Consider the following 576,716-nt stretch of genomic DNA (forward strand, 5'->3'; position numbering starts at 1 on the left):
GACAAGGTGTGCCACTGTGCATGATGAGTTAACCTTCTCAGTGGGGTGGGTCACCCTGACACTCTTCTCATGCCTAAATCAAGTTTACTGTAATGTTGCTATCACAGGCTGCCTTGTACCTGTATTTCCCAAAAGGGAAATGGGGGTCTGAGGGATCTGTAGCTGTAGGCATAGCTCACGCAGTGGAGAAATTAGTTTGGTGCAGAACACTCCAGACACACAGGTTTTCATTCAAAAACATAAGTAATGCAGCTTTTAACACAGTGTTCAAGGATTAGGTTTCTCTCCTAGGGTCTGCTGCCTGCTATAGGAAGCACTCTCATTCAGTCTACTTTTAACGTATTGAATAAAATGCATAAACAGCATTGGGTCTGGGGGATACAACTCAGTACGGTGCCCAAGTCCCTCACTTCGAGTTAACACTGCATACAATTCAAATTCTTTTTAATTAGAAACCAAGAAAACTGAAACACAGATTCCATCATTTTCTGCCAGTATTCTTAAAAGCTATAAAAGAGAAAGCACATGAATACTGCTTAATTTGTACTGGCTCGTGCACAGCTCCTACTGTCATCTCACAGATGATAAAAATGGGAAAGAGCGTGGAAAAATGACCATTCTTTTTGAATGAAGCTGTAACAAAAGTCATTGCTTTTTTTTAACATTGAAAGTCATTTCAGAACGAGCGCTATCACACACGGAACCAGATTGGGCAGCCTCTATTAAAGTTTCTGGGGAAGAAGGATACGGGAGTGATAGAAACACTGTTTTAGGCAAACCAACGGTGGGCTTTGAATAAGCTTTGCGAGTTACAGTTTATTTTCTAAGCTCTACTGAAATAACAATTTTGTCTTGTATTCAGAACACTTTTTATTGCCATATGGGGGTGCCATGAAACTTAGTATTACATGAATCATTGCAACATAATGATGCTCTGTGTAGGTGCCACAGTCAATATGATATTTATATGATGCTATGAAGGCATTTGCCTGGAAAGATCAGAATGCAGAGCTTATGTAGATAACGACAAATCTGGCACACCTGATGATCCACAGTGTACTTGCAGGGACAGTTGCAAGGCAATAGAGAAAGTGGATGTCACCATGTTAGTTTCAATGAGATGAGTGATGATCAAGAGATGAGGGGGAGAGTGGTATGTTTTGGAAAGGAGCTTGTTGAGAAGAAAATGCCCAGAAGTTTTGGAAAAGTGTCAAGAATGTTGGAAGCTGTTCACATTGAAGCTCTGGATTTTGGTAGCTTTATCTGTTAGTGCTTGAAACTTATGTATTTAAAAGAAATCTCTTTACGGTTCTGAAAAATGCACACTTGATCTTTCCATCTTGAGTTAACCCTATTGTTTGAGGAAATGTTCATCTTTTCAAAGCAATTCAAAATCGCATCTTTGGTTCCTTTTCTCCTTCAGAAGCGAGTGTTATTCTCGCAGTAGCTCATTAGGCATGCAAGTGTCTGCACTTCAGCTATCCCACCTTACAGTGGAGAGCCTGGCACATAATTTCAGTTTCCATAAAGAGCAATTCCCCAGCTGAGCCATTCAGGATTCTTGGCTTTTAGAAGAAATATTTATACACTGAGCTGGTATCTCCAATCTATTTAAGATTCCTGGAGTGGAAATCAGAAAATCGTTGGTAGTTGTGACTACGTAGGGGCTGTCAGGAGTAAAGTAAAACTGAAGTGTTTGCCTGCGCGCCTGGAGGGCCTGGCTCATCCCGGAGAGCCTACTGTTTTACTGTGTTCTTTATGTATTGTGTTCCTGGGAGAGCAGGAAGTAGTTGTGCTCATCCTTTCAGAAATGTCTGAGAGCAGAGGGATTTTGTGTCCTTTTGCAAATAAATTGTCTAGGCTGGAAATCATAGGCCTCTGGCTCTCAGCCAGGTTAAACTGTGTATGTATACCTTAACATCAACGATCATCTTGGACACCAGCAGCTCTTGATGTTAAAAAAGTGAATAAATCTTGCTCTCAGTTTAATCAAACACAGATGGGAAACGCAAACCAAACAGAGAGTTAACAGCTCTATTCACTAGTCTCCTGGGCTCCATGTGATTAAGTCAGAGTTGGAGGGTATGTTCCTGCTGCTGCTGTTCTGGCCAGTGTCCGCAGGGGTGATGGCCAGCAAAGGAGAAGTATTCTGTCAGTGCTGCATGTCATTTGTCAAGCTGAGAAAAAACAGTCATCTCACTAAACAGCAAGACTTCTGGCTATCCACAGTCCCAGCAAACACGCTCCAGCTCTACAGCATGACACCCATGCTGCAGGAATTTTGCTCAGCCATGGGAACAGACTTCAAAACTGCCTCCCAGATCCACAGCTTAATTTCAAAATGTTGATCTTAGTAATACTTTCTGGTCTTTACATCTTCATCCTCTTATTCCATTCCAGTTCAGAGGTAAACGCGTTTAGTTCTAAACATCGAGCCCCAGTACTCTCAAGCGTTGCCCTATACTACATACAGGCGATTATGACTTATTTTGGGGTTCCTTTTTTAGGTATTTGTTAACATTTGTAGAGGGATCAGAAGATCTGCCTTAAAGAAGGAGAGACAGGTTACACAGCCAACTATGGAGATCAGACATTTTCATGTCCTTTGTAATTCGGAAAATGTTACGTTACCTCCTGTGGAATAGTCTGACATACATACATTGCTATAAACTTATATCTTTTACGGATTTATAGACTCAGACCAGGGGAACTGTTATCTGGTTTTGTCTGCTAGAGCTTTTATTTTTTTTACAATTCCTTTCAGGATACTTTCCATATCACAAGAAACAAGTAAAGACAGAATTAATGTGCCTGGGCTCCTTACTCTGTCATTAAAGTTCCTTAAAAAGATCCAGTAGCCTTTTTCCAGGACATTTTTCTTTTTTCTCATAGTTTTTCACATCCTGGACTTCAATCTGTTGTTTCTGTATGATGGCCCATTTGTCCACTTTGGTGAATTGCCAGGACAGATTTAATCCTTCTAAAAAGAGGGAAAGGATACCTTTTTTCCCCTGCAGCTGTGCCTAAAATCTCTCACAGCACATCTTTAGAAGTATGTTTTCTTTCAAAATCCTCTGAGAATAGGTTAACTTGAGCTGTTTTTACTGCAAACTTGTTTTTTGCTTCTGATTAGCTTTATTTATTTAATCACATTTCTCTGTTTCTGCTACGGTAACAGCAATAAGAACGGTACCAGCTGACCTGTGCTTTAGAAGTTGCTCGCTGTTTTGAAATCGCAAGTTTAAAGAGTATGAAGTTTGCCTGTTCTTTCTCCTTTGTTTTTTTTTCTTTTTTTTTCTTTTTTCTTTTTTTTTTTTTAATTTTAATTGGACCTCCTTCCCTATCAGTTCACCCATTTTTGAGCAGTTCTGTGATTATTCTGAAGGGGAAAGGTATGGATACAAGTCAACGTCAACAGTAAATAAAACTAACCTCAGAAAACACATAGGTCTACCAAACAAACCTGTTTCTAAACTTTTACAAGAATCAGAAGTAATTATTCATTAGTTGTTGCCGCCTTTTTTGCTGAACAAACTTTTATATGATTAGTGAACAAAGCTATTAAGCAGCCTCCAAGTACACCCCTAGAAATAATTAATGCAGCGTGTCCAGGGCTAGAGGAGTAAGAAAAAGGGACCTAACTGTTACCTAATTCTAGTATTCCTTTTGTGGAGTCAAAGGTTTGGGCATGTTTCTGTGCCTGAATATCCACAGTGAGACCATGTAGCACTGCATAGACTCCACTGCAGAAAAAGGTTCACTGTTACCTGAAATAAAAAAGTAATAATAAACTAATGAGAAACTTTGTAAAGCAGCTTAAACATGAGAATCAAAAGGTTTGCTAACGCCCACTTGATCAAAACAGTGCTTATCACTGGGCTCCGGACCTGACTGTGCCTGCCATTCCCACAGCCCTCCCAGATGAGACACGTCTTCCTTCCCTTTGCAGTCGGTCTCAGCAATCACCTTCCTGCGTGTACAGTCACTAAGATAACTGGAAGCATCTGGAGGGGACAAAACGCCATGCTGGTGATGGAAAGAACACGCTGCAGCTGATTAATATCTAAGCATTTTAAAAAACACGTATTATGTATTAAACTGTTACAGCAAAGTGCTTGTACCGATCGGCAGGAATCGTGGCTGACAAAATGTTTAAGTGATAAAACCACTACTCTGTGTGTGACATAGAGAATAAGGCCTCTTCATTTTCATTCTGAAAAGTGTGCATAACTTCAGGTTAATTGAAAGGAAGGCTAAGGAGACCTCGGCCTAACTGAAAATCTACTCAGCAATCAATTCAAAAGCTAGAAACAAACAAACAAACAAACAAGAAAGACGCCCCAGTTTGGGTTTATTTTACTAAGAGAACGAAGACCAAACATTCAAATAAGTAAGGTATGAGTGCCTGGGAAATACGAATGATAAAAAGGAACCAGCTCTGGCTACATCAAATTGTTGGGCAGTGAACACACAAGGGAATTAACTGCTGCAATTGCTCGTGGGCAACAAATACAGCCATATATTTTCAGAATTCTGTAGAACAGACACTTATAGCCCAGGAAGTAGTGACCGGTCACAGAAGTCATCCTACTGTTACTTCATGCTGACATGAAAGAACCATTTGGGAAATAACTTCTTTTAGCAGAAGCGACCATAGTCCGTTTGAATTTCACATGGTAATGAACAGGCTTGTAAAATGCAAAAAAAACCCCAAAAGTATTAGCCCATAGAAAAGAAAATATTACAGATTTAAGACATCTAGGGCCAGATTCACCATAGGCTCAAGCTGCTTCATGCTGTTTCAGTGATGCAAAGCAGCTGTAAACGCAACTTAGCTGGCCTGGAGCCACTAAAACTTTCAACTGCTACAAAAAGGAGTTAATGGTTTCAGTGCACCAAACCTGGGCTTGGAACCGTGGTCTGTCCTCCAGTGGGTTGGCTAAAGGAGCCGCCACTTGCATTACTTCGGAAGAACCTTTTTGCCCCTCTCGCTTGTCTCTGCCCTTCTTCCCCGTGTAAACGGTGCCGAGGATTTGTGGGAAAGGAGCTCGCGTCCTAGTACTGCTCTCCAAACTCCAGAGGAGCAAAGAGAATTGGCAATGCCTCTTCAGCAACACCAGTCAAAAATGAAAGACAGGAGGTCTTTAACCAAAAAAATAAAATGAACTGAGTACTATTGTAGTAAAAGTGCTTCAAGTGAAGTCATTTCTTTAATACTCACTTTTAAAGACTCACTTAATTGTGGCTCCATAAGAAAGCATTATAGAAAACAGATTCTTGTAAAATCTATGCTTGTGTGTATATATATACACATATATAAGAGTAGAAAGTACATACTACTTTTTTTTTTAGGATGTGGACTTACTTATGCCTTTTGGTTCCCCTGAGCAGCTCTGAACAACAGCAGGTATGATTAAGAATTCAAGGTAGCTGGCAGAGAGGAATTTTGACCTAATCTATCTTGACTTTGCAATCTATGCATTTAAACTCAGCATGTCTGTGTGGAACACACTGTAGTTCACTGGGGTACAGCCTATCTATTTTAGTCACATGCACACACTGAAATAGCTGAGTGCACATGGAGATCACTTTTTTTTTTCCTGGTTTTAGCCAAATGAAGGGATCAAAGCCATGTAAAACCTTTTGTAATGAAACTTGAAGCCACATGTAATGAAACCAGATAGTTTCTCCTTTCTGATCTAAAGTCTTTCCTGTTTTCAGGCATTACTATAAACCTACATCTTGGTCCAGTCTGCAACTTGGTCCAGCTTGGATTAGATTTGCAAACAGTTTGATGAATCTGGGATGATTTATAGCTTGAGGTAGAAAGAAAACAAACAACAGAATCTAAAGTTTGGCCTGCTTTAGGCTCAAAATCAAGCATAACCTCCTACTGGCTCCTTCTGGATTTTTGTGTCTTTTCAAATCCCAAAAGGAAAGCACCCCACTGAATCCTACATCCAGCACAAAAAAGATACGGCAGTGGTAAATGTAAAAGTAAGTTTCACAAATATCCTTTCATTTTCTGGGAGATTTCCATTTAGACTTAAATGAGGAATTTGTGCAGAGGGGAATTAGGGAAAATATTTCTTCCTTAGTACCAAGAGCTGAATGTACCCTTCTTTGTTCAGAAGACAAGAAGTATATCTATCAAAGAGCACTTTATTCATGCCATCCACAAACTTGTTCATTCTCTTTTAATTCAGCTTAAAAGGAAGATGACAAACATCGGCAGGGAGCTGTTTAGCTAAAGAAAGTGTAACATTCAGAAAAATCAATACAGATTTGCAAAGAGAGTGTGGCTTAAACTTAGCATGAAAATAATGTGAGTTACAGCAGCTCTAAGGGTTCCTATCTACTTTTAAGTACAGAGAGTCTAGATACAAGATATGTCTTCAGAGACTAAGGGAATGTCTGTGAAGAACATCCTACGCCATCATTTCACAAAGTGATCCTTTCAAAAATGCTTCTTTACTGGTTTAAAGAAATCCATAGGACCAGGTTTTTCTTCAGAAATTGTGCTGGTTCTTGGTATTTCTACCTGCTACCGATGCACATGCACCAGGTGACAGTCTTATGGGGGCCAGGCCATCTTTGCTTTTGGCATCAGCCAGCAGAAGGAGAACAAATCAATCCCACAAGAAACCGCTGTGCAAAATATGCCTTAAGCAAAATCTGAGTGAGCAGATGCTTTGCTCCGTTGGACTGGTGTGGGTGACACTCTGTCCCACTTAAGGGAGAAGCTCAAATGAGGAGCTGATTGAAGTTGTTTGTGTATTGCAGCATTTGGCCAGAAGGAACGGAATATATATTTTGAGATACCTTGATCTCTATATAATTAGAAAATAATAGTATCAACAATCGCAGATCTCTAAAACCATAATACTGAAGGTATCTCTGATTTTTCTGATTAAAAAAAGCATTTTGTGCACACAAATAAGATCTCAGAAGTGTGGCCCTACAAGCCTGAAACCACAACTCTTTCCATTTTCAAAATTTAACTCCTGAGCTAAAAGGATTTCAATTTGTATAACATTAAAATACATTCAGTATTGAAATTCTCTTTCCTGTTTAAAGGCATCCTAAACAAGAGATCAGTGTTTATGTTCCAACAGGTCATGGTTCCTATTATTATCAATAGAGGGTACTCTCAAAGGACAGATGGACAGCTGAGGCTCAACAACCTAGCCGTGAAATCTATCCATGCCTTGTGTAAGGTCAATCATGCACAAACCCATTTAGCCACCCTTTAAAATACACATGAATCCTTTAATTCAATCTAGATCAAAATGCTGTTTTCCTCCATCTGAGGCACGAAAACGTATATAACGGATTCAGAAAAATTCCACATAATTATCTTGGTTGGATGTGAAGTTTCCTTCGATCTTTGATCTATAATGTAGTAATGTGTCAGCTCGACCAAAGTAGTTTTATGTGCAGGAAATAAGACAAGCTGAATAGCTTCATGGTTAATTGATTAAAAGGTTCTAAAGAAGGTGCAAGATCAAAGAGCAACTTAATGGTTTTATGTTACTCTAGAGAACTGTTGGTCCACTTGTCTGACAAGACTGACCTTGGGCAACGAAGTAAAAGGCAATTTAAAAAAAATTGCAACACTAAAACACAGATCATATTTATCTAGTATAGCATCCTTATTTCCTTTAGCAGGTAATAGGTGGCACACCCCAGTGCCGTAAGACAAGTTGCATTTTGTTAGCCTTTTACACTATACAGTCTAAATATTGAGTACACTAAATTGATTGTTGCCTATACTTGCCCTGGAGAGAGGGAGAAAAAAAAAAAGCACAGAAACTCAGCATCACAGGATGCCATGCTGTTTGTTAAAAAAATCTATGAAAGTCAACAGCATGAAGGACAGTTCCCTCTAAAGTCCTTGGTCTGAGGAATTGCTGAGCTCCCTCGGCCATCTTCACTGGCACTGGGAACTGACGACGCCTCATAGCTTACAAGATTGGGTCATCTTGAGAAGTATATTAGGAAACAGGAGCTGCTCTAAAGTAACTTAACTGCTTGCAATAAAGGAAAGAAAAAAATTATTAATGTATTCACTCTTAAAGAAGAATTTAATAAGGCCATTCTATATATGACACTTTAAAACACTGATACTTTCTGGTTAGGCTGTCATCACTAGGCTATTCAAGACTCTCATGAGCACAGTTTGGTTTATGCCGTCTGAATATGAGCACTACACTTGCACAGAGGCAAAAGACAAATGCTGGGAAGGCAAAGAAGGCAAGAACTGCACACAGTAAGATATCTGCCAGCTGCACCATGACCTGAATCCAAATTTTTCTGAGTCCTGATCCAGCGCAGTGTTTTGTACCTGTGACTGGATAATATTTTGCTTTACTTGAACAATCAGTTAAGGCACCAACACTAAAACTGGAGTTAGACTCAGTGTGGCACTCCGTTCTACCAATAACTCAGTCCCCAGTGCTTAGTCTTCTGGAAAACAGTGTTACAGGTGCTTACAAGTCAGATGCAGCAATGGCTTCACAAGTCAAACACAGAGTTACATTAAAAGAAAACAACACCCCACATGTTCCCAGTTCTGTATTAATCCTGTTCTCACCAAAACCAAGGTACTGTTACATGTTTTTCCATGTGTTTTCTAATGCTTAAATAGATGCTTTTGCACCTCACCAGCAAATTCTCACCTCATTACTGTGAATTAAGGCCCCTTCCCAGTCAGTCCTGCCACAGTTTCCTCCTTAGCAAAGAAAACAGCCTTTTCTCTAGGTATTTATCTCCCCTCCAACGTCATCAGGAGACCTTGGATGTGTGATAAGAAGTATCGCAAGATACCCATCTCTTAGAGCAAAAATATGAAAGCATCGTTGAGCTGGAAAACAACTTCCCTTGAGGGAAAGCCATTCTGCTAGAGACATCTAGCAAATGACTTGGATAGTCTGAGCTACTGCAAACAAAGATCAACGGTCACAGAAAATGTCACAAGACACAGCGGTTTGGGAAGACTCCTCTCATCTGTTGATTATAAAATAATTAACACATCTGACCAGTGTGTTAATGGCACTGTAGTATGCTTTACCATTAATGTCTTCTATTTACAGGAACATGACTATCAGGTCAAGGATGTAAAAGTTCCCCGTTGTTCTATTTACTTAAAACAAACAAACAAAACACTACTACTACTCCTGCTGTCCTGCTTCACTCCACAAAGACGAATACCCCACTTGAACTGACCAGCTGACAGCTCTGCTAAGTGCCTGATAAGCTGCCTTTCCTGGGTCACCACTGAGTGGGAACTTCTGAGCTGTGTAATGGGATTAGCTTTCCCACACCATTCCCGGAGAGCCCATTGTTGAAAGAGGAATAGTTTTATTCATGGCAACAAGTCAAACACAAACCCTTGGCAAGTCAAATTAAGAAAAAATAAACAAACGCATGGAGTTTTGGCAGAATCTGGGATTTGCTCTATTGGAAATTTCTTTGTAAGCTGCTGGAGAAGTTGACTGATCTGGAATGGACCACTACATTTACAAAAAAGCTAAAGAGTAACTCGTTAAAGACTCCTCTTTTGTTTTGATAAAAGGTCTTTCATTACCTCAAAGCCCTTTCCTTCACAAAGGTCCTAAAAAAACAATCCCGACCCAGCTGCACATCTTTGGGATGAGGGGAAAAAAATACTAACTGTTAGACTTTCTGGTGAGGAGTCTTGAATTAGTCATTTTATAGATTCACAAGTACAAAAGCCAGGGAATTGTTGTGATTTAAGGATATAATAATTTTCAATGCGCAAATTCCCTTTATTGGAGTATAAATGGTGCCTTGAGGGCACATAAAAGCACTGAACTGGGCTTGGCAGAATCGGTTTTATTGTATTCTACTGTGCAGAAACAATTACTTTAGTACAAATTGTCATATGCCATTTTTCAGCCCGATCAAGTTCGGTCTTATGATTGTAAATTACTTTGTAGTTGAGAGGTATATCCAAAGTCTGTGGTTAATACTGTCTTGAACCTTTTCTTTTATAATCTGAAGTTCTTCTCTTTTTGTTTTGTTCTAGCCATGAACACTTTTGTTCCCATGTAAAATTTTATAGTCATACTTCCAGTCTGAGCACTTTCCACAAGTCTTTTCTAAATCTCAGTTCCATTCTCCAAATGGTTCCGCTTCAGTGCTTAACAGTACTTCAAAGAGACCCACTGAAACTAGTACTTCCTGTTTTGTTTTTCTAAATCTTTGGTGGGTCTGATGTGTGTCCAATGTGTTGTTATCAACAGGTTGTCTCCGAGGATTCGCTTGCCACCTCTGCTTTTGGTGCTTCTATTTGTCGTAACGAACCTGTAATAGTTAAAATGTATGTGCATGTCCAGTTGGACCTTAAGCTTCTTCAGCTTGGTGAACATCTCACAATTTAGTTAGCAATTATGGCATCTTCATATATCCTTCTTTTTTGTTTATGCATCAACCAATAACCGCACGAAATCAGGGCATCATGCAGAGTCTCACAAACCACAAACTAAGCACAACTGAGAGGTGGGGTAAATTCTGCTGGGGCAGGATCACATTAATGCAGGTATACTGCTGTAGGGATTAGCACAAAGCTCTCTGAAAGGAGCAGGTTATGCTGTGTAGACATATCAGCTCAGCTGGAACTAATTTGGGAAACACTCATCACTACATAGTGTGATTTTAAGTCTGAAATATCTCAGGGTCTTGCAAAAAATAGAATTTTCTCGTATTAAAATAACTATTGAGATTAAAATAACTATTCAGATTGCAGAGAGGATTTCTCAGACCTACAGCTACCACACCAGGAACTGGGGAAATGTGGTGCTGAGCTGGAGTTAATAAGCCCAGTCAGACCTTGATGAGAGCTAATGAACTCTTATGGCTTCTTGCTGACTGTGTGGCGCCATGCAGTTTTCTTGCTACACTTTTCCTCATCATTTCAGGTCCAGAGGTGCAGTGTTGGGTAGTTGCTGGCATGATTCCATAGGCTTATTAACACCACAGCCCCTGCTCTGTGTGGCATCGGCACACAGTGCTTCTGGACCCATGCTGGCTCTGGAAGCATTACTACGTTTGTACCTCCCCTATACCCAGTTTTACAGACTCCCTGGCACAGCTGATGCTCAAGACCCAGCTCCCAGGGTTTGCTGTTTAGTGGTCAGGGAACAGCACTGCAGAAAATTGTATTTGTACCTGTAAAACTGAAAGGAATAATAATATCAGCAGGTTTTAAAAAGCACACACCAAAACTAGGATACCTAGATATGTTTGGGTCTAACTGTTGGATTCAGCTGAGGAGATTTGTCTCACCAGTAAAATACCTGGAACTTCTCAAAGCAGTGGACTAATCTTTCTCTTTTTTCTTTTTGACAAGGTCCAGTGTCCGAGAGTACTAATGCTTAGTTAAAGGCCAGTTAAACAACAGAAATCAAACAGTAGGTTGAAATGGTCATTGCCTTTTCAATTTAAGAACAAACTATTAAATAAATTCCTAACTACTACTGTCACTATTCAAAGCCATATCAAAAAACCAACTGAATGTAAATTTGCACTTTGGTGGAGAAGGATGGTGTAAATAGTATTATTTATTTAGAATCAAAGGAATAATGCAAATGCTGAAAAACCACTCATGCAGCACTCTGTGCCCTTGACAGATAATTAGAACTCAGCGAAAATCACAAAGCATTAAAATACTTATTCAAACAAGAATGTAGCTACTCAGAATAAACAAAACCAACCAACCAACCAACCAACCAAAAACCCCGACCGGTGACCTAATCTCCCCCTGCAGCTCACAGCTTTTCTTCACTACCTGGGGAGTGCACGCCCTATCTGTCCTAACAGATACAGTCCTTTTGTGGCTGTGCAAGGACACCAGTGTATCTACTACTATTCATCCCCCACTGATTGCTTCACTTTCCACATGAATAACACCACTATGAATTATTTGCTGAAGTTGTCTTTGGGACGCTGTACCAATTTGCAAGACTGAATTCCACTCTATAACTTACAGGATCATTTTAGAACTGCATTCATGACATATATGCTAAATAAAATGGATGGACGGACAGAATGGCATAATACTGCAGGACTGAGTCCGCAATGCTCTCAAGAATATGTTTTACCAATATTTTCAGTGGCACACGGTGATTACTAGATTGGGCTTGTGATGAAAATGGTGCCATTTTCAGTTTTGTGGATGGGAATTTACACAAAGTGGCTGGCAGAAGAATGTGAGAGGTGGGGCTGGAACAGGGAACAGGCTGGAGTGGCCTGTCCAAAAATTGTATTTATTTCCTGAGCAGCAAAAGAAGTAAATAAGCAAAAGAAATAGCGAAGGAAGGGGATAACAGGAGAAAATACCTTGGGGTCTTTTGTGTGTAGTAAAATTTCTATATATAGTGTGAGCCATCTGACAGCTACGCAGCACACTCTGGCCCACTACAGACTGAACTGCTTTACATTACTGATTAGGGAAACAATCATAATTTAAAACAAATTGTAATTTTGCAGAATGTCTAGAAAAATAAAAACCTAAAGAAGTTTGGGACTTTACAAACAAAGAAACGGTACTGAGATGCTGAGAAGTGACACCATATTTTTCATTGTCCAGCCCAAAAATTAACTGTGGGATGACATAAAATTGTCCTACTCTTGCTGCAACCTTGAAAGAGCCTGAGCAGAACTATTTGATAAGAAATAAAGCTAGCAGGTAGCAAATTGACAACCAACATAAAAAGGTGAGGGTGAGCTGCCAGACTCCTTGTCACAGGCTACTGTGAATACTAATAGTCTCCTGGGGTTCAACAGAAGAAATCTATTGAAGATTACTGAATATGCAGCAGTCATCCCTGGCTCAGGATGTTTCTGCATGACAAATGGCTGGAGGTTGGGAGAATACTCCCTGAAAATGTTACATACAGCTGCCCTGCTTCACATTGTCTCCCCTAGGTACCCCCTTTGGCTGTCTCAGATGGGACACTCAATGACAGGACACTGCGATGTATTAATCTTTGATCTGACCTGGTGTTCAATTCAATAAAATCCTTTGTTAGACAGAATTTGCAATACTGTTAGAATTACTTTTTGGTAAGATCACAAGTTCACAGAATTTTTTAAATACATATTCCTCTTCTGAACTAAATTACTTTTCAAAACTCGAAGCTGACAGCAAATGTTGTACTGACCATTTGTCTGTACCTTGCCTGGTCCTGGCAGGCTCTCAGTTAAGTTTCCTCTTTTGCATCCCATACTGTACCACTATTAGTGTTTATCCTACAGAGCCTACCATGTTTCCAGACACTTGCATTCCCACCCAGCCTTTCTGACAATACTTCTCTTTTCAACCTAGTCTTGAGAGCCCTGCTTACAGTCCTAAGCCTTTGAGCTCCCTCTGTTGCCAGAATCTGCTCAGCCTGTGAGATTCGCCAGCCCCCCAGAACATGTGGGACTGCCTACACTGGCATCCAGCGACAGCCTGCCAGCTGAGCAGTGCGGTGCAGAACTCATTCCCCACCCTTACTCTCCCCATTCTTTCCTTTTCCTTCCTCAAAAATACACATGCTCATATTCTACTATTTCAAATAAAGAATACAGAAACGTATGATGATGAGGAATATAGCAAAAGCTTCTCTCCCCCACCTCTTTCTCTCTGATTCATTATGAAGTTCCTCCTACAAATCTTTCCCATCCTCTATTTTCTCTTTCCAGGTCTCTTCTCATATCAGAAAGTAGAACTGTGGAAAACCAAAATGATGTCTGAATTACAGGAGCTACAATTTATGAATAGAAGAAGTCTAAAAGTCATGAACTTGAAGTCTTTGCTGTGCTCTGCTTGTGGTTCCTCTCTGATATTCTAATTTTTAACTCCCCCTGCCTCACCCTTGTACACCCATTTATGAGTCTGTTCTCGCTGCTTTCCCTTGGACCCCTGGTGCAGTGCCCCATCTCCTCCCCCACTTCCCACCACCTTGCCTGGAAATATCTTATTTTTTCACTTTTTTTTCTGTTGTGTTTGGTGGTGGTTTTTTTTGTTTTGTTTTTTACAAAGAGGCTTTAATTCATCGTCATCTGAAATCCAGCAGAGTAAGTGAAAGCAGGGCAGCTCTACTCCCCCACTTGCTACTCCTGCGTAGGCAGGGACAGAGGGGCTGGGGGCTGTTGCTACACCACTTTCTGAAATGAGAAAAGATGAAAACTATTACTACCACCACCACCTTTGATTCTATCTATATCATTTAATCATGACTGTTACCACAGCTCCCATCCTTATCACCATCACTGTAGCCAACACTCCTAGGCTGTTACTAGTTCTCAGCCACCAACCTGAATTGAGTCCTATAGACCTCATGTCTGTCTTTCAAACCTTCTCTATATCACAAACAAATAAATTGTTCCTACCATCCCTGGCTTTGTTATCTCAAGTGCCAGCTGTGCTTGGTGTGTGGAAGACATTAAATACTTTTGTGAAGCAGTACATCCAAGCTGCGCATGCCTCAGAGCACAGCCTGATGCTCTTATTGCAGCTCTCCACTATGTCTGATCCAGCAAAGGGAACCTCAGGGACTCAGGAAAAAGCTGTAAATCTTATGAAAGACAATGTTGTACCCAGTTACAGTCTTCTGCAAACGTGTTTGGTTAGCCAGAGCAAGAACACCTCTGCCCCAGCATGTTCTCTGCAGACCAAGAGGTCCTAACTACATGGATTTATTCCTGTTATGGGCAAAAAAAGACAAGAAAACAAACAAAAACGAAACAAAACAAAGCAAACAAAAAAGGAAAAGTACAAATACTCTCATGATGCCTTGTGAATTTGGGGAGGATTTTTTCGTATTTATTATTATTTACCTCTTTCTGTGCAGGGCTATGAAGTCCAGTAAACTTGCTCTTAATTAATGCTTTATATACCAGTACTGATCTGTGCCCTACAGCGGGGAAAAAATTGGTAAAAGGTTTCCTAACAAAGAACACAATTTCGCTGACAACCGAACTATGAAATACTTCCATTTCCACTTAACAAACTCTCCTACTTTGTCGCCTTTGATAGTTGAGGTAACAGAGAACTCTGATATTTTCCCTTGTTTCTTTCCCCAAACCGAGGGAGGCAGCAGAACGGAGAGCAGCAGCTCTCTCGAAGGCGTCGAAGTGGGAAGGAAAGACAGTGAATGATTGCCACCAAGTGGGAAAATACAGAACTGCAGCGTGTGCCTCTGAATCGGTCCTTTCCCTATGCAGCCCTGGTAGGGAAGAAGTCAGCTCTCACAGCAGCACCCTAACAATCAGCTGCAAGTTTTCAACTTTTGCTTGACTACTCCCCTAAGCAGAATTTAAATTATATTTATCGTGCCTCAGAAATTTAGGTGTGAGTTTTGATTTTTCAAATAATTTTAAAGAAGTCATTTGGTGAGCACAGTTAAAGCCTGCACGTGGCTGTCTGCCATTTAAAGAACATTACCCTGTGACAACTTTTTTGTATGTCTAAAAGCAAATTCCAACGCCACAGAAATCAGCAGGAACAGAAAAACTGCATTCTTTGCAGGAGGAAGAGAGGGGATCATCCCACTTCTCTTTTTTTTTTTTATCTGCATGATGTGGCACTCATGATATCATATAAAACTGCCTGTGATATAAAATAGTGTTGAACATTTATGAATGCACGCAAAGCTGTGATAAAGTAGTCATCTTTGAATACCCTGCCCATTTGTTTAAAGGTTTATATAGAGAATGTGTGATTTCTCGTCTGTTGCTATTTTCTGACACTGGGTACCCCTTCATCTTTCAGGATTGCTATGCTTACAGATACATTCTCTCGCTATGTTTCTACCTACAGATACATGCAGCTGTTTGATTAAAAGCATAATTAATAAAAGTTGGTACTCCGGGATAGTTCAGAATATCATTGGGGTATCCTAAATCAGCAGAGACTAGCACTTGGCCATACCACCATGTGTTTGTCAAGTTTGAGAGGCTGCAGAGCCTGGGTTCAAGTCTGTGCTCCAAATCAGGCAAAAGCACATTTTTTTGAATCTGAGTTTCCATAACCCAGTGAGTCTTCTAAGCACTGCTTCCAAAACCTTTTGTTAGCTTTGAACACTTTGAGCATTGTGACTTCCAGAAAAGAATTCCCAGATAGATAACCAACTTTCTCTTTTCTTCCCCCAAGTGTTTGGCATCTACTTTTCTCTGAAACCAGAGCTTTCTCCTTAACATTTTCCATGAGCTAGTGCTGGCCACTGCCTGCTCAACCTTGGTACTTTCTGTGAATCGTGTTCTTAGGTATTTAACAACTGACAGACTGTGGTAAGGACTCCTGAAACAAATTGGGAATGAAGATTCCAGTGAACAGCGGGAGGCATGAAATGAAGTATCATAAAACTCAGATTTAGGTCCAGTGCCTCCAATAAATATAGGTTCCTAACTCTTACTTTTTTGACTGTACTAGTGGTAATGGATCTGTCTCCATAAATAAGCAAAGTACGTTTACAGAAGTAGCTGTGATTGTGCCACCATCTGAGAGGCTGCAATGGAATGAACTGTCCTTCTTGAGCAATTGGCATCACCAGAATAAAGAACAAATTCAAACTGCCATTACTGATGGCAATATGAAAATTTAGAAGAATCAGAAAAAAAACCAAACCTGACATGTCTCCTTTTACTATTAATTTGATCTTTGAAGTACTATAGTTCATTGATGGGTGGGTACAACTGGACTATTTTGGTTCCTGATAGTCCAGGCTAACTACAGAAGATAGGAACGTTGTTTTTGTACGGCTGGGGGTACAAGATAAATACAAGTATAACCAAACCATTGCAGAGCTGCTCTAAACACTTCAATAAGTAATGAAAGGTAGAGCAACGATGAGTTAGTATCCCTGTATCTATTTGGGCATAACTTTCTGACTCAGTCAGGTACTCATGAAAACCCAAATTTCCTAGTTATTTCAGATCAGCAGGATATGCTTGAAAGCAATCAAAAAGTGTGGAATGTACCTGCAGTTGTCCATGCAACTACTTGATTTTATTCAGCCTTGCACCTTAGTTCAAGAATCATACCCAAAGCACCGTGCCTGCTAATGGTAGAGACCTGCGTTTTCCATGACACCCATTAAAAGTCTCATTCCATTCCTAAATTTATGTGTATGCATTTTTGTCACTCTGCAACATCAAAATCTGAAAGTATTCCCGTGGGTCAGTCTGCTTCTTGAGTGTTTGCCTCTAAGTTTTACAGAGGACTTTGATCTGCTAATCCAAAGTCCTTACAGCAATTTAGCACTTAATAATAGGCAATCACATAATTTCTGGTGTATTACAGAAAAAATTAAACAATCCAGTAGTATCTATGGACCATTATCCGGAATTGTTCAACTGAAAAGGCACTGTTTCACACCAATTTTCACTGAGGATGTAAGGGAACATTCACAGGTCCATCAGCTTCTGACAGGTACTGAACTAATCATCTGATACAGCACTTGTCAATGAAAGCACCTGGAGAGGAACCTGAAAACTACAATTAGGTGTCTACAGTCTGCTCTGTAGCTCACATTTATTGCCAAACCCTGTAAAATTACTTCTCTTTTATAGAGTACTATTTATAAAGCACGTAGAGTGGTTAAGTCAGGCTAAAAGCTCTGGGGAATGATATTTGAAGACTATCTAAGGAAAACACTCCTAGAAACTTCGGTTTTAAATGTGCACTTTTTGAGAAGCCAGTGAGAATTTCTAACTTTTCAGCGTTACTGGAGAAGTAAAAAGAATTACCAAATATGTCGAGCTGAGGAAACATGTAGTGTTCTTTTACCGTCCTTAGTAGGTTGTAAGAGTTGTTAGCTCCCAGCTGGGGTCAAAATTGCACTTGGTTTAGAAACTTCTAAAATAATCTCACGTGAAAATGTGTTAGTTTGTGTGTTATTAGATGAATATTAAAGAATATAGTAAGATGTAAGAGGAATCCATTTTTACGTCTGTTGGTAATGCCTTTCTTGTATTTAGCATAATATAGCAAACAAATCTGTATAAACCACCTCTTGTCTACCAAAAAGGCTGCTACAAATAGAGAGGGAAATGTTGACAATGTAAATTAATGAAATGATGACAAAAATTCCTTCCACATGCAGAAGTCTACTTGTGAAGAAATTTCTCCCCACCATTTCCCACCTGACACTGGCCAAATGTCAAACTTAAACCATACCACACAAATTAGCTTAACAAAGGTATAAATATTCTCAGACAAAAAGATCTAACACATGACTGTTTTATGTGATGTTCTTTTAATCAGCCATATTCCAATAAGCCTCAGTTTTAATTTCATAAGCCTCAGAATCCATTTGGCTTTGGTGAATTCTCCGCCCCCTCAGTAATTAACTATTTAACTGTGACTAATGAAAAAGAAGTCAAATAGCATATTGTTTTTATCAGCAGTGATAGATAATTAATTAATCATTGGCTCTATTTAAATTCATTGAGTATTATTATTACGAAAAAGTAAGCAATCAGTCCAGAGTTAGCTTTCATTTTCAGATTTCTACATGCTCACCTGAACACAGTCTCAAACATGTAAATGACCGCATTTCTTTTCATGATAAAAACTCGCAAATTATTCCCCATGTTAATATTCAGCAAGATCTTAGAAAATCCAAGGCTAGGTATAATAACGAGGAAGCTACTCAAGGACCTGCAAATTCATAGGAAGTGTAATAAAAACCATTTTAAGATTGTACTGTAGGAATCAGGAGGGACTGAATGTGTGTTTAACCTTAGGGCTTCTCTTTTCCTAACTCTTAAAATATCAAGCAAGTTAGGAAAAGATACCTATAAGGGTGTAGATTCATCCTACCCTGTTCTAGGAGAGTTAGGCTCCCACGCAAGCGGGTAGAGCCCACCCAAGGTCAGCGGGTTCCCAGCACTCAGGTGCTTGAGCCTTGCAGCCATGGGCTCAGGGCCAGGGTGTATCTCTGCATGCACGCTCTGATGCCTTGTGCTGAGTGCCCAGGTGTGGGGAGGGATGTGCTCGTGCTGCACTAAAGCCAGGCCAGCACCCCTGGGTAGGACCTCATTGCTGAAAGAGCCTTGCGTGAAGGCAGTTCCCTGAGAGCCAGATACAGCTATTTGTCCCAATTCAAGTGATGAAATGCCTCAAGACGTGAAATGGAGGGACACACGTCTGTCAGGCAATCAGAATTCAGCAGGTGTCTCTCAGACCCTGATTTCACACATCACGTCTCACTGCAAGGCGAGTAGTGCAGTCTGTATATTCGATGTTCAAAGTACAGCAGGACTCTGTGTCGTAGCACATACACCACCGTACCGTAAAACTCTTTTATTTTGCATTTTTCAGGAAACTGAACACTGAACTAAGCCCCACTCTTGCACAGAGACTGGAGTCCTACTTGTCCTTTTATAACCCAGTTGCTTCTGTGCCTCCGGGAACTCAGTGGGAGCTGCTGACTCCACAGAGCTGATCAGTGGTATTTTGCTTCCTGCAACACAGCAGTTCATACCTCCTACTGACTTAGGAATTGTAGTACTACTTTCTTCCACACTTGAATGTAGCTGTAGTCTGTTCTGTACTCACAAAGCAACTCTAGCAGCTATATGTATAAAATGATACTACAACACTGAACTAAAAATAAACCTAGCTCAGAAAAGCAGTTCTGTTTTCTCATTATGGAGATAAGCATACCAGTTTGCATTTTGTAGTGTGATTTTCAAACACCTGCATGGTCTGCTTTACAAATATTGGATTTTTATGAGATCATTTATCAGCCTGTAAAATTTATGGATAAAAAGACATCCACCCCTCTATTGCCTTCAGTATTGTGGGAGAGTAAAATAATTTTGTGAAAGCACTGTAAGGTCTCTTGGATTTAGTTATAACATTTAGAAATAAAACAAAAAGCTTCCCTTCTCCAACATTATTTTTTATCATTTTCTCCTTCTATATTTCTAAAAGGTCACTTGCAATACCGCATTTCACAGCCCTATTTTAACTCTGCAAATATCCTCACAACTCCCCATTGTTGGCAGATACAAACTACTTATGTTGGATACAACTAATTATGAAATGTTAGCATTGCCCAAAATCTAATGCCGATGGTAGTTTTCAAATAGTCAACTACTTTTCAACACTGTCAGTGCATTATCCTGGGGTTGGGGTTTTTTTTGGTGGAAAAACAACAGAATAGCACTCTTATCCACTTCTAAAGTCCCATTCAGTTCCTTGTTATAAATTACAGAAGTGAGAAAGAATGTGATGGTGGAAAGATTGCATCCCACACAATTTAAGCAAACCAAGAAAACATCTTGCTTGATTTATTGTTCAGTGCATTAAAGAACAAACACATCTCAAAGGAAGCAAGAAAGCACTCTGATGATTAATGGGGTCCGCAGAGGACAAAACTGCACCCGTTTACACAAGAGGTCATTTACCACGTTTAGATGTGATGGTGTATAAATACTGCACTTGTGACGAGAGATTTCAGTACCGTGTAAGTGGGTTATCTGGAAAAAAGAAGCTAAAAATTAACTTTATCATTGTGTTTGGAACAAAAATGATTGCAAAGCAGAATGCAGCCCTGTCCCTAAAAGCCAAACTTCTGTCACATAAAAATAAAAGCAAACTACAGTATTTCCCAAATCCTGTTTTTCCTGGGAAGTCATTAAGAAAGGGGATACAAATGAGTAGCAATGCCACCTGAAGATTTACCACCCCCATTCTTTTCACAAACATATAAGGCAGGTTGAAAAAAATCATCCTTTCAATCTAATTTTCGCTGGTCCTTCAGGAAGCACTGAAGCTCTGGTTAGTTGGAGACGGTGCCCCAGCTCCCCGGCACTCCCCAGCGGCCGCGCTGCCCCGGCACACCCGCCGCACCGCTCCCAGCTCAGCAGGGCGATGCCCAGGGTGAGAAGCCCCCGGGACCGCGGCCACCGAGGCGGCCACCTCCCCCCCGCCGCGGGCGGCAGGGAGGGCCGCCAGGCCCGGCTGAGGGCCGCCGCCCGCCGCGCATGCTCGCTCCCGCCCCACCGCCCCCACCGCGGGCTCGGCCCGCCGAAGAAGATTGGGCTCTCGGCAGCCCATAGTTTCCCTGGCAACCGGCAGGAAGCGTCGCCGTGCGCGGAGCCGCCCGCCCGCCGGGCCCGGGGCTGTCGGTGCAGCCGGGCAGTAGCGCCAATCGGGCCGGGCCGGCCGCCCGCCGGGCCCTGCGTGTCGCCGCCGGAGAGCGGCGCAGCCCCGCGGTGGGCCCTCGGGGCACCGAGCGGCCGCCCCCAGGGGCCCGTGAGAAGAGGGGATACCGCTGCCCAGCGGCCCGGCGCTCCCCTCCGCCGCCTCGGCCTGGGCTTCCCCGCAAGAGAGCGGGAGCTGCGGGGAGGGGAGAGAGCCCGAGGAGGGGCCAGCCCGTCCCTCCTCGCCGTCTCGCTGGGGCACCTTCTGATGTCCCCCGGTGTTCGTGAGGGTCCGGCCGGCGGCTCTGTGGTGACTTGCCGGAGCTTTGCTCTTTGAGCCTCTCGGCGGTCACGGCGCTTGGTGCCCCGTGTCTCCTCCTCTCTGCCCAGCTGCCCTCCGCAGAGGTGAGGCTCACCAGGGTAAGGGAGCAGCCTCGCCTGTAAAATCCTACTGACTTCCATTCCGCCTTTTGTAAGTGACTTCTAGAACCCAAACTCCAGGCCGCACTTTTCCTCCTTCGAAAATGTCTTTTAAAGGTGCTTTTGCTATTTCCATTTAAGGACTTCTGTCCTTTGCTTGAAGTCTGTCATCCGCCAGTAGGATGGATGGCTCACTTCTGTATCAAGCCTGTACGTCACTTGTTTGATTCACAACTATACTTCTGCTGTCTGATCTCTCTACAAATGCATGTGACTCCCAGCTCTTAACTACACAAGACCTATCATCTTGCTCTGAAGTCTGAGACCTCCTCATGAAAAGTCCTTGTTCCACTTTCTGCCACCTCCTCCTCTGGCAACACGCAGGCCTGTTACCTCCGTTGGGTTTTTACAAAACCATTATCGCTGTCCTTATCTCCCATCTTTACTTTTGTCCCAAAGGGCCAACGTTGTCCCTGCCTGTTGTCACGCGTTTTATTTTTTACTGTGTCTGACGGTACCACCAGTGGCTTTTGAAATGCATCTAGATTTTGTCATTAGTTAAAACCTTAGTAAAGTCCTCGGTATGTATCTTGGTTACTTCTTGGAAGATAAAAGAATTTGAATACATCGGAATGACTTCTGAATGCTTTTTCTGAGAAAAATATTTATGTTCTTATTAGCAAGATGACTGTTTACATTATGAGCAATTGTACATTTCAAAGGCTGACACTGATAGCACTATTTTGTGATATGTAATGCTAATGTCAAGAACTTATCTGGGTTTTTTTAGTATAAAACAATTTTGATTCTTATTTTTCTGATAGTTAGAAATGTGTTTTCTAACTCTAATGTGATTAGAGTTTTGTGATAATAAGCTGGCACTTACAAAATTGCTGAATTTTCTATGTTATTGTTTGTCTTCCAGAGCTTCAAATTATTTCAGTTTTTAATATTTGCATTTTACAAACAGAATAGTTCCCATAGGTGTCACTTAAGTTTTTGTGTGTTCTGAAGAGACTTTTGTCTAACTATGTTATGTTCTTCTTTTAAAAAGACTGTCACTGGAGACAGGCCGTATTCTGAAATGGTAGGAAAGAGAAACCAAGATGTACTGATGAACTGATTTGAATCACAAGTTCTGATTAAATCATCAGTCAAGAAGTATTGATTCAAACTTTCAATTTTAGTTTTGCTTTGTATTTGTATTTTAGCTAATTTTATAATTATTACTATATGTTGTTTGTTGACATTCAGTAAAACTTAGGTGCCACATTTAATTCTTTCTACAAGTCCTAAGGACATAGCATATCTACACAACTGCAGGGACTTATCACTTTTTACTCGAAGCAGAAATAATCCCAAAGATTTAGTAATTTAGGCAATGATAAATGTATCTCACTGGAAGCTCTGTCTGGAGGGAAGAATCAAGCTAAACAACAAGGACTGCATGTACAAGATGCTGGCAGAGATTAGGGCAGGTGGCTTGTAGAGCTGAGGGGGTGGAAGTAGTGTGGCAAAAAAAGATCTGCCTCTCTAGTTCATCCTGATCTCAGTATTTGGAATTTAATCATGTTGTTGACAAAACCAGGTGTCATCAACCCTACTCATCCCTGTGGCAATGTTTATGTGTATTATTTAACTGGTTTCCTATTGTTTTCATTTCTATATAGTGTCACTTGTTTACTAAACGTATGTAATTTCTTGTTTACTAAATTGTTTTCTCCACTCAGAGTACACCACAGCATAAACTACTGAACATTAATAATATTCAAAACTAGCATCTTCACACTTTATAATTTTAATAACATTTGAAAGCCTGCCTTTTCCCAAGAATAATTTATATAATTCATCATAGTGTCAGGCTTTATACGTTAAATAGGCAATAGACTATTATATTCTTTTTATTAGGGACATTTTAATGCAATTACACACATCTATAATACCACATGAAGCTGGTACATTAACATTTAGAAGGTATGTGCACCTAAATCAGTATTTAAGGATGTATAGAGAAAGGTTTTTTAAAATTCTTTTTAACAAAATACTTTCATCCTTCTTACTGGATTTAGAATTAATTTCCTGTGTTCTTTGTTTCCTACTTTACATGTCTTTTCTCTTATTGATTCTGCTTTGGTTTTTGTGTCTTGAATCTGCTTGCTCTTGTGTTCATTCCTTCATCCTGGCCTTTCCTCAGACTTTTTACTGTCTTCTGCTGTAACAGTACTCAACGAGCCAGTTTCACACTGGGCTGTTCTGCTGAGCACTATATTGCTGCTCGGATTTCTGTAGGCGACCCTAAAGGCAGACTGTAGCTAATTTCACTTTTGGTGAAGGTCTCGAAGTACAGAATTAAAGGGGAGCAGCGCAGGATTAGGAGACGTGCATTTGAAAGATGAGTGACAAGACTGTCAAAATTATCCTGTGCACTGCCTAGGGTATATAAGAATAGGCATTTCTTTATTAATACACTTCTTCAGATTTTCTTGATTGATTGTTCATGTCAGCCTTTGGACCCTGGGATTCGAACCCTTGATCTTCTGTCATGTAGGAATGAAAACTATTTTATATTTTTAATCTTTTTCTATTCTAGGAAGTAATGTTCTAAGAATGTCATCGGGCATCCAAATAAAACCAAAAACTGCAGCACAGAAAAGCAAGACATCTTCTCCTTTGCCGTGTTCTCCAGAACCTGCAATTAAACCACAGCCAAAGCCTAGTGACAAGCTGAATCCTAAAACTATTGATCCGGTATGTATAAGTGGTGAGTTTGTTTAAAACAGATCTCTTCTTGGAAGAAATCTGTATACTTTATGAAGTATGTGCAAGACATGATTTTTCTGGTCCTGTTTTGTAAATTTAAACTAAGCCTTTGTTATTAATCATATATTCCCTAATTTCTAAGCTCAAATGCCTGAGGTGTAACATGTTCATTACTTTTTTTAAAAAGGGGTTTTGATACAATTTTGGCTCGGATGATAACTTTTTTATTTTCCATATAGTTTTGCCCTAAAAAGAGATTTAGAGGTAAGATGTAAAAAGGGTTGGGTTTTTTTTTTGGTATAGTTATAAATTTTGGCACCTGTTCCTTTAGAGGAACAGATCTCAGTTATGCAATGAAACCAAGAATCAGGTAGCATCTTGAAGATCATAAAATCTAGCAAATTAATTGCTAGTGAGCATTACTTGAAACTCCCAAGTACTGTGAATATGTAATACTTTGGGAAGAATTTGGACTCTCAGGAGAAGACAGATGAAAGGAGTTGTTTATTTCACAGAAGTCCTGCACCTGGAGAACTGTCTTCGAGTGGGTGAATTATAGCTCACCACTGGGCCATATCAGCCAACCAATTAGTAACATCTCAGAGTTTTTGGAAAACAAACTAAACGTGGGAGTACTTCAGTGGGCTACTGGTTTGCATAAACAGGGCTGAATACTTTCATGTGGGAATATTTTTCATGAAATGTTTTTGCAAGTAGTACAATGACTTAATTAAGCCAAGAAGTCATAGAATCATAGGATCATAGAATCAATCGTTAAGGTTGGAAAAGATCCTTAAGATCATCGAGTCCAACCACTAACCTGTCACTGCCAAGTCCACCACTAAACCATATCCTCAAGCACCATGTCTACCCTTCTTTTAAATACCTCCAGGGGTGGAGACTCAAACACCTCCCTGGGCACCCTGTTCCGATGCCTGACAACCCTTTCGGTGAAGAAATTTTTCCTAATACCCAACATAAACTTCCCCTGGCACAGCTTGAGGCCATTTCCTCTCATCCTGTCGCTTGTGACTAGGGAGAAGAGACCGACCCCCACCTCGCTACAACCTCCTTTCAGGTAGTTGTAGAGAGCGATATGGTCTCCCCTCAGCCTCCTCTTCACCAGGCTAAACAACCCCAGCTCCCTCAACCTCTCCTCATGAGACCTGCTCTACAGACCCTTCACCAGCTTCGTTGCCCTTCTCTGGACACACTCCAGCACCTCAGTGTCCTTCTTGTAGTGAGGGGCCCAAAACTGAACACAGTACTCAAGGTGCGGCCTCACCAGTGCCGAGTACAGGGGCACGATCACCTCCCTGCTCCTGCTGGCCACACTATTCCTGGTACAAGCCAGGATGCCATTGGCCTTCTTGGCCACCTGAGCACACTGCTGGCTCATGGTCAGGTGACTGCCAACCAACACCCCCAGGTCCTTTTCCTCCAGGCAGCTCTCCAGCCACTCCTCCCCAAGCCTGTAGCGTTGCATGGCGTTGTTGTGACCCAAGTGCAGGACCCGGCACGTAGCCTTGTTGAATCTCATACCGTTGGCTCCGGCCCAATGATCCAGCCTGTCCAGGTCCCTCTGTAGGGCCTTCCTGCCTTCCAGCAGATCGACACTTCCACCCAGCTTGCTGTCATCTGCAAACTTACTGAGGGGGCACTCAATCCCCTCATCCAGATCATCAATGAAGATTCAAATAATGAAAAGATAAAAATTAAGATTTCATAGTATTTCCTGCTGTATGCTTTGTGATAAGTTGTTTAATCTGGGAAGTAGCCTTGAATGATCCTGCTCATAAATAATATCATGGTTCATATGCATAAGAAGCATGTATATGATAAAAAACAACTTTGTGCAGGCTTTCTTCCCGTGAAGCTCCTAGTTTCCTTCTCCAGTGAGTCCTTCCTAGATTCTCACCCAGCATGAACCTTCCCGCTGATTTCCAGTGTCCTCGTACCATCTTGCCCGACATTTGGTGTTTCTCCCACATCTTTCCACCTTGCACTTTTGTCTATACTTGTATCAAGGAATTGGAGTAAATCTGCCTTCTGCATGTTACCAAAATAACAACAATAAAAGCACTGGGAAAATGAGAGGTCCTTAATCTGTTAAGGAGAGAACCGATAAGACTTCAGCATTAAGATTTGCAAGAGAAAATAGAAAAATAAGGGTATTCCATCAGAAGAGCACTGATTCTACATTATTTATTCATTTTTACAACTTCATAGCCAGATAATTCTGATAAGCAGTTTTCTGATAAATGTACCAGTTATATGTTTTCCCCCCCAGAGCTGCAGTTCTTTTTTTTGATTAGTTTTAGAATCATATGACTAAGTTCCTTTTTTGGTAAACTGTGGTTTTAACATATTTAAAATAGTTATTAAACATTTCTGTTATGAATAAATAATGCTTTTTTTTTTGTCCTCACAGTTTGGTGCTCATTCTCGACCACCTTCTGCATTTGCTGCTATATATGCGAAAGGTGGCATTCCATGCAGGTCTGTTGGTTTTGTTTATTTTTCACTAAATATTTTATCGTTAGGTAGAATTACACTGATTGAAATACAGCTGTTCATGTTTGATCTCTTAGGCTGTTTGCTTCCATTAATTTCTGAAAAGATTTCTGATACTTAACTTTTTTCAAAGCAGAAAGCAATTTTCCATGTCTCTGAAATTGTTGTCTTCTGGTTCTTTTTTTATGCTGTGCTAATACTGAAGCTGCATTTTTAAAGAATATCTAGGTATTTGCAGATTTGATTTGTTAAGCCTCTTTCATGAAAGAAGTTGATTTCTTCATATAATGGTGTTTACTTCTGCCTACTGATGAAGATAATAAAATGAGTGCCATTTCAGTAAGTAGACATCTTGCAGTCTTTTTTTGTCTGAATTAAGTAGTAAGACAACAATTTCTTGAACATTCCAACTCTGTAGCTGTCAGCAATATCAGATATTAACAAAACTACTTGTAAGTAATAGGTTGTGGTATTTTAAGTTACTTTTGTCTATTGTATATTTGCCTAGACAATAAGCACATTAGTGTTTTGTCAACTGGATGCAGAATTACTTAACAAAAATTTAAGTAGTCATTACTAAATTTATATACATGTATAAAATAGTAATTGATACATAGCCTTTATCTGTATCTGATAATTCATCAGGAGTACCTGGTGAATTCCAATATGATTTTCGGTTTCAACTGGTTTCCCTTACCAATAGTTATTTGAGGAAAATATTTCTTTATATTCATCAAAATAAGTAACTTTGCAAAGGCAGCATCTTCTGTGGTGGTGTGAGAGTCATCTATAATATTTATCACTTTTATTTTCTGTTTTCTATGTGATCAGGAGCAGAATTTTGACAACTGTCAGATTTGTGAATGATGATAATTGCACTGTTCAGTACTGTTATACATTTCACTAAGGAGAGCAGTATGTATTGAAATTGCGTATATAACATTATAGTAATATTGGAAACCTATTGGTGATACATTTAAAGTGAATAGTGTTAGCAATAAATTATATCTTATTATATGCTAATTTGTTAAAACTTTATTCTTTTTATAGGTTAGTGCATGGCTCTGTAAAGCACAGACTGCAATGGGAATGCCTTCCTGAAACTGTTCCCTTTGATCCCCTTCTTGTAACATTGGCAGAGGTAATCTCAATTTTCTCGTGAAGTTAGGCACACAGGATTTCCCAGTTGCAAATGGCATTTTTGTAACAAGCTAAGCTAGCTACCTTAGACTTACCTACTAGGGAAATATGAAAAAAAAAAACAAACCCAAACCATTTGTGAAGATCTTGTATGAATGAAGATGGTCAAGAATATTGCCATTTGTAATTCTTTAGTTAGAGCATTCTGGAAGAGCTAGGGAGAGCTATTTAATCTGTGAGATACTGGCCAAATACAAGACTGTTTCTCAGATTCCCAACTGTTGAATGAAATACTTCAATCCATTTGTGGCTTTGCAGGTTCTTTCGTAAACAAAATTTTTTTAATTATTTTTGTATATAAAGCTTACCTATTGAAGTAGGAGTGCTCTCCTCAATAGATGGAACAAATACAGTGGAAATAAATGGAAATAAATGAAATACTATACATGATGTTCAGGCTTCTGTTTTCTCAGCATCGTCTGTGACATCTATCACCAAATATGTTTCAGGAGTGTAAATAAATGTTGAATCCAGCGTGGTGGATGGAATAACGTGCATACTCTAGAGGTGGTGCTTTTGTTTTTTTTAAAGATTAAACAAAGCTGTCAATGCCTAAAGTAACTTAGAGCTGCTGGTATGGAAAGAACTCAGCCATAGGGCTTTAAATCTTTGAGTTGTGCCAGTCAGGTCTCCACCAGAAGTTCATATTTGTAGCATCTACAAGTTTTAGGTGTTGCACGGGGGTGTCTTTCCTTTTATAGTTCACCTTCTATTTTTTTTTTCCTTCAGGGTATGAAAACCATTTACAAATATAGCCTATTCTTGTTCATGGCCTTGTTGAAAAATTACCTTGGGTAGTTAGATCAAAGGTAATGAAGTAGAAATATAGATTGAATTGGCAGTATGAGTTTTAATGTTTTTATGTGAGTTTTAATATTCAATGTCCTAAAAAAAAATTAATAAGAATATTCTGTGAGCAGAGTTGTACTCAATGGCTCCACACGGTGGAGTTAGTGTATTTTATGTTTTGAACTGATGTAACAAAATCTAAACACTATCTTGCTACTATGTGGAACTTTTAAAATGTGGTTTTGTTTAAAAGAAGACTCACTAATAAGCAAACATATTTTACGTTTGCAACAGGGTCTAAGAGAGACAAAACATCCCTATACATTTGTTTCAAAGGAAGGTTTTAAAGAATTACTTATGGTTGAAGGTGCTACTGAAAAAGCAATTCCCTTGTTGCCTCGTCTAGTTCCAGTGTTAAAGGCTGCATTGGTATGTCTTACTCTTCATGCAGAGATTTTAATGGGTTTTGTTTTCTTGTGCTTATGAGGACTACATGGATAATGTTAATGTGATAAATCTATTGCATGGGCTTTCGGTTTGGAGTTTGGGGGCATGGTTTCTATTTCTCATGTTAACCCTGCCTTGGTTTTATTAGCTAAATATGTCTTTAACTGTAAATTGAGACAGGCGACTCCTTGTATAGCTGTATGACAGCAGCTATGGGCAAATTCGGTGGAAATATGCAATTAAAGATCTGAATATAAGCAGAAACAATTATATCTATTGGTAGTGTTTTTATATATCCACATAATATCATGGGGAAAAAAATTGAAGTAAAATGGAGGTGCAAGAATAAATACTCATCTGCTACATTTAAAAGTGCAAAACATGCTACAAAGATAAAAAGGAATATGCCAGTGAGGGAAAGGGAGGAATACAGTTAAAATGTTTGAGGTCATATTCCTAATTTTGAAAATGTTTTTAACTTTTCTACTCCTTAAGAAAATAAAGTGAGGTAGAAGTATTGGCCCTGAAGGTAAACTCTTTTGGATCTTTTTCATGTGTTTCAGAGCCCTGTTCTGGTTCAGCTACTTGCTGTCCTTTAATCTAGCTGTGTTTCAGTTCTGGTTTTATAGAGATGGCTGAAAGTTTGAAAATTCTTTGTGATCTCAGGTCAGAGGTGTAATAGAAGATCAGAATAGCGTGTTATGAGTATCTTTGGTTTAGTTTGGAAGACAAAATTAGAAAAAATATTCTTGTCTGTTCTTCCAGTTACTGTTAGTAATCTGATCATTTTCATTGTTGTACTCTTTTGGTATAAAGTCTTGTTAAACCTTCTACTACACAAGCAGTTGATAGCTTCTAGTTTAAAAAATGTTCAGGGCTCAAATGTCAGAGTGGAAAAATAATTGTTTAAATAAAAGTCAGTATGAGTACCAGAACAAAATAAATTGTCACGAATCAATTTCTCTGCTAAAGGAAGAGTGAGATAACTAAACTATTAGAGAACTCGGGTATAGAAGAACCTTCCCACGAGAGTATTAAAGATGACAAAGTGCCCTAGAAGTAGATAAGAGCCTGATAATTGCTGGCAGGAGACAAAGCTGTAGTTGGCCAGGGACTAAATTAATTGAGCCAGAAAGTCATGTGTTTCTCCAAGAAAGACAATTGTTGTTATGAATTACATAGAAATTACCCAGAATTCATTATGTTTGTAACTAAAATGCTGTCTCCCGATTTCAACATACCCGCATTTGAAGGGTTCTTTCTAATATGCTGTGAAGCACTGAAATTGTTGGTGTAGTAAACTGTTTGTTTTGCCTGCTGAATTTTTCATTTCATCAATAATAAATTCATAGTTTCCTTCTCTCAGAAGAAATGCAGGAATTTCACTGACACTTTGTGGATACTTTTGTTTTCTACTTTAGAAATACACTTCTGTTTTAAAATGTTACCTCTAGTTACTAATATTTATTCATATTGTATTTGTATTTCTAAACTTGTAACATTATAATAAGTAGCAGTTGCACAGTAGTTTTAATTTTTAAAAATACTATGTACAGCCAGGATTTTCTTTTTTCCCCCGCTCTGAAGGCCCATTCGGATGATGAAGTATTCGGAAGGGGATTGGATGCTTTAGTTCAACTGAGTGCTGTTGTTGGCCCATCTCTGAATGATCATCTTAAGCATCTACTCACAAATGTAAGTTTTTGATGCCGTAGTAAAAAATCATCTGAATTTTTATGGTACTTTTATTGAGATGTTTGCTATAATATCTGCACAGATACAGTGGAGGACTCAGCAGTTCCATGAAAAGCATTACTTCATAAATTCCTCTGTCATTCTTTAATAATATGGTGACTTACAGGGTTCTAGCAAGGTCCAGAAACTGTTGTTAACATAAATTGGAGAATAATGGAAGTGTTGTCTCTACTATTTAAAAAAGGTCCAGCTTCAAGCCTGAGGTGAAATAGATGCTGTGTTTTTAAGGGAAGTTTATGTTTATTGCAAAATTAGTTTTGCAATTTAAGTGTGGGTATTTTAAAAAAATATGTGAGAGTTCCAATAAATTAACATAAGCAAATATTCCCACTTCTTTCAGATGGGATTTCTGCACAAGGAAGTTTAATTAAATAAACTCAGAGTGGGATTGTGGAAGGTATTTTTATACTGAGTCCTTCTGTAGACATCCTTCCTCTGTCAGACAGGCTTTTCATGGTTTTGTTTAGCCTGCTTCCAAAGTGCACTTTTACAGCAAAATAAAAAGACCTTTTAGACCTCCAGTGCGGAAGAGAGAAATTGCAGTAGTTTGGTTTTTTTTTAAAAGTATTGCCACTAAAAATAAATCTCTTTCAGTGCATGTGAAAAAAATGAGTTAACTTTTCATGTGGACAGCACTTTAAGAATGACTTTATTTTAAAGTTGTTACCTCTTTAAATTTTGTCTGCTAAATGAAAAAAAATAGAATAAGTATTTTTTTGGCTAACAGTTGAGCTTTTTTTGACTTTAAGTCTCTCAGCAGTTAATATTTTATTCCTTTTGCCTTGACTGAGTTCCATGCTTTGACATCAGTTACAAGCTATAAATGATGTTTCTTTTCACCTTTAGTTTTCCAAAGACAAGATGAAATAAAGTAATAAAATAGAATAATATTGATCTCTTCGCATATATTGTGCTATGTTGTGCAGCAAACCTTTTTATTTTACTTTTCCAATAGGTTTCAAGGAGATTAATGGACAAGAAATTTAGAGAAAAAATTACTGTTGCTTTACAAAAGTTGGAGCAATATGGTGGAAAGGTGAGTTGATCAGATGATTGTTCTGTAATCTGCACATTTGAATGCAACTTTGCCAAAACAACTTCCATTTCTGGCTTTCAGATTAAGTACCCAGTTCTAAAAACTGCTTATTTTCACATGTCACAACTATTCATGTTGCATAAAAATAGGATTTTGCACTCTGGCAGTCAGCAGAGTTGTGTTCCAGTCCATAGTAGAATAGTTGTTTTAGTCTGTATGACATGTTGAGGGCTTCAGAGCTGGAGCCCTCAACACAGGAAGGACATAGAACTATTGGAACAGGCCCAGAGGAGGCCACAGAAATGATCCGAGGGCTGGAGCACCTCTCCTGTGAGGACAGGCTGAGAGAATTGGGGTTGTTCAGCCTGGAGAAGAGAAGGCTGAGGGGAGACCTTATTGCAGCCTCCCAGTACTTAAAGGGGGACTATAAGAAAGATGGGGACAATCTCTTTAGCAAGGCCTGTTGTGACAGGACAAGGGGTGATGGTTTTAAACTAAAGGAGGGTAGATTTTTTTACAGTAAGGGTGGTGAAACACTGGAACAGGTTGCCCTGAGAGGTTGTAGGTGCCCCATCTCTAGAAACATCCAAGGTCAGGCTGGATGGGGCTCTGAGCAACCTGGTCTAGTTGAAGATGTCCCTGCTTGTTGCAGGGGCTTGGACTAGATGACCTCTAAAGGTCCCTCCCAACCCAAACCATTCCATGATTCTATGACCGAGTGGTAATAGAAATGGCATTAAATCTACTCTGGGTAGTCCAGTTTCTGCCAGTTAGGTTTTGTTGTCTCCCAGTTTTTTATCTCCCACTTTTCATTTGTATTCTCCATTGTTTTAATCTCTGAGCAAGAAATATAGGAATATGTCTTAGTAAAATATTCCAAAGGATCCACACCTCCATAAGAAGCTGCATGGCTGGACTCAGCACACCAAGCCCCATCCAGGAGAACTCTTTCTGGGAGCAAGTGTGCATCTGTGTGGAGCCCTGCCCATGATATTTGCTTGGAACATTTTATTGTCCTTGGTGGGAAGTTTATGCAGACTTAGTGGTTAAATGAGATACTATTCTTTCTCAAAAATTCTCCATTTCTCTAGAAAAATATAAATTTTTTTTTCCAGAGTTTGAGCTCATGTGACAAATGGGTTAGCTGCATAGGGTAAGATCCAGGATGCCTAATGTAAGTCCTTACTCCAGGTTAGGCACTGCAGCACTTAGGAAGTAGATGCTTATGCTGAGTAAAGCATGTGAGCTTCTTGTACAGACCATAGGGTGGGATAGATGCCCACAAAGATTAACAAAATGAATTCACCAAATGTCAACTAGTAAATAGGCGCTGGCCCTTTCTGGAGTATTGACGCTTGACTCAGGCTGAATATTTGTCTTTCTTCAATATGCCCGGGATGCAGGCTTCATGTTCCTTTTGCTGAGCCTAAATACTTTTCTCAACAGGTTTTACTCTTGCTAAAAGATACTTTTTGCGGTTATTGAATGCCTGCCCATTCCCACTAATAGCTTAGTGTTTAGGTCACTTACTGAGGAATTCAGATGCTCACATTCCAGCCCACCCTGGTTAACCCAGAAGTTAGATCTGCAATTGCTATAAATCAAAAAAATGTTTTAAGTAATAGATGGCACAGTGTTCTTCTGCTGAACATTCTGTTGCCTTTTTCCGTTGTACTGCACATTCTGCAGAAAGGAGAGAAGAAAAAGTGAGAGAATATTGGCTTGGACATTCATCCAGAAGAGAAAATACTTGCTTTCTTGACCTTATGAACACTTGCATGTATGACATTAAATTGTTATTGGTAAAGAATATGAATAACCTAAAGAGTAGGGACCATAAATATACGTCTACCAGTTCTGAGCTTGTGTGCCTTAATCAGTAGTCACCCAAATAATCAGTAGGCATCATTTTTTTTTTTTTCCCACTCATATTCATTTAAGGGCAAAGCAGTGTTTGTATGGCGGACTTGAAAAATAGCACAACAAATAAAGAAGCGTGAGAGGTTTTTTTATTTATATGTAGTGAGAAAAGAAAAGGAAAATTACTTCTCATCTTGATGTTCTGAGAATTTAGGTCTAAATAGTGTAACTAGTCAGTGAATCATTAACCTCTCATTCTTCTCTCTGTCCCTTCATTTCTTGTAGTCTTACCAGTTTTGTGAGTAGGTCTTTCTGTGTATCTTCTAAAAAATACTGTAATAAGATAAAACAGAAAACTGGAAACAAACTAATAAATTCTGATTACAAGCAATATTATATAATCCAACTAATGATTTTATCAAATTTCTATCCTAAATGGGTTATAAAGTATATGATTCTTAATTTTATTGGAAGTCCTTGCCAGACTATCCGTCCTCTGTTTAAAAATCCATATTATTTCATGTCTATATTTATGCCCAGTTTTAGGTATGAGTTTATATGTCTCTTCTCCAGGGTGTTTACTCTCCATCATTAGTTATCACAATACTCCATTTTCTGAGTTCATTATTTTCAGCCCTCTTGACAGTAAATTTCTCAGCAACTATTAACTTTTTAGTTTTCTACTGTGTGACAATAACAAAGATAACTAAGTAAAAGTTGTGAATGATACAATTTATAGAGCCTATATGAATACTTTCATATGTAGTGCTAGTACTTATTTTGTTTAAATTTGTTTTCTTTTAATCAACAGGCAACTGTGGCTATCATCAAATCTAAAATTCCAACCTATTGTTCTATCTCTTGTTGATGAAGAAAACTGTAGTGATTTGTACTGTAAGGTGAATTTGGAAAGAAACTGCCTGTGAACATCACTGACACTTATTTGGGGTATGGATATATTCTCTTAAAATAATCACAATTCTTCAGGATGATGGAGAGTGGGAAAAGTCCTATCAGTTTGTGGATATGTAATTACGGAAGACTATTTAAAATAATTCTCTCTGTATTGGCTGCTATTTGCATATGCATTGTGCTTACAATGACATTGACTAATTTGCTATTGTTTCAAAAGCAGAGTAAATATTGGTTCTTATTTTGTTCTAAATTACAATTTCCTTTAATAGAGCTGCAGTGCTTAATATGTTTTGTACATTTGTGTGATGCAAAATAATTTGGCTGTAATTGCTTAAATAGTAACTAACTTGGTGTTAAATTACATATGTACAACTGCTTTTGAACCATATAACTTAATTTGTGTCACAGACACAGAGGGATGCACTTTGAATTCATCAGGACTTACTGGGTTAGATGTAGAACTATGAGAACTCATCTAGAGCTCTTGAGAGTCAGCTTTGAAAGGTATGAAGCTGAATGCACTGAATGGGTGGCATATGGTACAAAACTGAACTTGCTCTGTGCATTCTCAGCACATTGTTTTGAGAAGCTGAAGCGGCTCTGGAGAATACAGTGCAGAGACATCAGCTTGCTCCATAGAGCTACAGCCTAGGTTTTGCTCAACTAATTAGTTCCAGTTAGCTTTGGGCCTACTGAATGGGAGCTAGATGTAGGAAGCAACTTTGGAGTATTTACATCGTGCTCCCTTTGCATTGAGTTCTGTAATGCCACAGATGTGCTTGGGACTAGCTTGTGAATTCAGCTGCAGACAAGCTAATAAACTTCTGAATGCTGAAGCTATGAAAAAAACCAAGAGCCACAAATAATAAGACAATAAAAAGATCACGGAAGCCAGCTTACCTGGCTGTCAAGACTTACAGGGTGCAGCACTTGTCCATGAACATATTTTAACTTGATTGCAAAATAATTCCTAACAGGTCTTGTAATAAATACTGTTCAGGGTTCGTGTTATTGTGGGTATTTGAGTTACCTATGAGGGAGGGCTGACTGAAGTAACAAAATTTGACATAGAATTTTTTTCACCTGAGGGAAATTCAAATCTCAAATTTAAAGTTGTTGGAAGGTGGGGGATTTTTTTGTCATCAAAAGATGCTGTTGCATAGGGTATTAAAAAAGTCTGTCACATGAAAGCAATTACAGAATTTCTGGAAAATTACCACTGCTTGGCTAAATCATATTTACTTCAGGACTGTGCTAAGATCTCTGCTGAGATCAAGAAGATATATGTATTTAAGCTTTTTTTTTAATAATTTTGTTGGCAAAAATGTTTGTTTTGAAGAAATGCAAGTGTTTGTTTAACAACTCAAAAAAATTGATCATGCTGCTTGTTTCTTTTCATGTCACTTTATTTTTTTCTTTTTTTTTACAAAATGTGCACATTTAGTTTACACAAACATGCTACCGCAGATTTCAAGTGTACATGTATTGTACTACTCTTATCCTACACTGGTGATAGCAGAGCAGCCTTCGACATGCCTCTAACAAACATCCCATCTCTACACCAGAATAGATACCTGATTTATTTTTGCAAAAGAACACTTGCAAAGGTCTTTCTACTTCATTAATCCCCCTTCTGCAGCAATGTCACAATGAAGAGTGGCCTATCTCTGATAGCATTTCACCTGTTTTGAAGTATTGGCATAAACTCTGTGGACAATATATCTTAAAAATTACATGGATGGAGTGGCAGTATTATATTTTAGGTACATACTTTTTTAGAAAAATCTTTCTAGGTTCAGAATTAAGGTAGCTCCAACCTTAATGAAGAAATGATCCTAAGAAGTGTAACACAGTTATCACATATAGATGCTATTAGATAGCTGACGTTTCCAATTTTTTCCTGATTCTGTCTCCTAATTAAAGATAATACAAAAACTGAAACAGATGTTGGCCTGTCTAGCAGTTAGTAGTAGTAGCTGTTACTATGTCGTGCTAGTCATTCTGAGCTTCAGAAGTTGTTCATGCCTTTTTCTTCATTAAAGGCAGAAAGACACATACTCATGAAAACGGCATTAGGATCCAGTTCAGGTCTCTTCATGAAAAATTCAAAGTCAGAAGATCCTTAATTTTCAGCAAAGAACTTTGCAGACACATCCAAGAATAATTGGAAATACAGTATGTAGGACTCCCTGTACTCATGTCATGATAAATTAAATGCAGATTTACTAGGTAAGTGTGACTGATTGACAGAAGCTTACTTGTATTTGTTAGGGAGTAAATCTACCTATAAGCAAGTTCTTTTTTTTGTTCTATAACAGTTCTTCCGCTCAAGTTATCTATTTCATTAGGTTTGGGGTTGTTTTTGAAGAGAAAAGCAAGTCAAAGGTGGAAGGCAATTGCAGCCAGATGTGCATTGCACATTGAGTATAGCACTTTAACACAAAGTATTATTCAAAAATTGAGGACTGCACCATACAAATGTGGAAAGAAAATACATGATAATGCCTCTGTATAAATTAGAATCTAAGAGTTAAGAAATACACTCAAACACCTGGAGCTTAATCCAGTACAAATGAGTAGCAAAACTAAGATTATTTATTTAATCTCCTTGTGATAGTATCTATTTTAGCTAAGGGTTGGAATGACAATAAAGCTGCGTAATGTCAGGTCTTATTTTGTTTGTGTTTGGAGTAAAAACCCGACTGTTCAGAAGAATCTTGTTAACTAAGTAGCCACTGTTGAAGTGCTAAATTGTATAATTTATAAAGGGTTTTTTGGGGAAAAGTGTATAATAAAAATTTATTTGCATAATACATGTCTCAGTGTAAAGCTGAGTAATTTTATTTATGATAAAGTGGGGAATCCATCTTTTAGATCATGTTGCAGAATAGCTCATATTTGTCCATTAGCTGTAGACCTAATGTCTTCATCAAATCACATTTTCAAAGAGCTGCATGGATCGCATTATATTCTCATCCTGTAAAAGAAGACAACAAAAAAACCAAAAATCATACACCATTACAAATGTAGTTGGCAAACATCTATAGGGAAATTGGGTAGAACTAACTGTATTTTAGTTAGTGACAACGTTCTTTTTCAGGGTATTTGGAGAACTTGTTAGCAGAAAAAAGGCTGCTTACAGATCTGTGGTTAAAGAGATTTTTGTATGTATTAATTAAACCAAAACTGTTTGGTCAAGAATGCAATAGCATGTAAGAAAATTAAGTCTGCAGTATTTCAGAGGTTATACTTTTATATCCAGTATAACAAAATACATATAGACAATAAATACTCAAGGAATAATTGTTGTAGCTGAAGTGTGAATCTGTACATGAAATTCCTAGTCCTGTGTCGTATACAGGAGTCTTTCTGCAATCCTAGGGCATCCTATTGCATAGCTAGGGCTGTCTCTAAAATAAAATAGATTTAAGTGCGCATCTTTATATGAACCAAAGAATCAGTTAACTGCAAATACCACTGCAACACTCTGATGCCTCAGGTCAGATTTTTTTGTGTGTTCAGCAAAAGATGTTGACTGCTTGATACTAATTCTGCTTTCTGATCACTCTGCCTTAGGTAGGTAACAAAACCTTCAGCTTCCAAGTTCTGCATAATGCTTTCTGATGCATCATTCTACTCCAATTTTTTATCAGTAAATAACTCAGCACATCAGTGAGGGAAAAATAATTTTTTTAACATTTACCTTTCAGTGTACAGAAGAAAAAGCTTACTTGTAGTAGCCCATATTTGATGGCACTTCTGGATCAACAGTTGGTTGCACAATACACTATAAGAGTATATTACGTGCTCATTTAGCATTTGCTGTTCTCCACTGTAATGATCCTCTTTCTTTTTTAATTTGAATGCATACCGTTTAGTACTTTCTTGAGAAATATTCTAGTGAAAGAGACAACTGAATTTGATAGAATATTTCAGAAAGTTTCATGAAAGAGGCATAAAAGAACCAACCTCTTGGAAAGATTATCTCGTAGTATTCTCTGCTACTGACAGGTATGTAGGCCTTCTGTACATTAATGGTCCAGTAAGACACGATCAGTATCAATTTCCAGTTAAATTATTCACTCTTCAGTCTAGTGGGTTATTTGCTTTGTAGACAGTGACAAGTCTGAATGATTTTCTTAATTTGTTAAGAAACATGCAAAGTGGGGTTTTCATCTTTGATTCCATCTGTCATCTCAAGTGATGTTGCTGTAAGACATGGTCTGCGCACTATTTTGTGCTGATAAACTGACTCACAAAAGCAATGATATGTAATTTAAATAAAAAACCTGTTATGTAACTTAATGCTTAAAAAGTTTCTATAGGAAGTTTATTTTAATTTCCAGTAATTTAATATAGTAAATTAACTTTTTCCCACGGCATCATTTTGAAACACCAATGTAACATTGAAGATCACTGACTAATGTAAGGTTAAGTTTGGAATCATTTGTCATTTAATTGTTTACATACGCGTTTGTATACACATTGGCAAATGTGCACAGCAAACACCACCTTCTTAATTTAGAAACAGTGTTTTGACACTTTCTACCAATTTTCTAAGATATGTATCATCACTAATGAAACTAGTAGTTTTCTAAAATCAGCTCCATATTTCTGAACTTTGCTATTTCTATACAGAAGACTTCCAAATGTCCCTCCTTTATTAATCAAATGGGAAGAAGCTTCACAAGAAAATACAGGCAGATGCTTGCAGTAGAATTAGTTGACAAGCCTATAGTTCTTCTTTGCCACTCTGTTTCAGTACATTTTTTCTAAACAGTTTTTTATAATAGATTTGTTTAATGATTCCTGACTCAAGACATTAGGAGGTGTTAGTGTGTATGAAGCACAAAACACAGATGAATGAGCTTTGCCAGATCTGACCTAACTTCAAGCCAACTTTGAATTTTTCCTGCTGGAGTTTGAGACGGCTACTGTGTTTTCAAGCTACCCCAGACCCACCAGCATTGAGTGTGTAATGGCTTACTTCTGCAGAAAATATCTACCCCAGAAGCCTTTTTAGCATTATTAGAAGGAGCTTTAAGTCATTCACACTGACATTCACCTATGCACACCGTAGTCCTTTGCCTCCATTCTTCATGGTGCTGCTGTAGATATGAAACAATGCTTGAGTCAGATCATTTTCCACCAGCACCAAGCAGTGAAAAGAGGCAGGTGAGGCCCGTTTCCCAAGAGCTCGCGCTGCTATTTGGTACGTTATACAAATCAGGACAGCAGCTGCGTTCTGGGACTCAGTCCAGCATACTTAGGGCAGGCTAGTCCATGTCTCCTGTGGGAGCAGGGAGACTCCTGGAGTCTGGATGGCAGACTGACATTCAAGCACGTGGGTATGTGGGGTAGGGAGGGCAGGCAATCAGGACATACACATTCCCTGTCCAAGATAGAGGGAGGTTGAGGGGAAGCACCTTTGCTGTCCTTACTTAATCATGGGAAAAGATAGGTCCTTATGCCCAGTGACCAGAGAAGACCACACTCAAAGCCTCAATGCTGTGTAATTCCCTACATAACTCCTTAACACTTGGTGAACAGACAGGCCAATCTTTGTGTTGGGACTGTGAACTGAGTCTTGACCTTGCTGTATGCCTCAGGCTGTACAGTGCTCCTGCATTGAGAGTTGTGCCAAACCAGTACTCGGCACAAGGAGGCAATTTTAAAAAAGGCTCACGTGTGTAGAATGAGTGTTTAAGACCACACCAGAGGCTCTTGATGCTACAAAAAAAAATTTAAAAAAATCCCAGGAACATATGCCAGGAACCTGAAGTGGTGCCTCTGTATTCAAATATACTTTGTTGTGTTCCTTCTTTCTCTTAAAGTAAGCATGCCACGCTTTCCTTAGTTATGACAAAACACTGGTAAAAGGGATGTACTTCTAAGACCCACTAATTTGTCTTCAAACTCAGAGGAATGGCAATTCTCAGAGGCTGGCAACTCTTGCCCGAGAGATCATTCAAAGAAAAGGCTCCTGCAATCTTTCCCTGGCAGAACAGGCTTCTAGTCTGTTTTAAGATGCAGACTGGAGGGGGTCTGAGCTTTGGCGTTTGGTTGAGGGTTTTTTGTAGTGCTTGTCTCTTGGCACCATTTTGACTGCAGTCTCACAGCTTGAGCTGGAACCTAGGGGCTGGCTAAAAAAACCTCTGTATACCTTTAGCATATTTTCAGGTGCACCAGATGCTGGCTGCCATATTCACTGATAGGCATTCCCATTCCAAGGGCTGAGGTACAGTCATTTTTTATGCAAACTGACAAGGAAGCTTTTGAGCAGCTGTGCTCTAACATCGGCCTTAATGCCAGAGGAAGGCTTGTAGATGAGGGAGTCACCACAGCTGTCAAAGTCTAGGGAGCAGCAGGTGGGCTGTGCCCCTGTCTTGAATGTCCTGACCCTGGTGAACCAAAGGTAATAGTAGAACTAGCAGTGGTCTAGAGAGAGGGCCAAGGGTGATTAAAGGTATGGACTGGTTTCACTAGGAGAAAAATTTAATGAATGAGTTCTTTACAGCTTGGAAAAGAGATACTGAATGAAGAACAACAACGATAACCACTGTTTTTCGATAACACAAGAACATACAGAAAGCATTAAAATATTGTATGGCACGTCTAAAACACAGGCAGATTTACTACAGGAAGCGTCACAGATCATTTCATTTTGCTTTTGGCATTATGCTCATGAAAGATGAGACTCCTTGCTCCTGCAGTGATGTGACTCACTGCATGACAAGGAAAGAAAGGAACCTGAACCTTACCTTTTTAGATGAGTCTTGTACCCATTAGGATATTAAAAAAAGTTTTTCCTGCAGCTGTGTCTTTAAAGGAAGGGGACACTACTGTCCTTTGTGAAAAATGTAATCCTGAAAAGGCTGAAGCCATGTTAAGTCCTGAACCATGTTTCTTGAAGGACTTGGATTGAATCCTAACTCCAAATCTCACTTCTGAAACCAAATCTTGATGTATACATGAATTACACACTTCACAGCTCAGAGGTCTTAATAGAAGAACATATCATAGTAGGTAGAGAGACCAAAAATGAGGCAGCGAGCTGTTTTTTGATACAAAAAGTATTGTCACCTTCAAAGTTAAAAGCAGGTGAAGGTGAGGTAAGTGGCAAGATGAGAACGGTGTCTATAACACATAGCAGTTTAGGCAGCATCTCTCTCACATGTATTCTGAGTACTCAGAAGAGGTAAATAGGAAATTTTCTAACAGAACTGAGGAGCTGTGAATCACATTGGAAAAGAAGAGCAGGCAATTCCTTGCTGAATGTACTAATTTTCTTTGTAAATGATTCACTCAGCCCATCATCATAATGACTGTCATATCCAGATGAATCTTTCTTTTAATTTCCAGAACTCTGCAAACCTTAGCTGGGAAATAAATCTCGTCTCTGTTCCTGATGATCACTCAGCTTTAGTAGAGCAAATGCGTTTCATTTGTATTGAACACGACTGACAAGCTGGAACTATGGTCAATGTGATAGAGCACTGTCAACAGATAAGACACTATCCAATACCCATTGCTAAGGATATAGAGAAGAGCCACAGTTAGAATAGCTGTTGTCTTTCTTTCACGCCCTAAAATCATTGGATTAAAATCAGAGAATCACTTACTAGATAGCTGTGCTCATGAGAGGTGAGAGCAACGCCAAAGAATAGCTACAAACACATACAAATTTACCAATTCTAGAGCATCTTTGCTGTTTGCTGTCCAGCCTTCCCTGTTCCAAATGGTTATAAATCTGTCACTCACTAACTGCATTTATCTTGCTAGCCCTGCCCTCTCCTGTCTCTTGTCTACTACTCTTCTTGGTATAGGAGATAGGAAGCAGTACACACAGGCGACGTTGCTGGTCTGTGTCAGCTTCACATTGATCAGAGTCAGCCTGGACAAGGCTGAGATATCACCAGAATGCTACTATGAGTCTGTATACTTCTCATGGTAACAAATAGTGTTGCTTTTATTTGCCATATCATTTTGCATAATGTAATCAAGCCCATCTTATCACTAAGTCTAATGCACACCGTACAGGTCCTAACAACCTCTTATCATGCCAAAGACTCATCATCATTATTTTGTACTATATGATGTTTCTTTTTCTTGCTTTTTTTTAAATTGACAACAGGAGTTCCTTAAATTTCTGAAAATACAACTTATCTTTTCCTGTATCAGCTCCTGGTCTGAGAGCAAGCCGGTTTCTGAAGGGCAGAGAAGTGAAAACAGGCTGCAATTCCTGCTGCAGAAGTTTATTTCATTCCTGACCCAAGAAGCAATGAGGTGCTTTCAGCAGTTGAAGGAAATTAACAGCCACCTGAGTAGCATAAACACTTGCAATTGCTAATCACAATCAGTTCTCACTCCCTTGCCTGGAGAAAACTCGCATGCTGTTAACTCCTGCCATCCAACACTTTGCCAGCTCCTTGCACTCTCACTTTTTAAGGCCTCCAGCAGGTCATGACTCACTCTTTGAGAAACACTCCTATAGATGATAAATTTTCAAGCAATATTATTATTATTGCTGTGACTATATGCCAATTGTAACAGGAATGTGTTCCCCAGCATGGGCAGAAGATAAGAATAAATATTTAGCTGTCTGAAGAAACTTTTTGCTGTCAAGTACAAACAAAGCACTGTTAGAGAGGGGATGCAGACACAGTTGTCTTATAAGCAATGGCCTCTTGTATATAACATCTCTACTACAAATTCAGATCACAAATTTATTTACATTTTTAGTGGGTTTGTGTAATGGTGTACACACATACCATGTCTATCTTGGGAAAATATTGTCCCTGGTATTAGGATTACCATCCCTGTCACTCCAGAAATCTGCGTAGGACTAGGACAGCAGTAGCCAACAGATAGAGGTTCCATACTTATCACTGGGTACTTACTTTCTGGCAGCTCTCGATGAATTCATCTATGGTAACTACTCCATCTTTGTTTTTGTCCATTTTCTGTTCAGAAAGAATAAGAATGTATGTTTACCCTCCTGAAATCCCGTGTAAAACAAGTCCTTTGGATTATTACCTTCAGCTACGTGTCAGCCTAGGAACAACGAGGCCAAAATGCTGTAAAGATGTAGTAAGTGAGATATACTAGAATAAGCTTAAGGAGCTTATTGGTGAAAAAGCAAGGTGTAATGAGTAGATCTGAGCAACTTGTGATGGAACCACAGAGACAAAAAAGGATTACAAAATTGGTAAGATATGCAGACTGTTACAAAAATGAAAATCTTTCCATACCTGCTAACAGAGCAGTCTTTTTGGCTCCCTGTTACCCAACCCACCTGGAAAAATGTTTCCACGTGTTGTCTAGGTGCATCCTCTTTGAGAACAGGGTAGGTGCATTTCCCCATCATATCATATATTGCTTTCATGATATCAAGCATTTCCTGAAGAGAAAAAATACGTCTGTATAATGTAAGGTATGTTGTAGACGCTGCTTTGACTCAGACACATAAATGGTTTTTAGGACTTACATTTTAGAATAAAGTTTTGAGATTGTGCCTGTTATTTTATGACTGAACAGCTTCAAACTACTATGTTCCTATTAATTCTATCATGCTAGTTCTGTTTTCATAGATAAACTTGTTAAATAGGTGCAGATGTATGATTTTGATTTTAAATTGTTTAGAATATGTGCAAGTTCATGGATTGTGGGAAGAATGTCTTGAGGTCTTGTGAATAAAACTAAACAGGAAAAGAAGTTATGTAATAGCAAGTGGATGGTAAGAGCACATCAGCTTCTTACAGACGAGTTTTCCCTAGAGAAAACAGAAATACCCATGCACACACCTGCACGTATGCAAAGACTCCTCCTTTTATATAAAAACCCTTGAATTTTATTAATAGAGTGCCATGAGAAAACTGTAGGAATAATTATTTAAAAGTTATTTGCCAGTATGCTGAGAAATCATCCTATAGATCTCTTTTTTACAATAATCACAGTGTTTTTCTACAAGTGTAAAATCATAAGTGTAATATGTATATATAGTCACATAAAGACCCACTTTTAAAAAAACATATACTGTAATTTAATTATGTGTTTAAATCCTTGCAGAGTGAAAGATGTAAGAATCTTTTTATATAAATTCTGTTTCAAGTAAAAACGTTTAGAATATTTATAAAATGTGTAACAATTGTGGGCTACTTAATTCTTTTTCATCCAAATATCCTACTGAACTACTTTATTCTAGTGACTGTGTGTGCCAATACATAGGCATAAGTTGAAGGCAAACATTTCTGTACCTGGAGAATTCTGACATTTTACAATTTCTGTGATGAATTTCCTTTCTTAATTTTTATATATACCTTTAAAATGAGAAAATTATTTTTTAGCATGTCTAGTTTCACAGTACGTTGTATGTTTATTTGTTAACATGTCTAATCTGAGAATGAAGCCATTCCTCTTTGGAAGCAGGGTTTACATCTGCATCCTTTAGTTTCAGTGATTAGTGTAAAAAGTAGACCTTACCTCTTTAGTTATATATCCATCCTTATTTATGTCATACAGATTGAAAGCCCAGTTCAGTTTCTCCTGTACTGTCCCTCGGAGTAAGATTGAGAGACCCATAACAAAATCCTAAATAGACAAAAGGTCTTGGTCAGTTTGGAATTGAGCAGTTTTTCACCAACACTCAGAAATACAGAATCATGCATTCGTCAGAAGCACAGAAGTCTGGAAAGATGTGTTGTTTCTTTTTTTTTACTTCATAGTAAGTGCTAAGGTTATTTAAATAAATAGCAATCTAGGCACTGTATGGTACACTCGTAATTAATAGGTAAATTGAGTAACTTTCTATAAAATAGGCTCTAATTTTCTGTTAGTGGATTTATCCTCTGAAACACCTCACATAAGCAGTCGCTGTTGAACTAGGGAAAAGCAATCCTCATGGTTTAATGGTCCAAAAAAATTCTTAAATGGGAGTTAGATTAATCTAAGCACAGGAGACCAATCTTGGGAGAACTATCTGCTAAGGAACATTAAATTCTTGTTAAATCTATACCTTGTTGGGAGTGGAATTTGTGGTTCCCAGACCTCTTAGATCAATGTGCTCCAGTCAACATCTGAAACTGTGCAATAGTACACCTCAATACTTAAACCTTTTACTGGAAATATGATAGGGAATAATATTAATTATGTGTCCATGTGCTACCTTAATGGGTTTGTGACCTGCCAGTGCTCTATTACTGTAAGGCTATTCCACAGAAATAAATCAGAAGACTTTTGAGGTTATTTATATATAGTATTTGGTTATAGATACTTGATTCATAATTAATACTCTTTTGACAGCACAGACCTAGTTTACATTTAGTGAGCATCTTCCAGATTGGAGAAAATATCAACTAGGGTGTGTCATCACCTGTCTTCTGTATTTCTTAGCACGTTAACTTTTTTTAAAAAAATGTCTTTTTTTTTCCTCTCTCCTCCACCTTTTTCTGTTTGATAAGTTTGTGAACCCATAAATCTGAGACATCATCACCATAATAGGTTGAGCAGAATATGGCAATAGCTTATATTTAAATGTGCATTTCTACATCATTGCCAAAGACATACAGGAAGTCTCAGAGTAACATTAAAGCAGAGACTATAAAAGCCGAAACATTTCTTAGTGGCACCAGCAAAGTTTATACGTTTCCTTAAAACGGGAACAATGGAACAGACTGCACTGAGGTTAGAGATAAATTACAAATGTTCGATGTACCACATAGTCAGATAAGTCTACCCGATACAGTGTAGCATACACAGATATCATGGCCTCAGATGGCCTAGTAGGCACAGACAGCTCTTTTGTCAGCTTCAGTCTTTTTAACAATCGAAGTGGTATGCTCCGGTTTTCTCAGTCTGGCATAAATGTCTGTGTTCCTGGTATATGTGCCCTTTGGGGTAAATGGGTACATGAATCTTGAAAGAGTTTTGTTCAACTTGTCTTGTCTACATTGCCATGATTAATTGAGGGTCACAGGGTTAAATCTCTAAGCAGCTCTTTAACAGTGTACTATTAAGTATTAAAATGCTCAAGAAATTCAGAACATATTTGATCACTTTGCAGCATTAGCAGCTGACCTTTTTAATTCAGTACTGTTTCTTTACATCTTTTCGGTACTGCTTTACATTCTTGATATAGCTTTTCCTGAAGTCCTTTGCAAAGATCTCCAATAACTTTATTTTTTTAGACTATTATATTTCAGAACTCTGATTTTATTTTTAATTTGGCACCAGGAACATTTTTACATTTATTCTATCTAAACCATATCTATTTTTCTTTTTTGCTTTCTTCCTTTCTTTGATGCACAGCCATATATTAGCTGGCTTCCTGGCATCATTTATATCCCCATTTGCAAGGCTACCTTTCTATCATCAGTACTAAAAACAGTGCATCAAAAAACCTTGACTTTATACTGTTATGTATAGGACTGAATGTCCTTATAAAAGCTGAGACAGCTCAAAACCTTATAGATGTGTGCTCTAAACTTTGTAAGAGTGGGTCATCTCCTTCCATATTGCATCAATATGTTTGGAAATCGTACATAGTTCAGTTCGAGTGCATTGCCTTTGTCTGAGTGTTGTGCCGGAGTCCATCTCAGGAACAATAGAAAGGATTTACCATAGAAGGAAGTTGTGATGACTTGAATAAGGACCAGTTAGGATGGGATATCTTTTCTACATACTTACTTTCATGCAATTTAAGAATATAGCAATAAAATAATATAGAAATAGAAAATCTGACTCAATGGACCTAGGCTAAATCCACAGGGTATTTTGGGCTAGATGCTCAAAGAGAAAAAGGCTCTGTTTGGTGTGTGTTGGATCATTGTAGCTATGCTAGCTGTTAAGCTAGTAATCCAGTGCAGAATGCCATAGTAAAGCAACGGTACTTAGGGTAGCAGCTAAGCTCAGAAAGCATCTGTCTATATGCTTGTTAACCAACAACTCAGTGACGCCTGAATCACACACACCATTTAGCATAGAGCATGAACCCAAGTCCCCATTACGGTATTAGTGTATGCAGATGTGTTTTCCTTCCTGGTTTAGACATCTAATTCTGGAGAGAGGGGGATTCTACTTTCACAGCCTATTTATTTTTGAAGCAAGATTCACAGTACTGCTTGGGCACTTACATCCCCTAAGGATGCCAACACTGTCCACTGAGAGGGACGGTCTGGCTCGGCTGTGCACCTAAGGAGAGGTGCATCTGATCCCAAAGGAGCCTAAAATTCTGGAGGAGGTCTGAACTGAGACACAACTCTAGGTCAAGTCTCTCTTCAGTCTGTGACAGCAAAGTCAGAAGCGCAGTAGCCTGTGCTTTGGTACTTGCCTTACTCTTTCCCACAGCTCCTTATTTCCAACTTTCTAGCTTCCTGCTGAGCATGCTAGTACCTGTGAAGACCTCAGTTAAATGCCAGACACTCCTGTGCACAACTGATTCTGCAAGAAAGGGGGATGTCTCACTGAAGGGTTGCAAAATGGAGCATCATTGTACCTGTATTGGAGATTCTGCGTGCTCAGCATCACAGCCTGCCCACGTGTCAGTTCTGCCCTAGGGCTGTGTAGAGCCTCTGGTTGTGATCTGGGATTAACTCGTATCTCTTAGCAAGATTGTTGATGACTTTCTGATTGTTTTATCCCTCAATAAATATTTGGGGAGAACTAGTTCATTAATAAATTAATGAGCAAGCTTAATAGGTGCTGTCTCAAATCCATAGGAAAACTTAAAATTATTCCACCTGATCATGTGTTCCTTTATGTCTTGTTCAAGGCCATAAGAAGTCAGTAGGCAGGCATCTAAATCCATTTTTGGATTAAGCCCTTAGAATTTTGGAAAGGAATCAAGTGATGAATGTTAGTCACAGAAGTGGTGGAACTCTGCTGCACATGCAACAAAGGTCACCGAGGAGTAGCTGCTGTTACGAGGGAATATATTTCTTTGTAGCTGCTTTATACCAGCTGGTATTAAAATGCTGAAGAGATCACAACTGTCTGAGAAAAAATAGCTCATTTCCTACATGATATGAACAAGGCTTTTTGTACTGAACACAGAGAATCACATTGGATACATTCTTTAAACTGCTACCTTCATATTACTGCCTTGGAGACAACGACTGTTTATCACTCTTGTCCCTCATGTTAAAGCAAAACTACTTGGCATAACTAATGAAATAAGTTAGTCTCAAAATTGATACAGTCATGGGTCAAGGAGAGATAGGTTCAAGCAGGTAATTTGCTTCCATGAGTTTTTTTTTTATGCTGCATAAAATGCTTCAGCAGGAGAGCCTGACTCTTAGCAGAGAGTATACAGATCCAGGTATGACAAAACTCTAAGGTCACAGCATCTCATCAAGCAATCTCATCCAATGAAGGTGTATGTTTAAGTTGTGCTAAAGTCTAACACTTCACTGTTAACAGTTGAAAATTTGAGTAAAAAAGAGCAAAAAGCTAGAACAAATACTTTCTTCTTCCCCACAACTCCACCTACCACCGCTTCATTAGAAAACAGAGAGTGCAACACTCAAAAAATGTCATTCTTACCTGCATTCTTTCAGTACCATTTCAGATTTTCATATCCTTTTTACATAGAAGACAGCCAAAAAGTGTTTTTCATCATAGGTCATTATATTAAATTGGATTTACTCCTACACTTTGATGTAGAAAGTAAACTGGGATGAATGATTATTTATTCTCTGAATTTGTAAATCACCCCCTTTTTCTCCATCTTTTGTGCTGTTTTTTTGCTAATGGAGATTAGAAAACTGGAGTATGGATATGTACAGAAAGAATATGGTGTACTTGCATCTAGGATGAAAAGGAGCAGGAAAAAATTTGCATTATTGTATTTTTCACATTTCACAATATCTACTTTCACATTTCACAGCTACTTTCACTTCATTAGAAAAAAACCTAAACATTTTTAACACAAGGAAGCTTTTAGAATTACTATCATACAGTTCATAAGTATGACTCTGCTGCACAGTACAAGGACACAGAAGTAAGAGTCATTCGACAGCAGTAGAATTATGCTGGATTCACAATTAGGGCAAATAATATCAAAGTGTGGATCGCTCTGTCTGAGTTGATGTTGAACAAAAGTAAGCTGGAAATGTCTGTTTTGGCAATGAAAAAAACCACTGTTTCTTTTATTTTCCTGATTTATTTTATTCCAAAGCCACTTTTTTGTACAAAGACCTGCACTTTGAGATATTGAAATTCCTTAAAAAGGGCTTAGTATCTACCGCATCTCTTAAGGCTTTCTGTCTGAGATACAAATGTCAAGAAATTGTCCAGGAAAGATACAAAAGCTTATTTTATTCTCATTATTCTTAATGATTACAGCAGAAATATTTCTCAAATACGGATGTTAAAAATATTTTCTCTCATTGCCCCTGCTGTTGCTGATTTGACCAGAAGGAATCCTTGTAGAATTAGCCTATGTACAGAAGATGTGAATAAAACCTCCATTCCTGCTTCTAGTTTCATATGGATCCCATTGATATCAGCTGCCCGGAAAAAGTTAGATGGGGTTCATGGTTTTTTTAAATAAATGCAAATAAACCCCCACAAAATGATCTGGTTATAGTCCCAGTTGAGGTATAGATTTCTGACTGCAGTGCGCCTGCTTGGCGAGGCTTCTCCTTCCATATTATATCAATAATAAAGCAATGAAAATGCTTTCAAAAAATGTTTCTCTCTGACCTCACATCATTCACTCAAGTAAATGATGAAAACATGTATAGGACATTTAAACAAATTTAAAGTGGGTGATAAACACAATCCAGTCTCAAGTTGTAAGGATATCATTCTTCCATTAGAGACAAAATGAAACAAAGCAAAATATGACAAAGCAAACATATCCTTTTGCAAATGAACTTTTTTTTTTAATTGTATACCTTAAAATAACAGCTGCATTGCAGTACTTTGTACACCTTGTTTTCATGTAAACTATTGCAGTGGGTTGCCCTTTTTACCATGTTATTGCATTGATGATGTCAGCCTTTGCAGGCGATGACATCGGCCTTAACAGGGAAAGGCGGAATTTTGAAAACAGATTGGGCAGTTAAATGGAGGAAGGATGAATTTCACACTCTTGTGCTTTTAAATACATTTGCTTTAAAGCATTTTTTTTTAGATCCTTCTCCTGGAAACTGATCAAGTGTGTGAGCAATCCTTTTTTGACTGAGTCATCCCCATAACATTAGTTGTAGCTCAGAGTCCTTCTCAACTTGCAGAGGCGGGGAGGAAGATAAGGATTATTTTATGTAACTTGAGTATAAATTGGGTTACCTTTTAAATGAACAGATTTATAAAAATATTGCATAGCAGCAGAGTCTGAGTTACTGGTTTTGGGTATGCAGTTGTAAAATAATAATAATAATGAGTTTTGTTAATACCTTGGAAAAAGTTGAAACTTGAGTCACATAAGCTAAATTTTTCATAATGTGAGCCATATAATAAAAACTACTAAACTGGACTTAATTACAAGGAATGGCAAAATATTCAATTGCAGAGAAAGAAATAACAGCATCACTTACCTCAAAACTTACAGATCCATTGTGATCAGTGTCAAATGCATTAAACAGAAAATGTGCATAAGTGGTGGAATCTATAATTTAAAACAGTAAAAATAATTGATTGTAAGCACATCTTATTTCATTTGATTTCATTCCATGAAAAAATTGATACCAAGATATATTTTGATGCCAAAATTTTATAGCAAGACTAAATTTTTGATTCAGTTTAAACTTCTTTTTTGGCAGGGGAGATAAATTATCTGTGCAAGTATGTGAGTAGCTACACTGTTAGGAACAGAAAATATAAAATTCTAGTCTAGAATTTCTTTATTAATTTTAATTCCCGTTTCTACTGATCACTGATGTCTGAATGAATAGCAAAGAAGTCATGTTATTGTACCCTGAAACAACCTATGTTAATGGGGAGGCTACTTTATCAGTTAAGAGACTGTGACAGTGGATCTATCTCGTGTTAAAGAAGAAAAATATGTTCATTTGCTCCGTCTAAATGAGGGAAGTAGACACTGCCGTCTGTGCGTCTGGTCTATCATTTTTACTCTGAAGACAGGCCCGTTACCCAGGTTGAAGATGCTCTTATCAGAAAGCTGCTGCTGTGCTCACGTCCTACGCTTGCCCACAGGTGAGATCAAATCCTGCCCAGAGACGCAGATTCTTAAAGCTGGTTTGCTGCTTGGTTCCCGTGAACATCATATGAGAGCTAGGTGCTTAAAACCCTTGGAAAACCTCTCTGTGACTAACTGAAGTGATCAATAAGATTCTGAATGATAACCTTAAACAAGTGATCCCTTCTCTAATTATTTGTATACTTTTCAACCCTACTGACCAGTGCATATCGACTCATTTTAGAAACACAAGACAGCATAAATACAAATCTGTCAAAGCCTAAGTTTTTTTAAAGATCCACCTTTCTATTTCCGCTGAACGCCTTCTGAGAGGCACTACCTGCTCCAGGAGCAATATATTGCAAAGAGAAGACTTCTCCCGAGACCACCCTGTTGATGTGAGTTACAAGGTGCTGGGGTTATGGGAAGGCAGCATTCCTCAGTGACTTTCCCTCCCTCAAAACCATGCAGATGAATGTAGGCTGAGGTATTGTTTACTTTTAATACTCATTGCTTTGCTTTTTCTACTTCAAGTATTTACATTAATTTTAGGTTAATTAACATTAACCTCACAAACCTTTAGCAAAGTGAGACGTGATATGGAATCTGCATTCCCCTTGCAGGGCAAACCCTCTCCTTGTGGAAAAACGTGGAAAAAAGTGCTGAGATGCATTTTTCTGATTTCTTGGCACTAAACCATTTTAGCTTTCATATTAATCCCCAAAACCTTATTTGTCACAGCCTGAAATATTGTTTTGAATTAATTTGAGTGATAGTCTTGGGTCACTCACCTGAATTGCCACCTTGACCCCAAGGAACCAAATACACCAAAACTCAAAACTTTGTACTTCACAGATTCAGCCCTGGCATTAGTAAGTAAAGCCTCTGGTCTTACTTCAATATGCTAATTTATATGATGTGAAATAACTGTAACAAGAAAAAACTCTGCAATCTTTAAACCTTATGTCCGTTAATGCATTTTCAGAGAATTAAAAAAAAACCCCAAACCCCACGCTACTGAGACGTTCATTCATTCTTCGATGTACCCAGTCATCAGTGTAATTGCTTAAGCATGGCCTCGCAGACAAATTCCCACTTTAACTGAAAAATGTAAATTTGTTGACTTCAGATTGTGTTTAGGATTTTAATAGTCATGTTTTCTATGACCTACTGAGAATTCTGTTGTGCAACAGACTATACTATGCAAACCATCTTCAGGGAAAAAACATATTATAGAGATATAATTACTGTAAACTGAATTTTAAATAGCTTCCCATTCTTTTGGCATTCATTTCTTAAAAACATGTGAAATATTCCTAATTGTTTTCTGTAGATTTACAGAAATCACAACAGTTAACACAAAGGTATTTATTGTTTGTTGCCCATACATGATACAATGTACCTGTCTTTTTGTATGGTGGTATATGAAAAAAAAAATCTCTAGGTGAAGGATCTTTTCTTTCTAGTAACCCCTTCTGAAAAAAAAATCAGAGATCTTTTTCAGGATTATTTTGTTCAGGTAACTCTAGTCTGAAATTTTGCCTTGAAATATGCTGCAGGATGAGGTACACTAGTCTTAATTAGAGCTACTTAATGTGATTCCTCCTTGCCCCCACCCCCCTAAATCTTGAACATTAATCGTATTAGACAAAAGCTTAACTTTTTAAATAAAATATGTTTTCTTTTCAGGGATCTGATATCATAACTAGTAAGCTAAATAGATATTTTGACAGGTTGAGACAGGAACAGATATTAAATCATAATTCCTTTGAAATACACCATTAAGGCATTTTAAGCACCGGAGACAAAAATTGGTAGTCATTATACATCCGAGAGAATGCCTTATCAAACCATGAACATAATCTGTTCTGTGCATAACGGAGGAGGCATGTAATAATTATTCAGTGTCTGGATTCTTATCTACGACCTGCCTGGCTGAAGAACAAATCCCAGGTTATATTTCAGGTGATCCATTGTATGAATGCAGGGGGCCTATTCATTCACCTGTATTTCTAAAAAGAAGTTACTGGAATGCCTTTCTGGCATGGAAAGCTTTTTACAAAGCGACTTCTGCCTTTTAAATTTCTTCAATTTTACTGCAGCTCTGTGTCACCTCCTTTGCTACTCTTACTATGGCTCCCTTATCCTCTTGCTACTCCTTCTCTCCCTTATCCTGGATAGTCTTGAAAGTCGCTTGGTGAAGTGACTTGCTGGATGACACTGGAAAATGACTGGAAAATTGGTGATTGCTTTGTCACCCTGAAGCTTAAAATCTTACACAACATCATTCTTTTTGCCCAGATATTAATTGTTATAATGATATATCATGCTGTATCTGGTTTTGCATTACATAAAATGGGGCACAGATCTACAGGTAAGACACATTTTAATTTGGGGACAACTTACAAACTTTTTTTTTTTCCTCTTTAATATTCAGACATACGTAAAAACAATATTTTAAGTGCAACTGAAATTTAAAGGCCTCAGCTGCAACAGTATTTCAGCAATACATTCAAAGATTTAAGTATCCAGTCTAGCTGCTTAACTAGGTGCTTAAATATGATCATCTCACCCTGTTAGCATGCAGGGATATGCAAATACAGTTACTGGGCTTTGAGGTTACCTTGGCTAATGTGAGGAACAAAGAATAGGCTTTGGCTCCCATACCTCTCAGAAAATGGCAAAAAACAACACAGGCACCTACAAAGCAGCACAAAACCTACACAAAACAGTTCAAGTCTCAGTGGGCCAACAGAAATTAAAGGATTACTGATGTGAGCTGTTACTCTGCTGTTTCCACTGAATATTTTTCCTGAAATTTTGAGGAAAACTGCATCAGGCTTTCACATTTGTTGGTGCTGTCTTTATGTACTGCTAAGGGGAAGAAACAGGAGGAATAGGAACTGGGGAATAAACAGGAGGAACTAGAGATCTGTGTGCAGTCTCAGGGCCGCAATCTCATTGCAATTACAGAGATGTGGTGGGATAGCCTACGTGACTGGAATGCTCTCATGGATGGCTACACGCTTTTCAGGAAAGACAGGCCAGCAAGGCGAGGTGGGGGAGAGGTGGCTCAGGACTGGAGGGTAGACAATGTCACACCAGTCTTCCAAAAGGGCAAGAAGGACGACCTTGGAAACTATAGGCCAGTCAGCCTCCCCACCATCCCTGGAAAGGTGATGGAGCAGTTCATCCTGGAGGTCATCCCCAGGCATGTAAAGGAAAAGAATGTTATCAGAAGCAGTCAACATGGATTCACCAAGGGAAGATCATGCCTGGCCAACCTGACAGCCTTCTATGATGGTGTGACTGGCTGGGTCGATGAAGGGAGAGCAGTGGATGTTGTCTATCTTGACTTCAGTAAGGCGTTCACCACTGTCTCCCATAACATCTTCACAGATGGGGCAGAGTCTGGATGGGGGCCTGTCACTAGTGGTGTTCCCCAGGGGTCTGTGCTGGGTCCAGTCCTGTTCAACATATCCATCAGTGACCTGGACGACGGGATAGAGTGTAACCTCAGCAAGTTCCCTGATGACACCAAGCTGGGAGGAGTGGCTGATACACCAGAAGGCTGTGCTGCCATCCAACGAGACCTGGGCAGGCTGGAGAGCTGGGCCAAGGGGAACCTCATGAAATTCAACAGGAGCAAGTGCAAGGTCCTGCACCTGGGGAGGAACTACTCTGCCCTAGTGAGACCACGTTTCGAGTACTGTGTCCAGTTCTGGGCATCCCATTTTAAGAAGGACAGGGAACTCTCTGAGCAAGTCCAGCGGAGAGCTACCAAGATGATCAGGGGACTGGAGCATCTCCCTTATGAGGAGAGGCTGAGAGACCGGGGTTTGTTCAGCCTAGAGAAGAGAAGACTGAGGGCAGATCTTATCAGTGCTTATAAATATCTGAAGGGCAGGTGTCAAGAGGATGTGACTGGGCTCTTTTCAGTGGTGCCCAATGACAGGACAAGAAGCAATGGGCATGAGCTGGAACACAGGAAGTTCTACCTGAATATGAGAAAAAACTCCTTTCCTGTGCGGGTGCCAGAGCAGGGGCACAGGCTGCCCAGGGAGGCTGTGGAGTCCCTTCCCTGGAGGCATTCAAAACCCACCTGGACGCGTTCCTGTGCCCCCTGCTCTGGGTGTGCCTGCTCAGGCAGGGGAGTTGGACAAGACGATCTCCAGAGGTCCCTTCCAACCCCTGCCATTCTGTGATTCTGTGTTTCTATAGGTCTGCACACTGTTGTGTGGGGGCCATGGAGAATGAAGAGAGGAAGCAGATAGCTTCTGATTTTCACTTCTCAGTTCACTGAGATCTCTAAAATGGCTTTATTGAGAAAGCTAAAAACGCTGTTACTAGTATACTATAACATCTGTTACTGATAAGTGAATTGTCTGGATTTGATACTTTTCTACTTTACTAAAAAAATCTAACTTTTGTCTCTATTTCACTCAGAAGTAAGAAAAAAAGGTTTTGGTTTCTTATTTTTTTTTCAGAAAAGTGTGGCTCCCTTGTTTCAAATAGAGTAATGGCATTGTTGAAATTGCAGCACATAGTGTAACCATGTGCTCCTCTAATGCAGTATTGCCATTGCTACTAAGAAGCCACAAGTTTTAGAGGGAGCTTGCCCCAGGACAGAGGCTTATCAGCTTGCAGCTCTGTTTCCCGTGGTTTAGCTGTGATCGTAGTCTCTGTAATTGTACAGGTTTCTAAAGCTAATTGGTTTTATTTTTGTGGTGCAGCCATAGCTTTATACAGGTAGCAGAAACAAGCAGTTATTCTATGTAGAAATAGCTATTTATGACTCTAACATAATGATGCAGTGGGGAGAAGGACTTTTTGCCTTGTACATTAGCAGAGGTCTTGAGCAGCAGAGAGATGGGATGGAGTGCAGAGGAGAGCGGGTGTGAGATGAGAAGGGACAGGGCACAGGCTGGCACCGGAGATCCCACAGCTATAAACAACTCACCTGTAGTCAAAGAAATGCAGGTGTGGAGCTGGAGAAAGATGGTTTTAGGGATAGCAAAGAGAACAATGAAATAGTACTTAACACGTGTAAAAGGTACCACCTATGATAAATTTGGATGTAATGTGGAGCTGCAAAGCAATGGAGAAAAATAAAGGTGTAAGAATGTGTTAGCAAACATGTAGAAGTGACCCCAGGCGAATCCTAGAGTGAGGAAGAAGAAAGCACCAACATGAACACCCGATTCCTCCCAGGGAAGGGCTCCAGATGCTGACAATTCCACTGCAGCCCCCACCTCCTCCCTCAAGTGATGCCACTGCCCTAAAGGCCCAGAGGAGCAGCAGAAGGGTGAGCATTAAACCCCAGGAAAAGGGGTAGAAACTAAGAATTGAGTATATATTAGTTTTAACTACATTAATATTATTTCCTTTCTGTAACAATTAGGTCTGGACTAATAAAGATTAGGCTTTTGAGATTACATTTATTCTAACAATACATTTTAGCTTTGCTTGTATAAAAGGTGTGCATTCTTTTTGCCTATAAACAATTTTGAGTGCAACAATAGGAAATATCATCATTTTTTAAATTATTATTTTAAGTGTAGTAAAGGTGTAGTAAATCACATGCAGAGAATTACTTTCACTAGCCAGGGTAACTAAAAAATATAATATCTGAAACTGTAATTGTTAGCCTGGTTTGAAAGCTTAGATACAGAAATAATCAGTAGGCAGGTCAACACTTTTAGCCTTTTGTTCTTCCCTATTGAGTGTGCCTGCTTGTTAAGGATTTCAGAGATGGTAATCCACAATGAATGTTGCTCTTTACCTTCCAGGTCTTTATTCAGAATAAAACTAATTGGGAGACGTTTTGTTCCTATCAATTAAGTGTGGGTTTTTTAAAAAAATACAATTGAAAAGAAAGAGCTATGAACAGTCCCATGCAAATCTCAAGAGCTGTGGGAAAAGATGAAGAGGCAGGATTGAAGAGCTGTACGAGAATATGAAGAGGGAGGATTGAAAGGTAAAAGCAAAAGGAAGAAAAGGAGGAAATCAATTCAAATGAAAAGAAAATCTGAAGTTCAAGGCAAAAAACTGTTATATATTTTTGTGTTACCTTCATTGCAGTAAAAGATAATGAGGATAAAGAAATTAATGGAACCCCTGGAAATTAATTGAAATTAAGGCTAGCAAAAAAAGCCCTCATTTAAGTAGAGAAACCCCATAGAAGTCAATGGGGTTCTGCCATCAGTATTAGAGGGTACCTGCAGTGCCTCCTACAGTTTTGTTTCCTGCTGTGAAAGGTTTTCTGGAATAAAAGAGAATGGGAAGACTGAGTAGAAACTTTAAAAAGAAATAACCTTCTCAGAGAAACCAGATTTTCAAAGGTACCCAAACACAGGTAGTACCTTCCTAATAGAAGACTGATTTATTGTAGATATCATTGCATTTCATTCAGAAATATAAACCTTAAAATGCTTCCAGCCATCAAGGAAGTACCCCAATGAGTTCAGGCAGAGCTTATTAACAGTCTTGTTAATTTGAACAACAGTCTCTTTTGTCAGACTTAAGAACTAACAAACGTAACTCTCTGTACACAGTAGTACTAATTACATCTGCCAAGTACTCACCTCCCTGTGGAAAGAACTGAGAGTAAATCTCTTTGAAAGTTTCTTCATTGACAACACCACTGGGGCATTCCTGAAAAAAGCAAAAGACAAGAAATGAATAGCATCCAAACTGGTTGAGTCAAACCATGTGCTCATGAGACTGTACAGAACATGTATGTGACTCTGAGAGTTTAACATGCTGCAAGAGTCTAGTTTTGCACTTTCAATGAAATATTAATGCATTAAATGTGTGTCACTTTGAAGGATCTTCCTAAAGAGTTCCCACGGGGCAAAAATTTCTTCTGTGCCATATATTTCAACTTCAGTCTTGAGACCTGAGTGACAGAAGTGAGCAGCAACCGCTCTGCTGCAGTGCATGGAGCTATTGGTGTCACCGTGGGCCATGGGCGGTACCTCCCACACCCTCAAGCAGTACTTGCACCGTATAGAAACCAAGCAGGAATGAAAACTGCATTTGCAGTTAGGTATTACTGATACAACATGCAGTCATATTCTACCTGAAGAGTTATATTCAATGAACTCAAAAATCCTGTCACAAAAGATCTTATTCAAACCTTGCATATCCTTCTGCCTCTTTACATCTGGTTCAGAAACTGAAATAAGTAAGAAAGAATAAGCAGAAAGTGTCAAAGCAGAGAAATTACAGAGAAAATTAAAGGAAGTGAAGGGGGGAAAAAAGAGGATTAGAGAGATGACTTTGCAAAAACGATTTATGCGAAGAGGAAGGAAAAGCAGAAGGAATACTGTATGGTTTATTAAGTGATGCATAAAAATCAAAGACCAGACAGCTGACTTCTAGTCCTGAATTTGCCAGACTGAGCAGATGACTTCGGGCAACACGCTTAATTCCTTTTTGCCTAGATTCCTTTAACACAGAATGTGAAAAAAGACTGGCAAGCTCTTTAAGGGGGAAGTATTTCTAGAAACAAAGGTAAGCAAGAAAAGACAGATGAAGTGTTAAGGTTCGCATATTTGTTTTTGTCCATTGCTATGCTATTTGGACTGATGGCTCAAATTTATGTGCTCCTAGTCCTAAAGTGGGAAAGGGAAATACCTTTAAATGAAGATAAAGAACAGTATAACATCTTTTACCAGTGTAATAACAGTTTTTCTTATGAGAGAAAATGATATTTCTATTAGATCAAATAAGGAACACCGAGATATTCATAGTTCTGACAGCTTCTGCTAAGAAACAAATAGTATAATCTTGCTAATTGAGAGAGGAATGCATTGCTTGATAAATGCATGTCTGATCTGTAGATTTAGGATTATTTTGATTTACGTCACTTATCCTCAGCCAAAATAAGCTCTTCATCATAACTAAGCATGTACAAACATATAGTAAGAAACAATCTGTTTGATTAGAACAGACAGACAAAGAGCAGCCATGGAGACAGAAGTATGCAGTTATTTGTTCCTGGTCACAGGGGCTGTCACTGGCGGAGGCAGAAACAGAGCACAGGTCTTGGTAAGACCAGATACATACTGACCCCTGGGACACACTGGCTTTCAAACCAAAGCCTTTGGGGAATGGGGAGAGCAGGGAAATACATCTCGCATCTCTATCCCTCATCAGATAAGGAGCAATCTGTTAACTGAGGTGGCGTCTGCCTGCCTGTCATGTGTTTGGGTGTGAGGGCATTCTAAAATATCTCTCTCTGCTTTCCTAAAAAGACCGTAGTCAGACAGTCTAGCATCAATCTGGTCCCCAACAGGTTTAATACACTGCCTGTCTTTTTACATAGAGCCTTTTGGAGTTGTATAAATGCATGCAAAAGAGCAGTATTTTGACTTGTACTTGAAGTACAATAAAGAAAACATCAGTGAAGTGTTCAGATACTCACTGATATAACAATACAGTTATTCAATGTAGAAAATGTAACAAAGGTATTTCATAAGCTCCTATTCCAAGCTTACATTGGTATGTACATCATTCCCAGAACTGCTCAAGGAAGAATAATGCAACCTTCTCCCTGGGATGGGTGGCAGTGTGAAAGGACAGTGCAGTATGTTAGAATTTAGAAAAAGAAGCCATGGCATCTTTCTGTTCTGCATGTAATTTCTTTTCAGACAAAATCTGGGCACATTTTGAGTGAACTAAAAAGAAAACCCGTATATTGAATTTGTACAACTCAGATTTTGCAATTTTTTATTTTCCTGAGAGCTTAATAGATCATGCAGGACAAAATGTGCATTTAAGGTTCATCTAACTCTATGGCTTATTAATATGTAAAGCAATTTTTCTACCTTTACCTTGGATGAGAAAGACATTCAAAATACACTCATTTTTCAAAGAGTGCTCTCCCTTTTTTTACAGGAGATGTCAGTAACTCCAACTGTGTCAGTTCTTAGTTTGAAGTTGTGAAGAATAAGACTCTCATTTTGTGACTGCATTAAATGTTATGACGTTAGAGGAGAATTAAAGTCACTCTGGAAAAAATTGTCTGATCTATTCTCTGTTAGTTCAAAGTAAGTTAGCAGCCTGTTTTTAGAGAAATACATGATCTACATACCTCACTTAAAGGTAGTACTTTTTTCTGTCACTTAATGAACACCAGTTTCACCATACTGTTTGAAAGAAACATTGCTTGAAAAGGCAACCTACTTCCGCAGAATTGCATATTGGTAGAGCCAGCAATGACCTCTCGAGTTTCTGTAGGTTGACCCTATGTGTCTTCCTCTGCTCTTTAACATACCATTGCCAGTTACACCTTACATTTTGCATCCTTGGAGATGTGTACTAATGGTATGTTAAGGACATTCATTAAAAATCTGTGATACTGGCCAATTACTCTTTAGAAATAGTTGAAACTCTTCTTTCTTTAGCTTGGATCTTTCCTCTGAGACTATATAAGACTGTGAACACTTCTGTTCTTAAATAATTTTAATCTAAATATGTATGTAGCCAACATAATTTCCAGAGTCACAGAATCACAGAATCACAGAATGGCAGGGGTTGGAAGGGACCTCTGGAGATCATCTTGTCCAACCCCCTGCTTGAGCAGGCACACCCAGAGCAGGGGGCACAGGAACGCATCCAGGTGGGTTTTGAATGTCTCCAGGGAAGGGACCCCACAGCCTCCCTGGGCAGCCTGTGCCACTGCTCTGGCACCCGCACAGGTAAGGAGTTTTTTCTCATATTCAGGTAGAACTTCCTGTGTTCCAGCTCATGCCCATTGCTTCTTGTCCTGTCATTGGGCACCACTGAAAAGAGCCCAGTCCCATCCTCTTGACACCTGCTCTTCAGATATTTATAAGCATTGATAAGATCTGCCCTCAGTCTTCTCTTCTCTAGGCTGAACAAACCCAGGTCTCTCAGCCTCTCCTCATAAGGGAGATGCTCCAGTCCCCTGATCATCTTGGTAGCTCTCCGCTGGACTTGCTCTAGGAGTTCCACATCCTTCTTAAAATGGGATGCCCAGAACTGGACACAGCACTCCAGATGTGGCCTCACTAGGGTGGAGTGGGGGGGGCGGGGAGGATAACCTCTCTCGACCTGCTGGCCACACTCCTTTTAATGCAGCCCAGGATATTGTTGGCCAGTCACGCCATCATAGAAGGCTGTCAGGTTGGCCAAGCATGATCTTCCCTTGGTGAATCCATGTTGACTGCTTCTGATAACCTTCTTTTCCTTTACATGCCTGGAGATGACCTCTAAGACTGCTATTTTCTTGACTCATAAATCTGGCTTTATTGTGTTTATCAGAAGATTTCTCTAGTTCAGTGAAAAAGATTTAATATTGCAATTGTTAAGTATCCCCCATGGCTTTATGTCAAGTTATTGCTGACTTCTTCCATTGTACCAACTGTAATTGAAAAAAATCTTTCTAACCTTTCATTAAACTCTTTTAAAAGAAATGAAAATAATTAAATAGTTTGAAAGAAAAATCTGAGGCTTATTTAAACCATTTCCTATATTCGTTTTTCCTCCAGCTGTATATAATTTGTTTTGTTATGAAAAATTTCTGTTTGACAGTTGTTTAAAATTACATTCATGACATATTATATTTTCCTTCTGGAGAATAAAAAGGAGGAAAAGTTAATCTTGAACTGTTTTTCCTGAGTCCAGTCCTTTCTCCTTTAAAGAGAAAATAAGATAAACCAACAGAAAGAAGAGACAGAGAATAATAAATATCTTTCTGCCTTTTCATGGTCTCTCTTGCCTGCAATTTTACTGCTGGGAAATTACACCTCCAGCACATGGTCTTATGAACCACTCCAAAACCTGTAAATTATTTACAAGCTTCATGCTGTCTAAGCTGTCTTTTTTTCAGTATTTCTAAGAATACTGCTATAGGTGGATTCTTCTTTACTACCTAATCAACACCCTTTTTAGACAAGAGGCAAACCCAAAAAGACACAAAAAAAGGAGAAATAATTAAATGTAGAAAAGAGAATGAAGGAGAAACAAACTCAAAGCTCAGACTTTCGTATAATAAATAATTTTGTGTGATGGATTAGGCTGTATTAGGAGCTTTGGCAATTTTAAATATATTTCAATTATGGACTTTTGCATGACAGCTTCTCCATCCCATGCTTTATCTGCTGTCAGTGTTTGTTCTGCTTCATTTTAGACATATGTTCATGTCCCTTTACTTAATTACCTCTGACTAACAATATTTTCTCTTTTTGCATCTACTTCTACTGCAACTGAAAATTTAAACTTTCCGTAAACACAAAATTAAAGGAAGAACATAAACATTATTTTGAAATAGCATGCATATACTTTAAAGCTAATTCTACTAATAATCCCACAACCTAAATCCACAGTGACTTTTCATAGTCTAGTCCAGTTCCTAATTTTTTATTTGGGTATAATAGGGCTTTGATCAAAACAGCATGAGAATTTAACAAATGGCCTTCATTTAATAATATAATCCAGTCCAAATTAATAACAAAATCTGGGCCAAGAGACACATCATGAAGCTCAACAAGAATTTCAATGTTCTGCATCTGGGAAGAAATCATCCCTTTCCCCAGTACCAGCTGTGAAGTCACTGTCTGAACGGCAGTGCTGCTGAAAAAGATGTGAAGTTGAGTATGAGCCAACAAAGAATTCTTACTGCAAATAAGACAAGCCACCTACTGAGCCAAGGCCCGCAGTCTAAGGGTGTTATTCTCTTTCTCTCTACACAGGACAGTAAGGGGCACAGTCTTGGAGCCTCCCAGGGATGTGGAGAAACAGAAGAGGATTCAGCAGAAGGCCACGAAGACTACCAGGGATGAGAGGACATGGCCAACAAGGAGAAATTAAGACAGCTGGGCTTGCTTAGTCTAGGCTGACATTAAGGGATAAGCTAATAGCAACTCACCTGAAGGGCAGTAACAGAGATAAAGGAACCAAACTCTTAGCAGGAGCAGACAATTTAACAAAGTTCAGTGGCTACAGTCTGAGGTTTGTGAGCTTGCTTTGGACACTAAGAAAATCTTTTTCACTCTTCTTGGTACCCTGAAGTGTGGTGATGCTTGAGACAGCCCTTTATTTCAGTGGAAATTTGTTCTGTTGAACAGCCTTGGAAAGATGTCCGTGTATGTGGCAGCGCTTTTCTAAGGGATGAGATGACAAGCTTTCTTTGATAAGTGGACCTTGGTAATTTGCTATTATGAACAGGAACATACAGATCAGGACAGAAGGGTGTGGGTTAGAGACTCAAGACAATAGGGTCTGAAGCTTGTGTTTTTACAGTCTAATGTTTTTAAGATTTATGAAAATTAAGTTTTAATTTTATGCACTCACTAACTCCAAAGCTGCATAGGTAAGATTGGTTTAAATTTGCTATATCTAATGTTTGTTCTGATGCATGTGATTGAAATGTAGGTCTTATTATGACTTTCATATTTGCAGAAAACTGAGCCAAATTACAATTATACAATTCACATGGGTTGCAATACCAAATTAATTTCTCCCACTAAGAAATACAATCAGTGTTTTTGGACTAAACACCTAGTTTTATTTCGAAAAAAATCCCCATGTATTTGCCTTTTAATCAGTGCACATTGATGTGTATTTAGCCTATATTGGCCTCCCACAGCAAGCTATCAGTGGCCATGTAGTATAATTACTTAGCAAAACTATCAGCAAATCATTACTCAATGATTCATCAAATAGAACCACTTTTTTAGTGTTGCTATGCTAATGTATTTTATCAGCAAAGTTTATACCTTAAATATACAGTGTTTTTTCTAGGCTTATAGAAAATTTAACCTCACTGAAAATTCATTCACTAAAGCATTTGAGCACTATATAAATTATTTAAAATAAGCTTAGTGATACTCAGTTCACAAATTACTCTTACCTTGAGCATCCTTCAAAATAAAATGTGTGTCAAAAGTAGCATACATAAGAAACCAAGGTGCACACAGTCCCTCTGAGGATGGAAAAGGTAAGGACTTTGGTGAAACATGTCTAATGTGATCTCACTATACTTCGGAAGAAGGAGAAAAACAGATAAATCTTGCTCTGAAAGTGCCCCTTCACACCCTGACACAACGTCTGACACATGGATATCAACACAACATCCACTCTAAGACTTCTACCAGAACAGGGTTGATAAGGGTGGTACTGCAGCATCTGAGCCAGCGGGTATTTGTCATACAGATATGAGGCTAGATCCAAAAACAACTAGACTTATAAATCTTACCAACTGCCACTTTTGAAACCTAACTCTAGATCTCTGACCCTGAATAGCCTCTGTAAGTTTTGCCAATTCACTTCAGATAATAGTGTTCTCACTTCCCAGTGTTGCTGTTCAAGTAATGGCTCTGTAGCCGTAGGCTGATTGCAATCAGGAGGGTAAGTACTCACAGAAGTGGAAAGGCAATGGTTGGAGGATCAAAGACAAACAGAAAAAGTTCTCTCAAACAAGCAGCATCGCATTAAAAAATTGTTTGGGTTTGTTGAAATGATGAATATGATTCTAAGTGCTCTTATGATTAAGCTGCTGGATCATTAAAAATGCATAGATCTCATGTTTAGATGGGATAATTGGCTGAGCAGAGGTGGTAAAGTTATACTGCATGAAGTTAAAGCTGCAGGAAAAAAAATGGAAGTAGCATAAAAGCCAAAGAGCAACAGTGTCATGGAGATGGAAATTCCAGTGTCAAGGTTTCTGAGGTGTTTAATTTTCCTTCCTAGACTGCAAATCCACAACAGCTTGTTTAAAATTACTTCTTTGAGTGCCTGCTGTTTAATGTAATATCCCACTTTGCCTCCAACACAGGGTAACCCAGGCTCTTTCTCCCAGATTCGCCAGTCCGTTGGGCTCCTCCGGAGCTTCTTGGTTCTGCCGAAGGGCAGACCTCGTTCCTGGTCATGTCTGCGCTCATTTCCCTCCACTCCGCAGGGAGAGCTCTCCCCAGTGCCCTGAGACTCTTCCCAGTTCTTCTGGCTGCTGTCTTACTCCTGCCTGTCTCTTGTCTCTTTACCCTCACAATAGGGCACTGAGCCCTATTTCACATAGTCTCTGTTTCCTAGTCCTTGGAAGAACAGGTCTATCAAACCCCATCTGAATCCCCACATCTCAAAATCTAATCTCAAACCTAATTTTTTCTTCCCTTTCAGAAGCCCCTTAACAGATAACCTTTAATCAGTTTATCACCAAACATTACCCCATTTGTCAGACACAACAGTCCAAGATCAAACCAAGGCACCAGATAGATGCAAATTTCCAGTCAGACAGATCCAAAATCCCAGGTCACTTTTAAGAGCTAGCACATTCTGTGAAAAGCATGAAAGAATATCTTTCCTAATATTCTTCTGCATTCTCACTTTGTGTCAAATCTTGCTTCGTGCTGTTTCTGTAGCATAAGCTAAGGAAAATATGCAGAGAGAGAAACCTTTTCTGGAAAAATAGCAGGTGTAATTCATGACTGCCAGCATGAGGGAGTGTAAGCAATAGCATCATCTTACACTGATATGGGAAATTCTCATAGCAAACAGGAAAACCCAGTGCTCTCTCAGCTACTGCAGTGCTTGTGCGCCGTGAGAAAGGGCTGATCTTAATTTGGCAAGCAGAAGCAATACTGAAAAATTACCTGGACATTAAAGAAAACTATTGAAAGATGATATAAGTAAGTATGTATGCTACTGATGAAAATAAATTTTATTCTGACTAGGTGTTTTATTTAATTGGAAATAATTAATGGTAGTGGATAATGTCCCCATGTAGACCTACACATGCAAAAAATTAGTTAGAAGTTTGTACTCTAAATTTGTCTAAAAATCTCAATGCCTGCAGATGCAGGAAGAAGAGAATTCAATGGCTGCTGCACCTTATTCCTCTAGGGCCAATGCAGAAACTGGCTTTTTACAGTTTTACTATGCCTTGTGGCTTTGAAATTTAGCTAATATCCAGCTGACACAGTATGAAATGATTTAGGTGTGTCTGCAGACCACTGAATGTACTTCAAACAAAGGAGAAAACAAAAACATAAGCTAATACACTTCCAGATTAAACTAGTTTATATTTTACTTATACTTAATAAAACTGTTTATATTTCATAAGCCTGCTGCTCCTGGCTGTATGCTGGATTTTGTTAGGTTATGTGGTAAAAGCTTGTCTGCACACCCACAGAGGAGCACAAAGAGACAGTGGCAGATTGGGGAGCCCAACTAATCCCCTGCCCTGGCTGCTCGCAGGATATCCCAGGAGCCACCAGCCCATCACAGGCCCAGCTCCACAAGCCCAGAGTTGCACAGGGTAAGCAGGAACCCACATTAAAGACAGAGAGGAAGAGACACTGTCCTGGCCCCTCCCAGGGCTGTCCCAGGACAGCCTCGGATCCAGTGGCAGGGCATCAAGATGAGTGAATGGTTGTACTGAATGGTGTTGCCACCCCAGGGTAGGGGACACATTATGGGATGTGGGGGAAGAACATTATATGATTGCACAAGACTTATTATGGGTTGTTTAGTGGGGAACCAAAGGTAGGGAAAGAGAGGGATTGAGGTGATTTGGTGGGGGGAACAAGTGTGGGAAAATAGAGAGGTGAGGGGCTAAGAAGTCCCGGTCACGTATATGTGGTTGGCTGGTCAGTTTGCTTGGCTGACCTGAGCCTGAGCGGAGCAATCTGTCCTGTCTTCTTCCTCTCTTTTCCAGCTTTTGCCTGGGTGATGGCTCCCCGTTCTGTGTGTGCATTGGTGTGAGTGAGTGTGTGAGTGCTAACGAAGGTCAGGTCGGATGACCTGGCGAGCAAGCGACATGACCTGGGAGCCAGGATGTCAGTGGGCCTCTAAGGGTAACACCATGGTGGAGTTGGCTACTGGGAACCAGGGGAGTCCTGGCCAGCTTTGTGTGTGCATGAGGTGGTCTGTACCAGCAACTGGAGTGGGGCTGCAGCCTTGAGGGCTCTTTTACCCAGGTACCAACTGGGGAAACTGGTATCCAGGAGCAGCTACTGGGTATCTGAACCATATGTCTGAGCCGGGCTGCTGGAGGGATCCACTCTGTGTGTGTGTGTGTGTGTGTGTGTATGTATGTATGTATGTATGTATGTATGTATGTATGTATGCTCGTTAGCGGCCCTCTGACCTGGTCAGCCACAGAGGGGAGCAGGATGAGGCTGATGGTGCTGCCTGTAAATCATGTGACTGCTCTGTGTGTCTGCCTGTGAACTGTGTGGCTGGCCATGTATATAGGTATATATGTGATGTATAGGTGTGCTCTATGTGTGTGTGCCTACTGGGAAAACATCTTCAGCCTCGCTGCTGGATAGATCTGGAGGCATGGCAACAGCCTCTTCTCTCTCATGCTGTTGAATATGGCCTGATGTTTTCCCCTAAGAAATCTATTTCTTTTATTTAATACATTCATATAATTCAATATATAGTACGTTAATTCATCACTATTGAATTGATTTTACTTGGGAATACCTTTACCATTAAAGATGTATTTACCAAATACCAATAGGGCTAAGCTCAAGGTTTGGCTGACCTTAGAGCTGCATGCTGAGAATAAATAAATTGTAATTTATTGTAAGTTAAACAAACAAACAAACAAATATGTAGTTTTGTAATTAGTTTCTCTGTAGTAAATATAAATCTACCTGATATATTCATCAGGAATATATTTCATTGCCTATTTATTTTGAAGAGCTTGCTAGTGTCATTAATTTTATGTCCTGAAAGTACTCTTAGAATACAGAGTTCACTTTTGAAACTATTTTTTTTCAGTAAAAAACCAGAACACACATCAGAAGTGTGAAAAGGGGCTGGGTGGCATTGCTGGGGTTCGGATCACGTTATTGGCCAATATAGGAGAAACACCAGGAGCAGGGAAAAAAACCACAGCAGCTAATAAAAGTGAAATTATTTTAGTGGGACTTCAAAGTGGATGATACAAACAAAATGAGGTTTCTGGGGGAAAGAAGGTTTTGATGTCATTAAAGTAAAAGCAAATGCAGTTTGAAAAATATCTCAAAAGATATGCTTAAAAGAAATGCCATGTACTAGCCTGTGGAGCAGCCTCAAAAAACTAATTCAGAGAAACCCTTTCTCTTGAAATATTTGAAATGTTGTTGAACAAAGCGCTAGAAGTTAAGACTGGGAAAACTAACCTGGGAATAGTTAGCTAGTTCAAAAGATCCTTTCTTTTTCTCATTAATATAGATTAAAAAAAATCCCAGACAAACATATTTATGCTCATTTTCTTTTTTCTTTTCCTTTGCTCTAAATAATTCTAGAAGAAGAAAAAACAGAAGATGATGTGGGGAGAGGAGAGCAGCTGTTTTCCTGACATACTTAGATCCCCCCAAGAGGGCAATGAATTCACAGAATTTGAACTATAAGCAAAGTATTGTCCATTAGGTGTTGGTAAAATTTCAAGGGGTTGTTTCTCCTATGGATTAAAAGAAAAAAAACCCATGTCTTTGTAATCTATTATAGACAGTCATTTGTCTGAACAGCTTCTTTGAGCTGGTGTCTTCTGACTGCTGTATTTGGGCTCCTGCTCTTTAACACCTCCTTTTGAAACTAGATGAATGACAGAAACATTTAATTTCCTTTGTATAGATTTATCGTTCAGCACCTTAACACATCAAATGGGAGCTTTGAGGAAGATTTTAGGAAATCAGTGCATGTAGGAGGTAATCGCAATGACTGCAGAAGAGATATCTTCTTTGGCTCTTTTGATCAGGCAATTATACGATTCCCCCACCTCTGTGTTCCTCTTGAGCTTTGCTGTTTGCCTACTATAAAAGCCAGTTTGTCAAAGGACTGGGAGGATGATTGACAGGATGGTGTCTCAAACTACTCACAAAGGGTGAGAATTGGTTTTATTCTATCTTTACACCTATCATTTTGGGGTCTAGCCAGGCCTATGATATAGTGGAACAAGGCCAGACCTTACCTGCCTTTCTTCTGAAAAGCGGTTGAAGGAGCTGCTGTTAATTACCAAGAAATATGTGGAGATGGAAAAGGCAGGCTGCAGTGGAAGAGATGGGTAAAAGAAAGTTTTGAACACATGTGCATGGATGTCTGATCATCAGTAGTGGCAACCAAACAGGCTTGAAGGAAAAGTGTTTGTTCTCGGGGTGATTTGTGCAGATGAAACCATAAAAGTGAGGCTTTATAACATCACAACATCTCAGATTAAAGACATAAAACACACTCAGTGTAAATAAGAAAGTGTAATTTCTTTCCTTCTGCTAGAAAGGGGAGCCCCCTCCAGTTTTACAACCTTTTATGCTGGTTTAGTAGCCAGGTTACCATCTACTCTAGCCAACAAATAGAGCTGCCACTGCCTTCATGCCACTTACCCATTAATAGAACATCAATTAATTTCCTCAGAGATGAAAGATAATTCCTCAGACAACTCAGAAACATGAATTTTTTACTCGAATCAATTTTCGTATTCCCTTAAATAACTGAATTTTTTTGCTAACTTTCTTAATATTTTTAATTTATATTCTGTATTTATTTTAATTAATGAATTATTAATACTGTACTGGTAAACAAAGACCTTTCAAGCTAATGTTGATATGGGTATACCAGAGAAACCAGAAATGGACTAAATCAAGGATATTTTTTCCCTGTTTGAGCATAATTCATGCTCCATAATTATGCAATGTCTATTTAAAGTAGAACACATACAAAGTATAGGACAAAGTGTACTTAAAACACAGTTATAGGTGAAATAATTTAATAAAATTTTTGTTCTCAAAAAGCTTCCTGGAGTAAAAGGAATGTAGGGGAATAGACAGCCTTTCCTACTTTGTAGGAGAGTTGAGAGTCCCAGTACATTAGTATGTGTAAGACACATGAAGATACCCAGAGAGTAGGAATTTTAAAAGTCCAAAATACAAGATGGTATGGGTTTTCTTATTTACTGCACTGCTTGAAATCACTCTAATGAAAAAATTAATTTTAGGGCCAGCATTTATCTTCTTTTCATCTGTGGGATATTATCCCCGCTATGTACAACACTATATGTTATATATATATGGAGTAGGTTTATAATGACCTATTTCTAGCTTGATGGATTTTCACTCATTTTCTCTAATGAATAATCTGTATTCAATTCAATTACATTGGAAACCGCTGGTGTTTTTCATTTCAGTTATCACTTCTACTTTTCATGTTACCGGGAAAGGGACAGCTATTAATTTAACTCCTGTCTATTGAAACTGAATTAGTTCTTGGTTGTTTGTTTTTTTTTCCTTAGTTTCTCATCTTAGTCTTCTCAGGAGTGGGCTATAAAAAAAAGCTTTCACAGCACCTTTTCTTTATTGAAACGGTTCTTGGTTTACATTTTTAAAAATAACTTCCGTGCAATCCTATAGAAAGATGCTGTAACCAAACAGTGATGAATGACGAAATATGTTGTCCAAAGGTATACTTTGGATCAGACTTACCTGATGACTTCCAGAGGGGCAAAATTTCTTCCTGAAACAGCTTGCTATTATTTCCAATTATTGAAGAATTAATCCTTATAGATCAGAACATAAAATAACATAGTCTTGTATACTTGGATATACTTGTTAGCCTGGAGAGCTAGTAATGGAGGTGAAGAAATATTTTCTCTACTCTTTGTAGAAGCTGTATGGTATGAAAGACATACAGAATAAAACAAAAGGAAAGTGGTTTTTGTGAAATGATTGGGGACGATTATCTCAGATAGTCTTTTGTCCCTACTCTAACGCCTTCCTATGAATTTGCCTATTTATGGTTACAGGTGTAAAGCATAAGCAGTTTTTGAAGAAGGACCTAAAATGCAGAAGGCATCCCCAGATGAAGTGCACTAATTACCGGGTCTAAAGGTACATCCTACCTTTCAATCTTTCCTCCCTGATCTAAAGTACAGTAGAATTACTCCAGCTAAAGGCTCACGGGGGCAACACCTCCGATGGTTGCATTATCATTTCTGTCACAGAAGCTGTAGACTCATTTTATAGCTCAGTGGCAACAATCTACATTTCTAGGAACATTGTGGAAGTCAGTGGATTTGATAGCATCAGGCTCCATTGACATCCATTGGTGAAATACATGTAAAAACTCCTTTCAAGCCTTGTCTCATCAGGTAAAACACAGAACTTCTTGCTTCTATTCAGCCACCTATGGAAGAGTTACAATAATGCTTCCTAATGGCGCAGCAAAGACATACAAGATTTTGAGCATCCCACTGCAAGATACTCTAATGAACAAAAGCCTCTTCCCACCCCCTGCTTGCTATGGCAATTTCAGAGGAAAACAAGCGGAAATAAAGGAACTGGCTCACAGCCAGCATGTGCTGGTAAATAACAATTAACACTAGGGCTGCTTCCACGATGCAGCAGGCAAGGTGCCAGCAATGTTTTTAATCAGCGCCATTCTTTGTTTAGCAATGCCCACTAACTAGTGTAATTTTCAGTTTCCTATTATTAGCACCGTCGGTAAAACAACAGTAAACAACATGACTAAAGATTTGGACTTAAAAGCTCACCCCAAAGCTTGACACACCAAACTTTATGGATGAGTCTCTGGCATCTGAAAGGTGCTTACTGTTTCTGTCCTTACAGGGGGGCATTTTACAACACTGACTTCACAAATAGGTGGGAGCTATAGTTCAATGTAGCAGAACCCATGGGTCAAATACTGAGCGGTGCAGTTTGCTGTAAACACTTTGGCAAAGACAAGGTACTCAGCCTCTTGGAAGCAGCTGTGTTTAGGCAAGCACTGCTTCTGTGATTTGCCTTTCACACGTTCCCATGTGAGTGCTTTTGATCAAGTCCCTTCAAATCGACTGAAATCCTAGGTGAATAGAGGTGGCATAGCTCCTTGCTGGCAAGTGCTCTTCACTGGGTGCACTCCCTTAAACCTGCTCAAGTGATTCACTTGAACAGAGTGAAGGACATCACCAATCCCTAACAGCAATATTTGAGTGTAGATCAATTCCCTATTTTAAAACCATGGAGGCCTTTATTTTGCTTTTCTTAAATGAGGGATTTAGAATTTAGAAGCTCAGTTAGTGCTTTGGTTTTAACCAGAAGCTCCTTGTACCCTTAAAGAGTGGAAGTTTCACTGAGGAGGACACTCTAGTAACAACTTTCTGCTAAAGGTTAGCAGACAGGCACTGTAATGATTTCTAATATTTTATAGCCTTATCTGAAAATAAGAAAGCCTGAATTCAGCACAAGGTATTTATGAAGCAACCTCAGGGTTGACAGGGGTGAAAAAAAAAGAACTATATTCTGTCTAAAATGCTGATCTGATTTTTCTGTGTTTGCCAGTCAACTGGATGTTGATACTAAGTACTGTCACCAACACAAATTTTTGTTTTAATCATGAAGTAAGAACACTGTGAGTTTTGCATTCCTGGGACACATGTCTGCATGAAAGATACTTAGCCTGAAAATGTGCCCTAACTCAGGTTATTTCTGTCTTTTTCAGGGCGGTGGTTCTTTGTTTCTTTCAAAGACGTGCAATTGCAAAAGCAAACATCAACATTAGGTTATTGCTAACTACAACGAAAAGCACCAAGGAATTTCAGCTCTTGCACAATCCTGTCAGCTCGTAGAAATGGCGAAAAGCATAAAAGTCAATGGGGAGCAGGTTAGAAACTGGAAATCAAACATTGAACTCATTATTTGTAATTTATATAGTAAATACATTTATCCTTTAATGAAGGTTTTTGCTTTCTCCACGCTTTCTCTCAGGAGAAAGGGCCCCAGCACTGCAAACATAAGAACAAAAGTGCTTACCTGCATAAATATTTCTACAACTGAGCTTGATGTTAGCATAAATAGGACCCGATTCACCAAGTACAGTGGTAAAAATCTGAAGCAATTGAGGCAATGATGTGTATGAAGCTGCTGTGAGTGAGACAGAGATGCCGTCTGTGGGAAGAAATGCTTCCTCCCTGTTCACACAGTGAGGGCAATGTGCGCCACCCTGGAGGCTCCCTGGCATTCAATGTCTGCCACGGGCTCCTCTCTCTATCTACCAAAACCTGTCACATCTGCGCTCGTCCAGCCTGCCACCACACCACGTCCAGTCCACATCTCCTTTATTCTGTCGCCCAAAGGGCTCCTCAGAGCATGGGTCCACAATATGGAGAAGATACCTGACCACTAGAGCTCTGCTGATTATGGTGGTCATGGAAGGGCCTTGTGGCAATGCTTTGGGCCACAAATCTAAATTCTGTTGCAAAGGAGGAGTGAACAGTTCCATAAGACAGAGGAGGATGTATCACTGCTACTTACAAATGAGATGTTGTTTCTATAATTCACTAAAAGACATGAAAAAAAGCATCAGAATGGAATTTGAAGTTTAGTCAAGAATATGAACTGGTAACATTTTTAGCACAGCAAAAAATCTAAACAAACTACATAAATCTCCTTTAGACTGTTCTGAAGCTTTCCCTGTCTCATATGTGAATACTTGATACATCGCTTTTAGCAGCATATCTAAAATTTGTAGTATGAGTCAAATCATTGGAGCTGGACACTGAGATAAACCTAAATAAATGGTGATTGATATTTGCTGGCATATTTTTATGAAGATTCATTGAGGTTGAAATTGCTGGTAATAAAAACTTCTTGCAAAACCTGCTAAGTTTATGGCACATAAAATTTGTCTTTGCTCCATAACTGCAGCTTTTGAGAACAGAATAAGAAAATAAGGCTGTTATAACTTAGGCTCCATTACAGGGGATGGTACTACATCTCTTGCTCAGTGAAGCAGACACTATATGACTTGATTTATTTATTTTCAACACTACTGGAAGTGCAATGGATTTTTCTGAAATCAGATTCAGTGTGGTTATTTGATCAAGTCTAAGGGATGATATGAGACTCAAAGCTGGAGAATTATACTACTTAGAGATAAGAAACAGAAAAAATAATTGATCCCTGTGCATAAACTTCTAGCCTGTTCATGTACTGTTTAGTGTTGAGACAGTTACATTAATAGAAAAAGGATGGGTTTAAATCTTAGGATCTAATTAGGTCTTCACTGGGAAATGGAGCAGAAAACTTCTTAGAGTGCCCTGAGGTTTCCTAAAAGATGCTGCTCCCGGGAACTCTGAATGCAGAAGGCAATGACCAAATGGAGAAAGGCTCCTCATTTGCAGAGCAAAAGCTGAAACCTCCAGTTTCAGGTCCTCTATTGGACAACTGACAGCTCTGAAGAGGCCCAGCATCCGCCCAGTTGAATGGTGGGAATACCTTGATGGGGATGCATGCTCTTTCATGGCTTATTAATGTAGGATGAAAGAAAAAAATATTTTGAAGAAACCGGAAAAAGGATCAGAATTTCCAGCACAGGGCAACAGGGACAGGAACTTGCTTATCTACTGGTAAAAAAAATAATAATTATAATACATTTTGGTATTTCCTCATGGGAATATCTTCCTCTGGGACTAGATTGGAAGATTTTAGAGCCAGTTACCACTAAATTGCAGTTGTCTAACATACCGAAGGAATGTGCAGTTCTTTTTATCACACACAGCTAATGTGGTGGGGGACAAATCAGCCGAACAAAACTGTAATAGCCACACTTCTATCTAGAGCTCTGGAATCCTTCAGAAGCTATTTTTATAGCGAAAAACACATGAGGAGGGTCAAAAAGTCTTCATGACATTTGGGCACGTTCGATTAAAATCAATGAAGTTTTCCAACTGATTTTAAGAAGGGGAGGCTTTTTAGCCTAGAAAAATAATAAGAATTCAGGAGCTAAATGTTGCAAGTATCCAGAATTGGTGACTCTATCAGGGTAGTTAAAAACTAATAAATTTTCCACTACTCTCTGGTGTCAAGTTGGATCTAAGTTTGCATCTGCTTTAATATGAAAGTTCCCTGTTGTGTCACTTCCTTCTCAACTTGCTCTGGAGGAAGGCAACAAACATTGCCTGTTTTAAAACTGTGTTAATAGTAATGAATCACCCATTGTATTCTCATTTTTACTGGGGGGTCATTATTCAGGACATGGGAAAATACTGGCAAAGAGCATATGCCCTAAAAACTTAGGAAGGAGATGAAAAAAGAATGTGAGATGGACTGGGTTGTTCAGCAAGACAATATGAAAGTTAGTTATTGGACCTGCATTTCCTGCCTATTGATCCAAATTTGGTAGCCTGTACAATACACGTCCTGTGCACCTAGATCCAGTGCTTAGTACTGACATTTTTAATCACAAGCACAATCATCGGTCTGTTGCCCTGATCCCGATCATTGCTGGTAGATAGCATGCCAGAGACAAATACTACTATATCCACCTACTGAGGGTTTACTTGTAAAAATTATTCTTGACACTTCTTTTTGTGAGGCCACAATGAAGCTGGTCACAGTGTCAGAGATGCATAAATGGAGCAAGTTAACAATTGTTAGAAAGACCATGTGGAGTGCTTCCTAGATCAGTGTTTTTTGAGACACGAGGTTACTGTTATTTCCACTTGAGCTTAGTCATGGAGGAGTAAACGGTCTCACTCAAATATACTGCCCAAAGAACACACATTTTGCTCTTAATGCCAAGGGATTCAGTGTTCATTTTTCTCTCCTGTAAGGATGAACTTTGCTCTCTCCAGCTCCTGGGAAAGTTCAGTTTCCCACAGACACCAGCCCCCCTACTGATGCTCCCCACTTTGTTCCCAGGGCGTGTTTGAGGAGACTTTGATCAAAGGCTGAGAAGCAATCTCTCAGATAGCCAGGGACACTCTAAAAGGTTTTGGCTGTCAGACCAGAGATATTAAATTAGGCACTTGTCAATGTGGAGCCCATGCCGGCTGCAAAGCACTGGTATAATGCTCTCTTGCAACCCAGAGGCTTTTTAGTGTCATAGTTAAGGCTTTTAAAGGTGTGTGGCAGTTAATAAGCCAGCCAGAGAGCCAAAAGGCTAGAGTCTTTAGACTTCTAGTTTCATGCTGTGTTTACTGAATCATGCTGCCTTCTGAGTTATTGGCTCCTATTTCTTCTGTTATACTCACCGTATCTAAGGTCCTTTGAAATTCCATTTCACAATGGAAATGATTGGGTTGAATAAATTCCCTTACTTGAAAGTTAACATGAGAATCATTCACATAACTGGAATGAAGAGCGACTGTGGAAATGTCCAGCTGATCTGAAGAATATTGGCTCTGCTAGATAGTGGATTTTAGACTTTCACTCAAAAGTAAATGCAGGTTGGCCCAAGACTTGTAATAAACTTCCATGACACTGAAAGACTTGACCTGCAAGCTGTGGCGCTTGTGATTTGCTGTTTTATTTGAGATTTATCAGTGGGTTTTTTTAGCTCAGATTTAGATTTAAAGACATATTAAATCAGAAATTAATTCTGTCGAAATCAAGAAAGGACTTTTGATGGTTTCACTGCTTTCTGAAAAAACCTACACACCACTGATTTTGTTTAAATTGATCAGGAATTTAAACAAGAAAAAACTATAAAGATCCAAAATTACTTGGAAATTCCTTAGACCCAAAACAGATCCCTGAGTCCAGCACAAATGAGATCTTGTCTGTAAAGTTTTTTAGTAATCAGGACCCAAATGGTTGAACTGTGCCATCCAGAAGTGTTGCTGGAAGATGTATTTATTCCCTCTCCTCTCATTTTGCAGGCTTAGGACACCCACCTGCAAATATGTGTGTCCACTTTGTGTCTCTGAATTGCAGTGTAACAGAGAGATATCTTAGTACAGGATTTAATACAGAATTATCATGTTTTATATAAAAACTCTTTAAAAGTAAGAAAACCAGTAGCAAGAAATCCTAGTAGAGGGATTTTTTGAACGCTGTTTTCTCAAGTGACGAATTGTCTCACTAAAACATTCTATGCTAAGCTGTGTGTTATAAAGTCTAGGTGGGGTAGAGTAAGATCACTAGATTTTTCAATTACTACCTCATCAATGGTCCACTGCACCAAATTTTACTCCTCTAATGTTAGTGATTACCCAGAAATAAATATCCAACAATTTCACATAACTCAAGTACCAAGCTTTGTAATGCTTAGTCAGTTACAGCAAAAAGTGAGTTGAGCCAAAAAGGATACTTTGCTGCTCATATTTTAGTACATAAAAATTTATATTCCTCAGACATCACATACTGACACACATGAAAGCTCTGTGGCAGAAAACAGCTCTACCAGCAGATGAGTTACACTGAGTGGCTGCCTGGCAGAGCAGAAGGTATATACTGTGCCTCAAGTGTCAGCCTGGCATGACTGATGGCATGCTGAGAGCACACCAGAGCACGGGACAGGGTACTGCCAATTTCAAACAGGAGGCACAGACAAGCACTCAGAGCAATACAATTCCAGCAAAATATAATATTGACTTTTTTAGAACAAAGAACTTTAGAGGTATTTGGTATTTGATGCTCTGCACTATTATTGTTACTGGGTGCTTAAAGTCACGCTCTTTTTATATGCCACTTAATTAGTGACTTGGCACCTACATTTTTCAGAGATAATTCAGAAGTAAACAAACACTATTATGAAGACAGTTCTTGGTATGCTAGATGACAGGTTTTCCCTAGTGAACACAACGTGAAATATCTCCATGAACAGCAGTTAAGTCATGAGATGAATAGAAGTATAGGGATTGAGTTCATTATTAACTTCCAGAAAGATTTCAATCCCTGCCAGCAACTGCAAGACTGAAACAAATATCTCCACTGAACACATTAAGGTCTGTAAATTCGTGACGACTGACAACTATATGCAAGGTCTGTCAAACTGTACATCCAAATTATTTTTACTCTTATATTTGAAAAGTTTCAAGTTTCTTGACTAACTCCTAAAGGAAATATATAATGAATGTAAGCATTATTTATTGCTCAGTTTGTTGAAAGATTTTCATATAGCCTTGTTTGGAATATGGAAAAGTTTCCTCTAAGCCCCTAGTAAATTAATGCCAGGGCTTTTGAAACGTAATAACAAAATTCTGCCTTGGCAAGGTGGCTTTTGTTAATTTTATCTTCAGTCATCTAAAATTGAGAAAACAATTGATCTGAAGCATAACTGGTAAAAAATAACTCTGTTTTTAAAATTGGAGGTTTGAGCTAGGTGCATTATACATGTCTTCAGAAACTCTCTCTAGATAGAAAAGATGATTTACAGTAATATATCTCTTGACCGCAGTCATAATATCCAGCTTCTAGGCTTACTTGCTTGGAGTTTCATTATGACATTATCTATTGTTTAGTTTATTAAGGCTAAGCAAGTCACAGGAGTTTTCTAATATGGGGAGACGTTAATTTTCAGTTTGAATTATTAGTATGTGATTTTCTAGTAAGATTCAGAATTTCCTTTATCATTTCTATTTTATTGGCATTTCTATGTTACAAATTTAACAGGATTATATGCATGAGACACAACCTGTTCAGGTGTCATCACTGCATCTATTTGAAAAGACAGGTTGTTGGTGCTTTTTTGTATATACATCCTCTTTGAGTACACAACACTGCTGTTCACACACCGTTTGTGCTGACGGGTCAGCACCTCTGTAAAAACTTTCAGCACAATGGGCATGTTTCATGCACTGTTACCCAGTAGAGCAACCCATCTCTTGTTTGATATTCAGAGTCACAGAGGGATATAGATCAAGTGAGTTTAGCGTTGTTTCATGTTGGCCAGGGGAGCTAGATGGGAATCTTTAACTGACCTATGTTTTTCTTCCAGGCTCTCTTCTTATTTGTCAGAAAGAAAGTCTGCATCTGGAAAGATCCTACTCTTACTAAGATTACATGCTGTGTAACCCAAGGACTTCTACAGACAGTCATGAAATCTTGAGGGAAAAGCAACTTCACTGCTGGTGAAAAGAAATCTTCCTTGTTGTCCTTGGACTCCGTGGGGGAGGGTGAAAAGGATATTTAAGCTCTGAGACACCTCATCTGCAAGAACAAGCTTTGGAGGGCTGATGTGAGGGGCACTCTTGCACTAGTGCCATTGTCTGTCATGCTCACTTTTGGCTTTTTCTCTCTCTTCTGGCCTGTATTAATCTTGAATCTACATTTATTCATTACAATAAAAACACAAGGAGTCAGTGTAGAACTGAATGGGATCACAATGAACTGAAGACATCCTATTGACTCTGTGAGATGGAGGACACTGATGACTCAGATATAGTTGATCCAAGCTAAAGTGTTATTTCTCCTAGTGTGAAACCTTCTGTTTCATAATACACAATATTCCAGAGATAAAAACTGAGATGACTGTGTCGTCTTTGGCCCTTGCCATGCTTTAGAACAGGTGGAAATGGTTAAGTAAGGAAGCAAGGAAAACAGAATGGATTTTCAAAATCTCTGTTTGGATCATCATAGAGGTTTGCATCACCCATTTTTTTAATCTCATTTCTAGTCAAATGTCTATGTCCCTTCTCAGCTTTTACTGTCTGACAAATATAATGCAGAGGGACACACTTTCCCTTTGTACTAAATAAATTCTAATCAAGATATTGGTCATCTTAGAAACTACATTTGAAAGACAGAAGTGAAACACAGAACTGTAAATTTCTATTAGTCATAAATCAGAGGCTGTGCGAACAGAATAGCCATAAAAGACATCCGTGTGTAGGACACTGGTACACATTTTCTCATACCTCCTTTCTTAACAAGTAATTTCCAATTACAATGAGCAAACCAAATATATTTAGTGTTCCTAGAACATCATGCATACAAATATATAAGAAAACTTAAACCAGTCTGAAAACTTTAACTTCAGTACCCTCAAAAGTACGTTAAGATATTTCAGGTTTTGCAGAAGTTAGTGCATACACTGCAACATGCACAGTATAGACCTAACCTTCATCCTCACCATTAAAGAAAACATTGCAGGAATAGAGAAACATTTTATACAGTGAACATTATTTTATTCAGTGCATCAACTCAATTTTTCTCTTTGAAGTCCCAATTACTTTCATCAAATTTATAATTTTTCTTTCACTTTTAAAAACTCTCATTACGTGGCAAAATGCTCTACCTACCAGGCTGTTATACCAAACATGAATAAAGCTACCTTGTTCTTTCAGGCACTTATTCTCAGCAGATCACTGTAGCTCATGAAGATACCTAATATTTAGACCCACAAGCTTTGAAGAGGGATATAAATTTAGATAAATATAAATAAGTGGCTTCCTTGCCATTCTGAAGGCTTTCTTAATTGCAGTTCATAGGCTCTATCTCTGAATAAACTGACTGTAATAAGAGCTGGTGCAAAACTTGAGTTTTATACACCTTACCGCTGGGCCTAGCACAGAGAATTTTAGAGAGCTTTAAGAACATAATATGAGCACTTATCATAGGAGATCTAGAGCTGGTGTTTGCAGATGAGCATCAAAACTTTGAATTTGACTTCTTTGCCGGATAATGTTAATGACATAAGGGTCTGTGTCTCAGTGATCCCAAATTCTTTTTTAATGTCAGAATGCTAACCTTAGATGCAAAGCCATATCAAAGAACAATCTGAATTTCCAAAGTACGTACTTATGCAGAGTTTATTTATTTCTGGAGACTTTTTACAGCCAGGGATGTGAAAGTTCACACTGTAAGTGTATTGAGAGTTCGAGGGAATTGGGCTGCTGTACATAATACAGAAAAAGCAATTAGTTCCAAACCATTAGCTAATATTGTTTATTAAATTACTTGTCTAATCTGAATGTGGGCAGTTCAGATCACAAACTGATGGAACTGTTTACTGGAAAAGATCTCTGGAGGTCATCTAGTCCAACTTATCAAAAATATCCTGTGAATATTCTTTACAGTTGGGTGTATAGATTGACAGATAAACCCACATGACACGACCTGTATGTTTTTATTTTCTATTCCTTTGATTGGAAATATACTTAATTGGATAAAACAAGCACTTTCTCCTTACTTACTTTTTTCTGTAAGAGACTAACAGAAGAACAAACAAAAAGGAAGGAATTTTCCGGAAAAGGGCAATGAGAATAGTTGTATTATATCGTGCAAAACTCAAATGCTCTGGACAATCAATAAATGAGCTTTATAACCTATTTAAAAAGCTTTCCTTAAACTTTCTGTGAGACTCACAAATGCAGCATACAGTAATACAATGCTTTCATCGAACCATAATTGAAATGTAAAAATCTTTGAATAAATTAGCATATTTTGAGTTATGTGCAAATGCATTCTTACATGGATGGGTAGTGTGATGGGGGAACCTACCTCTGAGCTGCAACTTTGTCAGAGTTATTATCTTATTGTCATTGTTTGCCTCATTTGCTAACAGGAATAGGGAAGAAAGGTATCTTAGAAATGTTGTTTTCCCAATAAATATCACAAGTACGGAACTGCCTATTTAAAGCTACAAAGTGTATCCAGGGACACTTTTATGCATGCGTGGCTTCAATTTACACTTTCTGTGATATACAGCTAGGTAAGATCAATGTTCAAAATCCTTTCATTTTTCTGGGAGAGTCTAGTAATTTCCCAACACAGAGTTTGACAGAATTCTTTATGAGAACCAAAATTAAAAGGTCATTAACATTTAAGTTTAGCACAGGAGCATCTTTTGTGCAGCAAAAGCATTACCTAAGTATTTTTAAAATGGAAATGTGCCATAGCTCAGGGACATTTTTAAAACTGTGAGAGACCTATCAATGGACAAAAGAGGAGGGCAGACCACATGTTGAGTGCATGCTTGATAGTTTGTGCGATTTATTGTAAAGTACGACTTGTACGAGGCCTGCCACAGAGCCGCTGGTTTGAAAGGTTAACGACTGCAGCAATCACAATTTCAATTTACAAGAAATGGAATGACAGGAAGCCAAATACAAAATGGAGAGGTCCCACTGTGATGGCAGCTGAGATACAATTCATCAACAAGAGTGCAGAAACACTGTAAAACCAGAGTGCTGGGGACAACCTTTTGAGCCTGGGGAGGGCTTACGACTTTCGTTAAGCTCATTTTTCAAGGACAGTATAGAAGCTTTAAAATGGCCAAATTACCAAATATAGGCATAAGTTCTCCCTTGGTGCTTTTCCTTGTAGTAGTTGTTAGGTCATCTGAAAGTGCTTATCCCACCTCGTTTGCTTCGGTGTATCTCATCTTGTATTATTTTAAATGTTGACCTTGACTACTACCAAAACAGCCGTTGCCAAGATAGGCATTTCAAAAAGTTTTGGGCCTTTCCTGTAGTTATCCTTTACTTCTTGCTTCCTACAGCATCAGCTATACTACAGCATAATCTGAGACTCTCTGAAGCTTTCAGGTGTGTACATACATACAGAGATGCTATCTGAGACCCTATGCTCCTTCTGCTTGAATTATTTTTTGCTGGACTTGGTGCATAATGTGCCTACACTGGAAAATCAAACTGATGAAAATATCTTTAAAGGTGTACCTTCTAATTTTTGTAGAAGTAAAAACTCCATAATAAATCAAACTTTGTAATCACAAACATGACGGAAATCCAGGAATACTTGCTGCTTTCTCATCTAAAGTCAGTCAGAACTATATATAAGTATATATATAAGTATACAAGTAAGTCAGAATATATATAAGTAATGAAGTAATAAATAATAAATAACTGGATGTAAGCTGTAAGGAGTTCTGGTCATCCCTATCTCAGAACAGACATCCTAGAACTAGACAGGATTCAGGGAAATCAGCAGGTTGGAATGAAATTATATATTAAAAAAATCTTTTCAGTTAGCAAAAAAAAGGACTAAGTAGGAAACGTGTTAGAGGTATGCAAAACAGTCTTGGAGAAGTAATGGTAATGGTTACTCATTTTCTCATAGCAGAAATACTATGTTATTAAAATAGAAGGCAGCAGGTTTGACTCAGAAATGAATTATTTGTCACAGAAGGCATAATTAGGTATGGAGCTGATTTCCTACAGGATGCTGTGGATGTCAAAATACCCTGGTAGGTTCAAACAGTAATTATCAAAGTTTATGGAAGAAATTTTGGTTAAAGTATGTAAAATACAAAATGCAGTTATAACTTTCAGCACAGAAGTATTTTAGTAGCAGAGTGCAAGCTGACAGAACAGTACATTAGGGGAATTATCACTCTAAATTCCCCATACTTTTATATTCTTTCCCTTGTCTGGCCACTCTTGAAAACAGGATACTGAGGTAAATGGACTGAGTACTGCTTTTCTTCTATTTCATCAATTGTTTTTTCTTTATTGTGTCTGGGACCTATTTCTTCCTGCCATGCTTGCATAAAGAGGGGGAAAAGTGCATTCTAGAAAGGTTTTTAAAAATATACAGAAGAAAAATCCACTTTGCTTATACATTACTTTCTGACTCACCTAAAGCATTATTGTAATATAGACATACCCAAGTTCTTCAGAAAGAAATAGTTTTGTACTTATATCTACTATCACCACAGTAGGTACGGAGTCTTGTACTTTATAAAGCTTAAAGTTTCGGGTTCAGTAAGGTTATTAATATTTGCACTATTACAAATACTTTATCTTCTGGTAGTATTCAGCTGAACTATTGAAAATCTCCCTTTTTTTTTTTTTTAGGCTTATCTAGGGGTAGATTTGCTCTTTGTTCCCCCTGTAAAGAGATAGGCAATCTGTTGATTTATGAATGGGAAAATGCTGCCTAAAACCAACATTCACTCCTAGACTAGCAAACAGTAATTAGTTTAACTGATATGGTTGAACTAGCTTAACTACTGCATGTTGATTCCAAATATCAAGATCTCATAGAGCAATAGTTAGTCTATAGTTAATTGATGATACAAATACAGCAAGAATCTATAAATAGGGCATAATTCTGCTGAATTAACCAGAGCACATGTAGTGACTATTCCAGCTGATACTAGCTACCTTGGCTTTAGGACCCCAGTCTGCACTACAGCTCTTTTCAGCTCCTGCCAGTGCTCAGTGCAACACTGATGTGCTGTGGGACTCTGTAAATTTCATCTAACAGGAGCATAATTTCAGCAGAGCTACAGCAACTTAAATTCATGCCTTAACATATCTTGCTGTATATAGTTAAACTGTTGAAGAGATAGTAAGATAGGCAAAGATCAGGTGAAACATGTAAAACACAGAGGTAGGATCTGCACAAGTTTTGATGGTGTCATGTTAAAGATGTGTGTCCGTGTGTCTCATTATATATTTTCAGTGGAGTTTCCTTCCTAGTGGAACGATTAAAGAGAATATCACAGAATCACAGAATGGCTGAGGTTGGCAGGGACCTCTGGAGGTCCCCCTGGTTCCACACCCCTGCTCAAGCAGGGCCACCTACAGCAGGTTGCCCAGGACCATGTCCAGACAGCTTTTGGATATCTCTAAGGAGGGAGACTCCATAACCTCCTTGGTCAGCCTGTGCCAGTGCTCGGTCACTCTCACAGTGAAACAGTGTTTCCTGATGGTGAGAAGGAACCTCCTGTGTTTCAGTTTGTGCCCCTTGCCTCTGGTCATGTCACTGGGCACCACTGAAAAGAGCCTGGCTCTGTCTTTACACCCTCCCATCAGGTATTGATATACATGATAACATACACATTGATGAGATCCCCCCGAGCCTTCTCTTCCCCAGGCTGATCAGTTCCAGCTCTCCCAGCCTTTCCTCATAGGTGAGACACACCTGTCCCTTTAGTCATCCTTGTGACCCTTCATTGGACTTTCTCCAGAATGCCCATGTCTCTCCTGTACTGGGGAGCCCAGAAATGGACACAGCGCTCCAGGTGTGGCCTTACCAGTACTGAGTAGAGGGAAAGAATAACCTTGTCCAACTTGCTGCCAACACTTTGCCTAATTCAGCCCAGGATACCATTTGCTGCCTTTGCTGCCAGGGCACACCCCTGGCTCATGTTCAGCTTGGTGTCCACCAGGACCCCCAGGTCCTTTTCTGCAAAGCTGCTTTCCAGCTGGGTGGCCCCCAGTATGTATTGGTGCATGAAGTATACACATGAAGCACATAGGGGTGGAGATATTGGCAGGCTAGTGTTAAGCTGGATCAGAAGGAAGGGGAGCGAGAAGGGAGGTGGCCAGTGGCAGACAGAAGTGGATGAATGAGCAGTCAAGGGGAGACTAGCTAAGGGCAGACCATGGGAGGCACTTTAATGCCATCCTGTATCAGCACCCATCAAAGCCGCTCAAACTGTATTTGGTAAAAGTTAAGTAAGTGCCAGGAAAGATGAACCAATCCAGCTAGGCAAGCTGCTCATAGAACTGTAGAGCATTTTGCAGTAGAAACTGATAAATACAAGAAACTGAAAGTTTTGAAATACAACAGTCACCAGCCCTAGGCATGCTTTGCAGCATTTTTGAAAGTAATTGATAATTTTGCAATTATATTAAACACAAAACTCCCTGAAGTTCATGCTCATTAGCTCTAAATAGTCAAAGATATTAATACATGCATGTCTTCAATTATCATGCACTGACAAGGAAATGAAACACCTGAATAAATATGTATTACCATGTAATACCATCAACACTGCTCTGATGTAAGTAGAACTTAAATCTTAGAACAAAAAAGTATATGAAGAGCTGGAATTCCTCTTTTCAAAAAATGGTAAACCAGTAATCAATTCAAATACTTTCCTATAACCTATTCTCTTTTCCATACCGCATTTTATGCAGAGAACTATCAAGGTCCTTAATTTCTGAGACTCTAAAAATAATTATTCTTAGAGAAACAGAGAAGAAGGCTTATTTTACCCACTATACTTTGTACCTTTTTGCCGTAGGTAATTAGGGACATTAGTTCATGAATTCCAATACCTAGGGAATATTGTCATTAGCAGGTAAATGTTCTCTGGTACCCTGAGGAAATGAAAAGCTTTTAAAAGCAATCATTGTTAATCACTTACACGCCAACATTATATACCTTCTGGAACAGAGGATAATATACAGACAGGACACATTAAGTAACTCTCTGTCTTATTTGCGTTGTAGGATTTTGATAAAAGTGTAGTTTTAAAACATCCACTTGCATGGCTTGCTTTTTATTATAAAATACATGATATCTAAGAATTCTGTAAGATTTACACTTCTTGTACAAGCTATTGAAAATATTTTCTCTGATTCCATAATTGAGCTTCATTGTGCTTTCAGCGTTATTATACTTTGTTAAACAATTTCACTTAAGTGGTACATGCCAAGGGGAAGAAGAAGGCCTTTTTGTAAGGGTGAAAGAAAAGCTAAATCAAAATGTGATAAATGCAATTAAATTTATCTCTACCTCCAGCTCAGCAGGAGACTTAGCACCTGCACAGTTGCCGTACTCACAGCTGAGTACATAGATTAACATTAGACACTCATGATTTGCAAGCAATTGTTATTAAAGCTTTTTTTAATATCAGGTATTTTCTATCTGTTGTTAATGTCAAATAATATCCTATAGAAGTCTTAATCATGTGAAAAATAGTAGAATAAAACTAAGGGAAAAAGGCAATTTTCTTAAGAAAGCAGCTTTTACTTTCCATATAGTATTAATAAAATCAGGTGTGGCTCTTGCTTTTGGTATAAAGCCAGAATTTAATAATACTTACTAAAATCTTTTGTGTCTTATTTCTCTGCTGTACTAACCACAGGTGCCTTACATGCCAGCTCCAAGCCCAACACCCCAAGAAAGCAAATACACACTGGAAAAAGAGGCAGACTGCACTCATGCACTGGGGTCCTCGGTGGGGATCCCCGCCAGCTAAAAACATTGGACCTGCCGATAAAGCACATCTATCAGCAAAAACCAAAAATCATCAGTAATGACTTCCAGTAAAGGGATCTGACAAGTTTATATACTTGGGGAGCTAGGAAAGACTGAAAAAGTCACCTACTGCTGCCTGCCTAATGAAAAATTCCTCCAGTGCTATTTATGCCAATTATTTCTTGTGATAGTTATTGTGAACACAAAAATCAAAGTCTTTCTTCTCACTGACCAAATTATTCAGGACTTATGTTCACTCCCATTATTTCATCTTTAAACAAACAACTCTAGCACAATTTTCAATCTGTTCTTGAACCAAGTCCTACTATACTGAGTTATAATTCATCCCTTCTCGATGCTTTCTAATTTGTCTGCATCTTTTGGTTGTGAAACATCGCAGTTGTTGCAGAGTGATTATTTCTGCACCTCACCAGGCATGCAGTATTTAGCTACTGAATCCCATGAGCTCCATTGCCAGTCATTCTTACACCGCTGAGGTTGCAGTGGCCTACCCTGTAAACAGATGGTAAATTCAAAAGGAAAGTGCTTACATTCTTGAAACCTCTATATAAGATCTGAAGTTCCTTCTTTGTGAATTTACTCTGTGCTTCCAGCAGTTCAAGAGCTTCAGGTCTATGTCGTACTGTGGCCATTTCCATTTCATCTTCTACAGTGTCTGCAGAATACAAGAGACAGAGAAGGAAAGCTCAACAAGAAACATAAGATGTAGAAATATCTGAGACTTGCAGAAGAAAAAAGGAAGTTAAATTACATTCTTTTAAAGAACGGCTTTTGCAGCTTTAAAGACAAATGGCATGTTCATTTTGAACTCATAGGTAAAAGGTATCTGTCTGGTTCAGTGGCTCCACAGAACATGGAAGAGCAGTGATGATCCGGAAGTCTGGATATTATCACATCAGTACAAATAACAATCAACTGGAAAGCCAACATTCTGCAAGGGTATGCATGACACATTCAGAATGACTTTTCTCTTTCTACGCCCCTCTGAGCAAAGAAAAGAATTTTATAAAACCTTAGTGTCTCCAGAATACTGGAAATTTTCCCTTTGTTGGTTAAGGGGTGTGAAATCATTGTATCAGACTGGGATTCTCAGTGTTCTCCTTTTACCATGAGGCTGTGATTTGGAAAGTGTGTGAGATTGATGCTGCATATTCAACAGAACACCTTACTTTGAGTATTGTATAACAAACCCTTCACGGCAATGTGATTATTCAGGGTGAGCAGCCTAAGTGGGAAACATGAGTATTTTAGTGACCTCATCACTAGGTGAATAAGGATGTGGATATACACATTCAAGACTTAGAGCTGAGTGTAGCCCTAAAAGAATGTGAGATACCAACACATTTTTTTCCCAGGTAGAGTTTCAAAAGTGAAAGTTCAATAACATAGCTAAAGAACCTTGTGGTATGCATTTTTAGTATGGGGTGCCAGTCATATTCCTGATCAAAAATATGAATTAATGCATGCATCTGTTTTTAAATACTCCCAGCATTAAACATAGGTTATGTAGTACTCCAGATTAATTTAATAAAGTCACAGAAACCAGTAACTTGAGAGAAAACAAACACTCACAATAGTCACTTCTTCAATATTGAAGATATATATTTTATTTCTACAGAGTGTGGGACTCTGCATTCCTAGAACAAAGTTTTATTCAGTTCAGCTTTCATAAGAGCACAATATTAGGATACTGCATTAAAACATTATTATGCTTACACCTTCGCATATTTTTGTTCTGCTACAATGCAGTAATAATAATTTTCAGCTGCTTGGGAGAAATCTGGCATCAGAAGATACAGTTCAGCTGAACAAAAAAATGAACAGCTTTTAAATATATATAATCATAATATGGAAAGTATTTGGATAAATCTTCACAAAATTGTAGGGCCTTGTCTTTTCTCCAGTCAAACAGATGCTGCTGTTAGCACAGCTCAGTGTCACCCAGATGATCTCAGTGTCACCTGTAGTCTTATCTCAGAATGTCTGTTGTGTATTGACTTATGGACAACCTATAATATGTTTCTCTTTCATTTTTCTTTGTAGATTATCTCATATGACTCATACACCACTACCATCTTTGTGAAAACTTCCAATCTAAATGCTGTTTACAAAAACCCCAGCTGACACAACTTTACATTGACCTTATGATGCTTGATAATAGTTCTAAAGGGCCAGTATCTGAACTCACAGATTATAAGAAAATTTCAGCTCTCTTCTTTAAAAAGACAGTCTGAGGTGCAAAGAGGAAGTCTTGAAAATCCTGCCTTTCTAGATGAAATCAGAATTTCTAGATGAAATTAGCTGTCTTCCTAATCCATGGAAGGTGTAGCAAAATTCTTTAGTCCCACTGTAAGCAGCATAAGAAGATCCAGGGTTTATTTTGCACAGCTTCTAAGGCCTTTCTATTATGTTTTAAGCAATTAACCTTTTATATTCTTTATATAGTCACTAAAGTCTCTATAACAATGTCATGCTGTAGATACACAGTGGAATTTTTTTGTCAACTGCAAGTCAACACTAAATGCTTATACTAAATTGACAAAAGAATCAACCTGAGAATAAATATTGTTGAAAAATCACTTGTGTTTTCTATGCCAAGAGTTATATGGCATTTAAATTGGCTATTGTTTAGACAGAAAGGGATGAGCTCTCTAAGTATCCATTTGTGAAATATCTGGCTACCTAGAGATACATCTACAAGCTTTTCTAAAAGCTAAGCAAATACACATAATAAATGTGAGACTAGAGACAAAGGCCACACAAGGTGATGCTGAGCAATGTTCAGTATATCCTTAGTAATAAACGTTTTTATTGTGTTTTAATGATTCGGTCAGAATGTAGAGGACTGCAGCGTGCTGATGGTGTTGGCTTTCTATTAATACAAATGTTCGGTTTAACAGTCTTTTCACACTCTATTTCTGTAGTCTCTTCTAGATATAAATAATAAAAAAATAAGATAACTGTAAACTTCCTTATAACATGCCAACTATGCTGATTAAAATACTATAGCATTCATGAGTCACTTGCAGGTTTCTAATTTTTTTTCTTTGCACTTATTGCTACCAGTATCCAGGCAGGAAAAAAAAGAATCTATACTTTAAAAAATGAAAATGCATGAAATTATATCTATTTCTAAACATGAATGATTTCTATGGCATTAATGAAAAATTAGGTATTTCAATTTTCTAGTTTCTTCAGCCTAAGAAAGTTAAGGGTCTTTTTAAAATTATTATATTTTTATAAAAGGCTAACATGACAACTGAAAAACAGAAACAAGTTCACATTCACTCATTAATATATTAAAATATTATTACTGATTTCATTAATGAGTAGCTTTCTTCTAGCTAAATAGTAAAGACAGTTTTTAATGTATTTGCCATAGCTATGCTTTGAACCTTCTGTTCTTCATAAGAGAAGGAAATGCAAAAAGCAATGCAAAAAGCAGACATACTCTTCAAATAATGGCAGTTGGAGAAGCGTGCCCAAGGTTAGGGCTCAGTTCATACCTGTAAAAATTGTGCACGTGCATTCGCCTGCACAATCCCCCAATTACAGCTCCCTTATCTATTTAATAACTGCATGTACACATGCATTTCATTTCCAAAACTATTCTTGAGCCTAGTCCTATCTCTAGCACATGCGTCTAAACATTTAGCTAAGGAAGGATGGATTTAAGTTTAGGCTTACTAAGCTAAAGCACACAAATAAGAAAAAAGCATTATTTGACATGCTTTGTTTAATAGGAATGCTGAAATAAGATTTTATTTATTCAAGTAACCTTTTTTCTGCACATATTCATAGAAGTTAAGCACAGAGGTGCAAATTCAGGTTATGCATATTAGAACAAATTTCTTGTTTTAAAAATATTGCCCTTAAAATTTCTAAGGAGTTTGCATTATGTGGTTGTTATTGTAGTTAGTGCTGGCTTTGTTCCTAGTACATTACAATGTTGCTTCTTTCATGCTAGAAGAAATCAAATAGCACATTATGTCAAAATGGGATAATAATGTGTGCCTAGAATTATATTCTTGTTTAATATAATATTCTTGTTTAATATAACATTCTTATTTAATATAGCATTTCATTATTGACGAGAGTACTGAGAAAAATGCTGAATGCATTCTTTTTTACTATTTGGTTCTCAAATATGAAATATTTAGCGCAAGTTTCATTTTGACTTCTCTTCTGGTTTATTAAACTAACAATTTCAGCAAGAAAATACAAGTTTTGCATGGTCGAGGTTATTAAGACTGACTCTAAATATTTTTGTGTTACCTGTGCAGAGAAAAAGCTTGCACAGAAATGTGCAAGAAATAAGGATGTGTTGCTTTCCAACCAACTTCAAACACATGGATCAAACCTTCTATTCCTTCTATTCTATTCCTTTTTTCTATTCTATGCTCCATCATTGGAAGTGCTCAAAGCCAGGTTGGATGGGGCTTTGAGCAACCTGATCTAGTGAAAGGTGTCCCTGCTCATGGCAGGGGGGTTGGACTAGATGATTTTAAGGGTCTCATCCAACCCAAATACTGTGATTCTATGATTCCTTTTATAGTCTAAGGCTATATTACTCAGGCCATGTAGCTGAAAGCAACTTCTACGTAATGAATTACTGTCAGGTAACATGACAGTAACTGACCTTTACAAGCTACCCAATTTTCAAGTAAAACACACCAGCTGAAGCCACCATGAAAAAGTCACTGTGCATCCACATCTTTAGTCCTTACCGTCTTTGAGATCTCAAATACTTAGAAAGGAAAGCAAGTACCACAGTCATCTCTATAGAGGAGCATATGAAAGACAGTGAAGTAGGGTAGCAAAAAGAAAGCCTAGATCCATACCACTGAGGTCTAGGCACTTCACAGGGGCCTGTGTTCGTAACCAAGTCACTTCAGGTTGTCCTATAATCCCTGGGAACAAGGAACTGCTCTTGGAGGCATTTTTTTTACCTTAGGTTGATTGATATGCTTTATCAGAAGAGTATACCAGAAGCAGAGGGACCACACAGCTTTTCATTTAGGGTGCTCAGATTAGTGCCTCGAATTAACCCAAATTAATCTAGACTGAATGGGTCCACAGGCATATTTTAAAATCAGTTTTAGTAGCCAATTTTTATATAGGAAGACATTAGCTTTATTCCTATAACTGATCTCTATCTAAGTGTATATATATGTATATGTGTAACTAAGTATGGATATCCCTCCCTCCCCCGATTTTTTTCTGTTAGTACCCTGGAGAGATTTTTTTTTCCTTACATCATCTCAAGACGTTAAAGGTAGTGTTGGGGGTGCTTTTCCTTTATCTCTACATTCACTTTTTTTTTTTTTCAATCTCATTATTATTTTTCTTTCAGACACATACTTTAGATCTCATTCCCTAAACAGTTTGATGTTACATAGTCAAAACCTGCAGGGCCAAGCCCTTCCTCCCAGACCAGTAATGCTGATACCATCCTACATACCGGATAAGAAGAACATACAGACACATGCACATGTGTACACAAAAAGATACCAATTTTCAACTACATTGAGAGCAGGTGTTTAATTTAACCAGTAAGTCACTTCTCAGCTAGCTCGCAGAGCATAAATGCCAGCCCAGCAGCTCCTACAGCTCCCATGCGGCAGACCCTGGCACTGGTATCTTGCCATCCCGCTCTGCACGGACAAATCGGTTACCAGCCCACAAATCTGTTCATCACTTCCTTTTAAAACTCAATAGAGCGTACGATTACTTCAGCAGATATCTTGTCTCTCAAATGAGCAGTTAATGAAAGTATAACTTTTGATGCATGCAAACCTAAAAAAAAATCAAGTGAAAAATAAAACTTGCTTTGAGTAACAGGAGATGTCGTTTTGGCAGCCGAGCAGGGCAAGAGCTTCATAAGTCGCTCTTTAATGCTGCGTTTGGTACTGTTCTGAGCGTAGAGGAAACCTAAAAAATATATTATCAGGACTGTTAACATAGGCTTGAGAACAATTTCTGTACATGCTGCAGAGTTCATCATTATAGCAGAATCCTGATGGGAAAAGGCCAAAGAGACGGCAGCCATCCTGAATTGCAAAGGGCAACCAGAATTTTTGAACAGGACAACAAAACTGTTTTGATTTTGTATCTTTCCAATAAAGGGGATTTTTTGGTATATGTGCATCTCTTGTAAAGTTCTTATAACCCACTTTAAGATATCTAACAGAGAAATATCACATTATGCATTTGAAACAACACAAGGCAAGAGTGTATGTAAAAATGTAATGCTAAAATATTTTAAAGACTTTTAACTCTATTTGTTTTTGAAGTGTCATATGGAAAATGCAACCAAATCCACATAAAATCTCAAAGACATCTTTTGTTGTCCTTTCTGGCAGTCTTCTAGTTCCACAGCTGAGTTTTCCCATGTAATTCATTCAGCTATTTTGATAACCAACCTGGTACTTTTGCCTTTTCAGAATATTGAAAGATCAACCATGATGGGTAGGCAGTCTCCCTTTTCTTTTATATTTGGCATTGTACATATATATAAAAAGAAGTATTATTTATATTTTCATCTTTAAATACGGACATGTCTGAATAGTTAATGTTCATAAGCCATAAAGCAGGTGAACAGCATTACCCTTATTTACTGTGAAGGCAATTGTCAGAGTAACTGTCTGTGAGGTTTAACTAACCATTTTATACAAAACGGGTGATATGAGCAAGCATCTCCTAGATGGATATTTGCTGCAAATGACAGACTTAACATCTGTAAAACAGTTGAGTAAATGATTTTTGTTCCTGAGAAAGGTAAAGCTTGGTTTGGACATTATGCAACTCTTGCACTTTTCGTCTCGACTGTATGCGCTCAAACACAAACGTTGCTCTGCGATGGCTCTTGCTACAACAGCAAGAATTCAAAACAGATGCAGCAAGAAATGAAAGACATGACTGACCGTTCCTACGCTAGTGGCACAGTCACCAGGATAATGCTGGGTTAGCCCTGCTACTGCGCTTGTGCTGAATACTGGTGTTAGTGACATGATGTCGAATAGTTTCCTCTCTGCCACCAAACCAGACAGAGAGGGAACCTCCCAGCTGTAACACTACGCGGAGCTTGTAGGCAATCTTGAGAACATACGTACTTGTATTTGGGAACAGAAGGAGAAAGTGAGAATGCTTTAAGGGTATCAAACTTTGTAAATGAAAGAAAAAATATTTCTCAGTTTGTGTACGAGTAAAACATTGAAGGAAATTAAATTAAGGACATGAGGAAAAGCAGGAAAGACTTAACACCAGCCTTAAAAAAATCAACCATTACCGAGCAAATTCTGCCTCTGCAAGAACAGCAGCTCTGGTGAATGGATGAAACAATGCAGCCTCAGCACAAGGAGAGATGGACCTAAACGACCATCTCTGGAAATGTCAAAACCTTTTAACACAAATAATAAGAATGAACACACTTCTCATCTGTAGCACTTAACCACCAGCTCAACCCAGAAACACCATGCAGACAAATGCATAAAATAAAAGACAACCTGTGATCTGATGGGTATCTCAAACTCCATATTTTTAGTATAAGTACAAAAACTGAGCCTTTAAACTGATACCTTGTGGTCTCAGCTGGCAGTGTCTGCAGTATCACACTATGTAGGTATCTGAACACAAAGGAAATTTATCTTAAGGATTTTTTTTTCTTTATTAGGAATTCTTCTAGCATAGACATGATCTAGACATATATACTTCTAGCTTGTTAATTTGAGTTAAGGTTTGCAAAGGTTTACTGTCCATGTATTACTTACGTAATTACACAGGTGTAATTACCGAAGATGTATATAGTGCTTTGCAAAACCTAAAGGGATGTGTTATTAACAAAGGGTTTGAGGCTCATAGCCCTGAGCAAGCAAACAATTTTGCTACTTTCATGCTCACACAAAAGCTCACAGAATTCAATGCAAACCATATGGGCTTTGCAGTGGTATGATCAAGGTCAAAAATAAAAAGAAATATCTGGGAGAAAGTAATGCCAGAGGAGTAACTTAGGAGGAAAGTATATTTTTTGTACTCACTTCTGGCAGGTAATTTAAAATGTTGACACTAAGATCAGGGCATCGGTGAAGGAATTGGTTTATCTTCTCACAGTATGAGGAAGCAGCTTAGAAACTTTTCACTCCCAGTGGCTGCCATCAGTTTATTCTGCAGCTATAGCAGTCCACTGTCATGGACATACTACAGCTTTCAATGTGATTTTTCATGAGTAAAGGACTACTTAATACAGAGGAAACACGTTGCACAGTGGGCCAATGCTTAGTCATTGTTTAATACACATACTAACACTAAAAGTGTTAGTTAAGATTAAATACTGTAATAATTTCTGTGAATTCTGTAGCTATTCACCCAGTTTGAAACAGGTTGAGGAAAAAGCTATGGCCATTAAGAAGCTAATTAATCTAAGATGAATTAAAATGTATTTATTACATAGTAAGAGATTCTTATCATATTACCAGTCTTCAAAATGGCTGTTCATGAAAAGATGAAGAACCATGAAGCACCAACACCGTGATAATGATGGACTGATACTGCTTCCTTCAAACTTCTAGAACAGAATAATAGCAATTCTTAGTCTGCAAAGAGATATTCAGAAGCAGCTGAATTTTCCAAACTCTTCTTGAGATTTTTTGTTTTTTTTCTTTGTTTTGGGTTTGTTTGTTTGTTTTGGGTTTGTTGTTTTTTTTAATAATTAGTTGACTAGAGATTTCATAGCTGTTATACCTAACCCAGTCATCCACAAACTCCTCTGGACTAAGTGTGAAGGTTCTTCAAATTCAGGTTAGTGAACTGGTGCTTCTTGTTCCTGGGTTTGAAAATTTGTTACTCTGCAATGAAAATTAAACTGAGACACGCTTTACCCCAGAATTCACTGTGGGTGTGTCCTAGAATTCATCCTAGAACACTACCTGGAACTGTGGGCTATTTTCCCAAGAGGTCCTCAGGCTTCACAAAACAGTCTGTAACTGGAGCATGGCTTATGTATTCTCATATCTAGGTACTGCTGTACTGATATATGTGCTGCATATAGATATTGGGCATACTAGACATCCTTTAGGAGTGACTGCTATTTAGCATGATTTATGTCTGTAGTTGCAACTGATAAATGCACCAATGGCTTAAAGCTCTAATTTACAGATATTTAAAGCAAAGAACTGTAACTCTGCAATTTTATTAGTAAAGGGTTAATATGGAGAGTACCACACATACACATAGTCAGTACAATTGTTTTTTGAATTGCTACTTTTAAAAATCGTATTCAGCCAAAATTGTCCAGATCATTGTTATGTGTGTGACCTAGTCGCTCCAATACCACAATGTTGGCAGGCTGATGTAGATCTGATACTCCTGGTTACAAAAAAAAGAATACACAAAAAAGTACACATTTTTTTCTCATTAAATAATAAATTAATATAGTCATAGAAGACTTTAAAAGATAAGGAAAAGGGATGCATTAGAATATAAAAATTATTTATGAATGATGACTTACAAGTGATTTATAAATGACCATATATTCCTAATCTTACACATCTATACGTACACTATCTTAACTCTTTACATATTTACTTTTTCCAGACGTATGACCCCTGCTTTAGAAAGACAGTACATTTTACATATTGCTCTGCTGTTACAGAGACAGGTGAAACTAACCCAGGAAAGACTATCAAGCCAAGGGATTTTTGCAGGAGTTTTCAGAGGCAAAATATTCTATTCCTATGTGAGATTGTTTTCTTTGCAAATTATTTGTAGTCAGCGAGGGCAGGTAAGCCACTTTTTGCTGGTGTAGCAGATAAATCAGATACTCTGTCTCGCATCTGCACTAAGTGCACAAAATGGACTGTGCTGTGGCTGCCCTTGCCCCCAAAGCCTTGCCCACCTTTCCTGCCTGCAGCACATGCCCTCTGTTCAAAGCAGCACTCTCCTGCCTTGCCTCCTGCCTCATTGCTGACGTTTTATAATGAGATTTGGTTGATAAACATCAACCTAGAAGGCACGCTCATCTGAGTGCTTAAAAGAGCTTTTTGGGCAGGTAATCATCCTATTTAATAGGAAATGCAAACATGAGAAACAATTCTCCAAACAAATTCTTCATTCACTGTTAGTGAAAGAGAAAAGTCACCTGTAAAATTACCTCTTTTTTCTTTTTTTTTTTTTTTTTTGTTTACTGTTTCTTTTCTCAAAGTCGCCCTCCTTTATTTGGCAAAGACAGCAGATGAGCTTCCACTGTTTAAGTCTTGCTTCACTTTTTACTCGGCAGTATTAATGTCCAGTGGCCACATCCTTGGCCATACCGCTAAGCTCCCAGTAGTGCTAGAAGTTGGATTTTGTTCACTGACAGGATTTTAAGTCTTCCCATGAAAATGGGAAAAATGCCTATGTTGTGTTAGTTTGGAAAGTGATCTTTTTCGAGGAGGGTTAGTATAAGACCTGGAAGGCAAGCTGCACAGGTAATTTTCCTAAATCTAAAATTTTGGTAGGAAGTGACAAAGGTACTGAAAAAAAAAAAAAAAAAAAAAAAAAGAAGAAATGCATGAGGTGTTTTCTTGGCATAATGGTTTGTGCTCAATTTCAGCTGTATGATGGAATTTCTCCCAGGGCCTTAAGGGCTGGCAGCCCCACTAAACTGCTAATGGTTCAGCACAGATGGAGAGGCGAGGGAGACAAAATGAAGTGCAGATTTCATATTCACAGTTCAGGACTTAAGGAAGAAAGCCAAATCAGAGTACGTGTTTCTTCTGTGTAGTGAGTCTGGGAATGAAACAAAATTATGTACAACATAAATATTTATAAGTTTCAGCCTCAGTTCTTTGGAAACACCTGCCGAGGAACCCTGTGAGTTATCAGTAGGCTACTCTACAGATCGTCAGCATGTTTTGCCAACCCAGGAAAACATTCTTGCCAATCTCGTTTCTCTGTACATGTGTATTTTTAGTGAATCTTGCTTTACAGCCCCTAACTTTCTGTTTTTCATCACAAAATACACCTATCAGCTTTACGGACAACTAAAGCGCTATAAACCACATCAGAACTGCTGTAAAGAGAAGCCGTCAGGGTATGGGGCTAAGAAAATGGATGGCAGCTTTTAAAGGACTACCTTGAAACACACTTTCAAGAGTGAGATTGCTGTCCTTCACTCGAAATTTCCTTGTACATACTGTTTTAAATCAGCCTCCCCCCAACGGCAGACCCAGATTAGGAGCTTGTAGCAACATTTCTTGACCAACAAATTAGAGGTCAGGGTCAACTGGGAAATCTGGAGGCCAAAAGTACTTAAACATGGATTGAAAATGAAGGATAGAGAACAAGTGATCTTGTCAAAAACATTAACTGCAGTTGGGCATTTGTGGGATTGGCAAATGGAAAAGGATGAAAGAAGAGAGGAAAAAAGTTAATATCACAGGAGAGAATAGAGAAGTCTCAAACTATAAAATTATAAAACAGGGAAATGGCCACACTTTTGTCCTTAAAGCCTATATTAAATTTCCCAAATACAGCTTTATTATTCAATCCATGCCTTCCCATGACATATACACAGATTTTCAACCTGAAAAACTGCTTATGTTATGAACAGTTTCTATGCAAATGTTTAAGGCAAACATTATCTAAAACTGTTACAAACATCTCTAGGAGTGTAAACACTGAAAATCACAGAGTTTCTTCAGTACAAAGCTTGAAAATGTATGAGTTTTTCAATACCACTTCATTCATTTAATGCCACTTAATACACTTGCACACACACTTCCAGAGCATGTATAAAATCAAGCTGGTCCCCTGTGACAGGAAACGTATTTATACCAGATAATTTGCTTTCTTTAGAAAAATCTCACTTGGAGTGGATCATGTGAGCATATGAGAGCATGCATAATGAACCAGATGTGTTTGACTACAGTTTCTGAACTATGCAGTTTCCTTCATTTTTCCCCTTACGTTGTTTATGAGAAGTGTATAGACGTTTTTAACTAACTGTAATACAGACAAATTATAACACAATAAATTACATCAACAGAAAGGTATTTATCTTGTGGGGGTCTAGGAAGGAGACAGATTAGGAGGAAGATGTTTTTAATTTAAAAAAAAATATATCTGTCCAGTACAATACTTTTAAGTCAGGTTCTTTTACTATCCTAAGCAATAAAACAGTTGTATATTATTAATGAAATTCCTAATCCGGTATTGCTAAAAGGGATTTTGGAATTGAAATAAAAATGCTGAACTGCAGAACTTAACAGGTAACAGCTTTTGTATGTAACATTTTCCAGCAGATTTAAAACCCAGTGTGTAAGTAGGAATCAAAAGAAATAAAGGAACTTTGTTGTTGTTTTTCATTGGGCTTTGATTCAAACATGTTTCTATAGCTTTAATGGAACGGCAGCTTCTTTCCAAAGAAAAAAGCAGCAGATATAAACTCTGGGCCAAAAAAAAAAAAAAATTTTTGTGGCTCAAGAGTTATTTATTTTATATTCAGGAAGGACACTCAACTTAGAAAAAGTCACCCTGGCTATGTCTATTGACAAGCAATTTAGTGCAACAGAAACAGATTGGCAGATGAAAGCAAGTGATGCTGAGGAACCTGAGACCTGGCAGATGGCTTATGGATACAAAGACAGAGGATTTGGTGTGTTTTACCACAGCCTAAGCAAGGTGGATACTCCAGTAGCAGTGAAATGGGCCCTAACACTGGGCAGACTCGTCTGACATCTCAATGGTAGTGTGCCTGGTCAGTGACCAGATGCGAGAGACCCTCCGAGCACTCCCTTGCTTACGGGGCTGGTAGGCTCAGCATGGCAGCATGGCGGCATGAACCTGTAAAGAAAATATCCTAAAGAGTTTGAGTTCATAGTTGTGATTAAAACGTGGTAACAAACTGAGTTTATTTGGTTTAGTGGAGATTCACCGAGTTTTGTAAAGGAGGAAAACCAACAGATGTTTCAAACAAAATGAAGGATCATTTCTGACTGGAGAACTAAAAAACAGTGAAATGCAATGCCTGTGCTGTGGAATATGAAATCAAAGAGAGAAAAACACTGTTGTAAAAAGACTAGAGAGAGCAACTGAAGACAAAAAGATGAGTCTATGAGAAGTGAGTGACAGATGATGGAAAATAATTAAATGGGTGAAACTAGATGAGCTAGAATGAAAAAGAAGGGTTCAGCAGAGAAAGGAAAGAGAGAGAAAATGTAAAAATGTTAAAAAGGAGCTAAGTATTAGAACGAAAGAGTAAACAGGGTGATATTATAAATGGTGATAGAACTCTCAAATATTACCTCCATATTCAGCTTCTTATTGCAACTTTGTGCATTGGCGTATGTGAACATGTACACTGGTGGACTCAGATATGCTTACATTTGCTAAAGGGCCAGCAGCTGGAGTCAGCTACCGGGGCCAGTGGGGCCTCTGTGCCACCCACTGGAGTGGGTTGGGATCTCAGCCCCAGTCCCTGGGGTGGGAGCAGTGTGCTCCCTGAAAGACAGCTCCTGGGGAAGTTTCGCACGAGTGAGGGACTCAGCACAGGCAGGGACCACAGGTCACATAGCCCGTGTGCCTGGTGCTGTGTGCTGGGGGGAGGGGGGGCAAGTGTCTGTAGCTGCCCCAGATCATGTGTGCACGGGGTGTCATTCAGTAGCAGACCTCAAGCTGGACCAGCTGGTGAGTAGGGGACCCTGTGTCTGGGCGGGGGTATCAGGCAGGGAGAGGGTCTCTGCTGGTATTTGGGTGGACCCACAAGAGCACGGTGCCTGTGGGATGAGCGTGTGAGTGCGCACAGGTTTACAGTGAGCACCAAGCTGGACAAGCCAGTGACCACCTGTGTGGTGGGTAAGAGGGGTCTGGGATACAGGCTGGTTGATCATGCAAATGGAAAAGCAGCAGCCACATCCTTTGGCCTGGGCTGGAGACCCCCAAGCACGCTGGGCTGGGCTCCAGCGGCCAAAAAGAGGAATCCCCAAGCCACGAGCTGCTGGTGATGGCGGCCACTTATAACATCCCTTTACAAGCATCTCTGTACTTTGTAGCGAAAAGTCTTTTCATACTCATTAAGAGAGTCAGAGAAGACCAGAAAGAGATACACTTAATGAATGATTTGTGGAGCATACATTCACAGTGTTCACACTATTACCTAATTATTCTAAGTGGAAATAATTAACCTGCATGCTTTAGGCTGTCACTGAGATGTGTTTTTAAGTGCTTTATATGAATTTATGTCTTAGGAGAGATGTCTCATTGCGAGCTCAGTGAACTTTCAGAAAACAGGGAAATTAAACCAGTGCACACTTCTCGATTCTGCTGAACTAGTCCCAGGAGAGTCAGCTCTGACCTAGATCATTCAGGAGCAGGTCACTTCCAAGTCTGCTGTCAAAGTCAACAGCAAATTTTCCACAGAGTTCAGTAGGGCTTGTCTGGAGCTTAAGTTTTATATTCCAAGTTTGATGGTTTGGGTAAAGCTCATTTTGATTTGGGGTGATAGTGACATTACACATTTGTACTAAGCCTTTCTTAAACACTGATAGTTTTCAGTTGCTAAGCTGCCGGACTTGAGGTAAAAATTGGTATAACCTTGGTACAAGGTTATTATATATTAATTAATATAGTTAGAAGCGGTGCAGTATCCCTGCTAACAAAGAAGTAACAGCAGTGTTTTATTTCAAAAGTGTTCTGGTTTCCTTAGGAATGACGCAGTTACTCTTGTAGCTTTTACAACTGTGTGCACAGTTCCAGCTTGAAAACCACTGCTAAGCACGCAACAGATGACAGCCTTAACAAGCACTAAGTTAATTAAAAGTACCTAGTATGTGTGCATGATGAATTTTAGAGGCTGGGTGTGAGAGATTTTCAATTAGGCGGGCTAGAAGTAACAAATACATTCTTGCAAATCCCATCCTCCATAGGGACCGGTGCATAATCTGTTACACAATCATAATCTTGTGCCAAAATGCAGAACTTCTACTCAATCTTCTAGTCTGTCTTGACTACATTTGCATTCTGAGACTATAATCTCAGATAGGCTTAAGAATTAATGATCTGGATAGCACTGTTCAAATACTGTCATTTTTTCACTAGTGTTCTAAAAGTCATATTTAAAGAAGCCAATTTGAGACAACAAATTCTCCTTAGCAGTGGTGATATAAGAACTTAAGTGATAAAAAGTTCATATACAGTTTAAAGACTTATTGAAATTCAGGGGTCTCATATTTGCAAATATTTAAAATACTAGGATGCATTTGCACCATTCTGAAATAATGTTTAAATAATTTACAAAGTACAAAAAATGAAAAATTTCTTCCTTTTAGTAAAACTAATTCTGTGATTCAATGGCAGACCTGAACTCCCCGAGCTGAGGGTTGCTGTCTATTCCTCTCTTCCCTGATACCAATTCCCATCACAGCATCTCACTGCGTAAGAACAGAACCTGGTTCTGTTTCCTGATGCAGTTGACAGCACATCTCTGCAAATAATGTTGTCTGCATGCCTGGGATAGTGGTGTATTCAGGTGGGATGTGAATACACTGTCATAACAATGAAATTTATCTAACACATGCAATAGGTATGTGAAAAAAATTCCAAAAATCTATTTCTGTTAGTTTTCCTATGATTTACAACATTTAAAAGGCTGATTAATTCACAGAGCATTATCAGGACAATTGGAGAAAAGCTTTGCTTTCACCAGCTAAAAATCCTAATAAAATTAGTTGCTTGAACAAGAAGATATGAAATACATCTTATAAAGGAACTTTGAAACCTTTGCACAAAATCGTCAGGAAAAAAGTTTAAACTGATCACTGGCTTTCCATCCTGACACATTGCTTACCATTGCAAACAACCTATGGAGTATGGATTTATTACTGAATAACAGTTTAAAACTTTTTTTTTTTTGACGACTTTTTAAAGGTGCTTTTCTCGATGAAGCAACACTTGCACGCACAGGCACACACACAAACACTGCCTGCAGCATGCTGATGCTGATTACAAATCTTCCCTGTGGCAATTCAGGCTGCAAGATAAAAGAAATAAACTGCTGCAACAGGTGGGGACATTTGATTACATCCTCCTGATTTTGTAACTATTAAAACATGTAGTTTTCCGTGGTTGCAGGGCTTTTCAGTTGCTAGTGATCAAATTTTCCTCTTTCACCTGCAGCTTCCATTTCTCCTTATAAGCTTCATATTACAGTTCTTACTTGTTGTGCATTTATACATTCCTAGTTTTAGTGTTTCCTGCAGTCTGTTCAAAATCGGCTACTAAGATAATTTTCTTGCCTTGACATAAACGTGTCACCCTGACATTAACTTATTGCTTACTGCTTTGTAGCCTGGATAAACATCCCTCTTAAACTTCCCTCCCCATGTCGCTCCTTCAGCAGCAATATTCCCTTCTTGCCTTGTAGAAACTCTCCACTATTTAACTATATATAATTCATTAGGCTAGTTACCTTAATATAAGGTTGATGTCTTCCTTTGTTCCCTTGGTGATCTCAGCTTTTCATCACAGTTCTCTGAATTTCTAGCTAAGACTTTCACTCTTTCTACTCATCTCACTGCATGCAGAAGGAAATGAGAACTGGAGCACGCTCTTCTTTAGCCACCCCTTTAAATTCTTCATTTTGTGCACTGAGCTACAACCAGATTGAATTTTTACTTAGAAACGTGGAGAGTTGTGAATGGCATGAATAAAGGCATTTAAAGTGGGCGTTGCTTTGTATTTTATTTGTCTTTTATTTCTGCTTTTATCAGTGGCTGTTTATCTACCTACTGGTCGCTTAGGTCCCACCATGCACAGGAGGACAAAGACATTAATTTATGCTCTCATGATACCTACTGCAATAAATCCAAGCTTAATCTGATCCTTAGGCAATAATCTCATACAGAACGTTTATAAATAACAAAATATTTTTTGAAAACTCAAAAGAATTACTAGAAAGAATGAAAGAAAGAGTAGTGGCAGCTACTGAACAGGAAGAAGTACTTGATTTTAACTTCAGCTAAAGAGCATTTGCAGTCCTCTGTCATGGGCTACAAGAAGCAAACTTCTACACTGAGCCTGACAAAGCTTTCAGCTGTGAAGGAAGAACAGGTCCTGGGACTGCTGCTCTCACGGTCCTAATCCTTCTGCTTTACATCAGTTCTTTCCAAACAAGTCATAATTTGTTGAAGAGGTTACTGTATCTCATTTTTCTCCTGCTTACTTGGTATCAATCAGAAGAAATACATCTGACTTTTGAACTTCAGAGATGCTGGTATAAATCAGTTGTAACTTATTTCCTATACATATAATCCCTATGTCTTCTTCATTCCCTATTACTAAATATTTTTCCATTTAGTGTTCAAAATTTTCAGCTAAACCAGAGTAAAGTAACCATATGATATAACACATACAGCTTGTGTTAAGAGGAGCAAGCAAAGGAACATCAATTTATGAGTGAATAAATGTGGGAGAGAGAGAATAGGTAGGAAGATCACTGGATATTGTAAAGCTAGCACACAGGAACCAACAAGAATCAAGCTTCCAGTAGAGAAACACCCTGCTCCAAAGATCCTATCACTAATAAAAATAAGTATTTGCAAAGTCCCATTAGAGCAAGGGTTCCTGATCTGGGAGTCTTGCCAGGGCAAATCTGCTCAGTTCAGAGAGATTCCCCAGGGATCCTCACAAACCACACTCTTGCCATACTACCATAAATTGTCCTGCTGGGTACTGGTTTTTGGCACGCCTAAAAGCAAGCAAATCCACTTGCTATTTTCTTTTACAGAAAGCTCTGATAGGGGTGGGTTTGGTTTTTTTTGTTTTGTTTTCTTTTCCAGACTACTTCCGCTGTTGACTGCAATTAAATAAAATACCTTGAACTATTTTATTATTATAGTTTGGCAATTTTCCTCGTGCTGCTCTCTTCTTTTCCAATAGCCCATTCACACATGGATCTCAGCCATCTTGGGCACAGCTGGAAACTGTTGCCAAGGATAAACTGAAATTCCTTTTGAGTTCCTCAAGTCTTCTTCAAATTCTTTGTTTCCCAGTGGAACAGAAATAAGTCACATTTTAAAGAAAGTAGTAATTTCACATTGTTTCTTCAGAGTGCTCACAACATGCTGCTTCAGACTAGAAGCTACAGTTAACTCTTTAAAGTGTGAAATATAGAGACTTGGCAATAACTCCCAGACAACAGAAATAAGGCAGATGCAATAAAATAGAGAAATAAAAAACTCATTATGGATTCTTACACATACATACACAAACCCAAACAGCACAGCTGTCTAATGTCAGCTGCTGGAGACAGGAGCCTAAAATGCTGTCTGCAAAATTAAATGTGTTTTGTTGCTCATTTTAAAATCAGGTGAGCAGATAGAAATATAACCATATTTATAGATGGATAAATATATGTGGTTATATAAATTCTCAAAGAAACACTTGTGTCATACTCAAAAATCCAGAATGACTACATACTTTTTTATTTTTACATTTTTAATAATACATTTTCTAATTAAGACACAAATATTACAAGTAGACAATCAAATCTGTAGTAATTTATTAAAAAGAACCAAATAAAAAGTAAAATTTATACAGCCCTTGGCATATAATTCTCATTTTATGTTTGAATACAGAACTCGATTTTTCTGGTGTAAAGTAAATCCAAGCAGGAGTAGTAGTACTCCATTTCTTGTTATGCCCCTTAGCTGTTCATGCACAAAATAAAAAGTAATTTATTTCTGAGAAGGTTACTAGATGCCTAATAGCTAGGTGGAGAAAACCTCTTGATTGTTGTTTAAAACTGTGGAAGCCAGATATGAGTAACGGTAACCTGTTCAATTTGCAGTCCTTTTTGCTTGTGGAATTTAACTCCAAGAAATATATGAATATAATAAATAGTTCATTGTAGGTCCTTTTTCATAGAATATGGTGTGATTTTAATTCAATGGAACACATCCTTATTACTGTTAAATAAACTCCACGTTCAAGAATGTTAATACATTATTATAAGCCATTTGCTTTGCTCATCAAACTATTGTTAATTACTATTACTGTAGAGTGCAGAACACTTGAATGCCAATTCTTGTGTAGAAGATCAGTAGCTAGAAAAGCACATAAGCAAATACTTCAGAATTCAAATCCAAATCAGTAATACAAGGTTCTCAAGCTTTCCCACTTTATGGCCCAATACAGAAACTTATAAAATAACAGATATTATTGATCTGTGTAAATGGATGAGATGTGTTTTTTTTAGAAATGAGTTAAAAGAGAAAGCAATGGTTTGGCAAACCAGAGCACGGGAACTGTACTATGAACAGAGTAGGTAGCTTGTAAAAAGGTATAGAGACTGTTCTCGAAGACAAACAGTAGAGCTAATGTCAGTTATTAAAGACTGGGAAGCAGAATTAAAGCAATAAGATCATAGACTGGAAAATTATTTGCATAAGAAGTACCTTTTGTTTATAGTCTTGGACACATATTGACAAAATTACATATATCAGAATTTGTAATACAAGACAATAACAATACTTACAGAAGGTCCAATAGCTCTCACTTTATCTAATAGGAATTAAAGAGTAATCATAGCAACTTGGTCTCAGTATATACTGAAAGAAGCAGGGGAGGGTCCAGTTTTAATTTCTATTAAAAATCCCATGCACACCCAATTAATCTAATTTTATTTATAGACAGTACAAATTTAAAAGAGAAATCCAGAATTAATCAGAATTCTTGTAACTAATATGGAAGAAAGCTCCTAATTCAGACAGTAACTTCCCAACTATGGCATTTTTGCAAAAATTTCCATATCTTTTTGTAACAGGCTGCAACAGAACAGCCTTTCTATCTGGCTGGCTTTATTTACTTTTTTAAAAAAGAACCCCCCTAAGTATTTCTTTTGAAATAAAAAAAAAATCATATTAAAACACGCATAAAAACACCAGCTGGTATTTTACAAAGAATGCATAATTCAACAGCTTTCAAAGGTCTACTAGGAGATAGTGAAGAAAGTGTTGCTGGTGGCCTATAAAACCAGGACACTGGGGACAGTGACAGAAATTAGATTCATTTTAAAAAGAGCAGTAATTGTTTCAGATTTATTTCTGATATTAGTTTCTAATAACAATTTTTGTCACTTATGTGTACATTCCCTTATTAAGAAATAAAACTTCTACTGGCACTGGTGTCCTCAGAAACAAGAAAAAATAAAAATAGTAATACAAACCACAGAGTAAACATACTGAAATAGTTAAAATATTATTTTCAACAAAACAAGCAGGACTTTTTATATATAAGTATGATTTTTAACTTGATGACGCTACTCTAAACGTAGGGTGTTACACCAAGCATGTCTGCATGAAACCCTGATCCCATGAGTAGGACAGAAACCTCCCAGAAAATGCCTGTTTTGTTGATCTGTGTCACAAGAAGGCTTATTAGCCAGCTCAGAAAAGTAGAGTAGCACTCTTTCATTTTTCTTTCAGATGACTTAGAGTTAGGGAAAACACGTTTGGGGGAACTGGCACTCTGGATGGTCAAGCGCATTTGAGTGGCTGCACTCCACTAGACAATGATACAGTCAAGCTTTTATCATTCTGTCCATAATTACCTGTAAAGGAAATCTGAGTCCTGAAACTTCAGGAAATTACTGAGGTTCAGGAAGTGGGCCATCTGTAAGTGTTTCCTTTGAGATACCTCCTCTTAACAAAAGAGCTTGGACTAACTGAGAAAGATACCTGGTAAAACATGGTTTGGCAATCTTTTTGGCAACTGTTTGGAATAAATAAGCAATGATAGCTATGTTAGTGCTAGCTAATTAAGCTTTTTTTTTCTTCAAAAATCTGTAGGTATTTGGTATTACTTTTGCTTGAGTGATTTAACAAGTTGGTTTTTTTTTTTCCCCCGGAGTGTCACTCCTCTTTATAATTACTGATTTTTAGAAGCTCTTTGTAGTCTTTAATCCTTGTAACTAAAAAGCTGTAGTTCTTTTTCCATTTATAGCACTAGTGTTGACAACTTCACATACTTGCTAGCTAAATCAAAAAAATAAAAAAAAAAAAGGAGGGAACAGGATAAAGAGCACTGAGAAAGCAGCCTTATCAGTCAGTGATTCAGAATCAATAACCAATTTACTACAGCACTTTATTATTGTATACCTTAATGAGTTCTTGAGATCAAACATGGTTATTTTTCAAGGTGGAGTATAACCCAAATTAACATCTACCATTTTTCCTTCTTTCCTTGTGTAACCAGTGACACAACCGTTATGGCAGTTAATTCAGAAATAAAATCTCATTACTCAACATATATATCCTTAGACATGTTAGCAAACTACTACTGAAACTGTTTACACTAATGTGGTTTGTTTTTGAGACTGAGCTAATAGATCTGGGAGGACAATAAATTCCCCAGAGTGACAAATGGCTCTGAGAAGGCAGTGGATAATAATCTCTTCTGCTGGCAAAGCTGTAGCTGGAAGTGATTAAGCTTTTAGGGTCCTACTGATGTCAGGGTTGTTGCAGTTTCTTTTGTCAGGCAGGATAACTATCTGATAAAATTAAAATAAATATGTATCATTAGCAGATAGAAAACACACACCCCTAAATAAACAAGTGTTTACATGTATATACAGAAAATCCATTCCTAATTGCTCTGCAGTCCTGAGTCAAGCACTGTTTGAAACCACCCTCTTCAAAAGAATTTTATCTTTAATCATGGTTGCAGGGAAGACATATCAAAGAAAAGAAAGTATATTTTCCAGTGAAACCTTTGTTCCTGTGGTACTTCTAAGCTGGAATGTTATTTTTCTACCTGCGATTTTTATTATATTCTTCAAAATATTATTAGGAATATTCACATGGGGAATTAAACATCACAGACTTTGTCCAAACTTTATTTATTTTTGTTATTAAACATTCCTTACACATTTTCTCCCTTCAAATTACTAGTTAATAACTTCTAGACTCTGAGCTTTTTGAGATCTGCAGAAACTTTATCTTTGCACTTATATACTGCAGGGCTCATCGCAGCTGAGTAAATGAAATTCTAACAACTGCTTAGTTAAAATTGCCTTCACTGGAAAATGTGTGTTTAGAAGGGCTCCTCTCCTTTCCTATAGGGCTTCTTTAAGATACAGTTCCAACTGACAATATTGTATCTCAAAGCAGTGTCAGTAATTCTTTCAAAACAATAATTTGAAAGAGAAAATTCTGCCATGTTTAGCCTAGAGATCAGGATTATGCCTCTTGGGTGACACATTTGAGACTTATTGTAGCAGAAGCCCAAGTTTCTTAAGATAATCTTCCGAATGTTGAAATCTCACTTAGTGTGAAGTTTGTAAGACTGGTTCAGCAATGGGCTGACCTTACTGAAGAACCACGCAAGAGTAAATCAGCCTGCAAGCAGCACACACAGCTCCTATCCCTACAACAGTCTCACACAAAAGCAGTAATTCCAGGAGCATAAAGCCAAGAGCAGCAACAGAAGGAGGATGAATAAATGAATTCAGCAGTAACTTCCAATATGAAAAAAGAAAGACCAAAGCGTTTCTCTCTAGCATTAGGGTCCTGCAGAGCACATTCACATTCTTCACAGACATAGCCCACTGTTGTTCTCTAGGTCAATCAAAACAGCTGGACTGTCCTAGGACACTTCAGGATAAATCTGTTTGAAAAGGTTAGATTTGGGTTAGAACTGGGTCTAAGCAAGACAGAAAGTAAAGGAGCAGCAGTCTTGTGCCTTCATGGAAGTGGCTTGAATGAAAAAAAATTCAGTTGTGAATTAAACCTTCTGCGGATGCTCATAATTTTGTATACTGTAATTGTTTAACTGAGGAACTTTTCTGCAGATTAAATAGAACTAGCAATCTAATGATATATAAAAAGTCGTAGAAGATGTGGCTTTATAGGCTAAAAGCTATGCCGAATTCTTAGCTGGATCTTTCATGAGAAACTTAGGAAAAATAATGTCAAGGATGTGAAGAATGTGATCATACTTTCTCCTTCAAGAAGCAAACAATCCTTGAATTTTATAAATTCAATCTTATACAAGATGGAAATATTATCTAGTGTGACTCCCTGCTACTATTAATAGCAGAAAAAGTGGCAATGTCAGAAGTCTACAATGTGTTTTACTGCAATCACAATGACATTCTCACAGCTAATATGCTGAACAACAAAAGCATGATTTATTTATTATGATAAAATCATATTACAAAATCTGAGCACAGTAAGACTTTAAGGACTGTTAATTTACTGGGGTGGTGAGTATTCTGGGCATTAAGACAACAAAGCCTTGAAGCATATAGGTTTTGCTGGACTGGGGGCAGAATGCACATCGCCTCTCAGGGTTAAGTTATGGGTTGATGATGTGATCTCACATTCCTTTTGACCTTAAGAATAAAAAGTCATCAGGAAAAGGATTCCAGAAGCTTAGGCCAGTTAGTGGTTTTATTCTCTAAGCTGTTCCTGATCAGCTGAGCCTTACTCTCTTTATCTGTCCATATTTCTAAAGAAAGACAATGAAATCCACTGGTAGAGATGCTGGTCTTATTCAAATATTCTTTACTGTATTTTAAATGTTAAAAAACCCAAACAGGTAAGTGGATCTGTTGTAAGAAATTCTATCAGTTCTAATGAAAGAAATACAAGTAGCATAGTAGAGTAGCTACTAGAGCTGTTATTTCTTTCCAGATCCCAAATCCAGGGCAGATTTGTTGACATATCTGGAAGGCTATCATCCTCATCGTCCTCCTTTATTGCTGACTACTTGGAATATACACCGTTGTGATCACACAGAAATTTCCAGTCTAAACTCTGCCTTATGAAAGCTGCAGTCCAACATTCAAAACTGCCTGCAGCTGTGTTTTGTTCAGTAACACCTACTGTGCAAAAAGAAACACAGCAAGAAAATATTCTACCTTTTTTACACTTTAATAAGTGTTACAGCCAAAAGCAAGAGAAGAAAAAACCTATATCCTATATGCATATATTTGAAGCACTGGACTGCTTAAATTTGAAAGGCCCATGTACTCTTGGAAGATCTTCCATGAATATCTAAAACACAGCTTCTTTTCACAGACAGAATATCAAATTACCCTAAGCTATTTCATTAAAAATGTCAAAATGGGACTTTAATTGACTTTGAACCCTATATAAAATTTTTTGCTTTTCAGATCACTATTGGGTGTTTTCCATTACATTTCTTTCTGTACTCCAATAAGAATCACACTAATAATTTGAAATGAAAATGTGCCCCAGGGAACATTTGATTAAAATGTATAATATTGAGGAACAATGATTCATCAGTAATCACAAATTTATAATACTGATGGCAGATGAAATGATATAATTTTCTAGCAAGCAATACACTCTCCAAGAACAGGTGGATTTGAAGTCATTCCTAACATTGAATTATGTAGACAGAAGCTTTATGGAAGAGCACGTGGAAGTGACCTTTAGTCTGATGGACTATCATATCCTATTACGCATACGCATTCATAGAGACTGAGGTATCTTCACTGACTTAATAGATTAACATTGCTTGGGTATCACCGTTGCATATAATTTCTGAGTAACACAAAAGAGAGGAATTTCTCATAACAACTAGAAGTTGCAAAAAAATGTGAGACACTGGGCAGGTATAAACCAGTGTAGTTACAATGAAGTCACTAAGGCTATGCTGGTTTGGATGTGGTTGCTAAAATGCAATAATAGAGAATTTAACCTGTATTATAGAACTGTTGAGCAGAGAGTACACAAGGGGGTAAAAAGCACATTCCAAGATGCATAAAATAACATTTTCATAGTAGAAACTTTACCTGAGCTGATATTAACATATATGCTAACCAGAAAAATTTTTGCATGTCATTTAATATCAGTTATAAGATAAACCATTTGCATTTTTATTTAAATAATAACACAGGCATTGTGTTTCAGTACTTCAGATGAAAAATACTGATGGAGCAAAGCTGCAAAAAAAGCCCAATATTCCCATCTGGTCATTAATGTTGTAAATACCTTGAGCTGATCCTATTAATGATATCAAAAGCAGGGAAAAAACATATAACTGCCTATACCATAGAATCATAGAATAGTTTGTGTCGGAAGTGACCTTAAAGATTATATAGTTCCACCCCTCCTGCCATAGGCAGGGACACCTTCCACCAGACCAGGTGGCTCAAAGCCCCATTCAACCTGGCCTTGAACACTCCAGGGATGGGGCATCCACAACTTCCCTGGGCAACCTGTTGCAGTGCCTCACCACCCTCAGAATTTCTTCCTTATATCTCATCTAAATCTACCCTCTTTCAGTTTAAAGCCATCACCCCTTGTCCTATCACTACATGGCCTTGTAAAACATCCCTCTCCAGCTTTCTTGTAGGCCCCCTTCAGGTACTGGAAGGCTGCAATAAGGTCTCCCTGGAGCCTTCTTTTCTCCAGGCTGAACAACCCCAACTCTCTCAGCCTGTCCTCATAGGAGGGGCGCTCCAGCCGTCTGGTCATCTCCATGGCCCTCCTCTGGACTCACTCCAACAGGTCCATGTCCTTCTTATGTTGGGGGCCCCAGAGCCAAATACACTACTTCAGGTGGGGTCTCATGAGAACAGAGTAGAGGGGGAGAATTACCTCCCTCAACCTGCTGGTTGTGCCTCTTTTGATGCAGCCCAGGATACAGTTGGCTTTCTGGCCTGCAAGCACACATTGCCAGGTCATGTTGAGCTTCTCATCAACAAACACCCCCAAGTCCTTCTCCTCAGGGCTGCTCTCAATCCATTCTCCACCCAGCCTGTATTTGGGCTTGGGATTGCCCTGACCCATGTGCAGGACCTTGCACTTGGCCTTTTTGAGCTTCATGAGGTTTGCATGGGCCCACCTCTCAAGCCTGTCAAGGCCCCTCTGGATGGCATCACTTCCTTCCAACGTGTCGACCACACCACACAGCCTGGTGTCATTGGCAAAGGGTTGCTGCTGAGGGTGCACTCAATCCCACTGCCCATGTCACCAGCAAAGATGTTAAACAGCGCCAGTCCCAATACCGACCCCTGAGGAATGCCACTCGTCACTGGTCTCCACCTGGACATCGAACCATTGACCACAACTCTTTGAGTGCAACCATCCAGCCAACTCCTTATCTGCCAAGCGGTCCATCTGTCAAATCCACATCTCTCCAATTTAGAGACAAGGATGTGGTGCGGGACAGTGTCAGATGCTTTGCACAAGTCCAGGTAGATGATGTCAGTTGCTCTTCCCTTATCCACCAAAGCTATAACCCCGTTATAGAAGGCCACCAAATTTATCATGGACAATTTGCCCTTAGTGAAGCCATGTTGGCTGTCACCAATCACCTCCTTATTTTCCGTGTGCTTTATCACAGTTTCCAGGAGGATCTGCTCCATGATCTCATCAGTCACAGAGGGGAGACTGACACTGTTTATGGCATAAGCAGCTGATCTTGCTATGATTAGAAGGCTTTTCTGCAGAAAACTGACATCTACTCCAGATGATCACACCCCAACACTAATAAATCACATGATATAACTGCACAGGTAGCAGAATTAAAATAACTCTCCTAGCAATTGTTTGGGAAGAATTGGAAGCATGCTGCAGACAGGATTAGATGTTAGAGAGATTTGGACAAATCAGAAAAATAATTCTAAACCCTCATGAATATAATTCAGTCTAGAAAAGCGCAAAGTGGTCCCTGAATAATTATTTGGCAAAATTAGTAAAGCTTCAGACGTGGGTTTGTGTCAGTGTCAGAGAACCATTTTCCAAGAACACAGCCCTGTAGAAGTGATTTCACAGCTGAGTATCAGGAATAAAAAGGACTCTAACAGAAACAACTTGAAAAGGCAGGTTTTTTTGTTTAGGGAGGATAGGACTGAAGTGAAACAATATTATGGACTCCAATGTGTGCAAGGTTTTTACACAAAAGACAGTAAGTAAGAAGCTTAAGTTTCAGAAGAGATCTATAGTAAGTTTTTTTAAATCATCTTAATAGAATCAGTCAGGTTTCCTAGGCATGTTGTGGGCTTATCACTGCTTCAGTCGTTTCAAAACTTTGTCAGAAACAGCTCAAGCCTTAGAGGTATGCCACAGACTAAACGGCCACCTGACAACCTTACCACCTTTGTTTCTATGTTTCTATGAAAAATTATAATGCCCTAAGAAGAGCAACTGACCCCTCATAAAGTATAAATCTCTTTCTCTAAGTACAGCCTATCAAGGATGTTCAGTTGGGCCAAATGTGACTTCAGGTTGTTAAATCTTTGAGTCAGGGATTGTGCATCTACTTGAGTCTGTGATACATTAGTCTGGCTGTTGGTAAAAGCAAACTAACAAATCATACCAGTAACCCTGGTTCTGAAGAGGCTGGTAGAGTGCTGTGGGCGAGCTCCCAACAAAACATGTACACAAGTTCCTGATGATGGGCTCCTTCCATCTTCTTCCCCTCCAGATACTTTGAAAATGGGTGGTTCAGACTATTTAGTATTCCAGTAAGTTAGTCATTAGTAAACAATTATCACGAATGTTTTATCAAGTGCAGAAAGGAATATAACATAGATTTAAAGATGATACTAAGATTTCTAATTTTACAAACACAAAGAACTAATAAATCATGTCAGCCTTCACCTACATCGGGTACTTTATTACCTGAATCTAATCTGACTCATGCTTGCCTAAAGATCCTGTCTCTAACAGCTGCCTGTGAAATAAAAGTATATCTCATTTGGGGTGTCTTCCTAATCAGCATCAGAAAATAAAAAAATTACTAATGACCCAAATAAAGGTAAAAAAAGATGCATTTTGGTAAATATACTTTAAAAGTCTGTGAACTATTTTCTTCAATATGTTTTTCTGTGCCTCTGTGAAGAAAAACCACTTAGGAATCACAATTGCTTTTAAGTCTAATGAAACAAAACATCTGTATGCAAGATCAAGTGCACAGTTTCAATTATTAAAACAACATTCCTTCTGGCTTGTAGGAACATTAGTGCTGCCTCCTCCAGGGTATAGGACAGAGAAAGCAGTTATTTACTGGTGTTTGAGTTTTGTAATGTTTCTCTTCAGCACTTAGAAAATCTAATTTCCTGTGAACGGCGCTTGTGTTATCATCCATCACAACCCTTTTGTGCTGGCTCCTCACTAATATTGCTCATAACAGCTTGGACTGATAAGATGACTGTGGTCTTATCCAAGAACAGATGCTTGGACTCAAATCAAAACAGATACTAGTCAAACAATACGTGATAGGGCAGTGCCAGCAACACACAGCAAGCTTTCTCTTCTCAGTTCTGCTCTGACTTTAATGAAAGATCTTCTTTATCTAATTTGTAGTGTTCCTGGAGTATAGACCTACTGCTGTCACCAGACTGTATTATTAGTAATTTAACAGCACTGAAAGCTGAAGGAAAGCTGCTGTCAATTGAATTCTAAACTACCCAGTTATTTGATTTTTTTTGGTGCCATACAGTGGGAAGCATACACCAGCACTTTTTCATGTATAGTAGGCAGGGATACTATTTTTTCATGTCTTTCTGTATATCCCTTGCAACTCAAAACCAGGTATTTTGATACCGAGATCTGTGCCCTCAATGATTAAAAGCACACAAGCAAAACCAAGGCATATAAAAGTTGAAGTACAAAATGCATGCAAACCCAGTCAATTCTGCTAAGTTCTGAAAGACGAACCAAGTCACACAGCAAGTTAATTGTATAAAAAAGGCATTTAAACAAATTTTTGGTACCACTATTGCTTGTTTACAAGTTGGCAGAACAATATGCTGCTTTCAGAGAGCAGAAGCTAATATGCAGTTCCGCTTTTGTTTTGGTTTTGGGGTTTTTTGCAGCTCTTTGAAAACATTATGACAGTAAGTTACAAAATAATGACTGATTAACTACAAAATGTAAATTGTATCAGTAAAGAATAATTGACTGAAGATTTCAGCAAGAGTCTTTGAAAGCTGGTCAACTATCAGGTTGTTAGACAGAAAATGTTTTTTTTTCAGAACCCTGGGATAATTTTTTTGTATGGATAAGAGACTTAAATTTCTCAAATGATGATCTTAGAGGTTTGAGTTCTGAGCAAAGAGCTGCTTGGAGCTGGCTAATAACAAAGCTCTCAGCAGGGTATTCCTGCAGGTATTTCCGACTTCTCTGGAGTATAAGCACTTTACTTCCCATTAAGTCATTGGCATAATATGCTTAATATTCTTTGTACTCAAAGCAATCATTATCATTAATAATGGATATATGAAAATATGTTTGAAATGCTCAAAAGGAATAAGTTAATGAAGGTTCTCGAGCACAGGACAAGGAGAAAACCAGACTCTCAGGACAGAATACAATATTTCTCATTGCATTCAGCCTTCTATGCCTGAGAAGCCCTGTGCATTTAAGTCAAGCCCCTACCAACAGGCTATAGATGAGACTTCATATAGTATCTGCAGTGATTTCAGCAAAGCTCTAGAACTGATTGCTGAGTCCTTAAAAATCTTGAAGTCTCCTCTTAGTCTCCTTCTAGGCACCTCAGTTTTGCAGATATTCATGTCAGCTGTATGAGTGTCACTGCTTCCTTCTCAAACTTCTGAAGCACTAGTGGCTTCAGACAGGGAGACAGAGTGGAGTGGTACAGAGGTCACGCTCACAGAGGAAATTTTACTGTGTCATAGTTAAGCATTTGACCAGGAGAATGGTGTCAGAGAGGAAAATCTTAGCAAAGCCCATCCCAGAAAAACGGTACTTTTGGGTCTGTTCCCTTATGCATTTTTACAGCAAAGATGAGATCTAAATCAATTTATTATATTTATTTATTATACTTATTATATATAACTGAAATCAAAATAGCCAGATAAGCCACATTCTTTCCTACACCAGAATTTTCTTTTACTTAAAACATAATACTATAAAATTGTCACATCAAATTGAAAAGCAAATATCGATTGTACTCCTCCATCTCAAGTTGACATGGAAACAGAAAATTATTTTCTTCTTAGTGTATCTTACTGTATAGCATGAATGTAATACAACGGGGGATCACCATTAGGTGTGCTTTCAATCAATACAGCTATATTCAAACCTTTTTTTAACTCTGAGAAGAGCCAGACAACTCCTTCTTGTGTCAGACACAGGCTTACGCTGGTGGTTATTAACAGAAAATGGCATTTATTCTGGTCTTCAGTGGTACTGTAAAAAGTGATGTGAATTATAAAACAAGACGAATGGTTTAACAGAGGGCTAACTTTAGAGAAGATTGTCATTGGATTGTTATTTTCTAGTCCCTACTCCAGAATTTCATGTCTCTGGATGGATTCTCGTACTCACAAAAAAGCCTGATGAACTGAAACTCACAAAGTTTATATAATTTCCTCCTAAAGATGACTTTCCAGGAGTCCTAACTGGTATCCTGTGGAAGCTGTTGGCTGTTGTAATGAAGTATAGCAGCAATCAATGTTGATTAGCAGGGACAGACCTCAGTAAAGAAATTCTTTATTTGTAGAAATAAGTAGCTTGTACTCCCCTGATAATATACAAGAATTGAAGATCTTGAAAAACTTTGATTCATGGTGTCCATGAACCAACTAATTTACCATTGACAGTGTTGCAGGCAGCTTTTAAAACTAAGGCAGATAAGTAGAAATACAACAGGAAAAAAAATCTTATTTTTAGAAAATTTTATTAAACTGTCAAAAATTCTTAGGAATTCTCTAACAAACTGAACTAATTAATCTTTTTTAGTTTTTGTCAACATATTTGTTATATGTATATCATTTTCTGAGTAAAATAGCTTAACTGGTGAATTACAAATTGACCAACAAAAGCAAACATAGTGAGAACTAAAGATTTCTTTAAAATTTGACAGCAGCATCTTTGGGGGATTGCTTTCCAAGTGATGTTTGCTTCTTTGTTCAGTTGAGTTTTAGGTATTTAACTTTTTTCTTACTTTTGCTTGATTTAAGCAACAAAGTGCAGCTTCACAAATAAGGAGAATGTGAAGAAAACCAGAAGTCCCCCAGAAACCATAAGCCTAAGCAGCACATTTTGTTAAAGACAGTAGGATTTGTGCTCTAATGCAATCTGATTCAAAGTTGGGGTGACTAAGGAGAGCAGAGCAGCTCCCTGAAGTGGTGTGATGGCATGTCTGTAGGAGTAAGAAGGGCAGAAGAAATGAGTAATCCAAGGAAATTCTGATTTACAGGGGTAAGGAGGAAGGGGGTGCAATTTCTTCATGCTATATCACAAAACATAGTATTAATCACTGGGGAGAGAGGTTGTAAAGCTTTGTTCTCGATGCCAGGGTAAGCCCAGTAGTATTTGTGTGTTGGGTATCTCAAGGCTGGAGTTGTGCTGAAGGGACCCCAGGAGTTGTGCACAGCGCTACACAGCAGCCTGTCACACCTCTTCCCTTGCCATGCTGCTGAACCTCAGTGCTCTGCAGACCTTTCCAAGGGCTTAATGATCATGGGAACCCCTTACAATTACTGAAAGTGATTGCTGTGTCGTGAATATTTGTTTATTTCTGCTCCTTTCATACATGGGCTTAGGCTGGGAGTTCTCCATCTCACAAGAAAATCTGTACTTCATTCTTCTGACAGCAGAGACAAGCTATTAAAATAAAATAAATAAAATAAAATAAAATAAAATAAAATAAAATAAAATAAAATAAAATAAAATAAAATAAAATAAAATAAAATAAAATAAATAAAAATAAAATAAAATAAAATAAAATAAAAACCATTACTTAAAACATTTGCAAACCATATTTTCTCCCTTCTCTCATCATTTAGTTTTAGAAAAATACCATTCAGGGATGCTTGTGCTTTTGCTGAGAACCAGAAGACATGCTGTTAAAGGCATTTTCTCATTCCCGAGCAAATTCAGGATGTTTCTGATTATACACTCTCTGAAGGAGCTCTTCTGCTCTCTCTGCTGCTTCTTTTGTACTGACTTTTTTATTCATTTGACTATAATGACTGAGGCTGATTATTTTGCTAGGTTAGTGTTTAGCTAGATCAGTGAGCTAAACTCAGCATGGGCTCACACAATCCCTACTTTCAATGTGAGAAAGACAGAAAAATGCATGGCAATATAGATAGTTGTGGCTGGACATACTGATGGGATCCTTGCTTTGGTATATCTAATTCACAGTTAGATCAGATGTAGCATATTGTGAAATGGCATCCTAATGACCCTTTTAAAGGCATTAATGACCATTTAGTACTAAAGGCAAAGTTACAGGCTGTATTAGATGTGAATGGCATGCTTTTATTAATATTTTATTCATATTCTATTAATTTACTCATATTCTAGTCTGATTCTTCACCTTATTCTGCAAAAGAGACTTTTCCCTACAATATCTAGCTGAGAATTAACAGAAGAAAGGTAGGTCTCTGAGCAAACATTGTCAGAAGCCACATACCAAGATGAACATTTTCATGGTAGGATTATCACTGTTTCTCTTAATAAGCTTTTCCTAGTCAGTGTATATGCACAGAGAGAGCCCCAAAGTGATAAATTTCGTGAATCAACACATCTGCAACTTCAAGCTTTTCAGAGCTCTGAGATAATTACAACTCTCTTTTCCTTTAGAAGGAATAGTACTTCTTGAGAAAAAAACAATTTCACCCACAATGTGGCCCTTGTGATCTAAGAAATCATAAATCATTTGGGCAGCAAATATACTGAAACCAGCCAAAATAACATATTGCAAAACAGCCTCTGTGGGAGCTGTATGATGTGCATTAAAACTTTACTATCAAAAATCACTCTTGTTGTATTTCACAAAATGGACACCCAAAGAAGATGAGGCATTCAGAATTGAGAAGCACTAAAACCATTCACCCCTAAGCCTCTGCTTTCCTGTATGCAAGCAAATTACTATATTTATCAAAAACTGTTGTTGAAAATATACAGAGCTTGAGCTCTTTTCAGGCAGAAGTTACATAAACTATTGCCATCCTCATTTTACAATTTTGAGAACTAACGAACAGAAATTATAAATCTCAATTTTAAAGGAATCCCTAACTGAATGGAAGAAACTCATGTATTTTATGAGTTTGATTCTGTATCCAGTCCGTGAATTCTCACCAATTTAAATAGCTAATAGACACATTGTTCAGGCATAGTTAGGTACATTGAGATTTGGGTGGCAGCCCACGTGTTTCCTTCAGATATCAAAACAACTGCATGTTGTTTTTCCAACAGGCTAGAAAATAGGAATAACCTATGTGTTAATGAAAAAGCTACAGGTGCATAGACTTGGTCAACTAACAGACCTAAGAAGTTCTGGCATAAAAATACCTGCGGCAGCTTTATTAATGGATGTTGCTGGGGCGGGGGAATAAAATGGAAAAAAATTGGAGCATAAAAAAAGATGAAAGCAGCATATGTGACTGCCACTCTGTGCTTATCAACTTGATAGTTTACAGTCAAGTTTATAACAATAACACTATGGCAGAATGTTTCTGTGATCTGCAGGTGTGGAAGCCACCCTCTCTTTCTTTGTTGTTATTCTTATCAGGATGGAAAGATGAACAGATCCATTTTACTGGAGCCCACAAAAGTCATTAAAGAAAAGCCCAGCTAAGTATGTGAAGAAGGGAGTATGTTGGGCCTTTGCTTTCTTTGCTTTTATTAGCAGTATTAAGACATTTAGACAGTAAAAAAAAATACATCTTACAGCATACTTACAAATATTGTACTTATCCAACACTTAGCTTGCTCAACAGTTCAAGTCTCTGCAACTTTCTTCTTACCCAGAGATAATCACAGATTAACAGACAGCCCTATCTACCAGGGAGGTTTAATTACATTTTTTCTCTTCTTATCTCCCCATCACAAGCTTTTGCTACAGTAATTGTTTCACTTCTTTTAATGGTCAAATTTCTCTCCTTCATAGATATTCACATCAGTTATACCCTTGCACCAAATATTAATACCAAAATAACAAGGTTTTCATAAAAGATTTTGGCACAATAAACTGGAGTGGGCTAAATATTCTAATAGCAGGAAAGGTGAACTGGGCAAAGGATCTCCTTATTTTGAAATGACAGAGAATAATAAAGACCCACATGCATTATTTGAACATAAAATGGCTATCAACTACCAATCCAAAGTAGCCACAACAGAAGACACCTAAAAGGTTTCAGAGAAAGTATCTCCATTACTACAAGGAAACACTGAGTCTTTGGCATCAGGGAGACACAGTTAGTGAGACTATGGAAAGTTCTGCTCAGTCATGTTTGTGAAAGATGAACTGAAATTGGAATAGATGAAGACAAAAATTCCCAGGATGACCTGGAGCTTGTTTAGCTCAGTAAATGCAATGCCAAGAAAGGACATGGTTCTTGCCTGCAAATATACCAAAAATGCGATCCTGAGAACTAGAAATAACACTATTTAATCCAAAGAATAATATTGGCACAAATGGTATGAAATGACTGCAAATGTTGTTAAGCTGGACACTAACATTAGATTTTCAGGTACCATGAACCCGGAGTCCTTCGATAGAACTAGTAGGGTCAAGAACATATCTAAATTCAAGGTAAATGCTTGATTAAATCATTATTATTGAAGGATCATATTGAAGGATCAAATCAAATTATTATACGACTGTTACCATTGAGTCTATAGGATTCAGCAACAATGAATATATCCAGTTTTTTATTTCTGCTTGGATTGGGTTTAAGTGGCAAGGTTTTGGTAGTTGCGGGGGGGCTGCAGACCACCCCTGGGCACACAGAACCCCATGGCACACCAGGAGACTATTTCCTGAAGAAAACTGCAGCCTATGGAGAGACCACGCTGGAGCAGGCTCCTGACAGGAACTGCTTATCATGGTAAAGACCCACACTAGAGTTGGGAAAAAGCATGAGGAGGAAGGAGAAACAGAGAGGACCTGTTATGGACTGTCCGCAACCCCCATTCCACATCCTTTTGCACTGCTCGGCATGGAAGGGGAGGTAGAGGAGTCAAGAATGAAGGAGTGAAGTTAGTTTTTGTTTCTCAGTACCCAACTCTATTTTAATTGGCAATTGATTAAATTAGTATTCTCCAGCTCAAGTCTGTTTCGCCCATGATGGTGATTGGTGAGCAGTCTCCCTGTCTTTATGTCCATCCATGAGCTTTTCCAACATATTTTCACCCTCATCCTGTTGCAGCAATATTGCTAATCACTGGATATTGCTAATCATTTCCAACTACACATCATTAATTTACTATAACAAAATAATTGGTAGTCACCAATTGGTTCTCTTTGTCTACTTGCTGCACTGACAAACTGCTCTTGAAGACTAAAATGTTAGTAATTATGTAACTATGGTGAATCAACAGGGTAGACGGAGAACTCAGTGTTTTCCAGAGGCGTCTAGAAGATGAGAGAAATAAAGGAAGGGGAAACACTGACTAAAATCAGATAGCCTGAAATAAGATGAGTGTGATGTTGTTTGAAGTTATCTGCCCTTGCTATATTCCATTTTACTTGCAATAAGAGAAGAGCGCACATTTCTCTCATCTTGCTGATTTGGGAGGAACAATTAAATTTCATATCCTGAGCCAGAATAGCCAAGGCATAGTCTTGGATATAAGTATGCAAACTACATTAGATCTGCAGGCTACAGTATGGTCTGAGCTGAACAACACCTTCAACATAAAAACATGCTTCTAAACAGAGCTTCTAAAAACCTCTTTCTAATTATTACAGAAAGTATAATGAAACATTCCTCAGAGAAACCAGGACATTCAGTCTGGAAGTTAATCACTGTTTTTATATGAAAATATGCAAAGATGAGTACCATAACTTATCAGTCAAGATTTTAGAACTCCTTCATAGTCCTAAAGTTTTTCCTCTGGAAAGGAAGCAACAATGATTCTTCCTGAAATTCTCTGAAATTGCTCCATTGGTTTTTAGTGTAAGTTCTATCAGGTCTATGCTTACCAGAGGATAAAATCCTCTAGCTAACACCACATCTCATAATAACTGCCTAAGAATTTGTTAGGGTAGCTTGAAGGCATTCATTTTCTCCTAGCCTCCAAGGAGATTGTATTGTGAACAATAAGTTCCTTTAGAAACTGTAAACATTATAAACATGTCATGAAATACCAGCTGTTTTAAAACAATATTTCATATTCATATTTTGTTTGGTTGATTTTTATAGCTGGCAATCATCACAGTTTTGGTAATCCTCCCTTTGCTGAACACTCCTTAGGCTGTTTTTTTGGGCTTACTTTCAAAGACAACAGTTTTTGTATGCTGAACTGTAAATCTGCTTTTCTGTTTCCAGATGCTGTCTCAGGATAGACCCTTCCTCAGACAGCACCCTATTGTGAGAGGTAAGGTCTCCCACAGTCTAGCTTCCTAGGCCCTATGACTAACGCAAACTTTCCCAAAAGTTCCAATTATTAAAAAACATCCTCTTCCAGAGCACCAGTTTGACTGACACTTTGGTTTACAATTTACTTTCTCTGGATCAAGCAACAGCTATAGCGCATAATATAAGTAACTTGCAAAAACCTCCAATATACTTTCTCCCAAATTCAGGTATCCCATCAAATATTAAAAAAAAATCAGGTAAGAAATTGTCCTATTTCTATCTCTTTAACAATTAATTTTTCCATTCTACTTGGATCAGAGTCATGTGAGTAGCGTAGGGTCCTTCCCTGCGTGTTGGACATTAATTTTTGCCTCTCAGTAAAACCTCTCTCATCTACTATTCCTCTCTCCAAAACACTGGGCCAGAAAATGTCTTTTACAACTTCCATGCATGTTCATCAGATAATGTCTTATACCTTTCTCAGATGATCAAAGATCACCTGTGACAACACTCAAAATTGTTCAAAAATACATTAATGTAAATAAGGATAATTGAAGCTTGACCATCTTTGTTCACTCTTTTTCCAAAATGGAGGTAGAAAATGGGGTGAAGATGGAGTTTTCAGCCTGACACAGATACAAGAGCTCTTACTCTCAAAGTAAATTCAGAAATTACACATAGGTGTATTCCCTAAGTCACCACGGTAATTATTGTGACCTAGAACAAGTGCCTTAATGGTAAAGTAATTTTAATTATGAACATTGATGAATTGCAGAAGTTTGGGAGAGAAAATGGGGCAGAGCTTTGCCATATCTCTGGTGCAATGCAGGTGTTCCAGATGAGTTCTGGGAAGGAAGCCCCTGAGAGCATGTGCCAAGACTGAAGTACAACTTCAGTCTTGGTCCCTTGGTGTTTGCTGCCTACTTAGCACCTTGCAACACCCACTGTTTCTTTAGCGTTTTTCAGTGAACCTCACTAAATTGCAGGGTTGGATTATGGCTTGACCAAGCAATATGGTTTGGCAGAATAATCTGCTGATTGTAAAAATATTTAACTTAGAGCTTTATGGGTCAAAATACTGACATGTGATACCATTTAAACAGTTTTGTGGGTATATAGACCTCTGAGGAAATAGCAGGAAAAGCAAATAGCAAATAACAAAGGATTTGAGCTTTTTTGTGGCTATTCTTTTTTGTTACTATTCTTATTTATATAAGAATATAAGTACCATGTACCAGTACTTAAGGGGTAGCTACAAAGAAGATGGAGACTCCCTTTTTACACGGAGTCACATGGCGAGGACAAGGGGGAATGGACACAAACTGCTCTTAGGGAGATTCCGACTGAACATGAGAGGGAAATTCTTCACAGCAAGAACAGTCAACCACTGGAATAATCTCCCCAGGGAAGTGGTGACTCAGCCACATTGGACACCTTCAAGAGTTGTCTGGACAGGGTGCTGGGCCATCTTGTCTAGCCTGTGCTCTTCCCAGAAAGGTTGGGATAGGTGATCCCTGAGGTCCCTTCCAACCTGGGATTCTGTGATATTTAATAATTTTGCATACCTTCTTTCACTGGCTGTTTTTGACAGTTGTACATACACTGTAGCTACATTTCATTCAAAAATGCATATACTATACTCAACCTTCAGCTTTCTGATTGCTTGTTAGCCGAACTGACAGTTTAAAAAGAACACTTTGGCTATCTCTTTAGACATAAATTGGACTTTGAAGCTGTAGGTTTCCTGTTATAATTGACAATTTGTTAATCTAAAATGTTTTTCCTTTTAGTTAAGGAAAATACCTCAAATACCTGTTAGAAAAAGGCACATGACATAAACCTGTTGAAAAGATAATAAAGACTGTGTCCCTTACATGCATCCCACATTGTATTTAACTAACATTGAGTTTCTTTTTCTGCAATTAATATGAACATTTTAGCTTAGTGTTTTTGTTAGTAATGAATAAACTTTTCAGTAAAAGAAGTCCTCAAGGGTTACAATTCAGTTCTCACATTTTTTTTTGAGTTCAGCAACCTGCTCTACTTCTTGCATTAGTGGTAATTCAAAACATGTCTATCTACCAAAGACAGACGTACTCATATCTGTCCTCATTAGGGGAGGCTTGCTGTTCAAATCCTTACACTATTAAAAAAGATATAACCATCTCATATTTCCTTGAACATATAATGTAGTAAAACATGCACATGGGCATCTACCAAAGAACCAGTGATTCACATTAACACATTACATATTACCTCCTATGTCCATAACCTCACCTTTATACTGCCTGCATAAAACACTGTTTAATTATACAGCTCAGCTTCCCAACCTCTCTTCAAGTTGTCATTACTTCCTATTCCAGCTTGGCATAGGTTTTCTCCCAGTTTTTATTGTACCATCTATTTTGATGTTTCAGAGGTTCAATGTGCTTCAGGCATTGAATGAAAAGCTTCTCTCCCAATAAACTATACACTCGGAGTAACTCTGCTCTTTACCAGTCAGATGTAAATGGAGCATGATACAAACTACAGGGAATCTGCTCTCTTCTGGCATCAGGACATAAGCAATGGAAACACATAAAGCAGATATAAAGAAAAATCTCCTTCCTGCTTGCGTAGAGATAAGCATAGCAGATGTACCAGAAATGACACTAATACAGAATATTCCTGATTGCTTCTTTGACCAGTAGGAAGCATGGGGAAATAAAGGTTACATACCTTACGCTGTCATGGACTTTGAAAGTGATTTTGGTGAATCATAACTTCTTGTGTCTTACAACATATATGTACATAAGAATAATAAACTACACTGCATCTGTCTGCTGTGCCTATCTTTTTAAAGCAAGGGTTGCAGAGATGAATACGATGGAAAATCAAGTCAACAGACACCTGCCAGTCAACAGAAATACTAAAAAAGCCAGTGAGGATCTCAGAATAAAAGACAGAAGGAGAACAAAAATATACAAAGAAAAACTATATGACTACATTTTACTGAGGAATGCAGCTAACTTGGTAATATAAAGACCCAAATGCCGTACACATTTGCACACATAGCATCCCAGATTGTACACATAGCTTGGTAAGGAAGTCAAGAGAGACAATATTTGCTATTTTCTTCTTGGGAGGAGGGTATAGAACCAGCAGCAGAAATCTGCCTCTTGTTTTGTTCCTACCATGCTCTGGAACCTGGTGTAAATTCTCAGCAATTTAACAAGGTGTTATAATTTATGTGAGCCTTATGTATCTTTATAATAGGAGAAAAAAAAAATCCTCCCATCATCTAAAACCAGCAAAAAACCGAGAATGTTGCTGATCTGGCAGCAGATAACAATTTTGGCATGAGATGAAGAAGGGAAATTGGAAAAGACAATTCCTATTAGACTGAGATAGAACAAAAATGAAGTTGCTCACAGACATAAAATGAAATGACTGAGATAATTTAAAGCAAGAGTTCAGAAATTTATGAAGATATTAAAATGCAGCTACTGGAGGTTTCTCAGTGGCCACAGATATAGTCCGTGTTAAGTTACAGCAATACCTGAGAAGGCTGTGAATCTATAAAACTCTCCTCCATAACTACCAGAGATGAAAGGAAAGACCAGTACCATGGACCACAGTTTCCAGTGGATTGAGGGATGACAAGAAGACATCAGACACCTTCAAGTTTAAAAGAGAGGACCTGAAGGAAGAACCTTGGGAAAATATTTTTAGGTAGAAACAGAAAGATTAATTTTGTGGTAGAGATAGAAAGAATTTCTCCACCAGAAATGGAGGAACATACAAGGCTTTACCAATATATTTATCTCCAATTTTAATTTAGAGAGGTTCAGAGGGGGAGCAGATTGTTCATCTTATGTTACAGAACAGGGGGAGAGGGGAAGCTTTATGTCAATGTTTTAATACAAAGGATTGTTTAAACTTATGGATAAATGTATGAATAAACAATAAGATCAGCCCAACAGGGAAAGTGACACCACCTACGCAAGTAGAGATGATAAATTCCATATTACTGCATCTTCACATATGCTAGTATCAAGGAATCCTGAACTTAATATATATAAAGATTAATAAAATATTCTGTAACAGACTGTTAAAGAAACTGTGTTTTCCAGAGAACCAGACAAAATATTGAAAATACTTTACATTTTCAGTTATTTTACCTTGAAATAGAACAAGACTCATAATTGATGCCCGGTGAAAGACAGATTTAACAAGTCTGAAAAGTAGATGTGACCTGCGAATCCTTATGGTAAGCAATCTGAAATTTTGTAAGAATATATTACTATGATATCTCTGACAGGTAGCTGAACAGAAAGTATTGCAAAAAGCCAAGGCTACTAACTAAATACTGATACCAAAACACATTTTTACATTCTTAAAAGTGTATCTTGCCACAGGGAAGAGGACCTGTGTAAAGGAGATAAAGGAGAGGAAACACATGATAAGATCTGTTACAATTTTAGTAATGGTTTTTAAAATATGCAACCAATTTACCAGAGTAAAAGGATACAATTTTAGCATGGTATGCTGAAAAATGGTAAAAAAACCAACCAAACAAAAAAACAACTTAGGAATAAACACTAGACTAAAATGCCTGTGATAAGTTTGGGATGGAATCTAAGGAAATGACAATTGTTCACAGGAGGAGTTTCCCATAAAAGTCAATATGTACAATGCCAGCCAGCCTGTCACTTAGAGCAGAGTTTCGTGGGGTTCTGCTTCTATTGCAGAAGGGTTATTTGTCCCTTTGTGGAAAAGAGAACCCCTTTCAGCGGTCTGAATGTAATCTTCAGATTTTCTAAATCTGAGAAAGGATCTTGTCATTCCAATATGCATATTTTCTTCTTAGGCACCTTTTTAACAAAAGCAAATGCCAATATAGTGACACAAAAATGCAAATCCATGGGGACTTATAGCAAGTTTACGTTTTCTTTGGTTTTGGTGTTGGTTTTTTTTTTTTTGCCTTTTGAGTACAATCCAGCCTTAAAATGTTTCATTCATATACCCATGCCTCATAAAATTCCAAGGTAATTTGGATTATTACACTTTAATAATGAAATTAAGGGGGTTTTATCTGTGCTTTGTAAAATTAGGGTTATAAGAAGTAGTTCATAAGATGAGTAAAACAACAGAGATATAAAAAAGTGGGTGATTTAAAAATCACATGATTAAAGGAAAAATTGTTGGAAAACTAAGCCTTCAAGATGCCTATAGCAATTTTGATACAATTAAATGAAAGAAAAAAAAAAGTGGTGAGGGAGATTCATGGCCCTGAAGAACCTGTCATCAAAGGCGCCAGAGCTGCTTAAGGTTCTGCCAAATATGTGATTATCAGCATTGGATTCCTACAATTGTCCTTAGCTGTTGAGAACTAAGAAATGGTGTGCACATGACCTCTCCCAGTTCCCAGATGGAACTGTGTTTAATCAAGTTTTAAGAAAAAAGGATTTTTGGTCAGTCAAGAACATGAGATGGCGTAAATCCTTATCTAGATGGAGGGTCCCTTTGGCACAGATTGACATGACATTGGCATGAAGTTCTGAGGTAGTGAAAACTGTTAGTGACAATACCACAAATACCAGAGTGATGTTTTTGATAGAGTAGAATGAAAAATATCTATCTTCAGTGAACTTCTGTTAAACTGGAATATACATATTTGTACACATTCTTTTATTTATCCCTCTATTTATGAAACGGTGATCATTGTCATTAAGCTTTTTAGTGCAATCGAATGCTGCAAGTCATTTCTGTGCTGAGAGATTTCTATGAACCTTACACAAGGAACAATTTGTTGCAGTGAAAAGGAAAGTTTAGAAAGTTTAGAAAGTTCTGTACCAGCAACAGCACAATACTAAACTGCAATAATACCATTGCCTAACTTGTTTTTTACTGTGGCAGAGTGATTCTGACTTTGCATCTTAATATAGTACATTTTTAACATGGTTTGTTGGAGACCCATAAATTTCCACAGCAATCCAGCCACTACTTCATCTCTAGCACAGCCAAGTGCTCAAACGTCTCCAGGATTTATTTATGGTTTTTCAACTCAGCAACTGAATGTATGGTTTGCAGAGCAAAGGCTTTTGCGTGCCCATGAAACAACTGCAGTATCCATGTATCACTCTGTGGTAATTGTTGGGAAAGGTTGATCTTGTAACGATGACTAATGCACATTTCTGGGTACATTGGAAGCAACATCAGACCTAGTTTAAATAAGAGTTTTTTACAACCAGTGTATTGTGTAATCTTCTCTAATTTTTTATGCCATAATACAGTGGCACCACACACTAATGGCAAGTAGTCTCTGAGTTGTTGATTTTCGCTGGTGTTCATTTATACCTGTCATCTTTATCATTGACAGTTTTCAAGATAAACCCAAGACAACACCACGAATTAGGTCTAATGGCTAACCATAGATTTGACCCTACTGAGCTCTTATTACTCTGATGTTATTCTACTTTTGTTTTGTCTAAGTTTAAGCAGAGTTCGTTCAACTGATTTTTAAGTGCACAGACTTTAATGGAAATAATTGCCTTGTAATTTATGCATTTCTGTAATTGTTTTCCTGGAGAGAAGAAATGTGGTTAGCACCCTACAGCACCAAATTCTTTGTAAGTAATCTCTTTAGAAAGATAAGGGTCAGCTGAAGAGTTTCAAGACCCTACAAAGTCTAAGTCACATTTGAGGCATGTTATTACCAACATTTGCACCATGGGAAAGCCTACGTTACCAGTTTTGAGGACAGACAATGCTACAGTCTTATTTGGAAGCAAAAGTTCAAGCACAACATATTTATAAACACAGATCAGAAAATCTCATTTATTTGCTTGCTTGGTTTATTGTGGTCTCAACGGAAAATATCAGTCTGACATCCAGTCTTTCTCCTTGATTAACATTTTTTTAAAGTAGACAGGAAGAATGAAACTACAAAATAAGACAACATAACTCTCTACATCACTCTTTTTCTAACACTCTCCATCTTTAACACCAGTCATTGCAACCATAACAGACATTTACAGAACAGACCAAGTTCACAAAACTGAGAGGTTAACATAAAACCAAGTCATGGTGATAACTCTTATTTAGACTGATTCCTGTAATGTGTAGAAATAAATTTAGAAATAACTAGGTTACCAATTTTTCACTGTAAGGAGGAGCCTCATGAGCAGAAAAGTTAGAATTTGCTGTCATTGAAAAGCTGGACAGCAATGAACATTTAGTTGTTTACCATAAGGGATCTAAATACAAGAAGTTATTATGGCCTCATACCCTAAAGCTTGATAAAAAGCTTTCAGTAAAATAAGTTTGGACCTTTGGCTGCAGGCAAATTCCAAAGTTTAGTTGACCCTGAGTGATGGTAACTGATTTCTCTTTCAAACAGATGAGCTTTCTCTGGCTCACTGACAAATATTACTGATAAAATCTTCTTTTTGGAGAAGAACTGAAAGCCTGACAGTCAAGATAACTTCCACCTTGGCAGCTGTAGCTAAAGTAACCTCCAAGTCTGAAAAATGTAGCTGCAGACTGCTTCAGGAGAACAGTTAACATTGCTTTTCCTCTCAGCACTTTGTACATAATTTTGACCATTTATCTTAAAAAAAAAAACACAAACCAGGAATTGATTCCAAGGGAAAGTTTGCTGCTTGCTAAATCAATCAATTTTGTCTGGCCTTTCTCAAAGAGGAACCTGTAAAATAAATTACTTTCCAATTTGTCACTGTCTTATAGGTGTTCATATAAAATAATTTGTAAAATATATTCAATTATATCTTCTATTTATGGAGATGGTCAATGTTGCACCACATATAATCATCACAATATTGTAAATTTCCTTAAATAATTTTTTTCAACGAGCAACACTTACAAGTAAATTAGAAAATCTAGTTACATCTGTCCCATTACCAGTATCTCCATCAGTACTTGATTAAAGCTAGATATTTGTGCTTTGGACAGCAGCTTTAATTATTCATTTTCAAAGGAGCAAAAAGTCCAACATGACTTTACAGTAGAAGATTGTGCAGTTTCCTAATAAAAAATAAAGCACTGAAAAAGTGAAGAGGGATACAGCTCAACAAACTCTTAGGTAACCTTGAAAAACATATTTATATGTGCTTTCAATGCAGCAGCTTTAATAATCTTTTTGAGATATTAATTTCCTTTGGGCTGTAGTACATTGGGAGGTTTGGAAACAGTGATGTGACAAACACTAGAAAACAGTCCAAGTACTACATGAGGTACTTCCATAGGAAGGGCAGGAGATAGGTTAGAAAGAGAAAGTCATCTTTTTTTCTGATAATACCCCTATATACACAAGTTAGTTGCGTTATACATAAAAGCAGACCAGTTAACTTGCACATTCCTGTATGACAAAGGTACCAATTGTTATTATTCCCATTCTGATATCCTGGTTTTGGTTCTGACCATAATTTTACAAATGCAAAGGCTATGAAAGTTTTGTAACTGGGACTTGAAATTTAGCAGGTAGTTGCTCATTAACTGGAACAGACCTGTGCAGGAGCAGGCTGTCTCTATGTGCTGAAAAATAAGCTAGAACTTAATCTGGCTACTGCCATAAAAGGCAATTAAAAATGTTTCTATAAATACATTAGCAACAAAAGGAGGTCTGAGGAGAATCTCCATCCTTTATTGGATGAGGGCGGAAACACAGTGACAAAGGATGAGGAAAAGGCTGAGGTACTTAATGCCTTCCTTGCCTCAGTCTTTAATGGTAAGACCAGTTGTTCTCTGGGTACCCAGCCCCCTGAGCTGGAAGACAGGGACAGGGAGCAGAATGAAGACCCCATAATCCAGGGGGAAATGATTAGTGACCTGCTACACCACTTAGACACACACAAGTCTATGGGGCCAGAGGGTACTGAGGGAGCTGGTGGACGTGCTCACCAAGCCACTTTCAATCATTTATCAGCCATCCTGGCTAACCAGGGTGGTCCCAGTTGACTGGAGGTTAGCAAATGTGATGCCCATGTACAAGAAAGGCTGAAAGGAGGACCTGGGGAACTATAGGCCTGTCAGTCTGACCTTGGTGCAGGGAAGGTTATGGATCATCTTGAATGCCATCATGCAGCACGTACTGGACAATCAGGTTATCAGGGCCAGTCAGCATGGGTTTATGAAAGGCACATCCTGCTTGACTAACCTGAACTCCTTCTATGACAAGGTGACCTGTTTAGTGTATGAGCAAAAGGCTGTAGATATTGTTTACCTGGACTTCAGTAAAGCCTTTGACACTGTTTCCCACAGCATTCTCCTGGAGAAACCAGCTGCTCTTGGCTTGGACAGGCATACTCTTCACTGGGTAAAAAACTGGCTGGATGGCCTGGCCCAGAGAGTTGTAGTGAATGGAATTAAATCCAGTTGGCAGCTGGTCAAGAGCAGGGTTCCCCAGGTCTTAGTATTGGGGCCAGTTCTGTTTAATATCTTTATCAATGATCTGGACAAGGGGATCAAGTGCACCCTCAGTAACTTTGCAGATGACACCAAGTTGGGTGGCATCTGTTTGAGGGTAGGAAGATTCTACAGAGGGATATGGACAGGCTGGATCAATGGGCTGAGGCCAGCTGTGTGAGGTTCAACAAGGCCAAGTGCTGGGTTCTGAGCTTGGGTCACAATGCCATGCAAGGCTACAGGCTTGGGGAGGAGTGGCTGGAGAGCTGCCTGGAGGAAAAGGACCTGGGGGTATTTGTCAACAGCCGGCTGAACATGAGCCAGCAGTGTGCCCAGGTGGACAAGAAGGCCAATGGCATCCTGGCTTGTATCAGCAATAGTGTGGCCAGCAGGAGTAAGAAAGTGATCATCCCCCTGTACTCAGCACTGGTGAGGCTGCACATCAAATACTCTGTTCAGTTTTGGCCCCCTCACTACAAGAAGGACATTGAGATGCTTGAGTGTGTCCAAAGAAGGGCAATGAAGCTGATGAAGGGTCTGGAGAACAAGGAGTGTCTGAGGGAAACGGGATTGTTTAGGCTGAGGGGAGACCTTATCACTCTCTACAACTACCTGAAAGGAGGTTGTGGCGAGGTGGGTGTTGGTCTCTTCTCCCAAGTAACAAGTGATAGGACAAGAGGAAATGGCTTCAAGTTGCACCAGGGGAAGTTTAGATTAGATATTAGGAAAAAATTATTCACCAAAAGGGTTTTCAAGCACTGGAGCAGGTTGCCCAGGGAAATGATGGGTCACCATCTCTGGAGATATTTAAAAGATGTGTAGAAGCAGCAGAGGGACTTAGGGATATAGTTTAGAGGGGGACCTGGCCGTGTTAGGTTTATGGTTGGACTCGATAATCTTAAAGGTCTTTTCCCACCTAAAGGATTCTATGACATTTGGGCTACCCTTTAAAATCTACTAAAATTTGGCCATGATTGTAAATCTTTGAAATTGTAGTTCTCAAAAACACAGTAGAAATTTTGACAATTTCATTGTTAAATTCCTTTTGTTAAAGGTTCGGAATGCAAGGAAGCCAGGGATGAACAGGGTTTTCTCAGCAGTAGGCTTTACACAGGTAACCTGAACTGAGCGCAGGGAATAAAATCTAGGCAACATGAAGGAAAGGTCTTCCCAAATTAAGTGCTCCAAGGACGTGTGCTGGACTGGTTGAAGTAGTAGCTTGGGAATTTTTAGTTAGAAGACAATGGGAAAGCATTGAAAATGCTACTACTAATCAACAGTGAAAAGAATCTGGATTAGGAAAAGTTAAATAGAAACCTGCAGAAAAGCTTAGAAATAGATTTCTAAAATAGGATCTAAATCAGGTTCCAGCTCCAGAACAGTTCTGACCTGTGAACTGAAAAGAAACCCTGTGAAAAATTACTTTAAGTCATGATTATACCAATCATTCAAATATTTGAGTCATTATATATTAAGCCAGGTTTTATGCATGCATGCTTATCTGTATGTCTGTTGAGAGAGAAAAATTTTGCAATGAAGAAAATCTGTTTTCAGGTCCTTTAACACAAATAGGCTGCATTGTGAGGTTGTATTGACTTCCTGATTCCAGATGGAACGAAAAAAAAGTGAACTAAACTACACAGACTTTTTCAGTCTCCACTTCAGTATAAGTAAGCAATAAAAAAAAAATAAATAAGTAATAAGTAAAGAATCCATTTTAAACTAGATCTTACTTTTGTCTGAGTTAGGTTTCCTATTCTCCATAGTAGGAAATACTACACAGGATGTCAGAGCAATCTAATATTTCATATTTTACTCAAATAGTGAAAATTTGGTGTGGATTAGAAGTGTCAGAGAGCCAAAGCCTTATTTTTAACCATTCTTATCTGTATTTCAGGCTGTTAGAAATCCCCAGCAGAGGTAAACTGGAATAACGGATCACCTGACAGAATACTGCTTCCCTACAAGAGCTATACTACATATAGAACACCATCCTTCACAGAAAAAAAAATCTCATTTTCCTTTTTTTTCCCTTGTCATTTTTCAGCCACAGTAAAAGAAACATATATTTAGCATTTAAAATGCAGATCTAAATTTAAGAATTTAAAGAATTAACTTGCTTAGAGTATACCTGTCAAAATAAAATCTATGCAGAAGCAATATGAAATAAATTTAACATGAAAGAAGTTACAAGTGTATGAGAAGTAAAATTGAAAATAGTTCCCCCTCCAAATCCTGCCCAAGTGATTATCCATTGCAAGTCCCTTTATAAATAAGTAGTTATTCACACTGAAAAAATATCTTTTTTAAAAAAGAAAAAGGAAAGAAGTGTTTTGAAACTAATTTTTAATGAGGGTTTGTTTTTTTCCCCAAATAAGGAAAAATAAGAAAAAATTATCTCATGTCTGGCTTGCTTTTTACTTGATTTTGTAGATATTGTGGGAAGATCCCCACATGTATAAAGACAAAGATGCACATTTTTTCCTTGAAGAGCTTGAGTTTTTTGTACTTTCATGGGTTTTGACCCATAAAACTGAGAATGTCAGGAGAAAGCTTAGCAACCCAAAAGAACATTTGCTGGAGTGGAAGAATTCCACCATTCCAGGGACAAGCAGTTTCTGTGGAGGTTTTGCTGTACTAAGTAACCAGCATTGGTTAATCTCAACGCTTACTTTGGTAGAACAAAACCATACAGATGGTTGAGGATTTAGCAGCAGGGCAGTAAATATAACCGCAGAGTAATTTTTGCTTAGCATTTGAACTACTATAGACTGAACGCACAGTTGAGGAGTTATAGTCCTGGGAACACAAATCAGTAGTTAGAGTTACAACATGCAGAAATTTTTGGAGCCTTGATAGAAAATGCACTGTGTCATGCAGAAACTATAAACAAATTCCTTCAAATATGATTGATGCTGCTGAAGAGAAGCAGAAGTGTTTCACTTGACTTTCCTCATATATTAAGCTTCATGGAATATGTTTTTGCTACATGTAGTAACCAATGAATTTATACAAAATGTTAGTCAAGTATGACAAATATCCATTTTGGGGGGACCACTGTAGAGAAATCAGCACAGCAAGAATTTACTCTTCTGAAATCTGTAACAGCATAAGAGATTGAAAAACCTGATTCTTGAAAAGTCTTTACCAGATGTTCCTAGTAAGTGTTTTTTGCCTCCACACACAATTCAGCATATGCTAAGGTTTAGCTCTCCAGTACTCTGAAACGGGAACTGTTTCATACCGTCTTGCAGTGCTGCATTCAGTGGCACTTGAAACTCACTTTCCACCTTTAGGCCCATCATTTTGAAAAATATGAAGGCAAGTGTGAAAATATTAATGTTAATTAAGCTGAATTTTAGGAGGATGATGGAGAAATAATTGTAAAAGTACAAATTCTATTTTGTTTATTGGAGAAAACAGACAGAGGCATAGAAAATTATTACAAGAGCTAACTGGACAATGGGAGTCAAGTCAATTCAAATTTGTAACAAAGTCCAATGGAAAAATGGGTAATGTCTTCCACAGAGAGGCAGGGAGCAAGATTCAATTATTTGTCAGACTGGCTGTCTGCTTCCAGGACACATATAAAGCAGTTGCCCAGGCCATTTCTCCCCCTGGGATGCCACTTTACAGTGGAAGAGAGGGTCCCATGGAGGGTTATGTAGAGCTTCGCCATCCCCGGGTGGTCCAGCTCTGACTGCCTGCTGCCAACTCTTGTGAAAGGACTGGAGCCTATTTGCTCACATTGTTCTCTGCAGACTTCCACTATGGTAACTGAGGATCAGGATGTTGTCCAATTTGCCTCTGTCAAGGGGAACTGCCAGCTGGCAGAGGTGGCTTCACCCACATTGCTCCTGGACTGCAGTGCTCAGTGGTCCATACTCTACATGGCCGAAAGTCTGGGTGGCAGCCTCTGTGTTCCAGCTGGGAGAGCCTAGCAAACCCAATTTCTTTTGTGGAGCTATTTTTCTATGCTAGCCTATGACCAAGGGAAGATTAAAGGTTGCAGAAAAAGCCAAGGGGTGATTTTCCTACAAATGAATTGTCCTGAGAGGTAAATTTCTTCACAGCTATTATAATAGTCGGCCACTGTGACACAGCAGTTTGCCTAAGGGATTTGTTTAAACCAAAGACGTCTTTCAATTACCATATATGTTCTTGTAAAAAACAAAACCAAAACAAAAACCAAAATCAAAACCAAAAGGCAATATTTTACATCAATAAATATTTCATTTCCAGAATGCAATTTTGTGAATAGATAAATTTGTGCATCATCTGAAAAGGAGACTGAAAATCCTTTGACATTCAATTTTTTTTCTCCTCACAAGAGTTCTTCATTATTAATAGGTCTTATTAAACTAACAGTAGCAAGCAGACAATTTCACTCTGTAAAAAACACACAGCCAAAAGCTGACCTTTATACTCTCTGAAAAACTGTAATTTATTCACATTATCAGGAAGATTATTGTTTTGCTGATAACAATAAGAAAGGCTCATTCTGCATTTCTTATGTATTCTAAACTCCTGGGGACTTTAACAATGAAAATTATCATCAAAGGTTCTTCATGGGGAAATGGAAATTGGCAGAAAATGCAGGACAGGCCCCAAGTAGCTATACATTATGAATGTATATTGTAAATTATCACAATTGTGTTTCCTTGCTAAAAATAGCTTTTACATGAAATAGCTGTTGAGAAAAATAGCCAGCATAGGGTTCACTGCATTCATTTAAATATGACAGGTAAAATGACTCAGTATGTTTTAACTTAATTTAAAATAACACTGCAGAAGCAATAATAAGAGATAGCTTTTTTAACCTAAAGTTCATCTCAATTACACTGAAAATATTATTCCTAACAGTACGTACTGTCTGAAATTTGCTTTGGTGCTAAAGTGTTACATGGCATTGCACATATTTTAAATACATATAGGAGAAAAGGGGAGTAAAGAGGTTGGTTGTCTCAAGAGCAACATATCCCACATATATCACAGGCACTGTTGTACCCCCAGCTTGCTGGTCAGTTGCCTGGCTATCATATGGAGCCAGTGTTAGACTAGAAATTAAAGTGTGCTAAGATATAGCTTTAAATGGGTACAAAGATACCTTGCAGATCCACTCAGTGGATAGCTACAGGAAGATAAGGCGACACTCTGCAGTACCCAATGCTTAGAGAAAACAGAAAAGTCTAATCCAATAAATATTGACAGAAGTTATGCCTTTTCAGTTGGCTTTGACAATGACCTTTATTCTTCAACTAATTAAATCAGTTTAGTTCTGGAGATTAATAATTAGTCATAGGTTTTTTTCTTCTTTTTCTGTGATACTTTTTAATTAGAGTCCCTACGGGTGGTTCAGAAATTTATGTGCAAATATTGTGTTGGTGATGTATCTTCCTTCTGGCTAACATTTACAATACTTAGATCATTCATGCTCCAGGAAGCTTTTGTTTTCCTTTATTACAATCTACAACAACAAAATAAATCACCATTAAAGGGCTCTGTAAGCATTCTTCAGATAATTTTGACTCAACTTCTATCTTTTCCATAGACTGTTGAAATACGATGATCAGCTACGGAACTGTCATGTGATACTTTTCATATGCATGCCTTTACTGAGCCCTGCTTTCCTCCTTTAAGCCTAGTACACTTCCACTGCATACTACACCTTCACACCTTCACAATCCAGTAATTTATAGTCATAATAATTTTGAAGCAGAATCACTACAGTTAATCTCAGTGCAGCCTTTCTCATTAATCTGGCCCTTCCAGGAACAGTTATAGATCACAAACCTGTCAATTCATTTTTGCTACTTATTTTTTAATGTCCTATTACTTTTAAGAGGCTAAGGAAACAAATTAAAATATATAGTATCAAAAAATGTTACTTCTAATCATTGATTAAATTAAAATGCTTTCTGATATCATGACATTAAGAAACACATGGGGTTTTATATTAATTTTAGCTCTAATTTTAGTATAACAACTTGGCCTTCAGTGTGTTGCTTTGCACAGAAGACAAGAAATAAGGTATCACTAAGTTACTCAGAGGTTGTTCCCACCCCCTCTTGTTTGTGATTGACAAACATGGCGTTTCTGAGAACTGCAGGATGACAGTTGTGGTGACTGAAGAAAAATGTCTAAACTTTCAATTCTAAATTTACAATAACACTTTCAGAGATACTTTCTATCTTCTAACCTGTTGTTGAATGACAAATACCTGGTTGGTGTCAAACACATGAAGAACTGACAGACATTAAATGGAATATAGTTATTGAGCACCTAGTATCAGTTGGTCTACAAAACAAGCTGAAAGCAGCTGACTGCTAGCTGTAAACATGATCACGTTTTTTGGGGTAAGAGAAATTTGCAACTAAAATAAAAACTTATCTGCAGAAATAGATAGTTTCTTAGCAAATACCAACACTTATTGCAAGAACATAATCATAGTACTATGGAGGGTAACTATGCAGTACATTTACATTCTTCATTATTCACAGAATATGCTCCCCTTACTGTGTTAAAAATTTCATGTGACACGATTCATTTCATGTACCTGGTGGACTTTTACACATTTAAAGATATGGTAATTCAAGGAAGATTAATGATTTCCCCAAAGCATACCAGTCAGGAACTCATTTTAATTGTCATGAAACTGCTACGCATATAAATTACTGACGTTGCTCTCTGTTGTCATCATAAAGCAATGTTTCAGAAATGGGAAGTTTATTATTTGGAAAAAAAACATGCAAGAGGAGTCATACACATATACAGCTGTATGAAAAACCAGAGTGTAATTTAGGTCTTTATAGAAGAACGTGAAATTCAGGCACTACAGAAATACAATTTATGGCTTACTCTGAGGTCATAAAATGTTCTCTGTGGCTTAACTTCTGTACAAGCTCGGTAGAATTATTTTCAAAGAGCTTCCCACCCTACTGTTACATTTAGGCAGACAGAGATGGGTGAAAGTTGCAGAAGACGTGAGTTCTCACATAAATGTTCTCCATTAGGAACTGCCCACTATGGAGTTTTTCTGGAAACCAGCTTAAAGAGTGAGTTTGGTACTTCTGCCTACTTTTAAACCTTCTGCAGTCTTGTCTTGAAAAGTGCTAACTACTCAGAATGAATAGAGGATAAATTCAGATTAAAGGATTAGATTTGGGGTAAGAATCTAGAAATCTGAAATTAATTCCTTTCATTTCCTCCTTTTTTTTCTTCTACTATTCTTGCAAGTTTTTGGAATTAAAAACATTATTTAAGTGTAAAATATTTATAAAATATTAAAATAGATATTAAATAAGATAACCAGAAAACATTAAATCAGGTGAAACTTGACCATATTCTGTCAATTCACATTCCTACCATCCCCATGAATTCCTGAGTTTTAGTTCTGTGAAAAGTTTACATTTTCAGTTTCTCTCCATACCACTAAAGGAAAATAAACAAAATCCCAATTCTAACTTATTAACTTATTCTTCCTTCCTCCTTTTCGTAATGAGACAGAAAGACTTGTAGCAAAAATCCTCTACATAATTTTTTAGGAACTAAGGTTTCAATGCAGAGAAATATTTTGCAAGAAGTCCACAACTTCAAATAAAGCAATAGAAAATATTAATGATATTATTTATCTTTTAAAATATCTGAGTAGAGACAACATTTTTTTCATTCCTTTTTAGAATTAGACTCTCTTAACCATTCTCAAATATATTCCAAAGCAGAAGAAATGCTATAATTGATGAATTCAATTATAATAGGAATAAAGTAATAAAACTATTAAGTTCAATTTTTCTCAGAAATGTGCAACTGTGTAGTACAGTAGTAATACATTGTGAATCTCTTGGTTTTAAATAATGCTTCTTACTGCCGGCAGGGTAAAAGTAGTCTTTACTGAAACAAGAATGAGAGAGATTATTCAAAAACCAAGTCTATAAAAACTGTTTTCTCAGTGTGAATTAATTTAATATAGTTTCCAGGCAGCTTCCTCGCCATCTGAATCTGCTACACACTGATCCACCAAAAGCTAGATAAATGAAGTACCAGGGCACGCTTTAGACCTGCCTAAATTCATCTCACTGAAGAGATTGATCATATAACTTAAAAGTCCTGAAACTATCAAAAAGAAAAAGATTTTCTACTGAGGATAAATATCATGCAAAGAACCACCACTTCTTAAAACACATTTTCAAATGTAGGTGTCTAAACTGGGTTGCAAAAATCAGTATCTAGGAGGTGGCCTGATTTTCAAAAAAGTTTCTTCTGAAATCTGCCACAATTCTCCAAGTTCAACACTTCTAAAAAACAGAGCGTCTTTCTTTATAACCCCATATTGCCAACTATAGGCTCCTTTGTTTGAAAGCAGTTGTTTTTTCAACTTATCAAATTATCATCCAACAGATTAAATGAGAATAACTATACTTGTTTGGGAAAATGGCAACAACAGAAAATCCTAAACAATTTAAATTTTGTTTTGTTTTCTTCTCCACAGAGTTCCCTCTGTTTTTTGTCTGCATGTGCATATATACAGGTACACAGATTCATATACATACATTTAGTAGAAGAGCAAAAATGAGCAAGAGCTATAGCTTTCTTGCTCTGAACCTCTGAAGTCTGTTGTAATTGTACGTCAATCTTATCCACTCTTAAAAGACTGTTAACGACATCAGGTCCTAGTCAAATCCTGCTGTGATTCCTTCCTTGCAGTCCCATAGGTGTTTAACTCGCTTTACGAATTAACCCATGATACTTCTAAGCCCTCCTTAAAAACTGCAGTCAAAATGTGCCTCCATTGCAACACCTCTGGGCCTGGCTGTGAGCAGAAAATCTCCACTCGCCTTTGCATGTTGTTGCATACAAACGTTAGGTCATTCGCCACCTCCTCAACTCTGGGGAAGATGCCTCCAAGGACCTGCTCTGTCCTGTTCTCTATCTCCCATCAGATGTCCCCAGTTGGGATGCCATGCAGAGTGAAGAAAAGGTGAGCTGCCATAAATATTGACCTGCTGCTACTTGTTCCTTCTCAGCAGCAGAGAACTAGAAATGAGATCGCTGCTCCCTGAGTCACCAGCCTTCTCTCTGGCTGGTTCTGGAGCAGTAAAAATAGAAACAGCCCTTAAACTGTAAAGCCTTTTGGCAGAAACTCTTGTTTTTTAAATAATAACCAATAGAGCGGATGCAACTACTCTCTCTGGTTATACAAATAATACAAAATTGCACAATTTAGTAAAATTCATGAAAGGAAGAATTTGTGGCTAAGGATTTGACTTAATTATGACTTTTCAGACACCTCTATTCAATCGTTCATCCATGAGATACATGTTTAACCTGGCACAGATAAAATAGACTTGAATAAAAGCTTTTAATAACACTGTTTTCAGCAATTTCATCTCCATTTGTAAAAGAGCTAGATGCACAAATTCATGGTAATATATGGGTACACAGTGAGGCATCCATTTATTGGTAGTACTTTGAGGTTCTCTACTTTTATAAAAACAGCCTATACTTTTGTGTTGATTGCTATATTTGGAACGTGCTATTTTGTGTGCAACACTCTGCTGAGAGAATAAAGTGAGGACCACGGATAACCTCTGAAGAAATCAGATGGAATTTTATATAGTACAATATATTAGACTTGTTCTGAGAAAAGCAACTAGAAAAGTTAGTTTTCTGATATATCTGAGGATCAGGGCCTGAATCCAATCCCAAAACGATTATTGTGAGTTAATTGATTGTGCTCCATTTAGTGACTTTAGTAATGAGGATGAAAAATTGCCCAGAGGAAGAAAGAACTAGAAACAATTTACTTTTTTTAGCAATGTAAATCATATTTCTTATTATTGAAATATAACAAACATTAATTTGCAGTGCATCACTATTGAAATATGACAAGGAAGAGGCTATCTGCCATATCAAACTATAAAATACTTTCCTTCAATTTGTTATTTGTAATTTATTTTCCATGTTTTAATTAAAATGAATTAGATTTCTTATGTCTGGGAAAAGAGAGCCCTGTAGAAAATCTCTACACTTTAATAACAAAATAGCATCTTGTGCTGAAATTAACAGTGTATTCATATTACAAGTATGTTGTGTTAAAAGACTGTTGACATGAGTAAGAGATTGAGAAATAGGGCCTGTATTTTGAAATATTTCAAAGGAAATACAAATCAGCAAAGAATCTTTTTTTTTAATTTGCTGTCTGTCAAATACTGCAAATCCATCTACTTGCGGTTAGTACACCATAAATTGAAATACAAAATTATTCTCTATATATATTTCATTGCATATATATATGTATGTATTCTATGTGCTATATATCTCATAAAGCGGTGTATTCCTCTCTAGACATATATATGTATCAGTTCAAATAAATTATACTGCTCATAATAAACACAGAAGAAACACCAAGGTTTGTCTTTAAAAAAAAGGTAAATGAGGCATTTATAGCTGAAGTAAGTATACAGGAGTACAACAGAAGACATGAAGCTACAGTAAAAATTCTATTGTAATTCATTTTACAGAAGCTTTTTATTGGAATCTGAGATGAGACTACTTGCTTTCTCAACAAGACAGTAGATACTATTCACAGTGAAAGATAAATTCTTGGGTATTGACTGATGCCAAAATATTTCCAGTTGGATTCAGATTGTCTTTTCTGTTTAAAAAGTCTCAACAGGTTGAAGCTATTTATAACTCTATTGCTCACCACGGTCAAGTTTCAAACTTGGGCTCCTAGTTTTGACAGTGAGATTAAGAGAGATCTATCGATGTGTGTGTCTCCATACTCATACGGTCTTCACTCCTGTAGCATCTGAAACAACTTCTAATCTATTTACTCTCACAACAGCCAGTGAGTTAACTAGCACATTTTTCACCATTTTCTAGAACACTTCCCAAGGTCACAAAGAAAAGGAATCATAATGGGAGCTCCCAAATGCCAACCCAGTTTTCTTACTATTTAATTATGATTCTTCTAATTATGTAATTGAAGTTGAATCTGACAGAGAAATAATGAAGCACCTTATAAACAACTCAAAATACAGAAGAAATATAGGGAGAGGATGAATGTGGATTAGCCAATAGTCTAAGGATAATAATCACACATATTCTTGTAAAAAACAACCAGCAGTATCTATTTCAGTGTAAACAGTACCACTGCTCTAACGCTTGTTGAAAGTGGTACCTTTCACCAGGAGTGATATTGCAGATTAAGTGGAATATGCTTCTGTTGCCATCTCAGAGGGAGGAATTCTGATTATTACTTCATAAATATAACTTTGCAAGACAGTTGCTGACCCACCCAGTTTGCCTTAGCTCAAATTTCATGATGACATGTAGAATTTAGAATTCCATCTTTTAATGAGAAACAAAGGAATCTAAAGAATTCACAGTACAAGAAGGATAGAAATCAGACCGCTAGTACACAGGTTAAATGTCATGGCTGCATTTTTCAGATATAGCTAGGATGAAAACAGTGCTTCAGTCACTGTGGGTATCTGGAGAGTCACAACATAGTGAGATGTCCCCCATTACATCGCAGAGGAATATAATCTCTTTTTTGAGCATAGAATGGTGCATTTCCTCTCCTTACACAAAGGTACATGCTCAAATGTGATAAGATTGACACATGACATATAAAAATTTAATTCACTGAAAATCATGAGCCTTTTTTATTTACTTTTCTAATTATTCTGTTTTGTTTTATTATTTTTTTTTTAGGTTCTCCTTACCTAGCTACTCATTCGCTTGATGATATATCACTAAGCAAATTAGACATTTCCCCCCGCCCTTACTTCTCAATTGTCACTTCTCTTCTCCAGTTCATCTAATTTCACTCTTCCACTCCAAACCCAGCAATTTTATCTGCAAGGAACAAACCACCTTCAGGAGCATCATGAATCAGTTACCAAACCGTTGCACTTCATTTTAGTTTCACACAATTCAGTGAACTTTGATCAATAGCCCTCCTTCTAACTTTGGAAAAACCTGTTGTCTGAACAATGATTTATTTTATATGATGTAACTCATTCTTTCTTGAGTGATTAGCGGAAGACTGAAAATAAACTGTACCCAAAATATGGGCAGATGTCTGTCAGAAATATTGAAGGTCTGTTCATCTATATATATACATCTAAAAATCAGGCAAATGCACACATGGACTCCATCCATCCACTTACAAATAAATATAAAATAATAAATCTGTACTACAGGCTTCCATTTTAATATGGAATTACAGACTACTCAGCATTTACATATTTTGCAGACAAATAATGAATTGATCAGCAGTGACATTTTTTTAAAATTTATTTTTAACATTAAAGGTGACCTACCTTTACCTGTGTCAGACTCTCCATTATACAGTTGTCCTCTTGGGATATCATAGCCATTAAAAGCTACTTAGTGTTAAAATCTCATTCACAGTCTTAATTTGAGATTATTTCTCTCTCTTCAACAAATGTATACACATGCATACACACATGCCCTCAATTTACTGTTAGGGTATTTCTAAAAGTTCACAGAATACAGACTTTGGAAGGGCATATTACATTTCTGTACATGAAACAGGGTGATTTGTGGTTCTTTATGCTGCTGTAGTAATATGAAGCAGTTACACAGCATTGAGTGTCCAGATGAGACTGCAAAAACAGCTTTATGGCTGCTTTTTCAAATTTTCCCAGAGGCAACTCCATAAGAATTTTTATTATGAGCTAAAATGCATACTAGACAATGAAATTATAGCATAATGGCTTTAAATTATGTTATTATTTTTGCATTACATGGAATAGATTAATCTGCTTTGTAAATCTTGATGTTTCATATAGGTCTGCATGTAATCTGAATATATAAATCCCTACAAAATTGGCTACCTCCCATGTCTCACTAATATCGAAGGTCAAAGAATTCTGGTCAAAAGTGCGTCAAACATTGAACAAATTATTTAAGAAGTCAAGAGACCAAAGATGACTACATTGTTTCTACATCAGTGCACTGTTATGGATGGGTTTTTTCATTCAGTCATTCCATCATTGTACACTGTCTTGTTCTGTAGTGTCACTTTAGGCAATGATTATTTATGTCTTTGCAAATATCATATTCTAACAGTAAAGCCTTCTAGATTCTCAGCCTTAAAGTATGTTAATGATTAGGCAACACTTTTCTCTCCTCACCTGTACTCAGCTGACCAAGTGTAGCTATTTTTCAGAAGTGTACTTTGTCATACCAAATCTCTGTCATCTTAAAATGAGTTATTTTACGTGGAGCTACATTTTAAAAGCAGCCTGAGCCTGAAGCAGTGGCAGAGTGCAGAGGGAAAATGCGTAAGCAGGATATTCTGCAGGAAGCTCCCGGTATCCATGCTCTGGGATGCACACTGGTTAGATGCAGCCTTAGCTACAGGTATCAAATACACGTTACATACCTTTATTTGGAGTGTTTTTTCTATATCTGTTGGGAGAAAATACCTCTTTAGAGAAAGAGGTATTTCAAAAGATAGGTAATTTTGACCAGCAATGGCAATGGCTGTTACGATTCAACAGTGAGTGCTTTCTGTGTGATCTTTTCTTCATCTTCTGATTTCCTTTGTTGACAGAGAATCCATTTATTTTAGCATTCTGTCATAGTCAGATGGAGTGCTGGTCACCGTTCGTACATGTAATACATCCTGATAAAACCTAGTACTCTGTTTTCCTTCTCTGAGTGCTAATTCAAATATATTTTACTCCAGTTGCTTCTCAAATGTGTTTGTATTCAAAATGTACTTGAACAATCACAGTAAAATGGTCCTGAGAAAGGGGCATCTGACCTAGTATGGAGGCAAAAGTGGTAAAAACCCAGATAACTTTAGATGAATGATCTGCTTAAGATGAATACTCAGCAACTCTTGAAAGTTCAAATGACTCTCAAAAGTAACTATGGCTTTGCAAAGATGAATACAAGGAGAAGCTTCCCTACCTGCTTGCAAATAGTCAATCCCTCAGGCTCAAGTTACTATCACCAAGAATGTTTTCTTGAAGAAGAAATCAAGACTAGGAAACTAAAAGTCCAAGTGGAGGATCCAATGATTATGGGGTAGGGTTCTTGCACAACAGTGTGGCCAACAGGAACCCTGCCCAAGTTAGGATGCAAATCCACTGTGTGATCCTGAGCCAGAGGGTAATGTTTTAGTACACTGGATGAGCACATACTAAAAAGAAAAGCTTTATCTAAGCCGTTCAGAAAATTCATAATGCCTGATCCTTCTGTGAACTCTCACGTGAAGATACAGCACGTAAGTTGTCCTAACAGAAATCTTCCTGGTTTCTATCAGTATTTTTAAGATCTCTATAATATTTCTCCCCACTATTCACACAGCTAGTATCTAAACTTTGAATTCAGACTGGTATGGATCTAAAATGAACCACTCCTCAGAGATTCAGACATTCTAGATGTTAAAAAAAACCTGGAAAAGTCCAGAAGTAGTTGATGAAAAGGTCTCAATAAATCAATAAGACCTTCCTTAAAACTTTTAAAGTAAATTGTGCCATTTAACTCATAGTTTGGTAAAAGCAAATGTTTATGCTGATGCACGATTCCCCTGATGTTGACATGAAAGAACAATTTTTGCTCTTCTTTATCAAGCACAGTACTTTACACTTGCGTGTCATTTGTGTGTCTTATCATTAGATCCAGGTATGAAAGTCATAAAATCTTCAGTTTCAATATAATTATATTAAGATTACAGTCTTCTTACATAAGAAGGTTAGTCAAAATGGTGCTTCCCAAACAAAATCCCAAGCCAGGAAGAGGCTAGTTTTTGACAAAAGGTGAAGAGTAAATAGATGATCTTCAACAACCCTGAGCTAGATGAAACAGATGGTTACAAGTTTCAGTAAGTTTCATCCTGTCTTACACCCAATATAAGCATACAGAAACGTACATGTCCAAGAAGACATGTCCTTGTAAATAAGTGCATTGAAATTTGCACCTCTAACCTTACATCAGTTTGAGATTGGATTTAAAGAAGCAACTCACTGCAGTTTTGCATTTGGTCTGAAGTAACTGCTCTCTGCAGTGCAATCTATAGATGCTTCTGTAGACTGACTTTCCTATAGTGTTCTATAATCCAGAATCTCTGTCAAGATTTACAAAAAGACTTGGGGAAACACCCAAAGAAAAAAGGTAATCCACTTTGTTCTCCTCCAAGGGGAAGAATTTTGCTTCTGGAAAGGTAATGTTTGAACCTTAACACCTTTCATCTAGCCACATTCAGCAAATAAACCGTCTATGTCCACAGGTGCTCATTAATATATTTGACGCTGAAGGAATTTTTGGTTGTCATTTCTGGTGTGAAGGATTCACTGATGATCATAGGAAACCTAACACTACTATGTACCTTGATGCCATGAATTGGAACTGGGATATCAGCATCCATGAACAGATTTTTTGTGGCAGGTGATACTGGCTTACTCAGAAGAAAGTAGTTCCGTCAATCCTACAAGTGTCTCTGAAGAAGAAAAAAAGACAAGTAGACATTTCACCATGTGAAAACTGAACAGCTTACTGACAGCAGATCCTAATCAGGCGTTATAGGCAGCTGCTAAGAAAAGGCAAGTGGACATGTAGTGCTGTGTGGTATATTCCTCATCTTTCTGTTTACCGTGGAGTTATGCTACATTGCATCCCATTTGGCCGAGAGAGGTGATACATGAGAGGGAGCACCACAGGAGAGTCTGCTGGAAGCTGGACTTACAGCACAGCCACCAGTGCATGGGTAGGACATCCAAATTCAGATAATTCTTATCACACACATGTAGACAAGGAGAAAACTCACTTATTTTGGGGGTTCTTTTTCCTAGAAAAATAGAGAATATGTCAGCAATATCTCCTTCCCCATATAATAAATTTTCTAAGGGGGAGACTCATACTGTACTTGAGACAATATTTTAAACCTTACTGTTTTTGCTAAGCCACAGCAGTAACTAACAACATGTTAAGACAGACAGTTGCAGATAGACCTAACCTTATCCTCTCTGTGGTACAAAAGAGGCCACATTTTAGCATGTCAGAACAAATCAACTTAAATGCAGTGACATGACTTCTGGACTGGAGGTGCCTTCTGCCCATCCAAATTAGATTAGAAGGAAAAAAATGGTCTTTCTGTACCTGTACAGGGCAGATATATCCTAAGACAGACAACTGCCTCTATTTAAAGAAAATAGCCCCCTTCCCCAATTTCCAAATTCTAGCCAAAGCAACAACTTACTCTCTGTACTCTCAAGGCTGATTCCATAGCCAAGTATGTTTATTGATAACTGTAAGTGAACTGCTCTTTGCTTTGCATCACAGTAAGAGAAACTAAAGATCAAATATTCCTACATAGCCTTGATGGCATATTGAAAGACATGTAGGGACCAGTGAGTCCTTCTAGCCAAGGATTTTGAGTTCATGGGACATTCATATACCAGACATCAAATTTACACCTGAATAAGCTTTTGAAAGTTGATACCAAGTTCTGGAAGCTGTTAGGAATTAGTGGAAGGAAAAGGGGAGGAATAACATGGTCTAGAATAGATTTCAATGCTGGTTGGTTATATTCACAAGCAAAGAAAAACATTTCTGTATATGGTGTTATACTTCAAAACATAATCAATGCACGATGAAGGAAGAGGCACAAAGTTTGTAATTTTAAAGACTGATTTATACAGTCCCTTGGTGTTTACAAAGTTGCTCACACGTATTTACATAATGAATCCAGATAGCTACCACCTGACAGAAATTCTGGACACACAAATTTTGCCAGTCTCTCCCCTCCAAGTTGCTGGTGGATTAATTCCCTCTAAGCCTGATGCTGCTACTTCAGTGCTCTGAGCCTTTGCTCCGGTTCTGATGATCCCCCATCTCCTCCTCTTGCAGCTGAGTAACAAACAAAAGCTTTGGAGGGAAGCTGCCCAGCAGCAAAAGTTTCAGCCAAGGAAGCTGGAGGGAAGTTATTGATCAGTGTCAAACCACTTTCAAAGTAATGGAAAGAAAGGGAAAGGAGAGTTTCATTCTCTCCTAGTAAAAGTGGTATTGATTCAATTCTGTCCTTATAACTGAAATAGCTCACTGGCTCCAGTGAAGCCAGCTTTCTCCTCATTCTGGACTCTCTTTCCTGCTTATTGGAAAGTGGAGGATGGATGAAGTAAAAGAACACAGTCCCTAGTCTGTGACATGGGATGAACTCAGTTGCCCTGTCTTGCCAAATGTTTAACACTCTAACAGAACTGAACAGATTGCCTGGATTCTCCTACTCTCCCATGGAGGAGTAAGGGCAAGTAAGGTGCCTCTTCACCATAACTCCTTTGCCACGTAGAGGAGGGTGGTTGTCCATTATAGCACAGTGGGTGACACAGTCCATTTTTACTGGAGAGATAACTGCACGGCAAACGGCCATACTGGGTAGAGCACTTGCAGTAGCTGTGTTAAAGAATAAATTTTTTTGAAGATGTACTATTGTTCTATCTTTGTTCTTTTTAAAAATAATACTGAAAGTGACTGGAATACAAGATGTAGGTATTTTATATCTCATTACAAATTACTAGAAAAATAAACAAAAATAAGGTGTTGCATTTTCTCAGTACAAACAGATTAAGGAGTAGTGAAGCTGAAGCTATCTTTACACTTCTGTGGACAGAGAGGAAAAGTGAACTGGAATGATGGAAACACTCCAATTAGTCCATTATGCTTTTGTGGATCTCTTTAGTTCTGCTCCCATTTCTGCTGCTGACCCTTGGTTTGGGCTTAGACAAGTTACTTCCATAAAGCATTGTCACAACCTCACTAAAATCAGTGGAGTTGTAATAAGTCTGCAACTAAGGATTTGCCATTTAGCTGTCTTCTCTATCTTGTATTGGCATGCTGCCCTATCTCTCAGTGATATTTTCAAAATAAGTCAGTATACCTGGGATACTAAAAGATAAGCGTCTTAAGACATCAGAAAGCCTAACTACGGGAATAGATTTTTTTCAGCATACGGCTCATGCCCTGTTTCCATGGGGTAGATGGGGAGGGCTCGTTGCTCATTTTGGTTTCAAGATCAACACTGGCCATTCAAATACGGTTCTTCTAGTACTGTATATCAACAGAAAACCTGTCCTTGCATTCAGTAGGAGAAGAACAAACCATTTGTTCTGAAAACCCTATAAAATATTCCTTAACCCTTTAAGGATTAATCATTTAAGGATTAATCTGCCCCCTGCTCTGGGTGTGCCTGCTCAAGCAGGGGGGTTGGACGAGATGATCTACAGAGGTCCCTTCCAACCCCTGCCATTCTGTGATTTGGGGCAGAATTCTTGTTCAATAGTAACGGCAGTACCCAAACATAAGAAGAGTTAAATACAACAGGTCAGCCTTAGGGGAACTGGAAATACCCCGAGCCACTGGAACTGTTCACATTGTGGGTGTTATAAATATATCCACTATACTTTATAACGTTTAATCTTTTTACATTTAGAGATCAGCTTTATGTTGCTAGATACTTTTGAGTGAAATTATTACATTAGCATGTGAGGAAATGCCATGGCACTAATGGGTGCATTAAAACAAAAAGTTACACTTCAACTGATATATCCTCTTGAACTTATTATTTATATTAAAATCAGTATAATTTCTACCAGGTGGATTTTTTTAAAGGGTGATTTAATATAGTTGAAATTACATGAAACATTTCCCACAGACTTAATGGCAGTATCGTGCTGTGAGAAATCAAGAAATGGATGTAACTGTACATCTGCTAAAAACCCAATATTGCATTTTAATCTTTTTTCCTATCTCTTATCATGTGTTATAAAGTTGAAGCTCATGAACTCATATCTAGTAAGAGGATTTATAGACATTAAAAATGTTATACATCCAGAGCATAAAAAACCCCCAAAGTGAGCACCGTTATGAGAGAAAAGTTACTCATTCTTTTAGAAATCAAGAAGTAATTTGACAATTCCATATCCAATGCATTATCTAGCAACACAGCAAATATTATAAATTCTCACCACACAGAGTTTTAAGGATGATTTACTTCAATAGTTCAGTAACTATAGAAGTGCTGTATTAAAGATTTCACATTTTATCAGCTGAAAAATTTTATGAGGCAATGATGGGAATCTACATCCATCAAAGATCCTATTCCGTGATGAAAAGTTAATGTTTCAGAAAACTGGATTGCTCTCCTTGGCTGTGTGATTCTGACTGAAAGCAGTTACACAGCAAAAAGGATTGGTTTGGGTTCACATGTACAAACATACTGACAAAAGCAGTATTTTTTAAGCAAGGGTTTCGGTGAGAAAATAGCTGTTGTTTACTACAGCAGTCCACATGACATTTTGTTAAAGAGTTGAGAAGTTGGCAGCAAAGATCTCATTAATAACTGACCTGAAATAGCCTATTGCTATAAAATGTGAAAAAAAATATCACTTTGTACAGAAATAAAAATCCTATTAAAATTAACGCGAAGCCCTCTTTAAAAGTAGATGGAATGATATGACCCATATAGTAGAGAGCAGACAGGAATCTGAGCAAGCAAACAGGAATTTTTAAACATATATTCATTATATATATTTAAAATACCCACATTTAATTGGCATCTATGCCTTTTTTTTTGAAAGGTGTTGAGCAGACTTGAGCCTAAAGCTTAGTGTTTTGCATTTTTCTATGAAAGAGATTTTCAACACACAAATACTGATACAGAACAAAACTCCAATTGTATCATAAATCAGAAGAGCAAAACATGTTATAAACATTAACTGAACTAAGACCCACTTAACCTATCAAGTTTTGTAGCAGAGAACAGCTTTCAAAGGCAGCTGACAGGCGTTGTGTTCACTGTTTTCAGTCTTTCTAATTAACATCCACCTACAGACACTTGGCAATTCATTGTAAAAGACAAATCTTATCCTAGCATCTACTTCTGTTTTACAATAGCAAAGTCAAAACAGCAGAAGCAAACCAGGATTTTTTGCATTTCACAGCTTTTATACCTGATGCTCTCTAAGTCTATTTTAGCAGATCAGACACCACACCTACAAACAGCACAAACGGCAAGTGACCACTTTACCTTCTGAAAAATCAATCAGTCCCAGCAAATGAAGCAGCTTCAGAGATGCAAATATAATCACAACAATACCCACTGTTTGCAGTCCCTCCGACTCCCACTCGAGAGTCAACATTCTTCCAACAGGCAAATCATTCCAGTCTTCACACCAGTCCGCAATCAGAGGGAAATTAGAGGATTTTACCAAGAGTTTGCTTTGAAGAAAGTTGCTGTGGTGTAAAGCAGCACTGTACTGCGCTGTGGCAATTCACCAGCCACTCTAGCTGAGACAAAATATTAGATAAAGCCCTGCATCTCATGCTTCTCTAAGCATTTGATTTCATCAGTAGTGAGTCCTCTTAGAAGGCTGAGGTGGACCATGAACCCCTGGGTATGACATTGTACCCAGCAAGCAGCGTTACTTCAGAGCTGCTGGAAGAACATCTGTGTCGGAGCTGGAGACTTGGCTGTGTCAGTGCCAAGAAGAAACGCTCCCTGGAAACTTGCACTAGGGAGCACGCTGCTATCAGCACTCTGCACTCCAGCACTTCCAGACCCAGGCTTTGTGATTCTCCCCCAGCTTCACAGCCCTTCCCCAGCTCCTCTTGGCACAATTTTTGTTAAGTTTGACAAATGACAATTTGCTACAGACAGACATCTGTTCTCACATGTGCAAAATGCTGCATGTCAGAAAACTACTGTCCTCTGCATCAGAAAGAATAATGTTCAGAGAAACACTGTCCCTTCCTCTTCTTAAGCATCACCAGAATCTAATTAGAATCTTCAGTGAAAATGAGAATGGAAATTAAAGATATACACATCAGCATGACTGGTGCCTCCAGCCAGCAAAAGATAGTGCTGTCAAGGAGACACACACTGCCCAAACCCCTGTTCCGTAGCCAGGAAGAATGTATTATTTATTGATTGAGAAACAAAACAGTGCTTTTCAGTATAAGGATGTGAACCTAGACATGCTGAACCCCAAATTCTGATATATATGAATGGGAATTAGGCATTTTCCACAGCTCCTGGGAAGATCTTCCCCAGGCTACACATCAGGGGAAAAAGAAAGGAGGCTTATGATCCCAGCTGATTTATTGGATAGTCTGTATAAAACTAATTGTCCTGTGTTTATTAATGTGACTACCAAGGGGATACCCAGTGTGAAGAACAGTCTCTGAGGAATATTTATGCTGTGCATGCAGAAATATTTTAAGGTTAGACCTAAATGCTTACTCTTCTGCCCATCCTAATAATTCAATTAAATCCTCTCCACTGAGATACAAGGCTCTAGAATAAAGTGAAGGGAATTTTCAGGAAATGTAATTTTAGACACCCTTATTACTAAAGAAACACATATGTTCTAACACTAAAAATAATCTCATAAATGATGTCCAATATTGACCACTCATCTTAGGTTGCTTAACTCTTTCCGTTAGAAACAACTTTTACTAACTTTGGAGAAGCTCAGAAACTTTTGTTTTTGCTCAGAAAGCCATTATTATTTTAAATCAGCATAACAACAAATTGTAATGTTAACAATCTGTTGTTTATGGATTACCAGGTAGCGAAAGAAAAATGTAATCTCCAATTTACTATCAGCTCTTTTTGGTTTTCTTTGAAGGCTGTCTGTATTGAATTACAATAGCTAATCAAAGTCAGATTTTTCCATATAGGCAGTACTCTATAATCTGCATATTTTTATACATTCGAAAAATCACATGTGTACTTCAGCTAATTTTAGGTTATATCTATCTAGGCAATATATAAGCAACAATATTCTTTGATTTTTCTCTTCTGGGTATTTAATACTAGAATGTCATGACTTCTGTATTATTTATATATGCTCTCAATCTGAATGTCAGTTCCTTTCCCTATTAACCTGTAACGATAAATGGTGCCTAAGACAAAAGCGCAATAAAAATAAATCAAAATAAATACACTATTCCACATATACACCTTCCAAATACGTCATTACCTTTGCCTTACATTGTAAAATAATTATTCAGTATCTTTTCATGTGAAGTTCTATTCCCTTTGAAAGAAAATTAGCATTTTGTTTCCTTTTTTCAATTTCTAGTTATTCCATATCACCTCCTTTTAAGGCTCTGACATGTTTATCTTCACTCATTCTCATCTCTGATTTCTATTTCTCCTTCAGTTTATTGCTATTTATTTTTATATTTTTCCTCATTTTTTTCTTCTTTTTCTCAAACAATGAAGCATGGCCAAGTGTTCATGATATTTCAAGGCTTACTGTGATCCCAGGATGGGAACTTTGACCCACACTGTTTTACAGGCATTACAGAAACAATAAGCCTAATATAATGCAAATAATCATACTGTAACAGTGAAAGAGGCCTTATTTACTGTTAATGAAGAGTATCAGGGAAACTATTAAAATGGAGAAATCTGTCAGTGTATATTCTTCTTTTATGCAGTAGGTCCAGGCTACTTTGTGTTCTTGAATTGTCCACTCCTGAGATCAGAAGCCCTTCTACTCCACCCCACATGCAGAAAGCCACCCAGTGAGAAGTGGTGTCAGCCATAACCAGTGTTTTGTTTTCTGCTTTCACAAAAGGAGAGAGACCTGGATACTTTCTAAAAAATGAAAGGGCCAAGATTATGAACTTGATGAGTTTTAGGGGCTAATTCTACCTGTGCAGCAGATGAGTTACAGAAGAATTTTTAAAGAAAGAAAAAAAACCAAACTTGAGAACATCCGGTCAAATCAGTGCAATTGATTACTGACTTCAAAGATTACCTCCTGAAAAAAAGAAGTAGAATTTTCCTGTTGTTCCTCATGATAGTTCTCTAAGTTAGGGGAACCACATACAGACGCTGTGAATCTCCAAGCCTTAGCTCTGCAAAGTGAAGCAGTAAGGATAAGAAACTATGTGGAAAGGAAAAGGAAGTGATGTAGGAAATGTTTCCTCTAATACACCATGCAACAGATTTAAACAAGAGTATCACAAAGGTTAATTCTTCTGGAACTGGTTCAATCAAAAAAGTTCTGTGCTTCAAAGCATTTGAAAATGAAATCAATCTTGAACAAGGAGATAATAAAATTCAGTTGTATATGGGGCTCCTCTTTGTATGCTGATCCCTTCCTAAATTCATAGTCAAGTGTCATTTCTCTCTCTCACTTTGTATTTTGTTCAATTATTTCAAAATAAATATTTCTGTGACTCATCCTTATGGAGTGCCTGCAAGCAAATTTTAAAAGCTGTTCTAAGAAAAGGAACTTTTCACCAATGCCACCCTGAGGATACAAAAGAAAACACCATCCTTTACATGAAGCACTGAAACCAGGGGTTGACAGCTTGTAATATCCACACATTGCTCTGGCTCATCGTCCTTCCCTAATTCCTGCTTTCATTTTCAACATCGTAATGCATTCTGGTGGTAATTTAGTAATATATTGAAGTTTGCATAAACTTTCTTTTGATTCTTCAACACGTTGCATGGGATAAAAAAAGTGCTAGCACTGTTAGGAAGCCATCCCATCTAAACAATGCATCTTCCACTGGCCATAAATTCCTCTCTACAAAGAAATTAAGCAGAGCCTTTATTGTTTGCTGGAAACTCAGGCGCTATCAACCTGTGGGTTTACTGAACTGTTACCTATGGAAAAGCATAACCATGTTAGTACTAAACTCCAGTACAGAGCACTTCTGAATTAGCAATAAACATGCACACAAAAATACAGCGTTAGGCTGATTCACCCCTCCACAAAGTAAGGGGAATAGACGCTGCAGCGTAAGGCTGTGGTGGGTGCGGATGCACGGCAAGGCCTGCGGTTCCCAAAAGAATGGAATGAAGGAGTTCATGGCTGTGGACCTGCTCCTGCCAATTCCCCTCCCCTGGTGATTAGCTGTACAAGCATAAAAATAAGTACAAGGTTTTCTTCTCCTAAGTGGACAAGATAAACCAGTGTTGAAGTGATAACTCACAGATCCTAAGTGAGTTCTGAACTGGACAAGTAGATCTGCCAAAATTAGTAGGGGCTACAAGAACAAACCCATTATGCAGTCCTTACATTTTTCCACAAACAATCCCAAGCAATTACTGGCTACTCTAACCATTGTAAATAGAATGATTTATGTATAGAATGCAATTAACATAAAAGAGACACCTTAAATATGACAGTGTATTACATACTGAAAAAATTTTAGATCCGATTGCTGTATGTTTTTAGAATACCTACAATTTTCCTTTACAACTGGCAAGAAGAAAAAAATACTCAGAAATATTATTTATAAAGCTTAGATGTGGGAAATTGAATTTTAATAATGTCAAAGTTGATTAAAAGCAGAGAAGATCTGCCATTTCCAAACAAACAATTTTCCACCTAATTTAACAATCACAAGAAGTAAAAAATTCTTGAAAGTAACACGTGGAGTGCTATGAATTGAACAATTAAGGAATAAACCATTTTGAAATATTAAAAATAGCTAAATAATAATTCTTTGATTAGTGTATTAAGGTATAAAATTTCCCTATAATTTTATATGATTACACAGTTCTTTCAAAATTATCTGGTATTATCATACTTCTTTTATATACATTGGTAAACTAGTTTAATTCCAGTAAACTCTTAGTTTTTAACTATAACTTGTCACTGTAATTAGTACAGTAAAATCAGGTATTTATTTTTCTTTTAATTGCTTCGGTTTTCATAAAGAATTTTTATTTTACTTATTATTTTAATTTTAATGCTTACAAGTTTTCACTGTAATTTATAAACTCTTCCTATTTTCAATTTCTCCTGACTTTTGTACATGAGAGTAGAGAAATATTAATGCCTACCTGACCCCAAATACATTGAAGTGTTTTGTCTTTCCACTCTATTTTGTTTTTAACCTCTGCTTATAAACAGTATTAGCTTTCTCAGGTTTTTCTCAAAGAGAAATCTTTTCATACTTATAATGATTTTCATTTCTCTTCTGTGCAGATATTCTGCAATTGCTATTGGCTAATGTAGAATGGGGCTGATCAAAATTGAACAGTTTTCAAGGCAAGGTTGTATTATCATTATTTAATTTGCTTGAATTATACTGTTTTCCTAAGTGACGAAGTCTGCCCAGTGTGGTAACTAATGGTGGGGGGGGGAGGAGGAGAAGTCTTAAATTGGCTACCAGTAATAGTTCATTAGACTCTATTTGATATTTTCTCCCCATGTAGCTAAAAAGGGAAACTGCTGATGAGTTACAAATAGAAACAAAATTTGGAAGTATTAATTAGCTCCCTTCTTTCTGTACTCTTTTTTTCCAGAGGGAAATGTCAGTCAGCCAGAAAAAAGAAAAAAAATTGTTAAATAAACAAAGGAAGGGCACCTATGTACAGGTCAGATGAACTGCTAAGCTTCAGCTTCTTGTTCATGCCAGAGCTGAGCTTGTTAGGAAAATTATCTGGTGGATAATGAACTTAATCCTCCTGTTAGTTAGTAGGTAAGAAATCTGTTCACAGGCCATAATCTATAGTTTTCTACACTTGGACCTGCAGAAGAAAACTGCATCCACTAGAAAGCATGTGGAGAACAAGGAGAAGCAATTAATTTATGTATATCTTTTCAAGAATTATTCCCAGGGTAAAAGAATTAATATTTTTTCAATGCAACACTTCCTGCATAGGCTGCTACAGCTAATCACAGGACATCATGGAATTTTCACAAAATGTTTAGAAAAATGAGACTAATGTATGGAATCACTTTGTCTTGTCAATGCTGCAGCTCATGAAGAGCACAATGTTGGACTAGCAGATTACTTACCCAACCAAAATTGCAGGGAAACTTTTGCTAGTTAGAAGAGCCAGGTAGAATGTAATTACCCAACATTAAATCTGTCAGACTTCATATATCATTTTTAATATTTACACTGAGTGCCCTACATCTTTGATGACTGTAAGTGAACAGAGGCTGAGAAAGAAAAAATTCAACAGCTGTACAGGCAAGATAAGATTCACTGGTTTGTAATTAAGGGAAAAAATATGATATCCAAGCTCCTGAAGGTTTGGTCTCTTACTTAGAAGTAAATTACACTAAAAGAATATTGCAGCTATAGCTGTATAAAGTTGATTTCCTCATTTTAGTAGTCTGTCTCTAGGCTATGGTATGGGTTTATTACTTTTTTCCCCTCTTCATTTTCACCTTCTGACTCTCACTTGCTCCTAAGAAGCTTTTGTTCTTGCTTTGATCTAAATCAAAGGACTGATGCCTTTACTGATCTGAAAACAAGAGTTGAAAAGAACCCCACAAGACAACCATTACCAGCTCCCCCATGATATAACAGCTACAGGTGTTTTCATTTTTCTATAAAATTAATTGATATAGCAAGCTATACAATTATGCTTAAAATAGCCATTGTCCAAGTGGATTGTAAATTAAACGGCATGGCCACGGGAGTAACAGTAGCATTTCAATTTATTAAGCTTTAATAAAGCATTACAGAGAGGCTATCTCTTTCCTAAACAACGTTAAATTACATTTAGTAATAGTAAGTAATCAAATTCTGGTTTGTTTTACTGCAAAGCCCACTGGCTTGTTTGACAAACGAAATTATCTCTAAATTATGTGACTATGTCTTCAGCCTACAGACTTGTTTTTCTTTTTATATTAAATCATACTCGATCTTGCAGCAGAAGGAATTGCCACTACCAAGTTTGTAAGCATAAACGTATGCCTACATAGAAGAAGTGCAGTTTAATGGAACTACCAGGGGCCAAACCCAACTACTTTATTAGCTATAATACAGCTGTGTTACCATAAAGCTCAGACTGGGTTAACCTAACCAGCAGAGAATCATCAGTAAAAGAAAACTTGCTCCAAAACAGCTTGCTGTAGACTGGCTTTAAAATGAAATGATTGTTGTTTCTCTGGCCCTTGAACTTCTTGAATGGGAGTGCAAAGACTGTTTTTAAGAAAACTCAAGCCCAAGGCATGCCTCACCTGTACATCTTTAATTCCCATCCTTTCTTCTGAAGTATTATCTAAGTCTTTGACTTATGTTCCTCTGACTAACATTACGTGTAAGATGTGCTTTTCCTGCTTATAACAAAACATAATTTTTTCTCCTGCATGACCCTCCTCTTCTTCAGCCTTTTCACATCTGGAAATGACACAGTAATAGCAGTGTCTGACTTGCTGATTTTCTTCTTTCATTACTATTTTTTAATTATACTTCGAAGCAAGAGAACACCATTATTAACCATGTTATTTGTGCAAATAAGGAACTACTGCAAGGCCTACAGATCAAGCTGGTAGAAACGATGGGACAGAGTAGCAGCATTCACAGCTCCGTATTCAGTCATCTTCTGTTAGCTAAATTATGAATATATTCACTTGTGCTTGCCCATACATCTAGGAAGCTATGTTTTCATGGACTGTGTAGTTAGATGATCTTAGATGAGTTCCTAAAGAAAGGGACAGGTGTTTTCTGCTATGATGAATGAGAAAATAAAAGAACCACACATGCTAGTAATAAAAGTTAACGTTCTGGTAACCAACAGGAATATTTACCATCACAACCTCCAAACCAACCATCTATCAATTTAAAAACCTTAACCTATCCGTGCAACACCTCTATTTCAAAACTGGTGTGTCTGGCTCTCTATGGTTCAATGAATGGTTAGCAACTAAAGAAAAAAATGTATTATTAAACATGATCATAAGAACACCGCTACTGTGCAGCTCTTTTCTTGTGATGCACCTGTCTCCCTCTGATCTAAAATAACCCATGTACAATAAATGTTCTATTTCTCTCCTTGGCTTTTACAAAGGTGAAGCACTGTATTTTTCCATAGCAACAGGAAAGTATTATAAATGAAGTCTGAAGTGGCTGACATATTTCTACATTTGATGTACTTGTTAGAAGATGAGTGTATCTGTCCTATGAAGATGAGCTATAATAAATTAACCCATATTACATGGCTGCCGCACTTTCAAGAAACATAACTAAAAAACCCCTCTAATCACCACCTTATCCCTTAGGTGCGTATCATAAGACTTGGACTACATATGCACAGATTTGACTACAGATCTGCAGCTTGTGGTTACCATCCAGAATTATGCACTATTCAGAATGAGTCCATAGTATTTGATTATATATTAATGTTTGGTTTACTAACAGCTTCTGAAGCATGGTTGGTTGTGTTTTTTTTCACTGAAAAAAAGATGCCTCCCCAGATGATGCCACAACTGGATAACTGTGCCTGGTTCCCAGTACAAGGGAGACATGGACATACTGGAGAGAGTCCATCAAAGGGCCACAGAGATGTCTGAGGGGCTGGAGCATCTCTCCTCTGAGGAAAGACTGAGAGAGCTGGGATTGTCTGGCCTGGAGATGAGAAGGCTCAGGGGGAATCTCATTAATGTATATCAATACCTAAAAGGGGGGTGCAAAGAAGATGGAGCCAGGCTCTTTTCATTGGTGTCCGGTGACAGGACACAAAGGCAATAGGCACAAACTGAAACACAGGAGGTTGCCTCTGAACATCAGGAAACACTTTTTTTACTGTGACTGGCACAGGTTGCCCAAAGAGGCTGTAGAGCCTGCCTCCTTGGAGATACTTAAAAGCCATGTGGTGGGCAACAGGCTCTGCTGGGCAACAGGCTCTAGGTGGCCCGGCTTGAGCAGGTGTGTGAGACCAGATGACCTCCAGAGGCCTCAGCCACCTCAACCATTCTATGATTCTGTGATTTACATCCCTTCCAATAACATTTTAGAACTTCCTTTCCTGAGCAGAACCTTTTTCAAGTGATCTAGTTTTTCGTATAAACAATTTGATTAATTTTTATGGGCAATAATTTTAGGGTTAAATCTATTTCTGAATACACTTGAAAATAAACCTTTTAGGGCCAGATGTCTTTTTGCTTCTGGACACTGAAGATTCCTCCTTTTTCAGTGCACGGCCTGAAATTCACCCAGAGTGCATGGGTTTACTGCTCAGAAATGGTAGGAGTAGCAACGAGAAATGAACAAGGATACAGGAATATAAAGGGATATAATCCCCACACTGAAAGGAAAAGGAGTCTTTTTTTTTTTTTTTCAGAGCTTTCTCTCTATTGGGAATCTCAGAGGCTTCTAAAGCCTTCCAATTCCCCCAACAAGAGTATAAGTTAGGCAGAGTACTAATAGTTCAGGAAATTTAAAGATTTTGTGAGAAAGACTCCCATTCTTCCACAAAAGTGAGAGGGGAAAAAAGAATTATGGGGAAGGGGCTGGAAGAAGCATAACTTGATCTCTTACAGCTCCTAATGCAGTTTTTTCTTGGCTTACAGCCCTATCCCAGTGTAGAAACCTACAGTGATATTTGAGGATCCATGCAACACAATGAAAAATTATCTCCTCCAGCAGTTTTGCTGTTCTAGCACTCTGGAAAGCAGCAGCAGTATAAAACCAAAGCCTGAAGGGAGCAACAAGCTTACAATGCCTTGTTATCACTTAAGTAAGTAAAAGGAAGGTTACAGCTCTTCCCTCAGGAAGCATTATAACGTCCAACTAGCTGCAGCATCATGAGGTTCTTGTAGATACTGAAATGAGGGGAGCAACAAAATACACTCTCTTGAACCTCCAATAAAACTTTCAACACCACTTTTGACCGTCTTATGCTACTGCAGGGATCAAATCTGTCTTCTTTAGTAGCTTTGCAGGGTTTACCACAGTCTCTATACTATCCATGCTTACAGCTTAGATAAGCAGGTATTCCATTATGCACAGCGGGTTAGTGAGTCGTGAGAAGTTCATTTTCACATACTTCTTGACATGCACATGGTCATACCCAGATTCCACAAATGAGACACCTGCCTGCCTTCCTCCTGTTAAAACAAGATGATTTGGAGCTGGCTAGATTCTTAAGCCATTTTGAAGCCATTTTTCAGCCATAAGAGCAGGAATATTTTTGCTGCCATTAATACTTCAGGAATCATTTTCCCCCAATAATTATCTGTGCACCAGGCTATGAATTTTAATTTCTCTAATCTTCTCAAAAGCAATTTCCCTAGCTTTCCAATCATGCTGCTCCTTTCTGAACTCACTCTAATTAGGCAAAAGAGTTAAATGGAAAAAAATTAGTACCTAGTTTTTAGGTAGAGTTCAATTAGTTATGAGCAAGGTTGTATGATGAGACAGCCAGTCATAGCCTTAGCATTTAATTAACACCCTCTTCTCATAAAAATAATGTTAAGTATTTAAAAAAATAATATTAAGTATTTAAGAAAATTTTGTCTTATTACTCAAATGCAAATAAATTTCAGCACCCCTTTCCCCACAACATTAGGTGCTTTTAGTTTTCAGGAACTTTTATTTCAGTCGAGGTACCCCTTCAGCCCATTCCCTCACTGCAGCTGATGCTTGTTTTGGTAATGTTTATTTTCAAACTTATTCTTAGAGATCTTTCTTTGTCACAGTAACACATGCTGTGTTTCACTGAAACAACTCTGTGGTACACTGGAGAATAATTAGGTGGTTCCAAGGCTGCCTGAACAGGTCTGGCACTTCGTTGCTCTGTCCCTAGCATGTCATCCCTTCTGCACCTGCTTTGGTGCTTGTCCGGTACTGTGTGAGCTTTCACAGATTGTTAAGTCAGATGAAAAGTAATTTGACAAAAACAACAACAGAAAAAAAGAAAGTGGAGCCTTTGTCCTCAAGATACTTTGCAGACAGTGCTCATTTCACTTTTGAGTATTGATCTCATCTCTAATGGTGAAAGAGCAGGTAAGCAAGGAAACAAATCCTGGGTGGGTTTTAACTGACATAGCCAGCACAAAGATATTGCAAGACAAAATCAAAACTTGCTGTCAGACCAGACGTATGCGAAGAAGAGCAGCAGCCAAGCAGCAACGGCATTTCTTACTGTGTGGGATTAAACGAGACACACCGCCTGTATGCTCGCATGCAGTAGCAGAAAAACACAATTTAGTCTAGCTTTGTATTTTTAATGTATTTTAAGATTAATCCTGACTTACACTTCTTAATAAGTATACAGGACATGTTTATAGAACTATGAAAGGTATTCGTTAAATTTGCTGATCCGGATCCTGGCTGTAGAAAGAGGGTAAGTTTATATCATATGGCAGGTGTTCAGACAGCCAGTAAATTCTCTTGGTGAATTCAAGTCTAGTACATATTTTCTTCCTAATGTGTTACACTGTCTGGCATACCAAAAAGAGATAGATAGATAGATAGATAGATAGATAGATAGATAGATAGATAGATAGATAGATAGATAGGTATCTGCTCTGAGTTGCAAGCTAACAGAACACAGTGGCTGTCTCTCTCCTCTGCTGCCAGAAGGATGTTTTCTTTCACTTTTAGTTGTTTGGGGGAAAGGGAATGCAACTGCAGTAAAGGTTAAGCAATACTTGATGCCTTATTTGTTAAACGGAGGTTCCCATTTAGAAGAGTGAGGGAATTTCTGATCCCCAAAGCAGCTTGTCAGTGGTGTTAATGAGTTAAAAACTATGAAGCTTTTCAGTGTAGATGAAAAAAATAATGCAAAAATAGTTAAACAGCTTGAACAAATACAATAATTTGTCCCCATCCCAAACTCCAGTACATACTAGATTACCTGGAAAGACATTCTCTATGGATAACTGAGTTTAAAAAACATGTATCTATGAAGATTTTTCTTAAAAAATTAATTTCTTAAAAAATTAGTAAGTCAAGATATTGTCTTTTTTCCAAGGTACTACTTACACAGTGTTTCTGAAGGAGGTTAGGAATAAAAGAATGGGCTGACACAAAACTAGGATGGTTTTATACTCTTCAGGAACATATATCAGCAAAAAGCAAGTTTCAAAAAAAGCAAGACACAAAAGTTAAGAACAGTCCCGACATCCTCAGCCTCTCTGGAATCATCAGTGTGAAAACAAAATGAATATACTCTAGGTGTGGAGGAGTGGTGTTCAGCTCACTTTTGCATTTCCAAGCTTTCTGGTGCTTAAATCAGTACTTTGCAGAGTATGCCCTGTGCTGACAAGCAGCAAGGGCGAGTAGAAGTTCTCAGACCATATTTGACAGGAAAGGCAATTTTAGCCCTTTAGGTAAAGGGTGGCGGACACCCTCAGAGTGTTTCCTGATGTCCAGACGTCAGACCCCAGCTGCAGCCCTATCCACGGTCTTGGTTCAATGTTCTGTGCAATACAGCTTTCCTGAAGCAAAGAGGAAAAAGCAGGTATCACCACTCACTACAGGGCATAATTGTCTAATGTTTTAGGGATAGCTGCAGCATTTTGAAAAGCATCAGGAGCTGTGTGGCCACACACAGGGCCACACATTGCTCTGTGAAGCAACTGGTGGCCAGTGACCCTAGTGATTTAGTACAGTATACTCTTTTTAGTTCAAAAGACTTACACTTTGAGTGAGAGTTTAGCTCTCACTTTATCATTATTTTCATGTTTTTCCCTGAGCTATCAACTGCCCAGCAGTAAAATAAATGTTGAAAATAATTTTTCAGCCAGGGTCATGACCTGTTGTACAAAGGACACAAAACCAGCAGTAAGAGAATGATTACTACTAAGAAAGCCTTTCAAGTTTATGCATGTTTTTTTTTAAACAAGACTTTGAGGAATTTCTTGGTTGAAGCAATTATAAGCAATATTTTATTTCATTAGTAGAAGTACATATTAAGGATGTAGACTGATAGTAGGTAAATATTGGGCATCTAAAGCCTACTTTTAGAGACTCAGGAAGAGCATATATTAAAAAATACATCCACCTATGCTACCGTACTTTTTAAAAACTTGTAAAATAAACTAATTGGATCACAATATCATAGCAAACAGACAAACAGGAGACGAAACAGTTAGGAAAGCTAGAAAAAAACATGTCTCAAGGTAGACACTTAAAAATTTGAGGAAGAAAACATCAGGTCCTTAATGTGGTACTTCTGATTCAAGGATGTACACGTCAGAGTGCCTCCCCCACCCCAGGAGTTTAGCTGCCCTTGCTCAAAGCCAGCTCCCTGGGGAGCAAGAACTGCTTGAGGAGCTGTGACTGGCCATAAAGCTGTTTGAGAAAGAGGTGGAAGAAATCACACACTTTCTCTCAAGAGTTGCTTTTACGTGGAGGCTGTTGCTCTTGCTCCCTTTCAAGGCTACATTGCAGTCACACCCATAAGTAAAAAAAAATACATCATCTCCATCAGCAAAGTTTGCACATGGACTACTGATAAATTTAATAGGAGAGTCAAGGAAAAGATTTTCTATTTCACAAGAACCTTTAATATACAAGTAAATATGCCATGAATATTTGAGAAGAGAGATCTAAGCCATATTAACTAACAACTATACTTATAAAATGAACACGAAATACTCGTTGCGCATCACTGGCAATCTGTTTGTATACACTATAACAGACAGAAGTGAATACATTTTTCATTTTTGCAATGTTAGCCAACTGCAGAATAAATACCAAAGAAGATTTATACTGTTATTGCACTGAAATATCTCAGGAACTTAGGTCCATAAAGTATTATGCCACTTTCATCCGTCTGCCATTTTTATCTGTTGTTTTCATTTGCCTTGAGAACTAAAAGCAGCCTTTCTCACTCAGCTGTAATCGTTCTAGCTGTGCCTCCAGCACTCTGTAAAAGAGTGACTATCTACATCTGTTAAATCTCTTTATCTTTTCCCCCGAAATTGCAAACCAACTTATAATGAATAGCAAGTACTAAACTGCTTCTAAATTTAATGGAAGAGATATCTTCATTGTGGTTGCTGCTCAGCTGCTTCTTCCTTCCACCACGACTGTATTTGTGTGTGTTAGCAGATCATGATCCCTTCAGTTAAAGCCTTTTTCTGCTAACAGATAAAAACACTTTGGTTTCCAATTCTGTACATTTGTGGACACGTCAGAGTCACCAGATACCACTGCTGACACATCAACAGTTCTCCTTGTGCTTTGTTTAATTCTGTGTTTCACTTTTGCTGCTTAGCAAAGACAAACTGGTTATGCTTTACAAAACTGGACCGAAAGAAATAAAAACAACAGAAGTGAGGCAGAAAACCAGATTCAAGTAGTTTGGCTGTAAAAATCTCTGGAGGATTAGCTCAAATCAAGGAAGACCATGTAATTTTATCATATTTGGTAATCCTACCTTTTCTTTAAAAAAGGTTGTTGGTGTTTACCCTTCAGGAATTACTAGGCATCACCGAAGTATAACCCTCCCTTTCAATAGTCACTGCTTCTTCGGCAGTAGCTGCAGTGATAAACAGTTGATTAAAATCTTAAAGCAAAAAAACCAAACCAACCCAAAATTAAAAAGGAAAGTCCTTGCTTCTAAGTTACCAGAGTTACTAAGTTTCTGCTCCAGGCAACTAGCACACCAAGCCCCCAAATCTGATATTTAATCAGTCTAATTAAACTCCAGGTGTGTACACGTGACCATATACATAGTCAACAATATTTACTAGCAGTGCAGACGTAGGGGCAAAGAAGCCCTTGATGAAATTCAGGATCCACCTTTATAAAGAAACTTCTCTCCAACCCCCACGGCCCTCCCCCAGTAACATGTTACCTTTTTTCTTCTGAATAAATTCTGACTCCAGGATGTACTATATGCCAGTGAGGACAAGTATTGACCCTCCTATAACTGTTTTTTGCTTAAGGTGTCTTTGCAACAAAGAAGAATCAATCTGCCTAAAAGACAGACAAAAACCTGTTAGTCTCTCAGCCATATTTTAGCTGTCACTGCTTTGGTTTGTGTCCATAGCTCTGTACGGAGCAGTACAGACCCTGAAAATCTTACTTCAAATGGAAACGTTCCTATACGAAATAGAAGAAAAGGTTTTCTCTTTGCTTGGAAGCTGGAACATCTTTAATGAAGTTACAACATTCTAAGAAGGTTTATCATAGCCTAGTTTATTTCAAATTAATAAAGCAAAGTAAGCAAGAGTAAAGTGTGGTTTTACATCTTATTCTGTACATCTTAATCTCTAATAAGGTAGCTGCAGTGCAGTTGTGTCATAATATTACGCCATTTCCATTTCATATAGTCTGCTAGAGAAGTACTGCAACTGTAAATTAGTTACTGCCACCTGCTAATAAGGAAAGCTACTTTTGTATATATTAAGCTATGGTGTTGGATACTAGTGCTGAGAATGGTATTTCAGCTAATAATGAGTAAAATAACTGATAGGAAAAAGAACCGCTTTTTCTTTTTTTATTATTCTTGCATACAGAATATCATAGTGAGGTTATATCCAATGGGTCCTTTAATGCTATGCGATTTCAAGCATTAAATACGAATTAGGAAATACTAGCTTCAGGTTTGCAATTGTATTGCTAACATATGGGGAGAGTGAACCAGGCAGCCAGTAATAGGAGACTGAAGACAGGTAGTTAGAAAACCCGCCCCCCCCCCCGAAAAAAAAAAAAAAAAAAAGACAAAAGAAAAGATGAGCTTATAGGAAGGAAAAGGAAAAATACAACAGTAGCAGGAATGATGAATGATTCTGGAATGATTTGGGCAATGCAAACTTTTGTTTAAATAGCATAAAAGGAACATAAATTTAGTTATTTCTCATGTGATACGACAATTGAAGTACACCCACTCAATAAAGGCAATAAACAAGGTTTTATGAAAGAGCCAAGAGCAATGCACAGCTGAGGAAGATAGCATCAATGAATGGGTAGAACATTCACAGAGAGAAAATATTTGTAGCACTCCTGAATGTAAAGAATGCAACTAAGTGATGCCTGGGGTCAAAATAATTCAAATTGGAATAACTGAAATTCAGGCTCATGTTCCAGTTACTATATGTAAAAAATGGCCAAGTCCAATTGTGCTATAGCCCTGTTGAGTATTCTGAAATAGGTAGTTTCTCATCATCTGTTCAACCTATTTTCTCAAAGGTTGGCATTTTTCTGTTTTCCAAGTGAATACGAAATATAAACCAAAATATATTAAGAAAACATGAAGAAATATAAATAAATATATCTGGTGATACATTGCACTTTCTACTTAAAATTTTTGAATCTTTGTAGATTTAAATTACAAAAGTAACAGATTTCTACTGATGCTAAATGGGCCGTCTATCCATAAGTTTTTAATGCCTCTGTTAAGATCTTAAAAAGTAGCACAAATGAGACTGTTATTCTAGATCATATACCATGACTCAGTCTCATGCACTGAAGCTCACTTATGGTATCTGTCTTGAAGTAAATGCTGAAATATACCTTATTGGAATGCACTGACGGTAAATCAGGTAGGTAGAGCATACCGATGCCTACTCCTTTCCAGTGAGCTCCTCAATTCAAAGTGCTAAATTGTATCAGCTAAAATAAGCAAATTCTCTGTTACTCCAAAAAGTTAAAAAAAAAAATTGCTGTGACAGAAGTTCCTCTTCTCCTCGTGCCAGGAAATGTGTCTTTGGGTGTTTAGTTTGTTTTAGGATTTTGATTTTTTTAGATATTATGTGACAAAATGACCATGGACTTCAGTACTTCTGGCAGTCCATTGTGTGATATCACTGTGTATTAGTAATAGAACTGCAAAGGCTAGTTATACCAGCGCCTAATATGTACTCTCATAATCCTTGTCCCCACTGATTTACTATTATATTCAATAAATGGAATTACTGAGTATTTTAACACTGCAGGAACCTCAAGATTCACATATTGGTTTTAGAGTACTTAATATTCATCATTCTACTGAAATAATGAGCCTAACTCTGCTTCGGGACATTATCTTTAGCCAGGACAGCATTGAAGCAGCAGGTCCTCAAGACGTACTGAAGACAGTGAAACTTGAACACATACATAAAGTTACCAGAACGAATTGTATTTCTGTATTCACTGATTGCATGAGCAACATGTGGCACTGATGCTGCAGAAGGAAGTAGAAATAAAGGGCATTGTTAAATGTTTTGGAAGAGTTTCGTTCCTCTGAAGGTCAAGAGCAAGTTTACTTGATTCAGAAAGAAAATCAACAACAAACCTCACCAGCTGTGATATTAACTTGACTTGCATGTTTTAAGAATTGTATTGAAAGTTTTAAAGAGGGGAAAAAAAAAGTGGAAGAAAAGCCACATCCATTGGTGTGACATGACAGACAGACAGGAGCAGAACCTGAGCTGAGCTACATCCAGTAGGGTATACTGCTAACGAAAAGAAAGCAGCTGTGCACCCTGATAGGAATTCTGTTATTAACAAATAATATTCTATTTAAATATATTGGCAATAATAATTTCACATCAATATTGAAAAAAGAATAACTGAAGAACACTCCTACATTGACAGGTTGTAATGGCTGTGAATGTGGAACAAAATAAAAATGACAGAGCCTCCTTGTACGGACGATAATGCCTTTATTTTATGAATTTTATGCTGCTATGAGCATTCCAGGGTAAAGGATGTAAAGTATGGAAAGATAAACGTTGCTGTAAAACTAGTTTCAAATGTTATGTCTTTCTGTCCTTTGTAGCTTTTTTGACGCAGCTATACTCAAATCAGCCATACACTGGGGATGACGTAAGCATGCAAATACCTACGCACTTGAAGTAATATTTTCTACTTACAGAGACTGAACATACAATGGAAATCTATGGTAAGTTCGTGTTCAAATGCTGCACGGTCCAGGAGTGAGAGCAGGAGCTTTTGTGCTATCTTGAGAAAACTAAAACCCACCTTTGCCAAAAGATCATCATGGTGGTGGTGACCTGCTTCAGGTTTGGTTTTTTTTAAGTTATCTTCTTTCTTTCTCTCAGGAAAATATTTAGTTGTAAGGTTTACTTTGTTAATATCTGAAAAAATTATTTCAGATCCTTTTATGACAGCAATTGAAATGTGAGTTATTGCTATTCTATCATCCCCATCGCTACCTGCTATGCTCACAGTTCCATCACCAACATCCAATATCACTTGTAATTTGAATCTTGTTTGGTGAGCTTTTTTCATTACCGCTCATATTTTTGTCACCTTATTAGCTCAATCCACTCCATTGCTACACACAGAAATAAAACAAAAGGGTGAAAGGTATGCTGCTTTTAATTTAAAAGTTTTTGTTTCATATGTGTAATCGTATTTAATAGATTGTCAAATTAGTGACTAAAGCAAGTGGAGAAATATCTGTACAATAAAGATATTTTTCTTTTTTTATACTCTTCATTCACAGTAGAAAATGAATTTCTTTTACTCATTATCTAGTGGTTGAGGAAAAAAACAAAAAATTAATTTGTTCTATACAATTAATGAAAAAAATAATGAATGTATTTAATATTTCTTAAATCCCTAATTTTTAAAATATTGAATAACACAATACTTACTCTACAACTTAATAACATGAAACTGTAAGCAAACTATCATATCTTTATGTTACATTTATCATAGTTACGACAAGCTGAATGCAGGCTTCCTACACTTGCCTAAATTTTGAGTTCTTTTGCCTCTGTTTCAGATTATCTTTATCCAGTTCATTCGAGTCATCTTAAATGGAAAATGTGTAGCAAGCACTAGAGAATGGCAGAAGCATAGAACTTCACACTACTGGCAAGTAGCCGTTTTTCTAGGCTACAGGATCAGGCTGCACTTGCTTATTCTTTTTGACCCCATAAGCCTGGCTTTTATTGCTAGGCTGCTGTGCAAATAAAAAAAAAAAAAGTACCACTACCTCCTCTCTCCTGTTACAGATCAGCCTTATAAATGAGATTAGTGTTCTGAATTCCAAATGGGTGGACTACCTCTCACAAGTCCTAAATCAGACATTTATTCAGATATGTCTTTGTGCCTATTAGCTTAGAAAACTCCCTTCTAATTGCAGATGGGTAGGTCTACTGTATTTCAGAAATAAATGGAGGGGAGGGTGGAGAACACAGGCATAATGAAATAGTTTTCTCTGTATGCTTTCTTGCCCAGAGGGGAGTCCCAGACAGAGATTTCATAGCTTCCTTGACATCTGTGCTCACAGACCTCAGTCCCTGCTTCTCCCCGCTGCCCACAACCACCACCCACCCCCTGCCACAGCCCCAAATACCCAGCCAACTGGAAGCTGATATTGCTGTTCTCCTCCTTGAGATTTTTTTCACTTTTCCCAGGTCATTCGCTGTTCCACTGGGAATGGGAATGTTTTTTCTCCCTCAACAGGAGCAGTGGGAAAGGATAGGGGTCTGGGCATGGCCACTTTTACCCTCCCATCTGTTGCTTTTTTGGTGGAACTCCTATTACTAGCCCTCCCAGTAGGAAAAAACTGCTTAAATTTACCAAGCTATTTTTGATTGCATTATTTGTTAAAATTGATACAGTCTCTGCCTTTTACTCTGATTCAAACAAAGTGGGATCCAACTTCATACTAATGAAAGGCCCCTGACTTGCAACCAACAGCATTCTCATAGAGGTCTGGGCACAGCTACTGATATATATGAAAACACATTCAAGACACAATTGTCTAATCAGCTGGAATTTTGAGTCATTAAGATCCAGCCTCCAAGCACATCTAGTGTGCATCCTGGCATGTTTTATTAGGCTATTATTTCTTTTCTCTAGTACAGTTATTTAAGCACAGAATCCAGCATGATCAGTACAGTGGGAAATAACACTTGCCGTAATGGTTTTGGGGATTTTTTTTCACTCTTTCCATGCACTCCAGCAAGGATATTGCCAAACTGCCTTAAGTTTCATGAAGCATTTAATTGAACAAATGCAGAACAGAAACTTGATCACAGTATTGTGGCGAAAAAATCATGCCCTGACCACCCACTGTACAAATACTGAACTTGGAACTGTGCAAAGTTTCAAACATTCTTTTCCATTTCTCTAGATTCTTACTACTATTATAGTTACAGTGCACATTCAAACATTATTAATTCACAGACATTAGGGAGCAGTAACCCCAGCTGTTTTAGCAGCAGCATCTCCTTACATACACAATTGCAGGCTTTCCTCCTGCTCATTATATTAAGGATTTTCATAAATAATAATACACTTTTAAATAGTTTTCTTTCACTGTCTTATGCAGCAGAAAAATCAATTTAAGAAAGATTAATAAATATATTTTTAATAATGTATTTGTTCTATACATTCCCATTGCATCTTCTGTATCAAAAACAACTACCAATGAATGAGACATCCCTGTGAACAGGTAATACATTTTATCAAGAGAAAAAACACATGGATTAATAAATTATGTTTGAAAATTTTTTATCATTAAATGCATTTTATCATTAAATGCCTTTGTTACAAGACAGTTAATTGGTATCTCACAGTAAGCTGACATGTACACATTCATAAATCTTTTTCTATTCCATCTCAGACACATCCTGCCTGTGTGGATCATCCTTGTTGTGCTAAGTTTCATGCTGGGGAGAGAGGCAGACAAGCAGGATCACTGTTAGTGGAACTGTTTTGAAAGCAGGTATGGCATGTTCAACACACTGTTCTTTAGAACAATCAAAGCTTTCAAACACGGATTTTTGCTCTAAGGCTGTTCTGGTGCTCCCATGATGAACACCTCATTTAGAGCCTCATGACTCATCTGCTCAATTTCCTCACAGCTGAAGAGGGCACTAAGATATGTGTAGGATGATAAAAATTTCATTAAATAAGACAAGATAGAAAAGGCCAAGAAGTTATTTTAACTTGAAGTGTAAAAAGTGTGAGCAATCTAACTCTGAGAGCATTTGCTTCCGTATTTCATTTTTCAGAATATCCCAAAGGAAATGTTTGAAGTGGATGAATTCATGGCCACAGACACATCCATGATAACTTTGCTATTGTTTCAACTAAATTAATGTTTTCATTGTTATGTGTATTCATATGTACGTTATGTATTCCTACATAAAGACTGTGCCCATCAGCACATACCTTAAAAACAAAAACAAAAAACCCAACTTTTTTTTATTGCATGCTTACATGGGCTGTGTGAATTAGCTTCTAATTATTGATGGAAGTTTGGTGTCTAATTCATTTAAATAGTATGAATTTGTAATCCAATTTATATCTCCAGATATGGACAAACCTGAAATAAGTGACAATCATAGTACCATGTAAATTAATACCTTCCAACATAGTATTAATGACTTAAATGGCAATGCAGACATGTATCAGCTGTCTCTTGAATGATCTTTTAGCTGTTACAGTGTGGATCACTTGTTAATATTCTTTTTAAGGAATATGAATTGTACTATTATTATTAAAAGACATTTATTAGTCCTATTTCTTAACTTGATTTTCACGCTGCAGTTTTGCTGTGCATGCATCTTAAATTCAGATTTTCATGTTAGATAAGAATAGTTTCTTACTGGTATACTGCATAATTTATATGCTTTGTAAAACCAATTATAAACATAAATTATCTGACTGACCAGAGAACAACTATAACAGATGTGGTGATATCTTAGTAGCAAGATATACAAAACATAGACAATGGAACAAGAGAAAAACATGTGCAGGTATCTCTGTTCTGGGCTACTATTTGGTTCAGTAATCAATTCAATTACAATGTTTTCTCATAGTGCATCTTTGGTTAATATTACATAAGAGTTATGATCAGTGTGCAGTCATTTGAAACAGTAATTCTTATTTTAAAAAAAGTCAAACTCTTTTCCAAAGAAAACATTTCTGAAATGCACACAAGATTGTCCTGCAATCCGGTAGCACTCTCTCAGTGTTGTCTTAGATGAAATGTATTTAATTTCATGCCAGTATTTTGCTGATGGATGGTTGGAAAAGAAAACTTTTGGAGAGGGCTGCAGGCAGAGTGCCGTAGCTTGCAAACAGTATTTTGTTGCACAGGCTGATGTGGTGGGAACTGTCCAGAAGTTCCATGGAGGAAAAAGCAATATCCAGAAAGATTATATGGTTTATTCCAACTTTGATAAGTCAAAAAAAAAAAAAAGCTGTGGTCAGTGATACCAAAAGTTATAGATAAATCTGAAACAACTCGTACGTTAGAGTTTTATTGCCTACATAAACTAATTTGACTTAAAAGAAGAGTATAGCATGTCAGGCTAAAACAAGAGTGGAAAAAATTTTAAGAAATTGCAAAAGGTGTGATAGTGCCGTCAGAACTGACTCAATATTGTGCGAAAAGAAAGGAGAAAGCTTTAGTGGGTGCCTCCTGGTAATAGGGTCTTATAACTGCTGTGAAAGAAACATCTAACCTTTAGCCTGACAAGGTGTTAATGATGACAACAAATCTCTCTTGATCTTTATGACTTACCAGGAGACTCACAAACCCATGTCAAAACCCTAGACTGTCTCGTCAGTGAGCCTCTAAGACAAGTCCGGTATTGAGGGAAAAAAAAAAGGCAATCCTTATAACTCTACTTCTGAGATTTACAGTAATAAAAATTTTTTTAAAAAAAGGCACTCCGGAACTAATGAGCTACAATATATTAGCAAAATAATTGGAAAGAGTAAATTCTGAGAATTTTCTGGCAAGAAGCCACCATGCACTGTGTAAGAGCTATTCAGACACAGGAAAAAGTTAAAAGATTGTTTTCATGACTTAAAATGAGGGGAGCTGCTTTGAGCAACTCTAAAAATCCATAAAGTCCCAGGATTATCTTTGTCTTCATAGCTGATATGGCTATTGATAAGTATATTACGGTAAACTTCAGACAAAGAAACGATGCTGGGTTCTACTGAATTAACTTTTCAATAATCATTTCAGAGACTGGTGGAATAACTCATATGGCTGGAATGCTCTCATGGATGGCTACACACTTTTCAGGAAAGACGGGCCAGCAAAGCGAGGTGGGGGAGTTGCTCTTTATTCAAGGGAGCAACTGGAATGCATCGAGCTCTGACAAAGGGTGAAGGAAGAATGAGCTGAGATCTTATGGCTAAAAATTAAGGGGCTGGAAAATATGGGTGACACAGTTGTGGGCATTTGCTACAGGCCACCTGATCAGGAAGAGGTAGTTCATGAGGCCTTCTGTAGAGGAGTGGAAGTAGCCTCACAATTGCAGATGCTGGTTCTCGTGGGGGACTTCAACCACCCTGATATTTGCTGGAAAAGCAACATGCTGAGGCACACACTATGCAGGAGGTTCCTGCAGAGCATCGAGGATAACATGTTATGAAGGTGGTGGAGGAGCCAATGAGGCAACATGTGCTGATGGACCTTATCCTAACAAACAAGGAAGGGCTGCTTGAAGGTGTGAGGTTTGGGGGTAGCCTTGGCTACAGTGACCATGAGATGATCGAGTTCCAGATCCTGCATGGTAGAAGCAGGGCAACAAGCAGGATTACAACCCTGGACTTCAGGAGAGCCAACTTTGGCCTCTTCAAAGACCTGCTTGGAGGAATCCCATGGGTTAGGGCTCTAGAAGGTAGGGGGATCCAATACTGGTCAGTATTGAAGTAGCACTTCCTCCAAGCTCAAGATCGGTGCATCCCTAGGAGGAAGAAGTCAAGCAAAGGAACCAGGAGACCTGCATGGATGAGCAAAGAGCTTCTGGAGAAACTCAGATGGAAGGAGGTTTACAATATGTGGAAAAAGGGACTGGCCACTTGGGAGGAATATTATGGGAATGTTGTCAGGGTATGCAGAGATGCTATGAGGAAGGCCAAGGCCCACTTGGAACTCTGTCTGGCGAGGGGTGTCAAGGATAACAAGAAGGGCTTCTTTAAATACATCAGCAGTAAAAGGAAGACTGGGGATACAGTGGGCCCACTGCTGAACAAGGTAGGGGCCCTGGTGACGCAGGATGCAGAGAAGGCAGAGTTGCTGAATGCTGTCTTTGCTCTAGTCTTTACTGCTACGGCTGGCCCTCAGGCATTCCAGCCCTGAGAGGTGTGAGAGAAAATCTGGAGAAAGGAAGATTTCCCCTTGGTTGAGGAGGACTGGGTCAGAGATCACCTAGGCAAACTGGATCCTCACAAATCCATGGACACCAGCGGGATGCACCCACAAATACTGAGGGAGCTGGCAGGTACTGTTGTTGATGCACTCTCCATCATCTCTGAAAGGTCATGGAGGGCAGGAGAGGTGCCTCAGGACTGGGGGGTAGCCAATGTCACTCCAGTCTTCCAAAAGGGCAAGAAGGAGGACCTGGGAAACTATAGTCCAGTCAGCCTCACCTCCATCCCTGGAAAGGTGAGGGAACAGTTCATTTGGGCATGTAGAGGAAAAGAATGGTATCAGAAGTAGTCAACATGGATTCAAGGGAACCTCAGAGCCTTCTATGATGGCGTGACTATCTGGGTAAGTGAAGCAAGGACAGTGGATGTTGTTTACCTCAACTTCAGCAAGGTAAAAGGCACTATCTCCTTTAACAATTTCAGGCACCAGCTAAGGAAGTGTGGGTTAGATGAGAGGACAGTGAGGTGGACTGAGAAATGGCTCATCCACAGAACTCGGAGGGTCGTGATCAATGGGGCAGAGTCTGGATGGGGGCCTGTCACTAGTGGTGTTTCCCAGGGGTCCGTGCTGGGTCCAGTCCTGTTCAACATATTCATCAGTGACCTGGACGACGGAATAGAGTGTAACCTCAGCAAGTTCCCTGATGACACCAAGCTGGGAGGAGTGGCTGATACACCAGAAGGCTGTGCTGCCATCGAACGAGACCCGGACAGGCTGGAGAGCTGAGAGGAGGGGAACCTCATGAAATTCAACAGGAGCAAGTGCAAGGTCCTGCACCTGGGGAGTAACAACCCCAGGCACCAGTACAGGCTGGGGGCTGAACTACTGTAAAGCAGAGCTGCTGAGAAGGACCTGGGAGTGCTGGTGGACAGCAAGCTGACCATGAGCCAGCAACGTGCCCTTGTGGCCAAGAAGGCCAACAATATTCTGGGCTGCATTAAAAGGAGTGTGGCCAGCAGGTCACACAAATAAGGTTATCCTCCCCGTCTCCTCTGCCCCCTACTGAGACAACATTTCCAGTATTGTGTCCAGTTTTGGACCCACCAGTTCAAGAAGAACAGCAAACTGCTTTACCAAGTCCAGCGGAGAGCTACGAAGAAGATCAGGGACTGGGGCATCTCCCTTATGAGGAAAGGCTGAGAGACTTGGGTTTGTTCAGTCTGCAGAAGAGAAGACTGAGGGGGGATCTCATCAATACCTATAAATATCTAAAGGATGGGTGTCAACAGGATGGGGCCAGACCCTTTTCAGTGGTGCCCAATGACAGGCCTGGACACGTTCCTATGCCCCCTGCTCTGGGTGTGCCTGCTCAAGCAGGGGGGTTGGATGAGTTATCTCCAGAGGTCCCTTCCAACCCCTACTATTCTGCGACTCTGTGATTCTCTGAAAACATTGAAATAAAAAATTGCTGAAGTACATCCAGTGATAGATAAGGCTAATTTCAAAAGCATATTATCAATGTGGACCTAATCACACTTTATGCTATTACAAATTCCAGTACACAGTACAGAATTTGACAATTTTCTTGTAGCTTTTCACTTATGAAAAATACATAAAGGAGAGCTAGGGAGAGCCAGGGAGAGCAAAGTTTTGCAGTTGGAAGGGACCTACAACAGTCATCTAGTCCAACTGCCTGACCACCTCAAAGCTGATGAAAATTCAAAGAAAGAACATTATGAAAGCATTGTACAAAAGCCTCTTAAACGCTGACACACGTGGGGCATTGACTGCCTCTCTGGGAAGCCTGTTCCAGTGTTTGACCACCCTCTCAGTAAAGAAATGTTTCCTAGTGTTCAGTCTGAAACTCCAGTGGTGCAGCTTTGCACCATTCCCATGTGTCCTGTCACTGGATACCAGGGAGAAGAGATCAGCACCTCCCTCTCCACTTCCTCTCCTTAGGAAGCTGTAGAGAGCAAGGAGGTCATCCCTCAACCTCCTTTTCTCCAAGCTAGACAAACAAAAAGTCCTTAGCTGCTCCTCATAGGACATTCCTTCCAGCCCTTCCACCTGCTTTTTTCCCCTCCTCTGGACACATTCAAGTACTTGAACATCATTCTTAAATTGTGGGGCCCAGAACTGCACACAGTGCCTCTGGGGAGGCTGCACCAACGCTAAATACAGCAGGACACTCGCCTTTTTTGGTCATGCTGTGCTTGACGCATCCCAGGACGCGGTTTGCCCTCTGGGCTGCCAGGCCGCACTGCTGACTCATACTCGGCCCGCTGCGGCCAGCACCACCACACCCCTTTCTGCAGGGCTGCTCTCCAGCCACTCCTCTCCCAGTTTACACCTGTGCCCAGAGTTATTGTCCCAGGTGCTGAATCCAGCACTTGAACTTGTTAAATTTCATGCCATTAATCATTGCCTGATGCTCCTATCTATCTAGGTCCTTCTGCAGGGCCTCTCATCCCTCAAGAGAGTCAACAGCACCTCTCAGTTTGGGATCGTCAGCAAACTCGCTAACGGTGCATTCAACTCCTGCATCCAGATCACTTATAAATCTATTGAGCAGAACTCGCCCTAGGACCAAGCCCTGAGGAACACTGCTGGTGACTGGTGGCCAGCCAGATGTAGCCTCATTCACTACAATTTACTGCTTAATTTTTAGGTGCTAAAAATGCATGCCCTTAGGAGAGAAGAATAATGAAGACAAGGCAGACTTTGGCTGCTTAATGAAGGGAGCAGTTAAAAATGTGCTCAAAGACTCAGTCTCTTTTCCACATTTCTGCTCCAGGATTTCTGGCTATCTTTGAGCAAGGCATTTCACTTTTGACCTTAGCTTGCTGATCTGTGTATTGAAGTTATGCTGCTTTACAGAAAAAGGTAACCTTCATATTGTGATCTTAGAAAGAAATTTGAATTATTGTGATTACCATGTTTCTCCTACTGATCTAACTTACTAGACCATCAGAAAAAGAGTGCAGCTTGTTTTCCCACACTCAAATGTGCACACCCTAAATGGTAGCATGAAATTAGTGGAAACGTTGGCAGTGAGGTAGTAATGACATCCTTAGGACTAAATATCTAGTTCTGGTAAATTACTACAGGTTTTGCTCTACCATGTTTGTATATAATTTTTCATACACAACGGGTTATAGCTACAACAGCCATGAGAAAAAAATCATATTGAAAAAGTTCTACAGGAACTGTTTCAGGCCAGCATTTTTAATAAATCTTTTGAACAGTAAAGATGCAGAGATCATAACAAGACAGGATTCTGCAGATACACATCTTTGGAAAGAGTAAATCAATAGAATTTTCCTTTTACTGGGTATCACAGTAGTCAAACAGTCTAGCTGAAAATGATAAAAATAGACTATATATATTGCTTAGATTTTTCAAAAAGCACCTATTAACTAATTAATGAACAAAAAGTTTCTGGAGTAGTTTTAGACATATTTTTTCTTTATCCCAAATATTAGGTAAATTTGCTAGTTTTATCACATTTCCCTTGGGAAAGAAAAAGCATTATATACTTGTACTGGCATAACTTCGTATATTGAAAAAAAAACATTAAAAATGGGGTCTGACCATGCCCACAATATATGTGGGCCCTCTGAAGCACAGGCATACGTTCCATTGGTAATATTCTGTACATACAAAATTATGAATTGCACATCACGTTGTACAGCATGTTAAATAAATATTGGCTTCTCTGTGAAAATAATCTTCAGAGTTTTCAATAACGAGATCTTAGGAGGCATTCACAAGGTATTTCATAGTAGGTTTGAATGTATATGGTTTGTTGACACTGTGTTTTCAGATTATGGATCAAGGACCCAGTTTGACCAGCAGTAAGTAAAAATAAAAGAGATTTCCTTGAAGTCTCAGAGTCATTGTGAGGCAGAGACCAAAGGTGTAAATACAGGCTCAGAAACATTTAAATCACAAAATGAAACAACAGAAAAGCCATAAGTAGAGGCCAGCTCTGCTTTCCATTCTTGGGCTTTTATCACATTTTTCTTCCATTCCTAGTGATTTATTAGAATTCCAGAATAATGAAGGATTTGCAGGATCCAGTTCATCAGAAGAAAGCAAGCAGTATTTGGTTGACTACTCAAGACTTCCTCCTTTCAGTAAATGAGACAAAAATACTCATATTGTTCTTTTGGTTTTCAGTTAAATCCTCTCAGCTGGAGTCACTTTCAAAATGGGAATCATTTGAATGATTAATACCTTTTGTTCTTCCTCCTAAGTATTTACCCACTGCAACACTCTAGGAGACTAATTTTTATTTAATCATTTATTTTTTAAGTCAAACTGTTGAAGTAGAGTGAAGCAGGCATTCCCCTACCTAGGTTTTCAAACACCAGCAAGAAAGAATTGACCCAAAAGACTAAACCTTTTTATAAAGGATTTTGTCCAACTAAAGGTGGGCTAGGCATACATTATAATATTCATTTGACAATACAGACTATGCAGGAAAGAAATCAATCTGAGAATCAACACAAATGTGTTTTTTCATTACTTCTTTTCTTCAAGCCTCTATGGCATATTCTAAACCATCTATCAGAGCCCAAGGAGCAAAACTGAACCAAAATTTGCTAAAATTTCATTTATTCATTATGAGACACACTAATATAGCACTGTATAATGTCACGTATTTAAAGACTTTTCAAATCCCACCTACATCAAGCTAAGAGGAGGATGACTCAAGTTAGTGAGCAACCTAACGTGCAGATATATAACATCAACTACTTCGAAATCAGCCAGTTTATATTTATCACGGATTACACAGCTACGTGCCACCATTCAGCACAGAGTGGGCCATAAATCTTCTCCCTAGTTTGTGTTCATTTACAAGTGCAGCATAAGCAGTATACGCTGCTCACAGAGGGCCAGATAAGGCGTTGTCAAGTGCCTCACCCGAGGCAATGCCACAACTCCCAGACTGAGCAGAACATCCCGATTCCTCATCTGTACTCCCTCACCCAACCTAATAAAACTTGTACCAATATATTTCATGCAGACCAGGATGGATTTAGTATTTATACTGCCATGGAAGTAGGCAGCTAGGAACTGATGAGAGATTTTTTAGTTGATCTTTCAAAACAGTTTATTTAGCATTTACTTGTTATACCTAATCTGGACTTGGACTCATTCTTAACATATCATAATAAAAGTATTGACTATTACTGTTGCCTTTTTCCTCAAGAAAAGCCCCAAAGTGTGAGGTAATATTTACTTAAACCTTTTAAAATCAACTCAATAAATGCATATATTCCTTCTACTTTACACTGCAGACAAGAACATTTTTTGAAACAAGAAAGTGGTTTTGACTAAACTTTACAAAGGGCAAGGTATTCATTGCAGTTTTGAGGATATATTTGAGAAAAGATTTTCAAGGAGACTGAAACATGATTTCTTATTACTGCAAGCTATCTTAAATAATCACTGCTCTGTTATATTATCACAACGCTTATCACAAATTTTTAATTTTTGTAAACCTTTGTTAGTACAGAGAAAGCATTTTCAAAAAATCCTGAAAAACACGTTATAGATTTTCAGACCCTTTATATGGTTCATTTACAGAATACTATAAACTACCTATAAATAATAACAGAGAATAATACCTAGAAGTACTGTACAGCTACTGTACAGTAAGGGACAGTGCCTTAAAAGCACACACAAACACTCACCCACAAGTGGGGAAAGAAGTGAATGTACATTACCATAGATTTTGTATGTCAGAACCACAGCTAAACAAGTTTACTACAGCCAAAGAAAAACTGAAGAGAATTAGTGGCGATTTACTGTTCCTGTTCTCATAAGAAAAGCCATATCCCCTAGATTATATAACACTGAGCAAAAAAATCTCTTGAGAAGCTTAGGAGAATAAACAAATTGCACTCTATAAACATTTTTCAAAGGACTGCTATCTAACTTAATAAAACACATTGCTGATTTGGCATTAAAAGTTCCTTTGACATTGCTTCACCGGTATCCCCACAAAATTAGAATTTGAAGAGAGTTCTTGAACATCCACCATTTTAAAAAGGTTGTAACAGAAATTAATGCTGTTATAATCTCACTGATATCGAAGGGCAATTACTGGACTAAATACTGATAACAGTAACATTTTGCATAGAAATTGTTTTATTTTAAATTTTATATTCCAGAAACTCATTTGCAATATTAATTGCAAATTTATTGTCTTTTTTAATAAGTTCCTTTAAACTCACCTATAGACTATAATTTGATGCATTCTTCGTACACATATTGAATCAAACCTACTACAAGGTTCCTGTTTTCACACAGTTTTAATATAGTAGGAAAAAAAAAAACCCACAAAATCCACTTTCACCCAAATTAGTGTCTTCAGAATAGTTCTGAATAATTTTGATTGTTGGGAAGCAGGAATTTCTCTAGCTGTAATGAAATGTTACATTTTAGAAGCTCTTTTGAACCTGTTCATTTGTCATTCAAGGGGCTCTCATTCCCAAGCCTGAACGGTAACCCCATTTACATCTGTGAAGCAGATGACAGCCATTTATACTTTTAATGGTATATGGAAAAATTAATGCTGATTCTCTGTGATTAAGTCAAAATGGAGCACAGCATGTTGGCTTCAGCGAGTGACAGAATCATTCACAGCTTAAAGCAGGTCTGTCCTGATGTTTTAAAAAAGATAAAAAACTTTGCAAGAAGCTTTTCACCTACTAACATGACTTTAAATGTACTTTTGAATCCCTCTGCTCTGAGGTTACTCAGATTTCTTTTGCTTCAGTCCTTTCTGCAGCTATTTCTATGTTTACTTGTTCAGTTAATGAGGGGTTACATATCACCAAATCACATCTAATATGCTAATGGAGAGCTGAAATCATATAGCCAACTGTGTCTCTCAGGAAAAAAAAAAAAAAAACACAAAAAAACCAAACCAAAAACCAGCAAAAATGCTGAGAAAAAGAAAGGCCCTTGACAATTCACATAAAAAGTGTAGAATTTCTTTTGAGAAAAAACAGGGAGATTTTTCTTAAAAACAGCATGAGAGGAAGGAAACAGTTAAACACTATTACATCGCAGAAGTAGAAACTAGATTGGGTGCAATTGCTCCTCTGATGCACACCTTGCTGAGAGAAAATTTTTCCTTAGTTTTTAATTCAAGTCACAAATCTCCCTGGAAAAATTTAAAACAGTGACTTAATTACTCAATGAAAACATCAGACAGGAGGTTATACCATGACAAAGTGGAAACCTACCAAGATTATGGAGTAGCAGAACAACTCAGCTAATTTATTTATTTGTAAATTCTACCTAATCTGCATTGCAAGAACTAAGACACACTCAGCAAAGACAACTGTGGTTAGTGAAACCACCACCACAATTATTTACATACACATTTTCAACACGAGGGTCCCCCTCATGTAGAAGGAAAAAAATCCCAACCGCATCTGTCATCTAAGAGAAGCTGTCATAGCAGAAATATGATAATAGCTACTAGTGGTGCAAAAGTACTTTATTTTACTGCAAGTTTACTTGATAGGTATTAGTAGTCATATTTGAAAGTTATCTACAAATGCAATTTCTCATGAACATTTGTTCTTTCCCAATGGAATTGAAAATTACTACAACATCTATCTCCAGAGAATAATTAAAATTTTAACTCTAACTTGTTTTAGAAGGAGTCACTTTTAGTGTAAGAATGTGAAATTCATACATGCTCAATTTTCTTTTTGTTACGTTAAGGGATGAGTAATTCTATCCTAAGACAAAGCTGGGAAATCACATCTTTTGCGAAGATGACAATAAGAATTGCAAATGTTTCCTCTAATAAATCAGCTATTAAATACTTTGTTATCCCCCAAGAGTAAGTTCCCACTTCTAAGAATTGCATTATCTTAGCAATACAAACTTCTAGTTCTGCTATACCTGAATTTTTAATCATTGTGCATCTTGAAAAACAAACTTGGGATTGCTTTCTGCATAGACAGGCAAACCCTAATTTTTGTGATCTCTTTATTAATGAAACCAATTAACAATTTTCTCCTCCAGTTTGTAACTATTATATTCACCAGTAAGAAGATATAACTGGTGAATTGATACATAAATGTCTGTCAAGACCCTCCATAATACCTGTACTTGTAATACAAGTTTTTCACATTAGTAGCATTTATGTCTACATTGGTTTTCCTTCACCAAGATAAGGGCAAACGCAGGGACATCTTGCTGAAAAGCCAAGCCAAACTATCTAATCATCAAAATGTAAAATTAATTTTGTTAAAGTACATTATACTCCTCCGTGATCAATACTCATTCATAAATAAAATAGCCTTAGTTTGAGTTACCTTAATGGAGTACAACATACCTTAATTTCTTCAAGGCAATTGCTGTGTTTGCTACATGTCCAGCTACTGAACCCTTCCACTGGATTGTGAACTGAAAGAAGTCCTTCAAGGCAAAAAAGTAAAGAACATGTGACAGGGAAAACTATAAGGTAATTTTTTTTAAGTTCAAGGTGGTTCTCTGAACTGATCGCAAGGAAAAAAGAACACTGCAGGCCAATTCGTGGCCACCATATCTGTGAGATGATCAGTTTTCTGCACCTAAACATGCCCAATATATTAGTAAGACATTCAGAGTGGACACAATAGATTTTATTAAAAATATTTCTTCCTGTCACCAAGAATTATGACTAGTGTTCAAAAAGCTTTTAAACTTGCAGTCTGTGCTTTGACCTTAGAAACTGCCCCATTAAGATGCATTCCTTTTTGACTCTATTGGTTCCCTTCAAAGGTGCAGCTGCAGAAACCCCAGAGGACAGGGAAGCGTCACCCCCCTGAAGCCACTCCTGCCAACCACCGAAGACTTTTGCTGAAATATGGAGGTGAAACCAGCACCCTGCAGAGCTCTACACATACAGCATGGCACACCTAAGGAATCCCAGTTTAATAAGATTAAATAGCCCAAACACATGAACCAGTTAGGGTGATGTTAACAGCACATAGCCAGGGCCCTAAGTGCACTCTTGGGCTTTGATGGCCTTGAACAGCCTCACCTGGGTTCTCCTACCCACTTCCCCTGTCCATGGGCCCAGGCACTCCAGTTCACCTCAGGCCTGGGCACCTTGCCTGAGCTATGTCAAGGTAGTACCCATTTCTGGCCACATTTCCTTGTTGAGCCTTGAACCTGTGTTAGAAGTATCCACAGCTCTTTCCCATCTGTTCTGACTGGACTTTCTGGATTGACCTCCCAGACCTGACTCGTTACATCACCTTCTCTGATGACATGTGGATGGTTGACAGCAACCCTTCCCATCAGCACCGCTGCCCTGTGGGTTGCCCCAGTCCCTGTGGGGCCATGCCCTGGCTCATGAGGGCACTGCCTGTGCTGGAAACATCACCACCTCCTGGCTTATCTCCTTTATGGAAGCAGCCCCTCCCTTTTGATCCCCAATGCTTGTTTGATCTTCCTTTTCCTCTTCATGTTTCCACAACTGCTTTCCCCCCCCAACTTTAAAAACAAAACAAAACAACACAACAACAACAACAACAACAAAACCCTGCTCTCTGGAAGCCAGTGGGCTCATGTCTTCAAAACCAGAGAATGATGAAGACTGAAAAACTTAAGAGAAGTCCATTAATGGAAAGTAGTGCAAAGGCAATACTTCCTACAGTCATGGAGCAGCTAAGTGAGCCTTTTTTTCTGTAGGTAATCTGAGATACAGTGATACATGCCCTGAAAATATGCAGGAAAAAAATGGAAGCTTAAAAGCACATGTACAGTTTCATATGGTTTCTTGTTGTTATAATACAAGGGTGAGACATGGGAGCATTAATCATACATCAAATCTTATACTGGGATTTTAGGCCACAAAAAATCTACAGCTGTGTGGTCAGGATGATTAACTTCCCTCAGGAGATGCTAGCACACTTCAGATAAAACAAATTCCCCAAGGAAAACCCAAACCACTCTATGTCAAATCCATCTCATTTATAAATAGATGGCTGCCAGACAACACAGTCCTTTCCTCTCTGCAGTTCACCAGTATTCCCCACCACCCACAGCCCACTCTTTCTGGTCTCCTAATTAGATGAAGCTGCTTCTGTCTACTTCTACTCTTGTACACATCTCTTCAACTCACACTCTGGGTCAAACCGAGACACATCAATGGCTGCATGCACTCAGGTAGCAGGAATACACATTCACATGCTTCAAAATATGTACTATATTGCCCAAGAGAAAGAAGGGGGTATTGAATACGGTTTCCTCACAGTCTCTCTCCTTACCAGGCTTTTGGCTACGAAAGACCCCTCAGTGCTGTGGGTAGTAAGAAGACAGTGGGGCTGTTAAAACCTCTGATTTAGCTGAAGAAACATCTGCTTTCTCCTAGCAGAGATAACATAGGTAACAGCAATAGGTAACTGTAATTTTTGGAGGTGACATTCTACTACAGAATTAATGGCAGTTTCCAGTGCTGTTGATCAAAATATCAAAAAGTGGTTATTGGTAAACTGGTAAATTAATGGCCAAACCCGTACAAGCATCAGATGAAACTTCAAAAGAGCTGATATGTTTTGTTACTTTCCTACAGCCACAGATAAAATAATCTTCTAAACTAGTATAATTAATTAATGATGGAATTAATTTTACCCCATGAAACACAGAATCTTCTCTCACATTTACAGCATAAATCTAATTAAGTTTAAACAGAACTTTCAAAATTAGTTCTTATGAAACTAGACATTAAGAATTATGCTGGCTGTTGTGAAGAATGGGGGATATACATGTTCCTGCTTTGTACTAGCAGAATGGGTCTAGATTATATCAGAATTTTGCATGTCAAGTTGTGAAATATTAATAAACAAAACATTCTCAGAAGCTGAATTTGATCCTTCTGATAAAAATTGAAGGATAATTAAGGTTGGAAGGGACCTCAGAAAGTGTCTAGTCCAACCTCCTGCTCAAAGCTGGGCCAGCTGAGATCAGGCCAGGGTGTCTGGGGATTGACGCACTCACACAGTGAAAACCTCTAAGGATGGAGACTGCACCTCTCTGGGAAGCCAGTCCCTCTGCTTGACTATCTTTATAAAAAGCCAGAACCTCTCATTTCAATTTGTGACCGTTATCTCTTGTCCTTCAAGACAATGGAGGTCTATGAAGAGGCTAGCTGTCTTCTCCATGACCTCCTTTTAGGTGCTGGGGTGTTACTATTAGATCCCCCTGGAGCTGTCTCTTCCCCAGTCTGAAGCAGCTCAGCAACCTCAGCCTCTTCTCAGTGGGCATATGCTCCAGCCCCCCACTAACTTCAGGGCCTCCACTGAACTTGCTTCTGTTTACCAGTACTTTGTATTATAGGACCCAAAACTGGAGGCAGCACTCTTAGATTGCGATGGTATGCTTCCCCTCACCCATCCCCAACCCATTATCTCCTGTAATAACCACCTGCTCAGGCAATAACCACCAGTAGCAGTCGTAATTGATGTATGTGGTCATGACGGCTACATCCAGCTCAAAGTGGATTCAGGAGACAGATAACACAATAGGCAAAGGCTATTGTGCAATATGCCCACTTAACCACAGTGAGAAACTAAAATCTGTGGAAGGTATGCAAATATGACTATGAGTCAATCACCTTACCCCCATAAATAGTGAGCAGCACAAGAGCCCTTTGAGCTCTCTGGCATGGCAGCGGGCTACATGCCAGGATCTCCATTTGAGTAGGGACACCTCTCAAGGATACTTTTCAAGATCGAGAGATTCCTTGCTGCAACAGATCCTCAGTAAGTCACTAATAGCTAAGATTTCAAAGTTTAGCATGCTAAGGGATATAAAGGATTGATGGTGCATTTATAATCCTTTAGACATAAACTGTTGACCAAGTCTGGGACCAGGACTGGATCCAGCTGCACCTAGACTCCTCTCTGAGGAGGAGTTTAGAAAGCAAGAGGAGTCCTTTCTGAACCTCATGACTCAACGGGAGGGTCTCTCTGACAGTTTTGTCTGACCCTGCCCTCTATGCAGTAAATAATCAAGCGTACCTTGCCATCAAATCTTGTTAAACCCCTGTCTCATTCACCATTGAACCTTGTTAACTCACTGTTTCATACCAGTGAAGTATGTTTTTGCTTCTCTTACAAGTAGTCCATCTGTAACATTAGACTGCAGTCTAATGAGAGTAATAATCACTTTCCTCAATCTACTGGCTGTAATCCTTCCTGTTAATACAGCCTGGGATGTTCCTAGCTCAATCTTGCTCGAGATAGCAACGTGGCAGGCAGCACATCCAGCTTGCTCTCCACCAGGACCCCCAGATGCTTTCCAGCAGAGCTGCTTCCCAGCACGTATTCCTTCCCAAGTCCAAGATTTGGCATTCATCCTTATTGCACTTCACATGATTCCTACTGGCCCATTCCTGCAATCTGTCTAGGCGTCTCTGTCTAGTGGCTCACCCAATTTTGGCATCACCTGCAAATTGTTGACGGCATACTTCTTTGCACTTTGTGGGTTATTGATAAAGCTGTGAAACAGGAAAGGTCTCAGGATAGATTCTTGTGGTACTTCACCTGTTACCAGCCTCCAGGCAGAGTATGGACTACTATCCACTAAACCTAGTCATCCAAACAGGACTTTATAGTTCTCCACCTCACTGTCCACCAATTCAAACCGTAGTTCCCTTGATAAAATACTTCAAGCTCATGCACACTTTCAGATGCCTTTACCTGTAGACAGAAAAGAAGTACAGAGCTGCAGGCTGAATCCTATACCTAGCTGCATTGCTAGATCTTTACATGCAGCTTGGAGAATAATACAGAGATGAATTGCTGCCTCAACCAAAGAGCTGCAGAGCCAAGGGTCTATCCAAATAATTTAATGGAACAGTTCAATACAAAGCATGGCCTTCTAAAGTTTCTAAGATCCACTCCTAATCTGCATTTCTGTAGTCTACAAAAGGGATTGTAGTCCAAGATGCACTTACTAATTTTCAAAGAAAGTCACAATCACTGTTCTGTTTTTATTACAGCTGTTTTATTGACATGTCTTACAGTGATCTTTAGAGATCATCTAGATTACAGGATTATAACAGAGTAGCAGGGCCAAATGTCTGATTATATTTAAAGTACTTGTAAAGGCTCAAGATGGACATGCAGGATAATTTTCATTCCAGAAAGTAGCGAGATGAAGTAATTTGCTGCTGAGTAAATTAAGTATGTGTTTGAAAACCCCAAATATTAAAAGGAGTCCTGATCAAAACAGGCTAGAATCAAAAGCACATATTCATGAGGCAAGACATCTATATATTTGGAAACACTACAAAGGGTGCTAGTTAATTATGTTTATTACAAAACCTTAAAGTGAATTACAAAAGCAAAGAAGTTCTTTTCAGTGCATGTAAAGATGACTTTCTAAATTGCCACTCCCCCAAATCATCAATAGCTGATAGACCTCGGTATGTTGAGGACCTACGGTCTTGGACTTGTAGCTTACTGTTCCACTTTCTTTATTACATACTTCCACATTATTTTTATGTAGTCTGCTTAACACTGTATTGCTTATCTATTAATTGCAGGTTGTGTGAGTGCATATGCCCATTTCTAACCAGTGACGCAGAAACACTTGTTTTTTTCTATTGCTAAGTAAAGCGTAAGAGTACAGTGCATGTTAATTTACTTTGTATTAGGTTCCTCCAAAAACCTGTGCCTTCAGAGAAGTTACCAAGTCTATATTTAAACTGTACAAGGGTTTCTGCCAAGATTGTTCGCTGGGAAAAAAAAATACTCCAAATATCTTAGTTGTGTTGTTCTGCTCTTTTAATTCTTAGTGCATTTCTAATGTCATGGGAATAAGAAAAACGGACATATTCTATAAAACTGATGGATTGCACAAATGAATCATGTCCTTTATTGATATATATAGATTCATTGATTTTCACTGTGTTATCCAAGAGATGATTGTGGCTCAGTCCTTTTCTCATTCTTATCTTTTCTGATGAATTCATAGCAAACAGAGACAAGTATGGGGTACAGACTCAAATTCAAAAGTATGATTTGCTTTTGTAAGTAGCTCAGCTGGTCATAGTTTTAGAAGCTATAAATAACACCATAAAAGGATCAAATCTATAGATCCCAAAAGGCCATTTACATGTGAGCATTACTCATACAATGAGACACTCGCACTCTATTTAAGTGGCTTTTTCCCTTAAGTCTGCAAGATATATGATGGAAGACTACAATTAAGACTATAAAAAGAAAGAAACACCAAAACATTTTATATTTAAACACTACAACATCTTAATGCAATTGATCCAAATTTTGAACTAAGAATAAAATTGCAGAAGTTAAGACAAACATACTTATATAACAATTCTTTTCATCTTGCAATGGCTGAAGACTTCTTAAAAACAGTATCAAGTAAGTGCATTTCTTGCTTCTCTTCTTATATTGCCACTAAAAATAGACATTTTCTTACTCAAAAGATCATCCAAAGGACATAAGAGTAATATTTTGCAATCACTGTTTCAGAACATACTCCAGTACACTTTTGTTCAGATCCACAGAATATTAGATATAGCATCTGTTTATTATTTGTAAAATCCTGTTTCTAGCTCTACTACAAAATAAAAAGTGAGCTTCCCCTTAATGCCAGGAAACTTTTATCATTTACAAGCTTAGATAAAGAGTGTAGCTGATGCTGCAGCTTTATCATTTACCTCAAGTGCTGAATTAACCGTACAGTAAATAAACAGTAAGAAATACATAATTCAGGAAAAGTTGGTCCCAACTGACTCAAACCCCACTGTACACTGAAAAATGAACTCAATTACAACCACCGTTTCAACATACGGAGTCTCTGACTTCTTTATCAATTTATTTTAGCTAAATCTAAGGTTCCACTTAAGTGTTTTGTTGGATCAGGAACAGATTATTTAGAAGTCTTCAGAATTAGATTCAAAGTTTCTTGGCATTTACAAGCCCATACATATGTCTAAAATTGTGTGCTCTTTATTCAGCCATAAAACTGGAATGAGTTCATGATCAAACATCCTAAAATATCTTTTTTTTTTCTTTTAATATTAGATCTTGTGTAGAAAAAGAACAAGAAAAAGAACCTACAGTTAAAAAAAAAAAAAAGCACTTCAGGTACTGAGACTGGAATGGAGGGAGTTGGTTTGTGTTGTTTTGTCAAAAGTGAACTGAAAACTGGTAAACCATCAAGTGAAAAACCACTGACAAATTTCTCTATCAAAACAACACGTGGAAAAATCATTGACTTATATGAACAGACCTTAGAATGTGGCACAACAAATCACTACTGGTAAGATCCAGACTCCTTGAAAAAAGGCCCAGATCAAAAAATCATCTCTACAGCTGCCAAAGTTTTTATTTTCTTGACCACCAGAGTTCACCACCGCAAATTCATAATGATCAAGGTGAAGGATCATTATTTTACAAATGAGTTAACCCACATAACACTTCACTATTCTCATATTTCTTTCCTTTTAGAGCTAAAGTAACACTAACAAGACAGCTAATCATGCTTCCCTTTTCTACTATACATATGAGAAAATGGAGGCAAAAGAGAAGAGATCTTCTCATCTTCAGGTATGCAGACAATGGTCCCAGTGGACATGCCTACAGACTGAAATCTGTTACTAGCTAGTCTTATATAAAATTAAACTTAAGGTTTGCAAATTATCAGTCAACTAATTTTTTTTTCAAACAAATGTCCCAAACTTCAGATTTTCTTAAAAGACAGTAAAAGTAATCACATCATCTTACTGAGTGTGAAGTTTATCAATATTAACAATTAGATTGAATCCCACTTTCCAGTGTCACTATTATATCAGCGTTCAGAGAAACCAAGTTTACAGAGCCATAATAGTAGCCTGGGTGACATCATGCTGCAGCATGTGGGCTGCTGGAGCAGCAGTGAAGGTATTAAATACAATCTAGCTGCAGATTTTTATCCCACAAATATCATCATCATTCTGTTTAAAAAACCCCCATGACTTCAAGAAAGTAGCATTTGGCACCATTAGAATGATGGCTGCCAACTTTTCCCATGCAGAGGCTCTTTCTTTTCATCATTGTAAGATTGACTTTTTTTTCCAAATTAACAATATGACCTACACAAAGAAATAGTTGAGTTGTTTGAGCCAGGAGGCTTTTTTTTTTTCCATTAATTATCACATTTATACATTGGCAGACATCCACTGAAGGCCAACTTTAACTAAAATAAATGCATTCAGTATTACTGTATATACTCTTTACTTTTGAAGACCAGAGGAAAGAGAAGGGCATGCCTAAAGTAGGTGAGCTATAAAATTAGATGGAAAATTTCAAAGTATTCAGTAAAGCATTTCTTCTAAGAGAGAAGTGATGTTCAAGAGAACATGAAGAGATCATCAGAATGGGAGTCCTGGGTTCTCCATCAGGGAGGATTGTTCAGGGAGCTAAGTACCACTTTTATACTGTTAAATCCCTCAGTGTCAAAAGATTCAAAGCTAGTTACAAAAAGATTGACTTCCACAGAAATACAGCACTAAAAGTAAGCATTATTCATTATCACTGCACATTTAACAATCTTTTTAATGAATTGATGAAACTCCTCCTTAAAACTTCGGGATTTTCTTTTTCTTCTTCTTGCTCCTTTTGGAAAATTTTCTCAGAGCTTTATCAATTTCCAGCATAAGCTGACTCACAGAGAGTTTAACCTATTACTTGTGCCAACTTAATCATTTACCTTAGATACAATTTTTTCTGCCTCTTGATCATATCTCACTCCTACTTTCTGTTTTGCTGTGCTAAATGAGTCAGCTTCTTTCAGCTTCCTCCCATAAGAGAGGTTCTCCATCTCCCTGGTTGTCCAAGTGCATTCTTTACACCTCTGCCACACAGAATTAATCTCTCAACCTCTAACGTGATGAGGAGAGCGTCATAAACCAAAGAGAGCTGTCACAGGCTCTGATCCCTGTACAAAACAGGCCAAATTACCCGACAGCCACAGCCCCAGATACAGCAGGGCAGGAGTTATCTCCATCAGTCTTATAAATTCAGCAGGAATACTAATCCTTCAAAGCCTTCCTCATTCCTCACCTCAGACACTTGCTTTAAGACTCTCCACTGCAACAGCTCAGCGCCCGAGAGGAGCAGGCACAGGGCTTGCGTGACCCTGGAGTGGAAGAGAAGCTGCAGCAACGTGTACAAGCCCACGTGCTGGGCTGCCCATCGGGTGCCGCGGCCTCCTCGTCTCAGGACTGCAGGGAGAGGAGCAGCCGTGCTCCACGTGCCAGCGCTCGCTGCTGCGTGGCCATCCACAGGGCAGCTACACCGAGCCATACCACCATGCACTTCACTCAAATTCACCTCAATTTGAGTACTAAGTGTAAACCCAAACAAAAATAATGTAATACCTGCAATTAAAGTGCCTAATGGTGCTTTTCAACTTTTGCAAAATATACATTCTAGTAGAGCTTGTGGCACTACATTTCTGAAACTAGACTAGATCCTATTTCTCTTCTGTCTCTATTGCTGCAGCTTAAAATATTCAGCTAAGAGGGAGATACCAGCATTGAAACCCCCTCCTGTACTCAAGGCAAAGCAAGAATCTTCTTCAGAGCAGTCAACACACTGACAGATACAAATTTTTAGGTTGCTTGTTCGTGTTTGTCTGTCTTTCTGTACTTAAAGAGAGAAATTGAAAATCCACAGTACACAGACCCCTCAAAATTTATTAGGCCAGGGAAAAAGAAAATGTGAGCATAAATTCATAGGCACTAAGGTATTAAAATATAGTATGTTGTTCTGGATTGGATATGAAACTCTGACCTCTGTCCTGGGCTGTGAACAAAGCTAATTTCAAGAAAAAAAATATTGGAGACTGTTAAAGAAAAAGTAAAATGACTTTGAGATGCCTGATTGTCAGACACGTACATAGAGACTGGCAAATACAGGAGAAAGTTGCATAGAACTAAATATTTTTGCCTTTTGAATCCAATATTTCAGTGTTTTTGAGCATGACTGTAATAGGCGGGATACTACAGATGACAGTGAGCAGATGTATTTCCTATTCATGGCGAGAACAGATGGAGCCTCAGTAATCCTCAGCAGATCTTATTGAACTATGTTTTGGAATAACATCAAAACTGTAATACACAATATTTCATTGATGGAAAAACCCTCAGTTACTGGCAAAAACCAAAAGGACAAGCCACAAAAGAAGCCTGTGTTAAAAGGACTTATTCTGTAGCAATTTATCCCACTGAGGTCTAAAATTTTATTGAAAGAACGTTTGTTTTTTTTTTTTAAATGAACACAGGTATTTGAATTGGAGGTTTTGTTCCTTGGATGTTTTATGTTACAGCAGTAAAACAGCAGGGCAAGCAACTAACCACTTTTAGAGCATATTACTGTTTTTAAACTGCTGGTTAACCAAAGCAGAGGATAATCGCCTTTGTTTGGTATCTGTAGGTTTATGCATTTCAGTTTCTGTCATTTACTAGTGACATCAGCAAAGAATTTCTTTCAAGCAGCTTAGACGTAAAGTACAACACACAGTTATCCTATCCAAAGAGCAGTTCAGGGAATGAAATGCAATCCAGTTTATCTGAACTCTTCTACCCTTCTGACTCCCTTCTTGTTCTTAACACAAGGAAGTTTCTTAAGAGGCATAACTGAATCCTTTTTTTTTGACACCACCTAAAACCACCTACTCCCAGCAGTTTCACCTCCTGTGCAAAACAGCAATTTAATGATCTATGGAAAGAAGAAACCACGTCTGCCCTCAAGTCCTCCATACGGGTGCACCAGGTTGCCAACTTACCACCTGGCCCAGTGCAAGTTCTACATTTTTCAGGCAAGAGAAACATACAGCCTATGTGTGGCATTTAGACAGAGCCTAGCTAAATAAATTAGCATTCTGCCAATGCATAATCGCAAACCTTCAAGCAAAGCTTATTGACTGTGTCTGATTACATGTTCCTAAGAGCCCTGTTAACAGTCAATAAAAGACATGTGAAGAATGATGACATTGTTAGGAGAATACATTTCCAGAGAGAGATTTATAAACTGTGGTTACTGAAATTCAACATAACATTTATGGCAAACTTTAAAGATAATCTAGGATATCGCTTTCCTAGATAGTCACAAGTCTAAAAGTAAGCACTTATGCAAGATGAAGTAGTTAAACGCTGCTTCTTTTTGAGTTTTCTGTTTGGCTTGTCTATGGAAAACGGCTTACTGAAGTAACAAGGCCTTATAAAAGAAAAAGCTAAAAAGGAGAATCTTGAAAGGGGATACTGGATAAACATAAAGAAGAAGCCTTTTCTTTAACTAATGGAATACATATTTCAAGGTTTTACACTCAGAGGAGTCCATGACTGGGTTTTTCATCTCCAGTATAAAACTGGATGTCAGTTCACATGAATACAGCGGTACAGTCCAAGACTGTACTCCTGAGAGCTGAAAATTTTAGAAATCCAAAGCCAGCACGACTGTAATAGCTGCCCATCTCTTTTTACTCTTTACTGAAAGCACTGGAGAGGCATATACTGACAGAATGTCATCTATTTCCCCAGTCCTTTACTTTGTTCCTACTCCAAGACTAAAAGATAGAAAGCTTGCAACATGCCTTACCCTATCAAACTATCCTAGATAACTTAGAACCCTTTCTCTAAAGTTGGGCAGGCTTTGCTACCTCCAGTGTTCTATTCCCTTCAAGAAAACCGCTCCCTTTTTTTTCCACCAACAGTTGTAACCTTGTAACTGCATAGATACTACGGTTCTTCATCCAATGCACTTCCCAAGTCTTCCTCCACCTCTCTATTTTGCTCACGTCCTGTTAATGGGTTTTGAGAAAATTGATTTAGTAGTAAGTTTAACAGCAAGAAACTGTTACAAGCATAGGAATTGTTGATTGTAACCCAGTTAATACCTCCCATTTTATCACACAATATTTTAAATGGATTTTGTAATTTTCAGAGTTCACTGACTGTTTGAGTGCATAGAAACCTTTTTAGCACTAACCTTGGTTTGCACTAAATAACTTTTTAGTAGCACTTAAACCATAATAATTCCTTGAAGAGCTTGAGTACAAACAGATTTATTTTTCCTTTTGAGTCTTAAAGCAACTTCAAAAATGGGAATAAGCTGACTGAAAAGGTGTTATCTAACTATTTAAGAAAATATTAGGCTTTGCAGTTTAGACTCAAATTTTGTTTCAGAATGCTTACTGGTTACTTCATGATATGTTCTAGCTTGATTTATCTGAAGAGGATGTGAACAAACACCACTATCAAATCAGGGGTACATATGATATTCAGAATTACGGCCATTTCTAGAAAGACTCTACGTACAGTGAGATGAGCTTTTTTAGTACTGCAGTAGCAGTTAAAATGTAAGCAAAGAACTCAGCATTTAAGGTAAATAATACTTGCAGGAATTTACACAGACTTTCAGACTACTGGACTAATCTAAGTAGCAATAGCTACAGTTAGCAATAGTTGCTGTAACAACTGTTCACAGAAGCACAACAAATGTAATTTTATAGGAATCTATTCAGAAAGTAGAAAATATAATTTTGTTTGCCACTACCTTCACTATTATAAGACAACATAGTTTAACAGTTCTTACTCTCCAATGGCTTTTCAACAGTCTTTGTGAAGAGAGCTGATCTGTCTAGTTATTAATTAACAAATAACCATCCAGTATCAGAATTAATGGGCTCGGAGACTTGCCACTTCATTCCAAACCCAGTCCAGGGTCTATTAAACCAATGAGTATCTCTCCTTTGTCTTCAAAAGATTTTGAATCAGAATATCCATCATTTCTCCTTTGTATCATAGTTGGCCTGCTCCAGCAAGGTCTGAGAAAAGAAACTTAGGTTTCTGTGCTTTAACTTTTTAGAAAACAAACAGGTTTCTGTTCAATCTTATTAATGAGTACTCCTTAGAAACAGGTAATCTAGAATATGTCAGCACCCAGGACCTTTCATTCCATTTTAGTGGCATGTTCACTAGAACCATGTCTTTGTTGATCTTTGTTTTTCTCATCTTGAGAGTCTTGCAATTTGGGCTGCACAGACCCACCACTTTACTGGCAGCCCTTGAGTTTAAAATTTGCCTCTGAGCTAATCTTCTCAAATCAGGGGTGGGATTGTAGAGCTGCCAACATCGTCATGATGCAGCACACTCGCATGGCATACACAGTACAACTGGGCAGTATATTATTTGTATGGATGTATCTGTAGCCTGTAATCATAAGAACGTCAAGTCAATTTGAATTATCTCCTGTTTTCCAACTGACACTCCAAAGCATCTAATGGGTAGCATTATGGGTATAAAAATAAGGTCCATGAACACTCTGCACATTAGTGAGAAAAAAAAACAAAACAGCAAAAATAACAAACACAACAAAAAAAACAAACCTGGGGGTGTGTGCGCGCGCTTATCTACATGTATCTGGTCTTCTTGACTAAGAAGGCGTGTAAAGCCCACACATAAGTTATGCTTAGAAGTTGAGTTTTGCACAGACTAACCTGTGTTATGTGAGCGTGAACCGAGGCCTTCTGTTGGATCTGGCTTAGAGTTACTACTGATATTGTTTTTTCTTCCCCTACAATTTCACATAATGTAGCTGAAACTTCAGAATTTCATAAAAAGGAATACCTAAAAGGAAAGTTGTTATCCTTAGTAAGCTCATTGAAATCTTTTGTAAGAGAGTATGAAATTAGAGAAAAGAAGATTAAATATTTCTTTCTTCAAGTAACTAAGCTACAATAAGAAATTAACCTTGTTTCTACCAACATTAACTGTACTTCTTTCACATACTGGCATACTGGTATTTGTTTTAAAACTATGACTGTTGGGGATATCAACAGTGCAATCTGGTATTTTTAGAGCTATTCCTAAGCATATCCAGAAATCTCGTGGTAAGCATCCGAAAGCACAAAATAATTAATTTCACATAGAAAAATATCTTCCCATCTCCCCCAGATTCTACCATATACTACAGATCTGCACACTACTGTGATTTGAAACTTCAATTCTATAAGTTATTTGGAGTGCCACAAATTTTTTCTTCTCCAGATACAGACAGCATTAAGGACTTGGTTTTCTGAAGCGCTAACCATTCAGGTCTGAACAATGAGACTTCTTTAAAAGGGATTCAAGTTCAGAATGAGAAAAGAGAAAGCACTTTGTTGTTGTTGTTGTCGCTAGGCCTTCGTTTGCATGTGTGCAGAATACCTAGTATTCCTCATTAATATCAATTACACATCACATGAGCCCATGAGTATTCAGGGGACTTCAACAACAACAAAATCACTCGTTATCCAGAGACCTCAGTATTAAATTAAAGACTGAACTTCTTAAAACAACCTAAAATATCAATCACAAAAATGAACTTGCAATTTCCTCACTTTCAGCACCACTTAGAAGTAGAACACTGGCTTTGGGCAATAAGCATCCACTTGCTACTTTTTTTTACTTAAAAGAAAGAACCTTACCAAAAATATTAAACCCTAAAGAAAATATTTTAATTTAAAATTATGTTCAGTGGGGCATCATCGTGATTTAAAAAAAAATCCTCAAATGGTGAACTTAACATTCGGGAAACAATACCTACAGAAGAGCTGAAGGAAGGCAGTTGCAGAAGTTGTTTGCTTTCCCCTCATTCCACTTACAAGTGGACGCTTTTTTGTGTTGTTGTTTTTTTGTTTGTTTCTAATCCTAGAAGAGAAAGAGGATTCTGGATGGAAACCCAACTACTGCCCTCCTTCCTCCCCCGTGTTTAACTCCTCCTTATTTTGCAACCAGAAAATTTGTATTTTTCCACTTTTTTTTTTACTTGAGGGGTATAACAAAAAAAGCTATGTTGGAGCCCTCCTGCTTCCCATTTCCCATCAGAATACTCTTCCTCTTTCCAGCTGGCTGTAGCATTCTCTGCAGTAGCCAACATATTCTATTGATAGCTATAAATTTTAACTGGAAATATTTAGTTCTAAACAAAGTCATACCAAATGGCTTTTGCATAGTTAGACTTCTTAAGGCATGCAGCCAAATAAGCAAATAGGAGTAAGTAAAATAATTCAGTGTTCCTCAAACTGAAACAGAATCTACTTTTTAATAAACTGAAGTTAGTACACCCCTCCCTGCATCTTAACGCAATAATATAAAATTTTAGTAATTTGATTGTTGCAAGTGTATGTTATCTCTTTAAATGGTTCTCATTCATTCTATAGTAGTAATCTTCATTGTTATAATCAGAATTCATTAACCTAAACTAGGAAGGTGTGAAATTAATGTTGCAACAGCCCCAGATTTCAGTATGTTTGCTGAAGCATATTTTTTTTTAAAGCAGCAGAGCATAGGTTAATTGCTTCAAGAGAGTTGAAGAATATATTTTCTCCAAATTACTCGACAATCTTGTAATTTATTGCTTTTAAACAAGGGTGTCACTTAATCCAGTTATTCTACTTTTGCCAGAAATTTCACAGTTTAGCATAACATTTGCAATTTAATTAAATGCTAATAAAATACATCACTCATATCACCTGCAGACCAGGATGTGGGTGGCTCAATTACTTCAGTGTTTACAGCTCACTGAGTTGTGAAGGGCAAATGGAAACTTCTTCACATTACTAAACAGCAGTTATTTGAGAACTAGCACCAGAGGAAGATATGAATGTGTTTATTATTCCATTTTTGGAATCTGAGACAAAAGAGACAGAATGGATGGATCAGTGTTTCCTTATGATAAAGGGGAAGAAAAAGAAAGACTTCAACTCTGATTAATAACTTGGACATGTCTGTTAAAAATGAGAGGTAGCACTTCAAGAAAAAGGAAACCCAATTTTTGTTGCGCTATTAATCAGTCCATGTCTGTACAGATCTTAGTCTCATATTTGTTCTGATTTTTATATATATTTGTAAGGCAACCTTCAGAAGGTTTGCTAGAATTATTAATTGCTTATTTTTTCTCACCTTGTTGATTATTGCTTTTTTTTTTTCCATTAAAATATACAATCGCTCATCAATGCCTGGTGAAGTTCATAGGTTCCTTGGCTTTTTCTCCAAGTTCTGAGCAAGTATGAGAGAAATCTGTTTTAGCCCAAAACATCCTTAATGTCCACTAAGCTAAGGCTTCAGTGCAAGGTTCACACTTTCCTAAATAACCTTCCTTCCCTTTGACTGATACCAATATAGATACTGTAACTACAGGTTCTAATATCTGCGTTTAACTGTATTCATTTGGGAAAATATCTCATTCAGTCTGCATTCATCATGTATATCCTGGACATCACTTCTCTTTATTCTCTATCTCTTTCAAATGACAACTTCTTTTCTTAAAGAGCTAACACTTCACAAAACTGAGCTATCTCTGCTTCCCCAGTACACGGGACTTCTCTAACGACAGACAAGATTAGTCCTTTGTGCAGTCTCTAGAGAAAAGGAGATCTCTGGGTTATTCAGAAGAGTCAGTGGGTTGCAGGCAAATAGGCACAGGAACTATGGGATGACTTTGACAGGAATGATAGAAAATACCATAGCATTATGCTAATTGTCAACATGGGTAGGGGAAGGGTTTCAGAGGAAGTGCAGAATAAAGAAGTCGTAAACCAGAAAGACAATAACATTGTAGGTATCTATGGACATTCTTCCCAAGTGTTAAGACAACATGGTGGGAAAGTACTCAATATGCTCATGTGTGAAAAAAAAATTTAGAGAAGGAAAATTAGCATCACTTGATTCAAAAAACTGCTGATCTCTCTTCAAAAGGAAGAAAAAGACCCTTCTTTTCATATAAGCACAAGCAAGGCATTATTTGCATGTCTGTTTTGCATCAAGCCTGGGATCCAGGATTTGACCAAAGCCAAAGTGGCTTTGCCTCCAGTTCTTTGTGCCAATGACCAGTGTACTTTGGTTTGTGGTTAAAGAGCAGTTGTTGGCAAGATTTCAGAACAGAGATTTTAGCTTTTATCTAGAGGTACAGGAAAATCCTTAAACATCACCTTATTCATATATACTTTGGGATTTACCTAAAAGTTATCAATTACCTTCTGTTGTTGACTCATTATCCAGGAATTTTGCATTTACCTGAAGTGGTGGTCCCTACTGTATAGTTAATGCTAAGTGTACCAGGCTATCATCTCAGCTGCTATCTTCACTCAATTTTGATGCCCACCTTCACCCAATTTTGATGCCCACCTTCACCAATAAGCTACTTTTCTCTCTGTGGTATTTTTGTCCCTGATGCACTTTCTCCACCTATATATTCCCTATTTCAATAAGTTCATCAACCTCTCTTCCTATAAAGGCCCGTTCTCAAGATCCATATATCCTGTAGTATCTATAACAAATAGATCAGTAGATTAGAATTGCACATACTGGATTATGCCACAAGGAAATCCTAGGAAATAAAGCTATTATTTTTACATTCTAAATATGTTAAGAGGTTAAAACTTCATCTGATAGAGATCTAATCATTTCAGTGGAATTAAATAATACTCTGAACTAAGGAAAGAGTGAAAGTGGGAAGTACAAATTTTTAGAACTGTATCTTCAGAATGGAAGCTTTTGACACACAACAGGGAGAAAAAATACATCCTTCTGGAAAGCAGCCCCTTTTTTGAAATTTGTGCTACAATATTTAGTTTTAATGAACTTTTACCCAATAATGAGGTAAGCCAACAAATCATCATTAGCTAAGGCAAAAAAATCAAATATTCATGGATATTTTTAAAGACAGTGATATAAAAATGACTGTTTGACAGTAATTAACCAACAAACATTATGTTGCAATATCTACTCCTCCAACTGATATGGGTGCTGTAAGTGCTCTTCAGACTGATGGCAAAGCAACTAGTTAGATTTCCAGTGTTGGCACACAGAAGGCACAAGTTAAAACTTCTTCCCTGAGAAAGAAAACAGTCCTGTAAGTGACCTTCAGTCAGATCACTGAAAGAAAAGACTAAGCAAATGGCCACTGGGAAACTTATAGGAAAATGGGGGGGGGGGGGGGAACTTTATGCACGATCACAGCTAAAACCACACATGTTGGACAGAGAAACACCGAGTACTTTAATTAGCAGATTAAGCTTTCAGAAATGGGAACTGTTTTATTAAGAGAATGGAGACTAGAACAAGGCATTGTAGGGGGATCATTAAGAAAGGAACATAGAAACAAAGGCAGAAGAAATACAGTAAAGAGTAAAGCAAGAAGATGGCACACAAGAAAAGACAGAATACTTATAAGGGGTTCCAAATTTGTTCTCAAAATCTGATAGCATTGATTTTGATTTTATGTTTGTATTTTTACCTAGTCTGGTTAGTCATAGTCAGGCTGGGATTTTTTTTATTCTTTTCTATTCCTTCCTTTTCCCCTTGTTCTGTAATCAAACACGTGTATGAACAAAATCTGATATGGCTGCATACTTTTAATTTTGTGGAACAGGAAAACACACACGTATTTCCCTTACAGGTTTTCATCTGGTTTGTTAAAACTGGGAAGCATGGACTAGCAGAATCTGATCTGTTTTTAATAGAGACTATCACTTTACATAGACAAAATAAGAATCAGAAAAAAAATTTCATTATTACAAGTTGAAGCATGATGTCACCTACTCCCCCTCCCTTTTTTTTTTTTTCTATTGTGTTTTTCACCTCCCAGGTTAATTTATGTTTGGAGGCACTGCATTATCATGCTGCTCAAGTTCTGTCACCATACAGACACCACCTATGACATCCCATAATACAGATGTTCATCCTAGCACAGTACGTGAGAATGATGACAAAGAATGGATGACAAAGGAGAAAGCCAAACATGTTGGAAGGTGAAGCTTCCCACTCAGGAGCAAGCTGCAATAAGTAAACACATCAATCTAACAACTGTAACATTAGGAACAATAGATTGTGATAAAGAAGTTGATTTTATTCCTTGGGTCATTATTGATATAAACCATAAATCAGACAGCTTTGAATAAATACTTGCAAAATAAATTATTCCTAAGGGCTTATTCTGACTGAACGATTCCAAAAAGCTTAGAAGACCATCAATATTGCATGAGCTTGACAGTGACTCATAAGATGCTCATACCTATGTTTTCATTAGTTGATCGAGCTTATCACCAGGGACAAAATATTAAAATTTGATAGAAATTACACTATGGGAAAGTCAAGGGAGATTAGAAAGTGTTATGGCTATGTATTCAAACATTTTTCAGAAAGATTGGTTTCCTACGTTAAAAAAAAAAAAGTCAAAGCAATCAGTAAGCTTAAAAAACTTAAGACAAAGAGAAATCTTTTACCTTGAAAAGTTCTTACTGTAGTAGAGTCAATAAGCCTGAAGATAAAGCATGCAAGACTTGCAAGGGAAATATTATGGACTGTGCTGTGTAGAGGTAAGACGACATAATAATCTCTGAATAAGGTTAAACCAGGATATTTCTGTGACGTAAAAAATTATGCCCCGCTAATCTCCTGAATACTTCCAATGAGTCAATAAAACAGTTGCACAGGGACAGAAGAGAGGCAATTAAACTAAAATCACAACCTTTGGCAGTCTTTATTATTTCAGATTAATCAGATCAGGATCAACTATTTAAATGGTTGAAAGGAATTAGTTATCAATCCCAAGTTTTTCACATGTAACACTACAGAATTTATGATTGAGAGTATATCCGATGTCACTACATCTTTAACATCAGTTAAGTTAAAACGTCCTATTTAGAAGTGGAAAGAAGCTAAAGTGAGGTTTGGGGTTTTCTTTCCTTGTTAAAATCTCCAGGCATGAAGCCTCTGGTCAGTTTGAATTTTCTTGAATTTCCTGTTTTAAATTTTTGAAATTACTGACCTATTTTGCAATGAGTAATAATTATTCAGCTTTGTCTTAATGGATTTTCTTAAAATTTATGAGTGAGCAAATATCAACATTAAACTAAACTACTATAAAAACTATTATAAACAAATCAAAATTTAATAATAAGGGTCGCAACAGGAGAATTACTAAATAAATCAATGTATTAACAAATAATTATTTTACATCCTAAGTTAACACAACAAATTATAAATCAGTCTTGGGGTCAACATAAGAATGAATTACATAATGTTAATTCAGTATGAGAAAATTGAAGCATTTTTTTCCTTTAATCTAAAATCCCAGATAGCATTCTGGCTAGAACAGTAATCCTCACCTAAGTCACACAGGACCCAAGTAGCCCTTCTGGTTCTTTTGCTCAAGAAAGGCTTCCCAGAGCAAGCAGTGAAATCAGTTTAGCTGGTCTCAAATCACCAAAAATAGCTATTCCGGCTCAGCACTTCAGCACTTTCTCCTTGAATTTCAGCTCAGGAGTGAGTATTCCCTTCTTGCTTCCCCTTGTATACTGTACCACTAAGCATATACAAGGACCTTGCCTGGGGTGACAAATAAACTACTTTTGCAGTCTAATATGTCAAATTCCAGTAATCCTTCTTTAACCTTGATGACAATTAACGACTTTCAGATGTCATTTTTGAGGTTTCAGAGAAGGATTCAAGGTGCAGCATAAATTGTGTGCCTGTATTTCCATGGTTGGTTGTAACATGGAAGACACCTTCTCCCATAAAAAAAACAAAACAACAAACAAACCCTAAATGAACTAGGTGATACCCTCGACGAACTCCTGCCCTGACACACATGAGTTACAGGAGTCCTGAAGTAGCATCAAGGGTTCACCAGGTAGCAGCACTAGTTACTTTTTCTCAGTAGGTTCCTGAATGTTGCAATAAATGCATGTAGTGACTACTGAGAACTGCCTTGGTTTTGTACAGAATTAAAACAAAAATAATCTAGGGAAATAGGCACAGGACATTATTCTACATTTAAGTTGGTTGCATAATAAGATATGTTATTCTGGGTAAGGATCCCATTTTCACTGGGGTCTTGACTTCTACCATCCACCTCTAGTAAAAACAGTATTTCAGTAAGTAGACTGCATTGTAAGATGCCATTTCCTTAGGTCCATGTTCTCAGCTTTTTGCAGTAAGGATTCCTTGGTCTCACGAACATTAGTAGCAGTAGTAGGCAAGTCAAAGGTTTGCAGGGGCTATTGGGGGGGGGAACTGTTTGGCAAGAGGAAGGAGGGAGGTGGGCATGATTTCTGGTCCAAAGAGCTTACAATTTAGATGTTATACTTGACCTACCGAAACAGTTTCAGTATCGCAGCTGTACTATGCACAGCACTGAGAGTGCTGCTACTCCAGCCACAGCACGGCAGCTGCAGAGCCTCAGTTCTGCTAGGGCAGGTGATCCCAGTCACAGTTCACTTCCCAAGCGGAACAGCACAAAGACAATTTTTCTAGCATTACAGATTCCATGGTAATGACTTTTGGCAGCCCAGGTGTGTAGGTCAAACTCACCTACCTCTAACTTTGCCACACTTAACCCTGTAAAATTCAGTCATGGTGAGAAAACGTATGCAGATTTTAAAAATTGTAGAAAGCAAAAAGAAACAGTGAAGGGACTATAAAAGCCGAATAATACAGTAGAGGTCACATCAGATTTGCTACCCAGCCACTCAAAGCTTATGCAGTCATGACAGAAAAGATGAGCCTTCCTTCCTAACGAGTAGCTCTGAAGATGTTTTGTGGAATATCTTCAAAGCAGGAGTTAGACTATTCCTATGTATTTCTTCTTTTACTTAAATAAATTCTTAGACTGTGTTCATTTTTCAAGAAAAGTTGCAGAATATATAGTTGTTTTAGCTATTGTGTGCTTGCACAGTCTGTAATTCTTATGACTTTGTAAGAAAACAAACAAAACCCATTCTATACATTTCCTCAGAACATGAAATAGATTTATTTCTTTCTGATCTAAAAAACATCTGAGATATGGAAAACATTTGGAGGCTCAACAGGCAGTGTTTGAAACTGTTAGACTTAAAATCTTGATTGTTTATTAAAAAAAATAAAGAACTGTCAGAACAAAGACTTCTAAGCACAGTTTTAAAGGAATGTCTCTGGCAGTTTGTAACCCCCTGGTGAGCAAGCTACGTTTTCAATGTGGTTAATAGATTACAATACTTGTCAGAGGGAAGAAACATTCATAGTGGAGTTTTCAACAGAAATTTACAGTAGACTTATACTCCTGGTAGTTTTAGAGGGAAAGTTTTGCTAGAAAGTACTTATTAGCAGAAGTTTGAAGTGTAGTGCTTCTAGATATTTTCCAAATGAACATCCTTCCCACTGGAAAACAAGGTGGATTAGAAACTTAAGATTCACTGGCAGCAATATTTAGGTTTCTTAAATATAAAAACAAATGAAAAAAATGACAAAACATGAAAAACCACAGTGCTAACAAGTTTCATGTGGAGCTTTTTCAAGTAAAACATCTACAATATTAATTTAAAACGTTTCTACACACATTTCAAATACGAACCACTCATATTTTCTGTATGCACGATGAGCAGTGAAGCCCGTGAAACTGGTCATGAAGCTTTGTGTGCTAAACTAGCGAAGAGTTCAAAACAAACAGAAAGTTGTATTTCTTCATGCATTAGTTATGTTGTGGAACCCCTTGCCAAGAGACAGTCAGATTAAAAACTGACAAGACAAAGAACAAAAGGAAAAAAATCCCTCCAGACACATTAAATGCAGAGATTACATCTTCTGACTTCAGAAGTCCCCAAGATACACATCGTTTGGGACTGGAACACTGGGGAAGTGCCAGTAACATGATTTTTATTTTCTTTCACACATTATCAAGGCCCCTCACAAAGACTAGATTCAAAGTGAGAGGAAACTTTGACATTAAACTCTATAATACCCCCTATATTCTTAAATCAAAGTTAAAACCAGGACTGAAAGACATATTTAATAATCTATTTCTACTAATTATGTGTTCACAAAAGGACAGTAAATGTTAAAGAAAAACTCAGAGGGAAAAATTGTGACATTTCCTTTACTAACCTCATAATTGGTTGCCCCAAGAAATAAGCGAGCGTAACATTGAGAGATTATATTCAATTGGAAAATTAAGAATTACTGACAGAAATTTCATCTATTCATCCTACTGCTGAATATAGTAATAATGCACATCAGAAAGACAATGCAGCTACTTTCAAAGTATAGACTCCTTTCAAATAGCTCGATAAAAGGTAGCACAAGAAGAAATAACTTGCATAATCTAGGCCAGTCCTGAACTGCTGACAGACAATTTAGAGGGGTTATATTTTTTAGGTTTATTTGCTATAAGTTATTTTCTTTGAAATTTTCTTTCTACAAATTTATTACCTGTGCTAAACCTACTGAAATGAGGTGGCATCTCATTTATCACTGTGTAGGAATTTCTGAAAACGTAAGCACTTTTATAACACCACATTATGTACAGTATAATAGGAGCTGACAATGATTTTATTCATACTATCCTTAAATAAAAAATAAGAAAGCACTAAGAAACATGTTTTGTTTGAAATCCCTGTAATATATAGCTTTATTGTTCATGTTGCTAGTACAGAATAATTCAAAAAGTAATTTCAGAGATAGTTATAAGTCTAATTTTAAGGAGCAGAAAAGACACATTTTAGTTACTTGAGAAAATAAGCATCCACTTGTGGAAAAGACAGATAACACTTGCAGTTGGGTAATTTTTACAATCTCAGTTTAACTTGAAGTACTTCCTTGTGCTTCCCATCAAATTTGCATATTTTTAGACAATCTCTTTACAAGCTCCAAATTTCTTACAAAGCAGAACAGTGGGAAAACAGCCAGCTTCCACTGGCTTTATGACTTCATCTTTCTAATCTGATCTTCTCCTCTTCAAAAGACAATACTAAATTGTCTTTTGAAAAAAGTATTCTGAAGAGTTAAGCAATTTTCAAAATAGAAAAGCCTCTCTCCTTATACTTAGGAATAGATGTGCCAAGTCAAAGATAAGATTGAAAATACACTAGTGATCTATAGGATAGTATTAAGCCTGCCTAGTTTTGTTGTCATGACAAATTTGACATCTAAATTCAAGACACTAATTAGCTCTTTTGCAATGTAGAGGCTCTAATTAAGTGGTTCACTGCTGCAAAAAGGGCAATGCCGTTCCTCACTCTCTTCTCATCGCGTGACCCTGCCTGCTCTCTGTTATTAGCTCCGGTACTTGTCTGATTGCACAGTAGACTTATTTAAACATCAACACAAAATGTGTGTGTGGAGAATCACTTCCTGTGCTGAGGCAGTTTTTTGCAGGTTACTGAACTGAATTGGTTTAGCACATGAACAGATAAGGAATAGAACTAGCACAGAACAAGTGATGGGATTATATGGCCAGAAATAAAGGGGAAAGGAGGGACTAGTCAATGGTGAGCTGCCAGACCAGGCCTCTACCCATAGGGCCCGGCTATCCTACCTCCTTGCAGCACAAAAAAGCCTATTATTGTGATGTTTAAGTCTGGCCTTGATTCAGGTAGTCAGAATTCACTCTATGCATTGCATATAAAGCAGTGAATACAGATAACATTCTCATCTCTGCTAAAACAAGAGAAAGCTGACTATATAAAAAAAAAAAATACATTTTTTGACTATATGTTTAAAAAGACTCTACTGAAGTGTCCAGAGGGCATATTTTACAGAAGCTGGAGCAGTAGATTCAGTAGAGAGGGTAGGTTCTGCAGAGTTGCTTGAGTTCGGACAGGAGGGTGACTGACAGAGAGAGGAGTTTCGGCATATACAGTGAAATGAGTCAGTACAGTCACTGAAAATACCTTACCTAAACAATCCTCTGAAACAAGTGCAACAAACCCCTTAAATAAAAGTATGCCTTTTCTTTATGGTATGTTGACACATATTCTTATTTGAATTGCTTGCAAATACATGTAAGAGAATAACTATCAAAGTAAATTACAGTAAAAACTAACCATTACCTTATTAACCTGGTGGATTTATTGCTATTATTTTATTCTCACAATAGCAATGTGAAGTTGAATCTTACTTTTCTAACCTTTTTTTATCTTTAGGTTTATATATATACAAATATATATAAAAATTCAAATATATGAATATAATTAAATGTTTAATAGTGTCTAGTTTTGCAAAACAAAAAGTATTATACAATTTTATTGCTTCCCAGTCTTTACTGTTTTACCTGAAGATCTTCTACAAGACAGTTTCATATTTAATACTTGAAATGCAGATTCTCAACAAAAATACTCTAAAAGCAGATCACACATTTAAGGAAAAAAAGATTGCGAGCAGCAGTACTACAGAGAAGGATCTGATACCTATATATTGTACAAACTGTTCCTAATCTGTTGACTGTGATAAGCTCCAAGAGAATCCTCCACTGGATTACTCTGACAAGTTTTAGTCAGAGACACACATAAAATTAGACCAAGCGGAGAGTAAGACAAGAAAATTAATAGGCTTTGAAACTGTGACCTGTGAGGAAAGGCTGGACATAGGAAGAGAAAAAAGGGGAAGATATATGGGAACAGTAGTCAAGTGTTTGAAATGATATTAGAAAAAAAATTGAAACCTCACAGTTGTTCATGTCTGAGGCAGTATGAGAAGTAACTGGATTATCTTCTAATAAGTGAGACTTTGGTTAGGTGCTGGGAACCCACCCACAGTGTAAGTTATTAACTTAAACTAGCATAAAGAAAAAACATAAACCAGGGAATATGGAGAGCTGTGAGCATGGAAGGGTCTGAAAAAACAGATCTTTTCCTTGATACTCATATGTGTAAGTACTGCCCATCAGTCCTGAAACTAAACAAGAGTCCTAATCTGACTTTCTTGACGCTGACTCCAGCCACACACTTCTGATGTTCTAAGCCAAGTATATATCAGTTGTACCCAAGAGTTACTAAAAGAAAGCTGGAAGAACAGAGGGGGAGGAAAATTCCATTTCATACAGAAAACCATAAATTACAAACAGGAAAGAATAATAGAAAGTGTATTATTTATACCTGCATGCCTAATTACCTCTCTAAAATGCCTGCACACCAACGCACGCAGCACAGGGAATAAACAGGAGGAACTAGACATCTGTGTGCAGTCACAGGGCCATGATCTTATGGCAAGCACAGAGACATCGTGGGATAGCTCACGTGACTGGAATGCTCTCATGGATGGCTACAAACTTTTCAGGAAAGACGGGCCAGCAAAGCGAGGTGGGGGAGTTGCTCTTTATTCAAGGGAGCAACTGGAATGCATCGAGCTCTGACAAAGGGTGAAGGAAGAATGAGCTGAGATCTTATGGCTAAAAATTAAGGGGCTGGAAAATATGGGTGACACAGTTGTGGGCATTTGCTACAGGCCACCTGATCAGGAAGAGGTAGTTCATGAGGCCTTCTGTAGAGGAGTGGAAGTAGCCTCACAATTGCAGATGCTGGTTCTCGTGGGGGACTTCAACCACCCTGATATTTGCTGGAAAAGCAACATGCTGAGGCACACGCTATGCAGGAGGTTCCTGCAGAGCATTGAGGATAACATGTTATGAAGGTGGTGGAGGAGCCAATGAGGCAACATGTGCTGATGGACCTTATCCTAACAAACAAGGAAGGGCTGCTTGAGGGTGTGAGGGTTCGGGGTAGCCTTGGCTACAGTGACCATGAGATGATCGAGTTCCAGATCCTGCATGGTAGAAGCAGGGCAACAAGCAGGATTACAACCCTGGACTTCAGGAGAGCCAACTTTGGCCTCTTCAAAGACCTGCTTGGAGGAATCCCATGGGTTAGGGCCCTAGAAGGTAGGGGGATCCAATACTGGTCAGTACTGAAGTAGCACTTCCTCCAAGCTCAAGATCGGTGCATCCCTAGGAGGAAGAAGTCAAGCAAAGGAACCAGGAGACCTGCATGGATGAGCAAAGAGCTTCTGGAGAAACTCAGATGGAAGGAGGTTTACAATATGTGGAAAAAGGGACTGGCCACTTGGGAGGAATATTATGGGAATGTTGTCAGGGTATGCAGAGATGCTATGAGGAAGGCCAAGGCCCACTTGGAACTCTGTCTGGCGAGGGGTGTCAAGGATAACGTGAAGAGCTTCTTTAAATACATCAGCAGTAAAAGGAAGACTGGGGATACAGTGGGCCCACTGCTGAACAAGGTAGGGGCCCTGGTGACGCAGGATGCAGAGAAGGCAGAGTTGCTGAATGCCTTCTTTGCTCTAGTCTTTACTGCTACGGCTGGCCCTCAGGCATTCCAGCCCCGAGAGGTGTGAGAGAAAATCTGGAGAAAGACAGACTTCTCCTTGGTTGAGGAGGACTGGGTCAGAGATCACCTAGGCAAACTGGATCCTCACAAATCCATGGACACCAGCGGGATGCACCCACAAATACTGAGGGAGCTGGCAGATACTGTTGTTGATGTACTCTCCATCATTTCTGAAAGGTCATGGAGGGCAGGAGAGGTGCCTCAGGACTGGAGGGTAGCCAATGTCACTCCAGTCTTCCAAAAGGGCAAGAAGGAGGACCTGGGAAACTATAGTCCAGTCAGCCTCACCTCCATCCCTGGAAAGGTGAGGGAACAGTTCATTTGGGCATGTAGAGGAAAAGAATGGTATCAGAAGTAGTCAGCATGGATTCAAGGGAACCTCAGAGCCTTCTATGATGGCGTGACTATCTGGGTAAGTGAAGCAAGGACAGTGGATGTTGTTTACCTCAACTTCAGCAAGGTAAAAGGCACTATCTCCTTTAACAATTTCAGGCACCAGCTAAGGAAGTGTGGGTTAGATGAGAGGACAGTGAGGTGGACTGAGAAATGGCTCATCCACAGAACTCGGAGGGTCGTGATCAATGGGGCAGAGTCTGGATGGGGGCCTGTCACTAGTGGTGTTTCCCAGGGGTCTGTGCTGGGTCCAGTCCTGTTCAACATATTCATCAGTGACCTGGACGACGGAATAGAGTGTAACCTCAGCAAGTTCCCTGATGACACCAAGCTGGGAGGAGTGGCTGATACACCAGAAGGCTGTGCTGCCACCCAGCGAGACCCGGACAGGCTGGAGAGCTGAGAGGAGGGGAACCTCATGAAATTCAACAGGAGCAAGTGCAAGGTCCTGCACCTGGGGAGGAACAACCCCAGGCACCAGCACAGGCTGGGGGCTGAACTACTGTAAAGCAGAGCTGCTGAGAAGGACCTGGGAGTGCTGGTGGACAGCAAGCTGACCATGAGCCAGCAACGTGCCCTTGTGGCCAAGAAGGCCAACAATATTCTGGGCTGCATTAAAAGGAGTGTGGCCAGCAGGTCACACAAATAAGGTTATCCTCCCCATCTCCTCTGCCCTACTGAGACAACATTTCGAGTATTGTGTCCAGTTTTGGACCCACCAGTTCAAGAAGAACAGCGAACTGCTTTACCAAGTCCAGCAGAGAGCTACGAAGAAGATCAGGGACTGGGGCATCTCCCTTATGAGGAAAGGCTGAGAGACTTGGGTTTGTTCAGCCTGGAGAAGACTGAGGGGGGATCCCATCAACACTTATCAATATCTAAAGGATGGGTGTCAACAGGATGGGACCAGATTCTTTTCAGTGGTGCCCAGTGACAGGACAAGGGGCAATGGGCACAAGTTGGAACACAGGAAGTTCCACTTAAACATGAGAAGAAACTTCTTTCCTGTGCAGGTGCCAGAGCAGTGGCACAGGCTGCCCAGGGAGGTTCTGGGGTCTCCTTCCCTGGGGACATTCAAAACCCACCTGGACACGTTCCTGTGCCCCCTGCTCTGGGTGTGCCTGCTCAAGAAGGGGGGTTGGACAAGATGATCTCCAGAAGTCTCTTCCAACCCCTACCATACTGTGATTCTGTGATATACATTGTTCTCTACATTAAAGAAACTGCATTCCTAGATGAGTAGAAGAAGAGAAAGCCTAGGTTCTTCTCCTTTCACGTGGGAACCTAAGCTTTGTCTCCAATATATGAAATATATTGCAATACATTACATTTTCCAATATATACTAAGCCTTTGCCCTCTTCAGAAGGGAGTCCATAACCATTTTTATTTTTTCTTCACTATGCTGCTCTTCCCAGGGACTGCTATTCTCCTCTTTTCAATTTCAGTGGTAAAGCAGACTAGAAGTTAAATTTGCTTGATGAAAAAAACCCAAAAATCTGTAACTTTATATAGTACTATGAATATATTTATGTGTGTATATGTATTCATTCTATGATCATGCTGAGGGCAAGTAAGTTTTAGCTATGAACTCTAGCTTAACATAGAGTAACAGTTTTAATGACAGGCAATAAGCAGCAGCCTGTTTTCTCCAGAGATATACACAGACTTCTCACCCTGGGAGAGAATAACGAGTCACAAAGTAAGTCAGTTCTTCCATCATAGCCACAGGCTTTGCACTTGGGAATGATCAATGTACACAATAAAAGTCAATAGGTTAAATATTGGACAAAAAAAGAAATCATGGAGCCAACAGACTCCCAAGCCTAACAAAAGTTTGTGTCTTGTTCTCTGTTTTGTTCCATAACATATATATTTCTATACAACTCAATAAAAACTTTGTAGGATTCCATTTGTTTCACCCCAAGCCAGTCTGTAATTCTTTATTAAAAGGTAAAATAAAAATTAAGAAGTTTTAAGATCACAGCAACTGTAACAAATACTTATTTCTACTCTTCTTTATTTCCACATTCTTAAAGTTTAAAACACTATATTGCTTCTGTAGATATTAATTTTAATGAATGATGGATATGTGTATATTTGACCAAAAAAAGTCAAATCTAAAGAGCAAGATTATTCTTAGCCCTCTGTGGCTGTCCAAGAAGATTAAGTGGATTTATTCAGAAGAAAGGCACAGATGTAGCTCCAATACCAGCTGAGCCAGGGGAAGACAGGGAGCCCAGAGGAAAGTGCACCATTGTTCCTCCCGATTTACACGCAGCGTTGCCCTCATATAAAAGTGTACAAGTAGGCATGTACTCTTCCAACTTCTGACATAAGAGCTGTAGTTTTCTAAGCCTTATGTAGCAGGACTGTTATCTGATTTTTCCTAAGGGCACTACATAGCTCCAAAACTAACATTAATTTGTGACATTGCACAATATTTACCCCACTGAGTATTAGGGGATTTTTATTCTCTTTCTGTGCCATTAACAGAGAAATCATTAATTGTGAAGGAGAATGAGAGAAGAGCTGTGCACCTGAGCACATGATTACAGAACCACAACGGCCTTCATGCCTTCATCAATGCCCAGAATGAGTATTTTGAACTCCTGATACTTTATTAGTTTTAAAATAGTCTAATATTTTTCAGAGGGGGACTGAAATCTTAGTAAATGGTTCTGGGAAAACGACAACAACAAAACCTTACCCGTATATGAAATAGCAGAGTTAAAAGACTAAGAAAAATGGCAAATGAACTATAATGAATCTGATTCCATCTGAGGTTTAATGCAAGACTACTGATAAACCTTTCAAGGACAAGACTAATTGTTTGGATTGCAATATATTATTCTCTGTTTATCTGGAATGCCAAAGAATTCTTTAAAAAAAGAAGCAGGTCTAATCCCAAAGTGATTTTCCAGTCAAAGAGGAAACTAAGCACTTTTTAGGCTTTTATTACATGAAATAAGAGGCAACTTTCTCAAAACAGACAATGAACTAGTACAAATTAATACCCTACCCTGAGTTGTCAGATCCTATGTAAGTTAGCTTTTTCCATAATACACAATCATTCTTTTTTCCTATGAACATGCCACATCTCTGGAGGTTTTCAGAGAGCTAGATGCACCTTGCCACTGGGCAAGATCTTTTTATGGGATTCTGAAACTCCACATGGAATAAATAGCATATGATGTGTTAGCAACACCCCTGACATTCTCATTGCAAATAGTAGTCTTTTTTTTTTAAACATTCTAACAGTTGTCCTTGTTCTTCACAAACAATACTTTTTCACTATCAAAAACTTTTTCACATATACTTGAAGAACCAAAATAGGGAATTCTGAGGCTGCTTCTTTCTGTCAGATGGTGTCCATCTCAGAACCACTGCCAACTCTCTGCTACACTCTTGACAATCAACCTTGCTCATCTTCTTGACAAGAACATGGAAAAAATACAATATTTTTTTTTTAGCCCTTTGATATAATAACTCTTCTGGCAGAACAGTTTTAACTCTTCATTAGAAACAAGGCACAAGATCTCTAAGAACTTGTTCATTGTGTAAATCCAATTTTTTGTATGGGATTGAAACTGTTTTAACATAGGTTATATCTGTGCCACCACATGAGGAATTCTTAAAATCCAGGATATAATGACTTCTCCCAACTGACCAATCATGGGTAAACCTTATGGAACTGATAATACCATGAAGTGTATTTAAAATGCTTCTGAAACAACATCTTTACTTTATCTGCTTTTTACTTAGCAATTACAATATAACGAGAGGATACACACTTCCCAATACTCTCTCAGCTGAAAACAGCAACTTAAAAAGACATAATCTGTTTACAGTTTAAGTATAAATTTACATACTAAGCAAAGCAATATAGCCAATTTAAACAGTTATTAAAATGTCTGAAGAAGGCTTCCTTTACTCTAATTAAATCCTTTTTAAGCAGATTTAAATTTAATTAAAGCAGCCTGAGCATGTAAACAAATTTTCTGACACTTTAACGCATTGAAGCAGCACATCTAGGCTTGTATATGCCCTTAAAGACTTAAGTTTTCACCTCCAGAACGAGTAAACAGAATAACTTCCCTGCAGAAGTCAGGCAAAGATGCAAATTCTTGGAGTATTTCTAGTTTACACATACACAGCTGTAGCACCATAAGTTATTCTTCATCCCTCCCCCAGCTCCAGCATCAATACACTACGTAGCCTTGCTTCTTAACTGCTGGCTTTGCTTCCTTTTCACCAAACAGTTTCTCTACCAGAATAACCCAACTTATTTCCCTAGAGTAATCTTCTGAGGTTTTAAAAGAAATATTCTGAGTTCTGAAACTCATGTTTCTCTTGTATTCAGCATCTGCTGCACTTTGAGACCAGGGAAAGTTTTTTAGACCTTTCCAAGGTGAATTCAGTTTCCTGTGTATCCACCAAGACACCTCACACAAAGCCAGAGAATCCTATTGAACATTTAGATAGGTCCACTAAGCCAAGTCATTTACATGAACAGCCCAACAGCAAGCACTGGAGAGAAAAATATTTCCAATCCTGGCTTTACTTGGCTCAAGGCACTAGGGAAATCCCATACCAATGGCTGCAGCCTAAACAGCTGAACCACATGCACGGAAACTGCTCTTTTAGAAGCTAACACAGGAATTACCTCTTTCCTTTCCCATGGGAGATTTAGTCCTTTCCACTCTCACCTAATGCATATTAGCTAAGCAACTAGATTTGTGATCTCTGTCAGTAAAAATTCAAGCCTATTTTACCTATTTTCCAGATAATTGACTACCAGCCATGCCACTCAGCTGGCCTCTGGTCCAGCCACCTCATCAGCTACAGAGTGACAAATCCACTGGTTTCACTCACCTCTGATACAGAAGGACTCTTTCCTTTCTTGTTTGAATAGATTTCCTACTTCTGGATACCATCCTGCCTTGCTAAAGCCACCCTTTCCCCTGCAGAAAGGGCCAAGGTCACTGAAGACAGGAGACCAAAACCCTGCAAGCTACAACCCGCAGCCCAGGTGCAGCTCAGAAGAAACCATAATTAATTAGGAAGCAGGTGCCCCTGATCTGTCCACTAATACACCTGTTGGCTCTCTGTGTTGCCTGTTTCGTACCGCACAAAGGAAAATATTTCTTCAGAGCAACACTTGCCTGTTTTCGTGTAAAACAGCACCTACAAAATAAGGGTCATTAGACTGTAAGAGGAGGGGAAAAAGCTTTCCTTCCTTTCATTGCATGGAAGCCTAATGGATTCCCACTGATGTCTCTGACTTTAAGATATAAATAGTTGGGCCAAGAATGTTCTTTTCTTAACTTATACATGGTACAGTTTAGCCAACTTAATTTCAGTTTAATCCCTCCTGGAAAACATATTCTTAGATCATTATACTAAAAATGTTTAAAAGCTTTTCAAAGCCTTCTCTCAACTTTTCTGTATTCTTTCTTCCCATATCCTATCTGTAAGCTAGGAACTGCTTTAAAGAGGATTATTGTTTTAATTTTTTTTAGTTTTGTAATCAGAACTATCACTCATAATTCTGTGGTTTGTTTTAACACATAACACAGGCCACCTAATTGCATCCATCCAATGCTTTTTTATTAAACTTAGAATTCCCATTCAGTTTTTCTAGAAAGAAATAAATTATTGATTTAAAAAGTTAAATCTGGAAATGCTTCCCTTCTTGAAATTTAATCAGAGCAAACAACGGGGTTCTTCTCATCTTGCTTTACACAGAAATCTTCCCCATACTGCTAATAATTTCTGTTACCCTTCACTGACTTTATAGATTCCTGCTATAAGCTCATAGTTTTACTTTTTTTACCAGGTATCTTGTAACATTCTAAAAAAGCCATATGAAAATGATGCCTGACCTCTAGGGAACAAGTAACTTCAGATTCTCATCACTCTCCCTTCAACCAATATTTACCAGATGAAGAAGAAAGAAATTCTAAAATGAAATCCTACTACAATTTAGTTTCAATCACATTTTATTTGTAGAATTAAAGTTTATTAAAGAAGCATAGATTTGCCTCTGCTTAAATTTGACCTTCAAGTGCAAGATTTAATAGGCTAAAGATTAAAGTAAATCATGGTGGTTTGCTCATCCTTCTGTGTTATAAAGAGCTGCAAGGAGGAACTAAAACATGAGATAAAACCAGAAATCAGTCTGTAGAAGAGATTAAGAAAAAGTATAAGCATTAGAAACAGTAAGTTATAAGGCATTGAAAAGGAAAATTATAGTATTCTTTTATATATTGCTCATCAGATATAAGCAAAGTGTAATCTGCAAAGAACCGGGTTTATTTGTGCGCAATCCCATGGAGAGTCTAAAAATTCCGAATAGTTTACTTACAGTTTTATAGCTACATTTCTTAACAAATATATAATTAGTAAGAAACATATAGTCCACAATTAATTATACCTAATACAACTGCATACAATAAAGGGTAATATAGATATGAACTATAATAAGCAGATACATATACTATAATAACTAGATGCATAGTATTATCATGGTTATCCTCACAGTTCTCTTTCTAGTAATATTTTTGAAAAAGATGTTAATTAATATTAGAGAAATTCTGTTTCTGATGTGCTGTCTCTGCATGGACAATGGAGATACTGATGTTATGTCACTTTAAATAAAACAGAGACAAACAAACCAAGAATGTCGTACCAAAAAAATCCAACTACAAAATGGCATATTGATCCTTGACCCAAAATAACAGGATTTCTCCTTTTCAGGGAAGTCTTCATAGACTTCATTTATCAGAACCTAGAATTGGACATTGCATATTTTTTTAAACCAAGCTGAAATACATATTCAGACCACGAGGACCTCTCAGGTCAGGAAAAAAAAAAGAGAAGGTATGAAAATCTCATTACAGAACTCTGTGAGATGTTTCAATTTCTTTAGAGTATCTGCAGGCAGAGAGCAAGCACACACCTTCTTATTGTAGGCTGGTATTTCCATTTCTGGCTAAACCTCAAAAGTGTCCAGCTGGGTGAAAAAGCAAACAAACAAGTAAAACACAGGGGTGTCCGAGGCAGTCAGGGCCTTGACAATGGCTGTGGAGAAGGTTCGGTTTAGGTCCTATACAGTTCATTATTTTATCCATGCTGAGTAATCCACTGCATAAAGTGCTGCAGCAATCTCTGCTTATGCCCACTGATTTCTCTTTGCCTATCATCTCCTCAACAGACTCATTTAGTCAAAATAATAATCAACAAAAATAATCAACAAAACCACCCCGTCTGAAAGGTACGGGGGAATTTTCAAAGCAGCGTGAAGCAGACACTAGTGAGGTCTCCACAAGACAGTTATCAGGTGGGGGATGTACAGGGTAGCAAGGTCTGCATATGGAACCTGTCCAAGGCAGAGGTAGGAGCAGTCAACCCCGGAGCTCGGACGTCCTGGCAAAGCAGAAACTGAAATGAAACAGGCAACAGCCTTATTTTCTTGAACAATGCCCGAGAAACAAGAACATTGAGAAATAAGGTGAAGATACGTGCTTTCATGTTTAAACATCCCCTCATGTTATTTATATCGACTGGATGTGCGCATAAAAACATTTACATGCAGAACCTTGCACCAGTGACTGACTGTGGCAAACAATTTAAATTTAATCTTTCCTTTTAAATTAATTTCATTTTTACACTCTGTATTAATGAATTTGAAATTAAATGTTAATCAAAGCTTGAAGGATCAAGAAAGTAATGCCAAAACCATACAGAAAATTAAGTTTACAAAAGATGCTCAAGAATAACCTCTTCCCTGTTAATTCTCTTTGTGTTTAGGACTATCTGCTCCCATTCCCTCATTCATTCTCTGCCTGGTGGCCACCATACTCTTCTCCCTTTGTCCAATGTTTAATTTTCACATCCTTGTTCAACTTTTTTCTTCTTTGAATTCTATATAGCTCAGTCTTTCTGCACAAAACTCCACCTAGAAATACAATTACTTAAATAAAAGGAAATCCACTGTCAGAATCAACATGACATTTGCATGCACCCCATTTTTTCATTTACCCTCCATTTTAAACGTCTCCTTTTCTACAGTTTGCCCTTCCTACTTGTAAAGGCAATAATCTCTCTCCATCCAGGACTGGATCTCATTCTATCAGTGTTTTACGACTAGCAAAGTAAGAATCTAATATTGGTTCAATACAAATACTGCTGTGGCAATAATTATGGAAATGACAGTTACTAACATCTTTATATTTAACAAAATGATAAGTTAAGATCAATGAACAAGTGATTCATGAAATGGTTCTTGCAATTTTTTTGATAATCCTCCAAATAATTAAATCAAATTAAATAATTAAAGGGTGCAAATTATAATTTAATCAAAATTAAACCTGTTCCATTCCTAATTTGAGTGCAGCGCAGTAAAGCAATTTGTTAAAAGAATATTACTGAAGTTGCAGTGTCATGCATTTATGTGATGAAATGCCAGAACTAAATTTCCCATAGAACTCTAAGCCGGGTGCTTTGGGCATATGAATGCTGATACGATCTTTAATTACATGATTTCATTATGTTCCTTCAAGACCTTTTTTCACTACATTTACAGGAAGGATGGTACTCATTTAACGAAGAGCTATTTAATATTTTCTTTCCTCCTGTATATCCAGTCTGTAGTCTCACAACTAATTTGTTGCACGCTATTTAAGACCTGAAGGAAGGTCCTCACGAAAGGACCTCAATGCTTCATAAACGTGACCAAATTTACTTTTATAAAATCTCTGTGACACAATTGCTCCTAGTCTGCAATAGAAACACTGAAGCAGAAGGAACTAAATACAAATTATGTTAAGACTCAAAAAGGGGAGAGCTAGTGCAGTTCACATTGGATTTAGAATATGAGAAATTCATAGCACTTGCTCTCTCCAGCATTGCCCAAACCTAGGGCAACCTAAATTCAAATAGCATTTCTAGTTTGAAATTCAGAATTTCCCGCACACCAGTATTCAGGAAGTAACACAGAGATGATTCAGTGTAAGCAGATATATGCTAGCTGCCACCCAAGCTTCTTTGAAATTTATAAGCATGACACAGCCTGAACTCCCTTACCCAGAGGGGCCTTGGCGTGGTGCAGCATGGGTGGATCTGAAAGACAGAATACTTGGTGCCATGCAGATGTTGCTCCTACATACACACATATTCATGTTTCATAGGCTTTTTACTCTGAACTACATAGAGTGTGTCCCAGAACTGAATATCCATTAGTGGTTGTAACAGGTATTCTAGTTATATATCTGCTGAAAGTAAGACTGCTCCATGTAGTAGCAGGAAGAGAAGAAGCACTCCTGAACCACAGTCCTGATTTGAACTAAAATGCTACTATATGCACAACATAAAGACAACACTGGGTCAACCAACAGTAATCCCACTGTCTTTCCAAAAGTGACAGCACAGTGGCATTGTGTAGCTGTACGCTTCTATGGGAGAACTTATCTTGGGCTGCATACCTCCGGGACACAGGGCTCTACCCACCCTGGGGACAGTGATGCACAGACATCAGTATGATGGATACAAAATGTCCGTTTATTTAACTGCGTCACACACTTATATAGCTCTTGCGCTTCCTGTTCCTGCCACTCCTATGGGGAGGAGTCTATCTTTCCGTCACAGCCTGTGATCTTCCGGTCGCCGATCCCTGTCTATTCCCCTACACATTGTTAATGCTTCTTCCTTCCTACTTTGCAAACTAGCCCACTAGGAAGTGGGCTGAAAAACTGCACCTTTCATTTTTTTTTATATTTTCAGGGTTAGCCAAAAAGCTGGAGAACAAAGAATGGTTGTCATCTATTCTAGAGCGCCCCTACCCAACCAAGCACACAAGAGCCACAGAGCCATAACAGGGAATACAACCCTCTAACGGCATTGTTAGGATAGTCTAGAAGAGGAAAAACTGAGGTTTTCATCCTTCCTATGCCTGTCAAACTGCACAAGTATCCTTGTGAACAGAGAGTGGAAAAATCAAAATAAGCACTGTTAGAATTCTTTTTAACCCTATGTTATTAATCTCTTTATAATGAACTATTAATATATATGTCACAAGAATGCTGAAATACTGATTTCATGTAAGTGGAAAAAAATATTGCCCTTTATGGGGCTAAAATTGTACTGTAAGAATTGAAATATAGCCACTGTCCAATGAAAGCAGAGAAACTCCACACCAAATTTTCAGATTAATGTGAAGACAACCATCTACTAAGAATAAGGGTGACTTAAAAATAGTTCAGGCTAAGTAATAAATCTTTGTAACTTTCATTTAAACAAGTAAGAAATTAAACAGAAAGTATTTTAAATTAAAAGGATCTATAAATTAATGCAGTTAAAAGGAGGCACATTTTGTCTGTTGTTGATTTCATTCTAACGCAACTTTTCCCATTAATAGATGCTCATGATAATCTTGCACAATATTATCGACCCCCATGCCAGTTTAGAACTGCAATAGGGTTTTGCAAGGGTGGACTCACAGTTAGGTTCTTATAAAGTATATCACTGCTGCTCTCTGCTGGTCAAAGGAATGATTCCTTTATTTAAAACCTTGTGGAGGAAATTCAGAAAATTTTGTAGGCAGCACAGCAAATATCAACGAGTAGGAAGATTTTTTATGGCATTTAAATCTACATCTCAGTCACCAGAATGATTTGTTTTCATTGGTATGTCTGTATTCCTGAGACCATCAAAATTAGTAATAAATGCTAGAATTACACAAAACTGCACCTTCACAGACCATGGCATTCCAATTCATAGATGTACTTATCTAAAGTCACTTGCTCATAATTCTCAGATTCTGAAATCACAAACAAAGAAGAGCCTATAATTCCTCAGAAATCAACAACGGTGAAAATGTAATGCTATGAGGTTCACCAGACAAGATGAGGCGGTGCAGTGTTAGAACTGAAGACCATTTCACAGATCAAAGACAATAATTACCACCTCCAGTTCAAGGTATCCATCACAGTGAGCAGTGTGACAATATCAGTGTGTATTAGAACAATGTAGATCCTATTTTTTCAATTTTAATTTGTTAGCAGAGGCTGCTGGGTGAAATTACACTGGCATAAAAGAAGTTGACTTCATTTCTATATTATTAAAACAACTGTTACTAATTTTATTTTTGGATCCTACATGGTTTCTGCTGTCAGAATTTATCATATACCTGATGCATATTTCAGAATGTTTCTTTTTTTTTTTTCCAGATCACCAAGTAGCACTGTAAAATTTTCTTTTTCATTCTGTAATGTAATGTGGCCCAGTTCTAAAAGCAGAACTGTAAAAGTCCAGAAATACAGAACTTAAAGTTGTAAGTCACAGTTCTGCAGGAGTGTGAAAAAAAGAGGACAACTGCCATATTCATTCCTGGACAAACTGTTCAACACAGAAAGAGTCAAGTTAGAATGAGAGGAGAAAAGTGAGGTGCATAGTGCAGTTGTAAAGAAGCCTGACTGACAACCAAGACATTTGCACTTAATGGAAGGCAAAGCAAGAAGGTCGATGAATGCAACGGTGTAAAGGGTTTGTGGTGCAAGAGTCAAATGTAAAGAGAATAAGGAAAACATTTCAGTAGTTAAAATGTAAAGCAACATGCTTCTGTTGTGCCATGATCTCACTTAAAGGAATGAAGATTTGCACAAGATTGAAATGTCAACATTTTCTGAAATATAAAGGCATGGCGTCCAGACTAGACCAACTACTTAGTTATTAAGGAGGATAGACAGACAAAGGAAGCTACAACAATTCTGAGTCAGAGTCTGAACAAAACCTCCACTTGTATGGACAATCTGCAAAAGAAGTAGTTTTAGATACAGGCATTAAGAAGGAAGAGCAAATTTTTGTTCCATTCAGGTTTTCTAACTTCACCTTAAAGGATCTAACTGAATCTATATATTAGCGTTATGACAACCAGTACAAACTTTAATAGATGTCATTTATAGTATTCCTAATGTTAGCATTCAGACCTTTATAAGTATGAATTACCTGGCAAAAGTACCCTCTAAGACAGAAGGATGGCTTATGTGTGAACATCCATTTTCCCCAACCTGTTTATACTTGTTACTCTTGGAAGTTCATGCCCATTTAACATAACATATTACCCAGCATATACCTAAGACATGAGCAAATGCCTGATCAGCATTATCTTGTCAAAACCTGCTTTGATTCTTTGCCTCAGCTAAAGTGGCAAAGAATTTTTGTCAATAAAGAACAAACAAATATAAGTTCCCTACCATTCTTAGTTTCAAGCATCTTTAAGATCTTACTGGACTGCTTAATTTCTGTTTGAATTCTGATATAAATAGAAGTCTCACTTTTGGAGCTCTGCATAGTCCTTAATTAAGTGGTCCCACTGAGTAACTATTGCTCAGTATGAATTGAGATTTCAAAAGTGGCTCCAAAATAAACAACATCAAATTACAATAGTGTGAAAATAATTTTCTCTTTTCATAAAGAAGTATTTTATGGCAGACTAAGCTAATTTTAACATTTTCTCAACTATGAGATGAAAATTATACCCATTTGGTATATAAAAAAGTAAGACTCCACAAATCATATCAAATAATACAATATCTGTACCTAGCAAGAAACACAAATCAGCTTGTTTGGTTAATCAAACAATTTATTTAGCAAAGTACAGAAATATGAATATTTTATTTGTTCTTATTGCAAATTCATGTTTTTCTCAATGAAATATCTCAGCACTTGTACAAGGACACATTTAGCCAGACTCTGGGATTACAAAAATTGAATTGGCTTTGAGCATAGAACATTAAAAGAAATTGCTAGCTAAAGAATATATTCCCAAATGGCTTAGAGAGCTTTACTGGAGGTCAATGCACTTCACTTTATGACAACATAAATAAGATGCAGAAAAACATTTTGTGATTTCTGTGATGGTTTTCTAAAACTCTCTTTTGGATTAAGTAGCTTACAAAACATACTGAAGTAACTGTCCAATCTACTGCTACAGAAAGAAATCTCTGGGCTTTTTTTTGACAAATATATGTGCATAATATATAAACTTATTTATTCCAAAAACATCACTAATGGCTAAAAAATGTACATGATTAGGACAAATATAAAATTACATATTACTTCCTTTTTTCCTTAATTTTCATTTTCATGTGTCATTGCAAGTTATCAAGACATTGACTTCAAATTGTTTATTTTTTAATTTTTAATATTAAATGCTAATCAAACATCCATATACCAACATCCTTTAATGACAACTGTGAGATTTCAAAATCTAAGCCTCATAAGTGTCTAAACGTTGTGGCCAATTTAATTTCTTACTGCAAAGAGTCAGGACTTCAAATCCAAATATGAAAAAGCACTCGGTCATTCATTGCCTTAATCAAAAACACACAGATTTGTCCTATCCATCTCTATTAAACAAGAATGCTTTTTTAACTGGTTCCCATAAAACTTCAGATAATTTTCTCTTGGCCTATGTAATGTAGCCAAAACCTTTTTCACATCAGCTGAGAAAAAAGAAGATAACTCTAAACCAAGTCAACACGTAAAGTTTATTTGTCACTCAAGCCCTTTACCTTCCTTCTCTGAGCACAGCTTCTTATGAAGCGACGTTTTTGGTGGTTTTGTGGTGGGCGATTGAGATGTGATTGGGATCACAATCACTTGCTTCACTTCTCTCCCATTGTCTGAATAAAGTACGGATTTAGATAAAGAACTCAGGTTTAGCCTAGGAGAAATTCTGAGCAACTAATTTAGGCTATTACACGAAATTCGGAGAACTTCTGCCTTCTACTGCATTCTTCCTGAATGCATCTCTTTACTAGATTCCCAAACACAGCAGCAGCCAGTCTGCCTCAACTCTGCTTCACCACCTCTGCATCACTGTGGTCAAAGAGATTGCATCTCCTCTCCACAGCTTTATTTGACTGTTGATTTCTTTATCACCATGTGCTCATTCAGAGCAACAGGACAAGGGCAGGCACCTGAATGTGGCAGAAGTGGTAGACTATGGTATACTAAAAAAGTACAGTACACTTCTTACAATGTACTTTTTATCTGTTCACCAGCAGACAGTGAAGAAATCAAGACTTCCTAACGATGTCTCTAAAGATATAAACAATCTGGGACCAACGTCCAAAGAGATGGTATCCCTCTCTATAACTTCACAGATGAAAGCAACCAGAGATAGGTTAATTCAGCTACCTCTCTCATCATCCACCTATGCGTAAAGTTAACACCCAACTATTAAAACCGTGACAGTATTGCCTTAGCAATCTTTACTCCTCATGCCATCTACCATTCTACCTTTCACCTCACCTGATAAACTGTTTTTTGTCACTGAAGTCTGAGCTCAGCATGAAACAGGAGGAGGCATGAATTGCACTGTGCTCTGGGTTAGACTCAGTGGTTTTAAATGAGTACCCCAGGAAACATAATGAAAGAACTCAAATGAATGCTTTTCCCATTATCATTTTCTGTAATGATTTTTGTCGTGACTGCTTAGCTCCCTCTTATTAAGAGATATGGTAACCATTTCAAATTACAAATGTGGAGACAATGTAAGTATGCTGAGACCAGGGAAATGTAACTAAAGGAAATTGAAAAAAGAAGAGGGAAATCTTGCTGTCATGCTGTTAAGTGTTATTTATGTGCTCCATTTGTGCCCATTGTGCTTTGGGATCAAAGCACAAACTTCACAGTGGAAAATCAGTTCCTACAAAAATTACAAAAACTTAAAATTTCCTGGGGGTCTGGGTCAAACAGTGAGGAATTGAGGCTCCAGCAGGGATCCTTGATACCTTCAAGATCCTCCCTGTTCCTTCATACTTAGGACATTGCTCAAGGGGAAAGCAAAGTGACACTGACTGAGGATGGGCTTTCCTCAGGCCCTTCTAGCAGCCAAGCGCTTGCCCAGGGTAACGTGCCCCCTGTAACGCTGCATAAAGCGGGCACCCTGGCATTTCCTACCCCCCAGCACCCACTGGTGATGTAAGGTTCATGTGAGGTTTTGCACAAGTTTTGAAGGGCTCAGCAGACCACAGTGATAGAGGCTGTGACCTTGTCGAATATATACTTGTCAAATATATACTCGCCATCGGTCATGAAGGAATCCACCGCCAGCAGCCAAGAGCTCTGTGTAGATCACCTCCTGAACCAAGCATGAAGGTTAAGTATCAAGGGATTACAAGTACACTGATCTCAACCGGTGCCTGTGACCCTGGGGCAGGAAGGCAGTTTCCTTGGAGAAAAGCAGGTAAGGTACAAAAAGTAATCAAACAGCTTGTATACGTGGCAATCCTGTGACTATGATAGATATTATGGATGTAAATTGTCTCTTACAACCTGAAAAATAAGTATACGAGCCATCCCATATCACTTGACCTCACTGCTGAGGCCATCAGGATGGTGTAGACACAGCCTGAAACCTCTGAACTGTTTTATTGTATACTGCTATTATTGGCAGGATGTGCTACCTTGATTAACTTAACAGCCTAATAATTTAGTAAGTTAAGGGCTCTGCTTAAAGAAACCAAAGAGGAGAAAGTAGAAAATTTGCTCTCCACCTCTGCCCTCACTACAATGCAGACACTAAGGTTTCTCTGACATCTCCCATCTTTCAACTACTAGCTGGATTTAACAGGGTTCTTTGCTTAATATCCTGATAAACATGGACCTCTACCATTGCAGCTAAGAAAAACCGTTTGGAAACAATGGCTCTTTCTCCCACTGCCTTATTTAAGCCAAGAAAGTAAATTATACATCATCACTTCCGTTAAGGAAAAATCCTTTGACAGTGGCCTGTAACAGCAGTTCTTCATTCTGCTAGTGATGAATGAACCACCAGAGAAGTCCTGAAGACTGAAGGGTAGGAAGGTTAACATCTGCTTCCTAGAAGGGGACAGAAAACTGTTTTCCCTTTGACAGAAAAAGCCCAAGAAACAAAAAGCTGACTGAGAAATTTAAGAGCTGTTGGATAAGTACTTAGCAGCGGGATACCTTGATGTACTAAAAGGTCACTGGAGGTGAGCTGAGTTTCACCAACAAAAGCAGTATTGGATCCAGTGCTCAGAAGCTGAAGTTAATGAGAATATTTTCCAACAGCTGAATGTATAATAACCTGAAAAGCTATCAAAATATATTAAAGTCATGTAATGATGGATTATACTAAGTTTAGTAACTACAGAGGTTTTGAATTATATGCATTTATTCTGATACACAAACAGATGCTTAAACAAATTTGCCACTGAATTGACAACTTATTCATTTACTTATTACTGATGTTCTTCACAGTGCGCTTTTTAAGATTCAGTGAAGCAAGTGAAGCATTTTTCCCTTATCTGTTCTCTGAGACTTCTTAGCATATCACAGATAAGGAGGAGGTTATTTGTATTGTTTTCTTGCTAGTGTTACAAGTACCTCACTTGGTTTCCTTGATTTTATCCTTTGTTTGTGTAGCATTAAAGTGAAAACATCACAGAGAAAAGAAACAAACAGAAAAAAAAATAAAAATTAAGGAGATATCTGGCATAACTAGCTTCTAGAAAGTTATGGTACTGCCTTGCTGGCAGAGGTTGGGGGTTGTTGCAGCTCACATGTGATGGGATGAAGCTGTGCATTCACACAACCTTATGTGATGTAGGCCCCAGCTGGTGTTAATGGAAGAGCTAAAGCTGCCTTATCCTTCTCCAGCTCAATAAATCAGTGCCTGAGTTAGACTAATAGAAAGGAAAAAGCTATTTTCCAGGCAGCAGGCATAGTTACACAGCAGTTTTGCCAAGTATTCAAGTCTAAAACGAATAAACAATGAGAAACTCTTCCCCAAGAGAATTTGTTTTAATGCTTTTTATCTGATTGTAGAGCAATACAGAACTCGAAACACATTTAATCCGCTCCTTTACTTTCCTAGCATTCATGTTAGTTCATACACTTGTAAACTGAGTAAGCTGTGTTTTAAAGTACTGACTTCTGCAGTATGTCAGGTTCTCAATAATCTGCTTAAAAAATAAAAGTGTCTTAAAACATGGATAATCATTTCCACACCATTCTCCAGTGGTCCACATGATCTGAAATCAAAAGAAAACCTGATGCCCCATCCATTCATAAACAGGCCTGCTTTTAAATAATTAGGTGTGAATATTTATTATTTTGGTTTAAGCATACGCTTTCAGCACTGATCACTTTTTATCTTTTTCTTTTAATTTTCCAAGCAAAAACTTTAGTAGTTTTACTGAGCCTGGGAGCTGTAAAAATGGATACTTGAAACAAAATGATTCACGAGGAGTACTAGAATTGTTACCTCAGAAACAAAGTCCTGAGTTTATTTCACAGAATGGATAAAAATTTAGCTATTTCCTCAGACAGTGGTATACACAGAGCAACAGTGTAAAAGTGTTCAGCTTTCATTTCCATCCAGTTCTTGGCTTCTGTCCTGAAAATGACAAGATTTCTGCTTAGGGACAGGTACCCATTTAAAGTCGGACTGACAATGCCAACTACTTTCACAGGGGCAACTGCAAGTATTTAATGTATTTTGATTCAAATGCTTCTAAAATGAAGGATTACAACTGCCCAGCTCCATTAGCAAACCCTTCTGTCTTTTATTGTGGTTAGCGTCATAACCTTGTGTATTTTGAGAGGCATTTAGTAGCCAAACGTTGGAGATCAAGAGCTTGTTTTTGCTGTTTGTAGCTGCCTCAGCCTTTGAGACAGACAACCCTGATCCTCGGTGCCTGCACAGCCTGTACCTGCGCTGGTCCCCAGCCTCCCTCACACCTGGGATGTAAGCCAGGCTGCAGGACAGCCCAGGGTCCATGCACACAGCTGGAGCCTAGTCAACCTTCTCTCTTTAGACCTAGGAGCTGGGAAGCATCCCTTTAAGTGAAAACAATTATGTTGGTTTTATGCAAATCCTTTTTATTCCATTCATCTGAGCAAAGCAAGAGCAGGATCAGATCCACTTGCTATGCTGAAAAACAGTTATAGAAAGCAGTTCTCTCCCTCAAGCTAGGTGAAGGGCTCATTTTCATTCAAATCTCTGCTGTGGTGCTTTAATTGTTCTTTAACTGTGAAGGAAGTAGAAAATGTGTACTATCATAACTAAATATAAAATCTTTTCAAAATGAGCACCTACCAAACTACACATTGTAAGGTACACCACTTTCTGTAATATTCCTTGGCTCCGTATGTTTAGCTTAGGGCAATATGAACATTTTCTTATGTTTCAGATTCCTCTCTGCAAGACGGCAAACAGTAACTCATTTATTTTGTTAAAACTCCGAGGGACAGCTCTGCCAAGACCAATAAAAAGCATACTTAGTTTATATGTTTGTTTCTATGTTATCTAAGGATGATGTCTATTTTGCAGCATTTGCAGTGCCCTATATTAATGATTCTTTAGTAAAATCATGTTCTGCCCGACCTTGAAAGTTTCCTTTTAATTAGAAGAAAGACAAATCGAAGAAAATCCTAAAACAGTCAACACCGAACACATGGCTATACAGAGAAAATAGGCCCAATAATTCCTAGCTAACTTCCCCTCCCCCCCCCAAAGAAAAAGAATTAAAACTATAATGTGACAAAATTACCATGGTTATAAACTCTTCATCCTACTGAAAAGTGATATGAATTAATATATAGCCTAAAGAATAAACATTTTACTGCTCTAATTGCACAGAAATGAGTAAGATTCACTTTAAAATGTGCCTTGAGGTTCCTGTAAGTCAAGGTCTCATAAAATCAACCTTAGCACAAAACCAGAAATTTTGGAAGTATTTTGCTCTCCATAAAACACTGAAGTTGTAAGAAAAGAGGTAATAATTTATTATCATTCAGTGCTTTCAAATGCAAGTAAACTTCAGGTAGGAAATACACTACGGAAGAGTTAGACTCAAAATCACTGGAGAGCTTAAAAGGATCTGAAGAGTAACGTTCTAGAGAAATTACTCTTCAAGCTTTTTAATTGCCAAGGAAAACCTACACTTATCCAAGGTCATTGACTTCAAGGTCAGATTTAACGGAATAGTATCACTGTCTTGTAATTAGTGAACTGCGTACTGTTTTCTTGCCATGAAAGCATTGTTACAAAAGTGGTACCTCATTCAGATTACCTGTATGAATACTTAACATATTTATTATTCTGCTGTTCGGCAGTAGGGCTGCATATCAGAAGGCCATTCCCCAGAGAGAATGGGCGCAATCTGGAAATGCACATATCCTTCCAGTACAATAGAAAAATATATTGCCTCCAGGAGAGATAAACCAAATAATTTCCTTTACAGTCTTTATTAAGGATGAATTTGGTATTTAACTATATGAACAATTCTTATCATTCAAAGATATTTTCTCACTGTTTTGTTTGGCGACATTAGCCAATTCCACATAGTGGAATATAAAAATAAAACATAGGAAGTAGACTTTTTTTTATAAAGTATAGATAAGCCTTTCAAAATCAGAAGCTCAATGGCTTTTAGCAAGGGAGACATTAATATTCTTTTCCACCCACACTAATTCTGTGCAAATTAAAAAAATGTAATTATAGGGCTGTTTTTTTCTACTAAATTCAGCTTCATTTGAAATTCTTCATATAAGATCTGTGAATGAACAAATAAAATTTTGGAAAAACAATGTTGGGGTTTTTTCACCAGAAATCCTTCCCTAGACAGAAAAAAGTTAAATAATGACTTATAAGGGAATTACAGTTTACGAATGTAACAAAATACAGTGTCATTCAATCTTCAAGGATTGCCAATGGAAGTCATCCCTGTGTGCATTCCTTTTTCATTTAGTACACTCAGGATAAAACTGCTCTACAAGGAACACTGCAGAACAAGTGGAAAGGCTTAATATAAAGACAAATTTATGGCACGGTGTGCTGATATGGGAATAGAACATTGAGCAGTTACTTGTTCTTCAGCTTAATTTTAGGGGCTTGTGTAACTGTGACTTCAAATAAATTCTACGTAGCTTTGTAAGGCAAAGGAACCACCACTTTTTAAAAATAGAAATTTATTTTAAATATTTTGAAATTACTAACTTTTTAGTCATTCCTCACTAAAACCCCTCTATTCCTCAGCTTCAGCAGGGATCATGGACATGTATATGACAGGAAAAGTGGGCCCTGTTAAGGACAGAGGTGGTTACGATTAGGTGCTTAGGACGACTGAAGCATTTTACATCTGTGTAAAACACAGTGCAGCCAGACTCATGGTCTGAGTGGACTTGTTTCCCTGTTCAATATCTTATTTTTCTTGTCAGATGTCATTCAGGGAATGGCAGGGCACTGATGATGAACTCCGTATTTGATTTCAAGCATAGAAGTGGGTGAACATCAGAAAGACAGTTTTTCATATTGAAAAGAATCCAGGTAATTGCCACAGATGACTTGTGCTTCACAAGAGCCATCTGATTCAAACACAAGAATGGAAATGTGGCTGTGGTGCTTCAGGAATGTGGAAGGGTATGGAAAGTACTCACAGCTACCACTTAATTCTCCTTTCTAACACAGCTCTTAGAGAAGAAAATCAGCTCAGTATATCAAGGTTGCAAATTCTTAATTTATTTTGACTCCATTGATCTTTTATTTAATGTCCCTACACATACTTTTAACAAGAAAAAGAATTTTTAATACACTTCCTAATTACAGACCACAGACAATAAATGCTACAGTTACTGTGATACCCTTTGTGCAATCATGGTTAATGGAAGTACAAAATATGTTCACAGAATCATAGAAAATATAGATGAATGATAATTTGATGGGTCAGAAAGCCTTTCCCTTAATGAAGAAAAAAAAATCAACCTACACTTTGGTAATTCCTGACAAATATTTATCTAATTTTTTTCTTTAAAATCTCCTTTAAGCGGAGGGGCAGACTGTCTATGTGCAAGATATATTAATTGATCCCTCCATTAAATTTTGATAAGGTTTTAGCTGGAATATTAATTCTAATAGAGTTGTGGACAACTTGGAGAAAGATTGAAGAAGGTTTAAGACTAGACGAAGATTTAAGGACTAGGAAGCTTGCCCTAGTGGGAAAGACCAAAAATACTGGGGTTATTTAACACAGAAAAGAGCTTGAAGGGACAATGGGTGGGTATGATAAAAAATTTGCCCTATGAACCAGGGGCACTCTCTAAATCCATAGCAGCGAGGAATGGAAATACTTGCATTAAAACTGAAGGCGTAAATGTTCAGTTTTCATATTCGGGAAATCTTTCTGAAGCCAAACATAGTGAGTCACTAGGACTGTTGAATCTCTACCCAAACATTTCCCTGGAAAAAGGCAAGAACAGTTGACTTTTTTATGGCAAACAGGATGGACTAAATGACCTCTTGATGTTCCCCCCCATTCTGTTTTTTCTAAGACGTTATCCTTTTGCTAAGAAGTTGCTTCTAACACCTAACTTAAATCTATCTTTATTACATTTTCTACTCCAGCCTACCCTGGTGGCAATGAGAACCGTTTCTCTTTTTCCACTTTTCAGCAATATTTCACTTGTTTGAAACTCTGTGTTTCTCCTCAGACTTTTTCCTAATGGTATCTAAACCTGAAAAAAATTATGTCTACTTCCCTGCCATTCCCTTTATCCTCACCCTTCCCTTTATCCTCTAATGTAACTTGTTTGTTACAAAATATTTAGTAGTACAATTGCAACGAGGGCCACAGTTGTGTTAAACTAGTTATTAAGGAAATTCTGGTATTTTACAGATACAGATGAACATGTAGTTGAATTTTCAAAAACTGGCAACAGAAATCTGCAAAAGAAGGATGCTAGTGAAAAACTTGTACACCCATACTTGCCTTAAAAAATTGCTATGGCTGTCACTGTTGTGGATGTTTAGATTAACAAATAGCAGACTCAGATGTTTATTCTAGAATGATACACTAGTGCAATCCGATTCTTTCATAAATTCATTTGCTAACTGCTTCCTGTTAAGATAGTTTTAAAGGTCTACTTTTTTTTTTTTACTTCTTTTTTTTTTTTTTTTTGGTGTAGTACAGCTGGAACCGTAAGCCAAGGAAGATTGCTCTGAAATTCCTAAACAACATAATATGAAGTATCCAATGACCTTGTCAGCAGCATGATTTGAATGGTGTTTTCTCTAAGTAATATTTATAGGCAGCTGTATAAAGGCTACCAAATAAGTCACAGAAACCATCACAGTTTTTGTAGATGATTACATTTTGACAGGTGTAATCATTCAGTGTTGGTTCTTCTCTCCTCAGGCTCAGCTAATTACCACTGCAGAGTTTTCCTGCTACCAGAATGCAAGTAATTATCCCTGCACAACACTGTCCTGTGTATTGCAGGTATAATGGCTTATTCAAAAGTATACTGGGTATGTTTCATACTGGGAAAAGCCTTACAATATTAAGTAGCACTTCATGAAAATGGGGGGAGGAAAATGTTTAAATAGCTTCATGCCTTTTTCCCCATGGTCTTTCGTCCACTTTGGATTCAGGTTGGTTTTATCAGTGGACATGTCAAAAAGAGAAGAAAAGCTCTACGTGTAATAGCTGGTAACAATTTGACTGGTAACACAAGATAGCTCTCTGAAATGTTGATTTTGCATAGATTCACCTATGTTATTGCAAAGGTAAGAGCTTCAGGCAGTGTAAAGAATCATACTAATTTTAGTAAACAACTCGGTAAGCAGCAATGCAACCTGAGCTTTGGATTTACTGGAGGTATTTACTAATATCAACCAAGATTTCACTGGTCTAAAGCACATTAATGTAGTTCAGTGTGTGCTGTTGAATATCTGCCTTACGTCTAGTTGGAGTAATTAATGGAAAACTGTCTAAAGAGCAGTGTATTAGGAATGGTGTTCCTGTGCAGTAACATAGGCAGCAGAAAGAAGTAAAGGTGAGTGAGAAAGCCACACAGAATTGAGAAAGGCAGGAGAAAGAGATGCTCTCAAATTCACAGGTTAACTGTGAGGCTGTGAAATTATTATTAGAGGATTTTGGCATAGTAAGTGGGACTGAAATAGCATTTGTCAAAGAAATTTTTAAGTGGTGGTTTGGTCTGGAAGCTGTCTTTTGGTGCAACAGCAGTAATGCAAGAGAAATGAGAAACAGGTAATCTCCAAGCTAAGAAAATAGACCAGAAACAGGACAATATGAAGAATCCTGGGGATTATTAATCAGAACATTTATACCACAGTTTCTAGCTAGTGCAGATGGACTAATTTGTACCAGGGTACAACTTTATTTCAAATAATGACCAGATTCTTGACTTGTCCTTTTCCTTTTTGCCATTGGTGTCAGCATTTACCCTCAAAGTGGTAATTTCATGCCTGTGTAGTTCAAGATATCCATACCTGTGCATACAAATGTGTGACAGTGCAGTTTAGTAAACATATCAAAGTGTGATCTCACACAGCAGATGCAGCTTTGTAAACACATAGTAAAGTCACTCTTGAAAATGTCAGGTTCCTTTTTCCTGCAGGACGTAGACACATTAGAAGGCGTCTTTAACAGAGGGTGTAAAGAATTTTTAAAATGGTTGGAAAATTAACTGTGTAAGTATATTTAATTGAACACAAAGATGCAACCGTTTTTAACTGTCAAAATCACCTCTATTCAGGATCTCTTTCTCATTTCTCCAGTATTTTTCTTGAACAGTAGGAGCCTGAAAGATTTAAGAGAGGCCCTTAATGCTACAAATTGAACTTTGCGGAACTGGACCAACTTGTGACTATTCTTAATTTTGCTCTGCTGAGCTTTTAGGCAAGGAACCGATGCTGAAAATGCCAGTTTCAGCAACAACATCCCTGAGGCCATTAGCTGACACACATGAAAGATGTTCCAAAAACACAAAGACAATAGCTGTCAGATAACGGCAGAGCGGGGATCAAATGTTTAGAGGATTTAAACAACATTACTAGAAAACCATTCAAGCATCCACTGTGACAATACCTGCTGCAACTTCAGTTTTTACATTAATTATAATATCTGTAGAAAGAATGGAGTGCAAGGTTAGTGTAAGTTTGTCAAAAAGCATTAGTTGCTAAAACAATTCCTTCTGAAATCAAAATCCTCCTAAGTTTTGTGATAGTCAGATGCTCAGCTGGCACAAATCAGTGCAGCTGTACTTTAGCAAAGCTGTGGTGGCACAACTAACTCATGACTTCTTGACACAGAAGAGTTCCCACAAGTATGTTGAATACGTGACATTCTAAGGCCAAAGTTGTAAAGCGGAACTGATGATGCAGTGCAGGTTTACCCTTTCAATATTGGCTTTAACAAACCCATTTGCAAAATTCTGGTATTTGTAGGAACTTCCCTCTTTCTGCAGTGCAGATCTAAGTGAACAACGCTTGAGTATGTACACACACAAAAGTATGCTGGATTTTTTACTTATTCATTCATAAAACTTCATATTAGAAACACATTTATGTAATTTAAGTATTGATTCTTCCTCCATTAAACTAAATAAAAATTTATGATGAATAAAACAGTTTATAAAATCAGAAGGCTGGTTTCCAAGTATTATTTTCATTTGGTGAGCTTGATTCAAATTATTTTATTTCTCTCTTCTTTCTGTGTTCAGATCGAAATTCCTAACTCTGCTTCTACCTCACAAGAGTGTTGTAAAGAATAATTAATATCCATAAAGTAATCTGACAACATCTTTATCAATTTCTAAGCATAAAACTGATCTTTGTGGTAATCCTGAAACCTTGAGAGATGATCTATGTGACTGAAAACTCGCTGGCCTTTCCTTTCTATGGATGAATTTAGATGTCAGCAAGGAGAGCTGCAGAAGCACCACCTACTTCAAAGTTGCTGGTAGCTTGGAAGGCAATGACTTTGGATGCTCTGAATTAGTCTTCCATAAGACATACAAGCACAGGGGGAGTCCTAGTCTGATATAAGCTATCATGACTTCTCATGTGTCATATGGAAGCAAAACAAAAGCAAACACAGGAACATTTATCATTCCTGCATTGAAACGTCACAACCTCACAAAGCTGAAGGCAATGATGCTCCTAAACAGTTAGGAGAAGAACTGAATAAAAAAGTGAAAATTATGCTGGGAACTGCCAATATACATCTCAGCGCCGGAAAAGCCACGATTTCACAATTGTGAAATGACACTTCAGAAACGATTTGCATAAAGGGGAAGCCAAAACAACTTTACATACACAACAGATTAAATATAAACTAGAAGATGAGGATGAAAAGTTTCACTGGTGACATCAGCAACACAACCTTGAAGCTATGCTAAGCAACATCTGCACCCAGGATTGTTAAAGGCATCGCTGTCAAAGGCCAAATTCCTATTTCCAATTGCAGCCCAAATTCCAAGCATTGAGTTGTCGGTAAACATGGAGATGAAAGAAATACAGGATCAGTATTGTGAGCAATGGGTGAACAGTACATCAGGCTGGAATTTTTCTAAGCTGTTTTTCTACTGTTTAGCCACTTCCACTCATTGTAAGATTCCTACTTCATATTTGCTTTACTAATTTTGTTCAGAACCTACTCCCAGTATATCCAAGGCTAAGAACTCATCCTGTCCATCAGTACCTGTACGAATCAAAGCCCAAAATAGGTTGCTTGAGCCAAACAGAAAGGATTTTATTTTTTTAATCATTACTTGACTTTCTAAAATAGTGCCATAAGTTTTATAAGAGTTAAATCATAGTGTAAAGTCCTTCAAGTCTTTTTTGTTGTAGTCATAACATGGAAGAAAATTAGTGGAACAAATACCTTACCATAAATTCTTTTTTAACTCCCTACTTTAAAAATGTTTTCACTTTCTAAGAACAGTGCCCTGTCCCACAGGTTTTGTCCCTCTCCTTTTCCAAATCTGACTTCCCCTTTTTCAGCTTCTCAGTTTTCTACAGCAGCTTTTTACTTTACCTTAAGAGTAAATAAAAAAGGTTTCCCTGTGTTTCTTTACTGTTTAGGCATTTACATAAGCATATATATCACAGAATCACAGAATGGCAGGTGTTGGAAGGGACCTCTGGAGATCATCTTGTCCAACCCCCCTGCTTGAGCAGGGACACCCAGAGCAGGGGGCACAGGAACGCGTCCAGGTGGGTTTTGAATGTCTCCAGGGAAGGGACCCCACAGCCTCCCTGGGCAGCCTGTGCCACTGCTCTGGCACCCGCACAGGAAAGAAGCTTCTTCTCATGTTTAGGTGGAAATCTTCTCGCATAAAATCTTCTCTTTTAAAACCTCCATCGTTTGGGACTTAATATGGGCAGGTACTACTTTTTGGATCTATTCTGAGCTTCCATGAGGCTGCAGTGACTGTCAGTATGCAGACAAAAAAGCAGATGCCATTGCCTCACTTCTTTGAGAGACAGAAGAGTAACACCACTCGTCTTTTTTAACCTGTCTCCCCCTCCACTGCTGTAAGAGGTAAAAGCACCTCCTTCTCAATCAACAGGAGGCCAGGATCATCAGCAGTACCCATTGTTCCACACTCCCAACTTCAGCCTCTCGCCTTTATTAAATATTGCCATTAAACCAGCAGTTTTCAAATAAAAACCTACTATGGTATAGCAGAGGAGAGATCTTGAGCATGAAATGGGGTGGGGAGCTTAGTGTCAAAGAACTTGGAAAGGCTGAGGTACTCAATACGATTTTTGCCTTGGTCTTTCCTGGCCACATTGGCTCAACAGCCTCCCTGGTCCCTGGTGCCAGTGCCAAGGTGAAGTAGAACTCATGGCAGAAGATGTGTAGTCCTGAGGGAAGGTAGGGACCACTGAATGCACATCAACTGGATGTATATCAGTCCATGGAACTGGGCGGGGTGTTTCCAAAGCTGAGCCAAGGAGAAGCTGTGAGCACTGCTTTTTTTTTCAGCCTGAAGCAGAGAAGGTAAAGAAGAGTGTACCTGATGCCTTCCATTGCCCAGTGGGTGGTTGGTGAGAAGATGAAGGCAGACTCTTCTCAGAGGGATGCAGAGAAAGGACAAGATACAACAAAAAAGGTCTAATATGGGAAATTCTGATCACATGTAAGGAAGCAAATGTCCACTATGAGGCTGGTCTGACACCAAGACAGGCTGCTCGGAGGGGTTTGGAAATACTCAGACCTTGACTGAAAAAGGCCCTGACCAACCCGGTTTAAGAAGTTGACCCAGTTTTCAGCAGCAGGTTGGACAAGGTGACTTCCTGAGGCTCCTTCCAACCGAAACTGTCCTACGATTCTCTGATTTTATGAAATGCCAGACTACCTACAGCCCCATTTTTCTAGGACAAAAGGTTGTATAAAAATTCAATGGTTTTTTCTATTATAGATTGGTTTCAGTTATATGACAGTTGTGCCTTCTGGGTAAAAGGTCACGTGCAAATTTTCAGTTTGGGAAGCTTTTAATTCTTCTGGGAGACAGCTTCTATTCTAAAGCTGTAGGTCAGAAAGGTCTGCTCCTGAAGTGTTGCACATGTGGTCAGCTGTTGCAATATTCAAAGAAATGTGATCAGTTTCAGCGTATGTTTTTATTAGAGTGTACATATATAAATAAACAGAAGCAGCCAAGGTCTGGAAGGGGCAAGCAAAAGATCTGACAAAACCAGGAACAGTCAATATATAAACAAAATCTGAAAGGGCAAACTGTCACAATGCATTCATTCATAATGGGAAGAGGAAAATAACATCTGGTAACCGCAGAGCATATCTAATTAAAGCCTTTGGATAGTTCATTTGGCAGCTGAAGTGGGCCCTGACATCTTAAGGACCAAGAGAAGGTGCAGCAGTGTAAATGGACTGTGCATGTAATTATCTCAGAGGGCTAAGATAATGCTGCAATTCCATTAGTTCAGAGAAGATCTCAAAGTCACTAATTTTTACATTCTGTTGAACAGACCATGCCAGTTTGGCATCTCTGTGCTTCAGAGTAGGGGATAATCCTAAATTTATTTTATCTGAAACCTCTAGTAAATGAGACTAAATGTCTATGGTTGTGCTCTGAGTAGTGGCATAAAAAATTCACAAGGGTCTGGACTGTACTTCAACGTGAAAACCAAATTGCGAAGCCAAAGACCTTTTGCACTGAGTAAGGACCAAAGGAAAAGCCTTTAGTCAGTGGTAATAAAGTGGGTACCTTACAGTCCTGCATGCAGTTGCTGCATGGACTCATGTCAGCTTGGCAGAGCAGTTACAGCAGGTTCACTGCTTTATAAAAATGTGCATGATACAGAACACGCATGTAAAGTTCTTTCTGGAAGAGCTTAGAAGGAAATACAGACATTGCACTTTCACTCAGCTAACATTCTTCCACTTACCTGTTTATGAGGTCATATGACTACCACAAGAGGGGAAACATACTTTGAACTGATCAGTCAATGTAATAATGTAAGCATGAAAAATATGATAGAACTTAAAGAACTAGTTAGTAGCAATAAAATGATTGGGAAGGGTCTGAAGAGAAAGCTGAATCAATCCAGGATGCTCTTTACAAAATTAAGTCCAGACCGCTTAGGTCAAATAATTGCACCAAAATTTAAGTACAACAGAAACTCTGTGAAAGGAGAACGGGACGGACTAACAGTATCTGACTCTACTGGAAAATCTCTGACTTCCTTACCTGTTGAGAAATCCCATCAGCAACAACAAATAAATTTAGCAAGAATATTAAAATCTAATGTCAGGCCTATTCTACTGATGGTTCAGAAACAAGTCACAAATCAATTGTTAATGGCAATACTATTACAATAGGACTTCCCTTTTTGGTTTTAAAGAACAAACAATCATACAGGTCTGTGAAAGGGGAAATAATCAATGATCAGAAATACCTTCTTGGGAGTTCAAACTGCAAAAATAAGTGCCAGAATACCATAAAATCCCATAAGGACTTTGCAATTAGTATATGCTGTTAGGGTTGGACATTATGGTGCAACATTTGACTACTGTGAGGTAAGTACAATGGGAAAGCACTCAGATATCCACTGGTGTCTACATGCACTTCAACTCAACAGATTGTAAGAGTATGTGCCTGTGTGGGGTTTTTACTTGTCAGTAGATGAATGGGGACATTTTATCTAAAACCCATCAGAATCAAATTCATTCTTTAATAGTATAAAGGACAAATGAATGTTAACTTGTAACTAAAGTCCAGGAAACAAAAAGCAAGACAAAGCACAGGTCAATGTCAGAATAAATGGAGCAATATCCTTGATTTAGACCCTTTACTGAAAAGATCCACAGTCACTAACAATACTGAGTGATTAACAATTCTTCATCTCATCTAGTGGAGGTCAGCCACCTAGCTAGCTAATTTTATCTATTTTTGCCACTAAGATAAAGTGTTTATAACACCTAACACGGTTTAAGCAAAAGTTTATGTGTGCCAACTGTAAGGCTATCTAGATAATTTAAAGCCCAAGTGATACAAGTAAACTATTGCGGGTGGAGAGACTGTATGGAACAAAAAACTTCCTGCACTATGACTAGTCCTTCTAAAGGCTAGAGCTGAATATAAAATAATGTGAATATAATAAAGACAACCTATGAGATATCCAGTTATATATATATTGGAAGGATTTAGAAGTTTGAACATTTACCTCTTTGAATTAAAGAGAATGTTTGGCATGGAAATACTTGATGTTGCAAACACATGGGCAATTTTAAAGTTCAGAGAATGAAACAAAAGCAGTGAGCAGAAAGAGCAATATATAGACTGGAATGAATACAGGAAGAGATGAGACAAGTAAAGCAGGTAGTTGCAATGTAGGTAAACGTTACAGAACACAGAGATGACTTCAGGAGATCAAAGCAGAGGATTTTGAAAATATCTGAAAAAGAATAAGTCAAGTAAACTTCTTTTAAAGAGAACAGAAATAACTTCCTTAGAGTAAATTGAGGAAAGGCAGTTATCCATAGAGATATCACAGCTAAAACTGCAAGAATGAAGAACCGAAGAAACAAATCACATTGTTCTGTTTTCAGTTGTGTTCCAGAATACAGACACATTCAGGGATGGATTCCCATACTAATCCCTTCAGAATTTCACTGCATGATCTCTTGCTTCAGAACACACATGTGAGAGGATGACACTTGACATGGCATTTAAACAACAGGACAAAACCTGACTGCATTCAGCCAATCTGTCCTGCCAGGAGTATATCTTCTGTATATATAAATATAGTCAAGTGATACTCCTCCATGTGATTTCCTTTCTTCTCACTGACTCATCAGAAGTAGTCAGTCGCACACTTGTCAGGAATGTGACTTTCACCAGCTCTGGAAGAGGCAGGCAAGTCTCCTGTAAGTGCTGGTGTATCTACTTCTCTAATTTAATGATCAGAGTGTCTAGAGTTACTTATAGAAGGAGAGCCACTGGTGAGAAAACTACTCAGCCTTCAAAATTCAGGGTATTCAACAAATAGATAAGGACCAGGGATGGGTCAAGGAGGAAATTATATTCTTAATTCAAACACTTTTGAAGGTTTTACTATGTATGCTTAATCCACGTCTTCAGTTCGGTAGCATGCTAATACTGTACCTAAAGAATTTTAAAAAAAAAAAAAAAAACAACAACCTTTTTTTTAAAAGACTATCCAAGAAAATACTACAGACTTTTAATAGTATTATCTCCTTCTCACAAACTATATTAATGGAAGAAGTGTGCACTTCACAATTAATAACATGAGATTGCAGGATGGGAGTGCTGGACCCTATTCCTAGAGGCTTTCTGTGCTGCAATTTCTGTCTTGAAAATGGAATACTGAGGTTGTCATGATTTATTCATAATTGGCCTGTGGTTGGCATGACCAGACGTAGAAAAAAAATTACAAATTAACTAATAATGCAAATATGGGCCATGTGCCTACAGAGAAGCAATAAAACATTTAAAACTAACTAAAACTTATGGGTCCTAACTCTTTGTAATATCTTCCACCCAAAATTGATGGAATTATCAGTTTATAATCGCCACATTGATTTCTTAATTTGTTTATTCAATATGCCTAACTGATATACTAAAAAACTACAGTGACCTAAAAAATTATCTGTAAGGGTCTATGGTTTTGTTTCAGTTTCATAAACTGTTAATCTACTTTAGTAACAGGATCTCCAGATTACCTTTTAAATGTCACACGGACTTCTGTCACACATTTTGGTATTTGACTCTTCAGCTTTCGTTCCTGTACACTGTAAGGGACACACTGTGTAAGGGACACATTAACTGCTGTGAGTGCTTTTTTTAAAAAAAGATTAGTACAATACTATATCGAAACCCAGAGCGAAAAGGCTTGTATTTCAAAATCAAAGGTGAAATACAAGTCATGAATACGTGCATTTTTTCTCTTCTTCCTAACCGTCAATAAGCACATGTCAAATATCTGTTTCAAGGCAGCAGTCAGATGTTCATAAAGGATTTTGCACTTTGCTTGTTTTGTTCTTTTACTCACATAAGCTTCTTCAGCCGTTGCCCATGGAAACACATGCTGCACAGCTGACCACTAGTCTCAGTGCATGTGTCAGATCAACAGCTGGGGAGGCAATATTATTTATTAATATAATAACCAGAATTCATTTTGTTTTAAAATTTAACTTGCTTACAAGAAGATATACTTGCTTAAAATTATGGCTTAGAGTTATAACCACATTTCTAAAAGTAGATCAAATCTCTGAACAACCTCATTACACTGACAGGTACAGTCCCAACACAAGCAAAATTTCTTGAGCTTTGAGAAAGTTTGGCTCAGACTAAACTGGAATGACATGATGCCTTATAAGATATTGTGCACAGAAATAATTTGTTCACAGTGATGCAGATATAGCCTACATATTTCTTTGGAATTTGACCCAGATACACTAAAAAGTTATTAGGTATACAGCTGCAGAGACTGATGATTTCAGTTCCATGGATTTTCTGTAAAGAGACTCTCTGCCTAATTAACCACTGCCAAATACGCTATGGGTCAAGGACATAGTTGTAGAAACTTCCTAAGCTAGAACCATATGAATGCATCTATTCATTTATTCTAATGCACATTAGGTCAGTAACATTTTGTTAATATATTTTATAATTATCTATGAAAGGAGTATAACCCCATGATGTGAAAAAGATTTAAACAGATGGTTAACAATGAATTGCTGGTCACCAAATGCAATAGCTTGACAGATGACAGACTGTATATGTCCTGCCAATTTGGCAATATTACCTGGGCTGGTGCTGAAACTGTTCATGGCTCAGGATTTTTTGTTTATTTTGTTTTGCTTCCTCCTTTCTTTTCACTTGGAAACTAACTGAAATTCTTCATGTAGACCAAACACAAGCACAAGAAAAATAGATATACTGCATATCTCTAGTGCAAAATCATTTTACTGTCAACAGTCATCTACCATTTACAAGAAATTTAGTCATCCCAAAGTTCTTTTAGGGAAAATACATCATGAAGAAAAGTTTCACAGTCAAAGATACAGTCTGACTTTAAGAGGTAGATGAGACAAGAGCTACTAGTGAGTTAAGATAATGATTTCTGAAAATCAAGAGAGTTTTCTTTTTTTTTCTGATGACTATTTTTCAATTTAGTTATTGATGTTAAAGAGCAGCAGGAAACATTATTTCAGTCTAATCTCCTAGAGAATATATTTTTCTTGCACAGCTCTTATTTTGCTGTTCAACCTAGAAAAGTTTAGACTGCATTTCAGATATATTGGTACAAAATACGGCTTTTCCAGTTACACGCTGTTAGAATGTCATTAGTGAAAACCACCACACAACACAGTGATAATTATCACTTTCACAATTATCACAAAAGTGAAATAAAATTATATCGGCCTGCCACTTCTGAGGGAAATTGGGTAAGATCCAGATTCAGTTTACAAAGGAGCAAAATTTATAAACCTGTCATAAGTTATGACAGATTTATAAAGTAATCAGTTAGTCCATCACAGTATTGTATATTTGGCAACATTTTCCCCAGTCTCATACTAGACACTTCATGGATTCTGGTATGAATAAAGGTAAAATAATAGAAAAATTAAAGCCTAGCTGTTTGTTACTGACTGCAAAATGATGCTCTCTATAAACAGCAAAAGCTCAATCCTCTACAGGTAAAAATATTTTTCCAGTTCAGCTTTCTAGCAGCTTGTCTCTGCAATTTTAAGTCTACCTTAACGTTGACTGCCTCTGAATCTAAAAATAGCCCTTTTCATGTGCCATGTGATACTCAGGTTCAGGTTTATTTGAGCTGATTAACAGATAATCAACATTTGGCACAAATGCTTGATTAAAACTCACATCCAAAGCTGGATGTGCAGAGCTGAATGTTCACTCCTGTCATTAGATTCTAGATGTTACAAACCAAATGCTGTGGTTCATAAATAATGCATACATATGCATTTGATACTGTCCTGTAAAGTGAGTTCAACATTCATATGAGAGGGGCTAGTGTAAAAACCTTTAATGGAAAACTGTGCATCAGAAATTGGTACACCATGGAAAAAACACACCAAAACAAACGAAAACAAAAAGTCATGTGGAATGCACCTAATGTATTGCTAACCTTAAAGAGAGATAAAAATTTACTGGCTCTTTTCCAAATCTTTCAAGAAATTCTCTCTCTTCCTTTCCCTCGTGCATGCATGATTTCACACACTTTTGAATAAGGAGGAAAAAAAGATAAAGCAAACATCCATTTTTTAATAAACTGAATTCTGAACCATTTATTGTTAGCATGCTATTTTAAAGCCTTTATTATTAACCTCTGCAGGAAACTGAACTGCATATGTTTTTCCTTCAATATCTCACTGCATTTGCTTTGTTTTATATTACCTCCATTACACAATATTACATAAAGTTGACTTCACCATCAAGTTAAAATCTTCCATTCCGTACTTAAAGGACCAAAAGCTAGCAACAAATAATTATGCATTCTGTTACTGCACTTTATTGCAGATCCCATATTTGGACGAGTGGACCCAGATTTTATTAATTATAAAATTATCAAGTATTGACCTTTGGCCAGCTGGCTTTCATTTATCTTTTCTCCAAAAACTAATCGAAATTAGAAAAAACTCAGGAAACTTAATAAACCTTCTCACCTTCTAAGGCAATATTTGGTGTTCTGGAAATATTTGTGAAAATAGATCAATAAAGGTTGTGTTTGTTGGGAATGTACACATTCCTAGAAAGCTCCCTGCTAAACTAACTAAAAATCGCAAAGCAGATAGCCTGTCAGCAAGGCATTATTAACTCTTGCTCACTTCTTTCTAAAATTTATACCTTTTGAATTGAAAAGGGCACAACAAACATTGTGTTTCTGCAGTCACCTCTTCCTTTCCTCCTTTTCCCTCCATGAGTGCTGATGTTCCTTTCCAAACCAGCAGCTTCCTTCAAATGAAAGAAGTGCCTTCAATTTCTTTGTATGTTTCCAATTTTCAGTAACAATTTCCTTCAGCTTTACCCAAACCCATACGAAACATACATCAAGTTAAGCCTTAAGCTGGACTTTCTGAATTACTTCTGGAATACATGTTGCATTCAATATCCCACATAAAAGACCCATGGAGAACTGCATAACGGCAATTAATGACACAGGTTTTTCTTGATATGAGTCAGGAGCTCCTGGGACTTAGTATTTCTAGACTCAGTAGAATAGCTTCTGCTTCAGACTAGCTCCAAAATAGTAACCTGCAGTACTTCTGTGATAAATCACAACATGTCAAACTGACATGAACTATAATCATGCTTTAACTCTGTCTTTTAATGAAATACATTTCATTTAGTAAATGCAGACACTCAGTAGTAAATACACACTTTAAACATATGAGGAGTCAGTGATGTATGAAGATCTCAGTTTGACAAGTACTTCGTTGAACAGCTTTAACAGCCAGTAATAGGTACCTCCTACCAAACAACTGTTAAATGTCTATAATGTTTGGAACACCATTATTTTCCTCAAGCAAATACTGAAAAGCTTGATAAAAAAAAGCTTTCTCTGAAGGAAATTTGTAGGGTTGTAAGTAGAAATTGTTCTTTTCTTTGCACTGAGATATATGTTATCCTATAATTCGCTCTTGAATATGTAAGACGAAGAAGCAAAGGAAGATACTATCTATAACACCTAGAAATTTTGCTGTGCTGAGAAAAGTAACCTACTATTTAAAGAATTAGCATGTATGCATTCAAACTGTGGGAGTGTTATATGTAATTTATTTATATGATCAGGTCTCTTATTTCTAGCATTCTTCTAACAACACAGGCATAAACACTTGTGCTTACCAAAGTATGACTTTCCTTAGTATGCATAGTTCAGTTTGCCACTCCAGTATATCACGCTGTCATGTTAAATCACATGCTTTTCTCCTTTCAGATTAAATCTCAAACTGCATATATTGCTTTTTGTTTTAAAACTGGAGTCACTATTAAAGCACAGTGGGAAATAATCATAGGATATACTGAATAACAGTCTAAATTTACCAAAGGATTTTGCCAGACTTTGCTTTTTACTTTATAAAATATGCATTTAGTCACAGAAAATTCAAGACAGTGAAATGACTGCTTCTATGCCTCCCAGTTTTTACTTTCCTCTCTCCATCCTATCCTCTCTAAATATGCAATGTATTTCCAGGTTGACAAGAGCTAATACTGAAGTTATTTCTAATTTCTATTACTATTCCATCTTCTGTTCCAATTGCCATTACTGCTCCTCAGAACACAGAGACTTCTGCAGCCTAGAACAGAAATGCTTACAAAGAAAAAAATGCTATCCTTGTTTTAATTACATGCAGTGAGGCCAAAATACATATTTTTATCTGAAGATACTTAATGTATTATTTAGAACCAAAATTGTGCTGCACTTTAGAAATCACTTTTGAAAGGGTCCAATCTGCATGACACATGCAACTGAAGGAACTTTCTAGAAAGCCAGAGATGTCTTTTCACAGTTATAATGACCATGAAAATAAGAAACAGATTACAACCTGGTTTGCTGTGCAAGCTTGCTGAATCTTCCTAAAGCTGTATAGCAGAGAAAAAAGCTAATTATCAGCTACACTAAACTGCTGAAAAAATTACATGTGCTTTAGGGTAGAAAACAGACCAAAATGGGATGATGAGAACAAGAAATATAATGGTTGTGCCAAAAGAAGACAGAAGTAAATTAGCAATTAAAACCCAAATGTGGTTTTTGGGTAACAGACGAGGACTGAAACATGCAGTTTGGCAATTTCATTTCAATTTCTGTAATGGATAATTACATGTTAGGCTCTAATGTGAAGGAGATGCCTTTATAAAGCAGCCCTTTTATCATGCATTATACATCACTTGCAAGGTACACCAGGAAAAAAATTCTCTTTTTTCTTGCAAACACTGAGTAATTATTTCCACACAGATATATTGGAAATGAAGTATTGCTGCACACAGTGGAGCCGTTACGAGTTTTTATTGCAAAAAACCAAAACTTACTATGAAATCTATGAAACCTTCATGAGCATTATATAACAATCACTTGTGTTGAGATTATAATTAGAATGTCGTATTTTGGAGTAACTAGTAACTCCAAAGTGGTAAGTAGTTTCTGATTAATTTTTGGTAGCCTTTTCATATCTTCAGTATACATTCTCTCTTCCTGGAATAGAACTGCCAGCAACAGAACATCAGTGGACATCTTTCTGTTTGTCAGAAAGGCTGCTTAGCGGGTATGAAATTCTAGAGGAAGTATGTGGGTATCTGCTGCTCCTAAGACCACACTATTCCACAGACACTCTTCCTAAGATCTCCAGTTGTGCTCTATTCATTTCCTTAATGAAAAGTCCCACCCTTGAGCACCCTTCTTAAAGAAACTGGCTAACGAGCGAATGGGTTGTAATCAGATAGAAATGTCAAAGAGCAAGAAAATTCCAAAGGGTATGTTTATGCCTGTTACATGCAAGAGCACCAGATCCTGCTATGGTCAGTAACAATTTGTTGGGAAATAACAATGTCAGAACTGGCTGATACAAACTCCTTAGGGGACAAACCTGGCGTTATTTCCTCCTCTCATAAAGAAAATGCTTCCTATCAGAAATGATTGACTATTGCAGCTGTTTTAGTCCCACTGTGCCAGGAGGTCTACTAGAGATCCCCAAAAGCCAATACCAGAACTGCAGACATTTCTACTCTAGAAGAGTGTGGGCAGTTTTAAATTCCTCTCAGATTCTGCTTTGGAGAATAGTTTTGAGCTGCTCCAACAAAAATTAATTAATCCCAGTATTTAATACTGAGAACAAATAACACTACTGTTCCAGTTGTAAAATACCATCCAAATACATAGCTAAAGAAGATCTAAGCCAGACATGGGAGTAACAGCTACTTGCTAGCCACAGGCAGATGAACTGAATGTGGTATTGCAGTGCTGTTGCTGGATGGTGGAGGGCATTTGTAAGAAACAGAAAGCAGAGATTCTGTGGCATGGATTGACTCGTCAGTGTGTTTGGTCTGCACTTCCAGTTTGCCACATCAGCAGCCTTGCTTTCCTGGTATTAACTCTGCTGTTGCCCTGTACAGATGGAAAAAACATTCCACACAGGACATTTTTAAGGGAACACTATTATAAGTAGTTACAATAATTCAGAACAGAATGGGTTAAGAAATATCCTGTGCTGAAGTTTCTGCTTAAAAAGGATGAGTCTGAGACATTGCACATTCAAGGAAGGCACAGTCTGAATTCAGATTCAGTAAAAAAGGTACTATAACAATAAAACAAATGAGTAGCAGCAAGTGGTAGAAAGCAGAATTATATCCCTCTAGTTGGCCATATAGTGGGAACCCTAGTACAAAATTGCAAAATCTATACTGTCTATAGCATGTTTCTTATGCCAGACAAATGGAAGGCAGCAAATATAACACCAACACTTAAGTCAAGCCTGAAGAATTAATAAGACTAGCATACACTGTTTCCCTGAGCTCTGTACACCACTGTCAGACAGGCTCCCAGCCAAGATGGTCCTTTGGAGTGACCCAAATATCTATTAATTTCCAGTATAATTATTTGGCTCATTGAAAGCCCAAGTGAGTTTGAAGTCTCCCTTCCTAATGCTTGCTTGGGGGAGCTTGAAAGTTATTTTCTGATAAATAGTCTGTGGAAAGAAAACCTATCCTGCCTATGCACTCCATCACCCGTTTGTGTTCTACACACATTTGCTCCCAGATGATGAATGGACATCAGGGCTATATTCCTGTCATTAAGCACTTATTGCCAAATTGTTGGCAATTATTGGCCAAAATAAATATTATAGGTAAATATAAGGTGAATCAGCCAAAAAGTCCATTACCTCTCTAAGATGTCCAGTGATCATATTCAAGTGACTATGGCTGCCAAAGTACAGGGTCAGCTGCAGGATATGAAAACTGGTAAGTCAGGTTATGGAAGTGTTGTTTTAAACTGGCCAGCCAGTACAGATGTGATGTAAGGTACAAACCATCAAGATTTATACTACAGCAAACACAAAGCTAGGATCTCAAAGGAAAACACAGGAAAAACATTAATGCCCACAGATCTAAGCAAAAACAGTTGTAAATTGCAGTAGATAAACCACAAAAGAGGCTCAGAGGAGACTGGATTTTGCAAAGGCATATCTCAACTCTAAGTCACTTAGGTACTCTAAGCAGTAAGCATACAAAGCCACTATACCAAATGAAACTATCTTGCTTGTAGATAAGAGGATTCCCAAATGCATTATGGATGTCATTATCTATATTGTTAACATCTTTGACACATCAAGCAGACAGCCATAGGCTAATGGATTCATACTGGACAGTGATTTAGTAATCCGTATTTCCTAAATCCATCTGCTTGTTACACTTCAGAAGATTTCTAGCTGAACATCAAATACACTTTCAGATATTTGAGGAACAAAAAATTTCTGCTTGCTTGCTTGCACCCTCCTTTTACTGCTAAATAACCTTCCTTCCTCTTTAAAGTGATTGTCAGGAAACAGTCACTACAGGGATACTGCTACCATTGTTCTACCACATCTACCAGACTGGAGCAAGCTAAGGGGGTGCCAGGCATGAATTCCTTAAGGAAACACTGTGGTACTGCATGGCTGGAAGTTCAGGTGGTTTCTAAGGGATGTCAGCAATCTCTGAGACTGCCTGCAGTACACTAGGATCACATCTTGTGGCTCTTCCCTATCCCCGTCACAGCAGATTCCAACACAATCTCCTGCTCTGTGTGACAATCCTTTAAAATAAACCATCTAAAATACCCAGTCTCTTTATGGCAAAGACTACAAGCAAGACTACTGACCAGAAGACAAGAAAATAATTCGGTTTACCTGGACAAGTAATTTTGCTTAACATCCCTGTTGTCTAGAAGATGCTTAAATACAGAAAGTTATCCAGAATGAGTGATAAGATGTGAGAATCACTGTGCTGAGCTGTGTGACAGCACTTGGAGCAGAGACAAAGACTGAAGCATCTTCACTGGAAAGCAGAGCAGATTCCTGAAAGCAAAAACCGGGCTAGCACTTAGTGACTGTATTTATTTTTCTGAGGATTTTGGTAAAAGTAAGGCAGGAAGGGAGGCATAGACTGGGAATCTTAATCAGAAAGGCATTCAGCTGGGATCCTTGGGACAACTAATTTCTAATGCTAAAGGACTTACTCTTCTGGCCTGCTGTCACGAAAACAAACTGGTCACAGTCTGAAAAACTGATAAATTGTTCATTATTCTGAATGAACTTCCCACTCATGATCTCCTCGTTTGATATGAGTTTGACTGCCTGAGAACACACTTAAGACTCCTGGAAGGTTAACATATGAATGTAATATAACCAATATTCCCAAGACTGGGTGATTCCCAGACCTAAAGAAGGGACCTCATACATGCATGTTGTTGGTGCTACCTGACAGAATATGAAGTTTACACATGCTAAAGTCCTGCAAAATTCAGGCAGGATTTATGAAGGGCCTTCCAGATTAAGTTTCTTAGTCCAAAGAAGAGTCTAGGATTGGAAGGAAACTACTGAATTTGAAAGACTTTTGCCCCTTAAATAATTCCAAGTGCTGACATTCTGCTAGTGTATAAACTAAGTAATTGACAAGAGGAACAGTTATACACGGAGTCCCAAAATTTTTGTGACACAATAAAGCTAGAGTCACAATTACATGCAGTGCACATAAAATATGGTATAGAGCATAACTTTAGAATCATAGAATCATTAAGGTTGGAGAAGACCTCTAAGATCAAGTCCAACCATCAACTCAACACCACTATGCCTCCTAAACCACATCCCAAAATTAGAAAATACTGCAGTACAACCAAATAAAGCTAGTTAAGCCATTACAATCTCGTTCGCACTAGATGTTTTAGGATCTTTCAGCATTTTAAAATTGTCCTAAGACAGGTGGAACCTAGCCGTAGGAAAGTTCATGAAGCAATCTTACTAGTAATAGTAATGAAGCAATCTTACTAGTAGTATTGTACTAATCGTAGTATGGAGAGCTCCTGTAACCTTTTTGCCCTTCACCAGGGAACTGTTAACTGTTTCCACCTGAACCATATTTCCAGAGCACTGGTGAAGACACTTGGAGATGCAGAAGACACAAATGGTAAGGCCCATCATAACCTGAAGATATTTCCTAAACTTTATTATATTTCAATGTATAGTATGTGAGAGAAGAAGTCCATGTATTAAAACCACTTATTTCCTCAAGCAAATGACTTGTAACTGTCAGTACCATCATCTCAGACTTGAATTTCAAAATAAAAATATTGATCTTTTTTAGGCCCAAGGTGGATCCTGTTTGGCACCCAGAAGTGTCTGCTGTAAACGTCCTTCCTCCTGAAGCGAGAGGGGATTTGGCTGCTAGGGCTGGAATACTAACTACTTCCTGCTTGTGGAAGCATCCCTGGAGAGAGATAGGATAAGTGGTGGAGAAGAAAAAGAAATAATAATCACATACACCCAAGGGCACAAATGTTAATTTTCCTAGTGTCTGACACTACTCCCACCTTCTTGTACAGAGACATGAAAGCCAGTTGCTAAAAGGTGAGAGCATCCAATCTTTCTATTTCACAGATGCCTTCAATTTCTCAAAGAAATTGATCTTTAACGGAAAATGGAAAAAAAATAAAAAACAACAAGAAGAAAAAAAAGAACTGGTGGGTTTGCTTACTGGATAGTATCAACACATCCCTTTTCTGCTGCTCTTGACACCAGTGAGTATCCGTACAGAGGAGGCAAAAGTGAAATTCAGAGGACTTGACTTGTCAGTGCAACTCCAAATGTGTTTTCATTGCGAAATCCAAATGAAAAATGCAGGTGGATGCAGAGTGGCTCTGCAGTCATTAGGGGTGCTCAAGATGTCATGAGAATGTGAGGGGGGAAAAAAAAAAACATAAAGAGGTTTGATTCTTGGGTGTTAAGAGTTAAGTCAACAAGAGTGGAAGGTAGGATTGAATGGACCTTTGCATTACCACTGTTAAGCGATGTCTGATGGTATAATCTTTACGAAGGCCTTTTTCAGCTAGAGGGAAACACTCTCACAGCTTCTCTTAAGTCAGGAAAATCTCAGCACAATGAGGATTTAACTCCTAATGGGTCACGGCATGAAGGAATACCAAAGCATACACTTTTATCTCTGTGGCACTATAGCACATGCTTCCCTCACCATTCAAGCAAGATGCCACAGGACTAGAAAAGAAACCTGTTTCTTCCATGAACACGAGAACTCAATAAGAGTGATTTATCCTTAAGATTATGGCAGTGCAAAACACAGTTGCAAACTGGACTGATACACCACCTGCTGAATTTCACTATTCATTAGGATAACCACTCACAGCTTTTGTCTGCTGTTGAAAAATATCTGAGTCCAAACCAGGTCAGGCTGAACCTGTGATTGACTCAGAGAGAGGTAATCTTTCCCTTCAGTGATTATTTGAGAAAAGACCTTACACTGACAAGCTATCTGATGGACGAGCGGGGATGTTTTTCACCTTGTATCTGCCTGGCAAGGGCAGTGCTCAAGGTCTTGAATTACTTGCCAATTACAGCTCACTTCCAAGAAACAGGCTGAGGCCAAGACTGTAATCAGCTTCAGCTACATCCAAATAACCACGTACTTGGTTACTGAGACCATCATATTTTAAACAATGGAAAACATTTAATACTATGTTAACAAAAAGTTACAGTTTCATTACTGTTCTTCAATTATAATAGGAAAAGCTCCGCCCTCCCAAGAAAAAAAGAAATCTGCTTTAATCCAAGTAGTGATACTGATAGCACAAGGTGTAGAACATTGTACCTGGAACTATACTTCTATACTTCCTGATTCTATACAACCACATAACAGTGATGTCCAAAAATGTTAGTGAATACAGAAAATATACCAACATTGACTTTTTTACTTCATCACTTCCATAAATACTCACTACAGAACTTCAGAAAAATAAAAATCTGTGCATGAAAAGTTATATTTTATCTTTTTTCCTGACTGCAAAAATATCTCTCTGTAAATTGAGTAGTGATACTGCAGGCTTATAACCAGAAGAAAAAAATTCCCAGAGTAATAAACCTTTTAGAAGAAACAGAAAAGAGCAAAACCCATGTACCAGTACTTAAGGGGTAGTTACAAAGAAGATGGAGACTCCCTTTTTACATGGAGTCCCATGGGGAGGGCAAGGGGGAATGGACACAAGTTGCTCTTGGGTTGATTCCAATTGGACACCAGAGGGAAATCTTTCACAGTGAGGACAGTCAACCCTTGGAATAATCTCCCCAGGGAAGTGGTTGACCTGGCCATGTTGGACACCTTCAAGAGTCATCTGGACAGGGTGCTGGGCCATCTTGTCTAGCCTGTGCTCTTCCCAGAAAGGCTGGACTAGATGATCCCCGAGGTCCCTTCCAACCTGGGATTCTGTAATTCTGTGAAAATGGGAAGAATGCAGTTCTTCCAAAGAGAAAAAAAAAATACATCTTTATATTCACCCATATTCATAAGGACAAATAACTACAGATAATTTTTTTCTAAAAGTTAGTTTGATAACCCAGTAATGGAGCAGTTCTGAAGCAGCATTCCTAATTTAACATGTTATTTCATTTGTTATGGTAGGCTAATTTAAGATGAACAAAACCATAGGAGGTGGGACATGTGTACTAATCCATATCAGTTTTCACAACAGGTCACTTCTTTAATATGGTTATTTCGAAGGAAAAAAATAAAATTACCAAAGATTTTCTAATGATCTCTTCTAATGAAAAAGATAGGAATTCACCCTTTAGTTCTGTACAGAAACACTAATGTGAATATCTTTATTTTACATGAACGTAAAAGATGAGCTAATTAATGCTCTGATGCATCAGCGGTAAATGATCAAGTATGGACAAGACAGGGATATTACCGCTTACCTCTGACCTGCTAAGAACAGCTTTAAATGCTGTGTCCAGTTTGAATATCAATCCTCTAAGAAGTCTATTAAAAACTGAAAAACGTTCAGAAAAGAACCACAAAACTTATTTTTAATCTGGAAAGCAAATGGTACAAGTGCTAAAATAGTTTTACTTACTTAGTTTTTAAAAGAAAAAGGTGAGGAAGCTCCTAAACACAAATTAATAATTAAGCTACAAAGATTAAAGATATCTGATGCTACACGGTATGTTAAATCTAGCAAAAAATAGGCAAAGGTATTACATAGGTAGCTCTTGAGCTAAACCACCAAAAGCCAAAAGCAGATACATGTTTCTAGCACTGAAAGTAATTAAATACTAAACCACAACAATGCTGCACCAGCTTGTCAAAGGACATAATGATGAATCTTTAACTTGGGCTTTTACAGTGAGATTACTTTTTAAATAGCAATGTTTTAGGTCTATTAATTATTGGCTCAGTCAAAAAATTCTAAGATTCAGAAAGAAATTGCTTCTTAAAACAGTCCTGTAAGAGAATGGTAAGGAAGCAAAGAGGAAAATAAGTAACATTTAAAGTATGACTTCTAGCAGATTATTATGATTTTTGGAATGACTGGCATTAGCATTTGAGCTGATTGAAAATTCCTCTCTTAATGACATTTTCATTATTGCTGAACTATTAAAGACTATTTATTATGGTCAAATGCACTACATTTCATTATATCTTAATCGCCAACTTGCTAAACAATTTCAACATCATATTCTGCTTTCTGTTATCCCCCTCTACTTCTGAAAACAATTACTTATGTTCTGGTAACCTGATTAATTTCAAATTACTTATCCGACCTTAAAGTTTGACAGACGTCTGAGCTTTGTGACAATGAATAAGAGGGAAAGAACTCTAACTTGTCTTCAAATCCCAAATGGGTTTCAAGCATGGCACTTACATTGTCACATGTGTGTAAGGGCAAGGCTTTTATGTGTAAAATAAGTCTTACAAGTCTTAATTAAAACAATCTAGACTGATATTGTATAAAACATATATAATGAATATCTTTTGTTCAAATATATTATAAATTCAAAAAATTCAAACTGTAAAATTCCTTTTATCACCACATGCAAGTTACAAAGACTGCAAGACAGACCTCTAATGCATTCTCAGGATCTTGCTAGGTGTACAGTGACAACATTTTTCTGAGAGTACAGGTACTTGCTGTCTTGCACATATAATTTAAATCTGAGATTTCAAAGGAGGCAACTCAGATGGCATGTTTATACCTTTTAAATACTTTATATATATATCCTAAGCCTAAATAAAATGTGACTCAGCATGGAAAAAAAAAAAGGTCTTCCTAAAGGAAAAATAGTCAAGGTCTTTACTCAGATTACTGTATCACAGAATGGTAGTGGTTGGAAGGGACCTCTGGAGATCATCTTGTCCAACCCCCTGCTTGAGCAGGCACACCCAGAGCAGGGGGCACAGGAACGCGTCCAGGCGGGTTTTGAATGTCTCCAGGGAAGGAGACTCCACAGCCTCCCTGGGCAGCCTGTGCCACTGCTCTGGCACCCGCACAGGAAAGAAGCTTCTTCTCATGTTTAAGTGGAACTTCCTGTGTTCCAACTTGTGCCCATTGCCCCTTGTCCTGTCACTGGGCACCACTGAAAAGAATCTGGTCCCATCCTGTTGACACCCACCCTTTAGATATTGAGAAGTATTGATGAGATCCCCCCCTCAGTCTTCTCTTCTCCAGGCTGAACAAACCCAGGTCTCTCAGCCTTTCCCCATAAGGCAGATGCTCCAGTCCTGTGATCATCTTGGTAGTTCTCCGTTGGGCTCTCTCCAGTAGTTCCCTGCCTTTCTGGAACTGGGGAGCCCAGAACTGGATGCAGTACTCCAGATGTGGTCCTCACTAGGGAGGAGCAGAGGGGGAGGATAATCTCATTTGCATGATCTGCTGGCCACACTCCTTTTCATGCACCCCAGGATACTGTTGGCCTTCTTGGCCACAAGGGCACGTTGCTGGCTCAGGGTGAGCTTGCTGCCCACCAGCACTCCCAGGTCCTTCTCCATAGAGCTGCTTTCCAGTAGTTCAGCCCCCAACATGTACTGGTGCATGGGGTTGTTCCTCCCCAGGTGCAGGACCTTGCACTTGCTCCTGTTGAATTTCATGAGGTTCCCCTCGGCCCAGCTCTCCAGCCTGCCCAGGTCTCGTTGGATGGCAGCACAGCCTTCTGGTGTATCAGCCACTCCTCCCAGCTTGGTGTCATCAGGGAACTTGCTGAGGTTACACTCTATCCCATCATACAGGTCATTGATGAATATATTGCAGGGCTGGACCCAGCACAGATACCTGGGGAACACCGCTGGTTACAGGCCTCCAACCAGACTGCCCTGTTGATGATGACCCTGTGAGTTCTGTTGTTGAGCCACTTCTCAATCCATCTCACTATCCACTCATCCAACCCACACTTCCTCAGCTTGTCTATGAGCATTATGAGCATTATGGATTACCTGCACAAACGTGGGCTTTCCGGAAATATCAGGTTCATTATACACACACTTGATGACAAGATAAATCGCTGCCTGCTCTTTAAGCGCAACAGATAAGCATGGGCTGTCACCATCAGAGAAAGTTTTGCAGGCTGTGTCTTGTTTCTGTTGTTCCTGAAAGCTCCTCAGACAAAGGCAAGAGGTGGCTGTACATAGATGGGTTTTTTTCTACTAGCAGCAACTGGCTTTCCTGGTGACCTACAGCCATCCTACCACTTGGTAGAGGCACGTTAGAATAAATGTTGAGTATGAGCTTCTGCTACCAAAAGAACAGATCAACTTGTAGATGGCTTGTTTGCAGCATCTGAAATCCTTGACCAGCTGTCTTCCAAGAAAATGAGTCTGATAAACAACAAAACACACATGAGCTGCAAGATGAGTGTCTGTTCTTCTGAAAAGGGTTTTTGAAAAGCAGGGTGGGACAGGAGAATAGTTCATTTCAGGGCCTCATTGACATGACATGCTGTCTCACCCTACCAGTCAAGGTGTTAAAGTTTTTTGATAAAATTACTCCAATACTCTTAATGCATACTGCAGATATACATGCATGTATAATTTATTTTTAATACAAGAGAGGTCATAGGGTTTTCTAAATGGAGATAATAGCAGCAATTAACCTTGAAATGTATCACATTAGCTTTGAAATATCTGTAATCTAGGTAATAAGAATATTTTATTGTGTGTCCTCATAATGGATTACTAGATTCAGACTGTTTTTCAAAAAACTGTTAATCTTGGTAACAAGAGGGTTTTGACAATACTGTATTACAGGCACAATTCTAACCTATGAGTTGAAGTATTCACAAGTATAAGTATTGCTTACAACTACTTGCAGAAATTGGATAGTTTAGGTAGAAAAATGGTGTTCTCGAGTACTCAGCTAGAAGAGTAGTTTCTACAAGAAGAGGTCTCTTATCAGTTCTTATCAATTATTCATTTGTGCTAAGCCAGTGAGAATGGATAATGTATGGGATGCAAAAGGCATCTCTTAAGTGTCCCAACAAATATTCATGCAACTGTGAGGTGTGATACTCCTTACATACTGCACATAACTCATCTTTTTCTTCACCCTGGAAGTAATATATCTTAGAGTTTTGGGTTGTGGGTTATTAGAACTCTCTCTAGAACAACTTCTCTCCTCTCTCATCACACTCGCGCACAGAAACTCATATCTTTATTTGGTCAATCCTGATGATTTCAACACAAGATTATGGAATTTCTCAGCTGTGTATACAATGGCACGATTGGCTTTGCAACAGCAAGCCATCACTGAACACAAAAGGTTGTCAGTCTGATGGAAAAGGGTAATAGAGGGACCAAAAAAAAAAACTAGTCAGGTGGATTTCATGTAACTCAGTCCTGCTCCCCTCCAACAGGGATATTTAAATAAAACTATGTATACAAAACATAATTTGGAAATTAAGTTTGTCATAAAAGGTGAAACCAAATGAGATTTACTCAAAGTATAGGCAAAAAGAAGATGAATCAGGTCTGTGCCAATACCTCCCTATCAAACCTTCCTGATATAGGGGTAAACCCTGGAGTACAGGAGTCTATTCTGATGTACCTACATTTGCTGAGTGTTCTGCATTATCATAATGTATACATCCAGTGAAGGTATCTTCCTTGATGTCCTAATCAATTCACTTCTCTAATAGCCCTTTCTCATTTCTGCTTCAGACATACAGGTTTATCTTGTTGGAGTTTTTTGTAGCGGAATTTGTTGTTAGTAATGAGTGTTAGACTGGGTTGATGGTTGGACTTGATGATCCTAGAGGTCTTTTCCAACCTTAATGATTGTATGATCATACTCTTCTGTGTAAAAGTACACAATACTCCCTACAATAACTCTGATATAACTACTGGGAAATAAATATCTGATTAATGAATGGGTATTCGCTTGATTTAATCTCTTTTTCTTTCATTTTCTCACATTATCAGCAATAAGAAGATAGCTATTGTGGCCTGCTTTGGATGATCCAAGTTTTATCTCTGTTTGAAGAAGAATTTTTGGACTACTGATTCAAATAAGAAAATGTGCCTAGAAAAGCATATATATTAATGCTTCTGTGATGTTATCAGAAAATGACAGTAAGGGCTATCAGAAGTAAAGACTGGACAACTACAATCAGAAGTTACTTCTAGAGATACCACTGGGGAAAATGACTGCAGAAATGAAAATCAGAGATGCTGTTTCAAATTAAACCATCTGTCTCATTAGATTTAGGCAGCATTCAGCCTGGCTGGAATGAATTTTCTACCAGATCCTGAACAATTCATCAATAGCTACCAGAGAAATAGGTCAGATAACTAAAGGAAGAACTCTCTTTAAAAAAAAAAAAAAAAAGTAGCTAAAACACAAGATCTTCTTTATAACCTGAAGAAGATATACAATCATCTTTAATTTTATATGAAGAAATATGGGCTGAGAATTCAGGAAGGGGCAATGTGAAAATACAAACTCTAATGCTAAATAATAAGGCTGTCTAGCACACTTTCAATGATGCTGCTTAATCCTTCACCCCTGATCTAAGAACACATAGGACTAAAATGATTACACAAATTTAACTGACCTAATCAGGCAACTGAAAAAAAACCAGGAAAAGTCAATTAATCTTTCTTTGTCCATGAGCAACAGCATGAGAAGGTAAAATAACTGGAAATAAATAATTTTTAATGTGATTATTGTGATGTTGATCTACATGGGTCTACCTGAATCTGATCATGTAGTCTTAGAGTGGAGTGCAGAAGACAGCATATTGGTCAGAGATTAGCCAAAGCAACTAGCAGACTGAGTTAATCATAATGCAAAGCTCATAATCATGACAATGCAAGGACCTACCAAAACATAGTAAGGGTTTTTACAGCGATACTATCAAACTAGAGAATAAAATTATATACGTAATCTGTCATGTTAGGAAGACACCATCTTTAAACCACAGCAAATAAAGCTCCTAAAAACTGGATTTACTATTTTCTAATAAAAGAGACATTGACCTAAATATTACATAACTTATATTTTAGATACCCCTAAACTAGAAAGACGAGGTCAAAACCGGACTGGAAGTTAACATAAGGGCATAAGGGCCAAAGCTGAGCATGTCCTTACATTTATGTAAGCCAAATGAATGCAATCTGAATTCAAATCGTGTGCATCTAATGTATCTAAATCCATATATCTTTGACGTGTCAAAAAGCCTGACTTTCTGAAGCTGAGGAATATTTTGAGTGAAGATGACTGATGGGAAAATCAGACAGAAAAATATCATAAAAATTAGGACTTCTATATGAAGATGCACTAGATGACCAAAATGTTGCAATTCAGCAATAAAGAGAGAAGTTTGGGTTAAAAACTCATTTTTCTTCTGTGGTATAGTAGCTACATTAGTTATAAATGTGAGAGTAATAGTGAACACATGGCAAAAAGGGAAATAACAATCTGAATGAATTATGATGTATAGAAAACTTACATAGGAAACTACAGGCAAAGGAGAAAATCCATTATTGAAAGGCCTAAAGATAAACTGGGGTAAACTTTTGGAGTTTATATTTGGGTTGGTTATTTCTAAAATGCATTAGGAACAAAAGGAAGCACATTAACAAGGATAGCATCATACAGATAACATAGCAAGTGCAGTTGATCTTCCTGACTTCTGAGACCAAATGACTGACACAGAGCTAATGGCCAGAGAACATACAGTGCCTACTTAAAAGATGTGGTAAATCTGGAGGTGATGCAGGGAAACAAACAACATGACTCCCTAGGTGAATACAAGGGGAAAAAACTGGAATCAGTCCCTGTTTTTTAACAATAGCAAAAAGGAAGAAATTGTAAAATCAAGTGATTACTCCTTCTTCCCCTGTCATCTTCAGAACATGTTAAGGTTTTTGGATTGATCCCGCCTAACTTCAGAAAGCCTTTAACCCTCACAATTAGAGTATATCACTGACCTTAACGGATAAATCCCAAATAAAAAAAGATCACTTGTGCTCACTTGGTCTCTCTTTTCATCAAATGCATTTCATGTTTTAGTCAAAACATGCTATGGGGTTCATCAAAAAAGCCAATGGATAAAAGTTATTGGCTGGTGGCATACAGGAATTTAAAGCACATGATCTGACAACTCCTTTTTATTCCATGTAATAACTTGTGAAATTTACGACACTCTGGCTCCATTTTCCTGATATATTTGCATACATCAGGAGATAATTGTATTTACTGTTGCAAAGCATTTTGAATCCTACAGAAAAAAAAAAGTGTAGAAAGTATTATTAGCACTAATATATTTCTAAACAGAATGGGTACATCTGATTTCATTATTCAGGTTATTTTCTTCTGCTGATCAAGTTCAGTATGCCATTTCCCCCTAAACATTGACAAAACTATGTTCTTAGAAAATGTTTACTCTTCTATTTGGCAGACCATGAAACTAATTATTTCTAAATATCTTGCTTAAAAAAATCCATAACATCAATTAAGCTTTATTGTTTTGGGGAATTAAAAAAGACAAAGGTTTTTTTTTGCTATTTCCGCCTGAAGTACTGAAAAGTAATAAAAGTTCTCAAAACTTGGTAAAAATTGTGCAGATTTTGATTTGTACCACCCACATTTACTGATAGCTAAGACAGTGAAAAAGTGAAAGAAGAGAGTCAATAAATGTAACTAGAGAGCATTTATAGGTTTTCATTAAAAGGGAATTCAGCCTTGTGGAGAATATGTAGAAGGCATTTACAGTGATAGGCAAACATTGAGGGTATATAATTTTTCTTTGCTTACGTTGGCTCTTTGACAGTGGGAATGTAGCATTTACTTCTTCAAAGTAAATAAATAAAACAGATACTTTGAAAATATAAATTATATATTGAGTAGTCAGTAGGAATCAAGGGAAGTAAATATCAGAAGTTGTCTCCTTGGGAGAGATACACCAGACCAGAATTCCATCTCTTTCTCATGTCCAGGTCATTCTCATAAAATTCTCTATGTTATCACCGAAAATTACAAAAGAGGAGAACCAAGCAATAGGGTCCTAGCATTCTTCCACTTCATAGCAGGTGAGACAATTTCCATTTATTCAAAGTCCCATTCTATATGACATAACTAATAATCAAACTAAAACAGGAATGAGACCCTTGTGTTCATGAACTGCATCACAATTATTCTCCGCAGAGGAAGACTGAGAGATCTCTGATCAACTCTCTGCTTACTTGGGTCTAATATTTTTGTTCTTTTTTTTAAAAAAAGGATAATTATAAACTAGTAAGTTTGCAAAACAACTGATAACTCAGAGGGTAGTGTTCTTTATCCATCTATTTCTTTGACATCTCTTCATTTGCAGTTACAGTACGTATCTACTTTGATCTCTGTGGATGTAAAGCACTAGACAAGCATATTATCATCAGGAGTGACAATTAATCTTGAGAAAAGCAGCTCTTCAGCAGACACCAACCTGGGAACACTAGAAGGTTTTTCAGCAACAATGGACCAGCCTTCAGAAGATGATTCAGAGACATCAGACTGCTTATAGCAGGCAACCAAGGGTTGAAGGCACCTATTACAAATTCCCTTGGCTGGCAAGTTTCTTGTCTTAGCTGCCTATTTGTTTTTTTTTTAAAAAAAAAATGCATCCAGAACTTGAGGCTTCTAGTATGAAAAAAACCAGAAGGAGAAGAGCTTTCCTCTTACTCATTCTGCCCAGTAGTGGCCTGATGACCAGTCATGCAGGACGCACAACCTGGTCAGGTGCTCACATGTGCATAGCTCCAAATTCACTACAATACACGCCACTGTCTACAGATGACTTGCTAGTGCTCTTTGAGCAGAGATATTGAACCAAGGAAAACTTCACTGCAGTTCCGTGTTAAAAATTTCTATCTACTGCTCACTCACACACATCTGAGTAGTTGTTTCAACGGCTGTTTTAATTCCATTTCTCTTGCTATAGACGAAGACTTAACTGAACAAATTACATCTAAGGAATGCCTGAAATTGCTAATATTAAAACTTCTATAATCTCTTTTTCTTTTGCACACTGTCAGCTCAAGCTAATCATTTTACATATTGGTCTATGATTGCTTTCATACTTGATAATTATGCACATAACTCTCGTTTGACATCAAGACTGATCTTAAGAAACTGGCAGAAAAGCCCCTATGTTTATTACAAGCTATTTTTATAGTATGAAGTGCTAGTGATTATGAATCCTCTGAAATGAATATTCCTTTATTTCCACACATGAACAACACTGAAGTGGGACATCACCGTGGACATGTTGAAACTCCCATCAGATCATAGCCAGGATAACAAAACAGCTTCAGTGGCTGCTATTTTCAGAGCAACCACTAACCTCAGCCTTGTTTCCAGTCATATTCAGTCCTTGTCAAAAATAGCTGTAAATACCACAGGCCTGTGTCCGTGGTTTTGCTCTGTTGAATGGGAACTTGTCAATGGCCAGGATTATTAAATTGGGATTAGAAGCTGCTTTGACATTTTAGAGGAATCAAATGTTCCAGTAATTTAACTCAATTATTACAATTTTAGCTGTGAAGTTCTACTACTGCCACTCTCAAGGCTCCTAAGCAAGATTAGATAGATATCAATAATATAGAGACATGGAATCCACATTTCACAGTAACATATATGATTAATTCTATGCCTCTTTTTTCCTGTTAAAGGTACGGACTGCTATAAGAGCATTTCCTAACAAACAGGGTACTCTTCCATATTTTCGATCAACTCATATCCTTCACATTTCTTCTCTGAACCTTATCCCTCATGGTGTAGGTTTCAATGCTTACACTGATGAAGAGGAGTTTATTTTGCTGTTTATTTAATTAATAAGTAATCTAGGTTTTGAAAATCCATCCAGGTTTCCCAAGAAACATTAGGACAAAATTTAGGAAAGAAAGGGCTGATCTCACGATGCTTCAACTACTCTGTCTCCAACAATTCACCCAGAATAGCTGAAATACAAGGAAGGTATTCACATACAAAACCTCTTCCGTATGTTGATCAAGCTCATATGATCCTCATATATGAAGATCACAATCCTTTCAGAAAAGTACTAAAGGTATACTGATATCATATAAATTGATATCCTGAATACTGCATAACCTTAAGATGCTAACATACTGTATATTCTACTTGCTCAGTTCTTGTATCTCATTTTAATTGTGAATGACTTTTGGAAAAACTTGTCATATAAAAAATATGATTAATTTTATATTTTTAACTAAGTGTGAATAAACTTTCCTCTTTAGATATCCATACAGTACTCCTTACACTGTTTTAAAAAAATCAGTAAAGTTTATTAAGGAGGACATAACTTAATTCATGAAGAGTTAAATATTTAACCTAAAGACAAAGTCTGTGCAATCCAGAAACCATGAGGGTGAATAAATTTGTTCTGCTACTTATCACTTTAGGAGCTGTCATACGATATTAAAAACATCTGTTTGAAAATGCTTTTCTAACAGTAAAACCACTCAGCAGTTAAAGGCAAAACCACGGAAAGCACACTGTTACCTAAGTGAGTGCAATACATCATAAAATAATATTTAACCTAGAGATATAGTCTCTGCAACCCACAAGCTACAAAAGTGTATAAATCTGTTCTGCTACTTATCACTTTAAGAGCTGTCATACAATATTAAAAACATCTATTTGAAAAAATTTATCCCACAACAACAGAATCACTCAGCAGTTGAAGCCAGCTGGGCAAAACCACAGAAAGCATACTGTTATCTAAGTGAGTGCAGTACATCAGCAAAGAAGCGTAAGCAAGTATATCCAACTTTTACTCTGAAAATATGTTATTCTTTTCATAAATAATGAAAATAATTACATACTGTTATTATACATGTAATTTGTACTGAAGAGTCTGAAGAAAACAGAATATTGCTTGCACTTATGATAGTTATTATGACACTGAAAAGAGGAAAATGAGATTTTGCTATTGATTTACATAAATTGCCCGATTCTTCCAAATTAATGTGGAAGTGGTTCACAAAGTTCAGAATCATGATAAACCGGTGTAGGAAGGAAGAGAAGTTAGCTTCAAGCTTTTGTTACCATGATATGGTCTAATTCTAAAACCTAGTTTTCTACTAAAGCTTCAGGTTTAGCATCCTGCTTTGAGTGCCCTGTGTTACAGATTATTGCTGAATCTGTGGATGATTTCCAGATAGACATAGGATATGTTTTATGAGCCATAAACTATTCGTTTGAATGAAACACGCAAAAAGATTTCACTGGGAAATACTAACCACTGAGGGGAAAAAAAAAAAAAAGAAGGGCTATAAAATACCCAGAACCAGACAACTGCAAATGTCTTTACAACATTTTCAGAGAACTGCAACCAACTTCCTCACTGATTTCTGGAAAAGCACATGGATAGTCCAAGTACACTTATAAAATTCATTTTTTCTTAGCATTCTACTTTAAAACATCTCTAACATTTGCACAGTTTTATGATGCATGTACTTGTCATTCATGGGTGGGAACGAATAGCCTTGACACTTAAAATCATAACAATTTTTTCAACTCCTTAGTAAAAGTGTACAAATCGGGTTTTTTTCTGTTGTAATCAGTTCAGATCTTTAACTCTCAAGTTTAAGAGAAAAATGGAGAATAAACCTGCCCTGTTCCTGAACTATGAGAAAACTAATTCCTAAGTCTGTGCGATTTAGCTAAGCCTCATTTTCAAACATCATTGTTTATACGTATTACTTGATTCCCATGCTGGAAACCTGTCCTGCGCCAGGTAAGAAGAAACTTTAAGACTCCACGCACATCCAGACTGCCAGTTTTTTGGCCAGTGAGGCAGACAAAACAGGCAGCTGCACAAGAAACTTATTTCTTACAGAAATCTAACAACCACTTACAGACAGCTTTACTATATTTCTAATTGTCTTTCCATTATCAGCTTCCCAGCCACAAAACCACGTACAGACAACAATCAAGTGTTAAATTTTGCCAGGGAACCTGACCAGGTCTGACAATCAGACTCGGCAGAGCACAAACAAACCTGCCAACCAACCTAAAAAGTAAATACTGTCTTTTTCTTCTGAATCTCTGCAGCCTCTAATGCCAGAGAGAACTTCTATCATAACATTTCTCAAGTTGATGGCCATTTCTATTTACAACTGAACACAAAGCAAAAAGAAAAGTAGAATTTCATACATTTAAAGGGCATCTCTCCACAGTCATTTAAACTCAGTATAATGCACTCTAATAGATACCTAAATTCTTTATTAAAATGCGCTTGATAACACATTTTTGCGAGTCCCTGCAGCATTTTCAGGTTCTGTAATCAATCCTAGCAAGTCCACACACGACTGCAACACAGAGAAACAGTTGAGGGAACTTCCTTATTTAAAATCACTGCATTTCTTGAAAGGGTTACAAAAACAGGATTACTTTAGACCTTTTCATAGGATCAAATTTTGCTTATATTCTTACTCGTTAACACATGAAACTACAATCCCTCAGTCAACAAAGTTCCCCTTTTCACAGGCACAAGTATATACACTGTACTCAAATGCTAGCTTACAGGAAGATTTGAGAATACAATATTTCTTCAATATTTGAGAAACAGACCATTTCAGTCTGGAACCTAATAAAACACTGAGATGCAATGAATATCATTACGTTAGCAACCACACTACAATCAGTGGTTTTTTAGACTAACTTTTCATATGGTAAGAATAACAGCACTTTCAGAAATAAGGTAAAAATAATCAATATTCCCCTAGCTTTTTCAAATAAAAAGCGCATTTAAAATGCAATAAACTTCTTATTTTTCATTTTGTCTGCTTTATACACAAACAATATTTCTAAGAAGGTGATCTAAGATAAACAAAGCATCGAGCAATAAAACTTGCACTTGATTGCCCTAAGAGAATGTTCAAGTTGCTTATTTTGAATCTGAGTACTGTAGTTCTCCCTCAAGCACATTTTAAAATATTAAATGAAGTATTCAACAGGTTCTTAAATACTATAAAATTTATAACTTGGTATTATAAAAATCCCAGTACAGGTGGTGTTAACATGAATAAATCACAAAGGATTCTGAACAGATGATGATACAATTTTCCGGCAATATAACTGTATTTGCCCGTTAACCTCCTGAAATCTGCTCTGACCTCTACGACTTTAAATCCGCAGATTTAAGGCAGGAGGAAGAGATGCATATTCTAAGGCATTTATCTCTGTTTAACACCTAAGTTTATACTTGCAGTATTTAGGATACCAGTTTATTCTTCCTGCGAAGGAAAACCACCGGACCGACACCACCGAGCCACCGATGCGCCTGTCGCTCCCCGGGTGCTCGGGTCGCGCCTCGCCTCCAGGTTACAGGTGCCCCTTGCCTCGCCGCAAGAGAAAAACCGGGAGAGAAAAATGACAAGCCACTGAAAAGCACTCCCTTACCTTCTAAACCTGCTTCAATCAGCCCAAACTGTTCCAACACTTTAACAAAAAGCACAATCACGATCAAAACTGCTATCATTTCAAGCCCTTCCAAGTTCATGATGAGTTAGGGCATGGTCTGAGCACCGCCACTGAGGGAAGCGCTCTCCTGCCCGGCTTTCTTTGCAAAGCCATTAACCTCGGCGCAGAAGGCTCCTGCGAGGGAAGGGGGCGAGCGGGAGGGGAGCGGCGGCGGATCAGCGCCGGCCTGCCGGGATGCGCCGGCTCCAGGCGGCCGCGCGGGGAGCGAGGGCCGGGCACCCCCCGGGGCCACCGGGAGCGGCCCCGCCAGCAGGCCGGCGCCGCACCTGGGCAGGGGCCGCGCCGCGGGGGCAGCGGCGGTGCGCAGCGCCCGTTGCCACGGAAACGCGGGGCCGGTGGCGGGAGCGGGGCCGGGGTGGAATCGCTGCCGTGGGGAAGGGGCGGTCACCGGCAGCCGGAGCCGGGGCCGGCCCTCGCCTCGCCCGGCCGGCGGCCGGCGCTCTGCCTAGCAGGGCCGGAGCGGGGCCTGCCCGGGCGGGCCCTGCCAACTTCTCCGCTAGTTTCTGCGGGTAAACAGCTGCCTCGGAGCGATGAGGGGCAGGCTGTTGCGTGTGGCGAGGAGTTCGCAGCGGTTTGTACTTAGCGGTGAACTGAGAATCCTTTTTTGTGTAATTAAAACCAAAAAAACCCGAATGTGCCGTCTCAGATTCTGTCAGGCTTGTTAGGCGGGCTTGCTTGGAAAACGAAAATTGAACAGATTGAGGCGGAGAAGGAAAAGCGAGCTCATTATTTCTGATGGTTTCTCACTTCAGTAATATTTGCTAAACAAACTGTTTTCCATGGAAAACATTAGCGGTGAAATACACCAACACTAACCACAGGAGGACTGAGCCGCTGTCTTACACCAGCAGCAGCCGCCGGCCTATGTACAACAGTGCGCAACACCGGCATTGTCGCATGCGGCACACAACGCTATTCATGGTTCAGGATTTACTCTTTAAATCCCTTAATAAGTTAGCATCTAAGAAGGAATTTACATTAGAAAAAGAGCCCCTCTGTTGGAGCAGAACGAGCAGGGGAATAATTGCAACAAATTTAATCCTGTCTGGTAGAGTACTGTCCCCCACGTGGCTGGAATCAATTACTGCCAAGGGTTTGGTTTTCTTCAGTACCATGTTGGAAATGGCAGCGACTTCGAAGTCCTCCGGGTATACTTGCATTATGATGGGTGTTATCATTGCTGCAAACAGTGGAATGAAGTGGGAATAAGGGGGCTAACTGATATAATATAGGTACCTTTTCTCCTACAGTGGATGGATAAATCCATACAGCATAATGTTCACGTATCACTATTCTGCGCTTTTTTGCTTGGGTTTGGACTCCCTAAACCTGCTTAGACTTTTTCTGTCAGAAAACCTAAGATTTAACACTCCATCCTAAATCTTGTATTCGTTTCATTTCTGCAGGTCGCTTTTCCTTGGGTATCTTTATTTGCTGAAAACTTCCTCCTTACCATCACTGTCTTTCTCTCATTCAATCTTTTTTCCAAACAAGTCTAAATATCTTTCCCCTCTAAGCTATCTTGTCAATGGCTTCAAGGACAGTAACCTCTGCAACCTGTATGCCATACCCAAAAGGTTGATACAAGTCGTGTTTGGGTACATGCAGCATTGCCGCATGAACTGACGTTAATATTGGTCTGCTGAAAATGCTGAAATGAAAACACTTTCTTAAAAGACCCAGTATTTACTACTTTTGTGACTGTTGTACTTACTCAGAGCTGAGAGCAGAAAACTGGAAAGCAGAGCTTGTGATGGTGGCGGTGCTGCAAAGAAGGCAGCTGCATTGCCCCCCAAACCTGCACCCCACAGCTGGCAGCGACTAGCCAAATTCGCATGTGGGGATCCGCTGTCTGGGATCTGCCTCCTCAAGTACAGGCAAAGTAAACTGTTTTCCAGAGGTGTAGGTTTACTGCACCTATGTCTAATTCCGACTCTTTTTCCAAGCCACAGCAGAGAAAGTGAAGAAAGGAAGGAATTAGTATTACTCCAGTTTTACAGGCGGATGCCAAAGCACAGTAAGAATAGTAATCCCCAGGGAAGGCTAGGACTTTGCAAAAAAGTTGTGACTAAACTCAGGTGTCTCAGGTGCTGTGAACCAGCCATGAGAATCTCCTTTTTTTTTTCTCCTTTTGATATACGTACAGGTAATCTAACATGCACTAGGACGTTGCTTTTTAGCAAAACTTTATAAAACCTTACAAAATAGATTTCTCCTATAGGAACGCAAAATAGTACAAAATTATCTCTGATCCTCACATCCCTACCTGCTTATAAATGGAATTGACTCTATTGACAGTTAGGGTTACCAACTTCATGGCATAATTACTTCTCTTTATTTCTTTTTATTAAAAAATAAATATTATCTCTCCAAGTACCTTGCCAAAAGCAATGAAGTGGTCTGTTGGTTTCTTCTTTGTCTTCCGTTAAAAAAAAAAAAAAAGTGATCTTCATTTACCCATACAGTTTTATCAAAACACATCAGAAGAATGTAGCTAACATACTTGCAAATATCGAAACCCTATTTTGTCTCTTGTCTAACTACCCAAGCCTCAATACATTCTGGAATTAAATTTGGAAAAGGACTACAAGATAAGGAGGAATGGAGGAAATAGGAATGGGAGGAAAGATATGAATGCATAAATTACCATGGCATACAAGTGTTTTTTATGCAACAGCACATAGCTGTGTTTTTCTTATGTATAACTGCAGATAAAAGGTTTCATTATAGAGAGTGTTATAGATGCCGTCTCCTTTTCATCAAAGCATTTCACAGGTTCTTAGTTTTTGTCATGTGAGTAAATATATTAAATTTAAGTCACTGGTTATATTTTGAGCTATAGAAATATCTAAGTGGTCCCTTCTCATCCTGTTATGGAGCTCTAAATGACAATACAGTGACTCTGTTTACATTACTATGACTCAGATCTGTGATACCATTAATCTTACTGCTTTTGCTTAATGCCATATACCATGAAATGTTAATGTTAAAAAAAGACCCAATTAATTTAGACTGAAAAGTGATGAGTGGGTGTACTGATGGAGTCCCAGCAATGGCTATATTTCTTTCTTACATTTTCTTTTATTATGCGCTCATATTCATCTGGATCTTGTTAAGCCACTCTCAGGTTTTCATCATGGCGTCCATGAGGATAATCCCTATCCATTGATATTCCTTACCACCTAGTGAAGTAGTTTAGGTGAGCCCGGCCTGCGTAAGTCAAAAGCAATTGGATTTGGTTAAAAAGTTCAGATTAGTGATCCGAGCTAACCTTGATGACTTTGCATAAAGCAAACTGGGATGCACACATCCACTGATGCACTAACAGATTTTGGGGAAGGCTGTCATTGGCAGGGGGTTTGTTAGTGGTAGAGCTAACTGGCAGAGCTGGGTACAAAAGTCATCATCTACAGCAAGAGAAAGCTGAAATGGACCAGCACCAGTAGGAGTCCCATGTCATACGTAAAGTCGGAGAACAGAACCTCTAACAGAAGCTACAATTTCTTGATTTTGACTGAGAATAGCCTAAATGGTATTTCTCAGCATGCATTTGATGAGGGTAAAAATCATGCTGTAAAGTTAGAGCAATCTAATGATTGCTTTAGAAGTGATGTCCCTGCAACTTGTTACAAAGATAAATAACATTTTTCTCTTACCTTTAATAAGAACAGCTTTGAATAAATATTCCAACGTCCAATAAAATCATTAAAATATTTTTTTCTGTGTAGCTATTTAAAAGATTTATATTTTTTAATCTTAAAAGGGGGTAAACCACTCCTTCTTTCTAAAGGAGAAAATGGGCCAGAAAATCATGATGCATCATAAGTGCAAAAACTTATGTCAGCAGCTAACTGCTATTACACTTTAGTCTTCCTTTTTCTCTCTCTTAAATTCACTACTGGCATAAGAAATTAAGAAAATAAAACATAAATGTAAATTAAAAAAAAACCCTAGTAAATCTTCTAGCTCATCAAATCACCGAGTGAAACCACCAGCAAAAACGTACAAACTTTTAGCTTTAACACTCTTTCTTAGCAAATACTTAATGTATTCAAAGAAAAGATACAAAAGACTATGATGCATTCAGCCATTATAAACGTTAAATCATATAATGGCCCACACCTTGCAACTTTTGTCTGGCATTGAGCCAACGTGGCTTCAATTCTATAGGCTCTTTCCCAGATTAAGCACTGATAAAAAAAAGAGTTCAGCAGTCTGACAGCACAGTGCCTTATTTCTACCTTTTCATAATTTTTGTCTAAGATTACATCCCAAACTGTGTCCAATGTTTTGCACTTGTCACAACTCAAGGAGTTGCCACAGTTCAGACATGATGATGCTTAAGCCACATCAGAAGAAGACTACTTCCTAGTCCCACCCAAAAAGCCATACTACTGATATGCACAATGACTCCCTAAACAGACATTTCAGCCCTATGTCAGCAATAATTTTATGGGCTGGCATGAAGGTTGTATCTCACCCATATTGTCTCCAGTTGTGGAAGGGGAGCGAGATGTAGTCATGAAGCAGAAGTTCTGGCTCTTCATACTTGGCGTATGTTTAGATGGCAATGCATAAATACCTGCTTTTACAGAACTGATTAAAATAGAAAAAAAGTTACGTACTGCAATATTCATAAGCAGGCTTTTCAAATACTCTGACATAAAATATCCCCACCAGCCGACTGAGACATAGTCCCAGCTGAAAAGTATATCTGAAGTTCTTGATAATATCATAACATCATTCTTCAGAAGTTCTGGGTTGCTATAAATGTCAGAAGCAGCATAAAATCTGTCAATATGTCAGTTATTTTAAACTGTCTTCTGAATAGTATGTGGGTATTCTGGAGCCCTTAAAATGGTATTATATTTTAAGTTTATCCCTTTCCATACAGTGAAAATATGGTTCCCTGAATCTGGTAATGTATATTTCCAGAAATTGATGCAGATATCTCATTAACTGTGACCATGAAGATCATTAACTGTGATCATTAGAAGATAGAAATTTTCTCATCACATGGAAAAACACCATCCCCGTAACTCCATCTTTAGTGGAGGTCCTTAAACCTCATTAAAAAGAAAAAATCTTCAAAAAAGTTCAATGTCTTAAAAATGTCAGACAACTATATTTTAAAACTCTGTGGAAACTGAAGCTGAAAGATACTTGGCTGTTGTAATTCCACAGATGAAGCTTAACTGTTTTCATTATTTGTTTGTGCTACCTATTTATTAGCAAGGATTTTTCTCCTAAGAAACTTAATGATTTTTCAAGTGCTTGCGCTTGAGGGAACATATTGATCAATTTCCAAACTGCAGAGAAATCCCATCACGTAGAATTTCAAGAGTTATTAACTGTCATTTGTAAAACTCCTATGCATCTTCAGCAAAGGAGAACTAATGCAGCAAGCTTCATTTCAAATTTTGAGATAGTCAGAGTGTGTCAAGTGAGGGTGTTTTATGATATTTGCTTTAATTTGCTCTGAATGACACATGGCCTCAAATAGTTCATGTTCAATGCCTCACACAGCTGTGGGATGCCTCAGGTGGTTCCAGGTCTCCAGCAGTGATCTCCCTGTGCCTCATCAGGCCTGTTAGTATAATGTGACCCACACCTTCATTCCGTCAGTATTGTTCAAGACACTGTGTTGTTCTGCCAAAGTGTAAGTGCGTGAGTTTCTGCCTGGGAGACAAATAGCTTCACTGAAACTTTCCTAGCCATGTCAGTCCTGCAGCCCTTCAACCAGGGTATCACCTCTTACTTACTTCTCCCTTTATGCTCTCAAATCCAGGGTATATCCAATGTGTTCAGCGCAACAGCTCTAAGATTCAATGGTTTTGCCCTGTCAGACAACTAAAATTTTAGTTTAGACTTGCATGGTTTTGCTCCTCAACTATTGTGACCATCTCTTTTCTGTCCTTGTCAAGTGCTATTTTGCTCCTCTTTTTATCCACTCAGGATACTGCTGCAAAGATCACCATTCTGGCTTACCACTCCAACTGCCTCAGCCCTCCCTTTACATTTCTAATGAATCTACTTCATCATATACAAAATATTTGCCGTCACTTTCAGGGGAGGTCCTAACATACTACAGCCACACCAAGTCACTGTTCACTTTTAGAGACTATTGAGCTGTTCACCCACCCAAGAAATAAAGCTAGCTTTACTTACTTGTAAGTTAGACTTTATTGATAAGAAATATTGCTGGCTCTAATACAGCCCCTTAATATTCTGAAATATTACTACATCTGTTCTCCCTGTCTCACAAAGTTTCTGCGATACACAGCATGTGGATGCTGACGTTTCTGAATGCATAGCTATGGTCAGAGTGAGAATTTTATGACACAACATGGTAAAATTTTCATCCAGATAACAAATGGAGAAGACACATCACTAATAATTAGAAATAACATTAATAATTAGAAATACACTCTGCTTTTTGCTACATTTTTTGCAGCTGGAAAACTGTCAAGCTTCCTGCAGACTTTAGCTGTGAACATTGTATTAAGTTAACTTTAACATAAACATGATTAGGAAAATTATCTACAGCCTCAAAATAAGACACTGACTGAAGAGTTCCTCCAGTTCAGCTGATGCAGCATGTGGATGTTTGCCAGACTTTTCCTCCAAATCCCGTGTTGGTTCATTAGTAGCTCACTGCAGGTAACAGGAGGCTGTTATGGCAATCAACAGTGGAAAGTCACAGGAAAGCCTAGCTCATACACCTGTGGAAAACAGCTTGGGATGTTGGAGCAAGACAGCATCTTTCATAGTTCTGCTTTAAAAAACACCAGCCAACCACAAAACAAAACAGAACAAAAAATCTAGGGAATCTGAAACCAATGTCTACTGAACCTTACAGTCTGACTTAAGCACCAGCGTGCTGTTAGAGGGTGTGTTTCTAGTCCAAAGAGTGAGCTTCTACTTTGCCCAGTAGTTTTAATTAAGACAAATGATAGAACAAAAAAGTGACAAATTCAATGTCTTTTTTTCAGACTGGTTATACCTATATATAAAAAGGAAATAAAGCAAGCTGACAGATATACTCAGTTTCCAACTCTGCCCAATTAAAGGAGCCCAACAAGTTTCTTCCTAACAACCTGACATTGTCTCCTAATGCTGTTTCCTGCAGACCTCTACCGTGTATGAATCTGATACAAAACAAATCCATGTGCCTATGCAAAGATTGTTTTAGGTTGAAACGTCAGAGTCTTAGTTTTCCTAGGAGTTTTGTTTTGGTTAAAGTGTGATGCTAAGGCATCATTTCAGAAACTCACTGAAGGGTGCATTAGGGTGCCTGAAGAATCAAGGGGGATTGTACCATTTTTCTCATGGTGAAAAAATATCTTACAAATAACTTATACCAACCATATATTCAATAGTAATGTTTATCACATTGATACTCAATGATTGTTAATGTTTTTTTTAAACCAGCTGGCAAGGATAGATGACCCTTTTATGTGAACAGCTGTATAGATACAAACATTTGGGTTAGGAGTCTCAGCAGGCAGTCCCGACTAGTTCAGTTGCATATGTGATCTTTACAGCCTAGGTTTGACAAACATTAGTGCAACGGTCCAGAGAGACATAAAGTAGTGACATTTGCTATTTAAACGAACAGATGATTTCTGTGCATTGAGCACCAAGATCTGGAGACTTTCACCACTGCTAAACTCAGCAGAGCTACTCTTAAGTTATAGCCAGGAAATTCTTCTTGTTATCTAAATTCTCTCTCCTGTCTTTATTCAATACAAATACCTGTATTACCATTTCCATCCTCTATTATTATACTCTTTGGTGTCCAGTGAACATTTTTCTTTATAAAGTGGTCATTTGCATGCCAAAAATATGACTTCTTTTACAACATATTAGTGATTCTATTGGCTCTTTAATCCTCAACACTCTATGCTTTTTGAAAGCTGCTTTTATTTAAATTCAGATTTGCTGCACTGGAAAGATTAGGCCCTGACTTACACCTTCTCCACTTGGGTCTTGAAGGTGAACACGTTTCTGTGTGAACTAGTAACCTTCCAAAACGGCATGGAAACTCCAAGAGCAAAGACAGACCCAGTGGAGACATAAAGAACAAACAAAACACTGGAATTTGTTTACATATTAATCTTCAAAAGTGTCAAAAGACTGTTGCTCTTTCATTTTAATATCTTATAAGAATTTCTACAAGAGGCCAGATAATATTTGCTTTGCTTTTATATTCACTGGCAATATATGATGAAGAGAGCTCTGAATGTTCCAGGGAGTTCAGAAATGTAAAACAATATGAAATATGACATTTAATGAACGTCACTTGTCAAAACAAACAAAAAACAAGTGGGGTGTTTGAAAAGCTTCACTACAGTTTCACATATTTCACTTGAAATGTGAACATCACATTACAAGGAGAAAGTTTGCCTCTGCCTTTTCCGGGTTCTACTTTGAACAGTTATTGCAGTAGAGACTACCTTGCAATTGAGCCACAGGTTACTGTATTTTGACAATTCGGTTGTCTGTCAAGTGACAGTGATCTCAGCCCTGTTCTTCATCCATGTCACACATTAACCATCTCTTCTTATCTGGTATCTCACTGTCAAAGTGAAATATTAGTGTAATCTTTTCTATACTACCAAGCAATGGATGGATCAGAAATACTGGTACAGTAAGACTAAGCATCCTCTTTGAATTTATCAAAGTACAGAATCATACATTCAGTCCCTAGTGAATAGCATATTGGTATGAAGCACACGTGATGTTCTACCAATTTAATATTAGGATTCTATTCTACTTTCTATGCTCAACTATGGCTTCATGTACCATCTTCAATACATTACCAATGACACCCTAAAAAACATCTTCTTTGCTGTGGCTTTCCACCATTATCTTTTTGATAGTTCTGTCATTTCTACATACGGAGTTTCTCCATATTTTCAAAAAACATACATGCAGATATAATATGGTGGCTTTGACTGCAGGAAGAACTGAACTTCCATCACATGTTTTTTTACAGATCCAGGATTTGGGAAGCCTGCCATATGAGGGTAGGCTGGGAGAACTGGGTTTGTTCAGCCTTGAGAAAAGGAGGCTCAGAGGGGATCTCATCACCATGCACCAGTACTTAAGGGGTGGCTACAAAGAAGGTGGAGACTCCCTTTTTACAGGGAGACCCATGGAGAGGACAAGGGGGAGTGGACACAAGTTGCTCTTGGGGACATTCTGATTGGACACCAGAGGGAAATTTTTCACAGTGAGGACAGTCAACCATTGGAATAATCTCCCCAGGGAAGTGGTTGACCCGGCCATGTTGGACACCTTTAAGAGTCGTCTGGACAGGGTGCTGGGCCGTCTTGTCTAGCCTGTGCTCTTCCTATAAAGGTTGGACTAGATGATCCCTGAGGTCCCTTCCAACCTGTGATTCTGTGATTCTGTGATTTATATTTTATCCTTGCTAGTGGTCTTATAACATGTTAGTTAAGTCTCTAGCAAGCACAGGATAATATGCTACAAAAGAAAGCCCAGAATGTAGCTTTTTTTCTTAAGAATAGATTTAACCCAACTGCTAGCCTCTGTAAAAATAGTGGAGTGCCTTGTTCTGATAAATGTAGGGAAAACAGCAAAGAACTATTTGATGCAATATTCAGAGAGTACCCAGAATGACTTTTAAAACTGTCTATAGTCCCTATAACTGGTAAGCCGTGAGTCATAGGTACAAAAGTCTGTGGAGTCTAGGAGTACGATGATACACTTCTAAGCTAAATATTTATATGCTGTAGCTGTACGCTTCTACGGGAGAACTTATCTTGGGCCGCATACCTCCGGGACACAGGGCTCTACCCACCCTGGGGACAGTGATGCACAGACATCAATATGATGGATGCAAAATGTCCGTCTATTTAGCTGCGTCACACGCTTATATAGCTCTTGCGGTTCCTGTTCCTGCCACTCCTATGGGGAGGAGTCTATCTTTCCGTCACATCCCGTAATCTTCTGGTCGCCGATCCCTGTCTATTCCCCTACAATATGCCAGCTCTAACAATAGCTTGTGTTATCAGAGTAATGCTGATCCTTCTTCTCAATGAGATGTTAGTTAATGTGCTTAGGAGTTACTTAGTAATAGGTCATCAATATTAGGCATTTCATGGCTTCTCTTTTTTAAAAAAAAAATAAAATCAAGTGGACAGTAAAAGAACCAAACATTTGGCATATTGCAACCTGATACTTGAATAGGTATGAGAGCTTTTGAGATATTCCTATAATCAAAGTTCTGCAGGCAGGGAAGGTTAGCAGACTGTCTGGTTTTTTTTTTTCTTTTCATATGGGGACAATTCTCAATGATCCAGAATAAATTCAGAGACATTTTGAGAAACTGCACAATTTTCAGGCAGTCATCCCTCATTCTGATGACCTACATCGGTGAAACTTGTTCTGTGCGTGAAGCTTTGAAATCTGTCCTATTCCCAAATCACTATTTCATTTTGTTGCAAAAGTAATTGAAGTGTCAAGTTAAAAATGTAATATAATAATTATCTGAAACCAGAGCAATGTTTTAGTGATGACCATCAGAGATGCACCTAGCTCTGCTGAGAGTTAAATACATATAGACCTTACACTTCAACTTTCAAAAAAGGGATCACTAAGTTGAATGAAGCCTTAGAAAACACGGCCTATGCAAGACAACAGTAACAGAACAAAAATATTCCTTTGGGAAAGAAGACTTAAAATATAGCTGGCAATAAATAGTTCTGAGAGAAGCATCAACTGAAAATACTTTTCAAAGAATTCTGCACACTAGAATTATAAAGTTGTAGAATTTTAAAGGTTCTCAGGAATCCACCTAGTCCAGTGTCTTGCATTGTACTTTACTGACAGACATAAAAACATAAAAAACCAATAAAAACATAAACATAAAAATAGAGCTCAATCCCCCCCCCCAAGAACTCTAATACTTTATTACTCTCTAGAAGTTGACCCTGACCCCAACCCAGTGTTTTCCCCAATCTCTTTTGCTGCTATGTGAGCCCATTTATCCTTGTCTTATTCATACATCTCTGTAAATCTGTCCCTCACAGAAGCGGATCTGGTCTAAAGAATTTAAATGGGAACTACTAGAATTCTTTGAAGCAGTGACTTAATTTTCATATGTCCTTTCATATACATCCTACTTATGATGCTCTGGTGCATTTTTTTACATTAGAAAACTGAATATCAAAAATGTTCTGGCTATTTTTAAACAGTTTTTCAGAAAAGGGAACAAAAAAAAGTTTGAGGAAATGCATTTTTCCTAACATACAAATGTAGAAATTTCAGAATCATGCAGAATAAATTCTAAATTATTCCACAGCTGTTGAAAACATAACTCTCATTAAAACTGACTACCAACTACTTTGCTTTTACATTGTACTCTTTCCTCTATTTTTCCTCATTTTGGTTAAAAGCTTCCCTAGGAATTGACTGTGTTGTTATATACATTCAGAAAATCATCCCAAGATGTATCATAATCTAAATGAGAAATGTTAATAAAATGAAGCAAAGCATCTAAGCTTTCTATTTAAGTGGAACATGACTGAACTAAAAAGTCCAGTAGGGACGTACTTTCTACTTAATTTAGAAACCACTGAATGCCACTGTTTCTGTAAGCTCATTTGGCTCCTCAAATTCAGATCAGCTGCAGCCAGCAAAATTATCTGAGGTATAAAGTGTTTAATGGAGGTCAGCATTTATCCCTGACTCATATGAATACATGCTATGATCATGTACACTGAAAAAACCCAGCAAATGGAGACTGCTTGGCCATTGCACTGGAAAAGAAAGTTGTGCCAGAAATCCCCCAAATACAGAGTGTCTGGGCACAATGATTTTGCGTTTTGAGCACTGCATTGACTGAAACACAGATTAAATGAGGGGTAGTCACAGAGTTCCTGACTTGCCAGTGTCTGCCCTAGGAAATAAATTCAGCATTGTTATGGTAGTTTTGGCTGGAGACACAACTTAATCTGTAATATATGTTTAAGCCAGGACCCATTTCACAGAATTTTGATCAGAAATACATATTTCTGACCTCACGAACTCTTTTGGAGGAATTTAGTATCCCAGCAGAGAAACTGCTTTGTACTGAGGGAGATGCTGCCAAATATTCAACATATAAATTATTGTACTCTTGAATGCGTTTATCTCTTGGCAGAGATGAGCCCTAAATAACTGTTACATTGCATGTGAACAGTTTATGTAGCTGGATTTCAATTCCATGTAATTTACTGAACACTAGAGAGCTTTATTACAAGTTTCAGGATAAATTAAATGAAAATCAAGTACAAATGAAGTATGGGTCACCCATGAGCAGAATTCAAAGAGATTCTGGAAAGCAGAACAGCATCTGTTACAGCATCCAAAAAGACCTATGGATTTCCAGTGCATCTCTTTTCAGAAAATTATGGAAAAATAATTTCATACTTCAATCACAAATTATTCCATTCATCAAATGATCCAAAAAATGGTTTGGCTGTGGTTGGACAATGTCTTATTAGAGAAGAAGAAAGATGCTCAAAGAAACTGGGCTCAGAATCATCTGGACACACTTTTGCCTCTGCTTTAGTATAGACCCAATCCCATTTTGAGTACAGAGAAAGAATAATATGAGATTTCACAGAGATCAGGGGAGTAATATGTGAGCTAATGTCTCCCTTTCTTCTCCCGGTTGAAGGAACTCAGCTAAAAGCAGCCAACCAAAGAAACAAACAAGAAAACCTCATATGCAATCTGCAACAGAATCTGTGAGCAACAAGACCTACATAAACCAGTGGTCCCAAAGGTGCTGGACTTAATTTGCTATTGGTTTGCAATACACAGTCCTTTCCAAAAGCACAAAATGAGTGCAAAATTTCACCAGTTTAAAAAGATACTTGACATTTATTTAGTACTGGATTACTAAATGGCATGCTGGCATGCTTGTATTTAGTACTTAATACAGGCATGCCAGCATGAGAAAGAAGGTGACCAGGGCCAGCTGAAAACTGCAAGCAATATTTCTCTCTTTTTGAAGCTGATGCTTACATTTTTAACCTCATGATTTATGTTTGACTTTACTAACTGAAAATGAAAGTTAAAAGACAGAATGAGGTATTCTGTACTTTTTCTCTCCAGCTGTGTTCTGGCCTTGCAGCATGTTGGCTGTGCTTTTGGAGAGCGTATGATCACAAGGAACTTTTCTCTGTGGAGCACTCTCATATTGCTGGAGCCTGAAGGTGAGGGACTGATTAATCTTGGTTACAACTGCTGCATATTCCTGTGCAACTAGTTATTAACTTACACAAGGGACAGCTGGTTATGTTTACTTACTAACTAGTTATTAATTTATGTCTTAAATTATACGTGGGACATCTATGACTTCAAGCCTTCTCTCCTAGCCAGGGCACTGTCATTACACACACCAAGGGACACAGAGCTGTATGCAAGTCGGCATCACAAACCTGGCCTGTCACCACACCAGAAAACTGGCAGGACTGTGTCCTGCAGGGGCAGGACTCCTCCCGTGGGCAGCACTGCTGACTACGCCAGCCGTGGTTCAAGGTGTACGCTAGAGTCCCTTATGCAGAATTAGCAGAGTTGATTGGCCTTGTGGCCAATATAATCATTCAAACTTCCATCAAATGCAAGTAAAATGCTGCTTGTCAGAATTCTCTGCTCATATTAGCAGGTCCTGTCATCTTCAATTTGGAGACCTGGGCTCAGCTTGTGTGATGAGGGGAGGAAGAGGACCATTCCCAGCTGCTAGCATCTGCATGGGGCAGCACAAATCGTAATGGAAAGCCTGCTTGCCATAGCTCCTGTTTCTGCAGAAAGAGATAAGCAAGGAACTTAGGCCTTTAGTCACTCTGAAAACAGGCACCTTGTATTTGGATACCTGTAGTCAAATAAAAAGTTTATCTTATTGAAGTACAATTCAGTTCTTTAAAAAAAATCACAACCCACACTGTCCCCCTAAGAAAACCCAACAGCTCCCCAAAAAAAGTCCCCCCCAAATAAAAACCAACCCCAAAACCAACTTTGATTGAAAACCTGTGCCTTACATAGGCCGGGCTTTTTAATGCAGCAAATAAAGGACATTCACAAACAAAAATCAGCTCTGTATTTCTGTTTGCTTTAACACGGGCCTTAGAGTGTCGTTACATTTTTAAAAATAGAAGATACATGAACAGGCATGCACCCTAGTTTTTAAGAGAAATGAGTCACAGCTCTTCAATCATGTTTCTTTTCTTTGCTCCTTTATTTTACATTTCAGAAAATACTTTATTTATACTTCCTATTGCATCCTTATCAAAATCCTGCAAGCATAGTTGATCTCACTTCATGTGATTGGGATAACAGCAATAATAACATGGTGAAAAGCAATAGACCTCATTGTTAATGTGGTTTATTGAAGCAGATAATGAGATCTGGTATTTTACCTTGAGAGGAATATTGACAAGTAGTAGCACTTTATTCGATAAATATTCTTGTTATGAGTTGGATTCTATGCAAAGGAAAATTCAATTTCTACTCTGAATTCAACTTCACCAATGTATTCATAGTGTGTTCTAGAAAATGCTTCGTTTCTGTATATATGTGCTTTTCCCATATTGTAACCAATGGTACAGAGGACTTGACACCTTTCACAAAATCTCGAAGTATTTCTCAGAAGTGTTTTGCATGAATATTTGTTGCTTACCTTTAGAAAGGGACACAAACTAAGAGATAAGAAACAACTATTCATAACACAGTTATAGAGCCAAAAATATAACCTGCATATCCCGTTGTCCATCCTGGAATTCAGTCTGCCTGCTAGAATAAAGCTTAAAGTATCTACAACACCACTCTAATTTTGTTGTTGCAATTTCTGTAATTGCTTTAAGTGTGTTACTCTGCTGTGAAAGACTGAAAAGAGAAAGCAGAGTACAGCCCTTGGTGTGAAAAAAAATTTCATTTGGAAAAGGCAAAAATAGACTTTTACTTTTCAGAGCAACAGCTGACTATGGGGTTAAGATTAAAGAGTCTCCAAAATTCTTTGAAATTTGTCATCTTAAAGAGTTTCTTAATAAGGAGTCTCAACTGTAATGGCTTAATCAACAGTTGAAGCTCACAAACTCTTCAAAATCAAATGTGTGAAAAATGTTCTGGCTGAAATGGCATACCATGCTACATGACAGAGAGGCTTCTGGTAATCCTGCAGCTAAAAATAATCAGGAATGCAAGAACTCAGCTTAGTACTGCCTCAGTTCCAACCTCTTCCCAAAGTGATACGAAATCTTGATCCAAACTTTATAAGGAACAAGTGGAAGTCATCCCAGAATGAAGAAGCTGAATCTACTGTCTGATTGTGATTAACCATCTGTCCTCATTTTGCTCTGCGTTAGTTGGGCTAGATAAAGCATTGGAGTTGACAAAGTTTAGATTTTTATATTCTGGGAATGAAAATTAACATTTCAATAACACAAGTTTTGACTTCATAGTAACAGCAGAATTCAAACCTCTTAGTTCATAGCACTCTACTGATGTTGAATGTGAGAAAGGAAAGCTTGGAAGCCCTTTGGAATAACAGGCTGATAAACCTTTGAATTCATGTGAACAGTCTGTAGCTACAATGAGTTTTGACGTGAATCGCACGTGCTGTTGGAATACCTTCTGGCAAATGCACAGTATAAACCCATAAAATGTACACAACTAATGAAAAAAACCCTGGTTTTTGCCATCCCCTAAAACTGACCCATTACTACATATACAGTAAGACCAGTGAGCTGGGACGTGTCCTACCTGCCAGGCCTGTACAACTTTTGATCTGCAGAGGTGCAGTAATTTCCATGGCAAGGAGAACCTCTCAGATTTTTGCATGGAACTGTCCACAGCACAATCACATAGGCCCTAGTGAGGACCAGCTGCCAAAAAAATGACCCGAGCATGTCTGGTGTCCGTATATCCAGATGTTGGCTTGACTGGAGCTACATCTTTAAATGAGTGGCCTGATGCTTAGGAGATTCCAAATATGCTGTATCCCTCTTTTTTCATCCATACTAAAACTTTCAGATTATCCATGGCACTCTGTAAAGTCTGGGAGCTCCAAAAAAATCCCAGATTTGTGAAACTGTATTCAGACAAAAGCATACCCCTTAAGTCATGGAATAAATAGATCTTGTGAAAATATATTCAACTCAGAGAAAGACAAGACCATTCTAGCTGGATCTGCTTGTCATACTTCAGTTAAAATTATAGCAGTGCTTGCCATGGGGAGGTGTTATAACCACTAAAAATGCAAACCATTCAAACAGAATGCATACTTATTTTGTAGGTTCAAATCAAAGTGGAGTAGATATTTCTGAGACTGAAGCTAGTGAAAAATTAAGTAGATTTGCTTTTCCCACGCCAAGCATTTGTTTGAAAACCTCTAGTTTTTGTGTGTGAGAGAGCAAGATGCTGAAATATGCCAGAAGAAAATTCCAAGGCAGAGAGAGAGACTGTGATAGATTTATTTGTGTACTATCAGAGAGGTCAAAGGGAATCTGACTGAAAGTTTCACCTCTCTTATTTGGGTTGCAGTCAACAGAATTAAAGAGAAAAGGTATATTCCTTTGGGGCTTAAGTACTGAGAAAAGGAGGAAAATTATTTGTCCCAGAAATGAGTCACTCTAAATACTGCCATTTACCTACCTGCTGATATGCAAAATAGTTTTTATTTTTAATCTGAGGTTAATGGAATAAAAGAACTGGAAAGAGGGCAGGTTCACTACCGCCCTGGTCAGACTCCTCTGTTACTTGGTTAAGAAAGCAGGAAGGTAAAAAGGAAAAAGGTTCTTATCACTACATCCACTCTGGGTATCAACAGGTGGGAAAGTGAAATATTTTACATCTTAAAAGCCATTATTTCCTCCGCACACTCTCTGTAAACATGAAAAGCTAGGATATAACGTTCATGTGTGGAAGAAACTGAGGAGTGGTTCATGGAAGAAGCTGTGGGATGCTTGCATTAAACAAGGAGGTATTTTAAATAAGTATTGTATGTAGCTGAAGGAGAAAAATATATTGAGAGGACAGAAAAGGAAAACAAGTAGTGAGTTATAAGGATACTATGAGGACGTGTTGAACTGAAGGGTGGGTGAGGAATGGAATGCTTGTAGACCACAGAGAAACCAGCTGAAGAGATTTCAGTAAGAGACTGCAATTTCCTTATTTTCTCTGCCTTTACTTTTTCCTTCCTTTTTCTTTCCTCACTGGGGATCTTTTCCTGAAACTCTCACTATGGAAAGGGAGCACCTATTTACATTTCAACTTTGCATGCCTAGTGCTTTTTTGCCTCAGAGACTTTGGCAGAGGTACCTCCATTGGCCTGTGAGAATTTACAGAATATACATAGCTACCTAAATCATGTCTGACAGCTTCAGTTAATGTGGGCAGTGTATTTCATACACTATGAAATACACTTCATCCATAATAATTAAAGTGTACTGCATAAGTTATGTGAGCAAGAGAGACAAAGGGAGTGTAAAGAGTTAAAGCTTCCATGGTAACCTCAGCAGCAAGGATGCAGTTGGCTCACCGGGTCCCTTCTGTCACGTCTTGATTCCATGCCAACAAATCACAAACTGTCCATCATTTCACACATCTATTTTTAGAGCATCCTCAGCTGCTTCCAATAAAATGATAAAAGATACATGTTCACAGAGGGCTAATACTGGTCATAGAAAGGGCTGTTTCCATCTGAAATGCAAGCTGGAGCTTTGGAGCAAAACAACATGAAAAAGGTACCGACCTTCAGTAAAAGCAGATTAGAGGTTTCAGTCAAACTGCCCTTTGCTTTTCTTAGTAGCAACCTGTTCCTAATGAAAGGCAAACAAAATCTATGCCAAATATGATAAAATACCCTTGTAGCTATTGAGGGGATAGTTCCAAAGGGCTAGTATATCTGCACAGTCACTCTTAAGCAAGAGACATTTAGGTATTGCCTCATCTATACTGGAGTAACTCCTCTTTTGTGCTTTAAACAGGAAGGCATGCTTAACGTGTTTAAATAATGATACATGACCGCTGAAAACACAGAATCTCTAATAACGCATTTGCCTGGGAGACAGCTCTATTCATACAGGATGCCCAATCAATACAGTCAAACAATGAAGAGAAATTGCTTATGTTGTACAAGCAATTCGTTGCAGTGACTGCACTACAACAAAAAAAGGCAAAATATATGTAGACAAATTGGGGAGAGAATCTTTGTGGAAGGAAAAACCTGAAAATAAAGTCCTTGGGTGGTCAGATCTACACCAGCAGAAGTCATATCATACTGGGGCACAGAAATTCAACACAAAACTTTCCACCTAAAGTCCCCTCAGTGCCTACAGATGATAATGCATTACAGAAGTAAGGCAATACCTCAGTGTCAGCACTCATAATTTTGCTTCTCTGTTTCTGTTTGACCTTTATCACTTTTCTCCTAATTCTGAATGCTCTGCACTTAGTTTGCCTTGTTCCAGCATCACTTGCTAGACTTATAAAATATCTCCTAGACTTCCACGCCTACTTTCATATACAAATGCAAGTTTCTGAATTATTTCATAATGTATCCTGAAGACACGCAGCTCCATCATTTCTAAGCACAGAGAATTAACTCGATATTTTACAGGTTACAGATATTGATCAGCAACTAATTTTGAACTACTGTTTATTCCCATTAACTTTATATAATTCAAAATATGGACTGAAAGGTCTTTGAAGAAGAGACTGCAGATTCTTAAAACTATAATCAGTCCCCAAACTACTGAAATTTCACTCTGAATTGAAAGTTTTTTTCTAAATCAATTTGCTTTTAGTTTTCAAACATTTTTGTACACATATACCAATGCACTTCTTTTTACACCCAGCAGAGCAAACTGCAGTTTTCAGATGGTTTTACTCACAGACAGAATATATTCTGAAAAATCAGAATAGTAATATTATTTCGATTCCTCTATTTCATTTGCTAATCTGCCCGTTTATGTGACAGCAGAGAACTTTTTCATACAAACAAGTAAATTCCTATTTTAATGCAATTAACCAATAAAAATATTGATAACTGAGGTATTATAAACTCTTTAAATTACAGATTTTTTTTTACAAATGGACAGATGAAACTGCAGTACTGATTTTATCTGAAGTGCCAAAGAAAACTTCAGAAGTGTTGTTTCATTAATGTCTCTCCTTTGTTCTACAAAAGAAGAAGTCTTCCTCAATCAGGAACAGGGCTCGTGTTAGCATTTAAGAAAAGATTTCTTTATGTTTCCGTGCTACTGGGGGGCACTGGAATTAGACATGCTAAAGACATTTTATAAGAATGGTTCACTTGCAGCTATCTTAATCCAGAGATGTTGCATGCACTTAGTAATGAAAATAATTCATAAACTTCTCATGAAGTGTTCAAAGACAAATAAAACCCTGCACCAATTCCACAAAGAATATAAGAGAATACCTTTCAAAAACGAGCCAAACAATTCTATAAAATCAGCTTTGTTACAAAGCTAATTACATGCGAGTACAAATGCAATATTCTGTTAGTTCATAAGTGAGTAGGATTATGTCAAATTAGTTTTCTCTCCATCATTCCACATACTGTTTTGGTACCAGTAAGAATTAATTTTCAAAGCTCATTAAAAAGTTTGCATTTTTTCAGTGTTCGCAAAGCCATTCAGGTCCTTAGTATTAAGCTGACATAACGGCATAGCAAAACCAGCATCCTGCTCATTACCAGGATCAACCAGGACAGAGGCGCTTTCACCATACTTATAAAAACAAGGTTTATACATCAAAGAGTCACCTCCACTGGGGAAACTGCAGAACCCAGACAGGCATAGAAGGGCCATCTCCTGGGAAATGCCATGGCATGAGGCAGAAATGAGAATGTACCCTTGCAACTTATCATTAGAATATGTTGAATTACGCTGAGTGGATGCTTTGATCGCATGAACTCTTCCTTCACAAAATTTTCATTAACTGTTGCCACTGTCATTGCCAAAGCTATAAAGGGAAACAAGTGAAAGAAAGGAGGAAGGAGGAAAACAGAGCTGTCCTGCTGTTCACAGGTCGGGGGCGGTCATCCAGATCTGCTCAGCTCCGTCTGCTCACTCCTGCCCTCCACTCAGGTACCTCCTTCTCCAGGAGGACAGGGGAAGGGCCTTCTGACCACTTTGAGTCCCTCATGGACCACCAGTGAACACAGACACAACTGAAGGGACATTACCAGTCAGTCCTTAGAAAGGAGATATTTTATAGATTTATAACATTTTTTTTCTGTTTTCTCTGATATTTCTTTTTCATTCAATGCAAATAAAAGCATTTGTGATCTTTAAAAGGAATTATAAAGCTTAGCTGCATGCTGGCACTTCTGTCAGCACTGCTTATTTTGTGTGCCAGTCTATAGTATTCTGTGAAAATACTGATGTACAATTGATGGAAGCATTCATTTATGTATTATTGATACAGCAAATATTTGTAATTTAAAATCACAGGCAGTAATAGCTTTGCTCCTCAAAATAGCTAGTTTTATTAACAGAATAAGTTTCTGCTCCATATGAACAAGAGTGGTAAAATTAGGCTTTCAGAAAAATATTTTCTTGAAAAAAATGGGTAAACATGACGCTAGTGGCGCTATCATTAATATTTTGAAATATTTGCATAAATGCAAGCAAAGATGGATGACTTTAAACAATGGTCACTAATTAAGAGACTGAAAGAAACAAAGGACTAATAACACCTTATCAACCAAGACAGGCATATTAGCAGACTGTATCTCATTGTGGTAATGTCAGAAAGACAAATAATCCTGATTACACCTGAAGCACTACTATAACTAATTCAATCAGTCCCAGCAAGGGACTTTTGCTCGCTGTTCATTTCTTATATAAACCTGATTTTTAGAACAGGTATTAGGTTTAGAACACTAAAATATATATATATGTATGCAAATGAATAAACTTTCTTGCAATAATATGCAAGCTGAAGGATTTCCCTGCAACTGAATTATAGTAGGTAATGATTTTGCAGACTTCAGCCGAAGCCATATTGTTCGAAGAAAATGGCAGATCATTAGAAAAGTCTATTTTTTCAGATTTCTTGCCAGAAAAGCTGTTTGCTTTTTACATGACAACAAAATCTCCTCCGACTGAACATTTGTGAGATTTTTTTTGAATTGGCCAAAGGCTGAAAAACTGCTCACAAAGAAGTAATAAGTCATTTAACTTCAGTTAGCACTACTCAGTACTAATTGATGTATCGCAACTATTTTGAGTTACATGCTTTGAGACATGTGCTGAGTTAAATCTGGAAAAGTAGCACAGAGGCACAGGGCACAGGTGATATTTAAATATTTTGATAATTTTTCTTTGGATGAGCCTCTAAACAACAGTGGTCCCACTTTTCAAGGACTTCTCAAAACTAAGGCTCTGCATTCTTGCAAATGATGCAAGCCAGCTGGCAAGGTTACTGGGGACGGCGAAGTTATTACCAGATATTCTACAGAGGATGAGACCTGTGAGGGGATGGATGTACTTTTACCCATAATTTAGCCCTGAACTTAGTGAACAGCACTGTCACTGCATTTGCCATGCACAAAGGGAAGGGCAGCCCACCAATGAATACCGTCAGCTACTGTTCTGAATAACAATGTACAATAATCAAGTCCCTTCTGAGCATGGTTCCTGTCATACATAAAGGATTAATTGATTTTGTCTCCCAGTAAAATATAAGCTTTAATATTTCCTATAGTTAAAATGGGGGGAAAAGTGCATACACTAATTGCTGCTGTTTCCTAATTAGGATGGAAGGTGGGGCATCCATTTCTCAGGCTTTTTAGACTATGCTTTGACCAGACTCGTTGACCTGCATACTGACAGCACTCCTCTTTGTCCTTGTGGAGGAGAGAACATGATGGTAGGTTTTTTTTGCAATGAAGTGGTGTTGTGATAATCAAAAATTGTTGCTTCCTTTATAGTTACATGGAAGTGAGAAAGACAAGTAAGTCTCTTAAGGTAAATTCTACTTAGAAATCTAGGGAAAACAGGTGCCAGGAATGTGACAGTAAGACAGGAAGCCTTCAAGGACACTGTTTATTGTATGTTAGACGATCTCAATACTGAAAATTAAGGCTACTCTGATTTCTTCCTGCCTCTTCAAAACAGTCTCTATCAAACAGATTTGACCTGTGCTACATATTTAAGTAGGTAGGTAAATACTAGTAATAGCAGAAACCTGGTTCTTGATTCATTGTACTATTATCTGTGGTTAGAAGGATTACCTTTTTTTTAATGAAAAATTTTAGAGTAGTTTAAACACTGAGATGTGCCAATAATAAAATCTAGAATAAGAAATTATATATTTTCCTAAGTGATAAAAACTTAATTTCATGCTGTTTCACTACGGATGAAAAATAGTTTGATTTCAAGTCAAACCATGAGTGACAGATTCAAGTTTCAAATTCAGTTGTTCCATTTTATGAGCCTCCTAGCCCCAAATGCAATGAGAAGTCCTTGGAAGGCAACACAGTGTAATTTGTCTTTTTTGGAGGCCAAAGGAAAAGATCTGGTTTTTGTGGGTGCTCAGTGACAAACGGTCCCAGAATGACGCCACAGGCTTTTAACCTTGATGTGAGTGGAGATTCGTACTTTTCCCTGGAAAGCACAGAAATGAAAACTGCCACCATTTCAGTTCATAGTTAACCTATCTATAGCCAGGAAAAAAAGAAAAGAGGAAAAAAAAAAAGAAAAAAGAAAAGGAAAAAAAAAAAAGGCACAGTTAATACAGAGAGAGCATAAGAAACTGCTATCTGGAATACCCAGAAATGTTCTCTTTCTTCTGAAAGCCAGACATTTACACAGCTGCTAAACTGTTGAGCAAAGAACTTGAGACAGGAGTTTAAGTCAGTACATCACTACCATCTCCTTGCAGTGACTCTGGCTAAGAAAGAACAAAATGTATATGACAGCTCCATCATATATTTGACAATAGTGACTATCAGCAGCATCTGGCACATTTGCAGTGGTTCTGAGTAATACCAGCTCTTACTGAGTATGCTTATAGAAAGCAGCAACCAATCTGACTTCAAATCAAAGGAATTTTTGGCTAGCTGATAGACTCACAAAACAAAGTTATCTCTGGATCAGCTCAAATATCAGATTTTATATGGAGGATGACCACAACCAAGAAGAAATCACCTCCCTCTCAAGTACTTCTGTTCACTCTCTGCACTTTGGCACGAGAGTGTACAATTATGCTTACTGCTAGTGCTGCCAGGGCACTCCGCATGCTTCTTAGCACCAGCATTTGGAAATGCAGGGACCTGAGTGAAAAGCTGATCCTTTCCCCACACTTAGATCAAAGAGTTGAAGGAAATTAGGAATAGAGTGTCCTGCTTCCTCTCCACTTTCTCCATAGATGTAGTTACCACTGTCTCCAACAGAAAAAAAATGTATGTAGGGCGGCACTCCTGGTGCTCTGTATTACTGTCAGAATTGAAGGAAGGAGAAAGCCCTTCAGCTCAGCATCCTGTTTCTTAACATCTGTGTGGTTTGTGCTGTGCTGGGTAAAGAAAGGCTGATACTCTGTTCTCTTCCATTACTTATTAACAGTTCCGATGGAAACAAATGCAGTAGAGAAATGTGTCCTGCTTCTAATATGGTCTTCCTTCCCAAAATGTAATTGTAAAACTCCCTTCACATACAGTGGGTGAAGTTCAAAAGGCAGCAAAGCCTTAGCTCTCCTTCCCAACACTGAAATCAGTTTAAATGAGAACAAAAGTCTGTGCCTGCTGTTTTGGGAGTAGGACAGAAAACTCTTTTGAGAAAAGTCGTGATAATGAATCCATCCCTGCTTCAAATCAGTTTTCTTCAGCCCTCAATCATTTCTGCCTCTTTTTCATCACTGCTCTTTTTTCAGGTATTGGCAGTCTTTGCTTTCCTTGCTCACAGGCCACATCAAAAATCTAGGAAAACTCTGGGAAGCTGAAGGTTTCTTGGTTTAATAAACATTAATTGACAAACTCTAGTGTGGGCAATTGTGTTATGAGTGGATGGATACACTTTTTTTTTCTCTTTCAATACTGATCTGGTGCTTTGGTTTGGACTCCTCTTAGGAAGAGACAATTTTATTTTTACTACATTAAACTGAGCAAAACCGTACAGAAGAAAGAGCAAAAAGCCTATTGATAACCAAAGAGGTATAAAACAACTTTCAACCTCTTCTCCCTGCCACGCGTAATTCAGCTAACTCTGTCCATAAAACATAGATAGTAGTTTTTTCTTTCAGGGCCTCTCAGAATTTCAGCCATGATTTTCTTTTCTCTGAAGTGCTCTTCTCAGTCAAAAGCTGTTTCACTCTCCTGCTACAATGGCAGGGACTGTTTTAAACCAGGAAATACACTGGAAGCAACCTTGTAACTATCCATCAGGGATCAATAAAAAACTGCACTGGGAGAAATAATGGCACAGTAATCTTCCCAATTTACATGTAATAGTAGAAATAAACTTCTTGACCAGTTTGCTATATTTCATAGATTTAAAGAACTGTCCCTTAAATCCTATTCTGCAAGACCAACTTTCTGCTAGAGGGTAGAAGATGCTCAAGTAACACCTGAGATAGTAAAGACACTGCTCTGCTCTTGCAGACCTGATAACTTTTGTTTGTTTTCTGACTTGTCCAAATTAATTAATGTCAGAAGATCCTCTAAGTTCTGTTAACTTTTTGTAGATTAATTATTCCTGATTATCTCACAAGTACTTAGTATTTCAGTTTTGACTGAAGCCCACAACATTTATTAATGAATTAGCAATGTAGGTGAGATGCATTCAGATATTTTTTACTTGCTAGTTAAATCTTAAGGTTCACAGCAATGTAATACTAAATCTCTTCAGAGCCATTATCCACCTATGTGATCTATAGCATATGCAAGATTAAGCATATAGGTGGTAATAATACAAAAGTCAGTATTTTAAATTAATGACTAAAATCAAAATATACAGAGTAAAATGGTGGCAAGCACCATGAGTACTACAGTAAGAAAAGGGTATGAATTGCATGATATTTCCTTTGGGATAAATCTCTTTGATTTTACTTGCATAGTATTCTTAGCTGAGGACAGTCAAGTTGGTGAAGCTAAGAGGCTTTTTCAAATTTTTAGTGGTGATCAGTAATTAATACTGTACAAGATTTCTCAGAACATTCTAAATTTGTTTCCAATGATATTTCTGTAGATGAAGCTTTCAGGAGCTATGACAGTACACTTCCTATTAGAGAACACCTGTAAAAATAAAACCTCTGCAAAAAAGAGTGAAAGGAGTGAATGCATCTCCAGGCATGTAGAGGACAAGAAGGTTATCAGAAGCAGTCAACATGGATTCACCATCGGGAGATCATGCTTGACCAACCTGACAGCCTTCTATGATGGTGTGACTGGCTGGGTCGATGAAGGAAGAGCAGTGGATGTTGTCTATGTTGACCTCAGTAATGCATTCGACACTGTCTCCCGTAGCCTCCTCACAGGCAAGCTGAGGAAGTGTGGGTTAGACAAGAGGACAGTGAGGTGGATTGAGAAATGGCTGAACAACAGAGCTCAGAGGGTCGTGAACAATGGGGCAGAGTCTGGCTGGAGGCCTGTCACTAGTGGTGTTCCCCAGGGGTCGGTGCTGGGTCCAGTCCTGTTCAACATATCCATCAGTGACCTGGACAAAGGGATAGAGTGTAAACTCCGCAAGTTCCCTGATGACACCAAGCTGGGAGGAGCGGCTGATACACCAGAAGGCTGTGCTGCCACCCAGCGAGACCTGGGCAGGCTGGAGAGCTGGGCCGAGGGGAACCTCATGAAATTCAACAGGAGCAAGTGCAAGGTCCTGCACCTGGGGAGGAACAACCCCAGGCACCAGCACAGGCTGGGGGCTGAACTGCTGGAAAGTGGCTCTGTTGAGAAGGACCTGGGAGTGCTGGTGGACAACAAGCTGACCCTGAGCCAGCAACGTGCCCTTGTGGCCAAGAAGGCCAATGGTATCCTGGGCTGCGTTAAAAGGAGTGTGGCCAGCAGATCGAGGGAGGTTATCCTCCCCCTCTACTCCTCCCTAGTGAGACCACATTTTGAGTACTGTGTCCAGTTTTGGGCCCCCAGTTTAAGAAGGATGTACAACTGCTTGAGCAAGTCCAGCAGAGAGCTACAAAGATGATCAGGGGACTGGAGCATCTCCCTTATAAGGAAAGTTTGAGAGACTAGGGTTTGTTCAGCCTGGAGAAGAGAAGACTTATGGGGGAACTTACCAATACCTATAAATATCTAAAGGGTGGGTGTTAGGATGGTGGGACTGGACCCTTTTCAGTGGTGCCCAATGACAGGCCAAGGGGCAATGGGCACAAGTTGGAACACAGGAAGTTCCAGCCTAAACATGAGAAGAAACTTCTTTCTGTGTGGGTGCCAGAGCAGGGGCACAGGCTGCCCAGGGAGGCTGTGGAGTCTCCTTCCCTGGAGACATTCAAAACCCACCTGGATGCGTTCCTGTGCCCCCTGCTCTGGGTGTCCCTGCTCAAGCAGGGGGTTGGACAAGATGATCTCCAGAGGTCCCTTCCAACCCCTACCATTCTGTGATTCCGTAAAGAAATATTAGAAATATATGATTATGGAATACAATAGGAAAGCAACTCCCAGGCAAGGAGAAAGTATGAACACCATGGAATGAGACACCACCAGGTTATCATATAAAAACCAGTACACATCTCTGGCCATCCAAGTCAAAGGAAAATTAACTTTTACTGGATCAGAATAGGTGAAAAGAAGAGGACTCCACTCTTCTTTAAAAAGCTTTTCTCTTCCAAGAAGAGACAGACATTGCAGAATTCCCCCTTTTTGAGAGGTCAGGAAAGGTTGGCTTGCTTGTTGCAGCAAAATTATAGGTAAAGATGCTAACCCTGGCAACAGTTGAATGAAAAAGTTAAATACAAGGAAGAGGGACAAGCTATTTAAATTGAAGGAAGCAACAATCATTAAACTTCCCATTAATAAATTTTGACTGGAAATCAGAAGATTTTCTTAAAGTTCCTGAAAACTCACAGTCTTATCCATACTGGTTTTGTTTATCCTCTCCCCCCAATCAGTAGATTTGAGCCTGAACTGCCGTTTTTCTTGCAGGCTTACTACCTTTATTGATAGCTATTAAATTAGGTTTTACCCCTTTGCTTCTGTCCAGATTAAATACATTTATAGCACAGCATGACACAATGAGAGAAAGGAACAAGTACCATTGCTTTGTCTATTTTTGTCTCCTACATGGTTAACCATCATTTAAACACTGATAAGAGGGTAAAGAGATCTGTGTGAGTTTGAAAAAAAGCAATTTGAGACAACAGGATCAGGCAAACTGACCCTTTTAATCTATAATAGTTTACAAATAAACTTCTTATAAAAGACTTTTTTTTTTTTCTAAATCCCAGGAACAGTCTTTCAATGAAAAGCCAAAGAGAGGTACTAAACAAGACCTTGCCAAGCTAAAACATTGGTAATAAAGAGTATTAAAGAGGATGAAAACAGCTTGTTGTACAAGACTTGCAGAATGTTTTTTATTTAAAGCACATGGGTTTAATACCATTATGAGTTCACAGTTCTTTCATGTGGTAACAGAATAGTGAGTAAACATAATGATGTCTTAAATAACATTTCCACTGCAAAGCACAGGAGACTCCTTTCTCCTTGTTAGTAACCGCATCCCTTGTTGGCAAGTATCCAGTAGGACATGTATGAGAGGACCACAGCCCTTTAGGCAGAAGTCTTTGTGAGAGACAGCCACTTCCCATGCAGTAGAGGGTTTCGGGAGGTTGTACAGAAGTTTTAATTAATGCATTTGCCAGATGACTGAAAGTGCCTACAAAAAGACAGAGGAATGTACATCTGTTTCCAGATGTAAAACCTAAACCTATTTGGACAGAAACCTCTTGTTCATGTCCATCCTGACGGAGTCCTACAATTAACCCAAAAAGACATATGCAGGCTTTGGAAGATATGGCAGTGCGCATACATGCTACTGTATGGTATTAGTGTTATAGAACTAATTAGATAAATGGAAAAGCTAGCTTTTCTTTTCTCAGGCAGCAGAAGGTTGAGTATGCGAATGGACAGAAATAGTTATCTGAGGTGATGATGGGAAACATTTAAAAACTTCAGTAGACCTGGAACCTCATTCCTTCTCTTGCTCTTTTGTTGGGATCTTCTCTTCTTGTGAAGAGATCCAAAGCTTTGTTTGGTTGGTTAGAAAGTTTAAATGAGAAGCTTTTGTTAGTGTGATTCGTGGCACTAATGGTACACCCTGTGGGGCTGACTCTCTGGCTTTTTTCTCTCTACCGAATCACATACACATGCAGCAGCTTCAAATGCCATTTACAGTGTTTTCCTGATAATCATCCCATGTACATTGTTAGACTCAAATTTGCTCGCATGGCAGTACTTTTATGGATCTAGGTCTTACTGTTAGTTAACTTTTTAACATAGGCATCAAGAGTATACTCCTGTCTCACAACAAAGTTGTGGTGATTTTGGTATTTGGTGTTGACAAGTCAGAATTGCTTTTATTTTCAATCCTGAAGATGTAGTTCACTTGAGATAAAAATCAAAGGGCAAGGCAAATTTTGATAGGGAGCATGTCATGAGTTGCTGTTGACAGTGTGTCACAAACACATCTCTACTCCGTAATTTTTAAGTTTGCTATTTCCCCACTAGCTCTACCAGCTTTCATAGTTACTGCTTTTAACATCTAAGGCAGCTACTGAATAGCTGAGAGCCTACAGGGGTGCGCACTGAATCACAGCAGGGTGTTCAAGCAAATTGGATATGCAGGTGGTAGCTGAAAGTGGGAAACATCTCTTTAAAACTTTAGGTGTGATGTGCATCATTTTCAGAAGCACTATCATAACAATGTGCAATTCCTACCATAGTGAACATAGGGGATGATTTACTCAAAGAAACAATAGGTGGTTTTTATTTAGCTGGGAGTTTTGGCAGTCTTCCTCCTGCCAGCTGAAATCTCCAGCTCCTTGCTAATGCTATCCGCCAGGCAATTTCACCCAGAAGAAAGGAGAAACATTTTACCTTATCCTGCAGAGCGGTGTGCCACTGACATCAGTGCCAGTGCCCAGTACCTCTGCGCCATTTAGCTACATGTATTAGAAGGTGTGCTAAGTGGCCCAGAAACCATACCTATCCTCAGTTACCTCTATTTTACAGGAGAATTTTTTTGTGGTTGAAACACACAGGTTGAAACACAAAGGTTGAAAGCTTTTGGTAACAAGCTGGGAGTGTGCATCCTCTGCAGGAGCTTATAACCCTTTCTGGTATGTCCCAGCACTGAATCCCCACACTGATGCTACAGAAGCAGGAGGAAGGACCTGAAGTTTAGCTCCGTGAATTTGAAACTTACATTGTCTGCATGCCAGGCATACAAATTGTAAGACCCCTTCAGTACTGAGCACAGACCTTCAGTTGTACCAAACAGCATCCAGGACAAAATGCATTTGGTACAAAAGGCCAAAATAAAGACCCCCTGCCCCTTTTTTAAAGCTACTTTTGAACTCAAACTCTGTCTTCTAACCAAAAATAATGAGACATATGGTGTACCACTTCACTTTTTTAAATTCCTAAATTATCCCTAAATTATTACTTTGAATGGCAAGATTTCATATGCAGGAAGAAAAAGCATATGCCAATACGATTTTCAGGCAATATAAATAAAGAGTCCACTAGGTTGACTATTATAATAGAATCATAGAATGGTTTGGGTTGGAAGGGACCTTAAAGATCATCTATGCCAACCCCCGTCACCATGGGCAGGGACACCTTCCACCTGACCAGGTGGCTCAAAGCCCCATCCAACCTGGCCTTGAACACTGCCACAGATGGGGCATCCACAACTTCCCTGGGCAACCTGTTGCAGTGCCTCACCACCCTCAGAGTGCAGAATTTCTTCCTTATATCTCATCTAAATCTATCCTCTTTCAGTTTAAAGCCATCGCCCCTTGTCCTATCACTACATGGCCTTGTAAAATGTCCCTCTCCAGCTTTCTTGTAGGCCCCCTTCAGGTACTGGAAGGCTGCAATAAGGTCTCCCTGGAACCTTCTTTTCTCCAGGCTGAACAACCCCAACTCTCTCAGCCTGTCCTCGTAGGAGGGGCGCTCCAGCCGTCTGGTCATCTCCGTGGCCCTCCTCTGGACTCACTCCAACAGGTCCATGTCCTTCTTATGTTGGGGGCCCCAGAGCCAAATGCACTACTTCAGGTGGGGTCTCATGAGAACAGAGTAGAGGGGGAGAATTACCTCCCTCAACCTGCTGGTTGTGCCTCTTTTGATGCAGCCCAGGATACAGTTGGCTTTCTGGCCTGTAAGCGCACATTGCCAGGTCATGTTGAGCTTCTCATCAACAAACACCCCCAAGTCCTTCTCCTCAAGGCTGCTCTCAATCCATTCTCCACCCAGCCTGTATTTGGGCTTGGGATTGCTCTTACTCATGTGCAGGACCTTGCGCTTGGCCTTGTTGATCTTCATGAGGTTTGCATGGGCCCACCTCTCAAGTCTGTCAAGGCCCCTCTGGACAGCATCCCTTCCCTCCAGTGTGTGATTGGCAAAGGGTTGCTGCTGAGGGTGCACTCAATCCCACTGCCCACGTCACCAGCAAAGATGTTAAATAGAGCCAGTCCCAATACCGACCCCTGAAATGCCACTGATCACTGGTCTCCACCTGGACATCAACCTGTTGACCACAGCACTTTGAGTGCAACCATCCCACCAACTCCTTACCCGCCAAGCGGTCCATCTGTCAAATCCACATCTCTCCAATTTAGAGACAAGGATGTGGTGCAGGACAGTGTCAGATGCTTTGCACAAGTCCAGGTAGATGATGTCAGTTGCTCTTCCCTTATCTGCCAGTGCTGTAACCCCGTTATAGAAGGCCACCAAATTTATCATGGACAATTTGCCCTTAGTGAAGCCATGTTGGCTGTCACCAATCACCTCCTTATTTTCCGTGTGCCTTAGCATAGTTTCCAGGAGGATCTGCTCCATTATCTTACCAGGCACAGAGGGAAGACTGGCCAGTAGTTCCCTGGGACTTCCTTTTTATCTTTTTAAAAATGGGGCTATGTTTCCCCTTTTCCAGTCACTGGGAACGTCACCAGACCGCCACAACTTCTCAAATACGATAGATAGTGAATTAGTAACTTCATTCACCAGTACCATCAGGACCCACAGATGCATCTCACCAGGTCCCATGGACTTGTGCACCTTCAGATTCCTTAGATGGTCTCAAACCTGATCTACAGTGGGAGGTTCTTCATCCTCCCAGTCCTTGGGACCCTCCTTCCTCCAGGGCTTTATCCCATGGTACTCTACTAAGCAGATCCCCAAACAGGGCAGTCAGCTCTCTTGAAGTCCAGGGCAGTCAGCTTACTGTGCACCCTCCTCAGTGCCCTAAGGATCTTGAACTCCACCATTTCATGGTCACTGCAGCCAAAGCTGCCCTTGAGCTTCAAGTTCCCCACCATCCCCTCCTTGTTGGTGAGAACAAGCCCACCATAGCACCTCTCTCGTTGCTTCTTCTATCACTTGGAGAAGGAAGTTATCATAAACACATTTTAGGAAGCTCCTGGATTGTTTATGCCCTGTTGTGTTGTCCCTTCAACAGATATTGTGGTGGCTGAAGTCCCCCATGAGGACCAGGGCTTGTGAACATGAGCCTGCTCCTATCTGTCTGTAGAGGGTCTCATCCTCTCGGTCTTCTGACCCCCACTATAATGTCACCTGTCCCTGCCCTCCCTTTAATTCTGCCCCATAAGATCTTGGTTGGCTCCTCATCCATCCCCAGGTGGAGCTCCATGCGCTCCAGCTGGTCATTGACATAGAGGGTGACACCCCCTCCTCATCTCCCCTGCCTGTCCTTCCTAAAGAGCATGTATCTTTCCATTCCAACACTCAAGTCATAGCAGCCATCCCACCACGTCTCCATGATGCCAATAAGGTCATAGCCCCGCGGGCATGTCCACATCTCTAACTCTTCTTGTTTATTCCCTATGCTATGTGCATTTCCATAGAAGCATTTAAGCTGGGCCCCCGTTGAAGCCGACTTACTGGCTGGAGTGGCTGGAATTCCTTTGTGCTGCTCTTCAGGTGCTCTCCTGCTGACCTGTGATCCTTTTCCAGGCTCTGGGCATCTATTGCTGGCACTGGCATCAAGCTGGTAGGAGTGGGGTGGATTGAGGTTCCCCTCTTGCTCTTAGACAAGCATCAAGTTCCCCTGCAATACTCTCATTCAAAATTCAGTAGTTTAGAACTTAAGCTTCTTCCCATTTTTCTTCAGCTATATTTAGACAGATATGTGAATCAACACATTAATGCTGAAACAATTTCAGAGTATCAAAAGCTGCTAACAGATAGTTAAATGTGAGCTTATTTTTCATGTGAAACTGCTGTACTGTAGTCATTGTTGAAATAATGGTAATAATTTTCATTGTGACATTCTCTTGAGGAATTCTGAACAAAGCCTTCAGTAAGTGCTTAGTTATTTCAGACCTGCCTGGTAATTTTCCATTGTATTAAAAGGCATTTGTTACTGAGAGTGATGGAAAAAATGTACATGTCTACTGGATGAAGCTTTTACTTATTTTCAGTCAACATAATTACCTTTTATTAACACACCTAGTAGCTAAACAATAGCCTACTTTTTATTTATTTGACTAATACTTTCCTAGGTTCATATCTGTAGGATGTCTATACCCTTCAAATTGTAATGAACGAACAAGATTGGTTATGTGGGCAAGACTGTGTTTTCAGGTTTTTTGAAAAAAAAAAAAGCTTAACCCTACTCAGATAAAACCATTTTGATTATATGCAGTTTTAGAGGAAAACCTAATCCAGCAAATCAAACTTTTAAGCAACATCTAGAACAAAAATAACCATTAGAAGAAAAAAAACCAACAGTATTAGTGCTAGAAAAGCCATTTTTATAGCATATGTAATATACTCTGGTGACTTTGTAAGGTAAACAATATTCTGAAAGGTGTTTACTATCCAGATATTGGAGTATTAAACAACACATAATATCTATCTAAAGGTGACCTAGATCACTAAATATTATGTGATGTAATTTATTCTGTTTATCAAACTGATTTTATTACTAGATCCAACACTGTGATGAAAAATAATACCCCTTCAATACTTTCAGAAACCTGCACCCCATGTAGGAATTACAGCGAGGTCAGATGGGAGACCTCAGAGCAGTGGCTGTGACCCAGAACCCCATCGGGGTGAGCTCCAATGGATGTAAAGTGGGTCCTCGTACTTCCAGCCACCTGTGGCTTCGTTAGCTCTATAAAATAAGTCCTGTGATGTGTTCTGAGGCTTCACAACAGTAGAGGGCTTCTGTTACACATTGCTATTTGTGACCAGCTTTTAAGAGCAGCTGCCACGCTTACATTGATTGGCGATGCCCGGGGCACCACATCCTCCTCCCTGATACATCCAATACAGACCCAGGCCCACAGGTACAAGAACACACTGTAGTGTCTCCTGCTTTCCTCTCTGCTTCTCACCTGCTTTTGTGTAATGGGATAAGCTTTGTTTGCAAAGGACTCACAACCTCCTGTAAGGTGCTCATTCCACGGCACAAAGCCCTGCAAGTGGGAGGAGCGCGTAAAGCTGGCAGACTGCCTGCTAGCAGGTACAGGGAGTAGGTGGTGGGCCTGTAAACATCTCCTTCAACAAGGTTTTTGGTATCATAAGTATAAACGCTGTTCTCACGTAGGTTTAGGTAAGAGCGTATATTGCAGCTCTAGCAGCCTTGCTACAGCTGTTTCAACCTTATCACTGATGTCTGCATGTTCCTTCAGCACCTTGCCATGGTCTGGCCCAAAGAAACAATCTCATCTCCCTCAGTCAGCAGATATGCTCCAGCCGGAAAAATGCAGGGAGCAGAATGCCATTTAATTATATTTACTGAATGCTCAAACACTGTTCCCTTGGCATATTACTTATTTAAGAATATTACAACACATTTTCAAATGACAAACAGTACTATTGCAGCAGGAACATAAAAAAAATTGATTCAAATTAATGTCAGACAATTTCTTTTGCTTGGTAATTTAACTGAAAAAAATACAATCATTTCATTCCTGAATTTTAATGTAACCTATATAGGCTCATTTATCATTTTCCTCACAACTTTGGAGTTATAGATAACTTTGGTTTTTCATACTATTTAAAAAGTAAACAACAAAACCACAACAAAAAACCCAAACAAACAAAAAAGGTTAAAAGAAAAAGACCTAAACCAACAATGAACAAAGAGGATTTTTCAGTCAATGTGACCAGAAGCAATTATTTACCATTGGGTGCATTTGTATAATAGATGTGTGACACTCCTCATACTCAACATCTCATTTACAGTATATGCATTTTTTTGAGGTGATGCGAAACATATTCCAGAAAAGTTGACTTCTTACTTCTTGACATTAAATGTCTTTTGTTCTCCACCTGTGACTTCAAATTTTAGAATTCCCATGCTTTTTTACTTTGTACAAGAAAAGCCTGAATTTATGGTTGAAGAACTGAAGTTAGTGAACCAAATTTTATTCTAGTCTATTCTTCTCTAAGTATTTTTTGAGTCAGTGTCTCTTCTCTAGAATCTTTTTTGTTTTTTCCTCCTTACTGTTATTTAATATGAACAAAAGTTTCCAGACAAGTTCCATTTTACTGCACAGCTGTTCTAAAGATACAGCATCAGACAGTTCCCGGTATATGAGCAGCATCAGAAGGGAAAGCGGAGCTGAATTGTCACCAAACATTGAAGTGTTGACTGAAGTGGCCAATAGTTTAAAAATTTTTAAAATAGTTTACAGTTTTTTTAAAAAAATCTTTAAAATGCTAATTTGCCACCGGTGTCTGTCAGTCTAATCAATGATAATGAGTTGAATCTACCTGGTGAGTTTAAGAATGCATTCAGTGGTTTAAGAAAGATACAGCAAGAAGTTTTGAGCTACTCTGATAAGACGCTGAAACAAGGGTGTGTTGTTAAATTTGGCACAGAAGGAGATTGTAAGCAGAGGGAGCACGTCATTGAGCCAGCTCAAGTCTGACAGGTTGCAGCATTGCTTCTATGGTGCAGCATTTTATAGGATTAGGGTCTCTAAAGGTTCTTTCCTGATAGTAAAACAACATTTTAGAGTACCTTCTCCTGTTTTAAAATATAATAACACATCAATCTTGGTAATCATAAAGTTTCATTAATTTACATTCTGGGCATGGCATAGATACCAGACAAAAAGCTTTCCTATATATATATTTTTACACAGAAAAACGTGGCCTAATGATTTAAGCACTACCTCTCTCCAGAGACTGCTTTGTGTCCAAATCCCGCTTGGCCGCAGATATTTCCATGACTCAGGCATGTTGTTTAGTCTAAACTGGAAATGTCAAAATCCCAGTTTAGATAGGAGACACTCATGTTTCCAAAAAGCAATTTGATTGCCTGAGCTAGGAGGCACTTTAAACCCGTGGGACTCCTCATTTGGGACTGCAGGGGACCCAGTGGGCTCAGCTGCGGTTTGGAGGAGTGCAGGGAAAGCCTTATCCACTCGTAGCTGGAGACAGCATCCAGCAAAGTACTCCACTTTCACTTGACTTTCCAAAAACAGGATGGAGGGAGAAGGAAAGGAGGCAGGCTTGTTTTGCACAATAACTTAGTAGACCAAGCAGCGATCCAGGAAGAGACGGTGCTGAAAAAGATTTCCAGCTGGCAGCTCGTAGCTCCTTTACTGGGGGACGATAATTGCCAGGCTCAGGATGGGACTCTGGCAGAGTACTCCTCACCTGCCTGTTGAATCAGACCCCAGTTTAGGACAGCAAGAGCCACCCTGTCAGGGAGCGGGGAGCAGGGTGTCCAAAAGAGCCCGACAGACTTCCTAGGATTGGGGGTGTGGGGGTTCGGGTCCCTCTTCACAGTATTACTTACACATTTTTTTCAACAAGTCTTCAGTGATGTTGCAAGCTGTCTTATGGGTTTTTTTAAGCATGACTATAAGGCAAACAGTATTATTTGAGTGCATTCCAATAATCCTATTAGTGGTAATATAAATATGCAGCAGGAAGGTGACTCTGGCCGTAGAAAAACACATTTTCAGGAATGTTCTATCTATTAGCTTCGCAATCATCATTTCTCAGTTGCTTTATAATTTCAATCTTTCCACTGAAAATGGTTATTAGTTTATATTTCTTTCCTAATAAAAGCATTTTTACTTCTAGGAGCTTCTTTGCTGCCCTCTTAAGCACTTTTCTAGAACAGCAGAGCTGAATGAAAAATGATTATTTTGTTCAGAATGGTTTCAGAAATAGTTTCTGAAATAATTTAGTTTCAGAAATAGTTTCTGCTTTGGCTCTAACTGCTTTCAGTAACATAAATATTTCCTGATTGTATAAAAAATACAGAATCAGAAGTTTCTTAGCTTTTCAAATCATATTGTAAGTCAATATTACATTATATATTATTGTATATCAGTATTATGGTCTTTCTAATACTGACTATTCTAAAGTACGATAGAGTTAGAAAAAGAGGAAATTAATAATATGGACAAAACAACAATTTTTGTGGGCCTATTTTGTTATTTTTGTAATACCCTCTTCATATATATATACCAGATTGTGTGTCAATTTTAATTTTTGTCCTCTTTTTAAATTTATTCCACATATTCCTTTCTTAATAGGTATTCTTGCAGTAAAACAGATTAAAAAAAAATTAAATCTTTCTCAGGAAGGACAAAAATTATGGATCCATTGATTTTCCATTTTTTAATGACATGAAAACCTATCCTTGCTAATAGCACATAGGAAAAGAACATTGTAAATACTGGCAAAAACTGAAAGAGCTGTGTTTATACTAAAATTGAAAAAATTGTCAATTGATTTGTCTCCATTGTTTTCTATATTAACTAGATGTCATAACTAATTTGCTGTAACCTGAAGCCTTAAACTAACTTTTTATAGAACAAAAGCTAAAACTGCTTATTTTAACATGCAACTTTCCTTGCTTGCTTTCGAATATTCAATTCAGATGACAATCCAAACATCGATGGGAGAGGGAACAGAAAGGAAAATTCATATTTGCTTTTTCCTCATACCTCTTCCTGTTGAATACCCTCTGGCTGTATGACCAATTGTATATTCTCTGTCAAAATCATTTGTAACTCCGACCTCTTCTAAAAGCAGTCTTTATTTTCAGTGAAACTTGTTGCTGCCAAGACATCTTAAACTGCCTGGTGTACTTCGCCATGCCTGCAGGCAGAGGGAGATATCAAGACAGATTTGTACAAATCCAAATAGCGCCTTAAACAGGGACAGCAAGTAAGTCACTGCAATCCGACTGTGCCAAGGCCTTATCTCTGGCACCGTGACTGCTGAGGAAATTACCCTTGAGGAAACTGCCAGGGAGTGAAACAGTGGAGATCATGTAATTCTTTATTCTTAAGTTATGCTTTCAATCCGTCTATCTCCCTGCAGGTGGAGAAACAGAAAAAGCAGGCACTGGATAGCAGAATAACACAGTCAAGATCATGGAGCAACCCAGGCTTCTAATGGCTCCTGTTGAGGTTTAGGCTGAGAAAGTAGCAGTCGACGCACCAGCACGAAACCCACAGCTTCTTGAATTTTCCAGGGTAACCCGTGAGACACACAACACAATGGCAGATCTGACCCATGCTTCCCCAAAGCATAAAACAAATGTATCCTGATACAAAGCAAGTTTAGCTTTCTCATACTTCTATTCACAGATATCGTATCATGGTGTAAGGAATTCCCAACACCAAAAGTTAAGTTTCATCACTTTCAAGGGTATTTTTTAATCTAAAATTTGTTTTTATTAAGAAAATGCATGCTATGCAGTTTAAAACTAACCTACAAAAAATTAACACAGGAGTGCTTAATGAAGCTGTGGAAGACTCTTAATTAAGAACAAATACTGCCCAAAACATCAGATCTTTCAGAATACTAGGTATTTCTGAAAGAAGTGTTTAATTCAATTCATAACTGTGCATTCAAAATGCTGATACAATGGTATGTGATCATACCCAGCCTGATAAGATTCCAAAATTCAATTTCAAAAACATATTCTACAGGTCTCCTAAAACACTTCTTAGCAGTGCAGTTTTATTGGCACTAACTTTCTGTTTGGTGGCACAGGTAGTATAGGATGCTAGGTAAGTATGCTATGAGTCCAAAGGATAATTCTGAATTCCACTTACATGTTTTGCTTGAATGACTTTGAATTAAGTAAGCATTGTGTATCAGACAAAAGAAATCCACTTTGAATTACACAATGTGTCTTTTGAACAGTGGTACACTGGAAGCTTAGAGAAACAAAGGAAAGAATTCCATTTATACAATCAAAGAGATGGGAAAAGATGGGCCTTATTGACACATGTCAGTAAGTCTATTACCAGGAGGTAAACAGACTTCAATCTGGATAAAAATTAGAAACATTAAGCATCTGCTCTAGGAAGAGGAGCTAAAGCACACGTGCAAGGGGCATCAGGTGTGGAGAAAAGCCTGCTTCCTAGAGGGAATACAAATGAAGAATTTCACAGGTGAGTTGCCTTAAATGCTTCTGGTTTCCTTCATTATTTGAATGATTAATATGAGAGTGATTTTTGTCCCCTATCTTTGTAGACAGAATTCTTTACTGGAACATAAGGGGTCTCCGTCACACTGATCAGAAAAAAAGGAAAAGTCCTTCAAGGAGAAGTTATGTGGAATTAAAATTTTTAAGTTGGAAACAGTAAGACATTGAGCATGATATGGATATCTTGCTAGACCTTGAGCAGAATTTCTGAAGAGCTTTCCCAAACAAGAGAATGTGGCAGTCTTAAGAGCACTCCTTTAGGGCCATCCAGAAACCCTGAAAATGCATATTAGTTATATATTTAAGTCTAAGTGGTAGTTGACTGTCTTTGCTATTCTACTATTTAATCAATTTTTAAAAATGATTTTATGCTTTTGCTGCTCAGTCAAAAATTTAAGAAAGAGATGGAACAAAACCCCTTGAAGTGATAGATGCAATATATTTAATTTATCGCTTACTAATTTTTATGAAACTCAGTGTAATTTGTGACTCTTATATTTAATCACAGCTTTAGTTATAATATTTTTGATGACGATGTAAGATAGCAAAATCATAAAGATTCAGGAAGTCATACATTTCACAGAGTATAGTAGCTCTGCTGTAATAATGTAGTTTATATTGCATTCGTTTAACGTACGTTTTAAAGTTCTTAATTAAAATAGAGCAACTATTAAATAAACTGGAAAATAATAAATATAAATTGATTATATCTTTAATTGTATACAATGGATTAAATCCAGTGTTTTAAAGTCACATTAGAGAGGATCTGAAAATTATGTTCCCTCTTGCAGGTTTTAATATCACTCATTTAAACACTTTAATTAAAATGCAAATTCATCTATAGAGCAGATGTAAAGACGAAAGCTTTGGTGAATATGTAATATCTGAGAAATCATTAGCCAACATCATAGCACATTAGATTACTGCTTCTGAATTGGAAATATAATGTTCACCATGATGAAAAGATTATAAATTAAATCAGATGGCTGTACCACCTAGTGTTTTAATTTCCGCAGACTTCACTCTGAAACACATTCTTTTCTGAATAACAACTTTCATCATTATCAAAGGACTATTAAATCCTTAGATTAAAGCACAGACTCCTCTTTGTATGATTTTTCACCACAAGAGTCTTTCTTATGTCATGTTCTGGCATGCAGCGTAATATAATGAAGTTGATGTGTCTCATATATATATGCTTATATAAATCAATTAATGACAGAAAAGTAAAAAATACTTCCTAGGAATGTGACAGCTCAGCAAGGGACAAAGTGATGGACTCAGGGGTGCATTGGCTTTCAACAGATGTCATTAACTAAGTAGTTTGTAGCCATGAATAAGGGTCTACAAACCAAACGCATGCATGATATTTCTGTACAGATGGGCAGACAGACCGGCACCCATTGCTACCCACAGCTGCTGAAGCGCCCATAGCTGTGTTCACACTGCTCAGACCGCATTCTCCAGCTGACAAGGTGCTGAGATGCTCATAGTGATTGGCACTTCGCCACATTGCTTTGTTTTGTTCTCTGAAGAGGGACCTTAAATGTTAGTTAGATATGAGTATTCCTGTGCTTTTCTCCATATTTGTGAAGAAAATGTAACTAGGTGACATGGATCTGCTTCCACAGGTGTCATCTAAGCAACACGTCCTGTCTCTGACCCACCTACCTGCACCTGCCCACCACGATATCTCTCTCATTTATGCGAGTGCAACTGCTTGGGAGCTGCAGTCAACCAAGCTGTGAACTTATCCAGCTTAAAATACAAACTGCTGTTCTAGGAAAAGTGAGAGGACAGCCCAGGCTGGAAGTCAAGGTATGTTTCCCAAAGCACCTGAGCCTGCTTAATAGTCCCCGCCAGGGAGGGTGTCCTGGTTTCAGCTGGGATAGAGTTAAATTTCTTTGTAGTAGCCAGTATGGGGCTATGGTTTGGATTTTTGCTGGAAACAGTGATGATAATGTGGAGATGTTTTAGTTGTTGCTAAGTAGCGCTTACACTGGTCAAGGACTTTTTCAGCTCCCCGTGCTCTGCCGGGTGCACAAGGAGCTGGGAGGGGACACAGCTGGGACAGATGACCCCAACTGACCCAAGGGATATTCCCTACCATATGATGTCATGGCCAGCACACAGAGCTGGGGGAAGAAGGAAGGGGGGGGGATGTTCAGAGTGATGGTGTTTTGTCTTCCCAAGTAACCGTTACGCGTGACAGAGCCCTGCTTTCCTGGCGATGGCTGAACTCCTGCCTGCCCATGGGAAGGAGTGAATAAATTCCTTGTTTTGCTTTGCTTGTGTGCCCAGCTTTTGCTTTACTGATGAAACTGTCTTTATCTCAACCCATGAGCTGCCTCACTTTTACTCTTCCGATTCTCTCCCCCGTCCCACCATGGGGGAGTGAGCGAGCGGCTGCGTGGGGCTTGGCTGCTGACTGGGGCTAAACCACTACAGAGGGGCAAAAGGCCTGCTCCACCTCTGGTCTGTGGGACACCCCCTGCTACTCATTTTCACTTTGAAACTCTGTGCAGTAATAAGTGTCACCAGACTTTCCAGGTTATCTGCAAAGCTTAGGACTTTGCTTTGGAACTTTATATTAATGCAATACCAAAGCCTGTAATAACTTTGCTAAACTTGTGATCACAAGCACAGGTATGATTTTTTAGTGTTTGGGTCATGCTGAGTGTTGACTGCATTTAGTTCCTATTATCAAACTCTTGAGTGCTCAGAAATTCACAGCATCCTTTAGAGCTTAGAAGTGCAACATAACACATGGTTTGGTGTAGGCAAACACAGCCACACATGGGATGTGCAATTTAAGTGTAAATGCCAAGATCCCCTGGGTTTCTTCTCACAAATGAGCATGCCAACTTCAATTAACCCTACAGTGTTTGTTTAGAAAGTTAAGATCTTAATTTCTGATGGCAGCTTAGGATGCGAGCCACTTTCTACAAATACAGACAACCACGGTTCAAATTCCCTTATACTACTTCTCCAGACTCAAAACTGATAGGTGAAAATACATCTAAGAGGAGTGGTCCTGTTCTTCATGGCCGACTCCGTCTTTGCTGACAAGGGCAAACGGTGGCATCATTTGTGACAATATTAGCTGTGTATTGTGGTAAGATTTCAAAGGGTTATCTGTAGTCGTATTTTATACAGCTATTGCCTGATCAAATATTCAATACGCTACTGACATCAGCCGGATGGAAGGAGGCTTTATGCTTATAATGTATTGTAGAGTAAAATTAATTCCTTAATTCATCAGCCTGGGTTGTTGTCCCCACTGTAATCTAAACACAGCTGCCACTCCCACACAAATTTGACCTATTGTAAAGGAGCAGAGCATAGCCTTTTTACCCCTAAAGCTCTAATGGTGTAAACACCTTTTGACTCCTGACCTTCCTGTCCTGGATCTCTTCCCAGCCTTTCCTCCTCCCTGTCCACTCTGCTGGCACAACAGTTCAGGCAGCTGGGTGGCGCAGGGATGGTCCAGCTGAAAACCAACTTCTTTTTCCTTCCTTGTTTTTCAGAAGGATTAGTTGTCTGATCTAGACCACCACATGTGCTGCACAATCACCACTTTGCATGTGATAGTGCAATAGGGTACAAGTGCAGAAAGGCTGGGGGCTTGTTGCTGTTGGAGAAATTGAAAAGCCTAGTCTGAGCTTCCCTTAGTTGTCTGGATTTCACTCCTTCAGCTCTAAAGCAGCCTGGGCTGCTGGGCACTTATTCCCTCCCATCTGCTGTGGCTGTGTTACGAAGCAGAACAGAAGACAGCCGAAAAAAATAATGGCTGCGCAAAAGAGCTCTAAGAAACTTTGATCTCTTTTATGGAGGCAGTAAAGCCAACCACAACTGGGTAAAACAAAGACTCAAAAAAAAAAAAAAAAAAAAGGACATTGAAAGAGTTTTCTCTGCCATAAACATGGGTAACAAGACTACTACTTATACGTTTATTGTTTTCTGAGACTCTCTGTGAAGAACCAAATATGAAATGTTGAATACATAAAAGGAATATAAAGGTAATACAGTTACTGATGAAAAAAATTGATAGCTACTTTATTTTCCTTGCAATTATCCCCTATTTGTACAGATAAGACTGGATTATTACTATTACCTTAAAAAGAGAAAGGATCTTGAAAAACATCACCTTGCTCTTTTGTACCAACAATGTTAAACAAAAAAGTAAAAAGGAAAGAAAATCTTGAAAGCCTTAATTAATGTGAAATCTTCAGTGAAATGCTTAGAAATTTCTAACAGAGACTGAGCACTGACAATTATTTCACTAACTACTTGGGTGATCTATGCATCGTTAATTCCTGTATGTCTGTTATAAAGCAATGGGTATTGGAATAGAGTCCAGGACTCGACTCTATACCAGCTATTGAATTGGCTATGTAAAAATTCTCAGTTAAAGGTGATCAACTATGCTCAGCTGGAACATAAATAAATGTGTACTAATCAAGACAAATACAGTTCTAGATACTTATCAAAATATTAAGCAATACGAGACTCTTGCTTGAGTTGCAACTTGCAGTTCTCTGGGTTCTCCTAAGTGATATTTTATCAATCCTCTTTCTCGTGGCTTTCTGAACGACTGACAAGCTTCTTTCCCCCCTACAGTCATGAGTTTTCATGAAGCAGGTGGAACCTCAACACCAGATATTTCATTTCCACAGGAAACAAAGTTAACTGGATTTCACAGACCTGGTGAGCACCATCACACAAAGTATGATTAGAGAATGACTACTACAAATTTCAAAATTTTCTACCCTTTGTTTTACTTTTTTTCAATTTAAAGCATGAAGGCTGTTAAAATTTCCCTTTGTGGGTCTGCTAAGTATTCCAGGACATCTCTCTTCTCATTCGCACAGAGTCCCTGTGACTTCGCTGAATCATTATGCCTTATAAATTCACTATTTCTCTTTAAACTGACAAGTGATAATGGAAAACATATTGATGCTCCATATGGCTTCAAAACTCATATGAAATCTTGTTCCTAAAATTGGCATATTTCAATTATTTTAGAGCTGTGAAAGGCTTTTATATATTTTATATTTATATTTATATAAATTTATATTAATAATTATATTTAATAAATAAAATAATATTTATAATTATAAATATATTTACAGTTTTCTATACCATTATTCCAACCCTGAAGCAGTGTTTATCACTGGAGGATATTACGTGGTTCCAGGACTCTCTATGCTGTTCTTCCACATTTCCCTCCATGGATCACCTGCCAATGAATCGCCAAGGAAACTCATTACCAAAAGCACGGCACAGCTGTCTGCCAGCAGGTAGTGTTATTCGCTGGACCACTCAAGCCTGTTATTTCTTCAAATGCTGCACTTCTGTCACGTTGAACGGCTGTGCTACGCTGTTTCTCATTCTCATTCGTTATTTAATTTTAATCTCATCTGACTCACTGGCATGGGTACAATGTCTAAGCTGCTGTCAGAAAGTCTGTGTGGGGCTATTTTAACAGCTATGAAAAGACAAAATGTGGTTCTCATTCTTTTCATTTGTCATTTTTATTGAAGAATTTGCTTTTTCATTAGCTCAGCTTACGTGTGTCATGGTCTGGATGAATGAAGAAGAAAGTGAATCCTTCTTTCCCAATGTGTAATGTTTACTTCCACTTCACATCAGGCTGTGATTTTCCTATTTCTGTGCTGCCAATCTCCAGAAAGGTTCAGGGATTATTACACATAAATCACTATGATCACGACTCATCTAGACCTCATCCTGAGGTTTAAGCTGTGACCTGAATGTTTCATAGCCTTTTCAAGATACCTGTCAACAGCAGGTAAATATTTTCAGTGAGAGTCTGAAGACTTCCATAATACAACCTTCTGATGGTTGTCAGCTCCTGCCTTTCCCATGTACTCCCCAGCTTTCACTTTTGGACACCTCTTTGGGTGGATTTTCTCCTCTGCTGGGACTGCAGCAGTCAGTTAGATGTCCTGGCCAGGTATCTGCACTGTGGCTCATTTCTTTTTATCGAACATGAGGAATGAGCAACACCTCATTTGCTCCTAGACACCTACTCACAGATTTAGTGGAGAGGCTTCTTCTCATTAAAGGCACTGTGCCCATTAGCCAGTGTTCCCTCACTCACCACAGCTCACAGTTCAACAGTTCCAAGTTGATCCCATCCGATATTTAAAACCACCAAACCACCACTGCTCCCTAATTTTACTGAGCAGAGTCCTCCAGAGGCAGCATGTTTGCCTTTGATCCTGATGAAGCTCTGAAGAGTTTTATGAACTCTTTACCTACTTAAATGGATCTATCATATTAGTGCAATAATTTAATACTGGTTACAGCTTCAAGATTCCAAAATCTAAATTAAAGAGATTTTCTTTTTTTTTTTTTTTTTTTCTGTTGTTATAGCTACCTTTCTATTAGTCCAAAACCAAACACTACTTTTTATCTGAAAACCTCAGACTTATTAATGGTACTTCATATTTTTCAGGTTTTGACTTTCTCTACTTCTATGTAGGGCAACGTACTACATCTTTGCTTAATGATGCCAACTTTATCTTTTCTTGCAAAAATTCAGCAGTTGTGGACACTGATGGAAACAATTTAAATGAGGATAAGATTGGAGTAAAAAGGGAGACTAAAATGGCTCAGGGATACTTTGACTAATCTAAGATATTCACTGGCTTTAAAAGCATGGCAAAATTATGGAGAAAAACCTATTTATTGATAAATTAAAAACTTAGATTACAATTATTATCTAATCAAGCACCATAGATTTTTAATAACTGTGAGGAAATGAAGAGTGATTTTAGATTATGGTGACATTAAAAATAACAGTATTCCTACTTGGGTTGTGCATTGTATGCTGACAGACATTTGACAAGATAAAGAGATTCTGATGAAAGTTGTGTCACCATGTCATCATTTCAAAAAGCCATCATTTTATTCAGAGACTGTCCTTGATGAATAGTTGAATTCAGGATAAAATTAAACAACTGTTTGTTATTCTTGCCATTATTGAAAATAAAGCCAGTTAAGAAGTGTATTTAAATCTTTTATGAATCAGGTATCAATATAGCAATATGTAAGGCATAGATTCTTTCTCAGTATAAGATTTGATGGTAAATTTACTGCTTTCAGTTAAAAAGAAAAGGAAAATAGTTGTTTTCACTCTTTGGTCAGGCACTGAGCTTAAAAGATTGGGAACAATGGTCCTCAGGACTAAGGTCCTTCACTCCTTAGGACATTCTGGCTGGTAAAGGATGTAATAGAGCCTTACTAAAGCAAATGGCAAAACTTCTACCGACTTCTCTGTAGCCAGAGAAAGAATAGATAAAATACTGCCTTCCCACATATGTAGCCCTGTTCATTTCCGTAGCTCTGTTCAGGTGTATAAATTTTGATTCAGCTGTCTGGTTAATAATAATAATAATAATGACAAATGAGCAGCGCAGCAGTGTCCCTGCTGAAGGCCAGATCTGCAGCACTTATTTTGAGTTGAACGTCCTCACAGGATTGAAAGCTTTAAATTCCATGTGAGAGGAGTAAGAATTGATACATGTGCATGAAACAGACCGAAGACCTGGCACAAAGTCCTTGTTTGGAACAAAGCAGAAAGCTTTGATTATAAGGCTGGCAACTTTGTCTTTCAGTTGGAGGAATACAGGGGAAATTTTGAACAGTTCTGAAGTATCGGGAGTTATTTCAAAGATAATGAGTGTTGAGCAGAAGCAGCATTATCCTTTAATCTTTGCCATATTTTTTTTTTTTTACCCTAGGTGGAAAAAAGATCCTCACACTTATCTTTTTCCTCAGTGATCTATTTTCTTTTTTTATAGATGTTATAGAGGTTTTCATTGACTAGGGTAAGAGAGTATTTTAAAACAATAAGACTGATGCAAAACTTGGTATAATGTTGACCATTTCTTGACAAACATCAAGATTGTCTTCCTTGGTAATCCATTTTTTGGAAAAAAAAAATAAAAATGCTGGCAGGTTGAGTTTACACTAGCAGCGGCAGCGTTGGATCATACGCTCCCATCTCCCTAGGGTTTCATCACAGCTGATATTGTTCCTCCTCCCATGTAGCATAAAGATGGCCAAGAAAACAGTACCGGTCTAACTCCAGACTAAACTGACATGATATGATCATGAACCCAGGTCTGATCAGGATCAACCTGGTAGTGCTGAGTAACGCAGGAGGGCTGATACGGCTATCATAGGACCAGGCCTGTCAGCAGCTGAGCTTCGACGCCATTATAGACTTAGAAGTATAACATCCAAAATCCTTTGGCAGTTATATTTAATGTAATAGTCATATGCAAAGGTTATTTTTTATTACAAAGTTTGTATTGTTATATATTATAAAGCAGGAAAGGCTCCTTTCTTATCCTTTCCCACCTTCCATTTGCTCTCAGTCATGCATTTACAAGATGTGGCATTTAGAGAATTGAATGTCAGCTATTTTAGGATTCATTTGTTCAGTGCCCGTACCACTATTTAGTGAACATGTTCTCCTGGACTTCAATTATTCAAGCCAAAGCTGCCTGGTTTTAGTTGTTATTAAGAAACATAACTTAAATTCTTATTCATTTTGTTGTGATTTACGTCACTGTGACAGCTTTCTGCTAACAAGTTGTTAATGATTATTTCTGAAACATCAAGGTCTAAATGGCAACAATGTTCCTTAGACAAGAAAAGGCAACATTCTGACAGTTTGTGTTTCACTTAACCTAAATTTTCCAGGAGTGCATGATACTGTAACCTAATTGGTCACATCACAACCTTTCAATCTCTTCTGTCAGAAATTCCCCAAATGCTTTAGTAGGTTTTGATCCACTTAGCTGCACAGTAGCAAATATTTTAAATGTGAAAACGACTGTTAGAAGAAACAATACTGGGCTAAAAGTACTAAAAAGGCCAGATATTTAAAGTCTTTCTATTTTGACAAAGTTTCTGAGAGCAGGGGGAAGACAATACCTGCTCTCAGCTATCATTAGAAGGCACTACAGGCATCTGAGCACCCTCTTCAATAGACAAGACACTATCGAACATGACCTTAATGCATCTGTGGTCACAAACCTTTTGAAAACTAAGGTTTTATAGATTATTCACTTTAAAAAAAAAAAAAAACCACGTCTTTGGGAAAGCTGCATCTTTGGGGGGAAAAGTCCTAAAGCACAACAGAACCTCTCCTGTTACCCAGTAATTATTTTCTCATTTGGCGGTAGCTGCTGAGCTACTATCAATCAGAATGACAAATGCTGTACATAGTCTCCTCCCACTCTAGAGATCATCTTCCTGAATCATCCCCTCTTTGGCTGCACTACAGATACGCACAGGTACATACACATTTGCATATATATCTGTGAGATACACTTGGAAACATATCAGTGTCTGGCCTGAAAAACTCTCTCTTAAATGACTTCATTTGAAGCTTTTCCTTTCTTCGTGCTTTACCTTGTGGTTTTTTTTTTTTTTGTTGTTGTTGTTGTTGTTTTTAAAAATTAACATTTTGCCATCTTCCTGTGATATTAAAGTAACATTTACTGCTGCTGGCATGATGAATAGTCCAACCCAAACTGCTGGTCATTAAGCACAGAATGTGACAAGGACATCTGATTGCCTGCAACCAGAGCCCTGGCAGCCGTGACTTTGTCTGTAATATTCTGCTGGAGTGTCCTTGCTGAAGTCAGTGTTGCTGTTATTTCCTATTAGTTACGACTTTATAAATGGCAAAGTCAAAACTGAAGAAATCTTTTTGCTCAGTTAGAAACCTTAAACCCATAATCTTCCTAAAACTACAAGCAAAATCTAAACAGCATTATGGACTCAACTTTCAATATGCTGGAGCTTGACTGATAGGAGGAAAATGATTGTGAATAATTTACAGAAGACAGTGGAGTATTTTGCTCTTTAAGTCTAAGTAGTTGGCATCTCAGTTTCCTCTGTAGATATTTAGGTTTCTCCCACCCTCAAAAAAAAAACCCACAAGAAAATGAAAACAATAATCTCATTAAAAATAATGCTTCATACAGCTCATTCTATGACACAGTTTCAAAGTCTAATTTGATATAGAAAGCACATATGTATGCATATATATATAAAAAAAATCTGCACACTTGCAGACAACGCTTATATGCTTCCATATATGACAAGGAAACAGGCCAACACCTGCACGACACCTCCCCTATTTTACAAACAAGAAAAAGTCATCATCATTAATACCCGCCTTCACCTCCTGCCCCACATCTCTGTTTTTCAATATTGATTTGCTGCATTAGAGATCCTTTATCACACAGGAAAATGTGCTAAGATTGTGAAAACAAAACCAAAGAAGGTAACACTTGTTACCACCTGCCTTCCCATGAGCATACATCTCTTTACAATCTAAGTATTAATATGCTTGGCTCTCCAGATAGTGTGTCTTGATACACATAGTCAGACATCAGAGACACATTTTAGTGTGAGTGATCAAATATGACACATTATGGCATCCTCAGCATCTGTATTAATTGACCTTCCCACTGCCCTTGCACCATTACAGTATTTACTTGCACACCTTCTCAAATCGGAGTGCAAGTGTTCTTAAGATATAAATAGAAAAAATGCTTATATTGTAGTAGCCTGGGTAGAGTGTAGCACATGATAAAACTAAGTAAATAGAATTAGATTGTGATGTAGCACTGGATAAGTAAATGTAGAATCAGCTCCTCTTATTAAAAATTTCTAGGAAGGAAAAAAAAAAAGTTTAACAAAAGTAATATTTTCTAAACTTTACTCAGAATTTTTTCTGAATGTCATATGGGCCCACAAAGACTGACATTTTACCCAGATACAATCATTAAATCATTGTCCTTTGATGCTTCTTAAAAAGAAAATCCAGCAACTGTCAGATTCCTTTGCCTATAACCTCAGTGAGGCTGAGCACCCATATCTCCCAGGAAAACTAACTTAGCTCCATCATTTCTGAGAAGTAAACCCATTAGAAATAATAAAATTTGTTCAAATATTTAATAAAAGGAGCCAGCAGATGTAAAATCCACAGGTCCCATCACTGTAGCAGAAACAAATAGTTTATATCAAACTAGCTGAATCTGCTGCAGCTACCACTGATGTAGTGTGCTATTTTCAGATGAGTGTGAGAATGACAACAGAAGAATTAAGAAAAAAACAGGTTGCTCAGAAACCTATTTTCAAATACAGTAGCGCAGGGCAAGGTCTAAGCATTTCTGCCTTCAATCTTTAATAGTGTTACTCTATAATGCACATAATGGTTACAATTACCCTGCAGAAAAATTTTTTCATGCTCACATCGTAGACCAGAGGAGGGAAATGCTTGATGATTTCTAACTGCCTTAAAGCATCATAGAAAAACAGCTATTTTAAAAACAAAATTAATTACACTCCACAACTTTGAAGCTGCACTACCTTGCTCCCAGTGATTTTAAATCTCTTGATTTAGAGACAGAGTATATGATGAACACTCTTGCTCCACAGAACTGATGTACAACTAGACTTCGTATAACTCTTCCTTCAGCTAAAGAAGCTTTAGTGTGAGGCTGGCTGTGCATTGCAATTATATGAAATGCAAACAGAGGCATGGAGAAACAGCTGTTTTCCCAATATAGCAAATTCTTTAGGGAAATTTGTGCAGAAGGAAGCAATAAATGCATCAGCAACCACTGACACACTCTGATAATTACTGCAAAGCAAAAGAACATCTGCATTCAAGAAAGAGTAAAAACAACACTACAGCTAATGAAAAGAAAAATGAAAGAAAAAAACCAACCCTATGACGGGGGTGTAGAAGAAAAATATCCCCTTTTTCCTGAAGAGATCACTAGCATATTACTCAAGAATTTCATTGTGACGTTTTTGTTGTTTGATAGCTTGTGCTTTTTTTTGACTGACATAATTTATACTTCGTTCAGAAACAGAAGCCTCCCTACTCCTTCAGAAAAAACTAACCAGGACCTGGGAAAGCCAGCTGCGATATGCAGTGGAGTTATTTACTACCCAGCACCCATTCTTGGGCAAGCCCACAGCAAGTCAAATTCACCTTACAGTTTATTTAAATCAAATCAGCATTCTAGATTCATCCTAAGACAGGACATGAAAATAGGCAAAACTGCAAGTCAAGATACACCGCCATGTCATCTGCCTGAATAACTTTGCAAAAGTTCACAGGAGAGCATAAACAAATATGTTGGAATCCATGTTGGAAGGTTTGAATAAACCAGCTGGCCGGAAATCTTACAACATTTTTCTCAGAAGAATACTGGAGCTTTCCACTTGTAGGTTGGATAGGGGAAAAAATGCCCAACTAACTGATCTGGTATGTTTCTGCTTTGTCTTTCCCAAAGAAAATAGAGCCAAAGGACACAAAATGGATTATTCTGGATGTAAGCTGCTGTTGTGGCAACCCTCTGGTTTTTTATCATTTCCAGCTGCCGTTAGCCACCCAACCCACCCCAAAATAGCTTTTCTTAGCTATTTCTATCAATATGGGGTTTGGTTTTTTGTTTGTTTATTTGTTTTTTAAAAAGCCCATAAAGAGGAATTAAGTACTTTTGGAGAGGGATGCAAAATCATCAGTCCTTTTTCATGTTTTACATCACTGTGAACTTTACAGAATCAGAATGTGACTTGAACCCACCCTACATCTACTTTGGGCTTTCTAGGACTCTATTCCCTGAATATGTTGTCTTTCCACTTTTAAAATAGTTATAAAATCAAAATGTTATACTGGAGATATTTTAGGAAGTAGGTATAGCTAATGTTTATGATCCAGCTAAAATTAACCATTACTACTAATAATTTGTAAAAAACATAAATAAGTCACGAGGATAAAAAGAACAGAAAAAGAAGAAACAATCATGTTTGTTGCTATAACATAAATTCCACAATTTTCAAATGTTCTTCAGAGTGAATGGTGAGGATAGTACCAATCTTACCAGTGAATTAAATCCTAATACTTCATAAATGTTTTTTGTTTTAATCAGGGGATGTTTTCCTTCCTTGAGAAAAAAAATTATACATCATTTCCCTTTCAGGCTGCCCTCAGAATCTTATATTTTTAATACCTTCTGCACCTCGTTTACACAGACAACACTGTCAGTTTGGAATTTTAATTTCCATGAGCCAGAGATGGGACAAAAATATCACCTCAAGAGCTCTGAAAACCGAGGAGAAAAAGTGACATCATCTGCCAGCCAAGTGACTGTTTTTCTTGTCTGCTTTGCCTGTTTATATTGGTAGCTCTTTTGCTGGTTTCCCTGTACAGACAGTACCTGCAAAAACTGAACGCTGATCTTAGTTCCCAGGCACTGCTGCAAAAAAAACATGATTATTTCTCTTACAAACGTCAGCTATACTGTTTTAAGCTACAACTCAGCTATACACTGCAAGATCACGTGAGAGCTAACACGGGTGATCAGAGTAATGGCTGTGTTGATCTTCATCTCAGGACCCACAAATTTTCTTACTACAGTTACCAGTACAAATGTGTGCAAACTCAAGGAAAGATGAAGCTGTAAATACTGATAGGGAAAGCAGTAGGAAGGAACACATATGCTTTATAAAACATGCAAATACACGTTAAGAAGTTCATCGCAAATTTGCATGAGTGGGAAAATTAATTCTTATAAACGAACTAACATGGTTTTTTTCTGATACAGTTTTAGGATGAAGTTCTGTTTATTTCAAATTCCTTGGACAATTTTTTATCCACTGCTGAATTTTCACCCACTCTCTCATCCTTTTCACAGCTCCTTACGACTGTTCAGAAAATCCACCAACGTTAAGTTCCTGAACAGAGAATTAAAGTGTGCATGGCATTTTTGGTGTAGCATGCATTTAATAATTTGTGTTAATTTAAATTTATTTTAATCAGTTCTTAAATGGCAACTTGTATAATGTATTCAGAATCACAGAATCACAGAATCCCAGGTTGGAAGGGACCTCAGGGATCACCTAGTCCAACCTTTATAAGAAGAGCAGAGTCTAAACAAGATGGCCCAGCACCCTGTCCAGACGACTCTTAAAGGTGTCCAACGTGGCCGAGTCAACCACTTCCCTGGGGAGATTATTCCAATGGGTGACTGTCCTCACTGTGAAAAATTTCCCTCTGGTGTCCAATCAGAATGTCCCCAAGAGCAACTTGTGTCCACTCCCCCTTGTCCTCTCCATGGGACTCCCTGTAAAAAGGGAGTCTCCAACTTCTTTGTAGCCACCCCTTAAGTACTGGAACGTGGTGATGAGATCCCCTCTGAGCCTCCTTTTCTCCAGGATGAACAAACCCGGTTCTCCCAGCCTATCCTCATGTGGCAGCTTCCTAGTCCTCTGATCATCTTGGTGGCCCTTCTCTGGACCCCTTCCAGCCCATCCACATCCTTTTTGTATAGCGGGGACCAGAACTGCACACAGTACTCCAGGTGTGGCCTGACAAGCACTGAGTAGCGTGGGATGACTTCTTTCTCTCTGCTGGCGATGCCCTTTTTGATGCAACCCAGCATCCTGTTGGTCTTCTTGGCCGCAGCAGCACACTGTTCGCTCATGTTGAGCTTTCTGTCCACCAGGATCCCCAGGTCCCTTTCCACAGAGCTGCTCTCCAGCCAGGTGGAGCCCGGTCTGTGCTGCAATCCTGGATTATGTTTTCCCAGGTGCAAGACCTTACACTTTTCCTTGTTGAACTTCATAATGTTCTTGCTGGCCCACTTCTCCAGCCTATCCAGATCTCCCTGCAGAGCAGCTCTCCCTTCTGGAGTGTCTGCTTCCCCACTCAACTTGGTGTCACCAGCAAACTTCATCAGGCTACACTTGATCCCATTATTTTGAATTTGAATAACATTGGGCCCAATATTGATCCCTGGGGGACTCCACTAGTGACAGGTTGCCACTTGGAAAAGGAGCTATTTACCACCACCCTTCGGGTGCGGCCTGTCAGCCAGTTCCCCACCCACTGCACAGACCACTTGTCTAGGCCATAACACATCAGTTTCTCCAGGAGAAGACTGTGGGGGACTGTATCAAAGGCCTTGGAGAAGTCCAGGTAGACAATGTCCACTGCCTGTTCCATGTCAACCAGGCAAATCACTTTGTCATAGAAGGCCACCAGGTTTGTCAAAACACAATCTGCCCTTAGTGAAGCCATGTTGGCTTTTCCCAATCACGTGCTTCATTTGACTTGTGATGGCCCTCAGGAGGATTCATTCCATAACTTTCCCAGGGACTGAAGTAAGGCTGATGGGCCTATAGTTACCCGGATCCTCCCTCAAGCCCTTCTTGTAGACAGGGGTAACATTTGCCTTCCTCCAGTCGTCTGGGACATCCCCTGTTCTCCATACCTTCTCGAAGATTATGGAGAGCGGCCTTGCGATGATGTCAGCCAGCTCTCTCAACACCCTCGGGTGGATGGTGTCAGGGCCCATTGATTTGTAGGGGTCAAGCTCCTGTAGTAGTTCATGTACTCTTTCTTCACTGGTGGTGGGTCGGTGTTTGGATCAACCGGGAATTTTGATCCCAAAGCCTGGGACCTGGCAGTGCTGGTAAAGACAGAGATGAAGAAAGTGTTGAGGACCTCTGCCTTTTCAGCATCATTCATGATCGATTCTCCTTTTCCATTTAACAGTGGGCCTATGTTTTCCTTCTCTTTCTGCTTATGGTTGATATACCTGAAGAAACCTTTCTTGTAATTTTTGACATCTACAGCCAGGTTCAGTTCAAGCTGGGCATTTGCTTTTCTAACTGCATCTCTGCCCGCTCTGGCAATGCCCTTGTAGTTCTCAACGGATAATCCTCCACTTCTCCATCTCTGGTATACTTCTCTCTTGGATTTGAGCGGACCCAGGAGGTCATGGTTGAGCCAAGGGGGCCTCTTGCTCTGCTTACTTCCTTTGTAAGGGATAAATTGGCTTTGTGCTTCCAATAGAGAGTTCTTGAAGAACTCCCAGCACTCACTAGCTCCTTTGTCTTCCATGGAAGCTTCCCATCGAATCCCTCCCAGCCGAGCCCTGAGTGAACTGAAGTTTGCTCTTCCAAAATCCAGAACCCTTGTCTTAGAGCTGACCTTCAGCACACTCAGCAGGATCCCAAACTCCACAATATTGTGGTCACTGCAGCCAAGGCTGTCCCTAACCGAGATATTACAAAGCAGGTTATCTCGGTTTGTGAATAGCAACTCCAGCAGTGCCTCCTTCCTGGTTGGCACATCTGACATTTGTATCAGGAAACAGTCCTCGATGCATTCCAGGAACTTGGTGGATGACATGTGAGCTGCCGTATTGTTCTTCCAGCAGATGTCTGGGTAGTTGAAGTCACCCATCAGGACCAGGTTCTGTTGGCCAGAAGCTTGCTTTAGTGCCCCAAGTATCGCTTCATCAGCATTGTCATCGTGGTTAGGAGGTTGATAGCAGATGCCCACTGTGAGGTCCTGCTTGCAGACGACCCCTCTGACTTTAACCATTCAATAGAGCAGTCGCAATCACCCTAGTTGACTTCGATACATTCAGGGTTTTCCTTAATGTAGAGCGCAACTCCTCCGCCTCTTCTACCCTGCCTGTCCTTACGGAAGAGCCTGTAACCGTCCATTGCGATGCCCCAGTCACTGAGGTGTCCCACCACGTTTCAGTTACTCCTATGATGTCGTACCCTTCTGAGTGGGCACGGAGCTCCAGTTCCTCCTGTTTGTTACCTAGTTTGCGTGCATTTGTATACATACACTTGAGGTGATTACTCTTCTTTTTCTCCTCTTGGGAGACAGCTAAGGAACCTTTATTACCACACTGCTTGGCCTGACTGACTCCCCCGTTGGACGTGCTGGTGTGAGCATTTCTGCAATGGTTCCCACCCCCCATGTCCTTTAGTTTAAAGCCTGCCTCACCAAGTTAGCCAGCCTCCTGCTGAAGATTCCCTTACCCCTTTTAGACAGGTGGATTCCATCCCTCCCTAGCATGTTGTCGTCATTGAAGAACACCCCACTGTCATAAAAGCCAAACCCCTCACGGTGGCACCGGCCACGTAGCCAGGAGTTGATATACATTATGCTCCTGTTTCTGGCTGCTCCCTTCCCTCGAACTGGCAACTCAGCACAGCTTACTTTCAAGAAAGTGGAATGAGAAACTGAGCACAAAATTGATTATGTTGATGAATAGAGGTGGTGATTAATACCTTTCTTGCCACTCTCAAAGTCAGTCCAGATGTAGTTCATGTGCAAATATTCTCAGTCAGGCTCTTCTTCCCATGCATCTTGATGTTTGTGTTAAATTCTACCTGGTCATCATCTCCTGACTGTCTTCTCAAAAAATACTAGGTTTTGATACAGTCGTCAGGCCACAAAATGCAACACAGCAATGGCAGATAAGAATGAATGCACTGGGTGTGCATCAAGAGGATTTCTCCGTATTAGAAATAAATGCAACCCTCTTCAGTAAAGAAAAACCAAAAATCCCTCAAATATTCTACTCCTCAGCTGCTGAACGCCCGGAAAGTGAGTTTGTGGGTGTTTGAGCAAAACCTGAGTAAAACACAACTGACATCCTTGGCAATTCATTTTTTTTGGGGAAAAAAATCAATCAAAGAATTTATTTTAAAAAAAGCTGATCTAAGCAAAATATACAGCCAAAATATTGCTCAAACCTCTGCAACCATTCAAACACTCTTCGGGCACCCTGCATCAAATACTGTGATTACATAGGCTGCTCTCAGCACTGAGGGCTTTAGGAAATAAAAACTAATCCTGTGTTTTAAATAATTTTCAGACAAACTTCATCAACATGTTTGGACTGAAGGACAAAGCTTTTGCTGTGCTCCTTTTATTATTTGTCCATTGTTAATCAGAGGGTCTCAGGGAGACTCTGCAAGTGGTTATTGCATAAACTGCTAATGGGGCCTTTGGGCAGGATTGTTGCTAAAAGGCTAAGTAATCTTCACTTCTTCCACAATTGGACAAACATTAATATAGTTGATTCTAGATGCTAGCATGGGCAGTATATGTATATTATACATATACGCAATGGGCTTCCAAATAAAAAATGAATGTTTAGACATCTGTAATTTAGGAGGAGGTCTTTTATTCCGTACTGTCATCTGAATTTGAAAATTCAAAAGTTAAACCAGAATAAAACCCCCAACATATTGGGCATGTATTTTTGAAATTTTAAAAGAGGTAACACAGAAAACAAGAGTGGAAAGTGAATTAGATTACTGGAATGTTTAAAGGACAGCAAGAAAACATGCAAGGAGTTGTTTCTACACAATCTCTTGGTGTCCTCTTCAGCAAAAGAACGCGATCCCAGATTCCAGAGCACCTGAGGAGGCCCTGAAGCTAAGAACAAACCCCAGTAGAATAAGATAAATTATGTGCAGCAAACTGAAAAACTGCATAAGCAAGGAAACCAAGGGAAAGGTACCAAGGGAATACCTCTTGTTAGAACATGATCTCATACAAGCACAGGAACAGAGACTATTTCAATCCTATGATGTTCATTCTTCCAGGAATAGACAACAGCTTATTTACAGAACACCACCCTTTTTTCACTGGTTAGGGAGCATATTTGCTTACTATATACCAAGACTTCATCAGAAAGTTACATGAAGGTACATGTGAAAGCTTAAAAGCATTTTATCTTCTCTGTCACCTCAGTGGGGAAGCTCCTTTAGTCCTGGCCAAATATCAGAGAGGTTCATTAGGAGCATCCAGCAGAGATTTACCACGATCTACCAAGCATTCCTGACCAATTGGATTGCCTTCTCTGATGAAATGACTGGTGTAGTTGATCTCATTTACCATGACCTTAGCAAGGTTATTCAGACAGCCTCCAACAGCATCCTATCAGCCAAGCTGAAAAGGCTACAAGCTGTGTGGAAGGCCTGAGCAGTGGCACCAGCCAAGAACCAACTGGCTGCAGAAAGCAGCTTTCCAGGAAAGGACCCTGGGCCCTGATGGACACCAAGCCAACCATGAGTTGCTGCTGTGCTCTCACAGTGATGAAAGCCACCCACGCCCTCAGCTGCATCAGGGACAGGGTAAGCAGCAGGGAAGCGCTTCTTCCTTTTTTTTTGGCACCTGCAAAACCTCACATGGAGGACTTGTGTCCAGTTTGGGGCTCTGCAGTACAAGACAGACATTGGCAAATGGACACAAGTCCAGCCAAGGCCAGTGAGATTGCCAAGGGGCTGGATTATTTGTCATTGAGGACCTGCTGAGAAAGCTGGGATTTTTCAGCCTGGAGGAAAGAATATTAAGGGTCCCCCTTGTTAGTGATCTAAGAGAAGCCTTCCACTACCTAAGGGTGCCCATAGGGAACATGGAGCCAAAGTTTTCTTGGACACACACAGTGAAAAGGCAAGAGGCAAACAACAAGCTATGGCATGGAAAATTCCTTAGACATATAGTTTTAAATTAAAGTTCACCATGAGAGATGTTAAGCACTGGAACAGCGTGCCCAGAGAGACTGTGAAAGTCCATCCCTGGGGGTTTCCACAACGTGAATGGACAAGGTCCTCCACAACTTGATCCAATTTCTTAGTTAGTTCTGATTTCAGCAGGAGCAGACAACCCGCAGAAGTCCCTTCCCACCTTATACATTTGATGATTCTGGTTTTAAGACTTCAAAATGCCCAGAAGTTCAACCTTAACAAGGTGGTTATTTATTTATCGAGTAAAGAGGAAAACATGTAGATTCAGGACCGCCATCATTACTTTCCATAGTTCCAAGACATTTCAGCATTTTTCATTACAGAAATTGTACATTGGAGAAGACTGTGAAGAACATCATCGTCATTGTTTCCTTGCTGGAGATTAATCCCAGACTAATTGACTAAAATGCTTCTTAAGGGTTTGGAAACCACCTTGTACCCCCACGTTACAGTATGTACGTGACTATTTCTGAAATTAGTTACTAGGACTATTAAAAAAACTGAATAAATATAGTATGTTCTAACTACAAGGTTAAAATTTCTTCCTTCCATGCTATTAGAAAGAAGATCTGAATGATGGAAGAAGATTATGTTTTCAAAAAAAATCCCACCAGGTTTCAAGGTGGTTTTTTCCATGCAAAATTTGTCACATTTCCAAAACTAAAGTTACCCATGTCTTTGCAGGTAGGACAATCTGTTTTTCAATACCTTACAACTGTGATTATCATAGGAACTAGTCATGAGATAGAGAACCAGAAAATTTCATCAAAACACCAGATGATTAACTGACAAATACCTTCTGTTGCAAACCTCTTTCCAAAAAAATCAAACCTTGAGGGAAGTATGTGAAAAGTGCACTTATTGCATTCTACTGTCTCACACATGCTCACTATAAACCAAGATTAATGTTATTTTTACCTTTTTTAACTACAGAGAAGTGAGCTGAATCCCTTTGGTAGCTGTATTAACAACACTTTCATTTCTTTTTCTTTTTGATTTTTAATGAGCATGCACACTGAGATATACAAATTACCACTCCAAATGTTTCCCTTAGCTTTTGCCTTTATTTTCTCTTCCAAAATCTTCATTTTAAAAGTTTTCTCGTGAACTTTTTCTCTATCCTTAACATTATCAGTTAACATTATACTAGATAGTAGATTTTATGTTTAGTGATACACTGAATAATTTTTCAGTATAAAAATTTTTCTTAAGTTCATTTCTCTAAAGAGATAGCTAAACATTTTCTTTCTTTAAACACAGACACCAGGGAGCTTTGTGAAAATTTTAGTTAAAAAAAAAATAATTTAGGTAGGATGGATATTTTTACAAACATTGTTTTCATTAGCTGTGAGATTTTGTTATTTAAGTGGTTAAATCTGGTTCTAATATTTCTGATTTTAGAAGTAGGTTACAGTATTATTTAACTGTATGCAGTCCCAGTTATCTTAATTGTATGGTTACGTGTTTCTATATTGAGATGTTTACAATGTGCCTAGATTTACCAGGTTTGGGAGTTTAAAATTGATTTCATTTTTTATAATCCAAAAATACATCATGGTTTGTGTTTTTCTTCTGTATTTTCATTTTTATTACGAACTCTTAGGACAGTGTGGATAGCAATGTCTTGAAAGTGTTATGAATTAATACAACTCAACTGTGTCATCTTCAGCTTCAATTTTACCTGTTTACTGTGGCTCAGCCTATGATTAATGGAGCCAATCCTTGTTTGAAGCCTGAAAGCTACTCTTTATTAATTTTCACTTTCACGTCACGCACTGAAGAACATCATATAGCCTGGAGTGCACTCCTCCTCTCCTCTTTAGCTTAGCCAGAAAGTTCAGTTTTAAAAATAACTATAAAAGAAGCTTGGAGAAGGACAGAAAATAAAATAAGATCTGTAGAAAGTAAAGAAATAACAACGCATGAAATGAAAGATGTGATAAGGGTAGCCAGAAAAATGTATTGAGAAAAATATTTATTCCTAAGTTTAAAGTCTAGTAGTGATTAATGGCAGGAGTTGCTGCGCTGTCTAAAAGTCCCATCATGTAACTTTGCTTCACCAACATCCCATGTAAGATGCAAATACTATTTTTAAATTAGGAACATAGAGAACACCTTAAGCCAGCAAGGTAAGATTTAGTGCTCACATCCCAGCTCCCAGGTGTAGGTGTGCTAACGGGAGGACATTGGCCATGGAGAAGATAATGACCCCCCTGCCAGGTGACCTGAGCACGGCGCAGGGCGGTGCCATCCCGCACACAGCACTGGCCACAGCACAAACTCCACCAGCCATTCGTACCCGGGGAGCCTGCAGGCAGCTCCCACTTGGCACCAGCAATTACTCCATCTGCGTGTGCTCGTCTTTATCTTGATGTGAAGCAGCATGTTCTCATGTGAACATTTGCTTGGCAGAAGGAATGCTGCATAGAATTGCTCACTGCTAGGAAAATCCTATGAGAGTGCTAAAGGCGGGATCTGCACAGTGTGTTTTGCCCATTGGTCCATCTGAAGGGTTGTAAAAATATCTATACTATGCTCTTTTCCCTTCTAGTATTGGCGCCAATAAATGATATTTTTATTCAATACTTTACAGAGTCTGAGTGCCTTTTGTACTGAAATCCATAACAAGCACTAGCCCCTGTGCATTGCAACAGGCTAGCGCTCTGGTCATTGAACCAATATTTTGAAAATGAAAATGAAGAAAATAAAAAAGGAAACAAAACAAATGAAAATAACAACAGAAAAAGGCAAAAAAAGCATGGTGAATTCCTGACTTTCAGACATGTGTCACATTGCTCGTACAGAAATCAGTGTCTTGGCTCATGGAAAACAGAAATCAATCTAGACTGAAAAAAAATGGAAACGTGCATTCAGAAGTGTCATATCTGGAAACTTCTATTGGTTCTACCTTTTTTTTAAAAAAAACCCACATTTCCAGTTTCTTCTTAATATCTGCAATGGCAATGCCTTTGGTATCTCTTCTTCTATATAACTGTTTTTCTGGAGCTGTCTTTTATAAATAGGAGGAATCCTTCAATTGATTTCTATCAGTCCTCTATGAAAATCACGTTCTTCATATTATTGCCATTGTTTCTCTTCCATAGGGTACACAACTGAGGTCAAAGCTGAAACTGAAACTAGATTGATAGCTTTCCCAACACTGTATTTTTAGTTCACAGTTCTTTGGCTGTCTTTTTGAGGGGTGGGGTGGATGCTGGGGAGAGACAGGAATTGAGCTTGCGCATTATTTGTAACAGCAGTTTAAACTGAATAAATATTTTTTTCCACAGTGTGGCAGCAAAGCCTTTTAAGAGGAAGTATCAAGAACTTTTTGCTAAGTCAGTTGAAAATTATGAAGAGCTGAAGTCAGAGCCCATAGACTCCTTGTCCCCAGTGAACTGGACTCTGTTTGGAAGACTAATTCTGTGCTCTAGAATTCCAAGTCACTGCAGGGTCCTTCTTCGCACTTTACCACAGTTGTTTATTTTTTAATGGTCCTTTTTTTTCCATAATAAAATTATTGAAATACAAAACAGTTCACAAAAATGTGGAATCATGTTTTGCTGCGTTATATGACTATGCTGCAGACCCACAGGCAAAAATGTGAAAGAAACCTTCTTCTGCAATGCCTGATAGGAAGAAGTTAGGAGCATGCAGGCAGGCAGTAAGCGTCCTGCAGTTCAGCGAATGAATCAGATACAGAAGTGGCACATTACGTTGTTTTTTTTACTTCGCAATGCGTTGTGTGTGCGCACACAAATGAGCACGAGAGAAGGCAAACGTCATGAATTCTAACTCATGGAGAATTATATGAGACAAAAACATTCACAGCTCCACTGTGTAATCGTCCAGTTTCTCAATCACTGCTTAACAAAGCAAAAATCATGACCACATTTCTGTCATCTACAGCTAAACCCCTCCTGATTACAGCAATGTTCCAGCCCAGTTTTCCATCTCATTTGAAACAAATTAAGGAACTGAGAACATTTCATTTCTTCCACTCTTTGCCCCTTCTTACTAGGTACCACTTTTCTTCTTACCAGGTTAAGGCTGTCTAATTTTGAAAGCAACATATCTATTTTGATCATCACTTGACTTTTTACCTTCTTTCATGCTTGAATTCAAAGGATGAAATTCTTTCTTAGATGTAGTGATCTCAGTTTTTAAAGAAAAGAGAAAATTTTTGGCATTTTGGAAAAGGTAAGAATTATTTTTTCCAAGAAAATCAGTTATTCATTTCAGTATGCTTCAAAGCAATCCATCAAGGAAAAGACTTTGTGTAGTCATGAAAATAATCAAAGATTTAATTATTGGTACACCAACTAAGCAAAGCTAAGCAGTGTGGTTCATTTATTTTCTGCAATAGACAACAGAAAAATTATTACATTTTAGGAAATAATGTATAATGTGAAAATGACTTAAAACAAAGTAGTGTCTGTATTATAATCAGTTAATTAAAAGTATTATTTTAAATGCAGATTATCCTATGTGACATCTAGGATATGGATTATTTAGACATCTGGCTAAACCTATGTCTACAGTGTAACTGAATAATAAAATTACTGGAGAATCTCTCTTAAAATATGTGTCCTCAATATGAACACACAGGTATGTACTTTCATATGCATCAGTTGGTCTTCCTAAGCATGAATCTAAACCTTATTAAGCTAAATTTGGATCTATAGAAATTCAGACAAGCCAAAATGTGTACGATGTGTGACATTAGAGAGGTTCATTTCTCATCTGGGACTTGCTGACTCATGATTTAAATATACAGTGATAAATTACTTCTGGGAAAGAGACTAATGGTGTGTATCAAACAGAAGAAGCTATTGAATTCTAGTATTTAAAACCGTGGGAGGAAATAAATATTTGGCTACACTTGAAACAGTCTTGAAAAAATCGGGGGGATTTTTTTTATTTAAAAAAAAAAAAAGCTATTTCCTTCAACTTTTAATCTCAGCAATGCATGTAAACAGCAAATCATCCACAACATAAATCCTTTAGAAATCAATCTATTGTTATTGTCATATTCTGGTAAATCAAGACCGACTTCCTATCTTGTGACCCTCCTTTATCTTTGATAATGGAACAAGGTTGTTTTTTCAGTATGGATCAGATTTATCCATGCTTTGCTATGTATGACTTCAAGTCCATTTGCTACGAAACTACTGCTACAAAGTCATCCATAATCAGCTCTTAACTTCAGTATATTATAAAACATTTCAAATTAATTTCAGAAACATTTAATGAAGGTGGTTAAAGGAGCAAAGCATGGTAGCTGCCTGTGTGCTGCCTGCAGCTAAGACACGACCAATTCATTTTAGAACAAGGTATTACCTCTGTTCAAAGGCTTGTTATTAAATGTCAGAATTTCATAGTCATTTGGCATAATCTGAAATAGACATTTTCAGCTAACATTTCTTAGGTTTAGTGTAGGTTAAATGCTCTACTCTACTAAATCCCCAAATTTAACGGGAATGAGGAAGAATATATAGCCAATATTTTACAAGGATACTGCTGATATCTCCTACTGGTATCTGAAGAGAGTTGTAACGATGCATGTACAGAATCACACAAACTTGCACTGTTCAACATCCATGCATACAAAACACAAATACACCTGATAAGTAGTTAAATATATTTTACAAACAGAATCTGGATTGTCTGCTCATTTCCTGAGTCCACTAAATACCGCTTCATTTTGCTGAATTAAAGGAGACTGTAATCTTTTATGAACACCTGGAGGTACTAGGAGTGCTCCTAGAAGTATACAAAAGGAAATTTATAAATAATATTTACTACTGTGATGCCAAAGTTCCCTATGCAGTAGACTATTCCACAGCAAAGGATATCCACAGAAAGAAAAAAAAAACAACAACACCGAAATCACCGTTTCAGTAGGATTAAGTAGCACAGTCACTTGGCTGATTATCAAGTACGGCCACTGAAATGGAAACTGCTCGAACTTAATGAGAAGTTGGAATAGGCTTGAATCAAAATCGGGCTTCTGTTTGGCTTAAAACCACGTAACAGTATCTCTTCTTGTTACTGCTTGCAGTGTCCATGCTCCAGCAAGGCAAACTAAAGCTAACATTCAAATAAACCAAGACAAGTACCCATAGCATTGCAAGCCCATTGGGAAAGCGAGCTGATTTACCTCATGGAGCTCCATGCTGCTGCAGTCGGTTAGCCAGCTCTTTTAACACTACAGTGCATTCTCAGGACAAATATTCATAAAATATCCCTGCATTGTCTTTAACCAAGTTGTCCTTATTAAGCTTCAGAGGAGTACCAGTGAACCTGTCTATCACCACCAGCCACGTCCTCTGGCGAGTCCGTTCTTGCCACACTGGGAAATATCACCACAACATTTTCCCTGGCTACTTAACAGATTATCTTCATTTCCAAATCATTAACAATCATTTTTAAAATACATAAATTTAAGAATCAAGTTTGGGGGTTTAGGGGAGGCCTAAATTTCTACTTTTCTTGCCATCCTCTCAAAGTTTGGGGATTACTTAGCTTCAGGATATGGAAGGTCATACAAAAAAAAAAAGTCATGTCATGAAAAATGGGTTTAGCTTGCATGAGAAAGAATTAAAGTTTACCTCAGAGAAAAGCAATTAACAGAATTCCAGGATCTTGGGAAAGAATATAATTCCTCTAGAGAGGAACAAATGTTCCACCAAGGGGATGTGATAGCTTAATGAAGTGGAAAATTATTTTATATATATATATACGCACATATATATAACTCGTGTGTGTTCGCACACAAATGCAGAATACACTTTTCTTTTATTGGCTGATGCTGCCTCCACAAACAATTATTCAATAAAACTACACAGCTATGGTTTACAGAGTTATGATAATTGTCTAACCAGTTTCACAATGCAAAATAAACTAAGGAATGGCACAGAGATAAAAAGTAACTCAAAATGTTTTGAGAGAGTATTACAGACATTTCTCGATACAAAGCTAGAGTTCATTAAGTAATATTGCCCTATTAGTCCGTGAATTTACATTATTATACATACATATATGTATTCTATATAGTTTACCATTGCAATAATATTTTTACATTACATGGTTTAGAAGATGCTGTGAAGCATAATTTTGGTCTCATAGGTAGTGTCTCCACTTATTTTTCTTTAAGTGCATACTTAGACCACCTTCACAAAAGGAATGCGACTGTGTTCTTTTAATCCTATTTAGTTAGTTGCCCCTGCCTGTTTTTCTATACATCCTCAAGCAATACAATGGATCGGAACCCATCACTCCACGTGGCCTTTCCCGCAGTTCTCATCACCAGCATGTTCAAGTGTTCCACAGACACAGCTGAACATGTCTTCATACGTTTAGCTCATGGAGGAAATGGTGACTTGCCCTGTCAATACAGTGTATTGGGGTTAAAAAACAGATTAAGCATCAGGATCTCTAAGTCATAAGAAAACTAAACATGCATGAGTCAAACATTTAGCTGCACTTAACCACGACTAAGGGAGCAGCAAGTAGTAAAACTTCTTAAAAAGATGAAAGATTCTCTATTTGTCCATAACTGAAGTAAGGGGAGAGTACTTCACTAAATTTTGCAAAACATTACTTGGAGTTTACCCTGATCTCTTCAGTTTGCTTATTAAGTAATCCTCTTTAATTGATCCTGGTTCATCATATTTTATATTCATTTACTCCAAATGGGCTGCAGTAAAAGTAAAAGAAGAATAATCAGCATCTAAGCAGATGCGCAAAAAGAAAGGTATTTCTGGAGCCTAACCTTCCCCTTTCCCAGCCACAGTCATAGTAAGATGGTTGTTCTGAAGAAGCATCTTTTAACTCAAAAAAAAAAAAAAAAGGGGTGGGGTCCTGAAGAAAGCAAAGCAAAGAAGTCAAGACTGAACTGGCAGAGGCGTTTATAAGATTCAACAATTTTAGCTCCAGCTCCCTGCTCTGGGTGCTTCTGCTAGCTGCCACTTTAGAAAAATAGGTCTGACAAGGCAAATCTGAGCATTACTTGACATGAAAATAGACCATTTTCATGTATTTTTATCACATTTTAATCACTGAAAACTTAAAACATTCTGGCTAAGTAATTATCCAGAAAGCAGCCATTCAAAATTAGGGGGCATTTTCTAGAAACATAGGACCAAAAATGTACTTAGACTTATTCAGCAAAATTACTGCCATTAATCTTGAATACCAAAATATTTATCTATATCTGTAGATACAGAGATGCTACTGTGTAAAAAACTAGAACATGATCCTCAAATGTGTCAGTTTATTCATGGAAGCATCTTTTTCCTACATGGTTAAAAACTTTCCACTTTCTTATGGATGTTTAAATAACTTCATGGGGGGTAAGAGCACACAAATGGGAAATTAATATGTTTACTAATTTTATGGTATCTTACCTCTCAGCAAAATTTAATGAGCCCTATCTTTGTTTCTGTAATGGCAAATGAACAGCGAAGACTTCAAAAATAAAGGTATATGTTCATCTTTAATTAACAGAACAATTGAGTTCATGGAAGCCAGGAATATGCACAAGTTTTGTGAATTTGGAGGAAATATAGGTACTACTAGTACCCTGGAAAAGAAAAGAATGAGTATGCCAAGCATTAGTATATTCATGCTCAAAGATCAAATAAAGTATAGAAGATACTCAGTAGTGTCCTACAGCTGTGCCAAGGCTTTGAAAGGATTCACAGTACCTCTATGTTTGTAAAAAATCATCTAGTTTTGGCAGAAGACAAATGGGGGTTCAGCATGGTCTCCAGCTGAGGTAAAGTAATGCTTATCCTTTGGCAGGTAAGCACCACATGGCCAGGATGAACCACACAGGGCAGACACTACAATTTCTCCATGTCAGGTTACAGGATAGTTATAGACTTCCAGGGTTTTATTATAAAACAGGTATTCATCCCACCATGGGCTGCAACACATAAACACCCATTGGCACGTCGCCAGCTCCCCCGCAGCCCCCGCCTCATGATGAAAGTGTCTGTGTTTTGATCCCGTGGCAGATGTGCTTCCAGCCATGTGAAGAAAGGCCCCTTTAGGAAAAACGGCAGCTGGGAGGGATCTGCAGGTCACTGGAGTGACCCTGCCCCTTGTCACCGTCTTCTCCAGTGCTGGATATCCTGACAAGGATAACCCACCTGTCTCCTTTCAAGTGTAATAGGCATGCTACTTTTATTTTCTGTTAAGAAAGAATATCAAAGAGGACATATATTTATAAAGTATTTGTAGCTCAAATAACAGAAGTGTTTCACAAAAAGTGGCATATTTGCCCATTCCTTTGTTATCCCAGTCTAAGAGGGTTTACCTCTCAAATACCTGTATTCCGCAATGAATATACCTACATACTTGTGAAAACAACTAAGCAGGTATTGTCCTTAAAATTTCCCTCTCAGAAAATCATGTTTTCTCTCCAGAAATTCATATCTAACCCACATTTACTTTCTTCTTCCCAACTTCTTTGGACACTCAGAGCAGAAGACCATTTGAACCAGGTTCCTGAAAGTGAAGACCCAGTCACGCTGCCCTTGTTTGAGGCAAGGTGTGCAGAGCTTTCCATTGCTTTATGGCATTGCTGTCTAGTGCTGATCACGGCATTGTCAAAAAAGTGCTTTATTTACAGCAGTGTGGTGGCTTGGCCCTGGCTGGATGCCAGGTGCCCTCCAAAGCCACTCTATCACTCCCCTCCTCAGCTGGATGGGGGGAGAAAATATAACAAAAGGCTCATGGGTCGAGATGAGGACAGGGAGAGATCACTCAACAATTACCATCACAGGCAAAACAGACTTGACTTTGGGAAATTAGCTTAATTTGTTACCAATCGAATCAGAGTAGGGTAACGAGAAATTGAACTAAATCTTAAAACACCTTCCCCCCACCCCTCCCTTCTTCCCAGGCTCAACTTCACTCCCGATTTCTCTACCTCCTCCCCCCGAGCAGCACAGGGGGACGGGGAATGGGGGTTGTGGTCAGTTCATCACACGTTGTCTCTGCCGCTCCTTCCTCCTCAGGGGAGGGCTCCTCACACTCTTCCCCTGCTCCACTATGGGGTCCTTCCCACGGAAGACAGTCCTCCATTAACTTCTCCAATGTGAGTCCTTCCCATGGGCTATGGTTCTTCATGAACTGCTCCAGCTTGGGTCCCTTCCATCCCCCACAGGTTCCAAAGTCCTGCCAGCAAACCTGCTCCAGCATGGGCCTCCCATAGGGTTACAGCCTCCTTTGGGTGCACCCATCTGCTCTGGGATGGGGTTCTCCACCGGGCTACATGGCTGCAGGCTCCTCCATTGGCTGCAGGGGCACAGCCTGCCTCACCATGGTCTTCACCAGGACTGCAGGGGAGTCTCTGCTCTGGCACCTGGAGCACCTCCTCCCCCTCCTTCTCCACTGACCTTGAAGTCTGTAGCATTGTTTCTCTCACATATTCTCGCTCCTGTCTCTGGCTGCAGTTGCTGCTGTGCAGGGTTTTTTTCCATTCTTAAATATGTTACCCTTCTTAATATGCTACCACCATCACTGATGGGCTCAGCCCTGGTCAGCAGCAGGCCCATCTTGGGGCTGGCTGGCATTGGCTCCATCAATCAGACACGGGGGAAGCTTCTAGCATCTTCTCACAGAAGCCGCCCCACCACCAAAACCTTGCCACGCAAACCCAATACAAGCAGGCTGCTGAGTCTGTCTGAAATTATTTGTATCTCACAAATTATGCTCCATGACTGACTTTGTTATGGGAAAACACGTCTGCATAATTGATAGCAGAATACAGGAAGGTGCTAACAACTATCAATTTCTGTTGTCAAAAAGCAGCTGAGGCTGAAATGTGCTGCTTAATGTACTGGCAAGATTATCTGATACATATATAAAATTGCCTAAACTCCTATCATTTGGAACGAATTTTTAAATTCTTTTTCTTTTTTTTTTTTAATATGGAATAAAAACCAATCTACTACACATACTGGGCTTTACCCCAAAGTTTCAGAACTTGATTCTAATTCTCTCTGTATTAACAGGGAAGAAAGAAGACCTTTCAAATGTCAAAAATTTATGAAATAAAGGATATAGTTAGAAATATAATTCCATATTATAAGTGGTAGAGGAAATGAAAATAAAACTATTTGTTGCTTTGCTCCAATGAGTGTTTAAATATTGGATATTTCAAACTCAGTCTTTCACATATTGAATATTTCTTTAATAGTAGGGACTAACCAGTCACTTCATCTTTTGCTGCAAAGACACAATAAACTTCCTTTTTGAATTATTAAACACCCCTTGAATGCAGCTAGGGTTCACAGATCTGACAGTCTGATGAATCTCATGACTATGTTGCATTACCAAAAGACTAAAGATCCTTGGCAGCTTGATAAAAAAAGAATTGCTCTCTCTACCAAGCAGACGGATGAAATCTGGCAAAAATCAGATAAATGAGGATTTGTTAATGCTCCCATTTTTTCACATGGATTTTTAGTATTCTACAACAATTAGCAACCTCTAAAAACTAGTTTTAAAATTGATAATCCAGACAGAAAGCCAATCTACATTAATGACAGTAAATTATCTCTAAACTCATGTAACAGGAAAGCACACAATAAAAAATCCCTTCATTTCATAACTCCAACAACTTACAGAAATGTTTTGCCAGTTAATACCAGAGAGGAATTTTCTGACAATTTTTACTGAGAAAATCAGTGTTTTTCCCAAAATAACAATTTCTTTTAGTGTAAGTATTGTACATGTACTTTCTACACTGCAAATGGACCTGCCAGTATGGCCACATACCGCTCAAAACCTTTTGATGTGGAATTTGGAATTGTCCTTCAATGTGTACTTTCTCTGTTTTGCAATAAAATTTTGTTTAACGGGCTTAAGAATATTCTGCAGTATGTGTGCCTGCGACTGAAACAACATGTAGGACTTTCTGTGATTTTGTAGCATAACCCAAACCCCAATTACTATTTAGTCTTGCCACCTACGGTAGAAGGGCCTCATTTCTCCAGTCTCATCAGAGTTTCTTTTTGGCTATGAGATGGAGAAGAGCTTCTGATTCCTCTGCCCATCCCCACGGGATTTAAGATGCTCCTGTTCATGTTACTTTTCACTTGCCAGGCAGCCTCTTTTATTTACCTGGAATATGCTTTTTTTGCTCATTTAGCTAATCCTGACAGAGCAAAAGGTTTTATTTATCAAAACCAGGGGTGCTTCAGGGGGCAAAGACAATCTTGTAGTGGATGACGGATCAGGATCTCTGATCAGGATCAGGAGTGGATCAGGAGCCTTGAAATATATGGGCACTTGCCAATTTTAAATTGGATGTGAGGCCACAAGTCAGGGTAGCATAAGAGTCAACAACAGTATCATTAAAAAAAAGTAAAAATAAAATCAAGAAAACTAAGTATTTGAAATGCAGAGCTTACTGTCCAGGTTTTATCTTCATTGAGTATTGGACACATTTTTTTCAACAGAAGTTGATGGTATTTGTATCATACTGTTTTTGGTCTTGCCCAACGCACGTAGTCATTTAGGAAAAGATGAAACAGCTAATGAAACATTTGTAGATGCCTTATACCTTTGGAAGGATTCTATAAATACTGTACAAAACTCAGGTGAAGGCACCCAATCATTTCAGAGTTGATACTCCTAGAAACATTGCTGCCACCTTAAGGAAATACCAAAATAACTCTGAGAAGGTCAGGGTGTTTGCATATGCAAGACACAGAAGGGAAGAAAGGAAGAAAGAACAGAAAAAAGAATAAACCAATCAGTCAACTGACCATTTGGTCATGGAGAGACCCAAAAGATTTAAACAAGCAGATAAGAACTGAGAAATTTCTTCCCCTACAAGGGGAAACCTTGTTGGAAGGACAGCTGAAGAACTGTGCCTAATGCATTAAGAGAATTCTGGCAGCTTCCTTTATATGACGACACGGCTGTGTACATTTGACATTCCCTTTGGGGAATGTTTCTTCAGATTACCATTTAGGTTCTAGTCAGTTTTCAGACTCAGAAAATTTGCAGGAAACTGCAAATTTTTGATGGATGAGAGGGTACAAAGATCTACAAAAATGACTTTTTGATCAGAAAAGGAAAGTTCAAAGTCCCAACTAGAGGCTGTGATCAGGAGAGAGCCAGAGCTCCTGGGCTAGAGCTAAATGCACACAAATATTATATTAGTTCAAAAAAAAGCTGCTTCGCAAGAAGTTAACCTCACACAGTATGGCCAAGTAACAGCTAAGCTGGCACTGTCACCAACAGGAACTGCAGAACAAAGATCCTAATTTAGCTAAGTTAGATGCCCATATCAGTTACCTGATAGTCGTAGAGGGATGTCCTGACAGCTGCAAAGTACTGACAGTATTTAACTGAATTGGTCAAAGTCCTCAAACACAATGACTAAGTTTCCTTGGGCATGCAGAAAGAGTGGCATCACAACCTGGTGAACACGAGAGGGACCTATATGGGCTACAACTACAGCAGGAAGAAAGTAAAAAGAATGAGACATTAATTCACAAGTGAAGACATAACCGTCATGGCAGAGCTTTGTGAGGCAAATCACAGGTCTGGAGTATTGGTGTGGAACAAGTCACTTGTTTAGCAGGCTCTCTCAATGGAATAGAAGTGCAAATATGCTCAGTTTCAAGAACACATATAAATGCTATAATATAGAGAAACAGATTTTTTTTAAAAAGAGTTTGTTTAAAATCATGGGGAGTGGGTGCAGAGAAAGGAAGGAAAAGAGCAGATCTGCTAAACTGAGCCAGAAAGCGAAAAGGACTATATCTTTTTCTTTTGGAGGGGGGTGGGAGGAGTGTGTTGGGTTTTGTGAATGAGAAACTTCAAAAACATCTGAAGGAGATCATAGTGGATGCGACAGTGTCTTTGAATACTTAGGTACCACGTGAGAAAACTAAGACTTAACTTGTCAGGACACTACACTGAAGGCAAATTGTTGTTTCAGAGTGAAGAAGCTACCATGGGAGTGTTTATTTTAGGTTTGGTGCTATCTAACAGGAAAGAATGTATTAACAATATGAAGAGAGGTCTTCTGGGGAAAGCAGTCACAAACTTGTTTGTCAGAAAAAATGAGATATGACAGCTAGAGAAATAAAACAGAAACACCCTCCCATCACACCACCACCATCAAAACCATAAGATTTCAGCAAACTCTGGAAACTGGTTAAAAGCCTTTTTGAAAGGTGACATGTGCAGGTATGCTGGCAGTTTATGCAGGAAGGTTACATTAAATGCACAAATTATCCCAAAGGAAGGGAAGAACAGGCCATTGCACTTGGAAATCTTCAATGATTGGCTGTCAAAAAGTAATCACACAAAAAAGGAAATCAAGGTCATATCACAAAGGAATAATATAGAAGAAAAGTATATGAATCAGAAAAAGGATGCACAACAGAAAAAGCTGAAGTATAAAATGAGTTTCAAATTGCAAGAGACAAAAGGGACAAAAAGAATTTTAAAATACCAAATAAATAAAAAAGGAAAACAAGCAGGTCAGTGGTAATAGAAAAGGAGAGAAAACAATGGAGGGAAAGGTGAAACTTAATTATCTCATACCTCCTTCACTCCAGCCTTCACAAAATGGTAAATCTCAACAACACATTCAAGACCACTTAAAGAAAAAAAATTGGACTGTAAGCCAAACGATGCAAAGAATACATTAGATAAGATAGATGCGTTCAAATTGGCTGGGCTTTATTAAATTCACCTTAGAGAAACTAGATAGCAATTTCTAGATCATTAACAATTATCTTCATGAGCTTATGGAGGACAGGGGAGGTCCCAGAGGACTGGAAAAGGGCAAATAGAGCATTTGTCTCTTAAGGAGGCGAAAAGGGAGGACTGATGGAATGACAGACCAATCCGCCTAATTTTGATTCCTGGAAAGGTCCTTCAATAAACTATTAGATAAATCTTTTACCAGTGCCCACATAATTTTCAGACTATACCCCCCTTATTGCAAACTGTAATCCTAAAAAGAAAAGAAATCCACACAAACCAAAAATATCCAAAACATGTCTGTCAAGCCAGTACAAAAAAAATTGGTTTTGATAGGCCTGGTGGAGTATGAAAGGTATGGGAGTTCAGAAAATACAAAAAGAAAACATGTATTTCTGGCATTTTTGTGCCAAAAAGGGATAAACAGGGTCAATAGTCTTCAACAGAGAATACGTCCACAAGAATACAGTAATAATTCATGGGAAGCCACTTTTAAAACCAAACCAGGAGTATTACTGTAATTGCCAGGGTGAGGCAAAACTTACAGAATAATGGGTTTTTCTGCAATAATAAACAAAGTTTTGTAAACTGATTTTAAGTTCAAGAGTAATATGGCAGTTGCATAGTCTTTGCAGGCTATATAGGACTAGATTACACAGGCACAGGATCATGCACTCACACAACTGTAAAGGTTGGACAGAAACCTTTGGAAACAACCTGGTCCAACCTCCTGCTGGAAGCAGGGCCAACTTCAAAGATGGATCCATCTTCAAAGTTAGGTCAGGCTGCCCAGCTATTGTCCAGCCAAGTTCTGAAAATCTCCCAGAATGGCAATTGCAGTCTCTGTGATCACACAGCATTTCCCTTGGGTGCACGCACAAGTCTTGCTCCATCTCATCTATAACTAGCCCTTAGGTAGTGCAAGCTCCCCTTTAGCTTTCCCTTGTCCAGGCTGAAAAAGGCCAGCTCTCAGCTTCTCCCCAGTATCATATAATCCAGCCCCTTAGACATCTGGTTGGTTTCAGCTGGACTTGGTCCAGTTTGCCAACATCCATGTTGTACGGCAAAACCCAAAGGTGGGCAGAATCACCTGCAGCACTCATCTTCTGCTCTCACAGAGCAGAGGGGAAGAAGCTCTGCTACACAACAAAGAACCTGAAAGACAGAAAAAGCTAAGTCCTTGTTCAGTCTTATTAAACCTGACTGCAAGTGCCCCAGACATTAATTCGCTTCTACCCCATATTCACTGATAGGCTACAAGGTGGGAAGTCACTCCCAGTCCTACTACAAGTTCCCCTGAGGGGCATTATAGCTAAAGGACCAACATCACAAATGTTTATCAGTTCAACAAAAGTATTTTTAACTGGTGAAGGAAAACAATATGAGTTTTAATCATCTTATTGTTCCATATGTTTCTCTAGACTAGTATTAGAAAAGCCACCTCAGGTAAACTGCTGACTCTATTTTTCCCTCTTTTTCATGTTCAGAAAAATAAAAATAACACAAAATAAAAATAGCCTCTCTGTTGTACTGCCTCAAAAAACCCTCAGACGAAACAGTGCAGAAAACATCTAGCAAATTCCCAGATCAGTGCAAAGAATTCAAGCAAGACAAGTTCCACTTGCTAAGTTTCTCCCACAGTAGGTCTGTTGAGAGGCAACGAGCCTTCAGTTGCCAAAGGACTGAATTCACAGTAACCTTTATATGTATATGGTTGAGGTATTAGAGCTCACAGTGCATGACTAAAGGAAAACCAACTAGTCCCTATTTTTAGACTCCATCTCAGAGGTTCTGTCTATATTCTTCCACCAATGTTTTAAACTCTTTTGGCTCTAAAATGCATGATTTTTGCAGAGAAACAAACCAAGGTGAAGACATTTCTAAACATGCATCTTCATCAGTCGTGATCCACATAAGCACTCTTAATACTGCACAAACAGTGGACACAAGCCATTTGCAGTCCCTTTGTAAAAGACAAGAAAAAAAATCTAGAAAAGCTGTAGGAGTTTGGAACCTGCATGGTCTGCAAAACCCACAGTCACAGACACGATCAATGATAGCTGTCAGCTCTGCCTGTTCTCTAAAATAGCTTCAAGCTGGAGTATTCAGCGCAATGGTATTTTATAGCGGAACAGAAAATTAATTAAATTCTTTATGTTCACCTCCTAGCACAGACTGTAGAAGTTGTATTCGGGTTTATGCCCAAAGGCTTCTAAGGAGGGAACCCCTTCTCCGCTCACATGACCTCAGAGCCAGCACAGGCCAACTCCATAACTTAAGAACTTTGTGTACTGGGGCAGGGCAAATAACAACTCCAACTTAGTTTCCTGTGTCCACTAGTAGGCAGAAGTAGGTGTGTGGAGAAGACCAGAAAAGTGATATTTTCTCCAAGATATCGCTGATGTTTTGATGTTTTGATGTTTTTAGCCAGGGCCTTCTGAGCCAGAGGTAAATTTCCTGCACAGTTACCTTGTTGGATTTTTCTTCCGTGAATTTATAAAACTGCTTTTTTGGATCTTTCCAAGTTTTGGCCAAAATCAATAGAAGTTAGCAAAGAGCTTTACAAATTGACTACGTGTACTGTGATAGGTACGCCCCTGGTACGTTCTAAATCTGCCAATTGACAATTTCACTCCTCATACTTTAATTATGAGAAACAATGAACCTCTTTATGTCCCTTCATGCCAATCACTCTGATAACCTCCTATCTCATCCCCCACCTTCCCCCTCATTAGTCTTTTTTTTTTCAAGGCTGAAGAGCCCTGATCCACTTAGACAAGTCCTTGTACTAAACCCCTTCCACACCTTTGATCATCCACGCTGCCTTTCTCTGTACCCTTTCTAGCTTTGTTTTGTCCTTTTTGAGACACCAGAACAGCATACGGGATTCAAGATAAAGGCAATAGATTCATACAGTGATACAATGATATTTGCTTTTGTTCTTTTTTCCTTTCCTAATAATTCTTAATGTCATATTTGCTTTTTTGATAGCTACTCAGCACTGAGGTGACATTTTCAGAGCACAACCTATTATAATTCACAGATCTCATTCCTGAGCAATAAAACCAAGAACACAGCACACCACTGCAGATGTAATGGGAGGACTGCTTTTAACATGTACATTACTTTACATTTATGAGTACTGATGTTTTATCACCCATTCATGCAACGTTCTTCTGCAGTTCTTCACTGTTGACATGTGTCCATCCCTAAAAGGAACTTCTCCCTCCCCTCCTGCCCCCTTTCACTGGATTGTGATAGCAGCAATGAGGATGAGATTTAGATTTAAGGAGGTCACTGAAAAAAAAAAACAACAACAAAAACCCAACAGTGGTTATAACCCTCATGTATAAAACCTGGAAACTCCTTTAGTTTTTCTGGTAATATGAGCTATTCTTCACCATTTGCAATTATGAATCAAAGGTTAAAAACCAGGGTGTTTTGTTTGTGTTTTTTTTTTTTTTTTCTTCAATTAAAGGCAAAAAGAAATCTCTCAAAAGATAAACAGGGTAACAGAGGCATCCTACAGCAACAGTATTTCACAGGCTTTTCCTTTGGAGAGTCAGGTTTATGTGAACTGTTTTCTACTCTTGTAGAATACTTCAATCAAAGTGTAAGCCATACTGGGTAGCAAAGTGCTTTAAAGATAATTTGATCCATTAGTTTAACTTTGTGTGAGCTAGTCCCCTCTGCCCACCACTCCTGTTAGCCCTACCTTGCTCCTCTCCCTCCTCTAACAATTTCTCCTGCTGTCATGCTTTGAGCTATGATTTGCTTTGATAATCTCTCCCATTTAGTTAATTCCAGCACCTTTGCCAAGTGCTACCATTTCAGTTCTTTGAATATTGTTTGTAATGTAAAGAATCATACTGTTTCTTATTACACAGGAGGCATTAAGATGGCTTTACCGTTCCCCTGGAGAAGACCACCTCGCAGGTCTTCTTTTCAGACTTTGCACTCACATGCTAGATGATACCGCCTGGGTTTAGGGAGACCTAAGATGTATTGGTACAATTTTTTGCATCCTATTGTAAGTACAAAATCTCCTGATGATATAACTTCATTTAAAACAAACAAACACACACACAGAGACCCCATCCCCCAAAAGAAAAAACCAAACCACAAACCAAAACAAACCAGCTCTCTGTGTTGAGGCTATATATACAATACAAAAGTGTCTCAGGACTATTATTAATGATCTCAATTTATTTTTTTTTACTTCAGAAAAACCAAATAATTTCTGAGGCATTATTTCCCCTTAGAAAACCTCCACTTAGCTGTACACCTACAGACCTAACAGACTACCAGCTTTACAAACTGTTATGATTCATATGATTGATTTGTTCTTCTCCTTGCCCTGTAATTTGAAACATATCTTCTAACACACAGCCTGTTGTAGGAGCGACCTTGTAAGGGGAGATACCCTAAGGCCTTCCCTTGTGCTCCACACAAATGTGGAAACATGGATTCATTTAGTCTTTCCGCTTACTCACATATAAGTACTTTGATTATCTACTGGTCCTGTAGGCTCTCTGTAAGGCTTTCTGTGGCTTATACATTGCAAACAATCTTTCTGGCAGTTTTTATGCCTTTAGCAAGTTATTTTTCAAGATTTTATTAGAATGTCGTAACATTTTTATAGTTAAGCACAGTGTGTAGATTTTTCCAGTTTCCTTTCTTGGGCCTTCTGAATATTGATTTCCCAGTTAGTAATTTCTTTGACCCTTCTATTTAATGACACCTTTTATTTCCCCACTAAAATCTGTTTTGATATGGTAGCGTGGATTTTTACTGAGCCTCTAATTTGACATTTTAAAATTAGAATTATCCCCATTACATCTAAATGTACTTTACTCTTGTGAATGGTCCTTTCAATTTCCTTGCGATGAACTCCTCATTTTAACATAGACCTTCTTTTTAAGTTAGGCAGTAATATAATGAATTCTGCTGTTCTTGTCCAAATATTAAATCTAATTACATTATAGTGACCTAAAGAGTTAGAGAGTAGCTCTTTGACAGTAACATTCTGAACTGGATACTGTGTACTCTCTCAGATCAGCTCAAAAATTTCTTCTTTTCTTGTGGTTCCCCAAGTAGCTGTTACATGGGACAGTCATTTGCGGGTTTTAAAAATCTACATTTGGAATCACATCTAATCTATCTTCACAGGAAATACTGAAAGTTTTTCCATTATAATTGTATTTTTAAGCGGTGTGTTCTACGGCATACTTCACTGAATAAGTTTCTTGGACTCAGATATGTCCTGGTTTCAACTGGGATAGAGTTAAATTTCTTCGCAGTAGCCAGTATGGGGCTGTATTGGATTTTTGCTGGAAATAGTGGTGATAATGTGGAGATGTTTTGGCTGTTGCTAAGTAGCGCTTACACTGGTCAAGGACTTTTTCAGCTCCCCGTGCTCTGCCGGGTGCACAAGGAGCTGAGAAGGGACACAGCTGGGACAGCTGACCCAAACTGACCAATGGGATATTCCATACCATATGACGTCATGCCCAGCACATAGAGCTGGGGGAAGAAGAAGGGGGGGACATTTGGAGTAATGGCGTTTGTCTTCCCAAGCAAGTAACCATTACGCGTGATGGAGCCCTGCTTTCCTGGCGATGGCTGAACACCTGCCTGCCCATGGGAAGCAGTGAATGAATTCCTTGTTTTGCTTTGCTTCCATGTGCAGCTTTTGCTTTACTGATGAAACAGTCTTTATCTCAACCCATGAGCTGCCTCACTTTTACTCTTCCGATTCTCTCCCCCGTCCCACCAGAGGGGAGTGAGTGAGCGGCTGCGTGGGGCTTGTTGTTGACTGGGGCTAAACCACAAGAAGATACTAAATACTTATATCTATGGCTGAATACTAAGAATAAAAATTACTCTGAATTACTATCTAAAATTGTTCTTCAAGATGGAACATAGCCCTCACAAGTGGATGGAAGGGGAAAAAGGCATAATGAAACAGCAGCAATATGTTTTCCTTAAAGTTCAAAAAATCTTTTACAACTTTGACAGTACAGTTGTATGTTTTTACTCCTTCTATTCTTCCTTTGTCCCATTCTGTTTCTGCTTTTTTTCAGATGCCATTCTGCTTAAATTCTGTAACTAATCTTGAAGTTTTTCATATTCCCATTTTCATATTCCCATTGATTAAATCAGGAGTAAAGAAAGACAATTCATAGAAAGATCAAAGCACTAAGCAGCCTGTATCCACAAGAAGCTAGTACCACTAGGGGCAGCTAGGGGCAGCTGTAACGATTTACAAAAGAAATTCTATAAAAAGACTTACTTTGAAAGACATGTTCTTTGACTGATATGCTGCAGTGGTCTGTTTAACAACGTTCTTTAAGAGACTTCCGCTTTCTGTAAAAGCCCCATACTTAGAGGATAAAACTAAAATTTTTAAAGGGACATGGAAGACCTGTTTTCTCTTGCTTTGTTCTTCATCCTTCATTAGGGCAAGAGTCATAATTTTAACCAAGTCCGTCATTATCCTATACATTGAGAGCCATGGCATCAGAAAAACATCTGTACAAAATCATCCCAGAGCCTGATTCCTATCTGCCAGTTTTAATGCTTACGGAAAGGGAATTTGACCAATTACATTATTTATTAAAATTTTATTTCTACGAAAGTTTGATGATAATAACTTGAGATATTTTTCATGAAAAGCCCCATGACATAAATTGCTTTGTAAATGATGAAAGGTACAGAGTATTGAAAGTTACATGAACATTGTTAAAATGTGGCAAACCAGAATACAATTTTGCCTAAAGTACGATTTGCATGCTTCAAGAACACAAAACCTCAAAAATTGCTACAGAAAGGTAAAAATATTGTCTCCTAGCTGTAATGTTCTCCTATTCTCCTTTAAATTTTTGTTTCAAGATTTTATACAGGGTGGTGAATGAAGGGTTAGTTTTACCCATCAGTGTGACTGAGTGATATACCCAGATGTAGGAGAAGTAGAGGTTCAGATCTCCATTCTCCCAAGATTTCAGCCCATGCCATTCCAAGACAAGTTGTCTCCGCCTCCTCTTATGCAAGGCTTAAGAAGCTGATGCCAGTGATAGCAGTTAAACCTCTTTTGCAGATAAAAGTAATCAATGCACATCCCTCATTCCAGGATATGGTTCAGTCACTTTTGGGAAAAATTACCCCAAGAGCAGCTCCTCATTTTATAAAAGGCTTGTGGATTTAAGCCAGGGTTTTTTCTAAATGTGTAAAAGAGAAGCCTTGCTATTTGAACACACATATTCATTCCTTGAAAAGTCTAAAACCCTTTTTACTTTTGCTTGATTTGATTCAGTTGCTGACCAAACTAAAAATATACTTTAAAAAAATTATTTATATCTCTAACCCCTTTTATCACAGCAATGAAGCTGTAAATGACATGATGGATTTATATAACCTTAGGAGCCTATTCTGTCAGTGCTCACCTGGTATATCCATGACTGATGCATTTAAAGAACAAAGCATAGCACTTGATTAAACTCCAAAAAGCCATAGACCCATGCATCTATGGGACCCCACAGGAAGGAATAAGGTAAAGATAAACAAATACCATTTTAGTTTAATAAAAATGTTATCAAGTTTATTTTAATAAAAAGATTAAAAACTTGTGCCTGTACTCTTATGTGCATACCCTCAGAAAAAATGTAAATAATCTCTGTGGTAGCCAAAAACTACATAAAACATTACAGTTCAGCCCACAAAAGACAATAAATCTCAATTTGTGACAGAGAACCTTTATGTGTAATGAAAATGTACACTGTGCCACTTCTCAACACATCTGAACAGTTATTGAACAGGTAAAATAGTATCAGCTCATTCAAAATAATAGGTCATATAGCTAAAAGCACTCAAGGGATAAGGCATTCGATAACACCATTGAAGACTCAAATAATCACTGTAGAACAGATCAAGTTACAACTGCACTTTTCTTTACCCTTAAGAGTGACTGAAAAAAAGAGGAAATCTTTTTGAAGGCATCTGCTCATCAGCACACCTTTTTCTTGCAAAAGATACCTGTACTACATAAAAAATAATAATGCTTATTTTAAAAGTACAGAAGGATGATTTCAAATTCAAACAGCCATTGCTCTTTTACAAGGGAAATGAGTTTGAGAAATGTAAAAACAGCTAGAAACCAAATTTTTAGAAGGATGATCCTAAGTTTCAGATATCCTGAAATATATTTAAAAAACCCAAAACCTAGGGCAAATAATTTGTTCAGTTTCAGTTTACAGCAGAATATAGGAGGGACAGAGAAGGCAAGGAGCATGATCAGAGATAAGGAATAGATTTCTGTACAATATGTGACAAAATATAAAAATAAAAAACAGTAGCTCAGTAGCTCTTCCAGCTGGAAAGCTAGAGGACACCCAAGGAAACTATCAGGTAGAGAAAGAAATATCGTCACATAATGCACAGTTGCGGTACAAAGCTCTTTTTCAAAGAATGCTGCAGATTCTAAATGAATAGATTAATTAAAAAAAATCAACCTAGCTTTAAAAAATTAATGGATGAAAAATATATCAAGACCTATTACATACAATGACATTCTCTCCTGTTCAGGAAGTCCTTGAATTGTAAACTGCTGGAATCAGAGAGCATTCCTAGGACATCTCAATATATGCTTTTCTTATTTTTTACCTTCTCTAAACATCTTGACCTTTGACAAAGCCAAGATATAGAGCTAAAGGAACTTCAGTCTGACCTACAAGGGATTTTTATGTTCTGTATTTTCCTTTATCTGCCAAACTGGAATTTTATTTATATGCCCATAAAGCCTCATGAACTCTTCAAAGAGTATAATAATTCTCATTTCAGATGAAACAGCTATATAAAGCTATACTGCCTAAAAAAAGTTAATAATACTTGACAGGAAAAGTTTGGAACCAACCGTTACATACTTAGGGTGAAGTTATACATGCTTATCATATTTTACAACCTGTACTATGTCAATACCATGCAAGACTACACACACGTGCTACAATTTAAGTATCTATATAATGTATAATGTATTATGCACTATATATACTTCACACTACTATGCACAATATTAATATCTCTGCTAGCATGGCATAGGTTGACATGAAACTGGAAAAAAAATGGGGAGAGGGCCTTACTATGTCTGGAGGCATTTTCTATCAGCGTCCAAGCAGGCAGCAGAAATAAAGAATCCTCTCACCTTCTTAGAGCTGCTGAAATGAAGTATTTATTTGACTAGTAAGTCACGGTGTAGACTGTGAAGCCCAACAAACAAATAAATTTAACATAGCCTCCCAGAGAAGTAGGTCACCTCATTTTCAAGGAAGTAATGTAAATAAAAAGACAGAACACCTAAGATCCAGATAGACGTCCTTGCAATCTGGGTAAGATTAGAGGCTGTGGGTAACTTACTCTCTCTTCATGAGACACTGAAGATGTCTTGTATAGTTTACAATTGGATTGCTCTTGCTTGCTTGTAAAAACAGTTTATGCAGTTTACGGTGTTTATGGTGTGAAAAACAAATTGTGGTGTGATTATCAACCTTATTCCTTTATCTACTGCTAGTAAAGAGTGTCTTTGTTTAACAGTTCACGCACATGTTGCCAACACAGCAAGAGACAGTTCTTTCACCACTGCCCCAGAGAGCTTGTTCTCAAAAAAAGCCTTCCCCAGTGTTTGCTGGATTTGTTAGAAGTTCATTAAACTCAGTAGAACAATCCCTGTCATAATATTCCAATTTTATAATTCCATATTGCTTACAAAATCCCACTGAAATATTTTGCTAAATGTGAATCTTAATTTAAATTTTACCAAAGGCAAAAACTAGGTACTGTAACCCGATGTTTAGGTTTTCACCTGTACTATGTGCACCCTCTACCTGATCATAGTTGAATCCTTTTTTTTTGTGACTTTTCCTCTCCAATGAGAAGCAGACCAATCTTTTAATGGGTTTTAATCATAAAAATATATAGATCAAGTTCTTGTTACTCATAAACCTACAGTGAGGTTTGAAGAGTTACCACCATCAAGCCACTCTCACAATTAAGAGCCTAAACGACAAAATGATGAAAAAATGTTGCAAGAAAATATTTGAGGAATCAGAATTTGCAGCCAGGAATCCTGTAATTCCTGTCTCAGTTGTTTTATGTCCAGCAGTTTGCACAGGAATACACAGGATAAAATAATCAATAAAATTAAAGCACTTAAATTCATTGTTAGCATACTGAGCTAACCAGAAAGGTTGGGCTAGATGATCCCTGAGGTCCCTTCCAACCTGGGATTCTGTGCCTTTATATACTGCACTCTACTCTTCAGTATTGTGCAGCATGCTGACTCTCCAGTCTCCAAATATAAAGCAACAAGAAACTTTCAGAGGAATGAACAGCAAGGATGGCCAAGCATACAGAGTGATTTCTGCATAACAATGGTTCACCCCAGAAAACAGATATCTATGGAGAAATGGACCAAAACCATAGGATGCTCTGTGAAAATACCAAGCAACGAGTTTAAAACAAAGGGAAGGGAGTCCTTTTCCTACCTACCATACAAGTAACTGTGGTATTCATCGCCACGGGGTGTTGTGAGGTCAAGTCCATGCTGGCAAAAAAAAAAAAAAAAAAAAAAAAAAGGTGCTACAAAAAAGACAAAAGAATGGCATACTCTTTCTGATTAGTATTTTAACTTGAGAAACTGTACAGCTCAAGAAGTTCTTAAACATCTGCTTCCTGAAGCCTAGAAAACCATGCCACGGAAGTATCATATTAAATTCCCTCTCAAGTTTTCCTATACTTTCTACAACTGGTCAGTGTTTGAATTTCATTGAATACTTAGTCTGACACAATACAACTGTTGTTATGTTTTCATTATTTTAACACCATTATATTTTAAAATATTTTTTATCCTTATCTTCATTGCCACATTGTGATATTTATTCTGAAAGTTTGGCTGATGTCCTTAGTATGTTCTCTTCTTGGCTAACCAGATTTTTTTTTTCCCCTGATTTAAAAGCAAGAATCTCTGAAAAAACACAGGAGTACAAATCAGTATTTCTGAAATCCTGTTCTGACCTTCACCCCACTCACTGCATGTCCTTCTTTTCTACTTAATACTTTTCTTTGACAACTCTTCTTTCCTTGAAAATCATTGATCCACAAAATTTAAGTGACAGCTATCCTCCACTGGAAGATTAACTCTGTTTAAAAATTATTCTTTATTAAGAAGTACCATGTCACACTAGAATGAAATGCTTGGATTAACATTGCAAAATTGAGAAACACGATTATTGTATTATTATCATTTAATGATTTTCATTTTACAGCTAACTTTTTTATAAGAAAGCCATTTCTCCATTTTATGCTCACACGGTGCCTACTGACTTAGAACTATATATCTAACTATTGTGGAACAAAAATAGCATTAAAAAGAGTCTGCTCAGAAAGAGAAATTACCATATTCATGACTTTCTAGATAAACTTTGCAGAAAGCAGTACAAGATAGAATTTGAACCAGAAGAAGTTACTGTCAAGTTTCCTGATTTAAACAGACAGCTCCTTAAAATAGCAGAACTTGTTAAAAAATATAAAGGAACATTTCTTTAAAAGCAATGAAATAAAATTACAGATCCAGTAGGTCTAAAAGGCACATACAAGAGTGTTAGATAATAGATGCATTTTGTGTGTGCAAATCTAGTTCACTAAAGCCAATAAGGATAAAATATAAATATGTATTTTAGAAAAGCAAAGTAGGTAACGAAAAGCAATTTTCCAAAGACATAAGCCCAGTCATTAAGGAAGTTATTTAAATACAAGCCTGTTGAAGTAATAGTGTGCAAAGCAAGCAATTGAGGAATACAGAATACTGGGCTTTTCGAAGCACCACCTCAATTGCCCTCCTTTATGTTTCTCTTTGAAAGCGTCTATCGTGAGAGCCAGAGAAAAAACATATCGTAGAGCTATGTCACAATATGCTGAGAAATTTAAATTTATTTTATGGTTTAAACAGCTGTTTAGAGTCTGAGCTACTCAGTTTCTGTACAACGAGGTAATAGCAAGAATGTCTTTGTGTATTCAGATCACATTTTCCAAAATCGCTTGGTCAATACCTTTCAGAAAACAGGCAGAGTAAGAAAGCTCATGCTTTTTTAGTCTGAAATCTTTTTCATAATGTAAAGAATCCAAAGAGTAACATCACAAAACAATATTCTAATAAGGACTACAGCCAAGACTTTAAAACCCATAGTCAAATTACTTTTAACAGACTAAGTTTCACCATGTAAGTCTCCAGATTGGTTTAGCTAACCACAGGTGGGAAAAAACTGAAGAGAAAATTTATTCTCATTGGACTATTAGCACTGTTATTTACTGGAAACAAAAGACCTTTGGTGATTAGGTGTCCAAAGGAGGAGTCTGTACCAGAGCACTGTTAGTGTGGCACAGGTTCTCACCTGTGGGTACAAGAACTCCATTTCTTCACAACAAACATCTGATGCTTGAGTGCATTTTATTCCTGCCAGGTTGGCAACTCACTGGCATTTTTTAATACCTTAATAATTAAAAAAATTATAGTATTAAGTTTATTCTTTTAAGTTTGTTAAGTTCCTTGAACTCTTCCGATTCTGAGTTTATATCTGCCGTACAACTGAAAGGGGGTATTTAGACATTTTAGATGGAACAGCACTTTTGAACAAAGACCCTTATGCCTTCCCTCAGTATTTAATGGACCATGGCTTAGTTGCTTGACAGGGAAAGAAAAAAAATAATACGATCATCCATACAAAGATCAGTTGAAACAGGATCAGGTAGACGGACAACTACAGAATACAGACTCTTCCTGGAGAGCCTGTGCTTATCCTTAAATCCTTATGCAGCAGTTTGATGTATGTGGGCAGCAGATCCTCGTTACTTCAGTACAAAAATGTCAGTGAACGTCACCTTCCTTATTCATTCCACACTAGACTTGTTCTTTTTGCCATTGAAATCAACACAGAATGAACAGAAAAGCGAACTGCAACACACCAGTGTCTCAAATCTTTTATTTTATACAAAGTGAAACTTATAAACCATCTTTTAAAAGGGTGCCAGTCATTTTAGAGAATGACTCAATTCACTGAACAAGGTTATTAGTTTAACAACTAAAGCTGACATTCTCTGAAGTTGAATTTATGTACTATGTCTACAATACATTTTCAATTTATTTTTTATCTAGCACATTATCTCTGTCACCATAATTACAGACGTATAATATAAACCTATGCAGTGAATCAAGTTTTAGAAGTATCTTTTTTTAAGCCAGGTTTCTAGGTGAAGACTGAAGCCTTTAAATAAAGTGGAAGTGTTGATTTTTGCAGAAAATTCACATCAGAATCTATTTCCTAAACCAACACAGTTCCCTCAGATTTTCAGAATGTATGATTACATATTTTTGGGACATTTCACTGCAGTGATGTAATAACTGCTCTACTGGGCTTGTGGCTTCTCAAGATTCACGAGAGATGAATACAACTATAGCTGTTGTCCTCACAGTATCACGGCTGAATGTAAAGACTGATAAATACCTTGATTATCTTCCTACTAGCACTATTTATTTTTCTCAGCAAACTCAACAACTAGTGAAGCACACCTCAAACTAGAAGCAAAGTAAATATCACAACGGCAAAAAATCAGAATAGTAGAAGTGGTTTTAGCAGCGCAGAACTATTAGTGGGACACTCACGAGCTGCTGACAGAATCCAAATCTCTATTCTGGAATTTACAGCCACGTGTCCACAATATCTAATCCCTTCCTGTGGAGCCACTTGCACAATGGTCTAGTGCTCTGAGGTATAAAAGTCTCATATCTTCCTATCAAATCCTCTCTGTACACCTGGGAAGAGAAATAGCACCTGTCAAACAGTAGGGCGTATAACTGCAAATATCTCCTGAATGGAGCACACTGGCATCCTTTGACTTATAAAGGAGAAGGTTTGCCAGACTTAGGTGGAGAGACCTCAAGGCTACCACACGGGAGAGTGTTGTACAGAAGCATACATATGGTACCTAACGGGGTATTAATTTTCTTTTCTCCTCAGCTGGCTCCAGAACACTGTAGTCACCCAAGGAACTGTCCTTAAACCTTCATACACCCTTTAAAATTTTTTCCCAGATGTCAACCAACAACAGAAAAACCCACTTCCCCTATGTGGGTGTTTGGTCTGAATTGTACTTCCTATTCAGAAGTGATCTTCGACACCTATAAATGATCATGCTGGCATTAAAAAGCAATAAATATAGGAGTAGAAAGTGCCCATGGCATTAGCTAATTCTGTGCATCTTCCATGAAATAATACATTTGGCTCTTCCCTGGTTAAAGCCTGGGAGGGGAGTGCAGGAAACAATTCATAGTGAAATAAGATGAATTTTACATTCCTCTGAGAGAGTCTTCTAACTAAGAAAGGCCAGACTATCTTTGACCATAGAGCAGACAGAGGAGTTTCAGTGTGAAAAATAAAGCAAGCCTACAACAGCTGAAAGTGGAGAGCAGCTACAAAGGCTCAAGTACTCCCTTAGCACAGAAATGAAAATTCAGACAAGGTCTGAAACAGGACTGCACCTTGTCTAAGAGAAGCAGCATGTCATATGAACAGGGGCAACAGATACCTTGTTTACTGCAACTGTAGTGCAATTTAAGCATAGTTGCTATACTCATTTTTAACTGTGTTGTCTGCCCGTACTTTACTGTCAGCTGAACTAGCTCACTGTGGGTTTAACAAACCCTGCATGTGTCTGTGAGTGGGATTCTATGGCACCTTCACAAACACTTCACTCCCAGCATGTACTGTGCAGTGACTGAAATGGTATCAGAAGCGGGTTTCATGTGAGCAGCAGGCCCGGCAGAAAGCCACGCAGTAGGAGCAGGGCAGGCAGGAGCATCATGTTACTTTTGGAGGGTACTGTCATGTGGTAAGATTTCCGTGTATGCATACAAACACCCAGACCATAAAAAAATACCAGCAGCGTTTGTTAAGAAGAAAAGACATGTAGTTGCTGGGAAACTTTTTCTTAGACCATGATGCTGTGAGTACTGAAAGAACCTACTTAACAACTGAGATGCAATACCAGGCAGATGTTTACATGACCAGAATGTGAAAGACAGATAAAACCCTGCAGGTTGGCTACCTTTTCATTATTGTAAGCTGTTAGGATATTTTCCTTTGACATACTGAATTGGAAACTAAGAATCAGGCTAAGTATAGTTTAAGCTGCCTCATTTAACCAACACGTAATTAGCAATTCTGACTTGTTTGCACAGTGAGGTGATGGAAGTCTCTTTGATTAGAATATAAAGCGAAATTTGCCATCAAAATTTTAAAGAAATATATTTAGTGATTAGTGAATAAGACTTAATAAAATGTACATGCATTCACTGATTTATCCTGCCTTATTTATTACTGGCTCTGTTCAAAAGTGATCCTCTCTATTCCTTAGTAATAGCTATTCATATAGTGTTATACATTTTGAAATACTATATAAACGCTAAAGACTGATTCCCTTCATGAAAGCCCAAAGAGGGGGAAAAAGACCTATTTCTTTCTGGTGTCTCATCTGCATTTTGACATTTGCAAATATAAATATGCTAAACCAAAGCCACACGCAGAACCAGAAGAGCTTTGGTGGCAAATTTTTAACCACATAACGTTTAGTTTTGTACTATGAACTTCACAGTAATTTGAAATCTGCTGGCCCAAACAGAAGAAGTAGGCCTTTTCTGGTGTATATATATAGGATTGTTTCAGCAGGCTTTTCTCAATACATATTACACTTCACTGCACACTCACTGGGGAGAGGACAGAAGAACAAACAGCAGCTGGCAGATGTTAGTCACATCGCCCAATGTACGAGCAGCAGGCAGGCAGGTAACATCGTGCAGACATGAGCACAATACGACACCCTCTGTATACTAAAACACTGTGCTAATTCACTTACTTCTAAACATGGACTTGGGTCACTCTTAAGTAATGTATGCAGTGACAACCTTACTGATGAAATCTATTACTTCTTCCTTGTTAGTTTCTCTTCCCGAAAAGGACATTTATGCTAATAACTGCAATGTGCCTGTGACTGAGTGCTGACATGGAACTACTCATGGCTCCGTTGGCAAACTCCCTTATCCTCCAAGATAGCATAGCTGTACGTAAACTGCCATGTGGGAATAATCTCTGAAAAGTTTTAAACTCCTGAACAATACCCAGGAATTGCTGGGGAGAGAACAAGTCAGCACACAGCAGAAGCTTCCCAGGGACCACGATACAAGTACAGATGATGAAGTCCCAGTGTCTGGGACATTCCTAGGTAATGTTTAATATATCAGTACCTAATACAATAGCAAGGAAGTAACAAAGGGAAAGCCTTGTACTTTGACGCGATCTTTTTATTCCATTGTGTCACAGTACCTACACGTTCTGCTTGGGCTATGTCCATCCACTGAACCATGGCCTCTGGGAGGAGGGTGTCCTTCACCCATTAGAAATGTCTAAATGCTGGGAGCCACCTGAGAATCATTTCAGACATAGCATTACAGAGCTGTGAAAGATGCTGTGAAGACCTTCTAAAATACAACCATCCCAGAACAAAAAAATAAATTCTGCAAGAACGTTAGTGGCTATTGCTGCTAACAGTTAACGTCCACTGGCAACAGGGTGCCTGAGATTGTGCATACCACTCTTTATTGCATATAGTGGTGGAATAACAGTGAACGCTTCCAATTGCATTAATATTTAGAAATCTAGGGGAGCAAACAACCTTTAGCTCGGATAATGTGAGCAAGGGCATGTGAAAGATGGATGATTTATTATGTCAAACAGAGGCAAGAGACTCACTACTAAAAGCAATGGGCCCAGTGGGGACAGACACTTAACAGCTGCAATTCATTGCATACAGATCCAATAAAAGCAGCAATGTGACATTGCCACTAATGCCAGATTCAAAAGGAGTAATTTAGTTTAAGCAACAGGTCATGCAAATAATCTTTGCTGTAACTCAGTCACAAGCTTGGCAAGTTACCTAGCACTTCAGCATAAAAGGATGCTCTTTTGATATTATTCTTCACACTTTTTCGTATTCCAGGTTCTTTATTTGAGCTTGTAAACCAAAAGGGAAAGTTTCTCAGTCTTTTGAAAATCAAAGCAATTGCCATCCACTGAGTTTCTTTTCATCCTATCAGTGATACCTTCAAAGTATTACAGAAGCTTACTTAGATATGACCTTCCTTGACTGAATTCATGTTTCCCCTGAACAATCCTTTTATTTCCATATGATTTAAATGACCATCAATTTCCAGTAATCATTACTAGTTCAAAACCAGCTCAATTTAAGTCACATATAATTGTTGTGATTTTAGATAGCTGATGGACTATCCTAATGTTATTTGGCGGTATCAGTCCAATTACTAATGAAGAGCAGAAAAATAAATACCATCCTTCTCCCTTTGATACCATGCCTATCAGGCAACCAAGAATTAAAAAGGTGTGACATGATTAATCCAGCTTCTTAGTGAATAGGTGACTGAAATAATGTCATTATTCATTCCCATTTTCAAAGCCATGGCCTCAAATCTGTAGCAGATCATGGACTGGTGTGGATTTGTGCCTGCCTTCTGTACACTGATTTCTTCCCAGGAAATTTAATGTTTCTTTCTGGTATTGATCTTCAGAACCAGTTGATAAAGTCACTGAAATAAGATCTTCTGGTGCTAATCAATAGAGAGCATCTCTAAAGTCTTGGCGTAACCAGATGATCTTAATCCATTTTATTGCATTCACATAAATGAAATTATTCTGCCTCTCTCACTCTCTTTTACAGCCTGCCATATTGTTCGGATAATCACAGGGTATCAACACTACCAAACCAAAGTTTACCAAACTGCTAAACTTTCATACAAACTTTTTTGGCCTGATCCACTGTATCCAGTGAAGCTGCATAAAATGTTATCTTGCATGCAAAAACTAAGGGCACGCCGAAACGATAAATACCTGCTTGTCAAAAAAAAAATATGTGTAGGAACATGGTCATACCACAGTGGCAAACAACTGTTTCTTTTTTGCACTGTATGAGATCCAACATTAGCCTGTGTCTTGCAAATCTTGGTTTGGTTTAATACGTTTCAAAGTGCAAATAAAACAGTGTTATCTTAAAACCACACTTAGGTACTTTCTAAAAATAGGAAAGTGCTGGAGGTCACTGTGTAGCAAAGGGAACACCCAGTAGAAGAGCATAAGTCATTTCAAAGGCTACTGGGTTTAACATTAATTTCTGCTTTTGACATTAATTTCTGCTTTTAAAATTAAATTTGCTTCAGTTTAGTGATTTCCATCTGCTTCTTTGCATGTGTCCTTTAAAACTTTCTAAAGGATATTTGAGAAACTGAGTCTGTTTAAGAAATAAGCCAAAGCATTTTCTGTGAAGAAGATTTATTAATACTTTTAAATGATTTTTACAAAGCAAAACTGGCATCAGTGTTATGTTATACACATCGCTGCACAAATCTGGAAGATCTGCAAGAAAACGGAGTGAGGAAAGAGGTACAGTGTATATAGTATTAGATGAAGTAAAAACAAAAATTATAGAGGTTTTATTATTTCCTTTCTATACATATACTTCAATAAAAGTGGTGGAGTTCCTAGAGGAGAAAAAAAATGATGGTGGATTAATTGTGTCTAGACAACTACTGCCCAACATTCACACACACATATTTTTCTCTCTGTAGAAAGTTACGTGCAAGGTCAGATCCAAACCCATGGCCAGTTTTGTCAGGGGGTTCTTGTTTTACCATTAATTTGAATTTCAGACCTTAAGTAAATTTTATTCTTTCTCTTCAGTAACTGCTATTATCTAATCCAGGCTGTCTGAATTGATTTTGCAAGTTCAAAATGTCAGTATGAATCACAGAACATTTGGCATGTTGGAAAATAAATATAATGAAAACTGAAACATTCAAAAACTAAAGAGCTGACTGGTGGGTAAATACAAACCAAAGTAGGGTTATATTCATGACGCAGGCTTTTGCTCCTCAGAGGATGGTCCTTGTCTGAATGCAAGACGTTTGATATCCCTGAAGGACATTACTCCCCGGTTTACTGCCGTCTGTTTTGTTAGAACGAATGTGCCTCTGGGGGAGCCATTCACTTGCATCTACACTTGGGGTGGTTTGCTGTTATGACAGCAGCTGGCTTAGAAAAGCTGCTAAAGACTGCTGTGGCATGAGAAAATACATCCTGGAGCATATAACATCCTCCAAAAAGAAACCAAAACCAGGTCTGGTTGCAAGATTATATTACAATTTTTGTAATTCATGATTTCTTACAACACGTGATTAGTTTGCAAAAGTTGAATAACTTCAATATGTTTAGCTACTTTTTCCTTTGCCTTAAAGAAAATTATGACTCTCCCATAGAAAAATGTTTTCTCTTCATGATGCTTTCAAACTGTTAAGATATTAATCTGGATTTAGAAAGAAAAATTGAGGGAGGATGAGGTATGTTGTGAGGGGGTTGCACAGAAAGGAGTACTGGGGGGGGGGGAAATCAAAAGAAAATTACTCTAGAGGCAGCTAAAATCCAACACCTATGAAGCACGGAAGGTCCTAACTCCCCACCCACACTTTGCGTGATGCCAGGATTCTGAAATACCACCAGTACTACAAATGGGCCTACTACTGTCTGGGTCCTGTGAAACGTACCCTGAGGGCAAAGTAATGCAGCTGGGAATGTAGTGAATGGGGAGTTTGAGCAACTACAACACTTTCCCTCACTTCTGGGGAAAATACTGGAGCCCTCCTCCTCTCTTTACCTCCTGTAAGTAGCTGGTGACTCCACTCTCTTAATAGGCTATTTAGAGTCTCCACCTTCTCCTTCAGGAAATTCAGCTGATTCCACTGGCTATGGCACCCAAACCTGCACCCTTCACTTGCTATAATAACAATAAATAAATTCTGGAACACTACTAGATTCACATATAGACAGCTTCATAAACAATTTCAAGGGGCAAGGTTGTACTGTAGTTTCTATTTAGCATCATTGGCCTTATAAATTAACTACCGATCTAATTTTAAAGCAGCAAATTTAAATATGTCCTCAAAACTGTCCTCTAGGTTAAGAGTCATGCTGAAATCATTGCTCACTAGTTTCAATATTTTCTGCAATCAGTTCATTTAAGCTGTTCTGCTTTCATTGACATAGTTATTTCTTATGCCAGACAAAGCGATAAGCAGATACTAAAATACAGCCATCAGATTAAGTGCAAAGAATGCAATATATGACTGTATTCATGGAATCCCTCATACAGTCAAAACAGCATTTCACATACAAAGTCTCAGGTAGACCAAGGATGTAGAATTACATTCAATTCAAATATACTTAGAAAGTTACAGATAAAAGCCTAAATTTTCCCTCCATAACAAAGATATATGATTGTATAGTGCTGTTCAAGAGCTAAACCCCACAAGGAAAAATAATCCCATGTTTCCACAAAGAAAGAATTTGAAGAACTCAGACACTCACTGGCCATGTAAATACCTCTACTAGTACAAATCCCAACAGAATGAAAGAATAAATTAGAATTATCCAACAAAATGTACAGTTCCTATTACTGTTCCTGAAGATACTAGCATAAAATATCCTAAACCCAGATCCATAATTTGTGTTTTGGTACCTGTGAACCATCAACTAATTGATCAACTTATTTTAAAATGCTATGTGACCAAATGTACTAACATCTAAACCAAAATTACTTTTAAAATCTGTATATTTACTGCGGGAGCACTCCCAGGACTGAAACCACTGATGGTATCAACTTCTAAGCAGTTTATGCAGTATTTTGAAGACATATCTTCAAGGGCATTCACTATCCTTTCTTAGACATCTCAGACACTGAAAAGATTTTTTCATCATATATAAAATATGAGGCACCTCCTGCATGATTCCTATTGGCAGAAAGCACCATTTCTCTGAAAGTAGGGCAACGTATACACTGACATCTCCCATGTCACTAAGAAAAACTTACTTTACCATAGAGTGAAAGGGCTGAACCAGATGCATTCAAAATGAAAGCCTAGGACAATTAGACAAAAATGTAATTGGAAAACAAACTGACAGATGAATTATTTCTATAACTTGGTTGCAGATGATTTTGTTACCATAATTCTGAATGTAATCAAGACTTTTCCATGAAAGGAAAAATGAAGAGGAGGCATTTGTTTGTGGCGGATCTAGGAATACTGTCTTCTACCTACCTACATTCAGAAGGTGCACGTCAGCGAGGAAACCGATCCTTAAGTGAGGTTCATGGACTTCTGAATCTCTAATGGCTTGAAAATGTGCACCAGCAGACACTACTCTGTGACGAAACAGTTTATCAGTAGGAGAAACTATTTTTATCTCTAATCAAGCAGGTATAAATGTATGTAATCTAGTATTTCAACTCTCACCCCCCAAAAAAAGCCCATCCAGAGCACATTACCATAATTGCAAATGTCTTTTTCAACTTTGCAGGAGAAAAAAGAAACACAAGAGGTTTTTCAATGCGTCCTACATCTAACTCTAAGGCTTAAAAGGAAAAGCCTCATATTTTTAGGCTTTAAAAAAAAAAAATGGATTAATCTCCACAGGCAGTTGTCTCCCATGGATTATTAGGTCTCTCAAGAAAGCTTATATAACCCACATAGGTCTTATGATTAGCTTGAAAACCCAAGGAGACATATTATTATCCTCTTAAAAGTAAAGGGCCATATTAGCAACAAGGGTTTGAAGATAAAAGTTATTCCAAGTTTTTCTGATTTCAACATTGCTTTTGACTTCAAAAATTCTTTTGACTTTTAACTGCAGAAAGTTATTAATGGGGGTGCAGAAAGCACACCCTGTAGTACTAGATAGAAGAGGCTGCTGTAACTGTGTGGTTACTTTTGCTATGATAAGCCTTTACAGAAAAGTGAAAACCAGTGAAAATTCCAACTCACAAGCCCAGGTGAATGACCAAATAACAACTAATCTGTTCACCTGCACTACTTATTAAATAGACACAACAGTTCAAACGGAAAAGAGCATTCTTCAGTATGAAAGACCAAGTCTCTAAGAGTGTGGATTTCTGGGCACAGTCATACAACAGCAAAAAAAGTGCAAGTTTGAGAATTTAATTTTTTTTTTGAAAGATCAGACTGGATCCCCTTTTCTACATTGTTTGCTTTCTCCACTTTTCTTTCTACATTTTTCTGTATATTTTTGTCCTTACCAGTTTCAGCATCTGGTGCTGTTTTGCTACTGTTTCTTTACCCCTCATTTTCCATCCCTAGCTTCCTTACCCTTTGAAAGCTCTCTAACCCTTTCAACCTCTTCTTCCACTGCTGGAAAAGCAGCTCAGTTAAGTCACCCATAAGATATAATTCTGTGTGTGGACTAGCTATATGTGAAGATAAAAGGGCACTCTAAAGAACCGTAGGAGATGCCAGGAACAGCAGAAACCAGGAGAATTTTATTCTCTTTTCTCAGCACCCTCTTAGAGGTCATACCAAGCCCTGCCAGATCTTGACAGAGCACAGCAAGTGCAGTAGGTGCCATGCTGAAACGACTAACTGCAGCAAAAAGGACATTTTCTGTTTTAGACCATGCTGATGACTAGATGGCATCGGGGCAGATTCCTTCCCAGAAGGCTGAATTGTTCTTTTGACCAGCTCAGCAGAGATCTGTAGGGCTTGAATACTAGTTTGTATCTGAGATAGCATCAAAATTTTCTGTACAAATACTGCTTTGCTGAATGTTTTCAAGTGTTTATCAGACATATGCGTGTATCATAAAAACTTTTGGAGATCTCCAGCCTCCCAGATGACAGGTGTAAATTTTGTCCCTTGTGTAAGTCTCAAGATCAGTGGAGTGATTAAGGATGACACAGTTCTGAATTCTTGAGGGAAATACTATGCCCCTAATGAAAAGACAGATACAAAGGACCCATATGTGGAAATCAACTCTCTCATTGGAGGTGAAAACTTGGCAACAGTGAAGAGTGCAATTGTCTCATTCCTTAAATGTAGCCTTGAATATTACTCAGAAGCATGCATTGCAAAGTCTATGAAATGTTAAATGCTCTGAGAAGTGACTGAAATTATCAGAGGATTTAAAAATGTAATCATTAATACTATTATCATAGACTTGCTAGACTTGGATAATCCTCAGTGACACTTGCAACTACCATAAACAAAAAAATATCCTTCTAGCTTGAAAAATAAGTCCATTCATGCAAAACTAATCTACATTTCCCAATCAAAATTGGCTCAAGGGGGTTCTGCGGTTTTCTTCTTTTGCAAGCATTCATATAGCAGATGTTGTCATTTTAACCACTGTGAAGTGATTCTTATCCTAACATGGGTATTGCACACTGTTTCTGTTTCTCTTAACAGAGATTTCTGGGAGTTCTAGCAAGGAGAAATCAGTATTTCTGCCAAACCAGCTGTTAAATGTGAGAACAGAATACAATAAGTCATTTCACGGAATATTTTCTATCACAGCATCTGTGCTTGATTATCTCACCAGCAAATTTTACAGATGTAAAATGTTCAATCTGTCCTAGTGAGACCACATTTGGAGTGCTGTGTCCAGTTCTGGGCTCCCCAGTTCCAGAAAGACAGGGAACTACTGGAGAGAGCCCAGTGGAGAGCTACAAAGATGATCAGGGGACTGGGGCATCTCCCTTATGAGGAAAGGCTGAGAGACCTGGCTTTGTTCAGCCTGGAGAAGAGACGGCTGAGGGGGGATCTCATCAATGCTTATCAATATCTGAAGGGCAGGTGTTGAGAGGATGGGACAAGACTCTCTTCAGTGGTGCCCAATGACAGGCCAAGGGGCAATGGGCATGAGTTGGAACACAAGAAGTTCCACCTCAATATGAGAACCAACTTCTTTCCTGTGAGGGTGCCAGAGCAGTGGCACAGGCTGCCCAGGGAGGCTGTGGGGTCCCTTCCCTGGGGACATTCAAAACCCACCTGGACGCGTTCCTGTGCCCCCTGCTCTGGGTGTGCCTGCTCAAGCAGGGGGGTTGGACAAGATGATCTCCAGAGGTCCCTTCCAACCCCTGCCATTCTGCGATTCTGTGAATGTCCTTTTTGAAAACTGACTGCTGAGTAAATAATAGACCTCATCATAGACTGATCTTACAGTTTATGAAAGGATGGACAAAGTGGCTGCCAAAACAAGACTCAGAAAAAGTAATGTTAAAAGTCACTGATGAGAAAGAAAAAGGGAAAAAAATGGAAATTATTGTTTTTGTGAGGTATGCCCTTCTGGAATTCTTCCTCAAACCTTAGCAGACCAAAGGTTGAAGGGAGTACATTTATAAGAATTAGTCAGCAGTTAGCAGTTCAAGCCATAATCAATACAAGGGATAAATGAAAGAATAGGGAAGAATAGGGCAGCATTTTTTATGGAGATCAAGAAAAATCTGCTGAAATCGTTTTGCCCTTTTCTATAAGGATAAGAAAAAAAATAGTAGTTTGTCTTTTATAGACATAAAATGCTAATATATATTTTTCTGAGATTGTGTTAGTGTGTGTGTGCATTCCCATGTGTAAGTGCATCTTGGCCTTACACGCTATAAGAGCAAAAAGCCTGCCATGACAAACTTGCTAAAACAAGAGTTATAAATCACACAACTCTGGCCACAAAAGCATGAGCTGGCCACAAACTGTGAATCTGCCATCAACATGCTGCAAGGTGATCATCCCCCCCCTTCTCAAGCAAAGAAAAGTTAAGTTGCCTACAATTGCATGTAAAAATACAAAGCTGTTTTTAGTTTTCTTATGCCAAGTGGCACCCATACATGCAAGGAAGAGAAAAACTCCGAAGGCCAGAATATACAGCCTCTATTGCATTACTATACCTAACACATGTAAGTTCAAGAGGAGAACAACACTTTACGTAATTCACTCCAAAAGAAACTGCTGGACAATATAAATACCTGCTGATATTTACATATATATGTGAACATAATAAGAACATATATGAACATGCATATTGCTGATACAAACTGATATTTACACTTTATTATTTAATTTAACAAGTGAAGACTGTTACTTGGCTGTACTGTGCCATAATACTAATAAGAGGGCAATACAAGGTCCAATAAAATGGAAAGTTGAGCTGCTACTCTCTGACATTACTCCATTTCACCACCTAAAGGAGTAAAAGTAGAATCCTTAAAAGGGAAGAAGAAGAAGAAGACAAAAACTTCATTACAAAGATATGCTACATACAAGCTACAGCTATATAGAAATAGTCTAAAGAGAGATAAACTAGGCCTGAGTGAATTATAGCAATTTCTGTAAAACCCGCTTACAGGGCTTGCATATCTATTACTTTGATAGTAGGGTTGTATTTTTTTTTCTAAAAGGGTATCTTTGAGTTGCTCTGACAGGGTTATCTTCATGATATATTGTCCCCCTGCCCTATTTTGCATAGTACAAATGAGACTATAGATGAAAATTTAAATGACTGAAAGCAGTACCGGCCTGTATTACTGAGCCATTTGTTCACTGTGCTTTATGGTACGCATTTTAAAATAAAGGCTCTGCAGAGAAGAATGTAGGCACACAAGAAGTAAACTTCATTTTCCATTAAAGATTAATTAAGAGAAAAATCAGATGATGTGCAAAATTAAAGACTATGTTTATATAGCTGCAGTTAGAAAGAGAGAACCGTCTTCTCCATGTCCCTAATCAAAGCAACCATGGGTAGTGATTACAGGAAGGAAAACTCTGCAAGCAAACTAACAGTCTTCTTTCAAGAAGCTTCCTCCCCCAGCACCTCAGGAGCACAGGTTTTTAATCCAACTGAACTCAGCACTGAGGAGACTGACTAATAGCAGCAAGCATCTCTGTGGAGGCTGGGTCTCTCTGAACCTGCTCTTATCTACAGCCGCCAGCACAACTCACCCAGACTGCTGGCTGGCAACCAAAGCCAAGCACCCGTGCCCTAAGATCCCCTCTGGAAAGTTACTGCCTAGATTCACGTCCATCATAACTGTACCCTCTGCTGAAGGGGAAAAAAGAAACAGCAGTATATGGAGAGTGCCCTAGAGTATTCAAAGATTCTGAATGCTGGAAAAGAAGTAGATGTTGAGCAGTTCTTGACTTTAAAACCAAACTGTATTTTTAAACTAACCTGGAATTGGGACATGGAGGTAAAATAATCTTTTACTCCTTACAGACCTGACATCTGCCCCAGGAAAACTGGCTTTTGCTTGCAGTTTCCCCTAGAATTTACTGAAGTTTTCCTGTTCAGAGAGTCATGGCATTCACTGTTTACCTAGCTCGGCCAGGATGTATTAGGATGCTTAATTTATCAGGAAAGTTTAAATAGTGTATCTATTCTTAATACACAATATTTAATATGGGAAGGATACAGAGAGGAAATTTGTTTATGAAAATGCAAGTTAATATTTCACTCAGCAGCAATGAAGATAAATCATTTTAATTCTTAACTAACAGTATAAACCACACCAACTGAGCAGCCAGAACCTAGTCAGACACCTGAAAACACAACAGCAGAAGTAGCAGTAACAAAAAAAAAAATGCCTGAGAATCTGTTCCTGTGTGGTTTTTACATTCTCAAAGATCAGTTCACAAACTGATGGGGCTGCAAATTATCTGCTGCAGCTGACCAAGGCAGTCTTTCAGAAAAAATGCAATGTACAAGTTTGGTCATTCTTCAGCTGCCCAAAGCCCTACTTACTATTCTATTCCAGCCGGTAAAGTAACCATTCAACCACAGGGTTACAATTTGCTTCAGAAATTTATTAGTGCTTAGCCCTTGCTTCCCCCTTCAACACAGCAAGCCTTCCCATGTACTTTCTGACTTCATGCCTGAATGGCACTTTTCTTCAGATAAGATCCACTTATATAACATTACAGCAGGAACAAAATTTTCTGTTTTCCTTAATCTTAATAATTCCTTGTTCTCTTGGGTGTTCCTTCAGTGCAGGCTAATGAAAATTCATGGGACATCTGTTCATTCATAACTAGAACAATTTTTACCTTGGAATTTTCATTCTGTTTAAAATATACTGCAAGAAGCTCATTATATTTAGAGACTCTCTCAGGGGTTATCCTCGATCATCCACTTGCTTGTACTTTTTGCTATCAGACCTTATTAACCTCATTGTTTCCCATGCTTCTGAAAAATCTGTTGTCCTTTTCTGTCTCTCCAAAACAAGCTATAGATTCTTCTTTCATAGTTCCCTGACATATTTCAGGTCAACATGAAGAGCCATCTGTTCTCCTTGGCATATAATTCCTATTCTTTCACTTTAAAAGTAATGCTATTTACTTATACCCTTCAGCTTCAGGACCCTCTTCATATTTTTCCTTCAAAATGTAATAAGTCTGACAAAGGTCGTGAATGGGACAGGTTTTACCTTCTGACATACTATAACTTGTATTAGTCTTGCATTTGCAGGTTGTGGTTGAAGTAATTTATGATGCGTTTTGTAACATATGCTTGAACTGAAAATTACTGTCTAGGATACTTCAAAGTCTGTTTCTCAAAGAAAGTATTTTTTCTTTCCTTAAAATATGTAAGAAATGTTATTTTCTGGCTAGTAGCTAAACCCTTCCAGACATTTTCCTGCAACTCTTGCTCTCTCTTTCTCTAGATCTTAGGTGAGAAATAAGAAAACGTCACTGGAAAGATTTTATGGGGAAAAAAAAAAACAAACATGGGAATAAATAGATACGTTTACTGTCAAAAATCATCATAACTGTTTTGAGCCCCTTTAAGACACCATAATATCCCTTACCAAATAGTTCAACATTCCCGGGGAAATAAAGAGAATGACAGTCACAGTTCTAAGAAATACAGCAGAATTGTATTTTTTCTATACTAGCTAAACACGAAGCTACGCTTGAACTAAGTACAACCAGCTGTCTCAAATCTTTATCTTATGCTTGTTTCTCCACGACTGTGCTTTGATGGCTCAGACAGAACAAATGAATCCTGTGCCAATCTGTTCAAAAATACGCTATGTGGCAATATCCAGCACGGGCTTTACAGCAGTGATTGTCAAAGTCTGAGTTATTCTTAAACTATGCGGTACAACCAGAACCAATGTCATCACTTCTAGATGCAATTAAGCTCCCTTGCAGCACTGTTGATTAATGTATACATTAGTTCAGAAGGCTAAGCAGGCACATGGCATAGGTCCAAATGGCATCAGGGAAGCAAAGATTTAGCAGGGAAAAAAGTCAGTGAAACAAGTTTGAAAAAGCAACAGTAAGGTCACAGTGGAAGGACATGCTACTTCAGATTATTCTTAAAGTGACACTTTGCTGTCATTTTGGGAACAGATATACAGTTCACCATATAGAAGTGGCCACACCATCTACTCAATTAACTGAATGCCTCAAACGGTGCCCTCACGAACCATAACATCTTCTGTGGACTTCCATGGAGTGTCAACAAATTAAGGTGCCTATTTTCCAAAAAATGTAAATTTGGGTTAAAGTAAGTAGCATTAGACCTACTGAAAGTTTTAATTTATCAGAGATTTTGAAACATTGTGAAAAAAATTGAGAATTATTCTGGATTTTCCCAGGGATTTCCCTCATCCAGGAAGCTCTCTTTAAACACCAGGCAAAGAGCAATTGTGTATTTTGTTGTAGACTTCTCATTTTGATAATTCATTCATTTGGATTTCAGCTCAATTAAAAGAAAAATCCATGCAAAAATTAATATCTTACTAATAACATATTATTTAATTACTGAGACAATTAATTAAATAATAACCCCATTAGACAGCAATAACCGTGAGCAGGTCACAAACTTTGGCGCCTTCTCTGTGGATTTACTCTACTCTGCCTTATTACAGAAAACTACTTGGAAATATTTTATTTCCAGTTTTTCCTTAAAACCCACAGTCTCACATGATCGTAAAACTACTATTGCTGAGTCCCATATGCAATTTTATATGACAATCTGTCTTGATATGATGTGATTCTGTTTAGGGTTAGCTAGTTTTGTAAGAAAAAAATATTTTCTTCTGATAAAATTATTATAATAATACTGGGGACCTCTCAACAGTGAGGACACTACGCATCCTCTAGACAGCAGAGCCAGACAGTTTTCTTGTTGCTGAACTAAGCTACAGATGAGAATTTCTTGACACAGGCAGGAATAACTCTGTTATAACTTATCACATTCAGAAGACCACCTGACACTTTCCCTCAGATGCTGTTAAATGAAATAGGGTTTCTTTATTCCTAGGAATCTGTAGAAACACCCAGTCTATGAAGCCAGAAGTGCACTTTGTTTTCTAGAACAAAGGGCAGGCAGCACTTATTCTCTACAATTTTCAAACACAAATATGATTCAAAAAGAAGCTCCTGTTTCAAGTGGCAGTAGGAATGAGAATGTATTCTATTTACTTAAATTTACTTAAATCCTTCAGAGTCATTTCCCACCCAGTATACTTTTTTTATTCTCTTCTGCTTTCACACCTTTACTGTAGATTTCCTTCCACAGTTTGCATGACAGGACAGCCACTGCCAAAGCACTTCTATCGATCTTTCTGCTTTGAAAGCTGCTAGAAGCCCTAATGCATTCTCTCTATCTTGCTTTTTATCAACAGAGAAGCAAGTTCCTTCACCCAAAACTCAGAGGAGTAATTGGCCTCAATTAAAAACTGGCAAAAAGCCCAAGTCTGTTGACTTTCAAAGCATTCACAAAAAGACCAGTTGTTTACACCAGGCTTTCCAGAAAGGTAACTGAGGATGGCTGGTAAACTAAGGGATAGAAAAAAGCAGGGCAACCAGTCTTTGAGAAATTTGACATAACCACCCGGAAGCATCTTCTACAGAGCTTCCAATTACCCAGTGCAGATCACTCGAAAGGCAGAACAGAGGAGGCTATTGTAAGGCTGAGGGCTCAGAGCAATTTCCAAATAGCATTTAGTATCAAGAATAAAATTTATGAAGCAAACAAAATAACTTCTCATAAATGAAAGAACAAATGTATCCTCTACATACAGGGAAGAGAGCTGCAGAGTGTTCAGAAACTTTTTTTTTCCCTAAAACACGCAGTGAGAACAAAGCAGCATACTGACAACAGCTGATCCCAATACTAGGTGGATCCTATAGTGTTCAAGTTCAGCATGAGAGGGCTATAAGTTTTTATCAAAGACAAGTACATTAATATAAAACTAAACAAGAGCATAAATAAGTAACCAATTTGTCTACCTGTGCCTCTTCTAAGTCCACAGAGTTAACTTCATAAATTTGAGGAGTTAAATAAATTCTGGATGACAGATAACACTGCAATTTAAGCCAAAACAAAGACCAATAGAAGACCCCAAATAAACGTCTGTCAAGGAAAAAGTGTCCCTTAGCTCACAATCAAGCTGTCAGAATGAAAATGCTCTGTGTACCGAATCAAAAATACAGAAAATGGGTCCTGAAGCAGAAATGCATGCTTACCATTAAGTCAAATAGCCTGTAGGGCAAAACTGAACAGCAATAAAAAAAAAAGAGGTGTAATAAAATCAGCAATTTTAGTAACCCTCTACAATAAAACACTATAATTTGACCTAGCTAATGCTTCATACACACAATCTTTCATCACTGTAATGCCCAAACTACTTTGGTTAGAAGGATCATTCCGCAAGACTGTAACAAGAGGGTCACTGCACATTTGTCATTCCACCTCAGACTACTGAACAGGACTGCTTGGGACATCAACCTGAAAGCAAACAAGATATTTATTTTAAGTGGTCAGAGTTGCACAAGCCAATAAGAGCAAAAAGAAAGTTAAAAGCGGTGAGGAGTCAGGAGATTAAAACTCATGGTTTGCAGACACTAGCTAAGGATTATGTGAATTTAACATATGACTAATAACAAACTGGAAAGACAAAAATAGCCATTGCTCTGTTACAAAGCAAAGCAAATCTTTTACTCAGTCAAGTAACTGCTTACATTGCAGGGGCAAGAGAACAAAAGGGTAAGGAATGTGAAGAGCTTTTCAGGTAACAGAGAGCTCTCCAATGAATACGACAGAGAGCTGCTGAAGCTAAACCACTCAGAAGCAAAGGGCAGAAGAGTGAAGGACTGAATCCTTCATTTCTACTTAAACATCAAAAAACCCAACCAAACAAACAATGCGGAAACTGAACAGTCTCTTTAAGAAAAGATATTTCTGGGGCAAAAGCAGAATAATATCTTTCTACAATGCTTAATACCTCAGAGTCCTTCAAGTCCATTCTGAAAATGGCTGCTTGGATATACTCTGAAACTCTTTTTGTGATTTTGAAAATAACCTCTTAGTTCAGTTCTATTTCTTAACTGAGTAGTAACCAGGGGTTAGAGGTCTAGTGCAGGGAAATAAGCTTTTGAGGGTACAGATAGCACTACACAGGACCTGCAGAAATGAAACATATACTTGAGATATTTATTACTTATTTCTTAGATATCTCAAGAAAATAAAGAAGCCAGCTATGAACGCCTTCAAATTTGGGTGCAGGGAAACCTGGAGGGAGAGTATTTTGCATCTAATTTTTTCTCCTCTCATTGACTTAGAGCAGTATTACACAAGAAATTCCAATATATATTGGAATAAAACCTTAATAAAGAGTTTAAGAAGTTGATGAGATAATTAAAAGAAACCCCAAGCCTGAGGGTTCCCATCAGTAAATACACAACAAATTCCATAGCCCGTAACGTGCTGGAGGTATTTCTAATGCAATGTTTTAATGCCTTAAAACACATTCTTTGCATTTTTTTTCTAGTCTGACCTTTATTAAGGTCCTTGAATTTTTTCCTAATACAGATTTACCTAATGCAGGCAGAAATAAATTAGCACAAAAGAAAATAAACTTTCAATTCAGTAATTTGAGAAAAAAAATGAAAACCAAGTTACACCATTTTCTATCACTGAACAATTTTTTTCTGTAACATAAAGAAGCTGAGTTTCTGGGACCAAACCCTTGTTGTACATCGGCGATATCACAAATAAAAATGATCACCAGTTTTGACATCTTACATGCCTTGTGTATCAGTAATTTGGGAGCCTATTCTATGATTTTTGGAAACGTCTCTCACTTGGTGATTGCTAATTAGACGTCTGAGAGTAAGAACAACCTGTCATCTTAATGTCACTCCATAGCTTGACACAGGAAAAAACAATACAACAGAAACCAAGACCATAATCATATGTCTAAGAATACCAAGAAATAAACAAAAAAGGGAATATATGGCCTATATTCATCCCCCTGGAATTTTTTCCCACTGCAGTGTTGTACTGCACATCTATAGAAAGGGAAATGTCAAAATGCAGATGTTGAGCTAGGGCCCACGCACTTCATCTTCTCCCCTGTAGTTATAGTGCCGAAGCACCTTTGCTCTCTGGAATCCCAATCTGTAGTATAACAGTTACTGCAACACGAAGGACATTTGTGACCAAGTGAAAACCAAAGGAGCATTCACAGACATTAGTGTGAGAGGTAGATGCCCTTTTTTTTTTTTTTTATTAAAGTGCCACTGACAAAACAACCCACAGCTTACCGTCAGTTCTACAGTTGACTAGTTAAAGTCTTACGGCAGCAGCAGCATTCTTCACACTTTCTTATTTTTCTTGCAATTTATTTTTCAAATTATGATGCAGTATAATGGAATTGTTCAGAACAAAATTTTAAAAGAAAAATACAAACCCCAGAATCCCCAGTAAAAATTAGCTTCTAAAAAACATTGACTTAAATGTAAGTTTAAAAAGATACCTCACTTTTTGGGACATGTAATTTTTTTTTTCCCCGCTCCATAGTACAGAGTGAAATGAATTAAATTTTATAAACATCCATCTGGGATTCAGGATGTTTGATTGCATTTTTACAACAGATGGAAATGAAAACGAGTAGTTTACTTTTGCAGTTGGTACAGTTCTATGCCTGGAAATTTATCATAGTTTGCCACATAATTTAAGCACTCAGTTTCCAACAGCTACTGCTCTCAGCCTGTGGAGGCAGCGAGGAGAAAAAAATCTGCAACAAATTACACATGATCAATTTTTAGTAGCCTCAATATGGGTATTTTGTGTCACCAGGAGACAGGGTACCGTGTGACAGATAGAGAAGGTTAACAAACTGGGTGGTAAAAAGAAGAGTCTATGTGGAAGGTGACCTTCTGAGCAGAGGTATTCCCGTCTCTGGCCAGGATGAGGAAAGGCTGTGACTGCTATCGAATTATATTAAAAGTAGCTTATCATTCACTTCTGAAAGAGAGTTGTCCTGGTAACTTTGCTTTGTATTGAGTCATGTGCTACTGCACTTATGCATTTGTATGCCTTTGATGTATTTTGTTGATTGGACTTCTCAGGAATCTAGTGCTGGGATGCTGAATCTTTAATCCTACATCATAAGACAGATACCAAGCTACTTAATTCTACCAGAATGACTTCTGCTCCAGGACTGCAAAGGATCAAAGCACAGGCAGCAGTTTTATCGATGTTTTCTTGGACTTAGCAGAATACAGGCACCAGAGTCCCAATCTACTTACCCATGGGTTTAAATAAGCTGTCCTTGTCAGGGAACTGGTAGTGCAACAAAAATCTCCAATCATAGTTTTGCATTCTAGACAGTCAACCACGCCTTGTTTTAGAACAACACATCTTTATGATTGCCAGTAGCATCCATGGAAGAATCTTTGCAAGACATGACTGTGTCTCCTAAAGCATTGGACCAAGAGATTAATATTTTCTTCATATTGCGTTTAGAAAAAATTCACAGTGGCTTACATAGATAAACTCTGCCTTGGTAATGTATTTTAATACCTTGTTATTCCAGTAGAAAGGAAAGAGTAAAGGTTAAAAAAATATCAAGAGCTTTAAATTCATTTAAACAAATGAGTGACACGCAGCAGACTGGATGTAAGGAGAACACTGATCCCTCTAGGCAGGTCTCACAGCATCAATTCCCTTCAGGATGTACATGACCTCTTGATTTGGATTCAGTACTTTGAGGAGACAGCCGATCTTTCATGCGGTAGTTTCACTCTGCTCTCTCTAAGCAGCAACTCTTGACAAGGTAACAGCAAAATAAAAAGGTGACCTCTTAAGTAGGATTTTCAGATAAATTAAAAAAAAAAATAAAAAAGACAAAGGCAAGAAATGGAGCAGAAATAACTGGTCAGACATCACAGCAGAGGAAGGTGACAATGGAAAAGTCCCTGCGGGGTCAATGCTGATGTTGATGTTCAACACATTCATAAATGTTCAGAAAAAGAGGATGAATAAATAAAGCTAGCAAAATCTGTTTATGATATTCAGAGAAGGGTTAGTGCAAAACTGCGCAAGTACCACATGGAGCAGAGTGACTGAGGGATGAAGTGATGAAAGACAGAAGGCAAATCAAACAATGTAGCCAACTTAACATGAGGCAGGTAGGAAAAATCAACTATATCTCACATCATAGGGGGCTGAACTCACTACAGACTCCAATGGCTGAAAAATGGAAACTTATTCTTGTAATTCACACTTCTAAGAAAACATTAGCTTAGCAGTACTTAAAAAAAGGCAAACAAAAAGTTTAGAATTATTACAAAATTATTCAAAAGTAGTAAAGTATTAAAGAATTGAAGCATACAGAACTGTTAAACAGAGGTTTTGTACATTTTTAAAGTACTACATGACATCCTGGATTCTCTAGGACTTAGTAGAAAGTAGCAAAAGACAAAGCACTTAAGTGTACGTAAACAGATGCCTGCACTACCTGAAGAAACCACTGTGAACTCCAAGAAAGATACTATATTCTAAAATTTCAAATTATTTGTTTTGCCAGTTCAAACCCATCCCACTGGAAAGAGACAAAATAATTGATGCTTAAATGGACAGAGATAGTACAGCTAATTCAGAAAATCTAAGCCGGGCACTACCTAGCCTCCTAACTACTGACATTCAGCAGTGCTTCCTATACCATATTCAATCTCCAGGGAGCTGTAAGTGCAGCGAGGGTCTTCCATACCGCTTCAGCACGTAAGTGGGCAGAAACATGAAGCAGGATACATTAGTGACATATTCCACCAGTCATCACCTTTCCCATGCCCTCTAGACACAATTATATGTGCTTAAAGGCTTCTTCCTTCAAATTCAGCTCCCCTATGGCCCAGCATTGCACATTCCCTCACACAACTCCCAGATCCATCGGCACTCCATGATCTGTACTTCGTGTTTTTGTTTCACTGTGGTGCAACCATTTCTGCCTCTAATCCTTTGCCCTGTCAGACCTTAAAGTTGGCCAGAGCACCTCCAGGTAGATATACAGGTAGTTAGAGCATGCCTTACTCAGTCTAAGTGTTGAATGCCTCACCTCCAGGCATACACTTTGGTGATATTTTGAAGTAGTTGTGTTACAATACTTTGCGATAGCACTTTAGGACTCCAAATCTAGTATCTGACAATTAACTAAATGTAAAAAAACTAGTAGTATAGAATACAAGCTAAGATATTGCATTGCTTGGAAAGACTAGTGTTGTAAAAAACCGTCTAGAACAAATTTATTTTTTGTTCATACACCCATACATACAATGCAACAGCACTTATTTATCTTATGGGTAAACTCTAATAGAAAGATCTAGATTTCCTCACTTAGATTGGCAGCAACAAAACTAAAACCACATACTTAAATACATGTATTTAAATAAATGTCCTTATACTGAAGTAAACAGACAACATAAAAGTACTGAAAATTCTAGATACGCTGTCTTCTGTTATTACATGGTATTTTCGTTCTCTGTTCACTGATGAACTCTACTTGGTAAGATAGAATATAAACTATTATTCATATTCTTTTTTTTTTTTTTAAAAAAGGGGGGGGAGCACATAGCAAATTGTTTATTTATAGTGTCAAGAAGAATATTTAGGAGTATTCTGTCACTCAATGGAGGGTAGTTTTCTCCCTGATGAAAATGAACATCTTTTACTATATGGCATGACTTGATCAATAAAAACATTTCAGCAGACTAGTCATGAAAGAACTGGCCTTATTCCTACCCTGCCTCAACAGGCTATTTCAATTACTGACACAGTATGATACTGTACAGGCAACAGGTAAGTAATTTAATAGATGAGTCCAGAACTTCCTGTAAGCAATACATACAATCCAATTAGTTTCTCACAATAGACTACAGTGGTTATTTGAGGAGCTTCAAGCACTTCATCAGGTAGGTCCTTACATGGGCAGGATCACACTGCTGTTTCCATTCCCATCTGTCACTCAGCATTGAAGTTTCACAATGCTGTGAAGGGGAGCGCTGGGTATGTAGCAGCACCCGGATTCACCTGTGTGCGGCGAGAGGGAAAGGGCCTGAATTGTGATGAAACTTCCAAAACCAGCAGTCAGGGTAACAGAAGCATCAAACTGAACAGGAGCAGTAACTGATTGTCTGCAACCACCAGCATCTCAGTCTTCCCCAACTGGATTTTAGTTACTGATGTAACTCTGTGAACATAAAACACATTTTTGAAAGCATATTTCTACACTGTATTTTAGAAAAATCGTGAGTTTGGTAATTTTGCCTTCAGTGTTGCAGCTTTAGAGTGCTGAGAGTTAAGACATGCTGTCACCTCACTATTTCTCTTGGTCCAAACTGAGATCATTGCTGCAAATTTGCCAATGGCTTTTTACCGAGGATGAATCTGGTACACAATAACATAGACGTATGTGCATATATGCACATTTTCATATACTAGTGTCACTTGTACTCTTCTTTCCCCTCCATCTTCCCTCCTCACCCTCACCCTCCTGGGTATGTGTAACTGTTTTATTTCAGGTAGGTCTTTCTTGAAGTCTTGTATTTTCCCTTCTCTTCAGCATTAATTTGCATCTAATTTTCTTAGTTTGATTGCATTTTTAAAAGTTCTTAGTAGATTGAAGAAAATAAAAATCTTCTCATGCTCACTACAAAGCCCTGCTGCCTTTTCAGGGATCCTGAGGAGCTATGCATGCAGGCTACTCAGGAAAGTTAAATATTAATTAATCAGTAAGGTGGAATAGTTAAAATTAATTCAGTCTCAGTTGAGACCCCCTCATTCAGAATTAAAATAGACTTTGGTTCAATTTCCTTGATAAATGAATTATGTTAAATTAAGCTAAGGTCATTTCAGTTCTGATTCTTCTGAAATGTAGCAGTTTTACTTAATTTGAATTAAATCTGCACAAGAGAAATCTAATGTCTTCATATGTTGCAATTCCTCTCCTGAACTGATAATGGAAGACGTTTACAACAGTTGTGTTAGGCTGCAGTGTAGCAATTCAAGAGCAGCTTATCACTGGTGTTCAATATTTGTTTGTCTGGAAACAAACATATGATATTTTGGGGTAACTGACTAAATATATATAATCATTAGATGCACATTTACAGTAATTAAGTAATTTCACATGTATTTTTGACAGAAAGTTCTACAGATTTTACTGCCAAGAATTCCAGAGGCATAATTTCTCGTGAATTAGACAGTCGGAGTACTGACCGTGCCTGACATGAGAGATGCCTGAATGTGAGGGCATTTAAAACTTGTAAGTGAATATGTAGAAAGTTTGTTTAAAAGGGGGTTTGTTTAAAAGTGCATGTACTTATATGTTTTTAATATATATACTTATATTTATACAATATCTATTATATATATCTTTTTATAAATGTAAAAATCATAACTGTTCCATAATCCAGGATAATCTACATAATGAGCATTAGCAGGTACTATATGTACTCTACTTGATTAAAAATGAACTTGAAATTTTTTGCTCTAAGATGGATGCACCGGAGTGCATGTGTCAGTACGACATTTGACCAGCGACTCAGCTCTCTCGAGTGCTTATGAAACTTTGCATCATGTCCTTGACCCAAGGGACTTCAGCTGAGGAGCAAAATCTGACCTGGGATTTTAATAAATTCTTCTCTAACTAATGTAATGAAATATAGCCATTAGACTGAAGAATCTACAAACTTTTTAGGAGTAAATGACAAAATCCTGATCCCTGTTTTTAAGAGTTGACTAAGGAATATATCTTTTGCTGACCTTTACAAATATTACCATGAATCAAATATGAGTGACCAGCTGTCACTTACTTTTCCTGAAACTAACTGAAGTTTACCATGGCTGTACACAGAAAGGCCTGCACATCACAAATGCTAAATGCTGTTTGATTTTAATCACATGCTTCATAAAAGGGATTTAAAGAATAACAAATCTGCCAATAAAAAGCAGACTAACGGAGACACAGAATTTAGTACCTCCTTTCAGATTTATTCAATTTCCTGAATTAATGAAGTATGGGTGCTGATGAAAACACTTTTTTTCCTTATCCCAGACACTTAATTTATACTTAAGTTAAATTACATTGCCTACCTAGGCACTCTATAAAAATTTCAAGAGGGTAAATCAAATTATTACCATTTTTAAAAGCCATAGAGCCTATCTGACACACCCCCTCTCCCCAATACTGTATATGCTTATTTTCAGATGATGTATTCTGAAGACACAGTAATGACAAAACTTCATTTATAAAATTATGGTATCAATATTATTTGGAATAGAAATTTAAATGCAGAATTAATGACACATTAAGAGTTCAGTACTGAAGGACAGTGACAGGAACACAGGGTCCCTAAGAATACCTGCTGTATCTTTAAAAAGATATTTGGAAAATAAAATCTTTAATTTCTTGCACTTTTTTGGTGGAGTGATCCCCATATAAGGGTCAAAACATATCTATACTTTCACCATGCTACAGACTTCAGTTAAAATTACAAAGAGGTACATTAGCACTCAAAAACCAGAAACTAAAGGTAGTATCTTAGTCAATGTTTAGAGAACCAACTGATCTATTTTGCATAGCTTTTTACAGTGGAAAGGTCAGGAGTTCAATTCCAGATAGTTGCTTGTTTTTTCATTCTTGTTGTTTGTTTGTTTTGTGGAGGTTTTTTTGTTGTGTTGTGGTTTTGGGATTTTTTTTGTTTGTTTGGGTTTGTGGCTTTTTAATTCCTTCGAAGTAAGTATTTCCGTTTTGGAAGTGAAAGATATATTGAAGTGAATTGCATTGTCTTCCCTGACAGGCTGTCATTATGAAGAGACAAGAGGCAAATTAAGAGTTCGGTGACACACTAAGTGTGTCACTCTAGTCAATATCTAAACAAATTCAGAGACACAAAAAAAATCTGCAAGCAGAATTTAAATGAATTGGGTTATACACAAAAATGAAAAAATGTTAAAAATAAAAATATCATCTGAAAATAGCTTAAAGCAAGTAAAGGCCACCACATCGTACTGGGAAAGAGAACAGAGGTGTGTGATGATCAGTGTCACTACGTAACTGTGCACAAACAAGTGACTGCCAGTGTAACAGGGCATAAGGTTGGCCTTTGCTATGGCCACAAAGCTGTGTTACGTTTTACCAGCTCTACTGTTTATACTTGGCTGTGCCAGAGGCAGTCACATAGAATAGCAAGTGAAAGACTTAAGTGCTGTTAGCACTTAGTTCGCTGCCCACAGATTTCCAAAGCAACATACCACTGCCATTTTCCAGACTGTCCATCTACTATATATACAAATATGGTACTGAACTGAGCGTCATCCTCCTCTAATGTTCTTACAGAATTAGAAAATTAAACTATTAAATGGGAAAATATTTTTTGTTAATGCAGGTTCAGATTCAAGATGGCCCTTAGAGACTGTTAAGTAGGAACATCTGGTTATCCCAGTTTTGAAGAGTTTTGCCATTCATTAAACTAAAAGTTAAATTACGTACTATTACTGCAGTCATCTAAAAGCATATGCATATATTGTTGTATTTGGGTGAATGAGATTGTCAGGGTTTCTCCTTTTTACTACTAGCTTGCATCTTTCCCTTAACAGTCACAAGTAAAACTGAAGCAGATCCAAAAATGCAGGGGGTTTCATTTCATGTTTTAATACCTTCATTTGAACAATCATCTATTGACACTGCTACCGATAGGATGAGTCCACTTTCCCCAGTTATCCCCGCTTCAGCTTTTACATACTCACCTTTTCTTCCATTGGTTAAATTTCTAATCCTCTTTCAGAACATTAAGGAGCACAATTGCCTGAGGAGCTAGGAAAGTATTTAGACTTAAGGCTAGTGCTGTGGATTTGCATTAGGTCTTCAAGCATAATCATTCATATTCTCATTCATAGGCAACACTGACAACAGAGCAGGAGCATTATTTTCACTACAGGGGAAAAAAAAAAATATACAAGGTCCTTGAACTTATTCTAAGGTTATTCCATTTGTGAAGCCTCACAAACCCAAGGTACTAAAAAAGCACATGCAATGATTCTTTTAATTCTACTGTCTGGAAAAAAAAACATGTTTCAGTTGACTTCATATTTGGTTTATAACTCCATGCAAACTACCTGTTCTAAATGTCTGGTGATTAGAAGAAGGGGGTCGGGAGAGATGATTTAGTCGAGAACACTGTTTAGGAAGAGGCAGAAGTAACAACTGTTAAACTGTGATACTCTACCATTCTTTGAAGAAGGAATATTATCCTAATTGCAGAGAAGTTTATTTCAACATAAAAACATAAGAATCACTGTATTGGTTCAGAGTAAGGATCCATCCAGCACAATATCTTATCTTCAGCAGCAGCTATTAATGTATGCCCAGAGAAGGGCAAGCATATTGAATATTTTCCCCTAACACCTTCCTAGTCATGGACTATTTTAATCTCAGGGGATTTCTAACATATACTACAGTTAACCTAGTTAGTGACTCCCAACAGATCCGTCTTCTAAGTGCTTGCCCAGCTTGTCTCTCTGAATTCATGCAGAACTTCTTGCACTTATAACGCACTCTAGTAAGGGCTTTCATAGGTTTATCAGGGCCTGGTTTTCATTCCTGACCGGTAACGGTAAGCTCACTACCTATCCATTTAGACATAAAGCTCATTTTGCAAAGCATGCACGACTCCACGTTAATCTCCGAATAATTTTATCAGCCATTTTACCGTCTTTGAGAATCACTGCACAAAATCTGCCTACGATAAAAGTGCCTATAAAATGAACAAAACCTCAACAACCAAAAAAGTCTGTACACTCTTTAAGGTAGTATTTATTACAGTTTGCATCCAAATTTCTACTCTAAGTGTACTCCTTATTGCTTCTATACTCCAAGTTAATCTATACAATCGTTCAAGGAAAAGTACACACACGCTTACAAACTGCAATATATCACATAAGGCTGAAACAGTCTTAATGCTGCCATTTCCAAACATTTTGTGTGCATAATTTGGGAACTTTCTAACAGTTCCTTTAAGAGTATTTTTAAACGAAGTGTCAAATGCTGTGTCCTACATACAGCTGAAGCTCTAATATTATCCTTATAAATTATGTCACTAGTTTGGACTCTTACAAGACTGTTACAGAATGTAGGATAGGTCTTCCAAATGGAGATCATTAAGGATGGCTATGGGATGTTTTTCAATGTGTCATTTGTAAAAGAAGCTGAAATGTATCTTTCATTATAATTAAGATTCAGATTTGGAATGAGAGAGTACAAACTCAAGTAATCTTTTCAAAAGAAGTGGTATGCAGCATAGTAACTTTGTCCTTTTCCCATTAACACACTATAAGAAATCTTAAGACTTTAAAGATAACCCTTTGGAATGATCTGGGGGGGGGAAAAAAGAACTTTTTAAAATAGGTTATATGGTGGGTTAATGTGTTACAAAACTGGGACATCTGAGCAAAATATTTAAACATATTCAGGAGAATATGTTTAAAGATTAGGGTATTGCCTTCAGATTCCCTACTTCAAGATATCCTTCTACCCACACAGATTTTTCAACTGCTGCTTCAGTCTTCTGTCACGTTCAGTCAATCTGCCATATGCAGATTTATAAAATTTGAGTTGAAACATTCTGCACAACACTGAGTTTTGCAGTTACTGCTTAAAGGAAGAGAGAGGTATGCAAATTGGGGGAAGCAAAGGCAGTCTATCTAGACTCTTTTCTGAAGAGGGGAAGATTTACAATTTTAAGTGATTAGCAGTGGTTTTCCAATTTACATTTCCAATTAATTACATCACTTAAAATCTGAACGATCTACACAATTGCTGGGAGTTCACAGTAGGTCTGCAGCTGCAGTGTGAGAGGTATATAGGTAGGATTGAATTTTTTGGGTGAACAAATGTTTATAATCTGCTCCAGTTTGAAGCAGAATGTAGCATAAATGCACTGTTGATTGTTTCTTTGAAATTAATGACACTTCTTTCCCTAAGCAGGACATGTCAAAGATTTCACCCTTGCACATTAGAGCTTGTACAACTACATCTAAACAGAGAACATTGAACATCTGTATATGACAAATATCTGAGACCCTAGAGGTTCAAACTACCTCACAGACAACAGACAGAGATGCAGACCTTAAATCTGGAATTCTTTGCTATTTAAAAAAAAAAAGATTGATCAGGTTGATGAACAATACTGATTTGGCATAGAGAAGAAATACTTCAGCAAGACAGAAAAAAAAAACCACAAAAAAGGCAAAACAAAAAAGGCATTTCAAAAAACATCATCCCATATTTTCCCATGAATGCTGACATATTAGCTTTTTCATGACATCTTCACGCTACAAGCTCTTTTTAAATAATTTTATTTTAGATCTTATTTGCATAAAAAAGGAACATCCTTTTCATCTGCTCGCTTTGTCTCATGTTCTTTAGGATTATTTTGATATTTTGGATTATTGTTTTCATTTAATTTATTCTACCTCTCATTTTATTTTAAGATGTATTTTCAATAGAAGTTAATGGACCATTATTAACCTGCATTCAAAAACGGTAATTCATCTTCTCTGGTCGTTAAGGTTCTCTACTAACCCCATAATAACAAAGCAGCCTTAAAAAAAGCTTTCAAGTCATTGTTTTTTTCTCCTATTTATGGATTTTGTCCAACAGTCACCTGTAACTGCTACTTCATCTCTGGCTGGAGATGAGCATCATTGTTAGATGTTTAGTGGCGAGCAAAGTCCTTTTATTATAGTTCAGCTCTATATTTCAGAATTTCATTCTATGAAATCGAAGCAGAAAACTAAAGAAGGTGGTAGAAATTCTATGGTTACAACACAACTGATGAGGAAAACTTTAAAATGTGATCAGGGAGATGGTGCTGAGAACTCAGTGAAATTTCTTCACTGTGCTTTCTTCATTACACACTGTAGGGTAATTAAGCAGCAAAATTTGTTTTATGGATTTATGCAGAGTAAACAGTGCTGTAAATTCTCTTCTCTCAAGAGTCTACCCTGTACTATTTCTTCCGAATCCTCTCTCTGTGCTACAAGAAAATATTTGGGAAATGAAATTTCATTACAGCAGATATACATCAGTGCATCACCATCTGAAAATTGTTCCATTATGAGAGCAGTGAAAAGAAATGCAGAAACATTTTTAGGGGGTTCATGTAATATAGTCTTGCATGACAGATATTCCTCTTCTCAAATAGGACAAAGCAAAAGCTTTTTTTCTCTTTTACCCAGTTCAAAACAGTTTGAAGCGCCAGGAAAAAATAACACACAGAAAACTCCACTGCTGTCTTTCTGTCCACTGCTGCTTTTTAACAAGAATTTATAAATACACTGAGAGAACAAAGCCAGGGTTATCCAGCTGGTAGCATACTCCTGAGTGCTAACATCATTCTTTACCAAAAGACTTCAGATGTGCCAGTGTGCCCTAAACTCACAGCAACGTGTCCCTGCAGGGAACAGCACGGTGACTGCTCCGTTGCGAGAGCACAATTAAAATGCCTGCTTGATAGGCCTCGTTTTCCCAGTTAATCAAATTCACCCTAGAGTAGAGACAGCTTTGCAGTCACAGCACTAAACTCACCTCCGAAATTACACAAGAACGGAGAAGAGATGAGCGTGGCGTGTCTCCTGCTTAGGAAGGACCCATGATGGCTCAGCACAGGCTGGTATGGGAAGAAGTTTGGAAAGGGCTGGAAGAGCAAGCACTGAGCAGGGCTTGACAAACGAGCAGCTCAGAAGTCTTTAGCAGCAACCTATGTCAGAGGCAGGCAGACGCCTGGGAACCATGACTGCTGCAGCCCTCTAATTTTTCTTTTATCCTCCACTGCTTGTCTGCCAACAGCTCCAAGTTCCTCTGAACTTACTTAATTAAGCAGCACGTATTAGAATTAGCAGCATGTATAAAGACTACCTGCTCTGCGGTTTAAAACGCTGTTACGTGAATATTGCCAACTATAAGAAAAAAAAAAAAGATTTTACAAATTCAGAGGAATATTCTGTCTTCCACTTAGGAAACTGGAAGCAACATGTCTTATGAATATTCACACCAAATAATCAGTAACAGTAATTCCAATTCTTTGGCTTCACTGAATAGTTTTTGTGACTTATCACAAACAAAAATTAACCATCCAAAACAACATGGAGGAAAACATACTACTAGAAAAAACATATAGTAAAATTAATGTTAATAATTCAGGAATATTTCCCTCATTATTCAATGTCAAGGTCTACAGAGACCAGCTGAGAGACAGAGTGACAGTTGTTTCCTACACTTATTTAAACCATCCAGGTTTTCAGCATCACTCGTCCATAAAGCTACACCGGAGAAGTGACTACACAGAGAAAGGTAGACTAAAGTCATTTCAGTATCAGTTTTATTACACGAGAAACTTTCTCTTTTGCATGAGGATACTTTTTCATCTCTAGGAATTCTTCCTAAGACTGGGAAAATGATTTAATCATTTGTTGAATAATTTCATTTACCATATTTAAGATGACTGTGCACAGATTAAATATGAAGTGGTTTTAAGTTTTGTGCTTTAAGTCTGAAGAGAAGAAGAGGAAAAGTGCAATATAATTACATGTAAGAATTAAGAGCTAATTAGTCTCAATATTCTCTTTCATATAACCTCTCAACTGTAAACAAAAAAGTTATTCTGGAATATTTACCTAGCATCACTAACTAGACTATTGCATTCTTGTAAAATATTTGAAGCATTTATTTTTAAACTTTCCATGGCTTAACTGAAAAAGTTCATAATGGAACAACCCTGATATATTCCTGATAAGGCCAAGAGTTTTACATTCACAGCTCAGAAGCCAGATCCCCATCTTCTGCTAACTTCTGTAGAAAGCATCACTCCAGAAGTAAAAATCCCAGTATACCACCCTGACTTTTAAGAACTATTACATTAACGCATCCATAACATGTACACCTAAAATGGAAGACCTGAGCTGAAAACTTTCATTATAACAACTGTGGAATCCACACCACGCCCTGCAACCTAGAATGACATTTACAAATCACCTCATGAAATTTTGATATAGAATGGGGTAGGAAAGGGAATGAGGCAGGAAACTTGTCTGGCAGGACGTTCAGTCTCAGTATTTCCCTCTTCCTGAACTGAATCATGAAATGAGGCACCTCCTTCGGGAGGTTTCAATCTACCAATGACAGAAAGCCAACACAAACCATTTGAGCTCTCCACGTGGTTGGGACCTATTCTTACATGCCCTCTGCTGAAGATGAACACCAAGAGTGGTGTGATGACGATACTTGCTCTTAGCACAGTTACAGATCTCTCTGAGGGATTTCAGAGTGGAGTTTAAATATCAGGTCTACTCACTCCCAGATGGATTCTCTAACCATCACAAAAGAGCTAAGCTCTCTCTTACCACCTCTATCTGGTCCTGTGACGTTTACATGTCTTGCTATATGATGGATTAAGAAATGGAGAGGGCTGTTCTCCATACTGCTGGATTTGTAAGTGTCATCACTCTCCTTGGGCGTGGAAGAGACATCTCAATTCTCTTCAGGCTAGGCAGCCAGCAACATGGATCTTCTCCTTACCTGGCAGGCAGCCTAACCAATAGGTGTTTCTTTATCCCATATTTCCAAAGTTCAGGAGAGGGACATCTAATAAATCTATGTGCCAATAAAGTAAGCAGCCTTGGAAAGCATTCATAATAAACTGCTGTTTCAGGCAGAATCAGGCTTTAGGCATTGGGAAGTGGATGATCTGCAACAGTCACGGGGTACTGTTGTGAGCCCCTGGATGCCTGTGCTAGTGTCTCCCACACCTTCAGGGAAAAGAGTTCAGATGATGTCTTCCTCTTGGCAGAAGGACAGAAAATAATTCTGTGCACAAAAGGCAAAATTAAAGAATAAAGATTACCTTCTCGTAATCTGGTTTCTCAAAGAAAGTGCCATCAAAATGTACCTCCCACATTCACATAGGTTGTTGTTTTTTTTTTTTAACTAAGAAAAATCCCAAGCCTGTGATCAGTGTTATTTTACATCAATGGCATCTATCTATAGATGATTAAAAAAAAAAGCCCCAAAAAACAACAACCCATAGCTTTATTTACATAAGCCTACAATTTCCACAGCCTGAGTTGTTCTCCTCTTCTTTCTTTGTAAACGCACACGCTAACTGGGAATTTGAACCTGTCCAAGAAAACCTAGCCTCCTTCATGACAGGCACTTAATATGAACATGCCTGAAAAGGTCATACCTGTGAAAATTTACCACTGAAGTCAATGACAGTTTTGTTTCTATCACCTCTTTAATCGCCACACTCTATCAGTTGTGACAGTTAAGAAAAACTTCCTAGCCATTGCTCTGAAATTGTGTGTTCTCCGTTTCAAAATAATTTACAGTCTATTGCTTGATCTTTCAATGATTTATATCATTATTTATAATACACAAATTCATATTGCATCTGAAAACTGAAACATTCTCAATTGCAGCGTCAAGTTCTTTATGATAACATTTCAAAGAACAAGCACTTCCAACACACCTTGAGAAGCAACAGGCAATAGAGTAGGAATTGGCATGATGTCTGAGAAATGCTGCGTTCAAGTATTTGAGGGAGTCTGTTTCAGTTGTGGAAACCCATCAACTTAATATAGAGTGGAAATTATGGAAAATAAAAAACTTCCTTTAGAAGACAATTTCTTTTCACTACGTTTTCCTGTCATAGTAACATGCTGTAAAAAAATAGGAAAAAAATTGGAAGAGATCTGGATGTAGATTGCTTCTTAAAACCCATTGTAAGGATTTATGCAGCATTTACCTTCAAGCAAGCAGGTTGTTTCATTAATATTGGTTACAGCCGAGTTGGATATTAAGCACAAGTCCATGTTCATGTACAGACAGCAATATGACATACTTTTTATGTTAAATGTTGAGATTCACTGCAGAACAGGTCCGTAGTGCTGTAAATGGTTATGAAATGTGAGCAGTAAAACCAGTAGTCACAGGGACTTCTTAGCTGGGCATACAGGCAGTAAACCCAATCTCCCTCCTAGCTCACTTTCTCTTGTTTTCTGATCAGTATAATCACAGCAAGTGCAGCAGAGCTTGTACCAATCTATATTGATGTAGATTATATATTCAACAGGCCTACCCATACAGAGAGGAGGAATGGATTAGATTCAGTGCATGTACTTTCAACAATGTGTAGTCCCAACTTAATATTAAGTATAAATTAAACATTAAGAACATCAAAGAGAAACCAGGGGCCAGGCTGTATCAACAAGGAAGTTAAATTATATTCACCATTGTGCTCCTTAGTAAATACCTACATTTTGAAAATAATTGGTCACTTGAGTGAGCAGATTGCCTGCTTGTAAAAAGCTAAATAAGCACACTTTTTTGTTTCTGGTACCTACCCTACATTTTTTGAATGCTCAAGATAGAAACAGCAATATCTTTAATACACAAATTAAAGTCTAACTTTCCAATACTTTCAAGTAGGCTTCCCCATTCACCTTCATTAATTACCAGCTAATTATCAACATACTGAATTATGCATTAGATTTTGCAGGGGGAACAGTAAATGGTATTGCAACAGTTGAGGTTAATGAGTAGGCTGGGCTATGCAAGGACGGAACAGTGGAGCTCTACCTCTTAGTGGTTCAGTTACTACCACATTATATTGATATTTGTTACATCGTTTGAACATGATGAGGTCTATTAACCTAATAATAGTAGTAAGATACTGTTGCCGTAGTAAAAATGAACTAAGATTTTCCTAGGAAGTGTCTCAGTTCTTAAGAGTCCCTAGTAGTGGGGTTTTTTGCTTGCTTGATTCTTTTAAAGCAACATGTTTCATACCACTCTACTTGGCTTTCCAGTAACTTACCATTGAAAATGTGCTTCTTAATTACAAATGAAATAACTTCTTTTAGTACTAACGTAAGAATCGGTATCCAGAACGATTCTTGAAAATGGTGTAGAACTGTGAGCTTAGAAAGCTTACAATATAAACAACTGTCTGAAAAGTAACGTAGTGTGCATCATTTGATAGATAGGAAAGGAAAAGCTTGGATGACTTTGTGAAAAAGGAGCACTGGTGTTAATTTCTAACATAGCTTTCTTCTTGCATTGTATATTACTTAATTTCCATAGCAACCCACAGAGGCAAGAAGGCAGCATTTCAGAGAAATCTGAATTGATACAACTCACAGAAGAGAAACCACGATAGAGTAGGAATAGTAGAAAGAAAGTCAGGGAAATTCTATCTTTCCAGACACTCGAAGTTACTAAAAAGCTGTATCGTTTTTCCACAAGTTACAAGCATCCTATAAGTACTGTTTGCCAATGCTTATGTCACGATATTTATAGCATTATAACCCCAAATCTGACAGATTGCATGCATCAATATTTTAAGTTATTACTGAAGGGTCAACTTGCTTTCAAATCCTTCCATCAGTGCCTAAACCGGAAAAAGGAAAAAAAAAAAAAAAAACCACAACACAACCCACACACATCAGCAGAAACTTTCAAAATACTTGTAGTAAACTGAATGGCTTTTAATTCGTAATAATCATCTTCGCATAATTGGTTAGCATCTGCTGATGCTGGACTTGCACCTCTGCTTGATGATTTTTCTAAGGGGAAAAGAAGATATTTGAAGCCTAGAAAGAAGCACAATTCTATGTTATCAATATAAAATGACATCATGCAAGCTAGCATATTTGTCAGCTGTTGGGAACAGCCACAGAAAATGCTGAATTGTGAGAAAAGTATATTTTCCAAAGTGCCAAGAGGAAAACTATACTGTTTGTTCAGCCTAGCTTAGAAATCTTATCTGGTGCTGTATGATTTGTCCAAGGTTACAGGAAAAAAAATTACCTACATAAAGTCATCAGCCGTTTATGTTTCAAATTCTTTAAGGGCAAAACGCACGAGTGTTATTTAAAGTTTGCAGCAAGATACTGTAACATCATAGCGACGGTTTGCAGTTGATTTACATCTTAAGATAAGGAAAAGCAAGCCCCTGAGAAAAAGAATGTGGTCTGCTTGTCAAAGTAAATCAGCTCATGAGACAGTGAAAATAAAAAGCATGAGATTTATCCTTTGTGACCATGGCGTGATTACCGTGCGTTACCTTTAATGTACACAGGTGGCAGGTGAAAGCACGTACACTCACATTCCGATTTGGATTCAGGTGTGTAAATGCTTAGAGAATGTTACACTGTCTAAACACCGTTAACAAAAGACCGAATCTTCTGGTTTTATTATGCTCAGCCACAGAACAATTCAGAGATTTCTTTTATTGTTATTTACAAGATGAAAGGAACCCTAACATAAAACAATGCCATCGCTACGGTAACCGTAGGCAGTTTTCCTGTTAGCATGCTGCACGGCTCGACTACAAAGGAAAACAGTCATTACCTGTGTGAAGAGAACCTGTGATTAGCCTGAGAAGGTACTGGGCAAATTTCAGTATTTCACGCTTACACCGCTTCCTACAGCCACTCATCGTAAGCACCGCGGTATCCTCCGAGGGGAGCCGGAAGACTTTTGCCAACGGGGAGAACGTCTCTGCCAGCAAAACTTCTGGGGCAGTTTGCAGCCTCGCACCCCGTCGCCGCCACGCCAGCTCCCTCCGTTTGCCCCCGGTGCCTGCAGAAGGAGCCCCCGCGGCCGCTGCCCCGGCACCCGGCTCGGCGCGGCCGCCGGACCCGCCGGCAGGCGCTGCCCGCGGGCGGGGGTGGGGGAAGGCTCGGCGGGGTGTCCGGGGGGCTCGGCGGGGCCGGGCCGGGCCGCCAGCCCGCCCCACGCAGGCCCACCCACACGGGGCTGGGGGGGGGGGCGCCGACCCGGCCCCCTCCGTGAATCAGCACCCGCGCAGGCGGGGGCCGGCGGAGCGCCGCGCCCCGCGATTTCCGCTCTGCGGAGCGGGGGGGCGGGAGACCCGCCCCACCCCACCCCACCCCACCCCGCCCCTCCAGCCGCCGAGGCGAGAGGCGTCCGAGAGGCTGCCGGGGCCGGGCGCTGCGGCGCGCCGCGGGAGGGGGCGGCCGCGCCTGCGGCTCACCTGCGGGAGCGCAGCCAAGGGGCACCCCCACGGCGGCAGCCTGCGCGGGGTCACGGAGGGCCCCGGCCGCTGCCAGCTGTACCGAAGGAAGAGGGTAACGGGACCCCAAGCGGTGCCTGCGTGCAGGGAGCTCCCCGACCTGGGCCGGGGGCCGCTGGCTGCGGCACGGGTAGCATCCTGCGGCTAGGATCTCCGAGAAATTCTCTTCAGGAAGCTATGCGCATTCCTTACTATTCCCATGCAAATCCATTATTTTTCCATTTTGTGCGAGAATTGCTTCCTATTAATAAAAATCATCTGCTGAAGCCTTTACCCAGGACCACAGGACCCAAAGAATATGTTTTCATTTCCCGTGGAGTTCTTTCCTGTACTACGTAAGCACGGAGAGCAACTCTATTGCATTAGATGGTGATGCAATATGTAATACCTAATACAGTTAAAAGAAGACAAAGAACCCATTAAGGAAAAGCTTAACAGAAGAAAATCACTGTCTGATCTAATTTTCATGACAGCATTAACCATAAAACATTTTGGTGAATGCCTTTAAAAATTATAACAAACATGAATGCACATCTTCAAGCTATTCGTTATATTGCGCACTGAGCAGAGATAAATACACCATAGACGCAATCCATCAAAGCGTTATCGAAGTTGCAGTTAGATGACATAGTTTTGTCTCTGCTACCTAAAACACAAGCACGCACGCTGTCTTACGCTTCCAGTGAGGCTATGCAGCCTCAATGGAAAGAACCAAAATGAAATAGCTTCTAGAAGCCCCCAGTTTAGCCTAGCAAAGGGTTTAACCTGAGAAGGAACTGGGCAAATTTCAATGTTTCATGTTTACACTACTTCCTACAGCCACTCGTCTTAAGTAGTAACTATTTTCTGTGTCTTTTCAGAAAGGCTCTGCCAAGAAGAGTTTGCCAAAAGTTCCCACAACAAAGTAATCAAATTCTGAGGCATTAGAGATCACAGTGTGCCTTACAAGTTTCTGAACGCCTCTAGCCTCTGAAAAGGACACTCCTTAAATAGCTGGTAGATGTAAAGAGATACACACTTTCAGTATCTCATTAGAAGAGGACAGAAGAGGCCAATGCAAATGGTTCTTAGCTAGAGTCCTCGGCCTTCTTATTCCTTTTACATTTTTCATTGCTTTACGCAAATTTCACTAGCAATGTTACTTCAAAATGAAGAAACGAAATATTGGCTTTCTAAGGCCTTACATACGCATGTATCACCAACACCAGGTTTTGTTGTTGTTTTTGCTTTTTTCTCCCTTAAAACAAAGCTGCATCAGTTCTGACACTTCCTCCTAAACCTTTTACATTTCAACACAGGTAACAGTAATTGCTACCCAAGAAAGAGTTAATGGAAGTTCTCCGACTAGTTTCACTACAAGGCTTTTAACAAACAATGCAGTATTTGGACAGAATTGGATCCAAATCTAGCTCCCAGTCTCTCTCTCCTCAGCAGAAAAGGTTGACTAATCCTTGGACTGAAGTTGCTTACCCCAAATCAGAAGTGCAGATCAGGAAAATCAGAATGGAAAACTGTAATAAAACCACTGTGGTTTTAGTGACAAATATATTGTAGTGAAACAATATGAAGGACAGTTAGAGAGTAGAAACTTCTATGTCTTGGTAATACACTTTGTGTTTTTTAAATTGATGGGACACACTAAAGTCCTCCATCAGAAACAGCCTCTTTGTACTGAAGTATATAAATACTTTTTATATCTGTAAGCTATGTCCACCCCTAATAACTCATACTCTATAGACCTGAACTAAACCTATTAAAAAAAAAAAAAAAGAGAGAGAAAATTCCTATTAGTGTCAGAGGTTTCTGCATCAATTCCTATAAGTTCTGACTTTGGAATCAGGTACTTTGAAATCAGGGTTTAAAAGCCACTATTTAAGTACAGTGGAGAAGGAATAAAATGCACAGATAAAACAAAAGGGTTTTTCAGATATCAGGAAAAGTAAATGGAAGGAAACGTAAACATTGTTTGTGAACTCCTGGATTTTCGAAGTGTTTTACCCAGTCCAGCTGACAGGCTTCTAGAGCAATACAAAACACAAATTATTTTGTTTTAAAGTACTTGGAAAGCATGAAATGACTGGGAAGGAAACATATGCAGGTTTTTTTAAAAGACTGTCCACAACCGCCGTCCAATTTAAATGCAAAATGGAAAAGTTTCCCTGAAGGTACAAAGTGTGCTATAGAGCTATTAAGACAAATTAATTGATAATAATAAAATATTTTCTTCCTTTGAGGATTTCTAAATGAAGCTACAAGAAAAATCCTGAAAATCTTTGCAGAACAGCAAGAAAAAAAGTGCAAAAATATCAGTTCATTAAATTAAATTCTATTCAATCCATATATGAAATTCCACATGTATTTTTAGAACTTCAGTTAGAGTTTGAGCATCACTGGTCATGCCCCAGGCACACATGTTGGCAACTGAAGGGTGCCCTAGCCATATTCAGAGTGGACTATACACTGATGCAGCTTTAGCCCCATGCTACAAAAGACAAAACCGTGCAAATCTTGTACTTCAGAGCTGGTCAGTTTTAGCAGGAATGTAATCAGTATTTCTTTTCCTGTATTTCACTATAAAAAAAACAAAACCAAAGCAGAAATCAATAAACAGCAAGATGAAAACATATTTTAAAATAAGAAGGAAAAACCCCTGATTTTTAGGTTGCATAGGTTGCTGGGACAATCTAGTCTAATCTTCCTTCATTTTAAAAAAAAAAATCTTAACCCCAGACACGTGGCCTGTCTCAGAACAGAACATTGTGATGGCCTGGCATAAAATTATAAATAGTGCTGAATTAGTTAGCATCATAGTTTCTTTTTGAGGAAGAGTTACTAAATACAGATTATATTTAATAACAAAATAAAGCAAAACCATCCTTAAAACGCTCAAGAAGAAATCAGATTTGGCTATTATCCTATTACGTGACAACGGCAAAGACTCAACTTGCAAAAAGCACAGTATAACGGCTTAAGGAGGAAAAAAACCCAAAAGAGATATTTAATGAGAAGAAGAAACCCTTGCAATAAGGATGACAGTGCATGCCAGATAAATTTGCCAGCCTGGCAACAAAAAAAGCAACGGCGCAAGTTCAAGTGACATATACAGAGCACAAGTTGATTGGCTTCTTGGAGACGGTTTGCCTTGTGTGCCTTTCATTTGCACACGTTATTTAAACATTCTTCCAACTTCAAAGAGCAAAATCTTCTCCTGAACTAGCCTGTGCTACTGACTAAGAGAAAATTGCAATCTTATAACAATAACAAAATCAACTCAATTGGATGCTTCAACCTCATCAGAAAGCCTGACTGCAGGAAGTCAACCAGGAGCACTGAAAACCTGTGTACAGTTTCCTTGCTGTTGACTCCAGAGGCCTGCGAGGGCTTTTGTTCTTAATGCAAATGTCACATTCCACAACTGAATATTTTTATCAGAGGGTTTCTAACCTCCTTATTTAGAAAGAGCAGAGATAATATTTACAACCTAAGCACATGGCAAGAAATAACAGATGGGTAGAAACAAACAGATGGGTGAACACAAGGTAACAGTGAGATGTTTACATTTAGCATAATTAACAGCTGCCACAAGTAGATGACCATCATCAGATCTCCTTTCAGTTGCTCCTTGTCTGTCATAAAAGTAAGAGTCCTCCTAAATCACAGTCCCAAATGTATTTATTTTAATAGCTCTTCTCTGGACTTTCACTTCGACTCTACAGTATTGTGTACCAAAGTGTCCAAAGTTGGCCACCATTATTCTGAAGCGGATGCAGCAGGATTAGAGCCCTTCATCGTAGAAGTCACTGGAAAATGCAAAACTAATTCCAAATTACTCACCACGCCTCTGAAAATATCAGCCGCCACTTTCAACCACAGCCAGTGAATAGCAACAAAAATCCTCCTGCATGTCATTTGCCCAGATATAGTCTTGGCTATTAACACAAACCAGAGATGGTTATGTGCTAAAATGTGAGCTGGGGCAGCAGAGATGCAGAAATATGTTCCCTTCCTAGCTGATCACTAGTAACATGCTAGCTAAATTTACTTAGTTTAAAATGGTTATTGCTCATTGCTGCCTGTCCTGGATGTTACGGTGTCAACAACACAAAACTATTCCTGCTTCATGCACTCCATATTAAAATTGATGTCCGCATGGGAAGCAGACATGATCTTACACTGTGTTGTGTGGGAATGTAACTTCTGCAGAGCCCAGGACAGAGAGGGAGGGAGCTGCCAAGGTCCCTGGTTATGAAAACAGATAATTTTTTTTATTAAACTATTCACAGCACAATTAAGTGTCTCTAGTAGCCCAACTGTTACTTATCCAAACTACACGCAATGTTTCTTAATGTGGAACACAAAATAAGAAGAAATCTTTATCCTGGCCTATACCACTGCATACAGTCTTTCTGCTTTTCTTTATAGTTTTTAACTTCTCCTGAAAGCTTGCTAAGAATAATATCCTCAAAATCAAACAGCTCTGTTGCTGTGCTTAAAACAGGACTACAGAGAAATGACTGCTACCTCATGCTGTTTGCATAATATCAACAAATTGTACATGTACTCCATTCTAATAGCCAATACCTGCATAAAGTAAATTACTCCCATCACTGTTATAGTTCCAGACTCTACAGGTTCAAACTTAATTTTCTATTACATTATGGAGCTTAATAAAGCATGGTGACTTAGCCCACCAGAACATAAAACCTTTGACAAGTGTAACAAAAACACTTAAAAGATTTGCCTCTATTATTTTGAACTTCCCTGTAACTATCTGCTTTGTCAGAGTTGTCTTTTTTACCTGCTCGGTGTCCTTGAAGCTTACCACAAGGATTCATTTTCACACAATACTCTAAGACAATACTGCAGACAGTCAGCTAGCTATGAGCTACGGCTCCCTCAACCTCCCACACGGGCCTCACTTGCCTAATTAAATATTAATCACTCCAGAATGTTGCAGTGTCAAACATGAGCAACTTCCCAGCCTGACCTTCCGCAGCCAGCCTGCCGTTTGTGCTGGAGAACAAACGAGACTGGGACTTACCTGCTGAAACATAAAATGACATAATGCAGTTTTCATGTTGCACATTAAGTTCTGTGCATGCACTGTAAAATTCTCACTGCAGAAGCTAGAGTATTAACTTTTAATGTTCGATATAAATTAAATATCTGTATGCAAAGCTAACTATAAAACCTGCATGGGCAGTGTTATCAATAATCTTTCTGCAGAACACTAAAATTTTCTTCCTTATTACACAGATCCTGTTTTATATGTACAGTCATATCTTCCAACTTAAAAAACAAACCAATGCTAAGTATTCTCAAATAAATCAAACAAGATTAAGGCACACTACTATCAACAAGTATGTGATGTGGGGGTTTTTTGTGGCTTTTGACTCCTATCTTAGTTTCATATACCCCATTTATCAGAAAATTTGCACTTTGCCTCCAAGACAAATTAATTTATTAATGCCAAATCTCTCTCCTCTGTAAAAAGATTATCTGGAGTTATTATAACTCAGTTACACTAGACTCTGTACATGTTAACATCTGTATTTAACTGAAGAGAAAGCTGAACTAAAAGTCAGAATCAATCATAGAAAACGTAGCCTTAGTTAACAGGTTCCATAGATATTTTGAGATTTGATATTATTTACGCATATCCATATCACATCAATACGCAATAAGAACATTTAAAAGCTTACATTTTGACCCCAAGAGCTACAATAACCTGTTAAAGAAGAAAAATATATCAGAAATTGGGTGCAAGCTTCTTTTACTTATGCATACTAGGTATGCAGCATTATTAAGACAATGGAATAGTCATTGCACCAAATCAGCTGTGAGAATTCCATAAGCATAATAAATGCATACATACACCTTGGGCCAGTAAATAAAAATATTAATTAGAAGTATGCTCTCACTACATATATGTATACATATGTGTTGCTACATATTTCTATAAAATATACATATGGTTTAAAAAAGTTTTATTTCATAGCTTCAGTAATTTATTCAGTCATCTGTGAGAACCTTTTTGGCCCTAGGATTTCCCATAGATGATCAAAATTTACATTTCATCTTCTCAGTCAAGGGCTTCCCTACAGTTTTCAGGGATTTTGTTTCCCCTGGCATTTTTGCTAGTCCAAAGCAATCGTGAATGCTGTAGAGGTTGCAGATGTGGCTTGATGCCCTTATTAAACTAAAAATTAACATTTAAAGGTGCAAATCCTTAAATCTTCACATCCTTAATCCGGCGTGAATGGCAGTGCATTTGGGTGAATATGCTGCAGCTACTACATCAGAGAGGAACAAGACAGAAGACAGATGCTACAGCCCAAACAGTTCAAGCCTTCAGAGCCTTGAAGTAAATTTGAAACAGCTGTCCTTCATCAAAAATTTGATTCTGCTAATTATTTCATATGAAATACCAGTATTGAGAGCAAGTTAAATCACCGAACTGCTAGGTCTGTGGTGTCTGTCTTTTCCCTCCTAGCAGAGTCCTGTGGATAACAAGAAAAGCAGTCTGTAAGTGTTCCTGGGGGGTTCTTCAGTAAAGGCCTTTGGGGAACACAAGGAGTTACTTGTCTACTCCAGATTTTCCAGAAGTGTTGTGATTGTAATACTGGCCCATAGATATTCCTCCCACATAATACAGGTAATTATCTCTCTCAAAGTATGCAAAATTTAACTCTGACAAGTAGGAAAATAATTTTAAATAGACTTAGAATTGATCTGATCATATCCCTGGTCTAATAAACCTGAGCTAAACCTTGCTCATGGGTAATAAGAAAGGCTTATATATGCTCAAAACTCTACCATTCTAAACTAAAAAACAATTTTTCTATTCTGCACAGTTATTTTCTTTACAGGCAAATTAAAAACACATTCCAAAAATTATTTTATGATCATCTCCAGTCAATTGCAAATTCATCTAGGTTGCATGCTACGGATGAAGTCTGAAAAAGCTACCCACTGCACTTCAGATAGCAAACAGCGACCAAGGATATAAATCAAAGATTAGCATACCCATGTAGCATTGCTGGCCCTATAAAGGAGTCTGCATTACAGTCTTGAAATCACATACTACATAGAGCTGGGGGATTTTGATGTCCTTATACAATATCTGTGCAGCATCACCATTTGTCTTCCTACCTCCTACCACGCATTCTTTTGCAACCATGTATACCACCACTTCTTGGAGAAGTATGGTATGCTGGTTTTGGCTCGGGTCAAGTTAATCTTCAGAGTAGCTAGTATGGGGCTGTGTTTTGGATTTGTGCTGGAAACAGACTTGATAACCCAGGGATGTGTTAGTTACTGCTGAGCAGGGCTTACACAGAGCCAAGGCCTGTTTTGCTTCTCACCCCACCCCACCAGCAAGCAGGTTGGGGGTGCCAAAGAAGCTGGGAGGGGACAGAGCTGGGGCAGCTGACCCCAACTGACATTCTATACCCAGCAACAGAACTAGGGGGATGGTTGGCCAGGGAGCCGCTGCTTGGGGACTGGCTAGACATTGGTCAGTGGATGGTGAGCAATTGTTTTTGTTTGAATCACTGGTCTTTCTCGGGTTGAATTTCTCTGTTATTTTCCTTTTCATTACTTTTTTTTTTTTAATTGTTTTGTTTTATTGCAATTATTAAACTGTTCTTATCTCAATCCATAAATTTTCTCACTTTTACCCTTCCAGTTCTCTTCCCCCCCTATCCTACTGTGTTAAGCACATATGGGCACAACTACTCGTGGCTTCAGGCAAACCTCCCTCATCTGTCCTTCTAATACTACTTCAAATCAGTCCTTAAGGACCAGAGAAGGGAGGAGGCAGAATTGAACTAAATCTTGGAGATTAAAAGCAGGGGAATGGAACAAACAGGGAATTCAGTCTCACATATGACCTACGGGCATTAGTCAACAACAGATTTTTTTGTTCCTAGCTGGGAACACTCAGTGGCAGGCAAGTACTTGGGACCAAGTGCTTGAGACCTCAGGAAAATGTAGAAGTTGAGTATGAAATCACTGCAGTCTCTTAGTGGCAACAGAGTCTAAAAGATCTGATCAAATAAAGGCCTTAAGCATAAATCCAAATAATTTTCCAACTCTATAGCCTGAGGAAGTGAAGTAGTTTATTATGAACTCAGCTATTATAAAGTTACAAATCAGTGATAATGATAATCTGTATATGGTCTAGGCAAGTAAAGTTAAAATTCATTAGCTGGCTGTAAGTAAGTTTCCGACTCTGAAAGCAAGAAGAGAAAGTTAACTACAAGGCTGGTAATGAGCATTTCTCCCATCTCTATAGATCAGTACGAAGAACAATTTTTTTTATATAATACATATGTGTGTGTAGTATATAACACTGATGCTCAGGAGCATGAAGATACAGGGAAATACCACTACTTGTTTCTCTTATTGTGAGGTGAAGAAATACTACTAAATACGAGAAGAATGATGATAAACTTTTAAGGTCTTACGCAGTATGGGGTGAATATTAATATTACTTCTACTTAAGCCCTGCAGAAATTTCTTATTTCATACCAGCTACCCTGTGTGCCTAGCTATAGAACTGCAGTCACCATGTAGAAACCATGTTTTGTATTACATAAATTATGATTTCAAACTTTTCCCCATCAGAAAAAGGCAGGTACCTCCACTGCAGAAACGGTATTAAAAAAAAAAAGGAAGAGATAAGCTCTTCAGTCAAAAAAAAAAAAAAAAAAAAATCTATTGGAGTTATCTTATGTCCAAGGAACGAAATTGGAAAAAAAACCACCACCCTCTACAATTTCCAATACACAGGTAACTTGTCAGGTGTAAGCATCTTAATTGCAAAGATGCCCTTACCAGTTTTGGTCAATAAAGAATTTATTGCATGTTGTACAGTTTTCATTCTTGTCTCTTGATTAAACTAGATAATTCCACTCTCCTTAGCTTCAAGTTGCTTTTGATTCAGTAATCCCATTTTATCTTACACTGTTTTATATTATCATTAGCCAGACTCCCTCATACGATGTCTTCAGGGATAGTTCAGGTTGGTCACATTTTAATAGGTTATCTCTTGTTTTCCACTCAATGGAAGAGGAAATAATAGGAGATAGAGATAAATGGGTAATAGGTGTTTTAACCTGTTGGTTTTCTCTGAAGGTAAAACATTTATCTGAAAACACCCATAGGATTTCCTCACCTTTTTAAATATTAATGTTTCCAAATAGTATATTGCTTTGGCTTCCCCAGGAACATTCCATCTCTCAAGACACAAACCAAAGGGGAAACACCCACCAAAAACCAAGAGAGTGGTTTGTGTGGTGCTCTGCCTTGAAAATATACTTAAATAAGTACAATAGTACCAATAGGAAGACACCTTATTTCAAAACATCTTACAGTCTCAGGGATTACGATACCATCTAGGGAAGGATGATACCCAAGTGAAATTATTCCTGAAGTCATGGATCTGTTGCACTATGAGATCTCAATTCAACATGAGCTAAGCTGTTAATATTATTGCAATTGGTATAACAATTTTTGTACTCTGTTTATACTATTAATATTTTGAATAAGGTTAAAGTAAACTCTTGGCTCTGTAAACACATGGATTAGGTATAGATACATGGCATGTTCCCTCTCTTGTCCATAGCATGATTTCATGAATAACACTTTCTCTTACCACAAGAATCTGTTTGCAGTTTGCTTTCCTTCCAGTGGCTTTTTACAGAAAGGTGTCCTCATGGATTAACCACCTTAATCTTTCAGGGGCAGTGCCAATTTCTGAACAGCAGTATAAAAACAATTTCCCAGAACTGCACCCACTCTGGGCTTGCAGTTCACACTGATCACCAGAGCACACATACTTGTCCGCAGACAACTATGAGAAGTAAACAAATTTTTACTTTAAATCATGCAAGACATTACTGTCTCTGAAGTAGTTAAGGTACCTGAATGAGGGAAACACACAGTTTCTACATCACTCCTTTGTTCTTTAAGGTAAATTATTGGGCTGGGGTCTTCCTCTGTCTCATCATGGGCTTCCTCTCCTGGTTTCTCTTCCAGAACCATTCCCACTCCTTGCAACACAGAGCTAATTTAGTTCTGTTGACATGTCCAGGCTTCGTTTACTTCTCCAAAGAGGAGTTAAAGAAGCAAGCATCTTTATCTGCTCCTTTACTATAATCTACTGCATAGTTGTTGCCATCTAATATTTAAAGTAAAAAAAAAAATCTGGTTTGCCAAGAGCAATTGCTTTTCCTTTTCTAGCACTGTATTACTTAAAAAGGTGATCAAGTTTTAGTGATCCTCTTTTCTTAGCTTAAGCCACGTGCAAAAATTCTTCCTGTCACTTCCCTTGGGTTTGAAAGGTATCAGCAATATCATCCATTTTAAATGGCACAAAAAATTGTTAGTGAAAATTCATATCTTTTTAAAAAGAGATTATAAAATTTGTAACAAAAATACTATAGAAAACAAAAGTAAAAGCAATCAAATAAAAGTAAGGCCAAGAAATTCTTCCAACAAAAAAGGTTAAGGACCCTATGGAAAGCAACACTGAACCTTCAACAATTTCCTAGAGATTTTATTTTGTTCCATATGTGAAAAACTTGCTCTAATCTGCGTTCAAGGCTGGGGAGGAAGGTCAAAGCCTAGCCATTGCTATCAGTTCTTGTAAACACGTGCAGAATCTGGGAGCTCTAACACACACTTCTGTGGACCCCAGGATTGCATGAATAATCCACATAGCATAAAGTGTGATGTTTAAAATGGCTGGGACTATATAGCTAAGGCTAGTAAAAAAATGACACCCTGAAGTAATTTGCCTAGAAATATATGTATGCTGTCTTGGCTATCAGAAAGTGCACACCCAGCCTGTGCTCTTCCTAGAAAGATTGGACTAGCTGATCTCTGAGGTCCCTTCCAACCTTGGATTCTGTGATCAGGATAACGCTTTAAAAATTCAGTAAAACTACAGCTTTCTTGGGAAGGGGCCAGGAAGAATATCTATCACCCTCTACTCATGCTGTAACTAGAGAGAAGGGCCCAATCTTTAAGCAAATTACACCAAGAACATAGTTATTACTGAGATTATTTCCTCAAAAATCCCAACAATGATTAGACAATCAGCCCCATAACAATCTGTAAACACAGAGACTGAAGGATTGAGTTGTGGAGATAGAAATTCTGGCATTTGAGTCAAGAATAGTTAAATTGGAAACACAGTACTGGAAAGGATTTTCTGGGATATCCACTCTTGATTGTGCTGAAGATGACAACGATCTCTTCAGCCAAACCAAGTTTAGTCCCAGACCTGTAGGGAAAGGGCAACAGGAGGAGACCATTCTCTTCTGCACTCTCCTCCACATTCAGGTTTTGACTAGAAGCCTGCTGCCAGAAGTGAAAGCACCTAGATGTGCAGTAATCAAAGATAGGAGAACTTTGACTCATACAGAAAATACAGGTCCATATCATGGATAATCTCATCAGCTTTTCTCCATCCTCCCACCTCTTTGTTTTTAAGAGGGTTTCTATGAAGAAAAATTGCACATTAAGAGCATGGAGGGCTCTATAAGAGAGGAGGTAACGTTTCCCGTTACATGACAGTATGGTCACAAGCTACTGAAGCAGAGTATTGTAATAGACAATGTATCATGAGTGACCCCAGAATTACTTCAAGTGTGTTATGCAAGAGATTGTGCCAGCTTCAGAAGAACAGAACTGAAGTTCAGGGCAAACATCACTTACTGAAATAGCAGAAGATAGATGTGTAAAAATTACTGCGATTTTTGTTTTACTTTTCTAGATGCCAGGGTTAGGGACACACACAAAAACAAACAACCAACAAAAAAAACTCAGTAGTGATTACAAGACTGCGACTAATACAGAAATGAAATTCCAAGTCTTGGGAGACAGCCATGGAGACACAGAAGTGCTTGCTTTACCTATACTTGTTGTAGCATTTAAAAACTGGGTGTAAGGGGGAGTAGGAAGTCCAAATGAGACAAGACAGACAGGATTGCTTTGAAAGGGACAGTTTCATCTTACATCTTATTTTGCTTTAGCTTATTCAGTCTAGCCTGTGGAGAAGGAAAGACACACCATTCAAGTATCCCTACTTTAGTTTCATTTTTCTGAACTGCAATAAATACAATTTTATTTAAGCATGTAGCAGTCTAGCAAACCTTACACGCTTTTTCGAAACTGTGAAGAACCTGAAAACTAAGCAAGAATGTTGATGTGTATACTTTGTGAAATTACGTTCCAGCCTGTGATGAACACAAGGAAGGAAACCAAGGAGTAGGCAGAAGATGACAAGTGAAGACTCCTAAGCCAAGTCTCTGAACACGTTACAAGAAACAGTTGATGTAAAGAGAATACAAGAGGTAAGTATGGATGCAACAATTAGTTTAACATCACAGGTCCAAAACTTTTTTCCTGAGCATTTGAAATCTCAAATTGGATTCTAACTTCTTTTGAATGAATCTATCATAGTTCACAATTTATATCATCCTAAACTCTCAGGATCCTATTCCTGCTGAGAACAACAAATGCCTTAAATATTCAGCCATGTTTTTATATTTGTGTCTCTCACAGCACAAATATTCCCATATTTTAGGGGAAGTATATAAAGCCAGAAATTGAAGTTATGTCTCAAGAGACATTCTGAGTCTTACACTATGCAGTTATTTCCAATATAAAGCAAAACATTTAACAGCTGAAGGGAAAAAACCCTATTTGGTAAAGCGTTAGGGACTTGCTACCTGACCTTGATTTAACTCTTCCCCAGAGCTGCTATGGGATGTGAAAAATGTTTATACTGATAACCTAAGTATTCTTTTTTTGGTCACTGTAAGCAAAAAAATCAGTATCAATGGTTCTTGAGACATATTTGACAAAGTACCATGCTCTGATATGAAAAGCCCCTCTATAATTACCATATGTTCTTAGCTACACATTGAATTGTTGCTCGTCATTCCTCCTAAGTTTGATATACCTTTCTACTTCTGTAATATAACACAAAAGAAATTTACAGTAAGAGACATCTGGCAATTTGGTTCATCCTGTCTACTCACCCAGATTTCCACTTATCACCAAGTTAATCCAGTACTCCAGCCTTTCTTCAGCATTGCAGACTTTCCTCAGACTCTCTGACCTCTCCAGCATATTGAGCCTCACCAATTTTCAGTCCTCGCTACCCAACCATTTCACCACCTCTCCCCAAGCAATATTCAAAGCCTTTCCAGAACATTTTATTTGCAGATAAGTATCCTGATGCATTCTATTACTCTTTGATCGTGTGTAGGGTTTTATTGGTAGAGCCCAAAAACATGCTGGTAATTTGATAATCTGCTTTTATCAACTTATATAAAGCACTAAAGAATACACACAATTTGTGGAGTAGCTAGAACATCTCCCATACATAAGAACATGGGCACAATTAACAGATTATTCTCCTTGTAAATTCCTATATTTACAACATCTGTGCAGATCCCTTAAGCATATGGATGGAAGAAGAAGAAAGGTATATCTGTAGGCTTCATTGGGGCAGAGAACACTCAAACATGTTCGTGCAAAGCTGAGTTTGGGGTTAGAAACTCAAGCCAAGGCTGTAAAGGTGAGCTGTAAAGGGGAGCTTGGGTTCTTTCATAGCCGTACAGAAATTCTTTAGTACAAGGAGAAACTAAGTAACTTAAATCAGATAACCTTGCACAAACCCCAACATGCATCAGATCTTAAAGATCGGTTCTTGAATCAGCACGGGTATCTGCATTATCAGCACTCTTTGCAAGCTTCTTTCCCTCTGGGGAATTTTCTAGTAGAAATACAAAATTCAGAGATAATTTTTACCTCCACCCTTCCTTTGACATTTACAACTTTAGAAATTCATTTGCTCTTCAAGGATATTTTCATCTATTAGAGAATATTTATGAGTGCTGCTTCAAAGAAAACCACTGGTATAAGAAGTCAAGCAAAAACAGAGAGCAAAGATTTGCATTTGCAACTATTAATACATTAACTCCTAGCAAGACAAAAAGCAACACCTAAAATGTATTTTAAAACTGGGTAAAAAAAGTATCAGTGCATGAGTTATATTCTCTTATCTGTTCAGTATTTCAAAGTTTGATACAAAAGTACATCTAGAGAATACATAAAAATCTTAAGATATTACTACAATTTAAGTGGAAGGAAATTAATTCACAAAGCAACTAAATGGAAGGCAACTAAAGAGTGTTAAAAGTCAAAAAGCTTGGTTTTGTTCTGCTGAACTTCAGTGTTGTCCTATGTAAACCTGTGACTAATAATTTTGAGAAGCAAAGATATGTGATTTCACAAAAGCCTCAGAACAGATTGAGAGAAAGGTTTATAAATAGTGACACACATGCATGGCACTAGCATTTACTCTGGAGGTACAACTGCCTTTTAACATGCTAAAGTCAATAAAGGGTTCATACCCTGGAAGTCAGGGCAGCATCTGAAGTTTTGATTTAGAGGGGATTGCACAATGCCCAAGCCTCGGAAACCAGATGGATCATCTGATGATAGTGTCCAAAAATTCTACTTAATTCATGCCGATTCCTGTTACAAAAGTTTATTGATTTCCCTGTACCATTGATAGACTGGCATTGGAGCTCCGAGGTGTTTGCAGGACCTGTTGGTCCCAGGCAAGTGAACATTAAGCATCAAGGGGACTGGTTACAGTTTCAAGAAAGAATAAGGAAGTTACTCTTGTTTAAATGCCAGAGCCCAGTCTTGGCATTGTTAGCAGTACCATACTGCACCTTTTTTTTTTTTCCTCCAAGAAGTTAATTGCAGAAAAAACAGAGCTACTTTCCATGCAAGACTGCACTTACTAGAAGTTTGGGCAAAAAAATCGGGCTCCTGAAAAACACCATCTGCGCATATATGCACATACCTCCTTTGAAAACAAATCGGAAGTTTCAGGTGTTCAGTGGGGTTTTCTGGTTTGTTTGGGGTGGGTTTTTTTGGGTTTTTGGTTTGTGGTGTGTTTTTGTTTTTTTTTGAAAGGGAGGGGAAGTCAAGCAAGTGCTTCTGTGCACTTGTAGATATTTATATAAGGGTTTAAGAGTTGAATACAAAGCACTGATTTTTAAAGCTTTGATGAAGAGTAACAAGATAAATATGTGAATTACTAAAACGGGAATCACATTTATCTAGCTATTCCTGGTAAAGCTTAGAAGCCTACAGAGACAAAAAGAGCATATTTGGCTTGTTTAATTCACTTGGAAGATTGCAATATTTGTATCATGAAATTTAGCAGCTTTCTGAACAGTTGGTGCACTGACATTTTAATGCCAATCCTAAGAACACTGTTTCCAGCAATGACATTTCTAGGGAAATTGTTACAATTTCACACAGAGGCAGGTGCAATCAGTTGTTCCCCAAGTACAGAATTACCTTATTAAAACAAATTAAAATTGAAAAAATGGTACATTATAAAAGCCATTGACAAAAACCCCTAGTGAATGCTTATTCATAGCAGTCTTTACCACAGCTCAGAAAGCAACACACTTTCAATCAACCTAGACTTTGACATCGTCTAATTAAAACAGCATTAAATATCACAAGTCATCTTAATAATGATATCCTTTATTTACCAACAGTATAAAAATTGCACTGCCCCAAAGAAAGGTCAGTTCTATTTTTATTTAAGTAATTTTTGCTGAAATGTCCTTAAATTTTTTCATAAAAAGCACTGTGCTTTTTCTTTGATAGACAGCATTCTTGAAATTTTGCAGTCATAAATCTAGGTTCTTCCATGCAATAGGAAAGCTTTGATTTCTCTTACCTAACACAATTATTTTCTTTGTAGCAATCAGAAATCCACTAAGTACTTTGCAAGTATAATGGCTTCTAATAAATCTCACAGAAATGAGAATACAGAGCTTGGGCACTGAAGACAGAGATGCATGAGGAAACTAAAATATCCAATACATTTATTTTGTTGGTTTTTTTATTCAAGATGGAGTGGCTTACTCACATCTGAATCAATATTCCAATATAGTCAAAATGATGTGGAAAGTCCTGCTAGTGCCAACTCCAATGAGGATTTAACCCGGTTTGTTACCAGGGGAGATTATACAGTACATTTCAGGTTACAAATGGCAAGGAGCTGAACAACTGGCAGCTTTGAGCAAATGTCTATCACTCTACTAACTAATTACAACTGTTGGAGGTATTCTAGTGCGCTATGTATTTTTCAAACATAAAAACAGGGGAAGTGTGACCTGCTCTGAGGAGTTTATGTTATTGGAGAGTCAAAATTGACAGATTGCACTTATTAAGAGAAGACAAATAAGCACATAAGACTGAGTGAATGTAGAAATTTTGTGTGATAAAATGAGGTCGTATGTATGGTATCGTAAAAGCATAAGACCTTTGCTATCACAGGCAACCAAACAGTTAGTATTCCCAAATCACTATCATGCCATTACTTCTACCAATAATTACAGGTATTTGACCTATGAATTATTTTTAGCAGGCATTATGCTCTCTGCAGCGTCACAGGACATTTTATTTATAGACAGCCATATAATGCCAAGGTAGAAAACACTTCGTAAAGCCACAGAAACATTCCTGTATTCTAGAAAAAAGAAACTACAGGTAGAATCCAAGCCAAAAGTGATATATATGGAAGACTGATGAGGAATAAAAATCTAAATCTCAGGGTATTGCTATTGTCTCAACTTAAGAGAAAGGAGTTAACGTGAAAGTACTTTTGAGAATGTGTCAAGCAAATTAATATTTTATGCCTCTAAAAATGTGTGTAAGATTTTACTCAAGTATTAGTATTCTTTTAGTTAGCCAAAAAAATAAAATAAAATCAGGAGTTCAAACAATATGGATGACATTGGAAGATTTGGCTTCTTTGGGTGATATCTGTTCTTTAAATGTTTTTCATTTTCTTCTGCAAGACACAGGTATGACTAAACTATTTTATGAATTTTTCTAGCTGTACCAGTCAGAGAGACTCAGTGAAAGTAATTTCATTAAAGAAATGACTTAGCTATAAGTTACTATTTACTTTCCATTTGTATGTTTCTATATTACACAATACTTGCAATTTAAAGGCAAAAATCTTGCCTATTTAGGTCAGCAAAAATGCCAGTATTGCCGGAGGTGGTTTTTGTCCTATACAAGCTTCAGACAACACATGCATAACTATAGAGGTTTTGTGGTTCTCATGCAAATAATCCAGAACTAACTTCCCTTATGTTAGTAAAGTTAAATGACTGACAATTAAATTAATTGATTTCTCAGTATATAAATATTAGGAAACCAAATTTCTCACAGCAACCTTAGTTTTTGAGAATATATTTTGAGGAAAATGAGTTGCCTGTAAAATTTTCTACTATTAACAAAAAAAAAAAATTCAGTTTGATTTTACCGCCGTACAATTCACTTAAAGGAGAAAGTATGATTGTAGACACAACCTCAGCAAAGCCACAGCTCTTAAGGAAATATGACTTGAGTAATAAGCGTCATCCACTATCAGAGATAGAGACTGTGACAAGCTCCAGGAAAGAGCACTGCTAAAGGCTTTTATTACTTTTTATGTACCATCACCCAACTGTTGTTAAGGAAATTCAATTACCAACTGAAGGGTCATTTATCCAAATTATTCAGTGCTAGAAAGAAAATCTGACATGCAAACAATTTAGATAAGGAATTCTAGTGATCTAGTACCCCAAATTGTCTGCAATTTTTTACTTGGATTCTACTTTTAAAGGTAAGCCATCATTGCTCTTGGAAAAAGTAATTCCATTAAATGCACACCGACAACTACAGCAGCTGTTGAAAAACAAAGAGATAAATTTCTATACATCTTATAGTATCTGCCAGAATGCTTCCCAGTGTAAAGGCTGTAAAATTTTTTTTTGAAATGTGGCTACTGTACCCTGCAGTATTCAATACCATGTATTGGGTGTTCCCTCATACTTTGACAAATAATTTTTCCACCGTAAGTATCTATATAGAGAACTATGTGTACAAATAAACAGAGACACAAATACTCATAACAAATAATTTTTTAATAACTCTACCTGGTTATTGAGGCATTGCATATCTGCCCGCAGCAAATATATGCACTGCACGTGGACAGAAGCAGTTTAAATTCATTTTTGAGTTCTCAGGGTCCCAAAATTGACTTAATTTCTTGCTGACAGATTAAAAAAAAATAAAGCTACAAGTATGCAACATATTCTATATATAGATGCCTCTACAGGAATAAAAGCTCAGGCCTAAAAGATGACCATAAAATCAAGGGCACCACAGAACTTGCTTCTTACTCTATCCCTATCCGCCCACTACCAAATCCTTTCAAAAGAGAAGCTATGAGAGTACAAAATCCTCTCAACACCTTTATGTCACTGCAGGGAACACCCCGGGGCAGGCTGAGATCAGCAGTAGTACCTCACCAGGAAGGGAGCAGACGGGCTAGCAAAAGCTTTGAGCAGGCACTTAGAGGAGGTGACCAAACATCCTTTCCAGCCTAAATTATATGTTGGCTTTTGGATGCCGATGAAGTGATAACAGGGAACATCTTCAGCTAATTGCCCACGCAGCACGTGGAACGCTAAGTGCTGCACAGCATGTCACCTCTGTCTTCCTCCTCCTAATTTCTGTTTTGTTGTTAATGCAAACAATAATTAAGAGATCAGTTTCCTGTGACCTTTATTTCCATTGAGGGTCCTCATATATTTGCATTCAAGCATATACTTAAGTTCACAGAAAAAAAACAAGTCCTAAGTCTGCAGAACTGACCATATTCACAAGGAGGACATAATTTACTTTGAGTTTATTGGTGACAATAAACTGAATATCTAAGGAAAATCAAGTTTAGTTTTCAAGAAGACTTGAAACCACTTTCACAGTAAAATAAGTATAAAGTACAGGTTGGTGGTGGGTTTTTGGTGTTTGTGGTGGTGGTTTTTGGTTTTTTTTGCCAAAGCTTATAATATAAAAGCATTGAAAATAAAAGAAGGTTAAAACAGAAAAGTTTAACTCTGAATTATTTAAACTCAAGGTACACTGGGTATGCCGTTTCTTTTCAGGAGCAAATATGGTAGAAAAACATTAAGTAAAATCCAAAGAAATTTAATAAAGACTAATCTTGACTCAGAAGTTGGATGTTTATTCATGGATATTTTTCCTGGCATTTCTCAGTATTAGAACAAAAATAAGTAATTATCAGTGGTCTTAAGGAGAAACTGTAACAAAGTAAATTTAGTGAATTATAAAGAATCTGTATTTGCTTATGTGTCACTGCTAGCATTCTAATTTAGAAATAGATTTTGTAAGGGGAAATATTGTAATGCCAATACTTTTTTCACAAAACATTAGGCAAAGAAATGGCTACTTTCAGAAATAGGCATTTAATACTAAAATATGCAATGCTAACTACGTTTGCATATTTTAGTCATATTCGTACCTAAAGATAAATGTTTCTGCCAAGATTAGGAGGAAACCTGGGGGTGACATCTTGTGCAAAAGTTACTTCCAGTTTTGTCAAAAAATGCACATATGTGCAAAGAATTGCATGAATGTGTGCAGCACAGTGCTTACAATGTATTTGCTAAGCTGAAGGACACAGAGGTTTCAGTCTGAGAGGAGCTTTCTGCATGTTTGGGTTGAAAAGGGGAACTGGTTCAACACAAGGGACTAAAGTTGTGTGTTACTACAACATTTGCAAAGTGATGGCCAAACAAGTCGTACTGGTGCTAGTTTTCCCATGTTTTGTCAGTGAACTGACAACGTACCTATGCCACTTTACCCAGGGTGGACACAGCAAACACATTGATGGAGAAAAAGCTTAGCACCTCCATAGCCACTTCCTTACTACATGAGCCAAAGCATATATCCTACTAAAATTTATCTGTCTGTAATATCAGTATAAGTTCAAATTAGTCTTACAGGGATGTTGTAAGTATTAATTTTCCTATAATATGTCTTAGGTCCTTCCAGAAGGCCAACTAGTATTAAATTTTACAGGCAATTAGTAATGTTATATATCAGTAACATGAAGAAGGGCAACGGATAGTCAAAACCTATTTAAACCACATCTTTATAATATAGAAATAAGTGTTTTCAGAAGAAAATAAGATCCTTCTCCATTTCAAGATGTGACAAGAATTTACACTTTCCTTATAGCAAATTATAGATTTAACTTCTCTTTCAATATTAAATTGGAAACAAAGATCGCTGAGCATCACAGGAATTTCTACTTTGACAGCACAATGCATGCAGAATTTCTTCTAGTAGCAAATACCTTCTGTCTTTAGTAGTGAAGCTTACTGCACAGAATTCTAAGGATAAAGAGGGCAGAAGAACATGAATTTTTTTCGTGCCTTTTCCAAATGGACTACGTCCCTAGACATTTATTCCTGTTTCCTAAAGACAATGTAACATTGGTTTACATATCACAGAATGGGACCTCTGGAGATCATCTTGTCCAACCCCCTGCTTGAGCAGGTACACCCAGAGCAGGGGGCACAGGAACGCGTCCTGGCAGGTTTTGAATGTCTCCAGGGAAGGGACCCCACAGCCTCCCTGGGCAGCCTGTGCCACTGCTCTGGCACCCGCACAGGAAAGAAGTTTCTTCTCATGTTTAGGCTGGAACTTTCTGTGTTACAACTTGTGCCCATTGGCCCTTGTCCTGTCCTTGGACACCACTGAAAAGAGTCCAGTCCCACCATCCTGACACCTGCCCTTTAGATATTTGTAGGTATTGATGAGATCCCCCTTAATCTTCTCTTCTCCAGGCTGAACAAAGCCAGGTCTCTCAGCCTTTCCTCCTAAGGGAGATGCTCCAGTCCCCTGATCATCTTGGTAGCTCTCTGCTAGACTTGCTCAAACAGTTCCCTGTCCTTTTTAAACTGGGAAGGCCAGAACTGGACACAGTACTCGAAATGTGGTCTCACTAGGGCGGAGTAGAGGGGGAGGATAACCTCCCTCGATCTGCTGGCCACACTCCTTTTAATGCAGCCCAGAATATTGTTGGCCTTCTTGGCCACAAGGGCACGTTGCTGGCTCATGGTCAGCTTGTTGTCCACCAGCACTCCCAGGTCCTTCTCAACAGAGCCTCTTTCCAGTAGTTCAGCCCCCAGCCTGTACTGGTGCATGGGGTTGTTCCTCCCCAGGTGCAGGACCTTGCACTTGCTCTTGTTGAATTTCATGAGGTTCCCCTCGGCCCAGCTCTCCAGCCTGCCCATAAAGAGCAACTCCCCCACCTCGCCTTGCTGGCCTGTCTTTCCTGAAAAGTGTGTAGCCATCCATGAGAGCACTCCAGTCACGTGAGCTATCCCACCATGTTTTCTGTAATTGCCATGAGATCATGGCCCTGTGACTGCACACAGATGTCTAGTTCCTCCTGTTTATTCCCTGTGCTGCGTGTGTTGTTGTACGGGTGTTTCAGAAAGCTAATTGAGCACACAGGTTCCCTGGAGAGGTCGACTCATTCTATTCAATACTTCAAACCCATTGTTCCTTCCTTCTCTGGTTTTTCTTCTTTTTAGTTACAACATGCTTTAAATTAAACCCAAATCCCACAGATGACTACACAGAGGAATCCCTTATGGGTTTTACTGCGGTTACAGATAAATTCAGCATATATCAGCATCAGATCTCCTGTCGTGCATGTTGTACCATCATACGCATCTCCTCTAGACCACAGAATCTATGGCAGCTGTCCGAGTAGACAGAAATCTGTTGGTCCAATGTATGACCAGTGGTGACAGTGTCAGCATTCTGCAAACTCCACCTTCTACTAGAAAACACAGCTTTTGTCATCACATTAATTGTTTAATAGTATCACTTCAGTTTCACATGACACCAGCACACAAACCACTCTGGGGAAGGTATTGCGAAGTGATGGCCAATGACCAAAATGGCTATTTTAAGGGCTGTGCCTCTGCCTGCATATGGAAAATGGGGACCGTATTCAATTTAGAAACATCCCAAAGAAAGCAATGGTAGAAGAGAGTGATATTTTCACACTCTAGAAATGCACTTTTGAAAAATCTGAAGAAACTTAATAGCATTTTCTAGCAGCAGATTCACAGATAAAGCCATAGAATATGGTACAACAAAAATAATCAAATGGGAAACAGAAGACAGACAAATGCATGCGGCGTGTCATCTTTAAACAACAGCTTCTCACTGAGCTGGCAAAGAGGTAAACAAATCCTACCGACTGATCTGAGTAGGATTAAGCTATATATCAAAAGACAAGAAAACTAAGACCATGAAGCCTGTTTATGAGCACCTCACATTACAACCCAACAACACAACAGACAGACATTGACAGCAGCACAAGTCTTCGCAGACTGTTTTCTCAGGTGCATCTAAGACACCAGTTCTGAAATAGTGGGATGCATTTTCCTGTTAAATCAAGGATGCATTAGCAGTATATTGCACAAACAAACCAGACCACAGAGATACAAACATCCTAAGAACAACAATTTCCTCATATATTTAAAAAGGCATGAAATATTGACCTTTACATACCACATCTGCCGTCTTTGCTCATTGTCTTATAAAAGGAGAATGAGGCTGACGCAGGGGAGCGGGAACTGAAATGATCTTGAAGATATCCAAGAGTGCTACTGATTTGCTTTTTTATTCCAGTGCATGCTCAATGAGAAAATTAGATTAAATCAGTCAGCTAAATATATTCTTGGAACTCAGTTTATGGTTTTAGCTATTGAAGTAATAGTAAGGGAAAACAAAACAGAAAAACCAAGTTGCATTTTAAAACACCATCCATACTTCAGACAGTGCATGAGATGTCATTTTTATTTTAAAAGTAGTAAAGATTCACCACCTCTGTAGTGAGGTTGTGCTGGTTTCATCTAATGTTATTGTAATAACATAGAAGATTTCCAGTTTTGATTAACCCTAACAACCCCCCCCCAAACCAAACAAAAAGAAGAACAATAAAAAGATAAAATATATAAAAAAGCAAAAAGTAAAAATATATTTTGGTAAGGTAACTGATGGGATTATTTCCTGTAGAACTTCAGGGAAAGTTGTCACTGATTAGGAAAACCTCTGAAGATACCTATGTATAGAACTATTCTAGGATCAATTCATATACAGATAGACAAGTACATTTGAGAAAGCAAATACAGAAAGCTTAAAAGCCACGTGGAAGTCAATGGTGACAGGTATCACAAGTTCCATTTAACTAGCCATTATGCTATCCATAATCTCTCTGTAAATGAAAAAGAGCAACAAGCAAAAAAGTTAACAAACTCCAAATCCTCTCCAATCTGTCTAGGTCCACAAGCCCTAGGACACTTACAAATCAGTTTCTGGAAACACATCTCGCTCAACTGTCCAGAATTTAGTGGATTACTTCTTTGGCAATATGTAAGCTGATGCTCATAAAATAGATTCTTTATCCTCTATATATAAAAAAACCCCACCCAAATCCTTTCTGTGGAATACTTTTTAGATAGAATTTAAGGTGAAATCCTTCTCATTATCCAGGATATTCATTAAACTAAAGCTTTTTTGCGTGCCTCTTAACTTTATCTTCCAAGCTTGTTCAGGTCCCAAAGGATTCAATTAAAGTATGGCTCCAGTAGATTGATGACAACATTTTTTTTTTTTTTAAACCTTTAAACTTTTATCTAGTCAGAAAATGCCAATTTATTCAAACTCAGCCATCTTGGGGAAAAACATACACCCTTTAGGTGCAAATTTGCATAACCAACTGCCTCTTCTACCAGCTCTCTAAAAGCTTACACTGCAAACCTCTGTGCCTTTCCAAGGCTGTGTTCCAAGCAGTTTGCAGGTTTCCCATGAGCAGCTCAGCACCTCGCAGGACTTTTGGGATACCAGGATTCATTGCAGTTCCCATTGAACCCACCATCCTCTGGCTACCCAGAGCTGCCAGGATGCCAGACTGGCTCCCACTGGCACTTCACAGATGGGCAAAGCAGACCCATTGCACAGTTAGCGTGAATTCCTTCACAGGACCCACAGCTCTCTTGTTTCAGGTCTATATGCTGCCAGGAGGCTCAGACAACCCCTGTAACAGCTACAATATGACTAGATTCACTGTTGCCACATGGCTGCTTTGGACACCTGTAAATCTGGGTTTGCAGCATGCTTTTGCAGTGGGAGAGCGCTGGGAAGCACAAGCTGGCACACTTTCACCTCCATGTAAATGCGACATAATTTCTCAGCACCTTGCCAAGGGTTTTGTCAAGTCTAATTTTAAGCCTTACAAATAACCTAGCTTTTACCACTTCCTTTGGGAAATGAGTCAACAGCCGATTATATTTCACTGACAGGGTAGGACACTAACATCACACCCCACGAGTCAGCTCACAAGATGAAACCCAAGGACTTTCCTGAGTAATTTCCCTGTAGCAGATACAGGGTTTCCTCACCTGTCAAAGAAGCTGCAGATTTTATCCATTTGCTCACCCCCGCCACACACATGCCCCAGTTATGCACAACCTTTCTGTGTGCCTCCACCATTGCAACCTGTACTGCAGCTACTATAGCTTGTACAGGAGATCTGCTTCCAGACACAACTTCCCAGGCAACTTGACCCCAAGGATGCTAGAGCATCCTAAAAAATATTGGCTCATTACAAGTTTTGTGTGCAGAAAAGGGCACTTCATGTACTGAAGAGGCTTGTACTTCACTGCTACATGTATGGGGACGGGCAAGAATCCAAGTGAGCTGCAGCATCCAAATCCAAATGAACCAAGTTTCTCTCAGCTACATCCCACTGGTCAGAAATGCAGTAAAAAGGCTTCTGCAGAGTTTAAAGAAAGGACAACCCTTCCTCTGTGCATGGAGCCATAAAACAGGTCACACAAATGTACCACCATAAATTAATTTAATGTTGCTTGGCACAGATTTAGGAATCATGGTACTGTAGATTTACAAGCTATGCCATTAGGAACACAAGCTTAAATTCACAAACAACAGATGGACATGAAACTTATTTATAATACTATATACAATGTCCCCTACAGGGCAAAGCTGGAAAACACTGCTGTAACTTGCCTCCTTACTGGTATATCTTACAGGATACATACATATCATATGGATACAATTACATTTCCCTATTGCTAACGTAGAGCCACTTTTTTTTTTTGGGGGGGGGGGGGGGGGGGGGGGGGGACGACGGGGGGGGGGACTTGGGGGGGAGTGAGGAGGTGGTCAGGGGAGGCAGGGACAACACCCAGGTAAGAAAACTGCAAATGTCACTGAAACAAAAAAGCATTTCTGTGTTCTGAGTATCACTGACAAGGTGTATTTTTTTTTGAAGTTTTAGTAGAACTTTAAACTCTACAGTCAGCACTCCAGAAATTAACATTAGATCCCCTTTATTATTAGATAGGTGTAGTGAGCCTTTTTTGTTATTTCATGGTTGGATTATTAAACTAGATTGGGTTTTTGCCAGAAGTTTTAGACTTTTAGTTGAAGCTGCAAGGAAATACTTAATGGCTTCAAAACCAAAACTAAATAAGATGCTATCTGAGAAATATGCAGTTTGTTGAGACAATGGAGCTGAACCTCAGACAACAGTCATCTTTTGATTATTTCTGCAATTTATTATTATAAGTCTCGGGGAATGTATTGGTAAGTTATAGTTATTTCCAAAATAAATTAAGATTAAATTTATCACCCTGGACTGTGTTTTATGATGTTATCTTTCCTTTATATTTCTAAGGAGAAATGTTTTACCTACCATCTTTGTTAGGTTTCAAAAAAAAAAAAAAACAACAAAACTTTTTGATACGTGAATGACTATTTTAAGGAAACATGTAGTGTTGGCTGATAGAAAGCATTAAAATACTGGTATGGAATGGCAAAATGAGATTTTTTTTCTATTTATTAGGGCACAGTTTCAAAGTATCCTAATTACCGATTATGAATGAAGCAATTTCAAGTATACTGTGCCAGCCTGCCACTGTGGCCACTTAAAAATTCACTAAACTCTATTAGCATTTCTGAATGATCTCTGGGAGAGTAGCCAAGGCCTTTAGAAGAGCTCAACTTCTGGATCTGGTCAACAGAAGCTGGCAACGTATTTTAAGCAGCAAACAAGTATCATTTTATTTAGCTGAAAATATTCAATGGGCAATACCTCTTTTTCTTAGAGGATAGTGTATGATGCAAACAGAAATGCTTCTGAAATTCAGCTCTGTGCTTGGCCTCTTTTCCCTTTAGGGAAAACACTGTTCAGAGGCATCTAAGAGGTCGCACAGCCTGGGCAGGTTATGGGCTTGGGGAGTCACACCAGTGATGCACGCAGTCTCAAGAAACGATACAGATGTCTCCATGCCAGCACTTCTCTTGCACCCCACTGCAGTGGCTAGGCTACAGAAACCTTTCACCAGTGGTATTCTCCTCAACACCTCCACTTCCCTAACCACATAAGCCTGGGTTAAAACCACCAAAAACAAAAAATCCAACCCCCTTCCCCCACAGCTGTTTGTACCCCAGAGTTATCCACAGCATTGAGCAACAGCTGTTGTTTATGCTGCAGAAGTTGGCAGACTGGGAAGGACAATGTTATTCTGCCACCTGAATATAATCATGCTTTTTCTGAACTCCAGTATTTGACATTGCACAGCAACGAAGTCACGATGCTGTTATGACACATGAAACAGCACTACATGACCTGTACTAGTTATTTTTCTGATGCAAGAACTTAAAATGCATCATTTATATCCAGATGAGCACATCTGAACTGCAATGTGACATCCAAAAAACTAAAGTTAGTCCCTGAATGCATAAGCAGGAAGGAAGGGAGTGCAGTATATTGCAAAAGAGTTTCCACTGTGTTCATTTAGCCTCTCACAGTTAGCCTAGTTACTCATAGCTCTGTGAACAGCTGTGCTAACACAGAGTCCAGGTAAGAAATACAGACTATGGAAGCACAGCCTGCATTTAACCTGAGTACATGTCAATTAGCCAATATAAGAATCTGATGTTTTGGTTACATTATGTAAGCTATAAACAATCAAAAAACCACCCTTTTTTTGCAAAGACTTACAAATATACAAAGCTCTAGTCTGACTATTCTTCTCAGTTTTGTTCCCAGGTAGAATTCTGTCCTCTGTACCTGTCCGCCTGTCTTCCTGTTTCTATCATACTTTCTAAAAAGGTGAAGGAAAAGCAAGCTAGATAAAAAGGAAAGGTTCAATAAAGAAGTTTAAGATGGAACAGGAGAGGGTGAGCACAGCAACCTCCCTAGATAACAGTTCTGTTTTGAATATCTGCTTACTGGCTAAACTCCAGAATTGCCAATACCATGTACTAAAATGTTATAAATCAGACCTTAAAAGAAATATTAAAAGGAGTTTCTATATGCCCCTGTATAATTGAATCCTTAAGAATTCAGCTAGTTTTTAATTTAGAGATGTTTTAGCAATTTAAAACAACAAATAAAAAGATATAGACAATCCTAGATTTAGCAGAATTCAGTGATTCATTTTAAAATTATAGTCTTATGTTGATACGACCTTCTTTTGTTTTACCTAATTCAAGTCACCTAGCAGAAGTTGAGACTAAGCTCAGTCTTCCAAGCAAGCTTTAGTTTACAGAAGACCTAAATTAAAATTCTATACAAAGGCCAAAAGGAGCTGAAAGCAACTTTAGGTGATGCTGAGCAGCTCTTTTTTTCTGCCCCTCCCATTCTCCTTCAAGCACTTGCTTCCTATTTTCAGTATTATGACAGGCAGCAGCTAAAGAACATTTAACAGATAATGAGAGTTCTCAGTGGTTTGAATACTAAACCATATGAAAGCTCAGAGAAATCAATAAAATCTGACAGCTTCTCTCCTGTGCTGCATTTCACGAAGAAGGGGTAGAGAGAGGAATTTATACCAGTTTTATTTTGGAATACCTTTCCCAGCATCATTCAGTTTAACATAAAGATGAGCAACCTGGGTAGTCTAATTTTATCAAGTCACTTTCAGGTAACATTTAGTTATATTTTTCTGATACATAAAATTGCATTGTTTTTCATAGATTGCTTTGGCATGAATGCGTTCAGTATGTTTAAAGCCATTTCCCATACTGCAATTATGTTAATGTTAAGCAATGGAAGCGGAGGTGAACTTCTACTTTTCAGTACCTCTTAAACATAGCAAAGCACTTAATAAACAATGAATATTATTTCCATAGATTGGATTTCTGCCTCAGTTTCTCCATCCTAATAGGAAGCAGGTGGTTCACCTATCCTACATTGAATTGTGACAAGTGAAAATAGAAAACTTTCATATACTTCATTGTAAGAAGCACAAAGAATTTTATCCCTAATGGATATACCCATGAAGAAGATTATGCAATGGAGGACAGTCTTCAACTGTGGGGAGCAGGGAAGGACAGCTAGCAGCCACCAGAGGACAACACAAGTAGCCGTTGTCAGAATTTCCCTGTTTCTGCTTGCTAGTGCCAGGGAAGATCTGGGGGTTAACCTGACTGCATTTCAGAAATACAGACGGAGGCAGATAAAAAAAAAAAAAAAAATCAAGAGGAGAGTGGCTGCCTTCATAGCTGGATGCAAGGACTCCAGCAGGGCTAGGAAGAAGGATCTTATGCCCTCTGCAGGATGACGCATTGGTCATACAGCCACTAAAAAGACACAAGCTAATTTCCCAAGTTGCACTTGAATGTCAACTTTTGGAAACTAGCAAAGTTGTCTCAATCTCTAGCAGCTGCTCCCATATATTGCTTAAACAAGCATGGCACCTTAATGCACAGCTACTCAAAACATACCATTTCTTAGGCTCAATACAGTTACTTGATGAAAATTGACTGTACTTTAAATAAATTCCTTTTTCTAGTACCTGTTCTCAAAGAATCCAATTTTTCAAGAGCTGCTTGAATAAAATAATTATCCTCCAAACCAACCCAAGACAACTTCTAACACCGTAATCAAACACTAGAGTAATCAAAACCCCCAAAGTAGTAAACAAAGAAAATGCAAAATCTGTGCAAGATGAATAAGCAGGGACCTTTTTGCAAGACCTCTAGAAGCTTGACTAAGGGCTAAGCAAAGCAAGTCCACTCTTTAACAGTGTTAACACAGAGCTCTCAAAAGTAGTAATCCAGTTTTAGCCAGCCCAAGTCTACCAACATTTGTACAGTACAAAGTTAAATGATCACATGCAAGTTTATGCTTAATTTTTACATGCAGTTTTCAAAATTGAAAATGAAGCCATCAACTCAAGCAATGGCAAAAAATAAAGTTTTTTCAAAGCCCTTTTTTGATTGATCAGAAAACTACGTTATGTGCAGCTAGAGATAGAAACCGTGAAAGCTGCCTTTAACCCTGGCTTTCCCTGGACCACCTAATGGCATTCCAAAAATTCTACAATTCTGAGCAGCCACAATTCAGCTGGATGTCATCAGATCTAAAATTTACAAATCCTAAAGTATGCAATTGTGTGTTTTTAATGTTAATTACACTTTTTAAATTGCATTAATGAAGATTATGTCTACTAGTCTGTTTTGCTAGAATTTTAATAATTTCACATTATATAATTCTATGGATTTACATTTATATTTAGATGAGGCTGTATCAGAGAAGCCTTGAAGTTTTCACATCACGTACCCGCTAAGCCCTTCCGAACAAACCATGTATGCATTTAGGATGGCTACCTCTTTCTATGAGATAAGTAACATGAAAATCATTTACTTTGATTCTCTCCTAGCATTGCTGCAGAACAAGTTGTCTATAGCTAAATCACCTAGGCATCGTGGTATGTCAGTATTAGTATTTCTCTCTGGAAATAGCATGCAGTTAGGTGTGTCATCCTGCAGTCACAGCAAAACGTAACAAGCAAAGGAGTATACTATGAGAAACTACTAGCCCCACAGTTACAGCTTATGGTAGCTTTTTTTTTTTGAGGGGTGGAGTGAGGGGATGTTTTTTTGTTCAGAGAGCTAATGTCTCTTTCCTTCATATATTCCCATAAAAGTTTGAGGAACTCTGGAGAAAAAAAAAAGACCACAACTCAGTGAGATGCACTCAACTCATTTAGTGCTATCCACAAATGGGCCAGTGTTCATTGCTCATTTTATGGACAGGCTAAAGTTGGGGATGGGGAATAATCTAACTTTTCTAATGGGTTTCAAGAGAACTAAAATCACGTATCAGCTAAGGGTTTGGGCAAGGTCAGTCAAAAGCTAGCTAGTGCATACACATTTATAACAAATGCACGTTCTCTTAACAGTCTTCACAATCAAGGAATTAAAATTAATTTCAAAGATATTTTATTGCATGAACCTTATCAATAGCAGTTAAAAGCTGGCCTAATTATTTTGGAAGTGGAAATAAAAATTTAGTTTTATATCCCTTTTCATATCTCATTTTTGGGTTGCAGTAGAGCCTGCAAAGTCAGGCATCACATTAACAAAAAATAAAAAAATGAACAATCAAAAAACCAAAACGAAAAACCTCAGTGTATCATCATCTTCTGATTATCATTTGAAAATATAAGAGCCTTCTGCAGTGGTTTAGGATACAAGACCTGAAGTCTTATGATAAAAGGAAGTTAATATTTGCAAATAGCGGTTTTGGGGAATTTTTTTTTTCCTTCATGGAAAAAATGAGGAGAAGTCATACAAAAAAGAGAAAGCGCTGGAAGGGGTGGGGCTGGGAAGCGTGGCTCCAGCCCAGGCCCACGGGCACTACCACCAGCAGGCCAATTCTTTGGCTGTGTTTGAGTTTAAAGCCAAATATTCAAACTCATATTCTTTCTAGCAAGCTATAGTCGCACCCATATTTATTTTATTGCTCCGTAAAATGATCAAAATTAACACTTTCATATGGTAGCTAAAGTCAGTCATTTGGTCTATTATTCACCTGCCTGAAATCACTAGAGGGAAAGTTGGAGCAAGCAAAACTCTAAGCTGAGAAGTATCCTCAGGGCAGGGAGTGTCAAGATTTTACAGGGTATATACAGGTAATCCCTGCGTATCACTGCCAATACAGCAGAAAGTGCTAATTTACGCCAATGTCAGCAGAAATGTAAAATATACAATTTGAGGCCCCATAGTTGCCAGCTACTCTACATCACAGGCTTTTGAAGACTTGGTGAATACAGACGTCCATCTGTGGAGATACTGGTAAGATCACAACACTTAACTCCACAGCTAAAATCATGGAAGGATGAATGTATAATGATTTTTTGGGGCTGTGGCCTCCAGCCAAGAGCAGATCTCCAGACATACTGAGATACACAACATGGAGGGACCAAGAAACTGCAAGTTATTCAACTGTATGACTTGAGATCTTCAGCTGGGACCCCCTTCCTGAACCTGGATGAATCAATAAGAGAGGGCAAACAAAAGCTCACATGCAGGAGAAAAAATTTTCATCATAGACGTCCTTGTTAAGAGTGACAGAAACAACCAAGTATGTCAAAGATTTCTATGTTAGATTTCCAAAGGGAAATCAGGGCAAATAAACAGCATAACGTCTCATTGTGTAGCCTTCCGTCATCAGTTATCTGTGACTTAAGGGTAAAGAGAGGTTTTGTCAGAAGACTGTTTTCAATAGCACTTAATGCTTTTTTCTTACTTTAACTTGTCAATGGCTTTTGAAGCTATTAATAAAGTGGTTAGCAGAAGTGAACTCCCCTATTTAATTATGCATTGTGTGGAAAACTCTTTATGTCTGGCATTTAATACTTCCATGAGGTATTGCCTGATTTGTCTGTTGTGAGGAAGACTGGAAAAATCTTCCCTATTTGCTTTCCTCCCTCCATTTATATGCCAATGTACATAATTTTGACATTTGTTTTTCAAGCAGTGTTCTAAACCTTTTAATTTCTCCTCACATGGAAACAGTCCAATTAAAAAAAAAAAAACAGAAAAGAAAAATAACCAATGTGCCATTTTTCTTACCCTTCTGATTTGCCACATCCTTTCTGATATGAGTGGACACAGGATTTTTGAAAAGCAATAGTGATATTTTGTTACGTGCTTCCTTTCCATCAATGTTCCCAAGGGCACACATGCTTCCAGAACTGTGCCTATTTCTGAATACACAGTCTCCATTTGCATAATCTACATTTAATAATATTTATTTTATTTAAAAAAAAAAACACTAGCTATTTAGATTTGTAGTCTTCTGCCAGTACTCTGCTGAATTTTAGATTCAGGTATGTTGATTAGCTTGGGGAACTTCCATGAATTTGTCATTTTACCATTTACCTTCTCTCCCAGATAATTTATTAATGTGGAAAAAGCATAAATCCCTTTCCATTAATTCTTATCCCTTTGGTTCTTATATTTAGTCTCTTACTAATCTAGAAGAGCACCTTCCCTGTTTTCCCATTAAAAGTATTTGGTGAGAAGGCTTATCTAAATGTTTCAAATACTTATCATACTTTAATCAATTATATCAACTGCACCCAGAAGCCTAGCCTAAATTCTACCCTAATTAACACCCTTGTGTGCAATTTCTCTCTATAAAAGTAACATTTATTCTTCCCCTTTGCAATACATTTCTACTAGTCTAATCACTTCTACTTTTTTTGGTTCTATACATCAGATTTATTACTCTAATTTCTGAAATGTTGTTAAAAACCATTTTTACTTTCTCTCATCCCTCTGGTACTGGAGTCAGGTTAGGCAAGAAGTCTCCAATATAATAATTTTTGATATGCTGTGTACAAGAAGGAAAACCTGCTGGTCCTTTCTTTTGAAATACTGATTAAGAACACCATGATTTTGTTAGTATTTTATACATTTTAATATTTTAACTGCCAAATAAGAAGCTTGGTGCTATCATTTCAATTTTCTCTATTTAACATTTTTGTTTGGTATTTTTCTTAGAAAATAAGGTCACAAAATTACCCTGCTTTTTTGTACCCTGTCATGTTACAAACCCTACAACAAAAATAAGAATAAAATTAACATAGCTTAACTCCACAAGCTTTCCACATTTCTGTTAGTTTTAAGCTTCATTCTGTTAAAAGCTTTTGTTTTGCTCCAACGCACCTATGAACTTCTTGTGCATTTGTTACATCTTACCTGTCACTTCAGGTATCACGTCAGTGTTATATAAGGAAGACGTATGACTTCAGGAAAGAGTGAGAGACGAGCTACACCCATTTTTCTGTCCTAAGACAATTATGACGCCTGTCAGTGACTATGGAGGGACTCCATTATACATGGGTCATTAACACATTAAAGCATTAATGACTCCTTTGAAACTATCCCTATCTGACTTGTCGATTTCTACTGAAGAAGCCCATCATGCATATTAACAAGATTTCCCAAGTCGTTATATCTATAGAGGTATCATTACTCAGACTCTTGACTACATGAGTATATCATTTTAAAAAAAACACCTCCCAAAGTAATAGTTCTGTAGTAAACTATAACACTGCTGGAAGGTAAACATAGCAGTGGATAAAACCTCAACCTGCAAACGCTCACAGGACATACTAATGTTCAAGATCCCCTTAAAGCAATTCTCATTCAGGCCAAATGAAAAATAATGATACAGAGGTCAAAGGGGTTGGGGCTCAATATTACTAGTCTCATGGGTTGAGCAAGTAGTGAGGACAGAAATTATGGTTGCCTGGGACTAGTCCTGCCATATACCTATTCCCCCCTTGCCCCCATCTAATCTGTCATCTAACTCCCAAATCACATCCTCTCAGTGTGTGAAATATGCCCCTTACCTCAGACCTTTCAAAATTCTCCCAGAAGCAGGGCAAGAAGCTAGTTTTGGAGAAAGTGGGGGCCCCAAGGCCCATTATAATACTCAGTGTGTAAGAGAGGCATGAGGCTGAATCCTTCACTTGAGTGCACACTCCGGAAAATTATAATAAAAATACACAGAAGGAAGTTTTTCTCCCTTATTTCCAAAGGATGGGTTTCACCATTCTGGAAGAACAATGGCTGCTTAATCAAACACATGACAACCACTTAGCACCAGGTGCTCACTGGAGTACAAGATGCTGGGTTCATATTTGGATGCCTCCTTGGAAGCCATCACTTGTTGTTTGGATTGTGCTGTACTATAAAACAGCTCTATGCCAAATAACTGATTTTTGGTGTCTCAAGAGATACTATAAAGAAGCCCTTGTTTTGGAATGGGAGGAGAACAACAGTCGAGTTACCAGAGGGCGGGGAACCTTGGCAGTGGTTGGAGTTTTGCAGTAGAAAAAAAAAAGCAAAAAAAAAAAAAACCCCTCACAAAAGAGAACAGCAGCTAATTGTCAAACCATCCCACAACTGTTGAATAACTATATGCCTCATCAGCTGTTTGGCTTTAAATCTCTGGTCTTGAGGCTATTATTATTCAAAAGTATCTGCTGTTGTGCATAGTTTAGGGTACACTGTTTTAAGCAAAAGGCAGGCTTTTTTTTAGTTAGTACCTCACTGCCTCCAGCAAGACAGTGAAAAGCACCGTGAAAATAATAAAGCTTTTATATAAAAGGACTTGTAGCTGACTCTGATCCATTCTTCGTGCTGCTGAATTGCAAGAGGCTAGCAATGAAAACAACACCTGAAAACTTAACAAATTACCAAACCCAAACAGGAAAAATAAGGATAAATTCATTACTGAATACTGAGGTCAACTTTACTAGAAGAAAATCAGGAAAAAATAATTAATATAAAAATAAGTCAGTGTGCAGTAGCTTCTTGAGTCCCAAATCAATATCATACAATCCTTTATCACTACTTAGGAGTTAATAATATGAGATCGCTTCATAAATTAAGTCATCATTATCCTTATAAGATTAATCTTTGTTCTGAATAAGGATTTGGATTTTAAATTTTTTTAAAACCACTTATGAAGGCAAGAAGGATAATATCAAAATGCAGCATTTGCATGATGCTTTATGAAGAATAACATTAAAGTCCCCATGCAAATCTATAGAATAAAAGAATATAGAGGTCAGAGACCAGTGGAATGCAACAAAATGAAAATCACTAAAATACTGTGCTGCAGAATCACAGAATGGCAGGTGTTGGAAGGGACCTCTGGAGATCATCTCGTCCAACCCCCTGCTTGAGCAGGGACACCGGGACGCGTCCAGGTGGGTTTTGAATGTCTCCAGGGAAGGAGACTCCACAGCCTCCCTGGTTGTGCTCCTCCCTGCAGCAGCTTTCATTTGCTGCAATCCCTCAGATTTACTAAAGTATTGTTGTCTCTTTAAGTAAATGCAACAAAAGCTGCCTGGGAAAGCTATCCTACCAGATATATAGAGCTTTTTAATTTTTCTTGCTGTGGCATGGTTTAAGGCAATATATGGCTATCTGGAAGCAAATTAGGTGTTATGTAAATTGCATCCCTAAATTAGCAATTTTAATTTACTGCCAAATAATAATATTAAAGAACTACAGGCAACTACAAAACTGTTTAGTCCTTCTTCAGTTCAAGCACAAGAGCCAGAATTGTGGTTTTATCCACAGCTTCTGTCTGGGAAAGAAACCTCAAACCTTTATTCACTTTAAAGTTCAGGCACAGTTTCAATTGCACTGGTATATGACTGACATAAAACTGTTTTAAATGAATATCTAATGCAATTTTACTACATTAAAATCTATTCCAAAGTTATCTTCTAGTCAGATATAGTTTTGACATTTTTAAGATACTCTAGGAAACATAACCATTAATTTCCTTGGATGGCCAAGGAAATCCATGTAGATTCTTTTAATAGAAGTCTTTCAGAGACATATTAAGTGCTCTTACCTAGAAAAAATAATTAATAAACCCCACTAAGATCTCTAACTGATCACGGAATAACATAATGCGATGAAGTTTGTTGGGTTAGATCAGCTGTTGTTGCCACTTTATTTACATTTCGGTTCCCTGAAAGGATTGAGATCTCTCATCATGAATCAGAAAATTTCAGTATAGAACAGAAAACTGACATTATTCTCTGTAACTATCAAGTACCATCCTCCCTTAATCAAATGGCATTAAAAGTCTAACAGAAAAAGGCATGCCTTTGTATAAATTAAATATTTTTAATTGAAAGCTTATGCTACTGTATTTAACCTTTAACTAGTATTATCTTTTTCCATTGCTATCCAAGGTTATAACTGAAAATCTGTCAAATATTCCATGCAGGTTGACAGATTATGCTGGAGTTTTACAGTTTAATATGAATTATTGTCCATAATCCTCAGCAGACAGGTACATCATCATCCTACTTTGCAAAACGCCCCATCACACTATTGCATTTTGCCTGTCAGAAAATTAACAGTAGGCTTTTAATCAATGCAATTTATTAAATACTTCTGCGTGCACACACACATACATGTAGCCAGTTCCTGCAGACTACCATATTTTGTGGTGTTTACTAGTTTTGTTTGTTTTGAATATGATGGTTCTGTATCAGAACTATGTACTATGAAGGCGCGTGCTGTTAGATCCCAAGTGTTCAAGTTAGTTAGTTGTCCTAACTGTGGATGGAGTCTAATCAACAGAGCCAAAAAAGGCATGATCGTTTATATTCCTGGCTCAGACCTTTACCCAACAATACTTGGTCTTTCATAAAGGTGTCACTCTAAATATTGACTGGCCCAAGACATCCTAAAAAACTCTCCATTAAGAGCACTGTCGTAGCTGTAAGAAATCTCAGGTTTCTTTTCAGGAAAATGTGATGCCTGACAAACAGGAACGTGTTAAAATAATTAGCTACTTGAGGAGCAAAACTCCAGTGTTGAAAGCATCAAGAGTTCCAAAATAAGCCTTGTTCGTGGTCACCAGTGCAGAACATGTTGGGCTGGGTAGAGTACCACTCACTTTCTTTGTCCTGAAAGACTCTGAAAATGCTTCTTCCTTCCTCTTAATGCTTAACCTTTTAATGGGATATTCTACCAGTCACACAAGTACTACCCTGCTGGCTTCAGAAAACCTTGTCCCAAACTGAGGGTGAGTGGAGCAGGGGAAGTCAGTAGTAAAGCCAAACAAAACTGCAGGAATAATTTCTCATGGATAGGGTCTCAAAGTGCCAAGCATCTTCCAATAATAAGGAATTGTCTGGACAAAAATTGGACTAGGTTTGGGCTCAACAGATAACAACAAAAAACATCTCAACTGTATACCAGCAAACCCTGTTCTATCAATAAGTCTGAAGTACTTTCATGCTATAGAAGGCTATTAACAAAAAAAAAAAAGGTTTTAACTGCTTTGCACTCAAACAATTTTGTTTCGGTTTAAAAACCGAACACACCTTCTCTCTCTTTAGGGAGCAAGCCAGTAGAGTAGACTGGGTTTTCTTCTCCCTCATAAGAGCTCAGCAACAGTAGAAATAAAAGGTGTTGGAGAGAACATGACACTTTCTAGGCAAAGGCTAGATTTGTTGTAGCAGTCTCAAGGATCCCTGCAGCTTGGGTCTCACCTCTCACCCAGCCTTGGGTAGACGGACCACATATCCAACATTCATTATGAAGATGCATATAATCACTAAGAGTGCCAAAAAATGAGAGCAGTAGGCCAGACAATTACCCTTACAGACAAATTTTCACTCGAGACATCAGAGGAAATTATAGCAACTTCAAATAAAAGTAGAGTTTACCAGATGGTACACAGTACTAGGGGGTGCCACCTAAAGGGCTTTTATTTATTGTACGCTGACCTAAATTTGTGCTCTGTTTCCAGAGCAAAGAACATTTACTTGGTCACAAAAGCTTTGAAAAACTATTTTCCTGTAAACAAATCTATTAATTAAAAAAATATTTCTGAAAATTACCATTTAAGTCATGGGTTGCTGTTTTAGTTGTTCATTCTCATCCTTTAAACCATAGTCGTTTTCTGAATAGTTGCAGTCTAGTAGAAACACAGCTGTTAAGCTCTCTCTCCCTTGGGACCCATAAGGTCCAGCAGCCGGACCTTCCTGATTGTTATCTGTTTGATGGCATGCAAGTGGATACAACTTTGGCCAAGAACTTGAGGTACTGCCAGTACAACTTACATTTGTGTAGTAAACATCATATGCAGCCTGCTTAAATTCTTACAATCTGCCATTTATGACGGACAAATTAATTCACTCCAATGTAACAGAGAGGCCCTTCCACTTCACAGATCCTTCTATCACTTCTTTTCACCGTCATTGGCGCCATCAAGGAAACTGAGTCCAGGAGATATCAGTAAACCTACCCCGCTTCATTCTCTGCTTGAAGTTACTGGGGCAGATTTATAAACACACGATAGTATCATTCCCAAAGCCTTGAGAGGCATCACAGAAGAAGAGAGAGAAAGAGAAAGATTAGGAGACTATTATAGAGTTGTGACAAATGTGGTGGAATACAGCTGTTTGTAATAATCTTCTTCTATAACTTGGGTTAAAGAAACACAGAAAAACAGAAAAAAATGCATTTAAGATTTTTAAAAAAGAGAACAAAAAGGAATTCAGGTACATAGCACATGACAATGAGGAAGGAAAACTAGGAGTAAGAGACCAACCCGTAGTATCAAGAAGCCCAAACCGTAAAGCAATGTTACCATTATCTGGGCACAAACGATTGTCAAAACTCTTCTAGAAATAAGAAAATGTAAGTCCCATATTCCTGCCTTTTGTACAGTGCCAGGCCGTCCCTGTTGCCTCCAGTGGACACCAACTCGTCTTGCCTTCACCTGCTACCTGCTGACTTTGCATATCAACAGTCTAGTTCAGTTAGAGCAGGCACGCAGTATAACGTACGTAACTGGTATCATGAGAAGCACCTACTGGGGTAAGACACGTAAGCCCACGTGCAGTGTACAGTGCTGAAAAACATTTTGCTAATTCTTCAAATTCCCATTTTGTAACATGAAAGCAGCTAAAACTCTTAAAAAATTGGGAATATTATAACTAATTCAATATACTGAGAACATTATAGAACAATGTATGATTTAAAACATTACAATCTCTTCAGGCACGATACAAGTAATCAGTAATAGAAAAAAAAATTAAAAGTGACATGGGCAGAGATACAGCTAGACCGCATTATATCATTTTGCCTAAGCTAGCAGGATACAATTTGATTTTGGTTGAAAAGTTTCCTTAGATGTTCAGCAGAAATAATTTCTAACACAGCACAGCTTTTATCTTATCTTTTTTTACTTTTCCAAAACACTACTAGATTTGATGAAATCATCACCTGAAGAATACTGGTAATATTAAAGTTAAAATACCTGATTTGGTCTTTGTCTTCCTCATCAAAACAAACAAGATTTTTATTTAGAAAAGGAATCTCAGGTGGTTTACATTGAAAACTTTAAGAGGTGTCCAACCAAGCAGCCACAGGTTTTTTTTCACACTAGCGATAAGTCTAAAATTCAGAGCAAAGAGTCAGAAGAGGCGAGGTACCAGAGGCAACCTTTCCTGAAAGCACAGCAAAAAAGTGTTCAGTTTAACAAGGCAGTGAAGCACCTTTCTAACACACAGAACCATCTGTGGTCAAACAAAACAGTTTCTAGGAGTGAAACAATTTTATTTTATGTTCACATTTGTCAAAAAGATGATAACTGTTTTTACTTCAAGAAATAAAGTTGCCATTTAATCTGACGTGCAGCATAATTTCTGTGCACTAAATCTGTGTGCTTGGACAAAAATCTGTTCTTCCTCATGTTTCTTATTAGGCAATTTCATATTTAGATAACAAATCCCAACAAAACTGAAATAAAGTCAATAGATATGAATTTTTGTAAATCAACTAACTATATATACTAATAATACATATATATACACACACTAAAACCAAGCAAGTTTAAAGCAACTAATGATTTTGAGCACTATTAAGATTTTTCTAAAAGAACCTATAAAAACAGCTCAGAGATCATATTCCTTTCTGATTCATAGCAACCATCCAAGTATCCAAGACAGTAAAAGAAAGCATAACTCTTTTTCAGGAACAGTCACACCTTACAGAAACAGAAGATAAGTCGGTCACATTTTGGCAGGCACCACAAAGCAGCACAAGCCTTTCCAAGAAGGCACCATGCACACCATTTGAAGGACAGTGAAGACCAAGAGGGTGGACATAAGCATAGAAAAATTGTCAGTCAGTGTTGTGCTTGTCATTGGATCAGTTCACTAAGACGGTGGAGAAGGCCACTTCTGGGCTGTGAAGCAGAATCGTTGGTTACCTTGCTTGTTTTTTAGGCATGTTGGCTTGGCTTAGTGCAGTACCTTGTGAGGCTCACCCAATAGCTCAAATATCTCAATATGGCACAGTATAAAGCTATGTAGATATAGTGGCTTGTGGCTCCATGACATATCAACATGGCTATGAAGCATCCCTAACCTATGTAGACACAGATTAAAACAAAGACATGACAGCTATCAGTGATATATATCTCTCTGTGTAGGAGAGGTACAGAAAATAATGGATGAGCATGTGTCAAAAGTTTCCAAAAGAACGACCACACTGTGTCCATGTTTCAGGACAAACATTCAGAGAAGAGTTCCCAGGATCACTGACTCTAAGCATTTACCCACTACTACAGAGAATCATGTCCTATTTCTTCTATGGATGTACCAAACTTCAACTCTGAGGTAATCATCCTTCTTGCCCTGTCACTAGTTAGATGTCCACTTCAGACACTTGTCCCTTGGTCAGAAACCTGAATTTATCGACAGCTAGATTATTCTTACTTATTCTTGGATAACTTTTCTCTTCGGCTCAATAGCTTTTTCTACTTTCGCCACATTACCCTCACAAAGCATCCAGAGGCAGCATCACATGATGCTTCCCCCACAGCTCAGTTTCTCTAGGCTGAGAAGTTTGGCTTTTTCAGATAGATCTTCCTTTTTTTCCTACAGTTACCTCAAGGAAGGAATAATGAAGATTACAGTTTTGTAGAGCATTAACGAGGGTAACTATTCGCATTAGAGGACTGAGAAAAGCCAAGCCCCAATAGCTGGCTTAATGGAGGTGTGAGCCACAGTCTCCACCCACCCCAACTAAATACAGAGGAGGGGCAGGGGGGAATCTACATCGATTGCTCAAGAAGGTATAAAAATAGAAATTTCAGTATGCAGGCAAAACACACACCCTCAATAAAGTGTCAGATTCTATAACTCCACCACCAGCCTGATGAGCTAGTGTATTGCTTACTGTCCATACTACTGAAAGGTCTTTATTTTTTAAAAAGTGAAAGGGTTTTAATTAAAAACATAGTATGTTAAATAGGTACATATCATGGAAAATATTTATATATTTTCAAACAAATCAGAATGGAGTGGATGTAAAATGTAATTAGCTTCATTTAAAGATTTTTCATTACATAATACAAGAAACCTCACCTTCTTTTAAACATCAAAGCTCTGTCAACCATGCACAGGCAAGAACAGAAAACTTGTGGACTAACTAGTTACATCTACAAGCAATATTTTAAAGAGAGAAACAAATAAGTTAGTACTGAAAAATTTATCCCACAATACATAAAGAAAAGCCTTTAAAAAATTAAACTAGTAATGGATTACTACTGCATTTATTCATTTTGGTTTCCAGCAGAGTTCATCAGTCCTATTTCTCCTCTCTTTTCCGCAACACTACAAAAGCACAACAAATTGCAAAAAAACCCTGTCTCCGTTTTTGTTTTTTATAATTTCTATTTTACCACTAGGTGGTGATAGCTCAACACGGATCAGCTTCTAGTCTGTTAAAATAAGTATAAACTGCAACCAAAGGACACAATTTAACATAAGATTTAAGCGTGCTCTCTGTGCACTAAGAAAATGAACAATTATCCTCTTTAACTGTATAAATTGCTGTAGCAAAGACTTACCTACTTCAGTTGCATCCTTTCACTCTGTTTTTCTCCATTAAAACACTCCCAGATGCCTTGAAAAACTCTTTTGGGATCACTCACTCAAAACAGCCTTTCACCTTGTTTCTAGCTGAGTCACACAGCTCTCAGATACTCTGTAGTCCTGTAGCAGATGCTTCTGAAAAAATCATAACAGCTCTGTCTTTAAATCCTCTTTCCACAGCACTATTTGTAAGGCTACTTCCACAAATCTATTAAAGCCCTCAAAGGTGAAACTGCCTTTTTTTTTTTTCCTTCTTCCTTAAACTCTCTTCAGGATTCCTAGGGCAGCTGAAATACCTTACTTCTAAAGAACACACACATCACTGTACTTCTTATCAGAATAAACCTTCAAGTCACAGGTTTCCTCCCAGATCCAGCCACAAAACCTAATCCCAAGTCCCACTCTCCGCAAGCAGCTAAGCAAAGCTCAGATGAAGTCACTTCTATTGAAAGGCTTGCCCGCAGCAGGAACATTGGGCACACCTGTGCCCCGTTACCCTCCCTGGATGCAGCTGTAAAACACTGCTGGGTTTGTGTGTGGTTGGGATGTACTATCTAACTCTTACTGCAAAGAGACCTACCTGCAGAACTTCTCTATCCAGTTTTAAAAATCATCTCTCATGTGTTGGTTACAATAAACATTTTGCATTTGTGTGAAGCTGCTTTTGCTATTAATGTTCCTGCCTGATACATTGCCAGGGATGTTTGTACCCAATTCCAACAACACCCACTGCATGGTGAGGCTGCAGCCCCATCTTCCAGTGTGCTGCCTGCAGCCCCTAAAATGGATCGTTTCCTTCAGTACCTGCACCTGTATGAGTCTACACCACACTTGCTCAGTTCTAGGTATTTTATAAACTCCATTAGAGGCTGCATCTAGATGCAGTCCAGCTACTGAAACCATACAAAGCTGAAAAAATGGGGAAAAATAATCATGGTTTCTCTATTTTCATATTGCTTACAACTCTATCCATAACAGATGATGCCTCTGAAATACGATTATGCATCTTGCATGAGTAGAAACAAGTCAAATTCATTTTTTTCTTACTAGGTTTCTATCTGAATAGCTGAAACTGGTTGGTTTTAATAGCATTCCCAAATATAATACTATATATATTGAAGGAAAATGAGTAATACACCAAAGTCATAAAAATATAAATCAATATTTCTACCTCCAACATCATCATACTTTACTGCACCAATGAGGACACTCAAAGCCTTACGATGGTGAAAGAGCAGTGCTAAGAGTATTTGGCAGAATTTCTTACAGAAATGTATTAGTGAGGAGGAGTCGCATGGCAAGGGTAAAGACAAAACAAATTACAGAAGATACACGATAGGGAAAACAACGAAAAAAGACTGAGTTTGTATTTCCTTTGTATTACATCAACCTGTGGTTTAATGTCTGCATGTAAGTTATTTGTTAACATAATACCTTTTCTAGAAAACTTGTCCCTCTTTAACTCACACCCAGTTGCTGCCCTGTAGTTTATAGCTCTGTGCGGATAGACAGTGTGGAATGAACTGGCTAAGTATAATTTATGTCAAGGCAATGGGGAAGAAGGCTATAACAGGTATATCAGCTAACAACATGGCTTAAATACATTTCAGACGGAAGCAGAGAAACTTCTACTTAAACCACAAGCAATCCAACATGAAAAATCAATAGGAAATCAGAGTTACAAAGCAGTAAAGTACATGGATCATTTTCCAAAAGGGATAGGCTTTCTCACTATACTGTGAAAGATCCCATGCTGTCCTCAAGTCTGTATCAGACCATCACCCTAAAGAGCACATAAGAGAATGATAAACTCATGAAAAAAGAGAAAACAAACCCAAATCCTTGATTAAATAACTGCATCTCCTAAAAGCCTGCTCTTTCTCAAGTAACCTGTCAAATCATCTGACAGTTCTTACCATTTTGCTCTCTGTTCCACCTTGCCCCAGGGTCCAAGCTGGGGCAAGATGCGAGCTACAGGGTGTGAATCGTACAGTACGGGTGTGCCACAACGTGTACAGCCTCTCAGACTTTCCACCTGGCTTCAAAAAATGGAATAGACATGGACTTTAAGCTAGCAGCAGCCCAAGACCTTGGCCCCACTTCTGTCCTGCAACAAGGAATTCCATGGATTAATTATGGTTTGTATGGAAAAAAAACACCAAAACCAAACAACCCCAACAAAAACCAACAACAATAAGAAAATCCAACCTATTGTATTAAAAAATAAAAAAAAGGAAAAAAGTGCATCAAGTCAAATCTCTCTTTTTCCAGTTTAATCTGTTTCCTTTCAATTCATAGATTTTCTTCTTGGCCTTGTACTGCTCTAAAAACCACTGAGATTAATTGAACATTTCTCACTGGTGGCAAAGCTAAGCTCTCTAAAGGAGGAGTTATTAGAAATATTTGATACAGGTCTGCACCGTTCAGCACCTGGTCCAGTCTCTAGTATATCTTAGTAATCCTCATTTGTAGAAGAGCTACTCAATTGTGTTGGGATTCCCAGGCAAGATTTCTACACAGCTAACCATTTTCACTGGACATGTTCCTGCTGCATTTTTATAGGATCCTGTTTCAGCAAGGAAGTTTATATCGCTAGCTTTTTTGTTGAGACCTGCTATGTTTCCTCACTTCATTTCCAAAAGAGAAATAGGGGCTGAGTCGAATTCCTTCAGGCTGCAAGAAATATCACCTGCTTTTTTGGGTTGGTATGATATGGATTTTCTTCCACTGAAATCACAGTACTGTTCACTTAGTGTGAATGAGGAGGCAATGAGGGCATTTTAAAACATTCCAAGCACAAAATAAAAAAAATGTTTGAATAATATTCTAAAATAATACTGGTTAAAAAAAAAGGGGGGGAAAAAACCCAAACACAAAAAAAAAACCCAAACACCAAAAACCATGAGGGAAAATAATAGTAAGCTCAAGCACTGTCCTTAGTGAACTACAAAGTATAAATAGCTCAGCTGAACGCAGAACAAAAGTTGGTTTGTGCTATCATGTGGCTGAACCAAAAACAAAGCTTCTTTGGAATTAGAGAATCTCATAATTCTTACAAATCTTAATACCTTAATCTTTTCCTTAACCTTTCTCCAGCTAGATAAAAGGAATTAAAATAAAGCTTCTGATTCTGAGGAACAGAATGTTTGGTATCTATTGTTGAGAAACAGAAGAATACTAAGCCTTTGAAGGTTGCTTGACCTGTCCCATTGTATCAATCCAAAGATAGCATTTTTGTATATATTACATAATTTCAGTTCTAAAGTAGAAAAGTTTGCTAATAGACATTTTTCTTGGGTCATTTTTCCACAGTAATTCATGTAAAAAAAACCCCAAGGCTATGGAATAAAAGATATATTTAAATATGTTGATATTCACATTGAATATCAGTTGCTAAACAAGCCAAGTTCAAACCACTCAAGTCTTAAGACAGTCCCAACTAAAAAAGACTCAAAGAAAATAAAATTATTTTCACTTTGTTACGACCAACATCAATCATAGAAGCCAAATCCTTTCCATGCTAATAAGACTGCAAAATAGCACAAAAGAAACCAAGAGCAGACATCCCTGTCCATTATGCAGGCTCTTTGCATTTCAACTGAAAAAAAGGTTGTATTCATTAAGCATAGCCTGAGCACAATGAGCCCCCACATGATGTAGCTTATTCTGAATACCTGTTGATGCTTCCAGAAGCAGAAAATAAAAGGTCCTCTTTTTCTTCTCTTTCATATGATAAAACTAGAATTATATGGGATATTTAGACTACTTTTCCTTTTGATATCAGGAATGGTGTTTCTTTTTACCTTAAAGAATACAGTGGGTCTTTTCAATCATTATCAATGCCTACTTTTGTCTTTATCCCTTTCTGAAAGCAGATAGCAGAAGGTTCTCACTAATATGATGCCAAGATATGCAGGATGTTTATGATAAAGAATCTGGTGTCTCAGAGTGAGATTATGTTAGTCCATGAAGTGCTCTGAAAAGGCACAACCTGGTGGAATATCTGATTGATTCTTAAATCAGTCACTTCATGAACAATGCAAGCTAGAATTTAACACCAGTAGCAAAGAATGGTTAAATGTCTCCTAAAAAGCCTATGTACTCCCTCATCATCCAGAAAATGCACAATGACTCAGCTTCAAACAGTGAGAAAAAGATGGTGTTCCTGAAGGGGAATATTTCAGAGGGGCCAATTCTTAAAGCATTTTCAGAGTTGAAAAGACTCCTTTACCAAACAGGCAACCAGTCCGTCCTTGCTCAAAACTAGCGTGTGCAAGATTTCCATTAAAACCTCCATTTATCACCCTAGAACTGTTGGCAAGAGATAAAGAGATTGATTTCTGTTGGAGATGATGACATTGGAGCCACAGAGGACACCACTTACTGACATCATCCAAGACAGACAGGGAGCCTGACCCAAATGACATGGAGAGCCTTTGAGATAGTGGGACATCCTGTCATGATTTGAGAGTTGTTGTAGGCCAAAAGGCACTATCAGAATGTTTCTTCTTACATTTTTAGTTTGCAGAATGATTTTTTTCCCAAATGAATAACCTTCTTAATATATTGCATACAGTCCTACTTGCTGATTTCATGGCACTTTGAATACATGCACTGTGGTGGTGCTGCTTTAAAAAGAAAAGCAGAGTAAATAAGTTATTAATCATAATTTGCACCCATTAATTTCTTCCCAAAGTCTTTGACAAGCTGGAAATCATGCCAAGGGTTTTCTGAAGATGATAAATGAACTACAATTCAGTAAAATGGTATGGAAAAAGCAATAGGTATCTAATTCATTAAGGGAGGCATTAACATTATGATAGACTTCAGTACAAAGGAGAAATATTTTTAATGATATCCATCTTAGGGCTAGCACTCTTTAATATCTTCATAAATGATTTGGATGCAGGACTTGAAGGAATACGAATTAAGTTTGCTGATGACACAAAATTGGGAGGAGCTGTTGACACTGTTGTGGGCAGAGAGGCCCTGCGGAGAGATCTGGACAGACTGGAGAGCTGGGCAATCACCAACCGTATGAAGTTGAACAAGATCAAGTGCTGGATTTTGCACCTGGGGCACGGCAACCCTGGATGTACATACAGACTGGGGAATGAGAGGTTAGAGAGCGGCCCAGCAGAGAGGGACCTGGGGGTTCTGGTCAATGGCAAGTTGAACATGAGCCAACAGTGTGCCCTGGCAGCCAAGAGGGCGAACCGAGTCCTGGGGTGCATCAAGCCCTGCATTGCAGCTGGTCAAGGGACGTGATTGTCCCGCTTTACTCTGTGCTGGTGCGGCCTCACCTCGAGTGCTGTGTGCAGTTTTGGGCGCCACAGTGCATTAAAGACATAAAGCTACTAGAGACACTAGAGAGTGTCTAGAGGAGGGCTACAAAGTTCATGAAGGGTTTAGAGGAGAAACCATATGAGGAGCAGCTAAAGGCACTTAGTTTGTTCACCCTGGAGAAGAGGAGGCTGAGGGGAAACCTCATCGCAGTCTACAGTTTCTCACAAGGGGAGGAGGAGGGGCAGGCGCTGATCTCTCCTCTCTGGTGACCAATGACAGGACCCAAGGGAATGGCAGGAAGATGTGCCGGGGGAGGTTTAGGTTGGGTATTAGGAAAAGGTTCTTTACCCAGAGAGCGGTGGAGCCCTGGAACAGGCTCCCCAGGGAGGCAGTCACAGCACCAAGCCTGATGCTATTCAAGAAGCACTTGGACAATGCCCTCAGACACATGGTGTGAATTTTGGGCTTGTCCTGTGCAGGGACAGGAGTTGGACTTGATGATCCTTGTGGATCCCTTCCAACTCAGGACATTCTATGATTCTATGATTCAGCTTACCCCAAATAGCTGCAGTTTTGGTATTCCCACCACCTACTCATTACAGCTGCTCCAAAACAACTTATAAGAACATCTTTCTCTATTAGAGAAACTGACTCACACATCTGGAAAAAAATTGTTATCCAGAACTTTTTTCACAAAAAAAATATGATTTGGTTCAACTGAAAGATTCTGTGGCTTTATGTAGACATCAGTCAAGTTGTCTCACCGTAAAGAAACAAACCCAAGTTACTCTATTTAAAACTCTTTCTTTAACTCAGGTTTTGTACCAAACATCAATTTTTCTAGCAGTTGAAACCTGAAAAAAAAATTATCTTATTATCTTTGGGGTGCATTAAGCAGTTCTCTCAATCTCAAACTCTGCTTTTCCAGTAGTTTGGGAACCATCAAAACTAATAGCTGGCTGTTTGCAGATCTCTACTCACAGGCACTAGCAAAGTTGTTACTAATGTCTCAGTAATACTAATTATATTGAAAAAATTGAGATTCCCTTGGACAGTTTTGGCATCATCCTTCCAAAGCTGTAGAGAGCTACCCAGTTTTAGAGAAGACAAGAAAGAAAATGTCTGGTTTAGCCATTTTCTGGTTTAGCCCCAGTCAGCAACTAAGCACTCACTAAAAACTCACCTCATTGAGCAAGTGGCAGCCTGACAGATCTGCCAGTGAGGCAGATCTCAGCAGTGATGAACCTGAGACTCTGTGTATCCCCCCAGGAGACCCAGGCCATAGGTAAAAGAAACTCAACACCATTTATCTCTCTTTTAAGCTCTTCCGTTGTTCAAAGCAGCCTTCTTCCCTCCCTGCTCCAGCGGGGAGCTAGATGCATGCAGCTAGCTCTGAATAAGTGGAGAGGAGTTCACAATTCCCCAAAATAGCATTGTGTATAAGCAGTAGCTGTGTCTCACAAGTAGTACAGCTCTGCTTATGTGGCATAATGCCTACTATAGTTAGCCTTGCTTAGTTGGCTCATTAGCCTAGAGAAGGTCCTGCACTAGCACTTGCATATTGTTTCCCACTGCAGAGTTAGCTCAGCTGTGGCATCTCTGCATAGTACATCACTGTCCAGAAAAACAACTGATTGCTGGTATGTCTGTATGGTGATGATCAAGCAGATAAATAACTAATGCATATACATATCTCTCTGTGGTTTGACCCACATTTCTCTAAAAAGAAGGTTGTTCCTAAACTGACTACGTGAAAGAAGAAATTCTGCCTTTAGATTATGGGGTAACTTATATTTAGTGAATATTTTACCTTACATACATCAGAACACATATTTATAAGTAAAAAAAAAAAAAACAAACCCAAAACAAAAGACAACCAATTATTTATTACAGCTTCAGAAACTTAAATTGTTGCTTTTCAACATATTTTCATAGTGTAAAACCAACTACTACATTGTAAATCAGTCCTTACAGCAGAAGGTATAGCATATTTGAAAGAATATTTTTATTATATGATAGAAAAAAATTGAAAAGGAATTGCTGAACGTTTCCAAAATGTAATGATCTGATACCTTTAACTTAGGTAATTAATTCAAACATGACTGCCTTATTACATGCTTTTGACACTTCATTTACTAAAATAATACCTGAAAATGATCCTAAAATGTTACCTGGGGAAATTTCTCATTATCTTACCCATGTAAGTGGACATTTTTCTCCTCTATCTCATATGGAGTAATGATAAAGAAAGGAACTTATGAACTTGTACAGTATTTTGATTACAAATATTTTACTTGAAAAAAAAGACTAGAAATTGTCTAAAATTGCAGCATTTATTAAATCAATGAAAAATAAAGATAGCAAACTTTTCACCTGGAACTTGAGAACAGTTAGGATAAAATTAAGGTTAAAAAAAAATTATAAAAATTTCACCCAGAGGATCCTGTAGAGCATTGCTAGGTGTTTAGAAAAGCTGACAGATTCAGTGTCTATGAAATGAAGGTCCATTTCCCCACAGCCTTATTCTAAGTGAAATAAGTTATTTCTGGCATAAATAGGGTTTTTAAGTATTATTTCTCATTTGGCAGATTTTTTACTCAGTTTGTAGAAGCGCATCTTACTACAAAAAGTGAAAGTCAACAAAAAACAGAGCTCAGGCTCTGCTGTGCAGCAATGAGAGGCAAGAACAAAGGTATCTGCATTCCTCCAGGAGAGGTTAAGAATATTTCTGTAACTGACATTGAGCAAAAAGAATAAATCATTTCCTGTGCACCTCTCCAGAAGAATAATGCAGTGAAAGGCAGCTAACAATCAGACCTTCTGCTCTGACGACAGATGCTACTTTCTATAGTCAAATTCAAATTATTTTATAGCCTCTGAAACACACTGGTATGTCCCTGTTACATTAAAATTCAGTAAGTTTTCAATTTTATTTCTAGTTCAGTTCAAGTTGGAGAAGATCAAACCTAAAAACTATGAATAAGTAGGATGAAAAACTAAATTTGGAATTTAGCCTGGAAATCGCTTAAAAATGTCCCATATATATCTTGCACTTAAAAACAGGACTATGGTACCCTGCTGGTTCTGTAAACAAAAAGTTAACACAGTTTGAGTTCTCTTGCAGAAGATCACCCCTTCAGCAAACGCAAGCAAGTCTACTGTGTGGACCAGTGGCTCAGAGGACAAAGCCTTGAATCAATGTTATCTGCAGTTCCCAAATCTTCAGAATCTCCAATCCTGGTGTAAAGGAAACTGTATATTATGCAGTCAAAATCCGACAGCCAGAGAAAGGACAACTTTAGGACACTTTTAACAGTTAGTATAGATACATTATGGAGAAGCAGCAAGACGTGTTTATCTGAAAAAAAGACCTGGAAACCAAGAATTTAATTGCTGTTTAAAAATCAGTGTCTCACTGAATTGTATTACCTCTCATAACTGTGAAGCAGTTTCATACAAGTTGAAATCATTTATGTAACACCAGCTTTACAAAAACAGGAAGTTTACGATAATCTGTTCTGAGACATTTAATAAGCTAATTATTATTTTTATTATTTAAAAATTACAAGACTGAAATATAAAACAGCTGGAATTTCAAAGGTCTGATCAAAAATGGATCAATGGGCTTTATGATACTGAAGGAAGGCTCTTCTGAACTCTTTTCACAGATGAGATCATAACCTGTATTTTCTGAGCAGAGAAAGAAAATAGACTAAAAAAAGTAGAAAACAGACAAGATGACCAATAAAATGTTCAGGTTAATCTTTTATTTCCTGTGAAAGAAATGGAGAAATTTTACCAACTTTGAATCTACAGCACGCTAGTAGATTCTTACACCAAATTCCTCTTACACCAAATTCCTCCTTCCCTGGTTTTTCAAATGATAGTGTTGACTTATTTCCTAATACGTTAAACATGACCCTATTTTTAATAACACAAAACCCATAGGAATCAGATTTTAATTCACAAAAAGGCAAGAACTTCAAACTCCAACAAAGGTTTATTTCTGAAAGAAGTGCCAGTATAGCTTTGGCCTATGTCAAAGCACTCAGTCCCTATACAAACAGTAGAGCCAGCAGGATATTGCTCCTAAACATAATCAGAAGCACTGACGCTATTACAGAAACATGTCCTATGTGAGTGTACCCACTGGAACCCACTAGAGAATGGTGGTTTAATGGTCCTTACAATTAACTGTGGAAAAAGACATGGTAGCAAAACCAGGCTTTGTTTCACAATACGTGTTTAAAAGTAACTTGCTATCATGCTATTTCCAAGAGGTATAAACATTTTTGAAATACAAATGAAAGTGTGGTTTTATCCCTCACCCTATACACAGAACAATAATAGCAGTTCTTGCAACTTACTATTTAATCATACTTCATTTCATAATATGCTTGAATATGGAAAAAAGTATTTCTCATAAAATGAGGGGAAATGGAACAGACAAGCTAGCTACATGTGACTGGAACAGTATTTTCAATAAAGAATTTTCAAAAACATCGTTTACATTTCCTAAGCATACGAGATATCTGGGTGCCTGTTGTACAATACACATGCTATATTGCCTTCTTTAGGACATACTCACTTATGTCTCCTAAACCATTTGCTTTTTGTGGTTTATCAGATCATTGATTGGGTTCTGTCAACTTCTAGATAAAGAACTGATGGTTTGGCATTCCTAAGTAGGTATAATCTCCTCTGTCTAATGTTCATAGGTTTACTTCAGTGCATAAACTCAAAGATCTCTCAAGCCTGTCAAGGCCCCTCTGGATGGCATCACTTCCTTCCAACGTGTCGACCACACCACACAGCCTGGTGTCGTTGGCAAAGGGTTGCTGCTGAGGGTGCACTCAATCCCACTGCCCACGTCACCAGCAAAGATGTTAAACAGAGCCAGTCCCAATACCGACCCCTGAGGAATGCCACTCGTCACTGGTCTCCACCTGGACATTGACCTTTTGACCGCAACTCTTTGAGTGCAACCATCCAGCCAACTCCTTATCCGCCAAGTGGTCCATCTGTCAAATCCACATCTCTCCAATTTAGAGACAAGGATGTGGTGCGGGACAGTGTCAGATGCTTTGCACAAGTCCAGGTAGATGATGTCAGTTGCTTTTCCCTTATCCACCAATGCTGTAACCCCGTCATAGAAGGCCACCAAATTTATCATGGACAATTTGCCCTTAGTGAAGCCATGTTGGCTGTCACCAATCACCTCCTTATTTTCCATGTGCCTTATCATAGTTTCCAGGAGGATCCACTCCATGATCTTACCAGGCACAGAGGGGAGACTGACTGGCCAGTAGTTCCCTGGGACTTCCTTTTTCCCCCTTTTTAAAACTGGGGATTATGTTTCCCCTTTTCCAGTCACTGGGAACTTCACGAGACTGCCACAACTTCTCAAATATGACTGACAGTGGATTAGCAACTTCATCCGCCAGTTCCCTCAGGACTCACGGATGCAACTCATCAGGTCCCATGGACTTGTGCACCTTCAGATTCCTTAGATGGTCTCAAACCTGATCTTCTCCTACAGTGGGCAGTTCTTCACTCTCCCGGTCCCCGCCTTTGCTTCTGTGACTTGTGTGGTGTGGCTTGAGCACTTGCTGGTGAAGACTGAGGCAAAAAAATATCCAGCCACACTGTGGATCTTCCGAGAAAATAATTAGAATTATCTCCTGATAACTTATCATCAAGATTGTTCATTACCAATACTACTATCATATGTTTTGACATATCTACGCCAATATCAAAGCTCATGAGAATAAAACCTTTGTAAGGGATTCAGGTGTTTCAATAAATTTCTCTATTAATGCCCTTTAAAAATGCCAGGTAGACCATTTAAATAATATCAAAATTGCCTTGCAGTTCTTTCTTTTAAACTAAGAGGTTTAATGAGTTGTTGCCTACTATGGCATATGAGATTTTCCAGAACAAAGTAGGGTTATACTAATGTCAGTGACTGCAAAGTATTGATCTTAGTATTTACGCAGATTTGTGGAATACAAATGTATCAACTGTATATCAATTAAAACTACACTGATTAGACAGTTTATAATGGGAAAGAAATATCACATGTTCATATACTCAACTTTCTTTGTGCCAACACATTATCTTTATCCCATTAAAATGCCTTATGCCATCTGTACCATCTGTGATACCAGCTGGTACATTGGTCCAAAAATATCTCTTCAGTTATAGTATACTGATTAGTTTTTATTATAGAATCAATTGTAGCTTAACTGAATTATAAAAATATTTTTTTACTCATGTCTGTGATTTATTTTGGTAATGAAACATCAAAAAATTCCTGTTATTTACCTAAGATTTTGAGATTTCATAATTTGCTTCACACAAAATGACGTAAATAAAGAGTTAAAGAAGGGATATCTGTTAAATGAGACACCAACCATTTCTAGCAAAAAACAAATAAGGAGCTCCTTTCCCTCAAATTCTCCTTCTAAATATATACCGTGTACGTTAAAGTACAAAGCTAACAGATGGGTGATATTTTGTTTTCCTACATAAAGATTTATCTTTTCTTATTCAGTATAGAGTTATATTTATAAAACAAATTGAATGAAATTCCTGCTACAATGAAACTTGTGGCAAGATTCTCATTCATTTCAGCAAGCCAAGATTTAACATTACACAATTAACTGAAAGGTGTACATCCTTCTGTACCCCTCACACTGTTCACACTTTGTACCTTAGGGCCTGATCCTTTGATCAATCACATTATCTGTACTTGTAAGTAGAACTACAAGCCAAGATCTGAGTTTTGTGCTATAAACACTTCACACTCTAAAATTTTTCTCTAGGTGTTCATTACATAGGAAGTATACATCAGAAGAACTGGACTAGGATCATAAGTACTAACAGCATTAGTTCAGCCCCTTGCTACATATGCATTATGGTGCAACCTTTTAATGACATGATCATGTGCTGTAGTTTGAAAAGGAGTTTTCTCTTGATAAGTCAATTTAATTCATGGGCGTTACTTACTTACCAAAGTCCCAAACATTATTGAAAAACTGAGCCGAAGATACAATTTTCTATGATGTTCATCAGTACAGTGTCCAAGTGCTTCACAAACATCACTACACTTATATTCACAATGTCCCTGTGAGATGAGAGGGTATTATTATACCTACTTTATGCAGAACAGAGGCAGAGTGAGATTAAGATCAAAGGTACCGACTGCTTTGCGCACTTGGTAGGAAACTAATGGAAGCTCATTTTCACAATGCTTAATACACAGCCTTTCATATATGTTCAAAGCCAAGTTAGTAATGCTGCAAGTGCTCAATATTCTGCAAATCAAACCCCAAGGATTCACTCAGAAAACAAGAAATCCAGTGTCAGTCCCTGAAGTTCGTCATAACTGACTCCTCTTATCACATGGGAAGTCTGTGGCAGAAGAAATCCAGTTCTCCTGTATAAATTAACTGTATGGACTTCTTTTCTTTTGTGTATCCTGTTTTATTCACTTCTTCCTAAATTGTCCAGTCAACAACTAAGTAATTGCGCCGTTGTCATCCTTACAAGCATTTCTATAAATCTTTTCATCATCTGAGGGTTTCCACTCTGTTTACTAAAATTCATTTCAGGCAACATTGAAAACTAAGAAACTGATAGCTGCAGTGTGTTATTGTGCCCCCATATCATTCAAAACTAGAGGGAGATGGAATAATTTCTGGGTTTACAGACATTTTCTCACAGCAGAGAATAATGATATTCAAAACACAAGGATCAATTTTAAGTTATTGTAGGGACATACTGTAATGTTCCCCCTCCTCCATCTAAGTTTGATTTTTCTCATTGGTCATTTTTCATCTCAGTTGCATCAGAAGTGGTATGAACTAAAGTACTTAGTTAAAGCAGTGAAACTATCACATCTGGGGAAGGTACCTTTTGTCAACTGAAGGGTCTTAAGTTAAAGAATTTTACTTCTCAACCAGCAAAGATAAACACAAATATGTGCAAAGATAAACACAAACGTGTGCAAAGATAAACACGGAGACATTTATAACAGCTCAGCTGATAGATGCTACACTCAGAAGCTGTAGTATTTTTATGGCTTTAAATATATACATACATGAGGTGTAACAAGGAAGTGAGATGAAGTGATGCTAGTTATACTTGGAGGAACGTGGTTATGTGAATTGACAGAGGTTTAAATACTGTGTATTCTTGCTGTTAGTCACTCTTGCTGTTACATTCAAGACAACCTTAACCAATGCATTTGCTTAGGCCAGAAGTAGGTAATGACACCAGCTTCACATTTCTGTTGCCCTACGCCTTCAGTTCTTGTATTGTCAGAAATAGGTTTTCTCTACTTTTGGGAATTATGACCCGCAACTCACCCAAGTATCTCGCTTTTGCAAACACAGGGCCAAAGATATCACAAATTAACTGATCCATTAGAAAAGGATTTTTAGTATTACAGGTATTAAACTTTTTCAATTTGTTGACCTATTATACTTCTCCTTTCCCAGTCTGCATAACAAAGAAACCAGGTTGCCCTCAAAGGTGGAGGGTTACGGAGCACAGTACAAAAAATGCTTAGGTAGCTCAGTATTTCTAGCACCATGTTCTGTGACATATGTGAAATCAAGTATGCCTTCTGCTTTGCTACACAGTACAGGTTTGCTGGCATTTGGCTGAGGTGATCTGCAAAATTCAGTTGCAGCATTGCCACATATGACTAATACAGTCATTGTGCCCACTAAACATTTAGATGGCTCGGTAAAGAACTCCAGCTCCTTACAAATTCTTCTTGGTCTCTTGCACACAGAAAGGATGAATAAGAAAATTAAAGAACAACTGAGAACACGTCTCCTTGCCAAGAAGATAATGCTACTTGAAGGAACAGCAGGGAGGTCCCAGCAGGATGGCATTATTGCAGCATGGAAGAGCACCAAGTCCTCTCACTTACCCCTTTTGGGCTGAAAGGAGGGCAAATCTATCCTGTCAGAACTGTTGCTTGCCAGAACTGTCAGAACCACACTCCAGTGGAAACAAGTGTTCAAGAAAAGTGACAGCAGCAATAAATTAAATTAAAGGAAAAAAAAAAGTGAAGAAAGCAACATGTAATTTTGTTGTTCTAGTCATTGTGGCTAATTTGCTTCTTACTGTTTTTCCCTCCCTCCTTCTGCCCTAACTTTCCACTTCTAAAATATGTTGGTTTTCCTTTTAATTTGATCTTTTGTGAAAAGTTATTCAGACATAATGCTTCATCATGCCAAAAAAAAAAAAAAAAAAAAAAAAAAGAAGCTGGCTTTGCATACTTTAAGGAAGGTGCATCTGACAGCTTACTTGATCTGCAGTAGAAGTGCTCCTTCTAGTTGCATGACTTATTCTACGGACAGACGCTCGCAAACACAGTTGTGTTATACTGCCCTAATATTCAGCACACCAGTAAACAAAATGCGGATATCGTTAACCACCGCAACAAATTCAGTTCTTTATGGGCCATACCATTTATAAAAAGACATTCAGAGCTACCATTTAATCTGGAATACTCTCAATATATTTAGCCATTTAAATTGCTGGAATAATGCCCAGATGGAAAGTGGCAAGATATTTAAAGATTGATTCCATTTTCTAAGTATGCCATGAATATAAAAGTCCTTCCACTTAATCTAATACATTTCTTCAGCCTATTAGTTTTTGATTGATAGGATGTCTTGTCATAAAAAAGGAGCAGTTGGCAGACACAGTAGAAATCATAGATACTGTGAGTACAGAGACTAAATAGAAGTACACATTGGTTTCATACAGGATATATTTTAGTTTCCCAAAAGTGATGATCCTCTACATTTATTATATTCAGTGATGATCCTCTACATTTATTATATTCCAAACCTTTGATTGTTAAAATTTGATTTTTAAGTAACAGATTTTCAATAAATGAGCAACTTTTTTTTTTTTTTTTTTTTTTAATGGGACACCAACGTTTGTATAACAATGAAGGAAAATCTGGGGAAACAAAATGAGACATCAGATTTTCAAATGTAGAGGTCAGAACTTCATAGTTTGCTTTCATGTTCAGGGCATATAGTTTCTTTATTGTATTACAGTGGATCATTTTTAAATACCTGCATGATATTGAAGCAGGAAGTCCAATTCTACTAGAGAAAAAAGGAGAATTAGAGAAACAATTGTATTTCTGATATAACTAGCTGATTATAGAGCAGTTAATCAGCTATTCCTTTTATTCTTCGGCCAAATTCAGGAAGATGCTAGGACTGTTTTTCTAACAGTTTAAACTGATTGAAGAATAAGGTGGTCATTGGTATGCAGGATTAATGACCTGAATGGAAAAATAAAATTTCATTATGCAGAGTCCAGAGTGACATCCCTGGAAAGGTTCCAGTGAGTGTGATGGTTCCTCATGCTTTTTATACAAAAAGAAAACACACATTCACTATGATTAAGAAAAAAACTAAATAGTTAATAAAAAGGGTCTGCTTGAAGCTCTTAATTAGACCTAGTTTAAAACTGTGCACTGTCCCTTAGGAAGTTTACTCAAACTGCTTGGTGCTAACACTTGTCAGTAGGAAAAGAAAGAGAAGAGAAGCAAAGAACAAAGCTTGGGAGTTCAACATGCTCTTCTGCAAATGCCATGAGTTAATGCTTCATCTTCCAACATCATGGCCCTCCTAGTAACTGCAATGCCAGGGTTACAAAGGTGGCAACTGCAGGAGACCATAACAATCCATTCTGACATGAAGGAAACAAACTTCCAAAAGAAAAGGAGAAACATAACTTGTTGTGTAATGTCTATATAACCAGGGAAGCGTAAAGCAGAAACACCATAAAGTGCTGCGCTCACATTTTTCTGAGCCATGTTTCTCAGGGGTTAATGGTAGAGCATATTTAATCCTTTGAATGTCAAACCCTGAGGAAATCTAATTCCCATGAAATATCCTTCTCCTTACAAGCACATTCACTCTAAGGAGAATTGAATTCATAATCTGCACTTTGCAACTTGCTATCTTTGTATTAAGCATTTTTAAAAACTCAGTTATGGATAATACTGACTTTTATAGGCAATAACAACTGTTTTAAGGGCTCTGAAGAGGCATGTATGAATTCTCACCAAACTGTAAACTAGTGGTTTTTGCAAGATTTGTGCAATTTATTTTTAAATTTGGAACTATTTAAAACACTTCATCTATGTATGTACAAGTAGCAAGGGCGTTTGTCATAACTGTGGCCTTTAAGTATTAATTTTAAAACTTGAAGAGGTATTAAAAACTTCAGAAGGTGTATGTTTGTTTTTTTCCTAAGAGAATTTAGGAGATTGATTATTAAACTTTCTCAAGCCAAAAATGATGCTGGATAATTTTATATGTACTTGTCAGCACCTCGCTTTTTTATTAGCTACACACATTGCCCAATTTAGCAAGTCTGTACACTAATACACAGTAAAAGCGCCTTTCAAAACATTAATCACTCTGGAATAATCACACTGGAATGATTCTAAGTTGTGAGAATCAATGTTTTTGCAATTCCCCTTTTAATGACCTGAAAGATAACAAACATTCCTGCATAATACACTTTCCTGTTAATTTGTGCCATTAACTGTTACCGCTACCCTGAAGAGACTATTAGAAGTCTTATTGAGATTAGATCACTCTGTGTTACAAATTTAAAAGAAAATTACATTCACCAGGGAGAGCCTCTAATCTTATTGCCATGATTTGTCTTTCAGAGTTAGCATTTGGCAAGAAGGGAACACACTTCAAGGTTCCCCTTTTTGCCAGGCCTCTTAGTACAAACTCCTTTATCTGAGATTATAAGGGGTGAATAGGCTTTGGTGAAAAACAAAACAAAAAGTATTAAAATTAGATTATTTTCCCTTACCTTTTTTTCTTTTCCTTCCACCATGTTTTTTTTAGCATTTTTAAAACAATCTTTGCATGCCTAGTAAATATGAACAACTACATCTCTATTCTAATACAGTGAATTACTTAGCTAAGAATGGAATCCTATATTGGTTAAAGGGAAAAAAAATCTGAAATAAATCAAAAAGCTCATTATTTGCAACATTTTTACAACTAAATGGAATACATCCACATTTTCCATCCAGTTCAGTGACTATAAAAGATATGTATATACAATGTATGCAATATTTGTTCAGAAGGTGACATTTTTGTAACATAAAATGGAACATTTGCACATGAGCCAGAAGGCATAAGGCACCACAGAAACTCAAATTATTAGAGCTGAATAAGAAAACAGTGCTAATTCATAGTTCTTTGTAATTAAAGAAATACCTGAAGCAATACTGAACAATGCTCATTTTCTCTGAAAAAAAAAAGTTATTAAAAGACACACAGTGAATAAGGTTTTAATCCTGTAACTTTTCCTAGGTTTAGTAGCTAGCTTACTTAAGATTAGCATGTACACTAAGAGCATCATCATCAAATTGTAAAACATTTTCACAAATATTTCAAATAGACAAAATGGGCTAAACAATGCTCATTTTGAATTCCCAAGTAAATTTATCTTCTTGTAGCTTTTACAAAATAAACATCTCTGTATTGCTTAAAACCATGAAACGTTCCATTTTTAAATGGATTTCTATGTTTGCCTTCAGAGCATAAAATCTCAGGTATATTAATCTCTTCAGTGATTAATACATGTGATACATGTAGTAATAGGCTACAAAACCTGCTTATTGAGCATTCAGGAAAGATTTCATATGCGATGGTCTAATTATTTACACATTCACCAACTAGAATGGAAAGGAGAAGAGGATCTGGCAAGGGACATAGTCCTTGGCCTTTCTCTTTCTCCCACCTCTCCTTCTCCCCCCTTCATCTCTCTCTCTCCCCCTCTTCTTCTCTTAGAGGCTTTCAGGCTAAAAATAGCAAAGTGATATGAACCTTAGTTCCATAGGCACACAGGACAAAATTTTCCTTGTGCCCACATGAAGCTCTATGAAGTCTTCTTATGGTGTATATTTGTAAACTCAACAGAAACCCAACATTGTTCAAAGCATCTGGGAGAAAACTGGGGGGGAAAAAGCCTAGGAAAACTACATGAAGTAGTTTGACATGACATTAAGTGAAAAATGACACATCTGACAGGCCATACAAATTCAATTACTGGACATGTTAAGATCGGAACAGTATATCAGCAATCCTTTAAGAGAGGACTGTTTGTGAAGAGCAGCTGGGACAAGAGAAGGAACTCAGGAGGATATGTTATTCTTGTCACTGGATAGCTATTATCTATTGTTGTTTGCTCTTATTTTTATGTACACTGTTCATTTCATATTCTTCCTGTAGGGAAGGGTGGCCAGGACCAGGCAGATTTCCATAACCATCACCCCATGCATAAGCAAACAAAAAGATGCATTTGCTTCAGTAATAAAGTTAGGAAACAACTCTTGTCTCCGAATTAGTAGTCATGATAGTTTCTAATTAAGGCAGGTGAGGGCTTTGATATTGGAAAAGATATATAATTTAATCCCTATATATAATCCTGCTGTCATCAGTGTCTAGTTTTCAGATTGTCTTTGCCCCATCACTTCACTGCTCAGTAGAAAAGGGGTACAAGCGGGCACACAAGAAGTAATACTGAGAGACACACTGGAAGAATGTTTCAGTCCAAAGGACCCCTATTCAGTATTAATAAAGATTCTTGTTAATTTTGAACAACTAGGAGGAAAATTTCTTTTCATGGTCTGAGGTGTGACTGGATTTCAAAGTAGTGCTCAACAAATTTGCATAGGAGAAGAAAAGGCAAACAGACCACAGGGGCCAAGCTATTATCCTGTTCACAAGAAGTCCATATTTAAAAAAACAGTACTGACAATCTCCAGCAGGAATTTTTTGAGTGATTCAAGGTCTGAGAGTATATGAATCACCCTAGGGAGAGCAGAACGTTTAACTAGTTCTCAAAAAACTTGGGTTATTTTCCCTCAAATATTTTGTCAAATGTGCTATTTGACAGGCAGAAATATACCCATTGATTGACAGCCTGGAATTATTCCTGAATTAGTCATAACGCATAAATACATGGTTTGAGGAAATGCAAAAAATATAACAAAGTTTATAAATAAACAGTTGATAATCTATAATATATTTAGCAGTATGTAATGCAGAGTCAGCAGTACAATTCCTCCAAATTTATCTTTGTGACAGACAACTTGTTGTCCTCTTGGTGTTTCTCATTTGCATTTTACAAAATCTGCAGCAGAATGTATACTCATGGCATGGAATAATCGGGAAAGACACATAACTGCCCTAGATTAACTGAGTCGGTTGCCAATTTAGTGAAGAGATATTTCACTGCTGCTCTTTTCTGAAAGTAAAACCCCCGAGTTTTTCAACGCATGCTTTAAACTTGGGCCCAGAGCTCACTTCAGTATCGAGCTCTAGCTGATTTACACCTGGCAATAGTCATAGTCTGTTCCTGTAGCCTTAGTTACAAGATACCTGCTCTCTGAAACTACTGTGTGAGGAATTAGTCAAATTGCTGAGCCTTGAGCATTGACTAGAAAAGTGTCTTTAGCATGGAATTGTTTCCCATTGCAACTACATTATTCCATTTATTTTTCTTTAAAATACAATAAGCCATTTTTTTATTCTCTTGTTCTTCATTTGGAGCAGTCAGTACTGCATTAAATTCATGCTATTTAAACACTGCATAGAAAAGGGTTGAGTGTAAATATTTTTCCAGTATTTATGTTACATTCTTTTTATTCCTATGAGAGATGTTGAAGCAGGAAGAGCAGGAAGACATCCCCAGTGCCATAACATTCTAAGATTTTATCATAAGAGTGAAGATTATGCATTCTGAAAATAGAGTTAAATCATCTGAACATTGCATTAAATCAAATATTTACTTGCCTGTTCCAAATTTGTAAACAGAAATTGTCTCTGAAAGTATAATTCATTCTATAAAGTTAAAACAACACATTGACAAACTCAGTTTCAAGATCATACAAATAAACTAAAATATGAAAAACAAACTGTAGAGGAAAAATAATCTCTGTTTTAAAAGAAAGATCAAATATGCATTACTTTACAGTATTTCCAGATACAAACTGTTATAATGACAGTGAATCACCAAATAATATAATAAATAAATATATAATAATATAGAATATAATATATAATAAATAAATAAATAAATAAATAACCAAAAAAGTATTTGCAGTTATTATTTTTTTAAAAAAAAATATGAGCAACAAGATTTAAGGGTTTTTTTAAGTATTAAGCTGCAAGCCTCAACTGCCTAATGACTACTTTTATACCACTCTATAGTGTAAGATATCTTAAGGCTGGGGGAATGGGGAATCTTATTTGCATAAAGGAATACCTAAGTGGGAATGAGCCACAACAATATCATTTGCAAGCCTACCTTCATCCTGCTGACAGAAAACAGCAGATACTGACCAAGTATCTCAGTAGCCATGTACTCTGTAGCTACCATAGCACTGTCATGAGCACTAGGAGGAAGGGGAAATTACAGCAGACCTGTGGCTGACTTAACTTATTCCGGAGGGTGGGTGAGCAACTCCGTGGCCAAGCCTAGGGAGTTTCAGAAATGCCCCACTTGTTTATATGTATGTAATCTTACCCACCTGCGGATCATGAACTCAGTGGGAGATGCCATATTCAACATGCATTACAAACGTCAGTAGGCTCTAGTACTGAAGTTCAAGAAAACCTATTCAGCCAGTGGGATCACCTTGGACAACAGAACAGTGCTGAAGAAAGTACCTCAGGACATCAGTCTTCTTGATCCTGATAAATATTCAAAGATTCTTGTAAAGGTATCCCTATAGGAATATGCTTTCTATCATTTGGTACTAGATAAAGCAAAATTAATAGCTTCATTTTGAGTTAACTATGTGTGATATTCTTTTGTCTCTGTTGGAGTAACCCAGAGTAACTTAATTGAGCCTGGTTTTACATTGATTCATATATCTGCTAATTCACTTTGCCAAGACAAAATAAATCCTTTATTCTGCCATTACTTATCAAGTGTTTTAAGACCCTTTCCAGAGGTGCAAATGATTAGGCAGTTAAAAGGTACTGAAGAATCAGACCTATTAACTTCAGTGCAAGTTGCTTTAGATTCACACACTATTTCTAAAGACCCGATTCCTCAGGCCTACTGAGATTGCTGATAAATAACCCAATGAAAAAAATTCTAAAATTCCCATGAACAAAAGGATGAGTGTATTGAAAGGGTTACAGCAAATTCATTTTTGCTTCGTTAGCTCCAGTAACAATACATAAAATAAAGTGCAGAAAATTATAGGTGCAAACAGATACGGTAATCAGAAATCAAACATGTATTTAGTAAACCATGATATGTGTGGTGGTCAAAGCAGCCATTTGCTGTTAATATTAGCCTAAAGCTTTAAAGATGACTGGCCAAGAATAGCTAAATGATTATGCTTAGATCAAATGGCATATCAAACAAATGTTTACTTGGACAATACAGGGATAAGGGCAGTTTAAAAACAGAAGTATGTTTTATTTAACAAGCTCATTTTTTCTAAATGCTGAAACTAAGCTACTGGAGAATATCTTTTAAAGTACATGTGTAAATAAAATAATATCTCACTCAGGGTATGGTGACTTAGCTTTTCAAGACATAACAATGTTATGTATTTTTTTGCATTCTGTTTGACACAAATTCAATAAATTGAGGACCTGGGTTTTTTTACTGTCATGAAATGTGTGCAAGGGAATGAAAAATGATGCCAAAACACAAAAGGGTTGTTTGGGGCAGTGTTTTTTCTTTTATTTTTACATAACATTGTGAAGTACAAATATGATGGTAAAAAGAGGTATCAGTGTTGAATAAAATCCTTAACTGTGTGTATGTTCCTGAGGAAAATAATGTGAAGCAGACTAACCGTCACTTCAGGATGGTTGCCGTTTAATTTATTATTCATAAAAGACTTAGACTTTCAATGGGTGAGATATTTCACAGCCCACTTCCAATTTAAAAAGAAGCATTTCCCTCAGTATTTATTAATAAATACAGTACATAGCATCATTATGTACAGAAGTGGCAGGATGCTACCTTTCTCCCCTTCCTCAAAGACAAAGGGTAATTTCCATGTAAATATACTCTGACATTGATCAAAGGAGGTTTTACTCATCAAAACAGATTTTTGGGTTGGGCCCTGATAAATTGATAAATTTAATTACTAGGATTTTACATTTTTTCATTTATCTTGTGATTGAAGGATTTTTTTTCTGTAGACCATGTATTTTGATGTGCTGCAAAATGAATGCTCATGCAGTACAATTACTTATATCACATTATGATAAAGCACCTTCAATCAAAGCTGTACCATTTTTAATCTCTTTGCACAATAGACTCAAGACAGTAGAGACTTTTCGTGCCTGTAACTTGACTGATGCTAAATCCAGTAATACCACTGTATTCAGAAAAAAAATTCAGAATTCTTGGAAGGACAACAATTTCTCCTACACTAAGAATTTCAATAGGAAGGGTACCTTTAGAGCTCAAACTTTTCCAGGCAAAAATTCGCTTTATCAAGCAGCAATTCCTAAGCAATTTCTTGCAGTTTGCAGGCTTCTGATGATACTGTTGCAAATCTTCATTGTCTTCATGTGTTTTCTTCTCAGGGGCTAACACTTCCATCCTAAACAAAAACTTAACCTTTAATTTTCCTGAAGGATATATACCCAACTTAAATCCATAGGCTCAGGGTAAGGGAGAAGGGAGGAGATGGACTCAGGATAAAGAGAAAAGCTTTAGGATCTCATTAACCATTATTCTTAGCTCATGCATTCTTAATATTAATTAACTTAAATGAAATTATTGTATTCATATTATTTTTTGAATTATTTATCTGGAACATTAATGTATTTGTAAAAAATACAGATGGGGAAAGAACAGATTTTATCTACTATTTTAAAATACTTTGATTTAACTTAAATGATATAAATTACATAACCTCCTTAAATGGTAAATAAATATTTACCTCTTACCTTAGTCAGTTGTTTAGGTAAAGGAAATAATGTAATCCTTTATGCATGAACCTATTATCCTTCCTATCTCAGCTTGCCTTGCATCAGTGTCATAGAGGAGAGCTGCATTCCTCTAGCTGTTATTGAAAGACAGCTGCTCTACCCAGAAAAGATGAATAGTTGGGTTTCTGTGCTGCCTTAATGCCACTGTCAGTCAAATGCAGAAAAGCAGCTGAGCCACTTAAAGCCAGTTGTACACTTGGGGACCATTTCTCTACACTACCTTCTGATTCACACAGGCAGACCAATAACATTTCTATATGACATTTTTCTTAATAGACTGCCACTTTGAAGAAGCTGGGGCCATTACAACAACCAAGACCAACTAGGACGTAACCAAAGCCCTACTCAGGCCACAAACCCAAGAAAAGGCACCTACCCAGTGCTCCGGGACTTTTATGCTGCGCTAAGGTCATGCAGTAGTCCTAAACAGCATTCCTGTTTGCTTTTCACAAGCTCCGGCCTGAGATGCTGAGGAGGTGACTGCTGCTGAGGACAGAACCAAACTGCAAGTCGCGGCAGCCCTTTGACAACCAGCCATAGACTGCACCAGGGGAGCTACTCTAATTACAAACAATAACTGCTCCCAGCCAGGAACAGGACACCAAAGCAGCCCCTATTTCACTCCCTTCCTTTTCCCTCACACTGCTCTCACCCACAATCTGAATCTAACAACGTTAAGCACAATTTAAGTTCTAAAGACAGAAAGTAGGAAAGAGTCAAAGAAAAAAAAATAAATTGGCATTGGTCACAGTACATAACAGAGTCTGAGAAATGAAGCTGACTTTTCAAATGTAAACTTATTGCTTCCTAAAGAAAGAAAGAGTGACGCAGCCCGTGATCTCACTGTGTGCATTTGCATTAGGAGTTTCTATTGATTATGCTAAACAATCAAGGAGCAAATTCCCATTTCTTGAAATGTATTTTTTAAAATAAATAATAAAACAAGAACTCCGAGGTTTTTTTAATCAGTCCACTTTCCTTCTAACTGAATTAGTCCTAATGCCAATTACATGAATTTGCAAGTTTCACATATGTGAAATTTCCTGCAGACATTTGAACTATGGCTTAAGCATTTTGCTTTGTGCAAAATGTTACACACAAAACCCCATACATATCTATAAGAACTGGAGACATCTCAGATCTACCAGCATAGGCTAGGAGGCACTATTTCCACCTTTGGAAACAGCCTATCAATCAGCAGTGAATTCTGTTAGGGTTACATTTCAGGCCCATCGCTATTTATAACTGAACAAGGCTTGATTTTGCACTGCCAGAACAGTTCTTGCTGGTGTCAGTTCCTTTGAGTCCCACAGCATGACACAGCATTCCAGTCATGGCTGTATTCCCACCACAAGCCACTACCAAAGTGAGATGAATTTCAGTCTGGTAACAGAGTTTCTGAAACTTCTGAAACTTAGCAGAGAAACTTCTTCCAGCTTAAGCATAGTTTACAGCTACCTTATATCTTTCAAAGGTGCCATTCTGAGAGTAAATATTAATAATACATTGGTCTTTTACTGTACAACAAAATACATTTTCACCACAAAATATTCAGTCTGGATTTCCAGGTGACCCCTGGAACTGAATTTTGAGTTGCAAGAGCAAAGCACAACTGTTAGTTATTGCATAGAACTAATAGTTATTTTTAAAAGATAATGTTCTCAACTATTTCTACATTCCATCTTTGAAAGAAACTAACATACTCAAGAAATTAGAGTTCATCCCTCTGAAAAAATGGAGGTTTGCTTTTGATCAGAGATTGTGCATGGTATCCACAGAAAGTCACCCATCTTCTCTGGTGGAACACATCTATATGCTCTTGTCTAGCGCAAACAGAAAACTAATACTATGCTCAGCAGCACTGGAAGATGGCATCATGTAGTATAGATCCAAACAGCTAAAACCAGAAAGTGTTGTTGAAGTAATCTAAGTTCAAGTTTTCTTGATATACACCTTCAGAGGAACTGCCTGCCCCTGTAAAGCTCAGCTACAAAATCCTTGATCCTTCAGCTCAAATGATAGCTCTCATGACATATTCTGTCACACTCCTCGGAGTGCCAGTTCAGAATTGCCTCATCTCAGATATTCATTGATCCAAAGGTAGCGTGAATGAGGAAACAGACATGGGAGCTGAGACAAGCATCTGGGAAGATTATGCCATGATGGGATGGTAAACAGGAGTGCATACTGCCTAGACATGGAGCAACTGTTCACGCGCAATGGGAGAGGATTGCTGGATATGCCTCCACACTAGCATTTGAATAAGGTCTTCAGGAGAGACAAGAATACAAAGGAGCTTTGTCAGAGATGGGATATATGAAAGCGCAAATTCAATGACATTACTAAAGAGGATATGGAGAGGTAGAGCCCTTGCTGAGATCTTCAGGAACTGCTATGTGCAGCTGAAAACCATGTCTTATTTGCCATGATGTGAAGAGCTTCACTTGAGATTTAATTCTAGAAGGAAGTATTTTTTCTAAGAATGGTTCAGAAGATGTCAAGGGGTTCAGATTACACAGTAACTGTTTCCTTACTTCAAACCTTAATCAACTCCATAGCAATTTTCAGAAGTATACATGAATCAGATCTTCTTTGCAGTACTAATCATTATGCTAGAATTTCGTAGAGCGTTTAAATAAACTTAAACTGTACAGTAGTAAAGTTCAAGGCACCACTGAATTTTTCCAAGCAAACTATATTGTACCTCACATATCCATAATACTTAATTCATAAAAGGAATTAACATCACTATTCTGAAGTAATGCACTTCATTTACCTCTGTCTCCTCTGTGAATCGTGTGCTCTAACTCTGAGAAAAGGAAAAGGGTTGGTAGTGAATACCACATTTACAAACCCAAGGACTGTAAAAAATTCATTACATGCAATACTGGAGAAGAACTGGCCATGTTTTAAGTAAAATGAGAAAAACATCATGTGTGGCAAGGGTTTCAATCCAGGCTGCACAGGATCCTTCCTTTCCCTAAATACGCTGAATCACTGAATAATTAGGCAAAATGAAAAAGGGAGCCAAAGAGCATTCCAGGAGTGCATTGCCTGTGGGTGATCACTGGAAGGCCAAACCCTTCAGCATGTTCAAGTGAGCAGCCAGTTTCTGAAATTGATGCACATTGTTCAGGGAGCACCTATAGGGGACTGGTACCTAGTTACAGAGCCTGAGCAACCTCAGGATCTGGGGATGAGCAGATATTCCCACTGGGATGGAGTAGTGAAACAGATAAGAAAGGAAATAAACAGAACTATGTAGTAGTGGGAGTATCAACAAGATAAATTTGGAGAAATGATCTGCAAAAACCCTGCAATGCCTTTGATTTGAACCATTACACGTTACCACAGAAGTAGATGGGAACCTGCACTCATCTTGACTACATGCCTATAGTAAGGGAAGGCAAACCTTTTACTGCAGCAGTACCAGTGCATGGAGATCGGGTCTGCCTGAAGAAAACAGGTTTTCGCTATTTCATGTTATCAGATTTTATCTGTAATCAGTTACAGCCAAAAATAAAGCTGGGTTTCTATATATAAAGTTGCTAATTTCCTATTGATGGTTAAAGAACTGCTTTTATGCATGATCTAAATCACGTCAGTTAAAAACTCCAGAGAGTCACAAGCTGATGAATCATATAAGTGCTGAGATGTCACACAGCTACAGATATTTTGAGGAATATTTAATGGAGCTAGAAGGGAATGTGTTTTAACTAGGTGTACACAAACATGGCTGCAATAATAGCATGTGTGCAAGTTGTTTCTTACTGCTGCTTGATCTGATTTGAACTTTGGAATATGGAAGTGAACTTTGGGTGGACTTATTGGACACTAAATAATTCTTCACTTGATAATGAAATAGCGGTTGGAAAGACCAGAGGCATCATTGTAGCATGAGAAATGGCTCAGGAATACTCCAGGTGAAAAAGTCAAAACTGACATGGCATCTACATGCTTTTTTTTTGGGGGGGGGGGGGGGGGTGGGGGTGTGTGGGCGTGTGTGAATCTTTACAGAACTGATTGGTTGATTACTCTAGCACAATTTCTTCAAGAACCATCACCAAAGACTATGCAGTCTCGTAAGGGTCTTGAAGAAAGCAATTTTTTAATGTCAAAGATGAAGCTAGATTAAACCACTGATGTCTGCTAAAAACTTTGGGCCGCTAGAGATTGCAGCCATAAGTTAAGAAATGAATATTGAAAAATGGGGCAAGGTTACCGAATCCAGTCCTGGATGAATGTGTGGATGACTGCTGACATATTAAAGAATATTACAATGAGATACTTCAGAGAAAAAGCAGGGCTTGGGTTTGGTTTGGTTTGGTTTGGTTTTTCTCAGCAGAAGCAGTTTTTAATAGTATTTTATGATATCCAGTTTTGGCAGAGGAAGGAAAGGATTTGTGAGTGGAAAGGAAAATTTCATTCTCTTTCTGTAACATGAAAGATGAAATAGAAAAATACTGGAAGCAAAAATGTATCAGCTATTTATTTAACCCCACTGTTTAGCATCTCTAAGGTTTTTCTGTTGCAATAACTTGAGTTCCATTAACATCTTTTTATGAACACTTTTTCAACATGCTTGTTTGTCTATTTATAGTCAAAAAATGGCAGTTGGATAAATACCAAGAATCAAAAGCTTCCTGTATGCTTTAATATTGATTAAAATTTTGGGTTCATCTTTTGCAAAGAGAAAACAAACAGGTGAATCTTAATTTAACTTCAATATAATGAAGAGTTGAGCAGTGCCAGTCACTCTGGAAAGTCTGTGGGAAGCATTTGAAAATATCCCACAAATATAGGGAAAACTGCTACTTTTGTTTTTTCTCACCTCAAATAGGTCATCCTCCTTGATATTTGAACTGTCTGTAGGTCTTGCCTGTGCATGCATCGTGAATCTCTATATTATAAATGAGGGGCAAAGAAATAGGAACAATGGGGCAGCACTGCCCTGGAATTCTTTTGGTTTATTTAGCTCTGAACCATTTGGTGGGACAGTGCAGGTTAATAACTGATTTCAGGATGCATTCAGGTTGCCTGGATTAGAAGGAGAACACACATGTGATGGCACAGTACCTGTGCACAGTGCAGGTGACAGGAACACGTTTTGACACCGTCAACAATTATTTGACTGCAGCAAGAACAATGAGCAACATACGCAAGAACAAGTATTTGTGGGTGGGAATTTCAGAGAGCTCCTTCACTGTGCCAGAGGAATTTCATGCCGTAATGAGCCCTCTTGGGGTTACAGACATATTGGGATGTGCTCTCACTGGATGAGTCAGTAGCTGAACTAAACTGAAAGGGTTTACCTCCTGTCAGATTACAGTGATAAGAGGGATGACAGTGACTCTGATATGAGCAGAAAGGATTTTAATGTCAATCCAGTTAATGTTAATTAAAGCACTCCTTCTTGCTCTTAGCATTTGCCTGGGTTGTATATATGTTCTATCCCAGTTGGTTAAAGTAACAGAGGTCATTAGACATTCAGTGGTAATAGATATTTCTCAGCAAATTGAAATATAGTCTATTTACTGATTAAAAACTGTAGTTTTATGGCTGCCAAGAAGCTTTCTTGTCAATATGTCAGGTCTTTATTCTTACAAGATGTATTACAGGTACAGAGTAACTTTTCATTTCCAAAATCACAGGAGAAAATTGAACTAATGAGAGGGGAAAAAAGGATATGCAAGCCCTAAGAACTTTTTAGTTATTTCCAAAAGGTTTCTTTTCACAGGTAACTTTACATTAGCAAATTTGAACAATCACGTGCCACTGCTGTGAAAGGCACTACATCAATGATCCTTAGAAAATACTTTTTGAAAAAACTATTTAGTAGTATCAGATAGCTGAGACGATTACCTTGGCTGGGTATTCCGAAATTGAAGGGGTCCATCCACTGCGATTGAGATGGAACTGGCAAAGGGAGATCAGAGGGATGGCTTGAGTACAGCTGATCCATTTTAATTGTGAGGATGCTATGCTCTGCTACTAAAAAAAGGTAGTAACACACCTGGAAGTGTCATCAATATGGCCGTAGCTCATGAAGAATTAACGAGTGTATTGGACTGTTTAACTTCCCAAACAAGGAATTTTTATCTCATAGTCAAAGGATGAATATACCACAGTCTTACATGTCTCCATACAAATAGATACTGTTTTGTACATTTGTATATCATCATGCTTTTACAAGAAAAAGACCTATTTAAAAAGTCTGAACTCAAACAGATGAGAATGAGGGCTGATGAGACTAATTATGGTAGCTTTGTATACAAATTATGGTATGGTTTTGTGTATAATTTGTTAGAAATATTAATAGATCAAGTTGCTACTTTAGAATTAACAGAATGAGAGACTGGTCCTAAACAGTGTGTGAAATTGTATTATCTGTATCAAAAGTAGAACAATGAGTGTATGATATTGGGGAGGATGAATAAAAAGTAGAGGAAATTAATATAAGTAGATTATTTGGTTGACTTCTGCAACCATAAGGACATGACAACAAATTCCTTTCAGTACTTAAAGGGGGCTTATAAGAAAGACGGAAACAGACTTTTTAGTAAGGCCTGTAGTGATAGGACAAGGGGTGATGGTTTTAAACTAAAAGAGGGAGGGTACAGACTACATACAAGAAAAAAATTTTTCATGATAACGGTGGTGAAACACTGGAACAGGCTGCCCAGAGAGGTGGCAGATGCCCCATCCCTGGAAATACTCAAGGTCAGGCTGGATGGGGCAACCTGATCTAGTTGAAGATGTCCCTGCTCACTGCAGGGGGGTTGGACCAGATGGCCTTTAAGGTCCCTTCCAACCTAAACTGTTCTATGATTCTATGAAATTCTAAATAGAACATCCAGCCGTAATTTGCTGTTGGAAATTATCTGCTCTTGGTTTATAGAGCTGGGGGAAGAAGAAGGAAGAGGCGGACATTCGGAGTGAAGGCGTTTGTCTTCCCAAGTAACTGTTACAGGTGACGGAGCCCTGCTTTCCTGGGGATGGCTGAGCACCTGCCTGCCCATGGGAAGGAGTGAATGAATTCCTTGTTTTGCTCTGCTTCCGCGCGCAGCTTTTGCTTTACCTGTTAAACTGTCTTTATCTCAACCCATGAGCTGCCTCACTTTTACTCTTCCGATTCTCTCCCCTGTCCCAACAGGGGGGAGTGAGTGAGCGGCTGCGTGGGGCTTGGTTCCTGCCTGGGGGTAAACCACACCAACTGGTCTCGAGTTTATTATATGGACACTATACAATCCCTCCCTGCCACTGACTTTGACTTCTTTTATGGGCCCTACATCTGTTGTGCTCAAAAGCATTAACATTAACAGCAGAAGACTCCCAGTTAACTCATAAATATCAGAGCTCCATTTTAGATGATGACCACTACTTTGGAAAGTGCTACACTTTGCTTTTTCTCAGGCTCCTAATTAGCCCAATATTTGTCAAAATATTCCTAGAAGCTATCTGGAATTTGCTTTCTTTGTGGATCTTTATCATTTACACGTAATTTATAACTAAAGAACCATGAAACAAATTGTCCATCTTCATTTTGTGGCACAGGGTTTCCAAAATGCAACAAGAATTATTTTGGCCAGGTCATGCAAACATTTGGGTATCATGGAAACATTTTCTCCATGCTTATAGATCATCTAGTACAGGACAGAGAAAAGGTGTTCAGTACTCACATATCCATTTAATCCATTTTCTATAATGTCACAGAATTAAGAACCTATTCAGTAAACCTCATAGGGAAAGTGACTTATTTATGAATATCTAAGTTATCAAATGCATGTTAAACTGGCTTACAAAGCTTTCACAGACAAATTAAATATAAGAGAAATAAACTACCTTTTCAGCATAATTGAAAGGTCCTTTCCTATCTACTGGATGTTACATCTTTCATCCAACACTTAGTGGTAGCATAGCACTGGTAACAAGAAAGGGCAGAAACCTCCAGCTCCAATCCAAAAAAAACCCTGCTTATCAGAAAGTCTGCTGCAGATGGGGCAGCACTAACAAATGAAGCTAATTCAACAATGCAAAACATTTCCACAACCCCTTTTATTTGCCTGCTTGTTTTTGTGAACAATTTATTACTAGCATCTGAAAAGATTATTTCTAAGGTATGGTCTCCTTCATCCAAAGTATTTTCAGACATAAAGAGCTTAGAATGAAATAATGCTCTAATATATCACTTACAATATGAGTTCCTAACCGTTACAAAGCAATCATCATTGCTGTCTTTTACTCACTGAAGAACAGGAACAAAATCTGAATGATTTCAGATGCTATAATGTCATGTTGATGCAGTCCTTTAAATAGTTAAAAAAAAAAGAAACAAAAAAAGAAAGGAAAATGGGGTGCAGCTGAGCAATTAATTGAATAGGCGAACTTGGAAGCTTCTAAAAATTGATTTGACCATAAGAAGTGTTTTATCCATAATACGGTCTCACTGAAGGAGGAGTTTGAGGACACAGAGGAATGCTACTGCACAATACACTTGGGAAAGGAAGAAAAACAGGTCTCATATTTCATTCCAGTTTCAGATAAAATTGATTATGAACCAGTAGACAAGAAGTTTTATGATTTCATATTTCAGTAAAACATAACTCATACATTTCCTCAGAAAGACACAGAAGTCTCATTTACCAGGGATATGCACATTGCTTTCAGACAGTACACATGAATCAGTATGAACATATTTGTCACTTGGATCCCTGATGCAGTATCAGCTGAACTCTTAAATGATCTTCCAAATTTTGGAGAAAACAATACAGACTGGATACAAACTTGCATTTGTAGGCTGCCATATAATATTGCAGTAAATAAAATGTTGAAAATTATTGTCTCATTAAACTTCATGCCTATTGCCTTATGCTTCAGCAAAATAATGATAAACATCTTAAGGCAATGGAATAGGATATAAAAACAATAAAGATATTTTCAGACAGACTTTAAACCCGTGTGTTTATTTGGATACACATGCAAAATGAACAAAGTTATAAAGTAGATGAAATAAAAGTAGTAGATATTTCTAAATCTTAATACAGCTCTCACATGTTGTCATAAAATTTTACTCTTATGAAAATGTTCTCAAATAATTTGTCTTCCTAGATATGTACAGCCTCAAAGAATGAACAGAGGTTGAGAGAATATAAATTCAGAATATAATCAACTGCGCTATACTGCAGTCACATAAGCATCGAGGCTTGATTCTGTGATATGCTGAGTACTTCCAGCTCTTAATGTGGATAACAGAAGGATGTAGTGTTCAGCATTTTGCAAGATCAGGCTCGGGTGATTATAGTACACTGACATATTTTAGGTTTTTTGCATGTATGATTTCTTCCTTAATGGTCTTGAAGTGAGACTAAAAACAGTAGCAAGTGGAAATTCACATCACGGTAAGCTGGGAGGAACTCAGGAGGCAGAAAAAATGCTGGCAAGCAAAAAAGTCATTTATTATTTAAAAAGGCAATAGGAGAAGCCTTGTTGTGCAGCTTTGGAGTGACTGCATTTTATGGATGGTATTTAATCACATTACTATTTAGTAAGTTCAATTAAAAAGTTACATGTGTTTTGCTGCGTCATGCAAATATATTTACTGGAAGTATTGGTAACTGTTAACAGAAAGCAAGTTAAAATTGTCTCTTTAGAGACACATAGCATTCTTACATGGCAGCTTTCTCTATTTCTAGGGCTGTCTAGTAGTCTTTAGTCTTTACTAAATTAGACAACATGCACAGAAGTCAAAAATAGTTACATGTGCCATGGATATTAAGAAAATGGTTCAAGTTGTTTATAAATATCCAGAAGCCAAGCTGATCAATGCAGTTTAGGTTGAAGCTGAGTCAGCATCTAGTAGGCTGAATGCCCCCACAACTAGTCACGTGTGCCACTCGTACAATTTAAAATGCTTACTCTACAAGTGTTTGTTGTGAATGTGCCTGATGGCAATGGGAACAGAAATCTTCTCTTTTGACACAGAACACGGAAAGCACAAAGACTGTACGAGAGCAGTACCTGTAGTCTTCCACGAGAACAGCTACATCTAATGACAATGTTTTTTTCCTTCTTCTAAATTCTTGGTCTAATTGGAGAGATTAATAGGGCATTTTGTTAGCAAAACTGATAGTTGTGGTGTCTTTTGTGACTGCAATTTCTCAGAGAAAATGAACAGAAATAACACAAAATAGGTTACCAAACAATTAACAACTACAGGTTTACCATTAAAAGAGACAGCTTACCTCAGTAATTAGCACACAGAATATCAGCAACTAAAGAAAAACCCTTTAATAACCATGTTCTAGCTACTGATTTTCTAAAATAGCCTAATAATCCTCTTGCAGTACTAAAAGTGTGGATAAAAGAGTGCCATAGGAGTGAGGAACATCTCACCCATTTGTTAGTCCCTGTCTCAGATTCAAACATGCACAAGAACAATTATTTCTAAACTGAAGCATGAAAACACCTCTACACTTCTGTAAGTGTACACTTATGCACTTATACACTTGCATGATACTGTGTTTTCATACTTCTGTCCACCTAAAATTCCCTCTAGAGCACAGTGTAACAAAAGTGTACGGCATAGACTATCTACAGTTGCCAGCACTTTCGAGAATTCCCATAACTGGAACACCTGGGAACCTTTTCTTCCTCAAAATAATCTTAAAATATTAAAACAGAACTTTTTATTACAGAAAGAATTTTATTAGCATGCACCTTAATCTAGTGATATATTTACATGAAATCATGTCACGTAAAAGCTGATGATAGTGTTACTTGTGGGGAAAACCAGCTTTTTAAAGAAGTTACCAGGCCAGCACTATTTAAAAATGAATGTTTGCAGTTGTGGATATTCAAGGTGTCGTTACATGTTTGATTATGTGCTGTCAGCATATGTTAAATGCCTGTCCAGGTAAAGCAGTGACAGGGTATTTAGTGGTTCTACAAAATTCTCAAAGGGACCACTGGTGTAGGGTACTCAGAAACTACAGAAACAGATTCCATCAAGAACATGCCTTATTCTAACACTTCGCAATGACAGAAAACACTCTGCGAGCTTATAACTATTCCACCACTACCTTCCAGAGAATCAAAGTTGGCGCTTCCTAGTGAACTGCTTAAGCTCTCCGAAATGTCCATGTTGTGCTGTTACTGCACAATAGCTCTGCAGGAAAGAAACAGATAAGCTATAACTTAGTAGTCTCACACTTTTCCAGTCCAGTAGATTTTACATCATTTGGCATATGTACTTGAGAGACAAACAAAAGTTTCATCTTTATCCATATATATTAAATGTGAGAAAACTCAGTTATTTCTCATTGTTAATGAATAAGAATAATCGTGTCTCATTTTCCTCATTGGACACACACGCATAAAGAACCATTTTCTTTCAAAAGGTGAGACTGCAGCTAGACTGTGCTAATAAAGGATGGACAATAAGGTAACATTTTATGCATTTTTATAGTCCTTATGAAGGCAGCATAGCTGGAGACTGTTCATGTTTGATGAATTATAATAAACTTTAGATTCAGTAACTGCACATTTTGACAGCTGAACAGCAAACAATTAGTTTGTTATGAACCCAAGGAGTCTGAAAGGATATCAGCAAATTATAACTGTTACCTGTCTTAGACATGGGTATTTTAATGGCCTATCTCTATTAAGTGATATAAAGAGGTCTGACATAGCACCTTAGCTAAATGCTCTGTTGTCACTAGTGTGATCATCTCCATCAGCTTCCATGTCGGTCTTTCCGCTATGCCTCTGTTCATCAAGTTGTACTGTTTCATAGTTAAGATCCTATTAAACAGGAATGGTAGGGTTCACTCATTAATGAGAATACATCTATGAATGGAGAAGGGCTTGGCTTTTGGTCCAACTCATCAATGATTTTATCAGCAATTTAAAGGACACTATTAATTCCTCATATGGACAAATGCAAAGATTTATAGAATAAGCAATCAGGAGGACATTTTACTGTTACGGGATAAACACAGTAATTTTTTTCGGTCAGCAGAATGCAAAACAACACTACTAGTAACAAAGAATAGAGACTTTATCTTTGTTCAAACAAAAAAACCCTAAGACTATACCAGAACAGCATTCTGGTTTAAGGTCTGCACTCTAAAGTGATGAAAAAACAGAGGAGTAACTTCAAAGGATGACTACAAAGTAAAGGAAGTTAAGGGATGACTACATCTGTCTGTGAAGGTACTCATAAATGAAAAGGAGATCTGATTATGGAGAATTTTTGAGGCTGATGGACATGGACCAAGTATGATGTAAAAGGTGGAAACTGAAGCTAAATAAATCTGGAAAATAAGATTAAATTTTAGAGTAGTTAAATATTAGTGGTGATCTCTTTATTGGTTTGTTTTGTTAAAACCAATAATCATATTTGAAACATAAATTATGATCCAGTCTCTGTGCAAAAAAGACCTTTGCCCGAATAAGGTCAGTTTAGAAGATTACTGCGATCGTCTCTGGATTTAAAAAAATGTTATTGTTTACAGATGGAAGGAAAGAGCACTATGTTGTTCTCCCCTCATTTCACAGGTTGTTTGCAAGGTTACTTTCATTGTCATTAAAAGCTGGAAATATAATTGTAAAAAAATTAATATGGAGTATAGTTCTGTAGCAATTCTGTCAGATTTTCCGGCAAACTCCAGAGGTTCTTACAATGCTTCTAACATCACCTAAATTCTAGCAAATGAATTCAAGATTAATCAATTTTTCGGGATTAAGCCATTTGTCTGCATTTGCCTATGTCGTCCTTCATCAGAGTGTCAAAGCTCCATTCAAATCTGTATTTAATCAGATGATCATCATTTAGCACTATGTTGAATGTCCAAGTGATTAAAACACCTGGATAATAAAAGAACAATAATGTTCTTTAGTATATCCTTATTTTCATAGCTTTAGGCAATATCAAGTGGTTCAAATTAATAAACACCTCATAGATGAGATGGCTTTCCAGCACCTACCGTTCAGTACTTGAAGCTATTGGTTAGGAAAGCAGTCATAAACACTGCAAATAATAATGAGATTTTTGACCTTCCAGTGTCATGTAAATTGATGTGTGCCTGACATAGCCAGACTTCGCAGCTAAACTCAAAAGCTTTCAGCTTTGTTGTTGTCCCCATCTTGCAATTGGATGTGTTAACTCTCAAGCAGACTGAAATAGAAGACTAAAACTAGGCAATACAGTTAGGAAGAAATTAATATCCCTTTTCAAAAATATATATATTTCTAGTTATTTTAAATGAAAAATCATTGTGATTTTTCAGTTAAATACTTTATAACAAATGAGGTTGTATACCACATGCTGGCAATTAATGTATATAGATCTATAATAAAGCTTACTCTCCAGTACCTAGCATTTCAGATTGCAAAAGTCAGGCCCAATTAATGAGAAATGGGCATTCACACCACTTATTTGACTTCTTTTCCTATGCTTTGCTTCAGATATGCTGATTCTTTTTCATTCTGACTTCTGTCACTTTTCCCTTCATTTATGGCACTTCTCAGGAACTGGTGTCCACCAGGTGAAATTCTCACACTTTGGTATAGCCACTTTCTGTCATATACTGTATAACGGTCAAGCAAAACAATTCTATTTTATCTCTTGCAAAGATAACTGAGCAAATTCTAAATGCAGTTCACCGAGTGAAACACAGTTGGTTAAGCACCATTATTATCCCATATTACCGATGGGAAAACTAAGAGACTAAATAAGTGACTAGCTTAGAAATACTGACACACTGGAGGGACATCAGCAAGCAAAGAAAAATGCTAAGTATCTTCATTGGTAATAATAAAAAAGACCCAAACATTCTGTATATATTAAAGAAAACCACAGAAATTCTTTCAATAGACTTAAAGAAAATCCCAGCTGTTATTCTATAATGAGGGAGATTGAAATAGGGACAGGAGGAAAGAGACTGAGAAGAAAGGGGAAAGGAGAATAAATGTTGCTGCAATTAAGATTCTCCCTACCATAACTTTCTTTTTGAACTGAAAATTTAATTTGTGATTCAAAATAAATACTGAGAATGAGAGCTAAAGACTCAGGACATATGGCATTATCAAATTCCTGTTTTCATTTCCCTATTTTAAAATATTCATAAAAGGAAACACTACCAGCCCGTGTAATTAATACGGGGCTTGTACCCATTATTATATCCCCATCCCTGTTGTTGAGGGGCACCTGTCATCCCACAGCTCCCCAAACTCCTCTTCTGTTATTGCTGTTCCTTTCAGAAGAGAAATACTGCAAGTTCAGTCCATATTTTGAGAAAGCAACACTTTGCAAAAGGATGAGAAGGTGATTTAGCATCCAGATACCTCTCCCAGACCTAACTCTGTACCATGTTAGTGTAGCTAAGGATCCTCTGGGGTTCTGATAACTCAGGGTGGTTAAGTACCGTGGCATTTCCTGTAATGAATTTAGGTGACTATTTTGCTTTCCTATATTTCTTTGACAATTCATGGAAAGTATACTGTAGCACTGTGAGAGGTTCTCTTTGTATAACCATCACACATCCAAGGGGACAGTTTGTTATTTAATATTTATCTAACGATCCCACAAAGCAAGATTCTATGATGTATGAACTTTGAGTACAAAGATGAAAAACATGGTAACTAAGTTCATCTTCATGAGACATCACATTAATTTTCACCTTACCACACTACTACGTGCTACTTTCTACTAATTCAAAACAGCCAAATTAATCTAATTAAAAGAAACATTTGCACTACTGAGTAATCTCCAACCTTGCTAAATGCCTGTCAAAATACTACATGTTCTCATTTCCATTTTAAGTGATACATTAAAATATGAGCATATACAGACTTTTACACCATGACAAATTACTTCTTTCCAAATACTAATTACAGACAAAAAATGTACTTATTGTATTAACAGCTCTGTGTTAAAAGATCATGTCAGAAGATTTTCAGAGGGTGTTTCCATGTAAAAGCTATGAAGCTAAAAACATCACTACATACACTAACTCATCTGCAGGAATTTATAAATCGCGAAGTTTTCATAGTGGTAGCAATGAAGTGTTTGTGTTGGAAAGAAATGCCTACCTGAATAAGATAAAAAGCTCAAAAATTGCTGTGTTAGAGGGGAGTAAAGAGCAGAGAAGCCATCTGACTTTTGGCACCCAACTTCCCTCACTAAATTGAGTGGGTAAATTCTGATTCATTCTATAGTCCTGCAGAGATGCTCCATCAGAGGCTGATGCAGAATTCCTGAGTGTTCTGCCCTGAACTGCCCTCTTCTGGCTACATACCTGATTAAGCGCCTAAAGTTAGGCAGCATGAATGCGTTTTGCTACATCCATTCAATTTCCGTCAAGTCCTAGCACTTGTAGGCACTGTGGGCTCATGAAATGCAGAAGAGCCATAAAATGCAAGTTATATTACTACCCATGCAATGGAAGCCATTAAAAAGCCATTATCTATCAGTAGTTGATGTACACTAGTTACTTATAATGCCCTATTATAAGAATGTTTGTGAGTGGAGAGGGTAGGCAGGAGGGGGTAACTCAAACAATAATACCTCAGGGTGGTAAGCTCTGACAGTGCTAATTCTTTATGGTAACCACAATATGGTAACCAAATGATAAAATTCATAATCTGCCAAAAAGACTAGGAGAAAGTTCCACACTATTTCAGGACTGGTCTGAAATGGACTGCAAATCCATTTTGCAGAACACATATTAAAAATGCTCCTACCTAGAGGCTGTCATCCCTTACTCTATTATAGAAGTACCTAATGGCTTCGGTATATTACGTACTATACAAACACATTTTAAGAAACAGTTATTTTTCCTCTGAACCGCAAAACAAAAAGGAAAGATGAAGACCAGGCAGAAGGATGCATCCAGTGTCTCCATTTGACAGGTGGGGAACAGAAGCCCAACAAGACAGAGTGATTTGCCTGAGGCAGTGTGCAGCAGAGCCAGGAATTTGACCTAGACAGCTTGAGTTCCAGACCAATGCTTTCTCTCATTAATATCCATTTCTTTATGCATTTTTTGTGCCATAATCTAGCAAGTAAAGGAGTGCTGCTTTGTCCCAGGTTTAATAAGATCATGGTCTTAAAATGATATACAGAAGTCAGTAACTTCAAAAATCAGACAATAAATTTTAGGCTGTATTGATTTTAGTTTCTTCCCTCAGCTCGTATGTTCTTTAAACCATCCCTAGTAATTTGTTTCAAGATTTGGAAGGAAGTCCTCTGAGAGCACATGAAACAGTATTTCAGTTAAACCACTAATGTGATTTTTCATCAATCAAATATTAAATACTTGAAGAGAAAAACTTGAACTATGAGAAATGCTTCTGATGGCAGCTCAAAAGATGCACATCTGTGCAGTTCTGCAAATAGACAATAGATTCATTTTTCTGTCACAGTACTGAGTGATTTGGTTTCATGTATCATACACCCATCTTCTGAAGTGTGAGAAATGAAAACAACTGTAAATACAGTGAAAACAAAAGTACTGTCTTAGATAAGATAGATGCAGACAGTATTTGTATAAGAGATTTCTTCACCATTTGTTGCATGGCAAAAATCACATATATAAACAGTAATGTCAAATTTCAAAGGATTCAGATCATCATTACCTTCCTAGGTTCTATGTCTCTACAATGTAACGAATTACATATCTGTGAGCTTGGTTTGATAGAGATTTTAAAAAATAAATTAAAAAAAATCAATGTGCCAAATGTTAAGTTGATAGTAATTAGTAGAATTGGGGGAGCGAGGAAACAGATCTCCCTAAATAAACACTAGATGAGTTCATTATTTAACGTTATGTAAAAATTCACAAGAAATTAATGTTATGAGATGTACTAAAAATGAGACTTAGCTGGTTTTGTTTTAAGACTAATATTGTTTCTGTGTCTTGGGAAATGCACAGTACACTCTGAAGTCCTACTTCTGGGATAATGGTAAAATTATATCCTCATCTGAAAAAAGTAATGATGGAAGAAGCAGGGCAAATGAGGCTGCAAAAGTAGAGAGTTTACACAGTCACCTAGGCACCTACTGATTTTCATAAGCAAGTCCTTAAAATTTGATCCTATTTACTGCAAGTTAATTATCCACACCAGTCAGTATACAGAAAGACAAATCATTACCATTGCAACAGGAATCAAGACCCTTTGAAAAGAATATAATAAGTGCAGGTTCTGCACATACACTACAAATGATGAGCAAATTTATACTGGAAATAAAAAATGTGAGAGAAAGCAACCTGATAATAAAATCCCAAAATATGAGGAAAAAGTAATAATCTTCTACCTTCTAATTTTATCACAGCCAAAAGAGGCCTTGTGGGAAAAATGTCAATTCCAAAGCTGTAGCTTTGTCACTCTGACACTTCTTATAAAAACTAAAAATGAATTTTGAGGCTAGTTCATGCAATAGATTAGCACTCTTGGGTGAGAGACTGAATGAAGAAAAATGTTGGTACAATAATTAGTTGCAAGCAATATTTATCAAAACTTTTGGACAATTTGTAGAGAATAATTATCCATGAATAACAGTACCTCCCACCTAGGCAGCTCAAAAATAGGAAGAGAATTACCATCAGAATATTATTCACTGGTTTGTTTGGGCTTTTTTTTTTTTTTCTCTTAAGGAACGCATTAAGAACTGTGCAACCTTCCAGGGAAGAGGTAAGCAACTATCAGTCACTGATGTGGGAGGAAATCAACATATGTATTCCCTTCTCCTAAATAACCCTTATTGTTGTCATACTTTTGCCTTGCTTGCAAAGATCATTTGTTTCCTGGTGTCCTTGAGTATTCAAAGTTAGGCAAACAAACCAGTTTCGGTTCTAGGCTGCCTATGTGTTTGCAGGGGAGTCTACAAGGGTAGTCTGGGGGTAAATAATTGATCCTTCCAGCCTATTACCAATAAAAAAATCTTAGTTCTTTCCTCAAAGTTGTGGGCCTTATAGCTGGAGATTTTTAAACAGAGCACTTGTTGGTTCTTTGCTAAATAGCTGTGTCTCATATGTGCTTAAAGCAGCTGAGAGCCTACACTGACATCAACGAGACTGTGCAGAATCAAACGTTTTCTGCACATCTAAAAAGTGTAGTTCAACCCAACTACACCTGTTTTCACTGTGAAACTCAAGTATTCTTAACCACAGGGACATTTTTTCTAGACAAGTCTCAACGTTGTCTTAATCACATTGCGAAGTTTTCTTTTTATTAATAAGAAAAAGTCTCTCCCTTTCCATGCTCCATGAGAAAGGCTGAACACTTTGCCCCTTCATAAAGATCTGTAAAGTTTCATCCTAATGCAATCAGGATTTAAGAAAGTTATAAGTAGAAAGGAAACATCTGCAGCTGATCATTGTAGTTCATCAGTTGCAGCAGCAGATATAGTTGATTACTGGAATTTGAAAATAGAAAATGTAATGGCAAAGTTTTAGATTAAAATAATTACACTGCAATAATTATATGGGACCAAGCTCATTATATTACAAGGTGGTTTTAACATCTGAGCCACTTAAAAATATATGCTGACTAGTACTGAAGTTGAAGTCTTCCTCAGATACAATATGGAAAGCATATTAAACTAATATTCTGAAACTATCTCTGTGAATACACAGTCTGTTTTGTAATCTGGTCAAACACAAAGGTAATGCATGAGAAAAAAAAAATGATATATTCTATTGCACTCGTAAGGCCACAAAGAAATTTAAAGTAGAATGTATTAAACAAATGAAAATACATTAAGGAAACTATTTAATCACATTTTGGACTATGAGAAAAATATTAAAGAATTATTACTTCAATTAATGGAAAAAGATATCAGTCTTTTCTCGTGTTATCAGTTCTGACAATGTGCAAGATCAGTAATGATTATATCAGAAATACGCAACTTGTAGTACAATGCTTTGGGAGGGTATTGAATTCCAGTGTTACACTGATGTTAAAAGCTGTGATTCTTAATGTTTATTGAAGTCAAGCACCATTTTAGTGGGTGTGACAAAACAAACAGTTTTAAGCAACTGATTAAATTTAGATGGTCAATAACTTTTGAGATGTATATTTTGCACATTTTACAATAGTATGTAAGGAACATTTCATCTTCTGGTCATCTCAGAATCAGACCAAATAAATCCTCTCCATCCTTTGGACCTTATAACTGTTGCTCTCCTCTGAAGCTTAATGGGAAATCCTTCCACACCTTCTCTGTTCAGAGATTATAATGGCTTTGATTCAATAAAATATCTGTATGTAGAAAGCCCCCTTGATCCCAGGATTTAGCAAATACTTAACCCCTACAGGAGACAGTCTAAGAGAAGCACTTTTCTAATTGCGATCGTAGGTAAAATGAAAAGGAGAGTGAACATTCTCATGATGATTCTTCAATACATGTATAATAAAATGGGTTAGTTTGAAAATGGATTGATTTCATGTACTTGAACTGCAGTCTTAAGGTACCTAGAAAACCTGCAAAGATGGGAACCAAGCAGGAGGACAATTTTTGCCTCTGAGTATAATCAGTTCTGAGCACAGAAAACTTCTGAACCATAATTAGCACTCAGTTAACTTTGTGCCAGCTGCCTGATGTTAGCACATATAAAAATTCTCCTTTTAAGTAACTGATACAGGGAGGGAGGGAGGTTTAACGCTGCAGAGCATTAGAATACTTACAATAAGAAGACAGTAAAGTTCAAAGAAAAATCATTTGTATAAGCTCCAGCAGTGTACATTATTAAAAGCTATTCATATACTGTGCACTGGACAGCTATTGAATTCTCTCACTTAATTTGCGCTCAAATTACCACAGCAGCGAGCCTCAGAATAAGAAGGCAGAAGAATCTATTGCTTTAAAACAATCCAGTACATTGATATGGCCAGATGGTAACGGGAAATCTAAGAACCAAGCAGCAAACAGACATGGAAATCTCTTCATTTGTGATCTGAAGTGACTTTCCTGGTTTCTCAGAAGCCACCTGCAGCAGTTCTCCCACTGCTTTTAAATAGTTTTGAGAATCGGATCTCTGGCTCTGAGGGTGCTCTGGAAAGTAAACGTCTTTCCTTTCACAGTTTTAAAAAATTTTTTTTTGCTTTTGTTTGCATGGCATAACACTAGACATCTCTTCCATCTTTTCTAAGAAAATAAGTAGCTTTTGTTCTTCATCTAGACTGTATTTTTACCTTCTTTCCATATTTGAATATAAAAGAATAGGGATATTTTATTCTACATACATTGCAGAATGAAAAAAAACATTTCTGTGGTAGTAAATCCCATAGAGTTTTTATTTTACTTGCACAGGAAATAAAACCACATTTCTTTATCCCAGGTGTGGATTCAAGTATCTATGTATTCAAAAGTATTTTTCCAATAATGTTAGGAAAAAATCCAGTAACACTGGAAACATATCCAATATTTGCTGTGGCTATTTTTGTTGTAGTATGTTAACTATCTATAAAAATAAACTGGATACAGCTCTGAACAGACCTAGTTGCTCTATTTAAAAAGAGTATATCTAGGGCTTCAAATATAATTTGCTGTCCATTTTTGATCAAGATTTCTTGGAATGAAAAAAGAGCAACATTTGTGCAGTAACTGTGTACTCATTTATTAGCTTGTTAATCACCCAGTTTATTTGAAGTCTTTTAATACCTTGATTGTAAAATTACCAAATTTTTTGTACATCCATTTTAATTTCTGAGTTAACTAAAAAAAATAGCTAGAAACAAATGCACAAACGCACCATTGCATTTTCTGATGTCAGCAGTTCTGCTAAATTTAACAGCAACAAAATATGCAACACCAGATTTTTTTATACATGAAAACTATGTATTTCCATTTTCAACCAATCCTGAACTTCATTCATAAACTCACCTGATATTTTAAATAATAAGCAGGATAAAAATACCCACAAGTATTAAATAAATTTCCAAGGCCCCAAAATCCACTAAAATCTCCATTAATAGATTTCCAATAAGGTGTTCAGGAAGGCATTTTCATCTATCAAAAGAAAGATAATTCAGTGAATGCCGGTGCTCTTCAAAAATCATTACTAAAAGACAGCGTGAGAGTTATCACGCCTTTCTAAACAATGGACATGTCCCAGAAGTGCCCAGATCCCTGCCAAAGCCACTTAATATAAAGAATTACTTAAAAATCCAACAAGGGGATTATTTCAGTCTTTGCAAGACATCCAGTACTACCCAGCTATCTCTTGCCTAGAAAAATGTTGTAGAAGAAACTTCTCTTGAATTCAGCAGTTGTGCTTCCTTGAGGCATCCATCTGGTGGAAGCCAGAACAGGCACGCACTAACAACAATGTAATCATCTTTTTAAAAAAATGTAAGATTAAGATCACTACCAGCGCTCTCAAGTGACATGAACCTGAGCATTGTAGAGTATTCTTGATCATCTGAGGAGGATCCAAGCTGCGGCGCAGATGCTTTGCAATAGTCCCCTCCCCAGCCTTGGCACGAGGCTTGGGAACAGGAGAGGAGTGCAAGAAGCGGGTGACAGCATGTAGCAGCACAATCACAGGGAAGGTCATTGCTGTGCAGGTCACCAGGGTTCTTGAGGGGCCCACAGCAGCTGGAATTAAAAGGCTGGAGGTACAACTGAATACACGCTAAAGCTTTCGGTTCCCTGGACTGCAGCTTCTAGCTTCACCCCACAGGCTCTCAGCCCTAAATTTTGTGTAAACTTTAAAGTGTCTACTTGACTGGAAAAAAGGTTCATCTGATTTCTGCTGTGAACAGTGAATTTCTTATTAGTATATGTAGCATCATTTCAAAAAACTCTACATAGGCAGGGGTTGGTTAACACACCTTAAGGTGTGGTGTTTCCCAGTGAACGGTATGAACCGTGCAGAATATTTTTTCTTTGTTGTGTCCAGAAAGCATCCAAAGCAGAGGGAAAGCATCTTTTTTTTTTTTTAATATTTGAGCCAAACCAGCATGTTGAAATTTAATCACAAACTAATGTCAATTATGGCCTTTTCTTACTTCTGTGAAATTTCTCCGTGGTGCTTTCTTGCTGTAAAGTGCATATTTAATAGTCTTCTCCCGAGTCTTCAAAAGAATCAGGCCAAGTGATGACAGCAGTTGTAGAAACAGAAGCTGACATTACTGATAACTTTCTATCTCCAAAAAAAGTCAAAGCAAACCCCAGTTGCTTTACACACAAGGCTGAACTTGCCACAACTATAAAAATAATACTGGGCTCAATACAGATAAAACAATGTGTTGTGAATGAATGGTTTTCAAATGGCCACAGAAGTCTTCTAAGAAGTAAAATGAGAAACTGGAAGATCTTTTCACTCCATTAAAAATAACCAGATGGGGCTACAGTTAAGTTATTCATGGCAAAAACCAGACGTTTCTCTGTTTGCTACATATGCCAATGCCCTGTATACTCCTATGAGGTACTGCTGAATCTCTTAGCCATACAACAAAACATACAAACTTTTGTTGCTCTTGCCAGGATGTTCTTTACTTTATTTGAAATTCGTCTTACAAAGTAGTTAATAATCTCAGAATTTAGTCTCAATCTTCCTTTTATAGAGGGAAAAACTCACAGGAGAATTTAGGACCCTGTAGTGCACTTTGAACAGTGCAATTTTATTTTAGAACAACTGCTACTCACTGCAGAACCCTTGAAATTTGATGTCAGCGAAAAAGAGTCATTATACCTGAAGATTTCCACAGAGAGAAGCAAAGGGGCTTCAGAATGCTGCTCTCCCTAGCAATGCCTACAGATCTTTTTTTTTTCCTTTTCTTTTTGCTGCTTAAGTAAACTACTGACATTAAGAATAGGAGGTAAAAAGGTCTCTAAAAATGGAATTAATCATCAAGGGAAGTTAAGCACCATAATGCTATTGAAAGTGAGTCGACCTTACCTAAGTTATCCCGTTAGGGGTTACTGAACTGCATCCAGCAAGTCTTAGTTTGCAAGTCCTAGAGGGTACAGAACTCTTATAGGAATTCGTAAGAGCTCTATCAATAGAGAAATTGTAAGGGCAGGACCTACCATCAATATTTGATTGGTTTTGTTGAAGGCTGATTTACGATTTGAACAGCCCAGCAATGCATCTGGGTTATTCCATCTAACATGCTGCACAGCAGTGCTTATTATTTATATGGTGCCCTAAACTTTGCTAGTCTATAGAAAGAAAGATCTTATGCTAATTGAGCAGACGGATGAACCAGGCCAGCCAGGTAACTGGCAACCTGGTTTAAATACCCCATTACACACAGACTGTGCAGCACCACACCTATCCTCTTTCTGCTTGGTTTCTCCTCTCTTGTTAAAGGGATTTACATGTACAGCACCATTAGTCTTTAAAATGTCGATCCAGGAGTTTAAGTCACACAGATAATCTGGTTATTGTAGCCATGTAAGAAAGTACTTATGATCAGAAAGCTGTGGTGAAGATGGGAAGCTAGACAAGCTCTGTGCCTCTTTTCTCCACCATTCAATTTTTTTTTCAATTTTTCCTTCTAAATACAGATCTAGTAAGGCCTGATGCAACGTGTCTTCATATCAGACATATTTAAGTGTACAGAAAGGGAAAGAAAAGACATGAGAATTATCCTTTGTTTCAAAAGTTTAAAATACCAAATGTGCTTTAAGCAAGTGTTTAATAACACTCAAAAAATGGAATAGCTATTATAAAATAATCACATAAAACCACAAGAAGTGGCTCTTCAGTGAAAGCAATTTAAAATATAAGTGCTTCCACTATTACTAGTTATCAGAATCCTTTCCTAGCTGAACTGCAAATTAATCACAGGACAGTATCCAAGCCTGTTATCATCCACATTAACATAATTACTGGTCATTAACAGAAACCTTCAATTCTAATAAATAAGCCATTTTTAAAAAGATTTTAAAAAAAAGAAAAAAAAAACACACTACCAACTTTCAGTACAAATTATGTCCCAACCTGAAAAGCTAAACTTGGTTGCAAGACAGAAGTTACAATATAAAAAGGATAAATTATTTCAACAGTTCTCTGTGCAAAATCACTGTCAGTTCACTATTTCCAGAGCTTTATAACTGCATTTCAGGGATTTTAGTTCCTAAAGTGACGTCCACATATGACACTTAACACTAGTTTAATTAAGGTTTCATGTATCCCGAGATTGCTGCAAGCTAGTATTAACAGTCATTTTATTTAATGAATGCAGAAAACATGGTCTTGAATGGGCTGTATAGTCCTTTGGTAAAAGGTAGCAAACTAATATAATCAGACTTTTCTGAATGTTCTTTTTCCTGCAGTCTAGAGAAAGGATTTCCATCTTCAGTAGTGATGATCACATCTTAGAACTTGAAGAAACCAAGCAAGGGTGCAGGCTCTCTCCTCCTCAAAAATAGCTTTAATTCCTGATTATTTTCAATCATAAATTCAGTCAGATTTTATTACCTATCTCTTCTGTGGATGACTCTACATCTTCAAATAAAGGTGTTAATAGCAAAGGAGTTCCAAAGGTCCACATGTCCACTTTGAGATGTGCCAGTCAGTAAGGTTTTCCAGAAACAAATAATTATACTTAGCTTGGGTCTCTGTAATTCCAGGTACACTGTTCCATGTGGTTATGATTTCGAGTTTGAATATGATACCTGTCCCAGTCAATTGTATTACTCCCTGCAAAATCCTAATAGCACTTCCTCCATCCCTGGCCTCTTGGGACTTCACCAAGCAGCACCACAGAGGTCTCTGTTGCAAATACAGCATGTTCCAACAAGCTGGGGCTTGTCAGCTTGAGGAGAACCTATTTTCCCGATAGTCTGTTGTCCACATCTTTGGTCAGTAAATGCCAATTTTCTTTACTAGGAAGGGTATGAACATGCATAATATAGTTATACAGTTCTCATGCTCAAAATAAGAAACCAATGAAAATGAAACAAAAAATGAATGGATGCTTATGGTGGTCAATTTAGTTTACCTTTTTTAGCCAAAAAAGTACTATCCTGTTAGCAGATCTAGTATAGGTAGGTGGCATGTACTGAAAAGCTTAGCATAGTAGTTGCAATATTTCCTAAATCTCATTCTTGTGGTTTTAATTCTTATAATATTTGATGGTTTATTTGAGGTACAGCTGTAGCCATGTTTTATTATATGGAAATTCTAATTTTCATTTTTGAAAATTAAGGATCTTGGTTTTATTTGCATTTTAAAAAATAAGAATTTTTTAATAAGCAAACTGCTAATTGAGGTGACTGAATGTATACCTCCTCTCTCCGAAAATAACTGGTATAGTATTGACAAGTTCTAACAGAACATTACTTTCAGCATGGAAAGACACTGTGACCAAATGTCCCACTGAAGTCTTTAGGACAGGGCATGCAGGTCTGAAGACGTTTATTAAAGTCTGTCATCCCTTCAAAACTGTCAGAGAGGTAATGTGCCCATCAGGATCATCTCAAAGTACTAAGCTCTTTTTAAACTCCCATGAGTTTGTAAAATCTAATGGATTTGAAATTTAAACTCTGGAAAAATTTAAGATGTTGGTGTTTTTATGGGTTTTTATGGGTTTTTATGGTGTTTTTATGTTTTGCCCTAATTTTTAGCCAAGTAACAAATGCTTGCAAATTTCCTTTCTTTCCCCTCTGCCCCCAATTTATTTGCCTCTGTCTTTCTAATCACTGCTGATACTATGTTTTAAGAATGAACAAGTATCTATGGAATACCATTTTTGTTTAAAAGAGAGTTCTGAAAAGTATGAACACTTCAGCTCATGCTCTTGCCTCAAACATTTTTGTGGTTTTTACTAACACAGTAGTTTTTAGTAAGAAAATTTAAGAACTAAAGGTATCCTTTTCCATCAGCATAAAAAAAGAAAAAGGGACAAAACCATAATCGTGGTATCACTATCCCACCTAACATTAAATAAGACCCTAAGAGAGGTAGACCTTGAGGTTAGGTGAAAATTTTCTGTATTTTCAAATCAAGATGAAGATAAAAACATACTACTACAAATGTAAAGTAGCAGTTCTTGCTTGTATTAAGATACAATCACCAAATATTTTTCTTTAAAAAAATAAGCTAATATTGACCTGAGCTCAGCCATGCAGCTCCCTGTGTTCAACTAGTAACTGCAAAATTCTTTGACTTGACTGGAGACATCTTCTCTATGCAAGTTAATCTTATAGCATCTGTTCTGACTGCATTTCTTAAGTGGGTCATTATGTAATATCTAGATGCTGCTGCTGTGGGCTGTAACACATTAAGAAACTTTCAAAATCACTTAAAATGAAAAATGTGAGAGAGCTCCAGAACCCATAATCTCGTTTACATTTTGCCTGGGAAAAGACGACAGCTTAGTACACATCCCTGACTTCGGTTTTGAAAACTCCTTTAAAACCCGACCTGAACAAATATGTTTACATGTACCTACTCAGTTCATTTAGAGATACTACAGATATACAACACAAGCAAGTAAGTAAGTACCATACACACAGACACAGTGAAACAGGAAACAAAAATAATTTCATTTTCTTGCATGCTATACAAGGATATGCACACAGATCTAACATTTCTACACTGCAGCTCAAATCTCCAGCTACTGATGCTCACCTAGGCCACTGAAGGCTCTTTACAAATCAGGAGACCAACAAGGTTGAAAAGACAGATCAAGAGCTATGGAGAAACGGCAAAAAGGACAGATCCCATTCTACTAGGGTTCTACATAAAAAACCAACAAGAGTCCTTACAGATAAGGAAATTATACTGACATAAGTGTATTCTCAAGATTAGTTTCAGAAAGATCATGGCAATAATATGTAATGCCTGAATGCCTGCATCTTTGAGTACATATTAAGGATAACTGTTCTTTTTGGTGTGTCTATGTATTGCTCTAGTGGAGAACTAAATTACTTAACACTGTACACCTAAAACCATTCATTTCCAATCCATGAACTATTAGTTACATAGTGCATCTTACACTGCAGAACCACTCTTCCAATTTAATATATAACTACAGTCTTCCCTAACATTTGCTTGAAAATATTAATCCAGTGAATGATGAACAACTACTCTCCTCCTCAGTGAGGATCATCCCTGGAATAACTTCTAAATACAAAACTATGCATAAAAATGTAAACAAAGATGAAAAATGCAATATTTGGGGGGGCCACAAAACCACAAGTATCCCTAGAAGTTTTTTTGTATAAGGGCACTTTAAAAAAAAATGTTGTCCATTTCAGTGACAGCATCACAGAATGGTTGAGGTGGGAGGGACCTTCAGAGGTCATCTGGTCCAACCCCCCCTTGTTCAAGCAGCACCACCTAAAGCAGGTTGCCCAGGACCACGTCAAGGTGGCTTTTGAATATATACAAGGAGGGACATTGAGCAAACCTCCCTGGGCAGCCTGTGCCAGTGTTCGGTCACCCTCACACTTAAAAAAAGTGTTTCCAATGCTCAGAAGGAACCTCCTGTGTTTCAGTTTGTGCCCATTGCCTCTGGTCCTGTCACTGGGCATCAGTGAAAAGAGCCTGTCTCCGTCCTCTAAGCACTCTCCTTTCAGGCAGTGATCTACATTGATGAGATTCCCCCTGAGCTTTCTCATCTCCAGGCCAAACAGTCCCAACTATCTCAGCCTTTTCTCACAGGAGAGATGCTCCAGTCCATTCATCATCTTTGTGGCCTTTCACTGGACTATCTCCAGTATGTCCATGTCTCCTTTGTACTGGGGAGCCCAGAACTGGACACAGTTCTCCCTCTAGGTGTGGCCTCACCAGTACTGAGTAGAAACTTTCAGTCACTTTAAAACTACAAGAAATTACTGTTAATAGTTTCCATTTTTAGCTTCCATCATGGAAGATATTTCCACTTATAAAGTTCTGGAAAAAAAACCCCAAAACCCAAACCTGTGTAGTTTTTCTTAAGTAAACTGAATATGGGAGACAAGGAATGAAATTTTAATGTATTCAAGATTTTAAAACATTTTTCATAGTAGGCTGAGAAGGTACTTACACAAGCTAAGAATAAATCTGGTATCTGTGTCTTCTCTGAAATAATTGCATTTAGAAGCAATTTACCAATGTTTAAAAAACATATAATCACTCTGAACATAAACTTGATTTCTTAACATAGAAAGACATTGCAAGGTGTAGTTTTTGAGCTTGAAAATATGACCAAGGTGGTATTAAGTTAATTTGGCTTTCTGGCCATTTCTATAGCACGCAGGGGTAATACTAGACTTCATACTCATGGTGTGCAAGGAAAACCCTACCCAAATGCTATGATCAAACTCTAAATGTACTTACAAGCATTCTTGAAATATTCAGCAAGCTGTGCTTTGGCACAGTATTTTAAAACTGCCAATTCTAGTGCCATAACAAACTAATGTAATTTATAAAATTAGCCAACCTTCACACAGATTTATACTCTTTGCAGAGCTATTGACTTAGTTTCCTCTTTGGGTTTTTACTGACTTTGTAAATTCTCTGAAGTAATTGCATCCTGAAACACAGAAATTACAAAAAGTTATCAGGGTGTGTCTGCCTCATGCTGCAGAATGAAGCCTGTGATACAGCCAGTCTAAGTCCAGCACTGAAATTCTAGCACACATCTATTTTACTTTTAAAACCGGTGATATTTATTTTTGACACAGCTGTACTTTTTCCTATTCAAGGAGGCATTTAGCTGATGGGAGTTCTGTACTATGTTCTGCACATGTGCCGTTCCACAGTCACAACTAAACAAGCAGCCTGAATGCACACAATGAGAATTAATTGCAAATTGTCAATCAGGGAAGTGATAGCAGCTATCAAATAGTGAGGAACATCTTCTGCTCAATGACACTGATGCTTGGTAATGGTGATTAGATGTTAGGAAAAATCTCTGACAGAGAATTTGGCTCTAACAAGACACAGTTTTGGTGATATTAATATAGTAAATCCTAAAATACATAGGCCTAATCTTTAGCAAACATCACTAAAATATTAGGATGATCTCTAAGCATGCCTCCATAAATTCCCTGAGCTAGGAGGGATAAGATTTGAATTCTGCAAAAGAGATGAAACTGTAATTCAACAAACTCACCCAATTTCTGGGTCCCTGGAGAATGGGAAAGCTCCCATAGTGCTGTCTAATGTGTGGACATATTAGCATTTCCATTCAGATCAGAAATGTGCTTTCAGAAGGAGTCACCTAATAGTCCCCAGTTACCATGTTTTGGTTCACAGCACGGAACGCACTTGGAATGCACAAACTGGATTCTTTTAGATGAAACTAAGTGGGAATATGTGCTCCAGAAGCTTACTTAATGCACTCCAGCTATTAGCAGGCATTTAGTCAACTGAACTAGGATAGAGCTAGTCTGAAGTAAAACCCTGTAAACATTCTTATTCATTATTACTCAATAACCCCATTTCACACTGCAAATCTGAGCTACTATTTCCCAAATATAGGCATAGCCCAAATGCCTAGACTGACAAAAGTTATGATCTTCCTACTAAGACTTCTCAATTTCACTTCATCACTTACAAATTATTCTTCAAGACTTCAGAAAGTGTCTAATAATTTTATTTTAAGATGGTGAGAATTCTGATTTAAAAGCATTATGAACCTATCATCCAAGAACAATGTAGTTCTCCATCTTACAGTGCTATCAAAGGTACATGATTACTGGCTTAATAGCTTAATAAAAGACTAATGACTAGGCTAATAAAAGGTTATACAGGAACAGGCACAACAAGAAGAATTCATTGTGCAATTTATTTCCAGCTAAAGTCAATTGTCCAAGAATATTGTTCTGAAGGAAAAAGGCAATGCTAGACTGATATACTTGTAGAACATCTAAAATAAAGTTCAAAGGGAAAATAAGTACTGTGAAGGCAAAGTCACAGAATGTATAAAATACATTAGTTATGATGAATGTTAACAAAGTAACCATCAATCAAAACACACTGAAATTGCCAAAGCATAGAGAAAAGAAGATGATGTTATATATGCATAAAAAAGTCAAGTGTAACATTTTCCCAGCAAGGCCAACACAAGGAATGTTGAATGGTATGAAGTCAGCTCTGAGCCTCTGGAGGACTGCCTGATAAAAGCCTCTGCCTGGGCTCGTTAAAATAGCTTTATCCCATCTCACAACCGAATTCAAACACACAGCTTAATTTATTAACATCCACAGACAAGCTATCACAGAACTCTCCTGGAACTAGAAGCTTAAAGAACCATATCCCTAAACTATCAAACTATAAAAATTAATTTGGAAAAGATAGGTAATAAATCCTCTATGGTCGTTTGTATACAAGTGCCCTTCTAATGGTGGTTTTAATCAGGCACTGGACAAAAGTTAAATACTTTTGGAGTATGTACACCAAAAGTCACAATTAGAAAGGCTTAAGATGGTACAAATGTTAAAATATATGACAACTTTCTTGATTAAAGCCTCCTAGATACATCACCCTTGAAAAATGAGAGAGGAATGAGCACACTGTATTTTATCATTATAATAACATTTGGTAAAGACACTCATATAAAGCGGAGGCACATCTTTTCAAGTGTGAGATGGTACAGCACTGATAAAAATAATCTGAATAAGAAGTGTCTGAAACTTCAAAAGCTTTGCTATTGCTTGTGACATTGACTTTTCATGTTAAAAAAAGTGTTTAAAGTAACTGTCTTCAGTTTTTATTTATGGAAGACAGAACTAAGATGTTAATGCTACATATCAAATGTTCAAGAGCTAAAACATCCTTAGAAAAGATACAGTTCATAAAAAGGTCACTGACAAAGTTTCCTTTCAGAAGATCCAAATCCGATGGCTGGAAAGCTGTGCAAGTTGAAGCTGTACTTATCCGTTTTATTTATTTGGAATATCAGTTCAGAGCATAAGAGAGATGAATTCTGGAGGCCCTTCAGGATCCCTGCAGTCTTTCACCAAGCTTCCCATAGAAATGAGGTAAAATTGATGGTTGTTACTTGTAAGAGAATGCCTCCTACTCCTTCCCGAAATCCTGAGAGCTGCTTCATACAAAGGTAAAAGATGTGCTGCACTGCAAGGATGTAACTTACTCTACAGTGATTGCTCCTCAGGCCCAACAGGAGCTGGGAGCTGCTGATCTCATCTCTGTGGAAGCAATAACTCCTACAAAGCTCTTGTAGGATGGGAAGAATTGCCATCAACAGGGGCAAGCTGGAATCTCTCCTTTGTGCAAGGCAGAAACTCCCGGAGCTAAGTTGAAATCTGTACCCTACTTTTACTTTTCCAATTTTAAGCACTGTAGTCAGTAAGCTTCCAACAGGTTTGAAGTCAGAAGGTAAAAAGCAACACTCAAAGACTAGTTATCATTTGTAAAGTAAAAGACATCAAGTAGAGTTCCAGAGAAATAATCTATCTTGTAGAAACAGAATGGAGAAAAACTATTTAGGTAACACCAGTGTATCTGGGAAGTCTGACACTGCTGAACATGTTAAATCACAGGCTGAAGGCAGGTGGAAAGCTTCTGTGAAAGGAGCAGCAGCTCGTATGTGAAAGTATAAACAAGACAAAAGTCTGTAAGGTATACCAAATAATGTTTTTGTCCTATTCAGTACTGCAAAATCTTGGCTGTGTCTTTCATCCATTTTGTGAACCAGGCTTTAAATATAAGAAGATTTACTTTAGAATTAGGAAAAAGTTCATACCAGGAAAGATAAATTCTGCAATAGATTACCTAGTGATTGTATGAAGCACCCAGTACTGGTTGATTTTAAGTACATTAGACAAAAAGTTGTCTGAACTACCATATAAATATTTGATTCTGCCTTGGGCCATCAGGATAAATAATAAGACTTCTCAGCTTGTCTTCCAAACTATTTCTCTGTGATGCTGTGGGGTTTTTTATTGCTTTTATCTGAAAAGTACAGATGAAATCCATTGTAATAGAAATTTTGAGCTGGATTTTGCATCAGCCTTCTGCCCTGAGTAGGCTGTATGGATTACATATAGCTGTATATAATCAGCCTGGTTAGTCACTGTCTGTCTAGCATTCAGAGACAAATATAAACCTAGAAACTTGACTGAGTATATGTCTATTTATTTTACCCTCAGCAAAAAATCCACAACTTTGTCAGTGGTGTTGCGATTTTTTTTCTTAAAATACAAGTTTTTCAAATCATGATATTACACAAAAATCTCAACATTGCTTGAAGAAGTTTTGTTTCCCAGAATTTTTTTCCCAGGTGGTTTGAACTGGATATACTCTCCAGTGTTCTGAGCAGGGAATCAGACTCTCTTTTGATATGTTATTTTGTTTCTCATATTCTTTCACGCTATATTAGCGTTACAAGGTGTATTGTCAATGTAGTCGGGTATACTCTAACACCACAGCCTATGTTTTTAGTTTATCAAATTCTGGACTATGCAGGAAGAAAGAAAAGCTTTATTTCTTCCCTTCTCTGTAAGAAGTTTCAGAATCTGAAGGACTAAAATCAACTGCTCGAACACTTATGACTAAATATATTTAAGTATAACAGGATGATTCTCAGTTGTAAACACTGCACCATATTGCAAATGTTGTAAGATCAGGCCTTCTAATCATAATGAAAGAGGCACTGAAGGATCAAGATGATCTATATTAATTGCTTCAGTGCAAGGTGCATTTAATCAATAGGCAGTCTTCCTGGAACACAAACCATCATTTTAGTGATACTGCAACAAGAAACCAGTGTCGGTTTATCTAATTAACTGTATGTTTGCTATTGAATACACATTTCTTCTAACATTACTCCTGCAAAATGGAAAATATACCATCTACACAATCAGCATTGTAAGTTGCCACTTACCACGCAGGGGTTTGATAATGCCATCAACTATTTCTTGTTTGGTTTCAGTAAAGAATTAGTCTCTTAACTGACAGCATTTCTGTATGTATTCTTTGTGGTGCAGCATACGTGAAAACACACCGTTAATGTTCTGGGTTCTTGAAAGGAAAAACACACACACACACAAAAAAAGCATAATTTCTTCTGAATGCTTTAATTGAAAATGTCCTAACAGATTGTCAGTCTAACAGTAATTTAAAGTGCTGTTGATTAAAGTGACTGTTGATAAAACACTACTTAAGATGTTAGAAATTTCCTGACACCTTTCAAATAGTTTTACATCCCATTCTGAACAGGTCAAAACATTCTTGTTTTTGCATTTCTGAGTATAGGCAGTTGTTTTTTGAACCCTGGAAAACTAAAACATACATTTAAATTATGAATGGCATTGTTATCTTTTTTAACACAACATGGAGTTTTAGCTGAACAGCCCCCATATCATCAGGAAGGAAAAAAATTACTGATTCTCAAGAAGTTTGGGATGGCTCAAAGACTTTGGAAATAAGAAATGATCTTTATAAGTCTGTATTGAAATATAGAATTCCTTTATTTTATTTTAGTATCAGAAAATTAGCTGAATGCAGACAAAAGGTGCAACTGAAGCAAAGATTTTTATAAGTCTAAATAATGTCTAAATGCTGTACAACCCTGCAAGCTAAGTAATTAAGCAAGGTATGAATCTGTATAATTTTAAGTCCTGCTAGCTCATATGTTTCATAAAGATTTAAAGTACTAGGGGGAAATCTGACAGCAGGTGTACCATGTGAAGAACGATGTCACTGTATACCCGCAGTCACATCTGTTCCCTCCTCACTTTAACCTGAACATACCATTTTTCCTCCAGGCTATTGGAATTCAGATTTATAAAACATGTGTTGGGAACCCACCAGTTCCACTGGAGGCATCACATCCCCTCCTCTCCCTTGATTGACAATCAACCAACCTAGAAAGTAGAACAGAACCTCAAAACAACATAGCTCTGAGCTAAAATATTACGCAACAAAAGTGAGAAAGTGCTCATTGGGCCGAGGGGTTCACATGCACCTTCCAAGTGGCAACTAGAGGCAGAAGCAGGGAGCCATTGCTTGAAAGAGCTGGAGGTTTCAGTTTCCTCCTGCAAAGATGAACTTCATCACCATGTAATGGAAGGAAGAAAGGGCAAAACCTATCACCTGTTTACCAAACACATCTGCTATTTGACCTCCTCTTTCCCCGGTAAGGAAATAAATACATAGTCCTGTAGAGACAGACTGAAAGGAATGGCTTTGAAGCAAACAATGAAGTGGGTCGATAGGTCCTAGCCACAGAGGTAGTCCTCTCATTTTCCCAGTTCTGGACAGTAGGCTAGGAAGATGATTGCGCAATGTGGCATATTCCAAAAAGCAAAACAGGAAAACCTCACCTCAACACCAACACAAAGCCTGAAGAATGACATAGACTATAAAGTAGACCTAGTTACTGAAACAGTAGCATGAAATTCTCTGTATCTTAATCATACCACACACTCCCACAACTTGTAGGTATACCTACTTTGTTTTACTCTAGAGTTTTTTCTTAGGCATCTTAGATTTGGTAGACTGCAGACCCTGGTTCTGCAGAAATCAGGGTAGCGTCTAAGAGTCTGTGTGTGTATGTATTCAATTACAGCGTCTTTTTAAAAATAACAATGAAATTTATTGTGTACTTGTTTCAGTCACCAGCAGGTGGATGCTGCCAGCACACAATATTCCAGAGAAACAGTCTAGATTTATCTTTCTCTATAGATAGCATTACAACATGTGGTACTTTTTATAACGTTGTATCTCAGAACACAACAAAATAACCTCAAATGTCCAGAAATCAATGTGGAAAAAGCATACATAGAATAGAAAGAGTGAATAATTAGATATGTGGGGTACCGTTCACTTACTGCATCATGGAATATAAGTCAAAAGTCAGAATGATTAAGGACATCTAAGATATCACCTGATTAAAACCAGCTACACTGTCAAAACTCAAGACCTGAGGTGATCTGAGGAAACACCTATCACACTATTACCAGCACGCAATGAAGCAAAACATGATCCTATGGCTCTATCTGCTTGATATACATCTTTTATATTGCTTCAAAAGTGTATTCTTTAAGGATTTTTCTCCTACTTATTTTAAGATAAGCAGGATTAATTTATCTGCAGCTAAAGCTAATAGAACAGCAGATCCCAGAGTCCTCTTGCTCAGATACTGATGAAGTCACACACACAAAAAGGCATTTCTTAATCTTTTTCCTCTCCTTTCTTTTAACTGCTCAGGCAGTGACTGCAAACCCACAGCCTACTTTTCACTCTCCCAAGACCCATCCACACTGGGAAACCACATGCACATACACAGCATGTCCCCCCCAGCTCTGGTGCTGTGTGTGGGTCCAGGGGCTTTCCCTGGCCCATCTCAGCGCCCAGACACGGAGGGGGCACCTGCTGCAGCAAAACACCCAAGAGTGGTTAGTACAACACGCTTTGGTACACTCTAAAACAAACTGTCTCAAAAAAAGGTCAACCTTTTCTAGGGTGTTCTTTGAAAATATGTGCAGCAACATTCATGCAAAAAAGCATTGCAGTAGTACTGGTTCAGTTATTTTGAGAATGTGATCACAGATCGTTAATTTATGGTACTTAGCATGCGCACAGACATCCCTACATAATATAATATTCCAAATCTCCAAGTTCAGTTGCAATAATGCCTTATCTGACAGATGTTTTGCTTTGCTTGTGTGCATGGGTTTTGCTTTACCTGTTAAACTGTCTTCACCTCAACTCACAAGTTTTCTCACTTTTACCCTTCCAATTCTCTCCCCCAACCCGTGGGGGGCGGGACGGGGGGGGAGGTGTGTGAGCGAGCGGCTGCACCGTGCTGAGTTGTCAGCTGGGGTTAAACCATGACAATGTGATATAGAGTGTGACTTTCAGAAGGTCATCCTTTCAAATTGCATCAGGTAAGTATGTTAAAATTAAAAACAAACAAACAAACAAAAACCCTGTGCTTTCCACCCATTCCAACTTACTGCATGCATTTAGGACATTCTCCATTTAGGATAGTTCTTCTCATCATATTAAGTTTATCTTTTGTTTGGCACAATGTTGTCTTTCAATGTGTTTTTATTATAACATACACTAATATCAGTAAAAATTCTAAGTCAAATAACTATATTTGATTTTAAAAGTGAGAATTACATAACTTCTGTAAATTTTTCCACAGGTTCTCCAACACTGATTAAGCCACACTCTATTGATAAATGCTTGTTATGTAGAATACAATGTAATTTCTTTGTTTAGAAAGTGTTACCTTAAATTAAACACAAAGCAAAAAACTATAGCATTAATACAAACAAGTAACAGAACATACAGAGTAACTCTTAAGTAATTAAAACTGGTTTGGAGCACAACCAACAAAATAAATAAATCTATAAAAATCAATATTATTGCTTTCTATACACAAACAAGGATATTTGTCAATATTGCAGACTCCATGCCTGTAGTGACTCAATGATTTCATCTGAATCATACTGTTTCTCCTCTACTTAATAAAACTGCTCAAGGATTTGGAAATCAATCGGTACAGGTTACCAGAAACGTTTCTGTGACAGTGTACAGAAAGCATAATTTCTTACCAGAAAATCTCGTTAGGGGTTTGACCCAAGAAGTCCTCAGCTAGCAAAGCACCACCATGACTAGCTTCAGCATTTCCCACTGCAGTCTTTACATGGCAGGGAAAAATAGCCAGAAGACACTATGTTACTGCAGCTCCCAGACAGTGAGTGCACCTTTGGCAATGCTAGCCAAGTGGCATAAATTAGGGAAGCCCCCCAGTTATCATATCATGGAGATATTAAGAGACTGGAGAAGGGATGCCTAGATGCACTTTTCATTTCACTGTAAAGCATATAGATGAGTGACTCAATAAAAGGTTTTGGTCACTTGACTTTATTTTAAGATATACCAGAGCTATAAAAGTTTTAATTACTGCTAAGTATTTCTAGCACAACGGTTTCCTTCCTTTACATGGAATCATGTAAACTTTGTGTTTCAGTTCCAGGTTCAGTGTTCTCCTGATTTTCACAGCTGTTAGGACCAAAATCCTTATCCATTGCAATTATACCCACAGGTAATGAAGGATTTATAGGAATAGTGATGACAGTCAAATGATTTACTGTGAAAAAGTGCTGTTCTTGTTGTTCCCACTATGGGCAAGGATTATAAAAAACCTGCACTGTGAAGAATCAGACCCATCATCATGTCTTATGGCTACTGCTTACCTTTCTAATAAATCTTAAATGTTTCTGCAGGATTATTCACAAAAGTAAACTTTCATTCAGAAACAAGAAAAACATTTGTTATACTAAAGCCTAATGACTATAGTGATATTCACAAAATTCTCTCTGCTGGAAAGGTAATTGAAAATTGTGAGAACAAGGCAATACATCTGTAAAATTGGTCCTTTCTCCTATGATTAAAACGGAAAATCCTTTCTTACTGACTGTATGAAACAGAGCAACTACCTTGCAGTCTATGTCTTAGGACATTCAAAGCCTTTAATTTTGTATAACCATGTCTATGCTACCACCACTTAATCATTTTGTGGCATGCTGATATAATGTGCTGTAGAGCGCTAGACATTTCACTGTGCTGAGGGAAGCTGCTGGGTTTACATTTTATTTTGTGAAAATGTCTGGGCTGCAAATAAAGATATTTTCTCCTATAATAAAATCGAAACGTTTAAACATGAATCATTGTTCTAACAGGGCAAAGAATTTAGAGTTAAAAATTCCCTATTATCATATCTTCCACCTGTAGTTCTTTTCTCCAGCAGACACATAGGCATCTTTGACATTCATGCCACTGTTTGTGTCACTGCAGCATAAATTATAAACATACAACAGGGGATCACAACTATAAACTGTACCCCTACAGAAATTTGTTTTATAGGTGAAAAAGAATATAAGAAAGCAACACTATATTTATTTACAGACCTCTGACAGAAAGCTCCGTTTAATACCATGTTAAGTCTCTGCTAGGCAGCCAGAAATAAAACACAGCATGTGTTCAGATCTACAGCTTTTATTCTGTGTTTGGGTTTATTCTTAGAGGTGAATGGATTCACTATACTTTCAACCCAACCATGTATTCTAAATTGCTGCCAGTGTGTCTACAGACCTTCCAAATTCATAGTACCAAGTCTAGAGCCCACCCTCCTCTGCTGCTGCATGCATGAAGGCGATACCACAGAACTGATCTCTCCTGGAAAACGAAGAGGAAAAGATCAAACCATGATCTATATGACCTATATGATCCCAAGATTCCTTTAATACAATTACAAAATAATAACAGAGAACATCACAAAATAATTGGATTCCATGCTTTCCATAGGTCTGTGCACTCAACAAAAATATGCATTCCATACATCTTCACTTCCACATTCCACCTGGTGCACTCAGTGGGAAATCTGGGCCAAATACTGCCTAGCCACCAAAGCAACAGCAAGCAAAGACCTTGCCAGAGAAAGAGAAATCTGAAGGGACAACTACTACCAAAAAACGAACACCTTTTGTCCACTTACTTTTGACACAACCACACATTATAGTTCAGGCCAAACATTATGGAGACATAATGCCAAACGAGCCCATTAACCTCACTGCTATCTCCAGCTGTGCTGCCATGCTGCGCTCCAACGAAAGAAGGTTTTTATATCTGCACTCCTTACACCAAGCCTATTAATTGAAGTGTGTGCTAATAAATACTTGGTTCAGACCGTATTGACTACAACTACTGAAAAACCCATTTGGCTCTTGGCCCAGTCCACAACCTTGTGCCAGCGTTTTCTCTCTCATCTCAAACAGGAGTAATGGCTTCTGCTAATAGAAGACAATAAATGGCCAGGGTTCATTTGGCAAGCAAGATTTCAAATACAGTCTATCTTGGTACTTGCAAGAGAAGACGAGCAGAATCGTGGGGGGAAGGATAGTAGGACAGCCGGGCAAGAACACACACATCTATGAAATAGCAAAGCAATCAGGCATTGTGGTATTTTTAGATACTTTCTTTTTCAAGTGCCAAAGATTCTGAATAAATCACAATGGCAAACTGAGTGGCTGAGATGGGACAGATTACAGCCAAATGCTGCACAGATCAAATATTCAGCTCCAACCCAAAGCACGAGTCCTAAATGCCTATCTGATAATACACTGTGAAAGCTTTCCATGACACATCCAGCCAGCTCTCTTATGGCTACATTAACTTCTTGATACTGTATCTGCCTCTGTATATTTCATAAAGTCTAAAAACACCTGGAAAGAATCAGTTCTCTAAGCCCAATATACCTGAAACTTGTCCAGATGTTTGTTTATTTCTATCAACTCTCAGAGCACTGCTAGTAACTTTGAAACACAGAATAGTGAAAACAAAAGCTGTATTTCGTGCAAAACCTAAAAGATTGATATTGATGCGAAGCCAAGGTATTTTTAGCATTCATATCAAATATGACTTTCTATACTAGAACTCTGCATATAATTACTGCTTCACGTGCTCACTGAATACAAGAATTGTAGATGGAGGCAGAGACCAAACTTTACCCAGAGGCTTACACCGCAGTCTGTTCTCTGAAAACTTCTGTTATTTCCTCCTGCAGGAGCAGGATGTGTATTTTACGCTTAAAATATTTGCATCTATTTACATGTGCGTTATAAAGATAGCTCCTTTATTAGATCATGAGTCCATTTAATTTATTCCTTCCCTTGTGTGTTTGCAACTTTCACAGAAAGATGTGGCATTTGGAACCAGCATTTCTAGCTGACTGTAGCTCCTACAACAAGAATGTACCTGTATTACAGAAGGCTGACAGAGACAGAGGATCCACTAGGATACAGGTGCACAAGGTAAAATGGCCAGAAGTTCTCTCATGTGTAAGGAGATCTGAAGAGTGTTTGGGGACAACAGATCATTAGCAGAAAAAGCGACACTGACTCTTGACTGACAGCACGTCCTATGGATGGAGCTCCTAGACAAACGAAAGCTTTCATGCTGATACAAGTATTGGTGGAAGTCTCTTAGAGAGTCACTGCTTGCTTTTCATTGTGTCAGATGAATCCTACCTGGGCTATAAAGGAATTAGCCCAATGCATACCTCCCTATTCCAGTATCCCTCAATAAGACACACTTTTGCTTCATATCAGTTATATCTCAAGGTGTATAAGAAGCTGCTTCCTCATTCCCTTCGTCCCACCTCATCTTTTTTCCTGCATTTGTTTTCCAGTGCCTTTTTTCCATCCCTTTTCCTAAATTCCTATTTTCAGCTTTTCCTGTATGTAGTTTCTTGTCCTTCGAGCATACTTTCCTCTGACTTCTAAGAATGCCTCAAACAATAAGAGCCATTCATTAAAAGCAAAAGTGAACAGTGTTGCACCAAGCTCTCTCAGAAGGCAGACAATACCAAACTCTAAGTAAAGCTGGATAAATACTTTTTGATAGTTCTATTTCATCTGTCGTCTGCACATAGTGCCAAAATGACAGCCTCTTTCCTGACATGCAGAATTTGCAACTGCCCTGTCTAGTCATAGAAAATCTTCAAAACTTGTCACAAATATCTCCATGGCTTTTTTTAAAGATTTCTATTGTTTGAATAAGGAAGGTTATATTGGTGAGCACAATCCCCATTCTGAATTCATGATACCCTAAAGCAAAGCAACCAGTTGCTGTGATAGTGTCTCATTCATATTAGTATTCCCAGCAGCTTAAGTTTGTCCTATATATTGAACTCATAGGACACATTGTGGTTAAACTTATTCTTACCCACACAGAAGTTTTCTGATAACCTCTTTCTGCTCTTCTAGTTTTGCCAAGACCCTTCATGCGTTTACCCGGTAGCAGATGAGTTTTGGCTATTACTAGCACAAATACAACTTCCTCACAGATAAGACATTGAAAAAGACTGTTTCATGGGGCAGAGGGATGAAACAGTTCATCCTTACAATGGCTCAGTATGCAGGAGAGGAAGTATTTTGTTACTTCAACAACTCTCAGTGGTGCTCCAACTGACATAACCTTGAAGGTAAAAGATGTCCTGCAAGTTGCAATACAGTAAATGTAGGGGGAAGAGCAACTGAAGAGAGTCATTACTTGTTAAAAGGTACAAAATGTTTCCTTTGTCATTAATAATTTTCATAATTTAAGCTGCTAGCATATTACTGGGCTTTATTTCACTTGGAAAAATTAAACAGAGGAACAGTTGCACTCTGTTAATTTCATTTTCTGACTCTCATGCACTACCATCAAATCCCTGTAACAACTCTACTGTTACTTATTTAAAAATTAGTAACATTTTAAACACTGTTTATATTTGAAGAGAAGTAATGAGAACAAATCTACTGAATGCTTCCTTATTAAGTAACCAACAAACAGGTACATTCAGAAATGTTGATGGTGCTGAAAATGAGTTGAAAGCTTGGGAGTCTGGAGGTAGAAAGGGAAGTTTAGATGAAACAGGGCCAAAATTTGGGGGAAATGAACATACATGTGCTCTCTCACATAAGGAAGAAGCCCAGAGCAGTGAAGCTAGACACTTGCTTAAACAAAGATCAAGCTAGTGATGAGACGTAAGTTGAGTAGGGTTCTAATGTATGTCATTCTCCAAAAGAAAGGAAGTATTTTCTTTTAGCTTTGTCATTTTTATCTTTCCATTTTCAGTTTCATTTTTGAGAGATGCCTGTCCTACAGTAACTCATATTTCAGTTAGATTTTGCTTTTTATTCTAAACCTGTACAAAATTATATCTTAATACCTCTCACCATCACAAGCTTAAAATGAATTAAAGCTGTCATTAATTTCTAAAAGCCACAAGGCATGCATATCAAGGGAACCAAATCGGAGCACACACCTCATATACAGTTCAACTGAAAACATTTTCTATAAAAACATCATCTTAGTATTTCATATTGTTTGTATGACACGGATTCAATCACATTTCCTCAGTTTTCATATAGACACTCTCCTGTTACTGCTAACTATACCTGTAAGATGAACCGTTAAGCTGCAAACTCTCTTTGTGCTTCAACACCTGTAGTAATGACCCATAAACAAAATTATTCCTTAGTAGCAGCTCTGCAAATCCACTGTGTCTAAATAATGACCTTCATTTTGTTTAGCCCAAACAGTCCCGCGTGGCGGTTGCACAGGTGTAGCCAAGAGCCTACCCGGTGTTTGCCACTGATGATGTATGTGTTATGAAAAACAGTCTGACTTTCAGATCTCTGACAGCCTAGGGCTGGAAGGCTGACAGTGCTATGTGGAGGGAAAAGTCTTAATTAAAACCTGGGGGGCTGGGGTGTGAAAAGCAGTGAGAAGTATCACAACATCACTTTGGTGGCTGAGTCCCTATTGGATAGCTGTAATGACTAAGTATGCATTTTTTTCCAAAGCTTTGAAGAAATGCAAAGATGAGTTAACAATTGAGCTGACAGCCTACAACTAATTGCATACTCAATTACAGAAGTTTCCTATCCCCAAAGCAAATGATCTAGTATCCTATCTGAAGCCCTAACACATGAGAAAAGCTGAGACATAAAGAAAAAAGTAAAACCAGGCACAATCCAACAGAGGACACGTGGCTGTAAGCCTCTTCTGGCAAGCAAAAAGCCTATTCTGAAGCACCAGATATCAAGCAAAAGGTGGGACTCTACTGCATCTTTCAAGCAACTTTACAGCAAGGCTGTTTCTCTACACTGGCATCACACAGTTTGTGAGAAAGCTAGCAACACAGCAGGAAACGTGAAATAGTTTTCCATCTTTTCTTAGAAAATAACTTTCCTCTGGTTTTGATTGGCTGTTTTGTGAAGTTTTTCATTAACTCTCCAACCATCATCTGCTTAACCATCTTACATTGAACTGGGCACCTTTCTCAGCACCAGCATGTTATACACATCACATCCAGGCAGCTTCGTTTCTACATAACTGTTTCCTACACATGCTGGGAGAAAACTCTAACACTCCGGGAGTTGCATCGCTGTGGAGGACAGCAAAGCATACTTTTCTCCTCCCTAAATTGCAAGTTATTTTGTAACCTTTCTCAAGTGAATACGCAACTGCAAATTGCAATACAGAGAAGAGAAAGGCACCAGGTAGCATCTGCCTTACCAGAAGAAGCTGTTCTCCATCCAACAGTAGTTATTTAGGCATCAGGAAGGTACAAAGAGGATCAAAGCAAGGAGGTGAGGTGTAAATGGGACTGATCAAAATTACCTCCTGGGAGTTAGTAACCAGAGAGGATGTGCATGATGCTCCCGGGAGGTTCACAGCCAGCCCCAGGTCCTTTCAGCGAAGGCAAAAGTACCAGTTAGGTCACAGCAGGCATCTTACGGCGGGCTTCGCAAAGCCTTCAATGTTTCTTAGCCCAAGGTGCCAGGCATGAAGCATTTGCTTACTGTCCCCATAGACACACGCACATTTTTCCAAGACAGCACAGATGCATTTCCCTCATGCAAGCAGGCAGCTCCCCCCTCCCCGCCCCACGCCAAGTTGCAAGACTTGCCGCTTAAAGGTGGGGGGCGAGCCCCCGAAATAACTAAGGAGAGAAAGCCCGCGCCCCCACGCCGCTGGCGTCCTACCGCCTGTGGAGCTGGCCTCCTCCAGCTGCGCCGAGATGCTCTCCACCCTCCTCACATTCATGCTGGGAGGCGGGGGGCGCCCGGAGCCGCGGCGAGGCGGGAGCGGCGGGGGAGCGCGGCAGCACCGCCGCGCCGGGGCCGCGGGAGCCGGAGCGGGGCTGGAGCCGGGCGGGGCGGAGCGGGGCGGGGCGGGGCCGGGCTCCGCCTCGGCGGCGGCGGCACCTCCCCCGCCACCCGTGGCAGCGCGGGGCTCCGGGGCGGCGGCGCGGGGCTCGGGGGCGCCCACCGCGGGGTGCGGGTGCCGCCTTGACCCCTTCCCCGCCGGGCGAGGCGGGGCTCGGGCTCAGCCCCTGCCCGGTCCTGCCGTGCAGGGCTGCCCCCCGCAGCGGCGGGGCTGCTGGCCGCTCCCCGGGGTGCACCGCCCCCGCGGGGCCGGGCCGGCCTGGGAGCGGGGGCTGCCGCGGGGAGAGCCCCCGGGCCCCGCTGCCCGCCGTGCCGTGCCGTGCCGTGCCGTGCCGTGCCGTGCCGTGCCGTGCCGTGCCGTGCCGTGCCGCCGCACACAGGTGGTTTCTGCACCACCTGCCGGCGCCCTGCCAGCCGAGCGGCGGGCTGCCGGCACCCAGCGGCAGCGAGCCCTGCGCAGGGCAGCCCCCGCCCCCGCCGCGCCCGGGCCGTGCTGGCCCGGGGACCCGGGAGCGCTCCCGCAGCCCCAGGGCGGGTTGGGGGACTGCCTGCCCGCGCTGCCAGCGCCGGCACCAACGCGGCCATCAGCTCGGATCTGAAGGAACAAGCAGCGTATCAGCCCCGTTCCTTTTTTACAGAACGCTACGTTTGATCAGATTATGGTGAATTGTACTAGAGCTTATGAAATTCTAGGAAGCTCCCGTATGGAGTGCAGAAATAATACCAGAAATTATTTGGTCAGGTACTTTGAACAGCTTTCAACAGAAATTCATATAATGCCACTGAAACCAATGAGGTTCTGCCCTGTGACACCAGGACAGATTTGGCCGTTGTGCTTAAAGAAAAAAGGAAAGGGCATTTTAAGACGGCTTCAGAACTCCTCTAATTTATGAAGGCCTACCATGGGACACCATTAGAAAATACTTCCGTTATGGCAGTTCTCCCAGTTCAGTTTTATGCAGCTAACTTTTTAGTCTTCTTTACTATTTCTTTTATTCTTATATGAATAATGACTTGATTCAGAAACCCCAGTTATTCTTTTCTTTGTGCACATTCAAAAAAAAAAAATGATAGTAATTTTTTCAAGGAGCAGAAAGGTTTTAGGCTTAGCTACCTAAAACTTAGGTATTATTTTTTATGTTTAATTTCATATGATTTCTTGAACAAGGTATCGTAAAGATTCATATCAGCTGAAAAATAAAGGAGTAATTCCTATACCACACTGCCAAGAAATGCTTTAGGAAAAGACTTCTAACCTCTTCTGTTCCATGGGGCAAACTTATGTCTGTTTTCACTCCAGAATGATGGAATGATTGAAGGCTTGAATGGGCAGAGATACTATGGTGCAGTATAACACTGGCCAAGAACAATTCAATGTTGAGTAGCTGCTGCCAAGTGTTCGTTTTTTGATAAAAATGCATTCACTGCTGGAGGTTTAGGAAAGACTATGAAGAGACAGGATTCAGAGTACTGTATTTGCTATATGCCCTTAAATGATTTCCCTTGTATAAGGTGAATCCTCAGGTAGCCAGGATATGGCTCTTCCGCATCAGAGAAATTCGAAGTAGTCAGAAGAGAGATCAGGATTTGGTTTCATTATCAGGATTTGAGCTTACTTATTATCAAGAAGCTAACCTTAGAGATAACTGTAATTTATCACAATTTTGCAGGAGTCCTTGCTGTCATGTATATATATATATTTTTTTTTTTTCAGAGTGAGGCAATTCTGATTTATGGCTGTCACTTCCCTTTGCTTGCTTTGCTCTACCACAACATTGTATCAGAACTCCGTGAGTTACGAAAACATTCTAAATATACGAGAGCAGCTGGTCATAACAGAGTGAACTAAGGCAGGAATGGTAGCAATACATCAAATATACCTTTTAGTTGCCAGTTAAGCTAGACATTCATCTTGTGGCTTAGAAAGAATTCTATGTATGCAGCACAGAACATAAGCTCCAGAAGCATCTACCAGGTTTGTACAGATAAGGTAGTGTGTCACCTCTGTGATCAATTGTGTCTGAGGCAAAGAAAAAAGAAAGTGACCCAAATAAAATGAACTGTCTCCATAAATCTGCATGTTTCTCTCAAGCTCTTATTTTTCTGCTTGCTCTCTTTGTTTCTATCCACCTGCTCTTCATCTCCTGTTCTTCTTGATGGGCCTTGCTTGAAATAATTTGATCAATTCCTTCTGTGTACTCTTTCCTTTTTCTTCTCTCGGGATTTAAATTCTTCTCTTAGAAAAAGCTATAGCCTTTCCCAAACTTCCTTTTGATCTTTTCCATTCCCTGGCTGTTTAGACCTATTAGTTTCCTCTTGCCTTTAGATACCTATTTTCCTTTTTCACCACCACTGCCAGCGAGATCTAAATGTGAGCATATTATTTACCAATTACTTATAAATAAAGGGTGCAGTACATAAAATGAAAGCCTATTAAAAAATCACTGGAAAAATCCTCAGTTAATACAGATGTATATAATTTTCTAACTTTGTAAGAACTATACCAGTAATAGAAATGTGCAGATTTTCAATCATTGAGCCTCTGGTTTAATTTTATTTAACTCTAGATTATGACAATTACTGGCAGTAATTGACAAACATAAAGACTGAATATGTGTCATTTTGATGCTCTATGTAAAACAAAACCGACGTCAGAATATGGGGTTTTTCCAAATTTGCTTTAAAGGGCAAATTCTTTTTTGTTTACCAAACCTGATTCAGTTTCCTCCAATTAGCATGCCAAGCCCATGTATCTGCTCTATATAACATTCAGTAAAAATTGACATCAACTGTGATTTCATCCCTTCTATATAATTACATTTCAACATATAATTATATTTCTATGACTATAGACTTTCATTCCTGTTTCTACGTTTCAAAATATATAACTCCTTCCTTTCTTCCTCATTTATTTCAAACATTCATTTTGGAGCTAGAGGCTAATAACACTTGGAGCATATATTTACAAGGTACACGTATGGCTGAAGATTTCTTCCAGTCACCTGTGATGATATTTTAATTTCTTCTTCTTGAAATAGTTGAGGTAGTTTACATCTGATTTCTTTAATTAGAATCTGAATCAGCATATTTCTTTTAGCCTCAAATGTAAACTAATTGGAAAGATTTAACATAATTATGATTCAGTGGGTCCAAATCAAACTCAGATTGCCACAGCTGTTTAAAATACATAATATATAAAAATAAGTGTTAAATTGTGAAGCTAGACTAATGATCAAGGAGGCACTTTCGTCCAGAAGAGAAAATCAAATCATCTTTGGTGAATAAAAATATTCATCATGTTTTCTAGTGGTAGCACCTTCCTATCAGGGAGGACCTGTTTTTTCCAAACCTATTTGTGTGGATGAGAAAAGGCCCAGACTCAGGAAGTGTATAGCAATACCCAGAGATTCAGTCCTTTCAGTCTCTTCTGCTCCCCCACTAGTCTTGGGACATCTGCAAAGGGCTAACACAGTAGTTCAGCTACCCACATTGTATTTGCACCAAGGAACTGAATAATTTATAATTAAGCAGTTGAATAGAACAAATATAAGCCCAAATGATTCAGCATGTCCATGTTACTTTCTAGGCCTCCAGAGAAGCCGTTTATTTTTGCAGTGCTTCCTCTGCTGGAGAATGGCCCTCCAGGTGGGAGCTTTCCTGATTCCCAGAAGAATTCGTCATTAAGAAAAAAACCCACAAAAACCAAAACCAAAACAGCTAAATCAGCCTGTTACTTACTTCTGGGACAAATATTCTTTCTTCTCCAAAAAGTAACAAAAATCCATTTTGCTATTTTTTATTCAGGCATGAGAAAGAAACTGTTCCTCATTCTACAGTACATTTCTAAGAGTATTTTTGTCTTCAGAAGTGTATTTTATTTATTTTTAAGTCATACTGTGTAAGAATGTATCCTACAAAAACATTTTGTGTGTACTCTAAATCACAAAACTTTAACCATAATTTGGCCATACCCAAATATTTAGTATCCAATAAAAGTACTTGATCTGAATGAGAAGTCTCCTACACCTTTGAGAGTCATCTGACACCCTGTTGTAAGGTGCATGTTGGGTGTCAGTGACAAGGTGATGTTAGTGGTGGGGCTGCAGGGTGGCCTCTGTGAAGAGAGGCCAGGGGTTGCCTTTTGCCAGGCGGTTGGTTCCAGACGGCTCTGCAGCAGCAGACCCACCACAGGGCACAGCTGAGCCCATCAGCCAACCTGGTGGTGCCTCAGGGAAAACTTATTTAAGGGCACAAAATGCTGAGGGGTGAGAGAGGGAACGTCAAGGTCAGCTGAGAGGGGTGTGCTACATGGCAGAGCATGTCCAGTCCCAAAGGGACTGAGGCCCACGGAGGGCCCATGCTGGAGGATGTACACCACGAAAGGACTGCGGCCCGTGGATAAGCCCATGTCAGAACAGAGGATACGAGTAAGAATGAAGGAGCATTCAGCTTTAGAAAATAGTGAGAAAGAAGGCGCAGTAGAAAGAAACCACTACACAATGACCTCAACCTCCTGCACTGCCCATCATCTCACTGAGTGTAACCCGCAGTGTGAACAAGGAGGGGAAAGAAGTGTCTGGAGTAAATTTGAGCCTGGGAAAGGGGGAGGAAATGTGCTTTTCTTGAGTTTTTAAATGTTTTTTTTCTTTATTTCCCAATACTCAAGCCAGTAATTAAATATTTATGTTGGTTGTCAATAAACTAAGTTAAACTCTCTAAATCTGGTTTGCCTGTGACAGTAACCACTGAGTGATTCCTCTGTCATTATTTTGACACCCAGGCTTTCACCCTCTTGTTCTTATTGTCTCTCCCCTCCCACTGTGGGTAGGGGTAGGCAAGTAGGTGTGAGGGGTCTTGGCTGCAGCTGGGGCCGAACTGCCACAGGGTAGATATGGGAGAATTCAAAATACAACTTGGCACTGTAGGTGTAGGAAAAGTGTCACAGACTGATAACAAACCACCTGTCCCTGAAACAGTGGAGCCTCAATGTTCAATGTTTCCTGTTAGCACATGAAGTTGCAAAGAGTATTGGTGCTTTCAGAAAGAGTAAACATGAATATTTTTATTTATGTGCCTATTAAATCTTAACCAGGACACTTCTTCAAAAGAACATTGTGCACTGTGTATCCTTACCCTTGCACAGAAATAAATAGCAAGAAACAATGAAGGCCAGCCCTGGAATTTGGCAAAAATTGGCTGTTAGTATTACTACACCTTGTTACTAAAAAGGTGAGAGTAAAGGGTGAGACCCTACTTTCCTTGGAACATTTTTTTTAAAAATTAACATTTTGTAATAAGTACTCTAGGGGACAGAAGCAATTTGACTTACCGTAAATGAGTAAACAAGTCAGAATTTGTATGTGGTAACCAAAAAAAGAAAATAAACCAATTATTTAACAACCTTCCAATTTAAATGTTGTCTCCAGATGTAAATCAGTCAAGATATGGACTGACTTCTTTACTGGGGCTTTTAAAAGAAAACTCAGGGAAGTAGGAGCCCATCCTTCAATTAGTGTCAATGGGAAATAAGTATTCAATTCCTTCAGACTTAAAGAGGTCTGAAGACCTATTATATTACATCTAGATATAGATTTCTATATAGATATAGAAAATAGGCGTATTATAGGACTTAAAGACCTGAACTAGCATTTTGGTTTTTTTCTGCTGTTGTATCTGTGTTTGTTGGCTTCACTTCAGTGTGCTGCAGGTGACTGGAGCAGCTTGGTTGCCGAGTGCCAGTATTTAAACATTTGAGGTTTGATTTGTGAGAGTCTTCTGGTTTTATATCTCATTTTAACTCTGATTCATGGTTTATAATAGCCACACTGCAGATATTTTAGAAGAAAGTCATTACAAATTAATGCAAGGTTATATTTTTAAAAAACGCGTGTAATATGCATCATGACTTTGATGTGCTGCTTAGAGACTTCCTTGGCGCAATCTGTATCACTTAATCTAAATTGCTGTTGGGTTGTTTGTTGTCATTATTAGACTGTCACTGAAGTTATTTCATTAGTAAACATGAGTCAATATATGGTTTCATATTTACAGAAACTTCACGTAAAATTATAGCAGTATAGTTTTTAAGCACCTCATTCTTGTCCTGGCAGATCACAAAACATTTTAAAAATAAAAGCATACTGGGAGCAAATTCACCCGCTGCTGAAATGTAGCCAACTTCAGAGGACATACAGCTGAAAAACAGTGCATTAGACAGGGGTAGGTTAAAGAAAAATTTTGGCTAATTATACTGTAGCTAACCTATGTTCTTGGTGGAAAAAATCTACAGTTTATTACATAAAGTAGATCACTGGCTTTAAGATCTTATGTGAAATACCTGCTCGTAGTGATCTGCACTATGCCCAGAAGAAAAACCTAAACAAAAAACAGCAACAAAAATCTCCAAGCCGATCCTGGTGTAGGACAGTGCCCAGACTGAGCCAGTTTATGGCAGCATGATTTCTCAACACTTTTTTCTGGCAGTTTTACATCCAGCTGTATGTTGACTTCCCACTGCTTTTCATCCTCCATTCTCCTCAGGTAATTCTGCACTCTGCTCCAGTAAACCCTTCTCCCACTCTCCTTCTCTGTCTCCCGTCCTTCCTTTTCCTTTTCTTATTTACCTCACACATCATTTCTCACAAAAAACTGAATAACAGCAGAAAGGATAATGGCTTTATGTTCAGCTAGTGGATATCTGAGAGCAGTAGTGTTCTGTACAGCCAACAACAGGATGTAACTGAATGCAGTGCTTCATGTTTTCCATTTTTAAATCCACATCCACAGAGTTACAAGATGATAGGGTTTTAAGAACGAAAGTCTAGGGAGTCCTAGCTAGCTCAAAAGCCAGTTCACAGAATATCAAACAATCATTAATAATACAAAGGTAACAAATTTCAGAATGTTTTAAAGCATTTTGGTTCCTACGATATTTCCTCCAGGGAATGAGATTACTAGATTTACAGAACTAATGATTGAAATATGGAAATATGAAAATATGGAAAGACAGTAATCTCATCTTTTGTTAGTGCATCTAAATACAGAGACATGAGGCCAAATACTCTTTTCAATGGCAACAATACACTTTTTTGAGTGAGCCCAATCTATATGGGGAAACTAAAAGAGCTTGTTCATCCTCATATAAAAAGTCCAAGATGGGATATGATTGGTGTATAAATACATCAGACAAGTAAAAAAACAGTGAGATAAAAAAATCTATTTCAGTTAAAGGTCAATGTTGGCATCAGAACAAATGGTATAATCTATAATCTATAAATTTAGGTTGTATATTAAACAAAGTTGCTAAGCATTAAAGAGTTCAAGTACTGGAATGCCCTTCCAAAATGAATGGCAGGAAAAGCAAAATAAATGTTTTAAGGCAGAGCTTGATAAGTCTGTGAATTATGTGATGTGATGTCTAAGATATCAGAGAGCTCTATGATCATAAATCATATATATGTTTTCCTTTCCTTAACAAGTAAAGCTCTTGAACATAATAGCAAATTCATAGTACAGCATGGGTCATAGGAAAAGGGCTACAATACTTACTGCAGAGATTACATAACACAGGATATATACTAACAAGAGCCTCTACAATAAACATTAATCCCTTTACATAATATCCTGAAAACTTACAGGACATGGTAACAGCCTTTCTTATTTAAATAGTTGCTACAAGGAAGACAATAATCATTGTGGCCAATGGCAGTGCCACAGGAGAAAGGGACTTACGTTGCAGCAAAGAAGCTGTTAAAATTTAGGGGGAAATTTCTAACTTCTAAGGTAGTCAAATATTAGAACAGTTTTATGAATGGGTTAGTGGAATCTCCATCATTAAAGAATTTGTTTTAGCTGCTGTGCAGATGACCTGCTGAAGACAGTCTAGAGCTTTTCATCCTGTCACAGCACAGCATTACTATAGGTCTTGAAGTATCTTCTGTCCATATAGAACCTTATGGTTGTATCATGAAAAGTATAGTATTGATTTAAGAGAGAAGGGAATCTGGCTAGCAATGGCCCTGTTTTCTCAGTTCTCCATCTCCATTTCTCCTACAGAACTAGTGATCCTAAAATGTTCAGGTTTTATTCTGTGAAACAGAGGTGTATTTCCTGATTATTTTTTAAGATGCTTTGTTTCTTAATTTGCATACCTAAGTATTCTGTTGTCATGGAAATCTCTTCTCTGAAGCCCTTGAAGACCAGCTCTCTTGCTTCAATTTTGTTTCAAATTTTCTGCATCAACTAATTTTAATTCTTACTCCAAGTTTTCCATATATTGTCTTGCCACATCTAAGTGATATGGTCTTACCATCTCTTTGGTCAAACCTTACCCTGTCCATCCACAAGAATACAAGCTTCACTTTGAACAAGCGTACTAAGCCTAGTACAATGCCATTTATTGACTAAACTGAGTCCAGATTTTTAATTCTTTCACTGAAGGAGCACCCATGTTGATAGATGCTTGGTGGCTCAGCAAACAAGCATGATATTATAAAAAAGGATATAGCTATAATGAAACTCAAATAGAATTGTTTGAATAATCACAGTATAAATGTCTTGTGTATGCCTGCATTTTTACATTGGTTGGAGGGAGTCTGACAGTCTGTCCTGAAAGCTGAAATACTTGATTAAGGGCAAAAATTAATCACAAGTGCTTTCATTCCACGTAAAAACTAACCTACCAGTCTCAGCCAAAGTAGGTTCAGGTGTCTTCAGTAATCACAGACAAAAATATTGAAGAGATTCAGGAAGGTCAGGTTAGGACTTTCATGGTTAGTAATGACATTATTCCATTGGATATTGCTGAAAGCTTGGAGATAAATAGTATTTTTCACAGAAGAAACATATGCTCCATATGCCTATAGGAAAAAGACCACTGTGTGAAGAAGCAGGGCACCAAACTAACAAGCTTCATTTTCTGGAGGGATTTTAGAAGTTTATTCAAGCTGAGTTCATCATATGGTCAAGTTCTGCATCAGAAAGAAGTAATCTTAGTCTCTGAGCAACAGACAAAAGGTGTGCTTGCAGTTTAACATTCAAGAATCTGCTAAGGTCAACCTCACAGCCAATGACCTCAGTCAGCAAAGGGCAAATATACATCCTCGATGAAAGATGCAGGAATATATCTACCATACTGTCCTGTTGTTTAACCAGTTGTCTGACCCAATGTCATCTTGATTTTCAGCCAAATTACACTTATTTGTGCCTCAGCTCCTGCAGAAAAGAACAATGTAATCTTCTTTCACCAGGAGCTGGAAACACAGATATAAAGCTGTATGTTATATGCATGCCAAAGCAGAACCTACTTGCTTATTTTTTTCAACAGCCTCGCATATGTGCATATAACTTGATTAATAAATGACTGAAGTAGAGTATAAAGTAGTGTCACTGATTGTATTTTTATTTATTATTAAAACCATAAGGCAGGCTTTGGTCTCTTAACTGCTGTCGTAAGCTTTCCCATCCCCCTGATTTGATCCACTAGACTAGGCTAAAAGCCAGAATTCTCTCTCTTAATTACTTTGTTCCTTTACTGTAGAATTCTAAGTGCTGCAGATCAAGTAAGTTCAATGATAGTAGATACTTATTTTTATTCCATAATAAAAAAAAAATATTGGCACAGTGAAATTTGACTTAAGATTGTGGGTCTGTGTGTTCCAAAAATGAAGTTATTATCATGACAGGCCTCTGTAGTAAATAAGTATAAATTATTATTCTTATGAGCTGAACTTAGTCTTCCAGTTTTAAACACCTAATTCCTCCATTATATATGTATTACAGGTTGCCATCTGTTTGCGTACCATATTGCATCAAATTCTTATTCAGATTACTCTTTCTGCCTTTCGAATATCATACATGCATTTTATTTTTACATGGTTCAGAAGAGTATTAGGATCTTAAGAATAAGGAGGTAAATTCTCAAATAGGCAATTCCTGCCCCAATGTGCTCATTTATAAACAAATGATGAATGTGAAATAACTAATACTGTGTATTAAGAGCTTAGTACTAAGTACTGTCATTCTGGCCATCTAAAACCATTCATCCTTCCCATCAACAAAGCATGGCTTTGTCTGAAATACTGTAAGCCTGAAACTCATTTTTGTTTCCACTTGCACATCCTTAGTGTACACAGAAATCACATTTTCACACTTTCATGCTCTTCTCAAGAACAGTAACAAGTAGAAACTTTCATTTTTAAATAAGTTAAAGACAAAATTGTTCTGAATCTCAAATGTGTGCCTGTAAGAAGAAAGAGTATCATGACCTGTATGATACAGTTTATGAGAATACTAAATGTGGCACTGCTTGCTGCTTTTGAGATTTGAGAGATGTGGTTTGTTATCACCTCTGAATGTTCATATTTCCAAAAGAGATGGAAAAGAGAAGCAATTACCAGGTCATAGGCTAGATTAATATGCAAGGGCATCATAGTTTATTCTTCACACAATGCTGAGCTCACTGAATTTCATGTACAAGGTACAGATATAGACAGTGCAGAAGAAAATTGATTCATTGGCAAGAGTTACCTTGGAAGATCCAATAAAGGTAGACTTCTCTCACTGTTTCTCATTTTTGGAGGTCACTAGAAAGAAGCTTCATAGGCACTGTTGTCTATCAGTTAGGTGATTTATATCAGCTCCCCCAAATCCATAGTCACTACTCTTCTCTCATAAGACTCAAACTTGATCCTAAATTGCCAGTTTTAACTCTTAGGCCTCATTTACTCTTGGAAATACCAGGACTTGATTATCTAAGATTCATGCCACTTCATATGAGGTCTGTCTTTACAGTGGTCACACAGAATAAGTAGATCTTAATTTTCCTACATGGGAATATTGGGGTTTGGGGGGAGATTTCAAAGCAATGGGTTTGCCTTTGTGGATTTTATTTGCTCATTTGCTTACCTCTTCTGTTTTCCTCCCCTTTCTGCAATACAATTCCTATTTAATTATCATAGAGGCAGAGCTGTATAGTAAGAGATTCACTGAGTCAGCTGAGTGACCAAGTACCATAAGCCTAGGCTAGTTCCAGTAAGGTAAGAGGGCATATAAACTCAACAAGTGTAAAGGTTCCATTACAATAATTCATGAGATGACACAGACCCTGGTAGGTGCAAGGGGAAGGAAGCCAGGAGACCATAGGAAAACTAAGGAAACCAGAGCTAGGAAGGGACTACAGTAATTTTCCAATTCCTGAAAGCACATTTAAAAGATAAATAGGTTATGTGGACAATAAAATTAACCAATAAGAATTATTCAATAAAAACTAATTCTTCGCCACTTTTAACAGGTAGCACAAACGTAGATAGCCTTAGCCACTGACAACTTTCCAACATTTCTACACCATACTATTCCCAGCATTAAAGGGAAGCTAACATGGAAAGGGAATCCCTACTTTCAGCTTCAGACTGGCTTTGAGGTATGTCAGCAACAAAGGCAGACCATGAAAGCAGTTCACTTCTGTTGCACTTCCCTCCCACTATGGTTAAAACACTTTGGAGACCATTTCAGGGCTTTCACATTCTTTATGTTCAGGGGAAGCAGCAAATAAACCACAAATGAGGGTCAAGAGGGAGTATGTATAACCTTTTCCCAGCTTATATCAAGTGGTCCTTAGCAGGACTTGATCCATGCAGCTAAGGCTACTGCAGGGTGTAGGGAAAACATTAACTGGTTTATTAGCATAAAAGTTAACAATGTTAACTTCCATGTTATTTCTTTTTTATATGAGCCTGAAGGCACATGATTAGTCACTGCATTGCCTTGTCACATCAGGTACTTCAGTTCTGCCACAAAAGTAACAACCAATTTCTAGCAAAAGCAATTATTTCTCCATAAAGTAGAGCTTGTTCTGAATACCACCCGACAAAGCCTGCTTTAGGAGTGACAGCTATATAAAGGAAATACTGCCACTCACTCATTAGGGATGATCTGACCTAAACTACCTACTGCATATGACTTTTTTTTTTTTATGAAGAGAGGTTGTGACTGAACTGTTGAATCAGAAATGAAATTACAGGTTTGTATTCTTTAAACTCTGTTAGATCATTTCATCTTCTCAATCCTACTTTAACAGGAGAAACAGAAGGACAGTTTACAGAATAAATTACTTTTTAAATGGCATATGTACACATTGAATAGTATTAGGGCACAAACTGTCAGAGAAAATGGAATCAGAAATGGAGATGGGAGGTTGCTACCATGGCGAGGGCAAGAAAGGTCAGGAAATGGGGAAGAAATTGATTCCACAAAGTCAAAGGTCTGTGCAGCAAATATTGCCAGGAACTTTGCCAAAGTCTAGGAAAGCACAGATTAGATGGGGAGAATAGGACAAGCACCAAGAAACAGAACAGAGCAAGTAGGACATAAATTTAGCTAGGAAACAAGTTTAATAAACAAAAGCAACCTGTGTAATAGCCTCAAAAATCTGGCAAGTTTGTGGTAAACCAGGAATCAGGCTCACAAGCCCAGCTTTGCTGCCAGGATTTGTCAAGTCTCCATTCTCCTGTGGCACTGACTGACTGGCAAAGATAAAAAGGCTGTCTGGCCACATGGATCCTGGTATCTTGACAAAAATGATCAGCAAATCAGTAGAAGAAGAGACTGCAAGCTCATGTTGTCTATATAGCATAACACTTTTAAAAAGTAAAAGGCTACTTCAAAGCATAACTTAAACTTTACTATGGTTCCTACCCTGCCACTGATACCTCAGTTAGAAATATGGCTATTGCAAGTCTTTCCAAATGGCACCATACTGCATTATATAGAGCTCAGATTACCATTTCTTGCATTCCAAGTACTAAACCATTAGAAAACAAGTATTATAATGCTCAGAGGAAAGCTAAGAATTCATGGATATGAGGAAATGTCAACTTAAATTAAACACCTAACAAGAGAGAGAACAATTTAAGTAGTTAATTCCTATGATAGGATTTATAATTCAAAATAGCCACTTTTAACCATAAATAGCTGGAAGACTATATGGACTTTGTACATATGATATGATATGCTATGATATATAATGGAAGCAATATTTTATAAATTGGCATTATCATGAATTCCTGATGTTTTACCCTATAATGTTTGTTGTGTATTGCAGTTATTCTAAAGTTCTTATGATTAATTATGTTAAGTCTTCACATGGAAATAACACCCTTGGTGTTACAGGGCTTTTTATATAGTAAAGGATGATAGAATATGCTGGATGTTTGTTTTTGGTTGGAGTTTTTTTACTCACGTTCAGGGAGATCTGTTCTCAGTAGACTTTCATATTGTGATTACAACAGAGGAAACAAGAGGCATCATCTGACATACTACTCTCACTAAAGTCACCAAACCTGACAATCATAGGGAAAACAGTCTAGACTAGACAATACCAAAAATGCAGTGGTTAAAAAGAAGTGTATTTGCTAGTACCATTCCCTAAACATCAAACAGCAGCAAAGTAGTTAGTATAAATTCCAAGATTTTACCCAAGTAGCAAATAATGCATGCATTTTCTTGCTCAGGGAACTTCTCCTAGTCCTTCAGCTGCTTCCAGCCAATTGATGACACTCATCTACTAATTAGCCTTCTTTCAGTGCTCAGTCTTAGCCAAACATTTCATAATTCAGCTGTATCTTAGGTGGCAGATGGTGGCTGTATTTCATTAATCACTAAGAAATAGTGATAACGTATTTCTTGAACAGAATTGATTACAAACTACTAACTATACAAAAATAACCTTCTGGAGCAACCTGTCCAACATCAGGTAGCTGGATGCATGACCTTGAGAAACATTTTTAAAAAATCAGAAAAAACCCTAGCTCAAAGTATTTCCACCTCTGAAAGACTGCCAGCATTTCAAAAATGTATGACACAGACAACAGATCTTAAGATATAGCATGAAATTTGTTATTTCTTGTTTAGCAAGATCGTCAAACATAAAAGCACAGGTGTCAGAATACTGCTTGAGGAGGAAGTTTTGATGTAGCCTCCTGGAGGGAAGACCTAATAGTGTCCATCAATTACTGAGCCAGAGATCCATGCTACACTTTCCAGTCAGTTCAGAGAAGGCAATCTGAACTCTTTGAAAACTTATTTGATGCTAAGAGCAGATACAGCATTTGTTTCTTTAAGATATACCTCTGTCCCACAGAAACACACAGCACAAGCTAAGTCCATGGACATAAATCCACTACCCAGCATGAAAAATCCTCATTACCATCATATCTGATTACCTTCTGTGAGTTAAAAAATAATTGGAAAATAAGCCATAAGCTCAATATGAAAGGAGACATTTTATTTTAAACAGCTTCTTGCTGTAGGAATAAATTCTTGAACAGTTAGTGCAGCTGATAAAAATACAGGCATTATTGTTTTTGTAGCATGAAAGACATTCAGTGAAACTTGTTATCTTCATACTAATCTTGCAGGCCCCAAGACTAACTACATCTGGTTTTTTTGTTTTTAAAGATATGCATGCAGATTCTTATTTTAGCTTTAAATTCTATAGGACTGCCTCTGAAAGGGGAGCTTTGGTTTCAGTGCTGAAATGCTGGTTTAGGCATTTTACATGGTAATAAGGAAAAGAAGCATAGATATTAACCTCAACTCAGCTCCAGTGACAGGCAGTGTGTTGCCATAACTGCCTGCAACATGCTGATTCAAACCAAGAACGTCATTACAATTGTGCATTTTCATATATTTTTGAAGAAATTGAATTCTGGAATAGGTGTAAAAGTTTAACAACCCACGAAGTCACATACACAGTAACACATAACAGAGGATGCAGTAAAACCTCCATTTATGTCAGATGTATCAGTAATAGGTATTGGAATGACAAGTAATTTTGGGGTCTAAATGCATTAGGAAATGACATCTCCAGAAGAGTAATACCCAAATCACCAAAATTATTGGTTCTTTTCCCTCTGAATATTACTTCTCATCTGGGTTACTCTCTGTCAAAATATTTTTTATTAATGTATCAGAAGAAAATAGATACCTTACTTATTATTTGCATACCTTACTAATTAAGTCCTCTAACTCACTAAAGGATCATCTCACAGTATGACAGTTTGAATCTGGACTAATTTACCAATTCCCTTAATGAACCCTGATAAATCTTACCTCCTGTATTTCCTTATCTGGAAAATGGAGATAGTTTGAGTGTAAGCAGAAAAAGATCTCTAAATTCTTACTGGAATTTTCCTGTTGGATGTTTTTTAATATATAGAGAGCCTCATAAGACAAAAAAGGTTCTAAGGCTTCTGAAGTACAGCAGAGGATACTGTAACAAACTGACAGCGGTACGGTTTAAAAATAAATTTCTTTTAACACTGTTTTGTTATTCAAATCATGCAATAAGAACCAATTATTTGTTTCATATGAAAGCAGAAGTCCTCCTGATTCAAGTAGACGAATGGGCTTGCCTAAAGCCTGTAAGTTTTGACTCAGTACTGAGAAAAACATTAAACCAAAATGAAGCCATCAGTTTTACTTTCAGTACTCTGGATCAGACCAAACAAAAAGAAAATGAATGAAAGCAACTTGCCATATTGAGAACGCCTCTTGGATAGAAAACATGATCCAGCTGCTTATCACCATACAGAAAATTTTAAGGCATTTTTATTAGCTTGAATGCTTTTGAGCTAACCAGAATATAATGTAAAAACCATCATAATAACTCCGTATTAATTTATTCTGTCTTTGGAGAAAGAATACTGCATTTTTGTTATATCTCAAATTAGGCAAGGGGAGAAGAATAATTTTCCAGAGGGACCCTAAGGTGTAAGTGAAAATTTCCACCTGCAAGAAACCTCGTAACAGTGGTGCGAAGGAGTGGAAATTCTGAATTGTCACAGTAGAAGTGACTGTGTTCCTGCATACCAATACACAGGAGTGAGATCAAAGATAAACATCACAGACTGATGACTCTGTCATGGCATGGAATATTGTTCAATAAAGGAAAATCAGAATAAAAGCAGAGATTTCTGTACACACAAGGCAGCAGTAATGAAGTTTATTCTCCATGAATGAGCTAGAACTGTTTACCTAACTTCAGGTGTGACTATCTGCAAAGATGTATGCAAACCTCAAATGCAAGTGGAGATACACCAGTTTCATTTGCAGCTCTGCTCATGAAATAGGTAATTTGCTATTATGCTACTTCTTCAGGGACTTCGGCTTTTTTTTAATGCAACAAAAACACTCTTTAAAGTTGCACAATTGTATTTAGAATGGAGTGAAATTAAGATGTCAAACTGAATGCTCTATTCTGTTAGCATATCAGTATAGGCTATTATGCATTAGTCAGTGTATTTTTATTAGATTTATCAGATATATGCTGATAAACCTATAGTCCTAAATTGGGTTAAGTTACACATTTGCCTAGAAATTTTGCTTGAGAAGGAACTGCACAACTGCTTATTTTTTCCCCTACTATGGTTTTGTAGAAGTGCCTTGGTCAGTAGTAGACTGCTTAAGGGTAATTCTTATGTACCGCTGCTGGCTGTGACTTTTATGATCACAGCACACTTAGTCACCAAAAATAGAAGTATTCTTTGTGGGAATACAATATGGAAAATGGATTATCTTTAAGCAAATACCATGTGAAAATTCAATCATTTTCAACTGCTGGCCTTGTGCAGTAGTTGTCTTGAAATTTGTCAAGAATTTTACCTAACCTGATTATTAATATTATACATAGGGAATTCCTGGGAAATATTGCAAATGGAATAATTAATTTAATTACCTAAGGCACATGGAAAGCTTTAAAAAGTAACCTCTATAGCATAATCTATAGCCCCACAGTATATAAATTCTCAAGCATTTCTTTCTCCTTTCTTTCTTCTCTGACACTAATGGGATTTCTGTAGGTAATTGGCAGCTTTTATGTGACCTCAGAATTCAAATCACTCTTCTCCATTAGAAGGAATATTGGGGTAAAATGAAAGTAAGGTTCATTTCACATGACAGTACAGCAGAGCACAGCTGTTGACCAAGTAGGTTTTAATATAATAAACATATATACCAGGCAGCACTTGAAGTTCTTTTTTCCATTCTAGCAATTCAAAAGAAAATATTATGTGGAAACTGTTTTTACCTAAGTAGTATTGCTTCAGGAGAAAAATATTAATCAAAACTGTATAATAGATTTGCTACAAATCTCTGTCTAGAACAAGGTCTTTGGAGACATATTGCTTTCTTGCTTCTGCACCTCCCTCAAATGAGAGTTAGTCTGTTTGACACTTTTTCCATGACAAGAGTGTCTTGAGAAGGTGTCTTGTTTTGAATTTTTTGGGGTAATTTCCAAAGTTTATCATATATCTAGACATTTACCATCAGTCAAAAAAAATTACAGAATTGATCACACTCCAACTCAACTTTTGTTGAATGAATACTCAATGAGTATTCAACAGAAATTCATTCTACATGAGTTCAATTTCACAGTAAAATTTGAATAGCTTATACAGGAGCTCATGCAAAGGGTGTTACCTGAATTATCTTTCTGTAAATTAGGACCTTTGCTTCCCTTTATTAAAAGAAAAAGAAAACAAGAAACTACCTGAGAATAGCAGAAATGAGAATCTTCACACAGAATTTCTCTGGTCTTATTGGAGGGTTGGGATATTTTTGCTTTGTTTCAATGAAAAGCAGCAAGATGATGACCCTGTACAATAAATGCTGAAGAATTAAGCCCTTTCAATAGAGTATTTTAATATATTATCAAATATGCTATAGGCATATAGAACTTGGCCATTTAATGAATGACCATATTAACTTGACTATTTTTTCATTAAATCTGTAAATTAAAGATGACGAATCCCAGACTTATTTGGAAGGGAATCCTATGCAGAAAGCCTTCTTGGCTGGTGGAAACCTGTTCATTCAGTAAGTCTCACTCTTTCCTAAATGACTGCACGTCTGTCTTGTGAGGTTTCCTCTACTGTAGTTCGTTGGAAAACTCTCCAATTTAGTGTTTCAGGTGCAGACATATCATCAGTTTCACTGTAAATATTACCAAATTTTAAAGATTCCCTATCATTGACACAAAGTACGGTTGAGTAATAGAGAGGATACTGTGTTAATCTATTTGATGTTTATAATTAAGACATAAAAGCAAAATCTGGTCTAATATGAAATCAAGTTTTCATACCACAGGCAGGCAGTGCCACGTAATTTTTCAGTGTATTTAATTTTTATGTGTGCAGGTGGTGGAGTTCACAGGGGCAAATGTTGTTAATGTGTAAATAGACCTGTGCAAACGCCTATATATAAGCATAGAGTCAAGCAAGACACCCATCACTAGATTTTACAAAATAAAAAATGCAAAATAAATTAACTGATAGGGAAGCAAGTCTTATGGGGTCTAAAGGCAAACTTATTACAGCCTTCAATTTGCTGAAGCCTTAAAAATATGAAAATAATTTTATTTGTAGCAGTTATAATAAAACCATGAACTCATTCAGTGCTTTGCATCTGCATGGAAAACCTAATTTAAAACCTTTTTTTACATGAACACTGAAATTGCTTTTCTCCTTTTCAAAACCATATTTAGACTTTGCCTCTGGAAATATCTAGATTCTGGTTAGTCTCAACTGCAGTCTCAAGGACTGACCTGTGCAGAGACTGAGGTTTCCAGAGAAGTATGTTGATGTAGATATTCACAGGAATCAGAAAACAAAGAAACATTTGCACCAGATATAGGAAATTATTTTTACATAGTGAAGAGCTAGTGAGATTTGCCTGGACACAGCTGTTATACGTCTGGCTGCTTCTGAAAATACTATGAACTATGAAGTTTTATGAATAGAACTATGATGTACTTGTTATGAAAATGAGTCCTTTTTTGATGTCAGCTATTTCTAGGTTATATAGTTCAGCCATTCACATTTGAAAAACAGGTTTTATGTCTAGAACCTCTTAAGAACAGAAAAAAATTGTTCCAACTCTTCAGTCCTTCCCTGATCCCTATTCCCATGCTGTCTCACTTGTCTCAGTGTTTTCTGTGGAATAAAGGGTTGAAGCCTAATAGCCATTGTAGCAGAATTAACAAAAACTGCATGGGGGTGTAATGGCCATACTGTTTGACAGCTTAAAGCTGTATTCTTCTTGTCAGTCTTGTACCAGCCAATATTTTTTTGCATGGCTTTAAGCAAGAACACATAAAAGAAACATTTCTGTGTTATGTATTTTTGAAAGAAAAATGAACCTGAGATGAAGTACATGTACTTCACCTTTGGCTGAATCACAAAAGGGTTAGGCTGCTCTGCTACTCAGATGAAAACCCCAGCATGGATACACTGCCTTAGCTGGCAGGCGTGAGACACAGGGAGGCATATTTGGATGATTGTCTCAGGCAGCGGGAAAGGTGAGCCCACAGGTGTGTTGCACAAGGAAAAAACCTTTAAAATCTCAGGTTTTGATGGTATGTTGAGGGGGAGCAGTTTCTAAAACAAAAGTAAGGCTCTTATCCAAAGAGGAAAGGGGAACAAATGTGGAAGAGGGGTAATAGCTCTCTTTTATGCATAAATACTCAGGAATGGATTGCAACCCTGTGCCTATGCCCACAGATCAAGTACTGTAATAAATAAACAAAAAACACTAACACAAGGAAAAATGAAGATTGTATTTTATAGTTAAAATTCCATGCTACCCTTTTTGTAAATTTGGTGGTCATGACCCCAGAGGAATTATAACTTTGCTTTAAAGAGTTTTAAAGAACTTATTTTTATTTAATTTAACAAAAAAAGGTCTTACTGTCAAAACAAATTGTCCTTTACCATAAATATCAAAAGTATTACAGGATTTTCTAAGAATGAGGATTGTGATACCAGAACACAATCAGAGGCTTCCATGACTGCAGACAGTGAACATTTTTGCAGCCTTAGTGTTTTAATTTTCAGTTATTTTACATTTTAATGGTGTCACTGACAGTGTCAATCTTTATCATCTCTAAGAAGCTCAAAATAGAAAAATAGAGGACTGGGTTAGGTTATTTTTGTACTACTTTTATTACATCATGAAGATTTCTTTACTTAGAAAGTTATGAACTTAGAAAAATAAGAAATTGCCAATCAACATTTTTACAGCCCTTGTTTCAGTTCTGTATTGCTGTGGTTGTCATAGCTGTAACAATTTACAACCAAGTTGTAATTTGTTGTTTCCAGTAGGTTGGAGGTGGGGGAAAGACTTCTTGGCCAATGCTAACAAGTTTCTTTCATATCATGAGGTCATGTTAAAAGACAACATGATTTTGTAAAGCATAAAGCCAAAAGATGAAGCCAAAAGATGAAGCTATATATTATAATATCATTTAACCAACACTATCTTCTAGTAATATGTTAGGTCAGCTGTCGAAGTCAAGTTGCTTTGGTTTTTTTCCTGAAACCTAGACGAAGAATTATGAGACACTGCTTCATCCCTAATGATTGTTATTATTAGAACTATAGTACCAAGATCCTCTCTAAAAACTGTCATTAAAACCTCCTTTATCATAAGTATGCAGTAACACCATATGCTTAAAACATCTTTTTCCCTTTTCACATGTAGCTTAGAGTCTGGGTATTTTTTCTTCATGCATGTACTTTACATACAGTATTTTTTTGCTTGTTTTTTTCCCCTTGGAGCAAGGGCTTCCCTAAAATTTGTCTCTCTTCTTTTCTTTTTCTTTCTTTATTTATAAGGCTACTCCTTAATTTGGTTTTGGGAAGCTGTATAGTTCTGGCCTAGGATTAATGTAAGGGTCTAGAGTCTTCCTAATTACAATGTGAGTTAGTAGACTCAGGTAGACACCTTACACAACACCCAGTTCAAACTCAAGGGAACAGAGCAACTCAGTAAATCACCACCCAAAGGCACCCAGCAGCTCTTGCTGAGGCTTTATATAAATATATTTCAAACTGGCTGAATGGAATCAGTCAGGTGCAGAAAAAGAGTAACACTTCTTTTTTTTTTTTTTATAATAGAGATAGAAGGCAACATGGGAATGGTCAAGAATCTAGTCTTCCATTTAGTCGTAGTCCCTTTTGCAGACATCCAAGCAGCTTAGAGCAGAACAACAAGAGTTAGGAAACTCCAGAGATAATTATGTACATTTAATTTAATGATTCTTATTAATTTGAAATACTTATTTGTAGTGTTTTGCAACAGAAAATTAATATGACTACAGTGTGCCACATGATATATGCAAGGTTGCTTTTCCTGGAGCATGGTGGTATTTTGTATATAATATCTATATCTATATGTTATGTGATTTTGTGATATGTAAATATATTTTATATAAGCATACACATATATGCCTATGCACTATATGTATGCATACATATGATACTGGAAGCCTTGACAATGATTATAACAGAGACAGATCTTGGACAAGCCTTTTCAGCAAACAGAAGTGGAAGAAATCAGATGTTACAAAAGGATGAGAGGAAAGATTTAGCAACTGAATGAAATTATTTAATAATTTTCATGGTTTAATTGAAGCTAATGCCAATCTTTGTATATTACACTAAACAACATATAGTGCAATGGGAAGAGATATTACTGGTGGATGAAATATATGCACGGCGAGCATGTATAAAGCAGCTATATACTAATGTTATGTAATTATATATAAACAGTTTTGATAAAATAATCTACAGAGAAATACAGAATCTAAAAGGCCTTGAAAAGACCACACTGACTGGTCTGACTCACAAAGAGAACCATCTGACATGGATCCTGTTCATCACTGACAATAAGAATTCTAAGATGGCTGCACATCTATAACTCCCTTGGAGACATAAAAAATACCCTGAAATGGAATAAAATAGTGAACTCTCAGTAAGGCAATCAGTAGATAATTAGAAACCATTTAGCGATATTAGCAGTGTAACTGGGTTGAAAGAACTTGATCTCTTGGTGCTGATGAATATAACAACAAAGTTTATGGTAATGGTAAAAAAATCTAATATGATATAAAAGGAAAATAACAAAATAAATCCAAATAAGTGCATATACATTTAAATGCTTATAGTTGTGGTGCCATTAGGTAATTTTACATAATGGGTTTACTACTCACAGAAGAAGCCTAATTGTAAAATAAAGTTAATGAGCTAACAATCAATCAGCAGTAGATTGCAGAAGCACAGTTTTGATACTGTCCTCTGTTAATCAACAGACTAACTGACTGGATTGAATAGTTAATGAAGAGATGTAGAAATTAAGAGCAAAAAGACTGTTTCTTTCATCTTAGCTATAAGACAGCCTACAGCGATATCTGCCAGGAACACCCACATGAAACTTATCCCAAAGTGCTCCAAAACACTAAGCAGAACCTGAAAATCAAACTGGGAGCATTCACTTTATATTTGGTATCTGATTAGTAAAGGGCTTCCTTTACTACTTTCTTTTCCAAGATGATCAGGGGACTGGAGCGTCTCCCTTATGAGGAAAGGCTGAGAGACCTGGATTTGTTCAGCCTGGAGAAGACTGAGGGGGGATCTCATCAATACTTATCAATATCTGAAGGGCAGGTGTTGAGAGGATGGGACCAGACTCTCTTCAGTGGTGCCCAGTGACAGGACAAGGGGCAATGGGCATGAGTTGGAACACAGGAAGTTCCAGCCTAAACACGAGAAGAAACTTCTTTCCTGTGCGGGTGCCAGAGCAGCGGCACAGGCTGCCCAGGGAGGCTGTGGGGTCCCTTCCCTGGAGACATTCAAAACCTGCCAGGACGCGTTCCTGTGCCCCCTGCTCTGGGTGTGCCTGCTCAAGCAGGGGGTTGGACAAGATGATCTCCAGAGGTCCCTTCCAACCCCTGCCATTCTGTGATTCTTTGATTCTGTGATTCCCTCCCACCCCCTCAATTCAATACCAATCAAAATGTGTCTGTCGCTCAACTCCAACATCTTTTCATAAATTTCAGTCTATATATGGATGGAATCATCAGCCAACAAATAATACATACACATTTGAATAGGTACTTATGACCTTTTCTGTATCAGAATACAGAATAAACAGTTGTTACTTGTTTTTATTACTGCTTTCAAACACTCCTATTGACTTGAAGTCACAGATCCAAGCCTACATCCTGATCAGGATGAAATTATGGAAAATTGAGACCTGCCTCTCCAGTTACACAGGAATTAAAGCCTTAGTTCAATGTAATCACCATGACAGAAAAGTTAGTACATACTGTGACTTGAAGTGAAATGAATTTCTTTTCAAGTTTCTTGAATTAATTTCAATTAATTTTTATTTGTGCAGATCCAGTCAACTAAGTGTTAAACAGTAAGGTCATAAGCTTCAACCCTTTCTAAATTCAGGTTAGTGGATGGATGAGAAGATGACCTACAGACGAAGAATCAAAGATAATGAAAAGCAAAACTGTACCATAGAAAGAACCCAGAAAACAATGTAAGCAGTAACTGAATTAGAGTAGCTGACAAAGTATGACTGTAAGGAAATGTAAGTAAAGGGCAGTCAAGATAGTCCATTTGATCTGCAAAACTTTCATTTGACTAAATGAAAGAGATGAGGAGAGACAAGTTGATCAATTCAGTAGAAACTAAATAAAGCTGAAAAAAAAATTTCATTAATTTACAAATGTTAAGTGGAAAAGAATAAAAACTTAAGGGCCCTAAAGTACCGAAAGAAATCTTCAGGAAAAATCAAACAGTCCCTGGGTTTAGCAACATGAAAGTGCAGCTTGCAGCAGCTGCTACCAAAGTATTTCAATCCCCCTGCAAAGATGAGCACATCCTAAACCAGCAGGGCTCAATTTTTACCCAAGCAAAAGACAGAAAGCAATTCTGAAATCTTGGCAGATGCAGTACTCCACTCATGCAAAAGGGGGCAAATTTTTATTACCTGACAACTTTCTAGCCTGCCTTCACACAGCTCCATTGTAATACATGATGTTGACTGAAAATATGTAATATTTGTTTCAACTTGTAAATATTCATGTTGGTATATAACTAAGAGAATAGTCTGAATCACTGAAAATGCATTACTTTTCTGAATTTAGATACCAATACTGAAAAAAATGCATTGTTACCAAGGTGTCAAAGTTATTTTCTCCATCAATAGCATAGGATTGTCAGCACAGAACTTAAATGCAAATATAACTTGCTCTTATTCAGCTCCAGCTACCTTTCTAATCACATTTTGTAGGTGCTCGTTTGGCAATTACGGCACAAAGTCTGCTTCAGACTGTAGCTTTAAAAATTGGGCCAGTGATGTTTTGTGTGTATTGAAACACTTCATTGAGAAATTCTTAGAAGCATCTGTGATAAAAGGTAAGTGCTGAACTGATTCAAACTAATTAAAATGTTATATATATGTAATGCACATATTAAAATCAATGCTCTTGAATACTCTTCACTTTGTAATGGTTTACCAGTTGTGCACAAGTGGAAGGAATATTGTGAAGAAAACAGAAATGTACTAGTAGAGGGTTTCTACTAATGACATACTGTCCACCTAGATAAAAAACTGTACTAACTTCCTAATGAAAATTAAAAATTTAGTATTTCAGAAATCATTAGTTCTGTGTAATATTGTTCCTGAAGAATTATATTATGCATATGGACAAAGACTCCAGACATCCTTAACATTGGAGGAAAAAAGCACACAAGATTGGGGTACAAATTAATTTACTTATTCTTTTTCATATACATAGCTCATAAACTCTACCTCTTGAAGTCATAATACTTCTTAAAGAGTGACAAAACTGACATCTAATGGCTTTTCTTCAGCAATATTAAATCAGTAAAAGTTTAATTTCCCCCCCCTTTTTTTAGTGAAAGAGGATGTGGATAAGCCTTCATTTATCACATCTTTCTAGGGAAAAAAGAAAAGCAGTTATGTCAAACTTCTTAACCCACCTGCCTGGGAAGGCATTCTGAATGACATGGCCACTGCCATGACAATGCATTGTAGCCAGGAGTGGCAATACCTATCACATCTACCAGTTTTGCCAAAGTCCAGCCCCTACAGACCACAGTTGGAAGTCTTTGCTATAAAAAACAGTGTGAATAGGTTACAGGTCGTTCCTGTCAAAATAAACTTGTTTGTGCGAAAGCAAAAGATCTGCTCATATGTGAAAATTCGAGAGGAATATTTTCTGCTTTCAAAGTACACAAACATTTTCACTGACAGATATTTTAAACTTTCACTCAAATAAAAAATGTTTTCCCTTAAGAGTTAAAAACAAAACAAAACCTGAAAGAATATCAGCAGCTGTGGAATTGTTATTATAGGAGATTACTGTACTAGTGTTGTAAGTGTAAGATCTTTCTGCCAGCTAATAGCTTTGTTAAAGCAGAAGAAGAAATGGATTAGAGTGAAATTGCCCATATTACCCACTGTCTTGTTCTAGGGAATTTGAATTCTTACTGTAGAAAGTCATAAGTGACATTTGTGGACACATTTCTTGAGTAATATCTATATTTAATGTGTTGAAACAGTATCTGGCAAAATCTAATTAGAGTTAGGTCACAGTAATTTTGGTTCCCATTTTTCATTCCCCTCTTACATAATCTGTGCAATTTGTAATTTTTTTAGATTTTTTTTTCCTTTAGATAAAATAATGCTTCAGTACTCTTTTAATGTTCTTTTTTACCATAGAAAATTGTCAATTGTCTTTAATAATGAGTTACATTTTGAAAGCTGGAGTTCTTATCAGTGTCTAGAAAATCAAGTACTTGAGTACCAAGTAACAGACAAAATTTGAAGCAGATACAAGAACTGTTAAATGAAAATTATGTTAGAAAAATACTGTGAACAGATTTTTTTTGATAACGCAGTAACTTCAGTCTTGGAAAGGATTCCATTACCTACATTAAAAATGTCTATTTTTTCTCTATCTGTTTATTCTGCTGTTATCCAATAAACCACTTATTACTATTGCTTGTCTTAAACTGAACTCATAAATGCAACTGATTATTAAGGTGAAAGACAAGGTAGAAATGGGTAGTTTGAAATGCTTGGACTGAAATGCAAGTATATACTACCCCTGTTTTCCAGGAGATGGTAGTTTGCTCAACACTTGCATCATCATCATCATCATCATCATAATTAATGATAAATATTTCCTCTCTCTAATCTCATGACTGCTAATATAAATGTATAAGCAATTCCAAGAGCATGGAATGAAACCCTGGACTCTCCTTTTGCAGACAAATGTCTAATAGCAGTTGTGTAGAGACACCCACTGCTTTGAACTCCATGCCTCTTGGCTTCTTGCTGTAATATGCCTTGACTTCAGTGATAGGAGCAGAGACTTTCCCATTACATTGATTGTTTTGTAGCTTGACCATATGTTATGATTTCTTGTGAATCCCTCTAAGCTGTTGGTGAGCTGGGTTGATGATGACCAGAACATTCACAGGAAACACATGGTTTTAAGTCCTCTCAGGCAAGGAGGAAATTTAATTCAGTCCTGCTTCCTGAGTACCAGCTCTACCTGCTATGCAGTTATTGGAAAGGTCACCTTCTCCTCCAACATTTTAAAATTAAGAGTTCACACTGCTTAGATTTTACAAGAATAGGTGTAGATACATATCCTGAAGAAAAGATTGCAGATACTGCCCTTGCTTGGCTGGATCTATCTTTACAAGCAATATAGAAATCCAACGCTTGAATTTTACCACGGGCTCATTAATATACAGTTACTGTAGCTTAACTTGCAGAATCCTACACCATTTATTAGCTGGAGGCTTTCCATGGCTATAGCAATCATTTATATTGACATATTAGTAAGATTCAAGAAGATGTCTGATTTTAGAGGGGGTCAGCCCATTGAATCAGTAGCAAAAGAGAGAGCCACAGCTATGTGCTGGTGCATAGCTCTCCCTGAAATATTTGGAGGTGTTCTTTTGTGAGCCTACAGTTTTCAAGTAAAGAGCAATGACTTAAATGCATCTCAGTATGTATATCTTTAGTCTAATGTAGCATATTTTCTTGTCACTTTTACCTTCATGTTCCTTCTTTCCAGCTCATTACATCTGGTTTCCAGCTTGCTGTCTCTTCAGCTCTGATCCTGATGCTGTTTCTGCAAAAACAGTACTTCTATATTAAGTTCTGTTAGTTTCAACAGAATTCTCTTTCAGAGCAAAATGTTCACTTGTAGAATTAGGACTGTAGTTTGTAGTCTTCTATTACGCAGTAACAAAATTTAAAAGAATGTCTTGTTCTCAGCTGCAGTTTCTTGACAATATTGCAACAATATAAACGACATTAATTACAAATCAGCTTAGGAAAAACACAAAACAAAGCTCAATTGACATGACAGTTGGAATATTAGATGAAAATGCATTGGTTCCTCCTGTGATGTTTTTTGTCTCAGTCCTTACTTGAGTTTTAGATTAACTGTCTTGGTTCCCCATACTCTTTCCAGAGACAAATGTCAGGTTTTGATGCTCATATATGGAAGCAAGTTAAATTACTTTTCTGTTTATTTAGTTATTGAAAGGACTGCATTATTATTAAACAAGAAAGAAATTACTATATCCTACAACCAAAATTACATAAAAAATGGATGGAGACAATGCTGGCAATACCAGCTCTGGTTGATACAGGTTAAAGCTGTTAGAAACATCTTTTCAGCACATTAAACGGTGTTGTGTCCTGTCACATCACAGGAGTAAGGACTACAGCAAGATTTGCCTTTGCCTGTTTCCTGTTCCATCAGGCCACAGTGAATTGCAGCCTAGCAGTGCCTGGCAACTTTCCCCAACAGACGAACCCCAATAGAAAGCTGTGAAACCATGAGGTGCAGCCCTATTTGTAAGGAAGTCAGCAGAGCAGCACTCAAGATCAGTGCATGAGGTTTGAGAGCTCTGTTGTTAATCCTAGCTTCTGCCTTGTTCTGCAGCTCTCCTGTGCCACATTTCTGATCAAAAAAACAGAGCCACACTGAATATATACCTGGAAAAACCTTCAATGCTTTTACTGTGATATAGCTAATATCTGTTTGGGATAAGTCATAACTACATATTCAGTTATATATTTGCTCTTCAGCATGCTTCTTAGTCCCATGTCAGACACCTACAATATCACATTGAGTACCCACATTAATTTCAAGGGAAGTTTTTAAAGACTTGTAATTCATACTTTATTGGCCTTTAAAATTTTGTTACATTTGGATAGTTCATGTAGAAATATTTTATTTGATTTTATCTGCAACCTTAAAGAAGATTTTAAAATTATAGACTACTCAGTTCTGGTTTACACTATATGCTGTGCATCTCATCACTACCAATAAGAGATGAATTTCTAGAAATGAGCAGAAATACTTGTCACTTGAGTCTCAGGTGACAAAAATCAGCAAAAGCTCCTTTGGAGACCATTTAGCTGCACTAATATTAGTGCAGAATTTGGTTTAAAAAGTCTTACTTAATTTTATTACTATGAGATTTATTTACAAAAAAAAAAAAAAAAAAAGGAATGTATATGTTGAATTCAGCCTACTTGCTGCAGCTACAATACTTTAGTTTATTTTCTGGATTAATTTCATTTCTTAGTTCTCAAGCAATACTTGGTGCTGAAAGGCAACATGTAAGTAAAATTGATGAAACACTTTATAGTACTTAATTTCCTGTTTTATTTTCTTCTCCCCAGTTGTTATTGTTTACAGACCCCCCACTGCCTAAAACAAGGTAACATTAAAAGCCATTCCTGTCCGAAGTGTCTAGTTTTAGCTAGAGGTTAAAGGAACTAGATAGCACATAGAAATTGACATCATTTTGGCTAGCATACCTGAAGTTAATATAGCTTTACTGCTAGCACAGTCTATAATAAACATTCTATAGTAAATATTTATTAATAGGCATCACATCTCAAACATCAGTATTTTATAGATAAATTTCTTTTACAGCTTGCTTTCAATAAAGCTTGAGAAAGCAAATAAAAGGTTATTTTGTTTCAAGCACTGCATGATTAGAAGAGCCTAGACTTCTACAGTCCCTCTCACATAAACTGTTAAACATGCACATAGTGCTACACAGGGAATTCAAAGTTATTCTGCTATTCCATAACATATCTGGAATTCCCAAAACCCACAGATAGAGAAGTGTCTTTTTAAAACTTCAAAAGCCTACAGCTTTTCCTGTGCTCTGTTTCAGTTCCCCTCCTTCTCTCTTTTAATTGCTTAGGAAGATTAGCAAAACTGGCCCAGAACCCAACCTGCAGCGTTTCGGAGTGCTTTCTGTTCTTAGTCATGTAGCCAAATTGATTTTACCAATAATGTCTACTTTTACATGTTCTGATCCTGTATTGTCCCTAAATTTATTATTCAATTTTACTTTATTTGGCTTCTGTTCTTAAAAGGATCATAAATTTGCCATTAATCTTTGATTGTATTCCATCTGCTCTCAAGGTGACTTCTATTGCTTCAGCATGTACTATGGAGCTACCTGCCAAACAATCTTTCTGCTGCAAGACTATGTGTTTTTCCAGGAACAGTTGTATGAGGGTATTTCACTCTTGTTTCATAAGCTGATTATCAACAGCATTGGATCATAACATTCAATTCATTTGAAGCATTATAATTCTGCTTTGGAAAGCACCTTTAACTTCCCATTTTCTTTCAGACTGATTTGGCCCTGTATCCAGCATTACTATCACTGAAGAAACCGTAAGTATTCCCCAGTGTAGTAGTTGAAACTTGTCTTCTAGTTAGAGTAAAGTAAGACCATGAATATTGCATGGCACATTTTAAACCAAAGGCAATGCTTCTGACACAGGAAACCTCTGAATCACAAATTTCTGTAGCTGAAAGAATATTCTGGAAAAAGCCACTATAAACTCACCCTGTTTTTATTATCTTTCTTAAACAGTACTGCATTGGCCAGCATCATTAACAAGAAACCAAATGAGATAGACTGTGGGTTTAACCTGGCATAGACATTTTTGTAGGTTTGTGTTAGCTACTCCACAGTAACTGCCTCTGCGTGCGCTCATTCATACACCCCAGAGAGCATGCTGAGGTGTAAGTGAGACCTTCAGCAAGGCCACCTTCCAGCAGCTGTACTCTAAACGCTAACCTTAGCAATAGCATTCCACACAGGCAAGCAACACAGTACCAACAATGGAGGAAAAACGCTGATACTGAGCGGTAACAGTTTCTGATTTGCTTATAGAGAATGAACTGAAATTCAGCAGTTAATAAACAGACTCTCCAGACCCTTCGCACCAAAGTCTTTATTCTTCCATATGGGCTTTCACAGCTTTCCATATCAGCAAGATACTAACGGTTGCCTACAATGTGAAGATAATGTTCTTATATCAGTTGGTAGCAGCTGTGGTTTTTTCTTTTAAAGTATGAACTTAATTCAATACGTTGGTCTGGATCCCACTCCTAACCCCAACTGTATACCTACTGTTTCAGGTAAGCAAGGACACTGAAAATTGAGACGAAGCTTCCTCTGGAAACAGTTTTTCAGTCATCACTGAATTTGTCTGAACAGATTTTATTAGCCTAAATTTCTGAATCTTTATATGGGGAAAGAAAAAATTGAAATCAGCCATAATCTGAACTCCAGCTTTCTAGATAGGCAAGGTTCTCAAGAATTCTGTGTATTGAGAAAAGAAATGGCTCATATGACCAGCGTTTGTCCACCATTTAACTTTTTGAGCCTGACAGTTTTATAATAGACTTTCTACATGGGCCATATTCTCTGTAAGGAAAACACTTAAGCTGTTACTGGACTCATCCATAGGAAAAGTTCTCTGAACACCTTGAAAACAGAGCATAAGGCTTTTTTCTATTACCCTCAAACAACTTCCCATTCAATTGCCTGGCCTACTTAAACTCCTATCAAAATCGGAGCTCCTAGTCTCCAGGACTTTAACCCAAACTATAATCCTAAATAATAGCTTCCAGATGGGTAGAAAACCCAGGACTACTAGAAAATTAATGGAAAGTGAGTCACATCTGCGGGTAGCATCTCCCAAATTATATTTTCCAGCCCATCTGAATTAATTAAATTCACTTTAGCAGCTACATTAGTTCTGCAGTTGCAATTCTCTATAACCATATTCCAGCCATAACCTTATTCTTCAAAAGGAGAAAGCTGCCTTCAACTCCTTGAATTTTCAGAAGTTGTTCACATTAACTGGTAATAACCCTTCTTTAAACTCTATGCCTGCATGTGGCTTTACAGACCCTTTCTGAAACTCTTGATTATACTTCAGCAGGATACCTGACATGCCACAGAGGTTGGGAAAGCAGTCTCTTGTAACCTACTGCTTGCCTCTGGCATTATGGTTGTTTAACAACTGAGAAGGCTCTCTACTATAAACCTAGCTTTTGAGATAAGCTTGTTAATCAGGAATGGGTGAAAACTTAAGAAAAGTGAATTCCCAGAGACTGAGAACAGCTAGGGGTAATTGATTAATATTTGAATGGGATCAGAAGGAACCAAAATGGGTCAGGATCAAAATCCTGCCCTTTACTTAAGCACAGGGTGTTGGCTGGGCTCAGAGATGGTGCAGGCTGCTTCCTGAGTTCCTCTCATCTACCCTCTCACAATTCTTGGTTTCAAGGCCTGGATTCATCCACAAAGTCTGTGATCTCTTCCCCACCAGAGGCTCGGGTGTCTGTGTTCAAGTCTCATTAGGAAACTAGCCACCAGACCACACCTCTGTGCTCAATCTTATGTGCCCCGCTCCTCAAGCTGGGCTTTTAGGGCCCATGTCATGTTAGCTACTGCAGGCTCCGAGGCTTTCCTGAGGCTGCTGGGCCAAAGCTGCCTCGCAACACCAAGCTTTTTCTACAGTACTTTTTATACATGTCTTTGTAGATATACCATTAGGTAAACAACTTATAAGACCTTATGGAGAAGCAGGGCAAGATTTCTGCTGGGCACAGCGCGCACTGGCCTGCTCATTCCCTGCTCAGCTGCTCCCCCCCTCATGGACTGCTTTGTCCTGGAGCTGTCCTGCCCATGTCTGTGCCAGATGCTAGATTCAGGCGCTTACTATAATCAAGGGAAATCTTCCTTTTGCTCTCAGCTTAGGGGTTTTCAAATGGAAGACTGCAGATCAAGTGAAGCAACTCAGATATGCACACCATGCCTGGCAGCAGCAAGGGCTGGGAGCAGGAATGCGAGGGAGTGGGGCAGGCCTGGAGACTGTGGCTGGGTCCTACCAGGAGCCCAGATCATCAGGCAAGTCTGTGGTGACAACAGGGCCGAGGCCAGGATGGGCTGCCAGCCTGTGGGTAGAGTACGGATCAGGCCTGGTGAGGAGAGCCGGGGTCAGATACAGCCCTGGGCTCTGGGCACCACCCTGTGGAGGGGAACCATCAGAGACCAGGCCAGGAGGGGGACCTGCAGGTGAGCCTGGCTCAGCAGAGCCCATGGCCAGGCCCCAGCTGTGGGGAGCTGGAGAGTGGGCCTGATGCAGCATCCCTGGGGCAGGGACTGGTGACCCTGGGGAGAGCTAAAATCATGTCCTGCTCCCTGGGGAGAGTGGAGGAGTGTCATGGTTTAACTGCAGTCAGCAACCAAGCCCCACACAGCCACTCACTGGCTGGGATGGGGGAGAGAGTCAGAAGGGTAAAAGTGAGAAAACTCATCGGCTGAGTCGAGGACAGTTTATCATGTCAAGCAAAAGCCATGCAAGCAAGCAAAGCAAAACAAGGAATTAATTCACTGCTTCCCATGGGCAGGCAGGTGTTCAGCCATCCCCAGGAAAACAGGGCTCCATCAGGTGTAATGGTGACTTGGGAAGACAAATGCCATTACTCTGAACATTTCTCACACACACACTTCCTTCTTCTTCTCCCAGCTCTATGTGCTGAGCATGATATCATATGGTAGGGAATATCCCTTGGGTCAGTTGGGGTCAGCTGTCCCAGCTGTGTCCCCTCCCAGCTCCTTGTGCACCCCCAGCCCACTCACTGGTGGGGTGGGATGAGGTGAGAAGCAGAAAAGGCCTTGGCTCTGTGTAAGCCCTGCTCAGCAGCAAATAAAATGCCCCTGGATTATCAAGGCTTTTTCCAGCTCAAATCCAAAACATAACCCATACTAGCTTCTATGAAGAAAATTAACTCTATCTCAGCCAAAACCAGCACAAGGAGCCCTGGAACAGCTGGCACAGACAGTTGTGACTGGCAGGGCCCTCAGGACCCAGACATACAGTTACCTAAGCACCAAATTAAGGTAAGAGATTCGTTATATTCACCCTAGTTTTTGCCATCAGGCAACAGGGAGCTCATAAACATCACCCAGATCCTTGTTACAATATTTCAAAATTCCTAACTGTGATCATAAAAATCTTATCTTTATTCAACGTCTTTTATTCAGTGGATGCTTGTAAGTCATTTGCAGACTGATAATGTCTCCCCTTTCCTCTTCTCGCATCCCCTAAACACTCTAAACCTATATAAATGTAACCTATATAATCCATCTTCAGGGTAAATTGCATCACCTGCTGAAGCGTCTAATCTGAAGTTAATTTTATTTAGTGGCTAGATTCCCAAAGAGAGGCACCCTCCATAAAGCAAACAGCTAATCCAAGCTATCACTTGGCCATACCCTCAAACATAATTTTACGTGAGGTGTCTCAGCCTTTGATGGCTGTGAGAGTTCAGAACATTAGTTTTAATTCCCTCCCAAAGAGCAGTACCTCCCACCGAATAATGTTCTGCATTTCTACTGAGGCATGGCAGACTGAAGAGGAAAAATGGCAGTATTTGACTATATTTAAATCCAGGACCATCTGGATGTCCTGCTGTGGTTTCTCATCCACGCCTCAACTAAGTCTCCATTTATTTAACTGTGCATTGAACTCTTACTGTGAGGTTACCTTTATGGACCTGAAAACACTAACTATGCATAAATCCACCTGGAAAGGTGTATGCAGTGTGAAGTTTTGTTATGTTAAAATACAGAAATTAACATGGATGAGGATCACTTGCTGATTAAATTTTATTATTCTTTCTGAATAGAAGTGGGGTAGCTGTAAACACATCTGCCTATTTTCTTTTTATAGTTAAGGCCTGTGCCATACCCAGAGATATAATACAAGTGGTTTCCTTAGCAACCATCAGATTCTGAAGGGAAACATAATTCAATATTTCTAGGTAACAATATCAGAGAAAACCAATTAATTCCAGAATATTAATTTCCATCTATTCTAAAATAATTACCAACTATTCCAAACCAAATTACAGTATACATTATTAACCTTCAGAGAAGAAATCTCTCCAAATTAGTTTAGTAAATTTTCCAAATTATTTTGGAAAATTACATGAAAATTATTTGTATGTAGGTGGTAGTAAACAATTTTTTGCTTTCTACCTATTGCAGCAGTTTCAGTTTCAGTTATTATTTTAAACGTCACTAAAACCTATTAAAGATAACCAAATAATTTGTGTAATGCTAAAACAGCATTTACTAATGTTTTGCTCATAAAGCACAGAAGCAGACAACAAGCTGTTTTATAATCTCTGTTTGCCTTTGCTGTATCCACTAACTTAAATTTACAGAAATTCAGAATAACACTGCTGACTCCCATCTATGTGAAGATAAACTCTCAAAAAGGAATTGAATATGTCTTTTCTAATGAGATTTTCCTGAGTGAGCAAACAGGATGAAAGAATAACTGCTCTAAACTTCCTCAGTCCATCTTAACCTACTTCTGACTTTGAAGTCAAGAATAACAGGTCATGTTAACTCTTTAGCTACTGAGGAGTTAAGTAATCTGAGGACTTTACTAAATTTAGTAAACATTTATTCAGTTTCTTATTAGCTAAAGGAAATTACACAGGTTTTGTTTATTCTGAGAAGTGCAGGATGCAGACATTGATATTAATTTTTTCAGCATTTTGACTTGCCTAACTTAGAAATAAAAAAAACCTGGCCCTGCTATGAGTTTCCTGAAGAAACTAATCATGAATATAAAGAAAGGCTTTGCTGATTTTTTTCCATCCATAACCCTCATATACCCAATTTCTTTTGTAATACCCTATAACTGATCCAACAGATTTTCCTCCACCCATGTCATTGGAATCAAGTCGTTATTCCTCACTCTGCAATTTGGAGAAAAGAGATGCTAACCTTTAGCATGGACTAAGCTGATGTCATGCTCAAAGTCTTGGCTTCTATGATCTTGGGCATACCTTCGAGAAACCAGTCTTGTTGACTGTTGACAAGGCTCAGCTGATCAAGTGGGGCAAGAGTGCCCTGGGCAAAAAGCTGGCTGGACTTACAAACAGACCCTTAAACTAGATTTAGCAGAAGGAAGGGGGTGGAGTTCTAGGCAATAGAGGAAAGCCAGGGGCTGCTGAGACATTAAGAAGGAACAGGGAAACACCTGTGAATTGCCTCAAGGGAATTAGAGGGGGCTCCTCCAGAAATGTGATGTGGCCATAGACAAAAGTGAGGTGCCTCTATACCAATGCATGCAGCATGGGAGACAAACAGGAGGAGCTGGTAGCCACTGCCCAGATGGAAAACTACGACTTGATCACTATCATTGAAACTTGGTGGGTTGAATCACACAATTGGAGTGCTGTGATTGATGGCTATAAACTATTTAGAAAGGACAGGCAAGGAAGTAGAGGTGGGGGATTTGCCCTCTATGCCAAAAATGAGATTAATTGCACAGAGCTATCTTTGAAGAACAGCAATTCACAGACCAAGAGCTTATGGGTGAAAATTAGAGACCAAGTGAACAAAGGAAACTTTTTGATTGGTGTCTACTACAGGGTACCCAATCAAGGAGAAAAGGTTAACGAAGAGTTCTTTCTTCAACTCCAGGAAGCATTACGCTTACAGGCCCTGATCTTGATAGGTGACTTCAACCATCCAGATATCTGCTGGAAAAGTGTCACAGCGAACGGCAAGCAGTCCAGGAAACTACTGGAGTGCATTGAGGACAACTTCCTGGTACAGGTGATGGAGAGCCTGACCAGAGGAGAAGTGGTGCTGGACCTGTTGTTCACTAATGCAAAAGAACTTCTCAGACAGGTCAAGACTGGAGGTAGCCTGGGGTGCAGCGATCATGCCCTGGTAGAACTCTCAATGTTGAGGGGGCAGCATGGGTTAAAATTTGAGTCAGGAACCTAGACCTCAAAAAGGCAAACTTTCAGCTGTATAGGGTGCTAGTATGTGTGATCCCTTGGGAAATTGCCCTCAGTGATAATGGAGGCTCTGTTCAGTCAACAGAGTGAATGAAAGCTGGGAGATATTTAAAGACATTTTTCTTACGGTGCAAGAGCCATCAGCCCTGACATGCAAGAAGCTGGGCAGGGGAGGCAGGAGGCCAGCTTGGCTAAGTCAAGACCTCTCAGCCAAACTAAAACACAAAACCAAAATGTGTAGGCACTGGAGGCAGGGATGGGATCAGCAAAGCCAAGACACAACTGGAGCAGAACTTGGCTAGGGAGGTAAAAAAATAACAAAAAGGCTTCCTTCTGGTACGTAGAATAATGAAGGAAGATGAAAGAAACTGTAGCCCCCATTAGCAAAATGGGAGATCTGGCTACAACTGACATGGAGAAGGGTGAGGTACTCAACAATTTTTTTGCCTTGGTCTTCACCGTCAAGTGCTCTAGCCATGCCATCCAATTCACAGAATCCAAAGGCAGGGACCGGGAGAATGAAGTACTGCCCACCACAGGAGAAGGTCAGGTTTGAGACCATCTAAGGAACTAGAATGTGCACAAGTCCATGGAACCTGATGAGATGCATCCAAGGGTCCTTAGGGAACTGGCAGCTGAAGTTGCTAAGTCACTATCCATCACATCTGAGAAGTCATGGCAGACTGGTGAAGCTCCCAGTGACTGGAAAAGGGGGAACACAACCCCCATTTTTAAAAAGGCAAAGAAGGAAGACCCGGGGAGTTATGGCCCTGTCAGTCTCACCTCTGTGGCCAGCAAGATCATGGAGCGGACCCTCCCAGAAACTATGCTAAAGCATGTGGAAAATATACAGGGGCTTTCATGTAGGGCTTGATCTAAGATAATTTCCCATCGGTTGTAATACTTGCTTCAGTCCTCTTGAGTTTCAGTAGGTGACTTTGGATTTGAAAACTCTGATGCAAAAGCACTGAGATTGTGGTTTCTTGGGACAGAATACTTCAAGTTTACAGGATTTTCATTTGTAAACTCTGAAACTTTTCCCCCTTTGTTTTTTTCCTTTTAATCTCAAACACCAAACCCAAATCTAAACTTGGACATTTCCTACAAGAATTTGTATTGTATTTGTATTTGTATTTGTATTTGAATTTCATAATTCATAAAAATAAAATTCATAGCTAAGGTTTAAATGGTAGCTAGAGCTTGATGCTCTGAGCTAAAGTGTGGCAGCATGTTTCAGAATCTGACTTTTCTGTGAGTGAAAAAATAAATTTGTATAATTTTGATGACAGCTGACAAATGCTGATTCTTCCCTCTGTCTCAGCTATGTGGGGGATAGCAAGAGTGGCCATTAAACCTGCTGCACAGCCACCCAACTCAATTTTTATGAATTTAGTAGTACAGATAAGGCCATATAGCATAAAGAATTTCAGGAAATTCTTACTGATCTAAGAAAAAAAAAAAAAAGAGTTACTGTCCCATACATGTTTTGTCCAATAAAAACCTTTCCTAACTTACATTCAATTTGATATGGCCCATAAATTCAGCTTCCATACAAATGTTCATTTGGGTAAGAAGCAAGAAGAATTTGTATGTCTACACAAGAATAATTCCACAATGACCTTCTCTGAATGTTTTAGGATGAGTTTGAACTGCTAGTAATCCAGCACGAGATCATGTTTCATGTATTCATGTAAAAGCCAGTGGCTGAGGTAATGTTATTTTATACAAGCTCAGTTGTTGGAAGACTTCCATTTGCTCCCTGTGTAGCAAATGATACCTTACCAATGGAAACAGTAGAAGCACCAAAAATTTAAGACGTCATAATTTTTGCAGGTATAGGAGTGAACAGCCTTTTCTCAATGTAAATTCTGAAAAGCTTACATAACAGGACAAAGATTTTTAATAAATGTAATTACCACTTTTTTCAAACATTACAGAAAACTTCATTCTGACAATGACAGAGCACAGAGTGGGCAAAATGTAAATTATATGAGTACAAAACCTCATGATTTCTAATCTCATAACAAAAAGAAGATACTGGAAAAAAACACAGAACTAGGTCACTCTTCACAGTGCTGCAGTAAGATGTGATGATGTGGTGTATGCTAACTGGTTTAGAATCAGGGAGAAAAGGTTAGTGGCTATTTTTACCACTCCTGGCTACAAACATCATTTAATACATTTATAGTTCACAAAAATTGGTTCTATTTCTGATATTAATAAATGCGTATAACTTTTTGAAACATTTTGTGTAAAATAATGGATTGAGCTGTTCACACTCATAGGCAAGATATTTCAATAGATCTGTACATTTTCCTCAAAGTACCAGGACTCTATGAAAGAACTAATGCAACAGCTGTAATCAATTTTCCTTTGTTCAAAACTGAATTAAAAAGTACTTAATCAGTGGATGCCAGAACATAGACCCTCAGAGAGCTTTGATAGGATACAAATACTTAAAAATTACATAAAGGCAGGCAAAAGCCTTTCTCTGTAGGATCAAATTAAGCCAAGTGAGTTATATGAGGACTGAAATGAAATAGGTCCAGTTATTCATTTCTGCCCCCACACATTTGCAAAGAGCTATCAAGTCAAACCTCTGTTCATCCTTTCAGTTGAAAAAAAGTACTTTTGGAATCTCTCCTTTCTTGTGACTACAGTTTGTCAGAAAACAGAAAGGTTTATTCAACAAAAATAATTTTAGTTATTTTCTGTGGAAAATGTCAACACTTTGCCTATTTTTTAAATGAAAAAAAAGAGCAAGTTTTAATTTTTTTCATAAAATCTTGCCATATTCTGGGAAAAATACATTTTCCAAATGAAGTTTATTTCTTTATCATCAGCTGTGTTGTAATTCTTTTTAAAAAGGAAAAAAAGTTAAAGAGTGAGCCATAGCTCTGTTGTTGTACAGTGTTGATGGCACACAGTTTTCAGACCTTCCAGAAAATCCAAATGTTCTGCTAATTACTTTGATAGTGAAAACATTGAAACTTTGTGGAACTTGCTGCATTCCAAGCTGTGCAACCACCAAATGAATTCAGTCCATTATTTATTGTGATAACCAGCAGTAGGTATCTCCTGGAACTGAGTAATACCTGAGAATGAGAAACACACATCTGTGTTTTGAGAGTTACCTAATTAACAGAAACAGTGTAGTGAAGGGAGAAAGCATACACAGGAACAGGATATAAACAGAAGAGGTGGGAAAAGAAACTTGGCAACAACAGCAAGAATATGTACATTCACATCCAGAAAAGCCAAAACTTCTCTTACATGTCTCAGAAAGGGACAGGGGAATCACCCATTCCTGCAATTAAAATTTAATGGTTGGAAGTAGCAGTTGGAAGTAAAAGAGCCAATAAAGTCAACATTGTACATTACCCATAACCCAGGAGAAGAAAACTCAACATTTTTTATCAGCCATAACCTTCACATATTTGTGATTCTTAGCAGGCACACTTTAGTAGGTTTCCTGAGCAGCACAGCTAGTGGACCCTGTTTTCCCATGGATCCTGTCTCATGTTTGGTTGCAGCACCCACCTGCTTCTTCCATAGATGAGGTATGTATAATGACTTTTTCCCATGAAGACTCTCTAGTGGCTGATACAATTTGGTGCCATCATGTGTAGCTTCTCCCTCACTCAAACCCATTTGTGTGTCTCTTTTATGGACCAAAAAAACATTTTTTCATGAAATATACATGAAAGTTTTAAGAACTTTAGTCCTCTGCCATACTTGTTTGAAATTGGTCAACAGATTGAAAACTTATTCAAGAAAGGATAGAGAACTAATGTGTAAGGTTTACTTCTTTGGACATCGGTGAAATTATTTACTAGTCATTCTCTGGTATACAGGCTGTTTCTCAAGAACCCCTAAACACACAGAACACACAGAACACTTCATGATCATTATGTTATCTTCCAGACCTACCAAACATGTAGGAAAAAAAAAGAAACTTTATGTAAAATCCCTAAAAAATACTTCAGTAACAACCAGCCCTGAGTATTACTGATGTAGTAAATCTACTTAAGTTTATCAGGTCCAGTTTTAACATAAAGACAAAAGGTGTATTGAACTATTTACAGTTTCAAAGGTTTTAATTTTTTTTTTTTTCACTCAGAATGGACAGGAAACAAAAGAAGAATAAAAAAAAATTACCAGATTTTAAAACTATTTGCATAGAATGTCAAGCAAAGTTACTAATTTTTCTGTAGCAAATGAGAATATAAGAATGAGTTGAAGTAGCAAGTGACAACAGTATAACAAGAATTAGGGACTCTAATGAAGGAAAATAAAAACATCAGTGAAATAATTGTTGTTTGTGCTCCGTTCGCACCCCATTTATTCACTAGAGTAAGAGCAGCATTTTGTTCATCAACCTCAGTTAATGTTCCTGGGTTATAAGCAAAAGACAGACATAGCAGTTTAAAATGTAAACTTCACATCTCATAGAAGGTCCAGCCCTGCAGTCAAAAGCTATTCCTTGGAGTCATGAAATCTTAATTTTCTGAATTACTAAAATGACAAATATAGGTCAAGAGGAGCTTAGAACATGTCTATGAAAGAGAATTGTTGTTAGGTGTGCTTCTCAATACCTGCAACTGCAGCTACAGTAATGAGTCTCTCGGGTACTTTGATGCTGAACATAAAAGTCTGACAGACTTTATGTCTCCTTTGCACAATATTTAATAGCTGAAAGACATATCAACATTCTCACAAACCCACAAACATTTTATTCTGCTTAATGAATTATAATATTCCACTCTCTTAAAATTTTCTTTTTCACTTATTTTGCCATATCAGAGAAATAACAGAAGTTCTTTTGCTCTAGAATAGGCATAGCCCAAGAGAGGCCAGTTTATGAAAATATAGAATATATTTTTTCTGTGTTTTGATCATGCATAGGTGGGGCCCATTAGGCTGCCATGTAAAATTACTTCCTGCAGTGCATGGCAGAAGTTAATAATTTTTCTTTCTTTTCTTTATGTTAATTTGCTTACTGCAATAATACATAAGACCAAGAATGCTATTTACTGTACAAGCTGTTAATTCAGTATTATCCTACAATACTTGATAATACTTTGGGAAAGATTATCGCAGAATCATTCAATCATTTAGGTTGGAAAAGACCTTTAAGATCATTGGGTCTGACCGTTAACACGATCAAGGCCACCACTAAACCATGTCCCTAAAATTCATTTTGCCATGCTGTGTCATTTTAACATAAAAGCACTAGAAAAATAAGAATTCATCAGCAGATTAAAGAATAATGAAATAGTTTTGGTTAAAGTCTACAGAAAATAAAAAGGAAGTGTGCAAAATTTTGCTAGAAGTTTAGGAAGGTTAAAAAGAAAATGAGTATTCCTCTACAGCAAGCAGTCTTGGCATTAACATGTGGGAACCAGAGATACTGATTAAATGTAAGTGAGCATGTAAGGGTAACAGGGCAGTGCTACAGTACAAGTCATGCCTCGAATGCAAGCATTGAAAGGGATACATTATTGAAAAGTAGAAAAGGCTGGTAAGGGCTGACAGCCACTGGTGACAGCACACACACCCCCGCCCACCCCCCTGCCCCTCCCCCAGGTTCAGAAGCACATGGACATTCACAAATCCCTCGAATACTGGCAAAGCTGCTCTGCGCATCTGACACCTCTGCCTAGACCCGAGGCCTCTTACCTGCTCCACAGGTCTCCTACCTTACTACTGGTCCAGCTTGGTGCTCACTGGCAAACACATGCACTCACACACCCATCTCACAGGCACTCCATACTTCTGGGTCCCCCAAATACTAGCAGGGACCCCCTGCCTGCCTGATACCCCTAACCAGACCTGCAGCTCCCTGCTCGCCAGCAGGTCAAGGTTGAGGTTTGCTAGTGAAGGAGACATGCACATCCCCATGCACACTGGGTTTGGGGAAGATACAGACAGGCATAAAAATCAGGCAATCCCAATCTGTTTAGAGTTTGTTAAAGCATCAATGACTGCTTCATTAGAAGGTCCTGGGTTGAATAATGTGGGTATTGGTGCAAAACTAACATGGATAATGAACTGGCGTTACAACAGGCTGTGCCAAAAGACATGTACTAAAACAAAGAGGCAAGGTGCCATAAAGTGACCATCTGAAACAGTGTGTATCACTCTAGTCACCTTCATGCAAGAAAGATGAACAGAATGAAGGCTATCATTACAGCTGTTGTCTACAAACTGTTTGGGGGGATAAAAATATGAAGGAAGGAGCTAAAAGTTGAGGTCAGGAAAAAAGTTCGTAGAGGAACACATGGGTATGAACTACCTATTTGTAAACTGAAGGTGAAATAAGAAGGCACTGAAATGGTCAAATTTGCTGAAACAGATATTTGCCTTTCAATAGGCAAAGATTATAAGCCATTTGAAGATGAACAAATTTATGGAAGAAGGTTGCATGTAACAGCAAGTGGGTGTGCAGAGCTCATTCATTTCCCTGTTTCCTGTGATATTATGTATATATGATAGGCAACTTCAGTGTAATGATATCCATATAGAAAAGCATCACTGAATATCACTGTTCCATACTCTATTTCCAAATGGATTCAGTTTATTAACTTGTGTTTATAAATATTTATCAGACATATAACATGGCTGGCTTGACAGGAGCAAAACAGATGGAGCATATTGAGTTGTAAATACAAATAGTGAGACACTGAAATCATTAAACTCAACAGCACATTGCCATTGAATTCAGGCTAAAGTGAGGACAAGGATCAGAATTCAAAGCATGACAACAGTAGAACTGCGTGTGTTTTTGTAATAGTTCTCAACTATTTTAAAAGCACTATCAAAGTGCAGAAAACAGAACAGTATTGCAATGCTTTCAAAGGTCTGGGGTTCTGCTGGTGGTTGGTCAGATGCTATGATGCTGACAGAGCTACGCTAAGTGCCACCTTCGCAGCCTGACACAGTCTTTCCTATCTGGAAGCCCCCCTATGTCTAGTTTATTCCCAAGATTTTCTAAGAAGAATCACTCCTGTCTTTTCATATAGATAGGTATAATGGGTCTAGGATGGGGTTAATTTTCTTTATAGCAGTGGTGTGGTGCTGTTTTATGGATTTGTAGCTAAAACAGTGTTGATAACACACCAGTGTTTTGGCTATTGCTGAGCAGTGCTTGCACAGCCTGGAGGTTTTCTCTTTTTCACATTCTGCCCCTGCTCCCAGAAAGTGAGATGGGGTTGGGCAAGAAGCTGGGACGGGACACAGCTGGGACAGCTGACCTCAGCTGAACAAAGGCACATTCTGTACCATATGATGTTGTGCTCTGCTAAAAGCTCGGGGAAAGGAGAAGGAAGGGGGAATGTTTGTGGTTATGGCAATTTTCTTCCTAAGTAATCATTATGCACACTGAGGCCCTGCTTGCCAGGAAGTGGCTGGATATCTGCCTGCCCATGAGAAGTAGTGAATAGATTCCTTATTTTGGTTTGCTTGGGCATGTAGCTTTTGCTTCACTTATTAAACTGTCACTATCTCAATTCATGAGTCTTCTTGCCTTCCTCCTACTTTACCCCCATGCTACAGGAGAGGGAGTGGGCAAGTGGCTGTGTGGGTGCTTGGCTGCTGGCCAACATCAACCCACCACAGTGGAACACAGCTTATATTGTTGTTCAAACTGGAACAGAAGTAGTTGATGTCTGTGTCAGTGAATCCTTTATAAGGTTGAATTACTCTGCTAAATCACACTTTAAATGCCTTACTATAGAGCAGTAAACTGATTTCTTTTAAACATTTTTATGCCAAATGATGTGATTGTTCCCTTCAGCTCTGCGGTCCAGTTCCATACTCGTATATCTTGTACTAAAAGCTGCTTTAGAATCCTGCTGCAGGAAACAGAGAGTACTTTTCTAAAGATTTCAAAAGGGGGTGCAAAATGTGGCTCATGCTACACGTCTGTGCAGGAGAGATGATGAAGTAATATTCTATGCTCTTGGTTATTCTTATTCAAACAGGCCTTTTAAACACCTTTGGTGGACCACACATAATTTATCATTTTCTTCTTTTGTTATTAGATAACATGAAAGTGGATACAGGTGATAATAACTGAAGTTGTGGACCACCTCAGCTTCAATGAGACCATATGTTTCCCATTCCTGCACTCAAGATTTTCCCCTGATGCTTACCATAGGTTTCCAGATCCACTTGAGTACCACGTAGGACAGATAACAACTGTCCCATTTTGTGGTCATGGACACTTAAGCACAAACAATATTGAATAGTCTTGCAAATGCTGCCTTCCTGAGAGAAGTGGAAAGCACAGACATGGTTATCTAAGTCTGTGTGTTCCCTAGCAATTTCTTCCAGAGTATGGTACCCTGTATTGCTCAGACCCGCCCCAGCTATGTATGCAAGTATTAAGCCATGCATTTGTTCACATCCGGAGTATGCCTTGTCATTCCATAGTATCAAAAATTTGGAAATAAGGCTGAGAAGGATACCTCTCTGAAAGACAGCCACAGTTACGAGCAAACTATTGGATTCATTGCAGAGGTATTAAAATAAAACTGAGTGATGACTGTGATACAGGAGGCTTCTGTCTGGACTCAAAATCTGTGAGTTTGTGGCTGCATGGCAGAAATTCAGCAAAAGCATGTGTACATTTACTTTATAAAGTAAGGTAAGTATCTGTTAAGAAAAAATTTACTAAAATATCCTGTAAGCATACATCCTATTCACAATGACCTTTACAGCCTTTTGATTTTAACATTCATACTTTCCACATTTTCTGCACTAACCTTACTAAACATATTTTTAATTCGATTAAAATTCTTAGCTTCAAGTTCTGCATAAAATATCAATATTATTGATTCATCTTTTTTCTCTCCTTGGGCATGGTTTAATTTCACATCAATTTGTATAATGAAAAAAGGAGTCAATCTGCCAGAAATAAATGCTAAGAGAAAATGCTAAAAATCAATTAAAGCACCTTATCAGCTACAAAGATAGTCATATCTTTTTACTAATGAGGGAAGATACATTGCAACACAGAAAATCAGAGCTGATCTGATACCTGTTTCCATTAGCAGATTTCGTACTTCAGTTGGCTACAGTGGTTTTATGTTCATGTATTAGAATTTAATTTACCCCCTACCAACATTAAATTCGTGGAAGATTAAGTAGACAATTAAGTCCACTGGAACGAAAATTAAATTATCAAATTAAATCAAGAATATTTTTATCCCTTTGTACTTCGTTAGGTATTTATTTTTGTTTCATCAGCATAAACCATTTGTACAGTACGACTTCTACTCACAGCGAGGTCAATCAAATATCAAAAGAAGTGCATGTATTTTAGATACTCAAGAAGTCCATTTTAATAGTAGTAGATACTTTTTCCTCAGAATGAAATCTTGCTCTTGATTGATCATTGCATGACTTGCCATGGAATTCAGTGCTGACAGGAGTTTACCCCATGAAGTATCCATAAAAATACATTCATCTTGCAGAACCTTGGATGTGTTGGCTGGAAGGCACTTCTAGACCAACTTTCCAACTGAAGTAGGACAACTTGTCTAGCCAAGTCTTGAAAATTTCCAAGGTTGAAGTTTTTATAGTCTCCCAGGGTAGCTGTTAGATCAAAGTGATGGTCTTTGAAGTCTAACCTTCAAAACTCTTAATGCTGGGAATTTACATGAAGTTAAAAGAGCGTCACAGAATGGCAGGGGTTGGAAGGGACCTCTGGAGATCATCTTGTCCAACCCCCTGCTTGAGCAGGCACACCCAGAGCAGGGGGCACAGGGTTGTGTCCAGGGTTTTGAATGTCTCCAGGGAAGGAGACTCCACAACCTCCCTGGGCAGCCTGTGCCGCTGCTCTGGCACCCGCACAGGAAAGAAGTTTCTTCTCATGTTTAGGCTGGAACTTCCTGTGTTCCAACTCATGCCCATTGCCCCTTGTCCTGTCACTGGGCACCACTGAAGAGAGTCTGGTCCCATCCTCTCAACACCTGCCCTTCAGATATTGATAAGTATTGATGAGATCCCCCCTCAGTCTTCTCTTCTCCAGGCTGAACAAATCCAGGTCTCTCAGCCTTTCCTCATAAGGGAGATGCTCCAGTCCCCTGATCATCTTCGTAGCTCTCTGCTAGATCAGGTGCTTAGCTCTTCTCAAAACCAGATCCTCTTGTCCTCAGAGAGTTAAGTTCAAAATCATTCAGTTGTAATCTGTTTCTTTAACATATGGTTTACTGTTATGATTAGCACATATTTTGTGACCATGAAGGTCATGTCAACCTTCTGGGTAACCTGGCTCAATTTCAGGACCCACTGTATTGGCAAATACCAACACCATAAATGTAAACTAGTATTTTCTTAGGATCCAGAGAAGAGAATCAAAGTATTGGGTAATACGCCTTCGCCAACCCCTGAAATGATATTCTGTTAGCTGGGACCTGTGACAAAATTTTATTAGGAATGAGATTCCATATGGGAAGTATAAATCAAAAAGTTAATTTTCACTTCTTATCTAATGTGATGAGTTCTTAAGCTGTCATTGCATTTTACACCAGTGGTATTTAAAATGTGGTAAGTGGGAAAGGATACCTAAGTATATCTAATGTTCTGATTGTTTGGCATGCTTTCTCTATGTAAATCAATTTTTCAGAATAATATGAGATTTTATTAAGTTAATAAACAAAGCCTTTGAGAACTTACTGGCTTTTTAAAATAAACGTTTAACCTTTTATTCCCTTCTACTGCAGCCTTTATGAACACTAACCCTCCAAACCTTTATTCTTTTAAATACAAACCTGCTACTGTATCAGTGGAAGCCAACAGTGCACAAAAAGGTAAGCTTTTACAGTGGCAATTCCAGAATTCTATTAAGTAAAGTTATTAGGATTTTAAAATAAATGGGAAATTTATTTTAGGCTAGGAAGGTTGTGCCAATTTTGTTAAGCAAGAATTTTACTTGGTAGCAGAACCTTATAGGTGCCATATAATGCTGCATTTTCAGAAGTGTTTTAAATCTTTGAAGATGCAGCATTTGCCTGTGATATTTTCAAAACCACTGTAACAGATTTGGCATGCTGTGTTTTTGAAAATCCCAGCAGAAGCTGCCTACAATTGTTGAATATCTAATCCCAACAGTCTGTCTACCTAACATACTACAGTAGTGAACTACCACTAAATAACAAAAGCATATGCAACGCTTTTGTCTCTTTATCATTGTACCTTCCGTTCATTCCCCTCGGTGATCTACAAGCCAAACATCACCCTAATTCTGAACTTAGGCAGTAAATAATGGATACAACTGTGTTTCAGCATAAAAAAGACAAATATGGAATTGAAAGGTAGATTTCTTTCTCCTTTTTCTTTCTTTTCAAACTGGTATAGCTTCGTAGAGTTTAAAATCAGAAGAAATTTTTCCAAATATTTTTAGTGACCCTGCATAACAAGTTCGTAGGACTTTCCTATTTGATCCAAAGGTACTCCAAGAGAAGAAAGTAGTTTTCTGTCAAATGGTTGTGGCTTGTGTTTCCTCTATTAAAAAGAAACCCATTTGTTCAAATCTGTCCTGGGGGTAATATTCAGAAATATAGCTAGTATAGAATACAGACAGGAGCAAACTGGATTTATGGCTCTAAAATGTTGGCTCTGAAGGCATGCAAGTTGAAGGTAAAGGATAGCCTAGAATGAAAAAAGGAAATGGTAGAATTGTTTTTTATGATGAGAGTATCTTCCTGTTTCTTACATCATGGATGGTAATGTGATCCTTCTTCTCTTGGGCATTTATAATTAGATAGTAAAATCATCATTGGTATCTGTATTCAGGATGTTTGAACTCATAATCAGGATTGAAAAATCTATTTTGATCTGTGCATCTCTGAATTCTGACAGTCAGAAACTATATGTGATTATACCTTCTTCTGTCATATCTGTGCAGAAAGTTGGAACTATTTTTATGATAATCTGAATGCATCAGATATATCCTTGATAAAGCAGTTCAAATGAGTTCACCAAGATGTTTTTATGGGGAAGACCATGACAATCCGTATAAACTATATTTTTTTAAAAGGCCTTATTGAACTGGATCACATTCTTTCATTTTCCTTTAGGTTTCCCATTTTACAAACAAGACATCCCAAGCTAGGGAACAACGTATTTACAAAATACTATATATTATACATTGCTCTTTTTGAACACTTGTGACATAAAGCCAAGATTTGAGTCTCTTGTTTTTTTCAAGCTTTTTGTCTAGCCTTACTTTCAGAGCTTCTACTGATAGCAAGACAGACCTTATTTGTGAATTATGAACCTGTATTTGCCCATGAGACAGCTAGAGACTACCGAAAAGCAGAATCATTGGGTTTAAAATAATGTGGAAAGAAGTCATTATGAAATAAATTTTAAAAACATCCAGAAAATGTATTCAGGGTACAAAAGTATGAAAGTATAATTGCCATTTTTAATATAAATTACATGTTTCCAAACAGTCGGAAACTGCAAATTAATATAGGGAAGACTAAGCACAGACCTTAGTTGTGAATTTCCATGATTAGGAACAGCAGCAAACAAGTAAGATTGATAAGATGTTTCTACCAGAAGCTGTTGATTCAGCAAAGACTAAATGTCTTGGGGAAGCAGTCTAAATTTACCAAAACTCCATCAGTTTTCTGGCAGAGATTTTGCTGATGTATTTGGTAGCACCTCAGAAACCAACCTGGCAGACAAAGGAAGAGGTCAGAGTTTCTAGGCTTTTTAACACCAAGACAGTTCACAATGTGGGCAGTACCAGAGCCAGAGTGCTTCTTTCTTAGTATTTTTGGTAGAACAGAGTAAGTTTTCCTGGTCCTGTTCTAACAGTTACATATTCAGTTAGAAGTAAAGCTCAGGGATTCAAGTGGCAAAATCCTCTTGTGTATACTGAGTATCTGAGTCCAAGTTGATGCGAATACTGACTGTTGCCTAAATAAATACCCAAGACAGAAAACAGTGGAAAAAAAACCAGTAAATACAGTTTTGTTAAAATATATATCATACTAGATTCACAATGAAGCAAAGTCTTTGAACGTGAATACCATTTTAGGATTATGTTCGGTATGTTCAATTTTAGAATAGGCTTGTTTTCATATCAAAAACACTATCTAGGCCTAAAACCATGCTAAAATTAAATTTATCCTGCATCGGCTTGATCCTAATTTCCATCAAAATGCTTGAGAAACATAACACTAGTTTTAACGACAGATAAACAAGAGCTGTTTGTGCAATCCAAGTGGCCTTAATTTATGCTGTTTGATGGTTTACAAGTATTTAATCAACTGGTGCTTTCACACCTTTTTGTTAAAAACAAGGTAACTAACAAAATATAATAACTAAAAATAGCTAAAATAGTATGTCATAAATGTTTACGTTTTAAAATGAGGGTTTTAACTTGTGACAAAACCAAGAGAGAATACAGAAGGCTACCCATAGATACCCATAGGGTACCCGCATGGCTGAGAGATAGAGACTCAGAAAGTGATAAAAAATGATCCTTCTATTCAGCATGCAGAATAAAAAAAAAAAAAAAATCAACAAATTCAACTTACTTAGCAGGCGCTTGCTTACTGTTACCCAAAATCTTTCTTAAATGCCATCTTCCTCATGGTACAGTGAATATTGCAGAGAAACATGTCTATCAGTCAAGATCCAGATGCCGCAACCTGCAAGTGTGCTAGCCCACTTTCTTTGGAAAAGCAAAGATACTCTTTAAATGTAGGTTTGTACAGTAAACTGATACAGGAAGCACATACTAAGGAAGTGGGAAGCTCATGTTTCCATCCTCTGCCTGAGAAGATTGAAAACCATGTCTCCTGTGTCCTGGAAGAATATCCAGACTCTCAAACTCTACAGTTTTTCTGTTCTTTTTATTGAAACTGTGCCAAAGGCAAGGAAACAAAAGATTCATTAAGCACAGATGAGAACCATCTCATAGCATTAAGGTGCAGCATTTTTCACCTTGAAGAATAGATACTCCAGTTCTGGTTTCTGAATGAAAAATAGTTTGTGTAATTTAAAGCAAGCAGCTCTAACCACTAAACTATTAAATAAAGGCTATTTTGAGGATTAGGTGGCAGGTCAGTGGGGTTTTTTTAGGACTTCAGGATTGAATTAAAGCAAAGTAAAAAGTTTCCCTGCTTGTGCCTTCTGATGGGTGTGACCATCAGCAGATTCCTTTGAGGGTCTGTCATAATACAAATCAGTAAAATGACTAACAGTTCAGAGATGGTCCTTATTTTTTCTGATGCCCCAGCAATCTTTTGGTACGTAAGTAGAGACCTATTGATCTAGTTCCTTAGCAGGTCTATATTAATTAAAATCTGAATTGATGGTTGTCTTATTTCATATTTTTGTAATGCAAACTGCAGTGATGTCACCATTTACTAGCATCCTTAAAGGATGTATCTAATTAAATTACAGTAAACTTAATAGATATTTGAATATCAACAGAAGATTACAAATACTGTCTGTTTTCTGCTTTATTAAAATCTAGTGTGGTTTTAACACCACTTCCTTTCAATTTTCATTTAAATTGACCAAAGCTTAGGAAGTATTCTTCTGAAAATGTTGAAGGATAGAGGCTTGAGGCTTCTTACTGAATTAAATTAGAAGAGTTCCGATGTTCTTTTCAATATCCAGATTTCACTCTAAGATCAATTGTTTTACAATAACATAACTTACAGACCTCTACTTCTTGGAACTGTCCAAAGTTTCCCTTGGTTTTGCCATTCAGTCTCAGAAAGTAAAATGTCTTTCATTAATTTCAAGTTATTTTGATTTGTGACTGATGCACAGTCCTAACTTCACATCCAATCTGCAATTCCTACATTTAATAAGTTTCTTCATTGCCATTTATTGTGATCATCTGTTTTAATACTTCATTTTCTCTCCAGATTAATGTTCAGTGCACAGCAAAACTCTGTCTTGCAAACCTCTTAATTAACCATTATAAATAAATCATTCATTCATGCTTTAAAACAAAGCATTTATTAATGCTTTAAAAGAAAGGAAAGAAAAAAAAACAACCAAACCACACACAATCCCCTCAAGAACAGACAAATCCTGACTGCTGAAAGCTCCCTTTTAGCAGCAGCTGGGTTTTGGATGTCTGACAGTGAAAGCTTTGAGTTCAATATCTGAAGACAGGAAAACGATTAAATCAAACATACCCTCTTCTAACAGTAGTAGTATTTAAAATGCCACCATACCTTGAGCACTCTTGTTTGATTTAGATCCTTAGATTGTTGTCTTTTGGATGTTTTCTGCTCAGAACAGTGGCTAATCTTCTCCTCTCCCGAATCCCTCCTGAAGTGCCTACTGCTCCTCTGTATTGTATATGGAATCTGCATGCTCTTAGGTCCATTAATTTTATTAATCTCTCTCCAAAACACAGGGGAAGTTTTGAATGCAGCAAATTCACAATGGACATTCAGCTGCATGCGAAGTCACCTAAGTTAGCCAGTAGGCAAAACTGCAAATGAAGACATCCACTAAAGTAGTCACTGAAACCAGTATCCCCTACTTCCAGGTGGATATACTAGCATTTGCTTTCCCTCCTCCTTCTTGTCCAGTATTTGGTTCTGCATAAGTATCCAGTTTGTCTGTTACAGCATTCTTCTGGAACTTGCACTCATGTTAAGCACAGACAGAAAAGAAATTTGAGCATTTATATTCCCACATTTTCTCCCTAACATTTTGGTATGAGGATAAAAGCCAGAGCTGAAGGACCTGGGAGAAGATACATCTTTTCTGGAGTTAGGGATACTTGGAAAATATATAACAAATGATACTCTGCAAGCAAAAATGTGGGCCATGCAAGGCAATCCTGCTATGGGAATTAATTTACTGGAAGTTGTCGTGGTTCAGCCTCAGCTGGCACCTGAACACCACGCAGCCGCTCGCTCACCCCCCCCCCACCCCTGTGGGATGGGGAAGAGAATCGGACGAGCAAAAGAACTTGTGGGTTGAGATAAGCACAGTTTAATAACTACAATAGAATAATGATGATAAATGATTATGATAATAATGACAGTAAGGTTAATATAATAAAAGGGAAAAGGGAGGAAAGGGAAAACAGGGAACAAAAACGCAGAAACACGAACGATACAACCGCTCACCACCCGCCGACCGACGCTGCCCGTCCCCGAGCCGCGATTGCTCCCTCCCTCCCCCGGCCAGCCCCTCCCAGGTAGCATACTGGGCATGACGTTACATGATATGGAATATCCCTTTGGTCAGTTTGAATCCACTCTCTTAGCTGTGCCCCCTCCCCTCCCGGCTTCTTGTGCACCCAGCAGAGCATGGGAAGCTAGACATGTCCTTGACTAGTATCAGCGCTGCCCAGCAACAGCCTAAACATCTGTGTGTTATCTCAACAGGTTTTTTTCCATGCTAATTTCAAAGCACAGCACTATACCAGCTAGAGTGAAGATAATTAACTCTATTGCAGCTGAAACCATGACAGTATCCACCCCTTATTCCATATCATTGACATCATGCTCAGGTCCCATACTATTCAGTACAACTTCAATAATCCTTATCCATCTTCTTACCCTTTAACAATATATATATACAGATTTTCATTTATCATTCCACTAGTTTATGGAACACCCCTGTAGAACGCCTGTAAAATGTCCATTGAGTTCATTTAGTCCATGACTTTGGATTTCATCTCTTGTAAGGGTCCTTCGGTGCGGCGGTGTGCGTGGGGTCAGGTTGTTGCATGTCAGTCCTTGTTCCATCACCGCTGCACTGGTAGTTCGTGTTCTCTCACTGCTGCACTTTGCTTGGTTCCATTGAAAGTTCATTTGCTATTATCATTAATTGGGAGATTCCCACCATGATAACAGTCCACTGATGCAACCATAGTAGTGATGACATACAACATCATATTACAATTAACAGCATATTATTCAGTTCATTGGCTGTTTTCACCCAGAATTAAATCCCCCTGGGGTACACACCGAACTCCTCCATCCTCCCGCATCACCCACCAAGTGCACCCAGGTCCTCGAGCAAACGCAATCCCACGAGTGGGTTTGCCTCTGCTGGAAGCAGGAATAACCCAGACTGTCTTGCCCAGCATATTTTTTATGTGCACTACAGGGACTCTATCCCCTTCCACAGTACGTAAGGATTCTGATTGGGCCGGGCCAGCTCGCCTGGCAGATCCCCTTGTGTTGACTAACCAGGTGGCTTTTGCTAAATGTGTATCCCAGTGTTTAAATGTTCCACCCCCCATTGCTCTCAGTGTCATCTTTAATAGTCCATTGTATCTTTCGATTTTCCCAGAGGCTGGTGCGTGATAGGGGATGTGATACACCCACTCAATGCCGTGCTCTTTGGCCCAGGTGTCTATAAGGTTGTTTCGGAAATGAGTCCCATTATCTGACTCAATTCTCTCTGGGGTGCCATGTCGCCACAGGACTTGTTTTTCGAGACCCAGGATAGTGTTCCGGGCAGTGGCGTGGGGGACAGGATATGTTTCCAGCCAGCCGGTGGTTGCTTCTACCATGGTGAGAACATGGCGCTTGCCTTGGCGGGTCTGTGGGAGTGTGATATAGTCAATTTGCCAGGCCTCCCCATATTTATATTTCAGCCATCGTCCCCCATACCACAGAGGCTTTACCCGCTTCGCTTGCTTGATTGCAGCACATGTTTCACATTCGTGGATAACCTGCGCAATAACGTCCATGGTCAAGTCCACCCCTCGATCACGAGCCCACCTGTATGTTGCATCTCTCCCTTGATGGCCTGAGGTGTCATGGGCCCACCGAGCTAGAAATAGTTCACCCTTATGCTGCCAGTCCAGATCCACCTCAGCCACTTCAATCTTGGCAGCCTGATCCACCTGCTGGTTGTTTCGATGTTCTTCAGTGGCCCGACTCTTGGGGACGTGAGCATCCACATGCCGTACCTTTACAACCAGGTTCTCTACCCGGGCAGCAATATCTTGCCACAGTGCGGCAGCCCAGATGGGTTTGCCTCTGCGCTGCCAGTTGCTTTGCTTCCACTGCTGTAGCCAGCCCCACAGGGCATTTGCCACCATCCAGGAATCAGTATAGAGATAGAGCACTGGCCACTTTTCCCGTTCAGCGATGTCTAAGGCCAGCTGGATGGCCTTTACTTCTGCAAACTGGCTCGATTCACCTTCTCCTTCAGCAGTTTCTGCTACTTGTCGTGTAGGACTCCATACAGCAGCCTTCCATCTCCGGTGCTTTCCCACAAGGCGACAGGACCCATCAGTAAACAGGGCATATTGCTTCTCATCTTCTGGCAGTGTGTTATACAGTGGGGCTTCTTCAGCACGTGCCACCTCCTCCTCTGGTGATATTCCAAAATCTTTGCCTTCTGGCCAGTCCATAATCACTTCCAAGATTCCTGGGCGACTGGGGTTTCCTACTCGAGCCCGCTGGGTGATCAGTGCAACCCATTTACTCCACGTAGCATCAGTTGCATGGTGTGTAGAGGGGACATTTCCTTTGAACATCCAGCCCAGCACTGGCAGTCGGGGTGCCAGGAGCAACTGTGCTTCAGTACCAACCACTTCTGAGGCAGCTCGAACCCCTTCATATGCTGCCAATATCTCTTTTTCAGTTGGAGTATAGCGGGCTTCGGACCCTCTGTATCCCCGACTCCAAAACCCTAGGGGTCGACCTCGGGTCTCCCCTGGTGCTTTCTGCCAGAGGCTCCAGGTAGGGCCATTCTCCCCGGCTGCGGTGTAGAGCACATTTTTAATATCTTGTCCTGCCCGGACTGGCCCAAGAGCTACTGCATGAACTATTTCCCGTTTAATCTGTTCAAAGGCTTGTTGTTGTTCAGGGCCCCATTTGAAATCATTCTTCTTCCGGGTCACTTGATGGAGGGGGCTTACGATCAGGCTGTAGTGTGGAATATGCATTCTCCAAAAACCCACAACGCCCAAGAAAGCTTGTGTTTCCTTTTTGCTGGTTGGTGGAGACATGGCTGTTAATTTGTTGATCACATCCATTGGAATCTGACGACGACCATCTTGCCATTTGATTCCTAAGAACTGGATTTCTCGTGCAGGTCCCTTAACTTTACTTTGTTTTATGGCGAAACCAGCTTTCAGGAGGATTTGAACTATTTCCTTCCCTTTCTCAAAAACTTCTTCTGCTGTATTGCCCCACACGATGATGTCATCAATGTATTGTAGGTGTTCGGGAGCTCCACCTTGTTCCAAAGCATTATGGATCAGTCCATGGCAAATGGTAGGGCTGTGTTTCCACCCCTGGGGCAGTCGATTCCAGGTGTACTGGACCCCCCTCCAAGTAAAAGCAAACTGTGGCCTGCACTCTGCTGCCAGAGGGATTGAGAAGAATGCATTAGCGATATCGATTGTGGCATACCACTTGGCTGCCTTGGACTCCAGTTCATATTGAAGTTCTAGCATGTCTGGCACAGCAGCACTCAACGGTGGAGTGACTTCATTCAGGCCACGATAGTCTACCGTTAGCCTCCACTCTCCATTAGACTTCCGGACTGGCCATATGGGACTGTTAAAGGGTGAGTGGGTTTTACTGATGACTCCCTGGCTCTCCAGTCGACGAATGAGCCCGTGGATAGGGATCAGAGAGTCTCTGTTGGTGCGATATTGCCGTCGGTGCACTGTTGTGGTGGCGATCGGCACCTGTTGTTCTTTGACCTTCAGCAACCCCACCACAGAAGGGTCCTCCGAGAGGCCAGGCAAAGTAGACAGCTGTTTAATTTCCGCCGTCTCCAAGGCAGCTACACCAAAAGCCCACTTGTAACCTTTTGGGTCCTTGAAATACCCTCTCCTGAGATAGTCTATGCCAAGGATGCACGGAGCCTCGGGGCCAGTCACAATGGGGTGCTTCTGCCACTCATTGCCAGTTAGGCTCACTTCGGCCTCCAATACAGTTAGCTCTTGGGATCCCCCTGTCACTCCAGCAATGCTGATGGGTTCCGCCCCTATATAGTTTGATGGCATTAAGGTACACTGTGCACCGGTGTCCACTAAAGCTCTATATTCCTGTGGGTCAGATGTGCCAGGCCATCGGATCCACACAGTCCAGTAAACCCGGTTATCCCTTTCCTCCACCTGGCTGGAGGCAGGGCCCCCCTAGTCCTGATCATAGTATTCATCACTCACTTCCGGTAGATATGAATCACGGGTGTCTCTGTTAAGATCAGTCAGGCCATCAGCACTTCTGCTCCTCTGCCTAGAGAATTGCTTACGGGAAACTGGGGCAGCAGCTCTCCTGGAGAAACTTCCCTGAGTAATTGTTCTCCCTTGCAGCTCACGTACCCGTGCCTCTAAGGCTGAGGTAGGTTTTCCATCCCACTTCTTCATGTCCTCTCCGTGATCACGCAGGTAAAACCATAGGGTGCCCCGTCGTGTGTATCCCTTCTCTTGAGCCAAGGGACGATTACTCCTAATGGCTGAGATACTGGTCCGTACTGGTGGGGAGTAGGACATATCTTCTTTGAGTTGCTGGAACTCTCGGGACAGTTTCTCAACAGCAGAGACGAGCGAGGAAGAGAGATTCGCTTCATATTCCCGGAGTCTATCAATCAACTCAGCCACCGTTGGTGTCTCGTCATCTTTCCAGGACATCACTGCCAATGAGTTTGCATACGAGGATGGTGCGCTCCGTACAAACTTCCGCCACATGGGTCGTGTGCACTCGGCTTCATCTGGATCTTTGGAGGACCGTTGATCGTCCAGGTCACCATAAACCACCTCAAGCACGGCTAATTCCCTTAGATGCTGAACGCCTTTCTCCATGGTCGTCCATTTTCCTAGGCGAAATACAATATCTTCTTTGAAGGGATACCTCTCTCTCACCGCGGCCAGGAGCCGCCTCCAGAGGCTGAGGGCTTGTGTTCCTTTTCCAATTGCTTTATCAATGCCCCCTTCCCTAGAGAGGGATCCCAGTTGTTTGGCTTCCTTCCCCTCTAATTCCAAACTACTGGCCCCATTATCCCAGCATCGGAGCAGCCAGGTGATAACGTGCTCACCTGAATGACGCCCGAAATCTTTCCGTATATCCCGCAACTCACTCAAGGATAGAGATCGGGTAGTTTCCGTTTCTTGTACACATGGTTCCTCCTCCTCCTCCTCTTCTCGTGATGGCCCTGGTTCATCGTAATCTCTTTCTAAACGAGTTGACTTTCTCTTCCATGATTTCTTCTTGCGTATAGGGGCGACTGATACTGGCACAGGTTGGTCCTCTGGTTCAGCTGCAACGCTTGGCACTGGGGTTTGAGTAGCTGCAGTGCCTGTCGTGGGGGTTTGAGTGGCCGCCGTGCTCATCACCGGGGTTGGAGCAGCTGCAGTATCTGTTGCAATGGGTTGGGTGGCCGCCGTGCTCATCACCGGGGTTGGAGCAGCTGCAGTATCTGTCGCAACGGGTTGGGTGGCCGCCGTGCTCGTCACCGGGGTTGGAGTAACTGCATTCTCTGTTGCGGCGGGTTGGGTGGCCGCCGTGCTCATCACCGGGGTTGGAGTAGCTGCAGTCTCTGTCGCGGCAGGTTGGGTGGCCACAGTGCTCATCACCGGGGTTGGAGTAACTGCAGTCTCTGTCACGGCGGTTTGGGTGGCCGCAGTGCTTGTCGCTGGGGTTGGAGTAGCTGCAGTGTCTGTCGTGAGGGTTTGGGTGGCCGCAGTACTTGTCACGGGGGTCGGAGTAGTTCCTTTCTCTTTCCCTTGGGGGTACTGAATAGTGTTAAATAGGGCTCGATAGGCATAAGCCAGACCCCAGCACATGGCAGTGATCTGTATGTCTCTGGAATTGCCAGGGTGACAACATATTTCCTCCAAATGTTCTACTAATTTTTCAGGATTCTGCACTTGTTCAGGGGTGAAGTCCCACACCATGGGGGGTGCCCACCGTCTTAGGCATTTGCCCATACTTTCCCACATACCCTGCCACGCATAGCTATCAAGCCTTGGGACAGATCTCTGGATTATATTCTTAACTTGCTTACTAACCTTAGACAGATCTGATACCACTTGCCAAAGCAATATCAACAGATGTATCTTAACTACACAAGGATGTTCAAGATACTGAAAAGTTGTTGTAAGGAGGGAGGAGACATTACATAAGATATTAGCTACGGTGCCATTCTGTATTTCCTCCATAAAAAACTCCTCAGAGGAGGAGGTATAATTGCTAATTGCCTCCATGAGGTGGTAGCTGTAGTACAGTAACGGCTTCCATGCAAAACCTAAATAACTGATAACAGTCAAGGCCAGTGTTTTAATAACAAGTCTCCTAGGCAAAATATCTCTAATCACTGCAGAGCACAGCCAGCTGACAGAACCAACAGCAAGTTTTAACATGTACTTTACAATCAGCATGGTAAAGACTGGACAAGCTAATACTGCGAGCAGATTAATCAATGCTGTGACCAGCAACTGTTATTATCTCAAACCCTTCTCGCCCCACGTTGGGCGCCAAAAATAGACTGTCGTGGTTCAGCCTCAGCTGGCACCTGAACACCACGCAGCCGCTCGCTCACCCCCCCCCCACCCCTGTGGGATGGGGAAGAGAATCGGACGAGCAAAAGAACTTGTGGGTTGAGATAAGCACAGTTTAATAACTACAATAGAATAATGATGATAAATGATTATGATAATAATGACAGTAAGGTTAATATAATAAAAGGGAAAAGGGAGGAAAGGGAAAACAGGGAACAAAAACGCAGAAACACGAACGATACAACCGCTCACCACCCGCCGACCGACGCTGCCCGTCCCCGAGCCGCGATTGCTCCCTCCCTCCCCCGGCCAGCCCCTCCCAGGTAGCATACTGGGCATGACGTTACATGATATGGAATATCCCTTTGGTCAGTTTGAATCCACTCTCTTAGCTGTGCCCCCTCCCCTCCCGGCTTCTTGTGCACCCAGCAGAGCATGGGAAGCTAGACATGTCCTTGACTAGTATCAGCGCTGCCCAGCAACAGCCTAAACATCTGTGTGTTATCTCAACAGGTTTTTTTCCATGCTAATTTCAAAGCACAGCACTATACCAGCTAGAGTGAAGATAATTAACTCTATTGCAGCTGAAACCATGACAGAAGTGTAAAAGCCAGGAGACTTTAGATACCAATATACTATCATTTCACAGTATGTATGTATTACACACTAATATTTGGCTGTGTCCCACAAGCATTTCCCAATGAACAGTTGAAATGCTGTGTTGGTAACAGACATAACAGTATTTAAAAGGTGAAAAATATGTATACACAGGAACTCAATCGTGTAGTGATTGAAAACAGAAGTATGTGGAAACTGATACCTGCGGTTTATAAGATCTGAGTTTGGAGGCTTAAGCATACCCTATTTCTAATGGAATAGCTAGAGCATGTGCATAGTTCAGTGCAGGTTTGAGGCCCCAGAAAACTCACAGAACATTTAATAGATAATTACATTTCATGCCTTAACATTTGCATTCTCTTTATGTAGTCCCAGCTACAGAAAGAAACAGTTACAGAGGAAAATTACCATCTACTTTGAGATATCATAGAACTGTAGGAAGTTTCTTCAACATACTAACATTTTCATTCCATTTGTAGGACTGATAGTTATAAAACAGTATGCCTAGCATTTAATAGGCACATACTCAAAACTGGAAAAAATAGTTTAAAAATATTTTACTCTAATCAAAATAAGAAAATTAGATTACTGTAGCTTTCATGACATTCTTTAATTTTATTCAAGAAAACCTTGATGTCAGTATAGTTTGTTTACCACTTAATGTTTTTGACAAGTATAAAATATTTTGCAAGAGGCTAGATGATGGTCTAGCTGGTATAAATCAAGCATACACCATTGAATTAATTAATTTCAGCTGTATGGTGATATGTGTTTAGTGAAGCTCTCACTGCCTGACAGTTATTTTCTCATACCCAAAGTTCCCAGTTTTGTAAAAATTCACTTGCAGTAAGAGGGATGCAAAGTGTAGCACAAATAAACATCTCACTTAGGTCTGTGGGATTTTGTAGCGTGTAAGCTATTTCAAGTTCAAGCTCTCAAAGGAATTTTTCATTTTGTCTCATGTCACTGATAAGATGCCCATGATATATGGGTCAGTTCGTATCTGTTGAGCATTGCCAATTTGTCACATACAGGTAAAATTATTACTCTGGTATAGTGATGATTGTAAATTTTAGTTCAATAAAGTTAATATCTCTGATACAAAGAAGCGGTATCTGTCACTCTATTCTACTCTAAAATGAAAGCCCTAATTCCCATTAATATAAAAGTTGCCCAGGTCAGCAAGAATCCCATCAGAAGGTTCAACAAATAGTTTGCTCACTCTGCTATATGGCAGATTCCCAGCATATATTCATTTTCTGCTATGTGTGACAGAAGCAGAGATTTCTACTCCTTCTTACAGCTCAAGGCAGAAGAGGCCTTTGAATGGCCTCATCAAAAAACAATACTCCCCACCTTTCTCCACTAATGGAGCCTTTTCTACTTTGTCTCTGTTTTAAGCACTGACTTATTGTATAACCAAGCAAAACTGCTAGTGTTTTGTCAGTCCTCTCAACTCTCATACTGTCTGTCAGTGAGAGACACGAACATTTCCTTTTCCCCACCTCTTCCCACAGCTACAGCCATACAGCACATTCACAGTGAAGCAAAGTGGCTTGCCTGACAGTATGAGCTGCACCCAGTGCATAGAGCCTGAGAGCAGGGATGATGGGTGACGCGAAGCTGCAGGCAGCACTGTACATCCCCCTGGGTCCACATGTTCTCATGGGGTTCTGAGAGAGTCATTGCAGTCCTGCTGTTATCTGTTGGCAAGGACACCCATCACCTAACCTCAGCAACGCAGGCAACCTTCCTCTTCCCTGATCTAGCTTGCTGTCCAGCTGTATTGAAACGCCTGTTACAGTCACTTGTGCAGGAGGTACGATGGCCTGGGGAGTGGCTTATGGGCAACCATTCTCTGGGAGGAACATTTTAGCCTCCAATTCAGATATATCCCAGGTTCCCCTTTAGCAACTAAGCCCAGATAAACCTATTATTCTTCACATAATTTCCAAGGACTAAGAAAAGTAAGTCATCCTAACCCTTGTCAGTTTTTGTTAGTCTTGGTGCTCCTGCAAAATATGCCAACAGCTTCTTTAACAAGGTAATTAAACTAGCTGGGAAAAATGCTTAACGTGGTAGCTACTGCAGAATCTGTTCTATCACCCTGCTACTCAGATTTCACATTTTAAAAACCCAGATGTGTCTGTAAATCAATGAGCTATTTTTATTTGTTTACCTTTTGGTAAGCTGGTGAAACTGAATATATTTATAAATGCTCATATTTCCTATATTAAGAACAGCAAGTTCAATACAAAGCACACCTGAGCCCACTGAATTTTGTCAAATGTTTGTCATCTCATTATCCATCTTTTCAGACTGCTTCACCTCAGTTTCAGTTTCTTAATGAAAAACAGTCATTTCTCCTGCTGATTTGATTTAGTATCTTACTCAATTTCATACTTGTTTATTTGTGAGATGAATTCCCTGTTCTGTTACATCTCCTCTCTACTCTTCAGAGTATTATTATCAAAAAGTGTTATGCCACTTCTGCTGTCTATGCAGCTGAATATTTTAACAGCTAGTGATGGACCTGAACTAGGACATCAGGTTGATGCTTCCTTATATTTTAAATACATGGAGATACAGTGCATAGTCAGAAAGGTTATTACTGGGGAATCAGCATAATTCAGAGAATAGGTTCATTTTCAAGATCTTAACTGGTATATAGAGACAATTTTATCCAAGTAGCCTGTCCACCATGAAGTTGTTCATCTGGGGAAGATTTAAACCTGGGAGAATGACCTGAACTAGACAACAGCTTCCCCATGGCACAACCCAAACTATTTGAGGCATTCGGTAGAGCAGGAAAGTGTTGAATTGCTTCAGCTACTAGTTGCTGCTAGAAGGTCACTTGGATACTAGGCAGGGTGGGTAGTTGTACATATCCTTAGTACAGGGGCTCCATGACAATTTGGAATAAACCCCCTGCCTTGTGTGTTCTTTCAGTAAGTTTAGTAGAGGGTAAAGGCAGTTTGGAAGTAGGGTCTGTCCACTCATTTTTAGGATCTGTTTTTCAGGATCAGCTTCTGGTTTGTCTTGTTTTGTGGCACATACACACATATTGTCCCCAAACACTGACATACATGCACTTAAGCATACACACAGGTTTTTGTGGCAGAACTTCCTGAAAGACCATATTTGAACTGCAGCAGAACTATAAAGGCTTGTAGGAGAGTAATTTCATTTCTTGATCTAGGTTAACTAACTGCCCAAAGCGTTATTTTTATTATTTCTTTAAAAGGCTGGGCTAGCTCCGAGCCCTGTGTCCCACAAGCTTTGAGGCTTTCCTCTATCTTATCTCAACTTCCTTCTATAAAAAGGGAATCTGGCAGTATCCAGCTATAGCATGCTGTAAGCAGCTCTCAATTCCTCCTTCCACAGGTTTCCTGCGGCTCACAGCTTCTCTACATCCTGCTCTGAACTCTATTCCAGCCAGCTCACGCAACAGCCAGCATGTCATAAGCTGTTGCAGGAGTGCTCCTGATTCTCTGCTGTAAAACTTCTTCAGCTTTTCTACTTTCCAATAGTTTGCCCTTGCTCTGATTTCTGCCCTCTCAGAGTACGGTGTCACAGCCTGCCAAAGACAGTGTGCCAAGAAAGGGGAACACATCTGCTTGTACATCCCAGCTAGGTAGCAGAAAAAGAATGGATTTACTAAAAACTTTTGGAGATTTTACCTTTCCTTCATCCAATATAATCAAATAAAGGAGTGAAATAATCCTTCAGCTGGCTGTTCTGCCTCCTGTGCTTGAACCCATAGCACAGCTTCTCATTTGTGTTAAAATTATGCTAACTAAAAAGATCTAAGGCACTTTGGAATTGAATTAATTTTAACTCTAAATGGTTAACAAAATACAGTTGGATTTTCAAGAGGTAAACTGGATCTTTAGTTAGGAATAAGACATAACTAATCTGTAGTCAGGAGCAAGACTCAAGTGTTTGGAATGGAAGACTTCACCCAAGAAGACTTTTACTTCCACCTACAGAATTAGACCAGGTCCTAATACTCCAGAAAATGCCACCCTTTGCCTTTGTAGTGTTAAAGACTTGGTGGTTTCTTTATATGGAGCTTATATCAGCTGTATAAGAGGCAGCTGGGGTTTTTACAGTAATAAGAGTTAGAATTCATTGCCAGTGATAGGAAAATGAACACAGTAAATTACGAAGCCAAATATAATTGTCAAGATGCATTTCTGAAAACTCACTGATTTTTCAAAGAGATTTTCTGTACCTTTCACAATGATTAGATGTGACTACACAACTGGCAGAAAATGAAAGTGCTAATTGTGATTGTCTGGGCAGCTACACAAATTAACAATAAATTTGCGTTCACTGGATAGGAAAGAAATACCAAGACTGTCTTGATGGGAGAATGAAGTCTTACTGAACAACACAAAACTGCAGGTTAGGGAGTGTGTTCCAAGAGTTAGAGGAAAAAGCTTGCTTAAGCACCAGTAGAGCAGAAAACCATTGTCAAACTTTATGTTTGAGTCTCATATTTTAGCTAGTTTTTATTTGGATCACTTATTACTTTTTTTAAACACTATCTACAGTTACGCAAAAGTGATCACAGTGTGGATAGAACTTTTACAGCCTCTCATATTTCCAGTTTTGTTTTGAGTGATCCCATTGAGTCAGAAGACACACAGTGCTGCTATCAACTTACTTCTGCATCTGTGCTCCTACAGCTTCTCAGCAAGGCTGGTAATCTTAATTCTAGACACATTCATCTCCAGAGGCCTCTAAGGTGAGGTAAGCAGGGAATGTCCAATAAATTGGTGCCTGGGCACAGAAAAAAATGCTAATTCAAAGGATACATTCCCTGCTTCTCATACAATGCCTGCATCACAGGATTGGGTTGCTTCTGCTGAAGCATATGGCGTGGCTTCGCAGCATCAGTGTCACAAGATTTAACTTGAACTGACTGCACACCATTTTATAGCTCAGAAGTTAATCTGCCACACTACAAAGATTCTTGCGTTTACTATTTTGTAAATTAATGACTACTGTGTCTTAATTCACTTGATACCCAGTATCTTGCCTATTGATAGCAATGAGATGAATGGCATCTCTTGAAAAATGGCCCCAGGATAGTGAAGAATCATGTAAAATTTCTTAGGAATTTTTATTGTTCACTGAGCTATCACAGAGGGAGGATATAAGCCAACATCTAACTAAAAAGGTTTTGACATGGTTCTTGTGGGGGTTCCTGATTACCTACTAAACACTTTTTATTCCATCGTCTGAAGCAGTTGCTGATTTCTGAACATGTGATACTCAGTCCTGTGGCCTTGATGCATCCATTCCCATTGGCTATGTGACTGATTCCTTACCAAGCAATTTTCAGAGGCAGAAACAAATTGACAGTGGAACTACTTACATGCAGTAACATTGCTTTGAGTCTTTGAGTACATTTTTGAGGATGAATTTTGGAGTGCGGAGTGCATTCACTCCTTCAGATACAATATTTCTGCCAGCAAGGTTAAAGATGGCTTTAAGGTGGTGTCCAAGAAAGCAAGCTTATAGATAGTTGAAAGGGGTAGGAAGCCTGAAAGTGCAAAGTATATAAGAAAAAATGACTTATATCTGAGGTCATGAAACCTTAAGGTTTAAGGTGGTTATTCTAGAGCCCACAGAGAGATGTTCTTATAGCTCATGTATGCACACATTTCACTGTTGGTCAATACCCATAACTGAGAATCATTAAAATAGCCCTTTATGAGTAAGACAGGGACAAGGATCATAAGCAAATTCATAGAAAACAGACCAAAGTTATCCTAGTTATTTCTAGAAAATAAGTTTCCTAAATTCAGATCCCGGTTGATAGTCTCCTTTTCTAGTCATTGGAAACCACTAGAGAAAGATTTGGCCCATATAAGGGCTAAATCATCTTCAGGAGATACTTGATTCACTTTTCACTGGAAGTGTCTTATTCTGTCAATTATAGCAATCCAGAGCAACTAGGCTCCTGGGAACCTCAATTAAATACCTAAAATTTGTCAGTGTAAAATGGCCCTAGGAAAATGGTTCCAAAAACTTCAACTGCACCAAGCTCTGTTATAATTCAGTTAACGGACTTTCAGATTAGTCAGAAAATGTGATCAAAGCATCACATTAAGGCACTATTAAGAGGAATACACTTTGATCATGATTAATGAGGTGAAAAAGCAGGAAAAAGACAAAACTTCAATGAAATAAAAAGAGCATTAAATGTAAGAACTACTCGTCCTCCACACTGTCTTATTGACAGGGCAGAGGTTAATATTAGTGCATATTTAGACAGACATTATTATCTAATTCTCTGACCAGTTCTTTTATAAAAAGCTGAGGCTACTTTTTTGAAGAGTAAAAAAGATCTACCAAAAAAAGAGAAAAAAGATAGGATATAAATAGATGGCTTAAATATATTTTTTTCCATACCATTTTGGGACTCAAGTATCAAGTCTAAATTCCAGGGTTGGAAGAACTGGTGAGGCCTTACTGATTCAGGAAAGGACTAGCACTAGCAGAAGACTGTATCCACTGATTAAGCTTTATATCTCTCTGTGAGACATTAAATGAATGCCCCATTTATTGACAGAAAAACAGAAAAGCATGGATTAAAAGGTTTTTCTAATAAGAGAAAAAATACTTTTAATTTTTAGGTCTATCATTCATTTGCCAGATAACACAGTGTTTCTAGTTTATTGATAAGAAATCTGATATTAGTGTGTTTTGTACTGCAAAGGAATATAGCCATGTTACAGGAGATGAAGGATGAGGCCTCTGTGCTCTGAAGAACTAGCACAATAAATATGTGGCGTAAAAAAGCTAGATTTAAAGGGAATTTAAAACCTATTAATTTATCACCATTTGTCTTCAGCTTTTATTGATCTGAAAAAGGCTGTGTTACCAAAAAAACAAATGCCTTATAAATTATGCTGAATCAACAGCTCTGAAGTATCATCACAACTGTTGGTAGTAGGATAAATAATAAACACAGAAAATACTCAAGGTTTGGCTTAAATTTCAGCAACAGTGATGTATACATAATATATTTTAAAGGAAATAGTACATAATTATATAGTGTAAGTATACTATATAATTATAACATACTGATATATTATTGTAATAGGCACTTTTATAGTATATACATTATTCTATATTAATAGTAAAATGTTATTATAACATATTATAAAAGCCAGATTCACTAATATTTATGTCACCTTTTAGTAATATGCATGTGGTATTCTGAATAATGATATGGAGTCTATAGCCTGAATATTACATATGATTTTATTGACCACTTCTTTATTGAATTAAAATATTCATGTTTTTTAAATTCAAAGATGTGGAGGAAACAAACCTGTCCCTTTCATCTTGTAAGCGTTAAAGCTGTGAAAAAAAAAAGCAAATTTGTCAAGCTTGTTGCATAGGTAGAATTAAATTTATACCTTCTGAGAACGTCATCCTTGGCATTAGTATTTTTTTGTCATTAGTGAATGATGGATGGTACCATGAAATAAAAGAAAACAAAGCCAAAAATGCTTTTAAGCTTGATAAGTGGAAATGCTTTTACAGTATGAATTAGAACTACCCTGTGGAACTTATTGCCAGAATACCACCGATCAAGTTTATCAAGTATTATTTGGTGTTGGACAAGATGACCTCCAGAAGTCCCTTCCAGCTTCAACCATTCTGTGATTCTGTGGTTAAAATTATTAACAGTTTAAATAGCAAGAAAAGTAGTACAATCATAAATTCATAGGAGTTTGTAGAAAATACACTAGAGGGAAAGTCTCGACTGCATTATGCAACCTTCCACAGAAAATTGAGAAAGAAATATTCCTCAGAGAAGTATTATTTTGTTAAGCTTGCATTTTAAATCTTTGGTCAAAGAAGCCCAAATCCCAGCTTTAATATATACTCTAAATGTATTAAGGTAGCAGTCAGTCCTGATAGGAATTAGCAAGATACAGAATCCAGCTTCAGTGGAGAATTTACTTATGAAGTGTTAGTGAATTACTTATTAGATTATTTTAGCAATTAATTTCCTCTCTTTTCAGTTACCTAGTTTTAATTTCCTATTTTTCAACTGTGAGATTTTTAAAATAGTAAATATGATAATGTGTTCCTCTACCTCTTTTTAACATCAAATAAAGTTGATGGGTTTTTTGATCCAAAAGTTTATCTTTAGTATAGTAAAACCTCAAGTTCTATGCTGTATAATAATTTATTACATCTGTATGTTGTCTCAATCAAAGAAATGCCTTGTTGTTAGAAACTCTGTGTCATTAAATGTATAATGAGGGCATGCTTCTAGATGTAAAGTGGGTACTTTAAAATGCCAAAATCCGTGAATTATGATTATGACACAAGTTCCAAATCATTGAAAGACAGCATTTTCCTTTACTATATGTCTTCACAGAAGTGTGCAATTTATGTTAAACACTGAACATGAGATAGAACAGTTTTAAAGAGCAAGCAATGGGTCAGATCTCACTCAACTATCCAAAGTTTTGCTTACTGTTCGTGTGACTGTATTTACAAGCACACCCATGCAACCTTAGTCTCCACCAGCATAACATTTCAGAAAGAAGAAAAAGGGACAAAAGTTTTTTTAAATTTTTTTTTCTTAACATTCTGACAAGAGAGGAAAACATCACCTCCTAAGTGCGACTGTATTATTATACTTAAGATTAGGCAAGTATTAGATTATAAAGACTGCAATCAATATTTTTACATTATGACATAAAAAAGCACAATTCAATTAGTGGTAGGTAAATTTCTGTATATATATAAACACATGCATGCCTTTAGCATACATTCTTCTCTGAGCATGAGAAAAATTAAAAATTTCCTTCAGAGACAGCAAATGTTGGACAAGCATGAGTGATGTTTATGGACAAAGAAATAAGTCCTGGAACACTACCTGTCCTGTGAACCTGAGCAATGTGTTAGTCTGATATAAACACTTAAAAACTAATATCTGGAAAATTTAAGAGCGTTATGTCATAAGCCACTCTATGCTGTAATTAAATATTGATGTTTTATATACATGTGTCTTACAGGGTAAATTGCAGAGCTGGGTGTTGTTCTTCATACCAGGCAAATGCCAGTTGTCAAGCTAGGAAAAGGTTTAACTGGGAGATACTTTATTAAGCCACATTTCATTGCCGTATTTTGAGCAGAAAAGAAAGCAGGAGCAATCCAACTAGGAGAAGATGATAATGGAAAACTTGATAAATGAATGGTGTGGTAACTCTATGGAACCATTAAAATATGTCTCAGAATTAAGAGTTAGAATGTCCTGAGTTAGAAGGGACCCAAAAGGATCATCGAGTCCAATTTCTGTCCCTGCACAGGACAGCCCCAGATTCACACCAAATCTCTGGGGCGTTGTCCAAGTGCTTCTTAAGTATCATCAGGCTTGGTGCTGTGACTGCCTCCCTGGGGAGCCTGTTCCAGGGCTCCACCACCCACTGGGTGAAGAACCTCTTCCTAATACCCAACCTAAACCTCCCCCGGCACATCTTCCTGCCATTCCCTTGGGTCCTGTCATTGGTCACCAGAGAGGAGAGATCAGCGCCTGCCCCTCCTCCTCCCCTTGTGGGAGTTAAGAGAGGCCCTTTACACATCTTCCACTTCCCTCTTCTGCATCTTAGAAAGGAAGGGTGATATACCCAGGCTTGTGATGCTTTCCAAATTTTGTTAAAAAGAGGTTCTTGAGGTTGGAGGCTGATGATATTCTTATATTTGTATTGACTCTCTTTGAAGGCTCTCTGTACGTATGTATTCTCACTTTTAACCAGAGACTGGAAACTTTGTGAAATCTAAGTTAGACTAAGAAGGCTATCTGCTTTTAATTTACCTCTTAATTCCTTCTATATTATCAACGTTGTATTAGTGTCTCTTCTTTCTCACTTTGGTTACCCATAGGTAGTAAGTTGCTCTCACCCTTTTATACAGGCTCCAGCAGCTTTTACAATTCTAAAATGTACTCCTTACGGCCTGAAACTGTCTCTGTTTTAAGCTGCTTTAATTATTAAATGGAAAAGAAAGATTCTTTATTGAGGTGCTGGGCTTTTTGGTAAGGCAAGAAATAAAACATCAAAATTACTGAATTAATTGACTAAAGCAGCAACTTCTTCCTATGCCAAATTATCAATTAATTCCTTACTCCTTATTAAAACGTGTTGTGGAGCATATTACAAAAATACCCAACCAAGTAAAAACCATTGAATATTTGTTTAAAACACTTATCGACATGTCTAGTAACCTTTGTTAACATTTCCATGAACAACTGCGTTTTTCATTATTTCTAAATTTATAAATTGCTCTTTGGCCACAGAGTTTATGACTGACAGATGGTGGCTGTGCAATGTATTTTGGAACAAACGCAGCTGACAGACTGTAGGTGGGTAGTATGTATAGCTGGCCAATCTCAGTGTTCTGTCCACATATGAATAGCACAGTGTATAAGTAATTTTTTGTTTGTTTCCTATTATTTAAAAGACAATTAAACACCCTGAGTGTGAGTCCAGAAATTTATAAAAAGGACCAGTTCTTCAGATGGTGCAAACGGTGTTCACTGGACTGATCAAAGATGGAGCTAATAGAAACCTGTTGGTTTACATCAGCTGAGGATGTGACCACTAGTGCATATATCAGGAGTCACAGAAAGATATAAAGAAACTCCACTGCAATTTGTAAAGGTTTAGAATTTTGTCTTCTCCATACAGAATGAAAAAGCTTCAATATATTCTATTGGTTTTATCCATCAGCTAGTAAAATGGTATCTCAGACTCTGATTACACTCTGCAAGATACTCTCATAGCATGAATAAATAATCTATTTTATTACAAGGGCACCAGCAGGCCATCAGAAGGGTAGAAGTGTTGTACAGCATTTAAAGCTTTCCTGAAAAAAAAAAAATCGGCATGGAGACAAGGTGTTTCGGCATAATAGGTAGGAAACTCCTATTGATAAAATTTTAGAGTTAGGTAAGTTTTGCCTTATGAGATGCTTCAAATGGAGTGATTATAAGCACTGCACATCAGAGCCTACAGTTAGTATTGTGTGTACTACACTTAGGAGTAGAAAGACTTGCTTAGTGAAGCTATGGGGCAAAATGCTTTCTCCTGCAACAAAAGTAGAGTTAAAAATGGCTCTGATGATTTTATTGCTCAGAACACCCAAAGGGATGCCCCTGAGAGAAATTATTTTTTGGAACTCTTCTGTTCTTTGAAAGGTCAAGTATAAATCTTGCAAGGTCTTAAAAACTTTGTGTCATGTTTAGTTCCAGGATGGTGACATTTCATTTTATTAAGGGAATTGCTTTTAAAAAAGTTTCAATTACTAGAAAACACAGCTTTCAGACTTTTAGCAAGACTTTCCTCTGCTTGTGCTCCTATTTAGTGAAAAAAAAAACCACACCAAACATTTGCTAAGGAAATACTGGCACAGCATCATGAAGAAAGCTGTGTTGCCTCTAGCACTCATGAAAATAATTAGGAGAATGAAGTGGTTTTCTGTCTACCTGCACAAAGCACAAACTTTTAAAATATTGACCCTGTTGCTTCGGGAAACATGAACTTAACAGCTCAAACCAGAGATACTCAGACTAATTATTTCCACATAAAAACTGCAAAGGGAGGTCTGTTACAAAACTTTCTTTAATAATCACATTCTATTTTACCTAATTAATGCCTAAGTAGAAGTTCAGGGCCATTTTTGTTTATAGTTATTCATGTATTTTCTTCTTGGGTTGAACTGCTGGTACTGTTGTATTCAAGGATTTCTCAAGGTATACCCAACAGCATACAGGGTCTTTAAACTAAGTCAGTCATTTGCTGTCCAAGCAAGTTGTCCAGTTTTAACTCTTCCCAAAATACTGTCAGCATGAACTGCCTTATAAGAAGATGAGCTCAAAATTAAGTCACTGTTTAACCAGTTTATGTTAAATTTTGATTTTTTGTTTGTTTCTTTAAGAAAAGATGTATGCAAGCCAATGTCCTTAACACTCTCAGTTCACATGAGCATTGATGTTACTGGGAATATCTTTCCAAAAGGAAAAAGTTGTTGATCTTTTTTTAAACATACATTAGGGGATAAAAAAGTCCATGAATGTTTTTTCAGATGGCATTAAGCCAGATAGGAAAATAAAGGTCTGGTCCCAAGAAAAGTTGTAGTGTGTTGTCTTCTTCCCCAGTGTAAGTACAAGAACCACACTAACATATTAGCCTGGATGTTTTTCCCATAATGCACCCCATACTTATGGATCAATGCTCTCCAGCAATCCCTGGCTAGATCTCATTTCACTATCAATAGCGATGTCTACTGTTTGAGCTTAATGGCTGCTTGCAGCTACCCTCCTTCCATCACTAGTCAGTTTACAATGGATTACTGGAGTGCTACACACAATATCTTGGTAAGGAGTGGATTTTCCTAATGGCTAGCAGCAAGAAATATTCTGATCAAGGATGAAATAATATGTATTGACACTTAGGCAGATTTTTTTGAAGTTCCGAGAGTTTAGTAACAGAATCTACAGTTAAGAAAGGTTTGGTAAGACATCATAGTTCTGTTTTATTGCATTCTATTGCATGTAACAAAGGGTTGTAATCAGGCTAGAATGAAATTGTCTTTCATGCATTTTCAGAATATACTGCATGTGCTTTGGGGGCATTATGAGTTATGTGCACATAAAGCATGCAGATATAGGAAAGGTGACTCAAAGCCAAGCTAAAATTTATATTAGCAATATGGTGTTTTAAATCTTAGGTTAGCTTGAAAAAAAATGACATATTCAGTTCAGCTTCTGAGCAGGAGCCAAAACCAAAACATTATCTCACATATCCCAACAGAAGGCTTCATTACTCAAAGATGGGTAAAGTTTTAGAGAAAACAGGGACAGAATTTAAAGGGATTCTAATTGATGCAAATTTTAATCCCTAAATACAACCATTAGAAATGTGCTTATTCTCTGATAATTCTCATCCTAATCAAATTCCAGCCTACCTGTCTGTAACAGGGTTTTCTGCCCGATAAGGTCCAATAGCTGTAGGTTTAATCAGCCCCATTCAGCTGCCCCATCTAACCAGTGCATGATTTGAGAGGAAGAGGTAGTTTGCTCCTATAAGAAACTGGGTGAAATAAGGGCTGGCAAACTACGATTTGAAAACGGAACTGAGCCAGTTGTGTTGAATGCACTGATCAAATGAGTCGTAACTTGCTGAAGAGATGGTTTTGGTCTTGACTTCTTACAATGGGTTTGGGTTTTTGGATGCTGAGGGGTCAGGGAAAGGCGGCAGCTATGAAGAGAAACTTTGTGAACAGGTGTTTAAGAAGCGGAAGGAAAGGTGTTGCTTGGAAACTTCAAGCAGGAAAAGGCTGCGAAGGGAAAGTGGTCACCAAGATAATATGCAAGAAAATGAGGCAAATTAATAAGAATAATGGCCAGGCAGGAACTTTCTGGAATGCAGAAGTCATAAAGCCGTTTGTAACATCAGTGTCTTCTGTGTTGGGAAAGTGCTAAAAGCAGCAGGTGGAAGGGCAAAGGGCAGGGGAAACATATCTTTTCTAGCAGACAGAGCAGGGCAGGAATCTGAACTGGGAAGATGTCTGAGCACTTCTAAATCAGGACATAGAGAAAATGAAGCAAGGATGGAAGAGAAGGGTAACAAACTTTGTCTTTAAGAATTTCATTTTGAAAGCAGACTATTGGGCAGTGTGACAGAAAATGCTTGACAACAAAGGAGGAAATATTAAAAAAATTTAAGTCAGGAATTGGCATGGAAAATGGGTTCTGAATTTGTAAAGATGCCTTTCATGGGTGCCAACTCATTTAACTACAGAAAGAACTTGAGAGGTGTGTTTTGTAATTAACAGGCATGAGGTGGAATTGGCTACCATAGATGGGAACTGAAGGGAGACCCAAAAATAAAGTGCTATCTGGAACCGGTCTTACTGTGCCAGGTGGGTACATTGATATGTGAATGTTTTTAAATTCTGCCTCTGGTTAGCTGATGTGTGAGATGAACTCTGAGAGACAGAGGCCAAATAAGGGAGCAGCTGAGGGGGCTGAAAACCAGCTGGCGAGGAATGAGGGAAGAAACATGCTTTGTATTACAGGACTCGGCCTGTTTGGAAAAGACTTTAAGAGGGATGTGTATAATAACTAGATGGATTTTCTGTGGGTTGTGAGGTCTCAAGACTAGATGTTCAGTTAACTGTGCTACTTCACCACTGTGGTGAACTTAAGAGAGAGAAAACCAGGCAGTAAATGGCTTGTGGGTGGTTGGAGGAGGAGGATGAAAATCACTAGGCACATTTTGCATACAATCTGTCTGGAATTCATCATATGCCATGAGGTTCTGAGGTATACTACTGCCGTATGGTGTTCTGACAGACGTGGCTGCCCTACACAATGAAAAAACTGAAAAACACCCCCATTTGAAGCCATCTGTAGTGAACAATGCCTCAGTATGCATATGTATAACCTGGAGTACAATCTAACAGCAGAAAGGAACGGTTACTGTGATGAAGATTAATGTCAACAATTTATCTTTTTCCTCTGATAATTCATTCCAGATAAAAACTTGTGATTCACTTCTCCTCTGGTACAAATAGATCAAGGCCATCATGTAATTGGCTGAGTTCATAAAGTTCACCACTTACATAAAACAAATTGGCATGATTTCTTCCTTCTTTCTGTCAAACACAAAATGTCCATGAAATATGGTTGAAAGCAATTACATTAATGGAAAAATATGTTTTACAATTGCATAGTTGTTCTAATTTTGAAGGTAATTCAACATTTCTTAAAAAGCACTGAAGTTTTAAAAGATGAAATAATCCTTAGCAAATATCTCTTGACTTTTGACTCAACCACCTGCAATGACCTCAGCGTTTGAAAGAACCTTTGTGATGCAGCAGCAAAAGATCATGATTGATTCTTTCCTTTGGAGATTTATTGAATGGAAACTTTGGCCTAGAGAATAAGCAGGACACAGCTTGGTTTTGCATTGAGCTTAAACCTGAAATTGCCATGGCAGTTATCCGGTTTATGATGAAGATAGATACGTGTGACTTGTTATCTTTACAGATATGTGAGCATCTCTGTAAAGACGATCATGGATGTATCTGTCTCAATGAATTGGTGTTATGCAAATATTAAATATTTACAGTGATAGTTTATTTTTTCTCCAAATCGGATGCTGTTAGGAAGAGAAGAATTTTGAGCGGGGCATTGAATGAGAAGGCTGTTATAAGAAAGAATGCTTGCCTGATAGTTAATAAAGCTAAAAAGGGGAGAAAAGCCAGGGCTTTGCTTAGACATACATAAATAACGAGAGTGAATGGAAACCACAGGGGAGAAAAGCTACCTGCAAAAGGATAGGTGAGCAGAAACCAGAAGGAGAGGTTGGAAGTCATTACAAGCTCAGTGTTGAAGTTCTTTAAGAACTAATGGGGAAGGGATGCACGCCTGCAGAACAGTAAACTACAATGTTGTGACTGTACCTGGTAAGAAGGTGACTGTGTCTAGTGAGGAGGACTCAGGTGGTTTTCCCCTTAAAGACATAACCTTTTTGGACAGTTATGCAAAGAAAGACAACAATCTTATTTGTTTTAACAATGTGTTTCTAAAAAAGTATGTGTTTGGGAAGAGCTTAATAGATGGCAATAGGTGAGCTGAATTGTTTGTGAGATTTCGTTAATAACATGCTTCATGTTGAGAAGGGGAGAGGAAATACAAAGGTTTTGGAGCATGTGAGCAAGTTATTAAACTTCACTTTTATCCTAAAGAAAAAAAGATTAAAAATATGTGTCTAAAATTAATGGCTTTTCAGAGCCATATCTCTAGCAGAGATCTAATGGTGGTTACACAGCTAGACATTAAAGGAAAGGGCTAGCATTTCACTGAAATATAGAGATGACCACTGGCATTTGAGGAGTGGTAATTATCCTGAGTTCAGCTGGATAAAGCAGCTGTGGAATGAACCTCTGCTAATGAGTATAAGTTACCCATTTTATCTGAATATGTCTTTTATTCAACTCTATCTTTATGCCTTGTTTAGAAGTCTGCCCCTTCCCTGTTACACCCTATATATGTAGTATTTGATTTGTAGTGCGGTACTTTGGAGTCATCAACGCTATCAGTGAATAAACAGCTAGCATTTGGAGTATGGTTGTTTGTTTATTTTGACCAAATGATTTGTGTAAACACCATGTTCATTGTTGCTCTACGAATTCCAGCCCACATTTAAAGGTCAGCTGTCCTATAAGTGCCGATCTGCAGACTCAGCCTGGGTTATGGCAATCACACTGTGACTTTTTTTCCCCTCCCTTCTTCCTTACCAGCTGACACAAAAAGTCTGCAATGCAAACTGATCTTATGAATACCTATGCCTGAGGATAACTTGAAAAGTATATCTGAAAAGTGTTTCAACAAAATTGATCATTATGAGAGATGTTGCCCTCGATGTGCACTTTTTTGACTATAGCGGCTCCAATGGGAAAAATGGGTGTTTAAAATGTCAAAGAGGAAAATTGGCTGCACAAAGGGAAGAAGTCTGTTGGATACAGAAGTACTACTTTACAAAGTTCCATTCAGAATGAAGTTGAACACTAAAGAATGCAGGGAAGATTATATAGAACAGAAGGATTTG

The 576,716-nt window shown here is 38.2% G+C and overlaps 2 protein-coding genes across 4 annotated transcripts; one reads left to right on the plus strand and one right to left on the minus strand.

Annotated features, from left to right (window-relative positions):
* The first annotated feature begins 21,474 nt into the window (after window positions 1-21,474).
* PACRGL (parkin coregulated like) lies at window positions 21,475-37,668 on the plus strand. 2 transcript variants are annotated; one of them, XM_064449227.1, is made up of 8 exons: window positions 21,475-21,564; window positions 24,170-24,327; window positions 26,771-26,838; window positions 27,904-27,994; window positions 29,137-29,271; window positions 30,877-30,984; window positions 32,000-32,080; window positions 34,752-37,668. In XM_064449227.1, exons 2-8 carry the CDS (start codon window positions 24,187-24,189, stop codon window positions 34,806-34,808), a joined length of 681 nt encoding a protein of 226 aa, XP_064305297.1. In that variant the 5' UTR covers window positions 21,475-21,564; window positions 24,170-24,186; the 3' UTR covers window positions 34,809-37,668. The 2 variants fall into 2 exon arrangements, with proteins under 2 accessions (XP_064305297.1, XP_064305299.1); XM_064449229.1 differs by having other exon boundaries at window positions 21,485-21,579.
* Window positions 37,669-37,720: 52 nt separating this feature from the next.
* Window positions 37,721-391,812, minus strand: KCNIP4 (potassium voltage-gated channel interacting protein 4). 2 transcript variants are annotated; one of them, XM_064449226.1, is made up of 8 exons: window positions 391,523-391,812; window positions 88,168-88,292; window positions 58,577-58,646; window positions 51,391-51,461; window positions 45,338-45,445; window positions 44,151-44,255; window positions 43,756-43,818; window positions 37,721-37,832 (listed from the first exon to the last, which is right to left on the minus strand). In XM_064449226.1, exons 1-8 carry the CDS (start codon window positions 391,608-391,610, stop codon window positions 37,785-37,787), a joined length of 678 nt encoding a protein of 225 aa, XP_064305296.1. In that variant the 5' UTR covers window positions 391,611-391,812; the 3' UTR covers window positions 37,721-37,784. The 2 variants fall into 2 exon arrangements, with proteins under 2 accessions (XP_064305296.1, XP_064305295.1); XM_064449225.1 differs by lacking the exon at window positions 391,523-391,812 and adding an exon at window positions 268,947-269,172.
* Between the last annotated feature and the right edge of the window lie 184,904 nt (window positions 391,813-576,716).

This window comes from Phalacrocorax carbo, chromosome 4 (genome assembly GCF_963921805.1).
Source record: "Phalacrocorax carbo chromosome 4, bPhaCar2.1, whole genome shotgun sequence".
Taxonomy (NCBI): domain Eukaryota; kingdom Metazoa; phylum Chordata; class Aves; order Suliformes; family Phalacrocoracidae; genus Phalacrocorax; species Phalacrocorax carbo.

Excerpts from the sequence above, each read along its gene's own strand:
- PACRGL (XM_064449227.1), top strand. The coding sequence starts at position 24,187 with ATGTCATCGGGCATCCAAATAAAACCAAAAACTGCAGCACAGAAAAGC. Across the intron at positions 24,328-26,770 it reads ATCCTAAAACTATTGATCCG|TTTGGTGCTCATTCTCGACC; the intron begins GTATGTATAAGT and ends TTGTCCTCACAG. Across the intron at positions 27,995-29,136 it reads TTCTTGTAACATTGGCAGAG|GGTCTAAGAGAGACAAAACA; the intron begins GTAATCTCAATT and ends CGTTTGCAACAG.
- KCNIP4 (XM_064449225.1), bottom strand. The coding sequence starts at position 269,046 with ATGAACTTGGAAGGGCTTGAAATGATAGCAGTTTTGATCGTGATTGTG. Across the intron at positions 45,446-51,390 it reads ATGGATCTGTAAGTTTTGAG|GATTTTGTTATGGGTCTCTC; the intron begins GTAAGTGATGCT and ends TTGTCTATTTAG. Across the intron at positions 43,819-44,150 it reads ACGTGGAAACATTTTTCCAG|AAAATGGACAAAAACAAAGA; the intron begins GTGGGTTGGGTA and ends CTTTCTGAACAG.